The sequence below is a fragment of the Pimephales promelas genome, chromosome 9 (genome assembly GCF_988280905.1).
Source record: "Pimephales promelas chromosome 9, fPimPro1.hap1.1, whole genome shotgun sequence".
In the NCBI taxonomy this organism is placed as follows: Eukaryota; Metazoa; Chordata; class Actinopteri; order Cypriniformes; family Leuciscidae; genus Pimephales; species Pimephales promelas.
This window is the reverse complement of record NC_142777.1, coordinates 15,878,168-16,438,702: the sequence shown is the minus strand read 5'-3', so window position 1 is coordinate 16,438,702 and position 560,535 is coordinate 15,878,168. Positions and strand designations below refer to the sequence as shown.

Genomic DNA, 560,535 nt, shown 5'->3' with positions numbered 1-560,535 from the left:
CAGCGAGAGAGGGGGGTTGAGTACAACATAAAGCCGAACTCTCCGTCTCTGTGCCCTGGGTTAAGGCTGATTAACTAGCAAAATTAGAAAACCAACCACAATGACCTCCCGCCAAACATATTTTTGAAATAATTGATCTCCTCCAATTCCCTCATGCTGTATTCCCATTGATTTCCAATGAGTGCTATTGGCCCCCAAGGGAAATTCCATCAGTGCTGAATAAGAATGCAGGAAGGGAAATGAGGCTACATTTAACATCAGTGCACACAAAAAGGGTCTGTCTGAATGTTCACTGAACTGATAAGACCTTTATTCATTGTAGCATGGCCACTCATAAACAAAGAGAGCGAGGCACAACTCTGCGACGAAAGACAGAGTTCTCATACTGATTTCGATTTTCAAAAAAGAAAGAAAAGGCACTTTTTCAGTTGTTAATGCAGCTCGTGTGAAATAAACAGTGCCTTTTCATTATTTCCCGTGACACCATGCAATAGGCTGTTTGGTTTCAAAGTAAAAGCTATAACATGATTACATAGCATCCCACATGTTTGTAAATGATGAAACTAATTCATATTTGAAATGATACTGCATGGCTGTCGTTCCCGCACTTATCTGCCGGGAAACAAACCAGCTGCTCAATAAATCATGGCTTTGATGTGTTTGTGTGTATCTAATTCCAATTCCATACATAGATTTCATTTTGAACTCAGTCGAGGATCCAGACTCAGTTTTTTCGCTTGAAATTTTGTGCCGCAAGTCCCCAGAGTTTTTGTCCTTTTGCAACCAAAACCTTTTTATATACCTCTGCTATATACCTTTTTATATAGATCTGCCATATTTTACGGAATAATGGTATTACTTCTATATCAAATATTTTCCAAATGTAAGTGAATTTTACTTTGTCACTGGACTGACTAAAATGATTTGTAAAAACTAGGTTTGATTGATGCTTAATGGATAAATCTCACAAAGCCTACAGCTAAAAAAAAATTGTGTTCTATATGAATGTGTGAAGTATGAATGTAATCCGAACGCACATTATCAGCATAAGTTGCGTTGCTTCACTTTAATTCATAAATCCTCTCCCATCAAATCCACACCAGAATGTCACTGGAAGGTCATCATTACATTTTACCCACTTTAAAGAAAAAAAAAAATCTCATATTATAGTAGGGAAGTATGTGATTTCGGATGCAGCCATACCACTTGTTTTGTTTCTGGAGGAAGCAGTGTTTTTGAACAAATCAGTTCAAAGAATGATTCAATGATTCACTCATACCGTATATAAGCTGTATATAACCTGTCACCTGGTGAATTATAACCTGCAGAAAAAGACACTGTTCTAAAAGTAAACCAAAATTGAGGACTGTATTGTTGTATAATTAAATAAAATCTCCAAAATCCAGATTAGAAATAGACTACAATTGTATGTATACATCATGTAATAAAAAATGTACTGTGCAATTTAAATATAACAATAGTAATTCATTTCTTTCCATTAAGAAAGTGGGCTACTGAGAAACGTTGGAGAACAGGAACGGTTCCTTATTTGGCAATGTAAAATGGTTAATGGTCTTCATGTAAAAAATAAGGTGTATATATATATATATATATATATATATATACCCAGTTCTTAACTGACATGAGATTTATCCTTACATTAATAGAGGTTGCAAATTTAACAAAACCTTTCATGCTTTTTCATACATGGCATAAAGGCTTGAATTTTAAACTCATTCTTACAAATTAGCACCTTGATTCCCACATGGTTGTGATGCTACTTAATGCTGACAGAGTGATGACACCTCTCCATTGAGAGTGTATGAAGAAGCCAGGCCTGATATGCACAGCACATGAGGTAAAGTGACAGAGAAATAGAACCAAGCACAGGCCATGGCTGAAAAGGAACCACGTATTCACAGTGTGGCAAAATAGCATGAATAAAATGTCTCCTGCACCCTGAGGCATTCCTGAGTATCTCTCATGGGTCACAAACCACCCCATCACGAGACACACCCAGAGCCAGACTACTCTGCTTTCATTTTTCAATAGTGACAGCTTCCCCTCTCTGGAACATGTTAGACAAATACTCTGGTCTGGTGCCATTTAGAACCTGATTTCATTTTGAGGTCATATATTTCTTCCCTCTTAAATGCTTCCTTCTAGTAATCAGTTTTCTTCTTGTTTACCCATGATGCCCTGTGGCTCACGTCTATAGCCTACCAGTAAAGCATAAAGGAGCTCCTGAGAAATATCTGCATCTGCAAAACGACCTGAATCAAAACAAGTCAACCAGGCCAGGGGCCAGACTATAGATTTAACTTGTGTTCATTAAGTCCAGCAGAGCTCATAGACTCTCTCAAGGCTCACCTTGCACCATAATGACTGTGGCGCCTCAATCTGATGACTCAGTGAATCTTTGAACAGTATTAATGTTAACCATTGCAATAGATAAAAAGAGTAAGCAATATGTAAAGCAAACTGTTGCCATGAACTGACATGAACTAGATTTTTATATTTTATGAAGACGTGTGAGTGGAAAAAACTTACTGCCACGACTGTTGTAGGTGGTTCTAAAAAAGGTCCCCAGTTCTTAGGGAATTTAAGTCTTGGTGCGCTATGGTGTGGCATCATTGATTCTTAATGTTTGTGTGTCACAAAACACACACAGGAACGATAGATCCAGTTCCAGTATTTAATGAAGTGTAATCCAAATTCTAGTCATCCAGGCAAGGTCAAAGTCCACATATCAATCCAAAATACAACCGGCTCAGGCACAGACACCGGCTCAGGAACAAACACAGACACTGGCTCAGGCACAGACACCAGCTCAGACACAGACACCGGCTCAGGAACAGGCACAGGAACAGACACAGACACCAGCTCAGGCACAGACACAGACACCAGCTCAGGAACAAACACAGACACCGGCTCAGGAACAAACACAGACACCGGCTCAGGAACAAACACAGACACCGGCTCAGGAACAGGCACAGGAACAGACACAGACACCAGCTCAGGCACAGACACAGACACCAGCTCAGGAACAAACACAGACACCGGCTCAGGAACAAACACAGACACCGGCTCAGGAACAGACACAGACACCAGCTCAGGCACAGACACAGACACCGGCTCAGGAACAAACACAGACACCGGCTCAGGAACAAACACAGACACCGGCTCAGGCACAGACACCGGCTCAGGAACAGACACCAGCTAAGGAACAGGCACAGACATCAACTCAGACACAGACACCAGATCAGACACCAGCTCAGGAAGTGTGGTGACAATAAGTGACGATTCCGTGACAAGAACTAAAACAGACAGGGTATTTATACACAGATGCTAAACAATGTAATAAGAAACAGCTGCGTGCAATGATGAGTGCGGAAGACAGACAAAGTATTGTGGGAAATGCAGTTCCAGAATGAACGGTGACAGTAAGGGAGAGAGACCTCTAGTGGAACACCCAGACACAGTGACACTGTGACAACACGCTGTTCCAAGATGGTGTGCGCGAATGTGACATCTACATATACATTCATAGTGTCAGAAAAACACAACAGAGTAGAATGTCTGAATTTATAGTATGCGAAAAACAGCACGTCAAAAGAGCAGTATGTTCAAATTTATACTAAATGCACCTATTGAATGCTTTACTATCCCATAAAGCCGCGGGAGAGCTGTGAATGGCAGTCAAGCGATAAAACTGATGCGTGTAATGTAGGTCACACGACAATGACAATATGGTGGATGCTGTATGCCTGAATTGTAATGTATATTTTTAAGAAAATACTTCACGAATGTTTTAAATGTAATGATAATGACAAATAATGGTCACAAATGTTTTAAATTAAATGTAGTACCTACTAGACCTTATACAATTTAAGGTACGGCTCTAGTTAATGGGACTGAAGCACCGACCTTTAAGAACCAACTCTTAACCCTAAATATGAGCTTACCAGATAGAACACAGCTAATAAATTGAAGAGCTCTCAGTGAGACTTTGAGTTGCTGTGTGTGGCTTCTCTTTTAAAGAGTGGGCCTACAGATCACTTAAAGGAGGAAAAGTACAAGCTTTTATGACAAATGGTCTCTCTCTGCCCCACACCACACCATCAAGGAGGTAAACATCATCTGTTCTGGCCCTGTTTTCTGATGGGTAGATAATAACTCACATCAGGAGGCTAAATGAAACTCACCGGGAAAAAGGAGGAGCAAATTACTTTGCCTTTCTACTCCTTGACACTCATATCAATAGAGATAAATGTGAGGGTGTTTATAAAGCAACTCACCACAAATATTTTCACCTGATTACGTGCCACAGCGATTTCTTCTTGATAACATATCACGTTAGCATTATCAAATATTTTGTTTAAATGCCAATAGTTTTTAAGCGCATTTGACAATTTATTGTAAAATGGGTAACACTTTACTTGATTAAAGTGTGCATAAGACTGACATGACACCTTCATAATCACAACAACAAGACACGTCATGAATATGAAGGAGGTTTCATGCATGTTTACGACAACTGTCATTAAGTTGACATTTTGTCAACTGTAAACTGTCATTGATATTTTATTGCAAATATGACATTGTTTGAGATGTCTTGGTAATGACACCTTGACATAAACCAATGCATCATAACCTGACAGTGTTTTTGTCATGACAACTTGACATAAACCAATCAACCATAAACCAATTTGAGATGTCGTGGTAATGACACTTTGACATAAACCAGTGGATCATAACCTGACAGTGTCTTTGTCATGACAACTTGACATAAACCAATCAACCATAAACCAATTTGAGATGTCGTGGTAATGACACTTTGACATAAACCAGTGGATCATAACCTGACAGTGTCTTTGTCATGACAACTTGACATAAACCAATAAACCATAAACCAATTTGAGATGTTGTGGTAATGACACTTTGACATAAACCAATACATCATAACCTGACAGTGTTTTTGCCATGACAATTTGACATGCCCAATAAACCATAAACCAATTTGAGATGTCGTGGTAATGACACCTAAACCAATACATCATAAACTCTCAGTGTCTTTGTCATGACAACTTGACAAACCAATAAACCATAAACCAATTTGAGATGTCATGGTAATGACACCTAAACCAATACATCATAAACTCTCAGTGTCTTTGTCATGATACCTTGACATAAACCCATAAACCATAAACCAATTTGAGATGTCGTGGTAATGACACCTTGACATAAACCAATACATCATAACCTGTCAGTGTCTTTGTCATGACAACTTGACATAAACCAATATACCATAAACCAATTTGAGATGTTGTGGTAATGACACTTTGACATAAACCAGTGGATCATAACCTGCAGTGTCTTTGTCAAAACAATTTGACATTACTAAGAAAACACAGTCTGTCATAAATATGTCATAAACATGACATAGCAGATTAATCATCAAACTTTAGAAACCACTTAGCTTTATGGGTTAACTGTCATGATTCCACCATCATGTTCTTGAATTTCCTAGAATCCTAGTCCTGTGGCAGGATCATGGCAGACCCATGTTTTAAGCGCATGGCCTTTTGTTTTGGGCCATGTGCTTGTGTTGTTTTGTCACGTTACCCCTCCCCCTTATCATTACTGCCGTCACCTCATTAGTTTCTCCCTATTTAATCCCCTGGTGTTTGCTGTCCTGTGTCGGTACATTGTCAACCATTGCGCGTTACTCTTTGTGAGAGTCCTGTGAGTACTTTGTCTGAATCTCGTATTAAGAATTGTGAATGTGTAACTGTTTGTTTTTTTTCATCTTGTCAGGGGGTATCTAGTCCTAGTTTATTTCCTGTCTTAGGTGTACTGGTGTACTAGGTGTACTCCGTGAGTGTCTAGGTGTACTGCCCTTCTGTCACGTTTTGCCCCTTCATGGGTTTTTTGTTTACTGATTTGTGCCTCAATAAATCCTGTGTGTCTGGATATCGTCTGTGTTTGGGTTCTCTCCTTCAACCACATGACATTAACATTACATTAAACTGTCATGTGGTTGGTTTTGACATTGGCTAGCATGAGAGGCCATTATAACATTTTAACAACAAATTCAATTTGTACCACTGTAGTTCAGGTCAAGAAAAATTTTCATGTCACAGTTACAGTATAATGGCCTCATGACAGCCAATGTCAAAACTAACCACATGATCTATCATTAATTTGCTATGTCATGTTTATTGCATATTTATGTTGTCTTGGTAATGTGAAGTTGTCATTACCAAGACACTGACAGGTTATGATATATTGGTTTATGTTACGTTGTCATAACAAAGACATCTCAAACAATGTCATATTTCCATTCAAAATGTCATAATTGAGTGAATGACACTTAAAGGGATACTTCACGTTTTTTTGGAAATAGGCTCATTTTACCACTCCCCCAGAGTTAAACAATTGAGTTTTACCGTTTTCAAATCCATTCAGCCATTTTTCTGATATTTAAAAGATATCAGTAACCAGACAGTTTAGGGTCTCATTGACTTCCATAGTAGGAAAAAAATATACTATGGTAGTCAATGAGACCAGAAATGGTCTGGTTACAGATATTCTTTTAAATATAAAAAAATCGTCTAAATGGGTTTGAAAACAGTAAAACCCAACTATTTAACTCTGGGGGAGTTGTAAAATGAGCCTATTTCCAAAAAAAAAAAAAAAGTGGAGTATCCCTTTAATGACAGTTGTGATAAATATGCATAAAACCTCCTTCATATTCATGACATGTAGATCATGATTATGAAGGTGTCATGTCAATCTTATGCACACCCCTTCAAGTAAATGATTACCTTAATAAACACTGTAAAACATCTCGGTTACGTATGTAATCCTCGTTCCCTGAAAAAGGGAACAGAGACGTTCAAGGGTTACTCTTCCACTGTAAATCGATGCGTATGGTCGTCTGCCAGAAGCTCATTATTTTAGGTGAGAAATATGATTTTTTTTTTTTTTTTTACTCAGATTCTAAATCATGGGATAATTTTCATTTCAAAGGGTGAACTATCTATTTAAGTGTAATTGGTAAATTAAAGTTTTGTGAAATTAAATATCCATGTTATCACTTGACTTAGTTGACTTAACTTAAAATTTGAAGGAAGGACAAACACTTACTTTTTAAAGTTTAAACAACTACTTTTTACAGTATTATAAAATGTTAAATTTGCGTGAGCATGTTCATATTATTTTGACATGCTAAAAATTATTTTGTCGAACAACGTCACAACTTTATTTCAGTATCGTGAAATGCTTTTGCGTTAATTGAAATAACGAATGAGAAAATGGCTTGATTTTCTGACTTTCTCTAGATTAACTTGCACAGATAAGAAGTAAACAGGGTCCGTTGTGATTTTATGTGGACTGTTACATTAAACCCATTTTCTTTCCCACCTTCATATCCTGCACTAACAGTCGCCTCTTTCTGGCAGTGAAATGCACAGCTCAATTGATGTGCACATGCACAGAAGTTAATGAACCCATATGTTGTGTGGATGACTGTGACAGCTTGTGCATTTTCTCAAAACACAGACATCAGTTGTCTCATCGTTTCCTGGACTGACGTAATAATAATCCAAATACAAATACAGTACAACATAAATGTCACACTGGAATGAAAATAAATCAATAACCTCTTTCTCTTGTGTTATCAAACTACTTGTAACAAATGATTAGCTTTTCCACAGTAAACAACTAACCACAAATACAAGATGTTTCACAACAGATTTCTTTAATTAAAACAGAGACATTCAATGTTTCCATGGTCAATATGTAGAGGATATGTATGGAGATTTGACTTTTTGTTTCTGATTTAGGAGTGGTTCAACAATATTGGCAGCACAGTGTTTAAACAGCAAGAATTTACCTCCAAACCCAACGTTTATCTACACACATACTGAAAGCGTAAAATCAGGCAAATGATTCCAAACTAATTAACTGTACTTTAAGCATTTTCACCTTTAGCTATGATTCTAGCATGCATCTTTAATCACAGCAGGGGAATTGCTCGCTTAGCGATCGGATTTGCTCTCCTCATCTAAAGAAGTGTTAGCCAAATATATACTGTATACCACTGGGGAAATGCATGGGCTCATTTGAAAACCCTTTACAAGAGAACACATAGAATATTGTGATAAATTAGTTCATTTAACAGTGCACTGCGAAAAGAAAAGTTTTAGTAGTAATTATGATCACACTTTTGAAGAGTGAAAACCATAAAGACACAAAGCCTGCAGTGAAACTATTTAAAGGGTTAGTTCACCCAAAAATGAAAATATGTCATTAATGACTCGCCCTCATGTCATTCCAAGCCCGTAAGATCTCTGTTCATCTTCGGGACACAGTTTAAGATATTTTTAGATTTAGTCGGAGAGCTTTCTGTTCCTCCATTGAAAATGTATGTACCTTATACTTCCAGTCAGAAAGAAAGGCAATACAGACATCATCAAAGTAGTCCATGTGACATCAGTGGGTTAGGTCGAATTTTTTGAGGCATCGAAAATAATTTTTGGTCCAAACATAGCAAAAACAACAACTTTATTCAGCATTGTATTCTTTTCTGTTTCTGTTGTTATTGCTTGTTCACAATTCCAATGACACTGCTGACGTGTTATCTTGTGCCAATACAACACTCACCGCCTCATCCATTGTTTGTTTGCGTTCGTTTCTGGAAGTCACTCGCTACTAGTTTCGCCTTCTCGATGACATCACATGCCTCGTTAAAGACGGTACGCGATGACTGGTCAGGAAGCAATGTGTAGACTGACGTTTCCGTCCACGATACGGCAAGATTTTAGGAATCAAAATCGCTGACACAGTGACTATCGTAACAGCCAAAAAAAATGGTGTAATCTGAACCAGGCATAAAGTGAACATCTTATTACCCCCTTCAGGTGCATTCTGGGATTTCAATCTCCTCTCTTCCTCTGGTCTGGAGACCCCTCGGACCTCCCGTCAGTGGACCACTGGATGTGCCGGAGCAACCCAGACTCGGACATCCCTCCCCCGCGCTCCAGCCAGGGCAGAGTACCTGCAACCTCTGGCTCCATCTCTTATGCGAGAAGCCTCAGCTATGTTGGCCCTTTAATAATCATTGGTCAAATCAGCACGTTACATACAAGCTTGTGCTCCCTTCAATCTACCGCATCTCTCTTTTAGTTTCCATGTCTCATCGCTGAAATCCATTCCCTCCCAGACTCTCACTGAAGGGGTTGACACATGTTCTACCTGGTTGACTGGATAGGATATGGGCCAGAAGAATGATTATGGGTTGCAGCAGATGGCATCCTAGACTTTTCCCATTTAATTTACCTGTGGATTGCACAGTGCTGCCTTTGTGTTTACTCCTCCTGCCTTCGGATTTGGATTTGATTGCCTGGTCCTGGTATTTCTCTCTGGTTTTGTACTCCTAAACCCTGTTTTCAATTTGTCCCTGCTAACAAATTCTGCACATAGATCCACATGAGTCTCCTGTGTCTTCACCATCATAGCATCCACCACCTAAGATTGCCATTGAGATGGAAAATAACCAAATTTAACTAAAATGACCATTTAGATTTCTACATTTTTGTGCTAAAGAATTAATATTTCTGCTTTTAAACTCGTTGAAGTGCCATGCACCTTAGACTTCCATGCAGTACTGTGGGATGAGTAGAAAATTATGTTAGCTAAATTACATCATAGAGATTAAATTTTAGATGCAAAATATTCCTTTAAATGAGAAGAAAAGTGACCTATTTGGCCCATAAGACTATGATGCATCAATCTCAGACTCTTCTTTCAATTTTCAAAGGTGTATGTCTGTGTGATGCCGCCAACATAGTTTGAGTCACTGTGGCTTCTTCATTTGATGCAGATGTGCATAGTGCAAAATGACAAGGTGATGACACTAATGAGACCCAATGATGCATGTATAGACTGTGGATTATGAGTGAAAACCATATGCTACACACGTCCACTCTGCTAACTTGGTCTCCTATACTGATCAACGTAATCGATTAAACAGAACAAAATTGGTATATTTCTAGATTTCAATTCCCAGGCGCTGATACAGGCGAAGATCACAGTGCTGATAACCCTCACCTCTGTCCTTGAAATGATTCTTTCAGCAGCAAACTGATGAATGTGTCACACATGAGCGGTTCCTGATGAGAGCTTCTCTGTGACTGCGCTTCTTCAAGGCTAAATATTAACCCTCAGTCAGACTTCAAATAAAAAAAATACAAGGAGTCACACTTATCAGAGCTCTCTGTCTGCAACACCCATATCTTTTCAGTGTAAATTGGTGAACTTTGCAAAGACAAGAATCACTATTTCTAGTCATAGTGAAACAAAGTATAAATTATAAGTAAATATATGAAGGCGACCTAACTTGTGATTTTACGCTTGGTGGATCATAAAACAGGTGAAAAAATTACATTATATTGATTGTAGTCATCCTACAATCATTGTAGTCATCCTGTCACGGTAGGCTAATGCATGGAAGCGCACGACAAAGGAGAATACCAGGAAATAGACCTTAATACAAAAATAACAGCAAAGCAGAGGAAACAACTTATTAATACTGACAACATCGAAAAAAGAACTGAAGGAAGACAGGAAATACACAGAGGAACAAGAGAGCTAATTAATTGACCAAAGGGTGAACGCGACAATCAATCAAGGGAACAAACTGGCACACATACAGGAAATGGTGGCTGTGTTCGAATTCTCTTCCCATTCACTATACCCTTCATTACTTCACTAATATTGTCCAATTGAAGGAGTGAATGAAAACAAGAGAGTGAATTTGGACACGGCAAGGGCTGCCGCTTTTCAAGTCAAATAATCAAGTATTATTCGAAACTTAGCAAACTGGCAGCTCCAGTAGTAAAAAGAAAAGATTTTTCTTGAACTCTGTAATAAACCTTAATTAAACAATTTTATAGGCTAATCAATTAAAGAAAGTTAAACCTGTTTGATATTACACTGTTGCCACATTGGACCAGCGGAAAATGGATGGATGGATAATTCATCTGGGCTCCATCTTCTGGCCAGATAATTATTTCTGTGCACGACTATCACAGTGCATTATGGGTTTAATCTAACTGTCTCTCTAGCCATTGAGCACATAGATGTTCATAATAAAGGCTAGATGTTTCGTCTGCGCTGCTGGCCAATGGGCGCACCTGGCGGCCATCTTGTCACAGGTCACTCGTAACATTGTGTTTTAATGGTGCATGTACTTTTTAAATAACCATAACTTGCTCAGTTTTCTACCGATTTTCAAACGGTTTGGTTTGTTATAAACGTCAGAGATGTATTTTTATGACACTGCACACTTGTGCATAATAAGTGTATAAATAAATAATCATCCAGAATTATAGCCACGTTAATAACGTTTGTAAAAAAAAAAAAAAAAAAAAAAAAACGTTTGTAAATCCGTCAAGATTTAACAAGATAAGAGTATTTGTGTTCGTGCTGATCTTACATCAGCTTGCCTGTGACAAGATGGCCGCCGGTGATGATAAAGACTCCAGAAGAAAGAAGAAAGATGCCATAAGACATCTAGCCTTTATTATGGATATCTATGGTTGAGCATACATCACTTGTACACTCGTTATTCGGTGCATTTTGGGATTGAATGTATAAGCACTATAACGTCCACTATTGTTTCGTATTGTAACATTTTCTCTAATTGTAAAGCAAAGAAATTAAGTTATTGCACGAGCAAGCATTACTCACAATTATTTACAAGAAAAAAAAGTACCATGTGCAGAGGTTTGATATGACCAGAATACAATCTACATTTTCCAAAAAATATATATATATCTTAAATATTTGGAGAACTAACTTGGCATTTTGGCCATGAAGCACTTTCCACTTCTCACATGAGCAGATTTGTTAGTTTGTCAATTAGGCAAGAGTTTTTGTATTACAAGGCCAGCGGGAGTCCAGGTTATATCCAGACATACGGTGTTTTGTTTCAGCGCATCATTTCATTTGTCTTTGCAATTCTCTTTACGGTGCACCATAAATTTCACTGTAAGCTTGTACCTCTGAGTTGAAAACATGCAGGCCCCGTTTGCGCTGCCTTGTGGCAGGGCTGATTAGTAACCCTGGGAAATGATTAATAACCACTGGGATTGCTGGTCAGAATGGCTTAATTGACTTTCTGCAAATTCGGAGGCAGTCCTTGAGAGAAGATTAGGTAATGAGGGGGAAAATGACAAGCCACAGCAGTAAATCTCTCTTCCTCTTGCCAAGTACGGTAACGGCATGAATGAGAACAGGTTCGCAATCAGTCACCATGCAACTGTGATGCTGTCGAAGGCGGCACAATTCGTTGACTCCAGGGTTGGCTGTTTATAAGTATCCATGCAGATCTTCAAACTGTCTCTCTCAGCATTTATCTATAGTTAGAGCCAAGAGAGGGGAAACAAAGATGAGCATTGGAATTTTACAAGGCCCGCATCCCTTCCCCCATGACACTTTTGCTGGAGCCAAAGGCACCTCTCTCATTAAGGGCTGCTCACCTGCAGCGCTGGCGCCCGGCTCTGCTGAGGGCGGGTCTCTGGGGAGGACACTGAGAGTCGCGGATAAAGAGTCAGGGGCTGCACTGCTGAGCACAGAGAAAATAGAAACCACATAGAGAAGAGTGAAGCTCTCTCACGATTGAATAATGGGCCATGCTCTTTCTTACTGCACCGTGTAGCTGATGGAAGGACATTTTGTTTGCGTTTGAGGTCGAATGCTGCAGCCTTTCTGCCTCACTGACCAATCAGTCAATTCAATTTAATTTGTTTAGAGCCTTTCACAATACAGTCTAAGGGCCAATCCCAATTCTAGCCCTTACCCCTTCACTTTCCCCTTCCCCTCCATTTTGCGCGTCCATGTGAAGGGGTAGGGCTGTTCCAATTCTCTTTTGGTTGGAGGGGGAGGGCTAGGGGGAAAGGCCAGATAGCCCTTCAAACGAAGATTTTTCGGGAGCACACTTCAAACGAAGGGGTATGAGAAGTGTCACTGCTAACCCAGGCTACAGATGCAAAATGGCTGCCCAAGCGAAAAAGGAGACCCATAAATGTAAGTATTTGTGGCTTTAATAAGTATTGTAACGACAAATAATGATTTGCTTTATGTTACATTCAATATTGTGTTCATATTTACGGTCAGTTTCTTCACAGAAACGTTTGTAAAAAAATAAATAAATAAATCGCTAAAATTACTGTAGTTTGCTAACGATAGTCCCGCAACATATTTTTGTCGTCTCCGTTGTTTCCTGCGAACTTCACAAGATAAATGCAAGAAAATAGCTGTAACCCACGCGACTGAGATAACTGCAGCTGTCGACGGCATCTTGGAAGTTGTGATAAACATCGGCGCATCTCCTGTGACGTAGGCGCTAGCGACGACTTATAATGACGTTTAACGGAGGCGTAGTGGTGTCCCATTTCTTAGGGGAATATTTTCACCCCTACGCATTGCCACTCTGTTTCAAGGGTCAAGGGGAAAGTGATGGGGTAAGGGGTCGAATTGGCCCTAAATGTATTGTGACTGTTGCAAGGAAGATTCCCTAAGATGTAAGGTTGACAGGAGAAACCTTGGTAGAAACCAAAAATAAATAAAAATAAATAAAAAAAAAATTTAAAAAAAAATGAATTCTGCCATCCTACTGACCTTACGGTCATTTCAATCATGTAGGAGTATGAAAGAAGATCTTGTGAGAAATGTATTCTTTCATTACACAATGGGCTCCAATTTTGTTTTCCCAACATTCTTTAAAATGCCTTCTTTTGTGCAGAAGAAAGAAAGTCCTACAGGTTTGGAACAATGAGTAAACGATTTTGGGTTGACTATATCTTTTACAGTCAACTTTTTTGTAAGGTACACAATGCTGTGCATAATTCAGTTTAAACACTTTAGCCAACTAGCTAACACAAGTTACATCATATAATTACATAAAAAATAAATAATTTGTAGTACATATGAAAATGGAATGAGTAATACCATATTATTTCTCTTTAACATCACAATAGAAAGATCTTTATACATTGTATTTAATCTAACAATCATACATATAATTATTTTATATTATCATATTATATCAAATATGAAGTTCTGTCTAATTGTACTTGTGTGTTCAGCTACTGTATGACAGACACTTCTAATCAGGCACTACAAACCGCTACTTGAGTTCAAAGTGGATCAGATTTGATAAAAGACAAGGACTGAATCTTGGTTTCCATGGTACCATATACAGCTAGTAATACAATAGAAATTCATAATAACTTATTGAGAGGTTTAAGGACTAAAATACTTGTAGTAGAAATGTAATCATAAATCGGAAATAATAATACATTCTTTTACCTGGTCCATCAGGCACAATTTTTCTGCTTTCAACCAACTGGTTAACCACACGGCCAGGATTTTGGGATACAATAAACAGTGAAGAATACATATGTAGCTTTCAGATGAAGACATCACAGGTGACCAGATGCTATGATGAATACATGGACATGCCTTGATGCCTATACCTTTGTATATGGTTAACCCGATTTCACTAAGTACAACATGTTACTGGATCAACATCTTTATTGATCTTGGAACAACATTCCAATCAACCAATCAGATTTGAGGGACAAGTTTACAGTTTATATTGCGGCGAATATCACTAAAACAAAAACCAGAACAACTAAAATGCCACAGCAGGCTGAAGCATGAGGATTTACACTGAAGTCGCGTCACGCTGAACCATTGTACGTATTGAGTCTCTTTATTACGCTATTTCACATATATAGAAAACCAATCACTTACTTTGAGTGATGCATGTTGTAAGCAGTGCAAAGGTACCTCAGAGACATCAGTGAAAGATGTTAGTGATGATGGTAACTGTCAACAGAAAGTTTCTCCCCATGCTCACCCTGCAGCCATAATCCAAACTCAAGCTTGCCCACAGGTGAGCACACTCACACATTAATACAGACACCACACCCCCGGTCACACCCACGATGACGTCACCATGCGCGTGCATGTACACAACAGTGCAAAGAAAAGAGAAAACATAATAAAAGCCCGAACAAACTCAGTGTATGGCTCCTACAGTTTATGTCATGTTGACAATCATTTCCCTCAGATTTTAGGGATAACTTATAGAGTTAGATATAGGGGTAGGGGTAGGGTTAGAAGTACATTTTCAGATAGGAAAGTTTTTCCAGGATCAACAAAATATGTTGATTCAGGAATAGTGTTTGGAGCAAAATTAAGCCACATTTTGAAGATTTTGTAATGAGTCATTCTGTTGAATGAGTCAAGTGTATTATGGGTGAAAAAGAAAAATTTGCAGTTCTGTTTATGAATTAATTATGTTTTTCTTATGAGCTGATTATCAGCTCAATTTCTCTCACATGCATTCCTACAGACACATAGAAATTCTTAGGGGGGGTAAACCTTTAACCTTTAAACGCATACTTCGAGTCTTTAGTGACCCGGGACAGAGTTAGACATCAACCTACTTAATATTTTTTTAATCAACTCATTATAAACAACAATATAACAAGAAATAATAAAAGAATGCCTGTTTTCCCATTCAGTTTTTGTAAATAAAAAAATGTATTGGGTTGCTGAACCAAGGTGTGTAACAGTGTAAGTATATTTTCACCTTTATTCCACAAGGTGGCAATGTCTGATACACAATAATGAAGTGACGTTTCACTCATAGTTACAGCAGGCAGAAAACAAAAGAATAGGAAGTATCATCAGCAAAACTGGAAATGGCTCAGCGATTTACTGCCGAGCAAGAACTGAACACGATCAGGTATTAGTGTCACTGTCACTTGATGGTGGATCGGGTGAAGAAGCTGTCAGCGATCAAAATATTGATCTTGAAGATAATATGATGTTTGAGAACAGCATGAGAAGCGTTATGTTTAAAATCACAAAAATGAACCGTATACTGAATGTACTGGGAAGTGAACTCTGACGAGGACAGTGATGACGGGAAAAAAATATCTGCTCAGACTAAACCTTTCCAAGCTCCGAAAGGTAACAAAATAAGCCTAATTCAATTTTTCAGTAACTGTTACTCTAATATAAGTAGAGTTTTATATTATCGTGACATATGAGATCAATCCGTCATATCAATCCGACATATGAGATCAATCCGTTTACGCTTTCCAAAAGCTGGACTGCCGGCTGAAGTCTGAGTTCTACAATAAACCATTTAAAATGATTTTCTTCATTTAATGAAGGACTGCTGTAAGCAAAAACACACAGTTTTTTGATTGAGACCTTAAGGGGTGATGATAATACAGCTCAGCTGGAGAAATCATGTGGCATAACCATTGAATCTCGAAAACACCCATCATCAGAGGGCAAATAAACCATATCATTTATTCTGTGACTCTAGGAGTGTTGCTATGAGGCAGGATCTTCTGTGCTTCATACTGAGATGCTGCAGCTAAAATAAATATATTACATAACACACTTTTACATGCTAGAACAGAACCTGACGTCCTGTAATGCATCATTCAAGACAGCCTGTCACTTCAGCATGCCATGCCAAGATGCTGAAAAAATGTACTTTTACAGATTCGTGGCCCTCTATTGACATATGGTGGAGATTATTTCCTATATTATATAAAGGCTGATTGATTATTACAGTTATATTATACTACAAAGTGACACCAAATGGTATGTGGATACTGAATGAAAATTGATCTAAAAATGATGGATAAATATAAAACTATTGACTTTAAGATGTTGAGTATGTATTTAGAAACACTATATTCCTTATTTGTTGCAAAATATGCATCTATACAAGTGCATAAAATAGGTATTTTTACCATTAAATCATCCTGCAAGTTTCATAGCTTAAATGTCCTCCTCATTATAAGTAAAACCTTTATTTAATCAAGCTCCAAAAACAGGCTGGCAAATACATTTCCAGAGCAAGACTTTGATGAATAGGCTAGATATACATCATCACTACATAGGCCCCGCCGCTCAGTTACTTAAAGGGATACTCCACTTTTTGGGGGGGGGGGGATAGGCTCATTTTACCACACCCCCAGAGTTAAACAGTTGGGTTTTACCATTTTCGAATGTATTCAGCCATATCAATACATTCCAATCCTACTATGGAAGTCAATGAGACCAGAAACTGTCTGGTTACTGATATTCTTCTAAATATCAGAAAATCGACTGAATGGATTTGAACTCTGGGAGAGTGGTAAAATGAGCCTATTTCCAAAAAAAAAGTGGAGTATCCCTTTAACGCCTGACACTTGCCTGCAACGGATGTGAGCTTCGCTTCGAAAGCGAACAGAACCCATTATAATCACTGGCGCTGTCTACACGGGATAAAGTATAGCCTACAGATGCGTGTTCAGTTTCTGATTTACTCTATACACTTGAGTCTGTGACAAAAGGACAATTGAAGACTAAAATGAACGTTAGTATTGACGCATCCAGTTTAATGGTACGCCTACCCACAACGTAAGATGATGGGTGTCCCTCAAGTTTATCGGTATGGGTGTGGTTTTTGTAGCAGGATCCGCGAGAGACTCCACGTGCTCTACTTCTATTGGATGTACACATCGCGTTCAACGAATTCATTTGCATAAAGGTGATCGGATTCTTGCATTGGCACTTGAAAATTTTTCAGCTTGTGCTACAAGCAATGCCAGTGACATGACACAACGGAACCCACTATTCAGTTCAGTAACACATGACACATTCAAAGTAAATGAGAAGCGTTGATGCCGATGCCCGAATGCACCGTAAACATTTCATACAGATTTCAGAAGGATCTCAGCTTTGGAATCAAGTCAATGGTTTGGTGTCCCGGATATGAACATTTTGTTTTGTATACCAGGTACAGTGTAATGGAGAGTTCTTGTCTGAAAATGATTTTTCAAAACTCTTACAAGTGGGTGTTGATACTGTTTCCTGTGCAATGCCAATGACGTTAGTCAATCATATCAGTGGGCGTTTACTGACAAGCCTTAAAGGAGCCGCCTCTTAAAAAAACGATCATTTCAGACAGAGGGTCAGAATCATTTTCATAATCGTTTGTTTAAATAATTTTGCTGCTAGCTTAAGCAACACAATTGCTATACATTTAGTCCAAACTTAATTTGATTGTGTTCAATCTGCTTAAATATATATGTAACATTTAAGTTTACTTAATCTGTTAATATCTTCTATAGAGAAAATAAAATTAATGGCATTTTTACTTCTGGAACAAAGTGTTGCATTCTGTTCATTCAGTCCCTACATTGTGTTCACTGCTTTCTACTTACTGAGCAGGGGATAGCTATTTAAGTTCACTTCACTTAACAAAATCTGTTCATTCGGGACACCCTGCAACATCAAACACAGATTGAGTCATGTATCCAATCCATGTATTTATAATAAATATTTCTTATAAATTTAACTAATTGTGAGCTTAGAATTATAAGGTTCTATCTCCACTTTTGGTCGAAATTGAGTTTTTGACATAATCTGATCCATTAGGTGTTTATCAATGCCTGTGTGGTGTTATTTTTGTAAAAAAAAAAAAAAAAAAGATTAATAGATAACGCTATAATAGAAGATTATACTACATAACAGTTTTGCCAGCTGGGATGTAAAAACTTTGATGCTAAATATCTCAGAACTAACCTAAACAGAGATAGAATCTTATAATTCTAAGCTCACGTAATATAATCTGTCATATTTGAAAGCCCTAAACTGAGTGATAAAGGTTTGTTGTGAAGTTTACTATGAAAATAAAGGCATACTATGGTTATATTAGATCTCATGTAACCCATAATCATGTACAAACTGTAACATTTACTTCATATTTTAATACTAATTCAATAATAGCACAATGTCTTTACAGAAATCCTTTATGCTTCTCAACTTAACTTTCTAAGAACAGTTTGATGAAATAAAGCAAGGATTGGTTCAGTGGTCATCTGCTCTTCCTCTACGTGTCTGACCAGGGGATGTTACTCACACTGAACTTCCCTTAGGAGGTTCTACTATTGATTCTCAAAGAAAGCGGTGTGTCAGAGCACAGGACCACATTTCGGATCCTTCCCATGCCCTTTCATTGATCTGTTTGGGAGTATATTATATGGACACAGGGAATAGATGGAGGGGTCATTTTGTTTTTTGAACATGGGGCACATATAGACAAGACTGAAGCTGGATCAAAAGAAAAGGAAGATGACGAATGCCTTTGATGCTGATTGAAATATTTAAACTGCAAAATCAATTAAATGAGTCTTGAAGTTGTATATTAGTATGCACGCTGGGTTTTGATGTTTTGCTTAGAAAACATTTAAATAGAGCTAGCCTACACTGAATATCCCTCCAAAAATATTTGTCAAGAAACTATACATATGAATTAGATTACAAATATTCACAACATGATAGTAGCACAACACAAAAATGTTGCAAAAAAACCCCACACATCTAAACTTCCAGGCTATTTGCAGTGCGTTTCTTCAGCATAAAGAACTTGTATTCCAACATCTGAATGATAGTGCATTTGAAACACATTAGTGTCACCTTTACAAGATGCTTTCCAGCAGATTTGTGATTAAGTTCATACACTTCTCCTAGTCTATCATGCTTCTGTCCCAAAGCGTCTCTGTTGCAGATGAATTGTAGCAACACTGCAGAATCTTATAGCTAAAAATAGTCAGTTAAAAATGGTATTTGTGATGCATGTTTTATATTAACAATTTTCTGTCACAGTGACAGAAAAAGAGAAAACTAATATATCACGCAGCAGAAAGCAGAATTACAGCTGGAAGGTGTTGCAAAGAGATTTGTCGGCGGTTTAGTATTAGATTCAGCAAAGCTCATAATCTGTTAAATTCGGAGAGAAGGTTAAGGTCATCTGTCACATTCGTGAAGAGACAATTTACCTTCTCGCATCTTTGATCTGATTTTGCATACATATACAAGAAACAAGCAGCCCTTGATTAGTCTGTCAAGGATCCTTTTTAAATGCTGTTCCTACTCTAATGGATTATAACAACTCAAATGAACAAATTGTATTTTGAACCAGTTCATTTAATGATTAATTGCACATTCAAAACAAAAAAATCCTCATATAGGCCTACCCACAAGCGAAATCAAAATCTCAGCACAAATGTTCACAAGGACAAACAGAAACAGCCTAATATTTCAGTCCGATCCCCGTGATGTATTTCAACTAGGTTTGGATGAATGGTGAATAATACTGTAGGTGAATAATGTAGATCACATCACAAATTAAATGCATTGATATGAGCCATTACTCTGTATGAGTGAAATAACATGCATTGTCATCCGTCTACCGCAAGAACATACTCACTTGTGCTGTCTTAAGGTGCGAAATTTTGTGTGGGGATAAAAAGGTCCATTGTTATTTGCATATACAGTAGATGTATTAAGCACAACTCACACAGAAGTCACTTGTGTGGATTACTTTTATGATGGATGGACTTCAAAACAGAAACAGCCATTCTCTGTCATTATAAAGCTTGGAAGAGCCAAGACATTTTTCAACATAACTCTGATTGTATCCGTCTGAAAGAAGAATGCCGATACACCTAGGATGACTTGAGGGTGAGTAAATCACCATTTTTGGGTGAACGATCCCATTAACAAGTAATACACACTTGTGATTCTTTTGTATATACACAATCTGTTTTTTTTATTGGGTTTGTCTAGAATAGATGCTGGGAAATTGGTTTAATGTCATTGTGCTTGGTAGAAAAACAGGACTGGTCCCTTTAGGAGTCACTTGAGGTTCACTGAATTGTTAATTGTGTATCTTGCTGCATGATTACACAGATGAGCCAATTAAGCCAGAGCAAAGAAGACTTATGATGTCATCTTATGCGCTGAGAGCTTTGTTGTGTTGCACACTAATAGGCTCAGTGAGCCTGCAGGAAATCGTTTCAGAGCTGATATTTTTTCAAGAGCTCGGACTGCCACATGTTCTTCCTCTCCGGGAAGCGCACTGGAATTTGAATCCTTCTGAAGTCTTGGATGCATTTCTCCAGCTCCTGCTCTGGGGTCATCTTCTCCTTGGCCGGTTTCCTCTTCCCCGCCATGGCGTCACGTGGCCCCGTGGTCCGCACACGAAGCAGGTCAGTTCTCCTGGGGATCGGGGTCGGACCCTTTTTCACCGGCCGGTCCAAAGTCTGGATGTTGGGCTGGCGGGCGACCGGACGCACAATGACCGTTTCCTGGGGAGAGCTGGCTTCTGATTGGGTCTCGGAACAGGAAGTGGAGAGCTCATTTAAGGAAGTGCCGCTCTCACCCTCGCGCTCGCTCTTGTGACTCTTGCAGCAGCAGTCGCAGTGAGAAGAAGACCATCCGGATGGGCCACCTTAAAAAAAGACAAAGCCACAAAACCCACAAATGTCAACAGACCACACAAAGACAGCCAAAATGATAACAGAAGTCAAATTGGGAGTCGGTTCAATTTTGCTGTAGGTATCAGATTGCAGAGTCGGATCAAGAATCAGGATGTGTGAAACCTGATAACAAAGGTGAAAGAACTGAAGTGAACAAAGATATTCTTTATTTTTCCCTTTATGCCGTTCAACCAATGCAGATATTATAAATACCCCTCAGATGTTTCTCATTTTACACAAGTCGATGCTCATGCCACCATTTAAGGAGCCCATGTAACACGCACCATTTACTCAAAAGAAATGAAACTCACAAACTTGGAAATAAAAAAAAGCATCACGTGCACTTCACACAGTGAAACATATTAAAACGTGCGAGTGCAAGCTAGCCACTTGACAGTTTGACCTTATCATGTTGACCTTTTCTAAGACATAGAGAATCCATATTTAAATAACCATTTGAACTATATTTATCGATTTGTTTTGTTTTTTGGACAAAGAACTTGGCTAAAACCACAAAGGACTGAGTCCTTGTCTCAAAAAGATAACAGTGTACATGAACCCCTTTTGTTAACTGATAGATGTTCATGCATCAAAACAGCCTATGACGGCATAGAAATATCCAAAGATCAACTATAGCTGAACAAAGAGACAGAATTTGTTATACTGGTTACACTCTCTTCACATCCTGATCAAGCAATCAATAATAGAAGTGGTCTAAATATTAAAACATGTTCGGTTATGCAGAGTTTAGACACAGTCACTGAGAGCCACCAACAAACACCAGCACTTTTTTACAGTTTCTCCAGAACTAAAAAACAAGCTTATGTTGCATTCACATCATGTCATAACCGTAATGGTACATGCTCTTTTTCAAGTTGATTGTACTGAAATGTGTGTTGGTAGTGCCTGTACACAACCATTATATAATGATAAAAATGCATCCAGTGTTTTTGTTTTAATCTCCTTAGTCTCAGATTGAGCCATTTGACCGTGACGCCCCTCCCACAATTGTTGATTGACAGCAGCGTTTCAACATCCTCACCAAAGAACGTATATTCCCCGCCCTTAGCGAGCTGTCATCATAGTCATTGTCGATACACTGGATCAGAATGGCGTCTAAGCGATTGTGGGGTTCTGTTCTTGGGTGTAATAACGAACACAGTCATTTTGATGTTCCTAAATCCGAACCGCTAAAGACACAGTGGCTGAGTTTTGTTTTCGAACAGAATATTCCCCACATTCATGTTTGTGCGAATCATTTCTCACCAGACTGCTTTATAAACAAGGGTCAGTATAAAGCTGGTTTTGCTAAGAAGCTGCTCCATACCAATAGTCAGCCCGTTCTCATCCTTTAGCGTCACATAGAACGCTATGACAAAACGACGCTATACTACGCACATGGCACCCTTTATCGTTAATATTCACGCGAACCCAAGGCGTCATAATTCCTTTCGCGTAATATGAGACTACCCTACCCCACACCTAAACCTAACCATCACAGCACGTGTTATATTAACGATAACGGGTGCCATGTGCGTAGTGTAGCACCGTTTTGTCATATAGCGTTCAATATGATGCTAAAGGATGAGAATGCCACGTTTATAATGAACAGCATGTTATGGTTATTGTTTTATTACAAACTGTGTACGTATATGTTACATCAGTAAACGCATAGCGTTCACATCTCACTACTCTACCCTGCAAGTACATACAAAGATAGATCAAAGTGACATTATAGCCCCTTTCACATAGCGCGTTGATCCCGGGAAATTGCCAGAACGCCTTCTGTGTGAACGCAAACACGACCCGGGATTGATACCGGCATTGATGCCGGGTTGGGGACCTTGTAACATTGCCGGAATTTGTCCCGGAACGCGTACTGTGTGAACAAAAGCCAGGACCAATGCCGCAAAGGGGCGTGTCATAGTGATGACGCTAGTGCCATCGCGCGACTCTGTTGCTCTTAGAAGAAAGTTTGTGTTCGTCATCAATATAGAAAGGACGAACAAATGTCTGCAAACTGGAACGAATCAGAGACCAGGAGCTCCTCACTATCCGCGCTGAAGCTGAGATTGTTGACCAGCTTTGTGGAACGGTATGCGCGTGTACATTCGTTGCGTAAATTAAACATCTCATTCTGACGTCATGCGTCTTCCCGGGATTTTTACGGGTTGTGTGTGAACGCACTCATAGATCCCGGTAAATCACTGGCAGTGTGAACAAACCGAAATCAAACAATCCCGGGACAAATGTCGGGTCACATTATCCGTGTATTTTCCGAAATCTCTGTGTGAAAGGGGCTTGTGTTAACCAACCTTTCAGAAAGGTCCTGTTCGAGCCTTAATTGTCAACCTTCTTTGGGCCGTCATCTTGTTCCGGGTCCGACTCCGGTTCAAACTTATACGGTTGCACAGATGAGTCCTCAGAGACTTCCACTGCCATTCTTTTTTCAAAATATAACTTGTTATATTTGTTGCAAGCGTGCCGCACAAGCCCTCAAAAGTGAAGCCAAAATGTCTCGATCTCGATTTGTTGTCTTTATAAGCTGTTATATAACTTGTCATGGCAACACTCTCAGAGCTGTTTTTGACAAGGTAAAATTAGTGTTTTCTTACAATACTAATGAAAAATTTTAAATAAAGTACATTAAAAACTTTTCATTTAGACCCTAAAGAATCATATTAACTTGTAAAAAAAAAGGCATTATATGACCCCTTTAAGAGATGGCAACCCTTTTTTTTATGTCCATAAGAGGTAATGTGGGGGTGGTGATGGCACAGTGGATAAGACGCATGCCTTTGGTGTGAGGAACCTGGGTTTGAATCCACTGTGAGACAGCAATGTGTCCCTGAGCAAGACACTTAACCCCTAGTTGCTCCAGAGGCTTGTGACCTCTGATATAGCAATTGAAAGTCGCTTTGGATAAAAGCGACAGCTAAATGAATAAATGTAAATATAATCAGAGACATAAACTAATTTTACACCATCGCTCGGCATGCTTTGCAGAATCTGCTGTGTGGGTTCATGTGTTTTGAAGGAGACGTGGCTTTGGAGACACTCTGAAGGGAGGGTGGGATCTTATGCTTTCAAAATGCTAGCCTCTCCGAAATTGCCTAGCCTAACTTTAATGCTTGAGTGAGAAGTAGAGAAGCGGAGCTTTAAAAGCATCATTTAATCATTTAAAAAGTCAATTTAAATAAATATCTGAAAATCAAACATATTCTTTTCTTCTATGAAGCAGTCTTTAAAACTTTGAATGGATGACATCTTGCTGACCTTCACTGGCAGACCGCAAACCAACCTCTAGCTATTCTGTTTCCTGGCAGGGCTGTACCGGTCCAATGTATCACCAGCCCTCGAGCCCAGGGGTCTCCTTCAGTTCACGGACACAAATCACTTCCCACTCCAGTGAAAAAACCCTGTGAACATGTCCGGGTCATATTTCAAAGCGAAATCAAAGCGAAAAAAAATATTTTGTATGAAGAAAACAAACATTTTGTAATACATGTGCATCAGTGGCAAAGAAATATAACAAAAGATTTTCAAACATGAAAAACCTTTCATGTACAGTAATGCTCATTTATATTATTTTGAATTATGATAATTTGCAATATGCTTAAAAATTTGACCTGGACATTACATTGAGAGATACACCCACCCAAATGCACATTGTGTGCGTGTATAAAAAAAAAATAAAAAAAATGCTGCATTTTCTCATTCCAAACTCTATCAATCACTACTGTGGTTTTGAGAGCGTACCTGTAACTTGACAGAGACTCGATAAAATAAGATTGACTCTCCCAAGGGGTCACCATATCTCCATCTTCCTGTTATTGGCGTTTCACGTTATTCTTTCACTCATGTATAGAATTTCCAACCTTTTCCCATCAGCTTGGCATACTATTAAAAAGAATGATCACCAATGAGACACTGTTTGCATAGAGGGATGGTATTTACATCTGAATATCATAATTAGCTAAACACGATTCTCAGAAGCAATAATTTGTGTTCATTGTATCTCCAAAGTAGCTAATTTATCCTGATTAATAACAAAATCATTCAACTGAGCTGCAAATACATTTTACCGAATGCAATAAAAGGCTAATTGAAGGCAGTGTGATTGCTAGTGGCTTTCTAATGGGAATCCATGAATCTGACACCAGAGTAAGCAGAGTATTTCCCTGCATTACAATTAAAAGAGGTTCGCCTCTTTCCCCCTGCATCCACTTCTGTTCTCCGTCCATCTCTCATCTTCACTTCTTTTTTCTGCAGCGTATGCAGGGTGAATAGAGAGGCTTTTATAGAAGGATTGCTGCTAAATGGATAGTGCAGCCTTTTGGGACCACAAGTCAAGAATGGAGGCGAGCAACAACAACGCTGCCATAAAACTAAATAAGGTGGCTTGAAACTGCTCCCAAGCTTACTGTTGTCCTCATTTATATGAAAACTCACATTTCCCAAACAGTCTGTAAAGATCTCGAGAAATTGCATTCCACAATTGTTTCTTATTGGCATTACTGTAAGGGGTAAATATCAAATGGCCTTGGTCAGCAGGACATTAGGCTAATCTGGTGCAGTTTACCATTAATACTCACCAAGCTTATGGCTGCAGTATCTATCAGACAAGAAATTGATTGCATTTTGCTGCATCCACCCCATCCTCTGTCTCCAACCGACTACCGAGGCGCACGGCTGCCTGGATCATATTGCAGGCCCATTACGGTCGGGGCTTGTCTGCAGAGTTAAATCAGTTACCGTATGTGAGTGCATTCTCATGAATTACACAAGCTTGAGAGATGCATTTGGCACCAGGCTTGAGCAGAGACAATCTCATCACAAGGGGCATCCACCCACCAGTGTCTACCCATAATGCATTGTGTCTAAATGCCTGAGAGTGCTTCAGATCTGAATTCTCCTGAGCAGGGTGTAATGTGTTTGCTAGCACCACAGCAGACCTCAGACAGCAATCCTAAAAATAGTGTGACGCACATCTATGCATTTCTAATTAACACTCAATCTTCTAATGCTGACTTGAAGCAGCTGATGCTAATCATAGGGGCGGCGACTAATGTATTTGTGCTTGTGGCCTGCAGCTAATGCTTCCTGTTTTAGTGTGCGTTCAAGTTTGGAGAGATGTTTAACTACTAAATACTGTGATATTAATTATGGAGTACGTCTACTGGAAATCACAAGGCTTAATAATACAAACCCATTAAATCCGGTTCACAAAATAGATTTCTTTAACAAAGTCATTTGAATTACTCATTTGAAAAAGTAACTCAGATATTTTGTTGTAAACTTAACACTGCCGAACACAGCTTCATCAAACCCCAAACCGGAGCCCATGCCCACCTCAGACCCCTGGGAAAAACTGCTTTTCAAGCTTCAAATCAATTGCTTCGCAAAATGATTCACTGTTTCGAAGTGTTCATTCCTCTGGGGGGCGATCAGTGATTCATGGGTTGACAGAGATAATTGTCCAAAGGCGCTGAACCATTTAAATTTTAAAAGGTTTCAAAACAGTTATGACTTAACAAAGCCTTGTTTCCTGAAATTACATGACTTCTTGCAGTTTGATACATGCTCCGAACCAATGATTCAAAACAAACGATTCGTGAAAGTTTCAAAGCTTCATGAAGCAGTGATCATTCATCACTACCCCAAACCTAGAGCCAGCCCAGCAAGCACAGAACGTTGCCCTAACGTTCCCAAATGGTCCCATTGAGGTTATTTTTTGGGAACCAAACAAGAACGTTATAGGAACGTTCCATGTAGGTTATTTTTAGGTTCCATTTTTATAGCGTAAGGAGAATGTTCCGGGAATGTTCCCTTAACCTTAAGAGAAAGTTCTAGGAAGGAATCAAAAACTAACATTCCCAGAATGTTCCCAGAACCTAAATTTGTTTGCTGGGAGAGCCCGTGCCAATAGAAGACCCCTGTCTGTGGAGAGTTCCACCCTGGAGCCTGGATTTCATCCCGAGCCTGAGCCAGATTACTGGTCTGCCATGAAGATAGTGCCAGTTACCACGTCCTTCCCAAAGGAGACATCCTGAAGCTGATTCCCACCATCACCTCACCCCTTAGGTTGAATTGTTCCATCAAATCCAAGTTAATGTAATGGACTCTATGGTCCTGGGGTGCGTTTCCCAAAGCCAACTACTGTATGATCGCAAGTTCTGTTGTTCCCTCCCACTCTGCCAAAAATCCATTCTGTTCCTCCGCCCCGCCTCCACTGGATCCCTTCATCCCTTTTAGTGGCTCCAGCCAACTGCTCGGATCCACCTTTGGCTTACAAGTCTCCAGCTTTGCCCTGGTGTGTCGATTCCTTAGCTTCACCTCAGCCTCCGAGCCCCGGACTTCACCATAGTCAGTTATCCCTTGGGCTCCCTCGTCCCTATGGCTCCACCTTGGTCCATTGTCGCTCTGGCTTCACCTTGGACTTCCGGGTCTCAAACAACACCTCAACCCTCCACTTCTCTGGCTCGCTGGGCTCTCCTGTTCCAACATTGTCTGCACTCCCACTCCCAGTCTGCCGAACCCCCATCTCCACCTCGGTCCTGTTAGATTACCTTCTTTGTTTCAATAAAGTTTAAGCTGAAAAAGATCCTCATCTACTCTTCCTTGCCTGCCTGCACCATATCACTCAATCATCATCATCAACAATTTCTAAATAAATTAATCAAAGACCAAACTAGAGTTAGTGATGGTGATTGTCACGCCCGGCTTGGCCAGGTGTGGACAATTAAGCCTATGTTGCCTACTGTTGATGTTCTGTGTCACTTTTAGGTGGAGCTGTTGGGTGGTGCCATGCTAATTGGTGGACTGATGAGGGAGGTGATAAAATTATTGCCTTCCAGCGCAGTAGTTAAACAACAAGTCTAGCTACTAGTGAGTCTCTGTGATGATTCTGCCCAAACATGTTTCGAGATCGCCCAAAATGTCCGGGATTCGGCTATTGTGTTCTACAGTCGCCATCCATCATGTTTACTGTGGCGAGCAGGACGAGTGAGGGCCGTGTGGAGAACCGCGCGAGGCCGGTGGCATGATTGCCGATGAGCGACACCTGTGAGATACACCAGTCTCGCATCTCTCACGGAAGAGCGGGAATTTTCTTAGCAATGTTAAAACGCACATCAACGGATCACTTGTTTAGCGTTAACGTAAACACTACATTCAGATTCACCAATCAGAATGAATTCTGTAAGATTGAAACAAACGATGTACATGTAAACAATGAATGGCGACTGCTGAAAGTAAAAGCTGAATCCCGGACAAAGCTGAATGAGGATGGTAACCCACTCAGCTTTCTCTACAGAACAAGAGCCTGCTAGCTTAGCTTCCAAAAAAAGATGGCTGACACTGTGTGTAATCCCAATCCTCTATAATGCTTCCGTCTGCGTATTCAGTACCTTCGTCCTTATTTTCAAAAAGTTTCTGCCGGTGAAATCCAACGCACTGGCACTGATCTGTGATTGGTCTGTTAGAGCAGTCATTCCCAAAGTCGGGGTCCCGACCCACACGTGGGTCGCGAGAGATTTTGTCTGGGTCGCCAAGTCGAGCACTATTTTTCAGTGTGTTGTAGGCTACTCTCTAGATATGGGCTATTCAATTGGCGGCCCGCGGGCCAAGTGCGGCCCGCCAATCATCTCCATACGGCCGAGGGCACCCCAACCTCCCTCTCCTCCTATTTTCTGGTGGTGCCGCGCGGCTAAATTTGGTTAGATATGCGCGTGGACGCAGTGGCGCGTGCAGCTGGATGACTATACGCACGCACTGTGTGTGTGTACCATGAGCACTCCGACTGACCTGAGAGAAAAGTTTACAGTCCGAATATTTCAGCAGTTTTTATGTGTGTCCCGTATTTCTGTCGACTGAACCAGCGATAATAATCATTCGTTGGTTTGATTATTTCCTTTCCATGAATTGGCTATTGGCCAAACGCGCGTGCATAACGGTCTGAAACGATTCGGATTTGTTCACCTGAAGCGGTTTCTCGGTAAGTAACAACAAATAGAGAACAAAATAGCGCTGGTTTCAGTCGTTTCACTAGTTTACTTTGAACTAGGCAGCACGGCCCAGTGGATAACGAAACGCAAAGCTTAAAGGAGATGCGTTTACTCCCGGTCCCGGACACTATTATTAAACAACGTTGCGCGACATCCTTTAAGAAGCGTCGGACACGTACTCCTCTCTCTTACAAACCACACATCACTCAATGATTTTAACTAGTTTTAAATCGGATGAAACAGTCTTAACATTCCCAACACTACTGATGAGAAAAATAGAAGAAACATGAATAAAGTTAGAAGACTAAATGCCCTAATCACCCCCCTTACAAACATTTACCATAGCCTGAATGTAATAATTTACCATGGTTTGGGCATAAATGTGGAATATTTATATTGAATGCTATGTTATAGTCATTTATATTGCCTTAGATTTATTAGGGGGGTAGAGGAATATGTAATCGTGTGTGTAGTTTTTTTTTTTTTTTTTTGTGCCTGTTTAGGCATTTTTATGCAGTGGTAGTGAGCCATGCATGGTTACAAAGTCTCAGTGTCAGAATATTTTAATTTAAGCCTATAATAATTATTATAGTAAATTATGTACACTGTAACTATGAGAATATGAAAACAATGAGATGCCCTGTCAACTTTTCCTTTCTCATTTCACCTCTGCATATTGTCAACAACAGGTTAAACAAAAAAAGTGCTTTGTCAAATATCTGTATCTCTTTTAAATAGTTAACTGGAAGCTTAAAAAATGACCTTAAAAAATGGTCATACATATTTTGTTAATGCATAAATTCTCTTCGTGATATATGAACTATATGGGCCTAATGTTTTTTGGGTCACAAGGATTTATCGACTTTAAAATGTGGGTCGCCAGAAAAAAAGTTTGGGAAACACTGTGTTAGAGCATTAGGTCCAACCCCCTATGGGTGGGTTTGAAAGGGTGAGATCTAGTGCTTGTAGTCTTTACAGAAATCACCCTCTCTTACACTTCCTCCTACAATGATGTAAAATGACGATTTTTGCCTCATTGTGGGAGGAAGTGAAAAAAAATAGCAGATTTCTCTCTTCTCTGGGGAAAATTAGAGAGTGTTGCACGACCATTCAATAGTATGAGTGGGTTTCTAACAATGGAAAGCTTAATGCAAATGGGTGGAGTGTCCCGTTAAGTATACTTCATAAAATGAACTTGAAGTAGCCTATACTTCTTTTTCGTAAGGGAAAGCTTCTAAGAACCATAAACTTTTGTTGGTCACAGCTTATTTTCAGCAATAATCCAAAAGCCAATGTAAAAATCCTATTGGATTTTAGTTCAGGGCAAGGGAACCAGGGCAATGTTATTGGCACTGCAGCACTCTATAGCCATAAGTCAACAGTTTGCTCATTTGTGTCAAATGTATAAAATGTGTACTAATCAAATAACCTAAAAAAAAAGTGGGGCAATACAATTTTCTTTTAGGTTGTGTGGATCAGCTTCAAATATAGAGTCTATCTACAAACAGCAAGGAGAAAATAAATATTGTGAGCTCTTGAAAAATGACTGAGTCAAGCCGTCCATTTTGGTATGCCTGGAAAGTCAACCAATCATACTTACCACAACCCTGCAGGCATTCCACATGCGCGCGCACACACACACACACACACACACACACGCATACGGCTCTGAGCCTCGGTTTGCACAAAACAATGATAACCATTAATATTACTGAGATAGAAATAAAATTCCTTCTGCAGGTATTGGAATTTCTGCACACTCAGCTTTTGTGGCTCTGGCTTCACATCATAAAAAAAGACAAAAAATGAACCTCTTGATTTTCAACAGAATGGTTTGATATGTAAAATTAGCCAAATATAATCTCTCTGCACACTTAGGGTTTGTTAATGAGAATGAGACTGCTGATACCGATCTTGAATTCTGGAAGCCATGAGCTATAATCTATGAAAAACTGCAGATCAACGTTAAATCAACATTAATTCAACATGTATGATGTTGATAAACTCAGTGGCCTTACTATAAGAGGTCTGTGATGTAAATATGCATTGTGCCCATGATTAAAGTCCCTCACTTATGGTTTTGAGCTTTGCCTGAGGTTCGATAATGTCTGTGTGCTTTTAATGTACAAAGTAGGCCAATTCTGTTCTTGCGGGGAGCCGTCATAGAAGACTCATCTTTGCAGATGAAAAGAGCTTGTATCTTAGAGCTTGTATGTTTCTAAGAAACATAAACATTTTACATGGAACAAAAAAATTGGTGTAGAAACAATTTTCTCTCATTAATGAATCACAATTAATTACAAAGAAATGGCAAGTAACAATTTCATCAAATGTGAAATTTTTAAGTAGAAAGATTAAAATAATCGTTTCTTCTAAAATGAGTGTTTTCTTGTAAAACTTACTCCACTAATCTTTGTTTTATTTACAACTTGTGGTGAGGTGTACAATGAGGTGTCTGAATGTAAAAAAAAAAGCTGACGGATCATGTGTGGGTTGATTTGAAATGAGGCAGGGTGATAGAAGGGTCCAAAATATAGTGCTTTTTTGCTTTTTTTTAGAGTGTGATCTTGCTGTTTGAGCATGAAAAATGTCCGCAAACTTACAAAGCACAGTCACTCAAAAGGGGGTTATTTTCTATATCAGTAAGAACTGTTTCTAAACTCCCTGAAACGTCTCGATTGTTTTTTTGAGTTTTTTTTCCCGGGAACGATTATGCCACAATATCTCTCATTTAAATAATTCCCGACCAATGCATACACAAAATAAAGGGGGCTGCAATTCCCAAAACCATCATAAGCCTAAGTTGACCGTAGAGACCATTGGTGGCAATTGCTCTACGATCAACTTTAGCTTATGATGCTTTTGGGAAACCCAGCCCTGGTTATGTTGTGTTGAAACTGGCGGCTATGATAAGGGGCATGGCATTTCCCAAACAAGAGGTTCAAGACGTTGACCACTCACAACACTGATCCCAACCAATCAGAGCTAACTGCATTTTTGGGAAGGAGGGGCTTACCGGAACTAAACTGAGCACTGTTGACAGAATGAGAGAGATGCTGCAACAATGTGAAATATGTGAAAAATATTGTGTTTTTTGGAACATTCAAGCATCAAAACCTTGTAGACCAAAAAACAAAATCAAGATTTTGAAAAAGGGCTTAATATGTCACCCATTGTCCTAATCTAAGGACAAGTAATGTGAATCCCAGTCTCCAAGTCAGCAATCCAGAGGCTTTGAGCTGGAAGATTACAGGCAATGTGACAATTTCATCCTCTGACTGATGTTGACACGAGCTGCAATCTATTTCCTTTGTTAAAGCCGGCCATGCGCGTCTTTGGCAAAGAAGTGAATGACAGAAAGATTGGAGCCCAGATCATCTCAAAGCAGACATGATCCCTCTCGAAGAGCTGATGGGGTGGAATAAAACCATAGAAAGAGATGACAGAGACCCTGTCATTACTACAGTGGTTCCTTTTGAGATGTGGAGAAAGAAAAATTTCACAGTGTCATAGAGAAGCGCAGTGAAGGAGAGCAAGAATAATACTAAAGAAGAGCAACTGCTCTAAAAATTCACATTGTACACTGTAAAAAAAAATCTACTTTTTACAACAACAAAATCTTGTCAGCTGGTTGCAAGAATAATTCTGTTAAAAAAATACAGTAAAAATGTAAACATTTAGAACAACCTACAGTATACATTTTACAGTAGAAAACTGTAATGTACAAACAAGAAAATTGCAATTTAAACCGGAACACCATAAAAATGCAGGTGGTAAAAGAGGAAGCAAAAGAAGCCTTTCCACAAGCTCACACACTTTCTCACAAACCACACACACACACCATCATGGTAACACATCACGACACTAAAATAATGCCGTGAACATTCATTAAACAACAGAATACAAACGTACATAACTGATAACAAAAACTATGAAGAAACTAAATGAACATAAATCCTTCAAGTGTCATACAGAGAATTGTGTGAATGTCAGTTCCTAGCCTGATTTTAGCTTCTGATTTGAACGCTCTGTTTGAAGGGGCGTGTCTGCTGTGGGATTCAGTGTGACCGCCCACTGCTGTGATTGGCTGACATGCTTGCATATGGAATAGCTACATATTACATGTGAAACTCTCTCGAATACTTTTACTACAGCTATTATACGTTTTTACTATTACAGATATCGAGATTAACAAATCATGAGATGTTTTTGAAGTATTTAGATCTATTCCCATCACATAAAATGTTGCTGTGATGAGAATTGAGCAGCAGAGGACAGTCTGTTGATCGCGAGAATGAAGATCTTATCATTGTAATGCAGTTTCTGCACTCTCTCTAATGCTTTCACCAATGTAAACATGATGATGGACATACAGTAAGAGCTTTGTTGTGCAGTGTAACATGCGTCATTGATTTCATAACAAGTTGTTCAGATAAACTTGCGCTGTGTGGAAAGATTATTCTTTGATCGCTTTCTGTATAATTTGATCACAATTTAAATAAGATTATTTACATCCTACTAACAGAAATGATGTGAAGTTAATATTTTACTCATTGGTTTGACTTATGTAAACAGTATAGAAGGATTTTGAGAGAATGATTACCTGAACTTGAACAATTAGGCTACACATTAGAAATTGTTGCTGGGTAGCTCGATCGATTTATTTTCAGACGTTCATCGAGGCCAGCTCTGTATTGGCCCAAGTTGAGAAAATAGTTGTAGGTGAAATGTTTGGACCATACAAAACTTTGAGAAGTTGTGTCGGCGCATTTCCAGAGAAAATAAAATGAACCCATTGTTTCTTCAGAGGCTCGGATGAAGGAACTAAAAAATATGTTTGTGTTAATGTGTACATCCGAACACTGATCAACTGCTATGCTTCGCTCGTTCACAAGACATGATATCTCTCGAGGAAAAACTAAAATCGCGCCTGCGGGTTCGTGCATGTTCCTAGCTCATTTTCTCATGGGCGAGCCAAATTCTCCGTTCGGGCAAAGCAGAGAAAGGGGAGGTAACCTTTTCTCCTTATGATGTCATAAGGAGGAGATTCAAGTTCAGCTCGTCTGAGCTGCAGAGGAGAGAAAGATAGCCAAAGCTCGGTTTACACCGATTGAACATTCTAGACAAAGGGGGACCAAATACAGGCTAGGGGAACTAATATTAATGTTAAAAACCTCAGAAAGTGAAAATTTCATGTCAGGGGACCTTTAACTGTAAAAATGACATTAAATGTCCAGTTAGATCTTTTACAGTTTTCCCCTGATATATCACAGGAACTTACTGTTAACCTATTAACAGGTTTAGCATTTTATTCTGAAATAGAAATATTATGTCCATCAGGAATTGATTGGTTAGCTGTTGCTGTGATCTCATGTCAAGATTATGAGGCACATTCATTAAAACAATAATGATGTGCAAAGATAAAACATTTATAGTGTTTTAAATATTGTAATGTTCCATTAAAAATAAGAATTTTCAATTATCATTTCATGCTGACTTTAAAGATTACAAGGGCATAGATTTGGCTTGAACAATGGGGGGTTGAAGTGTGAACCAGGGGCATGCTCCCTCGTGAGATTTATTTATTTATTTGTTTGTTTTTGCTAAATGGTCTTTTATGGTATCCTCCACACAAGCGTTAATAACATGACTGCAATAAATTAATAGCCTAGTTAACAATTACTTGTTAATATAGAATATATGATGTATTTTATTTTATGTAAGCACCAGAAACGTAGACTTTTCTAAATCAAAGGGCCATAGCTCAAAAGGCCAAGATCTTAAATAATTTTATTCTATTGAAAATGTTAAATTCCTGTCATCTCTTGGTATATCTGAAAGTCCGGTTTTCCCTAATATCTGTCATTATTAGCAGAAGACATTTTACGCATGGAGAAAATCAACTGTTTATTGAATAAATCAAGAAGGTCCAGACTTTAAAGCTCTTGATTCTAGTTTGTAGCCTACTTGGTCTTATGACAAAAGTAACATAGTACTTGTAATTGTTTAAAGGGGTCATATGATGCGATTTCTTGTTTTCTTTTTTCTTTAGTGTGTTATATAGCAGTGAGATACTGAAGTGGACACTTTACTATCCCATGAGGCCATGGGAGAGGATTTATGAATGACAGTGAAGAAACATAAGTGACACTGGTTGGTCACATGAAAATGATAACATGGCGAATGTACTTTGATTACATTCATACACACTCATACTATATAGAACACACTTTTGTAGCGTTTGCAAAGTATTCAATAGAATTACTGTAGAGTATCTAATTTTGGATGCAGACAATATCTGCATCTCTTACAATATATCTTACATAGAATCTTTGCCCAAATCCATATCAAAGCATCAACCCCGTGCTTTTATAATTTCATAGTTTTCTTAAAGGGATATTTCAACCAAAAAATGAAAAAAATAGCTCTTGATTTTGGCGTGATTTACTCTTTTGGCGCAAGTAAATTCTGTCTAGTTATTTTAGTCGATAAAGTTTTAAATATGGATATTTTTCTTACACGAACGCTTCGCTTCAGAAGGCCTTTATTAACCACTGCAGAACCATTGGATGAAGGTTTTATCAAGCAGTTTTATCACGGATGGATATAGGCTTTGAGGGACTTCCAAAATCGTATACCCATTGACTCCCAATATAAGGCTTGGAAGAGCCAGGACATTTTTTTAAATAACTCTGATTGTGTTAGTCTAAAGGAAGAATGTCTTAGGTTGGCTAAATCATGGGCTGATTTTCATTTTGGGGTGAACTATCCATTTAAGGGCAGAAATCTTTAACACAGTTCATACACTCTAAAAAATACTGGGTTAAAAACAAACCAAGTTGGGTTGAAAATGGACAAACCCAGCAAATGGGTTGTTTTAACTCAGCGGTTGAGTTAAATGTTTGTCCAAAACTGCTGGGTAGTTTTATTTAACTATTCTTTAAAAATTACTGTATTGTGTGCTTACAATGAACACGAAGTATGTTGAAAATTAACATTTATTAATAGGTTTATTAAAATGTATTAATAATTAAACAAAAATTTATTGAAGTGCCCATTAATAAATGTTTACCTTACACTCTAAAAAATGCTGGGTTGTTTTAACCCAATTTTGGGTCAAATATGGACAAACCCGAAATGTTGGGTTAAAAATGTAATGTAAAAATTTAACCCAACGGCTGGGTTAGTCCATATTTGACCCAAAGTTGGGTTAAAACAACCCAGCATTTTTTAGAGTGTATGATTATTAGTGTTGCATCTAGTTATTATGCGTCTGATTTTTAATTTCTGGTTCGTTTTATGCTAGTAATTTTCAAACAATAGTTGGGTTAAAAAAAACTGTCTAGCATGTTGGGCAAAAATTTAACCCAACCGCTGGGTTAAAACAACCGAATCACTGAGTTTGTCCATTTTTAACCCAACTTGGGTTGTTTTTAACACAGCATTTTTTAGAGCGTAAGGCTGGTTCTGATGGGAAAACCTCTTGCACTGCTTTCTCGCTCTTCTCCATTTACTTTTAATCTCAGGTGGGCCAAGTGACTCTTTCTGTACAGCAGCCTATAGATAGAGATAGGAACCGTCTATATTTGCCCCATTTCAACTCCCACAGTGGACACAGGATTTGTTTATACAATAGACAATATAGTGTTCACAGAAACTGCATGTTCACATGAGGTTCTTCGAGGAAATGGCCAGAATGATCTCTCTCTCTCTTTCCATTGTTTATTTTGACAAGTTTAGTTGCTGTTTTCCCCTTATCTGTTGGGGCAGAGCGTGAGAATTTCTGATTCGCTCCCCAATGTTCATTAATTAGCTTATTAGAGTGTATAGGGGCTTTGGGTTGCATTTGGAGTGCACTCCAACGAGCGGGCCACAACAGTTACCCCCACCCCACAGGGCCCACACTAATGTGTAATGTGCACTGGACTTGAAACAACTTGACAGACCGAGTCGTGATGTTGGGTTACATTAAATGCAAAATTATATAGTGTGAGCTAAATTCTACAATAATTGTGCATGCAGAGTCATCTTCACAGGATGATTCTGCTTTATGATGCAAAAACATGCCATAGATCATCAGTATTCTTAGGCAAAAGAGAGATGACCTTAAGAAACATTTAATAGATTTTTAATTGGAAAACTTCCAAGATGGCTTATGATGTAAATAATTAGCTATATAGTTTAACGATCAAACTCATCCATTTAAAGAGGGATTGTTACTGATAATGATCAACTTTTTTCTAAATATTTCATAAATTATTCTTATTGTATTAACTTTCAGGAGAAGAAACAAGTATTATTTTACATATTCTGGGTTGTTCGTCATTAATGTGCACTGCAACGTGTAGAATTTAAAATATTTCGACTTCAAAGCCTTGACATCAAGTTAAAAATTTAGGGTCAAAATGGAATGCAAAAACTGATGCAGGCAATAAAAAGAGAGAGAGAGAGGGGGAAAAGTCAGTAAACGAGTTCCCGTCTACATGCAGCTATGAAATGTGGCTATGTGTGAGATGTTTACGAATTGCATGATGATTCTCGTCTAACAGAATTCACTGTAACTGTGATGTTTGGCCATTAGTCACTCACGACTATTAAATCATTCAAAGACAAAACTGAGCAGTTGGTACAAATAATTAAAAAAAAATGTCAAGGACAACCTGCAGCACATTTTTAACGAATGGGCTGCAATGGCATGTTAAATAACAAGTGAGACAAAGAAAAATAGGCATGCAAGAAGCTGTAAGGAGAAACTTAGAAAAGCAACCCTATTGACCGCAAATTATATGTTACTAATCATTTGGGCAGTCTAAATTGGTCAAATGTGTCATGTGGTTGAAGTTCTGGGAAGAAACATCACAAATAAGGCAGTGAGGCCTGGAAAAAGCAACTGGTTCATTTACCAGGGGATTCAAGAGCAAACTAATTCAAAAGAGAAACAAGAATCTACCAATCATGCTGTAAACTGAAAATATGACATTTCAACCATTATTAGAAAAGCATCTAACATTATCATTTTATCTTGTTAACAGAGTTATTTTAAATGCAACTTTAAAGGGCACCTATTATGCCCCTTTTTACAAGATGTAATATTGGTCTGTAATATTGGTGAAGTTTCAGCTCAAAATACCTCATGGTTAATTTATTATAACCATTTGAAAAAGTCATTTTTGGGGCCTGTTCTAAAAAGAGCTGTTTTGGGCTATACGACCTTAAAATGCAAATGAGCTGCATATCCCCGCCCAGCCTTTGGATGAGGGCGTAACTTAATACCTATGGCAGTCGGTAAGAAGAAGGGCTGAGAGTGAGAGACCCTCTGTTTTGTATGTCATTCAGACATACATGTTTGAATCGGAATATATAAATAGTCTCTGATCAGACCCAGATGACGAAGAGACTCCGGCAGAATAAACACAAATGAGAATGGACCAGTACGTCTCAGTATGGTTATTTGATACATTTATGTACTTATAGAGTTGTAATCGCGTCCCCTTTGAAATTATGGATGTGCAACACACACAAACACTAACGTTGGCGCAATTTTTTGAAACTACATACACATATTGTGATAAAGTTTGCTACGTACAAACGAAATTACATTTATGCGAGGAACCTGTTGCGTCATGTTTACTTGTCATACAGGTGATTCTGTGGCAAATGTGAGAAGATGGCAAGAACACATATGCAGTTTTTTAATACAATATCTTTAAAAATATATATATTTATAAACGTGTGGTTACTATACAAACAAGTTTTAAATTACTGTATATACACAGACATCCTACGACGACGACAACAACTTTAGACTCATTTGTTGTTGAATTGGCTGACATCGACTGAAATTACTATTTGCTCAAAAATCATAAAATACACTTAACTGGAGGTGACGGATCGCAAACAGTAGACGACGATCCACAGTTAAGGATTAACTTTGAAGCAAGACCTGCTTTGTATTGACCTTCGTTCACAAAACAGTCAGTCAGAAAATGACTCGCTCAAACAAACTTATTTACGAAGGAAAGGCCCTACTTAAACTTCCAAAATACAATACATCCACAGTGTTTTCAGTGGCTCTGATGTCGGAAATAAGTGAAAACTACTATATATGTCATCATTATTACATCCCATCCCACAACAGAACACTTATGTTTCCAAGAGACATTACCGGCTGTCGTTGAAAAAACGGATCTGGATCTGGTGTCCAGATCACCGAGGGCGGGGTCTATGCCACAACCACACGGTCAATCAAACCCCTTGCTCAATTCTACGTCACAAAGCGCTGAATCTTAGTACAGCTCGTTCTGAGACTGTGCTTATGATTTATTGAGATTGTAAAAAAAACACTGGGTGGATTTTTTTCATAGGGTGTGTTTTGCTCACACACTGCCAACACACATTTATGTTCAAACACCATGTAAAAGTGAATTTTCCATAATAGGTGCCCTTTAAATGCAACAAATACAATGCACAATAGTCTAACACTGTGGAGGAAAACACATTAACAGTCATTTATAGTATTAGTATTTTTAGCTTTAAACTGAAAATGATGTCATCATTGACACACCCTCATGTCTCTCAACAATCATGACATTTTTCCTGTGGAAAAGAATATCAAACCTGCTTCTTTTTTTCTGTTTCTTCTTTCATCATGAAAATGTATGATTATCATTAAAAATAGCTGTCAAATTAATTTGTTTTGTTTAATTAAAAGAAGTAATAGGTTAGGATTTAAAGCCATGTCCCCTTTCAGGTTAAATCCAATGTGTGTACAGTAGATTGTCACATCTTACCCTAATATAAAGTAACAACTAAGTAGATAAAGAGTCTTTTGTCATTTCTTATTTCGCTCATCTATAGGCAAAAAATCAATTTTGTGAAGTTTAATGTGAGAATCTGAATTTTTAGGTGATACATGTGATTGTTTTTGTGAAAAATACTTCATATGTGATTGGCCTTTGAGATTCTTGAGTTTTCTTGTAAATCTTTGAGAAAAGCCATAAAATTGATCTGCCATATAAAGTTCAGCAATGGTCTTATATAAATATATCATTATAAATTATATCATTTCCCTGTAAAACAAATATGCACACTTGAACTTGCCAATCAAATGCATTCCTAATAAAAACATAAAAGGAAAACTGTGTTACTTCACCTGTTACTTAAGTAATCTGATTACGTAACTGATTATAATAGAGAAAATGTATGTTCTTAATATATTTACCTTATATAGCATCTGACTGAGTGGCTCACTAATTCATTGTATTATTTATTCATCCGATTCAGTCAAATACACTGAATTATTCAGGAATGAAACCAATGATTGACTTTACAAGTCATTGAATCATTAATTTAATTGATTTGTTTGAAAACACTGATTCATTCTTGAATAAAACACTGATCTTGTCTGAGACACCGTTTAATTCTGCTTGGGCTTGGTGGACAAAAAAATTACAAAGCAACTGCACTATTGTGTTTGAAATGCAAGTTACAATGAAACCGAAGTAGTGATAGATTTTTTCTTACCATAGTGTGATGTACATCAGAGTTAAACTTTAATTACAGAATTACAGATTATGGATTACAGAAAAATAAAAAATGAAGGGCGGGGACTTTGTTCAATGCATCGGATTTTGATTGGATGTTTATATGTGGGTTTTGCCATCAAAAGTGGAGGAAGATGACTGCTAGCTTGCAAGGATGGGGTTTAAGTGACTTTATAATTGGAGAAGTCCTGCATACATCTGACATTTTGATTAAACACAAGGAAAAAAGAAAGAAACATGTACAGATGTATAGTTCACAATAAGATCAATGCATTTAGAAAAAAACTAGATAGGGTGAAGTTACAATTCATGCTGATTTTAACTTTTTGTTTAATGAACTATTGAGTAAAACCAATTTGCAATCATGCAGTTGTTTTGAATATCAGCGTGACTGTGGCGTAGATGTAGGCCTAACAGTGACGTACAATTTGGCATCTTCATACCTTTATTTTATATCTTGATTTGTCATAAGTTTTTCCATTATGTGTATGGGGTGTAGGGGTGAATGCTGCAGTAATTATACTGATGACAGAGAACAAATCATTAAGCAGCCATATGTCCATTCGCCCCAAAAGATCTAGTGACTGTCCTCCAAAAGCTCTCCGTTCCAGGCCCACTCTTTTTATGTTTTCCAAGGGGACTCGTTTGGAATTAAGCACAAAGTGATTTTTAATTGGCCATATGCTTAAACATCTCTTCTCATTTAAGACAAAAGCAAGTCAAATGAACTACTAATGAAGGCAGGGATGGAGAACAATTATATCCAAAAGGTGCACATGTATTTAAATAAAGAGAGATAAAAAGATAGAGGGGGGGGGGGGGGCTCTGGTAGATTACTGAAATATTCATATGCCACACTCTGTTCATATTCCTGAGAGATATAGCCTACTTGAGGGAATTCTTCAAATCTGCATTGGCTCAAGAGCGTATCTCTCTCTCTCTCTCTCTCTCTCTCTCTCTCTCTCTCTCTCTCTCTCTCTCTCTCTCTCTCTCTGTTCTATCAATGTTCTTACTGGAAAAAAAACTCAGTTCAGTCAACTAATATTTGAAGCGACGTGCATTTGGCACATACAGAATTGAGAACAATTAAATTTGAGCCAGATTATAGAATTGATCAGGATTGAACAAACTATGTAAATTACGCCGCCTAGCGGTTCCGGCTGAGAAAAGTGTGCAAACTGGTGCTGGTACATCTAACTCAAATTTACTTTATCCTGAATGTTTTATTTATTGGGATTTTATAAATTGGAGGACTGTTATAGCCTATTTGATTCTGATTGACCAGTCGTGGTTTTCAGTGGTCAAACATTTCTGAATAGGCCTAGTGAAGAAAAAATAATTCGAATTGGCCTTAAATCGATATAATTGACAACAATCGATTATTATTTAGAGATACTGCCCGACTGCTATTGTTGTTGTTTTTTTTTTTTTTTTTTTGCTGTAGGCTACTTACGGTAGAAGACATACTCCGTGTTGTTGGCCCAGTTTCTGTCATCGGTATGTCTGTTGTGAGGAGATGTGGTGAGTGATGAATTGCACGCGACGATGTGGAATCCGCTCTCCGCGAGCATATCAAACGCTCGCTCGAGGTGGCGAAACTTCAGGGAAAACAGAGAAGTGTATCGCTCAGGTGCCCTGTCAGGATCCCGGTTCTCGTTTAACGTGTCCCCAAAAACTTCTTTGGCCAGACCGACCCTTCCGCAAATAAAGATTTTGGGTATTCCTCGAGCTTTTGGATCAGCGTCCCTCCCGAGGGCGCACGAGCTCTTGTATCCCACCGTGATGAAGCCGTAGCACCTATCGCGCGTGTCCAGGTAAGATGCAGGGAACAGTCTCTGATCGCTTCCCTGGGATGCTTCGTCAAAATCATTGATGTAATCATCTGGTGTCAGGATTTTGACGAGCTCGGGTAGCTGGAAGAACTCAGCCTCCCGTTTCAGCCTTCCCTTCTCCGGGAAATAATCCGGCAGGACGACGTTCTTATCGCGGAGATAGTCCAAAACATAACGAAACAGAAATCCGTCCCTGTCAATGAAGTAGCGTCCCTTGATGTCCTGCGCGAGGTCGTTGGAAATGTCCTTTTTAGTGGAAAATAATTTCCCCAGCAGAGAGTTTGGCACGCTGGTTAGGGTGGCATGGCGTGTGTAATACACCTGTCCACCTACATTGAGCTCAATCACATCAGAAGAGCAACTCTGAGCACATCCACTGTCCTTGGGCGTTTGATAAGTCCTGCAATTTTCAGTCAGGGCCATTTTGGCGTTGCACACTTCAAAAAATGCAAAAACGAATATACAAAAGTTTTTGATTTCTCTTTAGTGAGCAAAAAGTCAAGAGGAACATAACCTGCACACTCTTTAACAGACGTTCACAGTCCATTGTGTTAAGTACAGCATCTCTGAGGACCTGCAGAGTGTTTGTGAAAGTATAAATGTATATCGAAATGACACAGTGAGACTGTTCGCCTTCTCCCACTAATACAACTGGTCATCTATTGCCAGATGATATTTCTCAACTCACATCTCCTGTTATTTATAATAATGTAGAAATAGAAGAGCTCTCACCCAAGGGAACCAATTGTGCAGCTCGTGTAACCTCCAGCTGAGGATCCAAAAATAAGTTCAGCTTATGAAAAATGAAAAACTGCACCAACCAAGACAGCTTCAACTTCCTTCAGAACAGTGCTTCTCTCTCATGAAATCTGGTCCGTCCAGAACAGTTAGTCTACATGTACCTGGCTCCCACCCAGCATTTCATTAAAAAGATCCCGAGTTGAAAAGGAGGGTGCGTTGGGAAGTTTGAGCATCCTTACTCTCCAGAGCATCAGCAGTGTAGTGCGAATGAATGCAGCGTGCTGAGAGAGGCTTAGGACGGGGGAGGGAGACCATTCTTAGGGAGATGAGCCTTACATCATCTTAAAGGAAAATGACAGCTGGAAAGATACAAGCATTACCCCTTCTTCTCCAGATTTCCAAACATGCTCATGCAATTACTGTGCTAGATAAGAACATGAATTGGTAAGGATGCACTGAACGGTTTCATCTCAGAACTTCATTGATTTATTAGTAGTGGTTGTGCTCAAATCCCACATGCCTTTCGAGAGATTAGCTTTTTTCGGGGACCTCTGTGTATATTATGGTTTCAGGACCACGGACAGATCCCCATAAACCTGGTTCCAGTTGGCTTACAAGGCAGCTAACATACAGTACATTTTACAGTAATTCGAGGGTTAAATGATATATTTCTTATCACTATTACAACTCGACCGGTTTTGCGGTTTCAGAATGTTTTGTTAAATCTCCTCTGAATTTATATCAAAGACTTAATGACATTTTATTGACTTGCCCTCACAACATAACGGATTGTTTGAGTTAGAGAACATGTTTATTTAGGCATGCAAACCTTTGGCATTGTGTGCTGATCTTGTTTCAAGGAATTTGTGAGCTCAGCTTCACTGAGCGATGGCTTTGAGGCTGTGGTCACGCTTACCCTGCTAATTTTGTGTATTCTGCTGAAAAAGTGTTGCTAGGCACCGACAGGAGAAACTGTGAGTGGGATTCAGATGGCAAATGCTCTGCTGTTTTCTTTTTATCTGCAATAATGTTTCATTATAAAGGACCCGCAAATGGATGCATCGATACGTACAGGAATACAGGCATGAACATAATGATATCTTCTGATTTCGAGATGAAGTTTCTTCTCTCTAGGCCACTGCTAAAAATACTCAATTCTCAGATGACATGAATCATTTAACTATAGGCTGCCAAGATGTACTCTGTCTGATTTTATTTAGTCCTTGTTTTTAAAGCAGGTGCATGACATGCAAAGTTGAAGACATGCCTGCAGCCACTGCCTTTAAAACACTTAAATAATGCAGGACAACTCTTAAGGTACCATCACTCTTTACTCATTCAGCCCTGTCTGGAGCCACTGCAATAAATGTAAAATGCGAATTAAGAAATGCAATAAATCAAATAAAAATGTACATTACTCCATTCATCCACTGATTCATGTAAAGCTTAGATGCTGCATTACAGATAATCCATGGATAAACACATATTATCTGTTCATTACTTGGATTACTGGTCAAACTGTGTGGTCTTCATCCATCGATAAGTGTAACGCATACACTTCTCTGGAGGAAGGAGCCGTCATAGCTGTGCAGCAATCCATTGACCTAGATTTTTAGTATTCTCTGGATTTCAGCCACCCCTGCCTCAGAGAGGAGCCATTTATGTGGATTTGGATGTTTCTGCGTGGACGGCCTTCGAGCTTAATGGAAGCAGAAGAGTGCCATTATTGCAATTATTTGTTTTTCAGCTCCATGGTGTGCTTTTGAGAGTGAGGATTCGATCCTTTTCCTTGCAGTAAATTAGAGTTATGTACACCACCCATTTCACATTAAAATGGAAACTTAACTTACAGACCACCCCCTTTCTGTAAGTCGAAGGCAAGTTTGAAGGACCGCATTTATTCAAAACAGGATCAAACATAAAACAAAGGCATGAACTCAAAACATGAACGCTTATGAACAGTGGGCACAAACAATGTCACATGGCAAACATGAGGGCTTAAAAGCACAAGACTAAAGACAAGGGACATCTGTGAACATAATCAAGACACTCAACCAATGACATTCACATGGAGAACACATGGCAGGATCACATCATGACTATAACAGGGGATCACATGACTGACATAAACAAAACCTTCCTACCTCTCCTGTTTCTCCATATGCATGTCTACGTCTACAGCATGTCTACAGTTTTATTAATATGCTGAATGTAGTAAATATGGAAAAAATGGTTTTCCTTTGCATTTGACATATAGATGACAACGTTGTCAAAACGATCCCTGTTCGCATGAATCCATTGCACATATTAAAACTGTTATGATGATAGCAGATGAACCCAGCACAGACGGTAGACAATTAATACAACGTTTATTATAACAAAACAGGGGGAAACAAAACCCACAAGGCGGCAAAACGAACGAGGAATTACTAAACTAGAAAACGCTACAAGAAAACCTAGACTATTAACAGAGAGCAAATACAAGATCAAGAACTTCTACCAAGACAGGGTACTCACAGGTAGAATCTCACAATGTTCAACAATGAACCGGCACAGAACAGCAAACACAAGGGGATTAAATAGGGAGAAACTAACAATGACAACAGGGCCCAGTTTTTCAAAAGTAATCCACTAGGATTTTGGAAATCTTGAAAATGGGTTTTTCAAAAGAAAAAATGGATTACATAATCAGATTAGATCACATAATCCAATCTTGGTTTTGATCCAGATCAAACCTTGGGTTTTTCAGAACTTTTATGTAGGATTTGGATCACTTTGATCCAAAAAATCTGAAATCACCCATTAGAAGGGTGGATTCAATGTGAATTTCATGCCCAAAATGTAATGAAAACTTAAAAAATGTATCAAATAATCCTATATTTGGATCAAGCAGTATCTTACAAGATATCTTTTTTTATTCATAAGTTTTTGTTTTATTTGTTCATCTCTCAGGCTACAGTGATTAGGTAGGATTTAGCGTATTCAGCCTTTCAGTATCTACTTTCCAGAAGGCCTATACTGAAAGGCTGAAAATTGACCAAAAACAATACATTTTATTCAGTCACTAATTGATATATGTACTGTATTCATTACAATTGAAAATATTTTTATTTTAAAAATATTTATTAGTGATGCGTGCAATGATTCCAGAATAACCAAAAATGCAAAGAATGGCAATCACTGATTTTTGAAATCCTAAACAAATCCAAATCAGAAATAGAGCTGGCTTATACTTTCGTTTTGTATTTGTTAATTTTACGATTAAAAAGTTTAAAATGTACGCCGGTTCCCGCCTCCTCCTTCCCACAACAACGAACCCCGTTACATTGGCAAACTCGTTTGTATTTATTTCTATATGGTAAATTACAGCATGATACCGGAATGTTCAGTCAGGCAAAACTACGTAGGATGATACACATCACAACACAAAAGTCTGTGTGCTCGTCTGATTCAGAGATTTCATTAAGGAGAAATTGGCATCATTGAAATTCTCTGCAGCAGACGGACTCTATCTGTGTCCGTAGTGCAAAGCGAGAGCACAAGCACCAGTCCGGGCTCCTCGACCGCGACAGTCAGCCGCCTCCTGTTCCTCCATCAGCCTCAGCTGCTCTTCACTATATTGCGGCTTGTAAAGATAACCACGAACTTCGAATTCGAGCAGCAGAATTTCAAAATCCTCTTCTTCAATTTCAGGTTTAGTTTCTTCAGTCATTGTCATAACTTACTATCCCCACAGCGCTTGTTAGCTTAGCTTCCAAACAAGATGGCTGATATTGATTCAGAATCTGCAAGTGAAGTCCCACCCACTGATCTGTAATAGGCCTGTCGGGTGAGTGGGTCCCACACCCTTGAATAATAATGAGCAAATGTTTGTAGTCTCTACACATTTTAATGAAATGAGACTTCCTGCTTATTATGACACAAAATGATTATTTTTATCATAATAAGCAGGAAGTAAAACACTGAAATCATTATTTCTCCCATCTCAGGGGAAAATAAGGGAGTAAACCATGACCATTAAAAAATATGACTGGGTTTAAGATACAAAGCTTAATGCAAATGGGTGAAGTGCCCCTGAAAGGCAAGGACTAGATGGCAGAATCATGACAAAAACATCCCAGTTAAATTTAAATAAGCTCCCTGAAACAAAATCAAGACCACCCTCAGTTGATACTGTAATAATATAATATTTTATATTGGCGAAACACAACTCTATAGGCTTTATTTGCGCTCTGAAGAATGTGAAATGTTCCTATTTAAAGCGTGTTTTTTTGCAGCAGCCATTTTTGAATCATTTTAAATGTAAAAAAAAAAAAAACTGAAGAAGAAAAAAAAGAAGAAAAAAAAATGTTAAGTAAAGTTTATATCTATTCAATTTATTGAAATCTACAAACCCTCTTTCGCCTAAGGGGTTGTTGCCTTGACAAACGTTGACCCCTAATAGCAAAAAGTCCATCAAAACAGCTGTTGTGACTCTGCCTTCTTCAGATCCCCCACACATTTTCTGATTAAGGTCTGGGCTCTGGCTGGGCCATTCGAAACTTTCATCTTTCTTTGCTGAAGCCATTTTTTAGATGATTTAGATGAGTGTTTTGGATCATTGTCATGCTGAAAGTTCCCTTTATTTTCAGCTTTCTAGTAGAAGCCAGAAGCTTCTGTGCCAAAAATGACTATACTTTGAGCTATTTATGATTCCCTCCACCTTCACTGTAAAATATATATATATATATATATATATATATATATATATATATATATATATATATATATATATATATATATATATATTTATTCAAGATTTGTTATCAAAACATAGTTTTATTTTGTCAAATCAACTTAATTTATTTAGTTCAGATAACTTATTATTTTGAGTGATGATTAAATCAATCTCCATTGTATTAACTCACTTTTTCCATTTCAATCAACTTAAAATTTTAAGACAACCAGATTACTTCATTTAAGTTAAACCAACAATATTTTTTATAGTAAGCCCCTGCAGTTCCTTCTTATGGAAGCTTGTTTGCCTTAAGCATGATACTGCCCCCACTAGGCTTCAAAATGCATAGGTATGGTGTTCTTGTGCTAATGTGCTCAGTACTAGAGCTGCAACTCTTTTTACGATGTTTTATGCCTCTTTACAGCCTCCATGACCAGATTTATCTTTGTCTTCTCAACAATTTTGGAGGGACAGAGTATACCATTCTTGGTAATAACACTGTTGTGACAAACTTTGTCCCATTGCTGATTACTGTCCGTCACTGTGTTCCATATAATGGATGCAACCACGAGGACAGAAAAATCTTACAAGAACAGCTGAGATTTACAGGCACCCTTTTTCAGATGAGCGTAATGATTTGTTTATTCTGAACATGTACCCAATACATTTATTTAATACATTTTGGTTTTTTTTTTTTAATCTTTCTTCTGCAGTGGCACAGGTTGTATTTTTTCTGTAAAAAGTGATCAGCTGACTAAAAAAGTGAGGAAACCCGTTGCCTTAAAATTTTAAAGTAAATAAACTTCATGCATAATTGAAAAAAAAAACAAGTTATGTGAACTTTAAAATAGTAAAATATTTAAAAAATTAGTAAAATTTATTGGAAAAAAATAAAATGTTGTTACTTTATAACAACATTTATAAATACAAACCAAGTACCACGACTTATTCTGTACTTATAATTCACTGACTTTTTATTAATTTCTTTGAAAGTCTTAACAAAAAAAATGTAGTCTACTAGCAGCACTTTAGTTGAAGAGTCAGTAAAGTGAACACCTGACCCTCCTTTCATTTGTGTAACCCAATGTTGACTCATTCAATATTTTTAAATAATTTCCGTTTACATTTTATTTATTTAAACGACAGCACAGGGTTGAATTTCAGAACTGCCGCATCAGAACATATCTGTAATAAAAATAAACTGGTTTGTCTGTTGTGACCCCATGCCATTTAAAGCAGTGTTTTGAACAGTATTGCATTCTCAGCTTACATTTGTTAATATTTATCCTGAACAACTTTACACTTTTTTACATGCAGTTAAAAATCAATTAGATGAGTACAAACGAAAACATTTTTTAGGATATAATAAAATGGATGTATTTCTATGATATATTGCAAGAAGATACAGACAATCTGATCAATAATAAATGCCCAGAAACTAAATAAAGCTAAGCTAAGAAATTGTACTTGAAATACAAACTTCATTAATAGGCCTAGTCTTTTTTTACTTCTATTCATGATCATTTATATGGGTCAACGACATGCACATTTTTTTCTGCCCAAGTGCATTCCTTCCGTTTTGTTATCGTCAACCCCCAAAATGTCAGGTGCTGCAACTGCCTGAACAAATGAATAGACTAAGCAAACTATTTCAAATTGTGCTTTAATAGGCTAAAAAAAACCTAAACTAAATACTATGGCATATATATTTTATGTTTGAAACCTTTCATATAAACTAATTTCTGTTGAGATCATTGAAAAACATTGTCTAGCAATTTGTATGGGTGGCACAACTGCACATATTAGTTTTTATTTTACTTTTTTATGAATTGACAAAACGTAATAATTAATCATCCAGAAGACCCCAAATGATCCTTGAGCGGCAATGAAAAGGTTTGATCTCTCTCAAATATAGGCTACACAACTATTTGGTTGTAGAGACATAAAAGCATGCATTACGAAACAACAAAAACAAAAATGAATGTAAACACTTTGAAATGTTATTTAACAACTGAAGCGTGTTTAAACACATTTTTCATGAATAAAAAAAAATATGAATTATATAAGTATTGAAACAGTGAAGAAAAGGTTGTGTGTGTGTGTGTGTGTGTGTGTTTTATGGTGGCGATATCACCGAGGTTACTCTCACCCAGTGAAGTCACTGTACTAAGAGGCGAGATGTAATAACTCATCACTGCCAATAGGTCGCACTGCATGTTGTAAACAGTGTCACCACGGACCTCTACTGTAATCTCCATTTTGAATGTTTTTATGGTTTGGGGTTTTATGTGGCACGCCTCTTTTCTCATGGCCGAAAATGAGAAAATTGCCTGGATTACCCAGATGGGGTTTTGAATTTGGACTAAAAAGCTGGACGATATCCGACCTGCGACCTTTTTCACGCCGTTTGCGATTTATCTTGCTCGTCTGAAACGACCTCAGACTGCGGCGAAGGCTTATGTTGTTACTAATCGCTTTCAGCAGACAACTCTACTCTAAAACAATGTCAGATGATGCAACAAATCAAAACAGGAACATAAATATCAAAAGGTAAGTTACGCACTTCCATATTTTTTTCTTGTTTATCGTGCCAGGTATACTAATATACGCATTCATAGCGTAAAAGTATAGCAACTAGTTTTAAATTAGTAACGTTAACTCTCGTTTCTACACTATGACTGATCTCGCGACTTGTTTTTCACGCCATTAAACCGTAATTGCAGTTCTGTTAGGGCGATGCATGCGCTGCTTTGTTTGTTACATAGGTATCCCACGTTATTTTAGGGGTGCAGAGTTGAAATTTGAAGTGATTGACTCGTCTGTCTGCTGTGGGTTAACAGTGGGTGTGAGTATTAGAGTAGGCCTCGGTGCGTGTCACACTCTCAGAGACTGATCCGCGCGCGCTCGTGCTGTTGCTACAAGAGCGCGAGATCAGCACGAGACTTAACGGTACACATTTGGATTTTTATCCGTTTATTAAAATAATAGTCGAAAGATGTAAGCTCCACCCATTCAGCTGCAGATGATGATGCCTTTTGGACAAAATAGTGCTTATAACGTTAAAGATTGAGATATTTTATAAGGTAGTTGTTGTAAAAAAACATCTAAGTGAACGTTATTTTAATAAGTTTAATAATTAGGCTTCTGTGTGCAACGGTGTTACTGTTATTTTAATACATTTAAGATATAGCTAGATAACTGATCCAGTGTCAAAATATATCATTTCAAAGCACACATACGGGGTGTTTATGCAAAACTTCTCGCGGGTCTTTTTGTTTATTTTTGTATGACGTCATACAACAGTACTGCTGTTTGTTGTTGTGGCTAATACTAAGTTACCATACACACTTTACCTCAGAGTAAATGTGAGCACATATGCTATTTTAGAATCAGAATGAGATTTATTGTGAAGTATTTTTGCTTACACACATTTGCGATTTGCCTTGGTGAAGCTTAGGACTTCAACACGCAGAAAAAAAAAAAAAATCAAGACAGAATCAATAATATTAATAAGTGAATGTACTGTACTGGTCAAACGTTTGGAAAGAAAACCTATTTTTAATGTTTTTGAAATAAGTATCATATGCTCATCAAGCCTGCATTTATTTGATATAAAACACTGAAAAATCATTTATATTGTTGTGAAATATTATTATAATTTAAAATAATGGTTTTGTAGTTTAATATATTTTCAAATATAATTTATTTCTGTGATGCAAGCTGAATTTTCAGCATTGTTATTCCCGGCGTCAGTGTCACATGATCCATCAGAAATCCAATATGTGATTTGATCAATGTTGCAAATAGTCATTGATGAATAAAAAGTAAAAAAAAAATAAAAAAAATACCATTAATTCAAAATTGAAATATTTACTAATTTTTTTGTATCAAATTAACTAATCCTTGCTGAAAAAAAGTATTCATTTAAAAAGAAAGAAAAAACTGACACCAATCTTCTGAACGGTACTAGTGTACATTTTAATTTGTTACAAACAATTTCTATTTTGAATAAATGCTGTTCTTTAACTTATTCAAAGAGTCCTGAAAAAGGTCTCACAGGTTATAAAAATGTTAAGCAGCACTGTTGCAACATTGCAAACATTGCAAATAAAGATGCATGATTTCGGACAATTTTTCATAGCGAAAAGTTATGTGTGACAATAGTGCATTTACCTCTTTTAATCATGTTTTGTTTTCATGTTACTTACAGTAAACTGTTTTTTGTTTGTTTTTTGTAATGGCGTATTAGAAAATATAATTGTTTTGTTGTTTTTACGACAGTAACGCAAGATGGATCAAGGAGGACTGAAGAATGGCGCCAAGAGAGATGAGCGTTTGAATATATTAGATTACAGCAACAGCCCAGTTGAAGGAATTTTACGAAGCGGAATACAAAGTGCCATGTCTGTAGCTCCCACGTCCATGGTTCCTCAACCTAGTCCACTGATGCAGCCAGTTTCCGCGGACCTTCCCAATGGCCTGAGCAATTCACCCACTCTTGAGGAGCACACCACCTCCACTCTTGGCTTCTTCATGGAAGATTCAGAACTTCAGAAAGCGGTCGGGAAGGAGCAGAGAGCTCAACAACAACAGGCCCTGTGCTCTTTCACTTTGGGAGACAGCTTCTCAGGTCTGGAGGCCAGCATTGCAGACATCAATAGCTCCTCCCCTTCAATAGACTCCATGATCGGTGGAGTCGACCCCAATCTCTTTCCTTTAAAAACAGAGCAATTTTCTCCCATGGATAAATGCGACATTGACCTAGACCAAGATTCCTTTGGTCCAATGGGGAAAGATGTTGATGTTGGCAATCATAAGCTATTTAGTGACAATACTCTGGACCTCCTGCAGGACTTTGAGTTGGACGGATCGCCCTCTGATTTCTATGTGGCAGATGACGCGTTCCTCTCCACCATAGGTGAAGATGCTATGCTCGGAGACTTGTCGACAAATGCAGAGAGAGACTCAAAGGCCTCGATCTCTGTAAACAGCACGCTCAATGGCGTGAGCACTTCCAGCACCACCACTACCAGCCTGGCCAATGTGAAAGTAGAGAAGGACTCTATAATCCAGCTGTGTACTCCAGGGGTCATCAAAAAGGAGAACGTAGGTGGGACTAACTACTGTCAGATGGGTCTCCACAGCACACCTATTAACATTTGTGGTGTCACCACTTCAAGTGGACAGAGCTTTCTCTTTGGGGCCGGTCCTTCCACAGCTGCTCTCAGCCAGCAGAAAGATCAGAAGCCTATCTTCAACGTGTACACCCCTCTGACCTCTTCAGAAGACAGTTGGAGCAGGGGAAAGGGCTTTGGGAATGCAAGCGGAATGCAACAGAGGGCCAGCGAATGCTTTTCCAAAAACTACACAAGCCCCTATGCCAGGTAAGCCATGAAAGCCACCTGGATGATCAGTGCTTCAGTTACTGATGAAAATTGTCAGCGTTACTAGGGCCCTATGATTTCCGCGATCACGGAATTGCGGAATTGGCCAATTAACACAGAATCTAGTGTGAACACGGAATTTCGTAGAATTTTACATATTTGGTTTTTGTGTGGGAGAAGAACGTGTGTCTGGTGAAAATGCGGACCGGGGGAAGCAAATCTGGGCGACTCAACCCCCTCAACCCGTCATTTCAGCTACAATGACGAAATCAAAACAATGAAAGCATGGCGAAGCTTTCATTGGCAAAAAGTTAAGAAACTCAAAGCTATAAGCTGTCAGTGCCGAGCCGAGCAGTTCGCACGTGACTTGCGCGGTGTTTCCACACATTCACGAATTCGCAGCCACATACAGCGTTTCATTTTTTAACACTATTTAAAACACGCAGCATATTCTTTCAGTCTCTTCTCTCACTCACGCGTCTCTCTCACATACACACACACAACGTGCACAACGCGTCTTTCTATGAGGCGCCGGATTGGACAAAACCGAAGAAAAATCCGTAAGCGACACTGGGCGAGAGAGAGACAGAGTGTGACTTTATTTAAACTTATATAAACTAATATAATTTATATTACTGGACAGTTTAAAGCTCATAAGCATATTTTTTTGTCACTTGAAGAGTGCAGTGTTATGTTGCATCATGCAGTATTTGTCCTGAAAAGGCTACTGAGTAAATGTCTGTATTACCTCAATAAATTTAAGGTCATTCCTAATTTATTTGTATTTTTTAATACATTTTAATCATTAACTTTAAAAGCACACTCTTTTTACGACTAAAATAACAGTCAGGGGTAAAAAAAAAAAACGAATTCCCAAAAATTAAAATGGGAAAAAACGGAATTTGGGAGAAGATAAAAACGGAATTTGGGAAAAAATAAAACGGATTTCATAGGGCCCTACTTTATGGATTTTTTTTTTAAATTTGTACCTGGAAAAGTCTTAGAAATGACTTAAAATCTTAAGATATCATGGAAATGTCTGTAGTGATTATAAATGTATCTTGGTGTGCTGAGATCACATTGTGATGAGTAGATTACATACATTTATATGTAAATATGTGGCACGCACTTTCCTCTCAATAATTCAATAAACGCACAACAGAAATGACAGCGGTGAGAAAACAGCAGTTAAAAAGCATCTAATAGCCATGTGAATCTTTACACAAATCTGCCATTTGGCACTCCAGTAGTCTCTCGTAGCCAGACCTTCAGACTGACGGCAGAAGGTCTGGACTCAGTCACAGCTTTCACTGGGCAAGGACTGCCCGAGCAGACGTTTGGCTGACATGTAACACAACCAATCACAGTTTGTGGGTGTCAACCATTATGTTTAGGGGTGTAAAAATGTAAATCGATGTCCCAACGATAACAGACAAACCGGTGTGCATCTAATAAATTATTCATTCTAGAACATTGTGCAAGTATACTGCAACAATGGAGCTGCAACCTTCACATACTTTTGATAATCCAGCATTTTAAGGTAAGCGCTCATTGTCACAGTTGTAAACACAAACAATTTCTTCCTCCATGAGGGGGTTTGGCTTCACAAAGGATTTGTTTCCAATCAGCTTTAGAATATCCTGAAGTGATTCCAGTTAAGTGTGCCAAATGCATCAGGTGTTCAGCCAATGTTCTGTGGGTGTGATGTCTGACGCTGAGACTAGCACTCCAGTGACATCACGCCATGTTTATTTATATAGCACTTCATAATTAATTAATAAATAGATATTGAATCGAAATCGAATCGAATTGTGAAATTTGTGTCAATCCCCAACCCTATTCATGTTTTTGTGTGTCTGACCTCAAAAGACTGCACATTAGAGTTAAAGCCACACTCGACTACAGTACAGTATAATCACCACAGACCAATGGTGGTACGTTTCATTTTCATTTTAGTTTATGTTGAGGAGTTTTGTTATGCTTTTTTCTTGTTTATTTGTTTTTTTAATAATACTGTTTCGGTTTACTTAATTAGTTATTTTATTTAATTCATTTAATTTTAGGTTTTATTTATATGCACTTAATAATTTTAGTGCTCAAACTAAAACTATTTCAGTTATAAGACAACATTTCTAATATTTAGATTTTATTTTTCTGCAGCTTCATTTCAGAATATTATTTCAATTAATAATACAAAAGAAGGTTTTAACAATAAAAACAAAAAAGTATGGGAACCACACTCAGTTATCCCTAAAATTAATTAAATTGTTAGACCATTTTGCAAGATGTAAACACTGTCCAGAAACACTTCCTGTTTCAGTTTGTTAATGGTTTCTTTATTTCACATGTAAAAAAAACATCTTAAAGATGTTTATTTAACTTTTTGATTCAGTTTTATATGTTCTGTTGGTTGTATTTTATCCCAGCTTTTATGTAGTGTTAAAAAACTGAAACAGGAAGTGCTTCTGGACCAGTGTTGTTTACATCTTGCAAAATGGTCTATACTGGGAATAATCACGACATGCATTTCCTCCAGTAAGAAACATGTTTGAATTATTACTTTATTTTATTTTTACTCTTAACTGTTTTTATTTATATTGATTGCATTCTTTTATTCTAATCTGTTTTAATTATTCTGATTTCTTTTGATTATTTTAATTTCTTCCATGTAAAGCACTTTGAATTGCCACTGTGTATGAAATGTGCTATATAAATAAACTTGCCTTGCCTTAAAACCATGAAAAGGTCAGGCCTGAAAAAAAAACCCAGCACTGATTTTTAAAGTCAGTGTTGCTCCCTAAATTAGCCTAACAGTAACTGTACCTTGCTGTACCATTATTGGTTTGTTACAGTTTTACCCAAAGTATTAAACTACTTAAAAATGCTGTAAGGTCAATGCAAGAACACAATATCTGACACTACTTTCAGATAGAACGCCACCATTTTCTTTTTCACAATCATGTTCCATCATGTTTTTTACCGCTATCTCTCCACAACTATTTGCAAATCCTGACTTGTGCGAGCATAAATTGTAATCGAATGAAATGTGCTCCGAAGGCATGATAGTAGGGCACTGCTTTGGCTCTTCTCTGTTAATGTGCTTCTTTTGTCATTATAAAAACCGTTTTGTGTTTACTGGAAGTCTGAGCATGACTAGTTATCAAGGAGTTATGTAACTGACACACATAGCTGAGTGATCTACACAAAGCAAGCTGGTCTCTGCAGCTCGACCCGAAACCTGTACATCCAAAACTGCAGCAGTTTGATTGATTGCCAGTGACATGTCAAGTATATAGTCTTTGAGGAAGTGTCTGGATATATGTCATGTGAACGGGCCATTAGTGACACACCCACATAGTCCAGCTTCTTCTTGTGCTTAAAATAAACACAAAGGTTGTTTTTCTAATGCCAGAGTCATTGGGTTCAGATTAGGCATATGCACGAGTACTCGGGCGTAACAGCGACGATCGTTTAGGACAACAATGTTTGCTGTAACTTGTACAAAAAATATATTTCTTTTTTTCTGAAACAGTTAATTGCAAAATATGCCAATCTGCCATTTAATATTTAAAAAAGAACAATATTTGCAAACTAAATTTTATTTACATGCAGAATGTTGTAAAATCTTTGTGCTTTATTTGCCCTTGTTTCAGTGCGTTACACGGGAAAAGCGCATACCCAACGGGAGTAACACTTTCTGGCTAGCACGTAACAGTTCGCTAGTTCACTCACATTTGCATTCTTTTGTGCTGATACAAGTTGTAATGTTAAGTTTATGTTGTTGATATCTAAATCTCCTAGTCCTATGCATCACATAAAACGGGCTTCAGTTTACGTGTGTTCATTCACTCTTCAGCTTTACCTCATGCAACTATTCTGTTTAGATGTTTCTTTTTAAAAAAAAACATTAATGCATTGTTAAAGGAGCCCTGCACATGACATGCAGGGAAAAAAAAATAGTAGGCTAAATCGTGCACACAATTAACTATTTAGATGTCTTGATTTCCAGTTTGTATTGTGGGAACGGAATATTAAATCGTGCACACGATAAAATATCTTTATTTGTCAGCATTATTTTCATAACAGTGTTTTAATTATTTTCATTATCGCCATGCTGGACATTTACATGCGTGATATGTTACCTAAACCAGTGTTTCCCAACCCTGTTCCTGGCGGCACACCAACACAGCGTGTATTCAAACACACCTGATTCAAATCATCAGCTCATTAACCCATATGAATTTGAGCTGATGAGTTGAATCAGGTGTGTTTGATAAGGGAGACAAAGAATACACGGAGTGTTGGTGTGCCGCCAGGAACATAGTTGGGAAACACTGGCCTAAACAAATAAATGAAATATAATAAATTGTTGTTGATAAATAATTTCAACACCCCTAGTGTTAACCAATTAAAAGGTTTTTACCGTAGCATTTTAGTCTTTAACCGGATTTTATTCAGTACACCTGCTTGGAGATTTCTAAAGATTGTGAAGACTTTATTAGCTGGTTCAGGTGTTTTTTATTAGGCCTGGAGCTAAACTCTGCTGAAACTGGAAGGTAACTAGATAATAACTAGATTTGTGTTAGAACCATTAAGTGATGTTGAGATTCTCTAAGGGGGCTGGTCCGAGCCTGAGCGCGTTTGTTCCCGGCGCCCCCCGCAGCATTGGTCTGGATTTACACTCAACTTGATTCCATCAAACCCTGGTGCATTTGCGTGCATATTACGTCATCGCAAACGTGCATGGCAGAAAGCAGAACGTGGATAAATATAGGGTCTCATTCATGAAATATTTGTAAATATACAAGTAAAAATGAGTGTGATTTGCGCGTAAAGAGACCTTCCCGAAAACTCTTCTCCTGATTCACAAATACCTCGTAAACGTCAGATGTGATGGTGAAATGGGTGTACGCGTGTTGATGAATTCCAATCAGTCGTGAATGGGATGCGCGTACACGTTCATTCTCAATTCGCCCATTATATCCGACTGACATCTATACATAGGCATATAATAACGTGAATGCGAATGAAAAAGAAAGTTTTCTCGGATGCAGAAATTGAAGTTTTATTATCAGAAGTTCATTCAAAATGTCACGTTTTATTTTCAAGCGTACATAGTGGCCTATCAGGTCCTAAAAAAAGCAAGCTTGGCAGCATATTACAGATGCAGCTAATGGAGTTTCATCTGTTAATCGAACAGTCCCAGAAGTGAGAAGAAAATGGTTCGACATTAAACTTGACAGCAAAAAATTAGTTCACTTCGGAAAAATCGTATTCAAACTGGAGAAGGACCGCCATTGATCAACAGATCTGCTATTACTGGCTCTCATAATAAAAGTATGTAATTACTATACAAAATATTTTTTTTCGCACCATTAATGCGCACCATTTACGGGTGGCTGGGAGCAGGTGTAAATTTCTTGCGTACCCAACTAACGTTTGGAAAATACGAACATTAATGAATCCGAAAATTTACGCCAGAACCACTTTACCCACAAATTCGTTCTACTCGCGTTTCATGAATGAGACCCATTGTGTTTTTTTTTTTATTAATTCGCTGTGCACAATTGAGTGAACAATACAAGTTTACTGTGCATGTGTCACATAATGTGGACTTCTGCTGCTTGCAAACGGACTCTTTTGACGAGACAGTGGATTTCCAAATGTGTTGCTCTGATTCCACGCGCAATACACAAATACACATTCTCGCTCGTATCCGAGGTAAATCATCAACACTTTCATCCCTTACAAGTGTTTTATTTAACTGTATACATCACAATAAGCTAAAACGCATGCGCAGCTTTACTTCCTGAACAAGTGCACGTCCAAATCCGTGTTACTTTCACATTCACGCGAAACGCGGCACAGTTCGGAAGCAACTGAACTCATACCACCTCCTCCAGGCAGTCTTGGGTTCGGTACCCCAGTGCGCACCCGGGTCCCATTACAGCATTCACATTAGCTATTTTTCATGCAAACCGTGCCCCGTTTCGAACTAAACTGCCAGTGTGAAAGCCCCCTAAGGGATGAACTTGACCTCCACATCTTGGTCAAAAAAAATTCCTCAAAAGTTTTGCTTTGCCAACACCCACATGTAACACCCACTTTTTCACAATAATTTCAAAAATAAAACCAAGAGCCGTCCTACATTTTTTTTTTCCTCATTGTACACCGTTTCACTTAATTTTTTTCATAAAGAATTATTTTTTTCTGGAAAAACATCACAATAACTTGAAAGTGCACCTTAAAATCATTTAAGTAGTTAGTGGTTCTGGATAGAAAATAGTCAGTGGTTCAGCCATGGAGAGCAGGAACAGATGGTGAAACACAAGAGAGGTTTCATCTTTAATTTACATGTAGACTCAATTATCAGGCCATTGTGGTCTGCAGGTTTTGAGTGGGAGTTGAGGTTGTTTGCAACTGCATCCCAACCTGCGTGACATTTAATGGCTTGCAGCCAGCTTAGACAGGAGCTGTCTCTCTCTCTCACTCTTTGTATTTTAGTCTCTCACTTTCTCTCTTGTGTGCACGCTATGCGGTAAACACGGTTAGTATCAGGTCTGTGGCGCCACATTTCTCACACAAACATGCAGTCGGTTCACACCCCTTTTATTTTGCGCCTTTTTTTCTCTTCTCCTATGTGACTCTCCATCTTAAATGACTATCTAATTAAACCAAACCCTTTGATTTAAAGTGACTCAGTCAGACATTCTTCCTCAAAGCACTGCTCAAATCGTTCTTGGCTTTCTGTGAGTCAATATCGATGGCACTCTCCGGCAGCTGTGAGCAAGTAGCTTGTTTTCTCTTTCTCGTTCTAGTCTCCTTCTCCTCTGTTGTCCACTCTTCAGTACACACCCACTGAGTATTTTTAACTCTGCATAACCAGCCCCACAATGAGGACCTTTGGACTAGTGAAAAAAAAAAAAAAGTTTTTCTTGGAAAAAAAGGCCCCAAAAGTAAAACAGACTTTGTGTATTGAAGGTTTTTAGAGATTAAACTCTTTACATTCGATTATCATGAAAACAAATCTCAGAGAACGATTAAATAGGTATCGATGTGTAATTAGACCAAAGGTTCATTTTACGCCAGAATTCTCCTTTAAAGTGCTCTGAACTTGCGGTCGACTGATATAGTTTGAAGAAATGCTTCGGCAAATTAGCATATTAGAATGATTTCTGAAGGATCATGTGACACTGAAGACGAGTAATGATGCTGAAAATTCATAGAACATATTTAAATAGAAATTACTCTCATTTTTAATTGTAATAATATTTCACAATATCACTGTTTTTGGTCAAGTAAATGCCAAGTGACATTCAAAAACATTTCAATCTTAGAGATCCCAAAAGATTATGAAGTACTGATGTAGAATATGAGATATGATTGCAGACTTAGATATGGAATGTCATCTGGCTTAAAGAGATACTTCACTTTTTTTGGAAATGCGCTCATTTTACAACTCCCCGAGAGTTAAACTGTTGAGTTTTACAGTTTTTGAATCCATTCAGCCGATCTCTGGTTCTGGCGGTACCACTTTTAGCATAGCTTAGCATAGATCATTGAAGTGCACAAGACCATTAGCATTTCTCCCCAAAAAATTACCAAAGTGTTTCGATATTTATTTAAAACTTGACTCTTCTATAGTTACATTGTGCACTAAGACAGACGGAAAATGTAAAGTTGTGATTTTCTAGGCTGATATGACTAGGAACTATACTCTCATTCCTGCATAATAATCAGGAAACTTCACTGTCGTACCATGAGTGCAGCAGGACACGATGACTACACAAACTTAGTCCTGGTCACGTTGGAAGCTGGGCACTATTTTCAGGCGATACGCCATAACATTACGCCTGCTGCACTCATGGTACGACAGTGAAGTTTCCTGATTATTATGCAGGAATGAGAATATAGTTCCTAGTCATATCAGCCTAGAAAATCACAACTTTACATTTTCCGTCTGTCTTAGTGCACGATGTAACTATAGAAGAGTCAAGTTTTAAATAGGAAAAATATCGAAACACTTTGGTAATTTTTTTGGGAGAAATGCTAATGGTCTTGTGCACTTCAATGATGTATGCTAAGCTAAGCTAAAAGTGGTACCGCCAGAAACGGATATTGGCTGAATGGATTTCTAAAATGGTAAAACTCAACAGTTTAACTCTGGGGGAGTTGTAAAATGAGCATATTTCCAAAATAAGTGGAGTATCCCTTTAAGGTTTTATTCTGCACGTGGACAAAGCAATAAATGATTGAGACAATGTGAAATTTAATAAGCTCAGTTTTTGTTATTTTCAGTCAAACCGATGCCATTTTGGAATAAGAACGTGTGGGTGTTTGAATCGAGATTGCAATCTTTCTACGATTAATCATGCAGTTCTATGCTAGCATTTGTTGAGTCTTAAAACTTTACAGTAGCTTTTAATCCTGGTTTCTGCTTACCATATACTGTAGCATAAAACAATAAAAAAGATGGAATATAATGGCATTAATTTTTAAGTGTGTAACGCCACTGCTAATTAAAAAGTTCTAAATGCTGATTAGTCAATAAAATATTCCAGCTGTTCTAAAATACAATACAGTAACACATTTAACTGGTTTCTGTTACCAAAAACCAACTTCCCAGACCTCTACACTTCACAGAATCTCTGCATTGTCATTGTATAGCTATTTGATTTAGGACAACAGCCAACTCAAGCTTACCTACAGCCATAAAGCCTACAGCCTCTCTCTCTCCTGTTATTTTTCTTTCTCTCTCACTTACTCTTCAACTGTCTCGGTGTGGTTCGGTTGCTGTAGAGCAGAAATCTTGACAGTCAGCAAAAATGAATAATGGATGTAAATCACCTCTGTGCTATAAGTGCTTTAGCACACATAGATTAGGCTGCCTGAAACACTCTGAGTGCCATTGGTTTGACCTACTTTCTCTTCTACAACACAGCTGGGCTGCGCAGAGCTTAACCCGCGTCTACATTGCAGGCCTGCTGCGCGACTCAACAAATCGTGAGCTTAGAATTATAAGGTTCTATCTCCACTTTTGGTCGAAATTGAGTGACATAATCTGATCCATTAGGTGTTTATTAATGCCTGTGGGGTGTTATTTTTGTAAAAAAAGAAAAGAAAAGATTAATAGATAAAACTATAATAGAAGATTATACTCCATAACAGTTTTGCCAGCTGGGATGTAAAAACTTTGATACTCAATATCTCAGAACTACCCTAAACGGAGATAGAACCTTATAATTCTAAGCTCACGAAAACTTAAACACCCACGTTGTAATTAATAAAAGAGTCTAAACTGCATGCGAGCAAAGACCTGAAGGACAAACCAGAGTATAATGAAAGAATATGCTCCATATTGTGGCCTTGTGCCTACTGCTGAATCACAGCCGTTCTGATATTGAGTACAACGGTTCAAATGTTTTCCTCTTGGTGCGTGACATTTCCATTGAGAATTCAGACCATGTAACTGTATGTCGGGTTGAGCAGACCGATGTGGTTAGGCTGGTTTCAAAGTAAATGTGACTCACATTTGATTTTTTTTTTACAAACAGGATGAGTCATTGTGCAAAAAAGGAAAAAAACATGGTACCTCTCGTACAATTTATCATGTTGGTAGTTTTATTTAAAGAATCGGTGCATTTAAAATGCAGTTTTTGGCCTGATCCATGAGGCAGTAATCTAATCAGAACTTATTCAAGGCTTTGAAAAGAATGTCAGAAGCAGCGATGGCACGCTGAACTTCCTCTTTCTGTTTTCATGCGTTTCTCCTCGGGGCAAGAGCCATTTCCCTATTTTATTGCTGCTTTTGCTCTCTGATCCTGGGAGACTAAAGACTTTAGCCAATAATTGGGCATTTCCATCAAATAAACGGGCGATTAAAACTCGTGAACTTTTGCAAAATGTCATTGAGTTTCATTTAAGGTATAATGAAGGTATTAAAACAACTAGACTAATCTAGCATCTGACAATTAAAAAGTTGCCACATAAACTAATTTAATGTGATATTGTCACCCCACTGTGATCACTAGATGGCAGGGCCTGAAGAGATCGATCATTACATCACTAGATAGATATGTAATGTGGAGGAAGTCACGTGTTTTGTGGACATCAACTGCAGTCTATAAATAAGTAAACAGGAGATGAAGAGAGGGGGATTTTAGCCACAGATGTCTCATCATTTGCAAATACATACTATTTCCCATTATTGCAAAGTCGGGCTGTTTGACTTTGCCATGAAATGAAAATTCACCATCTATTTTCTAAATGCGTCTTAATAAACTATTCATCCATGCATGTTTTTGAAAGTTAAATGCAGTTCAAAAATAAGATGTGGTGTGCACCCATGTTCGGTGTGCAAATCGAGCAGAGTAAAAAAAGTATTTGCATTGACTTGTACATGGATGGACTTTAATATGGACTCAAACCTGTTTGTAGTTCTGATAGTGTCTCAGTCTACATTACACTCACAATGATGTTGCAGAAAGACAAACAATTAGAATTAGTGCTGTCAAACGATTAAAATATTTAATCGCAATTAATCACATTAATGTCATAGTTAACTCGCGATTAATCGCACATTTTTATCTATTCTAAATGTCTCTAAAATTTCTTGATTTTTCTCTCATTTTAATGCTCATCAACATGGAAAAGTGGATCGGCTTGCTTTGTGCATATTTTTTTAATTGAAAACAACATTGGGATATACTGTGTTCAATTTCACTCTAACATTCTCACTTGGAGCAAATAATCTCTCACACAGTGTAACACTGTCCATCAATAAAAGGGTGAAAGAAATAGTGTCGAGGTCCTGATAGTGAAGAGAATGGCAGAGTATTCGCATGAGCTGTATGTTTGTGTGTGTGCTTGGCCATCAGCTGGTATTTCAGACTGGACGTGATGCTATGATGATAGCTTAGTTCATAATGACAAAACACACAGGTCACTTTGGTCTTGTCAATGGAACCATTTGGCAACTTTTTAAAGTAAACTTTCCATTCAGAATCTTATTGGCATCCATTTCGGCGTCTCACACACACTCGTCATACACTCAAAACGTAACGTTAACCAACTATTTGGCCGGCTCGCAAGCCAAAACAAATGTGCCTGTTGTTTTGTTTCCGGTCTCCACTTGCGCTTTGGTCGACGATTACGAAGCAACAAAATGTCCTAGTGTGGAGCAAGCCATTGAAATAAATGGGTTTCATAGCGCAGTGCCGCGCATGCCGCGTCCTGTTGCAAAAGCATGTGACAAAAACTACAAAGTTTGCTAGGCCAAAAAGACTGTTAATCGCGCGTTAAAAAAATTGACGCTGTAAAAATGGGTTTGCATTAACACCGTTAATAACGCGTTTAACCGACAGCCCTAATTAGAATATAATAATTAGGGCTGTCAAACGATTAATCGCATCTAAAATAAAAGTTTGTGTTTACATAATATATGTGGGTGCACTGTGTATAACCTAATTATTTTATGTATATAAATACACACATACACTCACCGGCCACTTTATTAGGTACCCCATGCTAGTAACAGGTTGGACCCCCTTTTGCCTTCAGAACTGCCTCAATTCTTCGTGGCATAGATTCAACAAGGTGCTGGAAGCATTCCTCAGGGAGTTTGGTCCATATTGACATGATGGCATCACACAGTTGCCGCAGATTTGTCGGCTGCACATCCATGATGCGAATCTCCTGTTCCACCACATCCCAAAGATGCTCTATTGGATTGAGATCTGGTGACTGTGGAGGCCATTTGAGTACAGCGAACTCATTGTCATGTTCAAGAAACCAGTCTGAGATGATTCCAGCTTTATGACATGGCGCATTATCCTGCTGAAAGTAGCCATCAGAAGTTGGGTACATTGTGGTCATAAAGGGATGGACATGGTCAGCAACAATACTCAGGTAGGCTGTGGCGTTGCAACTATTCTCAATTGGTACCAAGGGGCCCAAAGAGTGCCAAGAAAATATTCCCCACACCATGACACCACCACCACCAGCCTGAACCGTTGATACAAGGCAGGATGGATCCATGCTTTCATGTTGTAGACGCCAAATTCTGACCCTACCATCCGAATGTCGCAGCAGAAATCGAGACTCATCAGACCAGGCAACGTTTTTCCAATCTTCTATTGTCCAATTTCGATGAGCTTGTGCAAATTGTAGCCTCAGTTTCCTGTTCTTAGCTGAAAGGAGTGGCACCCGGTGTGGTCTTCTGCTGCTGTAGCCCATCTGCCTCAAAGTTCGACGTACTGTGCGTTCAGAGATGCTCTTCTGCCCACCTTGGTTGTAACGGGTGGTTATTTGAGTCACTGTTGCCCTTCTATCAGCTCGAACCAGTCTGGCCATTCTCCTCTGACCTCTGGCATCAACAAGGCATTTCCGCCCACAGAACTGCCGCTCACTGGATGTTTTTTCTTTTTCGGACCATTCTCTGTAAACCCTAGAGATGGTTGTGCGTGAAAATCCCAGTAGATTAGCAGTTTCTGAAATACTCAGACCAGCCCTTCTGGCACCAACAATCATGCCACGTTCAAAGTCACTCAAATCACCTTTCTTCCCCATACTGATGCTCGGTTTGAACTGCAGGAGATTGTCTTGACCATGTCTACATGCCTAAATGCACTGAGTTGCCGCAATGTGATTGGCTGCTTAGAAATTAAGTGTTAACGAGCAGTTGGACAGGTGTACCTAATAAAGTGGCCGGTGAGTGTATGCTTTTATATATTTAAGAAATATTTTCATGTACTCTATATAGATTTATATATAATTTATATTATATATAAATATTTTATATATTAATAATATTTTTTTCTTAAATATACATGCATGTGTGTGTATTTATAGACCATTTCACAAGATGTAAACAACACTGGTCCAGAAGCACTTCCTGTTTCAGTTTTTTAAAACTACATAAAAGCTGGGATAAAATACAACCAACAGAACATTTAAAACTGAATCAAAAAGTTAAACAAACATCTTTAAGATGTTTCTTTACATGTGAAATAAAGACAACAGTTACAAACTGAAACAGGAAGTGTTTCTGGACCAGTGTTGTTGACATCTTGTGAAATGGTCTATACACAAAATAATTATACACCCACATATATTATGTAAACACAAACTTTAATTTTGGATGCGATTAATCGTGATTAATCATTTGACAGCCCTAATAATAATAATACCACTTTTATTATTAGTAGTATCCCTAAAGCAGCAATATTTTGGGTAACTCTTTAGTTTAGGGTCCAATACTCACTGTTAACTAGTTGCATATTAGCATGCATTTACTAGTATATTGCCCATTTATTAGTATTTTAAAGCACATATTAATGCCTTATTCTACATCTCGTGATCCTACCCAACACTTAAACTTAATAACTACCTTACTAACTATTCATAAGCTTTACTTAGAAGTTTATTAAGGCAAAAATCATATAGTTAGGCAATTGTGCATCATATAGTTAGTATCAATAGTTAGGCAATTGTGAGAATTAGGCCCTAATTGAAAATGTGGCTATATTTTGTAAAATAAATGCACTTTAAAATAATTTTAAATGAAAGATGATTATTTCATAGTAAGTATAATTTACTTAACACTATAGTAGGGAAATTACAACACTTTTAATCTGCTGTCAAAAACCTGCTGTGTCTGTGAAAGAGGTGAGTCTCCATAAATTATAAATCCAGTGAAAGGCAGTAATCCTATGTCCACAAAAATGTTGTGAATTATGAAAATGTGAAAATAATTCATAACTGATATGTGTTGCATTCCCAAAATGTATGTTAAATGGACAGCTTATGCAGAGAGTTGCTGTATTCACTGTGAACGGAGCCATTCTGAGACACTGAAATCACTAGATCACGAAGTGTTCTTTAATTAAATCACAGGTTAAGAGCACTAAGCCTTATTGCACTTTCAATTTTAGTTTGTTTTATAAATACATCGCCAAAGAAATTCTTTTTTATGTTATTATGAGAAGTGTAAAAAAAATAGTTTCATAATGAAACTGTGGCGGGACAGATTAGACATTGGGGGGCAATCCAAATGTAGGGAATTACTGGCAAACACTGCTTGTAATGTTTAATTGAAAATGTTATAATGGGATTTTTCATTGAAACAGACAGACCTCTGTCTGGTGACACATGTAGGACTTTTCCAATCATTTAGTCATCCCTGCAAACATCTGGGCTGCGTTCAGCCCGGACAAAACGTTGCTCAACGTTTTTTAAACAGAAACAGTGATGCGTTGAACACCCCGTTCTGATGACGCAAAAGTTGCAAATAATATGGAGCCCGATAAGGCCATTCTCTGTGTTCTTTGAGAAGAATTTTCGGAGCCTGATGAAGTCGGTATAAATATGTGTTTAATACTACAAAATATACCCGATGTTACAGTAACTGCACTTGCCGCCCAGAACACAAGCGAACATCCCAATCAATTGAAGGGATTTGTGGAAACTAAAAAAAGCACACACCTTACCTAATTCAGACTAAAACGCATTCTGTTTAGCCTCGCACACTAACTTTATTTGTATTTCATAATGTTTTAATAACCCATTTTCTTTCTCATTTTTAGGAAAAGCACTTACCATTTTTTATTTCTATACCAAATGTCATACACTTGCAATGAAGCTAAAAAAATATAATAAACTACATCATGTTGATATCCTATATTTTTACAATAAACGACAAACATATCTTCTAATATCCTCAGTTGTTGCATATAGGGATCTGCATTGAACACATTTGTAAATTATTTTCCTTGAACCCATTGTGCGAGTTCACTTTAATACCGCGTGCTTTAGTTGCTGCTGATTGGATTGCAGTTCTGACACACCCACCAAACGAGAGAAAACATCTCAAACCCCGTTGCACACCGTTTCCTGGAAACATGATGTTCAACTAGGAAACCGTAGCAAAACGTTGCGCACCGTTTTGAACTTGAACATTCCCCTACAATCACGTTTGAGCCGCCACGCCCAATTCTCAACATTCAATCGGCAACTGATGCACAGAACCCCCACCAAGTCTCTGGCCCACAATTTTTATTTTAATTTAAATTTATCATTTTTTTATTCACTCACATTTACTTCTCAGGACAGAAGAAAAAAATCCTAATAATCCTACATATCATCATTTGGCTTCGTTACAGGTGGTGGTACTTGACACATCTTTTCTGTAATGCTAACCCACTGAATAGAGCAGGGCTCTTCAAAAACTAAGTTATAGAGAACAGGTTAAAACTGAAAGACACAACTCGATGCAATTAAATGTAACTGCAAGCATGCATGACCAATTAAAACTAGCCCAATAAAGTGAGAAAAAGGGCAATTAAAACGCATCATGATAAGATTAGATGCGAGTAAAGCAGTTGAGCGTTCTTTACAAATTGCATAACCATGTAGTACATTTCGTTATATATCAATAAAATACTTAAATAACAGGTATCTTATTTGATTGTATCTTATTTATTTGGAACTTGATGTACACAAAACCAAAAGATAAGATGATTGATAATCAGGCATCTGTGCAAACACTTCACATTATGTAACATGTGAATCATAGACTTAAATCAGCAAAACTAATATAACATGCATATCAGTTGGGTCCTGTATTAATGCTGCGAGTTGTGACATTGCTTAACTGTAAACAAAAGAAGTTTCACCAGTTTCGCTTCGTGCCAAACATGATCGGCCTCGTCGTAACTTGTCTGGGACACATCTTCACATTACTCCATGTTTCTTTGTTTCTCTCACATGCGAATACACTAAATCAGTCCCGACCACTTATCGTCATGCAAATAGATCAACTGTAGTCCAAATGATATCACAAAGTCAGTACCAGTTGTGTCATAGGTATGCTCCTATGTAATTATAGCCTGTATCATTTTGTAAGCAGTAAATCATAATGATACCACAGCTATTAATAATGTGGCATTTGTTCACTGAGCTACATCGCCAAGTGCTGATGTTATAAAAGCAGATGTTATCTGTTCTTGCAAGGAAACAGGTTTGTGCTGTCTAAAGAGGATATGCAACTGTGCTCTCCTCCATTTTTGCTTTGCTTCACTTGCTGGATTTGCATGCAATCCACTGTTTATTTTATTTCTACTACGCTGTGAAGGCCTACTTGTATTCTGTCTTTTTCTCACACTGAAAACGTGTAGGCGTTGCAAATGTGGCTTCATGCAGCCAGTGTGGAGGTGGAGCGGTGCTAAGTGTTTTGGCTACATTCAACCGTCGCCCCCTGGTGGCCGGTCTAACATCCTTTATTATGTTTCGTTATCAATGCACTGGCTTCTTACTTATTCATTTTCAGTGCTAAATTAATTCATTTGTATTGCTAATGATTGGTTCTTGTCATTCCCATTGAACAACGTTAATTAATTATTGTTTAAAATCGTTGAGCAATATTATTTTTCCTCTACATTAATATACATATATTCTTGTGTTCTGTGTGTTTCAGGCCTGAAGACAGCACTGCCACACCCTCGACTGTTGGAAAATCCGGCACAGGCGTACATAAGATCTGTCTGGTGTGCTCGGATGAAGCTTCGGGCTGCCATTATGGCGTCCTCACTTGTGGAAGCTGTAAAGTCTTCTTTAAGAGAGCAGTTGAAGGTGAGGAATCCTGTATCCATTTTGCATACACTTTAGCTTTCTTTTAAAAAGAGTACTTATTACAGAAATACTTAAAGGGGGACCTATTGTGCAAAATTCACTTTTGCATGGTGTTTGGACATAAATGTGTGTTGGCAGTGTGTGTATAAAACCACCCTTTAGTGATAAAAATCCACCCACTATTTTTTTTTTAAATCCTTATAAATCATAAGCAGCGTCTCCAAGCGACCTGTTTTCAGCCATGGGGCTGGTGTGACGTCACATCAGCCCACGAATGTTGACAGACACTGCCGTTTTAACATTGAACCGCGCTGATCGAGTTCACAGCGAGTTGTACATATCTGGCATTGCTGCACTGGAATGAACATAGCGATCTTTATTTACTCCCGGGGCCCATGAAGCCGGTTTAGGTGGCTAGCCAGCTATGTTTCAGTTTAGTTTGCTAAAAGCCAAACCACTTTCATGGTACCTAAAACCCAGGGTTGGCACGGTGTTCATTGCCATAGTAACTTACACTCCACAGCTAACCTGGTCCGAGGCAGGTTATGTTCCAGGTAAGAGGTTGCAAACCGAACTTGGACCAATCAGCTGTGAGCAAAGTGACACATGTGTGACGTGATAGTCACTCCACAGCAAATGATTTTAAAAAACAAAATCATGGCTTTTAGTAAATAAATTTGTATGATTTATAAATTATTTCTGTAATTATTATACCCTAAAACAATCACACGTACAATTTCAGTTCATCAATTATTATTATTACATAGATTTTAAATGAATACGTACAGTATATAAAGGTAATATAAATACGATTTGGAATCAATAAATGAAGCTATAAAATGACTACATGTGAGCTTAAATGTTCAATTCTCTCTATATCTTTACCAACTGTATGAACTAACTTCACAACTTTCACTTGCACTGATATACAGTAGCGAGACTTTCTTTTAGTTTTCCTCTTTCATAGACAGCTATTTTCTTCTTGCTGTGTAAATTTGTTTAAATTCTTAATATTTGAATACTTTTATTTAATAAACGAATTGCGCTACTTCTCTCGTGAGAAATTTATTTCAATGAGTTTTGAAAGAGTTTCACTCTTTCTCAGCATGTGATTGGCTGTTTGCTACTGATGTCACACCTAAACTCCTAAACTCAGGATCAAAGCCTGAGTTGACAGAGAAAGTTGAAGATCAGCATCATGGTACCAACAAAGCCTGGCTGGATTGGTTTGGTTTTGTCAACTCGAAACTAATCCTGCAACCCTGAGTTTGTTCAACTACCATCATGGTACAGGCCCCTGTTGTTACTGGAGGATGGATCTGTATTTTGTTTGTGATCCAGTTCACAGGCTCCTCAGTGATAGGCCTAACATAAGTGACATAACATGTATGCTCATCGAGTCCGTCTATGAATCTGGAGTCTAGAATTTATAATATTATCATATTAAAGCCAATAAATAGATTATTTCCTTCAGCTGAGACACTTCATATGCGCACTGTTCGACATGATGGTTTGAATTGCTTGAAATGTGATTGGAATCACTTAAAAAAAAAAAGGAAAAAACAGTAAAGTGCAACATGTTCAGCGCAAGTCTGTCATATAGGCTATATAAAATTTTAATGAGAACATTATAAAGGTGTGCTTGGGACATGGCTTTTATTGGTGAGACTTTTGTTTTTGTAATCAGCAGATTAAAGATCTGCAGCAAGTCTTCGAAGGATTTACATTTATTCATTTAGCTGACAACTTTACAATTGTTATACACATGTCGGTCACACGCCTCTGGAGCAACTAGGGGCATGGAGCATGCTCAGGGACACGTTGGTGTCTCACAGTGGATTTGAACCCGGGTCTCTCACACCAAAGGCATGTGTCTTATCCACTGCGCCATCACCACCCCACATTAATTTTCCCGTCTATCCTTATGTCTTAAATTCACTTTTCATCATTTTAAGGCCATAAATATGCTTACTTTTCTCAAATAGTGTTAAATGTCTTGATTTCAGTTTGAATAGGTCTTAAATTAAGAAAAGATGAGGTGTATTCACGCTTCTGAGGGGGGCGTCATTAAAGCCTGGAGTGGAGCAAAAACACGTTCCTCTCTGCACTGAGTCCACTCCGGGTTTTCCATTCCCACTCACAGAAAAACTGCTCCGTGTTCATTCCATTTTAAAAGTTATTCGAATATGTTTATTAGATATGTTTAGTAATATGTGTTAGATCATGAACGTCTGAATTTATAATACTAACATTTATAATACTATATGTAACGGTTTGGAAAGATTAGACATAGACTACAGGAAAAGATTTGGAGAATGTGAAAAGAAGTAAGAGAGAATGTGATTGAGATGAGAGAGGAAGAGCAAGTATTATACTGTGCCCATGAGATTAAAATTATTACAGTGTGTTCTTGTTTAACACATACAGTATAATTGTTCTTAGCTAATTACAGTGGAAAATAAAGCTTAATTTAACACCACAAGCGCCTATTAATTATAATGCCATAAAATTCGTATTATATTACTATTTCTATTTGGTCCTTAAATATGTTACTTTATATTTCACCAGTATAGTAAGGACCACTATACTGGTGGTCATAATAAAATTATAATATAACATTATAAAATAAAAATAATAATAACATTAATATAGAACATTATAATATTCATTTATAATGGCTAGATAAAAACAGAACAGATATTATATTATGTATAGTTTGTGATATCACTTTTTGACAAAAGCTCTGTTGGCTTTTATTATTTGAGTAACAAAAACTTGTGCTAAAGTTAAGCAAATGGTTAATTATTTACATCACAAAGAGTCAAGTCTTTTGAAAGCATTAGATTAAAATGTCATAAAGTGTGTATATAATACAAACGCAGTTCAAAATGGCCTTTTTTAAATGAAAATGTTCTTTGAGTAGTTCATTTATGAGGATAAAGCATGTACTCACTATACTCCTAATTACAACAAGAAGAAAAAACTGCTCATAAACTGGGTGCGTGACAGGCTTTGGAATGGGGTTTGGCTGAGGACAAATTTTCAGTCAAAAGATTTTTTTTTTTTGCTTTAACCACTGAAACAGGCTATCAGAAATTATATAAAATTTGGATATAGATTTATTCGCCAATATATCAGCTAGTGCGTGTATGCGTTTATGCTCTGGAGAATTCAAAAGTTTCTATTTACTATGTGCAATGTAGCCAATCACAGACATGTTTGCTCATCTCTTGAATTAATACATTCAGAATCCACTCACTGGTTAAAAACTAGAGTTTTTGTTTAGCTTCGAGTTCTGCACACTCAAATCCTCTCATTAACAAAGTGTGGACATGATGTAAATTGCAGTCATTGCAGTGTAGACAACTTCATTATCAACAACTTGATTGATTATAACTTTGTGAGATCACGAACTGAATAGCAGCTTTTTAGTGATTATAATCTAGAGCCGTCTTTGCACGCCAGATATAATCCATTCAGAATTTTAAAAAATTCGAACAAATAATAGCAATTGATATGATAAGCCTTTGACTTAACTACATAATCAAACAACGTCCCCGTTCACCTGTCACACAGCTGCCTTCGAAAAATCAGCATCCTTAGAAATAATGATATGTTGCACATTGACTGGATTGGTCACATGCTTTTTTGAAGGAAGAGAACAGGCGTGGATTCAAACTGTGTTAAGACTGGTTGACACATTTATACCGGTTAATCGTGTCTACTGGTATATCACCCACCCCTAGCCGAATGTGCTGACGAGCATTTAGGGTCAACTAAAATATACCTTAATCTCATTTATTTTGAAATTCACACGTCATGCATTTAAATATATGTGTACTTCTACATTTGTAATGATTAAGTTGCATTTTAGTACATTTAAAAACTTTAACTGTAAAATTGAATACACTACAGTGAAAATTATTATCAAGTCTTTTACATGAGCTTTTAAGAAACCGTTATGAAAGTACACTCAAGTTTTATTTTAAATAGAATACAAGATGTACACTACAATACAGAGTAGATGTACACTACAATACAAGACAAATCAGTGATGGTAACAAAAATATGTGATATTTTTTGTCTCGGTCCGTCTTTACCCGATTAGGCAGAGTTAGAGACCACGTCCTTCCAGCATGAACTGACTTCTCACTGCATGTCTATCTCAAATGATTCATACTCGTCTCATTCATCGCCTTTTATTATGTGGGTGTTGAAATGCGTCTCTGCTTGACAGAGGAAATGCATTTGGATAATCTGCAGACAAATAATTTGAAAAGGATTTTACAAGAACTTCTGTTAATTAGCATATATGTTAGTGGCAGAAATTTTCATTGTTCTTATTTGTTCATTAAAAAAAACAGCAAATACATGCAGTGGGTGTTTGACAGCTCCTGTGCATGATGAGGGATTTTTGAGAGACATCCTGTCTAATCCACACTATACTTGATTCTCATAGGGCAACACAATTACCTGTGCGCCGGACGGAACGATTGCATCATTGACAAAATCCGCCGGAAGAACTGCCCTGCCTGTCGTTTCCGCAAATGCCTCATGGCAGGCATGAACCTTGAGGGTAACACGAAATGTTGCACTTATTACATAATTATACCAGTGTGTACCCAAATGTCAGTCTAGATTTAGAACAAATGTTACGTTTAATTAAGGGAAATGCATAAAGTTTGAGAACTGACTGTTGTAAACTTTCCTCATTCACTGCTCAGCCCGTAAAACCAAGAAGGGACGTCAAACAGGCAAGGTAATCCAGCAGCCGACGATTCCAGAGCGCAATCTTTCCCCACTGCCCGAGGCCCGGGCACTGGTACCCAAACCCATGCCTCAGCTGGTGCCCACCATGCTGTCACTACTGAAGGCCATTGAGCCGGAAACCATCTATGCCGGATACGACAGCACCGTACCGGACACGTCCACCCGCCTCATGACCACTCTGAACAGGCTGGGCGGCCGGCAAGTCATCTCTGCGGTTAAATGGGCCAAAGCTCTGCCAGGTACAACTTAGGATGTCTTCAATAAAAGTCCCGTTGAAGATCACAGAACATGTTAAAAACCTCTATTCTGCCCTTTTTAGGCTTCCGGAACCTTCACCTGGACGATCAGATGACCCTCCTGCAAAGCTCCTGGCTGTTCCTCATGTCTTTTGGACTAGGTTGGAGATCATACCAGCAGTGTAATGGAAACATGCTGTGTTTCGCACCAGACCTAGTGATCAATGAGTATGTGTCTCATTTAACAAAGCGGATGAACTATAAAACTATCCGTTTTATAGCAACATCTTTTACTTTTATTTGTGCTTATATGGGCAGTTAAACTTAGAGTTATTTGTCTCTGTCCACAGAGAGAGGATGAAGTTGCCCTACATGAATGATCAGTGTGAACAGATGCTGAAGATCTCCAATGAGTTTGTGAGACTGCAAGTGTCCAATGAGGAGTACCTGTGCATGAAAGTCCTTCTGCTCCTGAGCACAGGTGAGCTACGTTAGAAGTTATTGAGCCATATTATATATGGTTTCAGGTTCCCTGAGAGACCAGATGTATTCACTTGGTGTCAAATGAGCTTAAAAAGCAACATTATTGTACCTTTTTTATGTTTCTGTGGTTTCTCAGTACCCAAGGATGGTTTGAAGAGCCAGACAGTGTTTGATGAGCTACGAATGTCTTACATTAAAGAACTGGGCAAGGCCATTGTGAAGAGAGAGGAGAACTCCAGCCAGAACTGGCAGCGATTCTATCAGCTCACTAAGCTACTGGACTCCATGCACGATGTAATGCAGTTTTATCCTAAATAATGCATATAGAAAAGTATGGCTCTGCTCCAAACCCTAGTGAGCTGCCTAGCTGTTTACAGTCTACATAGGTGGCTGCCTTCTAAGGCAGTATCCGAACTAATATAGACCACTGTGTGTCACACTAATACTGCTCAAAAGACTCAATTCAGCAAGTTATCCCCGTAAACCATTGCATGTTGCGAAGATAATGATACAATAATCTAATAACATGGCACACAATAGACTACACTATATTAAATTGTTTAAATATTACTAAATTAACAGCTTTATACTATATATTATAGTAAAATCATTTTTACTTGATACTTTCAGCATTGAATGAAATACAGTAATCCTTTAATGCTGTACGCCATGGATTGGATTTATTTCACTGAATTTTTGGTAATGCTTTTTAGGATTCACTTCACTGCAAAGTACATATGCTATGCTACTTTAGAAGAGGTGTCATAAGGCAGCATGTAATATTTATGCTTGCTTTTTGAAACAGCCTTCAACTCTAGTTTGTCTATGATGCAGCTACTGAGGCAACTCACAAGGTTTTGAAACAGAGCAAATGTCTATTGTTTATCTTTTTTTCTTTTTTTCTTTGCATTGATGATCATTTTAGATGATCAACAGCATGAATTGGCCCCATTTTTTTTACGTGCCTTTAATTCGGCACCGCATATTAAGGTCCGTACACACTGGGACGAATAACGGGCGCGTTATTCGCCAGCGTTTTGTGTGTTCACACCCAAGCGATTTTCGCTGACAATGAGCCGAGTGAACATGACGATAATTCATTCCCTGACATTAGATGGCACTTAATGGTGTGTCTGGCGCTAGACACGTGAGCAAAAGAAAAAAAACAAAACAAAAACAAACCAAAAAAAAATACCAACCCGAGGCCGATTTAAAAAAAAAAAAAATTACGCTTTTATGCGTGCCGTTTTTCGTGTCGGTGTGCACACTCACATTGGCACCCTTTGTTTAGTCACGAGGCGTTAAACGTCGGCGAATATCGTGTCACAGCTTAAAATAATTATCTATTTGAATATATTTTAAAATGTCATTCGTTTCCTGTGATGCAACGCTGAATTTTCAGCATCATTTACTCCAGTCTTCAGAAATCATTCTAATATTCCGATTCGCTGCTCAAGAGACATTTACTTTTATTATCAATGTTGAAAACAGCTGTTCTGCTTAATATTTTCGTGAAAAAACGCTACTGACACTTTTAATGCATCCTTGCTGAATTAGAGAAGAGGTCGACCGATACGGTATTTTTTCACGCCGATGCCGATACCGATCTTTTGAAATCCGGGTCGGCCGATGGTCGATTAATGCTGCCGATTTATTTTGGCCGATATTTGCTTGGTTTTTAACCTCTATTAAAGAAAAGAAATGATATTTACTTAACAGACAAACTTTCTCAACAAAAACATTTTATCCTCTCAAAAAATGTCCTGAAACATGTATTTTTGGTTTGTTTTGTTTGTTGATGGACAAAGACAAATGGACATAACCTAATTATTTTATTTTATTTAACTTCTAACAATATCGTATTTCACTAGTAAATTGCTGTTAAACAACAAAAACAATCACCAGATGGGAAAAGGATATTTTACAAAAACTTTAAATGCACAACAACGCACCGTCCGTCTGTTGTTCTTCAGACAACGGCATCCCGCTGTTGGACCTTTCAGTCTACAGTGAAATACAGTCACACTTTACACTGTTTGGCCAGCATTTTAACCATGTTTAATCCAACTACTAGCTAACGGTCAGTGTTGTGCCTGAATGCGTTCAATGAACGATAGTTTATGAACGCGTTCATATTTAGGTCTGCTGCTCACTCGGCTGGAAAATGACTCTAGCGGCAGCGTGCGTCAAACACGTTTTCAATGACAACACTAGGCTGCCCACAGATGCGCCTGCCCTATTTGATATACAGTACTTGGATATTGGCCGATGCCGATTAGGTTTAAAAAAAAAAGCCAAAAATCGAACGATTAATCGGTCTACCTCTAAATTAGAGTAGTCTTTTCTTTCAAAATGCATCAGCTTCCTCCACTTCTAAAATAACTCTTCATTTGATGAAACCGAGATAGCAACCAATACTATAACTCGGAAATACAAGCAGAGTGCATTACAAATGCTGTTTACAAAGTTTGAATCTCTAACCCCTGTGTCTCTTCAGATGGTGGGTGGACTCCTGAACTTCTGTTTCTTCACGTTTGTGAATAAATCCCTCAGCGTGGAGTTTCCCGAAATGCTTGCGGAGATCATCAGCAATCAGTTACCAAAATTCAAAGCCGGGAGTGTCAAGGCACTGCTCTTTCACCAGAAGTGAATCTCCTCCCAGCAGCAGGACACAATGCCTTAAACATCCACCCCATCCCCACTCCCACTCCACCCCGAGGCAGAGCAGAGCGAGACGGAGGCGCAGAGAGGGTTAGGGGCAGGACAGTATGCAACCCAGCACAGATCTCCACGATTGACCAGAATACAGTGGAAGAGACGGGTAATTAGAGAGGTTCTATAAAAGCTAACAAATGGCTGAACTGTTGAAATTACCTAACCGTGAGGCCATCACATACATGTCGTCTCAGGTGTTTGACTCCCAGCATCAACTATCAGTAGATGAAACCCAGTTGTCTAAGATCACTTACTATGTAGAATTCCTCACATGTTTTATTTTTGGAGCAGATGCAGCACCCTAGCATTGACAGTCCAGTATGCGCAGATTATGTAGTTTCTTTTACGTCAGATTATCTTCAGATATCATACTTTATAACTTCGGATGATGACAGTTTCAAATAATCATTTAAAATAATATCTACAGAGATAATGGCTTCAGCTTGGTTTGAAAAAAAATGAAATGCGTTTTGTATAACAACAACATATCATCACTGTTTTAAAAACAAGTCATGTCGTTAACAGAATTACATATATACAGAAAAAAGGGAAAATATGTGCCTTTTTTTTTTAGCTTGTTTCCTTTTTAGCCGTTCTCTTGACTCGTCCGCAGCAGACATCTGGCACCCACTGTGTTAGGACTTCTTCATAGTCGATTGTACTTTTATACTCACTTGCACTTGTAATTTTAATAATGGCTGTTTTTTTTTTTTTTTTGGCAGCTTTGTAATTAGTAGAAGTGATCCTTATTGATAAGACATGGAGATGCATCTAATGATTATTTTTACACTGATTGGTCAGTCGAAAAATGCAAATTTAGCACTTTCACTCCCTGTAAATGCTTTAAAGGGGCTGATTTAGGTTTGTTCTGCAGAAAGATGTATTAATAATGTCAAAGAAAGCCATTTATTATTAATTTCACCTGTTAGTCCATATAGGAATTATGCAATGTGAAACATTTTTGTCGGTTTTGTTTTCGTGTGCGTGTCGTAATTGTTCCCTCATTGTCCGTGGCTTACATAGTAATGCCACTGTATACAACCAAAACAAAGGATGCAGATTACAGTACATATAACCTTCTGAATTCATACAAACAGATGTTTTTAATTGTCAGATACAGTACAATCGTGCTCAGCTACACCAAACATCAACTCAGGCCCATTTCATTTATATTTGCAGCAAAGATTCTGTACAGCGGCGTATGTTTTTTTTTTTTTTTTTAATCAGGTCTAGACTAATTATCCGCATAACTAACCTTGTCTGTCTGATGGTTCATTCAGTCAAACTGTGGCGCAGGAGCATGGTTAACTCTGGGAATTTCTACTCACCTGTATTGTTGCTATCTGTTATTTCTGTGCCAAACATATACTGCTTTCAATTTGTACAATCTAAAACTGTGCTTGTCTTAACAGCTGTCAAACGTATATGTATTCATGAGAGGGAAAAGAGAAGATAAGAATATTTTTTAATTTCTTCTGTGGAAGCTTAATGGATGAATAAAAATCAGATGGTATCTCCAGCTTCAAACTACTTAGCATTGCAATGTGTGGTACAGATTTAGCGATCAACACTTGTTTTCAAAATTCTAAATCAATATCTGAGCAGCACTTTTCACTTTGCTCTTCTGTTCCTACAGATATATATGATACAAATAAACAGATGTATTTACATTAACTTTTGCAACATGTCTAATAAAATGTTCTCTTAGACCCTATTGAATCCGGAGTGGCCTGTTATGTTGGGGTGGGCTTTAACTTCATGTCTTACCTCTTATTGGGTATTATCATTTTTTGTGTAACAATACACTCGTCACAATTCTGTTCGATACTGATCTCACAATATGATACTCGGACAATATTTTGAACAAAATGAAATGTTAAAATGGTCTGGGTTTTTTTTTATTATTACTTCTAACGCGTGTAGGTAAACAGTTAAATAATTTAGTTTATTTTAAATTTATTTATAATTAGTAAAAATAGAAACTATGTGACCTTAACATCTGATGCGAAATTAAAGCTCTCTAAACTTTAATTTTGGGCGAACGATCCACAAGTAATGCAAGGTATGTAATCAGATTACTTTTTCAAGTAACTAGTAAAGTAACACATTACTTTTACATTTACAACAAAATATCTGAGTTACTTTCTCAAACAAGTAACGCAAGTTACTCTTTTTCCACATTCATTGACTGAAAGCTCTCCTGTCCCCATGTTGAGAGAAACAGGGAATAAGTACAGAGGTTTTTGTTGTACAATCTAGACTAAAAATCTTTCAGTGCACAAAAACAGATTCAGTAATTCATCGAAATGGATCAAAACTGAAATGCAAACTGAATATTATTGCAAACCTGCAATAATTAAATGTTAAATAACACAAATATATGTTCTGATTGGACTTTGGTGCTGACTTTTGATAACCCAGTCATATGAATCAGCAAATATTACCTTAGCTAAACATCACATTTTTGTTTGTTTTTATTGCTGAATTAAGAGAACTTCTGAACTTTCTTCTCCTGAATCCTATTCTTCTGCAATACAGAACAGAAAATGTTTTATTTATTTATTTATTTTTTTTGTGGGGCCAAAAATATAACTTTTATATGTTGTTGTTATATATATATATATATATATATATATATATGTGAAATGAAAAAGTAAAATACTGCATTACTTTCCATAAAGTAAATAAATAACACATTTAGTTACTTTTTTAGAGAGTAATGTAATATTGTAACATCATTTTTAAAAGTCTCTTCCCCCAATACTGCTATCCACAATGTATAATGTTGCATGGTGACATATGGTGATGCGACATCCCTATTTTTTTTTTTTTTATTATTCTAAATAATCAATTTTTCATATTTAAGTCTGGACAGTTGAAAGGATAAAAGTTGCAATGGCAAAGCCCGAATGCCTAAAATAGAAGGGCTGATAACAATTGAATTTAAAAAGGCTGCACATATTAAAGACCATCTCCTAACAACAAACCAATCCATCTCAATCACAATGTAGCCTACTAGTAATGAATTAGTAATATTCCCTTTGAGACCTTACTATTGGGTTAATAGAGTTTGGTTCAGGTTTAGTCACAGCTAATTATGCGTAATTTACTCCTATTACTCAGTAAATGCATGTAACGTGTAACGGTTAAATAAAATGTCACCTATAGTGGTAGAAAATTATAGTGTCACCAGCATGCAGTAAGCCATTTTAAAAAGAAAATGGAGGTTAAATGGAGTAACCCTAACGTATTGATATTCATTACTCTGTGTATGTTTTGATTTTGTTTTCATAATGAAAATTTCATAATGATATGTCAAACAAACAGCCAAGTCTTGAGTCCCAGTTAATGAATACAAACCGTTCCTCGTCCCCTGCAGCTTCAGCATTATTAACCGTGTCTCAAACCTGCTGTTCTAGGCAGCATTTTCGACCATCGCATGCTCGTTGCGGGCCAGCTGCCCTGAAAAGCTGCAAGCAAGCAACTCGCTAGGTTGGAGTCACGGTCGTTTTCTGTTTTCAAACAGGGCTGAGCTCAGAATAGATCACTGAATAGTAGGCATGACCACCGAGGCCGATATTGCAGTGAAATTCAACCCGCCCGACTATAAGAAGCTCGCGCGGCTGTACTGTATGAATGGAGGATATCACCTTCAGATCCTGGCGGACGGGACGGTGGCTGGAGCTCGAGAGGAAGACATCTACAGTGAGTAATACTGCATGTCTGTGCCATGACGCTTTCACACACTTGTGATAACGTGTTTCTCTGCATGAGTTCAGTAAACTGCACTTTTATGCGTGCTAAATAAGAGACGCAGTGTGCTGATGGATACGCTAACGGAAAGATGAAAATAAAGTGCAGAAAAGAATAATAAAAGTAGGCAATATAGATTAAAACACGCTACTTTTAGATAATATTGTTATTGTGCTATATACAGAAAAAATATATATTTTTCTACTTTTTAAAAATAACAGAACTAACTTATAGGTTAAATGGTCCATGATGCATTGAATGTTTCCTTTTTTCTTTAGTAATGTCTGATTTTGCATCTGCAAAGTTACAAAGCTCATAGTCTGCCAAACATTCATTCTATCTAAAATTAACACAGATCCAGACCTGCCTAAACAGATAGATTGAAGTATTATTTCCTCAGCTCAGACGTCTACGTCACAGTGTGACACAGGCAGGCTTCAGGCCAGGGAATGGGCTTTATGCCCAGCTGCACTACTTCCTGAACTTCAGCCAGCTCCTTGTTTCCTGTGAGCCATTATTGGACAAATTGATTAATTCGGGTGTGCCTGACCTCAGTAGTCATGGCAACAATAATCAGACAATAATAATAATAATAACAATAATAATCATGTTGTCGTGGAGACGCTGCATATGAATGCAACGCCGATTGCTTTGGCCTTGCAAATACAGATGACATCAGGAATTAAGAAATGGTAAATCCTGAGCAGTAACCCAAACGTTTTCTTGTGCACCGCGCATTTTACAGACGACAGCTTTTGGTTAGTACAACCAAAGTCCCTTTTAAGTGTAATTCTACAGTCTTTGGTACAACGCAGGCTAAATAATACTTACCACAGTAAAACATTCTGCTCAACTGATACAACAAAACAACAACATTATTATTGTAACTTCAGCTTTCAAGACGTCTAATGAAGCATTTTGCTTCATTAGAAGTCTTGAAAGCTGAAGTTACATTTCCGACACACTTGGTGTTTTTTTGGCCAATCACAATAAACGCACTGGGTCAGCTGGCCAATCAGAGCACTCTGAGCTTTTCAGAAGGAGGGGCTTTTTAGAAATCAAATCAGTGTTTCAGACTGACTGAGAATGGGCTATATGCACGCATAAATTCCGCATTTGACGCAAGGATGCTCGTCAGTTTCCGGTTGGGGAGATTAAAGCGGAGGAAAACGGGATTATGGCAGAGTCTTCAAAATTTACTGTCCTCCAGTCTTTGAAATGAAACTTTCATACATTTAGATGTAATTTTATATAGTTTGTTTATTTAATATAATTTTAAAAAGAAGCATAAACACAACGAGGGGTGTCTGTTTTGTCGGTTTTTGTTTTTTAACATTTTTTTTAGTATAACCATGGAGTATAAAATTCAATAAAAATTCTCAGTATTGCATTGGACTCTACGATCGGCGGAAGTTATTGAGCATCCTTCACCAGAAATAATGCCGTGCAAAGAGCCCATAGAGGAGATGCAATAATGTACAGTAGGCTATGTGAAAAATAATATGTTTTGAACATATTACAACCAATAAACAAAATAATGAACTTTAAATATAGGATCATATGGCATGCTAAATATTGCGGCGTATATCACTAAAACAAAAACCAACCAAACCTAACCAAAACAACTAAAACGCCGCAGCAGGCTGAAACATGAGGATTTACACTGAAGTCGCGTCACGCTGAACCATTGTACGTATTGAGTCTCTTTATTACGCTATTTCACATATATAGAAAACCAATCACTTACTTTGAGTGATACATGTTGTAAACACAGTGCAAAGGTACCTCAGAGACATCAGTGAAAGATGTTAGTGATGATGATGACAATGATGGTAATGGTCAACAGAAAGTTTCTCCCCATGCTCACCCTGCAGCCATAATCCAAACTCAAGCTTGCCCACAGGTGAGCACACTCACACATTAATACAGACACCACACCCCCGGTCACACCATAGACAGTAAAAGAAATGGACAGAGCGATCTCATTGGAACTCCATTGAGACGATTGAAGCCCGTTTTTGGCGATTTTTTAGCACTTATGTCCCTGACGCGCAGACTCAAACAGAGCTGGACTACGTAGATGAGACGTGAGTGACCCGTCTGTCTTCTAGTGCTGTGGCATGAGAAATCTGAATCATTCCCTTCCGAAACATGCAGAGGTGGAGAGTGTGAATAGGAGCTGTCCATGAGCGAAGAGAAGGAGACAATTTTGCTAGGTATTCTGATTAATTACTTTGTAATTTTGCCTCCACGTTTCCCCGATTCCGCGCGAGCTTCTACTCATGTCTATACGGTAATCTCTTCACTGTGCGACAGAGTCGCGTGGGTATGACGCATGCGTTAGCCTACTTTCACTAAAACTGCTTCTTCGGGGCCATAACATAAGCTACAAGGTAATGGAGCTATTTATACATTGTCGTGTTTCTTTAGAAATAAAGGACAAAGGGGGTCTTCAAACGCCTCAGATGTAAAGTTATTCGCGGTCAAAATGACGCCAAAATGAATTGGAGTCAATGGGAATGCTAACGCAAGTGAAGTTCTGCTACAAGATGTCAGCTCCCGCGAGGCTTCAACTTCCGGTTGATGGATTACCCCCTTGGGTCACACCCACAGTAACCAAGCCGTCCATTCTTTAGTCACTAAAGAGGGCAAAGGTTCGTCCCATCCCAAACTTCTCCTACAGAGGTCTTGGAGGATTTTCTTGGTGGACAAAACAACAGGTGCCAAGAAACCAAGAGGGTCATAGATCGAACTCGTCACAGACAAGATTCCTCTTCTTGTGAGTGGATGAGTTTTGAGTGTGATTTTAAACTTGAATGAGTCACACCACTGCACACCCAAGACATACTCTACGGGCAGAGCGTCACTATTCAAATCCAAATCTTTTACCACCTTAGCGCGCTCATCCTGAGAAATAGTCGCGAGAACAGAGCTTAAACCCACCTTCCGCACACAAGGCACTAAGCTCTCGATGTACAAGAACTGCTTCCTCTTCAGAGCCAGTCGACACCAAACAATCATCAATGTAGAAATGATGCAAGATTGTGTTAACTACATTAGAACTAAAGCACCTTTGATTGTCTTCAGCACACTTTCTCAAGGCGAAACAGGCACAGCTAGGAGATGAAGTAGCACCAAAAAACTAGCTCTTGACTGCAATCTCCATCAGGCCACCACAGGAACCTTAACAGATCAGAGTCTTCAGCCGGTACTCGGACCTGATGATACATGGCCTCAATATCTCCCATGAGCACTACAGGTTCTTTACGGAATCGTGTAAGCACTCCCACTAACAAGTTTGTGAAATCTGGTCCCTGATGAAGCTGTGAGTTCAACGATGTCCCCTAAAACGTCACTCCACAATCAAAGACTACCCACAATTTTTTCTTCTTAGAATGATACACCCCATGATGAGGTATATACCATACTCTTCCATCACAACGGGTCGACTGCTCGGTTGGAACTCTCTCTGCATACCCGTTCACCAACATCTTGGACATGAATGCGATGTAATCGGAGTGAAAAGATGGATCCTTATTCAAACGTCTTTTATGGATCCTTATTCAAACACCAGCTTCACTTGCAAACCAATACTATAATGACCATCAATGAGCTTAGTAGACTCTGATACCAACTCAGTGAAGCGCTTATCCTCACTGACAGACCAGGTTGTTTATCCTGCAGAGCATCCTTGTTGGTTTTGCTGTGGGGTGGATATGCAACAACATGGGATGCCTATTATTGCATACTTTACATGTCATACGTTTTCGGCAGTCTTTACTCATGTGTCCAACTCACAGACATCCAAAACACATACGATTCTCCTTCAAAAAGGAAATTCTCTCAGGAAACTTTTATCCAAACTTAAAACAAGCATCTAACGAGTGCCTAGCCCCACAAAACGAACAAACTTTCACTAGTGAGTTCTTCTCCCTTTTAAACCCAGGCTCCCCCTTATTCTCAGCAGGTGCTACAGTGGTAGCGAAACTCTTGTCTCTAACCTTTGAACTAGGGTGTCCACTCGCAGATGTCTCTTGTATATTCTTTCTGACATACGTCAGCAGGGTTCGTGCATAGATTGTATTTCTTTGATCTCAACGACACATTAGACAGACTATCACTCATCTACATTTTCCACAGCGTTACCTATACATGCCTCATCGTCAAAAAAAGCAGATCCTAAACATGGTGCAACAACCCCCTCTGCTGGTGCCTCTGGTGCCTCCAGCAGCCATTTATTTGTCTCCTCCACAAAAGCAGTTTTATGGTCTTCAACACTGCAAAACCAAGTATATTGTTTTTCTTGTTCCTCAGGTGGGAGCATAGAAACCACCACACCATGAAGATGACTTGCTTCTGTGAACAAACTCGACAAACTTTCAAGACAAGACCGTATTTCAGCATTTCCAACACTTTGCATTAGGTCTTTAATTTCTCTTATTCCATCTTTAATTAGGGCCCAAGCTTTGAAAAGGCGAAGGCCCCATTGTTTTCGTTAGGGTTATTTTTTCTATTATTATTATTATTTTTCTTATGACTATTCAGGCACTTTTAGGGCCCTTAACATGCTTGAAAACTCTTGAAACTTTGCACACACTTCAGAACCCGCGGCCATCAAATGGGGTTCAAAAACTTGGTCCATAAATCAAACATGCTTGCATGTAATAATATGAAACTCGGTACACATGTAGATCTCATCGTTTCATATACTTCACACTCTTACTTTTTCCCAAGCCCAACAGGAAGTTGGCTATTTACGGTTGTTTGTAAAACGCATGCAATGGAATTCAAATTACTCCTCCTAGAGCACTGATCCAAATTCGACGAAACTCAGTCAGCGCGAAGTTAAGACATTGAGGATGAAAGCTTGTGTGGTGATTTTTGATATCTCAAACGGTTTGGCTGTGGCAAGGAAACAGAATTATGGCGAAAAACGTGAAACAGGAAGCGTGTTATAACTTCTTTATACATTAACTGATCTTGATGAAACTTAAGCCGTGTATTTGTTGTGAGAGGACGATCACATGGATGTGACTATTGTGAGTCAAAGTTATAGCGCCACCAACTGGCAGCAGGGAGTGTGTCATTTTCTAAATGCTTTGAAATCACCCTCTTACTTTTACCCGATTTGCTTCAAACTTCATCTGTATAATGGAACACGCCAGATGAAGACCTGTGAAAGCATTATTTAATATCTCAGATAATGTTGCCATAGCAACGCATTGAACTTTAACCCTTTAAGACCGACGGGAGCGTCGGCGCTCCGGTTTGCGTGTGTCTGTTTAACAGCCTATAGAAACTGAAACCAAGTGGCTAGCTCAATCATTCTTTTTGCATACAAAACCAGAGATGTAAAATTGTCAGATCAAGCCTCCAACATGCGCATGTTGCGTTGTTTTCACCCTCTAATGAGTCTGTACAAAAATGCGCAAAATGCGTTTCTCAAAAAAAATCACAAAAATGCATTGCACGTCTTGCACACATGATCTGTAGATCTGCGATTGATAGTAACGCCTTCCGATGGCGCATTGAGGTATCACGTTCGGTGCACATAGCAGATCAAGCCTCAACATGCTCATGTTGCGCGGTTTCCACCCTCTAATGAGTCTGTAATAATGCGCGTTTCCAAAAAAACACACAAAAATGCATTGCACGTCTTTGCACACATGTGCTATAGATCCGCAATTGGTAGTTGCGTCTTCCGATGACGGATCCATGGACTGATCACGACATCACTTCCTATGCACTTTGACCCCAGCTTGTGTCGCATGTAGTGACGTCAGAAGCAGCGTCTTTTGGCCATGCGTTTGACTGAATATATAATAGGTTTGACTCGCACTTGACTCCCATCTGCTATATGTTCCTTCTTATCATTATTGTCTTTTTACCATTGCTTCATTCTATCATTTCTTTCTCGTTTATACACTCGCAAATACAAGCACATTCACACACACACACACACGCACCCCCCCCCACACACACACGTGTGCGCATGCGCGCAACGTTATGTCAAAATGAAAGTACACGGACGCACCGAATTCCTTCTGCTCATCGCCTTTATTTATTTATTTTATATTTATTTTACTATTAATTGTTCTGACAGGGTCTATTTAATTTATATTCTAACCAATTCAATGTTCAATCAATGTTCAAAAGCAAAATGTTATCTGTTTGACCACAAATGTAATTGAATATTTTACATATGGCATTTTACTCCCCTTTTTTAAATGAGTGTATCTTAAAAACTAATTGATGTAAACAGTTCAAATCAATTCTGTATAGTTTTAAACTGTTTTATGCACATTTTTCTCATTGACAAGTTTGAGGTTTACATTTATCATTTTTTTGTATTGAATAAAATATGGAGATTTTTTTTCAAAAAAAATGTTTTTCTTTTTGTTTATTGCATTTTTGAGATATTTATCTAGGTACTATTGATTTATTACAAACATAGCCTTCAAGTAGAGAAAGTAAGGATTATTTTGATGTATGGCATGTGAAAATGCTCAAAAGAATGACAGCACAGCATGTAAAAATAGAAAGATATACTCTGGTGGAACTGTTCTATGGCAGGTCATAAAGGGTTAATATTCTTTTTTGATGATTTTGAGACTCTTAGCGGCTTTTGGGGCCCTTAACGCGCTTATAAACTCTTGAAACTTTGCACACAGGTCAGATCCCACAGCCATCAAGGCCGGGCTGAAGCTGGTACCCGGGCGTGGCAGGGGGGCTTAACAGCACCCCCTTGAATGGGGTCCCCAAACCTTGGCCCATAGATCAAACACACTTGCATGAATTAATATGAAACTCAATACACATATAGATCTCATCAGGCCGAACAACTTTCCCTCAGTTAAGTTTTACACCAGGCCAACAGGAAGTCGGCTATTCAGGGTTGTTTGGAAAACACATGCAATGGAATTTAAAGTAGAGTACCTAGAGTATTGATTCAAATTCCAAGAAACTCGGTCAGCATGAAGTCAAGACACTGAGGATGAAAAATTGCCAGGGGATTTTTGATATCTCAAACGGTTTGGCAGTGACGAGGAAACTAAATTATGGTGAGAAACCTGAAACAGGAAGTCTGTTATAACTTCTTTATACATTAAATGATCTTGACGAAAATTCCGCAATGTGTTCATTGCAAGAGGCCGATCACATGTATGTGACTATTGTGAGACAAAGTTATAATGCCACCAACTGGCAGCAGGAAGTGTGTCACTTTCAAAATGCTTTGAAATCATCCACTTATTTTACCCGATTTGTTTCAAACTTCATTACTATTATGTAGACACACCACGACAGATGAAGACCTGTGAATGGATTCTTGATATCTTAGACACTGTTGCCATGGCAACACATCAGACTTTAACATTCTTTTTTGGTGCTTTTAGGACTCTCAACATACTTGAAATCGCATGAAAGTCGACAGATACATCACATTTATTAGCCAGTAGAAATGTGCAACTATGGCAAAGGATTAAAGTAAAATGTCAAAAAAGTAAACACTAAAAGCCTCATATCTTCTAAAAATTTAATTATACAACATTTGTTTCTTAATGAAATTATACAAATATCATAACTAAACCAAATTTTCCCTTTTTTCTCAATTTAAGAATTATGTTTACGTTCAAAAACATCCAGAATGGTTGTAAAATACAGAAGAAAAAAAAAAATCTGAGTCATACGTAGTGCTATACTGCCCTCTTGTGTTCAATATCAGGTAGGTCTATTGTATATTCCCACCGGTTAATCAACGTGTGACTCCGCTGGGACTGGGAGCTTTTAAATCGCTTACTTAAAACCGAAAGTCAAAATACGGATGACATTTTAAATAAATTCCTATTAAGTAGGATTGAACTAAACAGATCACTCTGTTCTGCTGGTTCCTCGCTGGTGGCACGCACAGTTATGAATGCTAGTGCAGCCGTGAGTTTTAACGCCATTTCGGGGTTCGTACTATTTGAATTTATTTTACAAAAACACAATGTTGAGTGTTATTATAACACTGTTCAATCATGTCCACGGTTATATTTTGTATATATAATTATAATGTATTTCTGTATAAAATAATACTACCAATAAAAAACACATTTGATTTTTATTTTTTAATCAATGTAGAATGTGTAACCTAAAAATAAACAGATTATTTGATAAATGGTATCAGTATGTTTAAATATGCATATTTTAATATCTGCAGGGCATCCTTAACCTTGTCTTAATAAATGTATGCTTCATTTTTAATTAGTAAATTTGATCAATAAATTCAATAATTTAGAATTTATAAGACACTATAGGGCTGTTACCGTATAAGGCTGATCAATTTAAGTTGTTTACACTGAAAAATAACAATGCATTAAATAATTTTATGAGATTTGTTTTAATATGAGTCAATTAAAAATCGTTGTAAAGAACGATACTTTTAAACATAACCCTAAATCACCATAAGGTATCGCCAGACGAACGAGTCATAGAATCATTAGTTCAAAATGCTGAATCATTCAGTAATGAGAAAACACATTGCTTTGAGATGCGCGATGGTTCGCTGTGATCTTTGTTTAATTATTTTCTCTGCTGAAACAAAAAAAAGTCAATATTGCATCTAAAAGTTAAGTGACTTGACTTATGCGTCTGTGACTATGTTTGTTGCAGTGATAAGAATTGCACCCTTGTTTAAGGGCTTGTCTTTTTGGATATACATCTTTTTCTCTTTTTTAACAAAATATGCATATAACCCATATATTTTAGATTTATGATTTGCTTTAAATTAAGATTGTATTTTTGGTAATTGAACCTGAATGAATTTAAAATTAATGTGTTTCAGATCATGTAATTCTTAAAATTTGCACAAACATTAACTTTATTCTCAGCTGAATTATAAATTATTTATTTCTGTATAAAATAAAAACACATTTGATGTTTCTTTTTTAATCAATATAGAATGTGTAACTGAAATATAAACATATTAGGGCTCTGTTCGAGGACAAGAAACTAAAACCAATGCGACATGATGAATGTCCAAAAGATGGTTTTCCCAAACCATGTCAGTGTAACAGCTTACTTTTCTTTCTTACTATATTCTAAACTGTGCTGTAGAGCTTGCATCAGTCAAAGGTTACGTTTTGCATGTAGTGCACAATAACCCTAAAGGCACCAGGGTGGCGGTGCCACCGGCTTTATATATATATATATATATATATATATATATATATATATATAGCTGTGTGAGCAGAGTTGAAGGGCCAAAGCCAGTGGCATGGCCACCTAGGTGCCTTTAGGTAACTAAAGGAACAGGGGTTGCAATGCCACCGGCTTGGGCCCGTAATCGCTGCTCGCGGTCGCAGCTATATGTTTTATTATATTGCGTTCTTCTTGGAGCTGCTCCAATTTATATTCAAAAGCCTTAGGTGTAAGTTTTAATCGTCTTTTCTCAGTAGACCTTGTACCAGTCGACTCCATTTTCGTTTACAAAGTAATAATAAAAAAATAAATAAATAAATTAAAAAAAATCACAAAAAAAAATCAAAAATACTGCAAAAAGTCCTAAAACAAACAAACAGTAAAATTACCTTATATGAAAGCCTACCGCTAAGCCTAACAGGGAATACAAATGTTTCTTAACAGACAATTCACAATGTTCGATGTTTATACTTTGTGACAAAGACGACTGCGATGACAAAATAAGCATAGGCCTAGTACTACAGCCAATTTATGAATGGATGGGCTTACGCGAGTCTCACCGCGCTGGCTCGTCAACATTACAACATTGAAAGCGATCGCAAACATCCAGTGTTGTCCCGACAAAGACAATACGTTTGAATCAGCGCAACAACAACTTTCTGTTGACACAATATTGCGGCGATATCACTAAAACAAAAACCTAACCTAACCAAAACAACTAAAACGCCGCAGCAGGCTGAAACATGAGGATTTCACATGCTATTTCATAGAAAACAAATCACTTACTTTGAGTGATGCATGTTGTAAGCAGTGCAAAGGTAGGCTACCTCAGAGACATCAGTGAAAGATGTTAGTGATGATGACAATGATGGTAACGGTCAACAGAAAGTTTCTCCCCATGCTCACCCTGCAGCCATAATCCAAACTCAAGCTTGCCCACAGGTGAGCACACTCACACATTAATACAGACACCACACCCCCGGTCACACCCACAGTAAACGATGACGTCATCATGCGCGTGCATGTACACAACAGTGCAAAGAAAAGAGAAAACATAATAAAAGCCCGAACAAACCCAGTGTATGGCTTCTACACTAAAGTAGTTCCAAGGAGGTCTTGACCGCATTACATGTGTCAACCAATAATGAACCAGCGTTCTGCGTTGGATCTGGAAGCACTGCACTGTGTGTAAGAAATTGTTGAATAAAGTAGTTATTGTCGCACAAAAAGTATTTTTGTTGCTTCACAACTGTAGTCAACTGGAATTTAGAATCAATGTCTTTACTACCTTTTAGGGCCTTGAAAGTGGTAATTAAATTGCTGTCTGGGACAGAAAGCTTGGATTTCATCGAAAAATATCTTAAGCTGTGTTCTGAAGATATCTTAATCTTGTTTTATGGGTTTGTGTCGACATGAGGGTAAGTAATTAATAACAGAAATGTCATTTTTGGGTGACCAACCCTTAGTTCTTACAACAAATCACCAAAATAAACTAAACTCACAATGACACTGACCAAGCAAATAAATATAGTAAACAGTATGAAAAAAAACAAACAAATTATTTCCATGTTTTTGACAGAAAATTAATTTTACTACACTATATCACTTATAAATTTATATTCCCTCATAACACTAGCCTGGGTTTCCCCATTTTGCCTTGCCGCACCGCGATTTTATTCACGCTGCTAGTCAGTCTGGATACCATAAACCAAATTTTCCCCTTAAAATAGGCAACCAATCACAGAACGGGGAGGGAGCACAGGCGCATTTGATAGACGTACAGGCGCATTTGATAGACATTCGTAGCACCCAATAATACGGCTCTGGGCATTCGTAAACCGCGCCTCAAATACGAGAAAATTTACATGTGGTTTCCAGACCACGTTTCATTCCCAATGATACATGGTCTGGCATCATAACACAAAATATGAAATAAAAAATGTTATTGAATAAAAATATGGGAGTGTGAGAGGCACCATAGGGATATGTGCACTGTATACTATAAATAATGCCACATTTCAGTGGTTCATGTTAAAAAGACATAATCCATGTACATAAACCTGTAATCTGAAATAAAAAATGGACATTGCTATAAAACATGGTTCTAGTCTTGTTAATCATCTGACTTAATCCTTGAAAACATTTGTCCTTGATTTTCTGTTCCTTGTATCATGGGATGCTGGTACAGTATGTGGGACACTGTTCTGGAATCTGTTATTGTTCTGTATCGCTTTCAATAATCCTCCCAGACCCACATGTCTCTGTGTGTGTGCTTTTAAAGGTATACTGCGCATAAAAGCAACAAGTCCAGGAGTGGTGGTCATTGAAGGAACAGAGGCAGGACTTTACCTCTCTATGAATGAAGATGGCAAGCTGTATGCTTCAGTAAGTATAAAGAAACCTTTCGGATACAAAGAGATGCATCAGCATTTGCACAACTATTATATGTGCTTTTCTGTCTCTGCAGTTGCTAGTAACGGATGAAAGTTTTTTCGTGGAGAGGATGGAGGAAAACCACTACAACACATATCAGTCTCAAAAACATGGTGAAAACTGGTATGTCGGAATAAAAAAGAATGGAAAAATGAAACGCGGCCCAAGGACACACATTGGGCAGAAAGCTATTTTCTTTCTCCCACGACAGGTGGCCCAGGCAAAGGACTGAGGCCTGAAACCTGATAATGTAATCACATAGCATAACCATAATCCACTGTCAAGTCACAGGCTTACTCTACAAACCACTTCTAACTCGCTATGGCAGAAAAGGTGCGTTCACGCCATTTTGAAATTACCGTAATTATGAGATTTCCATTTGTACAAAGTGTTCGCTTCTTTGTAATTACAGCTTGTAAAATGAGTTTCCTGTACCGTGACCGCTGCAGATTTAATTAGCTGTTGATAGTGTTGAAACCAGACTGTAAAAGGCTGAAACGCATAATTCTTAGTCCGATGATGTGAACAGCTCTGAGTAGAATGTCATGTTGTCCGCTCAAAAAGTATTTAGTCAGCCACTGATTGTGCAAGTTCTCCTACTTAGAATGATGAGAGAGGTCTGTAATTTTCATCGTAGGTACACTTCAAGTATGAGAGTATGTCCCTTTAAGCAGGGGGACACGCCTGGCACTGCAGGATTTGAGTTCCTCTCGGTGTAGTGTGTTACTGATGGTAGCCTTTGTTACTTTGTTCCCAGCTCTCTGCAGGTCATTCATCAGGTCCCTCAGTATAGTTTTGGGATTTTGGCTCACCGTTCTCATGATCATTTTGACCCCACGGGATGAGATCTTGCGTGGAGCTCCAGATCGATTATCAGTGGTCTTGCATGTCTTCCATTTTTTCACAATTGCTCCCACAGTTGATTTTTTCACACCAAGCTGCTTGCCTATTGTAGATTCACTCTTCTCAGTCTGGTGCAGGTCTACAATTTTCTTCCTGGTGTCCTTCGACAGCTCTTTAGTCTTGGCCATGGTTGAGTTTGGGGTGTGACTGTTTGAGACTGTGGACAGGTGTCTTTTATACAGATAACAGGTTCAAACAGGTGCCAATAATATAGGCAACGAGTGGAGGACAGAAGAGCTTCTTAAAGAAGAAGTTACAGGTCTGTGAGAGCCAGAAATCTTGCTGGTTTGTGGGTGACCAAATAGTTATTTTCCACCATAATTTACAAATAAATTCTTTAAAAATCCTACAATGTGTTTTTTTCCCCCCTCATAGTTGATGTGTACTTATGATGAAAATTACAGACCTCTCTCATTATTCTAAGTAGGAGATCTTTCACAATCAGTGGCTGACTAAATACTTTTTGGCCCCACTGTATTTTTTATGTAGTTATTGTAACTGTTAACAATGAATGGTGAACATTACTACAATTAAATACGACAATACTGTAAAAAGTTGCTGCCTTAAACATCCAAGTTAATTGTGCTTAATTGTGCAACTTAAATTGCAATAAACTGACTTTAAAAAAAGAGAGTCGAATCTTGTATGAATAATAAAAAGTTGCTGAACTTATTTTGATGAGTTAAAGCAATGTACAAACAATGTCATAACTTATTGATATTTTTTTACAGTGACACCTAAATCTTAACTAACACACGAAATAGATTTAATTAATTTATTAGATTTATATATAAAATATAATACATTTATATGTAAAAGTCTGCAATTCATCTTCATCTGAGGATGTAAAAATGATGACACTGTGGCAGTGAAAGTGTTTAAACAGTATGTGAGAAATAATAATGTTCAAAAGGCAATTAGAATTAAAACTTCTATTTATAATTCTATGGGCTATATGCACGCATAAGTTCCGCATTTGACGCAAGGATGCTCGTCCATTTCCGGTTGTGGAGATTTAAATGGAGGAGAACCGAGGAAAACGGGATTATGGCAGAGGCCTCAAAATTTACTGTCCTCCCGTCTTCGCCTCACCCCTGTGTTTATGCTTCTTTTTAAAATTATATTAAATAAACATAACTATATATAAAATTAGATCTAAACGTACGTTTCGTTTCAAAGACGGGAGGACAGTAAATATTGAAGACTCTGCCATAATCCCGTTTTCTCCGGTTTTCCTCCGCTTTAATCTACACAACCGGAAATGGACGAGCATCCTTACGTCAAATGCGGAACTTATGCGTGCATATAGCCCATAACATTTACAAAAGATACCCATTTCAAATAAATGTTCTTTTGAACTTGAAAGGATCATGTGACTGACCATGTGACTTGAAAGGATCATGTGACTGGAATAACGATGCTGAAAATTCAGCTTTGCGTCACACAAATAAATTCTATTTTTAAATACATTCAAAAAGGAAACTATGGAAGCTTGTTTCCACCAAGGACTACAGCTCCACCAAGAACTACAGCTACAGCTAATATTCCACAATATTACTGTTTTTACTGTATTTTTGATCAAATAAATGCAGCCTTGAGCACAAGATACTTGATTCTAAAACTGGTGATGGTATAATGTACATAACTGACAAATGCACCAAGTGATCAGCGTTGCCATAGATGAAACATTTATTAAAAGTTACTTGACATGTGTAAAACATACAAACCACAAACAACATATTGTGAAGCACTATCTCATACTGAAGTCTTCAATGAAAACAAAGATCAATGAATCATCTACTGCTACATTTGGCATCATAAAACATTCTATTCACACCAGATCACAGATTGATCAAGCGCATTACATAATCAGGTGTGCTTGAATGCTCAATTAGTTTGCCGTTTATATTGAACTGCTATGAATCTAGGCTTAGCTTTTATTAAATGAGTAGTTTGGTCCTTATTGTGAAAGTAATTTGAAAAGGGCTTACATAATCTCGAATAAACTTTGCCCTAATATGCTCTTGGCTTTACAAGGACCTGGCAATTCCTCTGTGTTTTTCTGTTTATATCTTAAAAGTGCATCTTTATAACGTTTAATATCACTCTTCTCGTATACTGTATATACATACTCTTTTTTCTAGTTCACAAAAGAAAGTTCAGTTACTAGATTTACTCACAAAGTAAAATCACAAGCTCCCTCCCCCCGATTAAAAGAAAACCCACAGAAACGAACAGCGACTGGGAATTTGACAAAAATGGCATGACTGCCAATTGGAACTTGAAATGCCAAATACATGCAAATGTAAGCAAGTTCAAACCCCATAATGAATGCATACTGTACGTCTACACTTTAAGCACTGATAAACAGTTGAATCCTTTAGTATAAAATGCCAATGAAATTAGTTGCATTGTGCAAACAACTGAGAAATGCAAGGGCGTCTGAAGCAGATGTACTCTTCATTGTTGTCCTGAAGACTGGAAAAAGCTGTGGGTGGCTCTCTGACTTTGCCGTTTTGTTCATTTCGCAATTATCCTGAGATTTTTAATCTATTCCCAAAAATCAGAAAGAGAAGATACTTCACCTTCATGTTAATATCATCTCCACAATCATTTAGATCACAGAAAGGTTGTCTTTTAATTTGTTTCCTGCTAATGCAATGCTTACACATAAACCCATCTAAAAGCCAGTAAATACTTATGATTTACCTAATAGATAAAAAGAACGCGGGTTCGAGGAAGGGTGGACATTGAATGGTCGGCCATGTTGCGAACTCTGGAGTAGTTAACAAATCCCCGGAAGAACAGCAGGAATCCTGGGTGTGTTCAAAATAACATTAGTTGTAAGGATGTTTTCAATTTTATGTTCATTTATATACACTAATGTGCAAATATACACTTACCTACAACAAGGAAAACCCACCACAGCCAGTACTGGCCATCAAAATATCCAGGGAAATAGGTAGAAAACTGTTTAATCACAGAGAGAAAAGGTTGAGTGCTCATCCTCGGTTACATTGCAATAAAAATACGAATACAACAAACAAACAGCTTTAAATCTTAACCCACTGCCATGATTTATGATAACACTTTTCAATAAGGATCCATTTGTTAACATGAACTAACAATGAACAATACTTCTGTTTATCTCAACATTCACTGTTAACAAAAAAAATGTCTTGATTTTGTTTTTGGGGTCTATAAGAATAGGTCTTCATGCTTAAATGTAAAAAAAAAACAAACAAAAAAACTTTTTTTTAAGATATTTATGGATTTTTAAGATAAGCAGCTAACCTAGCTAGTTCTATTTCCAGTTGGCATTATATTTGATATCTAAATATTAGTGTGAAGAAAGATAAAAAACATTTAGTTATCAATCTGGATATGCAAAGTTTTATGCATTTAGGTATGTTGAGTAAAACAGTTCTATATTTAATGAAGCACATGTAAAAGACTGGAAGTGATGCGATTTGTTTTACTGCGCTTAAAGGAGCCTTATGTAAGATTGTGGCCCAAACTGGTACTGCAATCGCTTTTAAATTACTAGAGCGGTGTATCCCCTCCCCCCTGACTCGAGGTTGCCAGATATGCTGCAGGACCCAACATTTTTTTATCCGACACGTTTGTATCTGCAGCTGTGGTAACTAGAGATGCTGCAACACGACTGACTCTGTGATTGGTCGATCGGTGGAAGGTGGAGCATCAGACCAAAACACAACATGACAACATCAACATCAGTTGCGGGCTGCAACTTCACTTTTTAAATGACAATATCCTGGCTGGACTACTGTTGTAAGTGATATAAGTATTTGAAATGAACATGATTTCTTAATGTCTAGTGACATATCAGGGCCATTTTATGATTATTTGAAATACATTTCTTACATATAGCTCCTTTAACCCCATTTAAACAAAGTCCTTCAGGCTTATTTGGAAACAACGGGTATGTGTGTTGGAGCAGGGTTAGAATTAAACTGAGCTTCCCACCCCTGGTTTAGAGCTGAACTCTACGTGCTCTGATTGGTTGGCTGGACCATTGCGTTGTGATTGGTCACCCACTTTGAACGAGTTTCAGAAATGCCACGCCCCTTACCATAACGGTGCGTTACAACACACTACTAACGTAACTCGATCAGGCCTCGCCAGCTTTATTTTGCATGTGCCCTAGGAGTAATTATTTAAATAAGGAATATTGTGACCTGTTCATTCCCAGAAGTGCTTCGTAACTTTGCAAAGCTTTTTCATGCTCAAACAGTAATATATTAACATAATTAAAATAAGCATAATTAATATAATAAATAAAAAACTGCTCATTGTTAGAAACTAATGTTAACGAATGAGACCTTACTGAAAACTGTTACCACTATGATGTAATGAATATGTAAGATTTATATGATAAAGGCCTAGTTTCACAGACAGGGCTTAGATTAAGCCATTATTAGATCAATTAGGACATTTAAGTAGCTTTTATAAACATGTATTACAAAAAAAATATTACTACAGGTGTGCATCTTGTGGCAAAACAATGGCACTGACATATTCTAAGACGTGTCAGCGCAAGTTGCTTTCAGTTAAAACGGCTCAAACATGCATTTTAGTTTTAGACTAGCTTAAGCCTTGTCTGTGGAACTGGCCAATCATATCCTGTCATACCCTGACAATCAGGACCCATTTGACCAGGGACAGTCCAAACCCAGAGATGGCTCCATAGCGGCCGGCCGCAGACGTGGTCAGACAGAAGGACAAGAAGAAGCCAATCCAGTTGAAGAGGAATGCCACTGATGGGGCAAAGAAATGAACAGCTGTTAATGTACCTGCTGCACTTCTGTGTCCAAATGTCGAATTGGTCCAATTATTCATCCATTTCACACTATCAAAGTGTCTCTCAATCCTATTCGGATGGTAATTGTTTCTCATGAGTACATCTGTAAATAATCAACGAGGAGCCATGCAGATTTAAAGTCGAAGAACGAGGTTTGTGCTGTGTAGCAGCAGGGCTGCCAACTTTTGAGTATAGTTTGGATTGAGAATTATGATAGGGGGTGTAAAAAAGAAGTGTATCGTGATTGTCAAAACATTGGGTAACTAAACAGAAATGTATTAAGTTTAGTGACAACATGTTACAATGTTGACATGGTCCAATCACTGGTAGACTACTGTTTTTATTATAGCTTGAAACAGATTTCACCATTTCAATACAATTCTTGTGACTTGATTCCAATCTTGACTCAATATCAATTTATTTGAATAAATATTAGGTACAGTAGATGCATGTTAATTTTTCTCCAGAAAATATAATGCGTTTTTATAATAATAACAACGTTATCATGTTTTAATGATACAAGTAAAAATATAATAAATATTTAGAGCACATATTTAGCTAAATACTCCTCTCTATAGCTATTTTATTTTCTAGCCAACTTACATGCTTTACTATGGTCATTAAATTGATTGCCTGAGGTAAATGTAACGTCATGTGACATAATGTGCTCCAGCTGTTTTACTGACTTCTTTCAGCGGTTGAAAAACACTGTATCTTTCAACAGACCTATTCCTGTTTATTTACTATTAACTAGTAGTAAAGAGTAAGAGATGATTGGTAAAATCGACAGAATTTGAGAGTTGCGAATCTATTTCATATCAAAAGTACCCTGCTCTGTCTTGTTTGTCTGTGTCAGTGTCCTCTTTTCTCCGAGTGAGAAATTGGATGTGTAGGGAGAGAGTGTGTGAAAAGTGTTGAATGCGTGGGCGTAGTTATACACATTATGAATATCTATATCAGCAATAGACTTCAGCAGATAAAAGACAAGGATATTAGTTAACACAAAAAAAAAAAACATGAAATACAACCAGAGGCTGTGCAATGTTGTGGCATCGTAAAAAACGGATTGACTTTTACTGTCAGTGATGCCAGCATATGCAATGTTGACCGTTCCAAATGGCGGAAGCATCAACGTGTCTTATGTGCCATCTACGTATGCATATCTACAGTGAGTATTGTGCACTCTTACTGAAAAACGTAAGCATGAATATCCCATCATTGCCAACTCGCAGTTGATCCGTATCGTCAAAGCTCTCCCTGGCAATGAAGTCCTCATCCTGTAGTGGATGTAAAAGTAAAGATGTGTCAAAAGAGTGTTGCTTTTTTTATCTGTAATTACGCCTAAAATAATCACAAACCCTCACCCGGTCAGTGACTAGTGGAACAGCGGACTCTGCTTTGCTCCTCTCGGCCTCATCGTATGATGGGAGTGATGTGGCAACATTGTATGAGGGGGGTTTGGGGAACACGTCATCCTCTTTGTACTCAAAAAAAGCTACAAGAAACAAATGAATCAGACACAGGAGTTATTTCTGGCCCGTCAGGACAGGCAGTGGCTACATTCACACACTTCTGTTCTGTTACCTGCGTTACTTGCTGCAATGCTGCTGTACGGTGGAGGTGCATCAGCAGCCTGTTGAAACACCTCCCCTGACTCCTCCTCATTATTCAACTACAGAACAAATGACACACAAGCTGGTGATATTTGGAAAGGAAATTAAATTATATCAACATTCATTTTAATCTGTGGAAAAGGACTCAAGGTCTAACTAAGACCAAGGAGCAGGACCGGAGCACAGAACGTTTTAATATATTTATAAGTATAAAATGACCAACGTTTCGACGCACATGCGTCTTCTTCAGAGTTGACTGATCCTTAATGCTAGGTGTGATTAAATACTGAAAAATAGATTTTTTAAATCGATTGACAGCACTAATATATATATATATATATATATATATATACAGTATATATACACACATACATACATTGTCTATCTGGGAAAAAAAACATATTTTATATATTTACATGTATTTATATGGACATTTATCCAAAATATTTTCCTCTATATTTGTATGTTTTTGTTTGTGTTGATGAATATCTCATATTATATTTTAACATTTAATATTATGTAATACTTTATATTATATGAGTCACTTAATATAAAATAAAAACAGGCAAAATATGAAAACAATTAAACCAAATTATTTAGATTTAATAAATAGGGTCACCTCGGTCTTGACAAGTCATGACATGAACTTTAAAACTAACGTTATATTGTAACAGGAAATTAAATATAGTTGCTCGCAACAACACTTGACCTGAATGACAACCTTAAAGATTGATAATTCGCAATAAATTACTGACTATTGTATGCATATTCTATGATTAGCAATCATCTAAAACTCTTCGTTTTCCGGTTTGTTGATTGTGTAAACTAAGGCCGCTGAAGGAGCGGCTAACCAGCTAATTAGTCGAACTGGGATTAGCGTTACTATCTTTCTTCGGAAAAGATTAATTTACACAATTCAGAGTCTGAGAAATTGTTATTACAACCGATTCGACTTGAAATACGTACATAAAACCATCAACCTAAGTTACAGAAGAAGAAAAAATCGCTCTAAAAACCAAACAAATGATCTTGTTTTACCTGCTGATATCCACTCCTCTGAGCTGTCATTCTTCTGCGTCGATCTGTTCACTTAATCAGTCATACAGTAGCAAAGATGACTAGTTTAACGTACCTTTTACCTAATATTACAATTTTACTGTTCCTTAATTTAAATGTTCGTATGAATCCAGATAGACAGCACTAGGCTAATCTATAGCCCAAACAATGGCGACTGCTCATGCTCAGTCGGGTTTCGTGTCCGCCTCTCCTGTCTCTGTCTCAAAACCTGGTCTACTGCCTACCTAGACAGCATTCAGTCACAGACGTGCTTCCAGCAGACTCAGCTCAGCTGCCTAAGTAGGCAGCTCACTATGTTTTGAACACAGTCATTGCCATGGGTGTATTTATGTCAGTTCAAAGATTATTGTTATATAATCAATTAAAAGAGTTTCCAAAAGTGAGTTTGCCAAACTGCTGACCTAAAGGTGCACATTTGAACTTCTATACGCTCTTGTCTTTAGAATGGTTAAAGGGAGACAATAACATTATTCCTAAATTCAACACAGATACAGTAGTTAAACCTGTCGTTGTCTGCCGTAGACAGTGCCAAACAGTAATAAACACTGTTTCTGCATGTGTAATTGTTTGTGTCCTCTAATATTTGTCTCTGGAGGGTGCATCTGATTTCATATGCAACCATTAAAAATTATTGTGCATTTTGTTCAGTTCGTTTTTTTGCAATACAATGTAAATACTAGCTGATAAAACTCAAATGAAAATTTGAAATGTAGAAATATGAAATTTAATAAGTACTACAAAATGAATCTAACGGTAGTTTTAAAGATGCAGTCTGTAACTTTCTGGGGTACAAAATTATCCAAAATATTTTTTGAGCAAGTAGCCAGTGTTCAAAACTATCTGCTTGTCTTCAATTCAAAAGCCTGTAATAATGTTTTAATTTCCAGTGGTACTGGTGGATTTCAGGGGGAAATTCAAGCATGTCTTTGCGTCATTACGTCACATCTGTACACATAAAGAAGAGTCTCGGCTAGTAGACTATATTGAGTCATTACGTCACATCTGTACACATAAAGAAGAGTCTCGGGTAGTAGGCTATATTGAGTCATTACGTCACATCTGTACACATAAAGAAGAGTCTCGGCTGGTAGGCTATATTGAGTCATTACGTCACATCTGTACACATAAAGAAGAGTCTCGGCTAGTCGACTATATTGAGTCATTACGTCACATCTGTACACATAAAGAAGAGTCTCGGCTAGTAGGCTATATTGAGTCATTACGTCACATCAGTACACATAAAGAAGAGTCTCGGCTAGTAGGCTATATTGAGTCATTACGTCACATCTGTACACATAAAGAAGAGTCTCGGCTAGTCGACTATATTGAGTCATTACGTCACATCTGTACACATAAAGAAGAGTCTCGGCTAGTAGGCTATATTGAGTCATTACGTCACATCTGTACACATAAAGAAGAGTCTCGGCTAGTAGGCGATATTGAGTCATTACGTCACATCTGTACACATAAAGAAGAGTCTCGGCTAGTAGGCGATATTGAGTCATTACGTCACATCTGTACACATAAAGAAGAGTCTCGGCTAGTAGGCTATATTGAGTCATTACGTCACATCTGTACACATAAAGCAGAGTCTCAGCTGGTAGGCTATATTGAGTCATTACGTCACATCAGTACACATAAAGAAGAGTCTCGGCTAGTAGGCTATATTGAGTCATTACGTCACATCTGTACACATAAAGCAGAGTCTCAGCTGGTAGGCTATATTGAGTCATTACGTCACATCTGTACACATAAAGAAGAGTCTCGGCTAGTAGGCGATATTGAGTCATTACGTCACATCTGTACACATAAAGAAGAGTCTCGGCTAGTAGGCTATATTGAGTCATTACGTCACATCTGTACAAATAAAGAAGAGTCTCGGCTAGTCGACTATATTGAGTCATTACGTCACATCTGTACACATAAAGAAGAGTCTCGGCTAGTAGGCTATATTGAGTCATTACGTCACATCTGTACACATAAAGGAGAGTCTCGGCTGGTAGGCTATATTGAGTCATTACGTCACATCTGTACAAATAAAGAAGAGTCTCGGCTAGTAGGCTATATTGAGTCATTACGTCACATCTGTACACATAAAGGAGAGTCTCGGCTGGTAGGCTATATTGAGTCATTACGTCATATCTGTACACATAAAGAAGATCCTTGGCTGGTAGGCTATATTGAGTCATTACGTCATATCTGTACACATAAAGAAGAGTCTCGGCTAGTAGGCGATATTGAGTCATTACGTCACATCTGTACACATAAAGAAGAGTCTCGGCTAGTAGGCGATATTGAGTCATTACGTCACATCTGTACACATAAAGAAGAGTCTCGGCTAGTAGGCGATATTGAGTCATTACGTCACATCTGTACACATAAAGAAGAGTCTCGGCTAGTAGGCTATATTGAGTCATTACGTCACATCTGTACACATAAAGCAGAGTCTCAGCTGGTAGGCTATATTGAGTCATTACGTCACATCAGTACACATAAAGAAGAGTCTCGGCTAGTAGGCTATATTGAGTCATTACGTCACATCTGTACACATAAAGCAGAGTCTCAGCTGGTAGGCTATATTGAGTCATTACGTCACATCTGTACACATAAAGAAGAGTCTCGGCTAGTAGGCGATATTGAGTCATTACGTCACATCTGTACACATAAAGAAGAGTCTCGGCTAGTAGGCTATATTGAGTCATTACGTCACATCTGTACAAATAAAGAAGAGTCTCGGCTAGTCGACTATATTGAGTCATTACGTCACATCTGTACACATAAAGAAGAGTCTCGGCTAGTAGGCTATATTGAGTCATTACGTCACATCTGTACACATAAAGGAGAGTCTCGGCTGGTAGGCTATATTGAGTCATTACGTCACATCTGTACAAATAAAGAAGAGTCTCGGCTAGTAGGCTATATTGAGTCATTACGTCACATCTGTACACATAAAGGAGAGTCTCGGCTGGTAGGCTATATTGAGTCATTACGTCATATCTGTACACATAAAGAAGATCCTTGGCTGGTAGGCTATATTGAGTCATTACGTCATATCTGTACACATAAAGAAGAGTCTTGGCTGGTAGGCTATATTGAATCATTACGTGACAACTGCGGCTTTAACGATCTACTCTGCAACATTGACGTGAGTCTATATATCTATTGTGCAAACCCCTAAAGGTGCAGTCATAGCAAAAAAGGAGTGATGAATTAATCCCAGTTCACAGAGAACTAAGCAGCTTTCTGTTTGACAGGATTACCAGTCAGTTGATATAAACACATTTAATTCAATATATCATTTGTATGATATGTTTAATAAAAGAAAAACAGACAAGCGCAAGGAGCACAATTTGAGGCAAATACACAAGCACATATCTGCTGCGTCTCCAATCTTCACGTCAGTATCAGACTATAGCTCTTCCACCATCTTGTTGTGCACATGCATCATGCCTAAAACATTAGCAAATGGATTATGTAATTAATTTTCTTGCATACACAATATCCATGCATTCACTTTATTCCCTCAGTAGAGAGAGAAAGATATCTTTTCTTTATTACCTTTGAAATACTTGACTGTTTTGACCTTGAGCTCATGTGTGGCATCTTCATCACACACAAACACAGTCTGTGGGTGCTGCTGGAATGCTGACACAGTCCACATGTGATTCACTCCCTCTTCTATGGCTTTATAGAGGGCAAACGCTTTATGCGAGCCAGTAATAAGGACCATGACCTAAAAATGTCATAATCAAGTTATTATCATTTCAGATCAGCCAACAACTGAAATTCTTGACCTTTGTGATGTTGTTGAATCTGTTGCTATTTCTGGCAAAGGCTTATAATAGTGTGTGCTTTTCAAAACAAACACAAGTTGCTCGTTTTTCTTAATTTTAGTATATTGGGATATTTTATTCATAATGCATATTTTAAGTGTCAGCTTATTTTAAAAATGGCAGAAGATAGTAGCCTATGCAATTGTGTTTGCAAACTGTACACAACTAGCTTACAATAAATGTTCAAAGCCAGAAATATGTAATTTTGGCAATAAAGATTAGTATCTTATAGTAGGAGTGGCTGACATTTATAGATGTTTTTAACATGCATAAGGAAAAGCACATAAAGCTTCTGAAATATGAATATTTGTACCTCTCGAGCGTCCATCACTGTGCCAACACCAACCGTAAGGGCCATGGTGGGCACTTTAGAGAGATCACCGTCAAAGAAACGCGCGTTAGCCAGAATTGTGTCCATAGCCAAGGTCTTAACACGCGTTCGGGACACAAGACTGGAACCAGGCTCATTGAACGCGATGTGACCATCAGGTCCAATACCTGCAACGTGAATACAAGGCAGAGCTGTTTAATGGTGCCATTCACAGGCCAAAGTTCGATCTACTGTCTTACCGCCAACAAACAGTTCGATTCCTCCAGCAGCTTTAATTTTGGCTTCAAAGTCCTGACATTCCTTCTCTAGATTGGATGCGTTTCCGTCCAGGATGTGAGCGTTCTCTGCTCGGATGTCGATATGCTTGAAGAAGTTATTCCACATGAATGAATGGTAACTTTCAGGATGGTCTCTAGGAAGTCCTATAAGACAATAACCATTTTTATATGACAGGCAGTTCAACCCTTGATCCCTCACACATAAATGACCGGTCACATACCTACGTACTCATCCATATTAAACGTTTTCACATACTGAAACGATATTTGTCCCTTCTTGTGATACTCGATCAGTTTCTTGTAGCATCCAAGCGGAGTGCTTCCTGCAATACACACACAATCAGAATAGATCTGCATTTCAATTGAATGCATTATACAAAGTGATTTTTTTTTTTCACGACGAGCCTACCCGTTGGAAGACCTAGAGTGAAGTATCTGTCTGGACCTGGATTAAACTTTCTTATCCTGTTTCTGATGTATTTGGCAGCCCATTCGCTGACCTGGTCATAGTCGTTGAGTATGATGAGCTTCATGGCTTTACCTGTGCCTGAGAGAAACTACCAGGAAAATAAATGAGGCACTGCCTTCTTCAGACTTTAGCCCCTATATAGTTAGAATAGGACGGAAGTGCAGTTGAAGCAAACTACTACTACACATCATATCCAGGAGTGCCTTCTGTCAGCAGCTGGAGTTTGTTATAACACAACAAATGTACACTGCAAACACGACGGATTATTGAGGGCGTTTTTCGCGTCGCGTCGCTTTCAGTAAACTGTACACTACAATGCTCTGAATAACAATTGTTGAATAGAACCCGTGACTATTGCGATGACGACAGTGGGAATAATACAATAAAATATGAAACGACATTACAGTGAGGACACATATAAAGCGATTTTCGTATTTAGTTAGTAAAAAACTTACGTTTGTTGATGCAGAAACTCTTCCAGCAGCACAGAGGAACACGATCATGTGATCCTGAGGAAATGTTGCGGAGTTTGCAGATCTCACACGACACCGACAGGACCTAATTTTTTCAATGGAAAATATAATGCTTCACAAAAACTTATGTTTAGGAATGTGAATCGGCCAATTCAACAAGATTAGTACACTTGTTAATCCACAAATGTATGGCACTTTATAAGTACTACTCCTTGCAAAAATGTGGATGTTGTTTTTTTTTAATTAATGTTCAATTAATAGTCTGTGATATATGGAAGCTCGTTACCTCCACCGAATAATACAAAAAATAATATTTCCTAAGAATAGCGAGTTTATATCTCATTAACCTTCAGAAAGTTGTTCAATGACACCAAGAGGTTCCATACAGCCTAGGCTAATCTGCAATTTTTAGCCAAACAATGGACAAAAACGATAGAGAGTGTCCGAATATTTTTTTTAATTATTACCAATTAACCGAACATTATTTTTTACCAAAAATTGCTTTTTTTGGTATGATTACAATTTTTGGATCAAAATAAAATAAAAAATAATTCTGTGATTCGCAAACGCAAACAGGGTGCTGAATGTAGAATACGTGCACATTACCAAAATTTTACAATTTTTGCAAAACTTCACCTGTTTTGGCCTATATGTTAATAAGTAACATTTGTAAACTTAATCAACCATAAACCAATAATTGAAGCAACATACACTACACAAAACAAATACAAGTAATTCTACAATATAAACGTGCACAAACTGAATGTTTCGATCCATATTTATTGAAACAACAGTTGACAGAACCAGCATTTAACAGAAACTCAATCATGGGCAAACAGAATGGTTCTCAATCAGAAGTCTTACAGCATTATGATTTATGTTTTTCTTAATATAAAAGGACATGCAAATGTATTCTCTCATTGCCAGAGTCACCCCGCTGCGAGGATGATGATTTAGCGTTAGCGGTCACTGGAAATATAAGTTAACATTAACAAAACATTATGTCACATAACATAACGTGTAACGTTAACGTAACATTACACAGCGCGGTTAATCGAGGTCCATGTCAGGCTTGGCTTCTGTGGTGTCTGCACTGTCAGCAGCAGCTTTCTCTGTGCCACTGGGCTGGGCTTCAGGGTTTTCCTGCGTATTGACCGGCCCGTTGGGTTCTGCGGGATTCTCTTCTTTTGGCAAGTCCACTTTGGGCTTGGGTTTGGTCACAATGGGATTGCAAGTAGAGAACAGCTCCTATGGAAAACAGAGATTTAAAAGGGATTTCATACAAATGGATCAAAATGAAATCTGGAACAGTTATGGTATCAAATGCCAATACCATAGTATTTTTTACAAGCACCATAGTACTAAATGATATCTGAATGCTAACATACTCGTGTGCTCTAGACTAAAAAAGTCAATACAACTGTGTCATTGACTGACCCGTGTTTTGGCCTGTATCTCTGATACTTTCACCACAGGCTCCAAGGCGAGACTCTGTTTACTCTGCTGGTTCATTTTACTGTTCATCCAGACCATAACATCATTCACCATCCTGTCCACCTTCTGAACCTCTGCCTCATCCAGATGATCATACTGCTCTTCCTGTAATTCAAAAAGACACGTCAAATCAATTGAGCACAAACCAAGTGTGAATTTGTACCTTATGCAACATTAATCCAACACAACCTCACCTTGGTTTTGTATGCCTCTACAATCTTCATGTATTGCTGCAACTGTCTGCCCAGCTCTTCAAAAGCTCTGGGTCTCTCCTCAAATTCCGTGTATCTCTCTTGAATGGGTTGGCCGAGATTCTGCAAGAATGTTTTTGATACATTAATAGGCATTAATCACTTGTAAACATAACACGGGTATAATTATCAATATCAATAGTATTGAGCTTCCATAGGAATTAACTGAAAACAGTGGACACACACCGTTATGAATGCCCGTGCCCATTTTACATTCAAATTTGCAGCATTTCGGGAGCAGTAATTACAATAATGGCCTATTTTGGATCCAAAACGGCAAACTCCGCAGGAAGGTGACAAGTGTGCACCCTTTAAAGTGTACACTTTCACCCATCCTTAACCCTACGGATCCCACCAAACCTGACCCTAACCTTACCTAGCACAAGTGTTTTACGATACGAACATGAACACAGAAAGTACATTGTACCTATTTTTTGATAGGCTAAAGACACCTAATATAAAGTGTAAGCTTATATATAAATAAATTATAGACATCAAAAGATATTTGGTACCTTCAGTTCAACGAGTTTGTCGATGTATACTTGTTTAGACTGGTCTTCACCATCCTCGTACAGCCAGACCTCAGTGTCCTCTAGTTTTAATGAGAGAACATCTCTGTCCTGTAAGAGAAAACAGACTGCACTCATGCACCACTGTTGTTATTTGTTACTAAAACTATAATATATTTAAAATATTATGAAATACTATAACAGTATATAAATACTGTCAAGCACTGATATTTGTGTGTCATTCTGACAGGGATATCAATGCATTTTTAAAACTGGATTCCCACACCTGACCAATCAATGTCTAGACATTTTCCAATCTTTTGTAATCACTGGACAACGATTTCAAAATGCTTTCATGTAGATATTTCACTTATAGAGAGCACATTTTAGCTAATAAATATTTTGTACAGGCTCATGAGAACACCATGCATTTCGACTGTTCTCACACTCTCATTGACGAACTTCTCGAATATCCCGTGCAGTTTGTCCCTCATCTCGTACACGTACTCCTCCACATAGTTCTTGGCATCGTTGCGCTCCTTCTCAAGCTTGTCCTGCATGATCATCTTTCCCTGAGGAAAAGCAATTTCACAGTAGATTTAACTCAATGTTAAAAAAAAATATGTCCGCCTTAATCCAGCTTCAGCCGCACAGAAAGCATACCTCGTTCTCCACGAAGAGATTGAGCATGTCATTGGCTAGCTGCCACTGTGGGTTGTTTTCAATGGGCAGCTCCAGGACCTTTGTTTTCACTTTGGGCTTCTTGGCTTGTGGAGGCTGATCCGATTTCTTCTCCTGTTTGCCTTCCTCTGCTGATGTCTGAACAAGTCCACGGAGAGAACCATTATAAAGAAACGTTCACAACAACAACTACTATAACGGTAATCTCAAGTTCTTTAAAGGGATAGTTCACTTTGAAATTAATTTTTGGTATGTTTTAGCTTACCTCAAGGGCATCCAAGATGTAGGTGTCTTTGTTTCCACAGTATTTTCAATTCTTTTCGGTCAAACCATTTTTGTCTATCGGTCATATAATGGAGGTCTATGGTCACCACCTCAAACAGCATGCACAGAGAAGTCCAAATTAAACATGATTTAATGACTCGTAAATTTAAGTACACGTTGATGGCCTAAGACACGAAACGAGCGGTTTGTGTGAGAAAACGAACATCTTTTATATCGTTTTTACCTCTTGTAACCACAGGAGGGCACGGGCACTCTGTGGCTGTGGTTACAAGAGGTAAAAACGATAGAAATACTGTTTGTTTTCTCACACAAACCGCTCGTTTCGTGTCTTAGGCCATCAATGTGTACTTACATTTACAAGTCATTAAATCATGTTTAATTTGGACTTCTCTGTGCATGCTCTTTGAAGTGGTGACCATAGACCTCCATTTTACGACTGATAGACAAGAACAGTTTGACCTAAAAATATTAAAATTGAAAATACTGCGGAAACAAAGACACCTACATCTTGGATGCCCTTGAGGTAAGCTAAAACATACCAAACATTAATTTCAAAGTGTACTATCCCTTTAAAGCAGGATGGATTCTGATTGGTTTTTAATGTTTTTATTGTTCATCAGCTGGAAAAAAGTTCTGAATTAGTCTGATTCCACTAACATCGTTCCTATGTGCCATTATCATTATAGTTGTGGTGTGGACACTGCTATTCTTAGTTATATATATTTATACTATATCTTTATTGTTATCACTATAGTGATCATCCTTGGTGTGAACAGGCCTTTAGTTATGTGATCGGCGTCTGAACGGTAATTTGATAAATGATTGAGTCGATTAATTGATGCTACTGGTAGATCCCATTTACCTCCATTTCTTCCGTTCCAGCTTTTTTCTCTCCATCTTCCTGATCTCCATTTCCCGAAGTCTTTTGTTCATCTTGATCAACCTGCATTTTGTTCTATGAATGATTGCAAACACATGGTGGCAAATTTACCAGTGATGTAGAGCTGAGCAGTATGAATGCACTAACAACATAGAGTAATACAAAAATACAGGTCATGATGAGGGTGTGAAAGCAGTTGTGAGAGAGGGTGTGTGGACAGTAATATCCTGAAGATATACCTCATTTTCTTTTTCTGTGCTCTGCTCTGTGTCCATGCTCTCCTCTTCCTCTTCAGATTTCTGCACCTCCACTAGCGAGGCACTGGACACACTGAAGATGCCATGGATGTTCACTCGCACCTTCACCTTAACCTTTGAACTCTCGCCTGAGGCCTGGGGAACCACCTTCTGGACAACGTACTGGCCTGCATGACGGTGTTAATGCACATGTTAACATACAGTCTGTATTCATGACACGCTTTACAAGATTGTGCAGCAAATATAAGCTATGAAAAGCAAACAGCATTTGCAGACCAAGAATATTTGCCACCTCAATTACTGGCCAAACATACATGTATTTTTGCATTACCTTCAATATATTTAGTTTCAATAGAAACAGAATTATTAGTTTTTGTCCGGTTTTCATCAGAATATTCAGTTATGGCATTTTGATTAAACATTACAAGGACATTTTGATTTGTAATTAAATACATACATGGATAGGTAGGTACATACAAATATATATATATACACTACCGGTCAAATTTTAAAAAAATATTTTTAAAAGAAGTCTATTCTGCTCACCAAGGCTGCAATTATTTGATAAAAACAAAAAACAAAAACAGTAATATTGTGAAATATTTTTCCAATTTAAAACAGCGTTTTTCTATGTGAATATATAGTGAAGTTTAATTTATTCCTGTGATCAAAGCTGAATTTACAACATCATTAGTCCAGTCTTCAGTGTCACATGATCCAACAGAAATTATTATAATTACTGGCAGTGTGAATGAACCGAAATCAAACAATCCTGGGACAAATGTCGGGTCACATTATCAGTGTATTTTCCGGAATCTCTGTGTGAAAGAGGCTACAGATCCATTCAGGAGCACAGAAACTCATCAACACTGCCCACTACTTTTATTACTAGAATAGCTTTACTACTCGATCACTCAATTATATTTCTCAGAAACGAGGACGTAATGAAGGAATTAAAGCTACAATACCTAAGATTTTATGCCGCTAGAGGGCGCTACATTCAAAACAACAACAACGGCTTTGATTGATGACGCCGTGGAGGAACGCGGAATGATGGGAACTGTTGTTTTCAACTCCACCGTGGCTAAATCAGTCAGATGGGAATCGAAAATTAGTTGTCATGGATGAGGTAAAGTTCGATTTCTAAAACTGTTGCGTTTAATGACATGCTTGTTTTTCACTAAACTGAAATAACAGCAAGAAAAGTAAGGCTTAAAAGTAAATTAGTTATCACAGATGTTAGGGGAGAGCCGGGACGGTTGAAACACTTTTCAGATAAACGTCGTTTTCTAAGATACAGCCAACCGTTCACATTCCGAGAAGTATTCGCGGTGAATTTGACCTTACGATTTTTCACATCATATGCATAGACAACAAGACATTCTAACAATAATACTAATTGTTTTGCATGGTTTACTGACATGAAATTTGAATACAGAACACGGTGTTACTCACTTGTCAAGTAAAACACATGCAAGATCGGCGTCTCTTTCTAGTTCGAGTTTTTAACGAAGTTCTCTCTATTTAGGAAATGCCACACCGATGTTGAGCTGGTTTTATTTCTCTTGTCCCAAATTCTTCTTGGGTCGTTTGGTTGACCCGTTCGTTGATGTTTGCGTTCATGAGACTTGTCTTTGTAGACAGAACCAGGTGCAATCGCTAAAGAATAATTGTGATCTTTTCCATAACAAATGCGCGAAACAAGCTGACGTTTGTTGATTGATAGACGCTAAAGCACAACTACAACTTCCGCATTTGTCCAGGACTAAACGCAGTACGAGCGGAAACCGAGTTAACGCGGATATGACGCGATTTACTGGCGACTCCCAGCTCACACGCCCCGTTTCCTTGGTTAAAATCTTTTCTTAATTTTCTCGCGATTTAAACATTGTTTGAAACATTTGGAATATTGTAAGTTATCATCTTAACTAAATATATAACACTGGCTTTGTGATTTTGGGATATTTTAATGCAAAAAAGCTCTCATTCTCGATAATTAAACCAAATAAATGCTATAATTCCTTCATTCAAACAAATTGTTTGATGCACAGCTAGCCTTGGTTTATCCCTTATTTACGCACTATATACAGCACTTGGCGAGTGTTCCTTTTGGATGCGTTTTTGTGTGCTCCGCTTACCTATTGTGGGATCTGGATAAGGGAGCTCTTTAGGGCAGTTGTAATACGCATCCAAGGAGAACGGCTCTCTCCGGTAAAACGTCAACACTTTGGAGAAAGGCGCTGCATGGTTCTTTGGGAACACCTCACAGTCACTGAAATGGAAAATTTAAAAGCATTCTTAATAACTTAATATATTACTATCAAGCACAATGACTGCAAGGCAAACTAAAAATCTCTGAATGTCACAGCAGCTTGTACCTGACTCCATCTTCAGCTGCAGAATTCCATTTCAGAGAGATGGGAAACGGAACCACGTCTGTTATTGCGATCTCACGGACTTTAAATGCAGGGGAGAGGATAGCGCACTGTGAAATCAGGAAACAGAGCCAATGAGGGGGTCGAAGAACACGGACAGGTCACAAATGCCATCAACAACAGTCTTGTTAAACTATTAGCATGGCTTTAGTCAGCAGAAGAACCTGACCTGGAGGGCACATCCTCTGGCCACAGCCTCATCGGCATTTAGCGTTGTGCTGGGCTCCTTCCCAAAGAACTTGCTGATTCTTTCTTTAATGGCCGGCATTCTAGAGGCACCGCCCACGATTTCTACAGCATGGATGTCATCTTTTTTCAGATCTGCACAGACGGAGTGGGTTAATGAATGATTTCTCTGACGTAGGCTGTTAATTATCCAAGAAAGGGTCATTACTTACGAGCTTGCTCCAATAAACTGCGCAAGGGAGGTTCCACTCTGGCTAAGACATCAGCACACATCTCTTCAAACTGAGCCCTGCCACAGGAATAAAACAATATATAAAGCTCAGGATGAGCTACTGACAGGAAACATCTCTGATGAACGTGCAACAGTATAACTGGTTGTGATCGTAAAGGAAGAGAGTTCATGCAAGAAAAAAAAACCTCTTGACTCGTTCGACTTTAATGTCATTTGCATGCTATTGGGTTTTGACTCAAGACTGAATATGCAAATGAGATATGAGCATTGGACAAGATTCAAGAATTTTAAAAGAAAAAAAGTTTTAATACCTTTTTATAGACTTTTACCTTTTTTTACCTAAAGAATGCAACTTTAATGGAGTGAGATTAATTATATTGAAGTCAGATAACTTCATCATCTGAATTATGCAGGCATCCTTTACCAGCTTTTTGTTCTGATTATTCATATTCATACTCATTAATCCAGCATTACATAATGTATTGATTTCATATAGACTTTTTTTCACATGTATGGTTAACAGAAGTGCAAACAGTCTCTCTAGAACACTTGGATTATGCTGCTCGATTAATATGAATTACATTTACAATGTCTTTATGAACTTATTGAAGCATCACAGTTTTAGTTATATGGACTTTCAATGAAGGGGCAGGAATCTCTCAGATTACATTAAAAATATCTTCATCCTGTGTTTTGAAGATGAAGTGTAACTGTGCAGCGCTTCTGTGTTGTACGTCACACGTAGGCTCACTATTGGCCAATGCTGGTCATGTGTGAGTGCGCAGTTACACTAGTGAAATCTCGAGGCCCACAGAGAAGGAAATGAATAAAGTCACGTTTTTTGCACGCTTCATAAACTTAAGATTGAGCCACTGTAGTCAATTGGACTATTTCAACGATGTCTTTAATAACTTTTCTGGGCCGGCAAGTTTCAATCCCTTAGAAGCCTATGGAGGAGTGAGCCAGCTCTCATTTTTAATCAAAAATATCTTAATTTGGATTCTGAAGATGAACGAAAGTCTTACGGGGGTTGGAACAACATGAGAGTGAGTAAATACTGACAGAATTTTCATTTTGGGATGAACTCTTTAACAGCCCCTTGATCCTTTTCCTTGACTTAAGAAAAAGAGCAGCTTGGTGGACAGGATTTTAACGATTTTGCAAGTGATTTCTTCATAAATAACTGTACCTGTTGAGTTTGCCTGAAACATCAATGTCGTTCATGAAACACTCGATGTTCAGTGGCAGGTCTGAGGAGTTGGCACTCATCAGCTTCTTGAGCTTTTCACATTCCTGGTAGAGTCGCACCAGAGCTCTGGGCTTGGTCTTCACGTCCAGCTTGTACTTCACTGCAAACTCGTCACAAAAATGTTTGACCAGCTTCTCATCAAAGTATTTTCCTCCCATTTCAGCATCAAAAGCTGTAGCAAGAATCTGTCCGGGCAGAAAAAAAAAAAACAATCCGTCTATAATTTCACATACTATTCATGACCACATTTCGAGGGTATAAATGTCATTGGTACGCACCTTGAGCTTGCCTTTATTAAAGGCACACACAGAGACCTGGTAGCCTGAATGGCCAATATCCACAAATACCACTATCTTTGGCTTTTCCTCAGGAGCTGGAAGATCCTGCTTGTAGATCCCATACGCCAGAGCAACTGCATGGACAAACAGGTGTCATTTAAGAGTGGAAAATCGGTGTGTTGCAAGTGAAACGGCACATTAAACCACAAACAACTCACCAGCAGTGGTTTCATTCATGAGTCTCAGACAGTTGAGTCCTGCAATCTGAGCTGCATCGATGACGGATCTCCTCTCAGAATCGGTATAGAAGCAGGGGACCTTAGAAGTAGGGATTTTAAACAGCATTCACTTAGGAAAGTGATCATATCAGAGTGAGTATTTAGTGGGCCGAACGTGTAACAACAACCACAGTCTATAGTGGCATTGACGATCCATAAGAATGTGTAATGTCGTAAATATTAATAATAGGATAAATTTGAGCATTTATTATTCGAATATTACATAAAATAAGGAATGGAATTCGAATAGTATTATAGAGGAAGATTGACAGCCCTAGTATTTATGTCTGTCTCCATTTACAGAAAATGTACTTTAGGGAAAAAAAATTACCCCAGATCATTCACCAAACCTTTCTTGCTTATCCTATCCTATTAAGCCCATTTCGGATGGGACTAGGAGGAGGTTAAGAGAAATTTGCACTGAAATTTGCAAAACTGCACAAAACCTGTACAAATTGTACATGTCTACACTAAACTGGATTGGATACATTAGAAAACACATCTTTTTTACGTTTTGGCTTTTTGTTATGATTTTAGCGTTTGCCGACGTTTCAGTGTGGATGTGAAACGTTTGGGAAATGCTAGTGTGGACGGAGGGTATTTCAAAACCAAAAAAATGCCATTTTCAAATGTATCCGGATTTATGTAGAAATATCCTAATTGTTTTTCCAGCAAACTCGATTGTCTTCTGTCTGTAATTGAGATGGTTCTCCTCATACGTTTTTGACTAACCAGACCAACTGTTTGCACACGTTGCAACTTTCAATATGAACGGCATTCGGCGAAAAAGTTATATAATATTAATATAAAATTGAGTAAAGTCAAATCACGGAAATTTCTAAGACAAGCCATTTTATTATTAGCGTCAAGTAAGACACATCTAGTTTTCTCTGCTCAGTCATGTGAGTTATTAAAAGCAGCCACTTCTATAAACTCATGTAATAAACTAAATCTACATAAAAAAATAATGAATTAAACGACACATCATACTAGATGCACGCAACCACAATCACATGACCTCCTGTAATGTAACGCCCACATCTAGAAAGAACTGTAACCCAAGCGTCATTCAGAAAAGTAGTCCCGTCCGAATGGGCTTTAGTGATCTTTAAACTCACAGAGATAACGCAGTCTGCAACAGGCTTCTTGAGGGCACTCTCAGCAGTCTCCTTGAGTTTGGTGAGGAGCATCGCAGTGACCTGTTCAATGCTGAACACCTTCTCCTCCTCCATGTACATCACCTACAACATCATAAGACAATAAGACTGCTACAGAAACAGCTCACAAACATTCACACATTCATTGCACAACAGAACTCTGTGCTTGGCTTTACAAGAAGGCTTTGCTGCCAAAACTAGAGCTTTAAACAATACTGGCACAGATCAGTCATCTCACAACATGTTGTGTTTGCACATGGAAATTAAATCTCGGTTTGCTTAATCATGACTTTCAGCTACCTTTATGCCCGTTGTGCCCGATGGCATCTGTGCCAGGTCATAAACGAGACTGGACTTCATGTTCTGGACGAATGGATCTGAGAATGCCCGACCATGGAAACGCTTGAATCCTTGGACAGTGTTTTTGCAGTTGGTGACCATCTGTGTTTCAAAGGAGTAATGATTACAAACATGAAGACTGTGTGAAGGCAGCTTTAGAGGGATACTCCACTGTTTTTTCCATATTAAACCATGTTATTAGTTAACTCGTCTTAGTTAAGGGAATAACAGTTTAATATGAAAAAAAAAAAAAAAACACATCACAAACCTGGCTTTTTGCTGCAGCTCCAATAGATCGATTTCGTGGCCCAAAAGACACACATGCTCTGTAGTGAAACACAAATAGCCAAACAAATGACTGTCCTGGTATTATATATATATATATATATATATATATATATATATATATATATAGCTTGTGATGCAAAGTCATTACTCCAGTCACATGATCCCAAGAAATTATTGTAATATGCTGATTTTGAAACCTATGACAGTTTTTAAGGATTCATTGCTGAATAAAAAAAATAATTAAAAATAATTAATTTAAAATAGAAATATTTTCTAACAAAAAAATCTTTACTATCACTTTTTTTAAATCAATTTAACACATCCTTAATGAATAAAAGTATAAATGTATTTAAAAAAATATATTAATTAATTACTTTCAAAATTACTGACCCCAAACTTTTGAATGGTAGAGTATCTTGTGAAAAAAGATTCCTATTTTAAATAAATGCTGTTCTTTTTCAAATTTTTATTCATCAAAGTATCCTGATCACAGGTTATATAAAAAAACGCAGAACAACTGTTTCCAACATTGATAATAAATCAGCATATTAGAATGAGGTGACACTGAATACTGGAGTAAAATAAAAAATAATGCAATAAAGTAAAATAATGGTGCTAAGAATTCAGCTTCGACATCACTGGAGTAAATTATGTTTTTAAAGTATATTAAAAAGAAATCCATTATTCTAAATTGTAATTATATTTCACAATATTGCTGCATTTTTGCTGATTTTATCAAATAAAAGCTCGATGAGCAGAACGGTTTCAAAAACAAAAAAGTAATGTTTCCAAACTTTTGAGCAGTACACATATATTATCAATATAATAAATCGATGTATATATATGGAAATAAGCATGAAAAACCATTAAAAAAATCTGTCGATATAAATACAATACAATAAAAGTAGAATAACCTGAAGAGAAAGGGAAAACACTTAATAATGAAGTGATACAAGTTTAGTGTAACCGCCTGCTGTTTCTCAATCTACACTAATTAGAAAGTACCATTTATAAACAAAATAGTATGGTTATTTTGACCATGATATTTGAATGTTGCAATCACGCAGCAGCACTAGGGAGGCTCCTCACTGTCAGATCAATGTCCGTCACAGATAGAGAGCCAGTTAACTGCAGATTTCCAGGTAAAGGTTGCCGTGATCAATAGTCTGTATGTATTTGAGTTATGGATGAGTGAATAAAGCAGACTCACGGTGTGCATCGGTCGCTGTATTCATTGGCCACAGTCTCGATTCCTCCGGCTCGAGCTACAGCTACATAGCAGTTCAGAAAACCCAAGTCAAAACCCACTACTGACATCTTAAAAACAATGTGATTACTCAAATACAATAAGCCCGAACACAAATGTGGACTAGATGGTCGATCTGTAAAATGTGAGTAGTAAATAATACGGTTTTAATTCATTATTCTATTGTAACTTCTTGGAGGAATGAGGCTGCGGATGATAAACGCCGCTCATGAAAAAACAGGACCACTTCCGGTTCAAGGCGGAGCTAAAAGGTCCAACTCAAAGGTTCTAATCTGAATCCCTTTGATTTTTACTGGTGTTTTTTTTTTGTACTTAGTGTGTGCACTGTACATTTAGTAATGCAATGACAATTCGTTTAAATATTTAACGTGACATGTTTAAATATTTATCTATATTACATATTTATTTGAAATATTTATTTAGCTATTCTTAGCACAGAGTAAGCAAATCATCTCTTTTTTTCTCTTTAAGAGTGGTCTTGACTTTTTAAAGTCATCCGTGCATTATTACATAAAATAAACCCTTGTCTAACTGCTAGTTGGTAAGCTTGTTCTTAAAATACAATCTTGAGAAAATGCCTATGTTTACGCTACTGGCCCCTAATCTTACACAATACTAAACGAAAAAAGCTCTTGATTTTAAACATGACAGCAACTGTATCTCAAGTAGGGAAGGGTTGTTGGACCTTTTCTTTGAAAGTAAATTGTGACGGCGTTGACCCGGATGTTCTCCCACGCGCCTCACAGCTGTCTCGTGATGAGGTCTCTGGGTTGTATTCTCGCTCGTACAAAAACAATTGTACTGAGATTATCCAGACATGCTCTCCACAAAAGTCTTCCACACGTGTACAAGATAGACTGTCAGGCTTTGCGATGCTTTGGCACAGATAATTCACAGAGCTCGAAACTATATTACATCACAACTCCCATCTTCTATGTCAATGCATCTCCTCACATTGGTCATGTGTATTCAGCTGTCACTGCAGACTGTCAGCACAGATTCAAAACCTTACAAGGATACAACTCCAGATTTGCCACAGGTACGTTTTAAACAGTCTAACTGTATTACATGAAAGTTAAATACATCGGGCTGGTTGCATAAACTGATGAGACTATTACAAGTTATATTTTATTTTAAAACTTTTTTTTAATCTTTTGTAGATTGTTCGTGTTCATACGTTTTGTTTTACTTCAGTTACATAAATACATACATTGGTTTAATTTAATCCCGAAAAGCAAGACTGACTACCTGCTAATTGGCCTTATGCACAGCTGCACTACTTCCTGAACTTCAGCCAGCTCCTTGTTTCCTGTCTGCCATTATTGGCCAAATTGATTAATTCAGGTGTGCCTGACCTCAGTAGTCACGGCAACAATAATCACACACACCTGAATTAATCAAGTTTGGCCAATAATGGCAGACAGGAAACAAGAAGCTGGCTGAAGTTCAGGAAGTAGTGCAGCTGTGCATAAGGCCAATTGGTCAGAAGTTTTTAAAGTGATAGTTCACTCAAAGTCATCATTTACTCACCCTCATCTTGTTCCATCTTCGGAACACAAATGAAGATCTTTTTGATGAAATCTGAGAGATTTCGGTCCCTCCATTGGCAGTTTCCCAACTACCATTTTGATGCTTTAAAAAATATTATACAGCGATTGTAAAATTAATCCATATGAATTGAGTTTAGTCCAAATTTTCTGAAGAGACTTGTTCGTTTCATATGACGAAGATTTTTAATTTAGGCTTTTATTTACATTTAAACAATGATCAGCAAACCAAAACTGCTTGACGTACGAGAATGAACCTCATTGGTTCATGAGGAAGCTCAAACGAGCTGCCTAACGCACGAGTATAAACCATTTGTTTTTGTTGAAGCTCAAACATGTTGCATAACACGAGAATGAACCTTATTGGTTCCTGCTGAAACTATTCACCAGATGTTGTAAAGGTCATTCAAGTTTGACCCATGTTGTTTTGCTTAAAGGTGAAGACCCAACTTTATGCATGTTTTGTAAGATTCCCCTCACTTTTAAACATATTTTAATGGACTGTCCTAATACAAGTAGAATGCTCTTTTGGGAAGTTATTTCAAGGACTTATGATTAAAAATCCAAAACCTTTTCAGGCATATTCTTCTTGTTTGCTTGGTTTTGTTGTATTTATATATTTATATTTATGTAATTTATTTTTTGCCTTGAAAAAAGCCTTAGATGCTGACATGGCATTATAAACAATCTATTTGCTGAAGCTCGAATGTGCTTCTAACACGAGAACGAACCTCAATGGTTCTCGCATGTCAAGCGAATATACTTTTACTACATGTGATGTGCGAGTTGATGAATGCGAGTTGTCAATCTGTGATCAATCTAAATTCAAAGTGATCATGTCTCTTCAAAAAATGTAGACTAAGACGCTCGATTCATATGGATTAGTTTTACGATATCTTAAAGCAGCGCTATGCAGTTTTTTTTACCTTAACTGAATAGCTTCAGAGTTATTGCAATGGTTATATGACTATTTTCGGGTTGAATGTTGGGCGTCTGAGTGTTTATGCAACTGGCCCCAGAGATCAGTTTGCTGAAGTAAGGTTGTTTGTTTGTGCCCTGCAGGTACAGATGAACATGGTCTTAAAATCCAACAGGCAGCGAGCAATGCGGGAAAAGACCCTCTGAACTTCTGCACTGAGGTATCAGAGAGTTTTAAGCATGTTTTTCAAAGATGTGGTATTTTATACACGGACTACATTCGAACAACAGAGAAAAGACATCGACAGGCTGTTGAACACTTCTGGACTGTTCTCCATAGCAAAGGCTTCATCTACAAAGGCACTTATGAAGGCTGGTACTCCACTCCAGATGAAAGTTTTCTTACACCAACTCAAGTCACCGACAGAACAGACTCCGAGGGACGACAGATCAAAGTATCCACTGAGAGCGGCCACAAGGTAACAATCCATCCTGTTCTTGAATTAAAGCCTATGTCAGTGGTTTGCATCTGCTAGTTTTTAATTTGGGGTGGGGAGGGTGCTAACAGGGCCATAGAAAAAATTAGGAATATTTTTTTCTAAAAGCAATTAAAATTTAAATATTATATTAAAATGTATGAAAAAATATAGAAATTCTAGAAATAAATATTAATTATATATTAAATTAAAATGTAAATATTATATTAAAATGTCTGAAAAAATATAGAAATTATATTAATTAAATTAAATATATATTAAACTAAACCTAACTGTACAGAACAAATTGAGTAGAAACAAATATAAAAAAACAACAAATATAAAGAATATTTAGAAACTATTATAAAGAAATATTTCATCTGAAATATTTAGAAACAAATATAAAAGTAACACTATTTTCCAAATAATATTTTACATTGGGGTCAATGACAAATGTAGCTTCAATTACATTTGAATTGATTACATTTAGAATTACATTCAGGGATTTCAAACCCATCCCAGTCATGTGATAAATTGAGACAAAAAGATATAGGATTATAATATCCCAAAACTTTTTTTTTTTTTTGCTTGTGTACTTCCATTATCCCAAAATGTTTCCATCCAGAGAAATTAGCAATTTTAGAATTAGAAATTAGCGTTTTTCCATTGCAGACAGTACCGCCACAAATAGTTCCCGGTCGACGCCTTTCCTTCCTCGTTGCCCTATCAATCTCTTGCTGGATCCTCTTTTTGGCCACCAATCAAAGGAAAGTTCGCGCCTCCTAGTCTGACCACGGCGTATTCTTCCGAGTTGCCATAATAATAGTAGTTAGTTTAGTAACTATCTCTGGCCAAACTATTTAAAAATAGCGGGGATATTCTGGATACTCCATCTGGCGCGTGCAATGACACAGTGAATGGTGACGACCAATCAGCAGTCGCCATTGTTTTCACGTCACATTTTAGTATCGCCTTAGCTCGCTCAGAACCTCACCGGAGAACCTCACCGGAGGTTCTGGTACAAAAAGTACCCAAAAGCAGGAACAGGTACAACTTTTACACATTGAAAAACCAAACAAAGGCGAGTCGAGTCGAGCTGGTACTGTGTAGTGGAAAAGCGCCAAAAGTATTCCGTTAGATCTCTAATATACCAGTCTATAATTAGTGTTGACATACAAAAGCCAACCAATCTTCTGAAGATTTTCAAAGTGGTATAAGATCATTTCTCTATCTTCAATGACAGGTGGAGTGGATGAAGGAGGACAATTACATGTTCCGCCTATCGGATTTCCGCACCAAATTGCTTCATTGGCTCCGATTAAACCCAAATATCATCCAGCCTGTGAAGTTTCATCACTTGGTTCTTCAGTGGCTGGAGGACGATATCCCAGACCTGTCAGTATCCCGCCAAAAAAGCCGCCTCCAGTGGGGTATTTCAGTCCCTGGAGATCCGGAACAAATCATCTACGTGTGGTTGGATGCTCTGGTGAACTACTTGACCGTTGTTGGTTACCCACAGAATCACTCCCAGTGGTGGGCGGCTGTCCATCACGTTGTCGGTAAGGACATTCTTAAGTTTCACGCGATATACTGGCCGGCGTTTCTTTTGGCTGCAGGATTACCTCTTCCTCAGACCATATTCGTGCACTCTCACTGGACTGTGGAAGGAAAGAAAATGTCCAAGAGTCTTGGAAACGTGATCAACCCATTGGACGCCATAGAGAAGTTCACCGTGGACGGCCTGCGCTACTTCCTTCTGAGGCAAGGGGTTCCTGACTCGGACTGTGACTATTATGACGATAAAGTCATAAAGATGTGCAACAGCGAGTTAGCGGATGCTCTCGGTGGGCTTTTAAACCGCTGCACTGCGCCCTCACTCAACCCCACGCAGGTGTATCCTCAGTTCTGCAACTCCTGCTTCCCAAAGGAACCATCTGAAGCGCTTCGTGGAAAAGCCGTCCCAGAAGACTACAGAATGGTGGAGGCAGTATCTGCGCTTCCTGTCTTAGTTGAGCAGCACTTTGAGAATCTACAAATATATAAAGCACTGGAGGCCATTAGCGCATGCGTGCGGATGACTAATGCGTTTGTTCAAAGACATGCACCGTGGAAGCTGGACCGGAACAATCCTGGAGACCAGCAGTGGCTTGACACCATCCTTCACGTGTCTTTAGAGTGCCTCAGGATGTATGGGATACTCCTGCAACCCGTGGTGCCAGATCTTGCAGACAGAATTTTATCTAGGTTGGGAGTCATGCCTGAGGAGAGAAACTGGGATTCTCTCAACTTCCTGATGAAATGTGAAGGAAGAGACTGTGTTTTAGAAGGAAGAGCGCTGGGTCCCGACTTGGGGGTGTTGTTTAATCGCCTTGAGAGGAGCCAAGTGAAAGGGATTCCCAACAAGTCAAAATCTTAGTGCATACTTAAGCAATTCAAACCAATTCTACCAAATATAGTAATAGCCGTGGTGAATGATGGTGTTGGGGTACTATGGGTTAAGATGAAAATCAGAGAATTTTTTTGGAATGATTTAAAGGGATAGTTCCCCCAAAATTAAAATTGTCATTAATTACTTGTTTAAAACCCACAAGGGACGCAAATGAAGATCTTTTTGATGAAATTTGAGAGATTTCTGTCCCTGCATTGACAGCTACGTATAGAAGCTTGTTTCTGCCACAGAATAAAAAAAGGTAATTGCAACTTTTTTCTCGTAGAATTGAACTTTATAACTCGCAATTGCGAGTTTCTATCTTACAATTCTGAGAAAAGATATCAAAATTGTGAGTTACAATTACGATTTTGACTACAACACACAATTTGAGACCATTTCTCAGATTTGCGTGAAACAAGTCAGAATTACAAGATATAAACTCGCAATTATCTTTTAAAAGTTTTTATTCTGTGGCGGAAACAAGCTTCCATGGCTACGTAACTAGAACTTTGACGCTTCATAAATCTAATACAAATGAATTGAGTGGATTAGTTAATTAATTTTCTGGAGACACATGATAGCTTGATTGAATTTAGGCTAAATTAAATCTGTTATTCATGTAAAGCGATCAAGTCTCTTCAGAAAATTTGGACTAAACCACTCACTTCATATGGATTAGTTTTACGATATCTTTTTGAAGCGTCAAAGTGGTAGTTATGTAGCTGTCAATGGAGGGACTGCGATTTCATTGAAACGATCTTCATTTGTGATCACAAATGGCTTCCAGGTGTGGAACGACATGAGGGTGAGTCATTTTTGGGTGAAATATCCCTTTACGGTAACACTCTATAATGTTTCGACAATGTAAGACAAGGTTTAAAAAGTGACATGGTTTTTTTTTTAATGAGAAATACACGAAACTGAAAAATTGTACAAATTGAAATAAAATAAAAAAGTTGCAATATTTTTTATAATTTCCTGTACTTCTTTTTACATAAACTTTCACTGTTCACCTCAATGTTTCACAGAACAAAGCTTCTATGACTTTCAGAAATGCATGTCTGAAAAACAACGTTTGCCTCTACTCTAGATCCAGCCCTGCGGGCTTCTTTCAGGAGTTCCTCATCTCACAAAGGTCCGCTTATGTGGACACAAAATCATTCTTTGCCACCACTGAAATTCATTCATGCTCAGTAATATGAGTTGGTGTTTTGTCCAGGTTGAGTATCTGGGAAAAGAAAAAAATAATTTTAGTAAAGAAAATTAATGCAATCGTATTTGTTTATTTTTGTGTGTGAATTCTTTGCATTATAAGGAACAGCACTAAGCATAAAAACAATGAATTTGGAACATATTAAATCAAATACTAATGTTAGAACTACTTGAAAAGCATCTCTTAAAGCCCAAAGTATACTCCATTTTCACACGTACACTAGGGTATGCATACAGTTTGCCTGAATTACATTTCGTAATCAGCACAGTTACTCGGCTGGCACATGCACCTGTTTTTTTTTTGGACAATCGGTTGGTCCACCAGGTGGCAACAATGGCTCAGCCCAATCTTACACTAAAAAACAAAAAAACACTGAACAACAACAATCTGTGGGAGACCACAATAACAATAGACGGCCATGTTGACAAAAACTTAAACGAGAAGACAATGGTCTCATTCACTAAGCATACTCACAAATGAGTGCATGAAATCTGTGTAGGAATGTTTTCAAAAACAATACATGATTCATCAAAACCCTTTGAACTTAATTTTTTTTAATAAACAGACAAATAGGAATGACTAAAATCACACATACACAAAAATCACTCTGGTCGCCTTATAATCATGTTAAAGGAGTAGTTCACTTTTGAAAAAAACGTTTGCTGATAATTTACTAACCCCCATGTCATCCAAGATGTCCATGTCTTTCTTTCTTCAGTCGAAAAGAAATTAAGGTTTTTGATGAAAACTTTCCAGGATTTTCTCCATATCATGGACTTCAATGGGAACCAAACAGTTCAAGGTCCAAATGAGAGTTTCAGTGCAGCTTCAAAGAGCTTTATAAGACGATGAATAAGGGTCTTATCTAGCGAAACGATCGCTCATTTAATAAATAAATAAAAAAAGTTTAAATTTTATATGCACAAATGCTCGCCTTGCTCTGTTCTTTGATGAGCATTTGTGACTCTTCTGTTCAAACTTGATCATCAATATCAAAACGAATCTTTTTTTGATTCATGACTCGAAGGGTCCTAGATAAGACCCTTATTCATCGTCTGGAATAGTTTAAAGCCCTTTGAACAGTTTGCACTGAAACGGTCTTTTGGACCTTGAACCGTTTGCTTCCCAATGAAGTCCATTATATGGAGAAAATCCTGGAATGTTTTCATCAAAAACCTTAATTTCTTTTCAACTGAAGAAAGAAAGACATGGACATCTTGGATGACATGGGGGTGAGTAAATTATCAGCAAACGTTTTTTCAAAAGTGACACCACTCCTTTAAGATAAAATTGAATATATAGATATCTTAAATATATTTCATCATATATACAAACAAGAAAGAAATGCTGCAATTATAGCTTGAACTGTGAGTTTTCTCTGTATCAGACACAGATACGACTATATAGATCTGGCTAATGAAATGATCTGTATTAAAGTTTGTGTTTGAACTAGTTTCGAGGATCTGTTTCCGGCAAGATTGCATAACTAACCTACGGCATGTGGCCGCTCGTTTAGAATACTCAAAATTCATGAAACGAGTGTTGTGTTGTGAGTTTAGACGGAATTTTTTTTTTGTAAAAATATGAAATGTATTCTAACCAATTATTAGTGAACTAGACTTGTTTAACACTGCTCGACTTCTGTAGATAAAAACTGCAGACACTTGACAAAGCCGAAACATTCTAGTGTGCATATGTCGATCGTGCATGCTAACAAATGGAGTACACTTTGAAAGGCTTGTACATCTACGCTAAAAAGCGTTGACGTCAAAACTGTACTGTGTTATCTGTTTTGTAATAACCTTAACTGGCAGTTGAACAGTTAAAGGAATAAATATGCAATGACCCAGATTATTGTTTTTTTATTCCCAAAGGGGTGTCTGTGCCGTGACTATATTACTAGTTATTTTCATGCATTTATAGCAAGAAATGACCATTATTTATGTTGATATTGTCCAACATCCTGCCGTGAGCATTTAAAAACCTTTTTATGAAGGCAATGCCTATGCAGCAAACATATGAGCTGTGTATCATGGCTAGGGGTGTCACGATTCTCCAAATCCTCGATTCAATTACATTTTCGATTCTAAGGTCACACTTCGATTCTCGATTTTTACATTTATTTTTTTAAAGCCGAAACCGGCCAATCAGGATGCTCTCTGTCTGACATGCACTTCATGAGACAGACATGCAAGGTCTCTCGCTCTGTCCCTCTCTCCCTCTCTGCCGTGCACACAATACAGTTTGGAGCACAGTTTGTTTTGTCCACATGCTCGCTCTTGATTCCGGGAAATTTTAACTAATTTGCGTGCATCAGGGAGCCGCTATCAATACACGAGAGACTCCCGGAACTTCCGCGAGACTTGGGATATCTGCAAACTGTGGCTTTTTTGAAGCGCGAACGTTGTCAACAAACTCACTGGAAATCCCCAAAACTTCCACACCTGTGACTTCAATGAAAGAGGATGGGGTTCACGTTCTGTCGATGGGTCTCCTGCACCTGCAGTTGCCATGCTATCTTTTGAATGGCTGTAGCTAAGTTAGAGGAGGTTGACCATAGACTAGCAGCACTTCATCACACGTTTTTTTTTCCACTTGGCAAGCCGACCGGACGTGACGTGGGGGCGTGGCAGCATCGACGATTCCATTTTTTAATTCCAAGTTCGAGACTGTGAATTAATTTTGGTCGATTTTGAAATCGTGACACCCTTAACATGGCTGTTTGAAACGGAGTAGTGTAAAGACATACTTGAGAGCTGCTGCTGGAGCTGTCGGACCAGGGCTGCAGTCTGCTGCTGCTGCTGGGTCTGCTGCATGCCTTGCCGTGGGAACTGACACCAAAAATAATGACACAGAATTACATGTCTAAAAATCCACAAACGTAAACCAATAAGCCACAAGAGGCTGCTAAAAGAGTTTTATAATGAGCCCTTTCCCACACCTTTTTGTAAGTTGTTCTTACCATGGGCTGCTGCGGGGGCAGAGCCTGCATGCCCAGGGCCTGAGCGGGAGGCTGGGCTGATGCCTGCTGCTGCTGCTGCTGCTGCTGTTGTTGTTGTTGTTGTTGTTGAACCTGCTGCTGCTGAACCTGCTGTTGCTGCTGGACCTGCTGCTGCTGTTGTTGCTGCTGCTGCACCTGAACCTGCTGTTGCTGCTGCACTTGTTGTTGAACCTGCTGCTGTTGCTGCTGCACCTGTTGCTGTGAAGACACACATGCACCAATACATTGACATTAGCGGTGAATCACTGTAGTCACTAGAAAGCCAACAAGCATGCATTATGCAGGGCTCGACATTAAGCCTTTTCTCATGCTTGCCCATTGAGTAAAAAAAGTTTGTCAAGAATTTTGTTTTTGTTTTGTTACGCTATGTTCACACCGGACGCGAATAGCGCGTCAAATTCACGTCTAGTTTGACGCTTGACCACTTTGTCTTAATTTGCACGTCAAGAGCGAAACTGATCGAAATCGAAACCCGTTTGCCATCTTTTTTTATGTTGATCGAGCATTCATCGAGAGATTCGCCTCAATGTATTTGTTGAGAGCTAGAACAGCGGCGCGGGGATCAATCGTCGCCGTATGTGTCCACCGGACCCTTCGGAGGCGAACCGTTTGGCGAGTTTCACCATTTGCTCACTCCAGGAGCTGCGCCGGATGACGGCCGCTGTCAGCGGTACTTCCACCTGTCCCGCGCCCAGTTTGATGACCTGTTGTCCCGCATCGGAGCGAGGATCACCCTCGCCCTCATCCATCTAATCTAGCTGTCATTTATTTTTGTTTTGATGATAAATAGAGCCAGCCTTCAAAAGTTATTAACCTGTATTAACCTATTTGCTTTGTTGTGCATAAGAATCCCACCATGCATTTAGTCATATTACAAAATTATTTATTGTAGCATTCAGACACTTCACCACGTGAGCAAGCAGCTAGGCTCCTGATTGGTTTCAGATTTTTCAACTCGGGCCGCAGACGCGAATTTGCGTCAAACGCGTGAATGCACAAATGGCACTAAACACAACAAAACACAACATCAACATCAGTTGCGGGCTGCAACTTCACTAATTAAATGACAATATTCTGGCTGGACTACTGTTGTCAGTGATGCAAGTATTTGAAATGGACATGATTTCTTAATGTCTTGTGACATATCAGGGCCATTTTATGATTATTTGAAAAAAAAAATTCTTACATACAGCTCCTTTAATTTTTATTATCCACTATCGAACATAATTTTAAGTAAATGTAATAAAATCAGAATCATTCTCTTGTTTCAGTGATTCGCTAGTTATTATTATTTTTTTTTTGCTATTGGCGTTTAATAAGGCTACTTGTCTGGTCGGCCAAGTAAAATTCTCTTTGGACAAGTAAAAATCCCCTTGTCCCAGTCAAGCGAACAAGTGTTAAAGTCGAGCCCTGCATTCCTTTCTTCCAAAATACACCCGAATACACCCCATACTGTATCCCACAATGCAATGTGATCGACTTTGGTGTGTGTGTGCATGTACGCACTCGGAGAGCTGGATGCTGTCTTATCAGCTGCTGTTGTTGCTGCTGAGCTTGCTGCTGCTGCTGGTCCATCATCTGATTAGGCCTCATGTTGGGGTGCATCCCCTGCGGTCCCAGGTGTCCTGGAGCCAGGCCGTGCATCATAGGCGCCTGCTGCATGGACTGATGGGAGAATCTAAGACAGATGGTGAAAGTTATTTCAATTTGATTTTTTCTTCATTATTATTTTATTTTTATTGTACAGAGTTATTAATGCTTTGGTAATGTCAAGATGTCTTTCACCATGCCAATACAGCTATTTGAATCTCTTTGAATCTTTGGTGAAAGTTGAGATGATTTGTTTTACACGGCTTCAAATTTTGCGGCATAATGTTCCTGAAGGATGGCTGTACTGAAAATGTATGAGGCGCTAAGAATTTTGAAGAGGTCTGTGACTGACCTTTGTGGGTTCTGCATTGCGTGTGCGTATGTTCCGGGAGCCTGCTGATGCACATAGCCACTCGGCCTCTGCTGCATTGGCCTGAGAGAATCCACCATGCCTGGGTTGGTGCCAGGATGTCCTCCCTGGAAGCCCTGGTTACCGTACGAGGGAGGAACTATTCCAGCGGTCTGTGAGGGGTGTGGCTGAATCCCCATGTGTGAGCCGTAGGGGGTGTAGCCATGGGGCATGTTCTAGAGAGAGAAACATGACATTACTAGATTGTCATCTATGGGTTTCACTTAATGTTGAACAGTCAATCAACACTGCAGATGTGCCAAGTGTCTGTAAAAGCACAAGAACTTGCCTGTGTCGACTGCATTGGTGGATACTGTTGATTAGGTGCCACTTGTCTAATCTGCTGTCCAATTAAATGATTATGACTCCCCTGAAAAGACCAACAAACAAACATACATGCCTCACCCTTTCCAATTATTCTGAATTTAACATTCACAATCACTAGAAGACAAAAACTAGACAGTTCTTGCATGTGCCACCAGGATGTTGCAATGTTTTTGCTAGAGCATGCGGTGAGCAATTGACTGGTGTTTGTAGATGGTCATGACGCATCAACCTTCCAATAATACTGTGTCCTGGTCCAAGCTTCTACTTCGTTTCAAGCGAAAAACCTCTCTTAATTCTCAAGTCATTTATGAACACTATTCGTTTATCGCACTCCTTCAACCTAAACTTTCAAAAACTCATGGTGAACAACTAAAGTCTCCAGGGTCACTGTAGTCTCTGCTGTCAGTCTGAAGGTCTGGCTACATGAGACTAAGGTTTACTGTGTACCAGCCACCAATTTTTTAATGATTCAGAGAAGATCAGTCACTGACTACGTTTACATGCAGCCAATTTTCAGGTTATGGTTGGGTTAAGGTCACTATTCGGGTTTCTGAAACATTAGGTATAACCCGTTTACATGCGTGAGCAGAGAGAGTTTCTCCTGTATACATGGAATTGCAATATCCCAATGTAAACGGCGATGCGCGGTTAGCGTCGAGACGTACGGACAACGTTAAGACGCAATATGCGTCATTTCCGATTCTTCTTCCTGTATCCAAAGACAACAACAGCAGCACGCGGATAATGAATAGTTCAGGGCAGATAGCGCCACTGTTCGTTACTGAGCTCGCTCCAAAAGTATACTGTGCTGTGTCTCGCCATGTTTACTTCCGGTATACTAAATGCGGATTTTTGTATGCGCCGAGAAGTTTCTCTACTCAAAAGACCAAGATTCCTTGCGAATAGAACATGCGCAGAACACAAATCACTATGGGGATATGCCGATACGCGTTTACATGACCAAAAATTCTGGTTAGAAAAGGGGTACCCCAGGTATAATATCCCGTTTTTTAAAATCCGGGATATGAGCATATTCGGGTTTTTGCAGGTGTTTACATGGCCGTCCACGACCGGGTTATTGCGAATATCCCGGTTTTGAACGGGTTATTGGCTGCATGTAAACGTAGTCACTGTCTGGCCAACTGAGTTTTCGCTATGGAGATAAAGGTTAGATTATGACTTTTTGCTAGTTGAACAGCACACTGTGAGTGTATATTAACATTAACACCGTGTGAATCTGAAGGAGTGTTTGGACCCGGAAACAGTGGTCAAGTTGAAAGAGCCCAACACCAAGTCTCTATGATAATTTGACACCTAAATATGAGCGGGGCCTTTGCAGTGCACATTTGTCAAGCCCAAAAAAATTACAGGACACCTAGTATAAAATAAAAGTACATGAAACAAGGACTGGGAATAATTATTTTTTCAAATGATTAACCCATTGATTTTTTGTTGTTCTTTCGATTAATCTAGCCCTCGTTAATCTATTTATTCTAGTTTATTTTCTGAATAGTGGATTAATCCTTTGGTTAGTTTACCAATAAATAATAACCGTGACTAACTTAAATATAAACTTTTACTACTACTACAATTAAGATATATTAAAAGATTTATTTATTTTAAAACACCACTTATGAAATGAAAACGATACTGATTCACCGATCATGATTTTTGATGGCCGAATCAAATTGGCCAATTCCAATACCGGTTGCTGATATTTTTTTTTTTCTTCAAGCAAATGTATTTGTTGTTAATTTGCTATAACATGCGAAACTGGCCTTAAAAAACATCTTTAGCCATGTGAAATTAGAGGCATTCGAAATCACAATCCAAACAAAGATGCTAGACACTTGAGCAGTTGTTTTTGCATAATTTCAAGACTTAGACCATTCTGTACAGTATTTACAGAGTTTTGAGTTTATCTTTGTGAAATTTTGTTACATAAAGACACATCTGCACACAAAAAAAGGAGGCGCTTAAGGAAAAGCGTTTCTTTGGGTACCGCTATTACCAAACCAGCTGCGCTTATAAACACTACTTTATACCGAGGGAAGAGGAAAAGGAAATGCCATCGAAACTATTCTGAAGACAGTCAGTTGCCTTCAGAGATACATCTATTAAACCCCCCACACTCAATTCAATATATATATTTTTCTTCCTATATTTCAAGCATCATTAACAGTGAGCTCGCTGCTCTTTGCGTCTGTCTTCAGCGTGTCCCGTCTCTGGCCTGTGTTTATGTTCTGGGAAATTATTGTAATCCAGTTTTTGTGTCAGGAATCTGACAGGAATATAGATTAGCCAAAAAACAAAATGCATGTTTAAATTTAGTTTTTCGTTGGGGAACATAAATAGCACAATAAATCGACGCTTTCCAGGCAAATCAACTAAATGTGTTGATGCATTGTTCCAGCCCTAGATGAAACAATCATGCACAATACAAGGAAACCATGAGTTTTTGGTCTGGGGTCTTGATTAGTAAAACCAGACTCACCAGTCTGACCTGTAGCTGATGACGGAGAATCTGCCCCTGAGCCATGTTGGGTGTTGGTTTATAGGTCAACTGGTACTGCTTGTCCATTCCCATCATGTTGCCCATGCCAGCAGGCTGCATATTAGGCATAGTGTAGGAACGTGGAGGAATTTTGGTCATAGGAGTCCTGGGACGGAAAGGGGGCTCCAAACCGGGGCCTCCTTAAGGGGGAAAATGTGGAAGACGATAAAAGAAAAGGTAGAAGATGTGTTTGAGATGTTTAGGCATGCTGGGATATGTGCTGACCTGGTGGTAGAGGCTGGTTTTGGGCATAGATCATTTGAGGCCGGTAGCCCATCGGAAAAGGCATGTTCGATTGGCCCATGCCCATGTCCATGGGTGGCGTGTACTGCATGACTCCTGGGTTGTGCGGCTTGTAGTCCTAGACCACAGGAACCATCAAATGAATTTCCATCTTGATTTCTATTTGTGGCATTTCAATATACATACATATACATATTTTTTGTACCTCTTGTTTATTTGCAGATGGCTGTTTCTTTTTCTTCTTCTTCTTACTGTCAGATGCAACACTGTTGACGCTCTTCTCCTGCTTCCCTGTTTCCACCTTCTTGTCCGGCTCGGGAGCCACAGGTGTAGGTGGCTCCTCCTCCTCTTGGGGCAGGTTGAGGGGTGCCAGATAGTAACTGCGTTGTTTGGGCTTTATGTGGGTGTGGTAAAGCAGGAGCCGCTGCTGCTCCTCAAACTTTGTGACTTTGCGATCGACCCTCACGGTTCCGAACCAGCCCCAGGAGAGCGGAGCAGAGTGCTTCAGCCCCTCAAACACGTCCCATGGAGAAATCTTCTGCTTAGTCGACACCTGAAGACCCTGTGCGCGAGAGGTCACAAAACAAATGCAAATGTAACTGAGTGGCCAGCAGCTGAGCAGCACTTTAACACCAAAGAGGCTTGCTACTTACCTCCTTTTCAAATCCAGCAATTTTGTTGCCCTTGGTGTCGATGAGCGACCCCTGGGGCTCACAGGTGATGACATCACGTGTCTGCTTGGGTAGAGGCAGCAACTGACGCACTTTCTCCAAGCTCTCGGACTGACGGTCACCGAGTTCTTTCTGCAGGACAAAACAAACTGGAGTCTTACATTTTCGGAAGAAAAATTGAGTGGCGCTTGCAAAACTTTTTTTTTTTTTAATTTTTTTAAAAAAAATGTTTTTGAAATAGAATTATTATATGCTCACCAAGGCTGCATTTATTTGATCAAAAATACACACATAAAAAAGTTATTTTAAATTTTCATAATATTTCACAATATAACCATTTTATTCGAATATATTTTAAAATGTAGTTCATTCCTGTGATGCGAACCTGAATTTTAAGCATCATTAAAGCAGTCTTCTGTCATATGATCCTTCAGAAATGATTCTAATAGGCTGATTTGATGCTCAAGAAACATTTTGTAATATTATAAATGACTTAACTGAATCAATTTAATTACTGAATACAAGTGTGGTAGTGTAGCTTCTGCTATTATGAGCTAAGTCAGAAAATGAGCAATCACTTAGAAAAGCAGTAGCATGCACCTCTCCATTAACATGAGGTATTGTTCATGTTAATGCTTTGGGTTTCTGGCTTTAGAATCAGTTTAAAGTGAAAAGAAAGCTATAATAGCGATGAAACACTTTGACTGTTTTTCAATGCAAGGCTTTTTCTAAACAGCATCAGTATTGGTCTCACCCTGAGCTTCTTGACCAGGTTCATGTAGGCCCTCTTGTTCTCCTCCATACTGCCCTGAGAGATGCTGGACATGTCAGCCGCCAAAGTGCCGTTAATCAACACGCTCAGCATGTCTAACACCGTAGTGAAGAGCTCACTAATGGAAAAGAACAAACATCTTTTTAAATCAGACGGTATAGCAAAGACGATCAGTGGCAGTGAACGAGGGGGGTCGGATCTCACTTGTTTGACTGCATGTCCACAGTACCACTGCTGATGATGTCCAGCAGAAGCACCGCCCACTCTGTCGTTTGCTGTGTGCTACGCTGTACCGTATCAAACATCCCGCCCACCTAGACCACATGACAAGAAATTGAAAAAATGGGTTCAGTGCAGTATAACCAGATCTTATTGACATTCATTTGTCTTTTAACCTCAGGCTCACAATACAAGGAATTGAAATTGATGAGAGGAAGATCAACACAGAGATTGTACTTGTTTTGTTAGCTTAAAAGCAGATGTATGAGAGAAAGGGATAACAGTTGCACACCAGATTGAGTCTCAGCTTCAACGCCTCGTGCATCATCTGCTTGGCTTTGCAGTCGTCCTGGTACTGGTCCTCACGCCAGTTCGTCACAATCTGATGGGGGAATACATTGTTAGTGCTCCACGTCTCTTTGGACTGATACAGTGTTTTTGAGGGGTGGAGTTGATGAGGTACCTGCTGGACTTGGCTGTAAAGGGAAGTCAAGAGACCTTCTCTCTGCTCATCTTGTCCCTTGAGACACGTCAGCACCAGAGACAGGAAGGGCTGCTGGCTCAAGAGAGACATACTGAAAGAGAAAAGAAAACATGAACAAAACGACGATCCTTGATAACTCAATCACACATGTTCATTATCATAAACTGCATTACTGAACATGTCTAGACCAGGGCCGTAGCCAGTATTGCCCACATTACTCACTGGCCCGCCCAGGCAAGTTTGATAAAAAATATTGTTTTTAGTTTATATTTATTATTCAAATGTATTTAAGAAAATATATTAATATAGACTTGATTTATTGTTGACTTGACTGTTGTGTGTGTTTAATTCGTTTCCCGAATAAAATGGAACTGTCAAAGCAAGTTATAGAAAAGCTCCCTCCGGAACGTTATTGGTTGCTATGGTTGCTGGGGGTTCCGACAGGAAAACGTTCAGGGCGTCGGTGCCACGATAATGGCTAAACAACTTTCTTTAATGTGCTGTTTGGAAAAAGCAAGAGTTGAGGGAGATGACACGCTACTGCCTTCATCTACCGAGTCCACCCAGCCCAGTTCTTCAGACTCATTAACCCACAAAGAGTAGTCAGGTGCTGCGCGGCGGCTGCTTCTTGCTCTTTTTCTCCTGGTCTGCCTGACGCGGGTTTACCCGCCGATCTAACTGCGATATTATTATTTTAGCTTACTTTATTTTTGGGTGAACTGTCTTTGCACTGCTGACCAGCCTGAATAAAATAGACATGTTATTGTCTACACTGGTTTGCCCAGCCTTTATTGAGCTCTGTTGGTTGAACATGATGATTTGCCGAATATAAAGGTGTAACTGTTTTTGCAGTTTGTTAATGTTTCTACTCTCTAAGGTTAATTGTTATTGAGGTATTTTTTTTTCTTTGAAAAACTATAGGCCCACTCACATTTTCACTGGCCCTGGTATGGAGTGCTACAAATTATTGATATAAAGTTGCAATCAAAGTTTGGGGGGAAGGGGGGGGGGGTCGGGGGGGGGGGGTTGTTGTTGAAAGAAATGAATACTTTGTTCAGCGAGTATGCATTACATTGGTCAAAACATAACCAGTGTAATTTCTTTATTCTGTCAGCCGCGACGTCGCAGAAATAGGAACCGTTTCTAAATTAGAAACTTTGCGTGTCGTCGTCGCGTCTGGTTAGGACAAAAACTCTGAGTAACATGGAAAAGATACCTTTTATCGCGTGTCGCATGTAGTTAGGACACGGTGTAAGACGCAGTGGGAACGAAATACCAAACTCGCCAAGCTAAGCGCTGCGTAACTAAATGACCAGATAACTTACACGACTAGTTCAAGCAGACAAAACATGGGAACCTGTAGCCATATCGATATTGGATTACCCTGGTACAGTAATGTCTATTAATCTCCAGTATTATTACATTGTTTGATATTATGTAAATGATGTGAATTTGAATTTTATATTGGTTTATTTATTATTACTTTATGTTACTTGTATTTATATCGTTTAAACATATAAGGTAATACTGTGTCCAGTTTGGCCCTGTAAAAAGTGTGTGCGGTTTCGTATTCTTAAGTACTGTTTCAAGAACCGTTTAAGCACCGGAACCATTTAAAAAAATACAGAGTAGGTACTGGTATCTGATAAAACCCAACCGATACCCAACACTAGTCAAAAGACGCAGTAAAGACATTATAAATGTTACAAAAGATTTCTATATGAAAACTTATTATGTTCCTTTGAACTTTTTATTAAATGAATCCTGAGAGAATAAAACCATCACGGTTGGACTGTTGCAGCAGCTTGGAAGTCCATGCTATAAGTTACTTTAGTACCTCTTTTGTTTCTGCCGATCTCTTTCTTTTCGCGAGGAGGGTCCCAGGTGCTGTCCCTTCTCCAGCTCTTCACCAGCAGCCTTCAGGACGTGACCCTGCACTGAGGTGTGCAGCTTACCAATCAGAGGGGCCACTAACCAGACACCCGAACGCTCAGAGGAACTGAACAAAACACAAACATTAACAACAATATTTGAGAAACACTCTGAGAAATCTCTTCTTCCAGATCAGACATTGATTTATGTGGTTTGAAAGCAAGAAGCGACTATATCAAACTAAAAGTAAACATGACCACAGGGAGAGAGCAATGATTGGGGTCACCCACCTGAGCACAGGTTTCAGCTTGCTGGCACTGTTGCTATTGGAGACGGAGCCGCCAGAGACAGCGGAGCCATTCCAGGTGGGATTACTAGAGTTCATCTCAGCAGATTTCTGGAAAACTTCTATGGTGGCCTTGGCTATATTTTCCTGAAGAGCATACAGCTCCTGTAAAGAGTTGGTTCAGATGTACCAGGAAATTATGAACCTTACAGAAAGGACAAAAAAATCATCAAGCAGAGTTGAACTCGGCAAGCACTTACATTAGTTGAGCTTACATTAGTTGAGTTTGAATTAGGCGAGCATTGCTTGATCATGAGCTGTAGCTCGAGAGACGACTGTCTCATGGTCCACTGGTCCATGTTCTGTAAGCAGAAAAACAGACGGAATATGGAAAGAATGCATTTCAAAAGGAATCAAAGCCGAGCTTAAGAGCCCAGCTGGAGCTTAATTGCAATGATGGACCCCTGTCTTCACAGTCTATGAAGATGAAAACTAATCCAGAATAATGAGCTGCTCTGAGACCCACACAAATCGTTAATGGCTTAAAGGCTAAAGCGTGTGAAATAAATAATTAAGCCTGGGGAAATGGCTGTCTTTTTACTCTCTGCTGCTCTTGCATTGCTGAGCAGAGCAGCCAGGTGTCTAAAACACCAAACCACGTGGTTTCATGTATGCAGACCTAGTCTGCTGGGCTTTAAAGCTGATCTGCACCTACAGCGTCACCTAAAGGAATAGCAAAAACAAGTACTTTTTTTTCAGAAGACTCCTTAAAAATGTGTAGGAACATGGCATATTACAGTGTTTCCCACAGGATTCTGTGAGTCTATGCCGGGTGGATTACAGACTCTCTAAAGAGAAGCTAGAATTGTTTGTACAGGGACTTATTACTATTTATATACAATCACACTCTAAAAATTAATATTTCATTCTAAGTATATAAATTATTTTATTAGTTTGGCGTAAAAGCATGTTATTAAATGCTGTCTTTTGTTGGACAAGAGGTTCATAACTGTAAAAAATAAAGTGACCCTTGTGCACGTTGCTATTCAAACATGCATCTTTAAAATCACAGCCCTGAGGTCTTTTATGTTATACAATGTAAAAATACTTTTTTGGGGCATTAAATATTTATATAATGCAGTGTTTCTGATTAAAGTAATATTTAAATATATGGTTTAGACTTTAACCCCAACATAGAGTTGGCAATATCTAAAAATTCACTCTATACTACTACAAACAGCTCAGTCCACGCCGGAGCAGATGTTATCATGGGGTCATGTGAGAGCGTGTGACCTGCAGGATGCGTTTGATGCGCTGTCTCTGAGGATTCTCGCCCTCCTCGCTGTCCAGCTGCCTGTGTGGGTAACAGATGAGCTGCAGTAACCGCTGAGCCTGGATGTTCCCCAGCACTGGATCCTGCAGTGCACTGCTGTCCTCCGACAGAGACTTCAAACACCGCTCGCCGACCCATTCCTGAAAGAGAGGGAAAAAAAATAAATAAATAAAAAAATCAGCAAAATGAAATGCAAACTTCTTAAATGAGGAAAAGTGTTTCATTGTTTTCAAAATACAGTTTGTTCATTACAGTGACGGACACACAATTTGGAGTAATACAAGGTTGTTGCACACTTTTTAAAGTCAAATTTAAGGCTTTTTAAGACCGTACATTAGGGGTGTGCAATATTGACAAAAAATATCTCTCAATATTTTAATATATTTACACTGCGTTTACAATTACATAATGCTATGAGTTGTTTTTTTCAATATTTAAATATGAAATGATTTCTAATTTTAACGTTATAATTAAAGGGTACTTTAAAAATGAAACTAAAACTGCCAGTAGGTGGCGGCAAGTCTTAATAAGTGAGTTGAGGGAGTCATTCAACCGATTTGTTCAAACAGCTGATTCATTCAGGAAAGAAGCACATGATTGAATCATTAATCTGATTCGTTCAAAACCCGTATTTTAGTCACAAAAAAAGGTATCATTTTGAAAATCTCGTAAGTGAAATGATGGGAAAATAAACAATATTGATAATATTGTGTCTAAAATGTAACTCACAATGTTAATTTATTCATAATTTAACTGTTGTATAAAATAAATATTACATTTGCAATTGTACATGGGAAAACGGCACTCTTGCTTGTGATATTGTAATATAACAACAACATAATATGAAAAGACAAAAACTCATTTGGGGACATAAAACTGCACACATCACACAGTGAAAGCACAAGTGATAAATGCGATGTCAGCTCGCCTCACAGTGCCTCGTACATAGTTAAAACAATGATTACAATATTATCATAGACCATACATATGATATGCATCAAGTATCAACTGAACTGACATTACCCATTTCCTTCTCTCCTCCTTTCACGTGCAGGAGACAGACGTAATATTACAAATATAATTGTCACGTTAACAAACAAACCCACAAAGAAATAAAAAAAAATTAAATGTATGCTAATAAGAAAGTTTTCATTTGGAAAGCATTTAGATTCATCCAAGTCAACGTGTAATCTAAAATTTAAGACCTTTAATAAGAAAAAAATAAGACTTTTTATGGCATAAATTTAAAAAATCTAATTTGAGACTTAAGGATCCGCAGAAACCCTGGTAATAGTGAGACATCCTTTATTACATCCTCGTTTTTAAGCTAGCGGTTAGTATGTAACTCAAGAATCTCTTTACCAAGGAAATTATTTTCACAGCTTCAATCTGTTTATTTTACAATTCAGATTATAATAGCTCTTTCCATGGATGAGAATCTGATCCTCTTAAAAATCATCACCTGCTGGCAGATGCTCTTCAGCACATACTTGGCGTAAACCACCAGACTGGCTGTTTCAATAGAGACGTTACGTCCTCCAGATTTTTTGGAGCCCATGTCATCCTCTCCAATGTCGTCCAAGCCAGCAGGATGGGAGAAGCCAGAACCCTTCAGCTCAGCATCTCCTGGAAAAATAAACACAAAGTCACACTTTTAGCCACCCATGCATTCTGTAGGCATAAACATCTTACTGCCAGCTGGATTCCCATTCCTCTGGCTTTCTTCTTTACCAAAAGCCTGTAATAAACTTGTGGCCTTTCCTAGGTCTCGTTGTTTTGCTCTCTGATCACTGGATACAGTTAAAGCTTCTGTATGACCACCAAGACATGTTATTCTTCCTGTTTGATTGGCTAAAACATGAATGCACAACAAAAGGTACCCAAAATCTCACCCAGCATGAAAACGGCCTTTAACACGGCAAACACGGCCCCCACCACAATGCTGTTCTGAGAAGCAGCCAGCAAGTGTCGGTCGCAGGACGATCTGATGCCCACTGTGGATTTGTCTGTGGACAAAAACACAACTCTCAGTTTTGTGGATATATATAGAAAGTGTCTAGAGTTGTTCAGGTGGGATGTGTAGTGTGTGTTCTGCGTTACCTGATTTGGTGCCGTCTTGTGGACAGGGGTTGCGCTGGGGGGTTCTGAACAGATGAAGCAGGATCCTGCAGGTCAGTCTGGCTCCAGGTTCAGAATCCTGCTCACTACAGGCTGCACACAAACAGGAACATGTCACAACCAGAGTCTTCCATAAAAAGGCACTAGAACATGACCTCATCATTTCTCACAGCTGCATGGAGGCAGAACACAATCCTGCACAGCACCACACAGACACACCACCGGTGACTCAAACGAGCTGAATTCATCAACACCCTGGCAAAATAATCCTTTAAAGTAGCCAGAAGGAGCTCAGACGTGTTAGTTCAGCCAAACACAAAAATGCTGTCATGAATTGCTCACCCTCATGTTATTACAAATTGAATGACGCCACTGTTGAACTCAAAAGAAGGCACAAAGAAAGAAGGAAGATGCAGAGCTCATCAAATATGGTAAATGGGAGCTCAAACATGCTTGCTTGACATTCTTCTCGTGGATTAAGCAAGAACATTGAGCTTCCATTAACCATATTTGAAGAGCTCTTCATATGTGTCTTGATCAATGTGTACAAGTGAATAAAAGCTAGTATTAAGGGTCAACTCACACTAAGCAATTTGAACTGTGTCCGAGCACGTTTGAGCCTCAAAGTCTGGTTTGTTTGACTAGTGTAATCTCACTGAACCATGCCCCGGCCCGCTTGAAGAGGTGGGTTTGAACATGGTTCGATTGGCTCAGGCATGGTACGCGTGTAGTGTGAGCGCTAACCATGTTAAAAACACCCTAAATCTGCACCACTTGATTCATGTGGATTTCTCTAACTTCAAGTCTTTTGTCCAAAAAAAACTTTAACTTAAAGGGTTAGTTCACCCAAAAATGAAAATTAAGTCATTAATTACTCACCCCCATGCTGTACCAACCCCGTAAGACCTTCGTTCGTCTTCGGAACACAAATGAAGATATTTTTGATTAAATTTGAGAGCTGTATAACTACCACATTGGCTCCTAAGGGACTGCCTCTTGACGGCCCAGAAAGTCAATGAAGAAAATGTTTAAATATCCCAAGTGACTACCGTGGCTCAACTATATGTTTATCAAGCGACGCGAATACTTTTTGTGCGAAAAAACAAACAAAAATAACGAGTTTATTCGACTATTTCTTTTCTTCCTTGTAGGCCAGAAACAAGACTTCCTTAGATTTCCACAACGCATGCGCGAGATTTGCGATCTGCTTACACTACTTCAGAGCCGCTCTGCACTACTTCAGATCGCAAATCTCGCGCATGCGTCGTGGAAATCTAAGGAAGTCTCGTTTCTGGCCTACAAGGAAGAAAAGAAATAGTCGAATAAACTCGTTATTTTTGTTTGTTTTTTCGCACAAAAAGTATTCGCGTCGCTTGATAAACATATAGTTGAGCCACGGTAGTCACTTGGGATATTTAAACATTTTCTTCATTGACTTTCTGGGCCGTCAAGAGGCAGTCCCTTAGGAGCCAATGTGGTAGTTATACAGCTCTCAAATTTAATCAAAAATATCTTCATTTGTGTTCCGAAGACGAACGAAGGTCTTACGGGGTTGGTACAGCATGGGGGTGAGTAATTAATGACTTAATTTTCATTTTTGGGTGAACTAACCCTTTAAAGTTCTGGTTGCGTAGACTTTCAGCGGATGGACAAAAGAGTGATGAAAGAATATAAAAAAAAATACCTTTATTGGTGATTCAAAAATAAATGAAAGTCATCTGGGTTTGGAATGACATGACAGTAAGTAAATGATAACAAAATGTAATTTTGGGTGAACTATTCCGCAAAACTCTCACACAAAGTTATCATATGACTTCACTATTTGAATGAATTCTGATTTTAGCAGCTTATGTTTCCGTTATGAAAAACAGCGCTCTGCAGATACTTAAAAAAAACATCACGGACGTCGTCAAACAGGTTTGTAATGATATTAGGGTGAGTAAACAACACCAGAATAAATTTTGTGAAAATGCTTTCACTGCTGCCCTGAATAGCTCCTTGTGCAGTGAACCAATCAGAGACAGACAGAGAGTGAATCTGTGGGCACTGGGCAGTGGAAACAGCAGTGCTGCTAAAGATAGAGCTTCCCAGTGTGAAATGTGGAGACATCAAACAGGCAGGCAGTTAGTACTTTCATCTCTCTCTTATAGAAGTGTAAAAAACTAAACGCCTACACTTCCAAGTGTGAGGCACGCAGTGAATGAGCGTCTGTGTGGTAGGTGGCTGTGGAATACTGGGAGCCTGTGGAGACCCATACCTGCGTTCAGGAGAGAGGGGATGGCCACGCAGCGCACCAGATCCTCCAGCAACAAACACTGCCGAGCTATCAGGATAGCGACGAATGTCGCCAGTGAGTCATGGAAAGAAAGATCACTCACCTGCCAAAGACAAAACACATGCAATTTTCACCAAGAACGTCTAGCCATTCTAGTCGACTAGACATTTTATCCTGTGCAACAGAGACACAGTAAGTCGATCAGAGCACAAACAACAGACAGCATACTAAGGTGCTTTGACATTTACTGTTTTTCACACTTCACATTTCAGAAATGTCACGTGAGGGTGAAATATTTCCACACACAGTAGTTCAAATTTGCCACACTGACAAACAGAAAGCTGCTTAGTTCTCTGTGAACTGGGATTAATTCCTCACTTCCTTTTTGCTATGACTGCACCTTTGGGGGTTTGCACAATAGATATAGAGACTCACGTCAACGTTGCAGAGTAGATCGTTAAAGCCGCAGTTGCCGTTGTTGGAAGAGCAGCAGAGAGCCTTGAGCACTCCCAACCACTCAGCACTGAGAGAGCGACAGTACGCAGTCAGCTCCGCACACAGGATACCGATATCGTTCACCCTGAAACAAAACGCACAACATTTGCTCACCATTGTAGAGATGCCATGCAGCTGTTCTGCTATTACTGAAGATGCCTATGGACTTGTTACAATAATCAACATTTTTGTGTTGCCGTCTAATTAGCCTTATTTTGCCTTCTAATTAGTAACTAATAGACCATCTTACAGCCCACATGATCAAATAGGTGTGCACGCATTTTGGCAACGGAAGTGGTATTGTTTCCCACTGGCTCTATCATGTTAGCAACTCTGAAAGTTTATCAAAGCGGTTTCCCAGCATCAAAATGTCTGGTTGTTGTGTTTAAGGTTGCACTAATTGATATTCCACCAAGGTTTTATGGGATTCCGACAGGATCACGGCTGTTTCAGAAGAACCGGCGGCGCCTGTGGCTGCAGGCGATTAAACGAGTTGATTGGAAAAATGCTCGCGTCTACATTCACAGTGCTTTCCAACTTCATTTGTAATTGTTATAAGTAGTTTAATTGCAATGTATGCAAGAAACATAGTTACTATTAAAGTACTATAGCATTACAAAATAAAACTTTAAACAAAAGTGCGTCAACACAGCAATCAATAACAACATAAAATGTAAGGACAAGGATAAATGTAGGTCTGGGTGAAGAATAAGAATAAATGAAAGAATGAATGTAGGGAAAAATTAAGGAAAACAAATGTAGGTCTGGGTAATATGGTTGATTAAGCCTCATATCGTTCTCTTGTGTCAACACAAAAGTCGAGTCTATGTCATGGTATTTGGCGGTCTGTACATGACCACAGACAACGTATTCATTAGCATCCAGTGATTTATATGCTCGTAATACACTCGGTTTCTCAACTAAATACGCATATATATCTCGCCAGTCGCCACTGTATATTTGGCCATCTGCTAACGTCTTCTATCCACTCCACTATAGTACACGGATCTGGTAGCCGGATAATATTTGAGAAAGTTAACTTTTTGAAATAACTTTCTCTGTTTGTGTTGCTTAATCCGCTCACGTAGCTTGACACACTGTTGATTCTCGCCGTACTTCAGTTGCCAATATGCGTGCACATACGTCGCCACATCCTCATTGTGTACAAAGAGTAAAAGGGTAAACAGATAACTAATTAGACAATCATTGTGTTAAAGAAATGTTACTCTATTTTTTTTAATGAATTTTTTATGTTTTCTCAAAAAAATGCACTGTAATGGCTTATTACTCCAAATCAGTGTATTATTTATGTGTATCTTGGATAGTTGTATATTACGAATTAGCTTTTATTTTTCAATTTAAAAAAAAAGCAATTTTTTTAATGTGCTTTTAGTGTTGTATGTTAAATTTTACTGCTTCAACATATTTTAATTCAGTTTACTTTTTCATCTAAATGTACCCTTCAGATTTATTTGAACCAACGACAATGTTTTTAATAGTTTTAGTTAATGATAATCATCCCGCTCAAAACATAGTCGACAGAATCAAATGCCAACCTCTCAGGATCACGATGGTCCACACACACGTCCATGAGCACGTTACACACAAAGCTGTAGCGGTTAGCTGGGCTGTCGTTGAGGATCTTTCCCACCATGGAGTGGTTGATATTGTGTGCGGTAGGGTTAGCGATGGCATCGATCATGAACATCTGATCCCACAGCATGTTGGAGTCTGATGGGTCAATGTTATAGTAGATGGAGTTCTTGACCTTTGAGCAGAACTCACTGTGGGAATTCACACAACACCAGAAACCATTAGAGATGAATGCCACCAAAACCACCCGGAATATGGAGATATATTTAAAAGTACTCAGTTCACCTGAAAATCTCTCCGAACTTGCTCTTTAGGTGACTGCAGGAGGTATAGAGGTCGTAGAGATAGGCCAGGATACAGCGTTCAGCTGAGGAACAGTCTGCAGGATTCACGCCAGACTTTACTACGATCCGCAGCCTGCCGAGCACAACACGATACATTCATCACTGTCCAAACAGCTTAACGTCTTTCCAATAGGTGCTTCTGCTCTGTCCCATCGAGGACAGTAGACATTAGTATGACATACCCATCAAAGACCTGTGCGGTCTGGTCAGGGTTGAGGATGAGGCAGGAGTGGTATCTCCGCAGAACGGCCACAATACACAGACAGAGACCTGTAGTGTAACTGCCGGCCAGGTTGGAGGATTTCAGCAGCAGTTCTGCTTCCACCAGACTCAATTCATTCAGCAGCTACATGACCAACACACACTGAGGTTAATCACCAATATACAAAGCAGTCTTAAAATCAAATAAGGGAAAAAGAACTGATGTAATTTCAAACAAAATCAGACCAAATCTGAAGTTTGCTCACACTTTCCGGAAAAGTTTGCTCTGGCTGGTAAACACTAGGGCTGGGTAATAAATATCCATTTCTCGATATTAATCGATTCTCATTTTCATGAACCGATATCGATTCTTAAATCTCAAGAATCGATTAGTTATTCTGTTTCATTTGAATGAATAGAACATTTTATCGCGGCTGCGCGCATCCAAAAAAAATAAAAAAATAAATAAATAAATAAAAATCGCAATAATCTTTGTCCTTTGTTACTATTAATATGAAACAAAGTCTCAATTTTAAAATTTTGTCCATTTCCTTTCGAAAATTCAAAAACATAAATAACGTTTTGGCACTGTGGCGTGAGATCGCTCTGGCTCAGCTCAAGAGAAGCAGCAGCGCTGATCTCTCTTCCGGCTTAATAATACCAGTCACAGCGCCAAATAAACATGAATGAGCATCTGAAAGTGTGTTAAAAGATAGAGTACAACTTATCAAAATCTGTATCATGTCACATTGATTCGCTGAATCAGCGTTTCAACCGTGGAAAGACGTCAGTTAAACAGCTTGTAATCAATGGCATGTATCGACAAATAACTCTAGAGAGGAGCATTTTGCTAAATATATACACCATATTACATGCATTATAATCTTAATGTTCTTCAATATTTAATGCATATTTGAATAAATCTGGCAAGTTTTTATGACGGTCACCATTTAAATGCTTATATTTCATATAATCTTCTCATTATGAAAATAAATAAAAGTGTAATTTAAGTGTTTGTATAGCTACAACACAGTTAATTTTTACCTTCATATTAGACTAATGAAGCCTAGTAGGCTACAACTAGACTCCCATAGTTTACTGCATTAGTTAAGAGATTTGATTCCCTTGAGAAAATTTGCCATTTATTGCAACTGATATCCAAAATAATCAATATTGAATCGAATTGCAACCTTGTGAATCGAAATAGAATCGAATTATGAAATTTGCGTCAATACCCAGCCCAGCCCTATTTCACAATATTACTGTTTTTATTTAATCAAATAAATGAAGCATTGGTGAGCACAAGGGTGCTTTCACATCTGTAGTTCGGTTCATCTGGTCCGGACCAAGGACGTATATTGATACTTTGTAGCGTTTTCAGACGTTTTGGTTCCTTTTCACACTACACTGATTGCTCTGGTCCGAATCAGTTAAAGAATAAACCAAAATGCAGTCAGGTGATAACATTTACTTCACTCGTTGGCCAGATGTGTCTTAAACGCATTTCCATAACTGCACTTCTATTAGTCAGAATTAACGTGCGGGAAGATCCACAGATCTAAGAACCCCCATTCCCCGAGCTGTTTGCTAAACAAAGCGAAGGTTTTACTGTTCTTCGAGTTTTTGAAAGTTGGGACCTAATTTGGTCATCAGACCAAATTTCTGAGGCTCCGCTGTCTGTGCAAACTGTCAACAAACATTAGTTCTCATCCCATAAAGCACAGCACAGCTGACTATGGCAGCTGGTTTAGTCCAAAGATGCGGGTTGGGTCTGTTCGAGGTCGGATCACGTTCTCACCACAAACAAATCGCTCCAGAGTTCGTTTGAAAGAGCTTGTTTGGTCCGCTTTAGTTGCACACCCGAGTGCGATGGCTGCATTCACACTAGCCCAAACAAACCGATTCAACCGAACTAAAAGAGGCAGGTGTGAAAGCACCCTAAGAAACTTGAATTTTTATATATTTTTATGTTTCCAAACAGGATCAGCTCTCATACCTGTATAGCAAAGTCAATGAGGCCACTTATATTGAGAGAGTACTCCATGAGGTCGAAGATGAACTGGATGTGTTGGACCAGTGGGAGGTGATAGGACATCCCTAAGGCAAAGCTGGTGATCTGCTCCAGAACATTCCTGGACACCTGTGAGATCCCAAACACACCAGTATAGCCTAATATAAGACTTAATTATTATCATAATCGATTATTGTGGTCAATATTGTAATCATTATTTACCCCAATGCTTTAACAAGTTTAATCAGTAAGCAAGTTTTTCATGCAAGTCTAATATTTGATTAATCGGACAGCACTAGCCTATTTGAACATCTGAACGTACATAAAAGCAAATGGGATGGCATGATTTACAGAATAATGTTTTAAATCAGTAAAGGAGGAGTTGATGCTAGTCATTCTGCATATATTGGGCAGTCAGAGTTGACAGATTTACCAGAAAATCACATCGTGTATGATGGGCACAGAACTTAACCTCAGACTATGAATCAGCCCATCACAGATATTAAACGTTTGATATTTTGAGTCGTTTCTAGAACACATCCATGAGATTGGGAATTTAATTTGAGGGCGAAAAACTTGTTCAAGTTAGTCTTCAGCACGTTGAACAACAGAAAGCAGCTTGGTTTGAAAGGGACTCATGTTTGAGTGTTGCTATGCATTGACAATAGACCTATTTTGTCACCAAAATTGTGCTGATGTGACCACACATTCAGAGTAAGAGAAGGGGTGAAAAATAAAACTGCTTTTGGTGCAAAAAACTTGAATAAACATTATTAGTGCAACAAAAGGGTAGATTATGTCCCCATTTAATGGAATTATGGCTCTAAAGCCTCAAGTATACTTTGTTTTCCACATTCCAAAGTGTAATTTGGGCTTAAGACACAAACCTTTGGGAAAAACAAACAGGCCACAGTAGTTCATTCATTTAATTCGGGCTGACCTGAGAGGTGACCTGGTGCTGGTCAAAGTGTGAGAGGTGCTGGAATTTAGAGAAAATGTCTTCAGCAGTGGGAAAGGCCTCGGGTTTACTCCTCTTCCTCTTCTGGCCTTCCTCACCTCCTGAGGAAAGACAACCAAAGACAAAAACCAATTAATTCACAGCACACATGAGAGAGACCACGTGCCATCAACAGGTGAGCCTTAAAAGAGTATCAGGAAGATGAAATACAGAGATTGCCATCAAGTTTAAAGTGCATCATCAAGCATTCATCAGTCAACCACTGAGGTCAAAGGTTTTTTAAATGAAAAGCAGCTGGATGGCTGATTTATTCACGTCGAGTCAGTGTTCTGTGCAATGCTTGAAATAGCAATAGCTGTGGGTTGAGCCGATTAATGTCAGGACCAAGGTAACACTTAAGTCTGCTGCGAGGGAAATAATAGGATGTTCAATTACACCTTAATTAAAAAGTAAAAGCAAAAGCAGGGCTGCTCTTTGTGACCGAGTCGGCAGCTAAGCTTGAATATAATAAGTCAATGATTGCTATTAGCATTGAAATGGGGCTACAGCTATGAATATTTAGAGGTTCCGTGCAATGAAAGGCTGTTAATAACAGCAAAATGGAAAACAGGGTGAAATAATGAAATTGAGCATTAATGAACAACGCTCTCTATGGAGGAGAGACGGACATCCAAATGTGTCACTCCAGAGCCAATAGATGAAGTTAAAGTATATAATCGCAGTCAAAATCGATTGGGACAAATAATTTGTGCTACATACCACAGCAATCATATTCAGAGATTCGCGTTTTTGTTGTTTACACAGACTGTTTTCAAAAACTTGCATTTTGAATCGTTTTCAGGCACCCAAAACGGTTGAGAACGGTGTTGTATAAACAGACCCTGATACAGTTACTCATCAAAATCTGTTAATAACTGAACGGTTGGTTTGAGTTGTGTTCGTTGCCACACCTGTCTCTGCTGTACTCTTGCGGTTGAGAACCTTCAGGATGTCTTTGGTGATCTTCTTGATGGCGTGGCGAGCTTCATCTCGCTGCTTGCCTACTCCATAGAGAACCACCAGACGCTGATTACACTCATGACTTGCGTTCTCCTCCTGAACAACAAATAATTTAGTTAGAATATTAGTCATGTGGACTACAGTTAAAAAGTTTGGGGTTGGTAATATTTTTTATGTTTGTTACTAATTTATGTAATTAAATCTGTAATTACACAGCTGACACTTTAACCTCCCCTTAAACCTACCCATACCACCACATCTGTCCATAACCTTACCCATATCACACCTCAATAGCAGCAAAAGTGCTGGAACACAATAATACATTGCACTTATTGTTCGATGCAAGTACATACTACTTAAAACCCACTTAATATAAAGTGGGACCGAAGACTCTTATACACACCAAGGCAATTATTTGATCAAATAAAAATTGACAGTTTGTTTTTGCCAAAACAAAATTCCATAAATCCCCAGTGTGCTCACCTGAGGAATGGGGAAGTGGGTGGCGTACTGTATGTGGCGAGGCTGCTCGTAAACCAGGGGGAAGGCCGGGTCCATGCCCTTATCCTTGGCAGTGTTTTTGCTCTCCTGCTCTTGGGCAGGTTTCTCCGGGGAAGGGCTTCCCTTCGACTCACAGTGCATTGGAGGAGAGAACATCTGCTGAAGGTTCAGACAATGAGTGCGTTTACATGCACGTTATTAACCTGATTAAGCTTAATAAACGGACCACGCACATAATCATGTAAATGCATTAACCCGCTTTTTTTCTTTATCAGAGTAAAGTAATGGCTTAAGCATAACCAGATCGTCACAGCCAGATTTTCGGCCCTTGCGCTGATTTCACCCAACATGTAAATGCAATAACTTGCTTTCTGTCGGCTTATTGAAGTTTGCATGTGTTATATGTAACAGGAACGTGTCCTTACTCTTTCTTGACCAAAAAAAAAAAAAAAAAAAAATCTTGAATCTTGTTCTCATCTTGAACACTCAGGCTTACTTGCATTGTCTGGTTATTGGTTTGCATGTAAACTCAGACAACAGGTTCAATTTCAATAAGCTGAGTTTTGAGAGTTATCAGCGTACTGGTGTGCATGTAAAAGTGCTTAATGGTGCATTTAATAATTGACCTTGGTTAGGTACCATCACTATTACAAAATAGACATCTATTGTGAAACACTCTCTCCAACCTCATCAAAGTTAGCGCTTGAGTTGTGATCCATCTCCATCGACTCTGACATACCAGTATCCTAAAGAAACAAACAAATTAAATCATTATAGTAAGACTAAGTTTTAAACCCAATTCTATTACACTATGACTGAAGATACTTGCCTCGATTTTTACACTGCTTCCTGCATCCTGCTCTTTGCGCTCTGATTCGTCAGAGGGCTCGTCGCTGGGGGAACGTGGGCGGGGCAGATGGGAATCGGAGGCCAGGTCCCCCCGGGAGATGAGGGTGCACATGTAGATGTTGTGCGAGAAGACGTCATGACGGATGAGCTCGCAGAAGAGCAGCACAAGATTAGAGAACTCCACTCGCTCGCTCTCGTTCCCGGGCTCAGCTTCACAGACACAGAAACAAAGATTAAGTTCATTTAAAAGTATAATCCACCCCTAACCCCCAATGGACACTGATATATTGACTCACTGAGCACAGGGGCCTGGGTGTCCAGGAACTGCAGTAGGACGTCCTGGAAGACAGGCAGAGTGGCAGTAGACAGTGACCCTGATGACACAGAGCCTTTCTCATCTACGACCTCTGACTCTCCACACCTCTAAAAACACACACAGAAACTGTCAAATGAGAACTGTGCAGTAGGACATTATTAAACTATGTGCATAGTGTTTTTGGTTCCCAACAGCACCTCTGCCTCAATCTCCGTCTGTCTCTTCTCCAGGAGTTTGGCCACCACCATGGCTCTGTGCGGCCCTGACCTTTTACAGGAAACAGCCCACTCACACAGCAGGGTCACCACCGCATCGTCGTCTGGACTCATCTACAGTTACCAGCACATTACACGACGTTAGACATCAAACTGAAGAAAGGCAGTTCAAAAGAAACAGAAATCTTTTGTAACATTACAAATGTATTTGGTGTCACTTCTGTAGTGTAGCTTGTTCAGTGGGACCACATAAAACAAAATGAAAACACCGTTGTCTATACCTCGTGTCCATCTTTGCTCTGACCCGAGCCAAAAATCCGGTTATACAGCGAGTCCAGGGAATTGCTAAAGTCCGACTTCTCAAAGCTGTGGTTATCCAAAACCTCCAATGTGTGCAGAACCCGACTAATAGTGAAACCTATCGGGATTATAACGTTTAACAGGTTGTACCAAAATAAAATAAGTCCATACTGAGATACTGAACAGCTCGTTCATGCCCACCTGCTGTGGTTTCCTGACACTTGTCGAAAGACCAGCGGAACTCCACAGCCTGTCCTCTCTCTTTCACCTGCTCTTCAATCTCCCTCACCTTGGCCCGAACCTGAAAAACATCACATTCCTTTAGACAAACTCGCTAGATGAAGTGCCAGAGTATCAGATCAACTGAAATCAAACCTGCTGGTTAAAGGTGCTGGTGCCGCCCGGCATGGGCAGGTTAGAGGGGGCGATTGGCAAGAGGTCTAACGGGGAGCCGGTCTTATTACGGCTATCTGTCAGTGAGTAGTGCCAGACCAGAGCGCTGGGGCAACACAACACGATACTCTACACGGGGCCAAACAGAACCAAACTGACATCAATAAACAGGAAGACAGAATCAGAGGAGTGCAGATGGAATGACTCCTCAGACAGTACCTGCAGCATGCAGCTGAGTCCAAACACCACGGGTCTGTGCTGGGGACAGATGTAGAAGTCTGTGAAGGGGGTCTGGGGCTGGTTGCCCCCTGAAGGCTGGGAGGTGGGGGTGGGGGGCAGAGCGTTCCCTTGCTGTGCCGAAATGCTGTGGGCCGGGTGCCCGCCCGGGCCTGGGCCGAGACTGCCATCGCTCAGCAGCAAATTGAGCCGGCGCGTGCAGAAATACGCCAGTCGTCTAGATAAATAGGCTGACTGCACAAACTCCCCAGAATACTGAATGAAATAATGACAAGAGGTCAAAACAATTTAGAAAATGACCATCAAGACAGACCAAATGGGCTCTTTGCCTTGATTTCAGGAGAACAATCTGCAGAATTCATTGAAATATGGTAAATTGTGTTAAACTGACCTGTAAGAGGAGCGGCAGCAGCAATCGCAGAAGCTCGTCTTCCCCAGGTCTGATCTTCTCAAAACACTCCAGCACCCAGGTGAGGAACTCATGTCTGTCTAACATGCCATCCTATGTACACATACACACAATAAATAATCCCAACCCCAAATTGCCAAATTAATTATAAATGGTGGTATGACCATGACCAATATCACGTATCAAGTAGAGCCAGACCGATTTATCGGCAGACCGATATTAGGCATTTTCCAAACTATCGGTATCGGCAGTTATAATGGCCGATAAATGAATATTTAGAAAATAAAATAAAAATGGATGAAACACGCTTGAACCATGTCATGAGTGTTGTATAGTTTGTCCACCAGAGGGCACTCTACACCGTCCCTGTTGGCAACAGTCGTTGAGTTGGTCACAAGACATACATTGCTTGAATAACAATTAAAAGATCATCCCCATTAGTTCTCTTAACTCAAATAAGCATGACAAAATTTGTGACCATCATGTCCAGTTTTGCTGCGGTTAAATAAGTCGAGAGTGAAGCGGAATTAGCTAGTAATAATTACGTTACGTTGTTACAGTGTAGTTGACCGACTGTCCTTTTAACTTTTGACAATGTGACTGAAGTAATTCTTTAATAGCACGTGACAGTTATAGCAATGAGACATATCGTCTCTCCTTGGCCTGTTATATGGAAAATGTATGTTTTACAATTTGCAGTATGACGTTATCCGTTGCTAAATTATGGCTCATCATAGACTAGCTAACCACAAAGCTAGCTAATGCCACTGTCATCAGTCTGTTCTGTTGTGACAATAAAAGAAACAAGTTTCTTTTTAAAATGCATCATCATATTATTTTAGTTAAAAATCATAAATAACTACAAATAACTAATATCAGGGAAATCTGTTCATGTTTTGTTGCGCGTTACTGCAAAAAAAATATATATATAAATAAATATATATATATATATATCTCGGCCAATATATCGGATTTTAAAACCTTATCGGCCTTCAAAATCCTTTATCGGTAGGTCTCTAGTATCACGTAATTTTACATCTCATATTTTTGCTCTATTCAAAAACAATCAGCCCATATGATATATACACTATCATTCAAAGTTTAGGGTCTTTTTTTTTAAATAAATAAATAATTTTATTCAGAAGAGACTTTTATATTGTTAGAAAAGTTTTCTATTTCAAATAAATGCCGTTCTGTCTATTCATCAAAGTATCCTGAAAAAAAAAGCAGGATGATTTCCACAAAAATATTAAGCGGCACATCTGTTTTCTACATTGATAATAATAAGAAATGTTTCTTGAACAGTAAATCATCATATTAGAATGATTTCTGAAGGATCATGTGACACTGGAGTAATGATGCTGAAAACTCAGCTTGGAATTAATTACATTTTAAAATATGTAATTGTGGGTGGTGGAGGCGCAGTGGATAAGACACATGCCTTTGGTGTGAGTGACACCAATGTGTCCCTGAGCAAGACACTTAACCGCTAGTTGCTCCAGAGGCATGCAAGCTCTGACAAATACAACAATTGTAAGTCGCTTTGCATAAAAGCATCAGATAAATTAGTGTAAATATATTAAAATAGAATATAAAATGTTGAATATTACTGTTTTGACCAAAGTAATGAAGCCTTGGTGTATATAAGAGTCTTTTCATAAACATTTAAAATTTTACTGACCCCAAACTTTTGAATGGTAGTGTACTATATCTATATAAATATATATATATATATATATATATATATATATATATATAAATGGTGAGGTGTGTAATTTTTCATGTTCAATTCTTTCTCCCATCCAAATTTAATCAACTAAAATAAGATATGACTATAATTGAGCCATGATGAGCACATTAATGACACACATCAGATTTACCAATACACATGTTTGGATACATCAACTAATTAAATGATTTACAAAAAATTTGAGACTTCATCTTCTTTAATATAAGTTGGATATAATTCTAAGATTATTCATAACAGGTGAAGGATTCGCAAAACTAACATAATAATAATGGGAGAGTTATGACATCAATTTCTGACCGGACGAGTCGCTTTTGCACAAATTAAATTTTTTAGGTGAACTCTCCCTTTTACAATGTCATCTGCGTGGGACTGGGACATAACTCTAAATTCTTTGTTGAACTCACTTATTAACAGGACAGTGAGGTATTTCTACTTTCGAACAGTTTATAACACCATGACACCCAGTCATTCATTTGAGTCATTTGAGTGAATTATAAAAAAAAAAATGGTTTTAATGAATGATTCAGACCATTTACTGATTGAATCAGTGTTTTTGAGCAAATCTCTTGAATGATTCAATGACAACACCATCTACAGTTATAACGATGTAGATACAGTCTTTACTTGAAGTGAATCTTCAATCTTTATTCAAAAGATAATTTGATGATTTTGATTGCTACCATAAACAATCAGTGTTTATATCTGGAATATAAACTTTTATCCCATGTACTTCTTACACAATCATAGTGTGATGTTCACAAGGCTGTTTGTGAAGCCGTTTCATACCTAAACATGACAATTGCTCTCTCTGTCTCATCAGCAGTGCCAAAGCAGATTTGATTTTTAAAAAATTTTTGTCAAAAAGTTTAGACACAGGCTAATTGTTGTAATTTAGGAATAAGATCGTTTAACTAATAATCGCGTAGCTCTAGGATATTGCAGTATTTACATTAATGATTTATCCATACACATCCTTATTTTTTTTAAATCATGTGTCCCCTCCCACTTGCAGCGACATCTCCTTTCTTCCCTGATGACGCGTTTACTGGTGCGAGGACAACCTGTCACTCACATGAAATTGACCAATAGCAAACCACAACCATGATCCAATCAATTCCCAATGGACAAAATCAAACCCCACCCTACATTTGTTCTTGTTCGAGAAGCAGTTTCACTCAGATATATGTCCCAATAAGGAAGAAAAGCTGTTTGTTTCATGCAGACTTTAAGTAAATATGGCCCCACCCACCTGGAACATGAACATGGCCAGTTTCTCGTTGTACTCCCACTGTTTCATTGCAGTTTCGACCTCTGCAGGAGGAGCGGGAAGAGGAGACCCGCAGCCCTGGCTGGGAGACTGTCTGTAAAACTCTGCCACCTTCTGCAGCTGCTCCCACAGGTATTTAGTAATTATCTGAGTCCATTCTACAGAAGCCAGATCAAACCAGTGAGTCATTGCAGCACAAAGACCAATTACACAGCACCAACAACATCAGAGGACATCCTATCTTCTTTCGAGAATTAAAAGAGGACATGCTGCATGTTTGAAACAGCCAAATTCTTATATGAGCGTATAGAATGATGCACATTTACCTATGCAGGGGTCAATGACATGCCTCTTCTTCACCTTAGTTTCAGTTATGGCAGCATGATATGCACATGTCATTTTAATCATCCAGGCAGATCGCATCACTGGGACAGAGTATTTAGCAAGGTAGCCAAACACTTCCTCTTTCTTGCTGAAGATGGGAACCTAGCGCGCGCGCACACACACACACACACACACAGCAATTAGACTAATGCAAACCCCAAGATAAAAGAGCATCTGTAATGCTCAGAGGTTTGTGCGCTATTAACATATTAAGGAAATACAACAAGTGATCTGTTCAGACTTCACAAAATGGAACAAGGCAAAAGCGAACCTTTTTAGCAAGCTGAGTTAAGGGTTTGGTCCCCGCCAAGTCTGTGAACCAATTATTAATGGAGCTCTGAGACCTGGCCGTGACGAGCCAGAAATTGTCCTTCTGATTGACCTGCGGCTTCCTCTTCCCAGTGTCTGGAAATGTGTTGCAGCGTAACTTCTCTGCAATGATGCTGCTGAAGTTTGAGCTGATCTGAAAAGCAGAAACAGGACTCGCCAGTGTAAATGAATGAGGATGAGACTACTAAAATGCATGCATGCAATTGACCTCTGAATGAATTGATAATCTTACCTTTGAAGGATTGAAATTGACATTTTTAGCGCTGCCATGCTCATCGCCTGAGACAGCCGGCTGGTTGTTAAATCCTTGCTTGACGTTCAATGCCGTCAACTCATCCTAATCAACGAGAAAGAGTTTCAGTTACTTCATGCATATCTTATTAGTGTGCAGGAGAGTTAATCAGAGTTAATCAGTCCTCCATCCCTATGAGAGCTCAAAATTCATTGAGACGACAAACTGAATTCAGACTGAAAAATCTGCAGGAACATGTGTAAGAGATTACATGCAATGCTGAAAAATAAGATTTGTGATGCAATCCACACACACACATAACGTTACATTTATATATATATATATATATATATATATATATATATACACACACATATGTTACATGCTTCTATCTTCTTGACAACAGTCGTCACACGTTTGTGATATAATGGTTGTCTTTTATAGGCATCATAGGCACGTAACGTAACAACGTTTTTTTTTTTTTCCATGAATTGAGATAATTAATATACACAATTCTGAACGAGGTATTGGTGCCCACAAATGTTGCCAATCTAGACAGCTCGCTAGGTTTTAAAACACATCCATGACAAACCTTCAATCCACGAGCAGTTGTCAACAAACACAAACAGCCCGACAGTAACAGGCTATTTGGATTGTTTACATCTTAAATAAAGCTTTATTGATCGCAAATACTTCTTTAATTATTATAAAAACACAAGATAATGAATATTAACATTCGGAAATTTCACATGACGCGCTTTTTAAATGGCACTGCGACGATGAAAGTGGCTTTAAACACAAAGCTCGATAAATATAGATCCTTACGTCATTTTTAAAGCGGTGTTTCACAAATAAAATATCCTTTTTGTCTCTCTAGCCATCTGCAACAACAACTAAAGATGAAGACCGAAATAATTTAAAAGCAATAAATTATGTTTTTCTGTTCAGCTAGTCGAGCCGTTCGGTTCATTGTTATTGGTCGTTAGCTGACGGCAGGGCCTCGTCTTTACAGCCCTGGAAAAAACACTCTTAATTCACTATTTAAACGTTAAATGTGTCTAGAGGAAAGAGGGAGAGTAGCCTAACCTCCTTTTGCTTCGGGTCCTGTGGATAGACGTCCGGTGGACCGAGTCTGGGCCGTTTAAGAGGCCTGTGTTCGTAGCTCAGAATGCCGAAGGCAGCCATCATACCCGCGGCATGTCAGCCCGGTGTGTGGCCGATCCAGAGCGCTGCTGCTGCGGCTAGAGCTCCGCAGCTTCACCGATGCTTCCGCTCTGACGGGATTGATGGGAAAATACAAGACAACATAAAAGTCCCTTCACTACAAAATAATGGAGCTTCTTTGACTCGACCAAGAGCTCCTGCAGCGTCGTTGTGGCTAATTTGTTTCGTGTTGTGTTTTGTATTAGATGAGTGACTATAGACAAATTATAATTATGCATTTAGGCTTCTCCTTAGCCAAAGTGAGCCACTCCTTAGCCACTCCTAAGTCCAAAGTGAGAACCATGAAATATTAATATTTTTTTTTCCTATACAGTGTTCATATTACGTTTGTTTTTAAAGTGTTCTATTTTTGAAAAAAAAAAACAAAAAAACATATATATATATATATATATATATATATATATATATAATTGTGTTTAAAGGCATGCAGGAACAACATTTAAAAATAATCTTTATCTTTCAACTATGACAAAGGTCTTGCACAATTAAATGTATAAATATACTTTTTATTCAATAAAACATTTTTATAACAATCAACATTTTTGTTAAACAACCACAAAATTATCATCTCTGGATCTTAAAGAACAAGGCAACTCTTAATGATTAACATATCTAAGCTTGTGAACTGATTTGTAATTATCTTGATATTTCCAAGATTAATATCTAAACAGATACTGCAAGGTATGGCATAAGTTTATTTAAAGAATAATAATAAAAATAGACTCCTTAAAAAATAGACCTTAATTCCTGCATAATTCAGGTACCTGTGCAGTTCAGCTTGGGAAAATACAAACAACTGTCAATCATTCCTAATGAGATCATGCAGTGAAGTCTTGATATGAAGAACTACAGGCACTCCTCAAGAATCTAAGGGATTTTCTTTTAGGATTTTCATTAAGACAGAAATATGCACTTAGAATGCAAATAAAAATAGCACTGTCTTGATGAATTATTATAAGAAATCAATTGCACATTTTCTTCTCTAAGACACTAATTGCACAATGCTTTTGACAGATATCCATCAAATATATAACAGCAGAGGCACATAACTTACATAGTATGAGTGACAACAACAAAACAATCAGAATAATGAAAATAAAACACATTTCTCTTTTTTGGTGCTGATCTCTGGAATGATTGACTGATTTGAATGTCATCTTTGGTTGGCTTCATATGCATGAAAACATCAGATGCATATAAGGCAATTCAATAATACCTTACGGTCAATACATATCTTGCATACTTTATAGAGCCCAACATAAATTATAGCAAACAAATTAAAACGTCAATAAATTACATTTTTCAATGTGCTAAATTTACTTCTACCAAACACAGGCAGAAGACCTAGTCCAGTGTGAGAAATGCACTCAATCAACACTTGTTTGGACTGACCGCAAGAGTCAGGATTATTCACACAACAACACAAATAAAGTGCCATCAACATAAATGTTTCCATTTGACATCATATACCGTATGAACTCAAAATCTCAAAAGTGTGCGAACAACAACATTATCATTCTCTTAAAGTATAACAAACAAACGGAAAATCTCAGTTTCAGCAGCTTGAAGGTTTTTTACTCAGCATCTGGTATATATCTTCTCAGCAGCAGGTTGGAGGGCCTCTCGTCCCTTTGAATGTTTCGTTGAGCAGAGGGTCCATGTGATGAACGCCTGCTTAGTTCTTACAGGTGAGCGTTTCTTCTGCTGCCACCATCATGGCATGGAAACATGAGTTTTCATTGGCCAGCAAGTTTGAAGGGGTGTCAAACTCCAAGATCTATTTCAAAAATGATAAGATGTTTCATGAACATAACTTTGTCTATATTTACTGTTTATAGTCCATAATCTATACATCTAGGCAGTTTTTTTTGATGCGAAATATCAAACCGAGTGCAATCTCTAGACAAATGACACATTAAGTTTTTCTTAAACTAACTTTACTGTTCTGAGTCAGTTATTCTACATGTAATGAGAATCCATCAGACATTAACATTCAAAACAACACTTTAATCGCATGCTAATGTTTTTGACAGCTCTCTATAGATATACACTGTAAAAATGAATACGCTTTGTCTAATCAAATAAAATTGTGGCAACAGATTACAAGCAATATTCTTAATTAAATTTAACAAATTAGAATTGAGTAATAATTAATCAAATGAATTCCTTAAAAAGTAACCATTTAAAATGAGTAAAACTTACAACAACAAACAAACAAACAAACAAAAAGTTACATTTAAGTCACCATTATGGTGATCAGTGTTTGTTTTAGGATTGTTTTAAAATTACGGCAATAAAGACTGAATAAAATTGTTGGCAATAAAATATAAATAGTTCTTATTTAATCTTTGACGTCTGTCTGTTATTCAGATATTTTTGTTACATTTTTGGGTGTAAACTTTACTCATTTTAAATGGTTAACTTTTAAGGAATTAATGCCACAATTTTTTTGATTAGATAAAGCGTATGAATTTTTACAGTGTACATGGTGTATATATAGACTTAAAAGCTTGACACCATTCTGCTTTTTCAAGAGTTAACACATTTATCTAATTTGAGACTGAAAGTTGAACCTTTGGAGCTGATTATTATCATATGAATTATGAACATGTCCCTTTGGGGTCACTGTATGATTATCATTAAAACCACAGCAGATGAAAGTGGAGACCCACCTGCCCCTGGTCCAGGACCATGATCCTGTTGCAGTTCAGCACAGTGTTGAGGCGATGGGCAATCACTAGAGTGGTGCAGCCGCTGAAAGAGCTGCGGATAGTGTCCTGTATGAGGCGGTCCGTCTCTGTGTCGATAGCAGCTGTTGCCTCATCTAAGAGTAGGATCTGAAATACACATACAGCACAAATTGGTGATCACCAATGTTAATCAAAATCTTTTCAAAGGACAATTGTTTCTCATTTCTTTTTCATTTCAACACCCCATGAAATGGTCATATACTGATGAGCTTAAACATTATGACCAGTCTCAGGTTAAGCGAATATCGTTGATCATCTACATCAGCTTCAGTTTGGATCCAGCCTCTTATGAAGACTTCAGATGACCCAACACCTGTGAAGAGATAGCGCCAACTCAAGGACTTCAGATGATGCCAACTGTGAATTAACATGCACCACTGTTAATTACTTTAATGACTTTAATGAGCTCAATGTTTCTGCCTTAAATGAATACATGATGTTAGCTAACCGCAAGAATTTAGGGGAGTATAGGGAACGATTCAGAGTCAGACAGTGTAAATATGAAGTCTGGTTTCACGTTAGTGTCACAACGTGAACCAATCTAAAACCAGGGAGTCGTGAGTCTGCTTCGGTCCAGAGACACAAGAGTACAAAGTCGACGCAGATCACCAACGAATCGGACCCATCTGAATCCTACACAGAATGCTATATTTTAAAGTGATGGAGGAGTTAGGAGGAAAAACAGTTAGACAGACTATCGAGTGGAAGAGATAACACCGGTGCCATTCACCAACGTGAATACACATCCTCAACATAATTATGGTCACTGTTTTGCTTTAGTAACAGTTTCATATTAAATTTAAAGGGGGTGATATTAAATTTAGACTGTCACAAGCTCTTGAATGCAGCTTTGCTGAGCAGTGATATAAACCAATCACTATTGACAATTTTAAAGGGGGGGAGGGGCTACTCGATATATCTCTTTCTGCCTTCCTGTTTAAGTGGAAATTACGTCAACTCATTGAGTAATGCTGTGTGTTTCAAGGCTGTTCATTCAAGAGTTTTGTTTCTTCTAATATTGTTGTGGACAATGGTTAAACCACTGGTATAATTTTTCCCAGAAGAGCATTTTTAAACTGTGAGCAAACTGCTTGTTACAGATCAGATGTAATTCCTGATATAATAATTCCATGTGAACTGTTTTGTACAGATAGTTCCATCATATCGCTTTCTGATATAATTGCACATTTTGTGCAAAGCTTCTCAGGTTTACATGATCGGCAAGTTTCAAAAACAAAAAGAAAAGATTGGATAAAATTGTATACTAGCAATAGTCATTCACTGTCTGCCATGTGGTGGCAATGTTTCACCATTTTACAACAGCTGAGATTCACCAGAATTGTAGATCAGTGCTTCCCAACAGCAGGAGAGAAACAATGATGCAAATAATATACTGCAACTAATCTTATAATCAAATAGAGTAAGGCCAGCAAAATAAACCAGTTCATCAATTTTAAAGTGTAAAACTGGTTGACAACATTCTTCAAAATATGCTATTTTATGTTCCACAGAAGAGAGAAAGACATACAAGTTTGGAACGACATGAGGGTGAGAAAATGATGACACAATTTTCATGTTTGGGTGCATACACTCACCTAAAGGATTATTAGGAACGCCATACTAATACTGTGTTTGACCCCCTTTCACCTTCACAACTACATTAATTCTACGTGGCATTGATTCAACAAGGTGCTGAAAGCATTCTTTAGAAATGTTGACCCATATTGATAGGATAACATCTTGCAGTTGATGGAGATTTGTGGGATGCACATCCAGGGCACGAAGCTCCCGTTCCACCACATCCCAAAGATGCTCTATTGTGTTGAGATCTGGTGACTGTGGGGGCCATTTTAGTACAGTGAACTCATTGTCATGTTCAAGAAACCAATTTGAAATGATTCGAGCTTTGTGACATGATGCATTATCCTGCTGGAAGTAGGCATCAGAGGAAGGGGACATGGTGGCCATAAAGGGATGGACATGGTCAAAAACAATGCTCAGATAGGCTGTGACATTTAAACGATGCCCATTTGGCACTAAGGGGTCTAAAGTGTGCCAAGAAAACATCCCCCACACCATTACACCACCACCAGCAGCCTGCACAGTGGTAACAAGGCATGATGGATCCATGTTCTCGTTCTGTTTACGCCAAATTCTGACTCTACCATCTGAATGTCTCAACAGAAATCAAGACTCATCAGACCGGGCAACATTTTTCCACTCTTCAACTGTCCAATTTTGGTGAGCTCTTGCAAATTGAAGCCTCTTTTTCCTATTTGTAGGGGAGATGAGGGGGTCATCTACTGTTGTAGCCCATCCGCCTCAAGGTTGTGTGTGTTGTGGCTTCACAAAAGCTTTGCTGCATACCTCGGTTGTAACGAGTGATTATTTCAGTCAAAGTTGCTCTTCTATCAGCGTGAATCAGTCGGCCCATTCTCCTCTGACCTCTAGCATCAACAAGGCATTTTCGCCCACAGGACTGCCGCATACTGGATGTTTTTCCCTTTTCACACCATTCTTTGAAAAACTCCAGAAATGGTTGTGCGTGAAAATCCCCCTAACTGAGCAAATTGTGAAATACTCAGACCGGCCCGTCTGGCACCAACAACCATGCCACGCTCAAAATTGCTTAAATCACCTTTTTATCCCATTCTGACATTCAGTTTGGAGTTCAGGAGATTGTCTTGACCAGGACCACACCCCTAAATGCACTGAAGCAACTGCCATGTGATTGGTTGATTAGATAATTGCATTAATGAGAAATTGAACAGGTGTTCCTAATAATCCTTTAGGTGAGTTTATATGCCACCACACAGGAAAATTAAAAGATAAAGCGTCACTAAATATAGATCATCAAAATAGAGTTACTGGTAATATTAATACATTTTAAGCATGTTTGTTTGCTTCTGCGTGACCAATTGGTTGTTAATTAAAGAGCAGATCCTGAGAAGAAGTGATCAGGAGTTATACCTTGCTGTGTCTTAGAAGAGCTCTGGCCACACATAGAAGTTGTCTCTCTCCCACTGAGAAGTTCTCTCCATTATCTGTCACCTCTGAATGCAGTGAATTAGGCAACTGGCTAACCTGAAACCAAATCAACACATTAAAATACACAGCTAGTCATAGACATTTGGAAAATAATTCCAAAACCTCCTGCTTTTACTCACCATGTCCTTAATGTGCGTTTTCTCAAGTGCTTCCCAGATCTGTGCATCAGTATAGTGACCCCAGGGATCCAGATTTGATCTGATGTTGAGATAAGCAAACTTAGTCCACATGGTCAACATAAACTGATCCTTGTCTTACTGTGCACGATTCATCAAGAAAAATCTTTTGTCAAAACATTTTGCTCAACTTCTGTAATTACTTAGACCCTGTTTACAGCTGGAATTAAGATGCGTTTTGGTCGATTGGATCACAATTGGCGACACAAAATACAGGCCTAGGCAGGGTTCTAAAATGTTTGGAGCTTGTCCACTTTTGACCACTTCCAGAGGTAGTCAAAAACGCATTAGACCGGATTGCTTTCGCATTGTAATCGCTCAAGTGGTTGAATATGTTTGAACAGCCACAAAAGATCTCCAAATCTCCGCCTACCGACCTAACGCATAAACATTATGGGATGCGCGCTTGTCAGACGGGATTTAAACTGTGCACAATGAGCACAATGTTTTTCCCATTCCTGATAACACACACTCGCAGCGTTCGGCGTGATATTATGGCTGTCAGATCAGAAACTAAATCTGCTGTTCTCTGTGTCTTTTTCTGTCGTCTTCGGTGCGTTCATATGTAAATTATGTGAGCTTATTTTGTCCTTTAGATCAAAAGATCTGAAAAAACACAAACATTTACCGGCCAATAGACCCTCACCTCGAAGAAATCAGGACAGAAGTGGTTGAAAGTGGACAAAAGAGATGGATTAAAACACCAGGTGTAAACAGGAATGTGTCTCCCTTGTCTATTTGAGATCCGAGTGAACAAAACGCATCTTAACCCGAGGAGTAAATAGAGCCTTTGTTTTGGCTCTCCATTCTTCTGGTATGCTCCCACTTTTTCACAATCTGATCAATTCCACATGGATGAAATTTAGTCTAACATACACACTGAAGGAAGTGAACTGCACCATTTTGACTTCAGGAGTTCAGCTGAAAGCACATGGCTAGTGTTGGTAAAGTGACGTAGACCGTACCTGACAGTACCAATGAAAAGAACCGGCTCTTGGGGGATGACTGACAGCTTGCTCCTCAAGTCCTCCAGACCAATGTGAGCGATGTTGACACCATCAATTATGATTGATCCACAGCTGAGCTCCACGAGTCTGAAGAGTGCAACACCCAGTGAAGATTTACCTGAAAAAACAACCAACCTGTGTCAAAATCGATTTCCTCCACCGGTAATATGACTCGCAGTACAGATGAACACAAACAGCATCTGATAGGATAAAAGTCTACCTGAGCCCGTTCTGCCAACTATCCCTACGGTCTCCTCTGGAAGAACGCTAAAGGAGAGATTCTTCAGAACCAGAGGAAGGCCATCCCGATATCGCATTTCTACATTCTGGAAGGTGATTCGTCCACTCGCTGGCCAGCTGGAAGCGGGAGCGGAGGGTCTGGCGATCTGTCGAGGACCTTCGCTTTCCAGGTTCTGAGGAAATAAATGGTATAATGTTTATATTTTGTCCTTCAGAACTCAGCGAGACAGAGTTATTGGCTTCATTAAAGCCACACTGTGTGATTTTTACCCCCACCTAGTGGTGAAAAGGTATATGACCATCCAGTGAATATTAGTTTCTGTTCCTCTCAATTCCGATTTCGCTTCAACTCCTACGGTGGCCAATGTAGTCCAAGATTAGCATGGCTTCCAGTTCGACCTCATCCATGATTGTTAACTCAAACGTAAACGCGAAAGGCGAAGCTTGAATTAACGGGTATGTCCCTCTTTGGCTAATGTACTTTCAAGATGGAGGGGCAACACGGCGAACCCCTTACCCGTATGTATTTTCAATGGCATATCATACACTCACGAGAATACTTTATTACTTGAATGAAGTAAATATACATTAATGAGCAAATATATTTTTGAAAGATCTAAGTGTTTTTAGCTAAGAATAAACTAAAAGAGTTACACAGTGGAGCTTTAATCACTGTAAAATGCTCTTGGCCACTTGGGCGGCAGCTACAGTAAGACAGCTGTACTGCTCTGCTTTGATAAAAGTCTCCTGAAACAAGCTGTGTCATAAGCTATGATGTTCTAGCTGGCAATAAACGCATCCCATGAAGCCTGCTGAGCGACATGTAACAGACTCACTATGCAGCGCACTGACCGCTGGGCTCAGTCTTGTGTGAGCTTTGTCAGTTGAATAACAAATTAACTGTCCCTTTCTATTTTCCATCGACACAACCAGCACGCATGTGTCAGAGATGCTTCTACCTTTATGTAATGATTGATTCGCTCCACTGAGGTAAATCGGGCTTCGGTTTCAGAAAGGAGCCTCATGGTGAACTGAAGCAGGCCAGTCAGCTGGATATTGGAAGGGAAAGAAAATGGACAATGAATAACAATTATGATGAATAGTAAGCAATGCTAAGTAGCAGTCCCGCTCTAAAAGCATCCAGCACGTCCCCTACTCGGCTGTGAGAGCAGCGCACCTGTACAGCGTAGGAGATGGCCAGGCCTGCGTAGGCAGGGGGAATGCTGCCATGCATTAAGACGATGAGGAGGGCTACAGTGGTGATGAGAAAAATACTGAGAAGATCCAGGCGAACAGCCAGCCAACGCATAGCACAGCAGAACAGATAGTGACACGCTTGGTTTGTGTCAAGCAGGGCTTGATTCCTGTTGGAATAGAACAGATATTTAGCTAAAGTCCTCATTTTGAAATTTCATTTATAACATACTTTGATATATATATAAAAATTCCCCAAATTATATGTAAATATATATATACATATACATACATGTGTACAATTTGAGATCATTTTTAATGTTTTTGAAAGACTTCTAGTATTTTCACCAAGGCTGCATTTATTTGATCAAAAAATACAGTAACATTGTGAAATATAATTACAATTTAAGTATTATATTTCTGTGATGCAAAGATGAAATTCCAAAATCATTAGCCTACTCTAATCTTCAGTGTCACATGATCCTTCGGAAATTATTCCGATATGATGATTTGCTGCTCAAGAAACATTTCTTATTACTATCAATGTTAAAAATATTTTGTGGAAACCATGATAGTTTTTTTTCAGGATTCTTAAAACACATACAATTTTATGTATGAAATATTGCCTCATTGGCTTTTCAGTACAGTGACACCAAATTTTACATTTCTTTCACTGTACAGTATGTGTGTAGGATGAACATTTAGTCAATTCCAGGTGGAAATCCAAAATATGTCCCAAAGTGGATGGGATTTATGAATAGAAAGTTCAAATAAACAGCATTTATCTGAAATAGAAGTCTTTTGTAACTCGAAAAGGTTTTCATAAGCTGTAAGCTATAATCATCAAAATTTTAGCAAATAAAGGCTTGAAATATCTCACTTTGCATGTAATGAGTTTATATAATATATTAGTTTCAGCTTTCAAGCATTTCAAGTTGAATTACTGAAATAAATGAACTTTTGCACGATATTCTAATCAGTTTCACCTGTATAAAGGCCTTTACCGTCACTTTTGGTCAATTTAACGTGTCCTTGCTGAAAAGTATTAATTTCTTAAATAATAATAATAATAATAATAATAAAATCTTACTGACACCAAACATTTGAGCGGAAGAATATGCATTCATTAAGTACATTCGTTTATAACTATAACCTTCGTTACAATACAAAACAGTTTGTTCCAGTCCTCAAATTTGATTGCTCATTGATTTTTCATTATTATCTTATGCAATGACATTTGTGAGGGTGTCTTTTTGAGTATACTTTCTAGGGCCATGGTACATAAAGACCTCAAGTAAAGTTTCCCCAGCATAACTAAGTTCTGTAAAGTCATGGAGGACATCATGTTGTCTGAATATTACCTGTGTAGGAAGTCAGCACCCCTGCCGTAAGCATAGATAGTGGACAGTCCTTGCAGACTGCTGGTGATATGAGAGGTGAAAGGGGATTGGCTGATATTTTCCAGACGCTTCAGCTCACGAATGAGAACCCTTTGGATAAAAAGGACAATCGGAAAAGTACATTTATTTATATATATATATTTTTTTTTTCTTATTTTTTTTTCAGTCCCTGACAAAAAGTCACCCAGTCATGAAATATGAGCAGCGATATACGGCTGAGTTTTGATCAAAGCTCTGGCTCATCTCATCTGCTTATCGGTGTGGCTCACAGAACTGCCTGTGATGTGACAGGTTAGTGGTGAGATGGAGGCCCGCAGGGGACAATAATAGTGAGACTGAGGGGATCTTCCTGGCTGAGCTGCAGTCATTGCTGGCTTCTGAACTGATTTATACGGGGCTTTATGAGGCCTCTCACATCGCAGACAGGACAGCAGAGTCTGTCTGCAGTGATGAAAAACTAGCCTGATTTGAGCTTGTAAGTGCATATATAAAAAGCCAAGGCTTGTGAATAATGTCAGTAATGAATGAAACTTTTCTTAAAATGAAGGTGAAAGAGGACAAACCTGCCCTTGATATGTAAGACAGATTCCTTGTAAATACATGCATGAGGGTGGTTCTGTTGTCTTTTTAGAGCAAAATAAAACATTTGACAGGATTGCCAACTCTCACGCATCTGCCGTGACACAATCTCACGCTCACGCAATAAATGTCACGCCAAAATCCATTTTTCTCCACTCTCAATCCGTTAATTTTCTATTGATGACTAGCTAGCACAGCGTATTTAATGACAGGAGATAACATCTGCCTACAACGTATGTACTCTCTGATCGTTGATTCGCTGAAAACCTTGCACCTGATACGTCAGTTGCGTGTGAAAAGTTCAGAGAGAGTTCAGCGCATGGGTTCGGAGTCGACTGATGCACGTTTGAAAGACAATCAAGGTAGGCAGATAATACAACACTAGTGACGTAGCCTTGCCTTATCAGTCTGTGTGCCGAGAGTAGGGGCTTCAACCATAGTTGCAAACATTGTTTGACGTGCGTTATGTGACGGGCTAGCTAATTAATCAATAAAAATAGGCTCATGGTACAAATTACGTTTTGGCAAATCGGGCAAGTGGCATTCAAAAGTTGTCCAGAATGTGTTGAGCCTGCCACACTCAAATGCGGATGCTGAGCGAACCTTTTCAGTTATGGCCTAAACAAGACTAACACCACAGACTGATGCACCCTGTAATGGGAAGTTCAGATCATTTTACTGACTCACTTGTTCAATCTCATTTATTAAAATGAACGAATCTTTTTTCGAGTCATTCGGTTCATTCAACGCACGAAATGAACAAATTGACTCGGAAAAAGCTTCGTTCATTTTGATGAACGAGTTCGAACAGGAGAGTCATGAACGCGCATCACAGAACAGAGCAAGGCGAGCATTTGAGCTTATAAAACTTAAACTTTTTTTTATTTAAATGAGCGATCGTTTCGCTTGATAAGACCCTTATTCATCGTCTGAAATCGTTTAAAGCCCTTTGAACAGTTTGCAGTTTGCACTGAAACGGTCTTTTGGACCTTGAACCGTTTGGTTCCCATTAAAGTCCATTATATGGAGAAAAATGCTGGAATGTTTTCATCAAAAACCTTAATTTCTTTTCGACTGCAGAAAGAAAGACATGGACATCTTGGATGACATGGGGGTGAGTAAATTATCAGCAAAAGCTTTTTAAAAAGTGAACTACTCCTTTAATACATATGAATACATTTATATTTTTAATTCAATAATTACCTGCATATTACAATTAAATGAATATATAGAAAAAGTTTAGCATCATTTTTGGTAGATTCGGAACGCATATTCGTCAATTAATCAGCCTGACCGATATATTTAGTTGTTGTTTTACATTGACACAGCACAACTATTGGTTTCTTTTAATAAATCTGATAGACCAAACCTGGAGATTCGGTTGACAGTGAAGATGAACACCCCTAAAGGAATGACGGAGAACAGGAACCACGGAAACACGATGCCCACCATTGCCAGACAGAACAGCACTAGTGTCACATTCTGGAGCAGCATTTCAGCATATATAGCCAGCCGCACGTCAACTATGCAAAGAGGGAGAATAGAGAGTCAATGTGTGAAAGAGCGAGACATCAAAACTCTTTGAGACGCCACTGTCATCCCGCATTTGTGAACTGAGAAAGAGAGAGAGAGGTTCCTCACCCTCATCCATGTCCCTGGAGAATCGGTTGAGAATGCGTCCCAGGGGTGTTGTGTCGAAAAAGCGCATGGGGCTCAGAAGTAGAGTCTTAAATAGTTTATCATGCAGAACCGAGGCTGCCCGCACAGTGCACTGCAACGACAACAATGACACACACACACACACACACAACAGTGTTAATAATGCATGAAACAGCAAAAATCCTAATAAATGGGCTGGTGATTTAAACACTTATAAAATGCTTTAGTTAGGGTCTGCAATGCAAATAAACAGGTCAGGGATGTACACAAACAGTCAAACAGCCATAATAGCTAGATTATATGAAGGGAAACCTTGGCAAGCATACAGAAATGCTTTTGCCTGAGCTCTGTGAAGTCCAGATGAGACGTTACACTGGAAGTGATCAATACTGAGTCTGACATCATCATTCAGCAAAGATCGATCAACTTCAGCCACAGTGAAACGGAGGGATTTCTTTGTTAACAGATATACAGTACGCTGGTATATAGAAATACTTTATAGGACAGCAAAAGGTTTAAAGGGATAGTTCTCCCAAAAACCAATTCTGTCGGTAATTACTCACCCTCATGTCGCCCCGTAAGACTTTCGTTCATCTTCTGAACATTAATGAACATCTTTTGGTGAAATCTGAGATATCTCTGTCCCTACATTGACAGTAACTTTATAAAGCGAGTTAAGCGACTTTAAGTGTATTGTTGGCGCAAAAAACATAATTTGTCACTTCAAAATATTAATTTATCACTTCAAAATATTAATCTCCAATGTGCGTTCACAAAAGCATCACACTAAATGTGTGAACACGCAACAGATTAATATTTTGTAAATAAAGTGGTTCAATTATGGTTTTGCTCAAACAAACAACTTCATAAAATTGAGGTTAAACCACTAGAGTCACATGGATTACTTTAATGAATGTTCTCACTACCTTTCTGGGGTTAACTTGTTGTTGCAGAGCTGTCAATGGAGGGATAGAAATCTGTCAGATTTTATTAAAAGATCTTAATTTGTGAAAAGAAGATGAACGAAAGTTTTACGGGTTTGGAACGACATATGGACGAGTAATTAATGACAAAATGTTCTTGTCTGTGTGAACTAACCCTATAAACAACTGCGTATTAGGATCATGATCATTAGGATCAAAATTCAAAGTGCCCAGGACCCGAGGGTCTCCACCATCACAGGGCCCAGGATCATGTTCACAGTTATTCCCTCTTGACGACACACCCGATACGTCAGGTTAGAAAAAATAGATTTGAAGGAAACATGAATTTGAATGATATAGAGTAGTTCACTTTTGAAAAAAACTTTTGCTGATAATTTACTCACCCTCATGTCATCCAAGATGTCCATGTCTTTCTTTCTTCAGTCGAAAAGAAATTAAGGTTTTTGATGAAAACATTCCAGAATTGTTCTCCATATTATGCACTTCAGTGGGAACCAAACAGTTCAAGGTCCAAAAGACAGTTTCAGTACAAACTGCAAACTGTTCAAAGGGCTTTAAACGATTCCAGACGATTTGGTTCATTCAACGAACGAACTGACTCGGAAAAAGATTCGTTCATTTTGATGAACGAGTTCGAACAGGAGAGTCACGAACGTGCTTCACAGAACAGAGCAAGGCGACCATTTGAGCTTATAAAACTTAAACTTTGTTATTTATTTATTAAATGAGTGATCGTTTCGCTAGACAAGACCCTTATTCATCATCTGGAATCGTTTAAAGTACTTTGAACAGTTTGCAGATTGCACGGAAACTGTCTTTTGGACCTTGAACCGTTTGGTTCCCATTGAAGTGCATTATATGGAGAAAAATCCTGGAATGTTTTCATCAAAAAACCTTAATTTCTTTTCGACTGAAGAAAGAATGACATGGACATCTTGGATGACATGAGGGTGAGTAAATTATCAGCAAAAGTTTTTTTTCAAAAGTGAACAGCATGCAACAAATTAAACCTAAATAAATTATGTACCAAGTATGCTTTTGTTTTTTGTTTTTTAAAGAAAATAATAATTTTATTCAGCAAGGATGAATCAAAAGACATTTATAGTGTTACAAAAGATTTCAGTTACACTTCATTTTAGGACATGATTAAGGTTTGGTTGAGGTTTAGTTGGATGTAGTTATGCTTAATTTACCGTTATTAATATGTTAAAGAGCCCCTATCATAGCATTTGAAATATTCCTATTTTTGTTTTGGGAGTTCCCAAAAATAGTTTAACACGCATGCAAGGATAAAAAACACTTTATTTGTCTTATAATGTGCATTTATTTTTACCCGATTTGCTCAACGACTCCCAAATGATTCGTTCGACGATTCATTTTCCTAAACACCTCCTTTGAGTGACGCGAAACATTATTAATAATATTTACAGATTGTGATTCGAAGGAGGACGAACCTGATCCATATACACTGGATACTGAGCCCTCCTTCGGGAACAACCGGCTTGCGAATCCACATTTGAATTCATTTATGATTTTGAATGATTCATCATTAAAATGATGAGAACACAAGGTTCGAGCTATACTGTTGTGGCAGGGCTCCAGACTAACTTTTTTTACTAGGAGCGCTGTTGCCCCTGACTGAAAATTTTAGGAGCGCAAGCAGAAAATTTAGGGGCACACTCAGCTTGCAATGCAATTATTCAAATTTCACCCAAAATAACTGTAATACTGACAAATTCTTTAATAATAAATAGACTTAACATTATGATATGCTGTTTTATTTTAACTCAGGGTTCCAGACTCAAAGTTGAGGGCAGCATCACCTCAAATGAGAACTCACAGCGAGTTCTACAAAAAAAAAAAAAAAAAACATTCTGGTAGCACTAGGGCTGACAATAAATCACTAAGCTTAATTTAGGGTGTAGATGAAATTAACTTTAGTTATTATCATTTATAATGTCTTAATATTAATTAATAAAAGTAGTGAAAATATGTACATGGAGTGAAAATAGCCAATAAACATCCTACTGTTTACAATGGTATTTTTTTTTAAGTGTTTAAATAAGAGTTTTCCAACATCTTAAAATTTTTCTTTTTAGGACAATCTTTAAAGGTTGAACAAAAAATGCGTTGGTAATCACATAAAAAACAAAAAAATAAAACATTTATATATGATATTATTGAAGTGCTGGGAAAAGATGTGTAGTAGGCTACTTGTAAGCATTTGACTATTTCTTACACATTATCATATTTATGGTTAGAGTTAACTTACTAAATTAGCCTAAATCCATGGTTCTGTTAGGCTGATTTGTGGACTGAAAGCCTTCTATAATATTTCTCCTGGTTTCCACGTCAGCGCTGTTTGATCTGATAACAGAACTCTGCGCCGAATCGGAGTGTTTCTCACTGGATCTCGTGGTGTTGATGTTATTAATTCTGAGGCGAATTCAATGGATTTATTCACTGGATCTCCTAGTAACAGTAGTTGCGTGAGCGAGATCGGCCCGCGACTGGCAAGTTCGAGGCTTTATGGTTCGGATCGCAGCTGCTGCTCCACGGTCCTAATCATACATGAGTGGCGTATTTTCGTTCCGCTTTCATTTTGTTTGCATTCGCTGCTACTAGGTAACGTCTAACGAGTCGATAGATCGCTGATTGCTCAGACGCACATCAGGTTGTGATATTTGTCTCCGTCTCCTTCCCACAAACGTTTACGCGCGCTATTCTTGTCACGGATTCATTGACGCGCCCCTTCCACGCTTTACCATGCGTTTAACGTGTGGCAAATTTACTGGTCGCACATGTGCGACTGGATGTAAAATTCAGTCGCACACTCTCAAATTTTGGTCGCAAAATGCGACCATTTGGTCGCAGTCTGGAGCCCTGTGTGGTATCGTTGCAAATATGAACTCTGACCACTGATTCTTCACATGCTCCTCCCTGGACAATGAAAACAAGTGGCTGAACTGTCTTTGCAATGTAGAACACAGCATCTTCTTGTCATGATGCGATTCAGCTGAAGTATTTGAATGTGTTCTAGACTAGACTTCAAGTCTACACTCCCGTCTGCGCGCGCAGTTGTTGGGAGCAGCCAATGAGCTAATGTTTTGTATCTACGTCACGATGTAAAAGCTAATGACTCGTTTCAAAAACAATTCATTTCATAGACTCAGAGTCGACTCTCACTTTTGAAAGACAATAACTTTATATACGGTGCACTTTCAGATATAAATCTTTGCAGGATGTTTTCTTTCCCTTAGAGCTTTTTTCCACACTACATGAACAGCCATTTTCAAAAATCCATGATAGGTGTTCTTTAAGTACTGTCCACGTAACAAGGATACTATAAAATAAAGATACCAAGATTTCTTTTGATCATGTGACAGTGAAGTAATGTCTTCTGAAAATTCACATGAATACATTATTATTTTAAAAAGCATATATATTTAAATAGAAAGCAGTTATTTTAAATTGTTATATTTAACAATATTACTGTTTTTTTACTGAATTTTTGATCAAATAAACACAGCCTTGTTGAGCATAAGAGACTTCTTTCCAAGTCATTAAAAAAATCGTACTGACCCAAAATATTTAAACAAATTAAATTTAATATGTAAATAAAATATTTTTGCCATTTTAAGTCCCACAGGGGTTGGGATCGCTGTGCAGAGCGTCAGAAACAGAAAACAGGCATCATCAACTGTAGGCACACTGACACATAAAACCATAATGAAAGCGGTCTAGTTTTGACACATTGCACAGACAGTATCCAGAGTAGTCATGACATTACCCTCAGCACTTTACACGATCTAACACACAAATGAGGCGTAATAAATGATGAACGTCATCACTGCCCAAAGGTAGAACTGCAGCACATATAAACTGATGGTTTCATAAGTACAGATATTCCTACATACATTCTATTTTATTTTATTTTATTTTTCTATTTTTATTTTTATTTTTTATTTGATTTCTTTTTATTTTATTATTATAATATTTTTGAATTATTATTATTATTATTATTATTTTGTTTTGTCTTTTTTTTAACTTTGTATACTGTGCTTTCCTAGTAAATTGTCTACAATGTTAAATTGTTTAAAAAAAATGTTAATTGTTTTTGTAATTTTATCTTGTCATGTGATTGCTAATTTCCGTCTGTAGTCCTACACAAACACATAGTGCTAAATCTGGTGCAGCCATCTTTTCAATGTAACTGCACATTGTCCTTTTATAAATAAATCAAATCATGCCATCATAACAAAATTCCTCATGTTATGCTTATGCGAGTACATTTGGAATTGATGGTTTCTGGCACAAGGAGACAAATTCATTCCATTAATAGAATATGTAAAGTTCCCAAATTTGCTATCTTACCTTCGGGGAAAAGAGATTAGCCATCATCGAGGAATTAGTGAATACAAGTGGCACACAATTACACAGACACATAACCTCTCTAATGTGCTGTCGGGTCTGCTTAATGGAGAAGGGGGCACAGGGTCCTGATGGGACACACATAAACAACCCCTCCAGCTCAAAGTCAAGACACTGGACAGATAAACGGATTTAGCCTGCAGGCAATTTCAATTAAACCGCAGACAGAAAGGACGAGAAAGAGAAAAAAGTGGACACTCGCCAATGTCATGGATTGCAGAGCAAGGATTTAGTGTGAAAATTAAACCAAAACTATACCATATCAATAATATATCGGTTTCACTTTGTAAAAAAGGCATTAATTGCGATGCTCCCATGACAGATTGACCTGGTACTCTCAGGTAGACTCAGTGATGAATAGTACATGAGCAAAGAGGAAATGCATCTGCCCAAGGAGCCATGCTTTTGATGAAAAATTCAGCAGGAAGCCTGAACAGAGGAATCTCACTGACAATAAACTCCAGATTACCTTGACGAACACCAGCCCTCGCATGGTCTTCAGGAAGAGCGCCGCCCCCATGGATAAGACGTACACCCTGGAGTAGTACTGTATGTGTGGATTCAGCCGCATGCTATCGCTCCCGGCGGTCTCGTTCCCCTGCAGCAGCGAGGAATTCTGCAGGGACAAACCCAACATTACCTTGGAAACATGATCCTTCCCCAGAGATCCCCAACATACCAGCTGAACTGTGTGCACCAGTCCCAGTCTCAATTATTTTACAGAATGCGAGTTAACTGCAACATCTGTTGCTGTGATTGTCCCTCTGAGTAAATCGTGTGGAGTCTGGCACTTCTAATTAGTTTCGGGATTGATGTTAATTTCAGCTGAGCACCAAAAGTCGGTGATTCAAGCTGGCGTTGCCTTGCCTTAAAGGAATAATTCACCCAACAATGAAAATTTTCATCATTCTTTCACCATGATGTCGTTTCTAAATCTGTAAAGACTTCCATGAAACTCTGAAGAATGTGAGCAAGTAGGAACTACGTATTCCAAGGAATAATACCTTGGAAGAATGCTGCGTTCACGTGCTATGGAAAATAGGAGGATATTTTCCACTTGTGAACTGGTATTTACCAGTGTGTTGCGTTCAAGTGCTTTTGTTGTCGTAATGTGGTAAAGAGATGGAGATCCAGACCTGTTATTTAGCTAAAACTATTTTAGATTGCTTAAGTCAACTGCAAACAGCAAGAAAATGATTTATCAAAACTCAAAAGGTAAATAATATGCTGTAGCCTATATTTTCTAGATCATGAATAGTATATATTTTTTACCATTCACGACTCTCGCGGTGCTCTCCGCCATTTTGAAAAGATCAAAGGTTATCTCATCTCCGCAACTCATCCATCAAAATATTCTACGAGTTGCCCAGTGGAAAATACCACATGAGGGGGTGTTCATGTGCATTTTCCACGTCGGCTTTTGGTATTTACCATAATTACCATAGCACATGAACGCAGCATAATTCCTTATACCAAGGAAACTAATTATTCTTTTGAGTCAGATCCATGAAATAGTGCATCACAGTCCCGCCCACAGCCCGAGAGAGTGTTGGTGCCGGAAGTACATTTCCCATTCATTTCTCCCATTGACATTTTGTAAAAAATCATTCCCAAAGAAAAAAACAAAGAGAAAATCCAAAAAAAGTCAAGAGTACAAGTTCATTTCTGAGCAAAGGAACTACTCCTCCCATAAACCACCGCGCCTCACTTAAGTCGACTGTAAAACAGCCTTTTGAGTGACTTCCAAATCTGACGACGGTCACGTGAACTTTTCTCTAAAGTGAATTTTATATAGTGAATGTGCAGGGAAACTGCTTTTCCTCGATTTACTGAAGCTTCTATGTAAAACACATTTGCAGCTCCACATGCTAAAACGTTGAGCATCTGGCTCGCTCATAGGCTTTGCTACGGCTACTGCACATCCAATGGCGTGGGGGCGTCTCAGAGGTGCGACCAATGAACTTAGCCCTACGCGATCTTCAGTCTTCACGTGCCTTCGCGGGGTTTCAGACACGATTTCCACCAATCAGATGCATCACTGTGGGATTGTTCAGAATTGTGGGTAATGAAGTACTTATCCAATACATCGCAAATAAAAGGCATTTATCTTAACACAAGGTTAGTGCCCCATTAACTTTTGGCGTTTATATGAGCATATACAGTCTACCATGTATGGTTACGTTTTAATGGCTTATATCCCAACTGTCAATGGAGAAATTGTATCGAATTTTTACTTCCGGCACCGGCTGTGGGCGGGACTGTGATGCTCTATAGGTTGGTCAATTCATTCACACTGATCAGAAATAATTCTCCACAGAAGAAAGAGTCATACAGGTGAGTAACTGATGACAGAGTTCTTATTGTTGGCTGAACTATCCCTTTAAATGGCAGAAAATCAAAGCAATGAGATTGGTTTACCCCGCTGCCCTGCCTGATCCAGTGACTAAGCCACCAGTTGCTGAAGGCAATACTGCCTGTGGTGAAGAGGAAGAGGAGGATGTTCACAATGAAGGCCAGAGGGCCTCCGGCAGCCTTGATGTAAGCAGCATACACGGGCCAGGCCACGGCCCCGGTCCCCTTTTCCTCCGCCTGCATGAGCTGCTCTGTGAGGTGCACATCAAACAACACAAAGAGACAGAGGAGAAAAACAAAGAAGTGTGACTCATCCTCCAATATTTGCTCAGCTAAACTCAGACTGTTGTTCTCAGATTAAACCAGCGCTTCTCAACTGCTAGTGGCCACGACGCCAGGATAGGTCACACGTAGGCTAGCCAAACATCTGAACAAACTACAAAAGATCAATTTATTTGCTGGGTGGTTTATATTTAGTATAACAGTCATGGTATGTTTGTATCAGCCAGGCTTGTGTTTGCAAGGTCTGTGTTTTCTCTCGAAAGGACTAAAATTAATTCTTTGCGACTAAGCGTGTGTTTACACGACACGACGAAAGCTTTTTATACGTTTTGAACATTCATTTACACGACAATTGCATTTTGATGGCCTCAAAATGGGGGTTCATAGTGCAAGGTTACCTTTATTGACCTGGTAAACCACAAAAACGTGAATTTGTAAAAACGGGTGACATCATGCATAATTGGTTAATGGTTTTACCACTTGAAATCCAATGTAGATTCAAAGCAAACCTAGCTGAGAAGTGCTGGATTAAACACCCCTCACCTCCATTACTGCTCTCGGCGTGCGGCTTGGCCGCATCATTGACATGAAGGGGCCGCGGGCTGCTCTCCTCTTCTGCCCTCTGCTTGTTTTTCAGGTTCTTCCTCACCAGGTTCTGGATGAAAGATGAACAGAAAAAGAGAAAGAGCGAGACCTGGTAAAGAGCAACCCGCAACTGAATGAGCCAGAACAACGGCTGCTGGGTCATTAATTACAGAGATCAGTGACAATGTCCCTCGGGTTGTTACTTCCACAGATCAATTTACTTATAAATTACAAAAGCACAGCGTAAATTAACATTTCAAACGCAGCAGCTCTGCAACCCGTAGTTCATGAATTTTGCAGTGGGTGATGTAGGATGTTTTGTGAGTGTTTGACCCTGGTGTTTTTCCATAGGGCACAGCTGCAGCGGGCGGGCATATCGCACCTCTTGCTGCACGCTGTTGAAAAGGGCAGCGTAGTCTCGGCCTTTCTCCATCAGCTGGGTGTGTGTGCCGTGCTCTGCTATCTGGCCGTCCTTCATTAACACCAACTCATCACACTCTGGCAAGTACTGTAGAATAAACACACCCGGGGGAAAGGACATGAGTGTCATAAAACAGAGTTAGGAGAACTTATGCTATTAACCTAAATCTAAGCAATAAAAATATAATAGATATTGAGTCATTAGTCGTCTACTCATTTTTATTATGAAATAATAATAATGATATAAAATAAAATAATGTGTTGTGGGAAATCTTTATGTCTTTCATATTTTTAATAGGGATGACATATTGATTTTATCAGTTATCAGCTAATATTAGACATTTGTTTATGAATAAGTAACAGTCAAAATTGGATCTATAGTTTAATAAATCAATTCCTCTATTTTTTTTTTTACCTTTTTTTCCTTCATCTAATGCTCAATTAAAACTAATTTAAGTAATATTTAGCAAATTTCAAAACTAATATCCATTTTTTATAACACACATTATAACGTTAAAGCACTTAAAATGTTTCATTAACAGTAAATGTTTAGTGTTTAATTTTTCACATTTTATTTAGACAAAACAGAACAGAATTTAAATTAGTGCCATTTATCAATTAGCGGCAGTGTTATTGTTAACTGAAATTATTAAAATAATAGTTTTTGTTAATTGAAAAAAGCTTAAAAATAATAAAACATGTTTTTTAAATGAACTTAAACTTTAAAGAAAATTAGAAATGTGGCCTTGGCAACTAACTGAAATAAAATAAGTTTAAGATAAAGTACTAAAATGATTCAAACTAAAACTGAAAAAAGCTACATTTTTTTAAAAATGTTTTATTGACAAGGGCACGTAAAATTATTAAACTAACATTCAGTTCAACTAAAATAAAACTGAATCATATATAAATAACACAAAAAAAATGTATTCATATGAAATAAACAAACAGGCTTAAAGGTATTAAAAAATATTTAATAAATAAATAAAGATGGTAAAAAGTATTTGCCGTATTATAACTATAGTAATGGCTGAAAGGATTGTCTAACAATAAAGCACTGCCTCTCATATGAACCATATTCGATCCTAAAACATACTCTCAGTGGAACTTGGTGGACGAGTTCGATGCCACCTGTCCCAGTCTGCGATATGTCTATGCTCTCTCGCTGTACATCACGTGCATTCATGAAACTCTTGCCTGCAATTGGTGCGTGACGAAGATGACAGTCCTGCCCTTGGCAGCGGAGCGGATGGCGCTGTGGAATAGGTGTGAGCCCACACGAGTGTCTACGGCGCTGAGGGGGTCATCGAGCAGAAGGATGGGTCTCTCGCTGTACAGCGCACGTGCCAGACTCACTCTCTGCCGCTGGCCGCCGCTCAGGTTGGCTCCTCTCTCTCCGATCTACAGCAGATAGTCCCGTTACAGCCACAGTCATGATTATACACCATTTTTCCAAGACTATTTACAATTGAAAAAGTGAGATTTGTATGAACTTGTTCTTTGATTGTGTTTGTCAGGAGCATTATACCTCAGTCATATCGCCATATGGTAGTTGAGTAATATCAGGGAATAAACAGCATGCCTCCAGAACAGCATTGTACCTAGTGAGAGATTTGTTTAATTTTAAAAGAGAGGCCCGAGTCATTTGTATGCACAACTTACATATGCATGGATAAACCTCCTTACTTTTCCTCAACATATTGTTTTCCAAACAGGATGTTCTCTCTGAGGGAATCGTTGAGGATCCAAGCCTGTTGAGCAACATATGCGAATCCTCCATTTACAGCTACTGAGCCGCCAAGAAGGGTCATCTAGACAGAAGGCGAAGAATCAAACCTATACATCTGCTTTCACCCTGCTGAGAAGACCAGCTGGTTTATGTCCAAGCTGGTTGATGATGGTTAAAGGGGTAGTTGTAAAAAAAAATAAACGTTTTTCATTATTTACTCTTATTCCTTGCCAAACCCATATGCTGTTATTTTCTCAATAGAACTCAAAGGGTGAAATGCTTCCATAAAACAACAGCTGTCAAGCTCCAAAGAAAGAACTTTAAAACTTTGTCTCTTTCAAATTTTAAAAGAACTTAATTTATTTGAATCTTGTAACATCTTAAATGTCAACTGACTATTTTGATCAATTTAATGCATCCTTGCTGAATATTAGTATTAAAGGAGTAGTTCACTTTTAAAAAAAAACTTGTGCTGATAATTTACTCACCCCCATGTCATCCAATATATCCATGTCATTCTTTCAGGATTTTTCTCCATATAATGCACTTTATTGGTAACCAAACGTTTCAAGGTCCAAATGAGAGTTTCAGTGCAAACTGCAAACTGTTCAGAGGGCTTTAGAATATGAATAAGGGTCTTATCTAGTGAAAAGATCAGGCATTTCAAAAATATATAAAAAAAGTTTAAGTTTTATAAGCTCAAATGCTCGCCTTGCTCTGTTCTGTGATGAGCGTTTGTGACTCTCCTGCTTGAACTCATTTATCAAAATGAACAAATCTTTTTTAGTGTCATTTGGTTCATTAAACAAACGAAATGATTGAATTGAATCGGGAAAAGATTCATTCATTTTGATGAATGAGTTTGAACAGGAGAGTCACAAACGTGCCTCACAGAACAGAGCAAGGCGAGCATTTGAGCTTATAAAACTTAAACTTTGTTATTTATTTATTAAATTAGTGATCGTTTCGCTTGATAAGACCCTTATTCATCGTCTGGAATCGTTTAAAGCCCTTTGAACAGTTTGCAGTTTGTACTGAAACTGTCTTTTGGACCTTGAACCGTCTGGTTCCCATTCAAGTCCATTATATGGAGAAAAATCGTGGAATGTTTTCATCAAAAACCTTAATTTCTTTTCAACTGAAGAAAGAATGACATGGACATCTTGGATGACATGGGGGTGAGTAAATTATCAGCAAAAGTTTTTTTAAAAGTGAACTACTCCTTTGATTTATTTAATTAAAAAAAATAAATCCGACCCTAAACTTTTGAATGGTAGTGAATGTAATTTCTCACCTGTCCCAGGAGAGCAGATAACAGTGAGCTCTTTCCACTGCCGACTCCACCACAAACCCCCACCAGTGAGCCCTGGGTGCACAGCGCAGAAAAAAAGGCCATCAAATCGCATCAAAACAGAGCGAGTTTAATTCTTGTGTTGGAAAACTACATGAGCCCTCTATTCATGAACAGTTTTTTTTTGCAGGCAACTGAATATAATGAGAAATATTAGAAGACACTGAGCTATGTAATGAAGGTGAAACTGTGCTGATGACCCAAGTACTGTACCTTGCGGATGCTCAGGTCTATGCGGTGCAGGGTTTTGTGCAGCGGCGGTCGGATGCTCTGGGAAGAGGAGATGGTGCTCTGCGGGCTCTCCTGCTCCATGTGTGTGAGAAGGTGCTCTACGTTGGGTTCCTCGGTCTTTCCTTTACTCTCCTCTGTGCTGATGTACAAGCTCAGTTTCTCCCTCCTCAAAAGCCTCCTCATGCCTCCTCTTTTCTGCTGAACTCGGCTGTTTTTCCCCTGCGAGCCGCAGGTCTGCTCCCAGGCCAGTGTGGCATCTACAAACTCCACCGCATTATTGGGATCTTCTGTTTTGACTGAGATCAGCTCCCTATCCTCCATCAAGAAGAGCTTCTGTGGGCAAAAGTGGAGGCATTAACACCGGGAACACCAAACTTGTTTGGTAAACAAAACTTTGAAGGAATAGTTCTTTCATAAGAAAAATTCTGGGTCACACTTTAGATTAGGGTCTAATTCTCACTATTAATGGAATACTAACTATGAGTTTTGCTAAATACTTCTTAGTTAGTAATATAGTTGTTAATAGGTATTAAGTACGATTATGGGATGTAGAATATGGTCATGGAGAATAAGGAATTAATATGTGCATTATAAGTATTAATAAACAGACAATATCGTAGTAATTAGTATGCTAATAAGAAACTAGTTAATAGTGAGAATTGGGCCGTAAACTAAAATGTTACCAACTCTGTCATTATTTACACACCATCACATTGTTTGAACATGAAATTCTGTGACCACAAAAGTAGAAATATTTAAAGAAGAATTTAAAGTTTAAGCATGATTGAGATTTGAGAACTATAGCAGAATGATGATTTTTAAGCATGACGTTTGCAATTTTTGAATTTTTTTTTATTACTTTTTTGAAAAGTTTGTATATGTGTTTTTTCTTAGTATCATATTTGATACATCAGGCTTGTATGACTATATAGTATGATATATGCGAATATGGAGGTCATTCAAGGAGGAAAAAAAAACATTTTATAGACCAAAACTGATCAAAAATATGTTCTGATAGGTTGTAATGTAAATCAAGAAGATGTTTATAACAGTAAAGTCAAGACAAGTCAAGTCAAATATATTTATATAGCGCTTTTCACAATACAGATTGTATCAAAGCTTCTTCACAGTATCAATCAAAACAACTTAACAGTGTTTCTTTATTACTGGAAAAAAGACATCCAAGTTTGGTAGAGCAGATCAATGGTATGATGGGTCATTTAATTTGAATATCCCTAACTGAGCAAGCCAAAGGCAACAGCGGCAAGGAACCGAAAAACTCCATCAAGTGACCTAATGGTGTCCTAAATCTCCATCAGATGACCCAATAGAGAAAAAAAAACCTTGGGAGAACCCAGGCTCAGTCGGGGGCGAGTTCTCCTCTAGCGTTTATGAGCTAGAGGCCAAATTTACAGTAACTGTAAGATAAAAAATTTACATGAATGCCTGGCTGAAGAGATGCATCTTTAATCTAGTTTTAAACTGGGAGAGCGAGTCTGAGCAACGAACAATATCAGGAAGGCTATTCAAGAGCTTTGGAGCTAAATGTGAAAATGCTCTCCCTCCTTTGGTGGATCTGGATATCCTAGGAATGACCTGAAGCCTCGAATTTAGTGATCTTAAAGAGCGATGGATTGTAGGGCGATAGAAGATCCATTAAATAGACTGGAGCCAAACCATTTAGAGCTTTAAAAGTCAAAAGCAATACCTAAAGCAGACTACTTGCGTGAAATGCATATAAATATATACGCTTTCAATCTGCAGTATATCTCCCAATATTTCCCAATAATGTGTCTTAGTAAGATGATATTTAAATGCTTGGTTTTATGATCAAAGCTCTGTAGTTTTTAAAATGGGTGGGCGGCGGGGATATAATGTAATGTAAAATAATGATGATTGAGAGATAAACAAAACGTTCCTCAAAAGCCTTATCAATCTTATTTGATACTCACATTTTAACATGATTTTTAAAATAAATGTTACATAATCAAGTTGCTCAAATCCAGTGAGTGTTCATCTTGAGCAAACTTTTGAATACATTTGATAAGTATCAGTAAAATACACTTCTATCAATCTAAAAGTGGACGTTTTTAGAATGATACTAAATTACAATTAAACGCACTTGTTAAACAAGCATGAGCTGTCAATCAGGTGACAGCAAGCATGCAACAGATTGTGAACAATGTGAGGGGAGATACAAGCAACCCACACACCACTGATCCATAATTCACACATCACCGACATAGACACAAATCTCCTTTACGAAGCGAGAGAGTTTGAGTTTTCTTGATATTTGAGAATAAAAATGCGACTGTTTTGGCCTAATGCAACAATCCCACCTCCGTGTATTTTTAATAGCTCGAATATCTACAACAACAGGTTTTTCAGCAAATGTTTGATCATGTTGATCATTTAATACAGTATTCTTTATAGGGTTAAATAATGTTTTGGTCATTTTTGGAGTCCCATTCCCTATTTATTTCATTGTACTGTAGAAGAGCCAACCTGGACGTTCTTCAAAATGTATCTTTTGTGCTCCACTGAAAGTAATGCATGTTTGGAAAAACATCAGGGCGAGTAACTAATGGCAGATCAGTGATTTCTGGTTCTTATGTGGATGTAGATGTGTTTTTGACCTGAAATCGTTTCACAGCCACGGAGCCCTCGGATAAAGCACGCACTGCCAAGGGCGTGACCTTTAGAGCAAAGGTCATGGAGTTGAAAACAGCAACAACGGTGAAGGCCTGTGCGTTGTGACAGAAATGAAAACAGGTCAACTTCGCTGTTGTTTAGGAGCCTCGAATAGAAAGCGAAAAGTAGAAATCTGACTTAACCTGTGCAGCCGTGAGATCATAACCCAAAGCCATGTGAATAGTGAACGTGCACACGCTGGCTATCACCACCACGACTGGAGCTACGCCCACCGTCAGGCTCTGAACACAGCCGGCCCACTCCAGTATACTCCTCTCTTCTGATCGGATCTCTGGAGACAGACAGGACTCGTCATCAAAGAAGCAAGAGAACAGATTGACAACTGTACTACTAACAGATGTGACTTATCAAATTGCCCTGGGCTCTGTTGCATAAACTGCTTAGACTAGTCTTCCTCTCTTTTTGTCAATCTATGGCCACACAATCAATGTATAATAATAATAGAAAATGTACAAAAATTAAGAATTATACACAATTAAAACAAATAACTGGACTTAATTCAGTCCAAACATTTCCATTTTGCATTTTTCCCATTTGTTTTTATATCAACAAAATAACAAATCAAGTGAAAAATTTTAAAACGTTTCAATGATGAGTTTTTTTTTTTTACTGTATGCCAAATGCCTCAATGACATGACAGACGTCTAAAAAACTCGTAAGGATCCGATCACATAAAAAGTGTTTTTTCCATTCCACTGCGCTGCTTTTCCATTGTTTTTCAATGTAAACATGCTAGACGACATCTTTAAGGGTGCAGTAAGTGATTTCTGAGAAACCCTGTTGAAAGTTGATCGGGCCGAGGACCAAAACACACTTGTAGCCAATCAGTCAGAAAGACTTTCTGTTCCTCCTTGTCGTTTGTTCATCATTTACACTTTATTTTTTGAAAAAAATTTCGGCACAAGCAGTTTGTTTATTTCTATAGATTCAACATGGCAGCAGACGCGAAGCTACCTTTTGATGCAGCCTTAGATATTGTTGTAAGTAGTTTAGAATGCAAGTTTATTTTGAAAAAAAGAGCAGCTTTTGGCGTTAAATTCCCAGTCGTTATTGTTGTCTCGCCATTAATCGCTCTAATGGAGGACCAGGTACAGGAGGCGGTCAACCTTGGAATATCTGCCGCTCTGTGTCCCGAGAAAGAAAATGCGATAAAGAATTGTCGATACCAACTTCTGTTCGGCAGTCCCGAGGCCTGGATGAGCGCAAAGTGGCAAGACATGTTAGCCACGGAGTTGTATAGTAACCTGCTAGGCATCGTCGTCGACGAAGTCCTTTAACTTATAAATGGTAAGTGGTATTTATTAATATCATGTTGTCATTATGCCTGTAGACTACCTACTGTGGTTATCACAGTGCCACTAAGTTGTGTTGCTTTTCAATATCAATATACAGCTACCGCTTTAGTAGCATAACTTTCAGCTGTGCACACGTACCCGATTAAAGTTGTTGACACTTTAGTCATTAAATGAAAAAAAAATTTAAACTTGTGAAGTACAAGCGCAGACAATTTCCAATGCAAATAACAACTTCAACATTTATGTTAAACTGTACTTAATTCTTGTGTTTTTCTAATTGAAATGATTGGCTATGAGCTACGTACAGGTGCATTTGATACATTCTTAGCACCCAATAAACGGCGCCGGGCATTCGTAAACCACGCCTCAAATACGAGAAAATGAACACGTGGTTCCCAGACCCAAGTCTCAACGAGAATTGGGTCTGGCGTTAGGCAGGCTATTATTTTGCTATGTTTCAGCTATGATAAAGAGACATCCACTCTCATTAAAAGTGTTTATTTGGGTTGATTTCAAATATCAACAGTGTTCAACAATGATTGTCATAAATCGCTTACTGCACCTTTAACCGTAGCACTCGCGTCTCTAGTATGACACGCCATTTTAAAAACGCTGCATTCTTGTTAAAAGTAGTTTAACTTTTCTTGCGTTTTTAACACAGAAACGCATTGAACCAGCCTTAAGGGAGTCAGTTCGATTATATAATGCATTTGTTGAAACTGAACAGTGTATGAACAGAACCATATTTAGTGAAACCTACTGTGTGACTTTATCCCTATTGTGTTTCTATCCTACAGTGTAGTTTCTAATTTACAGGAGCCAAGCGATGTCCAATCCGACGGCAACACTGAGAAGTGTGTCTGTATCGGAGCGGAAGACAGATCGTAATCATAAATGGGATGTTGCAGTAGATGGGAATGTTGAGGCATTGGATGGTGTCCAAGTGCCCCATTTCACCCTCCTTCTGCTGCACTAATATTTGTCTCCCGACTGCCCTGAAGCTGGCACATTCATTCAGTGCCGCTCTCTGGCTCATGGCCAAAGTGTTTTGCTGCTGGTCTAAACAACCAGAAGCACTGGACGTAATCTCTGAAAACATTGCTGGATCTCCATAATTCAGATATAGAAGATGCTAATCTATGCAGGTTGGGATATTTTATTATGTGCATGCAAAAAAAAGTGCAAATTTAAGAGAGAAGGCCCATGCATCCTTCATTTCTGCTCAGCTACTGTACATAACAGGCAATATCTTATGTGAAAATGGATTACTGAATCAGTACGTCCCAGTTTAAAAGATCCATTGCATGCCTACATATACTCTCTGAAATCTCTGAATGTCATTTTTTTCATAATAAATACAAGGATAGTACAAGCACACTTTTTAAGCAAAACATTTTACAGAAAGAGGTTATAAATAAAAAAATGATATAAGTAAATATATGAATAAACATACTGTTCAAAATAAAGACAATTCATATTTGGTTTATGAACTACACCTGTGATGCTTGAGATATATATATATATATATATATATATATATATATATATATATATATATATACTTGAGCGGTTGTAAGAAGTCTCTTCTGCTCACCAAGGCTGCATTTATTTGATCAAAAATACAGTAAAAACATTAATATTGTGAAATATTATTGCAATTTTGAAAAACTGTTTTCTATTTTCATATGTTTTAAAAGGCAATTCATTTCTGTGATGTAAAACTAAATTTCCAGCATCATTACTTCAGAAATCATAATAATATGCAGATTTGCTGCTCAAGAAACATTTCTTATTAGATGTTGAAATGTTGAAATGTTGAAAACGGTTGTGCTGCTGAATATTTTTGTGAAGACCATAAAAGTTTTTTTTCAGGATTCTTTGAAAAATAAACAGCATTTATTTGAAACATTACAAATGTCTTTGTTGTCATTTTTGATCAATGCATCCTTGCTGACCCCAAATTTTTGAATGGTAGTATATATCCAAGTCACCCAAATCGTTACTCTCTAACATTGAACAAAGTCAAACCACTCCAAAGGCATTATGGAATAAAGAGCGTTAAATGTTTTGTAAGTTAATCTTGAAGCTCAGGGACTCTCAGGACATTTCAGTGACGAAGGACAGAGCCAAGACAGTGGATTAGGAAACTTGAGGATGTTCCTTTGAATGCAGTGTAAAGACACAGAGATGATCCTTTGATTTCCATGGAGACTATGACATTCAAGGGCTCAGAGAAACAGGAAGCGAACATATAATGATGGTGACTGAGTCAGTGCTACTGTTTGAGTGGGTGTAGTCGAGCGCTGTCTTACTTTGAATGTTGTGGGAAAACGGCGTCTCCCAGCAGTACATCTTAATGAACTTAATACAACCCAGAAACTCGTTCATCAGTCGAACGCGCTGGTCCGTAACCCCCACACACTTCTTACGGAAATACGCTGTCATGCGGGAGGCCAGCATCTGTGGGGAAATAGTCATTATGTGAAGAACAACCTGTACAGCTAGTCACAAGTTTAGAGTGTGTCCTGACTCAAAGGGTAATCCCCAGCATAAAACTATTAATGTACTGCACAAAAATGACAGAATGTCCAGCTCAAATACATTTTTGTGACGACATCTTTTAATGTGGCTCAAATTATCTGAAAATCATCTGAAAATTATCAAATTATCATTCTGCTGCTGCATGAATCAAACCCTTTTCCCTGGCATTATATTTTATAATGTAATGGAATCTGATTTCATATTTTGTTACTTCATGAGTTTAGAAGACCTTTTGACCTCCAGTCTTAATGTTTAACCCCCTGGGGTTGGCTATCGCGTCGGCACGATTGTCTCTCATTTTTTTCTTATCAGTGCAAAAGTGATATATATATATATATATATATATATATATATATATATATATTTATACCGTGGTCTGGGTGAATACTCGATTCTGATTGGCTGCAGGGTGTTCTGTATGCAACATAATGATCATATCAAGAAACTTATTTCCAAAGCCAAAGTGTCTCAGTGTGTTAACAATAAATAAATGTTCCACTGAATCGAATGCTTTCTGGAAATCCAAGAAAAAGACAAAACCATCTTCCTTAATTAAATAATTATAATCAAAAAGATCCAGGACCAGGCGGATATTATTATGGATGGATCTTCTTTTAAGAAAACCAGATTGTGTTGGGCTGATTAATTTAGATATACCCGTCTTTAATCTTGCTGCCAAAACAGTTGTTAGACTTTTCCTCGGCTAGTGCTTCTGACATTTGCCGCTGGCACAGATGTCTTGTCTAGTGGATAAACTTGACGTATAATTCGTCTTGTGTAAATGTCTATCTTTGGTCTCGTCTCATTTAACTAGTTTGTTGTTTACTTATTTCATTTTTTTACATGATCTTCACTATATGAACAATAAAATAAAATGTGCTCTGTCTTTGTTTGTTAAATGTCAATAAAAATCAATAATGTTTCATATTTTTAAAATGAAAACAAAAAGATCATGTTCATTTTGTTAACAATACCACATGGCCGAATATGTTTAACTTTTTTTTTTTTAATGAAAAGAGACAAAAGTGGTATTTCATAACAAATTTCGTTTCATTTTTGACGAAAAGAGGCAGAGTTGTAGCATATTTCGTTTTATTGTTGCCTAAAATATATATAAAGAGATAACCGGAGTAGCCAGAGCGTGCTGTTCCATTTGCAGAAGAACCGGACTTGCGTCCTCTCGTCCTCGGGAGTTCGTTCTCCTGAGTCGTACTTGGCAAGTCTGAACTACCAAGGACGCAAGTCCGAACTTTGCGTACTTGGTATTGAGAAACGGCTATGGTGCACAAACAGAAGGCAAAACAAAGTCCAAGACAGGTGTCACAGTGATAGTAAGAGGATCTGTATATAGGCAGCGAAGAGATCTGAGTGTTGGAGTAATGGGATTTATGATTTTAAAGCGTCTGATTTCTGACATTCTGAACTCTTTGTAAAAATGTATTAGAGCTCTTCAGTGCTAATATTCTTTTTTAAACTGAGGTTACTGCCGTCAAACATTAATCCTAAATTCTTGACTCAAATACTGGCTTTTAGATATGGATTAACAGATGTTCTCCATGTGTCATTAGCAATAACAAGTCTTATCTTTGTTTAGCTGTAGAAAGTTCTGACACATCCACAATTTTATGCTCTCTATGCAGTCCAGCAGGGTTGAAAAATTAGTGTGGGCATCTGGTGCAAGTGAAAGATAGAGTTGCATGTCACCTGGTGGAATTTTAAAAGAAAGAAAGCTAATAGAAGCATGTGTAGGATAAATAATAGAGGACCCAAAATTGAGCCTTGAGGTACACCACAAGATATGACGTAACGCCTGGAGGTGTAGCTTCCCAGTGCAATGTAGTATTTCTTGCTGCTTAAGTAGGATCTGAACCAGTCTAAGACAGGACCTGATAGACTCGACCCAGTCATTTAGTCTGGAGCGTAGAATCTCAAGATCGACGTGTCAAAAGCAGCACATTTAGATAAAAGAAATACTCCCAAATAACCTGCACATCGTTTAAAACCTTAATCAAGACTGTTTCTGGGCTGTTTTTTGCCTGGAGGTTTAATGACACTATTTTTCAATTATCTTAACAATAAATGGAAGATTAGAGATCGATCTGTAGTTACAGCACTGAAGTACATACATTCATCTCAATACCAAAGGCATTAAATGAGCTTATCTTACCATGGTGGGATAGAAGATGACAAAAATGGCTGATCCCACGAGTGCAGTTGGTCCTAAGAAATAGGTGGTGTATGACAGACCCAGAATTCCAACAAGAGGCCCTCCGGCCAGCAGACAGCCCGTTGAGACCGCTTCATACAGACGCTGTCCATCACTGGAGCAAATGTTTACCAGCTGAAAGAGTAACAGAATGAGTCATTCAAAACTAAAATATGCCACGGGCTGCCATGCTGTATAGCACTCAGACCTCACAAACACAAACCTAATTCGGTTGTTAAGGGCTAAAAGGACACAAGATGAGCCATGAAAAGTGGGCTAAAACTACATAAAGGAAGTCTCTCAGATATTATTTTTCCTTTGCATTGGAGTAAACAAGGCATGACCTGAGAAGGTGTTCTCTCAATGTTGAAATTCTTAGTGGAGAATCTTGTTTACAAAGTGCTGTTTCTAAAAAATAGTTTAGTATTTATTATGAGAGTATTAACAAACAGTTCACCTCTCCTGTGCTGACGTCTTTAGTACTGCGCAGTCGGAGGATCTTCTGGAAGGCAAAAGTGAGCGCGGCTCCCCTGAGGCGTGCGGCCGTGCGGTAGTTGACAGCCCACACGAAAGCCAGAGACCAGGAGCGTGTCAGTTCCACGAGGAAAATCCCCCCGACCAAAGCCAGGCCGTACAGCAGCTTCACCTCTGAGCATTGAGAATACTCGAGCAGGGCTCGGATCAGCAGAGCCTGAGAATAACATGGCAAAACAAGGATGCTGAGGGAGGTGACAGCTGTACAAAGACTTTTCAGAGGTTTTTTTTTTTCATTTATTATTTGAACCAAATCAAAATGACATAAGAAGGGTTTCAGAGGTGAGCTTTGAGGTTTTATGTTATCAAAACATCCTCTGAATTCTGCTGGGGTCATGGGATCAAGTACTGCTTAAGGAAAATACAAGAAAGCACTGAGGTCTTTGACTGTCTCAAAATATTTTCCTTCTATTTATAATTCAGATCTGGTCCTGGATCCTGATTGGGCATATAATTACTCACAAAAATGAAGTTTGATAGTAATAATAATAATAATAATAATAAAAGAAATAACAAAATTGGAAATTGAAGAAAAAAAAAAAGTAAATCACTTTTCAAATTTAGGCCTATGAACAAATACCTTTGGCCTTTAAAAGTTTTTGGTCAGATAAAAACAAAAAAAAACAAACAAACAAAACTTCTATTCAGTAAGAACCCATTACATTAATCAAAAGTGATGTGAAAAATGTATCCTTTTCACAAAATAATTAAGCAGCACAACTTTTTTTAACATTAAAATATATCCAAACAGTTATTTTAAATTGTAACAAAATTTCACATTATTACTGTCTTTTCTGATCAAATAAATGTAGCCTTGGCCAAAGGCTAGCCTAGGTGCATATGATAGACTTCTTTCAAAAATCTTACAGAACCCAAAATAAGCCAAAAATAATAATATTGTTTGAGTACTGACTTAAAGATTTGGACAGGATTGGAGAGGGAATATTTCATTTTGGACACGAAAAGAGCATTAAAATTAACTGCAAATAAATTAGCGTGGTGAAGAGACAGTAGCTGGTCCATGCAACACTAAACAAATCAACACAAGGAAATAAGTGTGCTATTTTGTAATGTGTAATCCCTGATAATGCTATTAAGCGAGTGCTGTCAGGAGCATGTGCGGCCTTGTGTGGGGAAATAAAATTAACAGCTGCGCTCCCAACAGTGTGGCAGTAAGAAACTCCCAGCTACACCAAAATAAATCCCCTCATAGTGAAACTAATAAGATCAAAAATGTGCGATTTTTTTTTTTTGTTGAGAATTTTTAATCCTAACTCTAAATCACTCGTTGTTGAATAAAGATCTAAGCTCATTTGGCAAGAGAAATAAAGCAGCAGGCAGTAACTTGAATAATATGAATAACATGCCCCCTGGACCATGGAATATCCAGACACACGTCACAATCCTCTGGATTAATACTTGAAGTAAGAGAAAGTATGAAAAACCTTTGCTTTCCATTATAAATTAATTTTTGAGTCAGCATGAGCTGCAAATATAATCTCTCAAATGTGTCCCTTGAATATCTGTTCATAACTGTGTGCAGGTTCTGTGTGTTTCTATGTGAAGGAGATAGGACAGGACGCACTTCCACTGCCACACTACATTCGTTCTTATGCACAGCTATTTTCTTACTCACAAATCATTACAAATATGTATGACTTAATTTCTTCCATGGGACACACACTAAAATAATCTATACATACAGTATTATATACTGTATATATATATATTAGTGCTGTCAAACGATTAAAATATTTAATCGCGATTAATCGCATTAATGTCGTAGTTAACTCGCGATTAATCGCACATTTTTATCTATTCGAAATGTCTCTTGATTTCTTTTTTCTCACATTATTTTTTCTCATTTTAATGCTCTTATCAACATGGAAAAGTGGGAAAAAAAGCTTGCTTTGTGCAAATGTTTTTTATTGAAAGCAACATTGCCATATACTGTGTTCAATTTCACACTAAATTTCTCACTTGGAGCAAATAATCTCTCACACAATAAACACTGTCCATCAATAAAAGGGTGAAAGAAATACTGACAAGGTCCTGATATTGACGAGGGGGTGGAGAATTCGCATCAGCTGTGTGTGTGTGCGCGCGCTTGGCAATCAAGTGTTATTTCAGACTGGACGTGCTGCGATGATGATCGCTCAGTTCAACAACAAAACACACAGATCACTTTGGTCTTGTCAATGGAACCATTTGGCAACTTTTTAAAAGTAAACTTTCCATTCAGAATCTTATTGGCATCCATTTCGGCGTCTCGCGCTTGTCATCCACTCAAAACGTAACGTTAACCAACTATTTGGAAACAAACGAGTGTGTGCGGCGTGCCTGTTGTTTTGTTTCCGGTCAAGCTAGATCCGCTTGCGCTTTGATCGTTGAAGCAACAAAGCGTCCTCGTGCGGCGCAAGCCATTGAAATGAATGGGTTTCATAGTGCAGCACCGCGCATGCCGCGTCCTGTTGCAAAAGCATGCGAAAAAAAAATTACAAAGTTTGCTAGGCCAAAAAGATCATTAATCGCGCAATCGAAAAATTGACGCCGTTAAAATGGGTTTGCGTTAACGCCGTTAATAACGCATTTAATTGACAGCCCTAATATATATATTTTTTTTTTGAATGATCGCTGACTGTAATGCTCCAAATAGGAAGTGAGTCACACAAAGATATTACAATGGAAGACTTGGGATATATCACACAAGTCATAATGACTACTTGATTAAATGATTTTTGTCCTTTTGGATCTTGTAGGTCTGTAGACACTATGAATTATGGTATGCACAAAGTCTGTCAAGATTCTTAAAGGGCACCTATTATGCCCCTTTTTACAAGATGTAATATTGGTCTCTGGTGTCCCCAGAATGTATTTGTGAAGTTTCAGCACAAAATACCCCACAGTTAATTTATTATAACCATTTGAAAATGTCATTTTTGTGGTCTGTTTTAAAAAGAGCTGTTTTGGGCTATACGACCTTAAATGCAAATGAGCTGCATATCCCCGCCCAGCCTTTGGATGAGGGCGTCACTTGCATATCTATGGCAGTCGGTAAGAAGAAGGGTTGAGAGAGTGAGAGACCTTCTGTTTTGTATGTCACTCAGCCGTACATGTTTGAATCGGAATATTTAAATAGTCTCTGATCAGACCCAGATGACGAAGAGACTCTGGCAGAATAAACACAAATGAGAATGGACCAGTACGTCTCAGTATGGTTATTTGATACATTTATGCACTTATAGAGTTGTAATCGCGTCCCCTTTGAAATTATGGATGTGCAACACACACAGACACACACAAACACTAACGTTGGCGCAATTTTTTTTGAAACTACATACACATACTGTGATAAAGTTTGCTACATAAAAGCGAAAATACATTTATGCGAGGGAGCTGTGGCGTCATGTTTACTTGTCATACAGGTGATTCTGTGGCAAATGTGAGAAGATGTCTAGCTTACAGAACAAGAACATATATGCATTTTTTAATACAATATCTTTAAAAATATATATATTTATAAACGTGTGTGGTTACACACTATACAAATAAGTTTTAAATTACTCTCTATACAGACATCCTACGATGACGACAACAACTTTAGACACATTTGAAATTTGTTGAATTGGCTGACATAGACTGAAATTTCTATTTCCTCAAAAATCATAAAATACACTTAACTGGAGGTGACGGATCGCAAACAGTAGACGACGATCCACAGTTAAGGATTAACTTTGAAGCAAGACCTGCTTTGTATTGACCTTCGTTCACAAAACAGTCAGTCAAAAAATGATTCGCTCAAACATAAACTTATTTACGAAGGAAAGGCGGCACTTAAACTTCCAAAATACAATACATCCACAGTGTTTTCAGTGGCTCTGATGTCGGAAATAAGTGAAAACTACTATGTATGTCATTATTACATCCCATCCCACGACAGAACACTTATGTTTCCAAGAGACATTACCGGCTGTCGTTGAAACAATGGAGGATGGTGTACAGAGTAGACCACCAAGGGCGGGGTCTATGCCACAACCACACTGTCAATCAAACCCCTTGCTCAATTCTAATTCACAAAGCGCTGAATCTTAGAACAGCTCGTTCTGAGACAGTGCAGATGATTTATTGAGATTGGAAAAAAAACACTGGGTGGATTTTTATCATTCTAGGGTGGTTTTGCTCACACACAGCCAACACACATTTATATTCAAACACCATGTAAAAGTGAATTTTCCATAATAGGTGCCCTTTAAACATTTCCATTTGTTTAGCATTTATGGGTAAATTATCCCTGTAAAGGCCAGGACACACCAAGCCAACGGTCAACTATCAGGCAAAGTTAGGCCGTTTTTGAATGTCGGTCAGGGAGTCTGTGAAACAAAGAACTCTGATTGGGTATTCAGCTTAGCGAACGAGTTGGTGCACGGGAATAAAAGCAAAAGTGACAAAAGCGTGCAAAGATGTCAAAACGGTACAGTTTGATGTCATCTTGCCTGGACATTCAAATGCACAAATATTTTCATAATAGCATGGCCCAACTGGAATAAAGAAAGTGATCAGTGTGATTGATATTAAAAATGGTAAGCGGACACCGCTTTGTTTAGGGTTTATATACTGTATCTGCACTACTAGTTTCGGTTTTCCTTTTTGATTCACAACAGTTGCCTTTAGTCTTTTTGGTGTGTTCTGAGACGCAGCCGACAACACAGTCAGCTTTCGTCACCACTAGTTCTTTGACGTTGGCTTGGTGTGGCACTTATGGGAACAGGTCAAAGGTCACGAATCCTGGGGCTGGTGGCATAAACTTTGAAGACTTAGTGGTTAATTAACTTACTAGTCATCAATTTTCATCAACAGTTCATCTTAACTCAGTTCCAAAAAAAAAAACTGATTAGATTAGATTGACCTAATTTTATACTGAAAAGTAAGACTGAATGCCCCTAGACTAAATGCTAGTGGGTCGTGCAAAAACTTACGACACTGTTTTAACATAATGGCTATGTTTATGCAATCGGCCCCAGATTATATAAGTTCTTAAGACACAGTCTTAGCATAATGGCAGTGTTTACAGTATGCAACTGGGCCCAGCGGGTCAGTTTTGTCAGAAGAAAAAAGAGAAAAATTAGAACTCACAGGTCCAACAAATCCAGCCACCATGGTGATGAGCAGGGAGAAGATGGCCACCAGCATACGGGTCTGACAGAACCTCCAAAAAACCCGGGACAGAGACGCCCCGTCCTTCCCTCGCCGCTTGAGCTCCTCGTGCCACATCCTCTCCAGTCTGAATGAGGCAAGTGAGTGGACTGTTAAATGAAACCTCTAAATGTATATTTTGTTATTTATGAATGTGATATTATTGTGTACAATTCATCCATGCATATATTTTTTTCTAATAGTTTTTTTAATGTCATGACTTAATCAGAATATCCAGCATGTTCTCATCCATTAGCGTCATATAGGTGACGATGCTATATGACAAAGCGGTGAAATACTACGTACATGGCACTCTTTATCGTTAACATAACATGCGAACCCAAGGCATCATAAATCCTTTAGCGTTAATATGAGACTACCCTACCCAACCCCACACCTAAACCTACCCATCATAGCACGTGTTGTATTAACGATAATGGGTGCCATGTGTGTAGTATTTCGCCGTTTTGTCATGGAATTTCATAACTGGATTTTACATTGAAAGCGACAGACTTCTCGTCAGTGACGTATGCAAGACAACCAATGCATAGAACCAAATACACGGCCCCTCCGCTTCCGGCTCATGGGACCTTATTTCGGAAAAAATATGAATGGTAGTCAATGGCGAGAGGCAACTTATCTTTTTATTCCGTCTGAACTGTGCCCTCAATTACACATGTTTGTCAATTTAAAAGATAATTCTGAAAGTCAAAAATGTCGCAGTTTGTCATAAAACAGAAGAGTAACATTTAGTTTTATGTGAAAATCACTCTATGAACTACATCTCCTGGGAAGCGAAACAACGAGTAAGATCCGCTGCTCGTGTCGTGTGTGTGCAGTCTGGTACAAAACATGACGCGTAACGTTACGATTATAACGTAAGACTATAGAAACCATGACAGACAATAGCCTCAGTAAAGTTAGCTTCATTCATTGAGAGTGCGCCTTTGGGGTTTGTAATCTTTGTAATTACGTATTTTCACAGTATTATACCTCAACGGTCTTACATCAAACTGCAACTTTCTTTACTTTAAAATGTATCTTTTAAATTGACAAACATCATATGTGTAATTCAGGGCAACTCTCGCCATTGACTACCATTCAATATTTTTCCGAAATAAGGTCCCACGGTGGTCGACCGGAAGGGGAGGGACTTAGGCTCTCTACACAGAAGAAAAGATAAAGTACACTTCCACTTTATTGCGACTTTAAATTGTTAGACAAAATCGAAATATTAAAGCTACAGGCCACAACTTTTTTGTGTTCAAAATTGCCAAAAAATTATATAATGAGGGAGTAGTACATCATGAATCAATTTTTCCAAACTGTGTTTTAGTCTTATCCTGAATAACTAGTTCACCTATTATAAGCGTTTATATTCAGACTATTTTACACTGGTTTGGGTCGCCACCACTGCAGAGTAACCCAGTGCCTGTGTGACTCTTCATAGACAGAAACAGACAGAAGTAGTTCCAGTTACAATATTCTTCCACAAGAGAAGACACATGCAGCTGTTTATTAACCATTAGAGCACCAAATGTTCCTGACTATATAATATTTTTGGATAATGATGCTGCTGAACTATACAATTGATTTTTGTCCCTAGCAACCAGTTTCACACATAGCTTTACTACTTTTATGTCTCACTTAATCAAATACATTTATCCTCATATTTCATGCCATCCAGAATGATACAAGATCCCTCCCTCTGATCCTTTTATGGGTCCTGATCCTTTTTTTGGGGATACAGCCAAGTTGACTGAATATTATCCCTTATCTCATATCTAAATGAACAAATATGCAGTATTTACATGTTAAACACTTTCTGTATTTTAAGCTTAAGGGTTAAACAGCACCATATATTTCTGGTCTTCAGGTGAACTGAGTAAAAGAGCCAATTTTGGGGACTCATTTAGAAGCTAAAACATCCACACATGCAATATAAGTCATAAATGATGTTCATTTCTCAGAATTATTGTGATGTTGACATATTAAAACACTCAAGCAAAGCCTCTTTTTAAACTTTGAAACTCCCCTACAGAATAAACAAATCAATCTGAACTGAAGGACTTGAGCTTTCAGTTCCCATGCCATAGACCTACAGTACAGCTGCCTTTCAAGGACTGATATAAAAATTCCACTCACAACTTTTATCTCTCACAAGGATAAAACACTTGGTGAAGAATTCTTATTTTTTTGCATTTTCAACAGCCTTGCAGGCCCTCAACCCCTCCTGGTTTGAAGGTAAAACTTTATGTTCCAGACCCTTAGACAAATATCCACTGCACACCTCACACAAACCTGTACACATGCCATAGACACGTCCCAGCTATCTCTGACATGAAAGAAGTAAGGGGAGAAACAGCGAGGTCAAACATTGAAAACTGACACCCGTTGTTACAGAGTTGCTGAGGCGTAGCTGTCAAGCCATTTGGACAGCAAATACATGAGCCTGTGTTTAACATACGATAATTGATCGCAACAAAGAAGGCACAGCCTACGCTATCAAAGCCTGATCCAATTCAGCCATCAAATTTGGATTAATCTCAGATCTGTGAAGCGAAAAGGCAATTACAGATTATAGGTGCTTTTCCATGTTCCCATGTCCCCGAGAAACCCTTTGAGCCCGTACGATTCTTGCCAATGAGCCAGCTTAGTCGAAAGGGACACGGAGCGCTGATCACACGTGTTAATGACATAACCGTTCTGCAAGCAAGGTGCAGACTAACTCCCTTTCTCTCTCTCTGATGTCTAATCCTTACTATGAATAACACCCACCTGCCATTACTCTCTGGGCTGTGTGAGTGTAGGAGTTGAGCATCCATCATTCCCCACAGTGGCTTGAGGGATTCCCACAACCAACCTCTTATCAAGGCATCACCTGTGTGAGACCTTGGCTCAGGGTGTTTTTTTCTTCTTCTAATAGTTCTGTTTGTTCAATTTTCAGCATTGGGAAACAAGCGCGAGAGATGCCTAACTTGGGCTTGGCTCCGGGGTACTTGCATTCAGACAAACACAACCTGACAGTAAACGAACCTCGCTGAAACTTGAAAATGAATCAGACAGTTTCCACCACACAGCACCTCACCTTTGACAGTTTGTTTCTGAGGCCTCGTGGCAAGACAGACCCCACACATCTTCCATTTTGAGACAGGACGCTTTGCGGGCGCTCCATGCCAGAGGGGACAGCCATTGCAGGGTCATAAAGGAGAAAAATCCTGCATTGTCCACAGGGTGCTGATGTCTGGGGGTGAAAAAGAACAGTTTGGCTCATATCAGTCATCTAGGCGCTATGTGCTATGTCTGAGAACGGTGTGACCTTGAGCGCGAGAGGAAGACTGAGAAAATCTTTACTCGCTGTGGCCAAATAGAAGATGAATCACACGCTTGTGTTTGAACAACAGTTTGCACGTCCCTCTCAGAACTCTTAGGGAGCAGTGAAAAAGTTCAGTGGCTCTTTATCAGCCAGCATGTACAAAATTGAGCTGTCTGTGAGAAAAGGATAAGAGCATTCTTATCAAGACCTCATTGACTATCACTTGAGTACAAATGGCAACATAGCAAACATATTCCAGTTTCACAACTCACACTAAAGCATTACAGTGTGTAGCCTATGTTTATTTTGACTCTATAATAACAGGTGACAGTTTTCACACTTTCCACGTAGGTAAAGGTAGTTTGTCGCACTAAATTTAGCAAAAAACATGTTGAAAATACACTGTAAACCTATTTGGTCCCACTTTATATTAGGTGTCTTTAACTTAAAATCATTTTGATGTACAATGTACTTACTGTGTTTAGGCTTATGTTGTATTGCACAACTCTTTTGCTGCTTTTTATGGGTAAGGATAGGGCCAGGTTTGGGTAGGTTTAAAGAGTTAGTTCATCTAAAAATGAAAATTCAGTCATTAATTACTCGCAGTCATGTCGTTCCAAACCCGTAAGACTTGCGTTCATCTTCAGAACACAAATGAAGATATTTTGATGAGCTTTCCGTCCCTCCATTGACCGCTACGCAACAGACACTTTGACGCTTAAAAAAGTTCATGAGGAGATCGCAAAACTAATCCATATGTATTAAGTGGTTTAGTTATAATTTTCTAAAGAGACTTGATGGCTTTATAATATGATGAACATTGAATTTAGGCTTTTATAAACACTCACCTAAATGATTATTAGGAACACCTGTTCAATTTCTCATTAATGCAATTATCTAATCAACCAATCACATGACACTTGCTTCAATGCATTTAGGGGTGTGGTCCTGGTCAAGACAATCTCCTGAACTCCAAACTGAATGTCAGAATGGGAAAGAAAGGTGATTTAAGCAATTTTGAGCGTGGCATGGTTGTTGGTGCCAGATGGGCCGGTCTGAGTATTTCACAATCTGCTCAGTTACTGGGATTTCACACACAACCATTTATAGGGTTTAAAAAGAATGGTGTGAAAAGGGAAAAACATCCAGTATGCGGAGGTCATGTGGGAGAAAATGCCTTGTTGATGCTAGAGGTCAGAGGAGAATGGGCCGACTGATTCAAGCTGATAAAAGAGCAACTTTAACTGAAATAACCACTCGTTACAACCGAGGTATGCAGCAAAGCATTTGTGAAGCCACAACACGCACAACCTTGAGGCGGATGGGCTACAACAGCAGAAGACCCCACCGGGTACCACTCATCTCCACTACAAATAGGAAAAAGGGGCTTCAATTTGCAAGAGCTCACCAAAATTGGACAGTTGAAGACTGGAAAAATGTTGCCTGGTTTGATAAGTCTTGATTTCTGTTGAGACATTCAGATGGAAGAGTCAGAATTTGGCGTAAACAGAACGAGAACATGGATCCATCATGCCTGGTTACCACTGTGCAGGCTGACGGTGGTGGTGTAATGGTGTGGGGGATGTTTTCTTGGCACACTTTAGGCTCACAATTGGGCATCGTTTAAATGCCACGTCCTACCTGAGCATTGTTTCTGACCATGTCCATCCCTTTATGGGCACCATGTACACATCCTCTGATGGCTACTTCCAGCAGGATAATGCATCATGTCACAAAGCTCGAATCATTTCAAATTGGTTTCTTGAATATGACAATGAGTTCACTGTACTAAAATGGTCCCCACAGTCACCAGATCTGAACCCAAAAGAGCATATTTGGGATGTGGTGGAACGGGAGCTTCGTGCCCTGGATGTGCATCCCACAAATCTCCATCAGCTGCAAGATGTTATCCTATCAATATGGGTCAACATTTTTAAAGAAAGCTTTCAGCACCTTGTTGAATCAATGCCATGTTGAATTAAGGCAGTTCTGAAGGCGAAAGTGGGTCAAACACAGTATTAGTATGGTGTTCCTAATAATCCTTTAGGTGAGTGTACATACAAATATTCATCTCACACATCAGTTGTGGTAAACAGAAAATCTATGTTCGCTGATCAAAGAAAAAAATGTTCGCTGATCAAAGTTTATATGTGAATAAAAGCCTAAATTCAATCTGTTCATCATATAAAGCGATCAAGTCTCTTTAGAAAATTAGAACTAAACCGCTTAATACATATGGATTAGATCTCTTTATGAACTTTTTGAAGTGTCAAAGTGTCAGCTGCGTAGCGGTCAATGGAGGGACAGAAAGCTCTCAGATTTCATTAAAAACATCTTCATCTGTGTTCTGAAGATGAACGAATGTCTTATGGGTTTGGAATGACATGAGGGTGAGTAATTAATGACAGAATTATATCTCTTTAAGGGTGAGTTAAGGAATAGAGGGAGTGTCGACAGTGTAATAATAGATAATAATTACAGGTGTGATCTAGTCACAGAGTTGATTGAGGTTAAACGTGATATGCACGCAAACCTTTTTTATTCAATTAAAGGGGTCATGAACTGGCTTTTAAAATTATATTATAATGTTGTCTGAGGTCAACTTATGACGTTTTAATGGTTTTTTGCATTCAAAAACATCAAAATTAATAAGTAATAGGTTATTTTCTACCTTAATTTTGAGCCTAGCTAAAAAAAAAGCTCGGTTTTAAGGGGCGTCTCGCACTGAAGACTTGGAAGTAAACGCCCACAGCTGTGAGTGGATAACAGTTTTGCATATTATAATGAGTTTCAACTACCCGTCGATGCACTTGGGGGAAATTATTTTGAAAACATCCAATGTTGTAAAATGGCAACCGGAGTGATTCGCCCATACATGTTCGACCCAGAGTCCGTGTGTTGCACAATTCCTGTCAGATCCAATATAGACGGCACAGCACCGTTCTTTACTCTTAATCGCTCTGCAAATCCAGTCTTGTTTACAAAACAATCCTCAGTGAAATGAAGCGAACAGACGGACAATGTTTTACCTCATCAGCTGGAACGTCATTAAAATCTAAGTTTATCCATACAGTCCTATTGGAATCCAGAGGAGGCATATGCAGCGACTGTCTTCTTCCACAACCAGGCACTGCACCATATTTTGTAAACGGCATGTTTATTGCTTGGTTGCTCGATCCGGTTTGTCATTACGAGGTAGGCATCTATGTTATTTAGTATTGCGCGAATCACCGGCCGTGTTGAAGTAGGCGTTGATCTTCTTCTGCGGGGGTGGTGTTTTATCCTCTTTGACGTCATAGTTCCCCACTTTTAAAAACGAGTCGTTTGCTGAGGATGGTGTCAATAAAAGCTTTTATTGGACTAACAAGGACATTTTCAGTTCTGAAACTTACAGGATATTCTTATAATATGATGACCTTTTAGATGTGAAAAGCTCAAGGAAAATTTGAGTTCTTAGTTCATCACCCCTTTAAAGTGACTGAAATAAAAGCAGCTGGGTTCAAAGTACAGTAGATTAACTTATATTTGGATGTAAATGTGGTGGTAAATGTGTGACTTTAATTGAATCGAAATGTTATTGTCCTCAGAGAAAAAGGTCATTCATTTTTTTTCCTGTTAGATCATTTGGCTGGACATAAAAAAAAAACATAGGTTTTGTCCATAAACATAAAAAATATCTATTCAAATATTGTCAAATGGGAAAATTGTGACTGTCATCATGAAGTGATACAATACTAAACAGTATCAGAAATACTAATTAAATATATTGGCAATATCTAATTGGGATCCAATCAGTCTTTTAAATAAAACATAACTGTCCCCAATTAAAAAATGTGGAATGACAGCAAAAAAAACATGTTTGTACAGTCACTTGTCATGTAAAGGTGGAAGCCCCTCCATCACATCCTACTGAGTGAAACTTCCACACTTTTAGCATTAATAACCACACACCAGTTTTATGTCTGTATGTGGATGCAGCATATGGGAGTCTAACTGTTGGAAACAATGTGCCAAAGTAAATTAATCCCTTGCCCGGCAGCGTGACATGCTAAACACCAGCAATAACATTTTTAAACAGCATTTGATCATTCTTCTATAATTATTATACATGCAGTGTTTATGATCCCTCACATGAATTGAGGGACTGCATAAAATATTTAGATTAGGAACAAACTAATAATTTGTCACACCACAGGGTCATTTAAACGCACAAGTGAAGGGAAAAGTCAAATAAAAATGGTAAGCAGTACATATTATTTCCTACAAAAATATGATTTTGTATTTGATTTCATCTTAATGTCCGAGCCCATTTGTTAACAGCCCACATATTTACTTTGTATGGTTAAAACAACAATAACCAGGAGAACTTACTTGTGGGTGATCCGGAAGGGCTTCAGTATCTGTAAGCTATGCCGATATCTGCCTCGACTTTTTATTTCAGTGCCCAAATCCACATCATCATCATCATCATCAGGGTCTGGAAGAGTCTGTGGAGGGGACAGTGTCAAACCCTCCACCTGTCCTACGGCATCCAGGGCATCTGGGAACATACCTACCTCTAGCAAACACAAACAGAAAAAAAAAACAGCAAAATACTTAAGGATAAGTTCCCATCCATGCTCTTGACTAGCAGGAGAAGGGTGATGTCTAAATCAGTCGTCTAATATCAGTTTGGTGACGCGTACCTTTCTCTAACATTATGGCCTTGGCTACAATTGTAAAGTGCTTATCTATTTAAAGATGCCTGTGAGAGGCCTCAAGGGCTTGTGTATACGAGACGGAGGATATTCGAGCTTGCCGCATGCGTGTTGACCCTGTCACTGATCCATCAGGGGCATAAGACACGATAAGGTAAATCCAGCAACACTGTGGCTCTGTATCTGCTTGGTGTACGTCACCAGCGGCTGCCAGATAGTGAAAGATAACCACATAGTTTGATTATTTACAATACAAAAAAGAGTCTGTGATAGATAAAAAAAAAACAAAACACCAATGCAATAGTGGACTATGAATGTAAACAACGATATTAGGGACATTATGAAATTTTCTAGAGATGGTTCAAACAGAAATGAGCAACCAAACCTGTAGTTTTCTTTCAAAATTTTAAAGAATTGATCTTGCTATTATAATGAATGGAAACTGAGGCTTTCAAGCTTTATAAAGCGCAGCAAAACCATACAATTATAACATCAAGCCTACATGTTTTGTGCGGTATATTCAAGCATTTAGAAACCATGTGATTGTTTTGTTGTGAGGAGCAAATTGAAATTTAAGTCATTGTTCACTGAAAATCCACTCTAGCTCTCCTTTTATGAGAGCATTATGAGCTTTTATGAAAGTATATGAGAGAACAGGCATTCCTTTCTTTTCAGAATAAATCAATTAGTCGGTTTATTCAGTTAATCTGTCATTTCTGTTGTCCTATTTTAAAATGTGTGAAACATACTTTCGAAAGAAATGCTGTTTTATAGTGGCTTTGTATTTGTCATAATAACTATAAAAAATTGCAATGCATGAGATATTGGCCACCATATTAGTATCGGCCGATATATATTCATTTTTAATGTTATCATTATCTGCCAGATAAGAAAATTTGGCTTTAAAGACGATTATTTCCTTCAGCTGAGACACTTCAGATATTCGACATGATGGTTTGAATTGCTTGAAATATGATTGGAATCACTTCAAAAATGGAAAATACAGTTAAGTACAACATGTTAAGCGCAGTCATATAGGTTACAAACAAGCATACAAACAATCAGCTGAGTAGGACAAAAATATGTAAACAATTTTGGGGCCTATATGACGTGTATAGTTCATGTTTACATTCCCAATTTCAATCTATAGTGAATATTTATCCATATGCACACACTTGGAGCGGAAAACAGATTTTAAAAAGAGCCAGTCCTCTACTAACTAGGATTGATCCAGTGAGAATTTAAGTGTCTGCTAAATGAACTTAAGTAATTAGAAATAAGGGTTAATAAGAAATTGAGCTGCAGCATCACACCTGTTCCCTCTATTTCTGTCTGTCCCTGTTCTGGCCAGTAAGAACTGTGTGTTCTCTGCTATCATTGGGACTCTATCGATTATTAGAACTACCTTTACCTCTAATAAACATTGCACGTCATTATGATGATGAACATGAGCACTGACTGTCTACTAGTTAAAGTGTTTTCTAGAGCAGAATCAACACAGAACTGTCTCTGCAAGTTCATAAAAACTTTTGGAGTGTGGAAAAAGGTCACTTACATCTCAAACAGAAAACACGTCGGGATTTTCACCCTCTTTCCTTTCAGCTTCAGGATGTTCCCACGGGGTATAAATGATTTATTTAGAAAGTCAACGCTCTCTGGGTCCCTTGCTGCACATGACACATCTTCTTCTCGGAAAATAACACACACAGCATGAACACTGATCCAGTGTAAAAGTTTCACCGCGTTAAAAAGGTTTTTTATGTGTGGTAGAGAGAGAGAGAGAGAGAGAGAGAGAGAGAGAGAGAGAGGCGTTATGGAACGTGCCACTTGCCCAGCTGACGGAATTCCCTAAATGCATCCTACGTCACGCTAGACCAGCCAATCGCGTATTTGCTTGGTCGTCGCTACGGTAACCAGACACGAAGGAGAAGGAAAAGGCACGTGGTGATCTTTTCAACACAGTCAGATTACCAGACTATTTATGGCCCGTCCGGTCACTTGAAGAACATCGCTACACTACTCACGGAATAACAGCAGAAGTCGGAGAATAAACAGTGAACACATTTTAATGCTAGCCTATGTTTCTGAATGAAATGGCAAGCCGTTTTGACTTTTAATCTTTCGCAGGATATGAATTTGTAATATCAACAACTCAATTTTCTCTAAATGCTAATTCCTAATAGGAATTAGATTTCTACTAGTACCCATTTTTGATATCAACAATGACGTCATCAACTATGATATCAAGAATTACACTTCAACTGGTAAAACTATAAATCTTGATATTTGTAATTGTCACCATAATATTTTTATTTGTATAATATATTTATAGTCACCATAGGCTACAATTCAAATTCAATTGTTGATAGTAAGTAAGATAGTAAGTAAATCATCAATTTGTATATCAGTAATTACATTGTTACTAGTGCCAATGCCTATTCTTGATGTCAACAGTTAAATTGTTTCTAGTAAACTTTTTTTTAATGTTTTTATATCAATAATTTAATTAGTTCATTTCTGATATCATGAATGTTATTCGTAATAGTAAGAAAGCCGTTTTAGATATCCGAAATTACTCTCCTATGATTGATATCAGAAATACATTTTCAGATATGGGCTAATAACTAATGTAGCTAACATGTTAAAATACAGATTTCAAGAAGTAACATTTCAATCAGAGATCATTGAATTCTTGACATCAGGAATTTATTCCAAGGCACTCGAATAATGTTAAAAAAAAGTTCAAAAGCCTTATTTAACCGTGACTTTCTCTTTTAAAATCTGGTGACACGTGCTGTACACACCTACGCGTCGCGGCTTACAAGCCTTCGTCAGGGTGTGAGTAACAAACACAATCACAGGTTCATTTTGAGCAGCAGTTAATTAGACATAATAACAATCACCTGGTCACATGTTATAATATATTATATAACCCGTGAATATCTTTATTTTTTGAGCAGAACCATCCATCCAAAGAGCACGAGATAAGGACATCACATCCTGCACTTTTTTTTTTTTTTTTTTTGCATTCTTTGCTCATCAGGAATTTATATATATTTTATTTTAGTAACCACGTAATCAATGAAATGAAAAATTATGATTACTGGTAAGAATTGAATTTCTGATATGTGAAACTGGAATTTCAAACCAGTAAGAAATTAATGATGTGAACAATTGAATTTGATGGGCAGCCTACAAAAATATACCAAAAATTTACATTTAATTCTTGATCTCAAGAATCCGTATTTCTGCGAGTGATGACATCATTGTTGATATCAATAATTCACATTTTTACTAATTTTCTATAGAAAAAAACATTGTTTCCAGTAGAAATCGAATTCCTGATTTAAAAAATGGTTAAAATATTAGAATTGTTGATACCAAGAATTCACATCTGAATAATTCAAAACGGCTTTTACAGAGTCAAGTAAGAAATCGTTCAAATCAGTGTGATGAAATATTCCTCGTTCATGTGAATTAGTGTTCCTGAAAATGTTAAAGATAAGAGTTTGAGACTTTGTACAGACGTTCACTATTTCATCTTGAAAACAAACGAACACAGTGTCTTTCCTACATTTAACAGGCTTTATTTTTCATCACCGAGTACATAATGAAATAGTCAAATGAATTGTACATTTAGTCTCAAAGGTCATGACCTTGAGCTGTTTTCACATGCAGGTGATTGTCAATTGACAGCAAGTCGTTTTGATTTTTATGTAACAGCTCCACACTGAAGAAAAAGTAGAAAGAAAAGATCAATAAGTTATGTCAACATATTTTTTCATTGCTTTAACTCATCAAAATAAGTTAAGCAACTTTCAACTTTGTTTTAAGATTCAACGCATTTTTTAAGTCAGGTTAAAATAATTTAAGTTGAAATGACTTAAACATCCAAGTTGATTGTACAAAAAAAAAAAAATTGTGATGCAGTCTACACTGAAATAGATAATAAACACAATGGAGTTATTGACAAATAAGCATGAACTTTTTATATAATACTAAGATTTTAGGTTAAAAAAGGGACAGACTAATTTTAGGTGCCGTTTTAATCACCTTTGGCCGTTTAGTGCAAAAAAGTACAAACATTCCACGTTCTTTCGGTCAATATGAGGTCATAAACTGTAAGACAATCATAAATGAATTTGGGGAAAATGTATGTAACTGCTGTGTGCAAATTAATCTCAGGTACATATGAAGTCAAACATGTCAATATAGGCTATTGTTGTGCCTGCAGTGGTCAATCAGCAATTGTACATGGGGAATCATAGAGTTTCTGCAGACCTGTGCTTTAGTGACCTCTGTTGGTATTTTACACACTAATTACATTAGAATTGCCTAAAGCCCAATGGGGACCCACAACACTGCACATAATGTTTTTATCTCTTTTACCACGCTTGATTCAGAACAACTTGTTACACCGTGAGGTCTTGTTAGAAATCAGGAATAGTGAGAGAACATTGTGCTTGGTGCATTTTTCATCATCAAATCACACTTGGGTCTTCAGCAGACACAGTTTAAAGGGCTAGTTCACCCAGAATCCCTACATAGTCAAGTGGTTTAACCCCTTAGTTGAAACCCCAAGTTTGGTCTTGTTTTAAAGAAAACACTCAGCAGATTATTGCTGAAATGAAAACACTTCAAAAAATGAAAGTATGAAAAAGTTATGGAAGTTTAAATTTACAGTAAATCAAATATACTGTACTATATATTTTTTATTTTATTCAAAATATATATTTTACAAAATATTTTTTACTCTAAAATTACTATAAATCTAAACAAGTTATGTTCCAAATTTGAAGTTGATATCACAAAAATTGAAGTTCCCATGATATTGTGTTTAGGCGTAGTACCAAAAATAGCCACTGGGTGCCATTGAATTCCATTGAATTTAGTTGTATACATTCTGCCTAAACAAATCAATACATTTCTGTCCAAATATCAATTCTGACACAAAATTTGGAACCTTGAGACTCAGACCTTTCTGACAATACGTGTTTTGTCAAGATTAGAAAAGGTTTTGATCCTAAATTATGAAATATAATGATGCCCAAAAGGGGAGGAGCCTGATAAATTAAGTATCGTTTCTATGGTAACGAAACGTTCAATTATAAAACGGTTATTGTTCAGTTCACAGGATGAATTCTGAGTTTATAAGCTTCCAAATGATACCTAATTTATGATAACTACTAAAATATGTGATATAATAAAAAAGGCAATAAAAAAAGGTTTTGATCATAAATTATGAAATATAATGATGCCCAAAAGGGGAGGGGCCTGATAAAATAAGTACCGTTTCTATGGTAACGCAACGTTCAATTATAAAACGGTTTTCACAGGATGAATTTTGAGTTTATAAGCTTCCAAATGATACCTAATTTATGATAACTACTAAAATATGTGATATTTAATAATAAAAAAGGTGATAAAAAATATTTTAGAGGATAATATATAGTGTATAGGATTATATATATATTACAATTTTTAGAGGATAATATTATACTATTTTATTTTTTATTGAAATATACTAGATTATATGTTTTATTATGAACTTTTAGCATAAAACCACAAGTTTCAATGAATAAAAGTGGGTGCATCGACTTCTTGTGAGGAAGGTCAGATCTCCTGTTATGATGCAGATTTCTTTGAGGCGCACTCTTGTCATAAATTCACCAATTACTTATCCTACATAATTTGTAACACAAAACAGGGGTAGAATATCTATTTAGAAGTCTTAGACCTTTCCAACGATATATAATTTGTCATAATTAGATAAGGATTTAATAGAAATATAGTGAAGTAAAGTTAGGCGTCCCGGTACCGGTGACAGTTAAGGGTTTAGAGAATGGCTGGTTGGATGAGTTGCCATTTGAAAGCACATAATCGCTCTTACTTACGGACGGCGCTAAATACAGGCCTAAACAGGGTCTAAAACACTTTGAGCTTGCCAACTTTTCACCACTTCGAGAGGTAGTCGAAAACGCATACGACCGGATTGCTTTCGTAGTGTAAACGCTCATTTTTCCAGGGATTCTGGACATTGACAGATCAGTTTGAATGAAAAGTGTGGGAACCTTGAAAGGAAAAACATTAAAGGGTTAGTTCACCCAAAAATGAAAATTCTGTCAGTATTTACTCACCCTCATGTTGTTCCAACCCCGTAAGACCTTCGTTCATCTTCGGAACACAAATTAAGATATTTAAGATATTAAGATCGCTCCTGAATACAGTCCATAGGCTTCTTGAGGGACTGGCTCTTGCTGTCCTCGAAAAGTCATTAAAGACATCGTTAAAATAGTCCAAGTGACTACAGGGGCTCAATCTCAAGTTTATCAAACGACGAGAACACTTGTGTGCGCAAAAAAACCAACAAAAATAACGACTTTATTTCAACTATTCACTTCCTTCTCTATGCGCCTCTAGTCAGTCAACGTAGTGTGATAGCGTAGAGCTACGTCACACGTAGGCTCACTATTGGCCGACGCTGGTCATGTGTGTGTGATGCGTGTGACGTACAATAACAGAAGCTTACGCTATTAAACTAGTAACCTGACTCGCGCAGAGGGAGAAATAAACGAATAGTTGAAATAAAGTCGTTATTTTTGTTGTTTTTTTGCGCACACAAGTGTTCTCGTCGTTTGATAAAGTTAAGATTGAGCCACTGTAGTCACTTGGACTATTTTAACGATGTCTTTAATGACTTTTCGTGGACAGCAAGAGCCAGTCCCTCAAGAAGCCCATGGACTGTATGCAGGAGCGATCTTAATATCTTAAATATCTTAATTTGTGTTCCGAAGATGAAAGAAGGTCTTACGGGGTTGTAACAACATGGGGGTGAGTAAATACTGACAGAATTTTCATTTTTGGGTGAACTAAAGGAAAGTTCTGGGTTCAATATAACTTGAGCTCTACACACAATCTGCGGCGGCATGCTGAAAATCATTTAGTTTTTAAAAAATAAACACTATATACTGTGTGTGTGTGTGTGTGTGTGTGTGTATATATATATGAAACATTATAATAGCCACACATGAGGCTATGTGATACAACCAACCTTGAATTTTTGAATTCATATGTTATGAATATGAAGGAAGTTTTCTGCATGTTTGTGACAACTGTCATTAAGTGTCATTCGCTCCATTATGACATTTTTAATGCAAATATGACATTGTTTTTGAGATGTCTTTGTTATGACACCTTGACATAAATCAATACATCATAACCTGTCAGTGTCTTTGTCATGACAACTTGACATCACTAAGACAACACAACCTCTCATAAACATTAAATTTAAAGGAGTAGTTCACTTTTGAAAAAAAACAAAAAAACTTCTGCTGATAATTCACTCACCCCCGTGTCATCCAATATGTCATCCATGTCTTTCTTTCTTCAGTCGAAAAGAAATGAAGGTTTTTAATGAAAACATTCCAGCATTTTTCTCCATATAATGGACTTCAATGGGAACCAAACGGTTCAAGGTCCAAAAGACACTTTCAATACAAACTGCACACTGTTCAAAGCAATTCCAGACGATGAATAAGGGTCTTAAAAAGCGAAACGATCGCTCTTTTAATACATACTGTAATAAAGTTTAAGTTTTATAAGCTCAAATGGTCACGTTGCTCTGTACTACGATGGTTGTTCGTGACTCTCCTGTTCGAACTCTTTCATCAAAATGAACAAATCTTTTTCCGAGTCAATTTGTTCGTTTCGTTCGTTGAATGAACCAAATGATTCGGAAAAAGATTTGTTCATTTTGATGAACGAGTTCGAACAGGAGAGTCACGAACGTGCCTCACAGAACAGAGCAAGGCGACCATTTGAGCTTATAAAACTTAAACTTTGTTATTTTTTTTTTAAACGATCGATCGTTTCGCTTGATAAGACCCTTATTCATCGTCTGGAATCATTTAAAGCCCTTTGAACAGTTTGCAGTTTGCACTGAAACTGTCTTTTGGACCTTGAACCATTTGGTTCCCATTGAAGTCCATTATATGGAGAAAAATCCTGGAATGTTTTCATCAAAAACCTTAATATATTTTTGACTGAATAAAGAATGACACGGACATCTTGGATGACATGGGGGTGAGTAAATTATCAGCAAAAGTTTTTTTTAAAAGTTAACTACTGCTTTAAGAAACCACCTAGCTTTATTGGTTAACATTACATTAAACTGTCAGCTGGTTGGTTTTGACATTGGCTGTCATGAAGCCATTATAACTTTTAAATGACAAATTCAATTAGTACCACTGTAGTTGAGATCACGAAAAATATTCATGACACACAGTTATAATGCCACATGACAGCCAACGTCAAAGCCAAACACATGACTGTTTAACTTAATTTAATGTCAAGTTGTCATGAAAAACAAACTGACAGGTCATGATGTTATGGTTTATGTCAAGGTGTCATAACAAAGACATCTCAAACAATGTCATATTTGCATTAAAAATGTCATTATTGATCGAAAGACACTTACTGACAGTTGTCATAAACATACAAAAACCCTATAAAAAAGGTACGAAAGCTGTCACTGGGGCGGTACCTTTTCAAAAGGTACACTTTTGTACCTAAAGGGTGCATATTGGTACCTTCATGGTACATATTTGTACAATTATGGTACCAATATGCACCCTTTAGGTACAAAAGTGTACCTTTTTGAAAAGGTACCGCCCCAGTGACAGCTTTCGTACCTTTTTTTCTGACAGATATGTCATGTCATGGTTATGAAGGTGTCATGTCAGTCTTATGCACACCCCTTCAAGTAAAATAAAGTTAGGATAGCAAGGTATCTGAATGAATTTTGATTAGACTATTTTTCCATCCTTACTAATAATACTAAAATACTAAAACTGGTTTTCTCTTCAAGAATCTCTTTCTTTTAACAAGGCTCATTTTTCATTATGATAACAGGACAGTATCACCCCGACATTGACTTAATGACTTTCTAAGTGTTTTCAAGTCATTGTGCACGTGAATCGGTTTCATTGCTCTTTTAAACCCTCCAGAACGCCCCATAAACTTCCCCTGTACGCGCGTTACAGCAAACACAATTTGTGTTAGACAAATTTGGCTGTTTAACTGTGAAACGAGTCGACATTAATGTCACTGTCGATAGAGCTTAACTTGTTTGGAAGCCAAAAACATTCAGACATTGAGTATCTGGAGCTGAACTTTATGGACCGAGGCGAGTAACCCTTCAAATCAGCACTAATGGCCAGTCACTCAAGCGTAAAGTGGCCGGCCGAGCCGTCGCAGACAATTCCGTCTCTGCATATTATAAGATCTTTATTGGGCAGTGCAGTCACACATCAAAACTCTTTAAAGAAAGGCCTGGCTAATTTAGATTTAAGAAATGCGACTTAAAGGCAACACTGCTACACAAAATGTCACTATGACTGCTCTCATTATAAAGACGTGAAGACACAACTACATTTAATTGAATTCAAGGTCAAAGTAACAGTGGGAATCTTGCTCCACGTGTTTCATTTTAAGACATGCTGTTGTTTATAATACTACTTGCACATCTTTTTTTTTTCACTGTGAAGTGAAGACATGAGCAAAGTTAACTAGCTACTGGAATATAGTTTTACTTTTCTACATGCTATTAGCATGAAATGTTAATCTTTTAATAAAACCCTGACAGATTGTAGAAAACAAGCCCACTTCAGTTCATTATTTTGGGAATAGAGTTCTGACATGGTATGTTCAAAGACCTGAAAATAGTGGCACACAGCTTGCTTTTCCCAGTAAACACAAGGAAATAAATCTTTAGAACATGGCATTTAGACAAAGCTGATGTTAGGAAAAACAAGAGTCACTTTTGGGAGCATCGGATTGAAAACGAAGCGGCACTTTGTTGAAAACTAAGTGATTTTCATGTTTAAAAATAGAGTTCTGAACGCCCTTGATAATCTCTCGCACCGAGGTAATCCATTTCTCCGGTTGTTTTTTGAAAGGTCGGAGGCGTAATGAAGACGAGTGTGACTGTAGTTCATTCATCAGGGAGTGTGTCGTCTCAGAGGTATCACTGGCATTTCAAATCAAACGAGGTCCTGGGTTCAAATGAATTGATGTAAAAGGCCAAGAGGAAATGACATCATTGCTAACATGAATTCTAAGACAATAAATGTGTATACTAAAAAAAAAAGTGCAGTTATAACCTTAACTATTGAGAGTGTGATGTTTCACCCGGACAAGTGCTTGCGACCTTAAGCCATAATTTTATATGACAGTCCTCTTTATAATGTCATAGTGTTTATTATTCATGACGAAATAAAGCCAACATGACTGGTAAAAGTGGGAAGTACCTTTGCATTATTTACAGTCACATTATATCACAGTGGATGGAAGCGCGAGTCCGCCACTGAATAGAAACAAAAAAAGGTAATTGCGACTTTGTATCTCACAATTCTGACTTTTGCATAATATAAACACACAATTGCAAGTTATACAATAACAATTGCAAGATATACACTACCGGTCAAAAGTTTTATATCGGTAAGATTTTTTATGTTTTTAACCCTTCTATTATCTTCATATGTGTCTACACACATTTAATTTTGTAGCAGTATAATATATTTTTTTTTTTTACAAATGTAATTTTAGTCTATTTATTAATGTTTTTACTCAACACTTGTGCAGTTTTTGGAGGATTTTTTGATATATTTTAAATTTCTATAAATTAATAAATAAATATTTATTTAAATAGGCTTTTTACAACAAAAAAAAAACAACAACAACAAAAAAAAAAAATGCCATTGTATGTAAAATTCACTTTATAAAAGACCCAGATTTCTAATTTTCATGCATGGAGATAACATGGACCATTTTACATGGTTTGAAGTAAGATTTTTGACAATTTTTGGGAAAATGCAGTTTTAAAATAAAAAAAAATATCACTTTAAAAGACGTCTCTTCTGCTCACCAAGGCTGCAATTATTTGATAAAAAAAAACATATATAGTGAAGTTTAATTTATTCCTGTGATCAAAGCTGAATTTACAACATCATTACTCCAGTCAGTGTCACATGATCCTACAGAAATTATTATAATATGATGCTCAAGAAATATTTATGATTATTATCCATGTTGAAAACAGTTTTTTTTTTTTTTTTTTTACATTTTTATTTCAGGATTCTGAATAGAAAGTTCAAAAGAACAGAATTGATCTGAAATGGAAAGCTTTTATAACATTACCATTCAAAAGTTTGGGGTCAGTAAGAATTAATTTTTTTTTATTTTTGGGGGAAAGAAATTAGAAAATACTTTTATTCATCAAGGATGAGTTAAATTGATCAAAAGTTACAGTAAAGACATTTATAATGTTAGAAAAGATTCTATTTTTAAAAAAAATGCTGTTCTTTTGAACTTTCTATGAAAAATTGGTACACAACTGTTTTCAACATTGAAAATAATAATTTATGTTTTTTGAGCATAAAATCAGCATATTAGAATGATTTCTGAAGGATCATGTGACACTGAAAACTGATGTGTGATCAGCAACAGTAATGATGTTGAAAATTCAGCTTTCAAATTACATTTTAAAATATATTAAAATAGAAAACAGTCATTTTAAATGGTCATAATATTTCACATTATTACTGTTTGTCATTTTTTTTCATCAAATAAAGCAGCCTTGGTGACCAGAAGAGACTTCATTTAAAAATCTTACTGACCTAAAACTTTTGACTGGTAGTGTAAAGTCAGCCTTTTTTTTTCAGAATTGGACTCGCAATTGCAAGTTTCTATCCCACAAGTCATTGTTATTATATAATTATTATTTATAATACATATTACTACAGCATATTAAGACAATGTGAATGTGTCTATCCAAAGTTGAACAGTTTATTTGACTAAAAGGTCGACATTGCTTGAATTAAGCTGTTCATTTGGCCACACACACACGACTGTAATCTGCTCTCCAAAAGCCATTTCACTGCTTTCTGTCCAGAAGGGGGAGCTAGTGAACCGCTATACTCCGTGTATTGGCTCCGATCTTATATCCATAAGCATTATTATGGAAGTGCTGACCCTCTGTAACCTCTACGGGTTACTCCTTAAACAGATGGACGCTTTCTGTCATAGGCTCTGACTGCTGTGGAGTAATGAGGACCTTTCACTGGTGAGGGACGACAGGAACATTGGCTCTCCTCATTCAAGCCAATCACCTCCCTCTCATCCGATCGCTCAAGGGAGTCGCTCTTTGTAATTGCCTGGATTCACTTTGACTGGAGGAAGTCAGGTAAGAGTGAACTAATTAGCTAAAGCATCAAGATATGGCCTCCTACAAAGAGATCCACGGAAGCTGGATCACTCCATATCCAATTACTTCCAAGGATGTGAGGAGCACGCCATTCAGGGGATTATGGGTTATGAGCCAGACTCTTGGGTTTGTGTGGTTTGACATCGCTGCCCTTTGGATTTAGAGTTGCTTCGCTCTTTAGGAGATGAAGGACACGCCAGTTCCCATATATAATGGAGAAGTGAATCTTGTGGATTGCGTGATGAAAAACATCTCCAGGGCACCACAGAGAGATATAATTAATCTGTTTAGGGATTTGTGTGATGTTTCGAATATCTCAGAACACCTGAAAAACGAAGGATTCCAGTCAACAAACAAACAAAAGCACACAAATGTGACAACAACGCAAAATAAAAGTGTTCCAGCGAATATCTGTGCTTGTCGATGTGAAAACCACAGCCATTTGTCAAATGTAGGCTGAATGACAGTGATGGAGTCTGCATAAAGCAGGGAACTGATGCACACAACCGGCTCCACACAGCTCTAAGTGCCTTAATGGAATGGTTGCGGCTTCCCAAAAATAGAGGAATGAGGAAGGAAAACAGGACGAGTAAGCTCGCCCCGCAACCTTTCAGTGCCCTTGCATCTGTACACGTGTTGTTTGCCTTATCCAAACTCAAAAAACATCTAAATGAGAGTGATATGACCTGAACAAAGACCTTCTGGAGGGGGGCTGAAGGTTCAATTTTAATGGAAATGATGCGTGCGCTTAAAGGGATATTCTGGGTTAAAGGGTTAGTTCGCCCCAAAAAATGATGTCATTAAATACTCACCCTCAGAAGAGTTCCAAACCTGCAAGACCTTCATTCATCTTCAGAACACAAATAGTCTTTACTAACTTTCTGGGCCTTGAAAGTGGTAATAATGTTGCAGTCTGTGGTGGTCAGAAAGCTCTCGGATTTCATCCAAAAAAATCTTAATTTGTGTTCTGAAGATGAATGATATTACAGGTTTCAAACGACATGAGGGTTTCATGTTTTTTTTTTTTAAGGTCTAAACTTACTCACTTTCCAACTTTACTCAGTCGAAAAGAAATTAAGGTTTTTGATGAAAACTTTCCAGGATTTTTCTGCATTTAATGGACTTCAATAGGAACCAAATGGTACAAAAGACAGTTTCAGTGCAAACTGCAAACTGTTCAAAGGGCTTTAAACGATTCCAGACGATGAATAAGGGTCTTATAAAGCGAAACGATCACTCATTTAATAAATAAATAACAAAGTTTAAGTTTTATAAGCTCAAATGGTCGCCTTGCTCTGTTCTGTGACGCAAGTTCGTGACTCTCCTGTTTGAACTCGTTCATCAAAATTAATGAATCTTTTTTTCATATCATTTGATTCATTCAACGAACGAAATGAACTTGAAAAAATATTTGTTCATTTTGATGAATGAGTTCGAACAGCAGAGTCACGAACTTGCGTCACAGAACAGAGCAAGGCGACCATTTGAGCTTATAAAACTTAAACTTTTTTTTTTTTTTTTAACTGAGCGATTGTTTCGCTTGATAAGACCCTTATTCATCGTCTGGAATCGTTTAAAGCCCTTTGAACAGTTTGCACTGAAACTGTCTTTTGGACCTTGAACCATTTGGTTCCCATTGAAGTGGATTGAAATCCTGGAATGTTTTCATCAAAAACCTTAATTTCTTTTCGACTGAAGAAAGAAAGACATGGACATCTTGGATGACATGGGGGTGAGTAAATTATCAGCAAAAGTTTTTTAAAAAGTGAACTACTCCTTTAAGATAGCACGTACAATTTAACCACCGTGAAAAATAACGAGAACGTTTACAGCTTGAATAATTTACAAGTTTAAAAGGCTAATTAACAAAAAGTGATATATTTTTTAGCTTCACAATTCTGCTTTTTAATCATTGCAAAAAAGACCCCATCCACCTTCATTATAAATGCCTCACTGTAGTCTCAATTTGTATTTTGTAATGCTGTACATGAATTGAACATGAACGGATGGGATCTTCGAACACAGAAAACGGCAACACAGTCCAAAAAACAGAACGTTGAAATATTTAAGTGACCGAAGCCTCTTTGTAAAAATGCTTTACATGTTCAGTTCACTTAGATTTCCGTCCATCTGAAGTGTCTATATTAAAAATTCATGGCAAAAAGAAATAATGAATTAAGGGTTGTTCGACGACAGGGGGAAACACAATCATTACTCATTATTAATTCATGTCTGAGAGGCCAAATGTATGACAAGCATTTGAAAATAATTTTTCATACTTACGGCCCAAGGAAATGGAAAAGGGGCAGTGGGAACCAATCATGTGTAATAAATCTTTAGTTTCCCTCAGCAATAAGCGAAAAAAAAAAATACAACTTACAAATTGCATAACAGAAGAGCATTAGTGACGCTTGACTGTGCCGCCGGAAGAACCTTCTCTCCGAACGAGACACGAGACGCAACTTACACGGTTTACTCCAGACTAACAGACAAACACACACGTTTGCATACGCGACACATACTCCGATTGTTAATGAGAGTTCACAAGCTCAAAACAGAAACACCGCTCGACACCTTCACATCCGCTGAGTCCGGTTATCAGTCAACTAGTGATTATGAAAAAACCAACAATAAGAGATGTGAAACTCGGATCGCTTGAGGACACAGAAGAGCTAACTGTGGTCACTAGCGTAAGCAGGAAAAGCCCGAGGGTTTGGAAGGACGTGTGTGGCATGAAGTGTGAGAGGAAATGTCTTCTAAAGGCGTATCTTTATCCCACCATTCCTCTTTTAATTAGCAGAAGTGCAGAAAGTCGAACTTTCGCACTGGCTTAGATTGTTAAACTAATGAATTAGTCTAGTTGCAGATTTTTGTTGTGTTTTTTTATTTTAAAATAGCAAGTTATTCAAACATTTACAGGATATGTGAACAAAAGATTCTATGCAGCTTCTGCAGCCTATACAGAAGAGAAAAGAAATATATTCATGTTATTTATAAGGTTTTTCTTTTTTACAAATCAGAGGCGCAACGAGAAAAAGAAACGCATGTCGACAGTTCAAGTCCTCGGTTCAGCAAACCCTGATTTTTACCCGATGAGTTTTCCGTCGCCGCAGCGGCCCGAGTCACGATGTGTAGTACAAGCGCACGGTGCGCGTACACACACTCTGACATGTGCTCGTGTGTACACATACTAAAACATACTACACACACAGCAAAGTCTTGAGGTTCTCTAGGTCTCCAAGTGTTTTTCCACATTTTAATCCCATGGGGCTGGGCGGATGGAGACGGAGAGCTGGCAGGTGATTGGTTGTGACCCCTCCGGTCCATCGGCCGTTTTGTTTCTAGCGGGAAGCCCGACCCGTGTCTCTACGCCGTCTTAATGCCCTCAAACCCACAGAACTTCCAGCGTTTCTCCAAACTAGCCCCGACACCCGTCAACTCCTGCTTGAACGTGCAGGGCAGCCGACCCAAAAGAGTCTCCACTTCTGTGGTACTGATCTGAAACAACAAGGACATCAATGATTAGGCCTCTCCTGAAAATGCTTCCATTTTTCTCATTTAAGAGGAATATTTCATTCGTGTTGATTTCGATAGCACTTTTCACAATGCAGATCAAAAGCAGATTTATAGAAAATATATGTTTCAATGATACAATGTCATTTTGCCCATATGAGGGGGGGGGGGGGGGCTCTAGAATAAAATAAATATATTTCATTTAATGACTTTGACAGATCGTCTGTATCAAGGAAAAAACTTGAACCTCTAGCAACAAAAACTATGTTATGACAATAATGTACAGCTCTAATGTAGTTCAGTTAAACAGATGAAATGATCTTTCAATGCATTTAAAAGGGCACCTATTATGGAAAATTCACTTTTTGAATTCACACATTATGGTGTTTGAACATAAATGTGTGTTGGCAGTGTGTGAGCAAAACCACCCTAGAATGATAAAAATCCACCCAGTGTTTTTTTTTTTACAATCTCAATAAATCATAAGCACTGTCTCAGAACGAGCTGTTCTAAGATTCAGCGCTTTGTGACGTAGAATTGAGCAAGGGGTTTGATTGACAGTGTGGTTGTGGCATAGACCCCGCCCTCGGTGATCTGTACACCATCCTCCGTACAGCACCTGTATGACAAGTAATGTAAACATGACGCAACAGGTCCCTCGCATAAGTACGTAGCAAACTTTATCACAGTATGTGTATGTAGTTTCAAAAAAGCCTGCGTTAGTGTTTGTGTGTGTCTGTGTGTGTGTGTGTGTGTGTGTGTGTTGCACATCCATAATTTCAAAGGGGATGCGATTACAACTCTATAAGTACATAAATGTATCAAATAACCATACTGAGATGTCCTGGTCCATTCTCATTTGTGTTTATTCTGCCGGAGTCTCTTCGTCATCTGGGTCTGATCAGAGACTATTTAAATATTCCTATTCAAACATGTACGGCTAAGTGACATACAAAACAGCGGGTCTCTCACTCTCTCAGCCCTTCTTCTTACCGACTGCCATAGGTATCAAGTTATGCCCTCATCCAAAGGCAGGGCGGGGATATGCAGCTCATTTACATTTAAGGTCGTATAGCCCAAAACAGCTCTTTTTAAAACAGACCACAAAAATGCCTTTTTCAAATGGTTATAATAAATGAACTGTGGGGTATTTTGAGCTGAAACTTCACAAATACATTCTGGGGACACCAGAGACCAATTTTACATCTTGTAAAAAGGGGCATAATAGGTGCCCTTTAAGGAACATGTTTTTCCATTCCGCTGCACTACGTGTCCATTGGTTTTTTTATGTAAACGGGCTAGAAAGACGTGTTTGACCATTGCGTTTGCGTCTTTTGCAGCGTTTCGCACGCCAAGGCATAGTTAAAAGTCAAGTTTTAAAAGACGCATTTCTAGACCTTTCCACTGAACTACGTCTTGCATTTTTAACCTCAAAATGCTTTGAGCCGGCCCTAATGTCACAGTGTCTGGTTTGTGTTTCCCACGAGTGTCCATTAGAGGTCTTTTTCCCTTCCTCTCACCATTCAGCCTGGAACCGCATTTCTAGTTTCTAGTCTGTTCTCGTTTTTGTTCTTGTTTAATTTTCTTTATTTGTTCTCTTACTGATTAAATGGTTTCGACACTGGCATGGATAACGATGATTTGGATTGCCCTGATTACCATGTTGCTGCGTTTGGATCGACCCATTTTGCCACTAGCGATCGTGACACCTAAGGCAGGAAATAAAGCTTGTGATTGTAATGATTGCAATATAATGTAAGGATAATAAAGGCAGGCTTGTCATGTCAAGTACATCCATTGTTGGCATATTCTGGGTAAAATACAAGCTTAATCAACAGCTTTTGTGGCATAATGTTGATTAAACTCACAAGATTAATTGTCACTATTTAAATAAAAAAAAAGCACAAATCTGGGTCAGAGTGGTGTACTAACAATGGAAGTGAATGGGGCCAATCTGTAAACATTTCAATAGTTTATAGAAACGACTTTAGAAAACATCTTGTGGAGTCGAAGTGCTCCCAATGGTATTCCGCCACTATATTTATTTTGTGTCACCACTCTTGGCCGAGTTACACTATTCGTATAACTGTATTTGAATAGGGAAAACGTGGAGGTGTTTGGTTGCTTCTGAATTGTTTGTATCCTAATGAATGAACTGGGCTAAGCTAAGTGCTAAGCTAAGGTATGTATCAACTCGTCTTAGTTAAGGGAATAACAGTTTAATATGAAAAAATGGTGGAGTATCCTCCGTTCAAAAAGCCCTTACTACTTACTAATACTCATGTTTCTTTACAAATTATGTTATACTGTATTGGCTTTACAAACTGAATGACAAATGAATGAATAATTAAGTATTTTTGGTTTGAATTCCCCAAGTGAGCAACACTTTATTTTACAATACAGGGTCCTTGTTACACATTACATGTAGTTAATGTAGTAATAACTATAAATTATGCATAATTACATGCAACTAACCCTAAAACCAAACCCCAATCCTACAGTAAGTACATGTAGTTTTTTAAAATGACCTAAATGTATAATTACACTGTAACAGACACCTTAAAATAAAGTGTAAGCCGCAAGCAACCTTATCTCACGACTAAATCGTACGAATTCGACGAAAGATTAAAAAGTCGCTAATTCGTAACAATTCATACGACCTCACTCGTACAAATTAGTACGATTTTGCTAAATCGTACATATTTAACGTATTGGCCAATTCGTATGAATTCGTACGAATGACCTACCCCTTACCCCGCCCCTAAACCTACTCATCACGTGGGTTTAGACAAATCGTACGAATTCGTACGAGTGAGGTCGTACGAATTAGACACTTTTTAATCATTCATCGAATTCGTACGAATTGGTCGTGAGATAGCGTAGGTAAAACCTGTAAACCTGGAATCATTTTAGGCCCTGTTTACACGAGAACGCTCGCGGGAGAAAACGTAAAAATATTTTATCGGATGTGCCTTTCGTTTACACGGCGACAGCGTTTCTGAGGCTTAAAAACGCAAAAAAGTGAAACCACCCTCCAGAGTGAAAATCTTAAAAACGCTCCACCGCCGCGTTCCCGTGTAAACGGTAAAAACGCAAAAGTCTACAGTCAAGGTTGTACGCAGGCGCGTGGACTTGGTGTTGTTGTAGTATGCACTCCTAGCCGCCTGAAGTGCATACTACATTGAATTTCACACACTTTTGGGTCACCATTTGCACGCGTCTAAGCGCAGAATAAAAAGTGACGACGCAACGCCACTTTTGCGTTTTCTCTTCAGAATCGTTTCCGTGTAAACATAGCCTTAATATCATCTTGAGCTTTATTTTTTTTATTCCAATTTTCGAATCCCAGATTTTTGATGTGGTCTCAGATTTTTGGACCTCACTGTATATAAGCGCAACATGAACCTCAGAACTCACATGCGACGAGAGTTGTGTTCTTCACAGGATCGCGGAACCCACTTGCACCAGCTTATCGAGTGCCAAGCAGGGCGACGTGAATGACGGTTTATCAATTAAACCCTCCCACTGCAGTGCATTGTTTTTAGTGAAAACAAGCGGGAGTGTTGTTGAAGATATGAAGGCATGTATGCGCTGCGGAGAGAGAGAGAGAGCGTGGGCACTGACAGCCAGAGGGCTTCAACTCGAAACTGAAAAGATATAGAGCCTCATTTTCACCCTCCATCTGTAAGTGTAAATTAGTCACTGTGTGACAGCAAAAGAAGAGCGAGAGAGAGAGCGAGAGAGAGATAAAGCAAGAGAGATGAAGGGAAATAAAGGGTAATCAACACTGCGCTATAGAAAGATGAGCGTTTTATTTCGGCATTAAACATTTTGGCAGGAAAAGCTTGAGGACTGTATTTGAGAACCGGAAGATGAAAACACAGACGGACACACACACAGAGGAAATATGTGTGTGTGTGGTCCCGCTGTGTGTGTGTGAAAGCTGTGCTTACACCCTGAGCACTTTCTGTCTGCTCAAGGGCTGTTTACTCAGCAGAACATTAGAATGGTAAGCAGACCGCCATACGTGCTTTCAGTCTGTGTGTGCAGGTGCTGTAAATACATTCAGTCAAAGCGAGTAGCCTGTGTGTGTGTGTTTGTCAAGGTTATAATCGTCAGTTAAAACTTTTATGAAGATGGAAGCTAATAAAATACATTCAAAAAAGTTTTCAAAACACCAAATGTAGGATGGCTGTTTGTGCATGTAAAAGGTCTGAAAAGTTTTAAAGTGGATATTAAATATAGTTATCGATTCTGAACTTCTGAAACCTGTTTAATTTGACCTTCAAACACTGTAGTTTGTAGTTGAGGCCTGGAAGAGTTTAGTTTGTGTTGAAAAGGGGCTGTTTTCAGCGCTGCAAATCCATATGCATGCACTTCCGCGCTGGAATTGATATGAAAAACCACTGTTCGTATAACTGTGTTTCAAGTGCTGAGAATGATCCAGAGCAGAAACTCAGATATGGAAATGGGCATTCGTTTCCGACACGCGCAGTAAGTGGTAGACCAGACTGGGTCATCTGACCAGTCAGAGCAGATTAGGCTCTCGGAAGAGAACTCAAATCTGTCTTCATCTTCAGACTCTTTGAGAAATAAGGACATGATGCAATGCATATTATGAGAAATCTAAAGTATTTTTGACCTTGGATGCATGTAAACTATTGCAGGACAAAATGAAGACCCTTTAAAATAGCACAATAGGGGCACTTTAACCTCGTTTCTGCTGAAGTGTATCTGTATTCATAGTAAGACTGAATGGCTAATGATAAGTTGAGCCAAACTGAAAATGAATAGTGGCATGTGTGTTTGTTTCATACCTTAGTGTCCAGCCGCTGTAAATAGGAGCAGATATATTCAATGCTGGCTCCAAAAGGATGGACGTGAAGAAACGTTGAGATGATTCCTGTGGAAGTAAAGCCAAAGATGAGTCGCTGATCTATCTATACAGTATAAACCTAATATTGGTTCCAAGACCTTTTCGAAGCTGCACATTTTTACTAATCACTATGAATAAAGCCAAATATCACTGATTCCAGTCCTGATGCTGATGTCTCTATAAAGAATAAATCAATTTATGGAGATGACATGAATGATTACAGTGGAAGTGAGAGCTGAATGTGCTGCAATTAAGGAAAACACACACAAAAAAAAAAACACCAGCAAATTAAGAAAACATCTTCATAAGAATGACAACACATGTGCTGCAAATACTCACAACACAACCAAACACAGAAACATGCCGAAAACACACTGGGACAGCTTATTGTTCAATGTCTGATGAGTTTTTTGTTTATTTTACTTTTATGTTGTCTTGATTGATACTGTGAAGCAGCTTTGATACAATCTGTATTGTGAAAAGCGCTATATAAATATATTTGACTTGACTTATTTTCGATCATACGTGGGTTCTGAGTATTTGCAGCACACGTCAAACTGATTGAAATTAATTTTGGGTATGTTTTAGCTTACCTCAAGGGAATCCAAGATGTAGGTGTCTTTGTTTCCGCAGTATTTTCAATTTTAATATTTTTAGGTCAAACCGTTCTTGTCTATCGGCCATATAATGGAGGTCTATGGGGTCCACCTCAAAGAGCATGCACGGAGAAGTCCAAATTAAACATGATTTAATGACTTGTAAATGTAAGTACACATTGATGGCCTAAGACACGGAACGAGCGGTTTGTGTGAGAAAACGAACAGTATTTATATCGTTTTTACCTCTTGTAACCACAGCCACGTCCAAGTGATCTGAGGGGACGCAAGCGCTTTGGTCTTCGGAAGTGATCTCTCGCGCATGTACGTCACTCATTGTTTACACAGAAATTTCGGAAGTGTTACCTTTCAACATGAAGATCTAAACATAATTATATATACAAGAAAATCAAAATGGAAGATGATTTCGACAACGTTGGTTTTTTTCCACAACCGCGCGAGAGATCACTTTCAGCGCTAACGCAGACCGAAGTGCCCGTGCCCTCAGATCACTTGGATGTGGCTGTGGATGTGTCTTAGGCCATCAATGTGAACTTACATTTACGAGTCATTAAATCATGTTTAATTTGGACTTCTCTGTGCATGCTTTTTGAGGTGGTGACCATAGACCTCCATTATATGACTGACAGACAAAGAACCATTTGACCTAAATATATCAAAATTGAAACTACTGTGGAAACAAAGACACCTACATCTTGGATGCCCTTGAGGTAAGCTAAAACATCAAAAATTAATTTCAAAGTGAACTATCCCTTTAAGTTGCTAGTGTTTTATCTAGTTGTATTATGTGATTTCTTCAGCTGTGTTGAGCTCTCTCGCATTTAAAACATTTATTAGGCTTAACAAATACTATAACAACTATTATTTTAAGTGAACTTAAATAAATTTAAAAAAATAAAGTTCATTTTGCAGATTCATTTTCACAATAAGAAAATTAGTTTATTAGTTACAACAAATATTTTAAAGAAATATTTATCACAGACATTTATGTTTGACAGCCCTAATTTATCACATTTTAATATATATATATATATATATATATATATATATATATATATATATATATTAAACAATTGTAAACAAACTTATAGCAGGAAATATATGTACATAAATGAATTTCATATATAAATAGATATTTATTTGTAAATCATTTAAAAGATAAATAATAAATATACATAAATTAAGTGTAATTATTATATATTATTTATTACTTATTATATATTACTTATAATATATTTATTTAAGCATATACATATTCTTCATTAAATAACAAAAATTAGCAGTGAAAACTGTTAAATCAATTTCAAAACGGATTATTTTTCCATAAACATTGCATTTAGTGATATTTGCTCAAACCTTGGATTAATTTTTTGTAGTTGCAGAGCATTTTGCCATTGCTTGCTCCGCATAGGACACATTGCTGCCTCAGATCTTGGCCCAAATGAGGTATCTTAGAGAAGACTGAATAATTATTAAAAAGAGCAAGTAGGAAGCTCACTTGGTTTTGGAACGGAGCATCAGCAATTGATATTTCTAAGCGTAGTTAAGCACTTGAGGTGTGTCCCCTGAAGTGGATATCCTCATCGGCTAACTCTGCCTCTTGAACTTTCCAAAAAGATTATGTTTAATTGCAGTTTTGATGCTGTTTGGGGTAATCAAGGTTGTTATTCGGCCTGCTGAGTGCTTCATTCACACACTCAAACATATGGAATAACAATAACAGCTGCTATTAGCACTTCCCGCTTCAATGTGATTGAGAATAACTCACTTATTCTGAACGCATTATGATCAGGGATGCAACGCAGCTCTCCAGAGAGAAGCGCACAGGTGCCGCAAAGTCAATATTCCATTAGTCTTGATGGACTGTACACATAGTTTATATATTATACATGGTTTCATTGCAGTGTGTTTGGATTACTATACCTTTCCATTAACACGCATCGATCCCAAGCCAAACATTGTGAGGTGAACGAAAACGGACCCTTCATAACGTAATGCAATGCTTCACTAATTAATGCATATCTGCTAGAAGATATAATGCTGTATGTGCTTAAACAAACACCCTGAGCTGGCAGCTGTGCCCGGTACTTCATCCAAAAATATAGATTTTTTTTTCATTCCAAACCCATGCGATTTGCTTTCTTCCAAGTAACACAAAACGAGAAGATTAGCATTGATGACAAAAATCATCATAGAAATAGTCGCTGAAAATGCCATCTTAGGGCCGGTTCACATATCGCGTCTTTTGCGCGCTCAAGTTCGTTATTTCAAATGTAGGCGCGCGGTATGCGCGCTCATAATGGAAGCGACGCGGTCGCGGTGCGACGCGCTCGTTTTTTCCAGGCGCGTCCGCGCCGCATCGAGATAAAAACATCTCAACTTTTCAGAATGCCGCAAGCGCAGCGTAGGTCACGTGACACGAACCAACCAATCAGCTTCCTCGCCATTTTTGTTACCTCTTCTTAAAATATAATCAAACTGGTCCTTGTCCACTCTGGAATAGGCTTTGAACCTCCCATTGTTCAGGCGGAGTTCCTGAATCAGCTGGTGAAATTCCCCATGGTTCTTGCGTTTTTGTAGTATGGGGTGCACCCAAACACTGCGGCGTTTTTTTACTTTTCTGAGTAAATAAATCTTGTAACAGAGTTACAGCAAGGGTTGTTCGGTGGTGGAAATCCATTGCTGAAATTTCCTTCATGTAATGGAGAGCGCAGCTGATGGTTGCTTAGCAACGACAGACGCCTCCGGAGTGCAACCGCCCTAGCGCTTCTTTGGAAAAAGGAGAACGCGTGCGCCTAGCGTTTTCTACGCGTTTTTAGGCGCGATATGTGAATGGCCCCTTATGCAGCTCTCAACTCTCATTTGCATGTATACAATGAGTTTGCACCAGGAATAACGCCAGAGGTGCCAAAAGGAATTGGTTGCAGTGTGGCTACAGTGAAGAGCTTGAGAATAAGGGCAAAGTAGTCCAAAAGTCACATTTATAGAGCCCTGCACTCAATGTTTGGAAGAAAATAATTGATATTTTGGTCACAAATTAAGAATTCCCACCCACAAATGAATTATTTTGATCATTTCATCCATTAATTTCCTTGTTGAACTAAAAGAAAGTCAAATGGGCTTGGAACAGTAGTAATTAGATTTACATGTGTTTTTTCAGGACACATCAGCTATCAGTGGAGGGGAGAGTAGACTGATGTTGCCAATTAAACAGGGATTATTAGGAGGCTGTGATTGATAGAGGTCAATAGGGGAAAACTGCTCTGAACAGAAGAGTTCACAACACTCTTACCCAGAAATGCCTGGGAGTTTTAACCCAGTAAAGCCTGACGTATGAAATAATACATAGTGTGATAATAATAACTTTTTTATTAGAGCTCAGTTTTATTCACAAGCCCAAACTGTGCAAAAACATGAAATTTGGGGCATATTTATAGGGGATGATGAAATCATGATAGCTTTTATTGAAAATCAATGAGACTAATATGTCTTCTTATAAACGTAAGAAGATATTTAAATGCTTAGTTTTATGATCAAAGCTCTGTAGTTTTTATTCTGGGGGCATAACTTATAATGCAATGCAATTAAACGCACTGTAAAAAAAATATTTTCAAGATTTGTTATCAGAACATATTTTCTTTTGTCAAATCAACTTTATAATAATTTATTTAGTTGAGATAACTTATTATTTTGAGTTTATGATGGTTAAATTAATCTCCTTCATTGTATTAACTCACTTTTTCCAGTTCAATCAACTTAAAATTTTAAGGCAACCCAGGTTACTTACTTTTTTAAGTTAAACCAACAAAAATTTTTTTTACAGTGTGCAAATAAACGTTCCTCAAAAGCAGCAAGCCTGATGTATCAATAAAATGATCAAGTGCACCTAAACTGCTTCAGTCTAATAAGTGTTCGGGCCCTATCACATGCCAGGTGTTTTTTGCTAGTTTCTGCCTGACGCAGTTATCATTTTCATGTTTAAATAGCAAATGCATTTGCACTCAAGGGTGTGCTGGTCTGAAAACAAGGTGTGTTCAGACGCATTGTTGGCAGGTTGCACCACTGACCAACAGAAACCTGGTCTAAAGTTAATGGCGCAATATTTGTTTTGTTATTTAAAGAGAGTGTTAGTAATGTGCGTGGGTCCACAACGCCCGTACACTCTGCTTATTACACACACAGGGATGCACAGCATGACAGAAACATGCGAAATATTAAAAATAAAAGGATTACAATGTAAAAGTTTATATAAAGATATGGTGGAATCCGGCTAGTCTCGTGAATGGTTTGCCCTCTGGAGACGCATGTTCAGTCGCTAGACATTCAACTAGCAAAAGTGGATTCGGACAGGCTCTGAATGCACTTGTGCCATGAGCTTTAGACCATACAGTTCAATCATTAAAATAGGGCTCTGTTCGTTCAATTCTCACTACTCATAATGTGTGTGCACTAACTTGGATGGGCAGAGGACAAATTCAGAGTATGGGTTACCATTCTTGGCCTTCATGTCACATAGTCATTTAAAGGGATAGTTCACCCAGAAATGAAAATTAAATCATTCATTACTCACCCCCATGCTGTACCAACCCCGTAAGCCCTTTGTTCATCTTCAGAACACAAATGAAGATATATTTTATTAGATTTGAGAGCTGGATCACTGCTACATTGGCACCCTACGGGATTGATACTTGACGGAAAGTCAATGAAGAAAATGTTTAAATATTCCATGTGACTAGTGGCTCAACTTGAAGTTTATTAAGCGACGAGAATACTTTTTGTGCGGAAAAAAAAAAGACTTTATTCGACTATTCCTTTTCCTCCTTCTGCGCCTGAGACGAGAGTTTTCAAGATTTCGTGAGAACTGCGTTCTTATTCTACGACTTCTCGTTCAGTTGACGCGCATGCGTCATGGAAATCTTTTGAACTCTCATCTCAGGCCCATAACCAGTGGTGGAGGAAGTACTGAATCTCAGTACTTCAGTAAAAGTACAAATAACCAGATAAATATTTACTTTAGTAAAAGTAGAAGTAACACAATGACAACCATACTTAAGTAAAAAGTACCTGATTTTAAATGTACTTTAAGTTTTAAAAGTAAAAGTACTTACATAACAATTTATTATCTTAATGTCTATTTTCTAATGATTAATAAAACATTTAATTCTAACTCGTTCCACCTAATACTCCTATAATGATGTTCAATCATGATGGAAAAAAATTGTCACCATTTCTGAAACAAGCTTGCAATTAGGCAATATGCACATCATGCTTATCCTTACTATATGTTAATAACTATGTTTGGCAGTAAACGCAATTAATTTATGGTGTAATTCTGAACCTCTTGGCTTGCCATAATCCTAACCAAACGTATATTACACACGGTGAGTTTCCTATGCACGTGAAAACAACTTTTCGCGTATAAATTGCACGATAAACACACTGCGTGCGAGACGCATTTAGTGTGACCGGGTTGATATACTGTATCTATGGCAACCAAACGTCACTGGTGAGACAAACGTGCAACGAACGGATGGTCAGATTACGTTTTGGCAGGGGAAAAACTGATCAGAAAATGTAATGAAAAAGTAACAGAAGTTGTAGAAATGTAGTGGAGTAGAAAGTATAATAATTGCTGCAAAATGTAACGAAGTAAAAGTAAAAAGTATGCACTATTTATTCTACTTAAGTAAAGTAAAGATATGTGAAAAATGTACTTAAGTAAAGTAACAAAGTATTTGTACTTCGTTACATTCCACCACTGCCCATAAGGAAGAAGATGAATAGTCGAATAAAGTTGTTTTTTTGCTTTATTTCCACACAAAAAGCCACTGTTGTCACATGGAATATTTAAACATTTTCTTCAATGACTTTCTGGGCCGTCAAGTTTCAGTCCCTTAGGAGCCTATGTAGCAGTGATCCACCTCTCAAATTTAATCAAAATTATCTTCATTTGTGTTCCCGAAGATGAACGAAGGTCTTACGGGGTTGGTACAGCATGTGGGTGAGTAATTAATGACTTCATTTTCATTTTTGGGTGAACTAACCCTTTTTAACTTAAACATGCCGTTGGTGACGACAGCATGAAATAAGCTGTGCATACTAGCCTCCTCCTTAATAATTTAGATCAGATTCCAGATACACAATGCAGTGAGTAAACGTATATGGTGTGGCTTCCAAAACACATTTGATTTGCAACAAGCAAGCACTATCACAATGAACGCACATTTCATTATGTCTGAATGCAGGCATGGTCTTAGTCCTGACAGGAGCCCCTGCTGAAAAACTGCATGAGCTAAAGCAGATCTGATGGAATGAACGAGGCTGAAGGAGAACTCATGGACAGCTAATGGTTACTGAAGCTGTTTTCTTCATCAGGGAGCAATGTACTGGACAACAGCATGATCAGCACTCTTTCTGGTCACTGGACTGGCAAATAAGCCAAATAAAGTACAGATAAAACCCTAGACAACTGAGCCAAACATGTGCAGGCAAGACAATTACACATGCAGATAATGCTGGTGGTTTAATCTGCATTATATCTTCCTCTTATGTTATGGCAATCATTTCTCAGATTTTTTTTGTTTTTTTTTTTGCAAAAACAAATGCACATGTGATAAGCAGGGTATAAGTGAAGTAAGTGAAGATTTTTGAAATATTAAAAATCAAGAGGTGTAACGACCGATCTACTTTGAGGCCACATTACAACCTCAGGGTGTGCATTCATGTTTAATAATTCAACAGTCCAGAGACAATTACTTCTTCCTTTCTGGCTGTTTGTCAAAATATAGAGAGCTGTCTACCTAAACCTGAGTTTTTGGCCATCAATTTTGGCACATTTCACAGCCTCCCTCTCTCTTTCTCTCTCTCTGGCTGTGCTGTGGATGACATGTTAAAGTTCCTCATTAAAAAGCATCCGGGGTGACTCATTTGAGGCTCATTTGGTCAGGCAATTAACACCTGCACCCTAGTAGAGATAGCTGTGGATGATGGAAATAATGAGAAGTTTTATATATATATATATATATATTTTTTTTAACAGTCTTATGTCTGATTAGATAAAGTATGAAAAACAGCTTTACGTTGATGGTTGTGCCATGTCTTGACACTCACCCACGAGCAGAGCCTCTCTCTCAGACTTGACTGGGCTGGGCGGCCCCTTCTCCGGCAGGCTCTCCTTCTCCTGACTGCAGGACACCACAGCCGACGCCGACGCCTCCTGTGGAAGGACATAACAGCAAAAAAGAAAGTTGTTTTCTTCTCACAGGCTCTCTGGCCCTCCCCTCATTACCCCAACCCTCTGACGGGGCTGCAATCTCTTCGCCCAGTTGTGTCAGAGTGATTTATCCCGCGACAAATAAAGTTCTCCTGCGCTCGATTGGCCTGTAATGATCTGTCATGTTCTGCGAGAGGTTGGAGGAGGGGAAATGGGACAACAGAAGAGGGTGTAGGGTAAGAGGAATATATAGAGAGAGAGAACAACAGAGTGGAAGGAACAAAAAGCTAAAGAGAGAGAGCCGAGAAGAGCAGAATAAGACACTTTCCACGAATAGGTGGAAAAATAGGGCCTGCAACCTTTTTTTTTTCTCCAAGTTAGGGTTAAGTAAAAGGAGCTTAACCCTCTGTCGTCAACACCAGGAGGTCAATCTAACTATTAAATGAGTTTTATTATTTTCGCATTATTTTCTATAGGGTTTGCAAGTCTTGGCAGCAGCATTTAGGACATGCATTATCACAAGTTCAAAACTTTAAACAATTAAATAAACATAAAAAAACATTAAATTAAATATTAAATAGAATAAAAATAATGTTTAGAATAAAAATATAATTTAAAAGTTAAATACATTACTGTTCAAAAGTTTGGGGACTGAAAAAAATGAATAAAAAGAATATATTAAATCAATTAAAAGTGACAGTAAATACATTTATAATGTTAGAAAAGATTTGTTTTAAATAAATTATGTTCTTTTGAACTTTCTATTTATCAAAGAATCCTGAAAAAAAAAAATCATGGTTTTGACAAAAATATTAAGCAGCACAGCTGTTTTCAACATTTGATAATAATAATAATACATGTTCCCTGAGCAGCAAATCAGCCTATTAGAATGATTTCTGAAGGATCGTGAGACTGGAGTAATGACGCTGAAAATTCAGCTTTGCATCACAGGAATAAATTACATTTTAAAACATGAAAATAGAAAACAATTCTTTAAAATTGCAATAATCTTTCACAATATTACTGTTTTACTGTATTTTTTTTTTATCAGAATAAATGCATCCTTGGTGAGCATAATGTATTTTTTTGTAAGAATATTTAAAATACCAATTTGAACGGTAGTGTATTGAGAAGTCGAAAAGACTAAAGCTGCGTTTTTTGGGTTTTTTTTTTTAACAAAACATTTTAACATCAAGCAAATTAACATACCAGGTAAGAAATCAGTGAGACACATCTACAATACAGAAAGAAGAAAAGGGGAAAAAACAAATAAAAAAACAAAACAACAAAAAACAAAACAACAACAAAAAAAAACCCCACAGAGAACAGAAAAATACAAAACAGCCCCACACAGTCATCGACAAATCGGTAAAGCTGCGTTCACACTACTCGCGATACCATTCATTTTCAATGGTGAGTGGGCGACTTCCGGCGACCGCTGGCGACTGGATGGTGCGTGTCTGGCGACGCGACAAAGTTGAGAAATGTTTAACTTTATGCAAATGAAGAGCAATTTTCGTGAGCGACAACCAATAGGAGTGAAGTCAGTGGAGCGTATCACTCTTCAGTGCTGAATCTGACTGAGGCAAGTTGAACGAGAAGCTCATTTTAGCAGTCAGAAACCGTCCTATAATTTATGATATATCTCCGTGTACATACAGTGGTGTTCACCATACTGACTCCGTGACTGAATGGTTTCAGAAGCCAGATAGACCGGTATTTGCCTGTTTGCTGCAGTTAAATAGCCGGGATGGTATTTGGTATTTGGTATTTGTTGTCTAACATAGAGTAACATCCGTGAATGTCAGTCACAAACATTAATTGGGAACCAAGTTGAATGTAGTGTGAACGCAGCTTAAGGTAGGACAAGCCAAATTCCATTTTTATTTTTCATAGAAGGCTAATTTTTAATACCAGATAATACTTATCTAACATACCCATGTCTCACTAAATAAAACATTCTTTTTTGTGCGATTGGTGTTTCTAATGTTTTCTTTTTTAAAGCCAAAGCGTACCGTATTGGTGGAATGTGCCAGTGTGAGGTGTGATGTGGGCAAGTGTCAGAGACGGAGAACAGCGTCTCCCACTTACGCTGGCATGATTTCCACTTTCTTCGCTTCCTCTGTCCTCCTGCTTGTCCGTCTCCAGCTAGTCAATTAAAAGAATGAGAGAGCTGTCAGCGTGTAATATGTCAAGGCTCACACTCACACTGTTCACAAAGGGAAACTAAAGGACGCGGGACAGACCGCAGGGCAGGAAGTGGAATCACAGGCCTGACACGGCGAGAGTTGAAGGTCAGGTTTGCAATGGATTTCTCTAAATGCCAAATAAGCAGCAAAGCTCTAAAGTATTTGTCCTGCTCAATGAAACTCTAATGAAGCACAGCTTAATTGCACAGTGAAGGAAGCCATTTCAAGCCGCTCTGCTGAGATTAGTAACGCAACCTGATGCTTACGGAATATTTACTGGCGTTTGCCAAGGCAAGAATCACTATTGATATTGCTCATGCAGCATGCTTTATGGTTAGGGATTTGAACAAACCCCAAATCCATATATTAAACTTTAGATTATCACCATCTGGGCTACATACATGAAATATATCTCAGATCATTTTCTAAGTGATTTGATTTTCGTCTAGCTACTGTATGATAAAAAAGGTGAACAAATCTCATGAAAGGCCTAAGCCATATCTAGATAGCAGAATATTATAGACTACTTCTTGTGGCAGCATACAGAGCGCCCTGAGGGGCACCCGAATGTAATAAAAAATCATGAAAATATTGGCTGGCCAACAGCAAGTTTTAGAGGGGCAAGCACCGATTTCATTTTCTTCATGAAATGTAAACTGTTCGTATTATAAAGCAGAAAGCTTCAATTCTAAAATCTAATTAGATAAATCACATTCAAAGCTGTGACTGCACATTAGTTGACTTGAAATCTATATTCATATAGTTATATATATATATATATATATATATATATATATATATATATATATATAAAATAAAATAAAAAATAAGCTAAGAAACTACAGTGGCCAAAAGTGATGTCAGGAGAGCATATTTGTTTTTAATGACTCTAAATGAAAACCATCAAAATACAAGGAAATATTATATATATATATATATATATATATATATATATATATATATATATATATATATATTTAAATATGAGGCAAGAACAACAAAACACTAAACTTGGTGAAGGATCTGATTTGTCAGATCTGGATCTGACAAAGTACAATAAACTTAGATGTTTAAGTCATTTCAACTTGAATTACAACTGTCTTAACTTGTGTTTAATCTTGCATAACTAAAAAAGTTGAAAAACTTATTTTGATAAATTAAAGCAGTGTAAAAACTTATGTTGTCAAATTATGTATTATATAATTTTTTACAGTGTATGAACACATGCAAAATAAAAAAGAGAGTAAACTAAATATTCATAACTGATTATGCTGTAGTCATTGCATGCCATTGCATGCAAAGGTGAACTAAAAATAATAAAAGGTTAACTAAAAATAATAATTCAAAAAGCTCGAAAAAAGCATGCAATGATGACTACAGCATAATCAGTTATGAATATTTAGTTTACTCTCTTTTTTATTTAGCATATGTTCATACACTGTAAAAAATTATATAATAAATAAGTTGACAACATAAGTTTTTACACAGCTTTAATTTATCAAAATAAGTTTTTCAACTTTTTTTTCTAAGTTATACAATATTAAACACAAGTTAAGACAGTTGAATGTAATGCAAGTTGAAATGACTTAAAGTTTATTGTACTTAAAAATGTCACTTTTTTATGCCTGTACAATTTGGTGTGTTTCATTGCACCATCACAAATAAAACAATTGACTCCAAGTACAACTACTCTATGGGCCCTATCTTGCTATCTATACACAAACGCATGTATCATTCCTATTTTGCACCCGCGCAAAGCGGGCTTTTCCTTCCACAGACGCACGTCGGTAAACTAGGAAATTAACTTTCACTCCCTGGGGTGCGTTTCCCGAAAGCATCGTTAGCCAACTATGTTCGCAAGTTGGTCGCAATTTCCATTGAACTCTACTGGTAACGACGGAACTTGCGACCATAGTTGGCTAACGATGCTTTCGGGAAACGCAACCCTGGGCGGGTCGACACAAAAAAGGAGGTGTTTTTCGGCGCAAACATTCCCTGGTGCTATTTTGCAGGTCCAGAAAAAAGTTGCGCCATTGACCAGTAAAAAACCTAGTCTAAAGTCAGAGGCGCGTTGCGCGTACTTTCAGATGCTATTTTAAGCGCACATGCTTGGCCAGAGTGAACAACGTGCATACAGATGATTCTCTCATCTACACAGATGCATTTTACTTTTTGCAAATGATACATTAAACATTATTATAAGGAAAACTATTAAAACACGAGGGAAATCATTGTTGTGTCCATGACAATGGGAAAAATAGAAGCTTACACATTTACCCAAATTATTATACGCATGTTTAACCGAAGCTAATTTGGGTGGGTTTGTCCCGTCCCCAATGTCAATTCTCTTTCTTTTACGGCCCTGACGAGAACATCGATCTCTTCGGCTGTGAACCGATTGTGAAGCGCGCCTGGTAAATGCGCCGTTATAATAGTATTGCGCCATGGAACAAGCGCACCTCGTTCATCATTTCTTAAAGGGAATGTGATATGACGGTCTTATTGGTTTATTTCCGGTACGCCCAAACCAAACCTATGAATAACAGTGTTGTAGTACTCGAGATTTGGACTCGTCTCGGACTCGGTCTCGAGACCATATTTTAATGGTCTTGGTCTTGTCATAGACTCGTGTCCATTTGGACTCGGAATTGACTCGTACTCAAACATTTTTTTCTTTAGGACTCAGAATTATTCCCGAGTCCACTCGAGTTCAATTCAAAATATTTTTCATGATTATTAATGTATGTTAATAAAATATTTCTTTAAATTGATTGACATGCCCAGTGATTGGTGATTTTCTAGTGCGCAACTGCGCATGACAAATTGTAATAAAATTACTTTTAACACCACCTACTATGTGGCCGTTTTACCCTAAACTGATCATATTTTTTAAACTCTAAGTAAATTCAGTAAAAAAAAAAAAAAAAAAAAAAAAGGATTTCTCTAAGTAAATAAAAGTAAATTAGGTAATCAACCCTCACTGGTCTCGGACTCGACTCGGACTCGACTCTCTCTGGTCTCGGTGTCGACTCGGACTCGAGTGAGGTGGTCTCGACTACAACACTGATGAATAATGAAGGTACTTCAGACCAACCCCTTTTAGATTTGCGCCAGGCGCAAGAGGCATTTATCCCGCCGGGAAAATAGCAAAGTTACTTGCGCTTTAACAATTGCGTTTCAGATCGTTAAAATAGGGCCCTAAATGCTTAAAAACTCTTTAATAATATTTGAATAAAGGGTGTAGGTGTCAATTTTCCTAGGCTGGATATCACTTTTGGCCACTGATTTTCCATTGATTCTTGAAATTAATAAAATATTTATTAATTACTAAAATGTAAATAAATAAATAAATGGATAATTAATTTAACTATTTACTGAACATTTGCGTTTCTCATCATACTACAGTTAAGTTAAAAAGGCCTGCTTAATGCAGTGAGCGGATTTGGGACGGCACACAAAACTCTGCGACAGATATACTAGGAAAAATATGAATGAAGTTCATCACAGCAAGAGACGGAAGAGCAAACACTGAGACACACACGTACAGGCTGATGTATGATATGCGCAACACATTCATCTAGCAGAAAACAATAAACTGCTCGAACAACCGATGGGCACAGATCTATAGGAGGAATGGCTGCGTTAAAATTGATTTTCATTTCTTCCATTAATGAGTCTGTCTCAGGTGATTCATCAATGCACATGCTGATGCCTTGAACTCTCCTTCAGCATGGGTCAGTGGTGCCGAGATAAATTCCACTGCAGAGTGCCAATCAAACCAGACTCACTGCTGCACCACATGCAGACATTTCTCCTTCTCTTCCTGCTTTGAATCACGAGTAGCCGACCAACCATTTCTAAAATGATTAGTCTTGGAGGTGATAAAACCCAAACTTAACCTAAAACGATCCGCTCCACGGTACCAGATAAGACAAACTGAGATAACGACATCTGTCTGTTCAAGATAACAGGCTATCAAATTTTGGGCGTGCATCGTTTAGCCTTCTCAAATTGCTGTTACCTTTTGGGAGTTCAATTTGAAACTCAATATGATTTAAAATGTCACATTTTCTAAGTTTGATACAGTTTTGAACTCATTCGTTGGGAACGATCCCCTAAGCAACACAGTCATCGGGTCAGGTTCCCCTGAATAAGAGCTCTGTTGAAGACGGCGGCGGTGACACACGGTTAATTGAACGTGTGTTGGCTGGCGCTGCAGAGGTGCCATTAGTTTTCATTAGCATCTGCTGTTGGGAACATGTGCGCTGATCGTACTGAAGACCTTTAAGAGGACCCATTGTTTTGCATTTTCGGCACAAATGTTTAGGGAAAAAAAAAACGGCAGAAGATTACAGATTCCACTTGCTCATCAACACGAGTACAAATGGTTTTGCCAGGAGCACTCAAGTCCCCTCACTTCAAGACTGTTGTTTTCTCTGTTGTTTGTACCATGTTTTCTTGGCACACTTTAGGCCACTTTGTGCCAATTGGCCATTGTGTAAATGTCACATCCTACCTGAGCATTGCTTCCATGTCCTTCCCTTTATGGCCACCATGTCCCCATCCTCTGATCGTTACTTCCAGCAGAATAATGCACCATGTCACAAAGCTTGAATCATTTCAAACTGTTTCTTGAACATGACAATGAGTTCACTGTACTAAAATGGCCCCCACAGTCACCAGATCTCAACCCAATAGAGCATCTTTGGGACGTGGTGGAATGGGAGCTTCATACCCTGGATGTGTATCCCACAAATCTCCATCAACTGCAAGATGTTATCCTATCAATATGGGCCAACATTTCTAAAGAATGCTTTCAGCACCTTGTTGAATCAATGCCACGTAGAATTAATGTAGTTGTGAAGGCGAAAGGGGGTCAAACACAGTATTAGTATGGTGTTCCTAATAATCCTTTAGGTGAGTGTGTGTGTATACTGTATATATATATACACACACACTGTAGAAAAGGACGCCCTGTGATTACAGATATAAATTGATGTTTGAATTGTTATCTCTTTACTTACATACTCTAGTCCACATTTGTCCTGCTAAACCAGTGGTTCCAGTAAACCAGTTTAATTATTTAAATCATTTCATTTCATTTATCAAAAATGACAATAACCTCTGAAATAGCCTCAAATGTTTATGCGTTACCATGAAGGAATTCGAATGGTGGCTTTCTTGTAAACAAGTGAGCTCTAATGCAAGAATTGCACACCGTTTTCCTTTGAATCAAAAGCCGAGACTCATCCTGAGCTCATGTTATCTTAATTAGAGCGGAGGGAATCATATATTCTCGGCCTGATCTGATTCCCTGGAGAGCGTTCAGCAGGACAGACTCATTAATACTCGCCGTCCTCAAACTGACAGCCATCTCATATCGTCCTCTTCGCCCTCATCAGACAGAACACACCAAATCCAGACAGAGTTAAAGAACAAAGAGGCGACACGAGCACAGACAGGAGCCCCAGACATCTGTTACTCACAGGCAGAGCGTGTGATGTGGGGAAAGCTTGAATTCGATCTTTCAGACTCTGGATCTGACTCTCGAGCTGTTGTTTTTCCTCCGAGTTCTTCTCCAGCTCCATCTCTCTCTGTTTCAGATCCTCACGAAGCTTGAGCAGTTGCTAGAGAAACGGCACAAAGGAAAATTGACGACATTAAAAACACATAAGGAGAGACGAGATTTGTAAGAAGCTCAAAAGGCCTGAGACGGCACGCAGATAGGATCATCAGTATTTAAAGAGAGCACACGCTGTGCACAATCGCTTTGATGGCAGTTCAGGCTGCTTCATTAAACGGAATGTTTGGAGGTGTGAATATCTATGAGTCACCTGCTTTACCTGTTCCAAATAGGTCAAAATTTGACTGGTTAGCATGGACCAGTTAGTTCCTGCTGGTTTATGTGGTAACTGAACCCCACAAAGAACAATGACAGCCGTATTGCAGCCGTGTATTCATTTTTATTGTAAGCAACATATGTAAGCAGTGCCCTTCTTTTATTTTTGCAGGGGTCTTAAAAGCGTGAAATGTATTTTCAAGGTCTGCTGCCTTTGACATCACAGCTCATGATAGTGTAGGTGCAAGCAGGATCCAATCACTCAATAAGTACCAAATGGGATTTAACACTGGGCCTTGGTGTACCTTGGAGTCCCACACATCCGGGAAAAATAATAATAAATTAAATATATATATATATATAACCAATTTTAACCAATTATAAAACGTGGCTATGATTTAGTACATTGAGTAAACAAATTATATTGCGCGCATGATTTATTTAAAAACGAGGGATTGAATTAGTCAAGTGTGCTGATGTTTTAGAAAGTCGAGGGAACGAATCATTAAATCGTGACCACGATGTACATGTTTTTTCCTGCATGTTTCCTTGCATGGCTCCGTATTGATGAGTAAGCAAAACAGAGTTACTTGCCAGTTGGCCAGTGTGGAACTGCAACTTTACATCATTCAATTCAATGTGTTTTTGTAGGGCTTTCAAACGATTAATCGCGATTAATCGCATCCAAAATAAAAGTTTGTGTTTACATAATATATGTGGGTGCACTGTCTATAATTATTTTGTATAAATCAGTCCCTCCAGAAAAACGCGATTATGCGATCGCTGAATTCAATGCAAAATCAGCCAAAGTCCGCATATTTATGTGGGGGCCGCATTTTTTCAAATACGCCGCACTTTCGCCGCATAAATTGCCGATTTCCGTGCAAAATATGCGGGGTTTGCATAATTTCATAATCCTCGCATTTTCGTTGCAAAAAAAATCACATGTATCTTAGCAGAAAGTTGAAAAATGTTGTGTTTGCTTCACATAAGAGCAGCCATTTCCCCCTGTTTCCATGGGAACGTTATGAAGTGACGCAATTACGCGACGCCAGACAGACTCACAAATCGAACTCGTATAACTGTCTGTCACACGTTCTACCGTCACATCGTTACTTAATAAACAACATAAGATAAAAGTAGTAGCATCAAACAGAAATTACACGCACACATGGGGCGTTCGAGGCGCACATATAACACTGCAGAGAGTTCAACAGGGAGCGCGCAGCTCTTAAAGGGGCCACACCTTATTTACACTCGTTACAGTCTGAAATAAAACAAGATGAGAAATTAAATATTCCCAGCACTTTCTATGATGTAGTATGCTTGCTTATCAAAGGAAGTAATAAGAAATGACTCTTATATTAACAGGATGTTGGGGAAATCACTTTTTTTCTCTTTTTCATCAAACCGCAATTTTTGCAAGTTCCCTAAATTTTTGCAAATTCCAGCAATTTCATCGCATAAAATTGCATAAATATCCCACATATTCCATCGCATTTTTAAAGAAAACTGGCCGCATAATCAATCAATTTTTGCCCGCAACAATCACAAAAAAAACTCAGCGTTTTTCTGGAAGGACTGAATACTATTATGGTAAATGTTAAATATAAATCGCACATTTTTTCACAAATTTTTGGAAATTACCACCACAAAATCAGTCATTTTGATCGCAAAAATCACAAAAAAAAATCGTGAAATCCTGGAGGGACTGAATAAATACACACACACACACATGCTTGTGTATATATTTAAGAAATATTTTCATGTATATAGATTTATATATCATTTGTATTATATATAAATATCAATATTTTATATATAAATACATTTTTCTTAAATATACATGCATGTGTGTGTGTATTTATATATACAAAATAATTATACACAGTGCACCCACATATATTATGTACTGTAAACACAAACTTTTATTTTGGATGCGATTAATCGCGATTAATCGTTTGACAGCCCCAGTTTTTTGTAATTATTTGCAAATTTTACCGGCCATTTTTAAATTGAAATTAAAATAGTTAAAAAGTAAATCCTAAATCAATTGTGTAAGATGCTATAAGATTTCAAGTACTTCTGGGAGGTCCTGTGCCAACCGAGCAAGTACGTTTTGAGATGAATTGGAATGCTAATGGATAGATAGACCCATGTATTACACATACGTTCTTGACCTAGAAAGCATACAATGCCCAAATATGCAGTCTTAAGAATGCTCCTATGTTTTGAGACGTCTTGCTATCAAATAATTCAATCTCAGAAGTTATGACTGTGTTGAATATGACTTTATTTGATTACCTCTAGCTCATAAAGACATTTCAACAATATGCACCTGATATGACAGCTGTTCCCCGACCTCCAGAGGTGCTGTGCCAGTGATATTTGGACGGTGTGCATTTCAGTCAGAGACGAGTAAATATATTTTGTGCCTTGAGGATGTTTGTATGTCTGCAGCGGCTCAGATGAAGGACTGATTAAATCCAAAGCTGGATATACATACAAGCTCTGTGCTGCCAGAGTCCAATCTCAGTGGAGAAGTGTGTGTGTGCGTGTGTGTGCCAACCGAATCTATATTAAAATGTACAGTGAGGGAAATACGTATTCAACGCGCAATTCTTTTTAAGGGGTGGTTGATTATTTAACTTTTCTAACTTTATTTAGTGTGTAATGTTGGTGCAAAGTTACAACACTTAAAGTTCGATATTTAGACGAATATCATTAACCAGACAGTTTCTGGTCTTATTGACTTCCATAGTAGGAAAAAAATATACTATGGAAGTCAATAAGACCAGAAACTGTCTAGTTACTGATATTCTTCAAAATATCAAAAAAAAATCGGCTGAGTACATTCGAAAAACGGTAAAACCCAACTGCTTAACTCTGGGGGAGTGGTAAAATGAGCCTATTTCCAAAAAAAAGTGGAGTATCCCTTTAACCTTTTACCATATTTTTTTCCGTATCTCAATAATATCGTATTGTGAGCTCAGTATCGTGATATGTATCGAATCGTGACATAAGGGTATCACCCATCACGTACCGTTAAATAACATGAGGAGGCGGGGTTTATGACCTATACTAGGACCAGCCACCAGGGGGCCATCGAGATGTTTCGGCTTCACTTTTCAGGGCTTGTGCGGCACGCTTGGTGTAACCCCAAACCCCCTGTTTCTAAGCATGTTAATTTGTTGACAAACCTAATAAGGCAGAAGCCACGAGGAGCTCCAGACTGCTCAGATTTCTCATTACTGTTCCTGCTCAGCATTCAGACGCCAGGAGCTATCTGAGCTACATAAACTGTGGTGATGTAACCTTTTTGTTTGACTTCATGCCCTGCTCATCATGAATAAATCAGTCCGAGGGTGAGTTTAACACGCTCTGAGTGCAGGACCGAAAACATCTCAGCAGCCTCGCCTGCCATTTGAAAGCGATTCAACTCTGAGCAATGGCCTACACTGTTCACTTCACGTGACAGAATAACATGCTGTCTTCACAGGCTCAGATCAGTGAACACTCCCGTTTCAAACTCGAACAAATCGTTTATATGCAGCGAGTTCATCTCATGGCACAGCAACGTTCATTATGCAGAATTCCATTAGAGCTCATTAGCAGAAAGCACACACCTTTAAAGTGAGACAAACGCCCCTCTCAGTCTTTTTCATGGCTTAATAATTGCAAGGTCAAAGTCATGTGAAACATCTGTATGTGCTGGGCTTATAGGACTAGAATGAAGGTGACCAGGATTCGTTGCGTTCTATTGATGGTTATAGTAATGAGTGTGTACAAAAATAGATGGACCCTGGCCACGCGAGTTTGTATCGTGCGAATGCACGGTTTGGCAAATAAATGTGGCTAAAAATCACCATCAAATTTCTAGGTTACTCTGAGTGGAAAAGAACAATGAAGAACAGAGGACGATAGCGGGAGACTGTTCTAAAAATAGCACCGGCCCTTGAGAGAAGATAAGATAACGTTTGGTAATAGAGATGAACGTGCTTGATGGGTGGGACGCGTCTAGAGTATGTGCCTATGTGGGCAGACAACATTTCCATGATTCCACATGTTTAACATCTCTTGTGTTTATTATTTTGTTTTGCGTGTGAGTGTTTGTGATTGATGACCTGGATGCTCTGTAGAAATTAAGCGTTTCAGATCGGGGCTCCCTGTGGTTAAACTGCTCTAAAAATTCTCACGCTCAACAACACCATATTAACCGAGTGAGAAAACAGTAGGTGTGTGAGACTGTAAATACACACTCGATGAGTGATGGTTCAATGGACCACCCCATGCTGCTTTTTGAAACGACACGTTTTTGGATACCGATTTTAACTGTGCCACATCACCGACAGGCATTTGCCCATGTCTTCAAAAACCTCTAGCAGCTCCGCGTGAAGTTCAACACACAAATATCATTTTGTTATTCAGTATTTTTGTCATTTTCCAGTAAAAATATCTAAACAAACATGTGCCAGTGGTATATGGAACTTCAAACATTTTGACAACAAACATTTTGACAACAGTCAAACGCAAGACTTAAACAGGAGATTAGAGTAAATTGTAACAAATGGACGGAATGGGTGGAAAATTATCTGGTTTTAAATTATCTAGTTTATCCCCGACTTAAAGGGATAGTTCACTTTGAAATAATTTTTTGGCTTACCTCAAGGGCATCCAAGATGTAGGTGTCTTTGTTTCCACAGTAGTTTCAATTTTGATATTTTTAGGTCAAACCGTTCGTGTCTGTCAGTCATATAATGGAGGTCTATGGTCACCACCTCAAAGAGCATGCACAGAGAAGTCCAAATTGAACATCATTTAATGACTCGTAAATGTAAGTACAAATTGATGGCCTAAGACACGAAACGAGCGGTTTGTGTGAGAAAACGAACATTAGTTATATCGTTTTTACCAAGTGATCTGAGGGCGTGGACGCTTTGGTCTGCGCAAGTGCCGGAAAGCGCAGGAAGTGATATCTCTTGCGTGTGTACGTCACTCACTGTTAACACAGAGATTTCGGAAGCGTTACCTTTGACTTTAAAAATCGAAACATATTTAGATATACAAGAGGTAAAAACGATATAAATACTGGTTGTTTTCTCACACAAACCGCTCGTTTCGTGTCGTTTACGAGTCATTAAATCAAGTTTAATTTGGACTTCTATGTGCATGCTCTTTGAGGTGGACCCCATGGACCTGCATTATATGACTGACAGACAAGAACGGTTTGACCAAAAAATATCAAAATTGAAAATTCATGGAAAAGTGAACTATCCCTTTAAACATCATCCTAACAATAGTAACAATCATAATAATATAAAGGATTTTTACACATTTACACAACTGTATTCAAGACAAAAACTCTGTTTTTTTTGCCGTATACCTTGTTCAGTGTGTGTGTATACCTTCTGCATGCCCTGCAGAGCCTGCTGCAGGAAGCTGAGCTGCTGCTGGCGGGTGGTGTCCTCCTCGCTGCGCTGGGGCTGCGCTTTACCCTGCTCCTGTTTCAAAAGCTCCACCTCGTTCCTGTAGGCATCCAGCTGACACCGCAGACTGTCGTTCTCCTCTTTCAAAGCCTCCACCTGAGCCAGCGGCCCTGGGAGGCCAGAGAGAGAGAGAGAGAGAGAGATGGAGAGATATTAAAAATGACAATTCCATTGGTGACAGGAAAGAGAAATAGGCAGACAGAGGCACACGAGAGAAGGCGGCAGGGGTGAAAACCAATGATGCAACCGAAAAAGAAGAGGCAGAGTAATAATTCACGGGGTGGCGAGACCTGGTAAAGGTAAAATAAAAAAGATACGACCGAAGAAAACAGTGTTCCTCAAAAGCTGCTTAGAGAATTCTTCTGATGGACTGAGATGAAAGGACCCTCAGTCCCACAGCTGCGTTCCTTTTGCTTTCAGAGGCTAATTAGAGAGGATTAAATGGAGAGAAAGTGCATTACTTAATGCTTGACTTAATGTACCATGGGCATTGTTATCAAATGGCTGTAATTAAAACGGACGCAAAAGGGTTCTTCACACTGAGGCATTCCGTCATTCAGCCATCTCGATGATCAGAGACGCCACCTCTGCGCCGCTTCTAGTGGGAAGAGATAACGGGATTAGACCGAGAAGTGTGTCTCTCTCAGATTGGGCAGGGGGGAGGGAGGAACAGCTGACTGCCTGATCGCGAGGCTCTTTGGTTATGCGTCTCTGAAGATGGAGGCGATGAACGATTGAGTGACGTCGGTGGAAGATTAGGGAAGGCAGGCTAAGCTAGGAACACCATCGGAAGTCTGCGGGTAAACACAATGTCACCAGTCCCAAAACCTACCAAGGATGCATTTTAAGTGGCACAAAAGGTAGCCAGCTAATTTAAAGAAATTCCCAGAATTGCATGCAACAAGCAAAAATTAAAAAAGGTAATATTTTCACAGTATTTGTGTTTTTTGTATTTCGCATGCTTCATATTCTAGCGCACAACTTTTTGCTGTTTTGTAGCATAAATAGAGAAGTGTGTTATTACTGAAAAGATGATGCACTTAATTACCTGAAAATTAATAAATGAATTCTAGCAATTGTGGAATATTCATAACTGGGTTGAGTACATAGTTTACATACATAGTGTATAGCTTAGCTACATAGTGTATAATACATCATTTAGGACACAATTAAAGTGTGGAATGTATTTTATACACTCAACAGCTGCAGGTTTATATTATGTAGAGGTCGGCGCGGAGCTATCATACTCTGATGTTGAATGACAAAATAATGATATCAAATGCAAACTAGAGACTTGAGTGCGTAGTGCATTATGTGGGAGTATTTTTAAGCTTGGCACCATGCTAACGTCAAACTCCATGCACTGTAAAAAATATTTTTGGTAAGTAACCTGGTTGCCTTAAAATTTTAAGTTCATTGAACTGGAAAAAGTGAGTACAATGAAGGAGAATGATTTAATCATCAGAAACTCAAAATTATATGTTGTCTGAACTAAATAAATTATTTAAGTTGATTTGACAAAATAAAAAATGTTGTGATTACTACACTGTAAAAAAAAATATTGTTGGTTTAACTTAAAAAAGTAAGTAACCTGGGTTGCTTGATTTGATTGAACTGGAAAAAGTGAGTTAATACAATGAAGGAGATTCATTTAATCATCAGAAACTCAAAATAATAAGTTATCTCAACTAAATAAATTATTATAAAGTTGATTTGACAAAAGAAAATATGTTGTGATAACAAATCTTGAAAATATATTTTACAGTGTAGGGGTGGTACAATTTACCATTGTTCAGTGAATTTCCGCAGGCAAAATTCAGGCCAAGTTTACACAAAGCCTGGTATTTAGCAAAACGAATATTTTCCCCCTCTCCGTTTTCAAAAATAACATCATTCATACACCCGCCGTCGAGCGCCATCATAACTATGCCAAACCTATTGGTGGCAGTGTATGGGTTAAGGATAAAGCCATGCAAGCCAATCAGAATCATCTGAATATACTAGAGAGAACCTAAAACGCAGTTTTTCCCAGTTCACACGACAACACATAACCGGCGTTTTCAGAAATCTCCACTTTGGCCGGAGTTTTTAGAAATAATCGTTTTCTGTGATAAAAAAGGGGTCTTCGTGTAAACGAGAGGCCAATCCGCAGGGAAATATCTGCGTTTTCCCTTCGTGTAAACGGGGCCTCAGACATTTCAATAGGAACCCATGCGATCTGGAATTTTGTGTGAGAGCAAAAGTTTTCCAGCTTGTAATCAATGTCATGTATCGTCATATTTACCTCAGAAAACCCACATAAACTGAAAAAATAACTCTAGAGAGTTATATATATATATATATATTGCTAAATATATACACCATTTGACAGCCACCATTTAAATGTTTATATTTTATATAATCTTCTTATTATAAAACATAAAAAAGTGTAATTTAAGTGTTTGTATAGCTACAAAACAGTTCATTATTACCTTCATATTAGGCTAATGAAGCCTAGTAGGCTACAACTAGACTCCCATAGTTTACAGCATTAGTTAAGAGATTTGATTTCCTTGAGAAAATTTGCCATTTATTGTAACTGATATCCAAAATAATCAATATTAAATCGAAATCGAATCGAATTGCAAGCTTGTGAATCGAAATCGAATCGAATTGTGAAATGTGTGTCAATACCCAGCCCTAATTGAGCTGTTGTGAATTTCTGCATATGTAACGCATTTTAATAAATTTGTGGTCAAGGTGGCACCTTTGGAGCCCTTCACATTCTTGTGTTTTGCCTGTGTCATTTTTTTTTATCAGTTGTCTATTTACACATTTAGCAGCATAAGCTAAATATTTTCAACATGCAATGTGACACTAAGGGTAGTTGGTCTTTGAAAGATGTGTCTTGAGACCCCAGAAGCTTGCCGAATGGCCCCTCTGTTGCGCTAGACTGAGCAGAATGGAATGGCAAATCACACGGGACGTAAGTACGCATCCTTTATGAAGGTAGCTGCCATGTTATAGATTCTGTGTTTTGTCTGGAAACATGTTTGGTGTGAATTAGAGGAGAAAGAACTAAAGAGACAGAGAACAAGAGCGAGAGAGATATAGAGAGACAGACAGAGAGAGAGAGCGAGAGAGGGAAGCGAGCAGTTTTTATCGATCCGTCTCATGAAGCTGCTGCCCTCAGAAACGGTCCGGTTCACCTTCCGCAACATGGCAGGCAGATCTATCGACCTGTGCTGCCCAGGGGTGCTGACAGCAAAGAAAGCAGCACCCGTTTGCACACTGCACTATATAGCTATGGTCAGAGGACACTTGCCCGTTACCAATGATTAACTCTGCCTGGGGAAAAATAAAAGCAAACATGTTTGTTTGCAATGAAGACTGGGGTGGTAATATGGCTAAAATTCACACAGAGGTTAGCACGAGCCACTCCCACTTTTCACGGCGGTTGCTCGTCTTACTGGCAGGTATGAAATATTTGTTTTCATAAACGAGGAGGCTGTTGAATTACTTCCTTCATTAACCGTGTGGATCTCCTGGCCTTTTCTATCTTGTGACATCCTTTCAAATATCTGACAACCCGCTGACAGTGATTGTTATCATAGCTTTCTAATAACTAAGGTCGCAGATGAGAAGACGTGCGAATCAAACCTGGTAAACGTATGATTTAATTTGCATATATTTGCGTACTAATGAGGGTCTCTGGTACACAGGAGAATCTTTAATATTTATGTTAAAATTTCATGGGTTAAGTGCCACATACTAGGGGTCAATAAGGGCCTTAAAGGGATACTCCACTTTTTTGGAAATAGGCTCATTTTACAATTCCCCCAGAGTTAAACAGTTGAGTTTTACCATTTTTTAATCCATTCAGCCGATTTTCTGATATTTAGAAGAATATCAGTAACCAGACAGTTTCTGGTCTCATTGACTTCCATAGTAGGAAAAAAATATACTATTGAAGTCAATGAGACCAGAAACTGTCTGGTTACTGATATTCTTCTAAATATCAAACAATCGTCTGACTACAAACGGTAAAACCCAACTGTTTAACTCTGGGGGAGTGGTAAAATGAGCCTATTTCCAAAAAAGTGGAGTATCCCTTTAACATTTACTGTACAGAGGGTGCACGTGTGAACCAAGTAGTCTCAAGATGCCAATCAAAAGAAATGATTGGAACTGGATTACTGGAATCCCACAGTGATCTGTTTATGCTATCCCATGATTCTGTCCTATGGTACAGGATCTCTAATACAGGGTTCCCACACCTCGATTAACTTCAAATTCAAGGACCTTTCAAGGACTTTCCAGGTCCAATACCCTCAAATTCAAGGACTTAATGTGGGGTCAACATAGTGTAGATCAAATACATTATAAAATATTCCAAATATCTTGAAACTGTGTCTGTGAAACGTTAAGGTACCATCGTAGCAGTTTCGTGTGTGCGTCAACGTCATGGCAACATATAACAAAGTACCTCACGCGGGAAACACTTAACGTAACGCGTAAGTGCGTGTAACTACCATAAATCAAGTAAGCTAGTGTGCATAGGCCACGAAGCCTCGGTGAAATAACAAATTAGTGGACCGGAGGGATTTTTTTTTTCCATAAAAGCTCTGGCACAAAATAAATTCAAGCACTTTCAAGGACCTGTCTCTATTTTCAAAAACTTTCCAGGGCCTTGAATTTTGTTTTTCAGATTCACAAACTTTAAATGATTTCAAGGATCTGTGGGAACCCTGCTAATAATAGTTTTTTTTTTCTTTTTTTTTGACAAGAATAACCTAAAATGAGCTGGAAGTGCAGTTGGTAGACACATGCTCTGCTCAACACCACCACATTTAGGAAACCCTAGGGGGTAACAGGAGTAGTAATACAAAAATTACACTTTTCCGCCACGATTGTTTCGGCTGCCTACAGACAGATTTGATTTCATTCAGTGAAATCATCAAAGTAACATGCTGGAGCTGGAACAGTGGACTAGTGGATTAAAAACAAGTTTCAATACATTGAGTCGTAGTGCTTATGATGTTGGCGCAAGTTTAAACCCATCTCTCAAAAGAGACCATCTAACTTTGATCATTGTCCCACCTTAAACTTTTCCCTAGTCTGACCATAGACTGTAAAACATATGGACAAAGCGTCTGTGACGTCACCCATAGACTTTCTGAAGAACAGTTTTGAGGCTGTTTATGGGGGGAATGGACGGCGCCATATTGGAAAATCTTGGGAAATACAAAATACAAATATTCAGAAAGGATACAGAGGTGGTATGATGTGTTGTATCAGATCATGGCCGAGACGTCAAATTCCACTCGGCGCAGCCCGTTATCAGCTGTCAATCAAAGTCAACCGCCCTTATTTGTCATACATTTATATCTAAATACGATCTAAACTAACAAGTTTACCCCCCTCACAGTTGTCCGGCACTCGGAACCTATCGAAAAATACAATAAAAGTTCATGGGACCAAACATATGAATTTATGCTGTGAAAACTGACATTTTAACATGGGATCTATGGATATTTGCTCCCTTCTGGGACCTCCCTCTAGCAGATTTTAGATGTATTGCAGTTTTCGCACTTCGGGGTAGGCTTCATTTTTCAAATTAGAATGTTGCCACTTCAGTCTGACATGTAACTCACCCTCGAAGCTAAGGTTGGGGATTGAAAATGTAGAAAATAATCGTACACGACTCAAACTCAGAATGTCTTAATCAGAGAAGCAACTGAATTAATCCAAGTAAATCAATTTTTTTTCATTTTAGAGATAAATATAAAAATGAAATACAATAAATACAATAATGAATAAAAAAACAAACCAACAAACATCATAAACTGACATAAAAAAAAGCCATAAGTACTAAATAAACTGTTGGAATGGACTAATTACGTCTTTACAATTCCCAGTCCTGATTTTGTTGGGGGGAAAAAAGGCCACATACATTAATTGATATTTATGTCTAAAACAGTTTCTGATACAAAAAGATTATAAAACACTTTGAGGTCTCACAGGGAAAGGGAATTTATATGAGCTTCATTACTTCCTAAGAGAATGTTTATAGAAAAAAACGGGATAAAAGTGCCAGTTACACAGTCTGAATCCAGATATATGTCAAGCATCATTAAACAGCCAGAGCCTTCCATGAAGCCGGAGTCCTTATTTCCCGTCTTCATTTATTCAGTGAAAATTAGCTAGTTATTCTCTCTGCAAATGTGTCAGCACTGTGTGACCCAGGAAAAGGTTCCACATAAAACTGACAAATCACCAGTGGATTCAATCTGTATGCAGTGGGTGCTCAGAAACCTCTTTAAGAGAATGAGGAAGTGCCCAGACTGTCAATCCGGAACGGTGCATACCTGAATCATCCGAATCTTTGCTATCCGGGGCGTCTTCCATGTCGTCATCCGACATCTCCATTTCCTCCTCCCTCCGAATTCCCATCAGCTCTTCATTGTGGATGTTTCGGATCTCCTGTGAACGAGAGGAACCTTTAATCCCAGTCGCTGCTGGATGATCTCTCACACTTTGATTAACACATGAAATTCATGAGCTGGAAACGCAGTAAGCCATTCGATCAGATTGTAAAAAAAAAAAAAAGAGATCACACTCGTAAAACGCAATAAAAGCAGGTGGCGCTTCTCCAGCATATCGATGCAGAGAGACACCTGATGTTGGCTGACCTTGTCTCAGCACGCAGTCAAACAGGGACTCTTAATGTGTTATAATGGCTGCCAGCGGAGCTTCGACGTGGCAGGAAGGGATTGCACAGCCACCACAGATCGGCAGGGCCAAGCAGGGGCAGATGAAGCAGATGTCTGGGTGTGTTGGCTCTCCTGATGGGGGAGCTCTCCGGCTAATGAGCCATGTGCACAGCAAAGAGATAGGGCTGTGCAAAGACACAACATGACCGCCACAGGGAGAGAGACTTACTGCCTGACAACAAACAAAAAGGCCCAGCATAAACATTGCCATCTGTCTAGCACAGCAACACACGATCTCGCCGAGAATTACAGAGGTCGAGCAGGTAGCGCAAAAGCAAACAGGCCCATCTGCCCAATCAAGAGAGGGATAGATGACTTTGTACTACCGCAAGAAGACAACTATCGTTTCGGATTTAAACTTTCCCCCAATCTTTAACAACGGAAGTCTTGCTGCCCGCAGTATGAATGGGCTGTGATTGAACTCTCGGCAAATGCTTGGAATAACAATCGGCCTAAAGTGAGGAGAACCCTCTGTACCGACAGGACATTCTATGATGTGAAAACCAACACTTACCGAAGCTTTGAATACACATGCAAGAAACGGCTGGGGAGCTCAAGAAAATGAGGCTTCTGCTAAGCCTGAATGTACCTCTGGGTCAACAACTCATCCGAAACCGCCATCTTACCATCACATTTACAAGAGAAGGGCAGTGAGGGTCCAAACAGCTCCAGACATACCTAACCATATTCCGGATTGAAGAAACCTCTTCCTACAGCGAAGAATGTTTAAACGCCACCAATGGGCTCGTTTAGAACATAAACGTGTCGATTGTGATGTTCATCCCTGAAGCCCTGCATTGTCATACTAGAGGGATTCCAACAGTTTTTGACGTCAGCTCTTCTCAATACATAATGTAAAAGGTAAGAGAGGCCTGGTAACTCCCTTTTTTCCTCAAATGAGGCATCATGACAGCATTGAGAGCTTCCTGTCATAGCCACGGTGAAGCTGCATGCACAAATGCCAGCCCGGGAGCGAGAAGAGGCTCATATCTGAGGATAAACATATCCAACTTAGTAGTCAGAGAAAAGGTATAATAAGGAAGGATTTAGGGATGAAAAAAAACTGGAGGTGAGGACTACATCAGCTTCTAGAAATGATCAAGGCTTTTTATGATTGTCGCATAACCTTTTTTGTCGTCTAATGGTAGAAATAAAAGAGAGGAAATGTTCAATCAAAGAGAGAGCTCAAATTAGCTCGACACAATTACCGCAGCATTAATAAGCTCTTTTCACAGATGAAGAAAAGAACGCTGTATGTAACTTTCATTTGGAGACAAATCAACTCAAATGTCATTTAACGTTGCTTCACACTGGGCAGGAAATGAATGGACGAGCAGTATTTCTGAAGGAAAAATCTACAGTTCTGATACATTTTTGCTCATCTGAACATGGGAAACAGAAATTAAGATATGAATAAAATATAAAATGGATTATACATACAATTTTTTTTTAGAAATTATTCAACATAGTGCATATTTTAAACACCTACCTTGAACCTTGAGGAGACTCTTTTGGCATTTACAGTACCTGCATTTTAAAGCTGTTCCAATGGCTTGACATAGTAAACATAAAACAACATTTGAAACCCTTCCATAGTCAATCTCCCTCCTCCAACACACACTTTAAGAAGGTCAAATTTACCCACTAGAGCACCTTTATGCATCTTGCTTCTTTTTGCTATTATAAAGGCAAAATATAAAAAAAATACAATTCTGACTTTATAGTCATGATAATTACTGTAAGTTTCTAGGAACTTGTTTTTAAGACACATGGACAGTCTAGTCCTCAGCTGATTTCACACTCATTACTTGCTGAGCAGTTCTCAGCTATATTTAATGCAAACAATACCAGCCCTCTGATCCACGTAAAATGGTGTTTTAATGCTAATTAGACACGGATTGGGTCTTTGTGCACTAATAATGAGAGAGATGTCTTAAAACTTACCTAATGACCACAGAAACAGAGGAAAGAGACAGAATAAACACCTCAATATTATAACTCATTAATTAGCTTATCTGTCTCAAGCTTCTAGCGATCGAGAGTAAATATTTTCCTTTTGTAATGAGCTTTGGGGGTTTTAGAGCACCAATGATTCAAGATACTGGTACTTCTATTGCTTCTATCAGGAAAGATTTAAATGTTACCTGCCGGTTGTGAATCGCTGAAATCTCAGTCAGACTTGGGTCAAATATTGCTACCGGAGAGAGCTGAGAAGTTCAGACTATCCAACAGGTACCGTTAACATTCAATCCAAAATAAAAAGTGGACTTCGCAATTGTTTAAGTACACATGGGGAGCTTGCAGGGAAGGGGAAATGGACAGGGGGGAATGGGAAAACTAATATCTGAAAGAAACATTCTGCATAATTAATTGTGAAGATGTGGAGCATGAAAACATTCACTTAGAGAAATGAAAACACCAACCTCTGCTTGCTTTCGCCACATGTCCAGGTTCTTGCGTTGGGCTTTGGAGAAATGGTCCCATGCCTTTTGTTTGGTAGCAGCGTGGAATACAGACACAATCTGCTCAACTGTGGCAGGGGATGCAGGGGCCAGTATGGGCGTCCAAAGAAAGAAAGAGAGAGAGGGGCGATTGGGAAGGTGCAGAGGAGTGAAAAAATTTGTGTCAGGTTGGAAGGAAGTGATGTTCTTTTCCCCTTCCCCCCTCTATAAAGCACAAACACTGAGCTGGGGTGGACTGGTGTAGCTACATGGACGAGATCTGAATGAGATCAAATTTATGAAAAATTCTCCCATCCTTTACTCACCCACATGTCATTCCAAACCCGTGTCATTTTTTCCTTCTTCTGTGGAACACAAAATATATTTTGAAAAACGTTGAGGTCAAACAACATTGACTTGCATTGTACAGAAACACTGAGACTTTTTTAACGTTTTTTTAACGTTTTTAAGCGCCATGAGGGTGAGAAAAAGACAGAAGTTGTATTTTTAGGTGAACTATTCCTTTAACTGCAGCTGGATTCTGCCTAACATCTCATTTTGTGGTCTAGTGAAGAAATACAATCTAGGTATTGAATGACATGAGAGTGAATAAATAACGACAGACTTTTAGACTCTCTTGGGAAGATCAAACCGTTGAATCGCGAAGTCCTTCGCTTTACCTGAGAAATCTCATGTTTCTTCGTTCTCAATCACCACAACACCCCTCTCACCTTCATTGACTCTAATGGTCTGATAGGTTTGCATTTTAAGAGTATATCAACTGATAATGAGATGAATGTTTCATCTACGACAGGCTGGACTCATTACTTCAGTGTGTGTAGATTAGAGAGGACGTCTCACTTGTGTAAACTCATTAAAGAAAACCTTCCAGAAATAGTCATCTGTTCAGAATTAAGAGACAAGGCAGTCAATCAACTATTTTGTGGGGCGTGAGTGCTTTTGGTGTTAGAGATACATGGCAGTAATTTCCTGTGAGAATGTAGAACAGGAGAAAGACACAGGATGGAAGGGGAACAGCTGCTGAGAAGCACAGCTGCTAATAGTATGCGCTGCTCTGACACCTCTGACATAAACTCTGTTCCAAAATCTAGCAAGCTGCCAACCTAGGTGGCGTTTCAAGATAACGTATGCTAATGGCAAGAAGGTTGAACCAAAAAGAAACACTGAAACACATTCTTTTGTGGCCTAAGTCTAAGGCAGCATCGCACGTATCCTTTGGAGAGAAAAACAAATCATCCAAGATCATACAAGAATAAAATATTGATTATCTCGTTGCTCTTGTAGAATGATTTCTGAAGGATCATGTGACTGAAGTCTAGAGTAATGATGCTAAAAATTCTGCTTTGCATCACGGGAATACTGTAAATTACATTAAAAAATATTTCACAGTTTTACTCTTTTTACTGTATTTTTGATCCAAGAAATGCAGTCTTGGTGAGCATAAAACATTTTTTTTAAAGTAACTATTATATATATTTTTTGTGTTTTGGAACCAACTGACTAAAAAGTTAACAAAATTGGAATCAAAAGTTTCTGTGACACATTAAATGTCCTGAATCATTCACTTAAAAGAGTCTGTTTTAGTTATATTGCATAAATTTGTTTAATTTTGTTGCTTTGCAACAGTTACCATCCCTCGTGTCACTGGAAATCACCAACTCTCATTGACTGAACACATGACTTCAGGGGTAACGCTTCATTTTACAGTCCTGTTACCCATGTACATACTATGTACTGGGTAATAACTATGTACTAACCCTAAACCTACGCCTAATCAATGTACTTACCTTATATTAGCCAGTACTTAGCAAGTACACGTAAGTACACTCTCAGAAAAAAAGGTACAAAAGCTGTCACTGTACTGTACAAAGGTACTGTACACTGTACCTTTTCAAAAGGTAAACTTTTGTCCATTTTAGGTGCTAATATGTACATTTTAAGTGTTAATATGTACATTTTAGGTGCTGATATGTACATTTTAGGTGCTAATATGTACACTTAGGAACTATGTACATTTTAGGTACTAATATGTACATTTTAGGTGCTAATATGTCCATTTCAGGAGCTAATATGTACATTTTAGGTCCTAATATGTACATTTTAGGTGCTAATATGTACACTTAGGTACTAATATGTACATTTTAGGTGCTAATATGTACATTTTAGGTGTTAATATATCCATTTCAGGAGCTGATATGTACATTTTAGGTGCCAATATGTACATTTTAGGTGCTAACATGTCAATTTCAAGAGCTAATATGTCCATTTTAGGTCCTAATATGTAAATTGTAGGTGCTAATATGTACACTTAGGTACTAATATGTACATTTTAGGTGCTAATATGTACATTTTAGGTGCCAATATGTACATTTTAGGTGCTAATATGTACATTTTAGGTGCTAACATGTCAATTTCAAGAGCTAATATGTCCATTTTAGGTCCAAATGTAAATTTTAGGTGCTAATAAGTACATTTAGGTACTAATATATACATTTTAGGTGCTAATATGTACCACTAAGGTACCAATATGCAGCCTTTGGGTACAAAAGTGTACCTTTTGAAAAGGTACAGCCCCAGTGATGCCTTTTGTACCTTTTTTTTTCAGAGAGTGTACTGTACTGTAAAAGAAAGCATTACCACTTGGTTTATCGTTAGTGGGAGAGGCTCTTTAGAAGGAAATAGCATGTCATCTCACTAGGTTTTGTGCACTACTCAAACAATATATATTTTGGCTTTGATTAACTTTTTTATGTTAACAGGTTCCATAAATTAACTTTTTTTTTATGTCAACAGGTTCCACATAACTAGGTTACGTTAAACAAACATAATTTGTTCATGTAACTTCAACATCATGGAATAACTCATTTTAAGTGACCCAATTAAGCTCTGAGCAGAGTGAAATGCACACTGAAGCATTGTTCAAGTTCAAAAGCGCAACTATTATTATTATTATTATAGTTTATTTAGATAGGGACAGATACAGATAACATAGATACACTTTGATAGTGATCTGATGCATGTATCAATGTTTTTAGCCAAAGCTAATTTACAACATTAGTCCCTAGAAGGGCTTTTTTAGTAAAAATGCAATACATGCAGTACAATACACGAGCAATACAAAACAATAAGGGCTTTTGAAAAAATGCAATACAAGAATAAAAATACGAGTAGAAAAAAATAATAATAATGCAATACAATATAAATGTCAAGACAAAAAAAAAAGGCAGAGTGGACAAGAACTAAATATGCGAACAACACTGTTCCTGAATTAACCACAATTTGTTTTTTTGAAGATATCCAAAAAAATAACTAAAACACACATTGATCACCATAATGGTGACTTACAAATTCTGGGTTTCTCCTTCAGTGATTCTGCTTGTTACCATCAAGTGTCTTCAAAAATGATCAATCATCCCTTACTTATTCACTTAATTATCTCATTAACTTTAGCACTGCTTCAATGTTCATCGCTTAAAATGACTAAATTCCATGATGTTGAAGTTACACGAACAAATAATTATTGTTTAACGTAACCCAGTTATGTGGAACCTGTTGACTTAAAGAAAGTTAATTCAAGCCAACATATCATTTTTTTTGAGTGTAGCTTACGCTATTACTTTAAATCAATCTTGGTGAGCATGTTATTTTTTTTTAGAGAAATCTAATAGGTCTTTAAACAAGCCACTTTCATGACTAGATCATTTGGGATTTTAATATCATACTTCAAAGAGTTAATATCTGTGCAACGCATCAAACATTGTCTGTGTGTTAAAAACACCGAAATGTCCCAGTTTTTGGGAAATGACATCAAAACATCCATCAGCCTAAGTGATGTAACAGTAGAACTGAGAGACGGAAACATATGGTGCCAACAGCTTGATGGATGCATGACATCATTACTGATGGTATAACGTGCTTATGTAGATTCCCTCAGATATCCCATCTCTCTCTCTCTCTCTCTCTGACAGGGGGTTAATAAACCTTGGGGAGTCAGGAAGGCTGCCAAACACATCTGTCTGCAGCATAGGCATGCTCAAGAGAGAGAGAGGCTGGATCGATAGTGACTTCAGCATCCTTTAATTTGATGGAAGAGATCGATGGCAAAGCCAGGACGGAGAACATGTGCCCGAGTGCATGTACGTGTGCAGGTGTGCAGAACGCTTTTAGTCTGATTAGCGGCCACGACACTGCTTAACGCAAGAGGCAACAAATCAATTACAGTCCTGTTTTCATGTTCACTTTTCACATAAACATGATGATAATTGTGTAGTAATAGTTCAACTTATACCGCATTCAGGCCAAAACATGCTTAAACTCTTATTTTAATGCTTAAATGCAATCGCCTCCAGTTGTGCCAGCTTAATTTTTTCAGCTTAATCATTTCAAAATGTGTCAGAATGTATTCATGAGATCATAATGCAACACAAGTATGTGTTGCTTCTTGGCACTGCTGCAAGGCCAGATATTAAAACACTGAAAAAAAAAGGTGTCAAATTTAATTTGAAACTATTTGTACTCTGAAATGGCTAGTAAATTTCACAAACAATTGAATTAAACATGATTTTTTTTTTACGTAAAAATAACAAAATCGTATTTTTTTAAATGTATTCCACTAATGGCAGAGCAACCGTCTGAAAATAATTTATCTGAACATTTTAGTATAATGCCAGACGATTGAAGGGAACTCTATCACCTTCTACTGGACTATGATATTGTAAATCAAAAATGACATTTACTTTTATGCATTTGGCAGACACTTTATATAAAGTGACTTACATTGCATACAAACTATACATTTGTATTGTGTTCATGCTTTCCCTGGAAAAGCAATGACCTCAGCGTTCTGAACACCTTTCTCTACTGCTTGAGCTACTACATACTGTACTTGCAATGCATTGGCCAAGCCTTCATTTCTGCATTTGCATATTTATGTTCAATATATTTCTGGCCTTTCTCTGCATTGATATCACATCTAATTTCCAAACAAATATGTTAGTATAATAACAAAAACAGAATTTCTTAAGTTTCCAATTTTTTTTTTTAGTAATTTATACTTATTACTATAAAATGATCAGTTGGCTTAACTTAAAAAGCGAGGAAACCCGTTGCCATTAAATTAAGTAATAAACTTCATGCGTAATTGAAAAAAAATTAAGTTAAATGAACTTACTTTGTTTATAATTACAATTAAAGCTGCAGTTTGAAATATATTAAAGCTGAGTTTTTCCTCTTTGTCGCCATCTCTGTTCGAAATCTGCAATTGCAGTCATTCGCGGAAATTATCAACTTTACGTGAGTTGTACCTCGGCACGGCACAGCGTGGATGAACACAATGTTTTGAGGAGAGCGTGCAGCAGTCAGTCACCGCGCCAATCAAATGATATTGTCATTCAGAATCACAGATTATTCTTTTTGGAAGTATGACCAACATAATCATTTTCACCAGAAAATGTCATCTGAACACGTAACATCCGAATTTGTTCTGGTTCTGACATCGCAGTAAATGTCAGATTAAATCTAAAAATCACTTATCATCAGGCAAAACCGTGTAAATTATACTTTATTCTCAAATTGTTAATGTTAACAACGTCAGCATTGCGTGACTACATGTAATGTCCTTCCAACATGCAGCCTATCCTTGTTTTCGCACGAGTCCGGTTGCAGTCTTTTTTTTTTCTGCAGCCACTCCGAAGTTTTGCATTTTACAGCGGGCGAATCTGTTGTCACTGGTGATCGTCGTTTGAATCTTTCTGGATCAGTGTTTAATTATATCAAGTGCGGTGAGAAAAGTCTATAAATCTCCACCTCCAACATCCTCACTTGCAATATAGCCTACTAGCCGAGACTCTTCTTTATGTGTACAGACATGCTTGCCTCGAATCCCCCGCGGAAATCCACCAGTACCATGGGGAATAAAAAAAAAAAAAAAAAAAAAAAAAAAAAACATTATTACAAGCTTACCGCTTTGAATTGATAAGGCAAGCAGATAGCGTTGGACACTGTGTATTTTCTCAAATATGTATTTTGGATCATTTTTAACCTCCCAAAAATGGACTGCAGCTTTAAAATAGAAAAATTAAATATATAACATTTTCTAAAAGTTCAATAAATAAAGTGATATTTCACAATAGCAATAATTAATTTGTGAGCAAATAAATGCAGCCTTCATTAACATAAAGACTTCTTTCAAAAATATTTGATTGTGAAACGATTGTGAAAATCTTTCACTTTACGTTAAGAATGGGATATATCGAGACCATATCAGCAGATATTGCAGCCCATTCTCACCCCCAAGGCGTCACTTAACTGACGCCTTGGGAAGCATTTGGACATGCTTCAATATCTGACGCTTTAGGCGCCCTTTAGCGTCAGTTAGATGACGCCCTAGGATCGCGTGTACCCTACCCCCACCCCACACCTAAACCTAACCGCGTCCTCTAACTGACGCTTTCCTTTAGCGTCAGTTAGAGGACGCCGTACACTCTAAAAAATGCTGGGTTGTTTTAAACCAATTTTGGGTCAAATATGGACAAACCCGAAATGTTGGGTTAAAAATGTAATGTAAAAATTTAACCCAACGGCTGGGTTAGTCCATATTTGACCCAAAGTTGGGTTAAAACAACCCAGCATTTTTTAGAGTGTAGGATCGCGTCATGTAAGTGACGCTAAAGGGCGCCTAAAACGTCAAATATTGAAGCATGGTCAAAGGTGACGCCTTGGGGTGAGAATGCGTTGGATATTGGTATAACTATTAAGTATGTTAATGCTCTATCTGTCTGAATGATTATTTTTGCCTATTCAAGGTGAATTTAATTCAGTATCTGATTTCGCGCTTTAGATATAGGACTTGTCTAAGAGTTTTTTTTATCTTCAAAAGCGAACAAATGGTTATGCGAATATGCGCAATTTGCGCATGTATCTACATTTGTCTTTACTAATATTACTCTAAAATCAGGGTTTCCATTTAAATAACCTTGAAGTTAAGCCAAATGGTTGTTTATCTATATATAAAATAATATATATTTATAACACTTGATTATGTGAAAACATTTGTTTGACTTCTCCCATATTTGTGTTACAGCCTGCAAAGACGAGATCGTTTACAGACAAGTTAACACTAATCCTAAAAACCATCCTTGAGACGGGGCAAATACAGATTTAGTTTGTGACAGCACCAGTCTGCAGCCTCAGCTGGGATTCACCGTCTTAAGCTGAAATAGTCTTTTCCCCATGAATTCCCATGTCACCATGTCCCACCTGCCACTGCGGCAACCTGCTGCTCTATCCTCCTGCAGGCTGCAGGCCCAGCAAGCTTTTAGCTGTATATGCCTTTCATTATTTATCTGGCTGTGTGCTCTGCCTGCGTTCAGATAAGACAGATGCTCCACTGTCACAATGCTTTCTCTTCTCCGTGTGAGCGACTATCCTGCTGCATGTGTTTGTCATCACGACAGACCAGACTTTACTATAGTGCCAGATACTTATTGCAGTTTGTTGAGAGAATTGTATCAAAGGTTGCTGTCTGCCACTTGTAGATAAAAGGCTGGACGAAGTTAAATACTCGGGGAAGCTACTAGTAGGTTCTTCTAAGGCGACATGACCTTTTTGATGAAACATCCGTAGAAGTTTTCCTGATAGAGGATAACTTCGGCAGACAGCCAGAGCAGGCTTGGTGACAGATCAGTATTGTCACTTGTTCCTCAAGCACACGTTCTAAAGCCATTAGAATAACTTGACAGGTGTCAGAAGGAAACATCTACAGTATATGGGAGAAAACAAACAAACAGAAAAGATATTTTCTGGCAGATGAAGCCTGTATCTCTGGGAAGGTAATGTTTCTCTTGAAAACAACACCTTTGGATTTCAACCTGCCACTAGAGATTAGACATATTCGCAAATATGTATGTCTGCTCCATCTCTATATGACATCAGGATGGGTGCAACTACAGCCTATGCAATACGCTGATAGACAGGCATCAGTGATGTGGTGTTGTGTAGTGGTGAAAGTGAGGGGATATCCACGTCCTAAGAGAGAGACTTACCATGTCATTCAATAAAGGTCAATTTACTGCATAACATCACTGATACTGATAAAACAACTCTGTGGGACAGAGAACCATGATTGGACCATGATCGCCATGAAATCTAGTCAGCCAAGTCAGTACAGGAGGAATAACACTTTCTATGAAGCCTGTATACTGATGCACATCCTGAGTTAAACGCGTTCCTTGGTAAACATATTTTATTGATCGTGGAACAACATTCCAGCTGTAAAAACGCAGTCCTAACCCTATCTCGGCCTTTAAACATACCCATAACTTTTCCCTTAAAATCAGAGGGAAATGACAGGTAATGTAGAAGCACCAAACCCTGATTGTAAGCCTCAGCTTGACGTGTCCCTCAAATCTGATTGGTTGATTGGAATGTTGTTCCAGGATCAACAAAGATTTTTGACCCAGAAACATGTTGAACTTGGTGAAATCAGGTTCTGCTATACGGATGGAGTATATGTCATAATGTCTTAAAAATAATTTGTATGTTATTGTAGATACTTTAACCATGGTACAACGTTTTCAAGAGCATAAAGCATTAAACTTGCTTTCATGTACATTTACTCTTTAAAGGTGTAACCATGAAAATGCAAGGATTATAATGCATTATAGGTACATTCTGCACCATAGGGTTGTGCCTGAAGTCAATTACCTTATTTGGAGGGCTAAAATGAGGTACAATTACTTAATATGTACAGTATAAACATTTGTTTCACTGATTAACCAACAAGCACACAGACATGTGGGATATTTTGGTCCCACTTTATACGTATTAAGTGGCTTTAAGTACTATGTACTTACATTGGAAAATAAGTACTTATAATGTACTTATTGTGTTAGGGCTGTATTGTAAAACACTTTTGCTGCTATTGAGGTGTGATATGGGTAAGGTTAGGGACAGGTGTGGTGGTATGGGTAGGTATCAGGGTGGGTTAAGGTGTAAGGGAAGGGTCAACTGTGTAATTACAAATGTAATTACATCAATTAATTGCAGTTGTAATTATATGCAGGTATTTTCAAAATATAAGTACAATGTAAAAACATGTAAGTACACAATAAGTCCAATGTATCAAAGTAGTAACTTCAATGTAAGTACATACAGTAGTACTTAAAGCCACTTAATATAAAGTGGGATCGATATTTTTATATATTTTTTCTCCTTTTAAAGCACTTTTAATCTTTATTTCACAGCACAGTCATTAAAAACTGATTTTACTTTTACTTTTCTTTAACACACGTGTCGTTTAAGACCCTGATAATACCTATTCACAGACAAATATAATTTTGTCATTGCCACACATACATAAATTCCTGCTTTAAAGTTAAGTTGATTCGTGTTTTTAAAAGAACTCTCGTATGTTGATCAAAAATACAGTAAAACAGTAATATTGTGGAATATTATTACAATTGAAAATAACTATATGAATGCATTTTAAATTTACATTTTCACCATTATAACTCGTCCTCAGTGTCATACGATCCTTCAGAAATCATAATAATATGCTGAGCTATGCTATACCTACTCCTGTTCCATGTACCTTATATTAGCCAGTACTTTCTAGGTAAGTACACAGCAAGTACTGTACTGTAAAAGGAAGCGTTACCATTATTTCTGATACAGATTTAATTATTATATGAGAAAAAAAACAAGCATTTATTTTAAATAGATATCTTTTGAAACATTGTAAATGCATTTACTGTCATTTTATCAAGTTAATGTGTCCCGTGCTGGATTTGAGAAAAAAAAAAAAAAAAAAAAATCGCTGAACCCAAACTTCTGAATGGTATTTCATACAAAAAACGTCTTCACTGCACACTCCCAGTGCATTATGAATGTCTTTCTAATGTATCATACATACAGGCTTCACAGAAAGTGTTGTTGTTGTTGAGTGGCATGTCATCAGAAGTGTATGCAAATCGACAAGCTCAAGTCAATGTTATTTGAGAAATTAGCCAATGACTTGGACAAATTAGTGACCATTTGGGGTTACTTACTTTTAATCTATGAAGGGTCATCAGGTGTGCTGTCCAGAGGCTAAGTAGCTAAACAAAAGCACAGACTCAGGGTCTTGATAATCTTCTACACATGCCTGGAGCATTACAGATGACAGGCCTGTAGCTGCACATACTCTACCTTCTTCTGCTTTCAGTGGTAGAGACCTCAAGAGAACTTACCTTCAGTCCACACTGATCTCAGATCAAAGCATGTACATTATCAAACCGAGTCATGGAAAAGCTGCGGTGTAAAATGACTGATAGCCTTGGTTTTGAGGTCAAAAGTTGAACAGATTTTCAGAGACAGTAAAACAACCTTTGCCGTTTCATTTAAAAGTGTAGCTTTCAAAATGAATGCCTCCTGCATGTATAGTAAATACACAGCACACTGGTACATGTAATTCAACGTTCATCAACAGATGCATGACATTCAGGGCCAGATGTACGTACATTTGCGTTAATAGCACCGTGGCCAAGACGCAGAAAGCGCTTGATGTGAAACTGCAGTGTGCGTCTTATGTAACGTTACCAAACCTGCAGTTCATCAGGCAATCAGCGTCTGTCCCCACCCACAATACCGTAAATTGCGGTTATTTAAATGTGCAATTGAATCGGCATCCTCCTCTCTTTCCATCATGGATGAGCCACCAAGACAGGCAAAACAGCGAAATGCCAGTAATTGTAATGTAGCGAGGAGTTTAACAACTGCTGGAATGGAATGTGAACGCTGAGTCGGAGATTCGATGTCATCTTTGATTTCTCCTAGTAACTGCGTAGTAAAATTGCGTAGTTGCTTAATCTGTAGTGTTTAATAGTTTCAAGCCTACGTCTACATCTTGCTCGGATGACTACTGTCATTTCACCAAGAGGCATAAACATAAATATTTTGCGTAAACATACAAGCCACTTTCGAGTCAAGTGGCGCGTTATCTCTACACAATTTGAGCTATCCGCGTGTATCCTCGTGTATGCGTGTATGTCTACGCCATTAACGTCCACGTCATTCCGCGTGTACACGCCGTCAAATGTCCGAGCGAAACGAAGCAAAATGTAGAGATCTACATCTGGGGAGCTATCTTTTTATTTCCTAGGATGGTAAGGGAACAGTCATAAATGCCATTAACCCCAGTGACGGGTAGGTTTAGGGACGGGGTTGAGGTAAGTCATATATTTATATATACAGTAATAACGTTAAGTCAACGGCGTTCATAAACACGCTGAAAAGCGATTATGCGTCTTGATAGCACGCCAAAAATAGAAATACGAATTGGCGTGTCATACACAAGCTATTTCATGAGATCAGTCTACCCCCAGAGTTAAACAGTTGAGTTTTACCGTTTTCGAATTCATTCAGACGATTTTCTGATATTTAGAAAAATATCTGTAACCAAACAGTTTCTGGTCTCATTGACTTCCATAGTATATATTTTTTCCTACTATGGAAGTCAATGAGACCAGAAACGGTCTGGTTACTGATATTCTTCTAAACATCAGAAAATCGTCTGAATGGATTCGAAAACGGTAAAACTCAACCGTTTAACTCTGGGAGAGTTGTAAAATGAGCCTATTTCCAAAAAAAGTGGAGTATCACTTTAAGAAGCGAAGAATTTTCAGCTCAAAACAGAGACGCGCTTTCACCAGCCTTTTCTGTTCATAACGTGAAATACATGATTATGTGCATATTATGTTCATAAATACATATAATTACCATCCCATAAATGCATATTCATGACACGAAAAGCGCATTTTGCCATTTCCAGTTCCCGCGACAGGCCTGCGCTTAAATCTCGGTGCGTCCCGTTCGTACATACCTCGCCATGTTTTATGCTCACTTTGCAAAACAAATACGCCTGAAGTGGGCGCGGAAGCGTTAGTACATCTGGCCCACAGTATTTTGAAAATAAATCGTTTTACAAGGCAAGATTTTCTGACATTTCGTGACCTTTTAATAAGTCTATATTCATTTCCCCCGTCTCCTCTACCACAGTTGCATGTTAATGAAATATTAAATCTCTATCAGACTTGTTCTAAGTTCCTGGTAAATGCCTGCAACCCCCCATATACTTGACTGAACATTACGCCTGCTCATACATCAAGGAAACTATATGTGTGAGAGTGTGTGAGTGGTAGATCCATTTCTCTGGGCATTGGATCAATCAAGTACAAAGCACTGCAGCGTTGGGCGTACTATCAAGATGGCAGGAAGTGAAGTGTAATCATGCAGTAGCTGACAGCATCCATTTACTGAATGCTTCCTTTTGTGTCTGATAGTGTATATGAAACTACAGTGACGTCACACAACAGTCAACGGCACTTTAGGGATCGTCAGAAAAGCAGCTTTTACTTGGTGTGAGCAGTTCTGATGATCTGTTAAAAATTTTACAATGTAATAATGCTATGGTTTATGGCAAAGAAAATGACAGGTTCTTACTAAACGATCAACAATTTTTTTTTTTACTTTATTTAATATTTGAATTTGTTGGACAAGCACTACCATTCAAAAGTTAGGGTCAAGTTTTGGGCTTTTTTTTTAAGAAATGAATACTCAGGGGTTCATTAAATTCATCAAAGGTGACAGTAAAGTCCATTCTAATGTTACAAAATATTTATGTGTCAAATATCTGCAATTCTTCTGAACTTTCTTTAGGAGAGTATCAAGCAGGAAAACTGTATATAACATTTATAATAATAATAATACATTTTTCTTGAGCTGCATATTAGAATGATTTTTGAAGGATCATGTGACACTAAAGACTGAACTAATGATGCTGAAAATTCAGCTTTGCATCAGGAATAAATTACATTTTAAAATAAGATTAAAAATGAAAAAAAAAACCAACAACTTTAAGTTGAAATAATATTTCACATTTTTACTGTATTTTTACTGTACAGCCTTGGTGACATATTAAAAAACCTTACTGACCCCAAACTTTAGAACGGTAGCGTATATTACGTTATTGACTACACATACTCACACATATGGGGCAACCCTTTTGAATGTGAATTGTGGCATATAAAAGTAAAACCATAAAAAGTGAGAAATGTGTCTTATATGGCCTAAGTTAACACACATGTGTTAGTCAATCCTTATGTATTTGTCTATATATTTAGTTTAAAAGGTGAAATCAGTGAAATTAATATTAGGGTTTGTGCATCAGAAAAATGCAAATCTGCAGCCACCAGCTGCTGTGCTGTGTCTCGCCATGTTTACTTCTGGTACATTGTAAGCAGATTTTTGTATGCGCCGAGAAGTTTCTCTACTCAAAAGACCAAGATTCCTTGCGAATAGAACATGGGCAGAACACAAATCACAATGGGGATATACCATTACGGGTTTACATGACCAAAAATTCTGGTTAGAAAAGGGGTACCCCAGGCATAATATCCTGGTTTTTAAAATCCGGGATATGAGCATATTCGGGTTTTTGCAGGTGTTTACATGATCGTTCGCTACCGGGTTATTGCTAATATCCCGGTTTTGAACGGGTTATTGGCTGCATGTAAACGTAGTCACTGACTACATTTAGATGGAAAGCAGTAATCTAATTATTGACCTTATTCTGAATAAGACAATATTCTGATTAAGAAGTTTACATGAGTTGCTTTTAGAATATTCCTTTCACGTTTGCATTTTACATGTTATAGGTCGATTACTGGCACACGTCATTATGTAACAATGCCACGCAGTCCGATGTTCCCACGGTATCAACATACAGTTTGTAGGGGAAAAGGGATATGTTTCTGACGGAAAATGTCACAGCGGTGCCCCCACCCCACTCACTGATAGTGGTTTACCCATTTCTAGCACATACCACCTTACATGGCATATTAATAATGCCCTATTCCCTAAACATGTGCAATTGCTGATGTACGCTCATGAATAGGCCAAACAATGTGTATTTTTTTCTAAATAAAATTAATAATATTTTGAACATTCAATGAATTGACAGATGCACTTCCACTTATTATTTACTGTACTTTAGCCATTTAATTGTCCTTACAATTTATTCACTTTAAATAAATAATAATATAAAATTATAGGATTAACAGGAATTATTGTTGCTCAACACCACAGGAACAGTAAAAAAAAGTCTGGGTCTCGAGGATATAGAGCGACCGACGTTTTTTTTTTTTTTCACCAATGCTTGATACGGTCTCAAAAACGGTCTCACTACGCGGGACGGGTGGTCACCCTAACAGTTTGTCTTCATTATGGTACCATATACAGTTCTGGGTGCTTCATTTTTAATTTTACGAAAGCTTCAAGTGCAGTTAATTATTTGTCAAGCTATACGTGCTAATAGACAAGGACGGATAGCCATGCTCTCTTGTTTGCGTTCAAACGGTTGACCACTGCAGTGTGTGTTTGCGCCCTGTGGCAAAATGCTTGTGGTGTGTACATGTCTATAATGGACTTCAATAATGCGACTGAAATAGGAATACTCCACGTCTTAATTCGATTTGTGTTTACTTAGAGTATGACTGTAGCCGGATTAAGGTTATCAGAAATCCCTGTTTACATGGTAGTTTCTTAATCAGAGTATTGTCTTAATCGGAATATTGTTGCCCATGTAAACTTACAAATTGTGTAAAAATCCCGTTCCATCACCGATAATGATGGAAAAATGCCTAGCTTGTTAGGTTTTGAGACAGAAGCAACATCTGTAAAGGAACACTCACATTGTACTAAAATCCCAGAAAGGGCGTTCTTGAACTTCTCTTTGGCCTCCTCCATCTCCTTCTCATGAGCGGCCTTCTCGTTCATCAGCCTACGGATGTGGCTGTTTGAAGACTGGATCATTGAGTAGAAGTTATTGGCGTTTCTACGGTTTACCTCCCCTCGTTCCACCCAGGTCAGCAGGACACGCACAGCCTCGGCAAAATTGCCGTCGTCTGAGTGGAGAAAGGGAAAAACGGTGGGGGAGAAACAGATGGTGGGAAGAGAGTTGAGTACAATGTTAGAGAGGAACACTTCTCATCTGGGACCTCCTAGTGTCAAAACTTATTAGCAGGACATGCTTATTGGGCCAAAAAAAGACAGCAGATGCACACTAGCAGAGTAGAGGACGTTTAGGAGAGGACAATAGAACAGGGAAAGACATCTATAGCATAAAACCGGTCTGACCTTGTCGATCATAACATAGTATTGATATTTTGTACTTTCTGTACAAATAAGGCAATGTTGTTCATGAAGTCCTCAGGTGTGTATGTGCAGACGGGAGCGGAAAACAGTCTAGATGAACTACAAAGCTTTGGCTTGCAGCTTTTCGGCTGGGAATGAGATGAGAAACAGAGGAAATTTAAAATCACTTTAATGAATGCTACAGGGAGTCATTGTGTTTATTTTAAATCTGCAAATGTTAACTGTGCAACAGATGAAGCAGTGTTGCAAAGATATTGCAGTTTGCACACCGAAGATGACTGCTGTTGTTAAAAAGTAAATAAAGAAAAGATATTTATTTTGTTCTTGTTGCTGTAATCCTGCTCACAAACACATATACAACTGAGAACTCTAGGATGTTTTGATTTACTTATGGAAGTCCAAACTACAGATCAGAGAAAATGCTTTCACATAATAGGCTTTATGCACAACTTACTTCCGCATTCTCTGTAAAACAGGTCGCATCGCTTCCGGTCCAGGTCTTTTGTATGTGCTTCATGAATTTTTTTGCGGTTTTACTCAAGATAACTTAAAAGGAGCGTGCAAAGATTAGCATAACCAATATCCCTCACATGTGCAGATTGATATTTAAACGTTTTCTATTTTTTATTCTTCACAGTAACGTTTAGATATTTAAAAGGAATAAAACGCCAATAACAAAGTGAACTAATTAGGTTAGCTGATTACCTTAAATATCCATAGATATCGTAGTCATTTCTTAAGGCCGTTAACACTTTCTCTGACAAGCGGATGCGATGAGACCCGTTTTCCGGTTTGGTCACGTGACGCACGGCATAAAGCCTATTTAAACTGTCTGCATACAGACAAATCTAGCAAATATGAGATATATAAATCTGTTGAGATTTTCTACAGCCAGCAGTACAAAAGGCCCACTAAACGCATCATGTAATCTCATCCGGTCTTTTCTGCCAGGTTATTTATAACAACTGCAAAGTGAGCTTACACACTGCATATAAAATATTACATGGAAAAGTAAGGGAATCTTTCTTCAGAAAGACATGGCTAAATTCAAACTTCTCTTTAATGCACTTTCTCTCCTTGACGGAGAATCAAGATGCAGTCACTAAACAGACGATTTCTATTAAACCGCAAGGGAAAAAGCTTTTCGATGCATCCAGCCAACGGGCACACAGACTGTAGCAGCATGTTCACAAGCTTCAGGAAACGACAGAAGTGTGACAGGCCAAAGCAACAAATCACTATTACGGAAGTATAACATGTTATACCTTTGAGCTTTTCTCCTAACTGGCCACATTCGTGCTCTGAGTAATGAACGATGGGGGGCGGTGAAGGGGGCCGTAGACGGTCCTCTTCTATTCTGCGACGGTGCCTCTCTTCCCGGGCCAGCATGCGCTGTCTGCACTCCCACTCGTACAGGTCGTCTCTAGCCTGAGCAAAATCTACATGCAGCCGGCCTGTGTCCTTCTTATCTGTACTTGATCCCAGTCTGATCCTATAGCCTAGAGGAGAGGAGATGGAAATGGGCAATGGCAAAGAAAAAGAAAAAGGGAAGGGAAAGAAAGTGGAAATGGAAGGGGGAAGGGAGTAAAGACAAAGCAAAGGGGAAAAAATGAGAAAAAGGGAATCAATTGAAAAGATAAAGGAAGGGGAAAGTGAAGAAAGAAAAAGAAAAAAAAATGGACAAGGTGACAAAGGAAAGGATAAAGAAAGGGACAGAGGAAGGTAAAGGAAGATGGGAGATGCAGGAAAGGAAAGAGAAAGGAAAGGGAGCAAAGGAATGGACAAGAAAAGACAAAGGACCAGAAAAGGGGAAATTGAGCAAAGGAAAGGAAAAAGGGAGTAAAGGAATGAACAAGGGAAGGCAGGAAAAGAAAATAAAGGAGAAAAAAAAAGGAAAAGTAACAGGAAAAGAGAAAAAAAGAGGAAAAGTAACAGGAAAAGGATCAATGAAAAATAAAGGAAAAGAGAAGGAGAAGATCAAAAGGAAGGGGAGCAAAGGATAGAGCAATAAAAGATAGGAAAATAAAAATAAAAACGGAAAGGAAAGAAAGAGAAGACGAACAGGATATGAAGCAAAGGAAAAGAGGGGAAAATAAGGGGAATATGAATAAAGGTAAGCACAATAAAACAGGCAAGGAATGGAATTGTAAAGAAAGAGTAAAGGGAAGGGGAAATGAAGCAAAATTAAGGGAAAAAAGGAAAGAAAAAGAGGAAGAAAATGGGAAGGGGAGAAAAGGAATGGACAAGAAAACAACGGAAGAAAGAAAACAGGAAAAATAAAGGGGAAGGGGAAGAGGAAATGAAAAGGAAGTAAAGACAAAAAAGACAAACACAGTAATGGAAATGAAAGAGGCAAGAAAAGAAAAGTAAGAGGAATGGGAAGCAAATGAAAAGAAAGGAAAATGGAAAGGGAAGGGGGAAAAGAAGGGGAATGGGAGTAAGACGACAGGACAAGAAATGAAATAGGATAGGAAAGAGGAAGAGAAGATAGAAAATAGAAAGAAGAAAAGGAGAGTGCAGGGCAAGAAGTTAAATAGTATAAAAGAAAAATGCAGGAAAATGAGACCAGCAGAAGAAAAACATCCACCCTTAACAAACCCCAAGTATGTTATGAGAAAAACATCATATTACCGACACTGATTCATGAAGTGACCAGAGACAGGATGACATCTCTTCTTCTAACATGTGTTTGCTGAAAGATTTGCGGCCAAACTATTCCTATTTGTTTATTTTGCGTGACATGTAAAAAGTCCCAAATGGTGCACTCAGATGGGGCAGCCGAAACAAAAACCCTACCAGCACAGACAAGCCATGATGTATGAGAATAATCTGGTTTGTGATGGGGATGAAAAAAAGAAAGTGATTTTATATTAAGGTTTATATATTTCAGCATAAACCAGAAAATTGCTTGGAAAAGCATCTTGACAAATAGCCAAGTGGTATGAAAGAGGCTCCAGTGAATTATGAATCATATGATGCTCTGAGTACAGAGAGGCTTGAAAAGTGTTTTTAAGGAGAATGTATATTCAGAGATGGCCATGTCAACACAAATGAGAGAAAGAGCTTCACGGTTTCCTTCAGACTCTCCATCACTTCTTTACAGCCCCCAGACGTGGTTAAATATTTTACGCAATGTGTTCACGTTAGAAATGAGCACCATTATTTATGGAAAGGCCTGCAGAGCTCTGTCACATAATATATGGGACATTGCTCCAATCTCGCCCCTCTCCACTGAGAGAGCAACACTCAGAGAAGAATAAATAATGGAAAGGGTATTATTGGAGTGGTCGGCACTTTCAACTCGCTCTCTGTGGCTGAGATGGACCTCCTAATATTTGCATACAAAGACTGATTTAAGATGTGACTGGAGACTAGAGATAAGTGAAGCAGACCCCGGCAGGTCATGTGACCGGTGTCGAGGTTCCCATGATTGATATGCAGCGTTCAAAGGCAGAAATTTATTACTAGATGTCGGCGCTTGTCTTCTCGTTGACCTGACATTGTAAGGGACTCTCGACGGCCAGTGTCTATAGATCTCGAGTTCTTTGAGTGACGTGCGAAAGCCCCATCCGCTAATTAATTCTGCATCGATCCTTCAAGTCAAGAGGGAACTTGTGGACACATAACCCTCATTTACATGAGATAAAAGGTTAAGTGAAATTATTGTAAATCACACGTGTGGGACATACATTTCTAGGCTTGATTTGGCATACTCTTTTTGTGTTCCAGTTTGAAACGTTGTGACATTGCTGGGGGTAAGCCTGGCCCTTTTTTTTCTAAAATTAATGATTATGAATGTGTCAAGAAAATACAAAAACATTTTGAATTGTTTATTAATAATGTAGTGTTTTCTGAGTCAGTGTCGGCTGCAAAGATGAAGTCGCCATCTCTGCTGAAATGCACCTTTCATACGGATTACATAATCAGAAAGTACTTTTTTCCCCCCGATTTGAATTGGGTTGTTTAAAAGTAAACATTTAAAGCGTTAGATATAGCTCATGTCTGTGGGGCAAAAAGCCTAAGCTGAGTTTCAGTTCATTTTTGTGACGCACTCCAGTTCACGGAGACCAAGACAAAAAGCACAACGTTTTGTTGTTATTGTGAGTTTACACAATTAAAAGATTTTGGAGTATTTTAAGTTGTTCCGCCGTTATCAGGAACAAATGCAAGGGATCAGAGAGATTATACCAATCATCTTCATTGTATTAACTCAATTGTTTTTATTTCAATGAACTTAGCCAATCAGGTTTAACTTAATTTTTTAAGTTAAACGGTAACACTTTAGAATACGGTTCCATCGTTAATGAATAACTACACAATAACCAATGAGTAACACATATTACCAATCTAGTAACTATTATTAACTAACAAGAAACTCTGATTAACTAACTAGTAAGTAATAGCGCACAGACGAAAGTGGTAGTTCACTATTAAGTAATCAATAACTACTATTTTTTTAATACTTCCCAGAGAACTACTGCAAAAGATGATTAACAATCTAGTAACTACTATTAACTAAAAGAAACTCTTATTAATGAATTAGTAAGAATAGCTCACAGATGAAAGTGTTACTAGATACTTCTGTGGGAATTACTAATTATTTGGATCCGTATTATAAAGTGAAGACCATGGGAACTAACTAGTAATGACTCAAGTGTTCCTAAAAGTAAAGTTCACCAAAAATCTCAAAATGTTGCACAAATCATGACTAGATCATGTAGTAACACTTAAATAATTACTAGTTAGTTCCAATGATCTTCACTTTATAATACGGATCCAAATAATTAGTAATTCCCACAGAAGTATCAAGTACTGTAACACTTTCATCTGTGAGCTATTACTTACTAATTCGTTAATAAGAGTTTCTTTTAGTTAATAGTAGTTACTAGATTGTTAATCATCTTTTTCAGTAGTTCTCTGGGAAGTATTAAAAAAAAAGTAGTTATTGATTACTTAGGGCCAATCCCAATTCTACCCCTTACCCCTTCACTTTCCCCTTCCCCTCCGTTTTGCGCGTCCACGTGAAGGGGTAGGGCTGTCCCAATTCTCTTTTGATTGGAGGGGGAGGGCTAGGGTGAAGGGCCAGATAGCCCTTCAAACGAAGATTTTTCGGGAGCACACTTCAAACGAAGGGGTATGAGAAGCGTCACTGCTAACCCAGGCTGGCTGCCCAAGCGACAAAGGAGACCCATAAATTTAAGTATTTGTGGCTTTAATAAGTATTATAACGACAAATAATGATTTGCTTTATGTTACATTCAATAGTGTGTTCATATTTACGGTCAGTTTCTTCACAGAAATGTTTGTAAAAAAAAAAAATCGCTAAAATTACTGTAGTTAGCTAACGATAGTCCCGCAACATATTTTCGTCGTCTCCGTTGTTTCCTGCGAACTTCACAAGATGCAAGAAAATAGCTGTAACCCACGCGACTGAGATATCTGCAGCTGTCGACGGCATCTTGGAAGTTGTGATAAACATCGGCGCATCTCCTGTGACGTAGGCGCTAGCGACGACTTATAATGACATTTAACGGAGGCGTAGTGGTGTCCCATTTCTTAGGGGAATATTTTCACCCCTACGCATTGCCACTCTGTTTCAAGGGTCAAGGGGAAGGCGAAGGGGTAGGGCTAGGGGAAAGGGAAGGGGTAAGGGGTAGAATTGGGATTGGCCCTAAATAGTGAACTACCACTTTCGTCTGTGCGCTATTACTTACTAGTTAGTTAATCAGAGTTTCTCGTTAGTTAATAATAGTTACTAGATTGTTAATATTGTGTTACTCATTGGTTCTTGTGTAGTTATTCATTAACCGTATTCTAAAGTGTTCCCAGTTAAACCACCTTTTTTAATTTATAGTGTACCACAAGGACCTGGTCTGTCCCTCACTGACTTCGCCACAATTCTTTTTTTCTTTCTGCGACTAACTAACTACTAAACTTGAGTCGATTAGTCGACTATTGTTTAGTCGACTATTAGAAGCCAGCTATAGTTAGGAGCCATTCATTTATCCAACTGTACATGGATCCATCCATCCATCCGTCTGTCTGTCTAATCTAAATATGTACCTGACAGGAAGAGGGCCTTGTCCACTGTGTGCTCCTCGGCGAAACGGATATGACAGAAGTTCTTCTTGCTCTTGCGGATGGCGATGATACCTCCGCACTGTTCAAACACCTCCACAATGAGCTGCTCTGTTGCGTTCTCTGGCAAACCGCCCACAAACACTGTCTTACAGCCAGGCGGTCTCTCTCTGGTGGCAGGGGGAGGCAGGTCTTTGAAGAAAAGCAAAGAAGATTATACTACCAGAATTTCTGACATTTTGTTATTGATCTCTATTTTTCACTGTATTAAGTCTGTAGCTCATTATCGACTCATATGCCATATATGAAAAAGATGAAACATACAAAATCAATCACTGACTTTTTTTTTCACGACCTTGACATTTAAATGATTAATCATTTAATTCAAACATAAACGACTGGGGTTCATCTGGAAGATCATTAAAAATGGTAATGCACCAAAACACAATGACAAATATGCCATTTTTTTTTTGGCCTTTTGCTTCTTTTATTTGATAGTCACAAACTCAACATGTTGCAGTATAGACCATGGATCTTTCCCTTGATTGGTTTGATTTGCAGTACACGGTGCTAGAACCTCAAGGTTCACGAAGCTAATCTCTTCTTGATAGACCAAATCAACCATGAATAAGATGCAATGAGAAAACCAGGATGAGAAGGAATAATCAATGAAACCCGGCACTTGTTACATGACTGGATTACAAGTGCAAAGCCTGGCATCCAAAACTGGCCTGTTCTTGTGTTAGATGATTACTCAGTGATGCTGTGAAGATGGACTTGTGATAATCTGTGATTTCCATCAGGACTGAAGAGACTGTATTAACAAGCTATGGGAATGCATTTGATGGAAGCACCTGCTGGGACCGCATGCCTGGTTGGGGGTCCAAACGAAGTCGGACGCAGAGCAGTTCAGGCATGTTTGGCTGTGAGCCAGTAACTATAAATACGGGAAGCGAGTCTCTTTGGACCCCACAGCTGCCCCAAACCCTCACCATCCATCATCACCAACATTACACTAACTCCTGTTTATTGTGGCGGCTCATGATGAGCATTATGTTTATGTCAGCTCCTGTCAATGGAAAAGAATATAATATTCTCTTGTCTTGTTCATGATGCTAGAGGACAAAAGACTGGCTAATGCCAGACGTGAGTCTCGTTGAGACTTGGGTCTGGGAACCACATGAAGAGTTCAGATGCAAAAGCCTCTAAATGCCATTTGAAATTTTCTTCTAAAATGACCATTTTTATCAAGCTTGTATATTTAAATTCAGTAATTTCACTTAAATGACATTTAAGTGAACTCACTGAACTTAAATATACAAGCTTGATAAAAATGATCATTTTAGAAGAAAATTTCAAATGGCACTTAGAGGCTTTTGCATCTGAACTCTTCACATGTTCATTTTCTCATATTTAAGGCGTGGTTTACGAATGCCCTGAGCCGTTTATTGGGTGCTAAGAATGTCTATCAAATGTGCCATAGCCAGTTGTTTCAATTATACCAGATGACATATATAGAGGGACAGAAATTAGACGAGGATGAAGACGATGGATCAGAGATAAATAAATATGATTTCACACAAAAAGTGGCCAAAATGCACAGAATAAGCATGTCTACTGAGTTTTAACAAGAACTTAAGTAGGCAAATAAAAGAAAGTAAACACAAAAATATTTATAGACAATTTAGGCTACCCGGTATTATAATTTGTGTATAATAATAATAAAAAATACAAAAATACAAATAAAAAAGTTAAACTATCCAGATTATATATATATAAACATTATTTTATGTAACACACAGACAGCTACATAGGCTAGCACAACTCAAATCAAACCCGAGTGTGTGGTTTATTTATGTGTTTTCTTTTTTATCCACAGAGTTGCAGTCTTGAAAACATATCGAATCGAAAGTATGACTAAAACGAATAGATTGGAGCCATTTTCTGGGTTGTTTCGTTGATTAACATTTATGCGAATGTTGTACTCCCCATAACAAATTTCCAAGACTATAAATGTTATAAATGACCAACTTCTAAAAACAAATTTATAGTTGTCTTTGAAAAGAATTGCTCAATTGTACAGTATGTAGCTATGGAGCCACTACTGTGACACTGGACAAACACTTCCAGTGTGAATACTCTCGCGCTCCCGCTTGCGGTGTGAAACAGACGTTCGTAACTTAAAGGCCTGTTCACACCGGGACGAATTTCGCGCATGTTATTTGCCGACGTTTAACGCCTTGTGACTAAACAATGGGCGCCAATGTGAGTGTGCACACTGGTGCGTAAAACGGCACGTGTAAAAGCGTCATTTAAAAAATAAAAATAAAAAAAACGCCTCAGATTCGTTTTTTCCGTTTGACGCACTGCGTCAGATGACTTTTCGAAATATTGTGGAAAGAAAAACACTGAATAATTTTATACGCGTCTGCATCCATTGAATTTCCTGCTGTTTTACTTAATTTTCCAGGTTGAAAATTTGGATCATGGAATTCAGACTGCCTAGCAGCGTCAATAAAATCGTGCTGCGGCAAGGCAGTATGTGGAAACCCAGGCTAAGAGGACACAGCATATGTGCATTTGAATAACTTGACCAAGATGATTCACAATTCATTCATGGACTTCGGATGATGTGCTATGGTAATTTGTGTGAGTAAAGAAATAATATTTATATAAACGTGTTTACAAAGCATAAAATTAATTGTCTGTCTGATCATTACTGAAGTCTCAAAGTTTAAACTAACACACATGGGGAATTTACTGAACAAAAAAAAAAAAAAAAAGAAAACATCCACTGACAGCTTTGTTAATTTGCCAGCCTCATTTTAGCACCTGATTTATTCAAGGAATTATGCAAATCAGGTACTGGTACAAATATGGCAACAGAATTAGAACTGATCGCTATTCACGCTTCGGCTGGATCTGAAGGACGCAGCAGAATCCCATGATCCAATACACTCTGGGGGGGTTAAGGGGGGGTTAACCTGTTAAGCCCAGTTTGGTTCTTCAGCGGTTCTTCAGTGGTTCTCTGGGGTGGTTAAGGTGCTCTATTGCACCTATTATGGTTCTACATAGCACCATTTGATAAGTGGTTCCCCTATGATTACAAGCCAATGAACCACTTTTAGTGCTATATAGCACCATTTTTGTTTAGAGTGTACTAAGAAAAGGTTCTATATAGAACCTTAAAAGGTTCTATCAGTGCTACGTATTTGGAACCCCTAAAAGGTTCTATACACTCTTAAAAAAGGGTTCCTCTGGGTTCTATATAGAACCAAGGGGGTTCCGTACTTGGCCAATAGAACCTTTTACCAAAAAAAATGGTTCTATATTATAGAACCATTTTGGAGTTCCATATATGAAGCGGGGGATGGAACCATTTCTGGTTCTAAATAGAACCATTTCTTCTAAGAGTGTATTCACTAGAAAATATACATAAGCATGTTTTTATACAATCTAGTTCGTTTTAACAGTGAAATGTTTCTGCTTTAAAAGCATAATGTTAATTGTGTCTGCCAATGTTTGTGAATCTTGCGATTCATTCTATAAAGAGTCTAATTTACATAGAAATTAAGTTGACAGCCCCTTAAGACGTAAGGTTTTGTGATGAAACACCTCAAGCAACTGTGCAAATGTTTAGTGAATTTTCCCCTCAGTGTCCTAAATAGATCTTCACAAGTTCGCACGTACTGGTAGATGTAATCAGATATTTGGGGTGCTTTCTGAGGGAAGGGCTCGGAGCTCGGAATATGACCTGAACCCAGAGTATTCCCCCATCCTTGACCCGGATCGGAATCAGCCAAGAGTGAGGTGTTAAGGTGTTGGATGTTGCAAAACTGCTGTCGATTGTTTATATATATATGTCTCTTATCATGGCGATTGGTTGGATTAACTAATCCTGCTCCACCCAAAGTTTGTTAAATAAACTTCATGTTTTTCTCATAACTTTAGAACGAGCTCCTTAAAGCTGCTAGTTTAAGAGCAATCACTGAGGATCTCTGAGGGGCAGGCAAGTAGTTTTGTTTTCTTCTGCCGTCACTTTTTAAACAGAGCTCCATTTAATAATGGTTGCTGGCCCAGGAGATCAAATGTTTCCCTTTTGTCAAATGCACATGAAACATTTTGGTTTGACACAAGCGGTCTCTTGAAAAAGTTGAAACTTTCGGCAAGTAATAAAAACAAAGAGTAGATGTTTGCTTTAGAAGGAACAGAGGAGCTACACAAGAAAGAGCTCGATCCCTCTGAACTTTTCGAAATCAAATACACCTACTTTTTGTTTTCATATTCACACTGTGGGGAGAAAGCAAAGTAAATAATTTGAGTTTCAATATGCAGCCTGTGGCTGATTTGCTTCCATTGTCACCCAAGACGGCGATATGAAATTACACCGAACGCTCCATCAGATCTGAGATGTCGGAGATAGCTTTCCCCAGTAACTATAACGTCTCAAAGTGGAAACCGCACAGCAATGAAATCAAAGCCTATTTTTTCACAAACCAATGCTTTTCCCATTGCTCCACGGCTAAATATACAGTGCCGTCAAAGGCGCTTCTTTGAAGAGTGAGCTAAGATGACACAGGAGGGTCTGGGACGTAAATTCAGCAGGGCAAAGTGTACCTCCAGCACTGCGAGCGCTCAACCGAGAGACAGTCGTCAACAAGCTTAACGCTAATCAGCTAAAATGAAGACAGCCGCAGGTGCATCTCTGTCTCGCACAAACACACGCGTTCAAAAAGACATAGACGGTGGAGATGACAACAGTACCGCAGACAGAAGTTGATAGGAACGTGGGAGCAGAACGTACATGGAACGAGTGAGGTGGAAGAACTCAGGAAAATGGCCAGTGATGCCACCCTAACTGAAGACAGACATGTGAGCATGATGTACATTATCCAAAAAGTGCCGTCGCACAGACCAAAAGAAGTGCATAACGTTGATCCTAACAAGCAAGTTGCTCTGTGAAACCCCAGACGTGTTTTACTCACAGACCTCCAGAAGACTCGACTGCACAGGAAGCCTGCCTTGGATCTGTGTGTGTGAGAGAAGAAATCCTGAACCTTTTTTTACTGTAGCTCGAGTGGGGTGTCTGCAGATAAGATGAGCTGACTTCTCAAAAGCCAGTCTTTACTCAGCTTGACAGTCGTCTACCTGCTGCGCATTGTCCCTCTTGAAAAAGGAAAGCAGGACAGTGTCTCTGTGGGAAGCCTGTGGCGAACACAAGCACCTTAAACAGGGTTTTCTCCACAAGAGAGCAATTTATGATCAGTGTGTTTTTTCCCCCCACTTATTTATTTCTTTCCTTTTTTTATCTTGTTTTGCAACTGTAATTCTGGGGTGGTTGTATTGTGGATCACGTCTACACAACGTCATTGCCACAAAACCTTATATAAGCATTTCTGGGCATCATATTGAGGTTCAAAGTATCATATTGAACAATGTGAATAATGCTCAAAAATATGGACTAAGTCCAAATGTTTATGCCAACAAATTATGTCTGGGTTTGATTCAAGCATTTGCCCGCCCAGTGATACACAGAAATGCACTTAAGCTAAGATCTGTCTATGATGTCAATCTGACCGTTCGCAAAAGCCACACCCCCTAGTTATTGTTACTACGCCCGTCAAACAAATGGTGAAACACGACCAGCGCGACAGATTGTCATGACGGGAAGAGGTATACCCGTGCATGTCAGTGACCTTTTTTGGAGCAATACCTCCGAGATATCCTCCAAAGCGAGGCAAAAGGGGTTAACAGTATACAGTGGAGGGATATATTCAAAATATAAAAGTACGCAATGACACGACTACTATTGAGGCTAATGATTACCGGTCTCACGCATGAGTCTGAGAAACCCCATGACCTGTACCTCAAATGCAACCAGCACAGCCTTGAAGAAGATTTTACAAGCTGGTTCAGTGGCTAATTGTTTTGAGTTAGAAATATATAACTCGTGCTGCAAATTTAGTAATAGTAAACTCAACATCAGCATCCAAGATGTAGGCGTCTTTGTTTCCACAGTATTTTCAATTTTGACATTTTTCAATCAAACCGTTGTTGTCTATCAGTCATACACTGGAGGCTAAGGGGGTCCACCAAAAAGCATGCACAGAGAAGTCAAAATTAAACATGATTTAATGACTCGTACATGTAAGTACACATTGATGGCCTAAGACACGAAACGAGCGGTTTGTGTGAGAAAACGAACCATATTTATATCGTTTTTACCTCTTGTAATCATAACCATGACAAAATGATCTGACGGCACGGGCGCTTCGGTCTGCGCATGCGCTGGCAGTGATCGCTTGCGTGCCGACGTCACTCTTTGTTTATACAGAGATTTCGGAAGTTTTACCTTTCACTAAACATATTTAGATATACGGGAAACCACAATGGAAGACGATTTCGGTATATCTAAATATGTTTAGTAAAAAGTAAAACTTAGTAAAAGGTCACACGCAAGCAATCACTTCCGGCGTAACATTGAACTGATTCAATTCGGTTCAGTTGGACATTGCACAACTGATTCAGATCACTTGGACGTCACTGTGATTACACAAGGTAAAAACGATATAAATACTGTACGTTTTCTCACAAAAACTGCTCGTTTCGTATCTTAGGCCATCAACGTGTACTTACATTTACGAGTCATTAAATCATGTATAATTTGGACTTCTCTGTGCATGCTTTTTGGTGGACCCCCTTAGCCCCCAGTGTATGACTGATAGACAACAACGGTTTGACTGAAAAATGTCAAAATTGAAAATACTGTGGAAACAAAGACACCTACATCTTGGATGCCCTTGAGGTAAGATCAAACATATCAAAAATTAATTTCAAAGTGAACTATCCCTTTAAATAACTAGAACTAAAAATAAAGCATAAACTATATATATATATATATATATATATATATATATATACACACTTAAAAATCTGATTGTAAAACCTAACCTAATCAGTGTATAACAAAATTACTAAAACTTAATATAAACTAAAATTAAACTGGAAAAAAAAGCTAATTCTAAATAAATAATATAATAGTATAAATAATAAATAATACTAAAACTACAGTACACTGATTCGCATGAATGAAAGCAAGTATAACATCCTTAGGCTTGGAGACATACTTTAGCCAATACTTATTTTAAGCAACAGTGTGACTGAGGTTAAAGACCTCTGCAGGCACAGGCGGGTTTGGTGGAGGGAGGTGTGGGTGATATGTGGCGTGAGTGGATTGAAGTGAGGAAACAGGCCAGTCTGGCAGTGCCCTTGGCAAACTAAGGCTTCCAGAAGCAGAAACACAGTGACACGGCACTCTCGAGCTCTTGGAAGAAGAGAGCTTTGCCTGCTATAAAGGTCAGTCTAAGGCACAGCGCCAGGACAGACTGAAGGTTTAGAAGCCAGTGAAAGGCAGCATATGCAGCCTGACCTGATGGTGGAAGGTGCATCTACAACTGGGCACTGAATCACTGCTATCCTTTCATGCGGTCTGTGGGTTTCCAGGCTCTGCAGAGAAAACAGATGATATTTGCCATGCTTGGTCTCTCTCTCTCTCTCAGAACTCCGTGTCCTTCAGAAAGCCAGGCCTTTCAAACGAGTGAGTGAAAGGCGATCGATGGCCATTTATTAAGCACAGTAGACTAGAATGGGGTGGCGTTGGGCATGCAGAGATGGAGTTAAGTTAAGCTGGGGCTGTGTAGAGCTGCAGATTAAGACTGATGGGTTAGGAAGGTGTGAAGCTGTGCTAGAGCAGCGGCACTGAACCAGAGCAGAGGAATTCCAGTCTTTGCACTGGAGTCCTTGGTTAGGACTGTGGAGAAGACCTTGTACCTTTACCAGCCACTATCAATAGCAGAAATATTTAGTTCAAATAATACTGCACATACAGTATAATATACTGTAAATAAGAACCCATGGTTTAGGACTACAGTGCAAAATGCCAGTTTATGGATAACCAGGATTAATTGTGGTAAATCACAAGCAGTATGTCATGTGAAGCTAACCCCGGATTTTGTTTAGAATGACCCAGGCTTAACTAGTTAAAGTCCCTGTAAAGGCAATTCTACAAAAAAGTTCTAAACACGTTATAAATGTTACATATGTATTGCTAAAACATATTACAAAGACTGTGAACTGTGAAGTACTGAAATGTGGAGTTAGACCGTTAAACAGTTTTTCACCATTGCAATTTTACGGATTAATTAGGCGGGGCTAAAACAGGGCTCCGTGACGCACTGGAGCCCATGAGCTGCTGGACAAGCCCCTATTTGATGACACACAGAGTCTGATCTCCCCCTCTCCACACACACTCCCCGAGCACATTCGCATTCACCACTCAATCGCGAGTGACTGTCAGTACTATTAGTTACTACAGCTGAGCCTACACTTTTCTAGCTATGCATGCATGGGCTACTACCTGGATGCGATCATGTACAAAACAGATCGGTATCTTCATTTAAATTCCCCTAAAAACGATCACATCAAGAAGAGGTTTTTAGAGAGCCAACCTTGTTGATGAAAAGCTGAGGATCACCCCCAACACCCGCCTCTGTAGTGATCGTTTTACACTGGATCGTTGTATAAACTTTCCTCAGAGACAACTTGGATTCACTGATAACCCGCTGTTACTGGTGAACGGGGCCGAAACGACGATCTCCCGCCTCAGTGTTCATCCTCCCGTCTCCAAAAGCTAATCAGCTAATATCACCGTCAACAGCTTTCCCGCTAGTGGGCGTGGTTTCAGCGCAGCCAGCGGACACGCCCCCAGCGTTTGAGAGCAGAGAATCTGCTCATTTTTTCATGATTTTGATAGCTTATTTTATGTACTTGCCGGCTTTTTTTATCATTCAAATTTGGCTGGGTGGCTAATAACACATTTTTCTGTGGTATGACAGACTCAGAACACATACTTAATTTTGACTTTACAGGGACTTTAAAAAAGCTTAAAGGAAAAGTTAAAAGAAAACCATTATGTTGAAAACGGTTGTGCTGTTAAAAATGTTTGTGGATACCATGATATTTTTTTTTTTCCCCTCAGGAATTTCAGCTATTCAAAAGTACTTATTTTTTTAAAAATAGTTAAAGCTACACTGTGTGATTTTTACCCCCATCTAGTGGTGAAAAGGTATATGACAATCCAGTGAATATTAGTTTCTAATAACGTTTTAACTCCTAAGGTGGCCAATGTAGTCCAAGATTAACATGGCTTCCAGTTCGACCTCGTCCATGAGTGTTAACTCAAACGTAACGCGAAAGGCGAAGCTTCAATTAACAGGTATGTCCCTCTTTGGCTAATGTACTTTCAAGATGGAGGGGCAACATGGCGAACCCCTTACCCGTATGTATTTTCAATGGCACTCACAAGAATACTTTATTACGTGAACGAAGTAAATATACATTAATGAGCACATCTATTTTTGAAAGAACTAAGTGTTTTTAGCTAAGAATAAACTAAAAGAGTTACACAGTGTAGCCTTAATCTATCACTTTTGATCAATTTAATGCATCCTTGCTGAAATAATTAATTTCTTTAAAAAAAATCTCACTGACTTTTGAACAGTAGTGTAAATAACAATAAAACACTGACTTTAAAATATAAGCAAAAAGTATAGTCCTCTAATATGACACCTGTATGAACTTGAGAACATCCACTAAAAATCACCAAAGCACAAGGTATTTAAAAGACCAAGATCAAGTATCCAAATACTGTTTAAGGCCACCGCATATTACACACAACATGATGTGACCATGACTGGAAACACAATGCAAAAACCAGCATAACTGCAAGCGGAACTGCCTGATTTTTAGATCCTTATTAGAAAGTCAGGCAAGGCAAGATTTAGGCTCAGCTCTCCACTGATCTGCTGAGAGACGCCACGAGTTGAATAAAACAAGGAGGTTTCAAATATCCCCATCGGTCAAATCTAATAAATAACAAGGGGTGAAGCTGACAGCAATAAGCCTGTGTGTTTTTAATACAGCAGCAATCAAAGTGGACACCACTGCCCTTTAAAAAGCACTGAATGGCATATGGTATAAATGGTGATATCTCCTATCATATTTTGCCTTGTAGGGGATGAAAGCAGAAAAAGAAAAGGGTGACTTTGCCAAAGATGGTGAAGGGAAACTGGTTAGACCTAGAGAGAACCAGAGACGTACAAGGACAAAAGGGAAGGATACCTGCAACAAATAAGAGAGCAGGTGATAATGTAGAGAGGCTTACGAGTTTGTAAAATTTCATGTTAAATGGCATGAGCCATCGCGGGTCCTTGGGGAAAGGACTTGGGTAATTTTTTTCTAGCATCTGAGGTGAGAATAACCATGAATGATTGCTCCGCATTACTGTATGCCATAGTCATGAGAGCACAGCTGTCACCGGCTATTAAATCCACTTCTGCACGGTCTGGTGTGGGAAAAAAAGAGACTCGTTACAATGCAAGATTGTGCATGATAACCTGTTCAGTCTGAACGAGATAAGAGGAGACCGTCATGTTTATGGATGTGCCCAAATCTCATCGGACCGTGTTCGCTGCGTTCACCACGATGGCCGTCTCTTTCAAGTTTCTCTTTTCTGCTCGTCATTAAAAACTACAATCCCAGAATCTGACGACCTTCGTTCTGCCTCCCCCTTCCTGTCTTTCTCCTCAACGATCTTCGAATAATTGACCAGGTTTTATTCATTTCTAACCTGCAACATAAAGACAGGCAGGGAATATGAACCGTGCCTTTCATGTTGTTATGTTGCGACTCCAAGATCGATATACAGCAAGCTGCCCTGTGTTGTCAATTAAAGCATCGATCAGGGCGAATGAGGACGAGGCCGCAATGCTACAAAAAAACGGATTCCTTTACAGACGATCAAACGATCCTTCAAAATATTTTTCCAGCTAGAGAATCTTTTGTAAAATGAAAAGTGAACTGAAATTTCACATCAATAAAAGATTTCAGTTTAATAGGCACAAAGCTTTCCAAGTTAGCAGAATTGACCTATGGCTAAGCCACGCCCCCTCCATTTACTTGGACAAACACGGCACGGGCGCTATGGGTGTATGGGACATTTCACAGGAGGCAATTGGTGATTTTTGGAGACAGAAAGATTATATATCATCTTGAAGTCACCTAAAGGGCATTAACTATGCATTGGAGGGTTATATTAATAATTTTATTGTTGAGAAGGTTGATGAAAAGCTTCAGCTCCAGGCAGAGATGTACAGGTCACAGTGTAAACATGATAACCCGCATATCATTGCCATCACCGTTTGGTGCTACAGTATATACATGAATCATTCAGCAAAACATTGTTAACATTTGTTATCTCGGTTATTTACAGATATACGTCAATTAAGCTAAGTGACATGATGTACAAAGCAGCTAGAAGCTAATGTTAATGTTTTCTAATGTACGTATAACTTTAGACTAACGATTTTAAAGATAACGTTCAAATACGTTGTTGACTTAACTTAGATCAGATGTAGACATCCTTGTTTAATTTATACCCCATAACTTTATCCAGAGCAGACGCATATCTCGGTTGAGATGTGGCTTGGGAAAAGGTAAAAAAAATACACACCGTCGCCCAGCCTCTGGGGAACCTAGTGTCAGAGTTGCATGTACCCCATGCACACCGTTTGACCATTTTAAACTTAAAATAACAAGAAAAAACGAATGAAAACTGACTAACTCCACTGCATTTAAATGGATGTGGAAGCAGAGAATGTCTAAGTGTATTGGGTTAGCTGTGCACTGTGATTGGCTCATCACGTTTGAGGGCGTGGCTTAGCCATAGGTCAATTAGTATTAGTAAAATCATTTCCGTTTTAATTAAAACTCACAATATGACACACTGATATAAAACTATTAACATCATGAGGTAGGGTTAATACAATTTTACTTTTGTCATTTGAATTTATTTAGTTTTAAATTGTATTGTTTTCTCTCATATTGTGGTGCACATTCTCTTACTGCCTGACTGAAATTCAATGGTTTCCAAACCAGGGGGTCTCAAAGGGGTGCTGGAAAAGTGTTACCTGATATCCCGGTTTATTTGCCAGCTGACTCTTGACAGCATCAGAGCTTTTGTCAAAACTACAGATCAAACTCCCCCATTTCTGTATTCTTGCCTATAGACAGTTTTTCTGCCTAGTTCTGCATAGATAGACACTATTTATTAAAAATGTCCCTTTTAACAGTAATGGTACTGGAATCATACCATTCAAGGAATCAAGACTATTTTAACTTTTTTTAAATAAATAAATGAATAGTTTTACTCAGAAAGGACACACATTAAATTGATCCAAGTGAAAAGATATTTATAATAATAATAAAAAAAATTGCTTTAGTGTTTTCTCAAAAATATTAAGGAGCACAACTGATAATAATAAGAAATGTTTCTTGAGCAGCATATCATCATATTAGAAGGATCTGAAGGATCATGTGAGTCTGAAGACTAGAGTAATGATGCAGTATTTTACAGTATATTAAAAAAGTAATTATTTTGAATTGTAATATTATTTCACAATGTTACCGATTTTGCTGTATTTTAAATCAAATAAATGTTGCCTTGTTGATCATAAGAGACTTATCAAAACATAAAATTGTACCTTTCCCAAACTTTTGAATGGTAGGGTATGTACTAGAAAGTAAATATTTTCCAGATCAAATCTGACATGATTAATATTTGTATATTTTACATTGCAAATGGGGCGTTGTATGTGAAAAAAAAAAGAAAGATGATTATAGATTTTTGAGGGTTCTGCAAGGAAATCATAACACTTTGGGGTCAGCCTAATATGCATAAAAGCCACAGCACATTAGTATAAATATTACCTGAGCTTATCACAATGCCTTAAGATTTGAAACAGCATAATTAAGATATTTATCATTGTGTCTTGAGCACATAGTTATGCCTTAAAATGCTCACTTGATTTTGTAATAGAGCCTCTATCTGTTCTTTTGCAAACTTTCTGATATTTGAACTGGTAAAAAAGCGTCACTTGTGGCCAGGTGAGGATCACAGTTGTTCTGCTGGGTTATACAGTAAATGCTCCTCTCGCACTTCTTGCTTTGGCATCAATCAACGTCTCGCATCATTTGTTTAGAGTATTAGAGTGCGTGGAGCAGGTGTGTCAGTCCGTCACTCTCTTTTAGTCAGGTGGGTTAGGACACTTTGCAGGTGAGGCTAACCACAGCATTACGAGAGCACCAAGCCTGTGATTACAGATGTGCATGTGGAGTGTGATCAGCTGTTTGAAGGACACTGACTCTCTCAGGTAATCATTGTATCCTCTGACCCTCCTCTTGCTGTGTGGCATATTTTACATGCCAGAATACCTCAGTCTTCTTAGAGGTCAACTGTCCAATTACAGTCAGAGTTTCACCCCAGTCCCCCTGGACAGCACCCTCCGGTTTCATTCTTCTGCCTGACCTCTCTCTCTCTCTCTATGACAGGAGACGAATTCAGATGAGCTTATTCAGCTGGTGGGATGAGGGGGATATCAGGGTAAACATGAAAGAATAGATGACAGCTCCTCTCTCAAATAAAAACATAGCCCTTCTATCAAGCGTCAGTCTGATGCTTTGAGTGGCAGCTAGCTTTTAAAATCCTATCAGCATTTCATCAAGGTGACATGCCCTGCTAGGCTATGGAGATGCAGATCTTTACTGAATTATAATATTAAGTCATATACAGGCTGCTTAGTTGCTCAAGGCTATATCAGTCTTTTCATCTAGTCAGCATTTCATATCTCAATGCTCAAGTCAATAATATCATTTAAAATGCATGAGGATTACAAATATTGCTTATCATTGCAATGGAGTGAGATATAAGCTGTGTCCCCAAACCTAGTGAGCTGCCTCGCTGTTCACGGCCTACATAGCGTTGCTTTCTAAAGGCTGGAATACACTACAGCTTTTAAAATCTGAACAGATTTTACAACACTAGGCATCATACAAGTGCCGACTTTGTAAATGTTTACTGTTACAAAAACTAAGCCTTTCAAACTTTTCCATTCTAGTTGACGCTCGCTCCGGTCTGTGATCCGTGCTGCAAGTGTTAAACTCATTGTGGTGTTTAGCATAAAAAACGTGTTCATGTTTGTACTGTGTGTACATATAAAATGCTTTTTACAGACATATTTTCCTTCTGTGTTGATAGTTACCCAAATGCACGAGGGGGAACGCAGAACGCACTCTTACGTCCTTTTCTCTGAAAGACAACAGTGCTGAGTTGAACAAATGATGAAGGCACAGACCTGAAACAGCCTTTCGTGACATTTGAATTCTCCGGTGTAATGCGAAAGAGTTTCTTCTCGTTAAAGGAGTAGTTCACTTTTGAAAAAAAACTTTTGCTGATAATTTACTCATCCCCATGTCATCCAAGATGTCCATGTCTTTCTTTCTTCAGTCGAAAAGAAATGAAGGTTTTTGATGAAAACATTCCAGCATTTTTCTCCATATAATGGACTTCAGTGGGAACCAAATGGTTTAAGGTCCAAAAGACAGTTTCAGTGCAAACTACAAACTGTTCAAAGGGCTTTAAACGATTCCAGATGATGAACAAGGGTCTTATCAAGTGATAAGTTCATCAAAATGAACGAATCTTTTTCCAAGTCAATTCGTTCGTTTCATTCATTGAATGAACCAAATGACTCGGAAAAAGATTTGTTCATTTTGACGACCGAGTTCGAACAGGAGAGTCACAAACGTGCGTCACAGACCAGAGCAAGGAGACCACTTGAGCTTATAAAACTTAAACTTTGTAATTTATTTATTAAATGAGCGATCGTTTTACTTGATGAGACCCTTATTCATCGTCTGGAATCGTATAAAGCCCTTTGAGCAGTGTGCAGTTTGTACTGAAAGTGTCTTTCAGACCTTGAACCGTTTGGTTCCCATTGAAGTTCATTATATGGAGAAAAATGCTGGAATGTTTTCATCAAAAACCTTCATTTCTTTTCGACTGAAGATGACATGGCATGGACATCTTGGGTGACATGGGGGTGAGTAAATTATCAGCAAAAGTTTTTTTCAAAAGTGAACTACTCCTTTAATAATGCGCACGAGCAGCTTAATAATGAAACCTGTGCACTCTTCACTATAAAACACGCAGCTAGAACATGTTTATATAATTAAATCGCAGCATTTGTGATTCGAGAATCGCACTAAGCAATATAATGATTTCTATTTGATGTTGGTATATATATCGTGCAGCCCTAAACTAAACTGTTTTTGTGCGTGTGTGCAAAATGACACCTTGCAGCCTAAAGAGACTTTGCGGGACCCAAACCTTCCCATTCTGATCAGGGCTTCACAGTAACACCCGCCAACCCGCTGGATTGGGTCTGAAATGATCTGAAATAATAAATTAAGTGCAATGTAGTTTTGCCAAAACAAGTCTTTTTTTAAATACATATAGTTACTGAAATATCTGAAACGCATCCAATACACATTTTCCGCAGAATAGACACAATACCAGCTGCGCTATCACACTCTCTAATCTCTCCGACATCAAGTTGAGACACAAGCCCGCCTATAATTGTGGCGAACAGGACGAGGTCGAGGGCTGTGGGAGGACGGCGCGATTACTGATGAGCGACACCTGTGCGACGCACCGGACTTGCATCTCTCACGGAAGAGCGAAAGCATAAAAGGAGGAGCGACGACAGTGAAGATCGAGAGAGGAAAGGGCCTGGACTATTTTATTTGATGTTTTGTTGTGAGTGGCGGCAAGTCGACTGTGAGGGACTGCCATCTTTACTTTCGTTTCTGCATTTTTATTTTATTAAAATCTAGCTGAATGTTTGCGGTTCCCACCTCCTTCTTCCCACAACACCTGAACTGCGTTACAATAATATAAATATAATCCTATATATCCAGTATAATGGATTCGTGTGTCAGGTCTTAAAGTGACAGCGGCCTATTATACAAGATTCTATTAAAAATATTTACATGGCAGTTTTTCCCCCATAGCATCAATGTCAAAATTGTGGCCAGTGAAAATGCTGAGTGGCTAGTAAGTTTGGTAAACCACTAGCCACAGTGGCTGGTGAGCAAAAAAGTTAAAGGAGTAGTTCACTTTAAAAAAAGAAACTTTTGCTGATAATTTACTCACCCCCATGTCATCCAAGATGTCCATGTCTTTCTTTCTTCAGTTGAAAAGAAATTAAGGTTTTTGATGAAAACATTCCAGGATTTTCTCCAAATAATGGACTTCAATGGGAACCAAACGGTTCAAGGTCCAAAAGACAGTTTCAGTGCAAACTGCAAACTGTTCAAAGGGCTTTAAACAGTTCCAGACGATGAATAAGGGTCTTATCAAGCGAAACGATCACTAATTTAATTAATAAATAACAAAGTTTAAGTTTTATAAGCTCAAATGCTCGCCTTGCTCTGTTCGTGACTCTCCTGTTCGAACTCGTTCATCAAAATGAACAAGTCTTTTTTCAAGTCAACTCGTTCATTTCATTCGTTGACTGAACCAAATGACAAGAAAAAAGATTCGTTCATTTTGATGAACGAGTTCAAACAGGAGTCACAAAAGAGCATCACAGAACAGAGCAAGGCGAGCATTTGAGCTTACAAAACGTAAACTTTGTTATTTTATTTTTTTAACGAGCGATCATTTGCTTGATAAGACCCTTATTCATCGTCTGGAATCGTTTAAAGCCCTTTGAACAGTTTGCAGTTTGTACTGAAACTGTCTTCTGGATCTTAAACCGTTTGGTTCCCATTGAAGGAAAGTTTTCATCAAAAACCTTAATTTCTTTTCGACTGAAGAAAGAAAGACATGGACATCTCGGATGACATGGGGGTGAGTAAATCATCAGCAAAAGTTTTTTTAAAAGTGAACTACTCCTTTAATGTCAAGCCCTGGTCGCGACCCCTGCACTACAGGTTTGAGGATCATACACTAACAGACTTCGAAATCGTTCCGAACACTACAAACTCTCACAGAAGCACGCTACTTGTTGATAGGAGAAGCATGACAGATGAAACAAACATGGATGTGCAGGAGATTACCTTGTTGTAGCGACTGTTGTGTGCTGAGTCTCAAAAGAAAAAACGAATCAAGCGCATTTGGATGCGGTCTTGGGTCGGTAGATACGGTCAGAATGGACTCTACAGATTACAAAGGAAGTTAGAGGTGAGTTATCCTTGCAGATGAGTTAAATATCGAGGCTAATTTGTTACACGTGTTCTGTTAATGTACTTCTGTATTGTTTTTGAGTTATATGTTATTGCAACACTGGTAGATTGGACAGTAGATGAACAGCTTTGGTTTCAGTGGTGACACATCATACGATATGTGTTCTAAAACTGGCTAAAACGTTTTGACTAAATGGAAACACAATCTGAAGCTAAAAAATCAGAGTCTGTGCCCATCAAACACTATGCGATTTTCTTTGAAATTGGTCAACTTCAACTGCCCAAAATCTACAGACTGGCGCAGACTTTCGGCAACTATTGTTGACTCGTAAAACTGCAAATCGGGGAATAAATCTTATAAAATGATGTGTAGTGTATTCCAGCATTAAGGCAGCATCCTAACCATCATGAAATCGCCAAAGTGATAGATTTGAAACACTCTACACTGTAGTGTACTTTTAAAAATAGCACTTATTACATACTGTGCAAACTGAATGTAATGTTTCAGACGCTTAATTGGATGTTGATTATAATTAAATGAAAATGTATTACAGTGTTACTAAATTTATATTAAATGCAATAATCTGAACTTATGCATTTATCTTTATATATATAATTACTGTACTTCTATTATCTTTGAAATATGGTTATTACAGTATACTGCCAAATGTACTGAAACACTTTTATGGCAAAACAAAAATATGCTTGAAAGAGTTAGTTATGTCATCAATTACTAACTCTAATGTCGTTCCAAACCCTAAAGGTATTTTTTCAATTTAAAACACAGCTGAAGATAATTCAAATGAAATCTGTTCATAAAGATCATTAAGAGATTGTGAGAGAAATCTGTATGAATCAAGCGGTTTAATCAATGATAGCTTTCTATGTTTAACAGATTTAACTTTTACTCACATAGACTTTTTATTAGGGATGCACGATATATCGGCCAGCATATCGGTATCGGCCGATATATGTTAATTTGTAATGTTATCGTTATCGGCCTGGTAAGAAAATGTGGCTGAGACACTTGTTGAGAACTGTTTATGTTTTTGAATTTCTTGTAATATGATTGAAATCTCTTCAAAAAAATTAAAATCTGGTTCAGGACAACATGTGCAACGCAAATCTGTCATATCGGCTATACAAAACTATAATGAGAACAACATCATTGTGCGCTTGGGGACGTGGATTTAATTGTGAGACTTTTGTTTTTGTAATCAGGCTCTCAAAATTAACTAAAAATTTGGATTTAAGTTTATCGGCCGATATATCGGTTATCGGCTTTCAAATATAAAGAATTATCGGTATCGGCCAAAATTTTCATATCGGTGCATCCCTACTTCTTGTAAACATTAATATAAAGCGCACAAACATGGATCTCTTAATGAACATTTTGAAGTAATAGAGTTTTGTGTGAATAGACAATAGAGGCGCAGAAATATCATTTATTGTTATTTTTCAGAAGATGAACGAAAGTCTTATGGATTTGGAACGACATGAGGGTAACCACATTTTTCATTGATTCATCAACTAACCCTGTAGTAGAATTTCATTTCTACTAACACTTGTATGCACTGTTTTAAATATATTTGTAATTACACATTCATGATGAAGTTACAATTAAGTACTTTTTAAAATATACGTGCTACACATATAATCATGTACCTTCCACGTGTTTTAGTATATTAGTCAACACATTAAATAAGTGTACTTCTTGGTGTGATAAGCATTAAAATACACCAACCCAATATATACATTCCTTAATCAGTACCATTTAGTATTGTATGACGTTCTAAGTTATTAATAACCATCAACATAACTGAGCTTGATGCAATAAATGTATTTTGAGATTTCCTTCTAGGTGAATGATACATGCGAACCTGCCTTTGTATTCAGTCAAAACAAGGTATTTAGGTTCCCTCAAAATGCTACCTCAGTCAGCTCACTACGTTTCGGAACGCAACAGAGTGAGAAAAAGAGACGGCTCACTGGGGTTGGGCGGGAAAAGTGTGCAGCTCTTGCAGTGGATGATTTCTTTCACAACGGGCATGTCTTGCGAAACCGGCGGGGGCACAATCCCAAGGCCGGGCATCATGGGGTTCATTGGAGCAATGCCAGTCATCATGCCAAGACTGGGGTCAAAATCTGTAAAACAGAAGAGAGGACATTTCAAAGGACCGAGTGAATAAAAGCCACTTTATTCTACACGGGGACAGCATTCTGTTGTAAAGCTATGAGAGCGAAGATAAATAAACAATTAAGTCCAATACATATTTAAAAGGCTTTTCGAATGAATAGGTTTTTACTGACTCATTCCCCCAGCTGTTTGCCTTGGCTTGTTATTATGCACAAGCTGTCCATCTGTGGGCAAAAAAAAAGTGAACACTGGCTTTCATTTACAGGTATTGGTTTAGACTACAGCTGCATGCTAGCGTGGAGCTCTTTGAAATGGAAATAATGAAGCCCTCACTCTCTGCGGTCTCTCAAGCACCTGTGGAGAGTATATATGTCTATCTAACCTTACAAAGAGCACTCCACTCTCATACTTTAAATATTTCCCTTATTTGCAGCCATGCAAGATAAACAAGCTCTGCTTCTGGCATGAGGTAAAAAAAAAATAGCTTAAAAGATCTATGGAATGTAAATCGCACTGTAAATAAATGCATCATACTGTAAGTAAATAATGGAATAACTTTTTAGCCTTCACATTGAAAGTCTCTATACAAAATAAAAGTTATGAAACATGATAAAAGGACAGAGAAAAATGATTCAATTTGCCCAGAAGTCACCGATCTCATCTATAAAATGCTTTTATATGACGGCACTTCAGGCCAACTCTATTACATCAGACAGCATGTAATGCAATGCAAGTAACGCGAGTTTTGTAATAATTTATTCACATTTTTCAAAAACATTTTTTCACTGACAACTCTCTTGTCTCAGTGTTGAGAAAAACTGGGAGTGCAGAGGTGTTTTTGTACGCTGATGTGAGCATGATGGTTATAATAGTTCTAGACTAATCTAGAATCAGGTTCTAGAAAAATTAAATTAAATACGTTAAATATACAATATACTTATTTAATCTCACTTTATTTACCACTGTCTTCACTGATCCAATTCAATAAGTAACTTACATTAAACACCACATCTGTTTTTCGTTGTTGCTGTTTTTATTGCCTTTCACCCTCTATATACTGTGACGTAATGATGGATTTGCATTTCCTTCTGCCTGAGGCTTATTCACTACACTTTTGGTGTGAAAGTTCAGCCCAGCCCAGATGAAAAAAAAGTAATTCAGTTACTTTTTTTAGGTGGTAACACAATCTTGTAATGCATTACTTTTAAAAGTAACTTTTGTCCAAAAAGCTTTTCAAGCTTAATTTAGTGTTAAAGGGTCATGAAACCCCAAACAAAATTTTCTGAGGTTTGAACAGAGGTATGTTTGTTGAACACCATTGAAGACAATGTTAGCATCTGTTAGAATTAAAGGGATACTCCACTTTATTTGGAAATAGGCTCATTTTACAACTCCCCCAGAGTTAAACTGTTGAGTTTTACCTTTTTTGAATCCATTCAGCCGATCTCCGGTTCTGGCGGTACCACTTTTAGCATAGCTTAGCATACATCATTGAAGTGCACAAGACCATTAGCATTTCTCCCAAAAAAATGACCAAAGTGTTTTGATATTTTTTCCTATTTAAAATTTGACTCTTCTGTAGTTACATCGTGCACTAAGACAGACGGAAAGTGTAAAGTTGCGATTTTCTAGGCTGATATGCAGGGAACTATACTCTCATTCCTGCGTAATAATCAGGAAACTTCACTGCCATACCATGAGTGCAGCAGGACACGATGACTACACAGACTTAGTCCCGGTCACGTTGGAAGCAGGGCACTATTTTCAGGCGATGCGTCATAACATTACGCCTGCTGCACTCGTGGTACGACAGTGAAGTTTCCTGATTATTACGCAGGAATGAGAGTATAGTTCCTAGTCATATCAGCCTAGAAAATCACAACTTTACATTTTCCGTCTGTCTTAGTGCACGATGTAACTATAGAAGAGTCAAGTTTTAAATAGGAAAAATATCGAAACACTTTGCTAATTTTTTTTTGGGGAGAAATGGTCTTGCTAATGGTCTTGTGCACTTCAATGATGTATGCTAAGCTATGCTAAAAGTGGTACCGCCAGAACCGGAGATCGGCTGAATGGATTCAAAAAAGGTAAAACTCAACAGTTTAACTCTGGGGGAGTTGTAAAATGATTGTATTTCCAAAAAAAGGTGGAGTATCCCTTTAAAAGTAGGGTTAAAATGGTTAAATTTAATTTTTGTCCGCTTTTTTCGTCTTCCGGGTTTAACATCTTCATCGTGTCCGCGTCACTGCCTGTGACATGGCCGTGCACTGTGAGTGCTTTCATGACTTATCTGTGTCTCATAATTATTAATGAGACTGAGTTTTCATATCCTATGAGATTATTCATGACACCACGTGGATCTTTCCAACGACAGACATGTCAAACTGTGATATCGTGTAGTAAATGAGAGAGACAATCATGGGACGCAAGTGTTTGTTTTCATGGTGCAAAGTCCAAGTTGAATATGTTTCCCCGTGATGCTGCCAGGGCTAGACTCTGGCTCTGGACGGTTGGTTCGCCATCAACCACGGACACATCTAAACATGATCTAAAGTATAGTGTGTGCCACGAACATTTTCTCGAGAGAGAGAGCTGCGAGAAGAGGAGAATGGTGGACTTCGCCTTGTTAACAACTAATCCAAGTTGCGTCTTGCGAGTGATGCGGTATCCCAAGGACTTTTCTATCCATTCAGAGGCGTGTGTGTATGACACTGTGTGTGTGTCTAAAATGAGAAGTAATCCACCTCCGCAGAGCCATCTTTATTATGAGGGTAGATGTAGGCTTTGCACAGAACAATTTTTAAGCAGAAAATTAATAATTTTTAAATGCATTTATAGTGTCTATATAAACCACTATATATATTATAATGACATTATAATTATACATGTAGCCTACATTAATATGTTTTAAATAGAATTACGATTACTGTAGGCTAATATATGTAGCAGGGCATTCAGTTACTTTTGAAAGGACAAAAATAAAGTGTCAGTGTATTTCATAAGAGTTTAACTTTGCCAGCTTTATATATATATATATATATATATATATATAAAAATTATATAGCTGCAAAAAAGATTGTGAGCTAGACTTGAGCTAAAAGAGGGGGGTTTCATGACCCTTTAAGAAAAGAAATTTTAAGACAAGTAACAGACATTAATTGAAATAGGAAAGTCAAATATAAAAACATGAACTCTCATATTGTAGCCTGATGTTTTTCACGATGGTCACAGGGAGGGTCAGGATGGAGCGTGAGGATAAACTCCGAGCGGTGAGGTCTGAACTGGCATCTGTCTTAGAGGTGAGAGCCCTGCAGCAGGCGACAGGTCCGGGCCATGGCCTCTCTCTGAGAACCATTAACCGAAGTGGGACAGGACGTGCAGCATGAGAAGCTGCCTTAATGATGGTGTTAGTATTGATATTTTTGTCTCATAGTCACTAATGGAGGCAGGAGATAAGATGACCCACATTGGCATACAACCAGGACTGGAAGTCTAAATCGGTGCCACATAATTGCATGATAATTTTTTCAGCTGCCACCCAAGTAAAACTGTAGCATGCCGAAGCAAATTAAATGATATCATGTTTTTGCGTTATTAAAATGAAGTGTTACATTCACAGAACTGTCATATTTCCCTTTAAATAGGGAAAGAGGAAGTCGAGTTCATTTTTATTACACCCGCTGTTCTCAAGAAATGACTTAAATCATAAAGTCTCATGCAAGAAAAACAATATCTGTGAATCCGCAGCAAATAAACACTCATTAGAAACACATTTCATGGTGCAGTCAGAATATTTTAACTAGCTTTATATAAATGAGGTGATAATTATGTAATTAGTTTGACTTCTTATAGCAATTAGAAGTATTCAAAAGGCTTGAGAATGCTTGAATGATCTATAATTCATATTTTATGTAAACATAATTAACAATCAAATGCATTAATTTTTAAATATACAATCAACAAAGTTGATGCATGTGGACGACCAGGGAAAACCCTGATAATCATATGGTATAAGAATCTGAAGGATAAAAAAAAAAGGATTTTTCAAGGATATGGTTTTGAAAGGGAAATATTAAGCACAGCCAAGGGAACAGAGAATACTATGAACAACTTTGAAAGACGAACCCTTCGATCCAAAAAAAAAAAAAAAAAAAAAAACGCCGGGGGTAAATCCTTGTGAAGTTGTAAGTCTAGTGTGACCAAGCAATGTAGATACAATAAGGATACAGCACAAAGGTTTGGGCACGATTGCATCATTTTCAGCCTATGTTTCCTTTATTCCTACTGAGTAGAAGAGAACATACTCCAAGGAATAAGCAAAGCATCACCAATAAGCCAAATACAGTGTACATTAATTGTTTTAATTAAACAATTGTAAAGTTCTTTAAAACACAAATTGACTATAAACGGTTGGTTAGACTATAAAATGACAATAACAACTTGAAATGGTACAGCTCTAACATAACATATTTTTGTAAAGAAATTAACTCTTTTCCCATCAGCTTTGCATCACAGGAATTAATTACATTTTAAAATAAATTAAAATAGAAAACAGTTATTTTGAATATAGGGTTTATTTTAGTTAAAACTCAAAAAATCTTACCGACCCTTATGCTGGTTCAGATTACACATTTTTTTTTTCTGTTACGATAGTCACTATAGTGTCAGATTACGCGATTTTGACTTCTAAAATCTAAAGTCGTGTCGTGGAGAAGAAACGTGTCTACACGTTGCTTCCTGACCAGTCATCACGTGCCGTCTTTAACAACTCGCATGATGTAACCGGGAAGGCGAAACTAATCGCGAGTGACTCCCGGAAACGAACGTAAACACACAATGGATGAAGCGTGAGTGTTGTATTGGCTGTCCTGTGTTCAGAAAAAAGTAAAAAAAGAAAGAAAACCCGACAATGGACACGTTCCTGGATTGCTCAAAGAGAACAGTATGGGCTGTCAATCCCAAAAAAAGAGAACTTGGGGTAAAATATTGTCTTATATATTTTTACTTTTAGTTTTAACGTAGCACCATCGTCTCTATTTGGTTTTGCCATTTTTGAAAGTTGTGTACGGAAAAGCTTCTGTGCTCCTATTGGTCAACCTCATACATGTGACAGAACCCGTCGTGGACGACCGTTAAAAAATTTAAATATGCTAGTCGTTTTGTCGTGAAGCATCGCAGACACGACATAGGTTGTTGCCCACTATGACACACTATACGAGATGATACGATCCCGACGCCCATTGTCGTTTACAAATCTCCACGACACCCTACGTCAAACGGATCGTGCCAAAATTGGGCTAAAATCGTGTAATCTGAACAAGGCATTACCTTTTGAATGGTAGTGTTTATTTTTTAACTGTCAGTGGAGAAATATGTTTTGTGATCTATAATCAGCGGCTAATGGCCATTACAGCCAACCAAACCTTGAGCCCTTGATTTAAAAAAAAAACGAGTCCAGCATGTGAAGTAGTGGGAAAGAAACAGCCACACTCTATAATAGGGTAAGATAAAGGTCTCATCATATGTTAGCAATGGTGATAAATGAACAGAAAAGTGTATAAAAACCTCTCTCATCTGAACTCAAACCAAGAGAGATATGACGTCAACATGTGGAAAATCTACACCGCTACTTTTATCTCTGCAATATCTAAAATTAGAATCAGGTGCATCAAATCAGATTAGAGCACTATTAGAGAGAAACTTGAGTTGGGGCTGGCTACATCATGCTAAGATCAAAAAAGCTCTGACAAATCACTGTTGATGCTTACCACCAGTCTAGGCAGCCATTTCAAAGCCTTTTGTAGTCAATCTCTCCCACTGTCTGAAATATCCTCTACAAATACAGAACATTTCAAACCGCTGGCAATCTATCTAGGCCAGGACGTCCTCTAGTAAGTCTTGCAAGACTTGCCTCAGTCAGTGTCAAAATACAGACGCCCCTCAATCCGAAAGAGACTGCGCAACTCTGCCCTACATGAAAAGTCAGGAAGGAAGAAGCCCCTGCTCTCAAAAAAGAATATAGATCCACAGCTCAGTAGAAGATCATGTCAAGGTGAATATCAGGACTGTTGGACCAATGGGCTTCTCCATGGAAGAGACAAAAATCAGACTGCTGGGCTGCACTGCTAGAATACACATGCAGTTGAAATCAAACGCCTTTGACCAAAAGTATCCCTGAAGAGGGCTAGAGGAAGCTATACAGTCTGGGGTTGGATTTCTGAAACAAAGCATTTCTTCATAAAGCCACCCACAAATTCATTACGCAGTTTCAGAGATTCCTGGTACCAAGAAAAGGTGATTACTATTACCCAAGGGTCTTTATACATAAAAAAATATAGCTGCTTTAATAATTTAGGAAGGGGATCTTATTTTCTGCAAGAGGATTATTAAATTTGGGGGTCCTTGGCACCAAACCATAAAAAAAGTCTGATTGATGATTCTCTTTGTCCTGTAAGCACACAGAGACCATGGGCCCTATTTTAACCATCTGAAACGGTCTTGGGCGCTGTTGCTTTTTTACTGGCGGGATAAATGACTCTTGCGCCCAGCGCAAGTTTCAAAGGGGTTGGTCTAAAGTAGTCTCATTATTCATAGTTGTGGTTTGGGCGTATCGTGAAATAAACCAATCAGAGCGTCATTCAACATACCCTTTAAGAGTAGGTGCGCATGTTGCATGACGGATTGTTATTATAACGGCGGGTTTAGCCGATGAGACAAACGTTCTTGTCAGGGGATTGTATGGGGATGGGATAAACCCACCCAAATCTGCGTCGGTTAAACATTATATACATATGTTTCTTGCCACTATTGGGCAAACAGGTCTAATCCTACTACAATAAGCCATAGGTAATTAGGTTTTTTCATCTTTTAAACCATAAAGATTTCCCTCATGTGTTCATATTTTTCCTTGTTATAATGTATGATTTTCAAAACTAAAAACTGCTGCATCTGTGTTGATTAGACAATCAAAATGTATGCGCGTTGTGCACCCTCTACATTACGGCCAAGCATGCGCGCTTAAAATAGCATTATGAACAACACGCAACGCGCCACTGACTTTAGACTAGGTTTTTTTCTGGTCAGTGGCGCAATTGATTTCTGGAACTGCGAAATGTTTGCGCCGAAACGCGCCTCCTTTTTGTGCCGATCCGCCCAGGGAGCGCAAGTTCATTCCCTAGTTTACCGACGTGCGTCTGTGGAGGGGAAAATCCCGCTTTGCGCGGGTGCAAAATAGGAATGATACATGCGTTTGTGTATAAAGTCATTTGCGCCGGGTGCAAGATAGAGCCCCATGACTTTCTCAATAAAAGAGTTTCAGTTCCAACACGGACTTCTGAAGCAGCAATACAAGTGGCTATACCGAGGGTCAGTAGCGGTTCTAGGCACGGGCGAACCGGGCAGTCGCCCGGGGCGGCATCTCTTCATGTCACGTGGGGGGCGGCACGAGCAGTTAAAAAAATCCTCTGTCCCGCGAAGGTTTTCTATTTTTTATCATTTCAATTCAATTATTGGCAATGGTGCCCCTGCTTGCGGAGAAGGTGCCGTGCACAGAAGCGATATCAAGGGGGTCTCTTGATTAGTTCACGTATCGCGTCTTTTGCGCGCTTGAGGTCGTTATTTCAAATAGGCGATTAGGCGCACGGGAAGCGCGCTCATTACGCGCTCGCGGGAGGCGCGCTCATAATCTTTTCAGTATGGGAGTGCACGTGCACCCAAACACTTGGGTTTTTTTTCTCTTCTCCGTAAAGAAATCTTTTAGCAGAGCTTCAGCAAGCGTTTTTCTGTGGTGGAAATACATTAGCTACTAAAACTTCTCTGCCATTGTGGAGAGCCCAGTGCATGGTTGTATAACAACGACAGCCATGGGGAAATCGGACCGAATTTTACTATTAATAATAAAAGATCAGCTACTGTGCATTATAAATGTCAGGAATGTATCTTTATTGACTCATTCTTTTTATAGAGATGATTGAATGCTGAAATATGAGGTTTATATATTTTTTAAATCTTTTGTGTTAACCTTTTTTTAAGTTTAGTAGGTAAGATAAAAGACACTCCTTAAAAACAAATCTTTAATGTTATTAACTTGGTGAATTGATTTCATTGTGTATTAGGCTTTTTGAACAAGATTCTGTGTATGTGATCATGTTGGTCACTATATTCATGAAATGAAAATAATTTACATAATGATCAACTTTATGTGTTTTTATAGTAGCCTATAATATGCAAAGTACAATTTTCTATTTTTTAAATAATCTCTGATTCTGTGAAAAAAGTTCTGTGTCTCTCTGACGCTTTTACTTTTAAAAACTCCATTTCGTGACAAAGTATACTTTAACAAGTCATAACTAAAAGTGTGCCATGCACATAATTCAAGGCAATAACCAATGCGCTAATGGTAACTTCCTCCCTTTAAAGTTAGATTAATCTAGCAAAATAACTGGATTCTATTAACTGTGTTTTTCAAATGAACAAAAATTTTATTTTTGGGGTGGTTTTTTTTTTGGTTGGTTGGTGTTTTTTTTTTTTTTTGGGGGGGGGGGGGCGCTCGAAGGGGGTCTCGCCCTGGGTGTAATTCAAAGTAGAACCGCCACTGCCGAGGGTATGCATTGATGTCACTTTCCCACCAGAACACGCCGAATCACAAATCGACAAATCAACGCTGATCAAAACTTGATGGCGTAATCACATTCACCACGGAGCCGGAGACAAAGCACACAGATTGGATTAGCGGTTTAAAAGTTATTAACATTTGAGAAGGATAGTTATGTATCCGCGGGCTGCTGTCTCCGTCTTTAAGGGTTAATGCGCCTCACGGCAGCAGGTGCAGGGCTGCACATGCACTGGCACTGAGGTAATAGGCACCGGACTGATGAATTATGGAACCTGCTCTAGGCTGGCACACAGCACATTAAGCAGGCTGAGAAATTACAGACCGGTTCTCCAGGAAAAGCAGCCTGTTAAAAAATTAGAGCTAGAAAAGATATTTATTCATGGCACCTATAAGATAGATGATCCACACAAACAAACGGTCTCTCCTGATAAATAAAACGATACGTTTGTTTAGAAACTGAACTAATCAAAGGTAGATTGATCGAATACACACAGTTTCCCCACTGCGTGATCCTCTATACATCAGGATCAGGCTTAGATTAGGGAAAGGCGGGGGAAGATCCTAGGGCAGTAATGCTTAACAGAGATTATTTACATTTGTTCTCAGCGCAAAGCCCAGGAAGGATTTTCTCAAGCCTGAGGAATAAGAGATGTGGGGAAAACACCCGTGTTTTCTTGTCTCAGCTCTGTTAACAACTACTCCAAAAGAAAACTAACAATGGGCATGGAGTAGTTTCTTAAATGAGAAGGTAAATCAATATTTTTATTCATAAATATGTCCTCAATGGTGTACAAATACCTTTGCCAATAATCTGACTTATCCTTTTTTTTTTCGGTTTAAAAAAAAATTTTTTATCGGTTTATCGGTATATTAATGGGACGGTGGGTCCACGGAGGCTTCCATGTAGTGAGAGGCGCTCGTCACTACGGCGGGAAGTTTCACAGTTAATAATACTGCAACATTCGTTGTGTCAAGTTGCAGTTTGTTTGAAATAACAAACCTGTTCATCTGAAGGAACACTCAACAAAGTGCTATTAGAAGACATCTTGTCATAGCGTTTTGGTACATAACGGCTACCGTAGATACAACACGCATTTGAAAAAGCAAGGCGCTGGAGAGCACAATTCGTTTGAGTGCAAAATACAATTTCACCGATAGATGGGAAAAATTCCTACACATTGCCCCTTTAAGGACTTATTCACACCTGGTTACTTAATGTGCTTTTTCTGATCAGATAGCCATCCAATCGTAAAAAGATTGGGGTAAAATGTCCTCTGAAATGATTTGGAGACTGATTTAAATCCGTCGCTCAAACCACGAGGTGGTCTGAGATGAATTCCAGGTAAAACTGGACAAATGTAGGTGCAAGTAGTTGTGGAAACCACATTTACTTTAGAAGCTGCCATGGACTACAAAAATAATACAAAAGGTAATTGCGACTTTTTATCTTTTTTAATTCACAATTGTGAGTAATAAAGTCAAAATTGATTGATATAAAGTCACAATTGTGTGGCACACTGGCACGCCTGCTTCATAATACAACGTTAAAAGTCATCTTTGTGGACAAGCATGTCGCCCTCGCATTTATGGTGGATTGGATATCAAATGAAAAATGGATATGCGTGTTTAGACGTAGGTCAGTTGTCCAGATATCAGATATGTATCTGATTCAAAACCACATTTGAAAGTGGCTCAGATCGGATGCGGAAAATCGAAACGGATCTGTGTTTACGCGAGAGCGACAAAATCCGATACGTGACAGATGTGAGTAAAAAAATCAGATTTTTGTGGCAGAGTTTGGTGTTCTGTATCAACATACTCTAATTCATAACTCAAGCTTCGAGATCTTTTATTAAAACCAGGCAGCAAAATGTTTCATTTAGAAATCATCGTGGTATTGATGTCACAAACAGAGCACATTAACACGAGCCACTCTGCCCGCTTTCGCATATTTAAAAACAATGTTCTGATTGGCTGTAACACACCTAGGCATGTGACGTCATCGAATGAATGCTGAAGCTTTTTATAACATATTGAATAACATTACAAAAACAGGTCAAAAAGAAAAGCAAACTTCAGTGCTGTCCTCTTAGTAACAAGTTTTCCAAAAAAAACCCCAAAAAACATAAAGAACCTTTATAATTTAAATACATTAAAACAATTCACAATAAAAACAGTAAAAAGTAAACATGTTTTAAATTGATTAGGTGCAAAAGAGCACAACTATGAAGAATTAAACGTTTTTAACCAATTTCTAGATACCTTTTCTCAGCTGGCCCAGATTTAAAATATAAAAAAATGTAATTTAAGTATCTGTTGTTGTTAAAAATAGTGAATACAAAAATCTGAATGGTTGTTTGCAAACATACAAATAAGCAACTGTTTAATTCCTTCTGTATGTTGCTGATTTCAATGTTTTGTGTGTGTGTGTTCCACAAAAGACGACATACAGGTTTGAAACAACCAGTGTTTAGTGCAGTGATTCGGCTGAATATCTAACAGTGATCATCTCAAATTATGCAAGAGAAATAGAAAAAAAAAACAACCAAACAAAATTAATGGCAAAACGCAAGAGCAGCTTTTCAATTATTTATTGTAGGATTACTCTGAATGCTTTAAATATTGATGCTGCACTGGAATGCGAGTTGGATATACCACTAATAATATGCAATACTTCTAAAACCTAGCTTCGCTTTGGGCAGCTGCATTCAAAGGCAGCCATCAATCAAAAGAGCAAGAGAGTCAAAAAAATCATGCTGGCATTTAACAACGAAGAGCTGCTGGCGACCGGTGCCTGCTGAGGAGCAGGAGGAGGAGGGGTCTGCCACGCTCTCCACCTTCCTCTGCAAACGTCCCTCTCAGCAGCAACGCTAAAGAATGACACACATACACCCCATGAGGCATGTTGGCTATTCTCAAATGAGGCATGCAAACCATCTCCCCGTGGAATAAGTCGGCATGTCTTTGTGGGAAATCTGCAACTGAAGATCTGCTGTTTCACACCACAATTCACCCCTGAGCCCTGACACTGGCAGGGATTTTGGGGGCAGGATTTTACTTTATCCCACTAGCGCAGAGAGCCAGGAAAGTGCATTAATATGCTTATTTTAATATGTACACCTCAATAACAATCATTTTCTGGGACAGCTGTTTCCAAAAAAAACACCAGATGTGAATAAAGCAGCTACACATTTAAAAACAACATACATTCATTATATTTGTTAGCACAAGTTTACTCTAGTATAATGTGTCAAAAACTATGTTTAACTGAATGCATTATATAAAAGTTAAAGCTCATATGTTACATTAAAGGAGTAGTTCACTTTTAAAAAAACTTTTGCTGATAATTTACTCACCCCCATGCCATCCAAGATGTCCATGTCTTTCTTTCTTCAGTCGAAAAGAAATTAATTAAATTCCAGGATTTTTCTCCATATAATGGACTTCAGTGGGAACCAAACGGTTCAATGTCCAAAAGACAGTGTCAGTGCAAACTGCAAACTGTTCAAAGGGCTTTAAACGATTCCAGACGATGAATAAGGGTCTTATCAAGCAAAACGATCGCTCATTTAAAAAAAAAAAAAAAAAAAAAAATTATACGTTTTATAAGCTCAAATGCTCGCCTTGCTCTGTTCTGTGTGGCACGTTTGTGACTCTCCTGTTCAAACTCGTTCATCAAAATGAACAAATCTTTTTTCGTGTCATTTGGTTCATTCAACGAATGAAATGAATGAGTGACGAATGATCTATAAAAGATTCGTATATTTTGATGTACGAGTTCGAACAGGAGAGTCACGAACGTGCATCACAGAACAGAGCAAGGCGACCATTATATAAAACGTAAACTTTTTTTTAAAATGAACGATCGTTTCGCTTGATAAGACCCTTATTCACTGTCTGAAATCATTTAAAGCCCTTTGAACAGTTTGCAGTTTGCATTGAAACTGTCTTTTGGACCTTGAACCGTTTGGTTCCCACTGAAGTGCATTATATGGAGAAAATCCTGGAATGTTTTCATCAAAAACCTTCATTTCTTTTCTACTCCTGAAGTGAACTACTCCTTTAAATCTCTGTAAAGTGTCTCAAGTATTAGAGGGCCTTGATGAGAAGGAGTGAGAATGGCAAACAAAAGCTAAATATGGATTCCGGGTTGTATTGACTCTAAATGTTCTGCTATGCAAAGTATTTTTGAGACTGAACTAAATAACTACATAAGAGACTGACTCACAGTTATCCGCTAAAATCTAAATATACAGTAAATTATTTTTAGATGCCTTCTATTCAGACAGTGAAAAAACAGTCCTCTTATTTCAGCAGCAGAGGACATTGATTCCCCATGACTACAGCAGGCTAGAGAATATTGACTGACAACTTTGAAACAGAATCTTTAGGTTGCATATCAAACAGCTAATAAAATGGCAGGTCAAGATCAGTGAGCAACATATAAGCATGGGTTAGATAGATAGATAGATAGATAGATAGAAAATTTATTAATCCCGGTAGGGAAACTGGTTTGCCACCAACCGTACAACCATAAACACAGCACACAACTAACAGACAAATAAATAAATAAATAAATATGCATTAAAAGAATGACAAAAACCTGATAAGACACAACTACAAGAAATGTTCAATTTCACAGTACAAAAATAATCAAACACTAACTATATTAAAGGCCTGGATGTCACTCAATAATTAACAGTGTTCATTAAAATATCTGACTGCTGCTGGGACAAAAGATCTTCTCATCCGCTCACTAGAACACCGAGGCAGAACCAGTCGCTCACTGAAAGAGCTTCTGAGTCCCCTAAACAAATTGTGTAGTGGATGGCCTTCAAAAAGCAGGACAGTTTTCAATTTTGAATGTATCCTCTTCTCCACAGTAACCTCCAATGCATCTGGGTTAAGACCAATAACTGAACCAGCTCTCTTGATCAGTTTATTTATCCTATTTTTGTCCTCAACAGATATACTGCCCCCCCAGCAAAGTACAGCATAAAAAAGAACACTAGCTAAAATCCCTTGATAAAAAACATTTAAGAGCTTTGTGCTGATATTAAATGATCTTAGTTTTCTCAAAAAGAACAGTCTCGACTGAGCCTTCTTCATCACAACACTAGTGTTCTCTTTCCAGTTTAGTTTTTCATCCAAATGAACGCCCAAAAATTTATATGACTGCACAATCTCGATCTCTTCACCATCAATTCTAACTGGGAGGACCTTCTCTTTTTTCTTTCTGAAGTCAATCACAAGTTCTTTGGTCTTCCCAATGTTCAGTTTCAGAAAGTTTGAATCACACCAGTTATAAAAAGACTGAACCTCCATTCGGTAAGCAAGATCATCACCCTTATTAAGTAGACCTACTAAAGCAGTGTCGTCAGAAAATTTTTGTATCCAGCAGGATGGCTGACTATGCCTATAATCAGCAGTATAAAGTGAAAATAAAAAGGGGGATAAAACTGTACCCTGAGGTGCTCCCGTATTAGTTAAAATGGTATTAGAATGTTTGTTACCCATCCTAACAAACTGTGGTCGTGCTAGAAGGTAGTCTAGAATCCAGGCAATGGTTGTTTTATGCAACTTAAAATTTATTAGTTTATTAACTAAAATATGTGGCTGTATAGTGTTAAAAGCGCTCGAAAAATCAAAAAACATGATCCTAACGGAACTGGCAGTAGTTTCGAGATGACTATAAATATTGTGAAGCATGAATAGCAGTGCATCATCTACCCCCACACCCTTCCTATAAGCAAATTGCAAAGGATCCTGAAAGGCAGACACATGCCTAGTCAGATGATCCAGTACAACCCTCTCAAAACACTTCATAATCTGCGAAGTCAAAGCTATAGGCCTCAGATTAGAAAGATTGTTAGACACCTTAGCTTTTTTGGGAATAGGGACAAGACAGGATGTTTTCCACTTAACTGGGATTTTGGCAAAAGACAGAGACAGAGAAAACAATAAATGAAAAACAGAGCACAACTGGTCAGCACACACTTTTAGGGTACGTGGATGAACACCATCAGGACCTATTGCCTTATTTGGTTTAATGCGCCGTAACTGCTGACGAACCTCTTCAGTGTTAAGAAGAATAGCTGGACTGCAGTCCTCCGAGCTGTACTGCCTAAGATTAGAACGGGCATTCTCATGTAGTAAAGAAAAGTCTAATTCATCAAACCTTGCAAAAAAGGTATTGACATCATTGGCCTGTAAACCCACATTACATAAACTGGGTTTACTGGTCCCATATCCAGTAATAGATTTCATACCATTCCATAGTCCTCTTGTATTACTACAGGACATATTTCCTTCTACCTTTTCCTTATACTTTAATTTGCCCTGTCTAATAATGATTTTCAACTCTCTTTGAGCATTTTTAATTCTTTCCTTATCACCACTGTAAAAAGCAGCTTTCTTCTTATTTATAGCAGCCTTAACTTCTCTTGTGACCCAAGGTTTGTTATTGGGAAAATTTTTGATTAATTTACAAGGGATTATAGACTCAACACAATAATTAATATAACAAGTCACTTTGTCAGAAATACTGTCCAAATCACTGTCTCCATCAAAAAATACAGTCCAATCTGTGCAATCAAAGCACCCTCTTAATGTCTCACAGGCATCCTCTGTCCAGATGCGCACAGTCTTTGTCGTTGTCGGCTGTTTCCGTATCACCGGAGTATATTTAGACATCAAGGTTATCAAGTTATGATCCGATTTACCTAGCGGAGGGAGTACTTTGGCAACATAGCCATCCTTAACATTCGTATAAAACAGGTCAATAGTTTTGTCACCCCTCGTAGGACACGTCACCATTTGCTTAAGAGACGGCAGAGAGGTTGAGAGAGAGCTGTGGTTAAAATCCCCATTTATGATAACCAGTGCGTCTGGAGAGGACCGCTGTAAGTCGTGCGTGATTTTCGAAATAGTGTCAGTAGCGCATTTCCCATTACCCGATGGGGGTATATACACCACCAAGACAATAACATGGGAAAACTCCCTTGGTAAATAGTAAGGTCGACAACTTACTGCAATAAGCTCAATGTTCGGATCACAAACTCTCTCTTTTACCGTGACATGCTGGGTATGACACCACCGGTTATTCACATACAAACAGACACCTCCACCTTGTTTCTTGCCCGTGTTTGCTTGATCTCTGTCCGTTCTATGTAGTGTGAAGTAGTTATCATTAAAAAAATGGGAAAAAATTCTATCTATCTATCTATCTATCTATCTATCTATCTATCTATCTATCTATCTATCTATCTATCTATCTATCTATCTATCTATCTATCTATCTATCCATCCATCCATCCATCCATCCATCCATCCATCCATCCATCCATCCATCCATCCATCCATCCATCCATCCATCCATCCATCCATCCATCCATCCATCCATCCATCTATCTATTTATCTATCTATCAAAACACATCTGTTTAGCTGTGCATTTACTGAATGAGCACTGTGCCACTGTTCGTCCGACTGTTACTGCACTTCATTTTATTCTAAATAGTTTTAATTTACTGTATTTTATTTTTATCATAATTTTTATTTTTCATTATTTCTTTTTTTTTATTCTAAACTGTTTTAATTATTCTGATTTCTTTTGATTATTTTAATTTCTTCTATGTAAAGCACTTTGAATTGCCATTGTGTATGAAATGTGCTATATAAATAAACTTGCCTTGCCTATCTATCTATCTATCTATCTATCTATCTATCTATCTATCTATCTATCTATCTATCTATCTATCTATCTATCTATCTATCTATCTATCTATCTATCTATCTATCTATCTAATCTATCTATCTAATCTATCTATCTATCTATCTATCTATCTATCTATCTATCTATCTATCTATCTATCTATCTATCTATCTATCTATCTATCTACGTACCTAACGTCTCGGGTTATGACTATAACCCTTGTTCCCTGAGAAGGGAACGAGACACTGCGTCGAGAATCGACACTTTGGGGACGCTCCCTAAGCGTGCGCCTCTGAAGTATGAATGAAACTAATCCAATCCTGATTGGTGTTGCGTCGTGACGTAACATGTGACGGCATACCCGGAAGTATAAAAGTGACGTTGTCACAACACACACTAGCCTCGCGATGAAGCAAGACGCTCTAAGGCCTAAAGGGGGCGTGGCAGAACGACGCAGTGTCTCGTTCCCTTCTCAGGGAACAAGGGTTATAGTCATAACCCGAGACGTTCCCTTTCGAGGGAACTCTACACTGCGTCGAGAATCGACACTTTGGGGAACGAGTGCCCACTAGGCCACGCACCGAATAGGCCTGTCCTGGAGTGAAACTGTTTAGGCACTCAGCAAGGACTGAGCACCTGTGCACCGGGTGTACTGGGAAGGTGGAGACTGTAAAATTTTATGAAAGTATGTGGGGTAGCCCAGCCGGCTGCCTCGCAGATCTCCTGAAGAGGTACTCCCGAAAGAAGGGCCCTAGAGGAAGCCATGCCTCTAGTTGACTGCCCACAAGGTAAAAGGTGAAGGCAAACCGCGCACCTTGTAAGCCTCAGTAATAGCCTGGACGATCCAGTTGCTAATAGTTTGTTTGGTTGCCGGGAGCCCCCTCTTAGGTGACCCAGAACATACTAGTCCAATTGTTCCAACCTTCTCCAAGAAGAGGACCCCTCAAGGTACAAGCTCAAGCTCTGACTGGGCAGAGCAAGTGAAGCCTCTCCACTTCCGCCGACACATGAGGTGGAGGATGGAATGCCTGAGGGACTATAGAATGAGCCGTATTCGATGGAACTTTAGGCACGTAGCCCGGACTCGGGTGTAAAAAGGCCTTCACTCTGCCAGGGGCAAACTCCAAGCAAGCTGGCATTACTGCCAGGGCTTGGAAATCTCCCACCCTCTTAAGTGAGGTAATTGCTAAGCGAAAAGCCATTTTCAGTGTTAAGTCCTTAGGCGAAGCCGACTCTAAAGGTTCAAAGGGGGCAGGGATAACCCCTCCAGAACTATTGCCAGGTCCTAGGCAGGAACCCTGGACCTGGCTGCCGGCCTCATCCTCCAAGTACCAAGGAGAAACCGAATGACCAACTGGTGCCTCCCCAGAGGCCCATCACTTAACGGTGCGTGGAAAACCGCAATGGCAGCCACGTACACCCTAAGCGTGGACGGGGAGAGACCCTTAGAGAAACGATCTTGGAGAAATCCCAGAACTGAAGCCACCGGGCAGTTTACTGGATTTAACCCAAGTTCTCTACACCAAGTGACAAACACATTCCACTTGAGGTCATATAATCTCCTGGTGGATGGAGCCCAAGAGCTAAGTATGGTTTTCTCAACAGGATGTCTGCCCCCTGATTCTGAACCCCCGGAATATACATTGCTCTGATAGAGAGTATTTTCCCTTGGGACCAAAAGATAATCTGATGCGTCAGTCTGCACAGAGGGCGCGATCTGATTCCCCCTTGTCGGTTCAGATAGGCTACCACTGACCGTACTAGGACGTGGTGACCTTTGATGTCTAGGAGGAAGCTCCTCAAAGCCCTGAACACAGCCATCATCTCTAGGCAGTTTATATGCCAAGAAAGATGATGGTCCTGCCATAGACCCCTGGCAAACGGTCGTCCATGACCGCACCCCAGCCAGTGAGGGAGGCGTCTGTCGAAACGGTTTCCCGGCGACATGACACTCCCAACACTGGCCCAAGGTTTCTTCCATATTCTCAGAGAACAACGGCATCTGCGCGTTACTCTGATCATACGAAGCGGATTCCCTCGGGAGAAAACCCCTTGGTCTTTAACCACCACTGAAGGGGCCTCATGTGTAGCAGGCCCCAAAGGAATGATGTTGGATGTCACTGCCATGAGGCCCAGCATTCTTTGAAATTGCTTCACAGTGATGGCCTGGCCTAGCTTTACCCTGGATACCAAATTTCAAAATTGTAAATTTTCAAAATTGAAAATTTGACTCGTCAAATTCGTCAAAAAATCGTCAAAATTGACTCGATACGTGCGGGAGACATGCGTGCCTACATCGTAATCGAGTTCCATATGACTCCCAAAAATGTCGTACACTGGGATGGTTCTAGCACACTCCTCTTTGCATTGAGTCTCAACCCCAATTTCAGAATGTGGCCAAGGACGACATTCCGATGCCGAACTGCCATTTCCCGAGACTGAGCCAGAATGAGCCAGTCGTCGAGATAAATCAATATATGGATGTCTTGAAGTCTCAGTGGAGCAAGGGCTACATCCATAAATTTGGTGAATGTGCAGGGAGAGCGTGCTAGGCCGAACGGAAGAACCCGATATTGGTAAGCTTCGAAAGCGAACCTCAGGTATCTCCTGTGACATGGAAGGATGGAGTGAAAATAGGCGTCTTTTAGATCTATCGTGACAAATCAGTCCTCTGATCTGACTCACGATTACTGGAGTTAACCGTTCGAACCTGCACCTCCCTATTCAGAGATCGGTACAAAACCCCGAGATCTAGAATTGGCCTTAACCCCCAATCCTTCTTTGGAACTATAAAGTACCGGGTGTAAAACGCGGACCCCCTGTCTGAAGGAAGAACACGTTCTATGGCTTCCTTTAGCAGCAGAGTTTGAACTTCTTGTTCCATCACCTGAGCCTGCTCTGGGACCACTGTAGTCTGTACCACCCCAGAGAACTTGGGGGGCGGTGTGCAAACTGCAGTCTGTACCCTGATTCTATTATATGTAGGACCCATGCAGATATGTTGGGAAGATGATACCATGCCTCTACAAAATATACTAGGGGTACCAGCCTCTGGAGAGTGGCCTCTGGTTTTTTTTTTTTTTTTTTTTTTTTTTTTTTTGTCTTTCGAGAGCATCTTTCTCGACTTCCTGAAGCGGAATACCGGCAGGCTGTAGTCGATATGGATGTTTTGACCATAAACGATGCTTCGTTATAATATTTTCGCTGGAAACCGATGTGGCCCGAAGCGTCGCTGACGGCAGGCAACATACATCGTTTCCTGTTTAAAAATATTCAGGCCCCATATAGATATATTGGAAGGTGTAGCCATTCTGCAAAATCTACTAAGGGAACCAGCCCCTTGAGACCGACCTCGGGTGTCTTTCGAGTCCCTGAAGCGGATGACCAGCAGGAAAAAGTCGAGAAAAATTTTGTGACCACAGTCGGGGTGAACGCCACAGTGTGTGTTCGCTGGAAATCGATGTAGCCCGAAACGTTAAAAACGGCGGGACAACATATATATTTTATATATATATCTTATATATATTTATTTACTATATATATATATATTATTTATTTATTCCTAAACCTGTCGACGATCGAAGTTACAGCGCCGGAGAACAGGCCAGTTTCCCTTATTGGAAAGGAGACTCGTAATTTTCACGAGAGAAAATTTGCCTCGACAAACGAGAGATCCGAGTCAAAGTTTCCGTATTGCAATGCAGACCTTAAATCTACGCGCTGCAGTCACAGAATCTTTATTGCAGAGTAGACTCGTAATCTACACGCTGCCTCGGCAAACGCAAGAATTTAGGACACTGGGTTTGGAAACACGGGACGAATGCGGTTCATCCCCCGATCTCATGATCTTTTAGTGGAGATCGGGGAAAAACGGCAAACTCCGGCGCTGAGGCTGTGACCCGTGCCGCATGAAACGCAATTTATTTAAACTTGCGTTTCCCTCCTCATTTTGTGGCCAGCTGAAGTTCAGTCTGGCCACGGCACGAGTCACAACCTCACCAGTTCCTCATATGCTTGGCCGTGAACTGGCGCGCCTAACTCACGGTCATCCGTATCGATACTGAGCACGTCTACTTCCTTGGAAGCAGAGAGCCTGAGTATCGGGACCTGATCGTGGTCAGAAGAAGCCGCGGCGCGGACTTCTGCGCCACTCACAGGGGCTACGGGATCATCAGACGATGAATGAGAAAGTGCCTCAGCAGTCTCATTCTCGTCTGCAAGATCCCGCTGTGAACCCCACGATCTCAATCGCCGCGCCGCCTCAATGGACGCGGGACCAGAAACGCAGGGAACGCAAGCCTGACCGTGCTCATCAAAGCACGCCAGCCGGGAGCGCAGCACTCTAATAGGAAGTGCTTTACAGTCTGCACAAGTCATGCTGCGCTCCCAAACAATTTACACACAAAGCATGTGCGTCCCCACCTGTGACATAACGAGGGCAGAGATGCACACATCTTTTTAAATTGCTCGCTGGCCATTTCCAGTTCAAACTGAGTGACAAACAACACCAAATAAGACAGACAGTTTCAACATAAAGCGCTTGCTGAAGAGCGAAAGCTAGTGTGTGTTGTGACAACGTCACTTTTATACTTCCGGGTATGCCGTCACATGTTACGTCACGACGCAACACCAATCAGGATTGGATTAGTTTCATTCATACTTCAGAGGCGCACGCTTAGGGAGCGTCCCCAAAGTGTCGATTCTCGACGCAGTGTAGAGTTCCCTCGAAAGGGAACTACCTACCTACCTACCTACCTACCTACCACCCATCCATCCATCCATCCATCTATCTATCTATGTGGTGGGAAAAGTAATGTAACTGTCATAAAAGAGCCAGAGCTCAGCTGGTGACTGTTCCAATTAGCTGTATTTCCTGATGATATTGATCATAATACGAGCTCCCTATGAGTCCTGTGGAGCTGCACAAGTAGTGCACTATCACAGAGAAGACCCACATTCCTTGCCTAAGGAGAGTAGAAATATAGAGCGGCATAAAAATATGTTGCGGTTAAGGCCTGTGGACCCCCCCAAAGAGCAATAACACATATCTCTTTGATGCATTCATAGGAGAAGTCTTATTTACACAGATGAATGAAGAGTCAAGAGCAACTACACTTGACTCAACCCAGAGGTCCGCATGAGCTGAGATTTTCAACAGCAGAAGCTGAGAAAAATACTAAATAATAAACTTAGGATAACAGTAGACATCGAGGAAAATGTTTGCAAAGGCACAGGAGACTCTTGTACACAAATGCTAGGAAAGTGAGCAAAGCATATGAGTGCATACTACATTCCTGTGAATGGAAAGTCAACAGAAGTAGGAAAGTTTACATGCAATCAGTCAACATTGGTTGACATTCACGGCATGAGAATATTGAAGCTACATTTCCAACGCTCAAACAGCTGGTCAGAGATTCTGAATAATTAATCACAGTAAAGTGCAAGCAAGAATGTAGCCAAGTGAAAACACACAGTGCAGTGTACTCGTCCAGAATATATATTCACTAGAGTGTGCAATATGGACCAAAAAACAAAATCAATAAAAACCTCATCAAAACACAGTGGTGATTTGGTCAAAAATAATTTGATGATATTTTGATAAATGTGTTTTTGAGCTGGTACCTTGGCTGTTGGCTGTTGGCTGTTTTTTTTTTTTTTTTCCATTTTCACAATCGGTGTGGTGGTTACTTCACAACAGTGACATGAATTAACTTGGAGGCATTAGCATTTAACATTTCTACCTTTTTAATGAACAGCTGTATTTTTATAAACTAACAAAATGCAGTACCAATTATATTGGTCATCATGGTTAGTTCATCTTAGTTAATACATGAACAGTTAACAAATGAAAATGTACTGTAAAATGTTACTAATTAAATGAATATATTAAGACACTATAGGGCTGTTATCAGTCCCATGAAACAAAAGCCTGTTTTGCTCTACAGAAAAGGCATCTGAAGGGGCATTTAGATACATTTACAACTGCATAAATACTACAAGATAAATGTTTTAAAAATACATTTTTGAATATGAAATAATTTTTTAAATGAAAAATAATCTTCATTCGACTATTCCTTTTCTTCCTTCTGGGCCTGAGACGAGAGTACAAGAGATTTCCACGACGCATGCGCGAGAACTGAACAAGAAGTCGTAGAATAATAACGCAATTCTCGCACATTCGTTGTTTTATCTCCGCACAAAAATTATTCACGTCACTTAATAAACTTATAGTTGAGCCACTGTAGTCACATGGAATATTTAAACATTTTCTTCAATGACTTTCTGGGCCGTCAAGTTTCAGTCTAAAACCTCTAAAATGTAATCAAAAATATCTTCATTTGTATTCCGAAGACGAACAAAGGTCTTATGGGGTTGGTACAGCATGGGGTGAGTAATTAATGACTTGATTTTCATTTTTGGGATAACTAACCCTTTAAATATATTATAAATTGTTTTTCCGCATGAGAAAAACTAAAAAGAGCGAAATGAGTGATTGCCACGCTCAATAAAAAAATAAAAAATGATTCCACACTCCACATTTAGAGGTGCCACAAGGGGGTCCAAGCTTGTTGTCACAGGGGCACTGGCCCCTCCAGGACCCCCTAGAACTGACACTGAATCTAACTGGTTAATTGGCAGCAATAGCTGTTTGATTATAATTAATGAAAAAAAAAATCTTTTAATTAACACTAACAGTAAATAATCTGAACAAAAGGCTACATATCAAATGTTTTTCTTTAGCTCTCACCACAGTCCTTGTAGTTGCTCAATAAAAGTGTGCTCTGGATTTTAAAAGAGACACTTTCTCTCCGTTGATAATGCCATCAGCTGTGTGTAATGGAGGCGGGATTGATTAAACGGTTGGCTGAATGGACTACTCAGTGTCACATTCATAAACATATGACTCCACACAACTTGCTGAGGCAGCAAAGTCCAGGAACAAAGTGGAGTTTGAGTTTTGGAGACTGTTAGGATGTTGGAGGCAACAGCTGCTCCCACGGTGTGATTAATGAGGTAAGACTCGAGACAGTACTGCCTCTTCCCTCTACCTCCAATCAAAACACAGCCTACTGAACATAATAACATCACGCAGACCCAGCACGGTGGAAAGGAGCGGTCAACGGCTGCATACGTTGACCGCAAGAAAAGAAAATGGGATGAGCGAAGTAGAGAAATATCTATATGTGGCATATGTGACCCGCTGAAACGCCCTGATTCAAGGCCTTCATCTGTATTCTCCGAGTCTCTGCCAGGCAGGAAGCGAGGGGAGGCAAAACGCATCCCAGAATTCCCTACGGCGGGACTGATTAGAATAAAAGACCCACAGTGCTGGCGGAACGAGCTTCAGGGAGCCAGGACACATTAACAGCACTAAGAGCCGTTTCATTCCAGCTCGTTGCATGGCTCACAGATCAAGGCTCCATAGTCTTTCTGACATAAAAATCGCCATCAGCATTTCTCTCCTCTATAAACCGCCAGGCAAACTCCATAATTTGCTCTCGGGCGGTGATCTCGCGAACGGGAGCCTGAGACGTTTCGCGCGGCAGCGCCGTGAACAGTGCAAATCAAATTTGATAGGGAAATAGCGTAGGTGGTTCGAGCATCCCCACGGCCCACTTCATTTGAAACATGTGCCAATAGCGGGGTAAACCCGTGCATACAGTATATATCTGCGACTGCGCTGTTGCGAATGGGACTTTAAATAAGATGAAGGAGGTGATTTACGAAACTCCACAGAGAATCGATTCTAAAACCCCAGGAGAAAGACACATTCCCGTATACACTGCAACCGGTGTGTGTTTACTGATAAATGCAGGCCATCATTTTGAATGATATTGGAGAAGGAACAAAAATTAGATGTTTGCTGCCTGTCGGCGGATGACCCTCCAGTGTTTTCATTTCACCGTAATGAAAATCCATCCGTCTTGCAGTTGCATTTCATTCTAATCTCCCTGGAATTAAATAGACGCTTGAATGGCATTTTTGGACTCCTCACCTTTTGCGTTCCAACTAATAAACGGTGCAGTTCAAAAGAGGAATGAGTTCTGAAATGAGCGTTGTGGATGTGTGGGTTTAAGTGACTCATGCGCACCAGCTTAGATGCTCTGCGTCTCCATCCAGCTGGCATAACGCAGCCTCTGCTCAGAGCGTTACACAGCCATTCCTTCGCATTGTGCTGCCGACTAACCAGTGAGATGAAAAAGCCCTGAAACTAATTGGCCACTCTGACGGCACTGTGGGAATGTGTTTGAAGTTTTCACACTAGTACTTTCACACTCTTGCTGACTCAGTTGAGCTTCTGATCAGGCTCAGTCTCTGGTTAATATTGCAGCAGTGGGAGGTAGACTAGCAAACATCCATCAAACTAAACCTTTAACTATATCTTTTGCGCTAGAAATCTAAAGTCTGGTCCACACTGTAGCTTATTCTATCCCAAGGCAGCAGGTCACTTAGACAGGATGTCTGACCAGCACATAATACTAACTAGCCCAATAGTTCATTTTTTATGAGGAGAGTACAACTGAAATCCATCACACACAAATAAGAGACTGGTGTGAAAGTAAGTGATTCTGCACTTTCCATGGGTGTACAGGATAGTGTTGTTAACTATATATAAAAAAATGTTAAAGTCGGCATGAAATCAAATTTATATGTAATATTGTAGTATGTATTATAAATGATTTATCTGTGCACTTCATTAATTTTTTTAAAAATTCATGTCCCCTTGTAATTTTTAATCAAATACATTACCCTTCCCTCCCCCATTGAAATAACCTCTCTTCAATTTCGTTCACGTGGAATGGCGAAAGGGTGTGGCCAGATCTGAAATGGGTGTGGCTATCGGTGCACCGCCTCTCAGAGAATCGCATTCAAATCTGCCTCCATTTTGTTTGCAATGCCCAACCTCTAATGATCCAATCAATTCCCAAAGGACGAAATCAAGCCCTGCCCTCCATTTTTTTTTTTCAGAAGCCGTTTCACTCAGATATAGGAGTGATATTGTCACGACAAGGAGAAAATGACAATCTCAACGTCCTTTAATCAAAATGGAAATGAGAAACGTTCAGTTGGTCAATAAAGGAATAAATAAGTTCCTAAAATAAAATTGTAACTATAATAATGATAATAATACGCATACGAATCCTTTATTGTCACATCACTAACAACACATGTGCCGTAATGAGTGAAATTCTTAAGAGAGCTAAATAAAAAAAATCCAAAATAAACAAATTAAAAGGTCATTCAAAGTATCAATAAACAATATAATAGTATATAAATAATACTAAATTAAAACTGGTACAGACAACATGAAGACATTAGCAGAAAATGTCCGTGATATGTTCAGAATTTCCAATAGTACAGACTATTTCATGGATATGTCTCTGTGAAAGTGTGGCAGAGAAAAAAAAGTCTGACGAGGAAAAACCAAAAAATTTGTACAAGTGTTTTCATGATATCCAACATTTCAGTATTTGGAATTACCAGGTTACACTGAAAAACTAGCTGTTGGATTTGTTTGTGAAGCTTCACACACTGAATTTCAGAAATATTTTTTCAAAACACACAAAAAAAATAGTACAACGGAAATGCCATAGTAAAGTTGGCTGTGGTAAGTTGATTTGTCATACTGTAGCTTACCTGACATGATAGGTTGGCCATTTATGCTCATGGGGGGCATTCCCAGGTTGTTCATGGCAGTAGCCCAAGCGTTCGGGTCCGACATGGGCATCGCTAAGGAGTTGGAGTCCATGGCAATATTTCGGAGCCCCTCTGAAAGAGAAAGAGAGAGATCTGGTTTTAAATTATAGGATTGAAAATGATCCAAGACATTTGAAGTGAGCATTACTGTGTTCCACCCCTTCTTTCAACCACAAGGACCATTTGGAGATCCCAAGGACACAGATAGTGATCAAGGCCTGTAGGCCAAGGTTTGTGTACTTTGGGGGGTGAATGAATTGTCACACCTTTAGAACAATGGGCAAAGTGTAATTATCTGATAACTGGTCAGTTGAATGTCTCACATTTGGGTTTTAGTCACATGGTCAGGGAAAGGATAAAAGAAGACTGTAACCGTAGCTCTGCTCTTTTTATGCTCTGGCTCTCTCCGTTTCTTGGGGCTCACTCCATTTGCCTCCTCTTTTCTTTCTCTCTCTGGTAATATTTTACATCCTGGGTAAGATTATTGGTATAAGTTACCATCATCTCATACATCTATATTGTAACTATTTTAAGTGTAACCATAACCATATTTTGTCATTAAACCCTTGTCATTCAATTACAACTAATGTGCTAAATGGTTTTGATTTGGTATTGACTTCTAAGTGCTACATATTAAAATACAATACTGTTACTCTCGATAGCAAAGCTCTCCCACATTTCAAGCTATGGTAACTGCACTTATTTTCGTCGTAGTGGCAGTGGGTGGAATAGACAAGAAATGTAAAGTTTTCTACCATCTTGCTAATAACGTTTCTTTAGTCATTCGGCAGTCTTGCAGCCTGAACCCCTGCAGAAAATCCTCCCTTACAAAATTTAAAAGTGTTTGTCTCTTACAAAATACCCAAAGGACACATTTAAAATGCTGAGGAGGAACCCGTTTGAATCTCCAAACCTGAGCTTAATTATAATTCCTGTCTGGAAAGACCTCTCAGTGACGAGGCTATTACTCAATTAACCCATTTAATCCCACTGGTCACGTCTGGGACCATTTTTTGTCTTTGAAGTTGAAGGGTCTAAAAAGTTGCTGATGTACATTTTCGATAAGATAATTATTATCATTATTATTATTATTATTTTAAGTTAGTCTGTAATGATCACCAAGGCTGCATTTATTCAATCAAAAATACAGTAATATTGTGAAATTTTATTTCAATTTAAAAACTGTTTTCTATTAGAATAGCTTTTGAAATGCTGAATCAAAGCTGGATTTTCAGCATCAATACTCCAGTCTTTACATGATCCTTCAGAAATCCTTCTAATATGATGATTTGACGGTCAAGAAACATTCCTAATTATGATCTATGTTGAAAACAGTTCTGCTTAATAGTTTCGTGGAAATATATATTTTTTTCAGGATTCTTTGATGAACAGAAATTTTAAAAGAACAACATTTATTTGAAATATCTTTTGTAACAATGTAAAGGTCTTTAGTGTCACTTTTGAAAAATGTATTGTGTGTAGGGCTGGGGTAAACGATTATTAATTAAACGATTAGTCGAGCGATTATTTTATCGATTAGTCAACTAATCTAACGACTAATTGGACAATTAATATAATCATTATTTTTTCTGTTGCTACATTAATAAAAACCATAATGTATGTCAAATAAATAGCTATTTAATAAACACTTCATATAACAATATTTCATTAAACAACAGTTTTGCACTTCTGCTTTACACAAAATAAAATAAAATATTTTTTTTGTTATACAAAATGAAAGGCCTTAAGAGATTCATAGTTACTCCTGCCGTTTACCCGCATGCTTTCCATTACAAATTAGAATTTTAAGGTTAAATGTGTTTGTTGAGCTGAGAGAGGCAAGATGTGATGCGTTCGTAAGTTGGACACATTGGACAACAAACTATTTCTGGAAACTAATTGATGTACTATTAACACTCACTTTAGAGAAAACAGACTGCCGTTTTTATAATCTGATAAACTTCCGTATCGCCCACCAAAAGGATGAATGCTATAAACAGAGACATTGAGTTCAGAAAGTTCCCATTTCTGAATTGTGACCACTGGGCTTACAGTGTGTGAGAGAACATGTGGTTCCTGCACAGAGTGGGCGGCAGTCACGTGGAGGAGGAGATAATTTCCACGAACAACTGAGAAAATGTCTTTGTGGTTGGTCAGGGATTTATTATACAGAGTTAATGGAAAAACAGCAGTGATAATTAGTTCTCCGGTTCTCCAGAAGGATATTAAAGGGGGTTTTAGTCAAACATATAAAAAGAGCACATTTATTCAGAAAAAAAAAATGACCTTTACAGTACAATGAGTTTACAGTATCTTTTAACATTTAAATAAAGCAACGTCACATCTAAATTAGCATAATTATACATCAACAGCTTCCACTCGTCTCTATGACAACACTATTGATCCATGTGCGGCTTTGCTATATAATGACCTTTGAACTATTTTGCAAAAAATACTGAGAAAAAAAAGTCAACACAGAAGAGGAAATAATGACTAAAATAAAATGACATTTCAAGAACTGGAGTTAGAACTACATTTAAACATGGACCCCTAAAACAGCTCATTTTTAAACAGGCCCCAAAAATGACATTTTCAAATGGTTATAATAAATTAACCATGAGGTATTTTGAGCTGAAACTTCACAAATACATTCTGGGGACACCCGAGACCAATATTACATCTTGTAAAAAGGGGCATAATAGGTGCCCTTTAAGACACATAAACGCACACATCAACCTGATACCTTTATTTGGCATTCATGTAAACACTACATTAGGATTCATCGGTCGGAAATAAATGAATTCCGATTTAAACAAAAGGTGCCCATGTAAACCTATCTAGCGTGGGTATATTGGAGCGTCAGGCAATTTCCCTCCCCACTGAAAGCAGTCTGCAATCAGTCCTTCCAAATCCATGCCGGACTTTCATTTTACTGCGCCATAATCCCTCATCACTAGCTGGTCAGACAAACTCCTAAACTATTTATACCACTGTTCAAAAATCTCTTATGCTAACCAAGGGTGGATGTATTTGATCAAACATACACCAAAAACAATAATGTTAAAATTTGGTACTCCAGGTATATGCCATTTTTCCTGGATTATCTGGAACAGCAATTATTATGAAATAAAAATATGTTGTAACATTATGTTTTTACTTTCACTTTTTATTAGTGTAATGTTTCCGTGTTGCATAAGTATAAGTTCAATTAAAAAAAATTATATTTATGAGTCTGTTAGAATCATCTAATCATCACAATTTTATCTCTCTCATTCTGACAGCTATTAGGCCATTAACAAGCAGTGAAATCATGTATTTTGGCCTGTTAACACGCATGTAATGGAGCGGTAACAGAGTGAGAGAACACGGATGGTGAGACTTTCAAAAACACTGCTTGCTCCAGGCAAAAATCACAGAAATGTTTTTTTTCTTTTTTTTTCTGATCCATTTTTCTAGTCCGCACCGCTCACACGCTCTGATCAGCCGGCCAGAGGAACATTACTAAAACCTGATCCGGAGTGTAAACACTGCAATCAAAGCACCATGCTGTGTAAGTGTTCAGGATTACTATGTATAATGCAATGCCTCAGAAGACTGTATCTGAATCCTAAACTTTACCTTCGAATGAACATGTGAACGTTTTGTATACAAGCTCTGAAGTTTGTTTGGTCAGGGACTGGAACTCATTAAAAGCTCTTTCAGTGGCAAGCAAAAATGCAGTTTTAAGATTGCTTCAAAGATTACCCAATAACTCAAAGATTACAATCACTTCCTCTGCCAAGCCTGAAGAGGTCATTTGTCATGCCAGGATGGAGAGGAGAACGAGACTGATGACGCAGCAAAATCACAGTAAAACCACCTAAACGGGACATGGTTTGCATGCTATTATATAAATTATATATATATATTTAATTCATCTACAATATTTTTTTTTCTCTTTTCAAGTTGTTAGATTGACGAGATTGATAGACAACAAACTGATTAGTTGATTTTGAAAATATGTAGATATGCACATGGCAAACAAATAGAAGCCAAAGTGCACATATTGTCAATTTCCAAAGAGGCTTATAGCATGTATTTACTGTAGTAGATTGTCCTGACCTAACAGACCCACTTTGAGAGGAAATGACTTCCCAGGGGGCCGTTTCATCTCTTTTGGTCTAAATGTCCTTTGGGTCTCTAAGTCACCTTTCTAAAACTGAGAGAGAGAGAGAGAGAGAGAGAAAGAGAGAAAGGGAGAGAGGAGAGAGAGAAATTAGAAAAAAAGCTGTTTAAAAGTCACATGGGACGGATGGGGAATGTGTCCCCTATTGGCCTGTTTTTCTTCATCTACAGTTCTGTCTCTCTGTATACACACACACACACAATGGGATTCCATAATTTATGGGGACATTCAAAATACAATTTTTTTAATTATTATTTCTAACTACATTTTCAAAAATAAATATCATTAGGATGATTTATAAGATGTTTTCCTTCATGGGAAACGAAAAATGTCCCCACAAGGATAAGGTTTTTTGATTGCCGTAGGATATACCTGAACCACACACACACACACACCTCCGCCACTGTGTGGCCACAAAACTTTTTCAATAAAGCTGTCCATGGCTCACTGCCCAAAGCTTCCTCAGATGGCTAAGAAAAACCCAGAGAAATTTATTTTACGATCTACAAGGTCTTAACAGCTAGTCGGACAATTACTGGCTCTTAAGCAACTGGGACAACTTTAACAGGAAGTTGTGTGAAGTGGAGCATGCAGGATTCGGGCCCACATACATGGACAATAATAACTATTGTTTTTGTCCTTGATAATAGTGGTGTCTTTAGCCTAGTTCGTAAAAATAAACTGTCATCATTTACTTACTAAAGAAATAAAATAAAAAAATAAAAAATAATAATAATAAAAATACATATATTTTACAACATATATATATATATATATATATATAAACTACATTCAATATTGTATTATTAGTAGTAGTAGCTTAACCTATACCTGTGCAAATTCAGTTCTCTTGTCAAAGCGAACATTTGTGAAGTGTTATATCTGACATTATGTTGTGTACCATCACAAGACAAGTACTGTCTAAACAGTCCTTAATTTGACATTTAATGTGATTTAATCTTAATTTGATCAACACTGCATAATTTAGCTCAAAGCAATTGCTAAACTGCCAAGTATTGTATCAAGCACAACAGAATAAAAAAATGTACTAAAACACAACCTCGTCAAATGTCTCTGTATCTTTCTCATTCAAAGGCCATGTGCAGATTGAGTTTTTTCACTTCATAAGCAAGACTGGTTCTCTCCGGTGAGATTTTTCAAACCTGAGAAGGCAGGCAAGCATTAGAATGAAGTCTTTGGGGACACGCCACAATTGCAAACCTCATTATGCCAAACCATCACGATTTCAATAAGCCTTTTGGATCACCTTGAAAAGACAAGTTAAGCCAGCTAACAACAAATGATTGTTTCTTTACACTCATGTGTCATATGCCAAGCAGAAAACACCCCCATTTGATCCCATAGATCACTTTTAAAGGGTTTAGACCATGTTGGTCCGAGACAGGGAGTCACCAAGAAGATTTCTTCGAAACTCCAGATATCAGGTGTTCCAGCTTCATCAATGTTAAGAGCTCTTCTGTTGAGAAGATAAGATGGCCATAAAGCGATAAGTGTTATTTTCATTGAATAAACACTTCAAAAAGAGTGCGTATGCATCTCAAGAGCCTTATTGAATGCAATCTGAATTCATACATCTATTGATTATCCGTGTCTTAATGAAGTAGGAGGATACGATCACTTGAGTAAATACACTTTCAACACTTTCGATTTTCCTATTGAATGGCAGAATGGATGCTGAATGTCTGAGGATTTCATCTAATTTAAGTTATCTGTAGGACATTACTTGAAGTGTTGTCTTAAATTTACAATATATATATATATATATTTCCCATCGCTAAACTCTTATATAACAAAGTATATAACAAAGGCCTAGGTTTATGTCACATAAGCGGAATAATGAAACTTGCTGTTGTGCTGAAGGACCTACTAATGTTTATAGAGTGAATACATTGATTTTTTTTAACATGAAGCAGGTCGCGATAAGTCGGACAGACAAAAGGAGACAGATATCAGCGCCACATGAGCAAGTGCTGAATCAATACACACAGATCAGTTTATTAGACGAAAGAAACTTGTGAAGTAATACAGCGCTGCTTCACTTGGTCTAACGTTACACTATCATGCTAAACTACATTTGAGTGTGTTGAAAGTCATGTTGAGCTATATAACATTTATCCGTTTAATGTACATTTGCTCACCTGTCTAATAAAGTACATTCAAGAGCGGCGTCTCTGTCAAGTTAAAGTTAGTCATGGATGTGGAGCTCTCAGTATCTCAAAAACATCACGCAAACAATTCTCCTTTTGCCCCGCTTGCCATGATCCATAATGTTTAAACGAAACAACAACAGTTTTATTATTTTTAACAATTTTTTCTAGGTTTCATTGTCTTCATTTAGAGATGCGGATGCACCCTGAGTGAGTCTGCCCTGTAATAGCAGCGTCCACTGTCCTCCACAACATCTGTGTCACCAAGAGGATCCCTCTCCCTAGGCAACACTATCAGACGGTGTCAGACGGTGTCCTGTGGGGGGTCGACAACATCCATGCAGGGGATGAAGATGTCGGTGGATGACTAGTCCATACACGCATTTTCAATGCTTTATAAATGTTCTAAGTGTTAAATATTTATTCACTTAAAATAATTCCGCTAATTATCTGCAGGTTGTAAATCATTAAAAATAAGGCACAAAGAACGTTCAGTAGGTCTATAATAAAAAAAAAAATGTATTTACATACGTTTACATGCAGCCAATAACTCGTCCAAAACCGGGATATTAGCGATAACCCGGTCGCGAACGGCCATGTAAACACCGGCAAAAACCTGAAAATGCTCATATCCCGGATTTTAAAAATTTAAAATCGGGATATCATTCCTGGGGTACCCCTTTTCTAACCCGAATGTTTGGTCATGTAAACGCATATCGGCATATCCCCATAGTGATTTGTGTCCTGCACATGTTCTATTCGCAAGGAATCTTGGTCTTTTGAGTAGAGAAACTTCTCGGCGCATACAAAAATCAGTTTTTTGTGGTACCGGAAGTAAACATGGCGAGACACAGCACAGCATACTTTTGGAGCGAGCTCAGTAACGTTACCAGCATCAAAGCGCAAACAAAGGCGATCGCTATCTGCCCCAAACTATTCATTATTCGAGTGCTACTGTTGTTGTCTTTGGATACAGGAAGAAGAATCGGAAATGATGCATATTGCGTCTTAAGGTTGTCCGTACGTCTAGACGCTAACCGCGCGTCGCCGTTTACATTGGGATATTGCAATTCCATGTATACAAGAGAAACTCTCTCTGCTCACGCATGTAAACGGGTTATACTTTGTACCTAATGTTTCAGAAACCCGAATAGTGACCTTAACCCGACCATAACCTGAAAATTGGCTGCAAGTTTCGTAGTCATTGATTCATTGCACACAATTTGTTATTAGGCTCATTTACAGAAATACAAAAGACCACCTATCCTCTTCAGAAATAGACGAAGATGGCCTGTTTATCTGTTTATCTGGAGCAACTGTATTTCTAATGCTATTTTTTTGTTTTCCAGGTTCCAGCTTTTCCTGCTCAGTCTGTAATTTCTTTGTTTCAGCCTCCAATCTAACAGCTTCTTTCTCAAGAAGTGTCTGCTGCAGATATTCCAGCCTTCACATCCGTTTCACAGGTGGTGCACCGCTGCTGTCTTCATGCGAATTTTGTGGAGTGACTGGGGTCTCAATCGAGTCTGAAAAATACAGATAATCTGTAATGGGCCTACTGTTATCCGACAACTAACATTACTAAAACTGTTATTGTAGGCTACTCTAATATGTAGGCTACACACCTTCACAATTTACACTCTCGTTTGAGTGGTCGATGTCCATCTCTGGAGAGACAGGAGGTCAGAACATCCACTTTCTGCACCGACTAAACCAAAAAAAGCCGGAGAATCCTCTCCAAGCAAATGCACAATTATTTTACTGTACACAGAAGTTTTTGGGCTGTTCGGATGGTATTTTTTTTAAGACAAATCTTTTTTTTTTTTTAGCTTTGCTCAGGAGGTTTTTCCACTATTTCCTTACATCGCTCTCTGTCCGAAGGCAATTGGAATCAGAGCAATCGTTAATCGTGTCTGTTATCTGTCTCCATGTTGTTTGTTTCTTCTTGTTAGTAATTTTGTTTGATTGCTTGGCAGTCAGTGTGTGTCTGTGCTGACTGTACAGCTCTATTAACTTTTGTAACTCAATGTCAGTGAAAGTTCCTTTTCCTTTTCTTTGCTCTTCCATTGATTTGCTTACGTTACAAGTTAACAGAACATCGCAAGATAGTTTACAATGTAACCTAGCAACGCACCATTCAAATGAGCACGCATCGCTAAGACCAGGCGTAGTTAAGCCTAGGCTTAAGTTTGGTTGGTGCAACCGACGTTATGTCAACTCTAAAGACTGGTCTTAAGTAAGAACTACTTACCAGTTAGGACCAGGCTTAGTAAAGACCTGTTGGTGCAACTGGCTCCAGCTGTGTGATATAACTGAGTGCACTGTGCTACAACTCAAATTTTCAATTTTAGGCCTTTGCCAGCCTTGAATGGTGTTTATGAAGCAAAAAAAGGAATGAGAAAAACATTGCAATGTGAGAATGTTTTTGTCCCCATCTGAATATGGTTTTACGAAAGCAAGTGAGTCTGTTAAGTTGAAGCACACATTGTTGAATCTTGGCTCGGTTTCTCTGGCTCCCGTGAGCTCTGTCTGCAAGCAGATTTCGGCACAGCTCACGGTTTCTGCCTTTAAAAAGAGGCTTGTTAAATGTGGCCGGCATTACTGGCGAGGTGGATTCAAATGAACTCCTGTCATGGGTCATACACCCTGGACTCATTCTAGCCCGCACTCACAAACATGACAGCAACAAGGTCTTTCTAACAATGCGACAAGTGCTGTGATCCGACGTCTGTGTGTTTACACAAATTATTTATTTTCTCCGTCTCTCTTCTGGCTGGATTAAGGGAATAATTAGTTTTGGGTTCCAGCTCAGTGGCAGTGACATTTCCCTCGCTGCTCTACATTCATCCCTCAAATGCACAATTTAGGATGTGTGTGTCAGGGCTTTGAGCTCTGGAAGGGTTTGTGTGAGCTGTTTCAGAGGGAAACAGGATCTGACAGCACTGCTGGAGCAGCACCTTCTGAGCTAAGACCTGAGGAGTTTAATGGAGAGCAATCATCAATAAAGACCAAACCAAACATTTCAACTTGCTCACTAGAGGCGAGAGGTCAGGCGTGCGGACCACCAAGTTACAACATCTATAGTTACTTAGTCACATGAAAAATGACTGCTGAGAAATGTATAAGAAATGCCTGGAATAGCAGGTCATGAATACAGCGAGAGATGGAATCCCTTAAAAAAAACATGCATTGGATTTTTGCTTGGATCAAGGACTCACAGATGTTGAAACAGCTGACACTGATAGAGCACTTTTACATCAGTGTCTGACACTACTACTTCAAATTGATTGTAGTAGACAATTCAGTGACTCAGAACATTTGGTCATATTGCCAGACATCTTGGAAGGGCGAGACCAGAGTTTCCGCTAGAAAAGAATCAAAGTGACCGGCAGAGGTCTCGTTTTACGGACATTTTGATGATATGCCAGTCAAATATCGCCTCTTAATTAGTCAAGTTGAGGGAAACTGGAGGCAGGTTATCGAGTTGTGCAATCTTCACTCGGACGCGCGTTTGAATCGATTGCCGTTGCGGAGACTCTCTATTCATTCCGGTGAAATAAATAAAATAAAATGCACACAAACGTGTCCATGTTTGATATAGGTTGTAACCACTGATGAACATAGACTATTCAGTTTTGATGAGAGAGAAAAAAACAACAACAAAAAACAAAAACTGTAGCCTACGAGTGCGCGGATTAGAACCACTGATCTATATAATGAGATGTTCCTGATTCACCATCGTCCGTCGCGTCTGGCCTCTGAAAAAAGCTTTTAAGGCTAGCCTGCCTGGGCCTGGCCATATTTGAAACGTCTCACTCAATTGTTCTTTGTTTAGGTCTATGACACGCCCATCTCCCCAGCTGGCCTCTTTGGATCATCCGTCAAAGATATTGTGGATCGATTCTCTGAGGTTCAGAAGACGTCACAGGCTATGAAGCACTTCTTACCAAAGCACTCTAGCAAAACAACTGTCTGCTCGAAGCTCCCAGCCACAAGCTTCTCCCGCCACCGCTTCACAGCGAAGTCAAACTTTTCTCATGGCCTCAGCATCATCAGTACTCCAGTTGGGTCTGCTTCGCATGTGCTGCTGAAGTTATGGCTAAAAGAGCGAGTTCCACCTCGGGCATGGGCCACCAGTCTGTTTCACCTCAAGGCCGTTCAGAAATGCGTCACAGCTCTGAAACCTTGGAGAGCAATCGACCAGTACCAGTCAGGTATAAATCTGGGGACCTCCTCGAGTGTGAAGGTGGTGTCCACGAATGCCTCCACCTCGGCATGGGGAGCACTGCTCGACCGTTTTTTGGCCAGTGGTCAGATCCGGAGAAGCTCCTACACATACATTTTCTAGAAATGATGTTAGTCAACAATGCACTGAGGCATTTTTTTGTCCCCGAATAAAAGGTCACCACGTCTTGGTCTGCTATGTCAGTGGTGGCCTACATAAATCGTGAGGGTGGCATCAGGTCCCGAAACCTTTACAGGCTGACAGAACGCCTGCTGGTCTGGGCTCAGCACAATCTGCGCTCATTGAGAGCAGCACATGTGCCTGGTCACCTGAATTTGGGACCAAACAGACTGTCCAAAAACAATGTTCCGCAGGAGCATGGTCAATGCACCTGCAGACAGTCCTACTGCTGTGGGAGACGTTCGGCAGAGTGCAGGTAGACCTGTTTGCGTCCCAAGAAAATGCTCACAGTTCTGATGCAAGCTGACAAGCACTGCCCCATGGACAATACAGATGAGGAAAGACCTCCTCTCTCAGGCCAAGGGCTTGATTTGGCATCCTCGCTCAGAGCTGTGGTCCCTGCACGCATGGATCATCAACAGTTACCCGCAAGCCTCCCGGAGGTTAGCGCTCCACGCAGGCTAGAGTGCCGTCTACTAAACTCAATTCCTCAAAATGGACTGTGTTCTCTGGCTGGTGCAAAGCTCGAGGCTTTTCCTGCCTAGACTGCGGGGTTACGCAAGTTCTCTCCTTCCTTCAAGAGCTACCTCCCTCAGTCCCTGTGTGGGACCTTTCCACAGTTTTGGAAGCCATGAAAGGTGTCCCGTTCGAACCAATCCATTTGTCAGACATGAAACATCTGTCATTCAAGACAGTGTTTCTTATGGCTCTTGTTTCAGTGAAGCGCAACAGGGAATTACAAGCGATCTCAGTAAGTGCAACGTCTGTGGAATTTGGGCCAAATGACTCAAATGGGTTATCTCAAATGACTCAAAAGTTATACACAAACCTAGACACGGATACGTGCCTAAATCCCTCAACACACTGTTCAGGGCTCAGGTTATTTCCCTGTCTTACAACGAGGAAAAGGACGCAAGATTCCTTTGCCCAGTAAAGGGCATTAAGACTGAGCAGCTCTTCATTTCGTCAGCGGATGTGCTACGGGACTTGCTGCATACACGTCTAAATGCTTTAAATGTCCGTTAGGTGTTAGAGCGCACTCCACAAAGACGCATGGCCTCGTCATGGGCTTGATCTAACGGGATTACCTTGCAGGATTTCTGGCTGAGCCTTCTACATTTATAAGGTTTTATAACCTAGAGGTTGCCGCCTTAAAGGCTAAACAACTTTCGGTCTAAAAATCAGTATTGTCTGCCCTGTTGCTGCTGCTCAGAATACAACAAAAGTAAGACCCATACCATTACCCAGTTACCGAACACTTTCACCCTGACTGTGTGGAACACTGTTGATGTGATTAGCTACCTTAGGACGTTAACTTATTGGGATTGACACTTCTAGCCTCTCTTCTCAGACTCTTTGTGAGTCCCTGGTGATTATGCACTATATGAGCCCCAGGCACCTGCCCTTGGGACTTTGGTGTTGGACAACACATTCTCATCCCAAAAAGTCATATAACTGACGTTTTGGGACGTCTTTTGACCATACGTCAATATTCGCCTTTTTAGGGCCCCCTTAAACGTCGCTAGATGGCGATCCCAGGCCGTCATACAACTGACGCTTTACCTTTAACGTCAGTTAGGTGACGGGTTAGGTTTAGGTCTGGGGTAGAGTTAGGATCCCATAACCTCATCTACCGATGTTTAAGGGGGCCCTAAAAAGGCGAATATTGACGTATGGTCAAAAGACGTCCCAAAACGTCAGTTATATGACTTTTTGGGGTGAGACTGCGCTGTGTTGGAACCCAGCACACACAGCGTGTTACACTGTTTTCCCCTAGCATAAGATATTACATAGTACGAGAGAACTTCTCATAAAAGAACGTACTCAGTTACTAACGTAACCTCGGTTCTCTCTAGTAGAGGGAACGAGTATTGCATATCTTTGCTGTGCCTACCCGATGAAAAGCCAGATCATATCAGCCCATCGAGGTATATTTATAGGCCCATGCCACGCTCACTTTGGTGGGAGATGACGATGAGTGCAAAGCACTCCCATTGCATCTGACATCACCAAGGGCCTCTCTCGATAGGTTTCTGCAGTTGCCACATGACAACCGGCACGCAAGCCATCTTGCCTATGTCTGCATGCTGCCACAACGCGTTTTACATTAATTCAATATTAAGGATAATATTTGGCTTCAATATCTCATGGAAAATAGGTTTTCCCGTAGTGTAAGATATTACGGAGTACTCGTTCCCTCTTCCAGAGAGAAGCGAATTTACGTTTTCACACTTGGCTTCATGACAAACTCATATTCTCCCAGTTTTAGCACCCTAACCGCTTCACCATTTGTATCACTCTGTTTGCAGCAACAACATACATTCTTTTTTTTTTTAAACAAATACTACTATTATTGTGTCACTGAATGTAGTAAAGAACTAAAAGTGATTCATAGGGTCAAATAGAGGCTGCTTTAAAGTCGCTTGTTTCTCAACTGTTCATGCATTGTTGCATTAACTTAAATTCAACCAAGAGACACTTTTTTCCGTGCCCAATTTATTGACACGATATAATCGGACGATAATGAAAATAATTCCTTTTGTTGGCCAATACATCGGTGCATCCTTAAATAATAATAACTGTTTTCTTTTTGAATACATTTTAATATGCAATTTATTTCTGTGATGGCAAAGCTGATTTTACAGCATCATTACTCCATGATCCTTCAGAAATGATTTCTGTATTAAAGAAAGTTACTTGGCAACTGTAAAAAGCCTACAGTTTGCTAATGAATTATAACTGGAAGATATTTTTTGCTGCATTTATATGATGGCAAACCAATTATTATTACATTTAATTATTTATTGAATATTTTAAGCACTTTATTTTTTGTTGCTGTTACTTTACTGTACCTATCAACAACTTAAAAATGGTAGTCACAGTCACCACTCGGCTTCATACATGAATCAATAGATCTAGTGAAGAAACATGATGAACTCATGCACACACGGATGCAGATTACGTTAATATCCATCTCTCAAATGCTGGGATCCTGAGAAAGTGAAATGTGACTGAGCAAACGCTCAACAGAAGCAGCAGTCTGACACTGCGAGAATGGCATGAAAGGAGCAGCACTTCAGCTAATGCTTAAACACAGGGGTCAGCCATCACGATAAGCTGCTTTGAATTTCATATCAGCAGCTCAAACACAGGCTCATCATTGTCTCGGGCTCACTGTGAAAGCCAGGTCCTGTCACTGATTCCCCATTGTGCATCTCTCACACAGTAAGAAAGCAGACTACCAAAGCCATTCAAATTATTTGACATCATTGAATTTTTATAAGGCCTGAAAATGCGTATAAAACATAGACATTTTCTTTGCCGTAAAACATAATTTAAAGCCATATAAATGGTTCAACAGTGGGTCAGGCTCTGCGTAGCTGTACTGTGGTTGACATCTCAGGCTACGTCTACATTAATCTGGATACATTTGAAAACGACGCTTTCATTTAAAAGCGTTTTTAAGCGTTTTCCAAACGTTTCTCATCTACAATGATACATTGGAAAACGCTAAATTCCCCAAACTTGCAAAAGAGTAAAACCTCAAAAAAGCTCACTGAGATGATACAGATGAAAAATATATATATATATATGTTATCGCGCAATTCTTTTGGCAGAATAATTTTATTTAGCAAAATATCTCACCATTCACTGATGCGTCCAGGTCGCACACCAGGTCGCACTAAAACAACTGCTCGCATGTATTGCCTTGCCGCAGGACAACAACTCTGAGTACATTTTCTGTCATCTTTGCAGGACTTTGATATGATGAGTGTGCAAAGTAACATATTTTTACAATGGTGTAAAAGTGAATAGCACATAACAGGCACATACCGGTATATACATGAATATCTATTGGTACAATATGCATCACAAAACTAAACTTACGGCATCGTTTTTAAATACCTCACTACAACGCGATTTGAAAGTCCACACTAAAACGCGAAAATGGCATATTCAAATTTATCCACTTTGGAGAGTGTTTTCATAAAGGTTTGTTTTTATTCATAAAAACAGTCTTAATGTGGATAGAAGTCCAAAACGAGAGAAAAAGTTGAGCGAGTGTGGACAAGGCCTCAAGCTCTGCAGATAAGCCAATCAAAGCTCAGTGCTGCTGGAGGGTAGTAAGATTGCTTGATTTTTAGTGTCTTCAAATACTTCTGCATTAATTATGTAATTACAGGTACAGCAGAGCTCGTCGCCATCTTTGAAGTAATAGTCCATGCTACCTAAAGACCATATCTGGGATTCTTGTTTGACTGAATTAGCAGCGTGCCATTTCCTTTAACTAGCCAGTGTTTGATCTGGAATTATTATGGTGAGGACTCACACAACCTCTTTACTTGTACAAATGCTTGCACAAAGGGTTCAAAAAGAGATAAGTTCTTTTAACCGGAACAGCGTTCTAAGACAAGAAGTAATTAAAAAGTGGCTAATTTCTTTGTGAAGTTTGTTATAAAGAAAAAAAAAGTTCAGTTACTTGAGTTGTGATGTTTTCAGTATACAAGTAAAGCCCCTGGACACTGTGTTACAAGAGTGAAATGAGAAACAGAAACTTAACAATACAAGACTGAAAATCCAATGGTAAAAAAACAAACCAAAAACTGTTTATTGTTAAATCCTATGGGAACAAAAAAACTATGGGAAAAAAACTGTTTAAAGGGTTTAATTGGTTAGTTCCCTTACTCTAAATGGTAAAAACATTTAATAGATCTTCCATGTAATTTTACAGAAAAATACTGGTAAATATAGTACAGTTTTGAAAGTGGAAGTGAAAAAGAACAATTCATCGTACAACTAGTGAAAAAAACATGAATTGATATTTCTAGAATTATGAATATTTGATAGTTTTCCATTGAAATAACCATTTCTTAGTTTTTTTTTTCTTAGTTACGTACATTTGGGGTATTATGTTACATTTAAAGTTGTTAAATTGCAATGTATTGCATTATTTTAAACTTCCAGAACTACCCACACCTCTGCAGTGACTTCAGTGCTGTTCTTAACAGTTCAGTTTGGGTAATTGATGTTGTATAAACTTTATTTAAAATGTATTTTAAATAGATGTTCGGTTGTTTGGGTCAAATATGGACAATCCCAAAATTTGGGTTTAAATTTAATAAAACAATTTAAACCAATGGTTGGGTTTCTCCATATTTGACCCAAACAGGAGTTGAAACAAACCCCCCCCAACCCCCCCCCCCCCCCCCCAAAAATAAATAAAAAAAATTGCAGCAACAAGCTGTAAGTGCTATGAGCTTACATGGGAAATAAACATATTTTTCTAGTTGTCATCAGATTTAAAAAAAAAAAAAGTTGTGTGTGTTACCATGATGATGTTTTGTATTTGTCTCAGTAAATCTTTATATTCATATCAGTTTGTGAAGAGCTTTGATTCATTGTGTGGTTCTCTCTGTTTTTAAGGTGCAGGTACACCTCTATAGTGCATTATAATGGTAAAACGTTTTTTTTTTTTTTGTAATTTGGTAAATTAACATTATTTCAGTTAATTAAATATGAAATGTTATATTAATGTACATTTAATTTCAATCTATGATAAAGTTCTAACAACCTGCTGCTGCTGTTTTTTTTATCTTAAATTTCACAATTTTTTCCTTTTTATGTTTTACAGTAACTCAGTGAATCCAACGGATCTCAGGGTCTTCTGAGTTTGTGAGCTCAGTCAGTGGAGACATGGAGATTTAAAAGCTTTCCCTCTGCCACAGCACTGATTTTCGCCTTGTCCCTCTGCTGTCTCTCTCAGGTCTCTCTGGCCTTTTTGAACACTTGCATCTTGCTTTCAAGCTTCACTCTGACTTGAATCAGCATGGAGGTGGGGAGCACTCCCCCCCCCCCCCCCTCCAGCGAACCCAGGGGATGTGCCTTTGTTCCTGTACAGAAATGTCTGACATATGCACACAGAGAAAGGCCATTGCCATGACATGAAAATACATTCACAACCCATTTTACTTTTGTAATAGTATGTGCTCCAGAGTAAACAAGGATGTTCAACGGAAGGGGTGGGGAAGTTCGGGCATCGAAGTGACTTTCATGCCAAACTCAGCCTTAAAAATGCATGAAAGCCTCTGAATCTAATATCTATCTGCATTCAAAACGAGTGCCACGTGTGACAGGCACATGATGCAGATCTTAAATGGTTTCATCTTTAGAGGAGAAAAAACATGGGTTTTCCTTTAACTGTGTTGGAAGAGATTTGGCAGATAATGATTCGTTAATGAACAAATGAGTGGGGCGGGTACTGAGTTAAGAGTTTACTGATAAATTGTGATGCTGTTTGCTTACCCACCAAAAGTGCTCATCTTTCTGCAGTCTTCCCCCTATTAACTTTAATTAATCACAACAACTTAATTAACCGAGTTTTAATTATTGCACTGGAGTAGGCTGAGCTGTTTGAAACCAAGTGCCTCCCCAAGGACAAACCTGAATTCTCAAATGTACTGCACACACTGAAAATTGATGGTAATGATGCCTTGTCAATTTATACTTATTTATGTTTATATAAACAGTACATGCATCTAGTTTGGTGTATAAGCCGCAGAGTAGGGTAATACCTGTTATATCGACATATATCCAGACCAGCGCCAGAACCGGAATTGGGGGAGGGGCCGGATTATTATTATTGCATTATAGTTATTTTTGCAAGAATGTAAGGACAAAAAAAGCCTGAGAGTGAGTTCCTGATTTGATACATTGTAAGTTAAATTTATACAAGATTGTTGTGATAAAACAGGCCTAGGGTTGAATTGGTCATTTGTTGTATACATTTTTATTGTTTCATTTAAAACAATGCAGAATTTTCTCTCTCTTCTTTAAATGTTTACATGATTATTTTACACGAAAAAAAAGCACATGTTTTTTTTATTAAACAATCAAAATCATCTTACAAATACATCTTCAATATCAAAACAATTTAAGATTTTTGTAAACACAATAAATAAATAAATCGAACATAAAATACCATCGAAATCTAATCAGTTATCGAATTGTGTATACATTTGAAAACATTCAATGCTTGTCTTGTTTTATAACTTTCAAAGCTTTATTATACAAAGTTAACTCCTTCATAAAAAACAAAAAACAAAGGTCTTACCTTCATAAATCTACACGTATGTATAAACTGCTTAGCTAAAATTATTAAACTGTTATACATTAAAATGCCCAGAAGTTTCAAGTATTACTTTTCCTTCATCATGATAAGGAAGTAACTCATAATACAATGAAACGGATAATATACAATTATATTACACAAAGCTGTTATAAAAGCTGTTTCATGTGTAAAATACCCTCCAAATTACGTTAGGTGGCGTTATTAGGTTTCGAACCTAAGCTCCGCCCCTCACTTCCGGTCCTGGCGCTGGTGTTAGAACATAAAAATATTTAGAGTCTTTGTTCACCACAGACCTTATTTCAGGCGATTTTGCAAAATCAAAAATCCCATAGGCTTTAGAGCGAGGGAACCGTAATGCTAAAATGCTAACTCACTTCCGCGTTTTAGCCTACAGAGTGACGTCGTAACTTCGGCACTCTATGCAAGTTTAGTTTTTAACCGTATAGTGACCGTATTTAATTGCACGGAAACTGCGATGATTGAGAGTGATAATCAATGGACGAGACAAAATGGGACAACATTTTCTAAAGTAATTCATCAGTGTTTGCTCTTGTATAAAGCTACAGTCAAAATTTGACTGGTATTGGTGTCGACTACTGAAATTTTGGTACTGTGTAACATGACTTTTCATACATAATATTCGTACAATATCACTTCTGGTAAAAATATCCTGCAATAGAGGCTAATAATATATTGAGATTAAAAAAAAAGAGTAAAAATCGACAACAGTGCATATATATATATATATATATATATATTAGATCACACAACTTCATTCCTATTTTTCAGGTTATTTATTATTATTATTTTTTTTTTTGTAAAAATAAAAATATACATTTTAGAATCAAACTGCCTTGTGCAAAAATGTGAAAATTGGTGTGAAAATTATAATATTGTTGCAAGTGTGGAAATTAGTGCAATTGAAAATGCCTGATGGTTTTCATATTTGTAATGTATTTCCAAAAAAATAACTGTCAGTAATTTCAAGGTTTAAGACTCCAGAAAAGCACTACATTCAATCATATTCAACGAACCTCTTAAGAGTAAATGCACTCATAGACATCCTTAGAAATAAGAGAATTAATAACATGCTTGATCCTGCTGGCAACTCAAACTGTTTAGCACTAGCGGGCACAGACTGCTTCCATGTCAGCCAAGTGGGTTTAATTTCTCTTTGTTCTCTTGATGGATTACCACAGCAATTTAGAGAAATATATTATATGTAATATACATGTCAATATATTGCTTTGTGTTCAGGCATATATACACTTTGGTGAAAGTCTGACTAAAAATGTGTTTTGACAATATCTTACCAGGTACTGTAACTGTAAAAATGAGAATCTTTGAAAGAAAAGATTTTTAATCATCTCTAAGGTAGGAAGAGGGTATTTGCTTACAATGTTTGCATGTTTTAATGCAAATGTTTTAAATGTCTTTGCTCAGATCTACTTAAATGAAGCCTCAATTAGTTGAAAATGTCGAAGTTTGTGTGAAAATGATATAAGGTGCCATGAAATCACACATGTATATGAATCTCAGAGCAGACAGAACAAAATCTTATTCACATTTTCTGTCAAAGGCCTTAAAGGGCCATGTGACAGGGAGAATGGATGAGAAAAATAATAGAAAGCAGCAGCTGGCATTTATGCCCTAATGTATTCCATATGAAGGGGATTTAAAGAAGCAAATCCTACCTTTACAAGTCTGGTACTCTGCCAGGGAGTTTCATTCTTTGCAAGTAAGAAGGCCTAAAATCAGAGACACTCTCTGGCTTTTTTCTGTGTCTGATTAATAGACAATAAATTGATATGCAAGACTAATTAGTCAGAAAGTATTTAGCTATTATGACATAATTTGCATCAATCAATAATCACTCACAAACTCACAGAAGATTGACCTCCCCCTTGTGTCAACACTTTCCAAAATAACTTATTTCATAACAAAATCAAATGTGTATTTGCATAAACACAAAACACAAAATGTTATTATGCATAAATCAGCATTATCTCAGTTATGGGCCACCTTGAACTCTTTCCAATTAATATTTCAACAATATTTATTTGTTTTCCAACAAATAAATATTGTTGGGGGAAAAACAAAAAATATAATAATTTTTGGAAAGAAAAAATACATTGCTGTTCTTTTTGGATGAATAAATATCAATGAATACATGCATAAAAAAATCATATCACTTCCCAAGACTATTTTCACATCATTTTTCACACAAAATAAAACTCTAGAGCAGATGCTAATAGTGCAAAAAAAGTTTTTCCATTTTCAAATAGGTCAAATGATGCTACTTTAAAAGTTCATTATTTAGTTTATTGGGTGTAATCGAGGTTGACATGCTTTAATGATTAAAAAATAACTTTTTTTTTTTACATACTGAACATTATTGCAGCTCCTCTATTCACAGTCTCACAGACACTCTACAGAGACCCCCCTTCTGAAAAGCTCAAAGTGCTCTTAATGGCCAGCTGACCTATAGTGCGCTGTGATTGGTTAAAAAAACTCATAACTCCACCCCACCTCCATCGTGAATGAAGTCCTGCATGCAGTTTGGACCGTCTCAGCATGTTTGCAATGCACAGGTAAATAAAGAACTGTTCTTTGAATAAGTACAGTATTTTCTTTACTCAAAAAAAAAAAAAACACTCTATATATATATACTATATATATTTTTTATGTGTTTGAGGAACAGAGAAGAGTCTCTTAGTACAGCATTTGTCATTGAGTAGCAAATGCTGTCTTAAATAGCCTTAACGGTTCTCTGAGCGATGTGGGGCCAAAACATTTTTTGTCACATACATCAAACGTCTCCTCACTATCGGCTAGCTGCCTGTCCCCTAAACACACTGTAAAAAAACGCGGTCTCTGTAGACACCACAGGCTCCACAAACGGCAACAAAAACAATCATGTCTCACCCGGACCACGAAACCTAACAAACAGTGTTCCAGCCAATCACTGGCAAGAAGTATTTGAGGGTGGGTCTGGGGGGTTAGTGCGCGTGCACATGAAGGGGGTGTGTGCGTGAAGGAGATAGAAGCATCAGAGGGAATTTTGAAAAATGACCGACACACGACCAAAGAGACGTCGTTCTGAGGAACAAATTAAAAAGAAGGAGTCGGATAAAGAACGTGCGAAGTTCTGAATTTACATCGGTAGCAAAGCTTTTGAACGATGGCGAGAACTCCGGCGGCAGAAGGGCTTACAGTCCGACATTCAGGTTGCTCTGTTTTTGCTTGACAGGTGGGTAACGTTAAATAGTTTTTTTTCTTCTAAATTGACGCTTATGTTCGCCAAACCCACACAAGGATATAATTAGCTAGAACTATGCACGTTCACAATTATTTCAGGAAGCACGGAAGGGAGGGGGAGGAGATGAGATGCGGAGGAGGGAGCTAGCCTCCGATTTGTTTGAAAATATTCCGAACGTCAACACCCAGGATCGCTTTGAGAACCTTTAATAACATGTTATTTTGGTCAAATGACAAAAGAAAACAGGAGTGCCCACACAGTTAACTTTATAATGTTTTATGTCTGGCTAAATGTAAAGCAGCAATATAAACTTTGACAATGCAGTGTTTATTAAAAAAAGTTCAATTTCTATTTACGTCAATGGAAAAAAAAAATATCAAAGTGCAGATAACAAGGTGATTAAATTGTGAAACAGAACAGTAACACAGGCACAGATCATATTCATCACAATGTAGCATTGTATGTAAAATAGGGACTAGAAGAAAAAAAAAACATTATTATTCTTGTGATTGTTTTCGGCAGTATGTTGGCATGTTCCTTGGAGAAAAACGCACTGCCTTAATTAGGGTTTTTTTTTTTTTTTTTTTTTTCTTCAATTTTGAAGTTGCACCTGTCAGGGTGTAGAAGAGGCTCCCTCCAACTTTGCACTTGTAACAAATGTCAACGCATCTTCTGAAGCTTCTAATTAGAGCACCTGCTTCCTGTCTTGACACAAGATTTCTTCCAGACAGCGCATGTATAACACATTCAATGACAGGAATTTAATAAAACAAACATCCTCATGCCAAGAGCCATCAAATCTTAGTTGCACTAAATGAAGCCACCATTTAAAGTGTATATAGCGGCAATTTGGCTTGACAGCAATGTTAATATGGAAATTAGGTCATTCCATGTTCAATTAACTTTGCAGTTTAATTTAGAACTGGCCTTGGTTTAAATCCCTTCAGAGAACACGCCCTCCCATCATGCTTTTTAAAGGCATATTCCTTAAAACTAAAGAAAGAAAAAAAGGAGCAACACCATCATTTTTGCCAAATAATATCTGGTGCTTCCTGAAAACATATGTACATGCACTATATATACACACACTCACCAAAAGAATTATTAGGTACACCTGTTCAATTTCTCATTAATGCAGTTATCTATTTAACCAATCACATGGCAGTTGTGTCAATGCATTTAGGGGTGTGGTCCTGGTCAAGACAATCTCCTGAACTCCAAACTGAATGTCAGAATGGGAAAGAAAGGTGCTTTAAGCAATTTTGAGCGTGGCATTATTTCACAATCTGCTCAGTTACTGGGAATTTCACGCACAACCATATCTACGGTTTACAAAGAATGGTGTGAAAAGGGAAAAACATCCAGTATGTGGCAGTCCAGTGGGCGAAAATGCCTTGTTAATGCGTGAGGTCAGAGGAGAATGGGCCGATTCAAGCTGATAGAAGAGCAACTTTGACTGAAATAACCACTCGTTACAACCGAGGTATGCAGCAAAGCATTTGTGAAGCAACAACACGCACAACCTTGAGGCGGATGGGCTACAACAGCAGAAGACCCCACCGGGTACCACTCATCTCCACTACAAATAGGAAAAAGAGGCTTCAATTTGCACGAGCTCATCAAAATTGGACAGAAGAGTGGAAAAATGTTGCCTGGTCAGATGAGTCTCGATTTCCGTTGAGACATTCAGATGGTAGAGTCAGAATTTGGTGTAAATAGAAAGAGAACATGGATCCATCATGCCTTGTTACCACTGTGCAGGCTGGTGGTGGTGGTGTAATGGTGTGGGGGATGTTTTCTTGGCACACTTTAGGCCCCTTAGTGCCAATTGGGCATCGTTTAAATGGCAAAGCCTACCTGAGCATTGTCTCTGACCATGTACCCATCCTCTGATGATTACTTCCAGCAGGATAATGCACCATGTCACAAAGCTCGGATCATTTCAAATTGGTTTCTTGAACATGACGATGAGTTCAATGTACTAAAATGGCCTCCACAGTCACCAGATCTCAACCCAATAGAGCATCTTTGGGATGTGGTGGAACGGGAGATTCGTGCCCTGGATGTGCATCCCACAAATCTCCATCAACTGCAAATGTCTATCTATATTGTCTATCAACTATCAATATGGACCAACAACATTTCTAAAGAATGCTTTCAGCACTTTGTTGAATCAATGCCACGTAGAATTAAGGCAGTTCTGAAGGCGAAAGGGGGTCAAACACAGTATTAGTATGGTGTTTCTAATAATCCTATATATGTATATATATATATATATATAACTAGCATTTTTGGAGATAAGATGTCCCAACCTGACAGTGACAATATGCCACTTTAGAATATTAAGATAAAATATGGGGCCATGGAGAACAAAACCCAATACCACTACATATTAAATCACCAGAGAGCTGATGTCATTTGAGACAAGAGCACTATATGACCCAACATGCTCTCCGGGGAATGCAGGTCTACAGACTTCCTGCCGCAGTACTTGCCCTGCTGCCCACTGATGCACATCTCAGGACCTCAACTGCAGAGAAGCTCAATTCAGACAATTCCCATGCTGTTCACCTTTCTGTTCACACAGTCTCTGTCATCACTCACATGGGCACTACCCTTAGATATGCCTGCGTCAGCCTTGAAACATTCCAGCCAAATCCCATCTGGCAGATTCGGATACAGAGAGAAAGAAAACATTTCTGTCCAGAAAAAAAGAAAACATTTTGCTACAACTTGAAAAAGCAACTGAGAATCAGAGAAGAATACATGTGGCTGTACGGTCATGCCATGTTAGAGATTCAGTGACGGTGCCAGGCAGGAAGACGGCGAGCGGTCATGGTTTATTAGCTCTCGTTCGTGAGTGAATCCCACATGCTGAAGAAACGTGTGATGAAAGAGCAGATCCATTAAGCTGGATTGGTTTAAAGTGGCAGGCGAGATGTTTTGATGGAAATGCACTGTGTTGGAGCGAATGGGTGTTCCCTGCACCATTACGCCACTGTAACTGTTTGCAGGAGACAAATGTACACATTCTCCACAACAAAGCAGGCTTACGTGAATAATGTTATTCTGACAGATGATGTTTCATACAACGTATGCACTGACAGGACTTCCCACAATGACTTGAGAAGGAAATAAACCCACACAGGCAGGTGCAGGGAAAAGATGGAAAGTGATGATAAATTGAGGCTGATCCATTTCAAAAATAAAATAAGCCTGCGGAACATCTGAAGGAAATGAAACTGAAAAACACACAATTGGATGCAAAAATACCTCTTCAACTGAATGTGCTGCCTGAAAAGCATCAGGGAGAAAGAGTGTGTGTGTGTGTGTGAGACAGAGAAACACAACAAGAGCCACTATTATTGTGAAAAATTGAAAGTCTTGGTTTGAAAAGAAGACAAGAAAATACTGCAGCTACTGAGGAGTGGCAGAATAAGTCATATTCTTTCATCTTTTTAAAGATGAAAAATGATGAGTAAAGGTCAGCTCTGAAAGCGTATTATCTTGTTACATGAAAACAACAGCATTCTGTTACAGCACCCATTACAACTAATTTCAGTGTGACTTTGATTCCCCCAGCTGATTGGACGATGCAGATATCTGAAAGTAACCCCGTCATCTTAAAGAAAACAAACTAGAAGAAAATGTGAGTGGTGTGCAAAATCAAATGTGAGAGTGATTCTAACTATGGATCACATTTGTTTTTATGTCTTGTGATGATTAACAGTTATGCAAGTATTGAATACTGTTGTGAATTTTGATTAAAAAGTGTCACCATGGTGGCTTAAAATAGATTGTGTACTCTTCAAAGTGTCAGAAAGATGTTAAAATTAAAAACAAATCTATGTGTGATTGTTGTTTAGCAAAAGTGTTTAGTTACCTAAAATAAAATAAAATCTCTAATACGTTATTAAAAATGTACCTTTACAATCACAGTAATAAATTATATTTTAAAATATATTTTAAAGAGCCCCCATCATGGATTTTTGAAAATGACTGTTCATATGGTGTGGAATATAGCTCTAAGGGAATGAAAACATCCTGCAAAGATTTATATCTGAAAGTGCACCGTATATAAAGTTATTGTCTTTCAAAAGTTAGAGACGACTTTGAGTCTATGAAATGAATTGTTTTTGAAACGAGTCATTAGCTGGTTCGTAGTGACAGGGGCGAAAATTTCATCAAAATGTTGGGGGGGGGGGGGGACACCAATAAAACAGGCAAAAAAATACAGAGGAAAGCCTTACTACTATTATTAGTGTAGCATGGAGACCATTTCATTATACTTCTTAAAATTTCTTTCTGGTTTAAGCCAGCGGCGAATCTCTTTACATACTCTCCTCACGCAGCGCAGCGATTTCATTTCATTCATTGACTAATTCTTTAACTATATTAAATGATATAAACCAACTAAATCACAGTGAAAGCGTTAGAATCTAAATGCACAGCGCACCCGGACTTTCTCATCAGTGTATGGCCAGCAATATTGTAATGTTTAATGACATGAAGATAGTGTCTGTTATTATTGTTATGTACAATTAATCGTTGCTGAGTCTGCGGTCTGAAAACTTTACCTCAGCATCCGTTAACTGAATGAATTGAGAATCTCACCTGAAAAATCCAATAACATCAGCAATTGTCATTCAAGCAGCTGATTTCTGTAAATGAATGCAAAACTAAATGTATAGTGCAGCATAGGGCGAAGTCAGGATCCATCAGCACCGATTTGAGACAAAACTAATTTAAATTGTATATAAAACTATGTAAATGGTGCTATTTGGCACAGCAGGGTTTTGAACACGGTCCTGAGCCGTCGCTGGGCGCCGCGGACAGAGGCTGAACGGCGCCGCCGGTGTGTGTACATTCATAGAGAATAATGTGTTCGAATTTTAAAGACGTGGCGCTGCGCGACGCGCCGCTACGCTTCTCGTCCGGTGTACGACCCCCTTTACTGGAGTTCCACAACTACTCAAAAACTATGTTTTTCTCTCCCGCCACCGGAATGTGCGTGTCTGAGGTAAAAGGGACGGAGGTGGTGGACCAACGCACTGTGAGGCAAGGGAGGGGGGTCTCAAAATGTTTAGAACGCTTTTTTCGTAATTGCCCCGTTTGCATTTGTGTTATTTTATTTCTTAATTATTTTAAGAATATATCATTACATTATTTACAATACACATATTTTAATGGTTTTTTTTGGGGGGACAACCCTCAGATAGGGGGGGTCCTGACCCCCCCGACCCCCCCGCGATTTCCGCCTATGGACGTAGATACATACTGGCCGACGGAAGTGTAAACTTGAAGTCTACACATTCAAATACTTCATCATAGCATCATGTTGAGAAGACGCTGTGTTCTACAATGCAAAGACAGTTAAGCCACTTTGTTTTCATTTACCAGGGACAAGCATGTGAAGAATCGGTGGTTAGAGTTCATATTTGCAATGATACCACAACAGTATCGATTGTGTTCTCATCATTTTAATTACGAATCATTCAAAAACATAAATGAATTCAAATGTGGATTCGCAAGCGGTTGTTCCTGAAGGAGGGCTCAGTAACTTACCCATATGGATCAGCTTCCTCCTTTGAATCACCACCTGTAAGTATTATTAATAAGTGTTGCTTTTATGGGTTCTGAACGGTTTTGTAGCGTCAGGTGCGAGGAGGGAAGGCGCAATATGTGTGTGTGCGTGTGTGTGTGTGTAAGTTACGCTCAGTGCAGCTTCTAGGTCTCCAATGTCAATTTTTTTAAGTATGTGAAATGTTTGTCGCTGTTATTGGAGTTGTCATAAAGAATAGAGCGTCTTGTAGTACTGCAGTGCTTTATCAATATGTTTATGCGTTAAGCTAACAAAAAATAACTGACTGGGTTTGTCATCTGACCAATCACCGCCGATTAGCGTCACGCAAAGGAGTGGTTTGGAAAAATGAGTCGTTGTACGAATCATTTGGGAGTCGGTGAGCAAATCAGTTAAAAATAAATGGATATTATAAGACAAATAAAGTGTTTTTTATCCTTGCATGCATGTTACACTGTTTTTGGTAACTCCTAAAACAAAAATAGGAACATTTCAAATGCTATGATAGGGGCTCTTTAATAAAAAGAGTTCTTTTAAAGGGATACTTCAGGATTTAGCATTAAGCTTTGTATCAGTAGAAAACCACTAGTATTTTCGAATTACCGTGCTTTGGTAATTACCCCCCCCCCACCTCTCTCCCTCTCTCCTCTCTCACACGCACACACACACACTCCAGCATTGCAATATTGACATCACAGCCTGTTCATTACGCGGTCACACCAAACACGAATAGAACGTCAAATTCGCGTCTAGTTTGACGCTAGTCCATAGGCGAATAGGACGCGCGTACAAAGCCAACGTTGGAACGCGCAATCAGAGCTAGCCGATGGTACAAATTATGTGTCCCTCAAGAACTCGCGTATCTAACAGTAGTTCCGCATTACATTAATTAATTTGCACGCGAGTTTTATTTATTTTAATACTGTGTATTCTCCGTGTAAATTCGTGCACCGAACCGTGACGCCCGTACCGTTTCGGTTCAATACGAATACATGTACCGTTCCACCCCTAATAGAGTGCCAAAGTTACGACATTACTCTGTAGGCCAAAACGGGGAAGTGAGTTAGCATTTTAGCACTACCGGTTCCCTCACTCTAAAGCCTATGGGATTTTTGAATGGGTTTTTGCTAAATCGCCTGAAATAAGGTCTGTGGTGAACAAAGCCTCTAAATATTTTCACGTTTTGATCTATGACATAGAACACACAGTTATAACCTGCTTGTGGTTTTTTAAACTTTATTGTGTCTGATTGTGTTTTTTTTAAATCTTTATATAGGCTTCAAAATGTATACATTTTGGATTAACTTGTAAAGATTATCTTGCTAGACAAAACGTGTAAGGGTCACAACTCGATTTTTTTGCGATTTTCCAAAAGTCTATGGGGAGGGAACCCATGCGCCGCTAGCTTCCGAGTTGTAATACAAAGTGACGTCATCACTTCGGCACTCTATTCATTTAAGCAGATTTAATCCAATGCAGTACATGTACATGAGTCTAAAGGACAACTTTCAAAAATACAATAAATAAATAAAAATGTTTTACCGACCCCTAACTCTTGAACATTGTTTAAAACAATTTGTGATGGGTCAAGTTCAGCCGGGCCAGTAGAAAATATTCTTGTTATTGAGCCCTGCATGTTTAAATGTTCTTCTTACTGTATGTGCTACAGAGGAAACAAATGCGTCCAGGTTTGTCAAGACATGAGGGTGAGTAAATAATGGCAGAATTTTCATGTTAATGTGAACTTTCTCCAAAAATGAGCCCAAATCTTGAGTAAGTGGGGTGGAAAGAGAGCTGATTGTAGCAGTGAGTGGCCCTTCAAGACAGACAATCTATGCTGGTATTTGAAAGTCTTTAGCCTTCAGTCGAGCATAAGCTCCATGCTTGTTATCAACATCAATTTAGCAGCAGTTCTAAAGGTTGCTCCAATCTCACACTGTGTATCGTGAAGTCCAAGCATGCCAGTGTTTGAGAAGCCCTGGTGACGATGGAAGAAAACGTGTCCACATCCGGGTTGCAGCAGCTTGTTCTATCGACTGATGTTGTGAGGCAGTCTGAGTGCTGCTGCCACCAGGATCTTATCAAGGGCAGGCAATTATAAAGGAAAGGAGGTGAGCTGCGTTAAGGAAATGTCAGCAACTCCGTAAACTCCAGCTCATCTTATCTGTCCCCAAGAGTCCCATTTCTCCTTCATCTCCGTCACCACACAGACCGAACCCTCTTCGTCAGAGAGAAGTCCCTTTGAAAACTCACAATCAAAGACAAATCAGTGCAATTAGTGACAAAACCCCTGTGCATGATGTTCTGATTTATTAAACGGGAAGATGTTGAATAAACAATATGGCTGCTGTTTGGCCCTTTTATAGGACAAGAAGAGAGGAAGATCACTTTAGTTCTCTCAGTCCCCATCAAGCAGCTGAGACGAGGGACGTCTCAGCACGCTATCCGTCCATCAGTGCTGGAGTCAATGATCCGATTCGTCACCGCGGACAGAAAGCGTTCCAGGAGCCAGAGGATGCGGTGACAAACACTCATTAGTGTGTGCTAATGTGCGGAGTTGGAGGATATCTGCACACGAGGGAAGGCGTAAAAGTGTAGATGCATATAGCAGCGGCTCTGTCTGTGAATGACAACCCGCTCTTGCGAGAGCTATCGAGCATGTGCCTGTGCAATGATGGGGCTTTTGACGCAGAGATCGGTCAAGAGGCTGTCAGAGGCAATGGGCTCAAGACCTATTTCTGCCACATCACTTAACATTACGAGTGACTGAGACACGTCGCAACCCCGTCTGACATTCCACACTCTCCAGCCACTCGACGGGCTCGCAGAGATAAATGCATGAAGCGTTTCCCGCAGAAAAGGAAGAGTCAGGCTTTTTCCGTCCGCCTGATGTTTAGGAACGGAGCCAAGCGATGCTCCTATCAGAGTCACGTGACGAGAGACTGGCAGCCTGAGAGAGACGGTGATTCTCAAAATGCAGAAGGATAGCGAGATGATTGACATGTCTACAATCACCCATCTCCCCCAGGCATGACAGGTTTTTGGGTCCAGCTCTGTGACTTACTGACAGACTGTCACTAAATATTGAGAATGCAACAGCACATATGTTTTATAACTCCAAACGATCTGCTGATAATCACACATTTTGCTGATGCAAAAGACTCGCGCAAAACTTGAATTATACCTATGAGTTGTATTTAATATCAATTTGGGGCACATGTCTTCTTATTAGGAGGGGGTGTGGGGGGAGGCTGCAAAGACAATATATAATATTCAATATTATTATTGTTATTAATCATTACCCCATACTTTTGAATGGTGGTATAAAAACTTTTTAAAGATTAATATCAGCATTAAAATGATTTCCGAAGGATCATGTGACACTGAAAACTAGTTCACTTTAAAAAAAAAAAAAATAACTTTTGCTGATAATTTACTCACCCCCATGTCATCCAAGATATCCACGCCTTTCTTTCTTCAGTCGAAAAGAAATGTAGTTTTTTGATGAAAACATTCCAGGATTTTCTCCATATAATGGACTTCAATGGGAACCAAACGGTTCAAGGTCCAAATGAGAGTTTCAGTGCAGCTTCAAAGGGCTTTAAACGACACCAGACGATGAATAAGGGTCTTATCTAGGACCCTTTGAGTCATGACTCGAAAAAAGATTTGTTCATTTTGATGAACGAATTTCAACAGGCGAGTCACGAACGCTCATCACAGAACAAAGCAAGGCGAGCATTTGTGCTAATAAAACTTAAACCTTTTTTATTTTTATTTTTTTAAATGAGCGATTGTTTCGCTAGATAAGACCCTTATTCATCGTCTGGTGTCGTTTAAAGCCCTTTGAAGCTGCACTGAAACTCTCATTTGGACCTTGAACAGTTTGGTTCCAATTGAAGTGCATTATATGGAGAAAATCCTGGAAGGTTTTTTATCAAAAACCTTAATTTCTTTTCGACTGAAGAAAGAAAGACATGGACTACTTGGATGACATGGGGGTGAGTAAATTATCAGCAAAAGTTTTTTTTTTTTTTTTAAAGTGAACTACTCCTTTAATAATTCCACACTTGTGATTGTACTTGTCGACGGTTACAAACACTTTTCTTAGGCCTTGATTGCTGAATAGACATTTTAAGATCCCACTAAAGATTATAATTAGAAGGTTATGAATATACACAACAACTCTAGAGCAGAGAACTTGAAGTTGACAATCTAATTATTTTTCCCCTGAGTGAGCGACAAGAGAAAAATCTGTTTTGAGTAGATCTTGACCACTATGTTTACATGACTTTTCAAAGAATCACGTCCATTTTGTGGCACACAAATCCCCCCCGGGACAAGTTGAAGGTTGAATTGTAGACCTCTGAAAGGCAGGAAAGAAAAGGAAATTGTAATACTTGAATGCCTGAGGGACTGAACAGGCACAAAGGTTGGAATGCTAAAAGAGATGCTGTCATGCCACTGCTATGGCAACATCATGTTCAAAGAGAACCGCTGTGCTCTTTAATGGTGTTAGATACACTGTATCTTTTATTTCATCCTGTCAAGAATGCATGTGCATTCATGGCTTTACTGGCTATAAAAATCACCCAGTGAACAATAATGATTCACGTTATGACATCAATCGAAAATAAAATAGACTCTATGAACTGCCATCATCTCATACCCTCACACCCACACACAGGGAATGATATATTCACTGACACATACTGTAGGGTCCATCCATCCATCCATCCATCCATCCATCCATCCATCCATCCATCCATCCAACCAACCATCCATCCAACCATCCATCCATCCATCCAACCATCCATCCATCCATCCAACCAACCATCCATCCATCCATCCAACCAACCATCCATCCAACCATCCATCCATCCATCCAACCATCCATCCATCCATCCATCCAACCAACCATCCATCCATCCATCCATCCATCCAACCAACCATCCATCCATCCAACCATCCAACCAACCATCCATCCATCCATCCATCCATCCATCCATCCATCCATCCATCCAACTGTTTGATGAGCTCATTATTCATTATCAGCATCATTGTAGAGCCCATTACTGCTCAAACATTCATTAAACCCCATGAAGATAAATTAATCCGAAATAAAGGGGATATTTCATGAGGGAGGCAATATGTAGTGACGCTCCAGACAGAAGCAAGCACACAGTGTTTACAATGGATGGCAATTTACATTACAATGTTCCCAATACTATCAGCAACGTCGAGTTCTGCCTGACACACAACACAGAGCATAATCACACACACAAATGCCATTAAAGCCTCTCATGCTGTTTTATGTATCTGCAGAATGATTCAGAAGAGAGGCACAAAAGAGAGTGCTAGGATACGTGACAGTGAGAGCAGACGCGAGAGACGGAGAGGTGTGGCCTTAGAGGAAAAAAAAGTCCCAGCAAACGCAAAGAGGATGAAGCTTCCAAGCGGATGGATGGCGAGCAGGAGGAGAGAAACACAAAAATATTGGTAGATATCCCATATGTCTGGACACAAACATCACCTCTAGTGACATGAATCATTAAAGGGAAGCCTGGAAATAGAATCCGTAGTTGGGAAGGTCAGACAGGCTGTCTGTCTTCCTACATTCAAAAACCACCCCCAGCCGATAGGGTCTGTGGCCCCACCCAGAGATCGTGCACAATCATTGACGAAGACTGTGCATCTGGCTGAAGGTGAACCACAGTGCAATTGCTAATTAAAACTAACGAGAGCTGGTGTGTGACACATTTGTCATGATCATGTGAAAGGATGAGCAAGAGCTGGGATATAATGGTCTCATCATGGCTATGTAAACCATTCGCATGGGAAATAAACAGCAGATCTCCTTTACTACACAGACACAAGTGTATTCAACTGATCCAGGCCTCATCCCATACTTCACTACTGATCCCAACCCAAAACAGCACAATCCAATTGATCCTCAGATTTGGTCTCAGAGACCATTTCCTCCCCAACTCATCCATGCTCTAGAAATCAAATGAAGAGTTTTGAGTTAATGTTCTGCCTCAGTGTTTCTACCGTAATGATCAATAAGCATTTTCAGAGACCTTAATTAAATGTTAGAGTACCTGGGGTGCTTTAACTAGCTTCTTAATCAGATTCACAATGGGTGAGAATCTGCATCGTAGCTTCAATGTGCACTATCCAATAGTCACCAGGAAGAAGCGCACAACTATTTGACTAGTCACAGCCTCATTTACTAAAATTACGTATAACTGCAAGCAGCAGGAGCTTTGAAAGCTTTAAATGCACATGCACAATGAAAAATGGCAGCCGTGTTTTTGAAAGATATGTACATTTACTTCTGCACAGTGATGGCACCTTGGACAAAGACACTGTATAGCTACCAATTTTCAAGTTAAATGGAAGACAAATCCAATATGACACATACCTTTTCATAACAGAAATTAAACTGAATGTGCGTTTTGTTCTTGGACCAAGGATTCCAGAGATATGTGACAAATAGTTGAAAAGTTATGGTCACTTCTGAAAATTTTGCACTTCGCACCTGAAATTCCCCCAAAAATGATGTAACTGGTACATATCAAAACCACACTAAATATATATCTGAACTACAACACAAATTGTGCAAAATTAGTTTTATTCTTTATATAGAGAGAATGGATTGATGTCACTTTCCCGCCGGAACAATCCCTCTCAGCCTGACTGAGTGGCAACAGATCTGCTGCGTGACAAGATTTAATAGGGGAAACTGAACAATTTTATAAATTTAAAAACTAAATGTTGGACTCAATATAGTGTTCCTTACTAAAGATCCAGTGATCCATGGATATTGACATGCAGCCAGGAATCGTGACATTTATGTTTGCCTGATTTCGACACCGGGGAAATAAAAGCAATACAGACTGAAACATGAAGCAAATTTTCCTGTGAACGCTTTATATAAATACAATATAGGTAGGTCTAAATCCGGGTGATCACTTATATCAGTGTTATATATATATATATATATATATATATATATATATACTGTATATACTGTACATATTATATACATATATATATACTGTATATGAAGAGTTCAGATGCAAAAGCCTCTAAATGCCATTTGAAATTTTCTTCTTTAATGATGATTTTTATCAAACTTGTATATTTAAGTTCAGTAATTTCACTTAAATAACAATTAATAGGTAATTATCATTCCCATTTAAGTGAAATTACTGAACTTAAATATACAAGCTTGATAAAAATTATCATTCAAGAAAAAAATTTCAAATGGCACTTAAGAGGCTTTTGCATCTGAACTCTTCATATATATATATATATATATATATATATATATATATATCCATCATCATATCGTCCAGCCCTAAAACTTTACAGTTTTTGTCAGTGTTTATTAAAAAAACATCCAATAAGGCAGAATATGCAATGATAAATATTTAATTGATGATTTGTTAATATATATATATATATATATAACAACACAAAATATATGGGTATGGTTTTACACCTAAATTCAGCATATTGGCATAAAATGATAACTGCAAATCCACCTTTCGCTGACTGGAGTCCAGTTGTTTCTGTGAATTGCAGTGATCCATTTGCTCCTCTTTCTATAGCAGTCTGTAAAAATACACCTCAGATTTTTTTTGTCAAATCTAGTCAATCGCAAACCTCTTTCCAACTTTAAATGTGTTGTGTTTGTTTTTCGCGGCATTCACAATGAAAACACATCCGCTCAGTCTTTTTGCCACTCACTGTGAGTAACTGCAGGCACTCAGGCCGACGGTGACGTCACGCGCATTCCCTCTATAGTGCATTACATAATATGAAACTTTAACAAACCACCTGCTGTGAGTGAAAATGCACGGATCACAATGAAACTACAATGTGCAGGGGCATTATCCCTATACAATATTTATAATCCCAATGCATACCAAACACAAAGTTTCCACAACCTTTATCAAATTCTTATGAACTGTGGTTGTTCACTCGCTCCACATCCCAAATGAACAATCCCTTTCTGTTTAAGTGGATGGCTCCTTGCTAGCAACAGCTAAAAGTACACACTTCATGCATTTCAGCATTTGCCTGTAGTTATATATTGCACCTATGCAGGGGAATACTGCAAAGCAACACATACCATTGAATGAATTGCTAGTGAGGAATGTTGTGGGGGACAGGTGCAACAAGCTGAGCGCAGCTGCAAGCATTGTGGGATAGCAGACAGGAAGACACACATTAATGAGCGTGAGCACTGAAGTCTGAGGCTTGCAGCGCAGGGTGATTCGTTGTTTCCTGCTCGATGTGTCTGTGAGTGGGAAAAGGATGATTCCTCACAGGTGAAAGTCTAGTCGCTGACAGTGTCTGCCCGGTGTGGGTCAGCGGCGACGCTCGGTAAAGCTCTGACAGGAAGAGGAAGGCAATCCTAGCTTGCAATTCACCTGTCCAAAGCAGGGGCCACATGTGACAGCGCCAATTGAGAAAGTGACCGACCAGTTGAACCCCTGCATCCAGGCCCATCAGTCTGCAGCCTGAGGCTCACTCCAGAGAAATGCTCTGAGAAGGAGGGCATCTGGAAAATGGGCTAATGAGTTTGCTCTGGTCCAGGACACCTAGCAGAGAGCAGCCTGTAGAAACATGCTATTTCACAGCAGCGTCTTAGAATACATAAACATGCTAATATGGAAGCCAACCTGCCAGTGTATCTCAGTACACATAAAAATGAAATACTTAGGAGGCAAAACAGCAATCTCACGGTAATGAAAAATCACACTCCAAATCTAAGCAGAGATTCTGCCAGACACACAGTGATAAAAGGACATTAAAGCGCTACATGTTAGCACAAGCGTTCTAATTCCTAACCGGTGGCAATCACGGTTCTAGATGAGAGTCTGTTCGCCAGCTGTACCGAACGATTATTTAATATGTATGCGGAGGCCTCAAGCTGCGTGCTGATGAGACGACGACTCGTGTCTGGATGTGCAATGATGACTGATGCAAATGGAATAATCCCTCGCTAGGCAAGAGATGAGGCACAAACATTACAGATGAGGATGACATTTACCATTTGCTCAGCTGTACAATTCACTCCCACAGTTCATTGAATCTGTTCTGAAAGTGCGAGAAAACCCATCGCCTCTGCCACATCAGAGATACACACATGAGAATGAGCATTGTGTTTTTATTGGCTTGTTGAAAAAGTGCTCTTGTCACAACTTTGACTTCTGCAGAATAGTTTTCATGTTTCTGGAGGGCATAAAAAGATTCGGTAAACTGAATCAACTGATTCGGCTCCGATTTACAGTCGATTGGGGATTTAGAAACATGATACTGATCTTACAACACGAAACGAAACGAATTGGCATGCACTGAAAACTAAATTAAAGTTTCGTAACTATTTTTGACCTAATTTCTGAACATGCAAGAGATAAACCCGTGAGCTTTTATTTTGACGGAAACTACACTCAAGCGTCCTTTTGGCGAAAACAAGTTTACAAAACCGTCTCGTTATTAATCTAGTCAAATGCGTCTCGGCAACGGCTGCTCTTAAAGGGCCAGCAGCAAATAAAGCGCTCTGTCAGTAAAGTTAATCAAAGAACAAAGGGAACATAGAAAATTACTCACTGCTCTTATCCAAAGAACTTTTGTAGCTATAATAAGGACTAGTCTATATATAATTTATTATTCATGCAGCGCAGACTGGTTGATAACTTTATTCGATTTCTGTACCTGTTAAGACAGGAGGGACACAGGTAAATATGGAATTTATTATGGGTTTATGTGAGGATTGTTTGAAATTCACTTAATTTAAAATCTGTTATGTTTTTTAAGCCTAATAAATATTGTAAAAGTTGATAGCTTTCAATTGTAATGATGCAATCATTGTAATGTTGGATGGCTATACTTAACGTTTAAAATGTGGGGGGTGTCGTCATTTTTTTCCAGACATCAATAGTTTATTGATCATTATGTGTTATCGATCATTTAGTTGTTGTTGCTAGTTTGAGTTTGAGTAGTTTGAAATACACATTAATACACAGAAAGATCACTGATCTGTGTGTGCAATTTATTTTTAGAACCAAGCAAGTTGACTCATGAAACAATGTGTTTATTATATCGCAATCGCAATATTGACCTCAATAATCGTAATATGACATTTTCCCCAAATCGTTCAGCCCTATATGGATGGATGTCAAAAAGAATAATCTGTGATTGGGAATGACAGCATCCACACCGGCAACAGCCTCACAGTCTCCTCAAACATTGTGTTCATCCACGCTATGTCGTATCGAGGGTGTTGAACTACAACTCACGTAAAGTCGATAATTCCACAAATGACTGCAATTGCAGATTTCGAACAGAGATGGTGACAAAGAGGAAAAACTGCAGCTTTAAATATCGTATTTTATTAAATAAATCTATTTTATTTTTAATGTATTAATAATGATTAAATTATATATATATATATATATATATATATAGCCCAATCCTATCAAATACAGAGTTGATGTACTAATCCCATTCCACCCGCTTCTATCATTTCCTGTTCTCTATACTTTTGCTATCAATAAAATGTCAACCACCCCCAATTCAAATGGAGAAATAGTGAAAAACTGGATGCAGGAGTAATTGACATTAGAGTCACTGGACATCCTCATCAATAGATCCAGCCTTGACAATTTCCCAAGTCTGCATAAGGACATGCTTCAAATCCATAGTAAACCCAGCAGGCTTGTTAATCAACTCTAGTTTAAGCCCACTTGAGGTCTGCTCGACTGACACACATATTGAAAAGTTAAGGGTTCACATCCTGAGAGGCTCACTAAGGAACAGAAATCTGCTCAGATCCCTGCATGCAATCGATAAAACTAACTTTTATAAATGTCGTCTCCAATTAGACTTTATTGGATGCTTGGTGGTGGGGTACCTACCAGAAACCAGAGTGGCGAGTGCCTGTGGATATTCTTGCTTTTGGGAATCAAATGTTCTGCAATTTCCACCTGTTTATTAGGAAGTCCTCACTGTACAACATTGACTAAGGCCATTGAAACCCATCAGCCTATCAGAGAGAGGCGTTCTAATGGACTTCTGATACCATCACAGAGAAGTTTAAGAGCTGCCGCCGTCCCTGCACACTTAATGAATAGTATTAGGACAAAAAGGCAGCTTAACAACTTCAATAGGGAACAGACAGTTAAATCTGATCGCCACAATTTCTATCTCTAAAAGACCTACAAAAGCCAGAGGCTTGCGGTCACGGTCTGGCAGCTCAATCTCTCTCTACTTTTTCTTAGGCTCTGGACAAAAATGCTATTTTCAATTCTCTGAAAAAACGACTGGAGGAGCATTTAAAGCAAAATAACATTCTTCGATAGTCCACTTTAGACATTCTACTTCATCTGACTTTGCAACTACAGTACATGACAACTACCAGTCATCATAGTATTAGTAATACTACTCTTAATATCTCCTAACACTTAACTTGAAGCGCCCCAATAGACATTCTATGGAGGGTAACTATGCAAGTACATCTCAACATATTCTACTAGCCCTAACCCAACAGCTTACTAACTGCCTGATGATGTACTTTGCAAATTAATAATATTTAGCTGTCATGTAGAAGCAAAGTTACTTATAGTTAATAGAATGCCTAAAATAGGTATATTGAAATACGTTTTTTTTTTTTTTTTTTATGTGATTGTCCATTTTGGTCAAATCCAATCAATTCCCATTGGGACTTTTTCTAGTTAATATCCTTTTTTTTACTGAAAAATAATGTAAAATGAGTTGCAAACAACATAATATTTGCAATTTCAATGCATGAAGGTCTTGGCAGACAACTGAGACAGTTATTGCAGACTACAGGGAGGCTTTTCGAGCTTGTCTAGTAAAGAGTGTTCTCAAATGATTTGTTCCCAAAACATTTGAAAATCTCTTAAAAAAAAACACCACAGGCATTTTTGCAGCCCATTCCCACAAAGCAGCAAACCAAGAGCTGGTTCTCACCAAAGATCATAGCAGTGACAAAAACACAGAGTACTCCCATAGCTCAAATCCTCCATCACAAAACAAAAGGAAAAGAAAAGTTTCAATTCTGCCATTATTAAGCCACTTGTATGTTGTTCCACAATGGCATTTTCTTTCTTAAGTATATAATATTTTTAGTATGTGCAGAGAGGTTTTTCATAATGTGAGCTGCGGTGCCAAAAATAAAATAAAAAAACGCCAACAAATGACCTAAGAATGATAACACTTCAAGAATGTGATGATCTTAATGTTAAGAACAACATTTATTCATACATTAATAAAAATCAAAAGTTGTATGTTATATTATTTGATGGACCCAAGCTAACACATTCAATGAATAAATACTGCAAGTGTTATGCTTAATGCATTAACTAATGGGACCTTATTGTAAAGTGTTACCCATGAATCATCATGAAACTCCATATTTTCAACATTGCTGCCAAGAAAAAATTAACTCATGTTGCTTTTTTGTTAATGACTTAATGTGAGAACTGAATTTTATGATCGTACCCACAGAGACAGAGGATAACGATGATGTACAGTATAAAGAGTGATTAATTGTATAAAGTGCACAAGCAGCACAAACAGAAAACAAGAAACTGTCTTTAAATGGTGATGTCCTACTGGACAGAGAAAGACAAAAAAAAATCATTTAGTATAGCGCCATTTTTACATGTTGGGCTTTCTCAGATCACACACGCATTCAAGAATAACTAGATGGGTTATCTTACCCTACGAGAGGATGAAAACCTGAGAATCAAAGAACAGAAGAGTGGGAGCCAGAAAAAGATAGAAGGAGTCTCATTAAAGTACCATTGATGAAAGTGCTTGAAACGCAAGTAGCGTGGCAAAAAGAGGGAAGACAAGGATAAAAGGAAGTCCCATTTGATCTAGACATCAGGCGTAACTTCTGGAAGACAGCTGCCTGGTGGAGTTGAAGTTTATTCTGATACAGTACTCCTACATATACATCAAGATGACGATGTATAGTCACATACTACTTGCCGATACGAGTATTGATACATTATTATCATTATTATGCATGTGCTTATAAAAGTAGAGAACAATCAGAATATTTTACCTGGTGGGGAGTGGCCAATGTTAACATGAAATCTTTGTCATTACCTATATTGTTATACAGGGCTACAGAGGTCCTTCATAATGCAGAGAGCAAATGCTTGCTGCTCTTACTATTGTTAGCAATGGCCCTATTGAAATTAGAACGGGTGTTTAATAAACAACTGTTATACTACATTCTGCTGAGGTGAAATTTAGTGCAGACCCGTATCGTGATATATATCGTATTGCGGCCTCTGTATCGGGATTAGGGGTGCAACGGTACAGATAGCCCATGGTACGGTCCGTACCTCGGTTTTTGGGCCACGGTCTCGGTTCGGTTTCGGTACATGTTTTGTGCAGAAAGAGACTGCTATTTCATCCCAAAAATATGTTTTATTTTTCTTATGAGCATAAACAGAATGTCACAGTAGGAAGAACATCAATGTGTATGGAATAAATTAACACTCTAGTCTGTACTGAACAACACTAAGCAATACAACCTCTTCAAATACCACTTATGATATACAAAATGTAAACGAGCACACTTTAAAATATTCAAGTGGATCCCAATTCCAAACCTTGATAACTGGTAAATGAAGTGATCAATGTGAAAGAAAAAGTGCACTTTTACCTTTAACAAAAATTAGCTTGTGGTTTGAATTAAAAGAGCAGAGCAAAATAATATAATAAAAAAAAAAATACTGCATTCGGGATACAAAGTGCAATGTTACTAATCCACTTTTGAGAGATTCTTGTGCAAAAATATACTGCAGTCAAACATTTGACTGGGTTTGCGTTATGCATCCACTATGTGCTGGGAATGTAGAGAGTAGGCTACGGAGCCGGAGGTGAGGCGTTTATTTAGTAAGCGTGAGCGCGCTGGGGCGGGCACGTAACTTACATTCGCAGCCTGACTCATATTCAATGTGCGGCGGCTCACTAACAACAGTTGGCTGTTTTGAATGAGACGACCCGTGTGAACGGGGAGCGCTTTATGAACATCTATGACGCGCGAGCAGCGCCGGTCTGTTCGTGTGTCTGTTAGAGTGAGCGCTCGTGAGCGACACACACATAACCTGATTTATACGAGGTTGAACTGGCCGTGTGACAAAGCGGGCATAAGCTGGACACGAGCGCGAGTTCGCGGGCGAATTTAATCCATATATGATATGGATCTAATTGATCCATAGTAAGGCGCTCCGGAATATAAGGCACACTGTTGTTTTTTGAGAAGATTAAAGGCTTTTAAGTGCGCCTTTTATAGTGCGGAAAAAACGGTTAAAGGATCAGCACGAACTCTATGGCAGAACCGAAGTCCCGCGGGACACGAGGTTAGATTGTCCCGTGCAGGGCTGACCGAACGGTCCGGGATTTTACCGTGTACCGTTGCATCCCTAATCGGGATACCTGACTTTGGTGTCGACACACAGCCCTATATGGCAGACTGCAGCTGAGTGCAGCAAAACACCACACATTACTGATTTACATGCCAAAAAATTATTTGAGTAGTGTTAGAAAACAATTATATTGTAATGAAAGTGATATACACTGTGCTATAAGTCCTTTAGTTTGAATAGTTACAGGAAGGGATGGCAGTTTGTTGATTGAGTCAACATTCAGTAGAACATATAGGGGCAATGTGGAAAAAGTGGACGAAATAACAGAGTCCAGTCATAAAAAAAAAAATTTACTGTATAAAAGTCACAGAATTTGGCACAATTTGGATGAATAAACAGAAAACATTGGCTGTACACGTGTGATGCTCATAATTAGGGCTGGGTAATAAATATCGATTTCTCGTTATTAATCGATTCTCATTTTTACGAACCGATATCGATTCTTAAATCTCAAGAATCGATTAGTCATTCTGTTTCATTTGAATGAATGGGACATTGTATCGCGGCTGCGCACTAGGGTTGGGTATCGAGAATCGAGTAGCGATTGGAACCGAGACTAACTTTTCGTTTTTCCCGGAATCGTTCAAAAGTTAAAATTTCGATTCCTAGTTTCAATATTCGCAGTCCGCCGAGCGGAAGAAGAAACCGCTGAACAACACCAACGAAGAAGCGTCTACCGGAAGTGTTGGCATAACCACGCGAGTCGAACATGAGTAAATTACGTCGGCGATCCAAAGTGTGGCTTCACTTTTCTAAAAATAACGAAATCAACAAAAGGAGTATTTTTACAGAAGAAGTATTTCCTTCAGAAAGGATTATTTCCTTCAGCAAGGCCGTTGGTTAGCAAGGTTAGCTAAACTTTTTTGACCCTGCCTCTTAAAAGAATCGGAATCGAGAATCGTTAGGAACCGGAATCGAAACAAGGAATCGGAATCAGAATCGTTCAAATTCAAACGATACCCAACCCTACTGTGCACATCCAAAAAATCGCAATAATCTTTGTCCTTTGTTACTATTGATATGAAACAAAGTCTCAATTTTCAAATTACGTCCATTTTCTTTAGAAATTGAAAAACATAAATAACGTTTTGGCGCCGTGGCGTGAGATCGCTCTGGCGCAGCCAAAGAGAAGCAGCAGCGCTGATCTCTCTTCCGGCTTAATAATACCAGTTACAGCGCGAAATAAATATGAATGAGCATCTGAAAGTGTGTTAAAAGATAGAGTACAACTTATCGAAATCCAGATCATGTCACATTGATTTGCGTTTCAACCGTGGAAAGACGTCGGGTAAACAGCTTGGTAATCAATGTCATGTATCGTCATATTTACCTCAGAAAACCCACATCAACTCATTGGTCAGCTAGAAAAAATAACTCTAGAGAGGAGCATTTTGTTAAATATATACACCATATTACATATGCATTATAATCTTAATGTTCTTCAATATTTAATGCATATTTGAATAAATCTGGGAAGTTTTTATGACAGCCACCATTTAAATGTTTATATTTCATATAATCTTCTTATTATAAAAGTGTAATTCAAGTGTTTGTATAGCTACAAAACAGTTCATTATTACCTTCATATTAGGCTAATGATGCCTAGTAGGCTACAACTAGACTCCCATAGTTTGATTGAGAAAATTTGCCATTTATTGTAACTGATATCCAAAATAATCCATATTGAATCGAATCGGAATCGAAATCGAATTGCAAGCTTGTGAATCGAAATCGAATCGAATTGTGAAATTTGTGTCAATACCCAGCCCTACTCATAATGTTTTCAGCTTCTGCCATATCACTATACAATGACACGCAACATGAACTTCATCTCCAGTCACTTCACAATAATTCAACTTTTTCATTTAATAAAAAATAGCATCAAATACACTTTACTGCAAGGTCTTCACAACAACCCATCAAAATAAACGCTTAGTATCATTTGAAATTATGATAAATATATGAACTATAATATCGATAACTTCTCATCGTAACAATAATAATAATGATGATAATAGTTAACTGAAGCCGTATTTAATTACATTTTAAAAGATTAATTACATTGTTAGAGTCTTGTGCATTTATTTGATTACCACCTTTTGTATTAAATCATTAAATAAAATCCAGAACAAATAAAAGGCAACAGGAAAGAAAAAAAAGGAATTTGGGGAAAAAATTTAATTGGATTTAATAGTGCCCATAAAAGTGAAAGAACATGGCAGGATTTGATGTTATCCTTTAGATAACAGCCTGAACATGGCAAGATTTGATGTTATCCTAGAGGCGTTGAGGCAAACCAGATGGAAACCATCTCAACTTATCCCAATAAGATTTTTTTTTACATTGTTTGCTATTATTGCAGCAACCCTATATTAGATTTACGTGAACATGCATCCTTACGGCATGCCGGCAAGACGTCACACATCAGACGTACACATAAGCGGGTATACATCAACACAGACAGAAATGAGATGGAAAGGGCAGCGGTGATTGATGTCCCAGACCCCCTGAGGTATACCGACAGAAAACTTTTCACAGCTTGTTATGTAGATTCAATCATTCACTTCTTTCATGTGACATGCTGAACAGAGACAGCTGAGAGCAGAGTCTCCATCACCACAGGGTGGGATTCCTTCAAACACACAGTCTTTCATCACGTCCCAATCACACACCTCTACGTAAACAAGCCAAAACACACACACACACAGAAAAAGAAATGACAGACGTGTTTGAGATCAATACAGAGGCTCCCTGCGGGACACCGGTTTGAGAGGGAGGGTGTGAGCTTCAGGAACGAGACTGATTGATTGAATTTCCGTCAGCGTGAGACGCAGCACGAGCGCCTGAACGTTTAGCTCATTCATCAGTGAGCGTGCCAGGACTCATCTCAACTGTCACAAGATCACAATGCCACACAAGGTTCCCGCTGCCTGATACCTGATTGTGACCTTTATGGCCATAATACCAAAATCAACAGCAATACGATACATATACATTTCAATTTAGAAAACCAAATGTTAAGCTTTGTTTCTCTTTTATCTTAAAGGGGTGATGAACTGAGAAATCAAATTTTCCTTGAGCTTTTCACATCTAAAAGGTTATCATATTATAAGAATATCCTGTAAATTTCACAACTGAAAACGTCCTTGTTAGTCCAATAAAAGCTTTTATTGACACCAGCCTCAGCAAACGACTCGTTTTTCAAAGTGGGGAACTATGACGTCATAGAGGATAAAACACCACCCCCGCAGAAGAAGATCAACGCCTACTTCAACACGGCCAGTTTAGCCCCGCCCACCGATTCGCGCATTACACACATAGCCAAATAACATAGATGCCTACCTCGTGATGACAAACCGAATCGAGCTACCGATCAATACAAAATATTGTGCAGTGCCTGGTTGTGGAAGAAGACAGTCGCTGCATATGCTTCCTCTGGATTCCAATAGGACTGCATGGATAAACTTTATTTTTAATGACGTTCCAGCGGATGAGGGTAAAACATTGTCCGTCTGTTCGCTTCATTTCACTGAGGATTGTTTTGTAAACAAGACTGGATTTGCAGAGCGATTAAGAGTAAAGAACGGTGCTGTGTCGCCTATATTGGATCTGACAGGAATTGTGCAACACACGGACTCTGGGCATAGCTGTCAACCCTCCCGTTTTTTCCGGGTTTCTCACGTATTTTTGCTCTTTTCCCGCTGTCTTCCCGTTTTAGTATCATCCCGTAAAATATCCCGTTTTTTTACTATGATTGTGTGAGACGTTCGAGCTCGGGCTGATTCGGCTTGAAGTCGTTTATCCTCGGATGCGGCGCCGCGCGCGCTGGCCGGAGTCACACTGGCTGTGTGGCGTGTCCGTTTTTATTTCGGCTCCCATGTTAACAGATTAGAGCTTGCACACTGCCTGCGTGACACGCGCGTCTCCAGAAAACGCGTGCATGCTAGAAATAGAACTGACGCCTATTTTTTCAAGCGACATGCAAGCGTGTTGAAAGCGTCTCCAGGCAAAAAAATAAATAAAAAATAGGAAACGATGTTGATATATGTCATTTTGTACTCGAATAGCCTACATTTTACATTTTGATGTTTGAAAGTCAAGGTTTTTACATAAATTCAGATATCAATGTAATTTAAACAAATGATAATTATAATAATCGATTTATATTGCCATTAGTTTTGCCTATATATAATTTAAGGTCATATAACATATGAATAAAATATCTTTTCTTTTTTTTTCCCATTTGTTTCTTATGCTCTTAACAATGTGATTACACGAAGAAGAAGAAAAAACTTTTGGAAAAAAACGTTCTGGGCCTCAGGAGGATATAAAGATATGATAGGCTACAATAACAACAGTGTGTCTTCTGAGTGACGGTCCACCACCAGGCTAAATATAGGCTCTTTAAAACTACACAAAATGTGTAAATGTAATTGAAATAAACAGACAGCCCACTTCCCTATTTTGTGGGTTTTGGAAGATGTGATAACAGTTGAAATTGTTGTCGCAAAGGCAAGAGCAACACACCGCTAATCCAAATGTAGATTTTTTTTTCTTTAAATGACACTAGTTTCTAGGCTAGTTATTAACTCTTTAGACTTTTAAGGATTAGTGCTTTATTTTTAAAGTTTGTGGGTAAGAATCGTGTAAAAAAAAAAAAAATCCCTTATTTTGGGGATGGATTCTGGGAAAACTCCCTTATTTTCAGTGTTCAATGTTGACAGCTATGACTCTGGGTCGAATCATTCCGGTTGCCATTTTACAACATTGGACGTTATCAAAACAATTTCCCCCAAGTGCATCGACGGGTTAGTTGAAACTCATTATAATATGCAAAACTGTTATCCACTCACAACAGTGGGCGTTTACTTCCAAGTCTTCAGTGCGAGACGCCCATTAAAACCAAGCGTTTTTTAGCTAGGCTCAAAACTTGAGTACAAAATAGCCAAATAAAGATGTTTTTGAATGCAAAAACCAAGCGAACGTCATAAGTTGACCTCAGACAACAATATAATAAAATTTAAAAAGCCAGTTCACGACCCCTTTAAGATGTCCAAATACGTGCAGGGTCACATGCAGGACAAGATCTAAGAGAAATAATGTGAGGGAGTGGGGCTGTGCTTCCAGTACTGTGGAATATCTCTTGTTAAACCAGAGTCCACACACACAGACGCCCCATCCTACCCTCCCACACACCCCCGCACAAGCACTCAGACAGCCCAAGCTCTTCACACACCACCTCATTTATCAGTAAAACAGTAGACAGAGAGATATGTCCTCATCCAGGTTTGTGTTGCAGTTCCTACCACATGGATCACACACACATGCCAACAAAATGAAGCAATGAGTCAGACGGGGCTGCCAACCTTCGCAGAGTGCTTCTCCCACACACATTGCTTACTGTAACGCCGCTTCTCTTGTCTTCTGTCTCAATCGTGTTAGGGTGAGAGGCAGCTGCCTCATCTGCACCTCCCCTACTCAACGCCAATCAATAGTGTTTCACGGCGCACTTCTCAAGCACCACTTACTGCAGTCTAATGGTGCCGAAGGGTTACAGCAAGGCAGCGTGACTCGCTGCATTTATCATGCCACTTGTTACATCCTCAAACATAAAAATAAAAACATCTGCTGGCTGATATCACCTCTGATTTATGGCTTACAGAAAATACTGTGGGGTGCAAAGCCAAATTTTGGCCATTTTTCCTAAAATGATCCCACAGGCCAACATTGGCCACAGCCAAGCAATTAGCATATGTGCTCTGATGTAGGTGTAGGTGATAAACCAACATTTTCAATGCTCACGTACATTGCTAGAAAACAAAACAAATACAGAAATGGCTAGTTTATTGACTCAATTAAAACAATTATTTTATATCATAACTGTGGTTATCTTTGTTTTCAAAAAATAAGTTGTGTCTGGCATGCATCGTTTCCTGATTAGTTTAGTTATTGTTCACTAAAACTATTCAAAATTGTTTTTGGTCATTTAAATAAAACTGAATGGCTGAATTAATCAATGAACCATTAGATTAAAAAAAAAAAAGATATTTGCCAAGTTATTTGAAGTACTAAAATCACTAAAACTGAAACAAAAATTAATTAAAGTTATAAGAAATATTTGAAAAAGAAACAAAAAGTAATTAAAATACCAAAACCACAAAACAAAATGTCTATAAAAAACAGAAAAGGGTCATTTAAAATATGAAAATGAGTGTTTCATGAAACAAAAACAAACATTTCTGCTTCTGTCTTCTCTGTATTGTTTCATTAAATGAACTCTCGTCCCCAGAATGTAGAGTACCTGAACCACACACACACCTGCTCCATTGTTAACCAACACTACACTACAAATCAGATTTTTATTTGCAAAATTGCTTAACTGGCTTGCACGCTTTCACTTCTGAAGTTAGCACTGCTAATACAAGTGTGTGAATGTGTGAGCACCACACAACACCTGACAACACCATGACAATAGTGTCTCCAGCAGCAGCAGCAAGACACAAATAAACCTCCGCATCTGGCAGCAATCCTCCTCAGATCCCTTGGCGATTAATAGACATGTCTGTGTATTCAACCTGCACCGCATATTGTTGCACATACAGTAATTCCACTGAAATATGAAGGCGATGTCTTCCCATGATTCATTAAGACACAAAACCATTGTGGCATGCCATTAGCAATTCAAAAAAGAGAACCAATTACTACACAGTGTTGGCGTATTACCCAACACCCACTGATATATATCAGAGGAAAGAAGTTCTAATAGTTCAAAACGGAGGTAGCAACAGGTCATTATGTTGATGCAGGCCTTTGTGGTAATGTATGCACTCTTTTGTTGTGCAATTTAAGAAAAAAAAAACCTACAATCCCAACACTGTTAAAAAATTCTAACAACTCATCAAAAAAAAAGTTAAAGTGTACGTCACTTGAGGCAAAAAAAGCTTCACGGCTAAAACAAAGACAAAGAAATTAAAGCAAAAGTGAAAAAGACACGGTTAAAAAGAAAAGATGGTTTAAAAATAAAACTGGGTGTGTTTTGTAACACAGAAACAAGTTCTGAACGGAATAATTAGAGACCTCATTTAGCACTCACTGCAATTGTACGATTTGGATTTAGGCTGTTTCCATTCATTTCGCTAGTTCTTTAAATGGGTCACTCAGCAGTTAAATTACATGGCGCTCACCAACAAACGAGTGGGTAGAACAGTCGGCACACTTTTTATACTGATTTTAAGCTGTAAAAAAATGTGCGTCTTCACAGTATAGAAACACATTAAACTATGTAGTTCACGAAAAAAAAAAAAAAAGATTATTGGAGTATATTTTAAAAGAAAATGCTATATCAGACAGTCTATCTACTTCAAAACCAAAACCAATGTTTCTTTGATTTCATTAGTGAAATTTATTTTGAGAAATGAAAGTGGCTAAAAGCAGCGAGTAGCTCCCAGTTAAAGTGTCAGAGAGTTCAGGTTGAGCTGTAAACAACTCTTCAACTGTCCTGTGCGATATTGGAGATTCTCGCCCACTCGCTCTCTGCAGTGCATCCGTTATCCAGTAACATCAACACCAGTGGGGCGGGTGGAAGAGGGCTGGGTTGGTCGTCTAATGGAGTGCCAGCGCTAATGAGATGAATCTATCCATTATAATGCTTTAACGAGAGTAAATATGCATGGCTGGTAATTAGTCCACGCCCCTGCATTAGCTCCACTCCTTGGAGGAGCGACTCTGTCTTGTGTTGCCAGAGGACATCAGAGCGGCTGAATGCATTATGCACCAGATGCTGTGAATTTTCATCATTTAGATGTGTTTCCATCAGGGAGCGGATTGATCAGGCACGGTCACGGCGGATAAGAGCACGGCATAATGACAGGCCGGGAAGGAAAACTGCTGGCGTTGTTCAAAAAGAAACCCCATTAAGCAGCTTCCACGTTGCTACGCAGACAAGTACGGAGCAACTATTTAGAGCGGCTGCGAAGCGATGGAAGAACCGAGGCATTGCAAGATTCGAGACAACGGTCTCATGACTCTGCAAGGATGATCAAGGGCTTAACAAATCAGACAGGTGCTAAGTGCACTGTGCAACTGAGAAGCAAACTGCAGATATTAGCTTTGTGTGGACTACAAATGTCTTGTTTTCGGTCGTTTGGTGCTTTTATTTAAATGCGATTAGACATGGATGCAATCAGGGAATGTACAATCAGAGAAACTGAGGGCATATACATCTTTAGATGCCGATAACTATATGGTCCCGTACGAGACAAGCCGAGTCAGCGCCAAGACAACGACAATATAAAGAGTGACATTATGGTGCGAAAATTTTCTGGAAATAAAAATTCTAGGTACAGCATATTCATTTTTCATCAATTCTTGCACCAAACAATGCAACAAAATGACATTTAAGTAACAATAATTTAAGCTACTTATTATGTAGCCGAATCTGTGCTGTTTTGTATTGGCCGCCTCCAGTTTTCACTTTGTTTTGCCTCCAGCTAGCGGCGTGACGTAACTGTGACATTGGCGCAAAAGGAGTCTATAAGCGGACCAATTTCGAAAGAATGTTGCGAGTTAGATTAGAATTCATTTTGTCTGCATGAGCACCTTTCTATTTATCCACCGATCCAACGTTGAATGTCCACTTTTAAGTCTTTTTCCACTTGTATTGAGTAGAACAGAGCACTTTTCTGTTAAAGGGATAGTTCACTTTGAAATTAATTTTTCATATGTTTTAGCTTACCTCAAGGGCATCCAAGATGTAGGTGTCTTTGTTTCCACAGTATTTTCAATTTTTACATTTTTCAGTCAAACCGTTGTTGTCTGTCAGTCATACACTGGGGGCTAAGGGGGTCCACCAAAAAGCATGCACAGAGAAGTCCAAATTAAACATGATTTAATGACTCGTAAATGTAAGTACACATTGATGGCCACGAAACGAGCGGTTTGTGTGAGAAAACGAACAGTATTTATATAGTTTTTACCTCTTGTAATCATAGCCATGACCAAATGATCTGACGGCACGGGCGCTTCGGTCTGCACATGCGCTGGAAATGATCGCTTGCGCGCCTACATCACTCTTTGTTTATACAGAGATTTCGTAAGTTTTACCTTTCACTAAACATATTTAGATATACGGGAAACCGCAATGGAAGACGATTTCGGTATATCTAAATATGTTTAGTAAAAGGTAAAACTTCCGAAATCTCCGTGTAAATATTGAGTGACGTCACACGCAAGCGATCACTTCCGGCGTAACATTGAACTGATTCAGTTCGGGTCAGTTGGACATTGCACAACTGATTCAGATCACTGTGATTACACGAGGTAAAAACGATATAAATATGGTTCGTTTTCTCACACAAACCGCTCGTTTCGTGTCTTAGGCCATCAATGTGTACTTACATTTACGAGTCATTAAATCATGTTTAATTTGGACTTCTCTGTGCATGCTTTTTGGTGGACCCCCTTAGCCTCCAGTGTATGACTGATAGACAACAACGGTTTGACTGAAAAATGTCAAAATTGAAAATACTGTGGAAACAAAGACACCTACATCTTGGATGCCCTTGAGGTAAGATAAAACATATCAAAAATTAATTTCAAAGTGAACTATCCCTTTAAGATATGGTTCTGCCATTCCACAGTGTCCTATTTATAGTCTTTAGCCACTTTTATTTAAAGGAGAGTAGAGAGAAAAGCGTAAGATCAGTGAATGTGTCAAGGCTGATTAGAACCTTTTATTTTCTGCATGAGCAACTCAGATTTTTGTTTGTCTTTTGTCACTTATTTAGAAGAGAGAGAGAAAAAGGGGCAGTAAGGGGCAGCAGAGCAGGAAGGAAATGTTTAGAAGGCAAACTCAAACCCATGTCGTCTGAATGAGCACCACAACTCACTGCTAAGTCAAAGTCTTAAAAGCTTTTCTTCAACCTCAGCAGAACAATAAACCATTTTTTTCTATTATTTGTCTGAAACCCATTACCACACTGACTTCCATTTCAGCAGCCGGACACTGGAGTGATTACATATCCGTGTATGGTGAATACAGCTCATCTAAGCCATTCTCAAATGATGTCCTTACACTAAAAGAAAAAAAAAAGTGTTCTGAAATGAGCAGATTAGATTAGCCCTAGAAAAGCTTTGATCTAAAGCTCTCTGGCTGGCTTTGATCTGCACAAGCAGCTCTTCGTCATGACCAGAACACAATATGAGCCCATATCACTTCCATTTGTATCAATTCTATGGGTGTATGCGACGATGAGAGGCTCTGTTCACCGTCACTTGCTGCCATTTATCCCTAATCAGAGTCACTTCAAATCATAAATGTCCTGTTCCTGAGGGAAAAAATGACCATCAGGGACCAGAGCAGCAGACTTCAAATGGTAATGATATTTACATAAAACAGCATGTGTTCAAACACATGATGCCTGAAATGTACAATTATCAAATGACAGACTCTAAAAGGGGCAATTAGTAATTGTGGATCAGACTGAGCACCACAACAAACTTGACGCCAATCAGCAGTAGGGGGCGAATACACTCTTGATAGGGGATGAGAGGTCAGAGGAATCCCACTGGAGAAATACGGGTTATGATCAGGCAAGAGCTTTAGGACCAGTGTTTGTATTGGAAAAGCTTTAGGAAGGCCTGTAAAGGACAGCGAGGTTGCGTTGTTTTCGTTCATGTGGTAGTAACATTGGTTTTGGTTTGTTTCACAGAACAAGATATGCTGTTGTTGTAATGTTAGCTATAGTAACAGGAGGGTTTTTTTAGTGTCATTGTTTTTCTGGAGCTGGTGTGCTGCTGGTGACTAGCAACCAACTCTTGCTTTATAAACTCATGTGTACTGTGTATGTTTATTTTCATGTTTTGTTCTTCCTTGTTGACCATTCGTCATCTTCACTTCGCTCAGCGTTACTTTGCTACGCTTCGGCTATGATAAAGAGACATCCACTCTTGCATTGCATGTTCATGAATCTTGGGCAGGGAGCAACGAAGGGTCTGTTTGTTTGGGTTGATTTCAAAAAGCAGCAATCGCTTGCTGCACATTTAAAGGGATACTCCACTTTTTTTTGTAAATAGGCTCATTTTACCACTCCCCCAGAGTTAAACAGTTGAGTTTTACCGTTTTCGAATCAAATCAGCCGATTTTCTGATATTTAGAAGAATATCTGTAACCAGACCGTTTCTGGTCTCATTGACTTCCATAGTAGGAAAAAAATATATATACTATGGTAGTCAATGAGACCAGAAACTGTCTGGTTACAGATATTCTTCTAAATATCAGAAAATCGGCTGAATGGATTCGAAAACGGTAAAACTCAACTGTTTAACTCTGGGGGAGTGGTAAAACGAGCCTATTTCCAAAAAAAAAGTGGAGTATCCCTTTAAGGAGAAAAGTTGCAGGTTCAATGCACATCTATGATCCATGTCCATCATCATTTTGGCCCTCAGCAAGGCGTTGAACACCAGAATGCTCCATGGGATTTATCCTTATAATAAATTGACAGTGGTGTTTTACTGTGACATTGAATAAATGTCAGAAAAATGTGAATTCCAAGAGGAACGCATTGCATTGTCTAAAGATGCTAAATGGGAATAAGACAGCCTAATTAACATGAACTATTAATCTGATCCAATTAGGTCTCCTTGACAACCAGAAACATAAACTAGTCTTTCCAAGATCCATTTCTTTCAGCTAATCATAATTCAATTAATTAGTATGCCATTAACATTAATATGAATATGAATAGGTTCTCCTTCATTTGAGTCAACCTGTGTCAGAAAGGTTTGTAAAATTCCCTGGGCGTTACTTTTCAAGAGTTATTTTGAAGGTCATCAGCAGCAGACAGAGTCTCTCTTCATGATTGGCATATATCCAGCGGCTCCCTGACTTTCCTTTGCATTGTGACAATCCAGACTGCAAGGTGATAGTCATAATTATGCCAAGATACAAGAAGAAATCCTTGAAACTCTTCTATAGAAATATGAAATGCTTGTTTATTTGGTCACTGGTTGTATTTAGTGTTGTTGCCCATGCATATTTATATTGTATTTTTATTTTATTAACCTCATAAATGGCAATTATGATATCAAAGCGATTTTAAACGTGGAAATATCCTGAGGTTTCTGTTCTGATGTTTTAATGAAGGCGATAAATTGAAGTGAACATCTCACAGAATGCAGAAGACCTCCAGGCATTCACCTCCCACATTCAAAGGTCAAGGAAAAAGCAATAGCAGAAATAACGATGTGAATGTAATTAACGACTGTAGGGCTTGACGAGTGTGAAAGAGCGTGGTCTGAGGCTGAGAGGAATTCATTAAACGTACCTGGAGGAAGGTTGGGTCTCTTTCTCTTTTTGCTGTTTTCTGTTCCGTTTTCCAGAGGACAGTCAGAAAGCAGAGGACCATTGGAGCTGTTGAATTGCAATGGTTCGTTGTTCGTGGCAGGGTCAAAGGGCAGCGGATTCAGACCTGTGGAGGGAAAGAACAGAACACTTGGTAAGTTTGCATGTTCCATAACCATAGTCTCGCATAGCTAGTCTAAGGTCTGCTTTGTATAGAAACTTCAGTAAGGGGCTGACTGACCGACATGTATCATGACCATGTATGTTTAACATTAAGTACAGAGGCATATAGAATGGAAGACATATACAATGTTAAAGACAAATCGGAAATGATGTGAAATCATGTGATTAATCAGAGTAATTACATCCTACTAACAGCTCTAGTTTTTAACGTTATATTAACATTATAAAATAAAAGCCATACCGTTTTTATTAAAGGTTTATGCATATTACTCTAATAGCAGAGAAAATATATACACAGTCAACTGAATACAAGCATGATATTCTGTAGAAAAAAAAAATCTTATTTTGTAAACAAATTTATTAATTGACACTTAATAAATATATGGGGTTGGTAATTATATATATATATATATATAATTTGTTTTCATTTATATATTCGTACAGTTTATATTTTTATGCCTATTTTAGTATTCAAGAAATATTTCTTATTTTTATCAATGTTGGAAACAGTTGTGCTGCTTACTATTTTCATGGAAACCATAGAACCATTTCACGGAAAAAAATCTGGATTTTCAGTAAAGTTCAAGAGAACAGCATTTATTGGAAAAATTGTAACATGAATAACAAAATTCAAAAGAACAGCTTTTATTAAAACAAAATGGAATAAATGCCTTTGCAGTCACTTTTTGATCCAAAAGTTTTGAATGGCAGTGCATATTTATTGTATTTGTCGTTTATAAATGGGTCTTTATATATTAAATCATGTAGCTGTCATTATATTTAAGGAAGGAGGTCCCTTGCATATTTGGGGCCATTGCCATCAAAAAGTTGAAAACTTCTGTTCAGGGACATCATGTTTACTTAATACTACAAAACCTCTTGCACACACACACACAAAAAAAGTATTCTAATCTAATAAAAGATGACTAATTCTTCCTAGGAATGTCTTGTTTTGTTTTATCAGCAGAAGATTTACTTAGAGTTGTATTTAAGATTTTAATTTAATGTGAACTATGTATCAGAGGTGTCCGGTCAAAGGACAGTCAGTGGGCAAGCAGTCTAAACAAACTAAAAGTGAGGGACAACTCTGATTAAAAGTTTCCGATGTTTCTGTCTAGGCTGCTAGAGAATGATTCATGAGGTGAGGAAGGAAATGTCCCTTTTAAGACTAATTTAATGGCGCAGTTCAATGATGGCATATTTCTGCTCTGAAAGCCACAAAGACAGGATTGTCCACACACACACTATCTTTCTCTCTTTATTAACCCCTCTGTGAATTCCATTACAGAAATTGACTGCAGGTCCTGATGCTAAATTAGGAAAGGTTCTCGAGACAGCAATCAATACCTAAAGACTCCCTCCATTTCCATTCTAGACATCCACGAGGAGATGAGAAAGACAAGAAAAAAGACAAAACCATCCAATGAACACTGGATTCAATAATGAAAACGACAACATTGTCAAGATCCCAGAAGCTAAAAGGATATACTGTATCATTTCAGAGAAGGTTTTAGCAATAACAATAGTATGTCAGTAACCTCCCATCCCAGAATATAGTATGCATTACGTCCTGTTTAGAATACAGAGTGATGTCTGAGATATGCATGCTGGTCTGTTCTCATGAAATATTCATCACACATCTCGCTTTACATTGTTTTGCTTGGCATTATTTGCCTGAAGGATACAGAAGTATGGGGCCGGGGGGCTGTCACTGCATATCCCATATGATAAGAGAGATAGAGATAGAGATAGATAGATAGATAGATAGATAGATAGAGAGAGAGAGAGAGAGAGAGAGAGAGAGAGAGAGAGAGAGAAAGAGAGAGAGAGAGACTTTTGACTTTTAACACACTTTATTAAAACATCTTAAAACCGAACACTTCATTATATTTCACACATTATGTTGAAAAAAAAAAAAAAAAAAAAAAAAAAAAAAATCAATATATAATAATAATAATAATAATAATCACTCAACATAACCATCATACATCACCAATTAAACATTATTCCTCCTTCCTCAGAAAATGACAGTAAAGCTCCATTTATACCCCATTTAAACTCAAACTCAAGCAAGTTATTTGTCATTTGAAAAAAACTATGTTCCACTTTTATCCTGGATTCCACCAAAGCAATAAACAGCAGAACAACATCTACATTTCGCCCTTCAGCTGCCAGTCTGCAAGACTTCCAGATGGCTAACTTGGCTTGTCCAGTTATAAAATTTGCTACAGTACACTGCTGTCGGTGCGCTCTTGAATACTTGCAGCCATATATAAATAGTGTCTTGTTGAAAACAAAGCCTAAATTCCCAAAAAGTCTTTCGAGCAGCATAAATAATGGAGCCAATCTAGAACACTCAGTAAAAACATGAAACACAGATTCTAGTTCAGAACAGAAAAAACAAAATGGCAGTACATTCAAATTAAATTTAGAAACATGAGAATTAGTAGGTAGTGCACAATGTAGTAACCTCCACTGTAGGTCCCCAGATCGTTTAGGTAGTGGACCCTTATAAAAAAGCCTCCATGAAGGAGAAAGTGTTGTAGGAACTTTTAAAAAATCTCTCCATTTTGTATCATCCCTATCTTTAATATTCTCAAAATAATCTACTTTAACACATAACTGGTATAGGTCTCTTTTTCCTACCATCTGAAAATCAAGCTCTTGTAACCTGTTAAATGTCAGCAGCTTTCCTACATGATTTTCTTCAAAACCAACCTTGGGAGAAATTAATATCTTAGGAAACAAGACTTCAGAAGGACCTCCAGACAGAAAACTGTTAACAAACAGGAGGAGTGTGGAGGGAAAAGATGCTTTCAAACCACCAATGAGCCTTTCCACCGTCCTGACTGATTTAATACCAGCCTGATTAGCAATCTCTATAATTGGCCTCCATTTTTTAGACAAGGTATCAATCAAGTCAAAAACTTTAGTCAGCTTTTTTTCAAAAAAATGTTTAACCATTGTATTAGATGTACAAACATTATCACCCAATATAGAGTTATAAAACAGTGGTTCTTCAAGACCAAAATGATTCATTTCATTTCTAATCAATTTAACACATGTCCAGGAGTTTAACACAGAAGTATAAAATTTTACATCAGGTAAAAACTTTCCATCATAGGAAGACATTAAAAACAACTGCCTATCAAGACAAAACCCACCAAAAGTTCTGAGCAGCGCCAGACCAAACGATATCCATGGCCTAAAATCCACAGAGTAGAGCAGGCTCTGAACAGTCTTTAACCTCATAGCTTTAACCTTGGCAGCCAAATCAATCAACCCTTGACCCCCTTCATTGACCGGCAAATACAGAATTGCTGGGGGAAGCCAATGGTAACCATCCCAAAAAAATTCAACAAAAGTCTTCTGCAGACGTTGCAACAAATCTTTTGGTGGGTCAAGCACATTTAAAACGATGCCACATCATGGAAGCTGCTAAATTATTAATAATAAGCACTCTTCCTCTATATGACAGTTGCTTTAGTATCCATCTCCATCTTTGTATACGCCCAGAAAATTTTTCTCAGAGAGAGAGAGAGAGAGAGATTTGTTTTAACTCTTTTTATTTTCTATTCATGTTGTGCAATAATCACATTTTCATAATAAATAATTAAATCAAATTTCAGCAATACCACTGAGACACTAATTTATCATCATCATTCACAAAAATAACTTATATAATAAAATAACTTATAATAATAAACTTTCTTTTAAAAATTTGCATATCATTATTCATTTTATAAAATCCATACTCTATTTTAACTCTGGATTCTACCAAAGCTTTGACCAATTCTACCATATTGATCCTTTTATCCTCATTTTCAAGTTTATATGCTTTCCAAATAGTTAACTTTGCTTGACCAATCAAAAAATTGGAAAAGGTGCAGGACTCACTTTGAGACTTAATATATTTATTTTAAACCCAAAAATAAATACTGTTTTTGAAAAATTCCAACCAAAACCTTCAAATATATTTTCTAAAATATTCAAAAGAGTTAAAATTTTGTAACAATCGAAAAAAAATGTGAAAGAGAGAGAGAGAGAGAGAGAGAGAGAGAGAGAGAGAGAGAGAGAGAGAGAGAGAGACTGACACCCAGGTCAAAGGGCACAATTCAAAACTCTGCGCTATAATCTGCCACATCTGCCCTCTGCAAGGCGCAGCGACAGTGAGCAACCTCGCCAACATAACACTGCTTGTGTCGATGAAAGAGCAAAGGCAAGACTGTATATAAAAATATATATATATATATATAAAAAGGGATCTGAATGGAAAAGGAGGCAACTGAGTGTGAAAAAGCAGATAAGTAAAGTAGGGATCTGTGATAGAAAAGCAGCACTGCAGAATGACAGCATAAGAAAAGCAGGATGACTGAAGACTAATTTAAACAGCGCTGAGCAACCCATCCAAGCTCGTCGGCTCTATAGCCAATGCTGCATGTTCTCCTGCAGGAGTGAGAAGTTCTTGGCATGTATTGAGCTGTGAATGAAATAAGAGGAACATGTTCTGTAATGATTCAAGATCAAGACTCTACCAGCTGGTAGGTACACTGAATATTTATACAATTTTGGGTGAGGATTTCATTGTCAATATGAATATGTCTTGCAAAGATAGTGACGGATTTAAGACGTTTTGGGGTTGAAAACACTGATCCCATATCCCATATACAGTATTTTCTATTCATCAAAGAATCCTGAAAAACAGAAGCTCAGTTTCAACATCAACTAGCACAATTGTTTTAAACACTGATAATAATATTAAATGTTGTTGAGCACCACATTAGCGTATTACATTGATTTCTGAAGGATCATGTGACGTGAGATATAAACTGCATTTACACAATTCTCATAATTAATAGCTGCTCAGGAAATATACATTTCAATGGCTGCTATCAACACCTAAATTAATCCGCAGCGGCCGCACTGCGAGGACATGAACGCTTTTTACAAGTTGAAATCTCGTAATTGCACTAATTAGAATATGGTGTGAACGCACCTACAGGTGTTGGACAATGAAACTGAAACACCTGGTTTCAGACCAGAATAATAATTGATTAGTCATTAATGTCTCCTGGAAATGAGACCATTCCAGAAGAATTTCGAGACCATATGCTGCAGCTGGAGAAAATGTTTTCTGACTTGCTCCTCCAAAACAGATGTTCAACTTCATTTTCATGTTCAACAAACCACTCTGTCACTAGTCTTCCTGTGTGTATTGGTGCATTATCAAGCTGATACACGGCACCCCCCTCAGGGTACAATGTTTGAACCATTAGGTGCACAATGGTTCTGTAGTTCTTGGCAGTGAATCAAGCACAGTGGGGAAGGCCGTGATATTGCAGCCCAAACCATCACTGATCCAGCTCGTGCTTTACTCTTGGCAGCAACAGTCTAAGGGTGTCATGGTTTCGATATTAAATCGAAATCGTTTGAAATTAATTCACAATCTCGAAAATAGAATTTAAAAAATGGAATCGTCAATGCTGCCACGCCCACATGTCATGTCCGTTCGGTTTGCCAAGTGGAAAAAAAAAAACAGGTGTGTTGAAGTGCTGCAAGTCTATGGTCAACCTCCTCTAACTTAGCTACAGCCATTCAAAAGATAGCATGGCAACTGCAGATGCAGGAGACCCATCGACAGAACTTGAACCACCTCCTATTTCAATGAAGTCGCAGGTGTGGAAGTTTTTTGATTTCCAGTGAGTTATGTTGACAACATTTGCGCTTAAAAAAAGCCAGTTTGCAGACATCTCAAGTCTCGCGGAAGTCCCGGGAGTCTCCCGCATATTGATAATGGACATTGTCCACGCAAATTTGTTAAAATCTCCCGGAAACTAGAGTGAGCAAGTGCGAGCATGCATGCTGCGACGGCAAAAACTGTGCTCCAAACCGTATTGCGCGAACAGCAGAGAGGGAGAGAGCGAGAGACTTTGCGTGTGTGCCTCAAGAAGTGCATTTAAGACAGAGAGCATCCTGATTGGCGAAAAAATTGAGAATCGAACCGAACCGTGACCTTAGAATCGAAAATGTAATCGAATCGAGGATTTGGAGAATCATGACACCCCTGTACTAGCCTGGATGCCAGCCCGAACTCCGCCCACAACATTTTTTGGTCGGGAAGTTCGGTCTGGACTCGATCCATTGAGGAGAAATTATGATCAGGCAAAAAACGTTCGGGCCAATCAAATTGCCAGGGCGGGCTTTATACAACGATGGACAGGTGATCTTCAGGGACGCAATCATCACATTATCAAAGAGCGCTTAACTGGTTTCCCTCAAAGATGACTGCAGCTGGAGAATTGAGATGTATAGATTCCGCTGTCGCGTCTTTTGCAAAATAAATCGACAGTGCATTAATTTTAATAGACAAACAGAGAACTGCAATCAAGGCATTTGTCGATCGAAGATATTTTTGGCGTCTTTCCTACATGATTCGGGAAAAGTGTAACTTATCAGCTGGCTCTGACGGTCGTTAAGAAGATGGGACGTAATGAAAAGCCTGTGGTCGTTGTGGTTTCTCCTTTGGTGGCACTCATGGTGAAGTAAGTAAAGAAGCAACACTCGATATTTTACTTCTAAAATAAATAAAGTTAGGCTACGTTCTGTAGTTGAAAACTGCGCTATGCAAAGGAGTTGAGTTACTGCTTTGCTCTGATTGGTTGTAGGTTTACCGACTATCCAATTGAGTGCAGAGGTTGTTTTTTTTCCCTGGTTCGGTTAAGATACGCCTCATAATCAAAGCCTAACGGAGCGGTTTTCAGACTCATATTCTCAATAGATTATGAGTATGACGAAGTCAGGCTACCCCTGTACAGTCAGGTGTAAAAACTCTTTGGGGTTTCTCCAAACTGTAAATCTCCCGGATGTGGAAAGGACAGTGAAGATGGACTCAGAGAACAATACATGTTTTACATTGTCCACAGCCCAAGATTTCCACTGTTGGCAGCATTGAAATCGATATTTGGCATTGGCACAAATGACCAAAGGTTTGGCTATAGCAGCAAGACTATGAATATTGACTATTTTGAACACTTTTGGTGGAAACAGGAAAGTCAAGATGCACATTAAATTAGAAAATAAATTGGAAAGCTTTGGTTTCTTGGATTCAATTTAGTACATGGACACCCCTTCCAGACAGCTTCCTCTTGCATCAGCAGATACTCTTGATGGATGTGGTTTGTCCTATGTGGTGGGGCAAGCTGGCATTACCCTGAATACCATAGCTCTCTATATACCACAAAGACTTGCTGTCCTGGTCACAGATGAGCCAGAGAGTCATGTAGCAATAATGTGTCCTCTTTTGATCTCTGCTATGTCTCCTATTATGCTGTGTGAATTGCAATTTTATGTACAGCTGTGGTAATGCTCTGCTAATTCAACCTTCACATTCAGAGCATATAGGTGCCAGGGTTTCAATTTAATTATCCACATTATATAAAATTTGGAAAGCACCTTTTTTGTTTCTAGATAAAACTTTTTTAAAATCTACAAAATGTCTATTTGATTCCTTAGTTCTTCGATTGAAAAAAAAAAACAAAACAAACAAACGTTACATTACACAGCAAATACACAAATATTAAGATATTACAACACTATTCTTATCTGTTTTGACCAGCCTTGGATATGCCACTCAAACACACACACACACACATGAGTGAATCAAGATGGGCCAAGAATTGCCCAGTCATGGGGTCAGTGGCCCATACATGACCTCCAATAGCACTCCAGGCACGGAGTGTATATATTAATAGATGTTTCTTCTGCACATGTTGTACTTACTCTCTTCATACTGTACACACCAAGAGGAAACCTCAATCCATCACAAAGAAAGGAATCATAAATGCTAACCATGTAGACACAGGCTATGTACTATGTAAAATCAGGAAAAAGTCGATAAATGAAAGAACATCCAGATCTGCTGAGTAAGAACACAAGATAACTGAAGCTAAATTCAATCTAAAGATCTGAATACCTGATCACAAGCAGTATCCCCAAAAAAGAGGCAGACAAAAGGGGAATTATGTTGCTTTCTGGCTCTGACACTGTACTCTTGCTGCAGATGGAAATGCTTCAATAGAGCCGCTGATGAGATTTAAATGAGCATTACTGTTCCCGCTCCTGATGGCCACAGAGGAGAAAGACGGACGCAGATCACATACTCAGTGCAGCAGCAGAAGAACTTGCACAACACTCTCTTATCCTTGAAAGAGAAAGAGAGAGATGAAGTGGAAGATGAGGAGCGATAGATCTGAACGGATGGGGAACACTTTCCAGCATGTGGAATATCGAGCAATTCAGACTAGGGGACTCGAAGGCAGCCGACGGCTTCTGACACCAAATGAGACTCATGCATTTATGGATGCGTTGAGGCAACGGATTTGATAAATGTTTCTCTATCTGTAACCTAAGACAAGTGATTCACTAATGTGTTTACAGAGGGATTTTAAATGTCTCACAGTATCCAGAGGCAGAATAGGGTACTTCACATCAGGTGTGTCATGATGAAACTGCACATTTGGCTCCTTCATCTCATTCTTTGGTTCTCAATCACACTACCCTGTGCTTTAGAGGAATGAGGTGTCCCAACCTCACCATCAGGCCTCCGGGTCTTGATTTTAGAGAGGACAGTCGTATGCTCTTAAACAAGATAAGACAAACTGTTCGAAGGAGGAACATAATCGCTTCTGTGCTCTTCTACCCACAATGCAACAGGGAAATGTCACTGTGTAAAGGGGGAAATTTTCTTCTTTATTTTGTTTACTGTCTTAGAAGTTCCCACAAGTTCTCAGAGCACATCAGGGACAAAACCCACTGACTTGGGAGGATAGATTAAATAGAGCAATTTTGTGTTTTCCCTCGTGAGGGTTTTGCTTAAGTTACTGTGAAACAAAGGTTTCCAAACTGTCAGAAGTTGTTATGAAACCTTCATAATGTCTTGTGGTACGATGGCAGCGAAAGTATCCCAATGGCACATATTTTATTGGATCATATACTCATATATAAAAATGTTACAAAAGCTGTCATTGGAATTGTGCACTTTAGATAAAATGTGTACCTTTTGAATGGGTACTTTTGTACCTTTTTTCGGACTGTAGGGCCTTAATTTTGAGCATATTCTGTTGTTTTATAAATTCAAATTTAAACAAAGACATATTATTAATATCAGCGTTTCCCATTAGACTTTAGCGGCCCAATACGGTTAATGTGCTAATCGAGTTGCAGGCTGATTTAATGAAATATGTACTACTAGGGCTGGGTATTGACACAAATTTCACAAATCCATTCGATTTTGATTCACAAGCTTGCAATCGATTCGATTCCGATTCGATTCAATATTGATTATTTTGGATATCAGTTACAATAAATGGCAAATTTTCTCAAGGAAATCAAATCTCTTTGGGAGTCTAGTTGTAGCCTACTAGGCTTCATTAGCCTAATATGAAGGCAATAATTAACTGTACAAACACTTAAATTACACTTTTATTTATTTTAATATTAAGAAGATTATATGAAATATTAAACATTTAAATGGTGACTGTCATAAAAACTTGCCAGATTTATTCAAATATGTATTAAATATTGAAGAACATTAAGATTATAATGCATATGTAATATGGTGTATATATTTAGCAAAATGCTCCTCTCTAGAGTTATTTTTTCTAGCTAACTAACGAGTTGATGTGGGTTTTCTGAGGTAAATATGACAATACATGACATACAAGCTGTTTAACTGACGTCTTTCCACGGTTGAAACGCTGATTGAGCGAATCAATGTGACATGATACGGATTTCGATAAGTTGTACTCTATCTTTTAACACACTTTACATTCATGTTTATTTCGCGCTGTGACTGGTATTATTAAGCCGGAAGAGAGATCAGCGCTGCTGCTTCTCTTTAGCTGCGCCAGAGCGATCTCACGCCACGGCGCCAAAACGCTATTTATGTTTTTCAATTTCTAAAGAAAATGGACGTAATTTGAAAATTGAGACTTTGTTTCATATCAATAGTAACAAAGGACAAAGATTATTGCAATTTTTTGGATGCGCGCAGCCGCGATACCATGATCCATTCATTCAAACGAAACAGGATAACTAATCGATTCTTGAGATTTAAGAATCAATATCGGTTCATAAAAAAAGAATTGAATAATATCGAGAAATCGATATTTATTACCCAGCCCTATGTACTACATAGTCTGTTGCAGTCCCGTTTTGATTGTTCATGTTGCCATTTGTACTCCTGACACAAATTATAATATTACCCCCAAAAACAGAGCGACCATGTGGGTAAAACATGTCAAATCCCCAAGGTGTCTGCACTCCAGCCCCAGGGCCTTCATTTCACAAATCAGTGTTTAACATCCGATCAGAAACCCACGTCTCCTCGTATGAGAAAAAGAATATGGAAAAATATCATTCCCATGATTCCAGTGAAAACGAATAACAGCAGGCAGGTGGATTTGGAGGTTGAAAAGGCAGCACAGGAGATTGGAGTGAATGGCTAGAAGAGCTGGTGACAGAAATCAGACCCAAGATAAGAAATCTGCAGAGTTCGAAAATGATGATTCATGACATGAAATGATGAAAAACAAATTTCCAAGAGGAAACAAACAACTCAAACATGATGACAGACTAAACATCCCGGCAAATGATTCTGTCGCCTAAAGGAAATGCAAATTAAACTTAATTGTCCACGTGCAAGAATAATACAGGCTGAGTCCAGATGAGGAATTTATTTCTTGCCGCAAGAAAACAAACAAAAACGCACTGAGCGAATCTCATTTCCTCTGGCATGTCACATCTCAAAACTCTCGTGCCAGCCCATCTTGCTGTCTTTCTCGCAGTGCTTCATTGATCCCATCCTCTCTGAGCTGCAGTTGACAGTCACCGCAGCTGTGAAGCATCTGAGTTGCTTAACACCAGCCAATGGGCATCACTGCAGTATTCACAGCTGGAATAAATGAGAATCAATAATAGTAATGACAATACCAGCAGGGCTAACAGAGGTCTCATCCCTCCCGCTAAAGCCTGTATTAGTAAAGCAGCAGAACGCGTCTTGTTGTGCACTCTAAGGCTTTGCAACACAACCAATGCCAGAAGTTCTGTTTCACATTCTGTATCACATGAATCACACTCATACAGCCATGGATTTAGCACCTCCTGGTGTGGCGAGCTGTGTTTGGAGCTCAACACGTCATAGATGCAGCCAAATTAGTTGGATCAATGCAGTAGAGTAGATAATAACATCTCTGGTGATCAGAGATGAAACTGATCATCTGGGACAGTCAGTGCAGTGTGGTCTGTGGATGCTGCTGTGTACACATCAGTGGTTGGAGAGAAGATACATTTTCTCAGGCTCACCGTATAAAAGGTGAAGTCGGTAGGACGGGTTTCTCTGTTTTGATGCTGCCTGAGGCACGGCTACAGGGACTATACCAAACAGAGAGGACCTCAGAAAATCTCTACTATGAATTTATGCCATCCAGCGCTGGTCTTTTAAATGTTGAGGATGTACACCAAAGGTTCAAAGTTAAAGTACGGTTAAAGATTTCAAGGTTAGAAAGAAGACAGCATGGCAAACCAAAGTGATGAATGATAAAAGTACGGTGAAGCCTTACTGAAGAAAAACCCACAGTCCATGCAATCATCTTATGATTTCACAGATATCTTTAGAAAGTAAGTACAATGAAACAGTGTCAATAAAATAAATGAATAGGCCTACTTTTATTTAGCAAGGACACATTAAATGAATCAAAAGTGACTGATATCAAATACATTTATATTTCTCTTTTAAACAAAAGCTGTACTTTTGAACCTGCTATTCATCAAAACAAAACAAAACAAAAAATCTCTGTTTCAACAAAAATACCAGAAAATTAAGCTTTGTCATCACAGGAAACTGTAATATTTCACAATAAATGCAGCCTTGATGAGCATGAGATACAGTGTTTCAGATGTTTTCAATGAACAACTCAAACAAAACAAATTTAAATAGCTTAACACAACAAATGTTTTAGAGCCAGACCGATTTATCGGCAGACCGATATTATCGGCCGATATTAGGCATTTTCCAAACTATCGGTATCGGCAGTTATAATGGCCGATAAATTAATATTTCAAAAATAAAATAAAAACAGACGAAACACGCTTCCAACCATGTCATTAATGTGTTGGAGTTGTATAGTTTGTCCACCAGAGGGCACTCTACATCGTCCCTGTTGGCAACACTCGTTGAGTTGGTCACATGTAACAATTAAAAAAACATCCCCATCAGTTCTCTTAACTCAAATAAGCATGACAAAATTTGTAACTATCATGTCCAGTTTTGCTGCTGTTAAATAAGTCGAGAGTGAAGCGGAATTAGCTAGTAATAATTACGTTACGTTGTTACAGTGTAGTTGACTGACTGTCCTTTAAATTTTGACAATGTGACTGAAGTATTTCTTTAATAGCACGTGACAGTTAAAGCAATGAGACATATCGTCTCTCCTTGGCCTGTTATATTGAAAATGTATGTTTTACAATTTGCAGTATGACGTTATCCATTGCTAAATTATGGCTCATCATAGACTAGCTAACCACAGAGCTAGCTAATGCCACTGTCATCAGTCTGTTCTGTTGTAACAATAAAAGAAACAAGTTTCTTTTTAAAATGCATTATCATATTATTTCAGTTAAAACTCATAAATAACTACAAATAACTAATGTTAGGGAAATCTATTAATGTTTATTGCGCGTTTCTGAAATAATTTTTTTTTTTTAAATATCGGCCGATATATCAGATTTTAAAACCAACAAATATTTGTATCCGTGTCGGCCTTCAAGATCCTTTATCGGTCGGGCTCTAAAATGTTGCAAGTGGTTTCCCTAAATTCAACTGAAAATGCAACTTTTAATGACTTCCGCAGTCTCAAAATTATTCAACCCCCTGAATAGAATCCCGCACAAATCTGCAATACAGGTGTTGTCTCAAGCACACCTAAAGCAACTAATCAAAGGCTTAATTAGTTGCACCAGGTGTGCTTGAGCAAGAACACATTAAATATCTGAACTGGCTAGGTTTGTTGAGTGTTACGTTTGACTGCAGGTTAAAACATATGATAAAGTCAGAATGGTCCAAAAATAATCGCCCTTCACAATAGAGGTCTTCACAGTGCACCCGAGACCCGTCGGCCCGGTCCAAATCTATTACTTCGGGTCCCGGGTCTGTTTAACATTGTGTGTAATACCAACGCATTCTCATCCTTTAGCGTCATATAGGACGCGCTGTATGACAAAACGGCGAAATACTACTGACATGGCACCCGTTATCGTTAATATAACACGCGCTGAGAACGGGCTGGTAATACACGTGCGATCGGAGTGCAATCTCAAGCGCGTGTCATGTTTCTATGGCAACCAGAGCAGAGCTTCCGCCAAACCGCGCTTTGCATTTTCTCCAATGTTTATAATAATATAAATGAACCGTCTTGTTTAATCTTAAAGTTTTGGTGGTCCGATTCAGACTCAATGAAGAGCAGAGAGCACAGATACGATCAACCTGAACAAGCAATCGTTATTATAGTTCATAAGGGCTAACAGTTAAAGTTATTATGCGAGTTAACTCGAGTCAGAATGTACATGTGCAAGGCTGCATTTTTCATCCATCACCGTGACATCAAGTGGACTTTTAAAGCTGAAATAATGAGTGGATTAAGCTTGGAAAAACGAGAGAAATAACATGGATAGAGCTTTCTTGTGGGTGGATTGTAATGCATCACAGCCAGTCAGATAGCTAACGTTACAAGGAAGTGAGACGACGACTACTAAAATTAGGTAAGACAAAACGTTTAATTTTTCGCAACTCGTGTGAAATAATATGTGACAATCGGGTCCAGTCGGGTTTGTGTATTCCTGCTGGGTTCGGGTCCAGTTTTCAAATAATAGACGGGTCCAGGTCGGGTCCGGGCAGTACATTTATGCCATTTCTCGGGTCTGCACGGGTCCGGGTCCAACTTTTGAAATGAACGACGGGTCCGGGTCGGTTCGGTGTAGCACATTGCGGGTCTCTTCCGGGTCGGGCATGACTTTTTGGACCCGTGAAGACCTCTACTTCACAATGAAGGAACAGGATACAAAAAGACAGTGAAGGCACTACAGCAAGACCTGGTGGCAACAGGTATTGAGGTTTCAGCTTGCACAGTAAGTCCCACCAAAAGCATGCGTTTTCCATGCCAAAACTCCAACATCACTACTGACCATTTTTTGTACAGTGACAGATGCTGGCATGTCAAAAAACAGGTGTTTGATCCACATTACCTATCTGATCCTGAGGAAATGAATGTTGTTGTTTTTTTTCTTAGGCCGATCACATCGCACTGAAAAGGCAGCAGTTTCTGCCTGAAATCGGAGGGCAAGCGCTAATCCATTATGCCGCATCAAAGCTGCCGCTTCGAGGATTTTGACAGGCAGCATCCGTGTTGTGCCTGAAATAAGAAATTATGGGCCTCACTGTTGGGTAAGTTCAGCTCTTTGGTTATATCCATTGGCTTCAGCTGGACAACAGCTCCGGTAATGGGCAGCGACAGCCTCTCATTTCTTTTTCCAGCTACGAACTGACACATTTGTGTTTCAGTTTCTTCGCAGCACCATGTGGTAAGCTAAGCTTATCTTCGACTTAGCATTTTTTAAGACTGTCTTGTTGAGCTTGTATCTTACACTCTGACACATCGTATACCTTGGCTACTTAATGAGAGTTGTTTGATGACACTCGTTTTACATGTATTTGGTGCTCCCTATTGTATTACTGATGTGTAAAAGTCTAAACCCCGAATATAAGACGACCCCATTTTTTCAGATATATTTCCAAGTCTTACTTTCATAACAATATGGTAAATAAGCCACATAAGTATTGGGATTCTGTTTTTCAGCTCTATGAATCAGCGGTACTGTATATCTGGAGGAAGAAGAAAGAAGCTGAAAAGAACACTCTGCCTACAGTTAAGCATGTTGGGGATTGGTGAGGCTCTGGGGCTGCTTTGAATCCTCTGGCACTAGCAACCTGGAGCGTGTGGAAGGCAAGATGGATTCATTGAAGTATCAGGAAATCTTGCGACATGCTAAAAACGACAAGTTGTCAGCCAGGTAGCTGAAGCCAGGACCTTCCAACAGGACAATAGCCACATTTCCACTGACGGGCCAAAAGCGGGCGTGCTAGTGCGTGGCAGGGCCAGTCACGTTTACACCATCACTTCTGAGGCTTGATCAGGCCTCGTTGGAGCTTCCTTGGTGCCAACGCACAAGGTTTTCTCTGGCCCACCGAATACCTTGGTCCAAAGCAGGCCGGATGACTGGTTACGAACAGAGGCGGAGTTTAAATGAGACGTGAGACGCCAGCGCCGGATGATACTAACATCAGCATTAAAGACTTTACAATCATTAATCATTTAAAATCATTTACCTCAAAGCTCATGTTTGAATGCCTTATGTTTGTGATCCGATGCGATCAAGCTGTTTCCCGTGATTTCTTTCTGATTAGTTTTCGGATAAAACTTCTATTTGTTGTCGAGATTATGGGTTTGTTCCAGAGAGGCGTAACGGGTGTGTTTTAGTAAAGCACCGTGGAGCTTCTGGCATGACAGTAGAAACGCAGTGTGTTTTGGGCTCGGTGCTACAGGCTCGGGGCTTTTAGCCTGGCACGGCCCATTTAAAACCCTGGCTCGCACTGGTCCGACAGTGGAAACGTGGCTATTGATCCCATACCTCAAATTCCAGCAAGGCTTGGTTCAGACTGATCTCATGAAGTAGCGTGTGTATGACACGCCAACTCGTATTTCCATTTTTGGCGTGCTGTCAACACGCATAATCGCTTTTCAGCGTGTTTATGAACGCCGTTGACTTAACGTTATTACCGTGTATATAAATATATGACCTACCTCAACCCCGTCCCTAAACCTACCCGTCACTGGGGTTAATGGCATTTATGAGTGTTCCCCTACCATCCTAGGAAAAAAAGATCGCTCCCCAGATGTAGATCTCTACATTTTGCTTCGTTTCGCTCGGACATTTGACGGCATGTACAGACGCGGAATCACTCGGACGTTCGTGGCGTAGACATACACGCGGATACACGCGGATACACGTGGATGGCTCAAAATGCATAGAGATAACGCGCCACTTGACTCGTAAGTGGCGTGTACGTTTATGTAAAAGTCATGATGTCATGTTGCTTGGTTGCAAAAGAAGTCCTGGAAGATTCTACAGTGGTCATCACAGTCACCTGACTCAAACCCCATAGAAAATCTCTGGTGGGATTTGAAGGCGGTGGTTGCAGCATGCAAACCCAATAATGTTACTGAGCTGGAGGCTATTGCTCTCCAGGAATGGGTTAAGATTCCTCAGAAACGCTGTCAGAAGCTGGTATCTGGTTATATAATAAATCTATTATATTAAATCTTATATTAAAAAAATCTCATTTTCAACAGGTAATAACATCAAAAGCGTGTTCTACTAAGTACTAAAGATAATTGCCATGAAGGGGTTGAATAATTTGGAGACTGCAGGAGTCATTAAAAGTTTTCATTTGAATTCAGGGAAACCACTTGAAACCTTTGTTGTGTTGTTGCGTCATGTTGAGCTTTTACAATTAATTTAGTTAGATTTTTTAATTGCAAACAGCTGAAAGTCTGTACATTTTGCCAATAAACCTGATTTGCAATGGGGGTTGAATGATTTCGATAACAACTGTATACAAAAACAAAGCAAATCATGTTGGTAAAGCAATTTCTTCCTGTCTAAGTAGCCTGACCAGAACAAGCTGCAAAAATCTGGCTTATTGTTAAACATCTGCACTAGTAACCCCAAGGGATTGATCCATGAACCCTGAGCAGGTCCCCCAACAAAAGTTACACCAGAAGTGTACTACATGCCACTTATTAGAAAATTAAATTAGCAAATTAGAAAGTAATTGGTCTTCATTAACTCTCTCTCATTAAGGTAAGTGAAAGGTGGGGAAGTTTGTTTAACTACTTGCATTGCAAACTTCCCAAAACCTGCTGGCTATTTATTCAATTGATCTGAACTGCCTTGTCCAAAACAACAACTTGTGTGGAGAGAGTAATCAGAGCTTTTAGCTCCTAAAGGTTTGAGGACACATTAAACTAAACCATTACACTGAGAGAGAAGTCTATCACTACAAAAGGCCTGGAGCCTTTCGAAACTCTGGCAGCTGAAGTCAGCGCTGCCCCACAGCCAAGTGCTAAAACATAGAGAAGAAACACACATACTGTAGCTCCTTATTGGAGACAGAGCTGTTGAACACTTGCCGGTTTTACCCGGCTACACCTGCTTTCAATGTTCTGAAGTGGTGTTCCTTCACAGCCATCCTCTTTTTTACAATACAGATGTTATTAATACCAGCTGCGGCAATGCCTCATAAATGATTTACAAAAGCAGAAATACTTCCATCAAGTACATTCATTCAGAAGAGGCCAGGAAAAGGAAGAGTCTCTCCATGCAGGTCTGCAGGGCAAGCCATTAATCATCTGAAAGCTTATAAAAACATCTTAACTGAGAGATCAGGCCCTGTCTTTTGTCTGAACGAGAGAAGGGGGGGCAAATGTCTGTCACAGAGCATTAACATCACTGGCCTTACAAATATATCTGGATTTTTTTGGGGAAATGGGAAGTCATCAACCTAAATGCTGTGCTGATGGGATTTCATGAGAAAATGTACAGGTAATAAATGGTACACTGACTTCAGATTTCAATTTTTGTGAACTAAAGTGTAAAAAAAAAAAAAAAAAAAAAAACTTTGTAGGCTCTCCAACAACCAATCTGAGCCATGGGAGTACTTGACTAGCTGGCCTGGGGAAGAAAGCACTTAGTTGCACAGAGTCCATACAGAGGTCACATTGTGCAGCTTAGCCAACAATGCACTAATATAATTGTACAAGGGTTACATTCTTGAGGCACTGAGGCGGTCAGATTCACATTGGGCAGCATTGCGCTGGCCAACAGATGTTGTGAAATAAATAATGGTAAGTTGGGAGAGCTGTAATTTCTCAAGGTCGACTGCCAGTGCGCCTTTGCCTCTCCATTGTTTTAGTGACCGTGGGTACCTTGGAGAACAAGATCCAAAATTAGCTTTAGGCAAACGCTATTCCACTAATGCCTCTGAGAGTGGTGATGATAACTCGTCACAAGGTCTACAAGCAAAACTAAGGAAGGTGCGGAATGTAGATCAGGAGTGTAACAATGAAAATAACCACGTGGTTATTCCTAGCCGAGCGTCTATTGCATTGGCAAATATACACATTGACCGTGTGAGATCGACTGCAATGTTGGCCAGACGAATAAACAAGATGCCTGACTGACCCAGCTTACATAAATGCCGTCAATTGTGTGAGGAATTCTACTAGAATTATTACCAACTCAATCATAGATGGGAACTACCATTTACAGTCAATTCAGAAAATGTGCCATTGGAAATATACGGATCTAACAGTAATTCATTGGCCGATGGTGGAGATGTTTTTTTTTTGTGATATGTCAATGTATGCACAGGCACAGCCACAGATTTTTAATTTTTTTTTTATCTGACCACAGTTCGCAAAAGTTGGTTACTTCCAACGTTTTGGCGGACCTATTAAGCAAAATTATTTTTTTTCAATCATTGACAAGCTATTAGTGCTGTAGCGGCGCGTCGATGACGTCGATGATTCGACGTCAAAATTGCGTTGACATCATATCTTTGCGTCGACGCTTCTTTATTTTTTGCATGTTCCCGGCGGTACAGCTTTCCACACACACGTGGGAGACCGAAACATTGCAGAATAGAGGACGAAGACAACTAGAAGTGAATGTGCTATCCATTAAATGAATCACACACAGTAAACAAACCCTTAAGAAAAAAAATGTGCAATTTAGACGCGCAAACTGGGTGCCGGTGTGGTGAGACGTACAAGCTCGGGCAGATTCGGCTTGAAGTTGTTCCCGGACGCGGCGCCGGGTGCGTTGTTACAAAAAAAGGCGTACACACAGCCAGCCACAGTCTTCCTGGTCTTGCGCACCCAACGGGTCATTTTTGCCGTGCGCACATTCGCGCTCGTGCGGACGTGTCGAGTATAAACCAGGCTTAACTCCGTGTCAGCACGCGCTCAGATCAGTAGGTGAACTCCGACTCCGACTCCATTTCCCTCCTCAGCTGATATTAATATTTAAACATTCTCTATGATAAAAAATGTTTGTAAAAAATATTTTAATAACACGGTTTTGGCGGTTGTAGAGTTATGATGGTGTTCAAATACATAATATTAGACTAACGTTAGCCAGCTTATAGTATCTTGATTCAGTATGCTAGTATTTATTTGAGATATTGTTTTTTTTATTAATTGAGCAGCAGAAAAAAATATTCTTTATATTAGTCGTCCAATTAGTCATTAGATTAGTCGACTAATCGATAAAATAATCGCCCAACTAATCGTTTAGTTAATAATCGTTTACCCCAGCCCTACAAGCTATCATAAAAAAATATGGGTGGTATTTTGAACTGAAATGTCACATTCTGAGGACATTAGAGATGTATATTAAATCATGTGAAAATAGGCATAAAAGGTCACCTTTTTTTATTATTAATATTGACAATCAGACTTCAGAGACTCTTGCTGTACTGGTTTGGTGCAATGCACTTGAACCTCTAATGAAATAAAATAAATTATACACACCAATTCTTTCTTATACATTCTATAAAATATTATTGTTTATATCTTTGAGTGACCACATAATCATTTCCTCTCTTTTTCAGAAAAAAAATGCATTTCCATTGTTTTTCCTAGGAAACCAGTTTCACCATTGTGTTGTTCTGTCTTTTGCAGAATCTCACACATGAAACGAATTGATAATACATGACGACAATTCTAAAAACAAACTTTTTGAACTAAAAAAAAAAAATAAAAAAGTTAAAAGTTTTAAATTTCTAAACCTGTCTATTTCCATCCCGCTATTCTGGTGATGAAAACAGTTCCCTCATAGAAGTGTGAATCACAGCCAACTTGAAGATGTGAATTCATCAATTAGAGGTGGTGGAGGTAGCCATGGCGTGTAAACATAGATGTAAATGCGCTTTCAGCAGAGCGTGTGGAGCACAGCAGTGCCTTTTTTGGGTGTTTGTTGAACAGCGAAGCTCAAAGGCCGCTCTCATCAATGCCGTACAGTGTGTGTTTCCCACACCTGCCCGCCCTGGTGCACACATGAAAGACTGCTCTAGGGGGGTGGAGGGACAACTTTAAAAACTTACATGCACACACAAATAAACACAAACATGGGCTTATAGCACAAATGAATCTCTATGTGTAGATGCACAGAGGAGCCCATAGAGTCTGGAAATACTGACGTCTGACTGCTAATCTACTCGAGTTAATTACGTTTCCAAAAGTCTCACCACTCGTTACAGGTCAAGCACAACTTCTCTGTCTGACGACAGCCAAATGCACTGTGGCTTTTTGTTGGCATGGAGTACAGTACATGAAAACAGTTCAGATATGAGTCCCTAACTGCTGAATAACCATCTGTGCTCTGCTGAACTCGAGTCAAACAGGTAAAGCAAACAGCTCTGTGTTGCATGCACTTCATTACAAGTGTCCAGTGTCAAGTAGGTACAAATTTTGTTTGTTTTGAAAAAGAAGTCGCATATATTTGATCAAAATACAGTAAAAACTGTAATACTGTTTTGTAGTACGTTTCATGAGCACAAAACCAGCATATTACAATGATTCCTCAAGGATCATGTGTAAGGCCCCGTCCACACTACTATTAAAAACGGAGAATTAAAACGAATAAGATCTCTGTCCACACCAGCGTTTTATCTGCGTATTAGAATTGATCTCCGTCCACATTCAAATAACTGACAAAGCGGATCACGTGACCATTCACCGACATGCGCGTGCCGGTGTAAACGGTGGCTGATGAATAAGGGGAAGCACACAACATGACTGATGACACTCAATCATAGAGCTGAGAGTCAGCCTCTATGTCAGCGTTTCTAAAGTCCTCTGTTTTGTCCCGTCTTCACTAAAACGCCCTCGGGAGATTCAAAACGCAAAATGGAGATGCAGTGTTTCTAAACTTCTCCGTTTTAGGTCTTCGTTTTTTTCCGTTTTAGACTGGACGGGAGGCGCAAACTTAACAAAAGGTCTCAGTTTTTAAACGAAAACGCAGTAGTGTGGACGGGGCCTTAGACCGGAATAAGACTGAACACAAGAGCTCTCACAAATAAACTTGCTAATCTGAAGAAAAGATCATGAAGCCATGAAAGGACACAGAAATCCATTTCCAAATCCATTGTCTACTCTACATATGAAGCATCTTGTGCATCTATTGCTTTTTCTCTTTCAAGTTTGGGATCATTTTAAAATGTCTCAGTGGATTTGGTAAAATGGTATACATTTTAGTCACTTTTAGATATATTTTTAGCAGTCACTATATAGATTCCTGGTCTGAGCCAGATTCGCCTGAGACCTCTGGAGGTCTGCCGGGGCAAAGACGGTCCTAAAACGGACCATGTAGAAGGTAAACCCTCCTCTTCAGACTGTTGTGACGCCCACTCAGAGTAACTCTGGGTGGGCAGTAAATTCATTTTCCACCACGATGGACCTGTGAAAGTCGGGGAAGTTGTAGTCTAATGGTTAGAGATTTGGAATTGTAACCCAAAGGTCATGGGTTCAAGTCACAGTACCGGTGGGGGTAGTGAATGAACAGCTTTTCTTCCACTCTCATTTCCCACAAAACAACTGAGGTGCCCTTGTGCAAGACACCAATCCCCCAATAGCTCCCTGGGCACTGCAGCAAAAATGGCTGCCCACTGCTCCGGGTTTATGTTCACCGTGTTTCTGTTCAATTTTTACTGCTGTGTGTGTGTGTGCACTTGGATGGGTGAAATGCAGAGCAAAAGTTCTACACATCATGTCAATTTAACTTTTTATACTATAATAAAGATTGAAAATTTAGAACAATTCTGTTCTGCTGTTAAAAGAGTGTCTCTCTCACAAGGTCAACCAAAAGGTCTTCTGTAATTCACAACTTAAAGTCCCCCTGTAGTCCATCATTTTATACTTTAAAACTCTTATATGATCACCAAAATTATACATTTAAACGTTTTTTACTTGAAAGAAAATGTCTTCATGCCTTAAAATAGCTTGAATATAACTACACCCTTGCCTTCACACGATTTCAAACCGCGTTTTTGAGACTGTTATTGGTTCACTGCAGTTTTAAGGAGGAAATACTCAGCAATGGTATGTTTGTCTTAAAGCATATTAAAAACACCACATAGACAAACAACATTAAAAGTTTGATTTTCACCACAGGGGGGGATTGGATGTTTTAAAGATTCCTTTGTTCTGGTCTGGGTATTTAAATTACAGTGGGAAAAGAGTCGTTGGGATTCTGTAACCAGTAAACCCAAACAGTGCTATGTCAATGTCTTGAGTCCTGCATCCAGAACACATACACAACTGATGTGTGTCTCTCTGCTTTCAACAATTGATGTTATGCATTCATCACTTCTAAATTGGCTTCTTATTGTTTAATTTTGTAACTGGCACGACACGTTTTTACCCGACAAATTAAATGTTATATTTGACTGATTCTGGATTCTTCTGAAATCATTTATTTCTAGTAGATTAAAGTGGAGTCCGGTGTTACTGCAAATATTGTGTCAAGGAGCAATTGATTTCTGTCTATCACTGACTTTCCAAGTTGTATGAAACTATGAGCATTGAGCTAGCATGTAGCAGCCAATTTAAAGGTAAGTTAAACCTGCATCCTCAGTCATCAAACTGGGCGCGGGACAGGCGGACGTACCGCTGACAACGGCCGTCATCCAGTGCAGCTCCTGGAGCGAGCAAATGGTGAAACTCGCCAAACGGTTCGCCTCCGAAGAGTCCGGAGGACACAAATACTGCGACGATGATCCCCACACCGCTGTTCTGTTCTCCAGAGAAAATGCTCGATCAACATAAAAAAGATGGCCGCCAACGGGTTTCGATTCTGACGCGCGAAACTTTGACGTTTTAACTTTGCTTGAAACTTTTGTTTTTACGCGCATCAGTTTCACTCTTGACGCGCAAATTAACACAAAGTGGTCAAGCATCAAACTAGACGCGGTAGACGCGAATTTGACGCGCTATATTCGCGTCCGGTGTGAACGCACTGTAAGATCAGAACTGTTGATTTTGTGTCTGTGAGATGCATATCCCGGCCGGCCTGAGACTCTGCAACATCAGGTCCCAAATGATCAAATAGTTACAAACAAAACTAACATGAATAATAATCTCAGTTTACATTTGAGTCATCTGAAATTAGAGTCAGATTAAATACTGAGGTAGAGTTAACTTTAACTAAAATGCGCACACTGTGTACACGGACGACTTGAGTAGTGATGCTGAAAATTCAGCTTTAGCATTACAGGGAGAACTTGAAGACAAATTAAGAAAGAAAACATTAAATTACACTATTTCTCTTTTTTACTGTATTTTGATTCAATAAATGCAGTCTTGGTGAGCATAAGAGACTTTCAAAATCATTCAAAATCGTATGACCCCAAACTTTTCAACAGTACTAGCATTATTTAAGTGTTTTTATTTTTATTTTATTTTTTAAGTGGTCATAATACCAAATTTTTCAACCACTCAATACAGTGACCGACCAATCAGAATCAAGTGTTCTTGAGAGAGTAATTCAGCATGGTAAAGCAAAATATCAGCAGTTCTACATTTCATGACAAAAAAACAGAAACTAACCATTACACAACATATTGTTATATTGTGGTCTTCTAATCACTGTTACAAGTGTGCTGATCCTGCACTGGTTGCTATGTGAGCAGTTGTTTTTTTTTCTCAATGGCAGTCTAATAGCTGTGTTTGAGTGTCTCAGCTGGAAGACTTGTCATCTTTGGATTTCAAAACACAGCGGGAGTCTGCAGAGGCCCAAGAGCTAAACCATCCACCGTCAGACTGACTCGCAGCACACAAACTGGACCATAGTATTAGCAATTTACCATCCTCAAAACACACTCTCGCTCAAGAGAACAGGACATTCACAAGATGTTTTTTTTTAAAGTATATATATATATATATATATAAATATAATTTTGCATAGAATAAAGCTTGATTGAGCTTAGGAGTTTTTATTATTGTAAGTTAACACTAGGTATTATAGTCTTATCACTTGCATGCATTTTGTTCCATAATCTTAAAGACTTACAAAAGGAGATGTTAGGAAGAATATCATGGCAGTTACTTTTTCTTTTTCATACTGTACATTAAGTGAATGAGAACATCTCTGTCAGCTCAATTTTCATATAAAAAAATTGTAATTTTATACTTATAATAATGGTTTGCAGATTAATATTTTACCATTTTTTGTGTCCTGAAGTAAATGCACCCTTTTCTGTTTCAGTTCTAAGAAAAGCAGTGGTCCTATTAAACAATGCTTAGAGAGCATTTGAAGAGTTCAGATGCAAAAGCCTCTAAGTGCCATTTGAAATTTTCTTCTAGAATGATCATTTTTATCAAGCTTGTATATTAAGGTTCAGTAATTTCAGTTAAATTTCAATGAGGATTACCTATTAATTGTCATTTAAGTGAAATTACTGAACTTGAATATATAAGCTTGATAAAAATGATCATTTTAGAAGAAAATTTCAAATGGCATTTAGAGGCTTTTGCATCTGAACTCTTCATTTGTGTCTGATATGAGTTGGCTCAAAATTCATTAAAACAACTATTTCAAAAGCTGAACTGATTTTCTTTTTTTTATATTATAGTAAGACTACTAATTAAAAAATCTGAATAATCGTTCCAAACCTACTGATCAGCCGGTGAAATAATCGACGACAATTAGTCGATTAATCGCTCCAATAATCGTTAGATTAATTGGCAATCAAAATAATTGTTTGTTGCAGCCCTAGTCCCACGGAGGAGCTCCGGAAGCATAAAAAGCAATTTTTCGTAGCTCTCTTAATCCATTTAAGATGATTTGATAGATGCCAGCTCTTCTAATCGTGATAACTGATCTCTCCACAATTTCGTTTGAAGAACCAAATCTTATTAAAATATCTGGGTTATGCACGGAGAAAACTATGAACTGTAACGCAGCGATTAGCTGGCGGCAAGACAGCAATGTAATAACATCATATTAATAAAATAAATCAGCATATTAGAATGATTTCTGAAGGATCATGTGGCACTGAAGACTGGGGAAATGATGCAGAAAATTCTGCTTAGCATCACAGGAATACATTACCGTTTTCTATTTGAATATATTTTAAATTGTAATGTCAATTGTAATGCTATTTTACAATATTAGGCTACTGTTTTTACTGTACACATTTTTTATCAAATAAATGCAGGTTTGGTGAGCATAAGAGACTTAAAAAATTAAATATTTCAAACTTTTGACTGATGTACAATGTACTGAAAAGGAGAGGACACAGCACTTCAAATGCAGCAGACCGTTGTCTACAGTAAGTCGGTAGCTCACTAGATTCTGAGGTTTAGACTCAGTGTGGTTTCTGTGCATAGCGTAGTGAACTAATGTCTCTTTGGCCATGTGAGCACACAGACAGGTTCACCCCTGAGGCTGTGCCAAGAGCTTACAAGTACCTGACACCAGCACCTGCCTCAGCCTGAGCCCGCGGCGTACAGCATGACCACAGACACAATCCATGTAGAAACACAATTCAATTTAACGTCTCCATTAAAAACTGCAGACAACTCACTTTCCAAAATCAGCCACCAATGAAGGTCAATGTTATGCAGATCTGCAAAAGACAACTGCTCTAGCAGTGTCCAGGAAAAGTTAATGTATTCCCACCAGAAAATGTGACATTTCCTGAAACTAAAAAAAAATTTTGTTCAGGTCCCTCTAGACCTGTTTCAGCTGGATAATACACAAACAGCACTGTTGCACTAATCTTCAGGCCATGCCAAACTAGTAGTCACTGTACTTTACTGACCTGGACAGAGAGACATTCTTGTCTTTACAACGGCAAAGACGGCAGGCAAGCTGTGGCATATATATCACGAAAAGCTGTGTTTACACTGGCGGTTTAATGGGACACAGAGGAACCAGGAATCACAAATGTGTTTGTGTTAGACACCTCACATGTCTTTTATGAGTTTGCTTTTGTAATACTAAGCTTTTTTATTTTCTATTATTTTTTGCACTTTAAAGTAATAGTAAATATTTATTTATATATATATATATATATATATATATATATATATATATATATATATATATAATAAAAATAATTAAATAAAATTATAATAAATTAAAATATTTTTAAATAATTATTATTTATAATAATATTTTATATAATTATTATGATTTTGAATCCCACATATTGTGATTTATTTATTTAGTTATTATTATTTTTTTAATTATTATTATTCTAGTATAGCTGAGATTTCCAGCAGACAAAACAGCATTGTTGTTTTGTTTTGGGGCTAAGTATTCCTTTAAATTTTCATATTTCTATAGGTCACACTGGGAAAAAAAAAATATATATATATATAAATTATATGTTACAATTCATTCCATTCCTATATAAGAATAATATCTATTAGATTTGTACCACTTCATGAGCTCATTTTACAGTAAACTCACATGTAAAGATTCATTTTACCATCCAGCAAGGTAAGTAGTCTCTGAGAGGAGAGTCTGCTCTTTATGTCTTCATCATCTGGAGCTCCTGAAGTCTGATGATCCATGGGGAGTTAAGGTGAGCTTGAGACAGTGGGTCAGGATTACGAAAGTGAACGCGAGCCAGTGTGGGCGGCAAGAGCTAGATGAGGCAGCAAATCTGCAAGACTCCCTGCGGGCAGACAGACAAGCAACTGCACGGGTCCAGGGAACGTGGAAAACCCTGACCATGCCATCCTCCCCCATCCCCACTAACCAATTTCTCATCTTCCTCTTAAAAGGAGACAAAGAGGAACTGCGATTATACTTGACCTGCATTCTGATGAGCACTGAGCCAGCGGATAGTACACAGTGAACAAAATAAATCACACATAAAAAGTCTGTGCTAGTATTTGTTTTAAGGGCTGATCAATAAAACGATAATGACAATTATCACAATGTAATGTTCCTCGCTAGAATTATCACGAAAGTTCAATAAGTGTTTGATAAAATGTTTACGCACTATGTGCATGCATTGCAGTCTATCGCACTGCTGCCAGTACCAATTTCCCTAACTGATAAGCGCTGCCATTTCTGTTGTGTATTAGAAACATTAAACAGCAAATGCGTCAAAGAACGGAGCGAAACTCGTCTGCACCATGCACCACGCTGAATATTTATCAGCTCGGCTCAAAACACACCACAGCGTGAGCTCAGAGAGAATGCATTTACTCAATGACCGTTTCAATTACGTGACCACTACACAGTGCAGAGATCCAGTGAAAATGTTCCAGTTCGGTGCAGACTGAGTTCTGGGTGCACAATTTGGATGCGTGTTGCTGCACACAGAAAACTTACTTATCACACAGTGAGCAACAAACTGAGGGATGTGGGAACTTTTGTGTCTACTTAGGCCTCGTCAACTGGCTGTAGTGTCTTCAAAATCAAAATACATTCAAAATAGCATCAATACATGTTGTTTGTGTAAAATAACGGTGTGTGTGTGTGTGTGTGGGGGGGGGCACTTTTAAGTGTCTACATTTTGCTTATTTTATGTTAAATGCATTATATACTCTAAGTCACTATGAGCTATGTCACAGCAGGTTTCAGATGATTAAAAAAAAGCTTCTCTACATTTTTTTGCGTATCTCTGTCTATTGGTCACAAACCCTACTGAGAACCCCTTCCCTAGTGCATTTCTTATATTAACTCACTTAATTTGCACATGCCATACTGTGCCACCAGCTGCTGCTTCATGTGCAGGGTTAAATGACAACATACCCCATAAGCAACAGTAACGCAATCAACTTGGTCTCCAAGGAAAAATAATTCCTTCCCTCTTCCATGGTGTCCTCCAGCCTCCCGGGAAGCAATGAAGGTTAATTTATTCAAATATCCCCACTACTCATTTTAATTTCAATAAATACAACTAATGAATCTTTGGTTTGCGCCTAATCAGCTTTACACTGCGCCACAGATCCTTCTAGGACCTATAACCAGTGCTGCATGTCAGAGAGACACAGATGAGCTCTACCAAACATATGGCTACACTCGCTTCCAACAGCTCCACATGCAATAAAGCACAATAGAGAGACAAGGAGTTATAGGGAATTGACAAATCAACTGGATAGAAAATGATAAAACAAAACAGGTAGGGGAAGAGTGAGATTACACTTCTGACTCATCTGACAAGTTACTCATGCAACACTGGAAAGAGACCACATGCAACATACAGAACCAATAAAGTCTTTCAGATAAAAGGGGCTCCTAAACTGTACATGGTACCAAGCTGAGTGTCTAAAAATAATAATAATAATTAATAATAATAACAATAAATAAAAAATAAATAAAAATAAATAAATAAAATAAAAAATAATAAATTATTCATAATAATAATAATAATAAATAAACCCTGGTTCCTGCGAAGTAAACACACCGAGTACCACCCCAAAGTTCCTATGTCCTGGACTCCTGGGGAAATTTCCTGCGGTGGAAACGTGGCTTATGAGAAGCAGATATATATATGGGTAGAAAGGACCTTCTAGTGGTCTAACCCTAACCCAGACCTAAACCTACCCAAAACCGAAGCGTGTTATATTGACCCTAAAGTGTGCCATATGCGTTGGATGTATACGCATTGGTAAAAGCGTCAGAATATGACGCCTTGGGATGAAAATGAGTTGGAATTGATTGAGTATTAGTTGAAGAAAATATCAGTGCTTTCAAGGCAACCAAAGAATAATGTAAATTTTAATAACACTATTTCAATAGTCTACTTTAATTAGACATTATGTGATAGGAGGTTCGCGCTCTAGACTGCCTTGAACAAGGAACATCCCTAGAAATATATTTATTATGTATTTATTTATATTTTGTAACATTACAACACTACCATTCAAAAGTTTGGGGTCAGTAAGAATTTATTTTTTGGGGGAAAAAATGTGAAAATACTTTTATTCATCAAAGATGAGTTAAATTGATCAAAAGTTACAGTAAAGACATTTATAATGTAAGAAAAGATTATATTTTAAATAAATGCTGTTCTTTTGAACTTTCTATGCATCACAGAATTTTGGGGGAAAAATGGTACACGACTGTTTTCCACATTGAAAATAATAATTTATGTTTTTTGAGCATACAATCAGCATATTAGAAAGATTTCTGAAGGATCATGTGACACTCAAAACTGATGTGACACTAAGCAACAGTAATGATGTTGAAAATTCAGCTTTCAAATTATATTTTAAAATATATTAAAATAGAAAACAGCCATTTTAAATTGTCATATTATATATATATATATATATATATATATATATATATATATAATATGACAATTTAAAATGGCTGTTTTCTATTTTTAGAAGAAGAAGAAGAAGAAGAAGAAGAAGAAGAAGAAGAAGAAGAAGAAGAAGAAGAAGAAGAAGAAGAAGAAGAAGAAGAAGAAGAAGAAGAAGAAGAAGAAAAGGAAAAAAAAAATTCAATAAATGTATGCCTCATCTGTTTTGGTATGATTTGATATAAGAAATGCACTGTTTATGCAGATTTGAGTGCCAATCAAGATTCAAGCAGAAGTATTACACAACTCAAATTCTCTCTTCCACTGTTAAATACCTGTGTGAAATCTCTATTTGAATCTTTTAGATCAATTTAATTTGAAGCAATATGCAGAAGTGATCTGCAGCAGAAGCAAAGGTGACATGCCACAAATCCTGAGCGCTGACTCCATACATACGGAAGATTCTAATCTCAGCGTTAGCACTGGGGCTTATCCCTTTACACACCGCAACGAGGTACCACATTGTCTGTTGATCACAATCCTCCATAGCAAAAAGAAATTACACCTTGATAAATTGACACGACAAGCATGAAGGTTTAATTTCTTCAACAATGATACAGCTGATAAGATACAGGCCCACGCTGAGAACTTCTCATTGTGATAAAGGTTGTATATGGTCAAAGAGGTACCGAAGCCCCAGAGCTAATTTAAACACACAATGAAAGAAAAACAGTGAACACTGATAAGAAAAGTACTGCTCTTATATCCTTTTCGATGTTGTCAGGTATTTTTTAAAAAGCTGTTATTAGTCATTTTCAATGAAAAACAGAGCAGTTCTTTAATCTATGGCATTGAGAATAGTTGGCTATTTATGAAATACACCTTTATCTTCATCTCCAAGTCTCACCCATGTGGTTCGGAGTCCTGCAGCCTGATGGGGGCGCTGTTCTTCATGGTGTTTTTTTTTTCTTTCCTAAATGTATGATGGGAATACTATAGGTTCAATTTAAGGGCCTGTTTACACCTGGTCACTTCATTGCTATCCGAGCATGAAAAGACCAGATGTAGATGCCCTCCGAAACGCTTTTGAAACGCGATTTAAATCCGATCACTTAAACCACTTCAGAAGATTTCAGGTGAAATTGGACCGGTGTAAGCATACTTTCCTAATTAGGAGTTTTGTTGGTGTGATGAACAGGGGTGGGGTAAAAAAATAAAAAAATAAAAATAAAAAAATGCATTTGAATCACACTTTGAGAGCCCGTTTTCACCAAGTTATGTAATAGCCTATTAGCCGGGATGCCAGCCTGAACCCCGCCCACAACATTTTTTGGTCAGGAAGTTCGGTCTGGACTCGGTCCATTGAGGAGTAATTACACTATGATTGGTTCAGAAATCGTCAGACTAATCAGATTGGCAGGGCGGGCTTTATGCAATGATTGACAGATGATCTGCATTTACATAATCATCATGTTATCAAAGAGCGCTTGGGTTGAACTGGTTCCCCTCACAGATGACTGCAGCCGGACAATTAAGATATACGGATTCCGCTATCACGTCTGTTGTGAAAAGAAATCGACAGCGCATTAATTTTAAAAGACAAACAGGTAACTGCAATCAAGGCATTTGCCGATCGGAAAGACGTGTTTGCAGTCCTTATTACGGGATTCGGCAAAAGTTTAATTTACAGATAACTGATGCGTTGCAGCCCATTCTCACCCCCAAGGTGTCACTTAACTGACGCCTTGGGAAGCATTTGGACATGCTTCAATAGGGCATTTCAGAATGTTTGTAAACAATAGGCACCGCGATACTTCCGGGTGGCAGAACGCGAGCGGCTTCCATTGACTAACTGAAGAGATCCAGCCGGCAACTGAACAGTTACACAGTTAAAATCATTGTTGTTGATCAAAGTTGAATCTATGGCGAAAATATGTTGTGTTTGGGGTTGCGCCACCAGATATACAGCAAAAGGTGTAGGTTTTTTTATCGATTTCCTTCAGAAAAAAGTAAATCTATCCAGCAGAACCTGTGGGTGAGGAGGTTAAAGCGAGTGGACGTCGTCAAAAGTGCATGTCGTCTTTTAATTATGAGCCTGAGCCCGATTTAAACCCAACCATTTTAATACGTGGGTCGTTATATAACTGACGTTCTCAACTAACTTAGTTATTTCTATTACTTTCTATGTTACTTTCTTTTGAGCGGTGAGTAAATGCTTCTTCATCGTAAATGCTTCTGATTGGCCAATGCGTTCAATAAATCAACACATATGTCTGTGATTGGCTACATCGCTCATCGCTGCCGCACTCGGCCATCAGATCTAGTCCCGCGCCGCGGTCTAGTGCGTTGGGAGTGCACATCTCTAGATCAAAGAATCTAAGCTTTAATGATCATGTTAACTATGTCTGAATTTCCACCACGTCTGTTCTTGAATCAACTGTTGAAATGTAGATTAGGCTTCTGCCGGCGGTGTGTCTCCCTCCATGCAATTTACTAGTGTTGCCATAGGGACGCTTCGGCTTTTGCCACCCGGAAGAACGTCTATTATTGTTGTGACGTCATGGTGAATTGTCGTATATCTGACGCTTTAGGCGCCCTTTAGCGTCAGTTAGATGACGCCCTAGGATCGCGTGTACCCTACCCCCACACCACACCTAAACCTAACCGCGTCCTCTAACTGACGCTTTCCTTTAGCGTCAGTTAGATGACGCCGTAGGATCGCGTCATGTAAGTGACGCTAAAGGGCGCCTAAAACGTCAAATATTGAAGCATGGTCAAAGGTGACGCCTTGGGGTGAGAATGCGTTGGATATATTGGCCGATAAATCTAAATCCAATCTAAATCTTTTTTTTTTTAGAGCCCGATTACAAAAACAAAAGTTTCATCATTAAATTTCATCATCTCATTATTATTTGATGTATATGACAGACGTTCTTCCTATGTTGCTGTAACTATATGTTCCTTTTTTGAAGGGATTCCAGTCATATTTCAAACAATCCAAAAGCATCATGGTGAACAGTGCGCATCTGAAGTATCTCAGCTGAAGGAGGGAATTAATGTTTTATCGGTTATAATATATTGGCCAAAACGCTAATATTAAAAAATTATCATATATCGGGCGATACCGATATGGTGGCCGATATATCGTGCATCCATAGTATTAAGTAGTTAACATATATATGGCACCTCACCTGCATTGAACAGTCTGTGTAATAATAATAAAAAATAAGATGTTGTTCAAAGATGGCTTTTGTTGAGACTGGTTTAATTTAATCAATTATATGTATTACAATGTTACAATTTATAGAGAAAGATGACATGTAGATTTAATAAGGTTAGAAATAATTTTTGACTTCCATTTCAAGAACATCATCCAGAAATGAAAGAGATTACCATGCAGTTTTAAAATATCACGTCGAGAATTTGTTTTGGAATAAAAAGTGATTTCAAGAATCTAATCGAAATCGCGAGATTCCAAACGATTCCCACCGAAGAACAAAAGTGGAGCTATTAGTGGTTTGTAGTAAAATGAAGCAAGAGAGCTTGAGCTTAGTGGTGTTCTACCTAGAAGGATGATGGGAAATATCAAAGGGAAAAGCGATTCCCAAAGCTGCTGCTCTGATATCCAGGAAATAAATAAAGAAGAACGCTAAAGTAGGACACTAAACCTCAAGACCACATCTTCAGCTCCAACAGGAACAGACTGAGAGATGAAGTGATAGAGAGGTCACACTTCAAAAAAGTCTTATGAAGGGTGTGGCTACACTGCAGCAACATGGTTATTTCCTTCTGATGTATAATATTGGTTTTCTGCATCATGCTTGCACCGCAACCCTGCAACATTTCAAGAGACAAATTCTCCCAACCGAGACCTACAAATGACAAACGACAGAAGAATATTGATTGATTCACTGAATCTCTGGGCCCTGAGAGAACTCTGTGGCACCTTCGTGAATGGGAATGTTTGCTATTTCAAAAATTCATCACTGAAGGTGAAGCTTTGCACATCTGCCAATTACCAGTGGCGAAGAAATCTAACAAAAGACCAAAACAAACAGCACATTCAGTGTTTTACTGGCTTTTCCTAAAGAACTATTCAACAACAGCAGTGTGAACTTTTGACTCATTCTGCGGTAGACGAGAAATTAGAAATTGAATCATCATGCTAATATGACCCTAGGAAGAAAACTAAAGTGAAAAAACGTCCACAAACCAGAACCGTAAAAGGAAGTGAAGAGTTCAGATGCAAAAGCCTCTAAATGCCATTTGAAATTTTCCTCTTTAATGATGATTTTTATCAAACTTGTATATTTAAGTTCAGTAATTTCACTTAAATAACAATTAATAGGTAATTATCATTGCCATTGAACTGAAATTACTGAACTTAAATATACAAGCTTGATAAAAATCATCATTAAAGAAGAAAATTTCAAATGGCATTTAGAGGCTTTTGCATCTGAACTCTTCAAGTGTTACCAAATACTGTTGACTCAAAAAATATATAAATAAATAAATAAATAAATCCTTGGGAAGTTTGTCGCAATACATGTTCCACGAAAATATGAATTCCTCAGAGAAGAGCATGAACAAGGATCCATTTTCAGCTCTTTCCGTCTGAGTGGTCCAGATCCGGAAACCAGCTAGGTAATTTGAGGGCTGCTATTTCTTGGAGAACACATTTATTCTCTCTTGCCATTTCTCACAGAGAAATGCAGCACTAATGAAGAGCGACAGTAACATATGATTACCGTCTGACTACCTTCCGATCTCCGTTTCCACTAGTCCGCTACTTTATTTTTGCTTCATAAACTTAAGAGCAGATAAAACAAATATATCAGTGAGTGACCATGCACCACATATAATCTCACAGAGGTCACACTTGAAAGCATGTGGAGACTCCAGCAGACAAGGGCTTTCAGACAGAGGAAACAATAAGGTCACACAGGCCATTAAGACCATAAAGGATGTGGGCAATTAGTCTGGATATGGATTACAATTTAGCAGTTCTCCGAAATGAATCAAAGACAATAGTCCATAACACCATACTGGTAGAATGGGCCACTTCAGACATCACAATTACATTAGCCAAAAACAAACTCAGTTAGAGTACCATTGTATCAACAGCACTGATGAAAGCAAATGTGTTGCTCATCTCTCATGTCAACATTTGTACACAGAATGAACAAAAAACTGTTTGAAATTATTTGAAAAAATCTTGCAAAAAAAAAAAAAAGCACCATTGTGGTGTGAAGATAAAAATGTGCTGAAGCCTTAATTCGTCAACCACATTACACAGTGTGCAACTATCAAAGTTAAAACCAGAGTTGATAACATGCTAACAAGATATCCGTTAGCAGAAATCTAAATTCAAAATGTCTTACACTTGCAATCATTCCCTACTCTGTGAGGGCGAGAACTTCACATTTCTCCAAATCCTCTTAGCATAGTGTGTTGTAACAGCTGGGCTGAGGTTGGCAGATTTCTCTTCAGTAGGGAATGAAAAAAAAAAGGTTAATCCTTGTTAAATTACAACAAATCCACCCACAGAGTGGATGCTCCCACCGGAACACACTGAACAATCACAACTTCCATCTCCCTAAAGTCAACACACGGATATAAATTCGATAAGATGGTCTGCCACAGATGCACTTTTGTTATTAAATATATATATGTGCAATTTTCCATAATTTTTATAATTATTCTATATCAGACAGATATTAGCTTGCCATATGAGGGGAGGAAAGAATTAAAATGAGGCTTATAAAATCGACTTTTTAAAAATCAAATTTCTTACTGGATGATCTGCATTCACAGGTACTGTAAAATTGCAAATCTGCAACCGTAGATTACTTTAATTTTATACAAATGTGCTAATTTGTACATGAACATGCAAAAGTTTGGGGTTGGTAAGATTTTTCAATGTTTTCATTCTCATCAAAGCTGCATTATTTGGTCAGAGATTGTGGAATATTACACTCTAAAAAATGCTGGGTTGCTTTAACCCAAATCTGGATCAAATATGGACAAACCCAAATATTGGGTTAAAAATGTAATTTAAACATTTAACCCAATGGCTGAATTTGTCCATATATGACCCAAAGATGGGTTAAAACAACCCAGCGTTTTTTAGAGTGTACTACAATTTAAGAGAGGTCTTTCCCATTCTTATAGATTTTAAATTGTAACTTATTCCAGTGATGGCAAAGCAATTCAGTCATTACTCCAGTTTTCAATGTCACATGATCCTTCAGAAATCCTAATACGCTGATGAGTTGTGCTGCTCAATTCAGAAAACATGATACTTTTTTAAAAGGAGCTGTATCCAAGATTGTGGCCAAAACTGGTATGCAATCACTTTCAAATTAGGGTGTATCCCCACCTTCCCCCATGACTCGAGGTTGCCAGATATGCTGCAGGTTCCAGCAGGAATGTAGGCTGCTACAAGAAGCTTCCGATGGCAAGTAACGAGTCCACCACATTGAGTTTTTTTCTGTTAATTATTTATTTCGACTTTGTAACAAAGTATTTCGGATTCATATCGAGTTTTTATTTATTTATTTATTTATTTGGGGGGGGGGGGGGGGGGGCCTTGACTGATGTTGACAACTTGACAATGTCAACATCAGTCAAGGGCTGCGACTTTTTAAATATCCAATATCCTTGCCGGACTACTGTTGTCAGTGATATAAGTATTTGAAATTAGCATGACTTCTTAATGTCTAGTGACATATCAGGGAAAAATACATTGCTCGCATACAGGCCCTTTAAGGATTCTTTGATCAAATAAAGCAGAGCAAATTCATTAGTAAATAAATGTAAATAAACAAGTGGCATGGGTCATGGAAGAGTATTACATTTTGTATTCTGTGTGCCAGCTTTATTATCTACTTTATTATTAGTAACACCATTCACTGCAATATATGTCCTTGCCATCTGAGGAAATAACTACCACATTAAGATGTGGTGCACGAGGGACAGCCCGACTTGTTTTTAATTGATTTCCCCAGCTCTGGTTCTGGGTCTTCAGGAACCAGTCCACAGGCATGCACAGTGCCAGATAAACAAACAAACCAGATTTCTATTTAGGGCACAGCGAGATATGTTTATCCTCATCCCATGTAATGCAATATTATTTAACTTTGACTATAAACCCCATCTATTTCAGGACTCCACCATTAGTGTTAATTAGAAAACCAGAAATGAACACGTCTGCCAAACTGCCTGATAAATGGATGGCCGAATATCATGGGATAGCATAAATCGAAAGGTGAAAACACCACAGGTGGTACTTAAAAGCATTAAACATTGGATAGATTCATTAAATCAAGGGGACAGATTGCACGTGGCCATCAGCTTCAGAACATTAAACCTATTTCTGTCTTATTGTAGACTATTGAAAAAGAACAACCACGTTTTGCGACAAAAACCTGTAAAGTCAGGCAAGAAGTTCTGCTACATTTCACATTTTTCAAGCTGGGCCCAATTAGAGTGAGCTTCTCTTTTAGTTTAAGAGCTAAATGTGCAATGACCTGAATCAGACAAGATTACTCAATTTGAAGGTAAAGCCAATGGACAAAAGTCTGCCCTGGGCCCTTGAGCCTGTTGAGACAAAATAAAGAAACTGTAGCAGCTGGCATCAATTCTTCGTTTTCTGCTCCTCGGTAGCAACAATGAGGAACTTTTAGAATAATTAGCAATGACAAAAATCTTGTAAAAATAGAATAGCCTGTCAGGCTAACATGAAGTTTTTTTAGTGTTAACACTGCCTAAGCCTTCCCCTCATGTTGGGTAGTCACATCCTGATGGCACTCAGGCGTCCTAGCCATTATGTTCCAAGACCAGCGTTGACAAGTTTTTAGTCTTCTTAGTGGGGTGCTTTATTTCAAGTCACAGAGAATTATAGCAAGAAAGAAACAAGTGTTGCATCAGGAACATTCAGAACAAAAGCAAACAGGTTTTATTTCCAAAGTTAGCAGCATCAAAAATGCAAAGACCCAAAGACCAATCAACCGCATTACCTGACACTCTAAAACTCTTCAACACAGTCTCTATAAAGACATTACAGAACAGTTTATTTCTTTTTCAGCATTATTTTATTTTAGGTCTGTTTCACACACACTGCATCTGAAGGGAATTGCTGCGTAATTGCGATGGAAAACGAGGATAACACTTTCAGGCTGGCAGCGTTTCTGCTGCACAACGGACATGTGACTCCATGTAGAAAATGACGGGATCTTTTTTAGATTTTGCATTATTTCTTCCTTAGGCTCAAAAATGATCAAATGGTTTTCAAGAGTTGGCCGTTGAGAATTATTACAAACTTAATGGTTATGAAATCTAATTTACATGCGAGGATGATCACATTTATATAATTATGCTAATTAAAATGGCACGTTTCATAAAAGCCTTAAAAAAAGTAGTGATAAACGGGTTTTTAGTGCATTTTTATTCGTCTCAATGTCGAAACTCGACCCTCGGTGCTGTTTTCTGAGATGGTTCTGGGACCCAGCACCACAGAACTTGTGCAAACAGCTTGAATGCAGTGACGTGTTAAGATATTTTTGCTGAAATTAATATAAATTAACACATGAAAGTGACAAAGAAACAGAGAGTAATGCAAAAATACAGCAGGAGACGCGTCACGAACAAGACTAGAGGAGGTAGAACTTGTCAGTGACATTGTAAATATGAGTTTAGTTGTTTACAGTTTCTGAACATAACTTGCCTCATTAATACAAAATTCAACTGATGTGTTCACTTCAGTTGATGTCTTACATAATGTGAAGCTGTTTTTGCACAGATGCCAGCTATATCATTCATCTGTTATAAATAAGCTGATCTTTTGGTTTGTAATCCTTCAAGTTCACATTAAAAAAAAGACAAGTAAGGGATAATGCATATCCAGCCGGATGTTATCGCAGAATAAACCCGACAGAGTGATCAGGACATTATATTAATATATTATTATTTTATAATATTTGATTAGGTCTCTAAACGCAAAGTTTCTACAAGGACAGGAGTTTCTAGCATGTGACAAGTTCAAACTAGACGGACATAAGTTACAGTCAGTCATACCACTTAATTAAACAGCGTTTCGCCACATAAATAATTATAGAAATAAGAGAAATTGATATGCGATGAAACGGTTTTAGAATTTGTCATCTTCTAATCCATTACAGTGTACAAAACAAGATTTGTAAAATGACAGCAGCTGTGTTAAAGGGTGTATTCACACCAGGAAAGTCCGATAGTTCACTTGCTTTGGTCTGGACCAAAAACATTTTTTATTTTTTTTTTTTATGGTTTGCTTTTCACACAGACCATCTCTTCAGCTGGGTCTCGGTTTGGTTGTTTGATCTGTACCCGAGTTCGCTTGCTGATATTCACACCTGCCCAAAAGGTCCGCAACAAGGGGGGAATCGAACCAAACAAGGCAGGTGTGAATACACCATATGAAACAAGAGAGCGCAAGTCTGCGATACCTGGAAGACATAATTAAATAAATGTACACAAAATATTGATTTGACTTTTAATATTTAATTTGCTCACCAAAAGCAAAACTTCCATGAAGAAAAAACACTCCTCGCAAGCGTATAGCGCTGACTTCAGTTACCCCAATGAGCCTGTGTAATCACTTTTTACTGGTTGTTATCGGGGAATAACAAACCACTGGATGATGCAATGGCTCTACACTCTTAGAAAAAAAGGGTTCTTCTATATATGTAGCATATAGGGTTCTTTACTCAACTCCAAAGGATATTTATTGCTTAAAAAGTTTCAATAATGACAAGAAAGAACCCTTTTGGCACAAAGGTTCTTTAAAGTCTATTATTCGTTCATATTTTACATTACTCTGCAACATTTTGTAGTATGTAATTAAATTATTGTTTATTAAACTGATGTAGTAACTTAATATCACATTTTAGTCGTGCTGATTTTGGAGGATAAAAACTGAAATGGCACTCTTCGTCTGATATTGATTAATTAAATTTTTTAACCCTCATATCTTGAATTTTGTGATCATTCACATGCATTGCATTTTAGGGGTTCCAAATACGTAGCGCTTTAGAACCTTTTAAGGTTCTATATAGAACATAGAGTGTATGCACGGCGGTATTTCAGGTGAAGGTGTAAGGATGCTCGATAACTTCCGCCGATCGTAGAGTCCAATGCAATACCGAGAATTTATATTGAATTTTACTAAAGAAACGTTAGTCACAAAAACAGACAAAACAGAGACCCATCGTTGTGTTTATGCTTATTTTTAAAATTATATTAAATAAACATAACTACATATAAAATTACATCTAAACGTACGAAAGTTTCGTTTCAAAGACGGAAGGACAGTACATTTTGAAGACTCTGCCATAATCCCGTTTTCCTTGGTTTTCTACCGCTTAAATCTCCCCAACCAGAAACTGACGAGCATCCTTGCGTCAAATGCGGAAATTGTGTGTGCATATAGTCTATTTATCAATTAGAATCAAGTATTCCACAGAACAGTGTTATAATTAATGATATCAACCCCTTATTATTTTTGAACTTTTTAATTCACTAAACTGTGTACAAATATGCATTTGCTTAAGATTACTAAATATTTCTTGTCAAATTGCCAGCAAAAAAACAACAACTATTGAAATAATATGGTCTGTGATATAAGATTTAGATCTAAAAAAGGCTAAAGAGATTGTAAAAAGCCTTTTGAGTTTCCTCACAATGAAAAACACATAAGCACACACTGTGGCAACCGCTAACCAAAACTAATGCACTAGGCTCCTTTATTCTATCAGCCAGAAAGAACTTTTTTACTTCTTTAACATTCAGTAGACTGGATCTAAAATGAACAGCGGGCCTAAATCCCTTTTTCTCAATCTGGCTGCACTGCTGTGAGCTAATGAAGGTCTGGCTTTGTGCCTATATGTGACAGATCGTGAAAGTCATTTTAAGCGTGCCCAAGGGACTTTTTAAGCATTACACTCTGCACTGACCAATAGCTGCACAGTATATCCCTTGAATCTGACAGCGAGCCTTATACCTTTGGGCAAAGTGTCAACTTTTGCACATCAAAGGTGATGTAAACCGATTTGTAGCCAAAGACTAGATTCCTGTAAGAGAAAAACTGCATTGCCACTGCGCTGAGTGACTCATTGCATCTAACAGGAAGCCAATGCTGCTCAAAACTAAAGCCTTCAATAACAAATCTGATGCGGCTAATTTGATGTACAGCTGGCTGTGATTAAAGAATGCACTAGAAAAAAAAAATCTAGTTTACTTCAACACAGTATAAAACAAACAACTTATGAAAACTGGGTCACGGCACCGACAAATAACTGCAGATAGGTGGGTCCAGGAACTATACTGAGTCATCAGGCAGAAGACAGTCAGTTGTTGAGTCTCCCCTTATTGGAATAACATCTACTGTGTGTGCAACAGAAAGAAATTGCTTCAACAAGCTGAATCCGATCAATTAACATGACAACCACAGGTTCTTCTGTCGACCCGCTATTAATTATCTGGCCTTACAAGAAGATTAGGACATGCAAAAAAAAAAAAAAAAAGCAAACGGAAAACAACACTGCAAGACTCGGTCATGCCTCGGCAGTATAATTACCCGTCCAAAGTAAACCGAGCAGGAAGACTAATGAGTGTGGCATGGGTCAGTGTCACTTGAGTACTGACATAGCTTGCTCGTTTCCTGCCTCATTCTTCTCTTTCTTCGGTGCGAGGAGAGGGCAGCTGTGCCTGCGGTGGGGGGATGGACGTCCGACCAGAAAACACACAATCCAAACCGCTGCTGTCTGTTTAGTAGGCACCTCCCATGGTTCCGAGACTGATGAGACGAAGGGAATATCTTCAGGGGCTTTGCCACTCACCACTATTAAAATTTAATCCATCAAAGTGGGCTGAAGCAAACATTTGACTGGAAGCAGAGAGAATGATGTGGGACTGTCATTGCTTCTGCAGCTTATATTCACAAACGGTCTACTAACGCTTGAAGTCGCCCACACATACACAGAGAAATGCCTGAAGGTCATCTGCCGGTGTGTTTACCGGTATGTTGGTGCTCATGTGATGTGTGAACGGTCTCTTAGCGGTTAAAGGGTTAGTTCACCCAAAAATGAAAATTAAGTCATTAATTACTCACCCCCATGCTGTTCCAACCCCGTAAGACCTTCGTTCATCTTCGGAACACAAATAAAGATATTTTTGATTGAATCTGAGAGCTGGATCAGTCCTATATAGACTGCCTAAGGGACTGGCTCTTGACGGCCCATAAAGTCATTAAAGAAAAGGTTTAAATATTCCATGTGTCTACAGCGGCTCAACTATAAGTTTATCAAGCGACGAGACTACTTTTTGTGCGAAAAAAACATAAATAACGACTTTATTCCACTATTCCATTACTTCCTTATGGGCGCATGCGCGAGAACTGAGACGAGGACGTTCTCATTCGACCACTTCTTGTTACCGGCTGCTCACCGCTTAGGAGTTTTACCGCCCCCTACCGTATAAGATGATGTGCTGATATAGCTGGAAGCGCAAAACTTTCTGTTTACAAGCAGAGGAAGATGCGCGCTGTACATACGCTTTTCAATTAGCGTATTTTCCGCACTATAAGGTGCACTTAAAAGCATTTAATCTTCTCAAAAAACGACAGTGTTCCTTATAATCTGGAGCGCCTTATATATGGATCATCATTTTATACGGTAGGGGGCGGTAAAACTCCTAAGCGGTGAGCAGCCGGTAACAAGAAGTAGACGAAGGAGAACGTCCTCGTCTCAGTTCTCGCGCATGAGCCCATAAGGAAGTAATGGAATAGTCGAATAAAGTCGTTATTTATGTTTTTTTCACACAAAAAGTAGTCTCGTCGCTTGATAAACTTATAATTGAGCCGCTGTAGGCACATGGAATATTTAAACCTTTTCTTTAATGACTGTATGGGCCGTCAAGAGCCAGTCCCTTAGGCAGTCTATGTAGGACTGATCCAGCTCTCAGATTCAATCAAAAATATCTTTATTTGTGTTCCGAAGATGAACGAAGGTCTTACCGGGGTTGGTACAGCATGGGGGTGAGTAATTAATGACTTAATTTTTGGTTGAACTAACCCTTTAAAAGCCAGAACACCGTTGTTTGTGTGAACATCATTAACGTGCCAATAAAGTCATTCTGGTAATTATACAGTAATTTACTAGAATTGCTGCGTGTAAGCGGCTAACGACAAGTTGCAAACGTGTAGAAGGTTAGTTAAAAATGATTATATTTATCTTGTGTATAAAGCTTTTATATATATTTAAACATGGTTAGCAGATGTTACTATTAGGGATGTACCGATATGAACATTTTGGCCGATACCGATAATTCTTTATATTTGAAAGCCGATAAGCGATATATCGGCTGATAAATCTAAATCCAATTTTTATATAATGTTTGAAAGCCTGATTGCAAAAACAAAAGTCTCACAATTAAAATCCGTCCCCTAACACAATTGTTATGTTCTCATTATAATTTAATGTAGCCGATATGACAGCACATTTAACTATATTTTCCTTTTTGATTCCAATCATATTTAAAGCAATTAAGATCAAGCATGTTGAACAGTGCGCATCTTAAGTGTCTCAGGTGTCAAGTGTTGAAGGAAATAATTCATTATTTATCAGCTTTAATATATCAGCCAAATTTTATTATCGGGCCGATAACGATAACAGAAAAATGAGCAAATATCGGCCGATACCGATATGGTGGCCGATATATCGTGCACCCCTAGTTACTATGACAATATATTGAGCAAGGAAACAAAACAGCAGTCATTTAGTCATTTATCCACAGGTATGGAATAAAATAGCAAGAAGCTCACATGCATCTAGTGAGCACAATTCTTGACTAGATAGAAAGAACTGAATTGATTGAGGCACTCAAAACCACAGGCATTCTGTTCAGCATCCACAAGGCATCCCATCCTACACAGCAGGTGGAAAGAAAAATGGATCTACCAATGACACCGCTAATGACACCCCAGAGATATGAGCAATGTCAGTCCCGCAGGAGCATGAAATAAAATCTGTTTACCTTTACTTTCACCTCTAAGTCTTGCCATTTTAAACTGGCAAAAACACGATTTATTTGTTAATGTACCAATACTAAAATACACAATTATAGTGTCCATTACTGACCAACTGTTACCCAGCCATGATTGAAAATGGTTTGCAACAGATCCATGTAGTTAAGAACTAATCAGATTGAAGTGTAGAGACAGTATATTTAATGCGCTCTTTGATTCACTTAGCCTTAAGAAAAAAAAAAGACTACTTTACTGCTGAAATTGTGCCTCTTCACTCGACAATCATTTCCTAAATATTTTTCCACTGTGACTGGCTAAGTATTACTAGAAAGATCACTCAAGATGTGCATATAATGAGTACTACGTACATTTGGCAGGCGTTCTACATGAAATTATGCTCTGTGAAAAACAAACAAGAGTCCTTTTTTTTAATCATTCTAGTTTGAAGTTTTGTGACAATTTACCATTAAGAATAACTTTCCAAAACTCAAAGAAAACCAGACTGTGGGTTTACTAAGCTTTTCCCTATGTGATGTTTTCATCAGCATTCTCACCCTTCTGATCTGACAGATCCATCAGCCTCAGGGGTGACACCAGCCCCAGACATCTGTCAGTCGGAGTTGGCAACATTCGTCAAAGAACAGCTCCGTAATTCAATCACCCTGTGATAAATCACTGCGTTTAGGGCAAATAACAAACAATTACATCACAGGATTTGATTTTTAGGATTCAACTCATGTTCATATAATAAATAGAAAATTAGTTCTATATAATGAGATATTTCATGGAGAGGAAAAGAATATATTGCTTTAAGTCTTTCCAGTTCAATTGGATTGGCTCAACTAGACATTCATGGACAATGACGCTTCAATAAGTAGTTACTTACATTTAGATTTATTCACATTTTTATTCATTTAGCTGACGCTTTTATCCAAAGTGCCTTTTAATTGCTATATATGTCAGAGGTTGCATGCCTCTGCCAGCAGCTAGGGGTTAAATGTCATGCTCAGGGACACATTGCTGTCTCACAGTGGATTCGAACCAGTGTCTCTTCCACCAAAGGCATGTGTCTTATCCACCCAGTTACTTGGTTAGGCTTCGCCTTTCCACGACTTCTCTCCTGTTTAAAGGGATACTCCACTTTTTTGGAAACAGGCTCATTTTCCAACTCCCCCAGAGTTAAACTGTTGAGTTTTACCTTTTTTGAATCCATTCAGCCGATCTCCGGTCCTGGCGGTACCACTTTTAGCATAGCTTAGCATACATCATTGAAGTGCACAAGACCATTAGCATTTCTCCCAAAAACTTACCAAAGTGTTTCGATATTTTTCCTATTTAAAACTTGACTCTTCTGTAGTTACATCGTGCACTAAGACAGACGGAAAATGTAAAGTTGTGATTTTCTAGGCTGATATGCAGGGAACTATACTCTCATTCCTGCGTAATAATCAGGGAACTTCATTGCCGTACCATGAATGCAGGAGGCGGTATGACTACACAAACTTAGTCCCGGTCACGTTGGAAGCTGGGCACTATTTTCAGGCGATGCGCCATAACATTACGCCTGCTGCACTCATGGTACGACAGTGAAGTTTCCTGATTATTACGCAGGAATGAGAGTATAGTTCCTAGTCATATCAGCCTAGAAAATCGCAACTTTACATTTTCCGTCGGTCTTAATGCACAATGTAACTACATAAGGTCAAGTTTTAAATAGGAAAAATATCGAAACACTTTGGTCATTTTTTTTTCGGAGAAACGCTAATCTTGTGCACTTCAATGATGTATGCTAAGCTATGCTAAAAGTGGTACCGCCAGAACTGGAGATCGGCTGAATGGATTAAAAAACGGTACAACTCAACAGTTTAACTCTGGAGGAGTTGTAAAATGAGCCTATTTCCAAAAAAACAAAGTGGAGTATCCCTTTAAGTCAGTCTCTGAGTACAATGTCTATGAAGTATAGAAACTATTAATCAAAGGTTTTAAAGAAAAGAATAGAACAATGATATTTTAGTAAGGGATTCAAGAGCACACTTGCATCAACATAACCTCAAGCTTACTTTAGGGACAAAAGTATAAACACAGAAGCAGAGTGTTTGTGTAACTCGTAAAAACGGTCTAGGGATTCAGTCTTTTTCTCTGACTTTTAATTACATAAGGAACAAACCCTTTGGCCAAGGGCACAGAAAGTCTCGCTAGGGAAGGTATTTTAGACACAGCTCCACATACAAGATGAATGTGTTGTGGATGCTGGGGATCAGCTGGTGGTACCGTGGTATTCCTGGAACCCAGCCCAGGCCTGTCTTAATGCAGTGCCGCTTCACTGACCACGCGAACACTCGCAGAGAAGAGGAACATATTTCTCAGAGCATATGGGCCCTCGCCAGGATTCAAATAAGCAGAGTGTTGGAGATGCCTCTCTTACCTGTAGAAAACAATTCATCTACCTTTTCCCCCTTTCTCACTGACAATGGTCCCGAACGAGGGGCAACAAGAGAAGGGAGTTGAGAGAAATGGAAGAATTTTAAAAATTGACTAAACATGGTGTGCAGACATGTTTCTGCTTTTCAGCCTTCATCTGACCCTTCCTACTTTCCCTGGCTGAGTTGTGTATAGAGGAGACTGACTGCTCTGCTATAAACAAACAGTAGTTAATGTAAAATAAATGAATCCCCTTGTACACATGCAGGTCTTTCAAGGACTAAAAATGAAAACATATATAGCAGGCAGGGGCGGAGTGGGACCAAAAAATTTACCGGGACATTTCGTAGACCACCGGCCCTCGTCGGTGAGAGTTCAGTTTAGTAAATTTTAAGGTTAAATGAATCAATCTCGTGCTCTTTAAGAGATCAAAATTAAGAGCTTCAACCCATGAACTGCTCGTTGAACAAAGAAAAAGCATTGATTTGTACCAGGACAATAAGAGGGCTCAAGCATCTTTTTAGTTATGAGAGTCTCAGTCTACATTACATTATCAATGGCGTTTTAGGATGCCAAACAATTAATATAATAGGAATAATTATATAAATCATTATTATTATTATTATTATTATTATGACGTAAAATCCATATAGCCTATAAATGTACTATTTAAATGAAAATGAATATTTCAAAAGTATATTTTAGTCAACATTACACTATAATATAGGAAAATTAAAATACTTTTGTCCTAATTTCTTCACTTGCAAGAAATAAACCCTTGAGCTTTTATTTAGGAGGAAACATACAACCATGCTGATCGCATGAGCAAAGTGCACACTTTTCTTTAAATCAAGCAGCACAAACAGAATGCCTATTCTTAAAGTCTTGTGCTGTTTTATATAGGCACAAAGCCATATCATGGATTCGATTTTAGTTTGTTAGCAAAATATAACACTAGAGACCTTTATGTTAGGTTATACATTTTACATTTTACAGAGAGAGTTCGGCAAAAGGCGGAATCGAACTTGCGTCGAAAATGTAAAAAAAAAATATTCTTTTCTTCCCCTCGCATGGGCGCATGGCGAACTTGCAATGTATACATTTTTTCAGACCGGCCCTCGCGGCCTCGAAACACTACCGGCCCACCGGGAAAACTCCCGACTCTCCCGATTGCCACTCCACTACTGATAGCAGGATTTGGTAACCAGACTTTGCGAATGTAAAAATCAAATCAAAACCTTATTTACTTTCCTAATTGGTGTAAATTATATATATATATATATATATATATAGGATTGCTTGGATCCTATCCGGAGCACCTTGGGGAAACCGAAGCCAATAAGGGGAGAACATGAAAGAAAATCAGGGACCTTCTTGCTTTGTAGACAACATACTTTGCTTCTGAAAAAGAATGCCCTTCCTGTCTGCCATCACCAATTCTATGTGCTTTTTTTTCAGCACCTACCCAAAATAGTCGTGTAGACCATTTTTCATGATCCATCAACCCCCAATGGATAAAATAACGTCATGCTTTGCAATTTTCTCTGTTATAAAATCCTGAGTCACTAAAAGTAACTCAAAGTAATATCAACATTTCATGGTGACCAATTTCACTGATTAAGATCTATTCAGGTAGAAAAGGTAATGTTTGGACACATGTAAGGAAATCCACATTTTTTAACCAATTGAGAACAGTTGTGCCTTTATGCTGACTAAGTTCAAATTCCATCTCACCAACAAGGCCCTTGAGAGCTAAGAGGCATGAGCATGCTGCCCGCTGTCAAAAGCTACCCACAATGTCAAAATGGCCGTGACGGCCTACTTCCAAGCGCTGAAATATAAGGCCATAAAACCGTGTGCCACTATAAACCTGTACCCATCTGCTGATTTGTGGATCCAATTACTTTCTTTCTGTAATGGCCATGTTCAGTGCCATGATGTTCAGTCAATCGTTGGCAGCTCCTCAGTTTCAACTTGTTATACTGACCTCAACGGTCACTGTTTCGGACCATGCCACAAGAACTCTCAGACAACAAGTCATAGGAAATGAAAGAGGTCAGTCGTTTTGTCATTAGCTAAAGAACGCCATTGACATTCCACATTTATCGAAGAGGGGCTGTTTACACCTGCAGTGGTTTCAGTTGAGTGGCCCTCGCTGATGTAACCCAGATGTATGCTGAATCCCCCTGTCAACACAGCCATGTGGGTACAGGGGCACAGGGGAGCCAGCTGACTGGTGCTGACAGATGGATTATCTTCAGGGCCAGCGGTGGTCCTGGCTTCTGCAAGAGTCAAAATGGCAGACGCTGCGCGTCCAAACACCAGGTGTGTCCCCTCCAAACCCTGGCACTGGCACCTTGTTCCTGGTGATGTGAAGCTACTGACTGTGAATAGCCACATCCCATTGCACCTCCATGAATATAAGAGCAAACAGGCTGTTTTAAGTCTCGCCAAGACATTTTAGCACTGTGGGCTATAAGTCCAGGGAAACCCTGGAGTGCATTTTATTGCCAACATGAAAAATCAATTAAGTAAACTTCATAAAGAGGCAGTTGTTCATAGCAAACATTACCCTTGTCCTAAAGGCCCCATTTACACTGCATGGTTCAAGTGACCCAAATCCGTTTTTTTCCTCTCATGTGGCACAGATCGGATATGACCGGTGAACGTGTATGCAGGAAAAATTTTCTCAGATCGGATTCAGGCCTCACTCATCCATATGTGGAAATAAATCGGATATGAATCGGATACGTGCATTTGCGTGTGCCATGTAAGCAGATAAATCGGTTATTCCCCAGTAAATGTGAGTCTTACGTCATTAAAAAAGTGCGCGATTGCGCAATGCGGAGGTTTCATGTCTTTTGAGTGTTTAGGGCGAAGAGTGCAGGCAAAAATGCAGGGATGCTACAGAAATAAATCCGTATTTGAAGACATTTCACAAGGTATGGGGAGGCACGGTTTTAAGCGATCGTGGCTACAGTGCCAAGGAATTTCCTCTGTTTTCGCCTTACGAGACCAGTGTTTTGATGACTTTTCAAAATATTGTGGAAAGAAAAACATTGAATAATTTTATACGCATCTGCATCCATTGAATTTCGTGCTGTTTTACTTAATTTTCCAGGTCAGAACGTCTACATTTGGTAGTTTCAGTATAGTGTAAATGCAAAAATCGGATACAAGTCACTTCTTAAAAGATGATGTAAGCAGGTCGTCAGAAAATCGGATTTGTGTATCAAGACCAGCAGTGTTAATGCAGCCAAAATGATATTAGACATCATCATCATCTAAAGGTAAATGTTCTCAACCTTTACCAAGAGACAGTCCAGGTTACACTGTACCCTTGAAAAGTTTTGTTACTATCAATAGAACTGCATTTGCTGTTTGAGGCCATGATACACAAACACTCAGTTGTTTTGATATTCAAACTGAATTAGTATAACATTTTAAAGTTTGTTAGAAGTTTAATAAAAAGAACAGGGCAGAACAAGGTTACGGTGACGTTTTGTCAAATTAATTAGAAAGCAACTGATTCTTATGGAAACTACCGACTATGAATCATTATAGACAATTCCTGGTTCACCTCTAAAGTTCTTGTGAACATTTCAGACAAACTTAAACGTATCATTAAGACAAACGGAAGCACAAAATTCTTAGTATCAAACAAAAACAATTTAATTCCATATAAGTTCCCTTGTGAACAAACTAAAGAGCTTAACTTGCTGAATAAATAGAATTTGGTTTTGGAAGTTGGCATATTTGCAGGACTGTGGACCATAAAGTTTAAAAAGAGGTCAAAACACATACAAAAAAGTAACAAGAGACCCAAGCTGTATAACAACATTCACCTCCCTCCCTTAGAGAGATGTGTAGAGAGATTTACTGTGTCATCGCCACAGCATGCATTCCAATGGTAAAAATAGAGATAGCAATAAAGTTAGTGACGAAACCAGAGGTTAATCATCCCACCTTGTGATATGTCATCTTTTAGTGTGCAAACCCAAACCTATGGGTAGGAAACAGACACAACTCAGTCTAGAATTTTTAAAACAAATCCAAAGCCCCTTTTAAAGCATAGTATCAGATACGTTATTTAACTGTGAGAAGGCTGGTCAATGGCAACATCAGACTAGTAACATTTACAGCCTTTCCTTTTACGCCTGACCTCAAATCACACACTGAGACATTCATTCATCCTACAAATTGTGGGTTGCATTTGAGCTTTTTTTAGATTCCTAATGAAAGAAGGTGGTCTTAGAGATTTGTGTGTTTATGCAAAAATAGCAGCTGACGAGCTCCACCTAAAAAACGTTGAAGGCGGAAAATCACTAAGTTAAACTAGTGATTAAATTGGACTAAACTAGACTCACTGTTCCATACTAAAAAAAAAAAGGTGCTTAAGAGTTCAATGAAAAAAGGATACAAAATCACTAAGTTAAAACTGGACTAAACTAGAGCCCGACCGATAAAGGATTTTGAAGGCCGATACCGATACGAATATTTGTTGGTTTTAAAATCCGATATATCGGCCGATATTTTTTTTTTTCAGAAACACGCAACAAAACATTAACAGATTTCCCTAACATTAGTTATTTGTAGTTATGTTATGAGTTTTAACTAAAATAATATGATAATGCATTTTAAAAAGAAACGTGTTTCCTTTCATTGTCACAACAGAACAGAGGAACCAAAGCTCATTAATGTTAAAGTTAGCGGCCTTCCACTGATGATAGTGGCATTAGCTAGCTTAGTGGTTAGCTAGTCTATGATGAGTCATAATTTAGCAGTGGATAACGTCATACTGCAAATTGTAAAACATACATTTTCAACATAACAGGCCAAGGAGAGATGATACGTCTCATTGCTATAACTGTCACACGCTATTAAAGAAATACTTCAGTCACATTGTCAAAAGTTAAAAGGACAGTCAGTCAACTACACTGTAACAACGTAACTATTACTAGATAATTCCGCTTCACTCTCGGCTTATGTCACGCAGCAGCAAAACTGGACATGATAGTCACAAATTTCGTCATGCTTATTTGAGTTAAGAGAACTGATAGAGATGTTCTTTTAATTGTTATTCAAGTAATGTATGTCTCATGACCAACTCACCATGAACACACTTCACCGATGTGGATCTCACTCACGGATAACTGGTTCTCTCTGCCCGACTCTGGCTGGATCATCAGTTACTACTAACTATACAACTCCAACACTCATGACATGGTTGAAGCGTGTTTCGTTTTTATTTTATTTTTGAAATATTCGTTTATCGGCCATTATAACTGCCGATACCGATAGTTTGGAAAACGCCTAATATCGGCCGATAATATCAGCCTGCCGATATATCGGTCTGGCTCTAGACTAAACTAGACTCACTGTTCCATACTAAAATCAAACAAACAAACAAAAAGTATAAAAGAAAATGCCCGGTGCTTTAGAGTTTAATGAAAAAAAAAAGGATACAATGTGAATAAAGTTTCCAGAGAGAAGTACATGGGAAAGAAAGTTCCTTGCTTGAGGCTGCGGACATATCCGAGTTACCTCAGGCTTAAATGAAAAAAGCAATTTCAGCACAGAATTAAAGTATTAAATGAAAAATAGGAGAAACGTGATTTTTTTCCATTATCGACAGTGAGTTAGTGGTTGCATCTCGGAACGTTCTCAGGGGCCCTATAGCAAACACAGGCCCACTTGAGAGATGTAGTATTCTGCATCCTCTGGACGATCCATCATGCTATATGCTGTGCTGCCTCCAATTGTTTTTTGTCCCTGGCAGTGCCGGGAAGGAAAGAGAAAAAAAATACCATAGTAAGTTAGTAGCAACAAAAACTCTGGTTCGCTTTATCTATCACCCCGTTGTGAGTTGCAGCATCTTTGTACAATATTACTAGTGCCTCAGAAATACAGCTCACCACTTTGGCTCTGTCTTTTCAGCAGAGCCCCAGCAGCAGAGCATGGCAGTCCTTAAGCCACCAATCTGCTCCATCGCAAACTGGGATGCAGACCGAGGCTTAGTGCTTCTCCAGTGGCTGCGTTTGGCCCTTGGCGAGCCAACATGCTCTGCTGCCTGAGCCCACGGAGGACAACCTCAAGAGGGTTAATTAGAAAGCCTCACAGAAACACGACATGTCATGCCGTTTGTGAATGGCAAGGTTAAATTAGACGCCTCCTGTGTTCCAAAAGATGGCTGTCAATAATGAACAGCGAGCTAATTCTTGTTGTCTAGGTTTCTCAATGTTTTAGGCCCTCTTATCCAACTTCTGTGAACGTGCCAGATTCAAGGCCGCTGCAAAGGGGAAAGCGGAATGCTTTCGGCCACCATGCCTGCTTCCGCAAACTTGAAGTGATAAGACCTTGTTAGTAGGTAGCTGGAGGATTTGGGGTGAATCTTTTTGCCTTCTATCACTCTTCCACTTCAAGAAATATTTGAGTAAGAAAGTCTGCTGTTATGGGCACTTGAACCTGAATCACCTCACTTGCTTGAGAGGCCAGAAGGCTGTTTTTTTTTTTTTTTTTTTTTTTGACAGACCGCCCAAATGATCAGAGGACTCCTTCACAAATTTACACACATTCTATTTCTAAACAGTGAAGAATGGACAGGGATAGGTTGCAAACGTGTATTGTTAAGACCGAATATAATAACGTTATGTTCAGTAAGGGAGTATTATATTCATTCAGTGAAGGTTTTAGGCTGATTCAAATGAATTAATTTGTTGCATCATATTATATCCCATACAGACTTCAAATTCACAATTCAAACTGCATTGCAGGAAACACTGGCATAGTGCGCAAAGTAACTGCCAATTAAATGTTACCAATATATTATTACAGTGGAAACAGATTTAGCAATAATTAATTGTTGTACAATTGAAATGTGTTGGGACAGAATGTTTAGCATTAGCAGATGGAGAGAGACCAAACTGCCTTGTTGTGCTCTGGCACGTCTAAGAGGAGAGAACCAAACCAATACTCGAAGGGCCTCATAAACAACAATTAGGCCAAACGAATTCTCACATGCATATATCTCATTAGGATTTGAGACAGTGTGAGAGCTTTTGTGGATGTCATTAAAACACACATGATTTGAAACTATTTCTTCGCAGGATCCATCAAGCTAGGTTTAGTTTGCACAGTTTAAAAGTGGCCTGTTCAACAATGCCATAAAAATCAGATCCAATCTTTACATTTAAATTTATATCCAGGGCTTGACATTAAAACCTGCCAACTGTGAGTGGATTTCAGCAGTTTTGTATAACAATCACTCCTACTAGCCACTCTGGCGGGTTGAATTATTATAATTTTTTTTTATAATATAAACATTTTTCAATTGACCCTTCGCTAAGCCCCGCCCTCCCTAGTTACTGTTGCTACGCTTGTCAAGCTTTCGCGGCTGGCACACCTATTACAGTGTGTATGCACCGGTCCCCAATGAGATAATTAATAATATTTGGCGAACATGTGAAATATCTGAGAGAGCAAGACAAAAGGGCCTGCAGTATTCCATTCGAGGGATATATCCACTACATAATATGCAACCGATTGGAGAATAATTTCTTAAAAATTGAAGCTATAGTCCCAGCGCAAGCAGCAGCTCCTCATATGCTAACCATTCAAATGGGAAACACACACATTGAGGAACAGCTATGTTCGTGCACAGCAGGGTAAGCGAAATGTGAAAAAAAAAAAATCCTAATAATTATAAATCAAACAGCTTATCCTATCCATAAATCTTGTGGAATAACACCAACACTGGGAAAGCCGCGATCGGATTGGGTTAAAGTTACTTATGGGGTAGTTGGCCGTCGATTACCAAAATGATGAAATATATTTTAAAGTATGTCAGTGAGCCTCCGTCTTGTCTTATGAACAAAGAACCGTCAATATTTCCAAGCAATAGGTGTTTTTGTTAATCCTGTCTTCATTTAGTTGTGAATGGGTCTCCCACACTGCTTGATCACGCCCTCGGCTTTTAGATTTTCGGGAAGGAAAAAAAAAATCCACTTCCCCGTTCAAAGTTTAAGGATACCGGGTATCAGATTTGCACAATACATACGCACAATGCTAATGCTACAATGCTAAAAATATTGATTTTTAGATACATATCCATACTGAAATGTCTGAAACACTTCTAATTCTCATTTTCCGCGAAATAGATACAGAATTGTGTTTTCTATTCTATTTCAATAGCGAGTTACACACAAACCCACCTCCCCTCACTCGTATCATTTGCTCTGGATGAATATTGCTAGTGTTACAGGGCTTGAATTTGAATTTCAGCGTGAGATTGCGTGTATTGCGAATAATTCCCACCGATTTTGTGCTCACACCCAAAGAGACGGCATATTCACATTCAGTCAAATACACACAAAAAATGCTGGTTTGGTCAGTTATGTTTTAGGCGAACATAAAAACATTTTCAGAAAAAAAATGCATGTGTAACAGTATAATGAATCTGTGTGTGCCAGGTCTTAAAGTGACAGCAGCCTAATACACCCAACTGCCAAACTATGAGATAATATAAAAAAAATATAGACCATTTCACAAGATGTAAACAACACTGGTCCAGAAGCACTTCCTGTTTCAGTTTTTTAACACTACATAAGAGCTGGGATAAAATACAACCAACAGAACATATAAAACTGAATCAAAAAGTTAAACAAACATCTTTAAGATGTTTTCTTTACATGTGAAATAAAGAAAACAGTTACAAACTGAAACAGGAAGTGCTTCTGGACCAGTGTTGTTTACATCTTGTGAAATGGTCTATATATGTATATCTAGGCCATTTTTATGCATGGTATCCATGTCAAATCTATGGCCAATTACAATTCTGAGTGGCTAGTAACTTTGGTAAACCACTTGCCATGGAGGCTGGTGCGCAAAAAAAATTAATGTCAAGACCTGTTTATATCCATTGTTTTCTTTTTGGAGCTGAAGCTGTCAAATAGAGTAAATATTTATAACTAGCCTCTGATTATGCACTTCAATTAGTTTATTCAAAGAAAAATACACTGAATAAAATAATGCAGCTGATAACGCTTACCCAGCAGGATTCAGCACAATGTGGTTCTTCATTATCCAACACAGAGGAACAATTGTTGCAGCGTCAATTATCGGGTACACCGTTCCTTAGCGCTGGAAACCATGGCTTTTAATTAGCAAGGCACAGAAAGACGCAGATCTGTGCAAACTGCTGGAACGACTGCCATGTGGAGAGTCGTGAGAGTACAACAAACTCAATTATGGCCAAAACACAGCACATGCATTGAAATGAGGTTCGCAGCACACATGAAAAGCCTCACGAGCCTTAAAAAGACTGTGAGCCGAGGACACATGCTCATGCACGGAAAGAAAACGGGGCTGAAATGAGTGACATCCAGAGCAGAAAGATAATCAAAAATTCAATCTAGTGACTTTTAAACAGGTAAATCCTGAAAGAGTTCCTGTTTTGTTTGGAAAAGCAATATGATTATGCATTACAATATGATTATGCATTTACGCAACTGCAGTCAATTATAGTCTCGAATCATAATTCTGACCGTGGATGTATCATTTACACTGACAGCAATTTTTTCCGCTGGATGAAGGCTGCTCACTGTACTGTTGGATGCTAGTGTGTCTTTTCCGCTGGCCTAACATTATTGTGACACCAGCCATAGCTTTTGAAAATTTGATGTCATTTTATTTTGATTTGGCATCAGTTTCTGGATGGGAAAGCATTTGTATAAACCTGCAGCAGTGAATAATGCATGATATCATGAACAAGATGAACGATTATCAATGCAATGCATGAATCAAACTCAGAATGTCAACAATTTCAGAAACGGTTTTCCATGCATCATCTTTTCTTATTATATGACTCTATGTGGGCACAGACAAATCATATAAAAGAGAGAAATCGTTCAAATCGCAGTGACTTCCTCTGAGTCTTGCCTAGCCTCAGCTATATTATCTCACAGAAATAGACTTGAGACAGATGATTTAGCTAAACTAACACAATACAACAAGATGAAGGCATCAGCTAATACAACATGCTTGAGTGACGACAAGCTGACTGTTCCTAGATGACTGGCACATCGATGTGTCTGGAGTTTCTGAATGTGGCATCTACAAACCATATCACGATATCAGTGTTTCATATCGGTCGATATCGATAATTATTGATTTTTTTTTATGACCCATTGAAAATAAGGACCAGGAGAAAAATATATTACATTCAAACATTTTTATTTTAAACTTAACCTTCCTCTGATTATAATCCCAGGACAGAAATGTCAACACAGCCATGGAAAACTCAAATAATTAAAATGTAAACATAAGTCTAAATTCAGAATCAGACCTGCAAACCTGAGTAAAAAAGTTGACAGTGGCGTGGTACGGTGGTACATAGGTGGTTGTGGTCGTACGTGCCCCCCCCCCGCTCGATATTTTTTGCGATTTTAATATGCAAATGACACATTTCTGAGCGTGACTTAACAAAAATCAGCATATTTATCAAAAATCTTTGTTTGTATCTTACACATGTACTGTATCATAGCAAGTCAGGGCAGAGTACCCGGCTAACGTTGGATATTCCACCATTTGGGCAATTGAGCTCATTTTCCACCTCCCCTCGAGTAAAACAATTGTTTTTTTTTTTTACCGTTTAGGAAACCGTTCAGCCGATCTCCAGGTCTGGTGGCACCACTTTTACCATGGCTTAACGTAATTCATAGTATGACGACAATACTAGGGGTGGAACGATACACAGAAGTCATGGTTCGGATCAGTATGATTTCGGTACAATGGAGTGAAAAGCAAAACAGAAATATGGAAGGCATTTTTATAAATGTCTTAAGCCTTGTATTTGTTAAATAAGTTGTATTCATAAAGGCATAGAACCAGTTTATTTATAGAGCACTGATTATAGCTATTGGTTTATTAATTGAATTAATGAAAAGATAAAAAGACCTTGAGATATGTTTGGTAATTGTCCCTGAATGAATTTTAAATTAATTTGCTATATTTCAGATCAATATATTTGTTTTCCTTAATTTTAATTAACCCTAACTTTATTCTCATCAGAATTATAAATAATTGATTTCCGGATAAAATAATACTACCAACATGAACACATTTGATTTTCTTCTTCTTAATCAATGTGTAACTTAAAAATAAACAGATTAGTGCTCTGTTTTGAGGACAAGACACAAAAACCAATGCGATATGACACACAGACTGTTTTAAAAAGGGGTTGGATACATTAGTTTTGCTTTTAAAACGGTGTGTGTGTGTGACAGTTGTTGATGTGATGCGATGGCAGCCATATTGCACCAGAATGCCCACCTCACATCTTATTGGTTGAGAAGAGACAGTGATGAAGGCAATCCGTATATGGGGATGATTAGGAGGCCATGATGGACAGAGGCCACTGGGCAAATTTGGCCAGGATGCTGGGGTTACACCCCTACTCTTTTTTAAAAGACATCCTGGGATTTAATGACCACAGAGAGTCAGGACCTCAGTTTAACGTCTCATCAGAAGGACGGTGCTCTTTGACTGTATAGTGTCCCCATCACTACACTGGGGCTTTAGGACCAGCACAGACCACAGGGTGAGCGCCCCCTGCTGGACTCACTAACACCTCTTCCAGCAGAAACCTGGTTTTCCCAAAAGGTCTCCCATCCAGGTAATGACCAGACTCAATCCTGCTTGACTTCAGTGATAGGGTGATATGTCTGCTGGCCATAGCATGTCACTTCTAGTTATCATAACGTTAAACTCATCTCAACGTTGTTGTCACTACAGCTCATATAGAAAATAACAACTCTCATTTGCTGCTTGCTTTATTGCAGCAAATCACTGCTTTATATTTTTTTTCCAAAACATCTAGACCAAAATGCAATTCTGAGGAGTATGTTGAAGGACATTAAATAGATTTATAAATGTGTCTCATCCCTGAAATAAACATTCATAGATTTTAAAATGCCTAGTTTTATTATGCATATCCTCATTTCCATATGCATATTTCCATCTGGATGATGCCATGTTTTTTGTGCAGTCACATTACATTGCTAAAAACACAATGTACCCTTGTCTTGTTTTAAATTAAATATATGCCATCAACAAAACAAAACAAAAAAAAAAAAAAAGAAAGAAAGAAAAAGAAATTTGTAAAAAGATAATTGTATACCATACTTTTCAGAGAAAGCTTTCAGGGAATTTATACAATTTTACCTTAGGGGTGTCACGATTTCGATATTAAATCGAAATCGATCGAAATTAATTCAATGGTATCGAAATCGAAATAAAAAATGGTATCGTCGATACTGCCACGCCCCATGTCGCGTCCGTGATGGAAAGTTCGGATCGTTTTACTGACTCTATTGTTCAATCTCGTTCATCAAAATTAACTAAACTTTTTTTCTAGTCATTTCAGGGGCTTTAAATGTTATACTATTAAGTTATGTTACTTGTTTTTGTTATATTTTAAATTTGGCAATGGTGTAGTGTACATTGTGAACAAATTTATATTGCATAATGCATAAATGTGTAGTCTAAAAATTGCATAGCAATCTGCGCTTTACATTTTTTTTTTTTAAATCGAGAATCGAATCGAATCGTGACCTTAGAATCGATAACTTAATCGAATCGAGGATTTGGAGAATCGTGACACCCCTAGTTAAGGTAAACATATGTTTTAGGTTGGATGTATATTTATAATGGAAACAGATAGGCCTTTTGCAGTGTAAATACAACTCTGTTCTCCCAATCTCCCTGACACGTCAAAACATTTCTAAATTCATATATATTTTTGTTTAATGTCTAAATGATGACTTTATGTAATGTGAGTGCATAACTCGATAATTAAATCTGAATAATTAATCTACATGTGTATATCTAAATAAAACCAGTTTAAAATCATTTGGTTTACTTCATTACTTTGCTCACTCTAGTAAGAGAGGGTGTATGCACGCACAGTGTAGTTTGCGGACTGTGCACACATATTTATTTACGCTGTGTGTATATACACCCACACACACACAGTATATATACATATATATATATATATGAGAGAGAGAGAGAGAGAGAGAGAGAGAGAGAGAGAGAGAGAGAGAGAGAGAGAGAGAGAGAGAGAGAGAGAGAGAGAGAGAGAGAGAGAGAGAGAGAGAGAGAGAGACATAAGGCCCCAGGCCTTGTGATTCATATTGCAAAAGGTCTGTTTTCAAAATAAAGCTTGGCTAAAACCACTATACTACTATTATAGCAAACGCTTCACTGTGGAGCACATCCAGAGGTACTAAATAGTAACATTCAATTCAAATTAAACGGCATATGTTCGTTTGGCAAAGTAACAGGTTTGCCAGGGCACTCTATCATTTATGTATCCATGATAATATTTACAGTAAACTTAAAAAAAAAAATATATATATATATATATACATATATATATATATACACATATATACTTTTTTTTTTTGTCGTTAATTTATGAACAGGTGTGCTGTATAATACTATCTCGGAAAGCGTCATACTTTCCCATAATCATACTTTTCAATCATACTTTTTTTTTCTGAACATAGTACAATAGTTTTTTCTAATCTATAAGATTTTCAATCTACTGACAAGGACTTGTTGTGTCTTTTTAAATCACAGACGCTGAATTCATTCTGGAACCGAACAATCACAACTACTGAAGAACTTTAGAGTTTATCAAGTTTATACTTATTTGCTCTTTTGTAATATCTTTGGATTAAATATTATTTTTATGTGCATTAAATCCTCTTGACATCCTCTTATAAGAGAGAGCCACTGAATCACAAAACCATAGACATCTGCCCACAGACTATTTCTCTTACTCAAGTCTTTAAAAAATAAGCCATTGCTTGCTTCCTTTTTTTACGCAAGTAACCTCTGTCACAAATGCATTTTACACTTCTTCAGTGCTTCCCTCCCCTTTTTTCATTTGGGTTCTTGTGCTCTCATGAAAGCTCAGAGACTATCCATTATGTGCAATTTAAATGGCCACTCCCTACCCACCAAAAGAGCTATATGCGAGAAAGTTCTTGGCTGTCACAGCAATAAGAGGCTTTTTCCTTCACACTTGAGGTTAGGGTGAGTGGGTTTACTCAGACAAAAGCCAGATGCATTTCAAAGTAAGCAGATAGAAAAAAAAAAAAACTTACAATAGAGATAGATTAGCTTCTTATCAACACACGCATAGACAAAATAATTGCAAACACCATTGATTGATGCATGCTTTTTTTTTTGTGTAAGGATCTACTATGTTATTAAGTAAATAGATCAGATGACAATAGTTCATTCTTCTCTTACTCACAATGAAGTATTCAGCATGCATTCATAAAAGAACACCGATCAAGTACACAAGCTTCATAATAAATCACATCTAAGTGATAATTATGCTAGTAAATCTTCTTTGTAAAAATAATTAACAAAATTGTTAACATGACCTAACAATGAGCAATACAGCATTAATCTTAATTAATACACAATACCATTAATGCATAATACATGAACTAACAATCATTGAGATTACTGAATGCTGTAAAAAGTACTTTGTTGAATGATCATGATGCCTACTGCATTAACTAAGAACCTTAGTCAACTAAATTTTGAATAAACAAAGCTTTTTGTCTTCTTTCTATTTTTGTGTGTGACTATATTCACTATACATATTAAGATCAACTTGTGTTTGATCTTGCCATCACCTTTACAGATACATGGTTTGTTGAAACTGACAACATGCCTTACAGTCTGTATTCTGAGCTTCAACAGGGAATAATTCCCAACAAGTCAAACAATAAATGACACTATAGTAAGTTAGTCAGCATGCTTAAAAAAATTGCATGGCAATTCAATGCTGGACATGGGTTTCCAGTGCACATGGTAATGTATTGATGTTGCAGGAACAGTAACCACACGCAGGAACACAGGAGACCAAATATAATGTCATTATAATCTCATAACAATATATAACAGTTATTTTAATCACCGGAGCTGTCAGTGAATGTGCTCTACAATGGCTGTGTGTCTCAATCTCAAAACCTATGAGATGCCTAACTAAACAGCACTTAGGGGGGTATTCCGAGGGAACTCGCGCACATTCTCGAAAATGTTGCACGCGGCTGTGCTAGAATAGATAACGTTATTAAATTGGCGATATAACGCCGAAACATTGCAAATACGTGAATTTAAAGTGGAGCGCGATGTCATTTCAGTTAGTAAAGTCATTAATGTAGGAAACTCTGTGCTCTGAATGTAATGGTGTTGTTCTACCGGAGTTTTCATTCATTTTTTCTGCCCATAGCGTCCGTTAGTAGGCTAACGGGCGGCTCCCTGTACTATATCTATACAGTAGCTAGAACCAAACACGGGACTGAGCACATTTAAATGTCTCTAATCTATAAAATAAAGTCAAACTCAAGATAGCGTACCTGTATACTGCACAAGGAACATCGTCCTGTGTATTCGGCTCAAACCGACGCCAGATAAAGTCCCGTGGGGATCTGGTAGCGGACGTTATTCCGCGCTAGGAGCTTTGCTGCTGGTGTCTGTTGGTCTGCTGCGCTTATAACAGCTTTAAAGATAGAGCAGACCACAGCGAGGGAGAGAGAGAGAGAAGGGGGGAGAGAGAGGAGGATCCACAGTCACGCTCAACACAACGACGACTACACTGACCGCGACGCGACAAATCTAGTAGCCCACGCTCTCTTTATAATTAACCATTAAACGAGCGTCTCTCGCGCGCTCGATTGCCGGTTGACCGGTTTGAAAGCATTAGCATTCATATTGATGAGGCTACTGTGCGCGAGAAACCCTTTCACAAAATCCACAGTTTTATCGTTGTCAGCGATTGAAAAACATGTTGAATGTGTCTATTAAGGCTGACAAGTTAATATAAGTTTTCATTATGAAAAGCTACGATTACAGTTTATACATCGCTTCGATGTAGAAGGCCTTTATTAACTCCCTAGTCTTCATTTTATGGTGATGGATGAGCTTAAGCGGGGGCTTCCAAATCTCAGTTAGCCTACCATTCACTTCCATTATAAAACTTGGGATTAAATATAATTCTGATTTTGTTCGGCTAAGAGAAGAAAGTCACACACACCAGGATGGCTTGAGAGTGAATAAATTATGGAATAATTTTAATTTTTGGGGTTAATTTAACTAGGCCTATTTTCTGCCAAAATATTGACTTCTTGGTATGACAATAAAATGACTGGCAAGTTGGTATTAATATTATTTTTAATAAGCAAGCAACAACTTGGTATTAGCCAACTAAAACAGATTTAAAAGTAGGCTATATTATTTTACCATGCATGCATACTATTGTTGCCATTGCAATCGATAGTAAAATAAGACATGTCCTTATGTAATAAGGGATACATAGGCTATGTTTTTATGTGACTGAAAAATGTCCCTATATTGTTAGGATCTGTACCAGCAGAGGGAGCAGAGCAACAGTTAAACTCATGTGCTAATTGCCATAACTAACACAGGACCAAAACTAAAACCACAAGGTCTCTTAAATAATGCACACATATGGGCCATTAATTGCAACAGACATGGAAATTGCTAAACTTATCTGCTGTTTTGCCAGCATAAAATAAATAAATAATGAAGCATCAAAGGAAGCACATTGTATGAAAATGTAAAGGGATATCAAGACAGAATTGAGAATTTTGGGTGCACTATGCCTCCAAGTATGATGTACTATATATATATATATATTATATATATATATATATATATATTCCAAATACACATTGTTATATTTCATAAGCAGTAAAACACCATTCCCACCCCAAAAATAAAGTGTCTGTGGATGAGAGTATGAAGTGACGACTGATGGGACGTTGTTCTGCTCCACTTCACAGACAATGAGTGGTAGGGGAATGACTGCAGCTCGTTCATTATGTCATTTCTACATCATTAAACATGTGCAGGGCTTTCCTTTCATTGAAATCCTTTGGTTTTCAATCCGATCAAGTGTTTGCGTGTCCTCTCGATCGAATTAGAAAAAGACCCCCTCTTCCAATCCGATTGCTCAATCTGATCGATTAAGGTGTTTACATGCAGGCTTTTCATTCTGATTAGGCAGTCAATCTGACTGCTAAATGATTATTTGGTTAACGCACCCAATAAAATGCATTAAACGGGTCATGAACTGGCTTTTTAAATTTTATTATATTGTTGTCTGAGGTCAACTTATGACGTTCGCTTGGTTTTTGCATTCAAAAACATCAAAAATGAGTAAGTAATAGGCTATTTTGTACCCAAGTTGTGAACCTACCTGAAAAACGCTTGGTTTTAATGGGCGTCTCGCACTGAAGACTTGGAAGTAAACGCCCACTGCTGTGAGTTGATAACAGTTTTGCATATTATAATGAGTTTCAACTCACCCGTCGATGCACTTGGAGGAAATTGTTTTGAAAACATCCAATGTTGTAAAATGGCGACCGGAATGATTCGACCCAGAGTCCGTGTGTTGCACAATTCCTGTCAGATCCAATATAGACGACACAGCACCGTTCTTTACTCTTAATCGCTCTGCAAATCCAGTCTTATTTACAAAACAATCCTCAGTGAAATGAAGCGAACAGATGGACAATGTTTTACCTCATCAGCTGGAACGTCATTAAAAATAACGTTTATCCATACAGTCCTATTGGAATCCAGAGGAAGCATATGCAGCGACTGTCTTCTTCCACAACCAGGCACTGCACCATATTTTGTATTGATCGCTCAGTAGCTCGATCCGGTTTGTCATCATGAGGTAGGCATCTATGCGTGTAATGCGCGAATCGGTGGGCGGGGCTAAATCGGCCATGTTGAAGTAGGCGTCGATCCTCTTCTTCTGCGGGGGTGGTGTTTTATCCTCTTTGACGTCATAGTTCCCCACTTTGAAAAATGAGGCTGGTGTCAATAAAAGCTTTTATTGGACTATCAAGGACGTTTTCAGTTCTGAAACTTACAGGATATTCTTATAATATGATGACCTCTTAGATGTCAAAAGCTCAAGGAAAATTTTATTTCTCAATTCATCACCCCTTTAAAAAAACATCCAGCCAACAAAGCCAAGTTGCTAACCAGAACATAACCAAATAACACCCGAGTTGTTTTTCTTACATGTGATTTACATTTTCCAATTTCAACAAGGTGTTATGAGCAGAACATATGACTGGAAGCATGATGGGGGTCCAGAGGTTAAATAAACGTGTAACTCGCTGGAATCCCAGAACAACTTTAACACCACGAGCTCAGAATATCTGTGCGGCATAGCCTGGGTTAATTTCAGAGCTAAGAAGATTTAACAGATGTCTTTAAACATTCAGCAGGAGTGTGTCGCGGTTAGTAGAGTAGTAGAGTCCGGTGTTGTGAGCACAACATTTGACATTACAACGGTCTCATAAAAGCATGATAAGAGTGTGGGTGGAAACCGCAGCTTGCTAAAGCTGCTAAACCTTGATGAACGCTGCAGGCCAACAACCTCAGGGGAAAATAATTAAAACTTTTAATTCAGGAGCATTAGCATACCGAAACAAAGTCAAGAATGTAGATGGCCCCATGAGTGTTTCAAATATCTACAGTAGATCAAATGTACTGCTTAAGAGTCTATTTATACATTTTGATGTTGGATTTAGGCACACCGCCACTGTGTCTCTATATATAAAGACACCTTGTTCTTTCGGTTTCGCGAATGTCAACATTGGCCATCGTTTTTGGCAGCCGCTTTCGATCAGAAATGTTTGGATGTGCGTGGATGCAAACATTGGCATATTCATTATTTTGTCATTCTTAACAATTAGCTCTGACTATTCAAAAGCTGTAGGGGATACAAACAGCTGTCAAGATGATTTTTCATAGGCAATATGAGCATTTTTATGTTTCCAGCACTCATTTTAAACAGTTTTCATGCAATTAGGGAAATAAATGTGGCATGGCGCTGTTTTAGTCGCGTAAAAAATATTCCAAAGCTGCACCGGAGTAATTTCTGCTGCGAGGCAATTACATATCACAGCATCAAAGTGACACATTAAAAGCACTGGAAACATGGACTTTGACATATTACTATAATATGTTATTAAGCCTACATGAAAAACAATACTTTAAAGAGAGGGTTTCACATAAGAGCTTCCTTGCATGTCACAGCTTTTATCTGTAAATTAGCTCAAAAAGAGCAATCAAAGACTGTCTAAGCAGTGCACTTTCCTTTCATTTACTTTAAATCGAACAGGCGTTTTCCCTCAAAATGCAGGGTACTACTGTACATCATATTTTAAACCACTCCCAACAGGTACAATTAATACTAATAATTTGATAGCATCTGACTTTTCTGTTTAAATTCAGACATTGGGGAAAGGACAGAAAAGAAGATCTAACCATGTTGCCTCGTTCCATCTGCGGATATCATTTATTTGGAGGTTATGGAGCTGTAGGTGTTTGACAGATGATTCACCTTTACAAAGGTGAGCTAGTTCCCTCACACCAGCGATGCCCCTGGCTGGAGTGGTTTGCCTTTGGCTGAAAAACAGCAAATAGGAACATGCATTTGTATCCTGCTTCTCCACAATAATGTGACTTGTGTGAAACAGATGTTTCTCTTTGGAAGTGCGTTTGTCCATTACCCATTTTCCGTTAGTCACAAATATGGTGCTCATGTTTTAATAACATGAACAACAATAAAAACAGGCCAAAGTTTCTCAAGGCATCTAATGAATTCTCTTACCTCACAGAGAATGATTAAAAGCTGGGCTCTGCTCTTATTTAATTCATGGCAAGTTGAGGAACTGACTCTACTCCTTTTGTCCTGATTTCAAACAACCATGTGCTTTCAGTAAGTTACTTATTTTATGAGCGATGGAAAAAAAAAACAGCTTAATATTGCATTCGCTGAGAGCAAATTACATAGGTTCTAGTTAAGAATACCATTTATATATATTAGTCCAGTTTTCAGAACACTAGTCTTATTTGTAAAATCATACTGAAGCCATTAACCCTTATGCTGCATTAGGGGCATTTTTGGTCTTTTGCAGTTTAATTTCTTTGACCATTTTGGCTGTTTTAATGCAAATGGTATGAAATTTGGCAAAATTGTGACTTTTTGGATACATGTAAAAAATGTGATCCCATTTTGCAAAATATGTATAACACACACTGTGTAGATCAAATAGTAACACTCAGCACCATAAAGACCAAAAATGGCCCATTGAAACCCATTAAAACGTTGTTTAAATCTGAGGCTGTCAGTAATACATGAAACATGATTTTTGCACAAGCATCCTTTCATTTTGAAGCAAAAGCATTATATTTGCATTATATAGTGTATTCCACCAGATGACGTCACAACATATTTATTCCCTATGGGTGGAAATGCACCTTATTTTAGGCAATAGGCAATGTTTAATAGGTGGCCATTTTTGGTCTCTAACGCGCTAAGTGGGATTTTTTTGCAAAGTGGGACTGTGATAATCCAAATCTAAAGTTTTCTCTTTGCATTTAGTTTATTGAAAATAATTGAATTTTTTGTTTTTTCCTCTTATACAAATCGATGGTTTCGCAAACAAAACTGGTAATTAAAGGGTTAAAATCCTGAAATTGAATACATTTTTGGTAGTTATGATGAGGACTGATGCTGGTTAAAAGATTTAACTTGGTAAAAGTGGAAAATAATAATAATATATAATATTTTAGGCAATGTTTAATATGTGGCCATTTTTGGTCCTTAATGCACTCAACGGTGTTAAAAATCTAATGCAGCACAAGGGTTAAACTCTTAAAGAGTAACTAAACACTAAACCAACTTTTTTTTAGTTAATGATCTGTAAGAATGGATCTTTATTAATACCAGTCATTGATTCGAGTAACTTTTTTGACATTTGTTCATAAAGTGTTCTATTTCTACAATATATGGTGTAAAAACTTCTTAGTGCTGCCCTCTTCAGGTTGAACGGTGGCTACTGCAGTTGAATTTTCCTATTGGATGTCCCGCACTTCGTGACGTACCCAGGTTTCACCTCACCACGCGAGCTACGCCCTTGGCAGTATAAAAACCAGCTTGTGTCGTCAAAACCACTGTAGGGAGTCAGGAATTGGAATTGTGAGTATTGAAAACGATCAGGATAGAGTGTTTTAGCATCTATTTCGTCCCCTCTATCTCCGCTGGGGTCTGCCCACTTTTTCAGCATTTTCAAATGTTGCCAGTGGGTGGAGTCAGGCTCTGACCAGGGGTTTAGTTACCCTTTCATGTTATAGGAAGTCTTCCTCCTTGCTTTCCCTTGGAAAAAAAAAAAAAAAACGCGGTACATGGAAAATGGGTGGGGGGGGGGGGGCATCAAAAGTTGATGTTTCAAGGTGTAAATGACACACCAGATAGTTGTTGTGCGATTGGTTGCACTAACCAGATGAGATAAGCAACCTTCACAGTATCGCATTACACGTCTGTGCAATGATCATTCCATCAATCCCTCAAAGGTAATTTCAACTTTTGTTTGAATACAATGGGTGTACGATCATGTAATTAATCGTGTCTTTACGTTTTGTCAATCAACACCACCAGCTTGTTCGGTGAGTCTTTTCAATTCATTGAAAAGTTAATGACTTCTGGCACTTTGACGCTATCGCCAATGGCGGTGTAAACAGAGCTGTCGTATTTTGCTAGCAACAACAAAAGTGTGTGATGGGTTGTTTTGAGGTTTGTGATATCGATGGTTTTCAATGAGAAGTTGAGAACAGTAGAGCTAGATTATTTACGGAGGAATTACTGCTCTATTATTACAATTTAACAACCTTCACCTTGGAGTTAATCCTAGTCCATAGTTATGCAGCTGGCTCGCTAACAGACTTGATAGAGACTTGCTAAAGACCTGGAACTAAATGACTGCAAAATATAAATTGGCGAGTGAGGCTTCTGGAATGTAGAGGTTTTGTGGTGAAAGTCAGTTAAAATAGTTTAATGGCTTTTGGGTTGAAATTTTGGCAGGTCGAGTTGCAGTTCTGTGCCTTTTGATGTTTTGGCCATTTTAAAACCAGGCAGATTCAGCTCACATTTCAAGAGTCAAATTAAAGGACTAAATCCGATTTTGTTTTGTGGAACTAACAAAGTCACTGCATTTTGTTAATTCTAGCTTCAAACTGGTGGTTAGTTAGTTATTTGTAGTTATCAAAACTTGCATTAGTTAAAGCCATTAACTGGCTTTAATGTCAAGGCAATGAAGCACTAAATTGCAGGCCTTCCACTTCATTCAACAGAATAATGCAAAACAACCCCCAAAAGTTTTCATTTTACAGTCTTTGTGCATGTGTTATGTGTTATATTACAGAGATAGTTCAATGAGACCTCTGGATTCATTAAGGTGACTGATTGACTAAGGGCATTTCAACAGCAGCGCCCCTCAACTCTCGGGCCAACAGGAGTCCTGGCATCTGGCCGCTGGCATCTACATTATTTATCTGGCCCTGCCATCTACATTATTTAAGTTTAAAGCAATAGCAAAATGACCATTTAAAATAAAGGGCAACATGGGAGCTGTGAGAGAGGCTTGCAGTCAATCTCACTGAATTCAAAACATATTAGTATGAAAGACCAACCCTCTACACACACACACACACACCTTGGCAATGGAATCACTATCGCTATTGGCTATCAAATTGGGTTAGTTTACTTGCCAGACTGATATACTAATATATATATATATATATATATATATATATATATATATATATATATATAGCGATACACTCTTTTTAATGGAATTTTTGAAAGATACTGATACCAAAATTTTAAATGGCGGTGTACATAAATAAATATATGAGCCACGTCAAATAATCAAATGATTAAAGCTGATTTAGTGTCATATTCTCCCGATGGCAATTCAAAAACTTAAAAGTGCCCTAGAATTAGAAATTCAATTTATCTTGGCATAGTTAAATAACAAGAGTTCAGACATGGACATGACATACAGTGAGTCTCAAACACAACTAAATCTCGTTTTTGAAAAACACCCCTGAAAAACAGGCGAATCTCCACGTAACACCGACTGTGACGCAACAGTCGGGATCACTTATATGTATTGTACGCCTCAAAAAATGTGCATATGCCAGCCCATGTTCGATGCCAGGCGGAACTGCACAACCGAAGTATCGGAAGTTCTGCAGGTGAAGAAACAAGCGAGGATCACAGGGAAAATACCAGATCACCAATGTGAGGACATTTAATACCCTTCCCACAGAAAAGAAATGTCAACAAGCGTGGTTGATGTTTATCTATAATCGGATACCGCAACAGTGGTTAGTTTACTCTGGCTAATTCACCACAGACTAATTTTCTAAGCTGCTGAGACGATATCAATTTATTAACGATATTTTACAGTGTTATCTAGATCCAGTGCAAGCATAGGCGTCATTTACGGGGGGGGGGGGGGGGGGATGGGGGGACATGTCCCCACCACTTTTTGACAGGGTCGAGTTTGTCCCCACCACTTTTGAAACATCTCGCGGCACAGATGTTCCAATACAAATAAAACATCTCCAGTTAACAGCATTCATTTCATTTGTTTGTTAAATAGCAGGCGATCTAGCACTGAAATGTGTTGTCTTCTCTCGGAAGCGCGCTTCAATCCGTTGCGGAGATTCGTTCCGGTGAAATCACAAATCAAAATGCACACAAACGTGTCACTTTTTCTCATGGGTTCTAATCCGCTCTCGTATATTTTTTTCCCCCTCATCAAAACATGTACAACCACTGATAAACATTATATCAATTCAACCACTGATAAACATTATTGGTTTTGATGAGGGGGAAAAAAAAAAACTATTCGAGTGCGGATCAGAATCTCGAACCGCCCGAGTCCTGACACGCTAGGCAAAAATTCTACTTCTGGACCATCACTGTACATATGCCATCAAGGGCATATACACTCTATATAGTCACTATACTCGGACATTGTGCTCATTTTTATTTATGTACATCAGGAAGCTACAGGACATCGTCTTTCAAAACATGACCTACTCGAAAGAGAAAAAAAGAATACATCATTGTACCCAGCACTTTTGAAAATGCCCTTCCGAATGCGTCTTTGTCCAGTCACATTTCAAACCAAACTGACGCCCATGAGTGCAAGATCCTAGTACAGTAACATTTCATTCTAGGGCAAATTTCTAGAGTTGAAAATGGACCTGTAAAACCATATCTGAACATTATAAATGCTTTTAAATAACCCATATACCCTCTATGTAGATATAAGAGACTAAATTAAAATATTATTTCAACACATTCTAGGGCACCTTTAACAATAGCTTTTTCAATCAACAATGTAAAACTTCTATTTTCAACTTTTCTAGGTAGAGTGAATCAACATACTGTAAATACTATTTGTATAATTGGATTAACTGCTTTTATATTGGCATTACATCAGTCATTCTGCTAGATATTGGCTTCAGCCACAAGTTGAAACCAATTTTTCTTCCATAATGTGACATTGCAACAGGGTTTTCAATAAGAACATCTCTGGAATTGATTAGGGTGTAAAATTGACTGATTCAAATAGTCTAAATAGCTTCTTGGCTATTGGCAATTTTTTTTTTTTTTTTTTTTTTTTTTACATTTTGATTAAAAATTACTAAAGCTGGGTGCACACATACAGTTTATAATAGACCATTAAAACTGTTACTTGTCACTGTATGAACATGATCCTCACAACTGTAAGATCTCAGTTGTCATTAATGTCAAACTATACATCAGTCAAGATGCGTTACAAAGTTTTACATCATCATTCCGTGACATAATCAGTGACTGTGAGCTGGATTACATGGAGGATAGAAACGGCTAGCAATTTTGATCATGGCTTTTCTTGAAAAGAAAACGGAAAAAAAATAAATAAATAAGACACGTCTGAGTGTGTGTGTGTGTGTGTGTGTGGAGCAAGCAGTGGTTTGTAGTCGTCTCATTAATTGTGTTTGTGTCATCAGGTTCGGCACTCCTGGTTTTCGATTTGACAGTAAAAATCAAAGGATAGATAAAATTTGATCACAATGGTCATTAATCGGCTGTCACGAACATGTCAAACTAGTGATCGAAGACTTCAGATATCGGCCCAGGAACAGAGCAACCTTTTAGGATTATCAAAATTTGTCTCAGACAGACAAATCGTTGTCAATATCGTACAACGTGAACCCAGATTAAGACATTTTTATTTGCAATAATATGAACCAGATCGTTCACAATACAGTTATTAAGTCCAATTTGGATTTCATATTGACTGTAATATGTTTAAACTCTCAGTTCTCTATTTGTGGCATGTAGTACAGTTGGCATTACCTTGAAAAAGCACTAAAATACATTCCTGGATCGGCTGTCCTTGATTGTGCAGAAGAGGAAGTGATCAGTCAACGCGGTTTCTGTGCGTTGAGCAAGATAAGAGGAACATGGAAGAAAAGCTCCTGTGTAAATGAGGCAATCTGCCCCATACAGCTGCAGCAGGACTGTGCCACGTAACCCGGCCACCTATGGGGAGGACAGAGCCGTGTGACGGCCCGGACACCCCTCTACAGATTCAACGCGAGCCAGCCAACAGGCATGGCCCACACAGAGCCTAACAAGAAAGGACACACTCATCTTCCTCACGCATTCAAGAAATAATTTCCGCACAGTTGCCCGGCAATTCTCCCGTCCAGAATTAAATTCCAGCATTTATTCTCCTAAGTGATGATTGTAGACCAGTCCGTCAAGCTGAATGTCAGATGTCAATATTGAGTCGAAACGTTTTTGAATGCATTTAGCCAAAAAATGATTAAAATACTACGAAACAAGTAGGTTTAACAAGCACAAAGCTTTTATCTCACAGAAAAAAAGCTCAAAGCGACAGAGTTCAAATAGGGTTTACACACGAGATTGAGCAATGTCCATCTGGCCACCTGGTATTTCATACAGAAACTCTGCATTTGTGATTCATCCTCTGCAATGCACTAGTCCTCCACTGGCATAGACATTTGGGCTATTTATACACTCTAATATCAGACTTTTTCCGAAGCAGTATCAGACTCACCTTTCAGCTTAATCTCCCAAAACTTGATAAAAGTTCCCGGCGAGCTCTGAACTCTAAACATCCTGTCATTTTGAAAGTTCAAACAAGAACGGAAAAGTGACGGAGGCGATCCAGTTGACGTTTCCACATGTTCGTGACAGAATAAATGCCAAAGAACTCGAGAAGAAACCTCTTATTATTGAGAAGCAGCCTCTCATGAGAACACTGACTGTCTTATCAGTTGAGCAGCAGAGATCTCGCCTACAAATCTTGTTTCTGAGGTGAGATCTACACTCTGCCTGTGAATGAGAAGCTTAAAGAGTCACTGATGATGGCACATCAAGCAGACAGAATGCATATCAACTCACCTACAGCTCGGCCAGCTCTGTAGTCCTTGAACATCATGTCTTAAACAGACACTCAATCTCCCGGTGACAGCACCCTGTTAAGAAAACAATACAGACTTAGCTCTATTTGGACATTAAGGGGAGACTGGAAAGTCTCCATGAAACAGCACTGCAAGTTCAGGTTTCAGTAAGAAAATCAGTAAGAAAGTGTCTTGGAGAAAGCATGCTAAATTCCAAAATACATTTAAGTGTAATTGGGAATGTCGGGTTCGGCAACAGAGGATTCGAAAATAGCCGATGAATTGAGTTTGTTTACCAGGCATAAATATTTCATACCAGGCCTGAAACTCCATTTTGCAGTTTTAATAATTTGTTACATTTATAAAAATATTTTTATTAAAAAGTATATATTTTTATCCCTATGACAATGGAAATATATAGCTGCTTTTTCTTGCATATTTACACCAGCACAGGTCATGGTGTCAATCGTGGTAATGGGTATTAACCAGTCCTTCAGTGAAACAGCATCAGTCACAAAAATGTGTAGATGAATTGTTATTTTGTTTCTCATATTTGCACCAGTAGCTTAACATGAAGAATATTCCACAATAAGTGTTGTCACATGGTGTTCTGGAGAAATTTGAAACACTCTAGATAATCTTCTGGAGCCAGATCCACAAAACAATTAACGTTACTCACTCATGTCGTTCCAAACCCGTTTCGTTCATCTTCGGAACACAAATGAAGATATTTTAGGTGAAATCTGAGAGTTTTCAATAGGGCTGCACGATTAATCGAAAAAAAAAAAATCACAATCTCGATTCAAACATAAATGCGGTCTCATTTCTTAATGATGCCGATTCACTTCCGTGTATTTCCCTGCATTCAGATCATGCTGCATTCACGCGTTATATTGGTCACACTCACACAAAAACAAAACAATAGTTGACAAATCAATCATGCGGACGTTTCATCAGGGAATGTCTAAATTAAAGTTGTTGCACGTGAGCAGCGCATATTTTTTTGGGGCTTGCATGTTAATCAAAGTATTCACCGGGAGCAGGGGCAGCGCGTGAGCAGCAGTGAAACGCGCAGTCAATTAAAGTGAAAGCACACTTTTGAGGGACAAAATTAATATGATTTCACTCAAAAAGTAGTTTCACACAATGTCTAGTAAGTTTTAACAAGAACTGAAGTACCTTAAAACTTATATAAAAATAATAGCAGAGTCCCATAGATGCCTGTATCTTTTAAACACCTGTGTGGCTGCAGGTTTGGGTAAATAAAAGCTTGTCTCAAATAGGGCGGGTCTGTTTTTTAATTTCGATTTGTTAAATCTTCTAAAACCGTCAGATCGTCTGCTTTTTGGAGGCCGCTTAAGCACATATTAGTCCCGCCAAAGCCTAGTTTGATCGGTGAGTGATGATGTAGAATAGAAACTGCTGCGCTTGAAAGGGCAGAGAGAGAGAGAGAGAGAGAGAGAGAGAGAGAGAGAGAGAGGTCTTCAAACAACACAAAGTTTGGAAGACCGCAGTTTCACATAGAGCATTTTGGAGAGTTTTAGATATGAAGACTCAAATATTTCTAGAAGATTTAGGCTACCCATTTAAACTTGTTTGTAATTATTCAGTTTGGGTGAAAGTGTGATGTCTGATTATAAAAAAAGCTACAGTATAGTAAACTAGCCAGAAAATATTAAATATAGCCTACACTTACTTTTAGTTCATGACAGTAATACACAGACAGCTACATAGGCTAGCCCCAAAGAACCAGCTTAAATTTAGATTTTTTTTTTTGTTACACTTTATTAGACTGTCTTGTTTTTTTTTTTTTTTTTTTACTTGAGTGCAATACATTTTGGATGGAAAAAAAAGAGAATCGAGATCTCAATTCCCATGGAGAAAAATCGTGATTCACATTTTAGCAAGAATCGTGCAGCCCTAGTTTTCAAGCAAATGACACTTCAAAGTTCAAAAGAACGCTTCAAAAAGTTCATAGATGATCACTTTATATGTTTAACAGATTGATTAATTAAATATAAACATTCATCAACTCACACATCAGTTGTGGTAAACGATAGCCAAACGCTTGACGTGCAAAAACCAATGAGGTCCATTTTCATGTTACGCAGTATATTTGAGCTTTCTCATGAACCAATGAGGTTCATTCTCGTGTTACGCAGAATGTTTGAGCTTCCTCATGAACCAATGGGGTTCATTCATGTTACGCAGCACATTTGAGCTTCTGCAAGAGCCAATGAGGTTCATTCTCGTGTTAGGCATCACGTTTGAGCTTCAGCAAGAAACAACGAGGTTCATTCTCGTGTTAAACAGCACGTTTGAGCTTCAGCAAGAACTAATGAGGTTCATTCTTGTGTAACGCAGCACGTTTGAGCTTCAGCAAGAACCAATGAGGTTCATTCTTGTGTTACGCATCACTATTATGCTCCCACAAGAACCAATAAGGTTCATTCTCGCATTACGCAACATGTTTGAGCTTCCTCAAGAACGAATAAGGTTAATTCTCGTGTTAAGCAGCACGTTTGAGCTTCAGCAAGAACCAATGAGGTTCATTCTCGTGTTACGCACCACTATTATGCTCCCACAAGAACCAATGAGGTTAATTCCCATCAGGCCTGGTTCTATGAGAGTCCTAGAGCCAAGAACCCTCAAACTCAAGCAAGAGCATCCTAAGTTGATATTGTAATAATATATTGGCAAACATGCATATTGCATGCATGCATATTTGTGTCTGCACTCTGAAAAATATCAACTGTATCTATTTACAATGTGTTTTTGCAGCAGTGAAAAACGTAGCCAATGACAGTCATAGTTGTTGATCTCTTGAACACGACTGCCAATAAGAGGTGCTTTAGTTAGTCAGTCTCACTGCTCAATACGCCAGAGCTTAAATTCAGAGCTGAGTTATGCACAAATGTTTCATAAAAATGTTTGAGATTCCTTTTATTGACAAAAAAAGCGTACACAATGTAAGTGTTTAATTGTGCATTGTTGGCAGCTTCATTGATGATAAGGGGACTTTGTGAGGTCGCAATAAACTGACAAAGTGATAGGGACCGGCTCGCTTTCGAGGCTACAGCCTATATAAGCTATTGAACTAAACTGTTTTTTGGGTTTTTTTTTTTTTTTTTAAATTTTGCTAAGAGGACCGACGGCCAATGCTGCAAAGTTTCAGAAGTAACATCTATAATATATATCAATGCTGGATTCACTTTGCACGCGACAAAAAAAGTTACATGTTAAAATACTATTAATGTATTTAAGCAATGTAAAGGCAGACTAATAGAAAAATATTCATTGCAAAATATTTTTTTTAAAACTATTATAATTATTGGCAAAAGTGATGACTTGTTAATTATTTTAATAAACGTGTTGCGCAGCACGTTTGAGCTTCCGCAAGAACCAAAGCGGTTTGTTCTCGACAGATTTAACCAGCAAGCAGATTTGGTTGAGCTTCTGTTTATGTTTGTTGATCAATGTTTAAACGTGAATAAAAGCCTAAATTCAATATGTTCATCATTTAAAGCAATCGCGTCTCTTCAGAAAATTTGGACTAAACTGCTTAATTCATATAGTTTTATGATCTCAATTAACTTTTTAAAGCTTCAAAGTGATAGCCTCACAGCTGCCAATGGAAGGAAAGAAAGCTCTCAGTTTTCATCAAAAAGATGAAAGTCAAATGAAAGAAAGCCTTACGGCTTTGGAATGACATGAGGGTGAATAACTTCTGTATTTTGTATTCCCCAAAATACAATATTGCATTCGCAATTTTATTTTTTAAGATTGTTCTAAAATAATAATAATAATCATAAAAAAAAACTTAAGTGCTTAACCTCCATCAGCCATTTGAGACAAAAACAGTGGACGTGCTTATTATGATTATCGCGTTAATCTGCAGGCATTGGAAAAAGATTGGTGAGGTGTTTTTCATTTAATTGATCAGTGGGTCAAACTTTGTAGAACTTATCTTAAGAAATTCAGATATTATATTTTTTTTAAAGAACATCTGGACCCTTGATGGTAAATTCTGGTAAATAGTTAACCATTTAAACCATGTAATGTTGCAGTTCCTTATTAAGCTAACGACCAAACTGGTGAGTAACTTGCTGAAAGTTTGGTAAGTGTAAAGGTTGAACTGTCAAACTTTGAAATAAAATGGAGGAAATATATTAGATATCAATTAACCACCCATCCTGTGCATTCTATCTTTTTAAAACTCCACTCCAGACATGTAGGCTTTCAGATCTATAATTGAAATGTCAGAAATCATGAGCACCCTCTTTCATCACTTTGGTTCGTGAATGCTTTGATACAGGGTGTAATAGAGAGGGCATCATTCTGGAAATATATTATGTTATGAAATCCAGAGTCAGCCAATCATAAAACAATCTTGTTTAGACAGGGATGACTGTTTTCATGTAATGTTTTCAGTACAGAAGCGCCGTGTCTTCCTCAAATAGCAGTATGTCACTTCATTGACACTTTGTCCTCAACATGATAATAAACTCTAACCTGTTGATATCACCATTGACCCTGAGTCTGTGGCTGGCCAGACCTAAATGACACTGATTTTAAACTCAACAACCTGAAAAGAAAAAAAAAAATGATCAAAATGATCCTCGTTCACACAGATCCACGGAAATGTCTAAAAACACTGCATTATTCAGTTGGTGATGTCACACTACACACCTATATGCTTTTTTTAAAGACATTAAATTCACTAAACTAAAAATTAAAATAAAAACAAAACTGCTACCATAAAAATTCACTTGTAGGTTTGAAATTATATACCACATTCATTTTTACTAACAACAAAAAACATTAAACAATAAATATTTTAGCAAAATATATCAAAATTTTAGTGTTAATGTATATTTAAATCATTATCATTGCGCTCCTATTCTGTGTTTGGCATTCATGCACGCAGTGGCGCTCGTTCACAGAAGTTTAGCTTGCAGAAGGCTTACTCCTGACAGAAAGAAAATATTTGCTTGACTTTCTAACAGATGGAAAATATGTCCGTGAAATGTAAATTATGCACTGAGGAAATTATAATAGGACTAAGGCATTTACAAATCAACAATCTACTAAAAATGCTAAAGGGTTTCCTTTGTGCTTGTTCGCAAATATACAATGAAATTGTCAAAATGATCCTTTCACATGGATCTGTGAAAACGACTAGAAAAGATGTATTATTCATATGAGGCCAGGAGTTGGCAGTCACTTAGCCTATAGAATGAACACATAACATGCGTGCGCATGATGTCTCAGTTTTCACAAATTTGCGTTTTTGTTGTTCACATAGAAATGACAGCGGTATCGTTTCAAAAGCAATGGGCGTATCGTTTGGGGGGCGTCTTCAGGCCCCCCAAAAAAGATTGTCATATAAATGAACGGCCAAAATGAAAACAAAATTTTTAATTTGAAAACAATAGTGTAAACGGCCCCTAAATATCCTGCGTATGGTTGCAATTACACTGGCACAAAAAATCTGATATTTTACTCACAAGTGTAAACACAAAAATCCACTCGAACTCCAATTTTTTCGCATCTGATCTGAGCCACTTCCAACGCTTATTCACAAAGATGGCTTTTTAATGTTGTATTATGAGGCAGACGTGCCTGTATGTGCTCGCTCACAGCTATTTACTGAAATGGGAACTTTAGATTTATCTTTGAAAGAAAAGAAATTGTGCGAACACAGAAACATTCAGGAGCTGGTTTTCAACATATGTGTGTGACTTAGGGTTGCCGCGGTGAGGAAAATTTCCCACCGGTTAATCGACGTGTGACAACACCGGTAATCCCGGTGTCACCGTGGAGGGCAGGGCGGGGGGTTAAATAGCTTTTAAATGCGTGCGCGTTATACTTTCACTTTCGAAATAAGCATCAATTGCTTGAATGGACAAAAAAAACAACTCGCTGATAATAAAACTTTTATTTATAGACTTTTATTAGCATAACGAACGAATAAAATGAACCCCATGCATAGGCTGAAAAAAGTGAAAATCGGCAAAATGTGGGCCCAAACAAATAAGAACCATAAAACGTTTATTAACGAATAAGAAAATAAAATAGGCCTAAATAAATTACACAAAGTTTAAATGAGATAAAACCAATTAAAAAGAGACGAATATAAAATAAAAACTTCAAAACGGACCTTAGCCTACATAAATGACATACTTTCACTTTCGAAATAAGCGTCAATTGCAATTCAGCGTCAATTGCTGGAATGGACAAAAAAAAAAAAAAAACTCGCTGACAATAAACTTTTATTTAGACAGCACTTTTATTAGAATAATAAACGAATAAAATATAGACAGAACTTTTATTAGCATAACGAACGAATAAAAATAACCCCATGCATAGGCTGAAAAAAGTGAAAATCGGCAAACTGTGGGCCCAAAAAAAATAAAACGTTTATTAACGAATAAGAAAACAAAATAGGCCTAAATAAATTAAACAAAGTTTAAATAAGATAAAACCAAATAAAAAGAGACGAATATAAAATAAAAACTTTAAAAAGGACCTTAGCCTACATAAATGACAGCACTCTAAAAAAAAGTAAAACACTATAAATTGGCATTTATTAACATTAATATATATTGGCCAAAATATTGCCAAACAGGCACTTTTGCATTGCGTTTTGACACCAAATCTTCCGCCATTATCTTGCTTTTCTGTAATTTGACTCGTTCTCGTCTCCACACGTGCTAAATGGAATCCTGATGCTTGCTGATCTGTGACGTGACGGCACGCGTTGCGCAGTTCATTTTTAATTATAATGCTCTCTTCAGAACTAAATAATTGAAAATTATTATTTTTAATTAATTCAAATAAATATTTTAGCAAAAACGAATACTTTAAAAAAAAAAGTCAAGACATCGCGGTGTCACGGTGGGAAAGTGATGTCACCGGTGATGGGGCTTAAAACCGGTAACACCGTCAACACCGTCTATCGCGGCAAGCCTAGTGTGACTTTGATCAATAAAACAGCCTCACTACTAAAAGCACATATTTCTCACCAATGAGGGGATAGAGGGGATAAAAAAAACAACTGATCTGTGCATTAAGACTTGCAGTGTAAATGCAGCCAGCATTGATTAAACATTACGGCGTCAGAAAAACAAAATGTAAAAAGGAAACGTATGCATGGATTAACTGTTCACAGTAAGATCTTATTGTTAAAGTATTGTTAATGAAATCTTTAAGGCACAAAACCACAAACATTTAACTGCTGTATCAAATGTGTGCATTTAATCCTGAAGCTCAAATGCAGCAAGTGCAGTCAAGTGTCCAAAGCAAGCTGGTATGGTTCAGTCTTCAGTCTGAGGTTGAGCCTGGAGGGAGAGGAACGTGATTGGTCGCAGCAGTCATAACTGACAGAAAAACGTTGGCAAAAAATCCTTCCTTATGATGAACACCACTATATAATATATATTCCTCAAACTCGACTGTAGCTTGCAGGGCTGTTAGCGACGTGTTTGAACTTATGAGGCATGTAAGACTACATCTGGGCAAAATGGACATTAAAAATAAATTTGAATTCATCCGAGGTTAGATTTCAGTCAGTGGCCCAATGAAAATGATTCAGTAATGGCACTGGCCAGCATGAAACCGACATCATCTTCCCTCCTATCAAGCGGAGGATGCATCGGCAACGAGAGTGGAATTGCCAAGAAATAACAGAACCATAATAAGGAATAACATATACAACCTCTTCACCCACCTTCAGTACTACAAAACTGAGGAAAAAATAAACAAACATTCTATTAATACATCTTACATGCTATCTACAGAAGAGCAGATGCTGGGATTTGTGCATACAGATTTGTCCAGGCTCTTGTTATAGAAGCACTAATGATCCCATTATGACTGTGTCTCAAAACCAAGGCGCATCGTTAGCGTATTTCAAGCTTATATGATTCCCAACAGTACTGTGTAGGCAGGTTCACCAGGTAGCAAAATGGAACATTAGGTGACTTTAAATGAGTTAATAGCACTTAAACACAACCTGTTGGTAACTACACTATTGCATTTTTTGCCCAACTCAAAGTTGGTGTAACCCTTCATTCTGATTGGGCATAACACAAGTGCCCACAAATGACTGTACAATGAAATGATTCTACATTGAAATTTGCAATGCAATGCAATAAAAAAAAAAAAAAAATAGTTACCACGTGACAGTCCTGTCTGTTTGAGCCCAATCTCATGAAAGTTCGTATCTATAGCACGAATGTAATTTCTCGTGGCATTTATACGGCAAAAAACAGTTTTTGCGTGTATATGGAACGCGGTTTTCGCGTGCATATGATACGCACTATTTGGCGTATAATACGCACGAACTCACCACCCCCCTCCCCCCTAAACCTACCCCAGGGTTTTTTAGTGCGTAGCATGAGCACGCAAAAAACATTTTTGGTGTATAAATACCACGAGAAATGACATTCGTGGTATAGATTAGATACGCATCTTCATGAGACTGTGTTAGTCTGTTTAGAACAGTGTATTCGATAGATTATTCATCATCAAATTCTTTTCCACAGTGGTGGATAAATAAAGAAACTATGTAAAAATGACAAAATTACGCAATAAAAAAACATACCAAATCACAGACAAAACCATAGTACACGAGTGGCTGATCCTTTATGTGCATTAAAATGAGTGTTTGTTTTAAAACCCATATGCAACGCAACATGAAGGTAACATTTGCAAACTTTTTTTTTTTTTTTTTGCTTTTTTAAAGGGGGGAATACCTAAGATTTTTGCATTAAAATATCCCAAAATCACAAGGCCAGTGTTATATATTTAGTTAAGATTATAACTTACAATATTCCAAATGTTTCAAACAATGTTTAAATCGTGAGAAAATTGAGATTTTAACCAAGGAAACGGGGCGTGTGAGCTGGGAGTCGCCAGTAAATCACGTCATATCCGCGTTAACTCGGTTTCCGCTCGTACTGCGTGTAGTCCTGGACAAATGCGGAAGTTGTAGTTGTGCATTAGCGTCTATCAATCAACAAACGTCAGCTTGTTTCGCGCATTTGTTGTGGAAAAGTTCACAATTATTCTTTAGCGATTGCACCTGGTTCTGTCTACAAAGACAAGTCTCATGAACGCAAATATCAACGAACGGGTCAACCAAACGACCCAAGAAGAACTTGGGACAAGAGAAATAAAACCAGCTCAACATCGGTGTGGCATTTCCTAAATAGAGAGAACTTCGTGAAAAACTCGAACTAGAAAGAGACGCCGATCTTGCATGTGTTTTACTTGACAGGTGAGTAACATCGTGTTGTGTATTCAAATTTAATGCCAGTAAACGATGCAAAACAATTAATATTATTGTTAGAATGTCTTGTTGTCTATGCATCTGATGTGAAAAATCGTAAGGTCAAATTCACCACGAATACTTCTCGGAATGTGAACTGTTGGCTGTATCTTAGAAAACGACGTTTATCTGAAAAGTGTTTCAACTGTCCCGGCTCTCCCCTAACATCTGTGATAACTAATTTACTTTTAAACCTTACTTTTCTTGCGGTTATTTCAGTTTAATGAAAAACAAGCATGTCATTAAATGCAACAGTTATAGAAATCGAACTTTACCTCATCCATGACAACTAATTTTCGATTCCCGTCTGACTGATACTGTCTAAGATTTATCCACGGTGGAGTTTTAAAACAACAGTTCCCATCATTCCACATTCCTCCACGGCGTCATCAAGCAAAGCCGTTGTTGTTGATTTGAATGTAGCGCCCTCTAGCGTCATAAAATCTTAGGTATTGTAGCTTTAAAGATCATAAGACATAAGACAGTGCAACAGTGCAGTGTGTGATGGTGCAATCGTATACAGTTGTATTCCAGGGTACACCATACATTGATGCGGTCGCCCCTGCCGAACGATGTGACGATGTTTTGTCAAGCGCTGTTTTGACGACACCACAGGAGTTTTTTTTTTTCTGAATGGGAGCTGCCGACGCTCATAATTCATATTAAAGTTATCGACTCTTTTTTTTTTTATTACATAACTCCTGACACAAATTAAGACATAACTGTATAAGTTTCTCCGAATACAAAAGTGGACAAATACTGAAACTTGAGTCTTATATATTTTCAATAATGCATAGTGTGTCAAGATAATAACATTATATACTGTATGATAGTAACTTTGAAATATATATAAAAAAAACGCTTCAGTGCGCCAGCGCTCTAAAGACAGTCTTTCCGTAATCAATGGAGAATAAGTAATTTCATGTTTTGTCCCCCCCACCATACCCCCCCCCCCCCCCAACCCCCAACCCCCTGTACCGAACACACTTTAAAACCAAATAGCAAACCAAACATTCATTTTGTGCACCATTACACTCCTAGTAAATACTAACTTCCTAAGAGGACTTGACCGTACCATATACATAGTTCCCACAGGCAAAAAAATTGTCACGTGACCTCCCCGGAGACGCCATCTTTGAGGGCAAAACCGCTGTGTTTACCATAGGCGTTTACAACGTTTTATCAGAGAATGTCGTTTTACAAACAAATATTTATGTCTGTTTATATTGTTGTAAAACAAGACATAGAGAGGTACAATGTGAAAATTGCATTCATAAATGGTGTGTATCCTTATGCAACAAAAGAAGCACTGAGCACCGATTATGCAACTTTGCCTCAGATACAGTATTTTCATGTGTACAATTATCTGGTATTGGTGAGGAGTTTTTACACATGTGAGCAATTCCAAGCCTGGAAATCACTGGAGGTGTACGATCAGATTGACGTGGGGTTGGTTTGGTGACGTTTGCTCAAGTGCAATCAATGGAAAAGTAACTTAAGTCATCATAGCGAAGTAGCATGATGCTAATCTGTCTATTAAAAAGCCATAGCCTGCACAACTTAATTCCTATGTTCCCCAGTCACCGGTGATTTCTGTAATATGCATGTGCTTGCGGGCGTCATGGTTCGGTGCATGAATATTAAAATAAATAACTCGCGTGCAATTTAATTAATGTAATGAGGAACTACATTATACGCGGGATCTTTAGGGACATAATCTGAGATTGCAATGCTGGAATGTGAGATCAAACAGTGGAAACAATGTTGTTTTGTATGTTTTTAATACCTCGTCATTTTGTTCATACAGGACATTATTCAAACTGCAATGTGTTAACTTATATTTATTTACACTCGCAATAAAACACAACATTGTGCTTTTGTCAAACAAATTCTTGCGTGTTTTGAGTGAGTTTCTTTCCTGTTTATGCTCGCCAGCCATAATCTCCGTCGTTGTTCGGACAAAAGCTTAGTCTTCTCACATCCATATGGAGTCTAATGACGGGTATAGTGTAAAATCCCGATTTAACTGAACCTCCGGCACGATTTTATCATCCATTGACCCAGCAGGTGATGACCATTTTCACTTTATAGCACGAAACTCATTTCACTTCGTTCAACTCGTATTGCTTCTTCTTATGTTTTGCCCTAAGCAATGGCGCCGGGCGGCAAATGCCCGTATGTTGTGACGTCATGTGGGAACTATGTATTCAAACCGTGTTCACACTAAAAGCCACTTAAAAGGCAGTAATTTTCAATTAGACTTGGCAATTTACATCAAGTTTAGAGGTGATGGGACACAGAAAATACCAATAAAGTTGAAGGCAGTGGAGCTCACATGATCCATTCCCTAGGGGTAGCGGGAAAGGATACAGCATAGCGCTGTGATGTTGTGTGTGGGGATACTGAACCGGATACTGAGCACGGACCCCAAGTATCCATTTTTCAGTGCCTGAATTTCGGATCATGGGTATTGTGCATTATTTTATCATAAGCTCAGTGCTTATAAAACGCGAAATAGAAATTGTTGACATTCTGAATAATTGATTCATACACTTGTTCATCTTCATGATACAGTGCATAATGCACTGCTTCGGTTAAACAAACTTCCCTCAATTTTTAGCTACAAGAAAATGGATTAGATCTCAAAATAGAATGATGTCTTATTTTTCCAAGCAACGCAGCTCATTTGAGATCAGGTTTTGAGCGACAGTCTGTCTGGGTGAGCGGGGAATGTCTATATTTAATGTTAAAAATAATCTTTTACATCAATTGAAAATATTTGGAAATGTGACAGTTCCTATCTTCTCCAGCTGAACGTACCCCATTTGCAGTGCTGAGAGACAAAAGGCAGAGAAGTTAAACTTTCAGGCCAAGTCTGCTAAATGTTCTTTCTCTCTGTGCTGTAGAAATCCTGGCTTGGGTGCTGAAGACAATCTCCTGTGCTCCACAAATGAACATAATAGACATTCAAGGTCAGAGAAGATACCATAAAATGTGGGCCAGACATACCAAGTCTTGCATAAAGACCAAACCACAAACGCCTGCTTGATCTTCAGAACCGAAGAGAACCGACATTACTTTTACTGTAAGACTGGCAGCTTTTTCAAAGAAGTTTCCAATGTAATGTGAAGAAGAAAAAGCTTTTAGACTCTCTCAAACATTAATTTCAGGGAAGAGTTGCTGAAAGTAATGTCTCATAAGTGGTGCTTGCATTTGTGTTTTATGGCATAGGCTTACAATGGTATAAGAACAAATTAAGTGGCTTTCAAATTGCAAGCATCTAAAAGGATCAGAAAGAACTGCAGGCTAAAATCAGTGAACAAGCCGTGTTTACTGTGGAATTCTGGCATTGATTCACCCAAGAATGCCATCATTTCCTCACCTTCATTGTAGTTCCAAACTTTTTAGAACACAAAAAAGAGAGATTTTGAAGAATGTCCAAGCTGCTGTTTTCCATTCAACAAAAATAAAAGAAATGAATAAATAACAAGGGGCTTTAGAGCTGCATAAAAGATATTAAAAGCAACCCACATAAAACAAATACTCGCCAAATGTAGCCTAAATGGGAAGTAATAAATGAATCAAGTAAACAGTCAGAAATAAAATAGCAAAGAAACAAGTGACAATAGGATAAATACCATAGATATGTATATAAAGGCTAGATGTGTTACGGTGGAGTTTCCATCGTCATCACCGGCGGCCATCTTGTCACAGACAAGCTGATGACAAGGTAAGTGGTCAGCACGAACACAACTACTCTTATCTCGTTGAAATCTTGACGGATTTACAACCGGATTGGTTTCTTACAAACGTTATTAACGTGGCTATAATTATCTGGATGATTATTTATTTCTACACTTTTTATTCATAAGTATGTAGTGTCATAACTACATCTCTGACGTTTACAACAAAACAAACTGTTTGAAAATCGGTAGAAAATTGAGCAAGTTATGGTCATTTAAATAGTAAATGTACCATTAACACAATGTTACGAGTTAGAGAGCTGCCTGTGACAAGATGGCCGCCAGGTGCAGATGTCGGATGACATATCTAGCCTTTATATACATATCTATGATAAATACAACATAAATATTCAGATAAAAGCAGTTCTTTAAGTAGGTTTACGTCACAGCAGCGGATTATTTGTTGCTTTCACTGTTGCGGACACACAAAATTAACTAAATTACCAAGATGGACATTTTGATATAATTACATGTGTATTTGACCATTCAAGTGCAATAAGCCTAGCAGTACCAATTCGTTACTCACTTGCTGACAGGCGTCAATCTTTTTTCTCGTGAAAACAATGGATTAAATATTTAATTTAAAGGAACACTCCGACTTTTTGGGACTTTAGCCTATTCACCTTACCCCCCAGAGTTAGATAAGTCCATACATACCTTTTTCATCTCCGTGCGTGCTATAAGTCTGTTTGACGCACCCACCGCTAGCCTAGCTTAGCACAAAGACTCGATGTGACTGGTTGCAGCTTTCATACTGATCCAAATGAGTGGCAAAATAACGCAAACGTTTTCCTATTTACATGTTGTGATTTGTATAGTCACATAATGTACAAATAACAAAGTCAAATGAGACACAGACATCTTTTGACCATATAAATACTATATTTTACGAATCGTGAGAAGTTTTTGAAGTATTTAGATCTATTCCCATCACATAAATGTTGCTGTGATGAGCATTGAGCAAGCAGAGCATTGAACAAGGTCTGTTGATCGCGAGAATGAAGATCTTATCATTGAGAAGCAGTTTCTGCACTCTCTCTCTAATGCTTTCACCAATGCAGACACGATGATGTACAGTAAGAGCTTCGTTGTGCAGTGTAATGTTGAATTTATTCACAATTTAAATTTTTTTTTTTTTTTTTTTTCATCCTACTAAAATAAATGATGTGAAGTTGATATTTTAGTCACTGGCTTGACTCAGTGATGCATAAACAGTATTGAACGATTTTGAGAGAAAGATTACCTGTCTGAGCATGAACAACAATTACACATCAGAAAGTGTCCTGGTAGCTCGATACGAGGCCAGCTCTTGGCCCAAGTTGAGGAAATGTTTGGAAATTTCCAGAGAAAATAAAATTAACCCATTGTTTCTTCAGAGGCTCAGATGAAGGAACTAAAAAAAAATACTTTTGTGTTCGCGTGTACATCCAAACACTGAACGACTGCCATGCTTTGGCTGCGCAGTTCCGCCTGGCATCGAACATGGGCTGGCATATGCAAATGTTTGCAGTCGTACATATAAATGATCCCGACTGTTGCGTCACAGTCGGTGATATGTGGAGATTCAGGGGTGTTTTTCAAAAACGAGATTTAAATACGGAGTAGAAAACAGTTGTGTTTGAGACTCACTGTATGTCATGTCCATGTACTGAACTCTTGTTATTTAACTATGCCAAGATAAATTCAATTTCACTAGGGCACTTTTAAATTGCGATCTGTTAGAAGACTTGGAATAATGTGCACGAGTCATATGGGTGGTGCTTTTTTGTTGTTGTTGCTGTTGTTGTGTTTGCAGCTTGAAAGACATTTTATAATTTTGTTGTATCTCAAACGCCAAGGCCATGTGTTTGACTACCTGGGAATGCATAAACTGATCAAATGTATACCTTTAATGCAAGTCACTTTGTATAAAAGCATCTGCCAAATGCATACATCTAAATGCAAATGAAAATAGTGGCCAGGATATTCCTTCAAATGGATGTTTCCCATTCTTCAAAATATCTGACGATATCATTTTTGGGAACACATGATCAGAACATTACTCTTCCTGAGATTGGCATAAGGTGCAGGAGCAGTGTGGCACAGAAGGCACAGATCTGTGAAATTCCTCTGATGAACACAGCCTTATCAGACAGTGTCAACGGATCATCTTCAGGAGATGAGGAGATTACGAATCAGCCCATCTAACACTATTCATCTCCAACACGACAAGCAGCTCAAAACAAGATCCACAGCTATAACCTCTGCCCATGAAGATTAGCAAATCAACAAAACAACAGCTGAATTCATAAACAAAAACCTTCGACAATATAACGTTTAATGTTCTAAATAAAACGGCTCTATTCAAACACAACAAGATAGGTTATTTAGGGGCAAATCATCATTAGTTGGTGCTCGATTCTCTGCAGCATCTGTAACAACCCGCGGCCAGGCCTCTGATGTGGAAGTGCCTCCAAAATGGCCTTTTTATCTGCAGTTATTATCCTCATATGTCACTGTCACAGAAACAACACAGCACAGTGACAGAAAGGGCATGCGGCGTATCAGAATATTGTTTAGAGCGCCGATTATCACCTGAAATGTGCTTTCCAATTGTGTGGAAGGGAAGACATCTCTAGAGACTGCCCTGATCTCAACAACACAACACTGAGCACCACACTTATATAGTTCAGCCGATATTCAGCTTTCAAGCGAGAAGCTTGGGTCTATGAGTGTCATAACTTGTTTAAGTTTGCATTAAACTACAGAAACAACTGACAAGCTGTATCCCTGTCTAAAAAAATATCCACAAATAAATATGAATTGGGTTTTGCAGATATGATCCGATGAAAACTAAAAAGCAAACGACATGCACATTACAAATATTTTGATGACAAACCAAATAATTATTTATACATTTAATTATTCAATTATTTACAGATTTAAAAAAAGCATGACACAATACACTGGCATTCATTTAATTAGCAACACTTATTCCTATGATCCAATCAATTCAAGGACGTCTTACAGTACATTTCTTTTTCATGGATGTCACAATTGGGAAGAAAAGATTAAATCGCAACTTTGTTTCATGCCGACTTTAAATAAATGATATTTTGAACAACAGCCTATGTTTAAAATGACACTCTCAGATTAATAATGATGAAGCCTTTGGTCAAAGTGTCCTTAAAAAAAGCTACACATTGTCCCAAATGCCACACCTTTGGACTAGCGGTCTTAATTTGTGTGTGATGGTTTAGTTCAAAAGATCATTAATCATTTTTTTGATGGGGGCTTACTAGTGACTCTTTATGGCAAAGCGTAAACTGGATGGATGAATGGTCAACCTTTAAATAGTTCAGTGTTTGGTATAGGATAGCCCAGCTGCACACTATTCAATATTATGCCAAAACTATTCCGAAAGTCTATATATGCAGTTGCCATCTCTCAAATGTCATTTTTCTTGAATCTGAAAATAGTTTTTAAGCTTTATCCAAAGCAGTCCTATACATTCACTTCAACTGCAAACCACAGCATTGGTCAAATCACCAGTACTCTCACTTCGATGAGTAAATGGCCTCTGAATTAGCCTTTATCTTCCTGTGAACTGTGGTCAATTGAATCCAGCCTGCAGCCCTGTGGGACTCCAGACGTTTTGATGCTATCGGACTTCCTGAGTAATAGCGCTTGTGCCGTGACATGCTTCACCTAAAGGCCCCACCACACAGGACACTGCTCTATAAAAGCCATTTTAGGAAATATTAGCACTTGATGGTGGGAAACTAGTAAATCAATTATCCACCTGCCTAGCCAGTGCATCTGTTCAGTTTTCAACTGTTCCGAAGGCCAAGTAGGGATTTAAAGACTAACAACATGGAAGAACGAACGGGAAATTATTAAATTAGCGATGCACTAATATTAAAATATATTCTGGCTAAGAATGATAATCAGGCAATTATTTATATAATGTCTGATAACTGATATATAAGTGATATTAAAATACTATTTTACATAACTTAATCAGGTAAGGCTTCCTTTTACAGTCCAGTTACCCATGTAAATACTATGTACTTATTTTAGTAACTACAATTACTGGGTAATAACTAGTACTAACCCTGAACCTACTCCTGTTCCATGTACTTACCTTATATTAGCCAGTACTTTCTAGGTAAGTACACTGTAAGTACTGTACTGTAAAATGAAGCGTTACCTTTATTTCAAAGTTTGAAAATTAAATTTAACAGTTCAACATTTACACTTACCAAACTTTCAGCAAGTTACTCACCAGTTTGGTCATTAGCTTAACAAGGAACTGCAACATTACATGGTTTAAATGGTTAACTATTTATCAGAATTTACCATCAAGGGTCCAGATGTTCTTTTAAAAGAATATAAGAAATTTCTTAAGAGAAGTTCTAGAAAGTTTGACCCACTGATCAATTAAATTAAAAACACCTCTCCATCATTTTCCAATGCCTGCAGATACCCATGTAAATACTATGTACTCATTTTAGTAACTTCAATTACTGGGTAATAACTAGTACTAACCCTGAACCTACCCCTGTTCCATGTACTTACCTTATATTAGCCAGTACTTTCAAGGTAAGTACACTGTTAAGTACTGTACTGTAAAAGGAAGTGTTACCTTTAATCACATGTCATCATACCATAATGCACAGTATGAAAATGAATATAATTTTGAGATTTGCTAAAGATTACTTTTAACAACTTGCACTACCATTCAAAAGCCTAATGTTGGTAAGATTTTTTTTTAATGACGTCTCTGCTCACATTGACTTGATTTATTTGATCCAAAATACACAGTTATACTGTGAAATATTATTACAATTTAAAATACATTTTCTATGATAAAAATATTTTATATATAGTGAGATCAAAGCTGAATATTCAACATGATGACCAATATGAGAGCTGGCACTAAAAAGTTCAGCTTTTTCCAGATGTGAAGTTGTTATGAATACCCAGGCAGAAGGCCAAAGGTGCTTTGTCTAACTGCCATGGCCACATGCTACTTCACCAAAGAAATTAAATATATCTAAACCAAAGTTGGACAAGAAAACAAACATAAGAACCGCACCAGGTGGACTTCAGTGTAAAGGAATAAATCAAATGTACCATCAGATCCAATTAACGCATGCTGAACTTTAAGAGCGGCAAGAAAAATATACATGTGCCACTCAAATTGTACTAAACAGCTTGATGCAAAGCAGAATCTCAAATGAAAATGTAGGCGGGCTAAACTTGAGTCAAATTCCCTGCATTTTGAAGTTCTCCCCTTTGACCCGTTTCAAGCCACCTTTATATTCTGTTCTCTATTCACCATTTACCCCATAGCCGTCCTTCCCGTGTCTTCAGAGAGCAGAGCATTTGCTTGAATCTCTGCATTAATAATTCATTGTTTTCGGCGGACACAGTGAATACCAATTCCTTCATATTGCAAGGCACAATCATCAAGGCTGATTGTGGCACCTAAGGTCATTAACTTCATCCTGGGTGACGTGCCTACGAATCTAAATGGCTGGCAAAAGGCTTGCTGACACTGAGGATACGCTTCAACCTGTTAGTCTGTCCATCTAAACCTCTGCCGGGCCAGATGAGGGGGAGAGGGAAATTACATCGAGCGCTCCTTCCGTTTATTATTCGTTTTTCCTCCTTCGCTCTGTGAAAAACACGAATTATGGCTTTCACCCCAGTAAAAAGAAAACATTCACAATGGCCCCCTGTTCCTCGCAGGGTGCCATGGCAACGGTGGACACTGAAATTATTACCTGAAATAGCAGTGCAATGAATGAAATCAAATATTCCCCAATGGCCTGGATGTCTAGGGCATAACACTGCTAAAAGATGTAAGTTGCCTGAAATTTGAAGCTTTTTGCAGGTTAAATACAGCTAGAACAATAACCTCCATGGCAATTTATTTCCCGCCAGCTGTGTGGATGTTCCCTGGGGAATCAGAAGCCAGACAGCAGGTGCTACAAACTGCCTAACTTTAGAAAGGTCACAGAAACAGCTTGGGCACGCTTTGAAAATATGTTCGTAGAGTAAACTTTAAACATGAAGCAGTTCCTGTCCACTACTAAACTGGCTTTTTAACTCTTTCCCCGCCAAACACGGAATTTTCCGGGTTTAATGCAAAAACGCATCACCGCCAAACACGGAATTTTCCGGGTATCCGTGTTTTAGGTGGTATACGGTAAGGAAGACCCGCGCGCATGTTCTGAATGAGTGCGCAACTCTTTGATCAGAGAAACAGATTGCAATCGTCTCAAACAGTGGAGTAGTGAGAATGTATTATTTTTTGTATTATTATGTATTATTATGACACTATAATATTTATGTGTGTGTGCAGGCATTTATGTGTGGCTGTCTAAATATGAAGGTGTAATTGTCAAATTATTTCTCTCTTTGTGCACATTTACCACATTGTAATATGTATTTGTGTGTATGTGTGTGTGTGTGTGTGTGTGTGTCTAGGCCTTTTTATTGTAATTCCAATTATTCATTATTCACAGGTAGAACACAGAGAGGCAGAGGCAGAAGTTGTATTGCAAAAGTTACATTTCCCTTACATCCTGGGAAATTTGATATATTTTACATTTATTTTATGTTTTTAATTTATTTTGGAAAGTTTTATATATGAAGGAAACAACATCTGAATGTATTCTGCTTTTAAATGCACTTGTTTGATAAAAATACCTTTTTCTCAGTTTTTTGTCCAAAATGTTGTGTTTTTGACAAAACCTACCTCTGTTCAAGAGGCAATAAAAAAAGAACAAATGAAGATAAAATAAAAACGTTTTTTTTTTTTTGCCTTAAAGCAGAGGCTCAGATCTTTATTTTTATATATATCATCTTCATATATTCATGGAAGAAAATATTCAGCGGGGCATTAAAATTTAGCGAAAATCGTCAAAAACCCTGGCGGTGGCTGGCAACTTTTTTTTAAAACGCTGGCGGGGAAAGAGTTAAAGAAGGAATATACTGTAAAGTCTGGACCAAGCAATTATATTCTCTTGTGCACGATGGATGATTCCAGCATGGGACGCTGTAAGGTCTCTGACACACTGAAGAGCCCTTCATTTTGCTGAGGAAACCCCTAACACATTGGACATGGCACTGAGCACACTGCTGATCTCTGTCTGATCCAATTGACTGTTGGGTTTCAACCCGCTGCATCACTATGGGCCATTAAGTGGCCTGTCGAAAGAAAAATGGTTCTGTTGGTCCCAGGGTAGTGCAATTGGATCAGCAATTTCTGCCCACTATTGTCCCGTCACACAGCGACTAAGTTAATTTCCTGTGGGAAAAAACACTCAAGTGAAAAATAAGCAATAAATAAATAACAAAAATGAAAGCAGTCCCACTAGATGCGTGAGCCAGCACTGTTAGCTTTTGTCATGTTTTAACGGTATTAAAAAATACATCTTCAGCAGGACAGTTTAAAGTGTTGAGGTTGTTTAATTTAGAGAGGATGGCTTAGCATTAGAGATGCACCAGTCATCAATCAGAACCAACCGGTTTTTCGCTCTAAAAAAAAAATGATCGGCACTGTTTTTTGTATGTTTTTATTTGTTTGTTTTTTTGGCCGAATTCTGTTCCGGACTTGTATACAAACTGCATTGTAATCATTTCCCGAAATATCATGATGTTTGTAAACAGGACGTTCACACAGGCCAGAGACGGGACGCGCTCAATACAGATGTACATTAGAAAGAGTACTGTATATAGCAGGGATTCCCAAAGTGTGTACGCGAGCTGCCACCAGGGGGTGCACAAGAGGAAAAAATGTAATGGCGATCTGTTTTTTTTTTTTTTAAGTGGATTTTTTCCATACAATAAAAAAAAAACATGAACAGTAAACATTTTTTATTAGTTATTAGTTCACAATTTATTCGTTTTTGATTGAAACGTCTACGCACTGCTCTGCAGCCGCTAGGCTATGTCTAGCCCGTTCTCATCTCAAGGCGTCACATACGACACTTTTGCCAAAGCGTAGATATCCAACACACATGGCACCCTTTAGCGTCAATATGAGACGCAGATATATATGGGGCGAAGGCGCCTCCTAGTGGTCTAACCCTAACCCTACCCCAGACCTAAAACTACCCATACTCTGTGCGTGTTATATTGATGCTAAAGCATGCCATGTGTGTTGGATGTCTACGCTTTGGCAAAACCGTCGTGTGATGCCTTGGGATGAGAATGCGTTGATATGTCACGTGATCAACTTCTAAATTCAAATGTGCTTTTGCACGTCGGCTGGCGCTGAGCCAGTTCTGTTATATCACAACTATTGAGTGTTTGCAACCACATAATATCTATTTTAGGTTTCAGACATTTAAATACATATAAGAACTAGCAAAACAAGGATTTTGATTTTGCTGATTTCTATGGAAGCGGCAATAATAATCCGCTTCCCTGTTTTACCCTATTCTTGTCCCAGTTCACCAGCCACTTACTTTCATGTATTTCGTGAGAAGTGGAGGAATTGACATGTTGTAAATCCAACAGATCCGATTCTCTGAAGAGCTCAACTAATGCCTAGTTCACACTACATGATTTTAAAATGTCGGGCTGAACTGTGCAGTTCATACTACATGACTTGCTCTCAGTGAAATCATGAGTGTTCAAGTTGTTTAGCTGTTCACACCACACAACACAACGTGATTGATCCACAACAGGAGGTAACTCACTACACGAGTTAACAACGCACTACATAGAGATACAACCACGATCGGATGATAAGAGCATATCATTTGTGACTCAATGAGAGCTGTTTCAGTACTATAATACGGTCTAAATCCTGAAAATAATCAAACAAATAACGAGTTGACAACAACACGATTCTATCTGGTCTAGAAACCATGTTTTGTAACGAAAAACCACGCAATAAAACGAACCAGAAATGACGCGAAACTGCAGAGAAGAACACAACACGCGAATATGGACGTCAGACAGAAACTAGTGCTGCACACTGTTTGCTCGACGATCTGCTCTGAGAAAAAAAAATGCAAAAAAGAAAAAGTAAGATTTACCTGGTGTCCTCAACAACCCATGCGTTGCTATGATTGGCTGTACTCATGACATCACTGAGATTGAGTCGCGCGACTGCTCGAGATATCTAGCATGCTAGATATTTTTCTGAGCTCGGTGACCTGTCTGCGAGGTGTCTGCGAGCTGTCTTTGATGCGTTGTTGGCTCTTTCACACTAACGGATTGGCGAGCGTTAATCGTCCGCTAATCGCCCGCGATTTGCACGCGATAACACCCTGACTTGTCGGCGACTCAACGATTTGCAAATCGGGCTTAAATCGGGCTTAAAATCACGTAGTGTGAACTAGGCTTAACGCAATCGTTATGGTGTTTAAACAACAAAACACATCCACTTACACATATTTGACTATCGGAATATCAGTGTTTCACGCTATAGCTAATACATTTGTGAATATTTTTGATAAAAAAAAGGAAAAATTACAAAAGCAGATCATCATTCATTCAGCGCTGTGTTGTGGTTGAGCTGTGTCACATGACAAGCATTGCCACCATTGAAACATTAAAGTGACAAATTCTAAATAACAGTAGCCTTGAAAAACTCACGCTGTGGGGTCAGTTAGAAGATTTTAAACTTAGGTGTGAAAGAGTTAAAAGTGAAAACTGCTTGTGGGTGGCTTTATTGCATATTGAAACTTTGTTGATATGGTTTGTTGTTATTGCCATGCGCGTTCTTGTTATTTGCACATGATTAAACGTTAGTCTTCATATGGCAATAAAACAAAGCTTTTTTGCCTTTTTTTAAGTGGGGATTGGGGTGCGACAATCCGGGTGGGACATAGAAGAGGGTTGCGCAGGAAAACAAGTTTGGGAACCGCTGGTATATATCAATACTGTACCAGGCACAGCAAGCTCACAATGAACAAAAATTGGAAGAAAAATATAAATCTTGAAATAATTGAGGGTGGGGATTTATATATCAATGCATCTCTGAAGGGAACTGACGGTGTTGATGCATTTTCTTTTCCTCTTCCCTCCGTATCATGTCTATTAAAGTAGCGTTTATAACAGCGGTAACAAAAGAAACACAATATCGCCTGCTCCTCCATAAGCACCCACCTACTATCAAAAAGTGAATTTGGATTTTAATTCAGTCTGTCTGCTGTTTTTGTTTTGTGCAATGTTTAATGTAGAATAATTTCACAAAGATAAAGTCAGACCATTATTTAAATCGTATTTAACTCAAAAAACAACTACTCATGCTACTTGTGTGTAGAAACTTTGTTTAGGTCAATGGTTCAAATGGCTACAGCTACATTTTTTTTTGTCCAAGGCCTGTCTGGAATCGTCCCAAAAAAAAAAAAAAAAAAGAATCAGAATCGGCCATTAAAGATTGTGATCATTGCATCCCTAACTCTTACTTACTGGAAATCTAGGATTCATTTCGACAGCCAAGACACAATCATTAAAGATTTACTGTTTAGTGAGATGCTGGCCACCCTGAATATGATGCAGGGCCATCATTCCAAAACTTGATGACCTCCTAAAAATATATCCTAAAAATATAAGGCCATTATGTATACAACAACCCAGATCCTTTTGTTTAGGTCAAAATTCTCTCCTGATGGCTGCCCTGTGCAGTGTCCGATAAAGAAAGTGGCTACTCCATCTTTAGTATCATAACATTTTGGATCTTCTGCTACTTTAAAAAGCCAAGACAACTGATCAACACAAGATCAACAGACATAAAGACACTAAATCTCCCAACTGTGCTCTGGTGGAGAACTCTTAAACAAGGACTCATCTCCTGATGGAGAAAATTACCTCATATCCTATAGAAAAATGTTCCCAATCCCCCCCCCACAGACCAAACGTGGAGAGTGATAACGAGATCTGAACAGTGAGGGGAAAAAATGATTGGGAACTGAAGAAATCCCCTGTCTTTTAAAGGATCTACACATTATTCATGGTCACACCTCAGTATAATAAAATAATTCCTCTCTTTTTATTCATGAAGACAGTCTGGCTGACCCAGATATTTTACGGATGTCTGTTCCTTAAGGGGACTGTCATGGATGGGCTAACACAGAGCCAAATCACTGTTCAAGATGCAAAAAGCACAACCGTTCCAAATAATTACTGTAAAAGCAGTCAAATTTAGTGAGACGTGGAATGTTGCGTTCTTCAAGGGACTGAAATAAAGGGTCCAATCATATTATGTAGAGAATAAGTATTTTTTTCTCTATATGTGATCAATGTGTAAACATTAGCATAAGTATGTGGAAAATGGAATAGCAAAGGATTGAACACCTCAGATTCTTTTAGTTGCAACTTCCTCTTATCCTGACTATGAGAAACAGTATAAAAATTTTATATCACAATTATAGTACCCAAAATGATCACAGTTACCAATAGGCCTATTATCAGTTTTGTCAGAAATGTTCAAAAATCTTTGGTATACACACACTGAAATCAGTCATTTCAACAAGTTTTATATTGAAAAAAATAAATAAATAAAAAAATAAAAAAATAATAAAATTAGCAGAAATATGCACTTTTCGTTTGCATAAACATTAAAATAATAACATTAACAGCCAGATTTTGAATGAACAAAATGTTAACTGGATGACTAACAACATAACATGATTTTTTTTTAAATGGGAATTATTGCTCCAACTTTCAGGAGAAGCTTTTGTGCGTATAGCCTCCATACTCTCTTCTGGAAGCTGCTCTCCGTAAAATGTGCAGCACACAGACAATTTTTCGGGTTGTAATGTTCAGGAACAGTGTTAAAAATAAATTAACCTCTAGTCAGCCTTAGGACAAACTTTAAACTGTGACAACACTCTTCATCTTCTCTAGCGCAGCTTAACCAGGCCTTGCCAACTTTTTTAACGTATACAGTAGATGGGATTATTTAAATGAGGATCATTATGACTTCATAAGACATAGAAAAAGTGTTGTATAGTCCAAACGAGCCTTTCATTGTAGTTCTTGAAACATGGATTCTGTTAAATAAAACATCTCCCTTTAGGCCCTGTTTACACGAGAACGCTAGCGGGTGAAAACGTAAAAATATTTTATCGGATGTGCCTTTCGTTTACACGGCGACGGCGTTTTTGAGGCTTAAAAACACAAAAAAGTGAAACCACCCTCCAGAGTGGAAATCTTAAAAACGCTCCACCGCCGCGTTCCCATGTAAACGGTAAAAACGCAAAAGTCTGCTTGACAGTGAAGATTGTACGCAGGCGCGTGGACTTGGTGTTGTTGTAGTATGCACTCACAGCCGCCTGAAGTGCATACTACATTGAATTTCATACACTTTTGCGTCACCATTTGCACGCGGATTTCCCACACAAAACGCTCGTCTAAACGCAGAATAAAAAGTGATGACGCAACGCCACTTTTGCGTTCTCTCTTCAGAATCGTTTCCGTGTAAACATAGCCTTAGAGTGGACTTTGAGCTTTGTAACCTTGCAGATCTTATTTATGCTCAAACAGCAATATTACACACTAACTAAAGTTCGAAACTAATAACTAAAGTTCGAAATGGAAGTTGCCATATTTTTCTTCTCTATTGTGATGTATATCCATGAGTAGCAGCTTGCTGAACAAAAAAAAAAAAAAAAAAACGTTATACAGTATTTACTTAGCCTGGCTAACACCAGACCACATATCATTGAGAATGAAACGTGGTCTGGAAACCACATGTTCAATTTCTAGTATTTGAGGCGTGGTTTACGAATGCCCAGAGCCATATTATTGGGTGCTACGAATGTCTATCTAATGCACCTGCACATTTATCAAATGTGCCTGTGCTCCCTCCCCGTTCTGTGATTGGTTCCCTATTTCAGGGGAAAATTTGGTTCATGGTCTCCAGACTGCCTAGCAGCGCGAATAAAATCGCGCTGTGGCAAGGCAGAATGGGGAAACCCTGGCTAGTTTTTCAAAACAAGGTAATCAAATACGGTTTTAATGATAATTAACCTATAAAACAGTAATACTACTCGATGAGAAATCTAATGTGGTTTATTGTCAAAACGCTAACTGTTTCATCCCTAGTCCTGCTGTAAAAGCTGTAGGCTGTCAGGGCCGGCAGTGTCCAGGCGACTTATCTTGCTGAGGAACGTTCTGGACTGTACAGTCTTTATTGGCAGGATGATGGAGAGAGTGCCTGCCTCCCAAGATAAACAACTCCGCTGTAGTCGGTGATGCTCACCAAGCCCTTGCTTTCCTGCTGGCATTGCACAGGTCGCTTCCAGCATGATTAGCAGCCAGAGCTCTGCTGGGAAGAGCCGGACACCCACATTCAGAAACACTGGCACAGTGAGGTGGAGACTCAGGCACATGTGAAGACGCTTGATGTTGCTCACTTCAAATTAAAGACTTCCGCTTTGTCACTGTCAATACTCTTTACCTTCATATTTTTTCATCAAAATGTAAAATATCAAAATTCTCCAAATCAGATATGGGACAGCAGGGACTTTTAATTTTAAACAATATCCAGATGCTGGTGAGTAGCCGCCCTTGCTCCACTGATTGGGACAGCCAATTTTTACAACCCAACCAATTCTTGTTTAATAAAATCTAGAGAAAAACAATATATTGGTAGTTCGGTACCATATTAGTTACTGGCAGATATTAGACATTTGTAGTTCATTGGTATCGGCCAATTTTGTACAGACTGTGCTCATGCTCATTTTCATATTTTTTTACATTTAGAATACCTTTGAAAAATGTATTAAATTTTAACTTTTAAGTGAGCGTTAGATATATGGCAATGTAAAAAAAAAAGTACAATTCAAAATGAAAATCTATTGATCATAAATGTACACTGCTGTCCAAAAGTTTAAGAATGTCTTAAAAGAAATAAAACAATTAAGCAAGGGCACATTAAATTGCTCAAAAGCAACTGTAAAAAAATCATACTGTTACAAAAGATTTCTATTTCAAATAAATTTGAAACGAATTTCAATTTGACACTGAAAACTGGAGTAATGATACTGAAAATTCAGCTTTACCATCACAGGAATGAATTATATTGTAAAATATAGAAAACAATTATCAATATCAGCTACAGCTTTACTATCAATTTCTCCGATACTTTATTTATTTTTTACCATTCTGCTCAAGAAACATTTGTAACTGAGAAATTTGGGTGAGAAACTACTACTAATCTATGGAAAACGTTATAAGGCAAAGGTGATTATTAAAAAATAATAAAAATAATTTTTACCCACCGCAATTAACGGACTTATTAACCAAAATAATAAGGTTAAATGACCTGAGACTTTTTCCTCTACTTTATTTTTGTATGTGTTGGTGGTTTAAGACGTGTGTTGTATAGTTTAGTAGGCTTATGTGGTCAAAGATAAATTTCAACCATGGTTAACAAAGTTGTATTGAATTCCCTCAAGAAATGTGTTGTGGAAGTGAAACAAGTGTGCAGTTCCTTTGCTACAATCAGTTTGTGGACTCTGTTCCTGTTTTGTCATTCATATATCTGTTATACCAATATTAGCAATTTCAAAGTGGTACACAACATGCACAGCAATTAATTAATGGAGTCTACTGAGAGTTTAGCACAGACAAACTGACAACTCACCAGTAGCCACTAAACTGTATCATCTAACACTGTCAAGCAATTATCACATTTGGGAGTTGAAGCTTTATGAAGTAGGCAATGCACCTGAAATGCAGGTGCAGCATTATTAGAGCAATACAGATGAATGCGTCTGACCTAATTTAGCAGGAATTTCAGAAATCATGATTCATAGTCATGCTACAAAAAAAAGATTTGGTGCCCTAAAACATAGTAAAGAATAGTAAAGACGGAATAGTCGCTGACGCTGATATACTTTAAGTGAAGCGAAATCGAAGAATAAACTGGTGTGATGTAATTTTTAACAAAATCGGGCCAAAATGAAAGTTTGAAAAAGCTTGCCAAAAAAAAATGAAATTGTACTGTTAAATTGAAAGTGACACTTTTTTCATGTTAATACTGCAAAGCTGCTGTTTTACAGCAATCTATTATATAAATTACTAGAGCCTGACCGATAAAGGATTTTGAAGGCCGATACCGATACAAATATTTGTTGGTTTTAAAATCCGATATTCCGATATATCGGCCGATATATAATTTTTTTTTCAGAAACGCACAACAAAACATTAACAGATTTCCCTAATATTAGTTATTTGTAGTTATGTAAGAGTTTTAACTAAAATAATATGATAATGCATTTTAAAAAGAAACCTGTTTCTTTTATTGTCGCAACAGAACAGAGGAACCAAAGCTCATTAATGTTAACATTAGCGGTTTTCCACTGATGATAGCTAGCTTTGTCGTTAGCAGGGACGGTGTAGAGTGCCCTCTGGTGAACAAACTATACAACTCCAACACTCATGACATGGTTGAAGCGTGTTTCGTCCGTTTTTATTTTATTTTTAAAATATTAATTTATCGGGCATTATAACTGCCGATACCGATAGTTTGGAAAATGCCTAATATCGGCCGATAATATCAGCCTGCCGATATATCGGTCTGGCTCTATAAATTACTATATAAATAAAAGTGTAGTGTTGAATTACACAGCTTGTGCACACATATCCACATCACTATGATCAGATGTTTGCTTAACTGCCGCTTTCTCACTGCTGTCCTTTTTTGTTTTGAGTTTATTTTGTAATCGAGAGGAAAAAGCACAGCACATATTTGCATATTCATCTAAAAGTCAATCTCATTGGTGTGGGCGGCACTGGGATAATTGTAACAGTATATCACTACAAAGGTATTTCGATTTTTTTAAGAGAAGAACCAAAAATAACTTCATGGGGTATATCGGGACCCTAATGGACATTCCTTGCAAATGAATTACATGCTAACTCACTTAGTACTCACCAAGCCTATTTCTCATAAAGCGCATGACACAGTAAACAATCAAGAATGGCCCCCTTCCTGTGGACTACTGTTCGCAGCTTTTCCTGGAGTCACAGAGACTCCCGGCAACCTCTGCAGTACAGCAGGATAAGTGAGCTGAGTTTGCATATTAGACCACCTGCCTCAACAATCCTGCCATCCTATTTATACCCATGACAATAAATTACTGCTGGCGAGCTGGAGACGGGGCTCCAAAAGGGGCCGACTCTACATATGAGCCGTGAGAAAAAGACAAGCACTAATGGATGCAGCAGTGACCTTATTCTTTCATTATTTATTTCACTTTAAATGAGGAATTGAGTTTCTTTACACCAGTTATATGTGTCAGGTACCTTTACATAAAAGTTCAGTTAAACTAAGACACTTTGAAAGAGATCTGATGTCGGCTATAAACAAACAAGAAGCGCGTTCTGGTGGGCTGAAGTCTTTTTATGAGTTTCGCTTTGTGCAAATGAAATATTTCCTTGCATTCACTAGACAGCACTGACAGGATGTGCTGCATATATTGGTTAAAAGCTGTTTTTTTTGCGTCAGAATTCATTATTTATATTGGATATAAACACAGAACCAAAAGTATGCATTAACATGACATAAGGTGAATAGGAGGTTAGACTAAAATATTGTTTACACAACAGTACATGTCTGATTTAACAACTGGGCCAAATATTGTATTAAAGGGTTAGTTCACCCAAAAATGAAAATTCTGTCAGTATTACTCACCCTCATGTTGTTCCAACCCTGTAAGAACTTCGTTCATCTTCGGAACACAAATTAAGATATTTTTGATGAAATCTGAGAGCTGGATCAGTCCTCCATACTAGTCCATAGGCTTCTTGAGGAATTGAAACTTGCCGGCCTCGAAAAGTTATTGAAGACATCGTTAAAATAGTCCAAGTGACTACAGTGGCTCAATCCTAACTTTATCAAGCGACAAGAACACTTTTTGTGCGAAAAAACAAACAAAAATAACGACTTTATTTCAACTATTCATTTACTTCCCTCTCTGCCTCGAGTCAGGTTACTAGTTTAATAGCGTACGCTTCTGTTATTGTACATCACACGCATCACACATGACCAGCGTCAGCCAATAGTGAGCCTACGTGTGACATAGCTTTACGCAATCACACTACGTTAACTGACTAGAGGCCCATAGAGAAGGAAGTGAGTAGTTGAAATAAAGTCGTTATTTTTGTTTGTTTTAGCGCACAAAAATTGTTCTCGTCGCTTGATAGAGTTAAGATTGAGCCCCTGTAGTCACTTGGACTATTTTAACAATATTGTTTAATAACTTTGAGGATGGCAAGTTTCAAACCCTCAAGAAGCCTATGGACTAGTATGCAGGTGTGATCCAGCTCTCAGATTTCATCAAAAATATCTTAATTTGTGTTCTGAAGATGAATGAAGGTCTTACAGGGGTTGGAACAACATGAGGGTGAGTAAATACTGACAGAATTTTCATTTTTGGGTGAACTAACCCTTTAATATTGGCCATAATACCAAGTAATCAAATTCACACACACACACAAAAACACATTTCCTTTCTAAATCCTGATAAGTCTGTTTATTTTGTTATTTTAACTATGCATAAATTGCATGGTTTATTGGTATTTTCGACACACTAAATTCAGACAACATGCCTCTCTTTTTGCCCAGAAGTTCTACAATTGATTGATTTCTTTACATTCCAAAATCATCTAAATATAAGAACATTTCCACTTATACATATCAATGACCATGTTGAGGAAGCACACCGCAGTCGTTCTCCTAGCAACCCAGCCTGTCAAGCGCTGCGTGTCAATGTGAGTCATAAGAAGAACAACTGTTTCAAGTATGCGGGGTCGTCTGCTAGTGTAAAAGAGAGAACTATTCAGAGCATGTTACTAATACCTTACACTTGGGCACTTGTCAGGTTGGTTTCTCTCCCTCTAGCTTTTGGCCTGATACCCTGCTTAATGCCATTTAAGCCTCCATGACACCCACAAGCACAGTTTCAGAATGGTTGGTCTAACTCTGGCTCAGACAGAAGGCTAATGTTAATCTCAGAAAACAAAGCTGTTAGGCTCCTGACTGACAAGTTTAATTGTAATCCTCTTGGGATGCGGTCTGCAATGAAAATGCAATCAAACACAGTCTAGTGGAAACTGACCAAAACATCTGGGACAGATGGAGCAAGACGATTATTGATTAAACCATGTTGGTGTCATTGGGACAGCTCAGGTGTCCCAAATATAAAACCAGAAACTTACGAATCTAAAAAAAATGTTAGTGGTGTTAGGGTGTTGCTATGCCATTCATAATGTGTTTTTGACGCACTGCTATGCAAACTTCCATGATGTTTCCTCGACTGATATTAGAAGGGAAAGTTTTTCCAAGCATTTTACCATTCCTGAAAGAAAATCTTGAAATGCTCTTCTATTGTGCTTAAGGTAATAAGACTTGAGGTTATTCAATAGCCAACTTTCTTGAATAATTCTTAGAACAATTCATTTCTAGCCTGAGAGGAAACTCGAGGCAGGTCAACACTGACAGCATGCAATTAAACTGCTTGTTCTGTACGACAGAAACATTTTTTGTGTTAATAACAAAAAGTAGCATTACTTGTCATTGACAACTTTTATATAAATGACCTGCCAGAAACCCTGACACATACAGCAATGAAATGTGGTCAGAATGAGGGATTGTACAGCACAGAGCATCGATTATCAACAGATGAGTGATGAATTTATTTGGATTGTGAGACTGCTACTTTAATTTTCTTCTAATGTACGACATAACACAAATGAGCAACACCTATAAACTTTAATAGACATTAGGGCTCATTTGTGCATTAATAATAACTACATTTAATAGATATAGCCGATAATAAGCAAATACTTTATGTCTATATGCATTTCCTTTTAATCAGCAATATGCCTGAAACTCCAATTGGCCACAACACAAAATAGAGGTGAAAGTAGAACATAATTAATGTGCTGCCTGCATTATAACAAATATATACAAACCCACAACACTGTCCTATATAACTACAAAGGAGCCTTTTTTAAAAGCCTTTTTTTTATAAATTGCCTTCACAGCATCCTGATGAGCATTAAATATAGTGATCTCTGTGTGTGTGTGTGTGTGTGTGTCTGCTGGCAACAGGAATAATTGTTCTGTGAATTGTAATTCTCTGCATAGGCGTGTTAAAGAAATAAACTCAAATAGAGGACAGGGGCTTCCTGAAAAGCCCACACACTATTCAACATTACGAATGACTTATACAGCAAGAAGCAATTTAATATCACTTCTCTCAACCCTTGGGATGTTTTAAAACATCATATCATGCAGATATGAGAAACTTCTATCTAATATACTGGATAAATGGAATTTTCTCAATTGAACCAAATGTCATTTTTATCACTGGATTCATACGAAATCCTTTACTATTAGTTGGTTATTCGCAAAAATTTAAGTATCACAGAACACAGTTGAACTAACTCCATGTCTTTAAAAGTTAAATAAAATTGCAAGTTCAAGTATTGAAATTCAAACATGAAATTACTTATTAATTCATAGGAAAACATTTTAAACATTCTACCAGACTAAGTGTTTTATAATTGCATTATGCATTATTATATAATTGCATTATAGTTGCATTAAGTTAAATGAATAAAAAATAAGATATTCTGAACTTTTTCTACATTTCAAGTAATCTGTTTCAAGGAATGTACTGTATATACCAAAGACACATCAATGGGCTCTATGCACGGCGTTATTTCCGGTGAAGGATTAAGGATGCTCGATAATTTCCGCCGATCATAGAGTCCAATGCAATACCGAGAATTTATATTGAATTTTATACTCCATGGTTATAATAAAGACACGTTAGTCACAAAAACAGATAAAACAGACACCCCTCGTTGTGTTTATGCTTCTTTTTAAAATTATATTAAATAAACATAACTATATATAAAATTACATCTAAACGTATGTACGTTTCGTTTCAAAGATGGGAGGACAGTAAATATTGAAGACTCTGCCATAATCCCGTTTCCCTCTGTTCTCCTCCGCTTAAATCTCCACAACCGGAAAAGGACGAGCATCCTTGCGTCAAATGCGGAACTTATGCGTGCATATAGCCCATTATTCTGTTTTGGTAACAATTGATACTTTTTTTAAGTGAGAATTGGAAAACCCAACACACACACACTACATTGTTGGTCTTGATACATTTTTAAAGGGATACTCCATTTTTTTTATTTTTAATTTTTTTTGGAAATAGGCTCATTTTACCACTCCCCCAGAGTTAAACAGTTGAGTTTTACTGTTTTCGAATGTACTCAGCCGATTTTCTGATATTTAGAAGAATATCAGTAACCAGACAGTTTCTGGTCTCATTGACTTCCATAGTAGGAAAAAAATTTACTATGGAAGTCAATGAGACCAGAAAGTGTCTGGTTACTGATATTCTTCTAAATATTAAAAAAGAAAAATCGGCTGAATATTTGAAAACGTAAAACCCAACTGTTTGACTCTGGGGGAGTGGTAAAATGAGCCTATTTCCAAAAAAAAAAAGTGGAGTATCCCTTTAAGAAATACTTAAAATCTAAATATACCATCAACACATAAAAAAAAAATGTTTAAGAAAAAAAAAAAACACATTTATAATATATTTTGAACTAATATGTTTAAGCTTCCAAACTCTCTTTAGCAGATTTTTGCATTAAGTGTAACTTCATTAAATGTTGTTGAATAATATTGCTTTAATAAAATGAATCGTGTAAGCATTTGAACGTGTGTCAATCTGACAAAACCTATATCTCCCAATCACTCACTCAAGATAACGTTAAGGTAATTAAAGGTACACTATGTAACTTTTGGTCCTCAAGCAGCTCAAAAACAAAACTGCATGCATTTTGCAAGAGAACATTGTTTTGGTTGTGCTTTGGCTGTGCGTGACTGTGTGGATGAATATTATTCTACAGCTCAAAAACATTCACTAGCTCAAAGGATTTGATCATCCAAAACCAACAAAAATACTGTCATCATTTATTCATCCTCATTGCAAACCCATAAGACTTCAATTCATCTTCAGAACACAAATAAAGAAATTGCACAATCCATTGATATGATAGATTTAATCTAGGCTTTTATTCACATCTACACATTATGAAAAAACATTTACAGAAAAAAAAATTATGTTCGCATGACGTGCAGGAACCAATGAGGTTCATTCTCATATGTGTTACACAGCACATTTGAGCTTCAGCAAGAAGCAATGAGGGAACGACATGTGGGTGAGTTCTGACCACATTTTTGGGTGAACTATTCTTATAAGAAATATAACAGTTTTAGACGGAAAGGATCTCCGAGTGGATGGCTGAGTGGCGAGTGGATGGCTGAGTAACGCGAGAATTCACGCAGAGAGGGCGAGATTCACAATGGCGGCACGCGTTCATTGAGAGAACTGTCAACTACGAATAACCTAAGTTACTTGCAATAATTTGAATCTCATACCGGTCATCACGGGAACATATTACTTCTACACTGGATAAACTAACGGACTTAGAGAAATACATCGATAACTACTACAACCACTACAAAATGGACACCACAGCTCAACAAACTCAGAAACCACCCAAACGGAAGAAGACATCATCTACTGACACCAGTGATCTACAACAAAATACAGAAATTGAGGTCAGTGTACTCGCATCCATTAACAGCAAACTGGACTTACTGGTCACATTACACAACGAAATGAAAGAACTCCGATCAAGTCTGGAATTTGCATATACACACATTGAGAAGCTAGAACAGTCGAATACATCTCTCCAAATGAATGTGGAATCACTCAACAAACAGATGGATACAATCATAAAAGAAAACAAATTAATGAAAGAAACCATCCTGGACATTCAAACAAGAAGCATGCGCGATAACCTGATATTTTCTGGCATCACTGAAAATTCTCCCGACGATCCCGAAGCAATGATCAGAGACTTCATGCAAACTCAACTCAAACTCCAACCGGACACTGTAAATCAAATAACCTTCCATAGAGTTCACCGTCTCGGAACACGTTCAAATAAATCACCTCGACCGATCATCGCTAAACTGGAACATTATAAACACAAAGAACTCATCAAAAGCAAAGGCAAAGAACTGAAAGGAACCAACTACGGACTGAATGATCAATTTCCACGCGAAATAAACAATCGGCGCAAAATTCTCTACCCCATCATGAAACAACACAGACAAAACAATAAACGTGCAAATATAATTGTGGACAAACTTTACATCGATGGACAGCTCTACCGTGATTCCAAAATTACTCCGTGGCTATTTTAATTTACTAATTCCTAACATCGAACAAACTGTGACTGTCATATTATATGATATATTGATTCACCCTCTCTCTGTTCCTTAAACGTACACGAATCTTATTTCACCGATCTTTATGCTTTTGTTTATTCTGTCTCACTATGTCACACTGTATTTGTTTATATTCTCTACACGTTTATATGTATGGCCCACAATCTCAACGAATTTTTTTTTTTTTTTTTTTTTGACATTATCATCATCTCTCTCCAGACATTTAATAAGCAATCATGCAAACACTTAAAATAGTTTCGTGGAATGTACGTGGCTTCCGGACCCAGGCAAAAAGGACTAAAATAATTAGTCATCTGATGAAATTAAGGGCTGATATATCTTTTATACAGGAAACACACTTATCCAAACCAGAACTTGAAAATCTAACATTTAATCAATTTAACAACATATTCTCATCAACATACAATAGTAAACAACGTGGAGTCTCAATATTAATTAATAAAAATATCCCACTAACTCTTAACACATCTGTTATTGACCCAGAAGGGAGATTTGTCATCATCAATGTATCTATTAATCATATAACATATACACTAGCTAATATTTATGGACCAAACAATGATGACCCATCCTTTTTTCATAATTTTTTTTCACTATTGCCTGATACAAATAATATCATTATAGCTGGAGACTTCAACACTGTCCTAAACCCGCAAATAGACCGATCACATTCATCCAATTCCACAAGAATTTGGCAGTCTACTGAAACAATAAAACAATATATGACTACTTATGGACTTGGCGATAGTTGGAGAATGAATAACCCTTCACTTAGGAAATATAGCTATTTCTCTCCTTTTCACCAGTCCTTTTCCCGAATTGATTTCTCTCTCATCAGTAATTCACTAACCCAACATGTAATAGAAACTTCAATTCACCCAATCATAATCAGCGATCATGCTCCTATCTCTATCTCATTCAATATTCAGTCCTCTATTAAACGGCCCAACAGATGGCGCTTTAATACCTCACTACTTCGCGATTCCGACTTCGACAGTTTTATTAAGAAAGAGTGGGCTTTCTTCCTGGAAACGAATGACTCTCCTGAAATTTCACCATCATTATTATGGGAAACAGGCAAAGCTGTAATTACAGGGAAAATAATATCATATTCATCTTACAGGAAAAAACAACAACAAAAACTGGAAGATAATTTAGAACAGAGAATCAAACTCCTTACATATACATACTCTACCAACCCTAGTGAACAAATACAATGCGAACTAAACCGGCTTAAAGCTGAACTCGATAGCATCATAAACCAAAAAACACAGTTTATTATCCAGCAACTCAAATACAAACAATACCAACATTGTAACAAAATGGGCAAATATCTAGCAAATCAACTAAAGCGTAAACAAGAAAAAGCAATTATCCCATCCATATACAATGAATCGGATAGAATAACCCAAAACCCACAGGAAATTAATAATGTATTCAGAACTTTTTACCAAAAATTATACTCATCCAATCACAATCCAGATGAAACAGAAATAAAAAAATTTCTAAAAGAATTACCGCTACCATCAATGTCAAAAGAACAGGCAAGTTCATTAGACACACCTCTCACTCAAGCTGAACTCCATAAAGCATTAGACCAAATGCCAAATAATAAATCACCTGGACCTGATGGACTTCCTGCTGAATTCTATAGACACTTCTGGCCAATTCTATCTCCTTTATTCCTCAAAGTTGTTCAAGAGATTAAAACTACCTCGACAATACCAACACACATGAATACGGCAGTTATGACACTATTGCTAAAACCAAACAAAGACCCAATGCACCCGTCTAGTTACCGCCCTCTCTCATTAATAAACACAGATTTAAAAATCATTACCAAAGCATTAGCTACTAGAATAGAAACAGTTATCCCCATGTTAATTCACCATGACCAAACAGGCTTTATTAAACACAGGAATGCTTCAGATAATATGCGCAGATTATATAACCTAATTAACCTTGCCCAACAACAACAAAAGCATACCAAAACTATAATTGTATCACTTGACGCCGAAAAAGCATTTGACAAAGTTAACTGGACATTTCTTTTTAACACTCTACACAGATTTGGTTTCGGAGAGTCATTCATCCACTGGATTAAAATATTATATACTTCACCTAGAGCCACAATAACAACAAATGGGATCACATCACAAAGTTTCACGCTTCACAGAGGAACCAGACAAGGATGCCCACTCTCTCCTTCTTTATTTGCTATATTTATAGAGCCACTTGCAGCAGCAATACGACAAAATGATAATATCAAAGGAATACAAAACGTAAACACTCAACATAAGATCTGTCTTTATGCAGATGATTTATTGTTATGTTTACAAAACCCTTATAAGTCATTAAAAGAAACCTTTAAAATGATTAATACCTTCTCAAAATTTTCTGATTATACAATAAACTGGAATAAATCAACAATATTACCACTTTCTGAGGGTGCCTGGGATCCCACAACTCATGATTCATCTCTTCCACTCCACACTGGCAACATTACATACTTGGGTATCAACATTTCCTCCAGACTGTCAGAGTTGAATAATCTTAACTATATTCCACTTTTAAAAAAAAATTGGAGATGAGCTAAAACGCTGGACTAACCTACCACTGTCACTTATCGGTCGCATTGCTACAATTAAAATGAAAATCTTACCACAAGTCAATTATCTATTCTCAATGCTTCCAACAACACCCTCCGAAAAATGGTTTAAATCACTTGATTCACTAACCTCTCATTTCTACTGGAAAAATAAAACACCTAAAATATCACTAGGAAAATTACAAAAAACAAAATCACAAGGCGGCCTAGAAGCTCCTAATTTTCTGTATTACTTTTTAGCAAATCAGCTACAATATCTATATAAGTGGATTCATAAAACTAAATATAATAATTCATGGATAGAACTAGAACAAAACCATTGTAAAGATACCTCAATTTCAGACCTTGTCTTTCTACCAAAATCAATTCAGAAAATGCCATATTTTAATAACATTACCATTGCATCAACTCTGACAGCCTGGTGGCAAGTAAACAAAATTAACAAATCCCCACTAACATCATGTAGACACACCCCCATCTGGTTCAACCCTGATTTTCAATTATGCAATAAACCAATACATTTTCCATCTTGGCGACAAAAGGGAATCACTCATCTCCATCACTTATTTGAAAACAACCAATTCATATCGTTTAAAACATTAGTCCAGAGGTATGGTCTTGGGGGAGAACAGTTTTTACAATATCAACAAATTAAATCCATAATAAAATCCAAGATTAACATAATTAATAACCCACTCCATCCCCCTCAGTTAATGGAAGATATAATGAAAATCACTAACACCAGCAAACTAATATCAAAACTACATAAATGCTTACTGAACAATGATACAACAATTATAATACCCAAAAACAAATGGGAAAAAGATTTAACCTTCTCCCCCAACACCGACCTCTGGAAAGAAATCTGTAACAACACATTTTCAATGACTAATAATGCTAACCTCCAGCTTATACAGTTCAAGATTATTCACAGGATTCATATCACCGAAAAGAAGATGTTTTTAATGGGCCTGAGGGACACAGACGTTTGTTCACAGTGCACACTGGGGAGCACAGATGATTATTTTCATGCCTTATGGACCTGTCAGTCAGTTCACTCATTCTGGATATCAGTGACCACAAAACTATCCGTTATCATGGGTTGTGAAATCCCTCTTTCTCCATCACTCTGCTTACTGAACAACTGCATTGAAGTTGATAATCTCCCAATCAATTACAAAAACCCACTCCTAATTTCTCTAACTATCGCCAAGAAAGTAATTTTGCAAAATTGGAAGTCCAAAAACCATATACACATCAATCACTGGACCAACCTTCTAATAGAATACATCACATTTGAAAAAATAACATATACTAACAAGAACATTATTTTTAAATTTCTTGATATCTGGAACCCATTCCTAACTCATCTTCATATACATCAGTAGCCTGGGACCGGACCAACGCACTTCCCCAATCACATGTTTACAAATTAATAATAAAATATTATCTGTGTATTACTGTACAGCACTATAATAGATGCCCCTTATATATAGGTATGAATGTGTGTGTATATATGGATGTATTTGTATGTATGTGTACGTGTATATAAATGTTTGTATATGTGTATATGTATAATATTTGATAAGCTGTATACTTTTATAATCTGCATTTTATCACTATTTGCTATATATCTTTATAGGGTGGTGGTAGTATGGAAGATGAAATATATTATTATTATTATTATAGAATTATGAGCCCCCCATTTCTTTTCTCTCTATAAGTAACCAGTCAGAAAATACTACGTATAAATATTAGTAACATTATTTTCTATTTACTATTATTATTTATTTTTATGTAATTTTATTTATTTATTTATTTTTTTTTTAACTGGGTCGGGCGTCTGGCCCGGGTGCTGTTGGTGGGCGCGGCTAGCACGCCCTGTCAGTGATTGGACTAAATGGCCCTTCCCCTTCACTACCTCTAGCCAAACCCCTCCCATCAAGTAAAATAATTCTTTTTAAGTGATACCAGGGTTGGATGTGGTGTCTCTGGCTAGGGAGCTAACCAGTGTACGCCTCGGTCCAAACCATGGGACAAAAAAAAAAAAAAAAAAAAAAGGGGGGGGGGGGGGGACGAACCACCAATAACACTTGGCTGTGTCAGGTCACAAACAGACTAGGGGAGCTTGGTTTGGAGGTGCCTGTTGTGGTCCCCCGGTGGAAAAACTCAATGTAGCCCAGAAATATAACGATGGGGGTTGGGTGTCACTGAAGGTGGTGGAGGGGAATCGTGTTATTGAATCGAGGGGAAACATCTGTGTCTGGGGGGCCTGTTGGTTGCGCTCACTGGCAGTTCTGGGTCAGCCCTCTGACCCAGAGTTTAGAGTTTAGAGCAGATGTGCAATAAAAATAAAATTAAATGTATTCTTATTGTCATATTGCTATTGTCACTACTGTTGTAGATTGCTATAGCCTATATTACTATTATTGTCATTAATATTATCATTATAAATACTATCATTGATACTGCCACCACTAACACTAATACAGATACATATATATATATATATATATATATATATATATATGTATATATTTCTTTGTGTTTGTCAAAGTCTCTATCATATCCTCTACAACTATTCAGATACTACCGAATTGCATCACAGAAAGGATCTCGTGTGCCTACATATACCACTTTGTCGATAACTGTGTGGGGCTGTTGTGAGTTTTTCTGTTCTCTGTTGTTTTTTGTTTTTTTTTTGTTGTTTTTTTTGTTTTTTTGTTTCCCCTTTCCTACTTCTGTATTGTAGATGTGTCTCACTGAATCTTACCTGGTATTTGTTACTGTTTTGTTAACCTGCAATAAAAAAAAAAAAAAAAAAAAAAAAAGACGGAAAGGATCTCAAACTGACTAGCTGAAGGACTAGCTGAAGAGTTTACTGTAGACAATAGACACATCGCTACAACAACAATAATGAAAAGACCCTTCACAATAGATAATGTTTTACAATGAACTGTTAAGAGAGAGAGCTACATAAGGCAATATATCAGGTTCAATAAAATACCTTACTCACCTGTTAAGTAATAAACATGCCATCTCTGCATCACCGTTACAATATCTAATCCCTCAGTTTTCACCATCTCTATAAGCCAATGCAATGTTGATTCTTGTTTTATTACAAGCTTGGTCATATTCTATTTTGCCAGCAGACTCTCCTCTGTTTTGGCTATTTGTAAAAATAAATAAATAATGTAATTTAAAAAAAAAAAAATTAAATATGCAAGGATGCATTGACTCATTTACATTTTTTTTTCCATTAAAAAAATAAATAAATACAAAATTCATTCAAAGTTACATAATGCACCTTTAAAAACACATCAGTTCATGTATGGTAAATGTTTCAATAAGGATTTAAATGTAGTCTCCATGTCCTGAATACTACACAGATAAAACCAAAAAACCCGGGGAGTGTGTGAGCTCAGAGATGTCACAATTAAAAGCCTCAGACACCCTAATCACTTGAATTTGTATGGTGGAAACGCAACTTCGTAAGGAAACTTTTGAAATTTGTGAGCTAGGCACTTACAAACCGAAGATTTGAAATGAGTTTTAGGCTGCTTACTGTACAAGCTCGGTTTCACGAAAACGTATTCACAATTTATTAGTGTGAAGCAGGGAACTCGGGGCTCAGAGTCTGCTGGGATATTACACTCATCTTTCATGAGTTTCCTTCACGTTTCTCTGCGATGGAACTTCCTGGAGCTTCAGTGCTGGTACATTTTGTATGGATACTTCATAATCAGCCAGAGGCAGCAAAAAAAACAAAAAAAAAACAAAAAGCTTCCCTTTGAAAATAAGCACTAGAGCAAATGAATTCCAAAGTTATGTATATGTAACCCAGGAGGGGGGAAACGCACACCCGTTGTGACTTGACAAACAAATTCTCCCACGTACATGCTAATTAATTATCACCAAGGGCTGTAATATAATGGGGTTCTATAGCCTGCTAACATATGCCATTTATTTATTGCAGCCAGAATAATGAGAAAGGCAATAATGACCATGCTTATGGTTTCTAAGTGCATTTTAAAGAGGCTGCAGGATTTTCATTTTTATGCAAGCCTGTTAATCAAAATTGATTGGGCCTGGACAATTTATGACAGAAAATCCTGCAACTACGCAAATTCCCACATTGATCATTTACAACCAAAAAGCATCTAGCAACAGTCCTAATTACGGTCACATAAATTTTAGACTGACACTAGTTTAATGAGACAATGCAAAGGTAATACTCGTATTGTGCTAGATCTTACCGGAGCAGCTAATCTTATCCACACAGCCCTGTCAAGCTACAATGTAATCACTGTTAATTTATGTCATGGATCAAAACTAAAGGTTAAACATTGATTACTGGGTGTTGATTTACAAGGAACTGCTTCACACAGCCCTTCAATTTACCAAAATAGTGCACCAGCAAGCCTGATTTATAGCAGGTTAAAAAGGATTAATAATGCCACTAGAGTTAACCATTGCATACTGTTATATAGCACATTTAATTTGATGCAGATGGAAAAGAGAAAAAAGCAAGTAAGATTCTGGTATTTCGGTCAAATACAGGCTAATTTCTCAGCGAATAAAACATGCAACACGCTTCAAATGATTATTTATATATGTAAATATAATGATAACAGGGCTCCAAACTGTAATCTTTTTTTCCTAAATTTTGTTAGAGGTCTTAAATAAGTGACGTTTTTATCTAATCAAAAAAATTGTGGCAACAGATTACAAGCAATATTATTAATTAAATTGAACAAATTACAATTGAGTAATAATTAATCAAATCAATTCCTTAAAAGCTAACCATTTAAAATGAGTAAAACTTACAACAAAAAAAAAAAAATACATTTAAATCACCATTATGGTGATCAGTGTTTGTTTTAGGTTTGTTTTAAAAATTACGGTTTTCTCCTTCAGTGATTCTGCTTGTTAACATCAGGTGTCTTCAATGTTGGCAATATAAAACAAAGAATTCTTAATTAATCTTTGATGTCTGTCTGTTAGTGAGATATTTTAGTTTTTTTTTTTTTTAAACTTTACTCATTTTAAATGGTTAACTTTTAAGGAATAATTTGATTAATTATTTCTCAATTCTAATTTGCAAAATTTGATTAATAATATTGCTTGTAATCTGTTGCCACAATTCTATTGATTAGATAAAGCATATTAACTTTTACAGGGAGATCCAGTGAGAAAGCGTTTGAATTTACCGCTGCATTAATAACATCATCACAGCGAGATCAAGTGAAACACATTTAAATTTGGTGCAGAATTCTGTTAAAAACCAAATCAGATCAAACGGCAGAAACCAGGAGAAATATTGTGTTATAGAAGACTTTTCAATTTTCAATTCACCAACATTCACCATAGATTTAATGTAGGAATGCTAACTGTAACCATACAGTCAAATGTTTTTACATTATTCATTTCAGGGTTGAACAACCTTTTGAGGGTGAAACTGAAGCACTTTAAGGACTTTCAAGTGCTTCACACATTTTCCAGCACAAAGCTCTAAGTATTATCCATCTTTAGTATTATTTTTGAAGTGATGATTTATAAAAGTAAAAGTTTAAAGTGTAAATTGCAGGTTACATTTTTCACGAAGATAATGCAATGTGCTTACTAAACATAAAGATAAGACTTTATTTTCTGCACCTCCAAATATTTTCATGTTTGCCTACGTGTCGCCACCAACCATACATATCAGCATTAATGCTCCTGATGAATGATTTTTTATCAAAGCCTTAACATACAAACCACACTGATATAACATAAAAACTATCAGGCTAACTTACAGTCATGCATGGTTAACTTTGGCATGACTGCATGCAAAGTGCACTCCATAATAATTCCTAAAAAGCTGACATCATTCATCGGGATCTCGCACATCTCTGTTATTATCAAGGAATCTTTCATAATATCTACACTTTGTTTGTTATAAATTATAATTTGAGGATTTGCAAGCATGCAGAAGTTTCTAGTTTGCGGGAGTACCGCAAAAATCGTTTTATTTTCCCTCAATCCGAACACACAGAGTGAGTGCATGAGCGCCCGAGCTCCCTCTAATGACGTCATTGCCAGTTACTGTAAAAAACATGCTACCTTTGAAGAAACCCTAATAAATGTTATTTTAACCCATTTTAAGACAGAAATGTTTAAATATATACATACTGAGCACTTTAATTTGCATATTAATTGGTTGTGATGGTTAACCTGCAATTTACACTTTAAAGATGTGAAAAACCAAAACATTCATTGTTGTTTTTTTCAAGAAATTACCACTGTAACCAGTAGCTACGGAGGAGCACTTATTGATTTGGTCATTTCCACTTCATAAAAAAAAGAAAAAAAGGGTCTCTCAAACACCTAATAACTGCTCGTTTATAATTAGTAAGGTAGTTGTTTTAGGATGTAGGTACTGGGTAAGATAAGGGGTGTAGAATATGGTCAGAATAAGGCATTAATGTGCGCTTATAAGTACTAATAAATAGTCAATATCCTAGTAAAATGCATGCTAATAAACAACAAGTTAATAGTTAAAATTATACCCTAAACTAAAGTGTGTTTTACATCACAAACAGCTGTTTTAGCAGGGGTGTGTAGACTAGTAAAATCAGCTGCAATGTATGTAGGCCCAGTTTGAATAATACAGGAAACTGCTGCCATAATAAAAATGGTATGACAAGAACATTCTTCCTGACCCCAGAGCATACAGCCTGTGCAAAACAGCTAAATTACTTTTTCAGGCCTTTTAACCCAAGCCATTTAATCCCGCAAAGTTTAGAGAGTCATTGTAGAGAGCAGAGCAAAATGAGACGTCTCTAAATCACTGCAATCCCCCGTCCCTCAGCTCTGATCCCAACCACTATTAGTTGGCCCCTCTGAGACAACAGCCCTAGCCGTGTGGGGATATTACGGATGACCACACATGCATCACAAATGAAAATACCAAAATCCAATAAATCCACACAGACGGGTGAGGGGTGAATACATTCACAACATGTCAAAAAAATGGATTTGACACCAGTAAAGAGAGTCAATGTATATATTAGGAAGATTTTTTACTGAAATGACCCGTTTTATTTGATCAAAATTGAAAATTCGGAATGTTTGAAATTGAAAATAAAAATGTAAGTAAATAAGTATCAAAAGGAGGATCTAACTTGATACCACTAATATACGTTTAGTTGAATGAGAATGGGTTTGATAAGTTGCATACTATTTATATAAAGGAAGAATATTGTTATTCCAGAGCACTGCAGGTCAATAAAGCATGTTATTACAAAGCATGTTATTTGAGCAATCAACTTCAATGTTAAGGTGGGACTACTTTTCCAAATGGATACACTTCTGGTTATGTAATAATGGACAATGTTCCACACTCCTAGAAGTATGCGACCTAAATGCTGCCATCTTAGCTCATCCATGCATGGTAATGGGCACATTTTCGTGTCACCAACAGCCATGTGACTTAAAATACTTCATAGAAATACGTTGTTTCACCAAAACGTTCACAGTCCCAAAGCTTTCCTAGTGTCTAGCCTGCCGAGTAGAGCATGAGCTGTGACATCAAAAAGAGCAGGCAGAAAACTACTTGGTTACTCACGTAACCTCAGTTCCCTGAGGGAATGAAGTATTGTGTAGTTATGCAGTGGGAAAACTCCTTTTTCTCGATTTACTGAAACCTGCAGCTGCAAAGCTAACCCATTCTAGCAACTGCACATCCAATGGCGCGGGTGCCTCTGATGTCCGACCAATGAGACAATTCTACACGTCATTATACATCAGAGCCCGTCAAACGGGTGCGGCCTCAGCCTATATAAGTCCCCGAATTCACCATTATAGCAGGTTTATACGACTGAAGTGCAAGTTAGTACAGTACAGCCGGCTACGCAATACTTCATTCCCTAACTCAGGGAACTGAGGTTACGTGAGTAACCAAGTAGTTCCCTTTCGAACAGTCACTTCGTTTTGCATAGCTATACGCAGTGGGAACGATATGCAAAACGCAGCACTAAGTAACTGGTTGCCACTGCAGCTCAGGACCATAGAGGATACAGAACATTCCATAACCTCCCTAACATGTATACCTAAGACCAGACACCGTGAGGTCAAAAATAATACATCTGAGTCAGTAATCACCAACATATCACACTAATAAACCCAGACACTGTCTGGGTTAATAGTAAATGACAATACAACCGGCCAAAGCGGGTTTTATATACGGTGGGGCCAAAAAGTATTTAGTCAGCCACTGATTGTGCAAGTTCTCCTACTAAAAAATTATGAGAGAGGTCTGTAATTTTCATCATAGGTACACTTCAACTATGAGAGACAAAATGAGAAGAAGAAAAAAATCCAGGAAATCACATTGTAGGATTTTTGAAGAATTTGTTTGTAAATTATGGTGGAAAATAAAGTATTTGGTCAATAACAAAAGTTCAACTTAATAGTTTGTATTTCGTAACATAACCTTTGTTGGCAATGACAGAGGTCAAACGTTTCCTGCAAGTCTTCACCAGGTTTGCACACACTGTAGCTGGTATTTTGGCCCATTCCTCCATGTAGATCTCCTCTAGAGATGTTTCGGGGCTGTCGCTGGGCAACACGGACTTTCAACTCCATCCACAAATTTTCTATGGGGTTGAGGTCTGGAGACTGGCAAGGCCACTCCAGGACCTTGAAATACTTTTTACGGAGCCACTCCTTTGTTGCTTGGGCGGTGTGTTTGGGATCATTGTCATGCTGGAAGATCCAGCCACGTTTCATCTTCAAGGCTCTCACTGATGGAAGGAGGTTTTGGCTTAAAATCTCACGATACATGGCCCCGTTCATTCTTCCCTTAACATGGATCATTCGTCCTGGTCCATTTGCATAAAAACAGCCCCAAAGCATGATGCTTCCTCCCCCATGCTTCACAGTAGGTATGGTGTTCTTGGGACGCAACTTTGCATTCTTCTTCCTCCAAACACGATGAGTTGAGTTCTTACCAAAAAGTTCTATTTTCGTTTCATCTGAGCACATGATATTCTCCCAATCCTCTTCTGGATCATCCATATGCTCTCTGGCAAACTTCAGATGGCCTGGAAATGTACTGGCTTAAGCAGGGGGACACGCCTGGTACTGCAGGATTAGAGTCCCTCTCGGTGTAGTGTGTTACTTATGGTAGCCTTTGTTACTTTGTTCCCAGCTCTCTGCAGGTCATTCATTAGGTCCCTCCGTGAAGTTCTGGGATTTTGGCTCACCGTTCTCATGATCATTTTGACCCCACGGGATGAGATCTTGTGTGGAGCCCCAGATCGAGGGAGATTATCAGTGGTCTTGCATGTCTTCCATTTTTTCACAATTGCTCCCACAGTTGATTTTTTCACACCAAGCTGCTTGCCTATTGTAGATTCACTCTTCTCAGTCTGGTGCAGGTCTACAATTTTCTTCCTGGTGTCCTTCGACAGCTCTTTAGTCTTGGCCTTGGTCGAGTTTGGAGTGTGACTGTTTGAGGCTGTGGACAGGTGTCTTTTATACAGATAACGGGTTCAAACAGGTGCCAATAATACAGGTAGCGAGTGGAGGACAGAAGATCTTCTTAAAGAGCTTTCTTGTGAGTTCTGTATCGCGTTTTTTGGTTTGGTTCGAATATCGTTACACCCCTAACGTTTTTCTTTTTTCTTTCAGCTTAATAAGTGAACAATAGTAAGATTCTTATATTTTTTTTGTGCAACAGCCAGGAGAAAGAAATTCATATTTCACATGGACATAACAGTGATACAAGTCCTGTGAATGTGTAAATGAAGCCAGCTGTTCTGTTTGCAAGGGCTAAAGATATCCTCCTGTCTCTCAAATAATCGCCCGGATTTGATTTTCCAGGTGTTTTGAAGAGCGCCAAGCTTTTAAAGCTTAGCTGAAAGATTAGGATAGTTGTGGTAGTACTTTCTTTTTTGATCCACATCCCGTGGCAAGATTGTAAAAAGAGCAGGCAAAGAGAGGAAAACCAGGCGTTTGTCATCATAGTTGCTTCATGTCACTGCATTCAGAATTCATCACCTAAATAATGGTTTGGATCCCTCAGTGACTAATATTCACATTGATTTACTGTCCATGAGAAATATTTGTTGTTTATGGGTGGGGGAGTTTGGACAGCCCCTCAATCATATTAGGGCCAGGCTGGTTATTCAATTTTCTAACTAAAATGAACTCTGCGGGCAGATGTTGTTATGACTTAAACCAAACAAAACTTATTTTACAGAGCAATGATACACTGATATTTTCAAAAAAGACTCAATCAAGGATATTAACTATAAAACTGAAAAAAAGAAACATCCAACTTAACTCATCAGTAAGCTTTGTTTAATAAGAAATAGTAATACCAGCACCCATCTGGGGCTCGTTCTTCGTACGTTGCTTAAAACATCCGAGATCAAATGAGACATTTAAGATGATATCATCGTGCAAACCATGATCCGGCTAATTGGGTTCTTCAAACACACCGGTTGTTTATGATTAGTATCGCTGGATTGAGTTATCTGAGATAACGGTGCGTTCTTGCATTGGTTTAAAAGGGGACATGTATCGATAGCAGAAACAGTGATCAGCAACGCTGCTATTGGCTGTTCAGCATGGCCAAAGAACACGCCCAGTTTTTCTCCCAAGAAGAGCAAGAGCTTTTAAAAGGAAGGTTATGCCGAATTTCAGTCTTTAATTAAAACCCTGGGAACACCAAAGTGTGCAAAAGCCAGGAGAGAGTGCTGGCAAAAGTATAAGACAAATTAAATGCGTCTGTGGTGGCCATGTTAGATGTTTTAATAACTTATTATTATCTTATTTTTATTTTCATAATTACTTTGTTCATTGTAATGTCGAGTCACCACACTATAATAATGGACATGGTGAAAGTGAAGTACAAAAATATTCTACGTAATGGTAATTTTACTAGGCCTTATAGGCCTACTAGTCTCTTTTAAAAAGCCACTGTTAAATAAATTTGCTGCCACTGGTCCCACATCAGGGACCAGTAGCAGCAACACCTTCATCACTGGGAAATGAGATTTACATTATCTTTGTACACTGTGAAATAATGTGTTGCTGCATTAAATGAAGTAGGCCTATAAACCAAATTGGCTGGTTTAGTCATTTCAACTGTTAAATCTTGAGTAGTGATAAATTGCTTTGTCTTGTGAAAGTAAAAACTGATAAATGAAAAGATAAACTTTTGCCATGAGTTATTAATCACATTGCACTGGAGATTCACTGGTTACCAGTTTCTTTTAGAATTAATTTCAAAATTTTGATGTTTGTTTTTAAATCACTTCATGGCCTTGCTCCTAGGTACATGACGGAACTGATTAGGCATTATGCTCCGTCTAGAGCGCTTAGGTCCGCTGACCATTTGCTTTTAGTAGTCCCACGTGTGAAACTAAAATCTAGGGGTGAAAGAGCATTTTCAGTGGCAGGACCGAAGTTGTGGAATAGGTTGCCCTTGTACATCAGGCAGTCCCAATTTTTTTTTTAAATCTAATCTTAAAACTTATTATTACAGTTTGGCATTTGACGCTGTGTGAGAGTTTGTTTTATTTTCTTATTATTTCATTGTATTACTGTCTTTTATTTCTTGAATCTTGGTCATGTTGGTTTGGTCCTTATCGTATAAGTATGTATGTGTACAGCACTTTGTTAAACACTTGTTGTTTTTGAAAAAGTGCTATATAAATAAACTTTGACTTGACTGGGAGAGTGAAGAAAACTTCTCAGATGACTGCTACACTTTCGCTCTGTGCTAAAGGACTTCCCATATCAGTCGCGATCTAATCCTGTTTACATGAAATAAGCCAGCTCGCGAGCAAGTTCAAGCTGACGGACCTGTTGCTATGACAGCAAGTCTTCGAAGAACCAAACGATCCAAGATCATGGCAAATCATCAACAATCAAATCCAGCTAACTCAGTTAGCGACGTACGAAGAACGAGCCCCTGGATACTCACATAAGTCAACAGAGCTTGAACTATTTCATTTGGGAATACACGTAAACAATCCCAAACTGGAATCTTTAAACCTCAAGACATGGAACTTGTTGTATGTGCAGACAACTTTTCAGGTTCTTTTTTTTCACTTTAAACCATTGGAGGTGTTCGCTGTTAATCAATCCAGAAACAAATAATATGTTAGTATCAGCCTCAAACTACAGTATAGCCTCAGGTAATCAAAATTATATCCATTTGATCATAGCCCTGATCATATCAAACATGTTTGATATTTAGGATTTTAAATCGGAATGAGCAAGACTGTGATTACTAGGGGTGTAACGATTCACTCGCAACCGGTTGAAAATCGATAAAAAACGTTCCTTGTTTTGTGTGTGTGTGTTACACTTGAGGGGACAACAGAAAAGGAAATGAATTGTTGAATAAAGTCAAGTGGTTATTTTAGTTAGTTTTTTTTTGCACACAAAAAGTATTCTCACTTGTCACTTGATAACCTTAAGATTGAGCCACTGTAGTCTTTTTGACTATTTTAACAGTGTCTTTAATAACTTTTCTGGGTCGGCAAGTTTCGATCCCTTAGAAGCCTATGGAAGAGTGATCCAGCTCTCATATTTAATTAAAAAATATCTTAATTTGTGTTCCGAAGATGAACAAAAAAAAAAACATGAGGGTGAGTAATTACTGAAAGAATTTTTTCATTTAAGTGTGTGCTGCAACCAGATTTCACAATCGGTTAAGATTTTAAAACTCCTGAAGTGTGAGCCAGTCATAACTTACCCAGAGAACAAAAATAGATGGACACTTCACCTTTCTTTTTTTTTCTTTAAAAAAAAACATATTTAAAGTATAAAGAGTATAAAGATTCTAAGTCAGGAACTGTAGAAACACATGCACTTAAAGGACATATACATATAAAAGCCTATTAAACAGGAACAGACAAAAACAAGCTCCTAATCAAAACAATGAAAATGTGTCCAATGACTCCAGACTATTCGACCTAATCAATCTGAGTTTCTGACTCTGGTTAGCCGAGATACTATATGCCTGTTATTCAAATGACATTGTTAAAAATAGCAAAGGCACCCACACGTTGCATCTGTCTGGACTTCTCCTTCAGGCTTTGAAAGAAAGAGTCTTTTAACATTACTATATTTATACCTCTCTAGGGATTGACAACATTCACTCTCCTCACTCCCATTTCATGCAAAATACTTTTTTTTAAACTCATGTTCAACTTTAAGAGGATCTGAAAGAATGGTATACAGACTGAAAGCTTGACGCTAAACGAGAGGGACCGATTAAAGCACAATGCAGGATAAACATCTTTATATGTACATTAACATATTTCCACAATGCCTATGCAAACAAATCAGAACGGCTGCATGCAAAAACCTCAGCATTGTTGAAGAGATTTATGCAGATTGTCATGTCACGCACACAAAGCTTATTATTTCAAGTCTTGTGTTTGGGCCTTGATAAAAACCACTTTATGACTTCTGAAACTTTACTAAGATGCTTGAATGCCTACGAGATAAATTGCACGATTCAATTTCGGACGAGGATGAACTCTAATGGATTTCATGAAGTGAATATAATGGTGCTACCTGACCGCTCCTGTTTCCAGGTGTCATGGCTTAAAGACCAGCGTGTGAGCCATCGCTCTGTTGCTCAATCACGCCGCCTCTGCAATAAACAGTGGGAGGCCAATTAGAGCATGGAGCTTTCGCTTCAGATGACAGAAGGTGATTCTCCGAGACCCTGATAAGGACGATAATATTATATAATGCATAAATTATCTGGCTCTCAAGTACAACTCTTGAGGGAAAAGAGATCCCTGATTAAAAAGTACACCCTATGTGTTGAGCTGCAGTGTCTAAATATTGAATATGAAATGAATATGACAATTTTATGAAATATCATTATTAATGCTTGCTAATGTATTGCTTATATAGGGTCAATGACTTGACACTCTTTTTTTTTCTGCTAAAATACATCTAAAAATGCAAGTCATACATACAGGGAGGGGTGGGCGGGGGGTGTTGGTCATTATAATTTGGAAATAAAAGCATATTCTGTCCATCAGTAAAAGAAAAACACAAGAGAGTAAAACAAAATGATGTCAGAGACGACCCTGCAGACCTTATTGACTGTCAAGATCAATACATTTCTTAAAATATCAGTTCATTTTGTTGGTATGCCATGTGGTATGACTCCTCAAACTGTTTATACAATATTTGATAAATAAATAATATGACGATTTAAAAATGTAAATAAAATATTACTTGCCGGTTATATAACATCATTTTTTTAAAGAATCAGCACATTGAAAGACATCTATACAATTTTCTTGAAAGGTCTAAAGTCATATGAACACAAACAGAACGTTTATCTAAGGCAAAGCTTGTTCTGATGGGCAGAAGAAGACCAAATAGCTCTATTGATCGCTGACATCAATTCCCATATACATCTCTCTTTTTTTTCTAACTGCCCTTGGTGGTAAACAAACTTTTGTGAAGAAAGACACTACTGGCTCTTCTAGATGATGAACAAATACAGCAGAAAAAAATAAATGTCTGCTAAATGGGGCTATTGTTTCAAACATTAGAACGGTTTCTCTGCAAAGGACAGTGACTGTGGCCCAAGGCATTGAAAACATGTTCCACTGAGGTCAGGGTGTGATGTTTTCTAACGTCAGACACTTCAACAACAGTGAAAGCAAGAAAATGGAAAATCACAGCAACTCAACAGCATCCCATAAGAACTAAAACCCCTTGATTAACTGAGAAGACCGAGAAAGACAAATAAATGTGCTAAATATAATTAAAACACATTACTTGTAATGGATCTGAAGTGTTATTGATCTGAACAAACATGCAGAAAAATTCATATTTACTTCATATTTAAATCTTAAAGCAACTTACAGCGCTTTAATGTTCCACAGACACTAATCAATAATGTTTCAGGCACTTGTCCATATCGCAAAACATTTATATATTTAAAATTTTCGTAAACTTAAACTTTTTGGGGATTTCTTATAACTTTTTTTTACTATAATAATCTGTGACATGTCCCCTTTAAAAACACAAAACTCTGTGCTTTGCAAAAAGTTGCACTGACAGTTAAAGGGTTCACGCAAAAATGATGTCATTAATGACTCACCCTCATGGCGTTCCAAGCAAGTAAGACCGCTCACCTTCAGAACACATTTTAAGATATTTTAGATATAGTTCGAGAGTTTTCCTCCATTGAAAACACATGTACTTGTCCAGAAAGGAAATAAAGTCAAAGTAGTCCATGTGACATCAGTGGTTTAGTTAGAATGTTTTGAAGCATTGCAAATACATTTTGGTCCAAAAATAACAAAAACTACGACTTTATTCAGCATTGTATTGTCTTCTGGTTCTGTTGTCAATCCTCGTTCAGTGCCGCTGATGATGTAAGATGCTGCTACCGCGTTATGCTCAACCGGAAGACAATATAATGCTGAATAAAGTCGTAGTTTTTGTTATTTTTGGCCCAAAATGTATCTTAAACCGTGTTCCGAAGATGAAAGGAGGTCTTACGGCTTGATACGGCATGAGGGTGAGTCATTAATGACATCATTTTCATTTTTGGGCGAACTAACCCTTTAACAGGTTAAACAGTTATAACTTTGAAAATAAAATTTGCTAAAATCCGTAATGCCTGGTTCAGATTAAACGATTTTTGCCTATTTTGGCACGATCCGTTAGACGAAGTGTGTCGTAGGGATTCGTTAATTCGTTAATGTCGGGATGCAAGATTCGATCGTATCATCTCGTTTAGTGTGTCATAGTGGGCGACAACCTACGTCGCGTCTGTGATGCTTTACAACATCACAACAAAAAGTCTAGCATGTTTAATTTTTTTTAACGGTCATCCACGACGGTTCCGTCACATGTATGAGGTTGACCAATAGGAGCACAGAAGCTTTTCCATACACAACTTTCAAAAACGGCGAAAAGACAGAGAGACGATGGTGCTAACTTTAAAACTAAAAGTAAAAATATATAAGAAAACACTATTTTACCTATTTTACAGCCCATACTGTCCTCTTCGAGCAATCCTGAAACGTGTCCATTGTCGGGTTTTCTTTCTTTTTTCACTTTTTTCTGAACACAGGACAGCCAATACAACACTCACCTCTTCATCTATTGTTTGTTTATGTTCGTTTCTGGAAGTCACTCGCTACTAGTTTCGCCTTCTCGATGACATCACGTGCGCCATTAAAGACGACATGCGATGACCGGTCAGGAAGCAACGTGTAGTCTGACGTGTCTTGTCCACATCAAGACAAGACTTTAGGAGTCAAAATCGCATAATCTGACACAGTGACAATCGTAACAGACAAAAAAAAAAATCGTGTAATCTGAACCAGGCATAAGACTGACGCTTTAGGACTAAAGTTGAAGAGCCACTACATACAAAAAAGAAATAATTTTGGGTCTGTAAAATTCTGTATCTGACAACTCATCAGCGTGTTGAAAGTTTGCATGCATGTTAATGACCCTAAATGATAAAAAGTAACAACATTTCAAGAAAAATGACATGGGTTAAAAAGGTATTTCAGACAGCTTAAAAAGCTGATAGCTCATTTTTACCATTTGTAGCCGACAAAATATTTGTCAGTATTTGAACAAGTGGGGAAAAGCTCATGCTCAGGTTTACAGGGTAGTAAGAAAACCAACATAACAAAATATATATCAAAGAAATGTTATTAAAGTCTTGCCTTACACCATTAAAATGACTTGACAAACATCACAAACGTATATAAATTGATGTGTCAAAACACATCAGCGTGTTGAAACTTTAGGCAAAAAATGTCAGGGAGGGGAAAAAAAACAGGCTGAACAACATTTCAGTCAACTCAAAAATCTAAATGGTTCAAATTGACCAGCAACATAACATGAGGGTTATATTGAAAGATGGACACAAAACATCTAGAAGATGTCCAGAGTGTTTTTTGCACATTCAATTTGAGCCTGAAAAACCTTCTAACTGCATAGTAATGCTCACAATAATCAAATAAAACAGCCCCAAATGTTATTTTTATTATATCCTTATCAGTAGCAGCCACAACTGAAAAAAAGTCCCACTTCGGCAGAGTCACGCTGTTGTCCTTTTCAAACAACATTTAAAAGATCAACAGTTTATATTATTCAAAATAGTGCACATCTCAAACTAAGAAGAAAACCTCTCATGGCACTGCTTTTATATGGATGAGATTAAGAATGAAATCCCTTGGCTCTGACACTCACGGTGTGTAATGGAAGTGATGTCGAAATCATCATTGGAGGAAACTACAGCTTTAAAAGGAGGACAGGTCTGCGGGGGAAATACTCCTTAAAGTCAACCAACCACATATGTTCAACGTGCAAGCATGAAATGTGTCCAAGGAACTCATCACATTATTCCACCCACTGATTCGATTTTTTTGGTCTGCTTGGACATACTCTCAAACTAAGGCCAGAAACACTCTTTGCACAAGCATTCAAATGCAAATGCTTGGCCAACGCATTCATGAGAGAAATCTCATCGTGCATAGTAATGTGTTATTGCATAGTACATTTCATGCCAAAAAAACATAAGGGTGCACCACTCATTTCAGGATTTGGTTTGATACACGATACTGATATCACAATATTTTGAACAAAGCCAAATTAGTTAAAAAATATGTTGTAATAATGTTTTTTTTTTTTTGTAAACAGTTAACAAAAAGTTAATTAAAATGTTCAATTTGGGATGACAACAGGGCCATGCTTGATGTCGAGGACTCGCAGAGCTATGAAGCTATGAAGAGTCCTGGTTGTTCCATATTTCTTCCTTTATGGATAATGGGGCTAAATGTTTCTTTGAACCTTCAATACAGCAGAATGTTTTCGTAGTATTCCCCAGATCGTGTCTTGATTCAATCCTGTCTCTGAGCTCTACAGGCGGTTTCTTTGAGCTCATAGCTTGGTTTTTGCTCTGATATGCATTTTCAGCTGCTAGACCTTTTAAAGGTGCCTTTCCAAATCATACCCTTTCAATTGAATTTGCCACAGGTTAACTACACTTAAAGCGTAGTAACATCTATAAGCAAAATCAGTATGCTACTGAGCTTAATTTCAAGTGTCCCAGAAAAGGGTACAAATATCAGCCACTGTAACAATACACTTGTGTTATGTTGGATTTCTGTGTACACCCCTTATGGTTCGGGTCAAATTGACCCTAATTGGATTCAATACAATTCCTCAAAAATCACACTATGAAAACCAACAAAGATTCAGGTTCAAACTGTAAACTTTTAATATCAACATTTTTCAAATATTCCAAAAAATATATATCTGAAGATATGATTTAATGAACATGTGTTTTAACCATTTTTTAAAACTGTTTTGTTTTGACAAAATTTGAAAATGAACAGAAACCAGACATAACAAAAACATACATCAAATACATGTTTTTTATTTATTTATTTGGGTCTGTGAAGCTGCCTTTGAAATACCTAGCTTTTAACCAAACCTTATATGTAGGATTTTCAGACACCAAGAGAGCTTAAAAATGGGAGCTTATTTTACTATCTGTGTCTGTCAAAGATTTTCATTTGTAATTTGCAATTAATTCTGAACACCATTATTTAGCTTTTTTCAAGTTTGGTTAGGGTTAGAGCACTTTTAGATACACTTACACTTTAGAACTGGAGTTGATGCCCTGACATACATAAAATAAATGTTTTTATTTTGTGTCTGTACAGTTGCTTTTGAATAGCTGCCTATGAGGGTCAAACTGACCCGCGAACATCACAAACGTAATAGTAATTTAGTTTGTATATGTCAAAAAACAACAGCATGTTGAAACTTTGCATGCATGTTCATGATGATAAATGAGAGAAAAAGTCACAAAAATATCAAGAAAAAAAAAACAAAGGGTTAATATTATTTCAGGTAGCTTGAAAATATAAATGAAAGGTAATTTTTACCATCTGTGGCTGACACAATATTTTTCTGTATTGAAATAAGTATGGAAAAGCAATTTTTTTTAGCTTCATAAGGTAGTAAAAAAATAAAATAACAAAATATAAACAATAAATGTTATTATTTTGGGTCGGTACAGTTGCATTAGAGCGTTAAAATATGCGGGTCAAATTGACCCGTGAACATCACGAACGTAATAGTAATTTTGTTTGTATATGTCAAAAAACATTTGTTTGCATGCATGTTCATGAGGATAAATGAGAAAAAGTCACAAAATATCAAGAAAAAATATATAGGTTAACCAGTATTTCCAACAACTAGAAAATCTAAACGGGTCAAATTGACCCGCAACATAACACAAGGGTTAAGCAACAATAACGTTTATAGTGGCTTCATAAATTAATTTAGAGTTAAAAACCCTTAAAAAAACTTTTTAAAACTTGAATTTTGGCTGAACTATGGAGTTGCCCTTTAAGCTAAGACTCCTACATTAAAGTTGTTAAGCTAAATTTCAAGTTTCCTGAGAGGATTCTTAGAATCTTTATGGATACGGGCCCTGTAGTTTACTATTGGCTATATCTTTGAGCAGGAAATGAATGCTAGTCAACCAGTAACAGAGAAAGATCACAGGCATCAGGCAGATTTTCTTGCATGGCCGATACCTCTATTAAGAAGGTGTTTCACCATTAATCTTCCATCAGGGGAACAACACGTCCCAGAAGACCTGCATTCATTGGCATACACCTAATTTGCAAACATAAGTTCCAATTTCCTCATTCTTTTTAAAGATTTGCACTTTAATTGGCAGTGGCAAAGACAAATGTGACAAAAAAAAAAGAAACTTTAGAAGGGGAAGAAACATTCATCAAAAAACTAGGCCAATCCATGTCTTGTTTTAAAAATGTGCAATATATATTTTTCTCTAAATGAGGACGAAACAGCTCACAGCTGGAATAAAATCCTAAAACACAGCATTGCACATGGCAGTTGATTTGTTTAAGAAGTCTTGATTACACATGGACATTATGCATAATTTAATCAGACCGGCAGTAAAAACTAGCATAAATCGTCAACTATCTGGATATTTATATCATTAATATATTCAACAAACTGTAATGTTTTAGATTGCAATTTGCAATCCTCACTTGAAAATACAAATGCACAAACTACATCTATGAGACCAACTATTTCACAAGTATAATAGTCTTAATAGTCCAGTGAGTAATTCCTTTCACCAACTAAAAAAGGGCAATCCAGTACATGGGCGGCGCTAGAGATGGGCTAGCAGGTGCTTTAGCACCCCCAAGAAACACCAAAGCACCCCGATAGCACCCCTAAAAATAACATCTGGAATTAATTATTTTCAGGCTGTATTCTATGGAAGCTGCATGGTGAGGAAAAAAGAAAACTCATCTTGTTATTTTGAGATATTTATTTCAATATAATATCTTGTTATTTCGACATAATAACAGGGTTTTTCCTGCACTGAATTTTTGGCGGTTGCCAAAGCAAATTTTTGTCCCGCCAAGCCTTTTTTGAGTGATGTAGAAGAATGACTGCTGCGCTTGAAAGGTCGGAAGACTGTAGTTTCACTGGAGCATTTGGAGATTTTTTTCTCCTGAATTACTGCGGTGTATAAATTGTGCTAAAAAAAAAAAACACATTGCCCTATCTTCTCTAAAAAGCATTCCACCCATTCAGCTGACATAAACTACATTTCACTAAACGAAAATAGACCATAGACTGTAAAAAAAAAAAAAAAATGGACAAAGTATCTATGACGTCACCCATAGACTTTCTGAAGAACAGTTTTGAGGCCGTTTATGGGGGGTATGGGTGGAGCCATCTTGGAGCCAACCCCACCCACCTTCTGGTAGAAAGCCTTTCTTTGAAGTAAATTTTGTTTTGTATAAACTGCATCTTAATTTTAATCAAGTGTTCAATCAATTGGCTGGATATAATAAATAAGAAGCAAATATAGCAGACAATATGATCACAATATGGAGGCGCAGACGTGATTGCATTGCACGTGAACTGGAGCACATCTTAACATAAATTTTGCTCATTTAAATAATAGTGTGTGTGTGTATCGCCTATAAAGAATTGCGCAGCTCCCCGTCAATGATCTAGCACCCCCTCAGCACCTGCGTTCTCTGGCACCGCCCCTGATCCAGGATCAACGTAAAACAAACAGGGATGTCCGTAGATTCTTTGCATTTAAGTCAGAGGGCCAGCCGAGTGTTTCTGCAGTCTGCTAATAAAGGGCTCATCTCAGAGATATTTGCACAAGTGTCATCCCGGTAAAACCTCTGCTTTCATTAATATTCCCACAGTCGTCTGACTGACATTTACATTGTAGGACTACACTAAGATCTTACATTGTCATTTTAATGTAAAACCTACTCTAAAACATTTCAATATGTCAAAGTACACCTCTTCATTTTTGTCTTCAGCAGCACAACAAGTAATGCAGGGAATCTCACAAAACCTGTCAAGAACATGTTCAGCTTAGATTTTACCCCTAAATTCATTAAGTACCATTGAGTTATCTTACACTTCCACTGCACAGATTTTTTTCACCTATATATATATATATATATATATATATATATATATACACACACACACACACACACACAGTCACACACACACACCTGAGAATATATACTTAATCTTATTTATATATATATATATATATATATACACACATATATATTTATATATATATATATATATATATATATATATATATATATACACATATATATGTACACATATATATTTATATGTGACAATAAATCAGTATTTTTCCAAATACACACACTTTTAGACTAAGACCCCTAACAACGTTGTCTAGTGCATCTATGTGAACACATGAGGGAATATGAATGAAATTATTCTATTCGAAATATTAAAACTTACAGACTGATTATTTTGCACTCCTGACATAAATTAAGAAATTAATTTCACAGCAACCTAGTTTTATCATAATAAATATCATTATAATCGTTATAAAAAGTGTGTGGTTTAAATGTGCAGTGAATGTTAAACAACTATAATCTGTGGCCATTGTTGATCTATGTGCGTAAAGGGGGTTAATCATTCTAGAATGATTGGGGTGATTTTGTAGGAGAGTGCATCGGCTGGGCAAATAATAAGAAAGCGAACAAGCAGAGATAAATACAAAAGAACAAAGATACAAATGAAAGAAAAAGAGAGTCTAACAATATTCAGTGATGGAAATTTAATAATCAAATGTAAAATAACACAGCATTTTTTATATTGTATAAATTAAAGATAATTCATCTTTTTTAAAAGTACAAATGTCATTTTCTCTCTGCATTTTGCGGTTTGGCTGCTTTCACTTTAAGATCGAATGCACGAATCCAATTTAATAATATGCATCTCTTTATTTTCCTCAATGGTTTACATTCACATTATAAATGATGTGTTTTTGAGGAGAATACTTAATGAGACAGGCATTTTGACATAATAGTGTCCATTCAAGCACAAATAGACACAGAAGACAACGGTCAGTGGCTGGGGGAGCGATGGGGGGTATAGTAGTTTCTGATAATTGCAAATAATAAAAATTATTATTATTAAAAACATTATAATAAATAACAATACAGTTACACACCTTTGCCAGTAACAATAATAATACAAACAAATATTATATATATATATATATATATATATATAAAAAAAAAATTGGCGGAGAAGTGGTAGGCGGAGTTTCATTTTCAGCGCCTTATACGCTTTTAACAGTTCTGGGACCATCAGACAGTAAAAGAAATGGACAGGGCGACCCCATTGATTTCAACGGAGAAGACTGAAGCCCGATTTTGTATGTATATCACATGTATATAGCGCCGGGTAATTTTTGTTTGATGTTTATTTGATCAGATTTTTTCTTGCCGTAAAGCAATTCGTTACATCGCGAGACCCGATGTCATGCAACACCTCCTGATGCTGCGGCCGGCGAGTGTGTTGCAACTTGCAAGTGTGTTTTTTTTTTCCGTTCACAGGCAATGGAGGGGGGGGGAGGGGGGACGCGCACAACACTGAACCCAAAAAATAGTCATACAACCACTGCAATGAACTCTGAAGTAGGGCTGAACGATTTTGGAAAATAATCTAATTGCGATTTTTTTAACCAATATTGCGATTGCGATTTAATATGTGATTTAAAAAAAAAGTTATTTACCTTCTGTATTAGTCGACAAAGACAAGCAATAAATCATTGTACAGTAGGGATGGGAATCTTTAGATAGCTCATGATCCGATCTACTTTTTTTCTTATTAATTAATCTTAATAACTCTTAAAATATGTATTTAATTACATGTGTAAAAACACATACTTTAAAAAATAAATATAAAAAAACATTTAATTAAACCAATTACATGTTAAGAATTTTAAATAGGCTATATAAAATAATATAGCTTCAAAATATAAAAGCTAAGCTAGTAAAAAAAAGAGAAACAAAAAAAAAACATTACAAGCAATAAACAAAGAGTGGTCTCAGTATTTAAAAGTAGGCTGTCTGAATGTTTTTCATTCAAGAGCTGGAGTGATTTCCCCTCAGTTTGGATACGATAAGTTGCATTCACACTAATGCATATATCTCTTTTGAAATTGTAAATGTGGTTTGTCCTGTTGGCTTAAGATATAACTGACCGTGTTTACATCAATTTCGCGTCATAAAAGCATTTTGACATGCAAGTATACATTTACCAATGAGTCGCTCATGGCCGCATGCACGAGCGCTCTTCACAAAGCACGCGTTAGTATTTTAAAATGAAAGCAGCCTTCTCAGTGATTTTCATGGTTTTAATATATAAGCCAACTGCATTCCAAAAGACATAAATAATGCCTCTGTGAAGCATTTGTAAAGAAAATACCCGCGGGAGAGAACGCGCACTGCAACAGTGTAACGTTATAACATCAAGCAAAGCGGCAAAACCTGTTCAATGAAGCCCGCGAATGTCCTTGTAATTTGGTTCAACCCCGACCTTTATGAAATAACGTTACTATGTTTTGGAAGGTTCGAGCGGTGTCGTGTGTGTGAGTGAGGAAGAGAGAGAGCGAGAAAATAGAAGCAAGCAGATTCAGAACACGGTTCGTTTCTAAAGCACGCGCAGCGTAATCATGCATCTGTGTTTAAAAACTAAGCTCATACTCGATTCTGAAATTCTCTGAATCGATCCAGGATTGTTGAGGAGAGGAGAGAATAAATAACACTATAAACTGTTCTTTTCTGGACGCCAGACCGCGTAGCGTGGCAAGTTGATAGTTTATCTTGCAGACTGCTTTTCTCTCGCGTGTCAAGTGACCAGTGTAATCGCAGCTCTTGCGATTACAAAATCGCGTTTCATCATATCGCGATTTGATCGCAAATGCAATTAATCGTTCAGCCCTACTCTGAAGCTATTCAGTTAAGGTAAAAAAAATGCATAGAGCTGCTTTAACTGCATTTCTCATGATCTGAACAACTGCCACTGTCAACTTCAATCAACAGAAGAAGTAAACCAGTTCTACTAAACACTTACTTACTCATCAACTGAAATGCAGTTGATTTTTTACATAAGCTATATTCCTGTTACTTAGCAGCAAGTTCATGTCTTCTGTCCATCTGACAATTATTTTGAGACTCTTCTAAATTCTTTTCAGGCATGCAAGCTGATTTCAGACTTGCTTTTCTTTTTGTAACTACCTGCATATTTTCTCCTATATTTGTCTGGATTTTGTATGTGATTACTTTTAATGGTCATTAATAAAAATAAACATTTTGACATGTCTTGCTTGAAAAGTCTGCTTGTGCCATCTTCCTAACAATAAATACCCCTTTCTTCAATCCTTCAATGGTTTAAAATGTCCAAATAATTTTTGGGGCCACTTAATTTTACTGATCTGAATTCAAGTAGATCGTGTTAGACTAAATATGCAACACATTCTCATCCTAGGGTGTCATATAGGTGACGGTTTTGACATTGCGTCTAAATACGACGCACATGGCACCCTTTAGCGTCTCATGCTTCGGTTATGGGTAGGTTTAGGTCTGGGGTAGTGTTAGGGTTACACCACTAGGAGGCGCCTTCTGGCCCATATATATCTGCGTCTCATATTGACGCTAAAGGGTGCCATGGTCGTCGGTTGTAGACGCAATGTCAAAAGTGTCACCTATATGAAATCTAGGGATGAGACCGGGCTGAAATATGTCAATCTCACCTTGAAATCATTTTTAAATTTGTACAAATGGAAAATATGTTTTTATTGTTTTGGAATCTAAATAAATGCATGCTTTCATACTTCTACGGAGGCCCCGAAAATATCTTGACAACTCATTAGTGATTCCATCCAGCAATCAAGTCTATTCTGTCTTAAAATGTTAAATTAGGCTGTCAAAATTTCTTCCGAGCTTCTTCTGTGAAATGAGGAACGGCAAATTCATACAATGAATTTGTCAGTGACAGGAGGCTTTTAGTATTAAGCGCACACACACACACCTTCCACTCAATGACCAACCACGGTTCATTGATTACCTTATCAGAGGAACGTCAAAAGGGAAACGCTTGCTCATTCTATTTCTGTGTGAGGAGAGAGAAGTGAGTTGTGTGACACTTTGTGAGTATTTCTGCTTGAAAGAACATTCAAATTACACCTGCTATCTCTCAACAACGCAATACAACATAAACCAACAAAACAAACATAAAAGCCACACAAGTGCTAATGGACGCTCTGCCCTTGAGTAACCAGTGCATCCTTCATGCTCGAACCTTTGAGCTGTCAGTGACCTCATTAAGAGAAGAGCATGTGTGCGTTTAGTGGGTGATGATGGGAAATCAAATGTATCTTTTTTCCCATCCAGCACAGCACCAGTCAATATTTTGCTTCCTGTAAAGAAGTTGTTGCTCTGAATCATATTGCCGTCTTTGAATGTAAACGCTTGAATAGTCCTCATAAGCTGGTAAATGTGAAATAAATCCCTTTATGTGACTGGTATCCAAACCCTCTCACCATTAAACATCTCTTTGTGTGTCATTTTTTGCGGCCTTACAGCATTCAAAGATATATTTAAAAGCCCACAGTAATTTCCTCTCGAACAGCCAAATATCAAACAACAATGAGGAAAACACAATCACTGCTGATCCCCTATTTCCTTTAGTCAAAGACTAGGCAGGATTTACTCGCTGCACAGAGTAAGCAGCAGTGTTAAGAACAGCAAATTCAGGTCTACAAGAACAGACTGAACAGTGCAACAAAAAAATGAAACCCAAAGACTGTTTGCTCTACACTTTCACATTGCATCAGTAAGAGGAATACAATGTCTACAACGCAACTAATAAACCTTATATGAAGTGGTCAGAGCGGCTTAGTATTTGTGTGGAACGGCACAAATCCTTCTCAGACCAGGGCAGGAACATGAAACTGAAACGAAACAAGATGGACAAGAAAGATGCTAGGATAAAACAAAAGAAATGGAATGAATAGGAATTGTTCACCCAAATATGCAAAAATTCGGTTTTCTAAGAAGCTTTCAAGCTTCGAAAAGTATGCAGATGTATCAAAAAAGCGGTTCATATTACTTGTGCACTAAAAAACACGTATTCTGAATTCATGCGAGTATGTGAGAAACAGATCAAAAATGTCTTTATTTACTGACAGCTTTCCCTCAAGTAAGTCAAACCTGCAAAACAATCACTCAAAATGGGTTTTTGAACCATTAAAAAGGACTGACTCCAAAGAAAAGACTTGAAACAAGAAAGCTAAACTGTTAAAGCAGCCAAACTTAAGGATAAGCACACTTTAAAAGATGCCTATAGTGTGAGTAAATTCCGTTAAAATTTTTCTGGATGGTTAAATTAAATTTTATTGATCAAAAGGCATGTGTAATTAATTGCAATCATGAATCGTGTTCAATTTAAAAGCAATTTATTAACAGTTTAACAAAAATTAAATCCTTCATGTTTTTTTGTTTTTTTTATCTTTATTCTAGGGCTGTCAAACGATTAATCGCATCCAAAATAAAAGTTTGTGTTTACATAATATATGTGGGTGCACTGTGTACAATTATTATATATATATATATATATATATATATATATATATAAATACACACACATGCTTGTATGTATATAAAAAATATTTTCATGTATATACTGTATATAGATTTATATATAATTTCTATTATATATAAATATAAATATTATATATATATATATAAATAATATTTTTTTCTTTAATATGCATGCGTGTGTGTATTTATAAATATAAAATAATTATATACAGTGCACCCACATATACAGTATTATGTAAACACAAACTTTTATTTTGGATGTGATTAATCGTGATTAATCGTGTGACAGCCCTAAGTTCTGTCTCAAAATATATGTCATAAAAACAGACCAATCAGGTTGTGAATGAATTCCTATGCCTTTAGGTTTGGTAGTTTTAGGATCGGTGTTAAAATGTCAATGTGAATGCTAAGCGGACCAGGACAATTTATTCTATTTATTCTATTTGGAGCTAAACTCTGCAGGACAGTGGCCCTCAAGGATCAATGTTCCCCACTCCTGGCTAGTAGGGACCCTGTGACCACTATTTGAAATATTTATGAATGCTCGTTTTAAGCGGGAATGCAATTCATTTGCTCATGTTGACACTGATTTGACCAATTGTACTAATGCAAATAATAATAATAATAAATATAGCTGCGAGCAGCGATGACGGGCCCAAGCCAGTGGCACCGCAACCCCTTTAGTTACCTATTTTTTTTTTAAGGGACAAGACAGGATATTACTTGCCTGATCTGATTAGTAAAATAATGTCTGTGTGTGTGAGGCGTGATTGAACAATGGAGACATAAAAACATACTCTGTCCTTTTGTTCACACAGGACATTATTCAAACTGGAATATATATTTGTGTACACTCACAATACAACAAAGCAATACAAAGCAAACAAAATCTCTCTCTCTCTCTCTGCCATCTTTTGAACATTCATCATGTCGCATTGGTTTTAATTTCTTGTCCTCCAACAGTGCCCTAATCTGTTTATTTTTCAGTTACACATTATACACTGATTAAAAGAAAAATCAAATGTGTTTTTATTTTACCCAGAATCAAATTTTTTAAGCTGAGAATAAAGTTAATGTTAGTTCAAATTTTAAGAAAAACAAATATATGATCTGAAATATAGCACATTCATTTTAAATTCATTCAGGTTCAATTACCAAAAATACAATCTTAATTTAATTTAAAGCAAATAGTAAATCTAAAATATATGGGTTGTGTGGCATATTTGTATTGCTTGTTTTTTGTTTTTTTTTTGTTTATTACATTTCATGTTGTGACATTTTCTTCTCCCAGCTACATCAGAGCGCCCAAAGCGTCAACAAGATTCCCCGTACTTTTTGACAAGCGTTCTTGACAGGGCGGCCAGAGCTTCTTTGCCGCTCAAGTCAGCGGTGGTGTGAACGTACAGTAAGGTTTTAGAAGACTTTGAAGTGCACAAATTATGTGAAGTCCACATTTATGATATTTTGTGATTCTTTTCCGTCTTTTTTAAAACTCGAAACGGCACAAGTACACTACTTAAAGTTTCAAAATGATATTTTTCTACAACAGAGAACACTCAATAAACAACATTTAAATTACATCTCTGCTTGCAAGGAGCCACTTACATTTGTGCATCTAAACAACCCAAACTTTGATAAGTTTGCAGGTAAACAGCAGCTCATCAGCTTATTGACAACAAGCCCTATAGCTGTCATTCACTGATACCAGCCAGCGGTTGGGCATATCTCGTGTTGCTAGGTTACAAAGCTTTTCATGTGAATCACTACAGACATGTGATTGGTGTAGTCCTGAAACTCATCCGCTCTGTGCTATTCCACATGGTCCACACTTTTAAAAATACTTTATATAGGAGCAGAGCATAGAGAAAAACAAGACAGGGAACTGTTAAATCATTAATCTATCTACCAAGAGCCCTTTTCTACAAGCACACTTGGTGTGAATTTTTTAGATGATCATAAAGCTTATTTAAAAACAGTTTAAATGCATCACAAGACTTTGCTGTAAACATTCACCCAAACATCATGTTTATCTGTCAGCAGTCATACAGCACAATCCAACTAATTATTTATAATGACTTTCTAATGCACAGCCCTACCGTCAACAAGCAGTGAGGCTAAATCAAGGTAATTAATTAACAAATCTGACCAATATGAAGACTGTAATTTTGATATGGATATTCTATAATATTTCAGGTTAGTTTAGACTGATCTAGAAAACTGTGCTATTAACATTGATATGAAACCCGTGTTAAGTAATGATACATTTCTCCATTAAACAGTTTGTAAATAGAATTATTATTATTATTATTATTAATAATATATATATATATGATTGATATATATTAATGATACAAATAATAGAGAGATTCAAGATCAAGCTATATAGAGCATCTCATTAGATCACACATGTTAAATGTTCCAATAATCACATGTATCAAAGATGTTTATTGCACGTGTGCTAGTTCAGTTCAATTTGCTGCATGATTCAATGAATTAAAACAAAGTCACGTAGAGACACACACAGATACATACATACATAAATACATACTATGAATATCTATATCTATTTCCGTCAACATCCGTGTGTTGATCTGTAACATGAAACTATTTCTAGCTCACAAATCGGTTCTCAACTCATGACAAGTCAAACACCTGTCTCGGTTACTGAACGAATCAATCATAACCGAATCGTTCATTTAAAAGATCCGACTCAAATGAACAATTCGTTTCTAGAAACCGACATCGCTACTCATCAATCAGACAGAGTGCTGTTTACTGATGACGCAACAGCCGGGAGGCGTAAAACTGTTTAGCATGGCACACTGATATCACTTATGTTTACACCAAAAATATAATAATTACTACAATTATTGTGACTTCTCTATAATCATGATGAATAAGAGATCTCCTTTACACAGTTTTATGTCTGTCATTTTTCGTAATAGTGCCGATTAATAGGTGAATTTGAATGTTTTTAAGAGAACGACTAAACTCCCTAAAAACATTAAGAGGCTGTCCATATCACCTAAGTTACATAAAAGTAAAATAACACGTGTGCATCTTGCTTAGACTATCGTGCATTAGTTTCATTAACGTTATACATGACAACACGAGACATGTTTAAAAGTGTTTAAAAGCGCAGTGCGGCGCGTGCAGTGATGCGCGCGCTCTTGAACACAATGTCGTTGCGGTTGAGATAACATGTAAAGGCATAAACTAATGTAATGCAAGAGAATGATCTGCATGGATATAAGTTTATACACGCGCTCACCTCAGAATAAGAGAGAGGAAGTGTCCAAACCCGCAGCCACAAACATAAACACGGTCCAAAGCTGACGACAATCTCCGGTCCTCTTCTGGAGACCTATGCTGGGTTTGTCCCGGTATATAGTGACGTTCTGATGCATGCAGCCCTAGTAGAGATATGCTGGGTTTCAGTTGGCAACTAGAAGAGCCAGTGAGCAGCATCAGTGCTGTCAGACTCAAAGCGGAGGTAAACACTAGGCATTATGGGAATCTGGAGGAGCAACGTGCTTTGTACACGCGGGGTAGAACATAGCGACATCTGCAGGGTGCAATTATATTGTTACATATGGACACAAAAGTATCTTCTTGGCACTAGTGTTTTTATGTAGACATGTTTCTATGGTAATAATGCCATGGTGTAGAGTGCCCGTGGTTGCAGAATATGGGTGTTTCTGCAACTACAGGCACTTTAAGTCCCAGTAGTGAATTTTTAGATGACTGTTCACTATTTGTCTACTGATGCATCATTATACACACTTTGACAAAAAAAAAAAAAAAAAAAATCAACTAGTTAATGAATGAATGAATCAAAAATATGATTTAATGAAAATTGATGAAATATGTACACGTCCAAACACTATTTTTGCTTATGTCCTACAACTGTGCTCTCAATTTGATAATTTTGTACATTTTAAATAAATTATGGTTTCATATAAATATTACTTTATATCGTTCTTTTTTAAGACACTTATATATATTATTATTATTATTATTATTCATCTAAATGCATTTGTCTTACACTTTTGAGTCCTTACACTGAAAAATACTTAATATGCATTTGTTTGAAGCCTAACAAATCTAGTTTTTAGGGAAACAGAAATGATCATTGTGAGCTCAAGGATGACAGATTGGGCCACCCACATTAGGTCATTCACAAGATTAGAAAAATAAGATAAAGATAATATTTTATTGTATGTGGAGTGGACCAGTCAGCTTAGTATGTATTTTGAACTATATTTTTAAAATGATTTATATTACTGATGAATATATGTTCGGTCAAAACTGATTAACCAGACCTTGCTAGCTTTCAGTTATCAGAAATATTATAGCAAATATTTAATTTCTGGAACATTTTCCACAGTGTTTTGGCAGCAACCTCATGTTGCACTAGAGACAAATTCAAAGTTTATAATGTATGTTAAATTGATCAGCCACAACATTAAAACCACTGGCAGGTGTAAATATCATTTTTTTTAATATATATATATTATTACAATGGCACCTACCAAGGGGTTGGGTATATTAGGCAGCAAAGTGAACCGTCAGTTCTTGTGTTCCATGAGTTGGAAACAGAACAAGTTGAAAGATCCGAGTGACTTTGACAAGGGCAAAATGACGATAGCTAGACAACTGCATCAGAGCATCTCCAAAACAGCAGGTCTTGTGGGGTGTTTACAGTAGGTTAGTCCTTACCAAAAGGGGTGCAAGGACAAACAGGTGAAATGGCGTCAGGGTCATGGGTGCCCAAAATTCATTGATGCACATGGGGAACAAAGGCTCGGCTGCCTGTACGATCGCACAAAAGAGCTTTTGTAGCTCAAAAAAATTGCAGGAAAACTTAATGCATTGCTGACCATGATGGAAAGGTGTCACAAAACTTACCAACAGACCAGACATATCATAATGTTTTTTCTTCTCTCAAATCAACTTAGATCATTTATGTGGTTCAGATAACATTATATTTTTAGTTTCTGATTATTAAATCAATCTCCTGCATTGTATTACCTCAATTTTTCAATTTCAATGAACTTATAGTTTTAAGGCAACCAGGTTACTTCTTTTTTTTTTTAAACCAACAATCGGAGGAGGTAGTGTGATGCTCAGTGCTCTGCTGGGAAACATTGGGCATTGCCTTGTCCTCGATTGAGCATTGGATGTGCTTGATGAAAAAAAATCTGATCCATGGAGCCCCCACCTCACAACCTGAAGCCGCAGGACACGTTTAGAGGTAGAAGGCAGTTTTAGTATTGTGGCTGATCAGTGTATAATCCAAATATTACGACAATCGAAAACTATATATATAATCATGGCATTTTTGCAACCCTAGATGATACCATTCATCTACAATAAGATGACAGAAATGCAGAGATGTAATGAGAAAAGACTCAGACAGACATGAAGAGTTATGGGGAAAAAAATAGCATTAGCCTAAAGAAAAAAAGAGCAGATAAAGAGTGTCTCCAACTGAACATTCAGAAAAGAAGACAGAGGAGGATAAACAAAAGAAACAAAACTAAATACTGAAGGACTCAAATGAGTTTCTTGTTACAATAGAAATTCATTAACGTATTTGTTTTTTTGTGTTTTTTTTTTTAAACAAGAAAATCAGTTTGACACAGTTTTACTAACTGTTTCAACAAAATACCTTCTGTTTTTGTCTGTTACTGTTTTTCTGTAACCTATTGTTAAGGTTACATTATTAACCATTACATTATTGCCATTAAACCCCTTTAAGCAGGTGGGGCCCAAATGGGTCTGACATAAATTGCCCAATTAAAACCCATGCAGTACCCTTACAGGTCCCACTATCTAAGGTCAGCATCTATTTTTTTTTTTTTTTAAATGGCATAAAGAAATTCATAAAATGCCCTAATTTTAAATTACATTTTTAATATCAGTATTTCCAAAAATGAACAAATCTTGAAAATAACAAATAAGATATTTTAAAAAAGTAAGCCTTTTCCGGATCAAAATCTTAAAAACAACTTTTAATTTTGTGTACATTTTGGAATGTTGTTGAATCACAAAATGAAATTCACACACACTTTGAGACTTTACGCTGATCATCCCAAAAGTACAGAATCAATTTTGTCTTTGTGTGCTCTTTTCCTAATTTAAAACTTTTGTCCTTTGGTAAATGCCTGCTGTTCAACAAATCACTTTTGAGTTTGATTGAGTTTGATTATAAGCAGTCTATTGTCAGCTGAGCATCTGTGATTTGGTGTAATTATGCATAAATGCATATTAGATTGCTATTATTATAATCGACAAACTCTTTAACCTGGAAAAAAACTTGCAGAGAAGGTTTGTTTTCTTCAGCAAGAAAGCCTGTTATGTTGAATCAAGCTATATGATGATAATCATACATGCTATTTAAAGAACATATATTTCCGTTATTTGCAGAAATGCCTTCCCTGTATTATAAATGTGGAGTATACAAAGAGCCACACTGTATAATTAATTAACTCAAAACTAAAACCATTAAAAAAAACTTGAAACTGAAATAAAAATTAATAAAAAAACAGCATACTTATTTATAAAATAAACAACTAATAAAATGTGACATACACAACAAATTTACTAAAACTAAAATTAAAATACAATAATAATAATTCAAAATATTTATAAAAACTATCATAGTAGTTTTTGATGAAAACATTCCATGGATTTTTCTCCATATAATGGACTTCAATGGGAACCAAACGGTTCAAGGTCCAAAAAACAGTTTCAGCGCAAACTGTTCAAAGGGCTTTAAACGACTCCAGACGATGAATGAGGGTCTTATCAAGCGAAACGTTCGCTCATCGAAAAAAAAAAATAAAGTTTAAGTTTTATAAGTTCAAATGCATGCCTTGCTCAGTGCTTCGATGCACGTTCGTGACTCTCCTGTTTGAACTTGTTCATCAAGGCAGTAAAGAAACACCCTAAACACAACTGAGAGCAGACAAGGAGTGCAGGAAAGGGAACAGCTTAAATAGTGACTCAAACAAGGTAATTTACGTATCTAACACAGCTGAAAAAAAAAACAGAACAAAAAAAGTAGGACCATAGACAAACATGAATAGACTGAAAACAAAACCCAAACAGACTAAACTGAGCATAACTGTGACAAAACGCCTCCGCTGGAAAGGTACGTCCACACGCTGTAAGGCGGACGAGGGGCCAAGGAAGGATAGGAAGCCAGAAGAAGCTTCGCCAGAAGAAACCAGGGTGGCATTAAAGGAGGGAGGAGAGGATAGGAGGAGTGGCCAGGTGAGAATCCAAAGTACAATCAGGATGAAAGCCCAAGGTGGAGTCGAAGGAGAGAGAAGCCTAGGCAGTGCCGACAGGCCGAGGTGGAGTGATGGGAACATTGGCTGGCGGCAGAGCCAGGGGGATCTTCTTGGCTGCGCGGAGCTGGAGAGAGGAAGAACTGAAGCCCCGTCCATACTACTGCGTTTTCGTTTAAAAACAGAGAATTAATACGAATACGATCTCCGTCCGCACCACCGTTTTATCAGTGTATCTCCGTCCACATTAAAACGACTGAAAACGTAACACAGTCTCATCCCAAGATGTCATACAACTGAAGCTTTTGACCATACGTCAACATCCGCCATTTTAGGGTACCCGTAAACGTCGGTTAGATGACGATCCTGGGGCGTCATCCAACTGACGCTTTACCTTTAACTTCAGTTAGGTTACGAGGTAGGTTTAGGTCTGGGGTAGGGTTAGGATTCGATAACGTCATCTAACCGACGTACCCTAAAACGGCGGATGTTGACGTATGGTCAAAAGCACCAGTTGTATGACGTCTTGGGATGAGACTGCGCTGGAAAACGCGGATCACGTGACCACTCACCAACACTGGGCATGCGCGTGCCGGTGTAAACAGTGGCTGGCGAATCATGGAAGGATACGCCATGACTGATCACAACTAATCATAGAGCCGAGCGTCAGCCTCTGCGTCCTTGTTTCAAAACTCCTCCGTTTCAACGCATTCTCACCCCAAGGCGTCACCTTTGACCATGCTTCAATATTTGACATTTTAGGCGCCCTTTAGCGTCACTTACATGACGCGATCCTACGGCGTCCTCTAACTGACGCTAAAGGAAAGCGTCAGTTAGAGGACGCGGTTAGGCTTAGGTGTGGGGTGGGGGTAGGGTACACGCGATCCTAGGGCGTCATCCAACTGACGCTAAAGGGCGCCTAAAGCGTCACATATTGAAGCATGTCCAAATGCTTCCCAAGGCGTCAGTTAAGTGACGCCTTGGGGGTGAGAATGGGCTGTCCGTTTTGTCTCGTCTACACTAAAACGCAGTGTTGTAGTACTCGAGACTCGGACTCGTCTCGGACTCGGTCTCGAGACCATATTTTAATGGTCTTGGTCTTGTCATGGACTCGTGTGCATTTGGACTCGGAATTGACTCGTACTCGAACATTTTTTTTTTAGGACTTATTCCCGAGTCCACTCGAGTTCAATTCAAAATATTTTTCATGATTATTAATGTATGTTAATAAAATATTTATTTAAATTGATTGACGTGCCCAGTGATTGGGGAATTTCTAGTTCGCAACTGCGCATGACAAATTGTAATAAAATTACTTTTAACACCACCTACTATGTGGCCTTTTTACCCTAAACTGATCATATTTTTTAAACTCTAAGTAAATTCAGTAAAAAAAATTTAAAAAAAAGGATTTCTCTAAGTTAATAAAAGTAAATTAGGTAATCAACCCTCTCTGGTCTCGGTCTCGACTCGGACTCGACCGCCTCTGGTCTCGGACTCGACTCGGACTCGACTCTCTATGGACTCGGTCTTGACTCGGACTCGACTCTCTCTGGTCTCGGTCTCGACTCAGACTCAAGTGAGGTGGTTTCGACTACAACACTGCTAAAACGCCCTCCGGACTTTCAAAACGCAAAACGGAGCTGCAGCGTTTCCAAACTTCTCCGTTTTAGGTCTTCGTTTTTCCCGTTTTAGTCTGGACGGGAGGTGCAAACGTAGCAAAAGGTCTCCGTTTTTAAACGAAAACGCAGTAGTGTGGACGGGGCCTGAGGCAAATTCACACAACACAGTGGTGTTGGAGAAGTCGAGGGGCTAAAGGGAACTAGTTTGGGGGAGGAGGCGGGAGAGGGAGGCTGGGCGGGAACTGAAGAGACACGGTAGACTCTGAACTGGGAGAAATCAGCTGGGATAAAGGAGACTTTGAGCGGGACTAGCGGGGATGATAGAACCAGGAAAGCTTCCACTTCCATTTCCTTAAAAATTTTGGTAGTGGTCAGCTTCATACCTTGTACTCCACAATGTTATATGCCGTTGCTGGCTCACACACCAGGTCAAAATCACTGTGGAGCTTGGGCTCTGCGGCAATGATAGGCTCAGCTCTCATTTCGGGCTTTGGCTTGTGGATTGTGGCAGGTTTAAACCCTCAATCTGCACAGGGCTCTGGCTTCATGTTTATGGGGGTGAAGGCTGGTTGGGCTCTGAATTTTGCAAGGTGGGGCTGGATGATGGTGTTGTTCTACTCTTCAGTTTTGCACACAGTAAACGAGGATTTGTCCACCCACAACAAAGTTGATGTACTCCTCTAAACTCCAGAAGGTATCCCCCCCAGGAAGCAGATGTCCTCGTCTAACACAGTCTCATCCCAAAAAGTCATATAACTGACGTCTTGAGACGTCTTTTGACCATATGTCAATATCCGCCTTTTTAGGGCCCCCTTAAACGTTGGTAGATGGCGATCCCGGGCCGTCATACAACTGACGCTTTACCTTTAACGTCAGTTAGGTGACGGGTTAGGTTTAGGGTTAGGTTTAGGTCTGGGGTAGAGTTAGGATCCCATAACCTCATCTACAGACGTTTAAGGGGGCCCTAAAAAGGCGAATATTGACGTATGGTCAAAAGACGTCCCAAAACGCCAGTTATATGACGTCTTGGGATGAGACCGGGTTGCCACACCAAAAAACTTGCATGAGGGTGAGGTCAAACAAATTTCTCTAAAATTCTGCCACACTGAAAATAATGAAAAATTTCAGCTTCTAACAGGGGCAACATTGATCGCTGGTTTATCCATTTTTGGAGGTCTGGTGAATCTGTCATGGTTTAGGTGCACAAAGAAGACGAAAAGACAAGGACGGTCAAATAGTAATATCTATTTCAATAAACTTCAAGAAAAGCAAACAATACAATGAATCTGGGATGTAACAGTGTGCACCTTAACACAAACAACATCATATAATGAACAGAATAAAGTCTCAAATACACCCAAAAAAACTAAATGCAAACAGGTGCGATTTAATTAATCATATAGCCCTAATGAATTTTCTTTTCAACCAAGGAACAAATGCAAATATAATATAGGAAACAGGAACAAAGATAGACAAGTCCTTGAAAACAGACTAAAGTAAGCAGACTAAGCATACATACACACACCATGGTTATAAACATTAGCTGATAAGGTGTAAACAATGAAACGATGAATGTGTATTACATGCATTTTTATTCCAGAGAGGCATTCTTACACTCAGCACGGATCATGCGGCACATAAACACTGTTAATTCTGGTAGCCTTTGCTTCTGTGCTATGTAATTAATCATCACAAAGTTTTTTTTTAAAACCATAAACATAGTGAATCTAATGTAGCTCTGAAATAGAGCAGAGAGCACAAGGCCAACAAGAAAAAGCTCCTCAAGTCCTGAAAGGATCACACCCCTCATGATTTATTGCTCTTCTGTGTTCCTTATTTTTGTAGCGGCTGCGAAAGTGTTAATAAAAAAACTTTGTTTTATTAATGATTATTGATCATGAGCTTTTAAGGCTGAAAAAAATGTATACCTTAAAACTCTCTCTTTGACAACAGCTCCCACATCAAAGGTGATCATGTACTATATTTATATAAATACTGTATAAAAAGAACAACATTCTTCTGACTGTATCTTCTGCAGCAGAACTATTTTATGCATTGTGATTTCAAAAGAGGTTCCTCTGTGGTTTATGGTGTGAAATCACAAGGATTAAGAGACGGATTCAATAAAAAAATTTAGAAAAGTTGGGAAAAAATATGGAGACACAAAGACTTTTTTGAGCGCATACAATTGTTCTCATTTGTCATACAAATGCACAGACAATACTGCACTGAGGCTGGACTATGAACAGCAAACAATTAATCTTCAAACCAATTAACATGATTCAGTATCATTATAAGCGTACTGGGAACAAATGCATGGACAAATGCATGCAAATTGTATGGCAGCACAAAAAAATCATGTTATCATATTATGTGTTTTTTGTCATACTTTTTCCTAAAAACAATTAAAACCAGATACATTGACAGTACTTGAGCACCAAAGGTTTTCAACTTCTTGTCTAAGTGACAAATTGTTTTTCCCCCCACATAAATCTGACAAAATCTAGCAACAAAACAAACAACAACAACAACAACAACAAAAACATTTGCTGGTGGGGGTCAGAAAAAGTTATCTTTCAAGTTTAAGTAAATGTAAAAATGTGTCTTGCAGTGTGTCGACCTTTCGATGTTGGCCGTGGATTCAGGAAACAATGATTCATTATTTTGCATGCACTCCACTCCAAGCGTTTCATTTCAGAAGTTTTATTTCTAACACATTTCTAAATTAAGTTTAGAATTTCAACAAACGAGAAATCCAAACCAAGTTAACGAAGTGGTCAAAAAACTGTGAAAAACCACCATTTCCAAATCCAAACATCTGTTATTTCATGTGACTTCCCACTCCGCCCACACACGATGACATATACCTTTCTAACCCAACAGGTGCCTGATAATTAACTAAATAAGTACATAAATACAAATATAAATATGAATATACTAAATAATACTAAACAAATACATAAATTATAATAAATAAACTCCAATACAATACTTCTAGAAAAACGCCTACAACATGCAGTGTTTGGTCAGAAGCAACATGGTCGGTCAAGTGCAATATCACAACATTTTTTTCATGAAAACACGTGCGTTTATAAGGTTATGAAAACTTTGTTCAGGAAAAAAAACATGCCTGAGGTACAAAACTAGAAAATCACTAACTGAACATACAGAGGAAGAGAAGTTGTGTATGTGGTGTGTAGGATCCAGTTTTTCAAGGAAAATACTGTATTCCCCCTGGCAAACAAAACATCAAACAAAATGTTTGATGGGTGGCAGTGTTACTGTGTGAGATACTGGATACAAGCATCTCTCAATAACTTTTTGAGGTGTAATTGTGTGCGTGTGTGTGTGTGTGTGTGTGTGTGTGTGTGTGTGTGTGTGTGCGTGTGTGTGTGTGTGTGTGTGTGTGTGTGTGTGTGTGTGTGTGTGTATGCGTGCACAGGTTTATATTACATTTTGGGCTGTGTACACATCTGAATGCATGCTGACAGAATCTGACCTAATGTCCCCACAAGGGTATAAACCTGTGTTCACCTACATTGTGGTCCCCACGAGGGAAATGGATTACAAATTATCTTTTTTTTGGATGAAGAGTCCCCACAAAGATAGCGAAACCAAGTATGAGTGTGTGTTAAGATAATGGCCTCTTGCGTTGGTGTCCAGGTGCTCTGAGTAGGAACACAGATGCACTTAATAATGAACCCAAAAGGAGAAATAACTCAGAGAAAGAGAAAGAGTCAAGCCTGCATCGGCTGTCTGAGTGCTCATAAAGAAAAGGACACAGGAATAGTCCATTGGTTACCTAACCAAGTGAGCTTGTACTCAATCACTTTACTTCATCAGAGACTGAGGAATGCTGCAGTGAGCAGAAATCTGCACAAAATCAAAAAATAAAACCAAAAATAACTTTTCTTTCAATCAACTGATCTCAAGATGAGGTCAGTTCTCCTCAACTTTACAGGTGTCTTATCAAGAGTCTTTTTAATATATTTTGTTTAAAAAGTGTGCTTGTGATATATTTTAAATACACGTTACTACCTTCGATATTTAGTTTCTAATGAAATTTAATTAATGTTTTTATTCATACAGTATTTTCTTCTTGTTTAATGCATAAAAGAACAAAAACTAAAATTTGAATTAAAATAAAATTGAAATTAAATTAAAAATTCAAATTAAAAGAAAGACTGACTGAAATAAATATATGAAGAGTTCAGATGCAAAAGCCTCTAAGTGCCATTTGAAATTTTCTTCTAAAATGATCATTTTTATCAAGCTTGTATATTTAAGTTCAGTAATTTCACTTAAATGGCAATGAAGATTACCTATGAATTGCCATTTAAGTGAAATTACTGAACTTAAATATACAAGCTTGATAAAAATTACCATTCTAGAAGAAAATTTCAAATGGCATTTAGAGGCTTTTGCATCTGAACTCTTCATATTTTATAAACCGTCTTCTTATTTTATAGTGGGTATACATGCATTGATCCTAAAAATCATTTTAATGTCATGAAAATATTTTAATGTCATGGCTGATAACTCATAAATGGCTGATATCAATATTCGATACAATTTTTGTCGAAATAAGAACTAAGCGCTACAAATTAAAATCAACCAGTGAATTGAGGCATCTCACCCTTATAATATACAGTATAAAAATATTACTTTTGAGATTTGCTAAAAAAAACACCATTTAACCATGTTATTAAATTATTAGTGTTTTAAAGACGATCTTTGAGTGAATTTAAAAATAGCAGAAATGAGCACAAACAAGTAAATATAAAACAGCCCATACTGCCTTTATATAATAAAAATAATAAAAAACGATGGTTGGATATTAAGGATGGCTCAAATATTTTTGAAGAAAAAGATTGCAAAGCAGAGTGGCACTTTCTCAAAGGCAAGCTCTTAAAACTGAGGTAAATATATGAAAGAAATGGATCAAAGAATGATCACACCAAGGGTCCAGCTTTAACAAGTAAGGTTTACGTCGAGTGTGTTCTCTTTCTACCTTTGAGGAAAAACTCTGACAGATCAAACAGATGGCGGACAGGTCTTGTGATCACTGTCTGGAGAATGATTGTGGGTGTGCGAACAAATTATATATAGTAATAAAACAAGAAAAGTGTCATTAGCAAAATCCTTTCAGTGCACTGAAATGTTCGTTCCCTAAAAAGCCCCACAGAGTGCTGTAAAAACCAGGGAGCATCCATGCAAACTATGTTCCCTTTCTGGAAATTATGAAGCATTGACATAAAAACTCAATACACATCATGACACATGATAAATGTTATTTATAAAACCATCCATTTTTTTAACTATATTTCATACTTATAAACATAGATCTCTAGACACTGAGCATAATAAAACTAACTAAAACTAAATACTACAACTAACTATTTACAGCTGGAATGTTGCAAGGATATTTAACAATCAAAGTATTTGTACTTTTAAATTAACATTAACAATTGATATCAGAAAGATTTCAGTTTTTCTGTTTTTCATAAATACCAGTAGTGATGTTGTACAACTAGGATGTTGCATGTTGAATTTGTGTTTGCGATATACTGATTCAAGGCCTATGGGAGCTGATTGAGATGCACCCTCAATAGGCGGATATATCACTATCTTTGATGAGCAAAAAGAGTTGTTAAAATATTAGAGCATTCAACCTCATTTGACTGAGCAGTAAAGATCAGTACAAAAACGCAGAGAGCGGTGGTTGATGGAAACTATGTGCTGGGTGTCTTTGATTTATCTGATGATTGATTAAATAAAGTGTCAATTAAGACACAGATGTGGCAGGTGCTTTAAAGGCTCCAGTCCCCTGACATCTAATGGGTCAAGATGAAATATAGATTTTCCGATGAATTAATCTGAGTAATCTAATATTGATTCTTAAAATCCCATCAATCTTTCAATCACTACTGTTTTAAACATGTTAAAACATTTAAACAATGTAAAAAGGTCACGCAGTTTTATTAAAGTTATAATACTTTAAAGTAATTTGCATGTTCAGGAATATTTGCAAAAAAAATCATACATGTGGTGATGTTCACGTCATGCCTGCTACGCCAGAGACTGTTCACTTCATGCCTGCTACGCCAGAGACTGTTCACTTCATGCCTGCTACGCAGTTTGCAGTTTGTATGCTGTTCCATGTTCCAAGATCTAGTCAAGTTTGTAGTTTATGTTTATTATGTGTTTCATGCAACCTCGTGGGTTGTTTCATGTATTTTGGATTATCACCATTATATTAAACTGCAGTTGGGTCCTCTACATTGTTTTCATCTGCTTCCATGTCAGCATTGTTACATTGTGTTTCCTCATATTTAAAAATCATGTGAAACAAGAATTCATAGCTATACAATTTGAATGCTCTTAGTTACTCTGGTGTGCTAATTTATTTTTAGATATTTAGATATTTTACTCGTAAACAAATTCTACGGCTGCCAATAATTGCAATAGCACCTCATTGCCAACGCATTCTCACCCCAAGGCGTCACCTTTGACCATGCTTCAATAGTTGACGTTTTAGGCGCCCGCGTCAGTTAGAGGACGCGGTTAGGTTTAGGTGTGGGGTGGGGGTAGGGTACACGCGATCCTAGGGCGTCATCTAACTGACGCTAAAGGGCGCCTAAAGCGTCAGATATTGAAGCATGTCCAAATGCTTCCCAAGGCGTCAGTTAGGTGACGCCTTGGGAGTGAGAATGGGCTGTCATTGCAGTACACGAGATCCAGGGGGCGGAGTTGGATCCAGACTTAAAGGGTGGAGATGGGTAGGATTAGGGGTGGGATTAAGGATCAGGGGGCAGAGATGGGTAGGATTAGGGGTGGGGTTAGGGATCAAGGGCAGAGATGGGTAGGTTTAGGTATATGGAAGGTGGGAGGAGTTGGATCCAACTCCTCTCCTTAGATTTTGTGTTTCTGCAATGAGAGCCATCTCAATAATTGTGGCCAAGTTGTTTTGGATTTCAAGGTTAGCTTTTTGCTAATATATTGAATGAAAGATCAAAAAGATAAACAATGCAGATTTATTTTTACAGCCATCTTTTTTTTTCAAATTTATCAGGGGTGCCAATAATTCTGACTACAACTGTACAAAAAACAGCTAAGATAATTGTACAAATATGCCACATTTGTAGTATTGCAGGGTAATAATGATTGTTTGTTTACTAGCTGCTCTCGACAAGCAGACAGAAGCTGTGTGGGAGGACGGCGAGTGTCTAGAAAGCGACAGTATGTTCATTTGCAGAATGCTTTTACATAAAACAGACAGTCCCAGAAAAAAAAAACGTAGGTTGAACTGTAGATGGTTCTTGCGGAAACGTAACAGTTTTCAGCAGTCGTGTTTTACCGCAGTGCAGTAATGTTCATACAGCATCTGAGAACGAGGCAGGTGAAAGATAACCAGAGAGAAAATGTAGGCTGATAACAAAACCAGAATGAAGCCAAAGAGGATGATAGAGAACAAACTGAAAGGGTTGAAACGTTAAGATGTGCAGGCATTAAATGTATGTTTTCTGTTACTGATTCATTTAATACCAAAACTGAAAAAATGAGTTTTTAGCCAAGAAAAATTCTGCAGGCGAATTTTCAGCGCATCACAGACTTGAAAAATGAAAAAAATGAAAAATGTACTATACAGTTCAAAAGTTTTGTTTTGTTTTTATCACAGTGACTGGTTGTTTCCCTGGGTTCACTAGAGGTCCTTGTTCTCACGGTGTCATTTACATTAGACTACATTTCCCAGCATTCTGTTCTGCAACTCATCTGATGATCATTGCACACAGCTTTTTTTCCCGTTACCTTGTTAGTTCTGTGTGTGGCTATATATGTTTGTGTTTGTGGATTGTCCTTTTGTTTTTTTAACCTTTGCCTGGACTGGATTGTGAGACCAATAAATTAACTGTGATTGGATATCTCGCTCCTGTGTGTGTGATCGTGACAGTTTTGTTTTGAAAGAAGTCTCTTATATTCACTAAGTTTGCAGTTATCTAATATATATATATATATAGTATATATATATTAGATAACTGCAAACTTAGTATATATACTTATATATATATATATATATATATATATATATATATATATACTAACAGTAATATTGTAAAATATTATTACAATTTTAAATAACTTTTTAATATTTTAATATTTAAAACACAATTAATTCCTGTGATGGCAAAGCTGAATTTACAGCATCATGACTCCAGTTTTTAATCAGAATGTTGAGTCTGCACTATTTGTTTGATGCACACTGAACTCCAGAAATCTCAATTCAATTTCACAAAAATAATAATAATTGATATTCAGGTCTATGCAAAGAATGTATTGATGTATTGATGTTCTTCCCTGCTGCTCAATTTGAATAGAAAAACACAATGCATGCTGTTTTGTTTGTGAAAATGGAGAATAGTTGAGCCAGCCACTAAATCATTGTTTCTCTATAATGCTAACAATGGCCGAGACAATTTCCCTTCAGTCGGTTAACCCCCAAAAGGCGAAAGTGCTTGCAAAATGGGGGCATAAAAACACGTCCAAGCAGCATTCTTCTGAGAATCTTAAAGAAACCACAACCATTAGTATACAAACATGTTTCTACACAGGACCAAGAGCTAAATTAACAGGAGAAACGCCAGCTGTAAATTGATTTTCCTTTCTAGCGTTAATGAAACGTTCCCGTGGCACACAAGCCCCCTCCCCGCATTCGCCACGGATCGGTGGTGCCAAGATAAACTGTACTGCTGAGTGCCAGTCATACCGAAGACATCACATTTCAACATCTCTCTCTCTCTCTCTCTCTCTCTCTCAGACAAATTATCAGTTATCAACCAGCCATGAAGTTCAGAATGATTAAATCACTCAATAAATGTGCTTTATCATTAAACTAGCATCATGCATCCAAAGCCATAAACACTAATCAAAGTTGTCTGTTTGATACTTATAAAAAGCCAACAAAAATAACACATGCATCACTTGCTTGAGAATTTATATCATTTTATCCAATTAATCAAATGACTTATCACATGCTTAATGCGAACTTGACAGTTTTACATTGGGAACGGTCCCCTAAGCTACACAGTCATCAGGTTTCGCTGAATAAGAGCTCTGTTGAAGACAGTGGCGGTGACACATGGTTAATTGAAAGCGGCTTGTTGTAGCCGCTGGTGTGGCGTGTTGGCTGGCGCTGCAGAGGTGCCATTAGTTTTCATTAGCGTCTGCTGCTGCTGTTGGGAACACGTGCGCTGATCGTACTGAAGACCTGTAGCCTTTACAGCTCATCAACAAACATCTGAGGAGCCACAGGACACATTGAGCTCTGACAGCGAGCAGCATTTGCCCTTTCTCTGGGTTCAACACAAATTAAGATCTATCTGCAGCATCTGTGGCTCGCTGTCCATTAACACAGAAAATCATTTTGGTACAATTGACCCTCAGTCTGTAAAAACAACAATCATGCATTACAATGCTGCATAATGGATGTTAAACTGGGGATTAAGGACATTTCTGGAAAGCTTAAAGCAGAAATGTTAATTTTTGTTAAACCGCTTGAACTTTTTTTTTCCTGTACAAAAATATCCTGGCTAACGCTAGACCCAATTCTCGTTGAGACTTGGGTCTGGGAACCACATGTTCATTTTCTCGTATTTGAGGCGTGGTTTACGAATGCCCGGCACCGTTTATTGTTCGCTAAGTATGTCAATCATATGCGCCTGTACGTAGCTCATAGCCAATCATTTCAATTAGAAAAACAAACGAATAAAATTAAGTTAAACATAGATGTTGAAGTTGTTATTTGCATTCGAAAATTGTCTGCGCTTGTACTTCACAAGTTTAAACATTTAAAAAAAATGTATTTAATGACTAAAGTGTCAACAACTTTAATCGTGTACGTGTGCACAGCTGAAAGTTATGCTACTAAAGCGGTAGCTGTATATTATATTGAAAAGCAACACAACTTAGTGGCACTGTGATAACCACAGTAGGTAGTCTATAGGCATAATGACATGATAATAAATACCACTTACCATTTAGAAGTTAAATGGACTTCGTCGACGACGATTCCTAGCAGGTTACTATACAACTCCGAGGCTTACATGTCTTACCCCTTTGCGCTCATCCAGGCCTCGGGACTGCCGAACAGAAGTTGGTATCGACAATTCTTTATCGCATTTTCTTTCTCGGGACACATATTCCAAGGTTGACCGCCTCCTGTACCTGGTCCTCCATTAGAGCGATTAATGGCGAGACAACAATAACGACTGGGGTCTCGCGAATTTAACGGCAAAAGCTGCTCTTTTTCTTCAAAATAAACTTGCATTCGAAAGTAATTAGAACATTATCTAAGGCTGCGTCAAAAGGTGGCTTCGTGTATGCTGCCATGTTGAATCTACAGAAATAAACACAGAAAATAATCTCAGTTATTGATAATGCACTTTGCACTGAACAAAATCCACTCACTACATTTTGCATCCTTTTTTGTATGTGTCCATGTTTTGTGTGAAAGTTTACAGAGTTTACTGGCTTTATATAGTTAAACAGAGTTGAAAATATAAATATGTAAAAGCATAATGTTTAGATCTTGTGGTTATAATTTGAACATTTAATCTAGTATGGGGTGGTGATGGCTCAGTGGAAAAGACACATGCCTTTGGTGTGAGAAACCCAGGTTCGAATCACTGTGAGACATCAATGTGTCCCTGAGCAAGACACTTAACTCCTAGTTGCTCCAGACGCGTGCGACCTCTGACATATATAGCAATTGTAAGTCACTTTGGAAAACAGCGTCAGCTAAATGAATAAATGTAATATAGTAAATGTGTAGTAAATGCAGTACAATGTTTTGCCCCAAGTGCTACTGTATTCACTATTATTGTTTTTACCTGATTATTTTTGTTTCATGCTGCCTAGAAGTCGTCGCAGCTCGATTCAATTCAGCTAGACCATCATAGGAATAAATTACATTTAAAAATATATTTGATATATTGTAATAATATTTCATAATTTTACTGTTTTGACTGCTTCAAATGAATGCAGACTTGGTTATTATCATTCTTGTACATTGGAAGCATTAACCTTAACTATCATTGTGTGGGAAAAGCTGCATAATATATACAGTTTTAAATTCTACTTTGGTGTTCCATGTGGGAATAAAACAGCATACAGGTATAGAAAAAAATAAGTAAATAATTTGAATGTTCATTTTCGAGAAAAAAAAAAAACAAAAAAAACTTTTCCTTTAACTTGCACTGGACTTTGAAGAATTCTTTAAGCTAAGAAAAAAGGCCAGTGTGCTCTGTGGCATTGATCCTATGTTTTAACTTTTCCGCAAGCATTCCAACTCTGAGTTAATTGAATTTTAATTAGAGTCGTCCATATCAGATTGTTTCATTCTCTCTAAAATCCCTGAACATCTTCATCAGCTCGGCCTAATTAACTCGTTACGACCTTAAAGCGACTCGACATCTGACCTCTCAGCACACTGGTGATGGAACGGATTCAGGAACGATACATTCATTGCTTCTGTCACGTGATAAATGAATGAAAGAATCAGAAAGAAAAGTAATCATTTATATTCCCAGTAAATTATTTTTTTCTTAATTCAGAATATGATCAAGATTGCAAATATGGATGTGTTCGGGGAATTTGGCTGTTAAAAGTATAACATTTAAAACCACTTAAATGAACAAAATGACTCTGAATGAAAAGTTGTTTTGTGAATGGAGGAAGTCTAATCACAGCGCTCCGTGTTCAACGAGCAAAGCCTGTTTCCCAGAGCTGGAGGAACAATTCATTCTGTAAGACTCGAAGGATTTGAGTGCTCATGTTTCTCTGCTCTCTTATTTGTTTCCAAGAGGACCAAATGATCTAGATCTTTCACATTTCTTTAAAAGTGTTCAATAATATATATTTTTAGGGCTGTCTGAGTCAATCTTTTCCATTCAATGAAAATAAAAAGGGCTAAAAGGCCATTGTGCACAGCTTTGCAACATTATTGGTTTCACCATGTGTCATCAGCATCAAACCTGGCCAAATTTGTCCTGATGCAACATATTTGAATATGAACGCAAATGATATTTTTTTAGATCTGTGATTATAGGGGACATTTTCAGTGGGAAATAATTAAAATGTTGGTAATGTGTGGCTTTAGAAGACTTGAAATATAGCTCATGAGTCATATGGTTCATTCGGCAGACTTTGTCCTTTTTTACTTCATTTTTATGTAAAAGAGCAGCATGAATATTTTGCGAACCATTTTTTTTTTTTTTAGAGAAAGAGAGAGAGAAGCATAAAAGTTTGTGTAAATGATGACAGAATCATTATTTTTGGGTAAACTAGCTAACCCTTTAAACGTTCACCTGACTCATTTGTTTCCTTTTTAAGACAAAATAATGTGTATTCGCTACAGAAACATATACTGTTAAATCCGTGCCAAAATGTGTATTTATAAAGGCCTGTGACATTCAATAGTGGCTGTTTAAACACTACAGTTGACACAGACATTTAATGTTTGCTTTTTCTAACACTCATCTCACATAAAGACTGCAAATATTAGCAATTTGTTAATCAAAACCTGGTGTAATGTTAATCTGAAGACACGTAAACAGAAGCAGTTTAATGTGCTCTGTCGCAAACAGATGCTGTAGCTTGTGGATGTTTGTTTCCAAAGCAGCTTAGGTAGGAGAGCCATTTGTTTTTTTTATAAAAGTGTACACACACAGACACAAAGATCTCAGCAGCTCAGTAGAATCAACTGACATTTTGCAATAAATGCGGATAAATACCAAAAATCAGCCAAAATAGAATAGGCTACGTACAAATCAACAACCTTTTGTGCATTTTAATGTAGGAACATAAATTGATAATTTATTCAATTTAAAACCAAGACCCAGTGCATATGCTCCCAAATCCATGACAAGACCAAGACCATGAAAATATTTCTCTCAAATCAAAGTCTAAGACCATATATTCATAGCTTTGATTTTTTTGTTAACTTGACTCTGTCTTGATCCTCTCCTTTTCTTGGATTCAAATGGTCTCAAGTACACCACTGCAGTTACATATTGAGTATATATAGACCATTTTGCAAGATGTAAACAACACTGGTCCAGAAGCACTTCCTGTTTCAGTTTTTTAACACTACATAAAAGCTGGGGTAAAATATAACCAACAGAACATATAAAACTGAATCAAAAAGTTAAACAAACATCTTTAAGATGTTTTCTTACATGTGAAATAAAGAAAACAGACTGAAACAGGAAGTGTTGGACCAGTGTTTACATCTTGCAAAATGGTCTATAAAAGCAAAATCAGGGTAACAGTGTGGGATTACCAGTGGTGTAGGATCGTAATAAACTACTAAATTTCTTATTAAAATTTACCAGAGGCCACCAATTAGTGGATCGCAGTCCAAATCTGAACCCAGATCTGACAAACTGTTAACATGACAAACAGTCATGTCATATCACACTCAGTCACAGTCAGTGGAACACTCAGTGTTCCCATCTACCGCTGTAAGCACAGCAATCTGTGATTTCATTTGATAAGAGAAACACTTTTCTGAGCGTTTCTCAAAAGCTTTAACACTGTTCCACTAAAATCACAGAATGAAAAAGTTTATATATATATATATATATATATATTAGGGCTGTCAAACGATTAATCACATCCAAAATAAAAGTTTGTGTTTACATAATATATGTGGGTGCACTGTCTATAATTATTTTAGATAATATATAAATACACACACACATGCATGTATATTTAAGAAAAAAAATATTATTTATATCTAAAATATTTATATTCATATATAATATAAATTATATATAAATCTATATTCAGTATATAAATGAAAATATTTCTTAAATATATACAAGCATGTGTGTGTATTTATATATCTAAAATAATTATACATAGTGCACCCACATATATTATGTAAACACAAACTTTTATTTTGGATGGGATTAATCGCGATTAATCGTTTGACAGCCCTAATATATATATATATATATATATATATATATATATATATATATATAAAATCTCAATGAAATCTAAAAAGCAAACAAATGCAAAAGCAAAGCAAAAATGCTTTAGGCATCATGATCTAAAAATGAACAATATTATTTACAGCATTTTACAGCATTTCTAAATTTAGGTTGATATACATTTTCCAGGACATTCTCACTCCCAACTCATCACACATGACCCCTTGGCACTTTTTAACACATAGGGTACCTGTTTAGCGTAATCTTAGACATAGTAGTCCATTGCTTTCAATGACAAAGTTTTGTTGTCAATAGGCATGGGAATTATATAGTTAAATTATGTATGGGGTATACTTTTTGTCATTGTGACATTGGGATATGATTTAGAGACTTTATACTTACTGTTAAAGGGGAACTCTGGTGCAAAATGAACCTTTGGTCTAATAAACCATTGGTACCTAGTCAATCGTTCTCTCAGATTTGTTTTCATGATAATCGAATGTAAAGAGATTTATCTCTAAATCTGTTTAGTGTATAACGCTAGTAAAGGGGGCATTTACTAAGTAAAAAGATATCACTAGTTTATACCACTAACAAGGCTCAAAATAGCCCCACACTAACACAGTAACATAATGAGGGTCCATACATGGAAACCGAAGCATTGAGAACTTTGTAAGTGTACAGATCGTTTAACTTATAGACTTATCGAGACTATTTTCCAAGATGGCTCCTGTCTGTATACACAAAGCAAACTGTTTTTAAAAAGTGTCTTCTTATTAAACGGTCTGTACACTTACAAAGTTCTCAATGCTTCGTTTTGCATGTATGGACCCTCATTATGTTACTGTGTTAGAGTGGGGCTATTTTGAGCCTTGTTAGTGGTATAAACTAGCGATTTCTTTTTACTTAGTTAATGTCCCCAGTAGGGGTGGCACGGTACATGAAAAAACACCCGAACCGTTCGGTTCGCTTGTCTCGGTTCGGAGCGCGTGTGCGTCTCACGGTTCGACGCATGCGCAATGTAACCTCGTGCCCGTATGTGACGTGTGTTTTCTTTTCGCGCGACATAAACTTGTTCGACTTGGACCGGCGCTGCACAGAGCGATCGGTGAATAACATCAATCTAGCGCGAGTCGGCTCCGTATGCATTCATCACTTTCGCGGTATTTGATGTCATTAAGGATCGCTCTGTACAACGCCGGTTCAAGTTAATAAACAAGCCAGTAAAAGTGGAGTATGGAGCGCTGCAGGTCACGGCACGCGGAGAAATGGCAAGTGGGAGAGATGAGGGAGTTGGAGGATGCGCCAGCGTCGTATAAGTCTATGGTATAAGTCCGGTGTGTGGGAACATTTTGGATTTCATGTTATGATATTTTAATATAACGCTACAGTGGCACTTTATGTATAGATAAGAGCTTCAGTAATACGTTTCCAAACCCTGCACTTTAATTTTAAGTGGAAAAAAGTACCCTCACATTTTGGGAATAGAAGCATTGTTGATACTGTTTTTGTGTTGAGGTTGAACTTAAATTTCACTTTATGTTTATGGCCTTTGCTATTGCTATAGCTTAATTATCTATAGGCAATGAGGTTTCATGTATATTGACATTTAAAAGACAGTGTTTTAAGAGTTCCTCTATTTTTCTTTTAAAAGATAGAATTTTGGTAAGAGCTACAAAAGTTAGCAGTTGATACATGAAAGTTAATTTCTTTGTGTAAATAAGATTTATGTGATAAAAATGCACAAGTTCTTGTAGAGATAGTGATACACATTCTCCCTTTTTTTGCCAAATAAACAAAAAGCATGTCAATTTCTTCTCTCTTGCTGTATCTAAATGTCACCTAGCTTTCCTCTGAGATAGTCCAAAAATGTGCTTAAAGTCAAAGAGTCAAATTCAGTTTGTGCATGATTGCATGAATATAATATATATTTTTTTAATACTGTATCCTAAAGTGTGGATAATTAAGCTATATATCACATGCTGAAGTACATTTCTGGAGTGTTAAAGATTAAAAGAAAAAATAACAAGAACCGTACAGAACCGAAAACCGTGACCCTAAAACCGTGATACAAACCGAACCGTGGGTTTTGTGAACCGTGCCACCCCTAGTCCCCAGTACTAGCGTTATACGCTAAACAGTTTTCACAGATAAAACTCTTTACATTCGATTATCATGAAAACAAATTTCAGAGAACGATTGACTAGGTACCAATGTTTTATTAGACCAAAGGTTCATTTTGCGCCAGAGTTCTCCTTTAAGTGTTATCATTTCTTTTTAAAAGTCTTGTATGTGCAAGGCAGTGTGCGTCTTTTTGAGTCTTTAAAGGCCATGAGCGATTGCAGTCGCCCACACAACTGAGACATACTGTAACATTTCAATGTGTATTCATGCCCTGATGCTCATGAATTAATCACATAGAGCGACCCAGGTGAAAACAGCAGTATATAGCGTCAATACGTGAGAGTGATTCGACAGTCATAAATAAGTCCTGTTGATGACATATCACAGGATACGATTCCATCTGAAAGGGCTGCAGGAGATATGATAAATAGAATTACACAACGTGTTTCTTGCTAACACCGATTTGCTGCATCTGGGAAAGTGGCCAAATGCCATGTGGTTTGTGCTGCTTAATTTTCACAGGAACATCTAGATGTGTTCATTCAAAAGAACTGTGCTTTGTCACTCAATGTGTGTTACTGCTGAGGCTACGGGGCAAAAAAGGGCCCACTTTCTCCTCAATAATCGAAATTATGGATTTAGCAATCACTTATTTGTAAGATGTCTTTTATTATCACGTAAATATAGTTGGTGCAGGCTGATGGGTTCTTAACGCAAGCTAATGATATTTGCAACAGTAACTAACTGGCACAAGCTTATTGGTTCATGTCCCATCAGCAGCCAATTAGCTTGCTTCTCAACATGCTATATGCTATTTGAGCAGTATGTCTTACATACTCACAGCCGCGTATCGGCATATGTATTGGCAGTAGCAAGTTCCTGTACTTGTTCTGCAGCAGAAATAAACGACGGCAATAACAGATCTATCTTTAGAGAGTTATCATGATAGAACTAGATTTAGGTCTATCAGCATCAATTCTGGTCCGCATTGCAGATTTTTTCACATATCAGACTGATAGACATGTAAAGACATGGTTGGCAAAACTGTTTGGCCGAAGAAAAAAAAAAACCCTGACAAACTGTATGTAATGTAGATTTTTTTCTCTATCTTTTACCTTTTTTTTGTCACACAACCTGTTCATGTTGATATCTGCCTAAATGATGAATCTGTTTATCAGCTTTGGCAATTAGCTTAAGAAGCTGTAACACATTTAATATATTCTCTCTTAAAACAAATTGTTTGAGCATGTGAAAAGTCTGCTTTTAAATAAGCTGATGCAGTTAATCTATGATGATTAGACAAAGCCTGAGTCAAAAATTATTGTCTACGGTACAATAAAAAGAAAAAAAAAAAAAAGATCAGGGCAAAACTAAACTAAATGCAGGGCAAAACAACTAAAGGGCACTGTATTATTCATGCCAGGCCAGTAGTTGGCAATGTCACTATGAAGAAACAATTCAATTCAACAATAACTTACAGTAATAGAGTGTTGCAGGTCATGTCCAAACCCGGAAGATTAATTCATTTAAACAAATATATAACATTGATTTGTTTTATGTACATTTGCTCACCTGTCTAATAAAGCTGTCAAGTGGTGACTCGTCGGCATCTCAAAAACGCCATGCTGATATTGATCATCATTTTAGTCAGAGACTATTTATATAGAGACATGCCACTTTCTCAATCCTTAATACAACTATATAGGGAAAACCCGTAACAATATGGCGGTTGTATGCACATGTCCCGCCCCTCCCACGGGACAGCCAATCGTCTGCTTTTAACGGTCAAGCCAGGAAACATTTAAGCCTATCGTCTGGTTACGTCATGGCTATGGCAGTATGAATGGAAACCGAGGATAGCGCGGATATTGTCATTGACAAGGCGACATTTTTTTTACGGGACGGCCACTTATTTAAAGTTGGAATTTTGCTGTCGCGATTTATTTACGCTATTGGATGTTAATATCCAATAGAGGATATGTATATAATTTGTTCCTGCTTCTTTTTTTAAGTTCTGAATTATATATTAAAAAATTAAATTTATTTATACAGGAATTTCACTGTAAAAAGTCTAAAGTATGAAATAAATGTATGTACATTTTTAGAATAACAAATTTCTACATTAAACACAACAATACGTCATCGCATCCATGACTCTCCTATGATTAAAAGCGACACTTACGGTTTTCTACCCCCAGAGCGATTTCAAAATGGTGGCTGCGTGAAATCAGCGTATTCTTTCTCCAAAATATTCCCTCAACTGTTGTCAAGGTAACACTCCATGTATCTAAACACCTGCAGAACAGAGGGGCGGAGTGAGCGAAGCTCATTATCATTTAAAGGCATATGCACTGAAACGGCGTGTTGAAAACAGGGCTGTTTTTGACCAGGTAAAATTAGTATTAGTAAATACTAATGAGAATTTTTAATAAAAGTACATTACAAAGTTTTCATTTAGACCCTACAGATTCATATTAACTTGTACAAACTTGCATTATATGACCCCTTTAAGTATATCTCCATCAATAAGTATAGGCCCAATATACTTTATACTGACTTTTCTGTCAGTATAAGTATACTTAAATGCAATTTGTATATTTCTGAGAAGTACATAATTCTGAGAAGTACATAAAAAGTAGACTGAAAGTTAACTTTCTTATTTTTAGTTTAAAAGAAGTATACTAATAGCACTGTTGAATAAACATATTTTTCGTAAGGGAACACTTTGCTGGAAAACATCCCAACAGTTTTGCTTAATCTGACAAATCCTCCTGAGGATCTCTTTAAGAAAACCTGTATATAAAAAGCTAAAAATGAAAGTAGGTTTCTTTTCTGTTTTTGGTTTTCTCACATTAAGACATCTTGTTAATCATGTGAGAGAGAGAGCAATCTAAAAGTGCAAAACAAATGTTATCGCTCTGGTTCAGTTGTAAAGAGGGTAAGTGGTTGAAACCGTAAACAAAACGGACTAGCACCTTGATGCTCCACACAGCTGCAAAAATAGCTCCAGCCTGTCAAATTAAAACTTTGCATGCAAATGGAAACTGACGGAACTAATCTAATACTTCTTGTGTACTTTCATAGAGAAGCCATCTGTTCATACACTAATGATGATAACTGAATTTCATGTAATATGAATCATACCTACAAATAGGTTTCTAAAACACATTCAACTCAGCATGAAACGTAGTTGCGATAGTCTTTTATTCCCTATTTTGTCACATAGCCGAGCAAAACAGCTTATCGAACAAGAAACAATTTAGGGCGGGCGTTAATTTTGTCCATTGGGAATTGGATGGATGGTTGTGGTTTGCTATTGGTGGATCTGATGAGTGACAGGTTTGCCCTGCCCTAGAACCAGTAAACACATCTTCAGCAAAGAGAAGAGATGTCGCTGCAAGAGAGTGACGGGTATTTATTTTTATTTACTGAATATGAATTTTAATAAATAATGATGTGTATGGAAAAATCACTTACATTAAATACAGATCTCAATTTAAATGGTCCATTAATCTGGAGTTAAACAGGGAATAGAGATGTCTCTATTTGATCGGGTGTACGTTGACTCTCTGTTATGTAGCCATTCATATGACATAAATACTTGAATCATACTTACTGTGCAGCACAGAGTCTGATCCTTTGTTTGCAGTTGTTACATACATCCCTGTGGTATTTTTTTTAAACATACCATGGTACTGAATGATTACCATATTCATATATGTGATACATGTACAGAAACATATATCTGTGGTACACATGCCCCAAAATACCACAATTCCATGATCCTTCATGGATACTTAATTGGGTAACACTTTAGAATACGGTTCCTTCGTTAATTAATAACTACACAAGAACTAATGAGTAACACAATTTTAACAATCTAGTAACTATTATTAACTAACAAGAAACTCTGATTAACGAACTAGTAAGTAATAGCGCACAGACGAAAGTGGTAGTTCACTATTAAGTAATCAATAACTACTATTTTTTTAATAGTTCCCAGATAACTACTGAAAAGTTTATTAACAATCTAGTAACTACTATTAACTAAAAGAAGCTCTTATTAATGAATTAGTAAGTAATAGCTCACAGATGAAAGTGTTACTTGATACTTCTGTGGGAATTACTAATTATTTGGATTCGTATTATAAAGTGAAGATCATTGGAACTAACTATATAATTAATATATATATATATATATATAACTAACTATAGTAATTACTCATTTATTACTAAAGAAATTTTCTAAAAGTATACTAAAGTTCACCAAAAATCTCAAATGGTTGCACAAATCATGACTAGATCATGTAGTAACACTTGAGTCATTACTAGTTAGTTCCAATGATTTTCACTTTATAATACGGATCCAAATAATTAGTAAGTAAGTAATAGCTCACAGATGAAAGTGTTACTTGATACTTCTGTGGGAATTACTAAATATTTGGATCCATATTATAAAGTGAAGACCATTGGAACTAACTAGTAATGACTCAAGTGTTACTACATGATCTAGTCATGATTTGTGCAACCGTTTGAGATTTTTGGTGAACTTTAGTATACTTTTAGAAAATGTCTTTAGTAATAAATGAGTAATTACTAGTTAGTTCCAATGATCTTCACTTTATAATACGAATCCAAATAATTAGTAATTCCCACAGAAGTATCTAGTAACACTTTCATCTGTGAGCTATTACTTACTAATTCGTTAATAAGAATTTCTTTTATTTAATAGTAGTTACTAGATTGTTAATAAACTTTTTCAGTAGTTCTCTGGGAAGTATTAAAAAATAGTAGTTATTGATTACTTAATAGTGAACTACCACTTTCGTCTGTGCGCTATTACTTACTAGTTCGTTAATCAGAGTTTCTTGTTAGTTAATAATAGTTACTAGATTGTTAATATTGTGTTACTCATTAGTTATTGTGTATTCATTAACGAAGGAACCGTATTCTAAAGTGTTACCCTTAATTGTAAGTGTGAAGTCAAACACTTCAAACTGAGAAGTTGAAAGTAGCATTTACCAACAATATATTTACTGGAGCACTACAAAAATATGTTATGGAAAAAGACCATATGTAATGCTATCCCAGTCTGATAGGACAGTATTCAGTGGCAGACTATTTGTCCACTGTGACAAAAATAAACCTGAGAACCACCTTGACAAGATGCAGACTCAGCGAGTATCTAGCCGTATAAATGGGTAAGCAAAAAAAAAAAAAAAAAAAAAAAAAAAAAAAGACCTGGCCTGTGACATGGCTGCACAACAGAAAGCCGGCATCTACAAAGCAAGCAAAACAAAATCAAGACAGAAGTGCTTTTTCCAACTGAATGCACAAAAATGCCAATGATAAAATCACAACAATGTTCTTAAACAAAACCAGATTTAACATCATGGATTTGACAGAATGCTGTGCAGTGGAAAAACTTTGAGCATTGTGGAAAAAGATGTTGTGGGTATGGTCACCTTATCTTTCTCTACCAGGAATTGTACACTCACAAATCATGTTCTTAACATCATGTTCCATAAATATGACTTTCTCTTTTTTTTTATGTTTATGAGAAAGTTCAAACTGCTATTCGCATACAGTGAAAGTGAATAGGCATAAACACTGTAAATCTGCAACAGAGATCTGCAACGTTTTACACAAAAAATACAATAATAATGTTTAAAATAATGGTTCCAAAAGGGTTTTGCCATAGAAAATCCATTTCAGTTCATTTTATTTTGTCATTGTTATAGGATAGCAATGAAATTTGTTAGAGCAAAAAAATAAATAAAAAAAAAACAGATAGGCATTTTAGGTTCCTCAAAGAACCTTTTATAGAACAGTTCTTAGCTCACCAAAAATGACAATCCTTCCATCATTTAGCCCACTTACCCTCATGTCATTCAATTTCCCAAACCTCTAAGACTTTCATTCATCTTCAGAACACAAATGAAGATATTTTCAATAAAAATCCTAGAGATTTCTGTCCATCCAATGAAAGTCTATGCAACTGCCACTTTGTTGCTTCAAAAAGTTCATGAAGGGATTGTAAAACGAATCCAAATGAATTGAGCGGTTTAGTAGCTTTAGATGCCTTTTTTAATGATTTTTTACGACATTCTTTTTTTAAATTTAGGCTTTTATTTGCATAACAACATTCATCAAATCACACATCAGTGTGCAGAAAGCTCAAGAATGTTTGCTTGATGTGTGACTCACGAAAACCAATGATGTTCATTCTTGTGTTACGCAGCATGTTTGAGCTTCACCAAGAACCAATGAGGTTCATTCTCATGTTACGCAGCACTTTTCAGCTTCAGAAAAACCAATGAGGTTCATTCTTGTGTGTAAAGTAAAGAAAATTTCGAGCTGAAACTGTGGTCCTCTGTGATTCATGTAATGCAATTAATGGCTACCATCACTTTCAGATTTAAAAAAAAAACGAAACAAAAAGAGACAAAACAAAATTAATACCCCCGATTCCTGACTATACATTGAGGTCTTATGAAGCGAAATGATTCACCGTTTTGACCCGACAGGACCGTCTGACCGAAGGTCGTACACCTGTGGGGTATTATTAGGTCTCCTCTGTTGGAGGCTTGCATGGTCCTCTGTGAATTTTCTTTAGATTTAATAAAGTCCCTCAGTGGTGGAGGAGCGAGGGAGTGTGATTTGTGGGGATGGCAGATGAATCTAACAGCGAGGTTGAGACGGGCCACACCCTATCTCAACCCTTAAGGCCCTTGCACAGTCCGAAATTCGCGTCCGAAATTTTCGCACGTTAAAAAAACAAATACGACCTCACGTTATTTCAATCACGCTTACACACTGCCTCCTAAACTTTCGTCTGTCAGAAAAAAATTCGAATCGGGTTTGATTTTTCTGCGTTTTTCACAAGTAGTTTGAATGAAGTTTTAACAATTTAGAGCCACCAAATCACGAATACAAAAAAACACAAATTACGGACTCTGTGTGCAAGGGCCTTTACTTGTTAGATCGAGTGCCTCAGTCTCAGGTTCGGAAGCACACTTTGCGGTTTCATCCGACCGAGTTGAGGCCCCAATATCGCAACAGTCCAGTTTTGAAGAGCTGGATGTTGTCAGTATTGATGCGGGGGATAATGAGGATTCACCACCTCATTCTCCCAGAAGTGAGGAGATGATTGAGGTGCCTTCATGGTGTGGACGGTCCCAGAGAGCGCTTTTCAGAGGGACGTTCGCTCCCTCTGAGGAGGGTTGTGGAGCGGTCAAACCAGTAGGGAAACTCAAGTTCAAAATGCTCACTCTCAAGCAGATTGTGTCACAAATCAGATACGACACTGGTTTGTCACGATAGATCTAAAGGATGCGTACTTTCACATTTCTATCCTTCCACAACAGGAAGTTCCAGAGGTTCGCTTTCAGGGGCGACAACCAATATCGTGTTCTTCCGTTCGATCTAGCCTTGTCACCGCAGGCATTCACAAAGTGCCCAGATGCAACGTCAGTTCCACTGCGTCTCAAGGGCATTCGTATCCTGAACTATATCGATGATTGGTTGACTTTAACCAAGGCGGTTTTAAGCATTGTGGGGCAAGCAAGAGACCAGGTAAGCAATAGTCAAAATGAGAAATAATCATTGAAGAAAAATGTTTTAGCTGCACCCATGGTTAAATTATTTCATATATGCCGGAAATTTTGAAGATTAAATTTGACTACCTGTGCTACTTTTTTTTTTTTTACATGACTTTCAACCTTGTCATTGTTTTACCAATAGAGAACCACTCAGTTCTCTGTAATTTTTATTTTATTTTAGTCAACTAAAGTTAACTAGCTGTTTATCCATTTGATTTGTCCAATGTATATAAATTATTTTAAAAAGTTCTCAATTTTTGGGAGCAAGTAAAACTAAAAAAAAAAAAATCCTATGCAAAAAAAGCCGCAAAATATAACGAGTTGAATGTTTTCAGCAGTGTTTCCTTATGCTGCAATCATACATATACTGTAACAATAATTATGTTGCACCTACATGTCAACTAGCATGTCAGCTACATAATTAGCTAAGTATTAGCAGACAGTTATAAAAAAAAAATGTAAGCAGATAGTCTACTTACATGCAGGTACAAACTTCAAAATAAAGTGTTACCCACTCGAAAACTCCATACAACAAATATTTAAAGAGAAAGATGACTGAAACTGGGTCAGTTATAGCACTCTGTTTGTATTTGCATGTGGACTGGTGCACAAAGCAGAAGAGACACAGGAATGGAGACAGAATGAAAGGAGATAAAAGTGGGAGACAGTGAGAAAGAGAGCGAGTGGAGTGTTTATTGATCAGTTCGCCTCATCAAGTGGCTGTCTCAGTAAGATGTCGGTGGTGTCCGGCTCACATGCACGCTGCGGTACACCTGAGCAGTGAGACCTATAAGTGCTGACAGCTATGAAATCAGCTCCCTTTCACACATGCATTGTGTCTTTGTCAGAGCACTTTTACTGACTATTACCCCTGAAAGAGTTCACAATGCTGCTAGACTAAGAAGTGTGATTAGTAAGGACGCTCTACTGAAAGCAATCCAGTTATCTGGTCTTCTAGTTTAGCTTTATGCTGTCAAGTTCAGCCAGCAGTGCATAGTAGATATGACCAGAAATGATTCAGTAGTTAGTAAGTAAAAGCTGCTTAAATCTGGATTTCAAAAATGAAAGGTGTGGAGAGATAAAGCAGGGTAGAACATTGACTAAAATGGCAGCCCATTCTCATCCTTTAGTGTCACATACTGTAGAACGCTATATGACAAAACCACGCTATAGTACGCACATGGGACACTTTATCGTTAATATAACACGCAAATCCAAGTCGTCATAAATCATTTAGCGTAATATGAGACTACCCTACCCTACCCCACACCTAAACCTACCTATCACAACGCGTGTTATATTACAGCCCATTCTCACTCCCAAGGCGTCACCTAACTGACGCCTTGGGAAGCATTTGGACATGCTTCAATATCTGACGCTTCAGGCGCCCTTTAGCGTCAGTTAGATGACGCCCTAGGATCGCGTGTACCCTACCCCCACCCCACACCTAAACCTAACCGCGTCCTCTAACAGACGCTTTCCTTTAGCGTCAGTTAGATGACGCCGTAGGATCGCGTCATGTAAGTGACGCTAAAGGGCGCCTAAAACGTCAAATATTGAAGCATGGTCAAAGGTGACGCCTTGGGGTGAGAATGCGTTGTATATTAACGAAAACGGGTGCCATGTGCGTAGTATAGCGCCATTTTGTCATATAGCGTTCTATACAGTGTTGGGTGTAACTAATTACTAACTGTAATTTAACTACTTTTCCCTTGAAAATGTAAAGTAAGGTATTACTCTTTATTTATCTATAATTTAATTACAGTTACTTCTGATGTAATTGAGGTAAATAGATCAATCCGATCTCACAGTGATTCGTATACATTTTATGAGGTGTCTAAATTGCAGTGTTGTAGTTGAGACCACCTCACTCGAGTCCGAGTCGACACCGAGACCAGAGAGAGTCGAGTCCGAGTCAAGACCGAGTCCATAGAGAGTCGAGTCTGAGTCGAGTCCGAGACCAGAGACGGTCGAGTCCGAGTCGAGTCCGAGACCAGTGAGGGTTGATTACCTAATTTACTTTTATTTACTTAGAGAAATCCTTTTTTTTTTTTTTTACTGAATTTACTTAGAGTTTAAAAAATATGATCAGTTTAGGGTAAAACGGCCACATAGTAGGTGGTGTTAAAAGGAATTTTATTACAATTTGTCATGCGCAGTTGCGCACTAGAAAATCACCAATCACTGGGCGTGTCAATCAATTTAAAGAAATATTTTATTCACATTAATCATGAAAAATATTTGGTAACACTTTACAATAAGGTTCGTTAGTTAACATTAGTTAACTACATTAGTTAATATGAACTAATAATGAATAGCACATATACAGCATTTGTTAATCTTTGTTAAAGGGTTAGTTCACCCAAAAATGAAAATTCTGTCAGTATTTACTCACCCTCATGTTGTTCCAACCCCGTAAGACCTTCGTTCATCTTCAGAACACAAATTAAGATATTTAAGATATTAAGATCGCTCCTGCATACAGTCCATAGGCTTCTTGAGGGACTGGCTCTTGCTGTCCTCGAAAAGTCGTTAAAGACATCGTTAAAATAGTCCAAGTGACTACAGGGGCTCAATCTTAAGTTTATCAAACGACGAGAACACTTTTGTGCGCAAAAAAAACAAAAAAAATAACGACCTTATTTCAACTATTCGTTTATTTCTCCCTCTGCGCGAGTCAGGTTACTAGTTTAATTGCGTAAGCTTCTGTTATTGTACGTCACACGCATCACACACACATGACCAGCGTCAGCCAATAGTGAGCCTACGTGTGACGTAGCTCTACGCAATCACACTACGTTAACTGACTTACAGGCTTATGGAGAAGGAAGTGAATAGTTGAAATAAAGTCGTTATTTTTGTTGTTTTTTTGCGCACAAAAGTGTTCTCGTCGTTTGATAAACTTAAGATTGAGCCCCTGTAGTCACTTGGACTATTTTAACGATGTCTTTAATGACTTTTCGGGGACAGCAAGAGCCAGTACCTCAAGAAGCCTATGGACTGTATGCAGGAGCGATCTTAATATCTTAAATATCTTAATTTGTGTTCCGAAGATGAACGAAGGTCTTACGGGGTTGGAACAACATGAGGGTGAGTAAATACTGACAGAATTTTCATTTTTGGGTGAACTAACCCTTTAATGTTATTTTCAACATTTACTAATACTTGATTAAAATCTTGTTAACATTAGTTAATGCACCGTGAACTAACATGAACAAACAATGAACAGCTGTATTTTCATGAATTAACATTAACAAAGATGAACAGATGCAGTAACTAATGTATTGCTCATGGTTAGTGCATGTTAGTAAATACATTAACTAATGTTAACTAATGAACCTTATTGTAAAGTGTTACCAAATATTTTGAATTGAACTCGAGTGGACTCGGGAATAATTCCGAGTCCTAAAAAAAAAAATGTTCAAGTACGAGACAATTCCGAGTCCAAATGGACACGAGTCCATGACAAGACCAAGACCATTAAAATATGGTCTCGAGACCGAGTCAGAGACGAGTCCGAGTCTCGAGTACTACAACACTGCTAAATTGTATGACCGCACTCGTACAAATTTGTATGAATTATTGTAAAATATGTATAAAAAAAAGTGTGAAATGTCATGAGATCAGACATAAAACAACAGTGGGTTTAACATCAAAATGTATTGTCTGATGATAAAAAGTATGTTTTTATAATGTAACTTTCTCCACCTTGGTCAGTTTAAGGATAATTCATACAATTTTATAGTATTTATTTGAAAGAATTAAAACAGATTCATGTCTATCCTCGTATTATTCAGGTGGTTGAGATTGATATGGGATTTTGATGTAATTAGTAATTAAAAGTAATTAAATACTTTTTTAGAGAGAGTAATTAGTACAGTAATCTAATTGCACTGTTGAAGAGGTAATTAGTAATTAATTACTTTTTTAGTTTAACTTACCCAACACTGGTTCTATATGACGCTAAAGGATGAGAATCCGTTGAAAATGACTAACACTGAACTAAAAAAAAAAGGACAATAAATACTTAAAGCCACCATGAAATCAAATCAAAATGGACTATTATATATATATATATATATATATATATATATATATATATATATATATATATATATATATATATATATATATATATATATATATATATATAATAGTCCATTTTGATTTGGGACAACCACTAATCCACCAATAGCAAACAACAGCCATCCAATCAATTCCCCATGGACAAAGTCCTGACCTACATTTGTTGTTCGAGAAGCTGTTTCACACATGTAAGGGAATTCACAGCAGACAGTCTACTACTGTAGTTGCAAAGTCACTAGAATGTCCTAAGAGGAGAATCAAAATGAAGTGTTACCTATATGATGCTTTTGGTAAACGCAGCCCAGGTTGATCAGCGAGCAGATGTTCACTGATGTATGTTATGGCCATTCTTGCCCACCAGTCAGACCAACACCAAACCATTATTTCTCAATGTTGCTAATTTCTCAATATCCCCAAGCTCAACATTTCTCTTTATTTAAAGAAATCCATTAGATCTGGAAAATTTATTTCGAGATTGAGATGGTCTTAATTGAATAACATTCACCTTCTGCAAAAAATGGATTTCTGAAAAGGAAGAGATTTTAATATTGTTTCCACAAGGACACACAGGTCACACATGAACTTAGAAATCACAATCTATTAAAAATCTATTATAAGTACAATTATTTCCATTTATCTGCATGTTAAGAAATGTGCCGGAGACAACTGAACTGATATGTCTAATGTTGAGGAGGGATTCCATAGTCAGAGAGGATGAATTCACTTGATGCTTGAGATTTTAAGAGAGGCTGTAATCCCAGCATGGCAAAAAGATATATCCCGCAGAGGAGATTTTAAGCTATTCTCTGGATCCCTTCTGCTATGCAAGGACACGGCAGGTTCCATGCCAGGCAGTCTCTAATGGTACTTCTGTGATAACCAAGTACCCTAAATGAGTGGAATAAAGTTAAAAGTCAGCTATGCATCGGCACATTTGGGGCATCACTGGGGTTATGGTGTTATTAAAGAGAATGATACTTTTAAACCTTGATGGAGTCATCTGGCAGCTCTTACATTTGATGTCTTCTGCTTGAGTCGAATCACTCGCTCATGAGCACTATCATTCACCAAGCACAGAAATCAAAAGAGGTTCATGGCAGACACTACTTCTGCCAGAGGTCTCAAGCTCGAACTGATGCGGAGAGTGCCCTATTCTCTATAAACTGTCTGGCTATTAAATGCAAGGACAGGGGTCAAAATGAAAATGGATGAGACCTTACAAGAGGAGTAGGTTTTAAACGTACAGCATGCTGATAGAAATCCACCGAGCTGGCAGATTCATTTTAAGTTTTTGAAGAAGATGTTGAAGAAGATGTATGTTGCAATGCAGTTGCTAGGTGGTTGCTTACTGGCCAGTCAAAGACTCTGTTGAAACTCTTAATCAGGTTTATTGTCTTCTTTACCAGTAAATGCAACTAAAGTAAACAACAAAATTCAATTTTAAAGAAACTATCTTGAATCATCTTTAATGCTCTGGCAAACACATTTTCCTTGTTTTCATCTCTAAATTTGTTTAGAATTATGCTTTAAGCGCTAATTGACTAAAGAAAAAAAAATGTTTATATCACAACAATAAAACTCCTATTTGTGATGTTTGACTTGGTGACCACTAACGACTGGAAAATGCTAGTTATGTTGTCAATGTGCTTGACATACAGAGCCATTAACAGTCAGAGCATTTCCTTCAGCTTGATTTCTCCATTTGGAGAAAAAGAATCAACAGACCATTATTTTTATCTAGCTAATTTAACGGCACCATATAGTTAGAATAGCATATGGGCTCCTCATAACTCTGTTTAATTAACATCATATTAGCTCTGTGCCTGGAAGAGGCTTTACTTAACAGAAATGATCCAATGATTCTTAGAAAGCGTGGCTGTTTTGTTTGACTTTAGTCACAGCCACAACACCAAGTAGCCTATTAAATAGGGAATTCATGTCTACTTTGATATAAATGGTGATAGTGGTTAAACTTACAGAGGTTAAGAATCTTAGACAGTATAAGAAGTGGACAGAGCCATCTCATTGGAACTCCATTGAGACAAGTGAAGGCCATTTTTAGCGATTTTTTTAGCACTTCCGTTCCTGACGCGGAGACTCAAACCCACCCAAACAGAGCTTGACGACATAAGCCAGGTTTCCATCCAAGGGTTTTTTGCGAAAAAAGGTTTTGCGCATCAAAATGTTTACCGATATAGCTGATGGAAACGCCAATTATCGATTTTTTTTTGCAAATGTCGACACAATCCTTTTCCGTTTAACTTTAGCGCATAAATGTTATGTCGATATTTTAAATGTCGCGAAAAACTAGTTTGGAAACACTTTTTGTCGAGAAAAAGGGCTTTCACGCAAAAAAATGTGGTGTCATGTGATAATTTCCTCACGCGCAAGGTGCAGTCGTCGTCACAACAAACACTATGGCGGACTCGGAGCGGTATTCGTGGACAGACGAGGAGACTCGTTATTTTCTCCATTTAATGGAAGAAAATGATATAACATGTATTTTTGACGGGAAACAACAGAGAAATCTAACCCCGACTAACCCCGAAAGTTTCGCCTACCACTCTATACTCGGCGCAGGTTGCCAGCTTGTAGAGGGCAATGGCAATCCGCTTTCGTGTTGGAACCGGTGGTCGGTGGCAACCTGGGGTAGGCGCAACAACAGGACCAATGAATCCACACAGCATCTCAAACGTCGGCCGTGTCATTCTAAAATGTTGCACCCAGAGACTTTCTGTAAAGTGTCTCTCCACAACTTCCTCCCAGAACGCCTTATTGCGTGGTCTCTCCCAGACGCTTGGGCTTCGTCGCATTAGGGTAGTTACTTCGAGCCCTATCAGATGAGCAACTGCTTCATTCTGCCGTCGTCTTCTGATATTTCGGACACTTGCAATTATTTGTGTAATTGAAATGACAGTAAGTTGGCAAATTTCAATTAACTGCCTGAATACTCTCTCCATTTTCTTGTTTGTTTGTTTGTTTCGGTGTTGAGGGTGTGCTGACTGGAACCTCAAAAGGTATAATTTGCGATAAAAAATAAATAAATAAAAAAATGTTTATGGAAACGGCTGAAGTCACTTTTTTTTTGCGATACACCAAAACATATGCGACAAATCGCTTTCGTCATTCGTGACGTCATCACGCACACAATCTTATCGGTAAAAGGCCAATTGAATGGAAACAGTCAGGAGACGGCAAATTCCGTATTGTTTTTTTTTTTTCACATATTCACTTTGTCGATAACATAACAGCGCAAAAAGTGGATGGAAACGAGGCTATAGATGTGACGTGACCAACCCGTCTGTCTTCTAGTGGCTGTGGCATGAGAAATCTGAATCATTCCCTTCAGAAACTTACAGGGGCAGAGAATGTGAGTAGGAGCTGTCCATGAGCTAGGAGGAGAGAAACGTTTGCTAGTTATTCTGATGAATTATTTTGTCATTTTGCCTCCACGTTTCCCTGATTACCCGCGAGCTTCTCTTCCTGTCCATATGGTAATCTCTCTACTGCGCTTGGTTATAACACAATCTTAGCCTACTTTACAAAAATACCGCTTCTACATGGCCATAACATAAGCTACAAGGTAATGAAGCATTTTATACATCGTCATGTTTCTTTAGAAATAAAAAATGGAGAAATGGAGTCTTCAAACGCCTCAGATGTAAAGTTATTCGCTCTCAAATAGACGCCAAAATGAATGGGAGTCAATGGAAATGCTAACCCAAGTGAAGTTCTGCTACAAGATGGCAGCTCCCGCGAGGCTTCAACTTCCGGTCGATGGATTACCCCCTTGTTAAGAACATGTGCTACAAACAACTTTTTTTTTATCTGGTCACTACTTCACTTGGATTTTATGTAGAGGAGCAGGATGAATATTTTTCTAAACATCTCTTTTTGACCTGAACAAAGGAAAAAAAAAAATAGAAATGCATGTTGACATTTTAAAGAAATATTAATGTTAACTGATATCCCTGATAAATGAATCATGTATTGAACTGAGATCATAATACAGGTCATTCGCCATTGTGTCACATCAAAGCACTCACAGCCACGTTTATCAAGCAGAACTGTACTCGTGTAAGCTTTTAATGACAAATGTCAGCAAAAATGTCCAATGAGTGTAATCTATCCAACGAAAGTGCCAGCAGTAAAAAGTGGCTATGATTAATTTCCATGTGCCTTGTGGTCAGCATAGAACTGCAATGAAAAATAACACATTGAAATGACTGCAGAACTGAAGATTAGACAATATCAAAGCTCTACCATGCAGGAACAGCCCTCTGGTGTCTTACCAACGGGCACAGAAGCTGAAGTAGCTTGAATCTTGATATCACCCTGCGGGTAAGCGGCTTGCAAGCAGCAGAATAAAAAAAAAGAAACGTTTCTCTGAGGTGCCAACACAGCTGCGGCGTTAAAAACAGCCTAGAGATGAACGGCAGCCATCATATGCTCACCTGCTCCCGACTTCAACACAATCCAACCAATTTACAGGCAACCAGATGGAGAAAGACTGAGACAGCAGAACCACTTAAGAGACTAAATCAACAGATAGAGAAAAAAAGACACTTGCCTATGGAGAACCATAACAATTACTGATTTTATGAAATACCCCAGTAGTCTTTTTATTTATTTATTTATTTATTTATTTTTGCAGAAATGTAAACGTAAATAATTGTAAATATAGGTGCATTGTTTTTCTTTCTCTACTATTAAAGGGTTAGTTCACCCCAAAATGAAAACTACTGTATGTCATTTATTATTCACCCTCATGTCGTTCCAAACCTGTAGACCTCCATTCATCTTCAGAACACAAATGAAGGTATTTTTGATGAAATCTGAGAGCTTGACCTCCACAGACAGCAATGCAACGACCACTTTCAAGGCCCAGAAAGGTAGTAAAGACATAATAGTTAAAATAGTTAATGTTACTCCAGTGGTTCAAGCTTAATGTTATGAAGCGACGAGAATACTTTTTGTGGACAAAACACAAACAAACAAATGACTTTATTGAGGAAATTCCTCTCTTAGGTGTCAGTCTCCTACGCTGATTCATTATTGGCCGACGCTGTTCACACAAAATGAATGACATAATTTTTCTTTTTGGGTGAACTAACCCTTTAACATATCCGGGCAGACAGTTAGGTAACACTTTATAATAACTGCACACTATTAATCATTAGTTAAGCATGAGTAAAAAGTTCATTCATCATTTATAAAACATTAATAGACATTAATATGCAGTTTATAAATATAGCTATACATGCTTTTTTCTTGATTTATAAGCATATCTGTAATAGCGTTTAATTATTGTATTTTCATACTTTGTTAATGATCAATTAATAATTTCTAAATGAAGTATAGCATTATTTACAAACCAGTTGTTTAAGAGTTGTCAGTCATTCATAAGATCACTTAGAAAGTAAGTAAATGTAGTAAATACAGGTAGTTAAAAAGCATTTAGTAGTGGTCAGTTAACCATTTTTGTGACCTAATCTATTCTAAAGTGAGGACTATTCATGCTTTGTAAAGCATTTTTAAAGGTGATTTAAAGACTCGTCAATCTTCTAAACAGTAAAATGTAACAAACACAACACAGTGATACAGAACACAGAAATATTTAACAGCCTTTAAAAATGCTTTACAAGGCATGACTAGTCCTCTCTTTAGATGAGCTCACGAACATAGTTAACTGACCACTACTAAATGCTTTATAACTACCCAAATCAACCCTTAATTACAGCATTAATAAATGTTAATAAAGCATTTATTTACACATTAAGTAACCATCACTATATGTCTGAATAATAAGATGTATGAATGTACATTTAAACAGTTTATTAATCATTTACTTACTCACTAAGTAATCGTATGAACCACTGAAAACTCTTAAATAACTGGTTCATAAAAAATGCAATTCTTCATTTAGAAATGATAAATTGATCATTAATAAAGGATGAAAATACAATTATTAAACAAATTATAGATATGCTTTTAAATCAAGAAGAAAGCATTTATAGCTGTATTAATGAACTGCTTATTAATGTCTATTAATGCTTTATGAATGATGAATTAATGGTTTACTCATGCTTAACTAATGATTATTAGCGTGTAGTTATTATAAAGTGTTACCGACAGTTACACTCTACTATTAACAGTGACAATTATTATTATTATTATTGTTTGGCCCCGCTAGCCAACATTAGTGTAGATGTAGTGTTTGGTTTGTGAACATTCTCATGGTCTGAAAAGGCCTCGAATTGGTGTGGCACCATTAATATTTACACCTGAGATTATCACGGTTATAATAAGGGTTGTGACATTTCCGGAACATGCTCAAAGCGGTTCGCCAATCACAACACACTGGGCCAGCTAACCAATCAGAGCATATTTTGCAGAGAGGGGCTTCATCGTTCTTCATCGGAAGAATACTGTATTTTTTGAACAATCAAGCATGAAAACCTATTCTAGTACACAACAAAAACAAAATTAAGACTATATGTAAAAGAGCATAACAGGACTGCTTAAATGTAATATACTGTACTGAGAGATGTTGACCTTTTATCGGTCTTATGTCATACAAGCGTTCACAAAGGGGGGCATTGTGACAAGTGATGTAAAACACTTACGTCATGCCCCCCTCGTGAACGCTCGTATGACATTTGGTAAAAATATCAGTGTTTTTCTTACACGCACCTATCCTTCCACTTTAAAGACATTTATTCATCCACTGGGGTCGTATGGATTACCGTCACAAACGCTTTGTGTGGTTTTTCACGCATCAACCAAGTGGCTCCCATTCAGTGGCATTATATGTTCTCACAGAGATTGATTATTTTCCTAAACATCTTTGTTTGTGTTCATGAAGAAAGGAAGTCATATACATTGGGGGTGGCATGAGGGTAACTAATGGTGAGAGAATTGTTATTTTTGGGTGAACAGTTCCTCAAGGCGCCATTCACATATAGCGCCTAAAAACGCGTAGAAAACGCTAGGCAGGCCACGTTCTCCTTTTTCTAAAGCGCTAGGGCGGTTGCGCTCCGGAGGCATTGGTCTTTGCTGTGGTTGGTTCTTGTCACGTGACCTACGGTGTGCTTGCGGCATTCTGAAAAGTTGAGATGTTTTTATCTCGATGTGGCGGTGAACGCGTCACACCGCGACCGGCTCGCTTCCATTATGAACGTGCATACCACGAGCCTACATTTGAAATAACAAACTTGAGCGTGCAAAAGGCGCGATATGTGAACAGGCCCTAAAATAACCAAGAACAGAGAAACATCTGATCAAACAACATTTTTTTTAAAACATACTAATTTAAGCAAATAATTTTAAGCAGTGAATATTCCAAAACATCAAAAAATATCATATGGATTCATAAATCAATTGTGAATCACTGGACACCATCCATGAACAGAAAAGCTCGACCTATAGAATCTGTGACAACTTCTGCCCTCAGTTTGTAATAACAAGCAATAATCGTGTTTACAGTAATGCCCTTACAGTGGAAGCCCGTGTTAGTCAGGAGCGCTTGAGGTCTCAGTGCTTATGGTACATTGTTACTGCAGTTGAGCTGTGAGGAATGTGCAGACAAGACACCTATAATACTACTGGATCTCAACAGTCTAATCTCCAACACCCTGCATTAGCTGTTAATTAAATGTTTTCAGCTGTGGGAGGAGACAGACGGATAGAAATGATAGAGGGCTTTCGGAAAAGGGTAATACAGAGATTAGTAGGTACAGTGTGTGCTGCAATTATTATTTAAACAGCACTAGCCCCTAAAAACAAAACTAGTACATTATTTAATATATGCAGTCTGCAGGGCAAAGGCTCACAGCACTTCCATTTATTTATTTATTTTTTTATTTTTTTATTTTCAAGTGTGTAAAGTCAGTATGTGTTTGCAATAAAAAGAAACCTGATGAATAACATGGTGTTTTTTTTTAGTTCAGATTTACTGAGATTATCCTCATCAATGAACCGACCGTCTCATTATGCTTATTTATAAGCCATCTAACTAATCCTGTTTACATTCAGTAAAACCTGTTCTTGAGCCCATTTGAACTTTGACAAATACTCTGAGATGAGTTTCGATCCAGGTTCTGGGATTGTGTGATCTAGGCTTGTTTTATTCATTCTCACTGGAAAAACGTGCCAATGGAGAAATTCCGGCAAAATAAGGGAGATGAGCCATTGTTTACTTAAGTGGAAAATTAGGATGAAGTATAAGTATCTAAGAAATTTAAGGAGAAGAAGGGGGGCACTTGTCTGAAGTATAAAATCATTGGTAACCCGTAAGCCAATCACATGACGCAATCACCTCTATTCAGAATTTTTAACAAACACTCTTCTTGTTCGGGCTTCAATTTGCAAATGCCAGGAACATTCTCCGCAACAGAACGAACTACATCCTGTATCTCCGTATCTGTGGTTGTTTTCGATTTCCCTAACCTAAAATACAATCTTAAACTTGGCGCTTAGCGTCTGTCACGTCTCTCAGTCCGCCCTCTGTTTGTTGATTGGCTGGCTGTTTTCAGGCTGGAGGAAGACTGAGAGACATGTCGATGTCTCAGACTGAGTACAGAAGCGAACTGAAATTGAGCGGAAGTACGAAGTCTGACGTAGTCAGGCTAATACATCTTTGACAAAGGGTTCTAAAAATATGGCTTCATATATAAGATATCGTATGAA

At 38.0% G+C, this 560,535-nt stretch overlaps 10 protein-coding genes and 1 long non-coding RNA gene across 24 annotated transcripts; 4 read left to right on the top strand and 7 right to left on the bottom strand.

Moving 5' to 3' along the window:
- Positions 1–20,672: 20,672 nt before the first annotated feature.
- kctd16a (potassium channel tetramerization domain containing 16a) lies at positions 20,673–43,825 on the bottom strand. The gene is made up of 2 exons (XM_039648515.2): positions 42,410–43,825; positions 20,673–21,379 (listed from the first exon to the last, which is right to left on the bottom strand). The coding sequence occupies exons 1-2, from the start codon at positions 43,209–43,211 to the stop codon at positions 20,946–20,948; spliced, it is 1,236 nt and encodes a 411-aa protein (XP_039504449.2). The 5' UTR covers positions 43,212–43,825; the 3' UTR covers positions 20,673–20,945.
- A 6,652-nt stretch (positions 43,826–50,477) lies between these two features.
- On the top strand, positions 50,478–80,174 carry nr3c1 (nuclear receptor subfamily 3, group C, member 1 (glucocorticoid receptor)). The gene is made up of 9 exons (XM_039648514.2): positions 50,478–50,796; positions 52,528–53,630; positions 70,102–70,256; positions 74,716–74,832; positions 74,981–75,265; positions 75,346–75,490; positions 75,613–75,743; positions 75,882–76,039; positions 78,243–80,174. The coding sequence occupies exons 2-9, from the start codon at positions 52,537–52,539 to the stop codon at positions 78,393–78,395; spliced, it is 2,238 nt and encodes a 745-aa protein (XP_039504448.2). The 5' UTR covers positions 50,478–50,796; positions 52,528–52,536; the 3' UTR covers positions 78,396–80,174.
- A 1,651-nt stretch (positions 80,175–81,825) lies between these two features.
- Positions 81,826–94,483, top strand: fgf1a (fibroblast growth factor 1a). Its single transcript, XM_039648516.2, has 3 exons — positions 81,826–82,165; positions 93,675–93,778; positions 93,861–94,483. The coding sequence occupies exons 1-3, from the start codon at positions 82,021–82,023 to the stop codon at positions 94,056–94,058; spliced, it is 447 nt and encodes a 148-aa protein (XP_039504450.2). The 5' UTR covers positions 81,826–82,020; the 3' UTR covers positions 94,059–94,483.
- Positions 94,484–96,394: 1,911 nt separating this feature from the next.
- On the bottom strand, positions 96,395–102,426 carry ndfip1 (Nedd4 family interacting protein 1). The gene is made up of 8 exons (XM_039648990.2): positions 102,203–102,426; positions 101,136–101,223; positions 100,916–101,046; positions 100,741–100,828; positions 99,383–99,507; positions 97,633–97,699; positions 97,439–97,545; positions 96,395–97,279 (listed from the first exon to the last, which is right to left on the bottom strand). The coding sequence occupies exons 1-7, from the start codon at positions 102,230–102,232 to the stop codon at positions 97,439–97,441; spliced, it is 636 nt and encodes a 211-aa protein (XP_039504924.1). The 5' UTR covers positions 102,233–102,426; the 3' UTR covers positions 96,395–97,279.
- A 3,110-nt stretch (positions 102,427–105,536) lies between these two features.
- On the bottom strand, positions 105,537–107,700 carry gnpda1 (glucosamine-6-phosphate deaminase 1). Of its 2 annotated transcripts, none has more exons than XM_039648446.2 (7): positions 107,608–107,700; positions 107,093–107,240; positions 106,905–107,006; positions 106,645–106,827; positions 106,388–106,572; positions 105,800–105,974; positions 105,537–105,691 (listed from the first exon to the last, which is right to left on the bottom strand). In XM_039648446.2, exons 1-7 carry the CDS (start codon positions 107,653–107,655, stop codon positions 105,651–105,653), a joined length of 882 nt encoding a protein of 293 aa, XP_039504380.1. In that variant the 5' UTR covers positions 107,656–107,700; the 3' UTR covers positions 105,537–105,650. The 2 variants fall into 2 exon arrangements, with proteins under 2 accessions (XP_039504380.1, XP_039504382.1); XM_039648448.2 differs by having other exon boundaries at positions 107,093–107,230; positions 107,608–107,669.
- Positions 107,701–108,385: 685 nt separating this feature from the next.
- hspa4b (heat shock protein family A (Hsp70) member 4b) lies at positions 108,386–119,930 on the bottom strand. The gene is made up of 19 exons (XM_039648930.2): positions 119,635–119,930; positions 118,405–118,462; positions 118,098–118,238; positions 117,759–117,881; positions 116,581–116,680; positions 116,363–116,496; positions 116,025–116,269; positions 114,816–114,892; positions 114,587–114,738; positions 114,361–114,467; positions 114,121–114,254; positions 111,965–112,149; positions 111,708–111,800; positions 110,543–110,698; positions 110,326–110,451; positions 109,883–109,990; positions 109,314–109,433; positions 109,063–109,224; positions 108,386–108,873 (listed from the first exon to the last, which is right to left on the bottom strand). The coding sequence occupies exons 1-19, from the start codon at positions 119,739–119,741 to the stop codon at positions 108,676–108,678; spliced, it is 2,526 nt and encodes an 841-aa protein (XP_039504864.2). The 5' UTR covers positions 119,742–119,930; the 3' UTR covers positions 108,386–108,675.
- Positions 119,931–120,399: 469 nt separating this feature from the next.
- Positions 120,400–125,185, top strand: mars2 (methionyl-tRNA synthetase 2, mitochondrial). Its single transcript, XM_089134793.1, has 3 exons — positions 120,400–120,730; positions 122,301–122,635; positions 123,876–125,185. The coding sequence occupies exons 1-3, from the start codon at positions 120,415–120,417 to the stop codon at positions 125,046–125,048; spliced, it is 1,824 nt and encodes a 607-aa protein (XP_088990919.1). The 5' UTR covers positions 120,400–120,414; the 3' UTR covers positions 125,049–125,185.
- A 753-nt stretch (positions 125,186–125,938) lies between these two features.
- On the bottom strand, positions 125,939–159,602 carry med12 (mediator complex subunit 12). Of its 8 annotated transcripts, none has more exons than XM_039648487.2 (44): positions 159,301–159,602; positions 158,215–158,319; positions 157,924–158,115; positions 157,595–157,754; positions 157,251–157,426; positions 154,234–154,344; positions 153,825–154,097; positions 153,588–153,734; positions 153,414–153,513; positions 153,194–153,330; positions 152,895–153,026; positions 152,678–152,804; positions 152,362–152,591; positions 152,219–152,278; positions 151,515–151,691; positions 150,983–151,127; positions 150,015–150,133; positions 149,060–149,203; positions 147,045–147,208; positions 146,804–146,935; positions 146,482–146,709; positions 144,866–145,010; positions 144,413–144,533; positions 142,138–142,248; positions 141,930–142,043; positions 141,500–141,663; positions 139,998–140,177; positions 138,965–139,066; positions 138,709–138,869; positions 138,384–138,545; positions 136,526–136,637; positions 136,355–136,444; positions 136,048–136,157; positions 135,826–135,961; positions 135,054–135,203; positions 134,606–134,962; positions 134,383–134,518; positions 134,098–134,297; positions 131,566–131,646; positions 131,220–131,452; positions 130,784–130,955; positions 129,239–129,469; positions 129,026–129,107; positions 125,939–126,291 (listed from the first exon to the last, which is right to left on the bottom strand). In XM_039648487.2, exons 1-44 carry the CDS (start codon positions 159,400–159,402, stop codon positions 126,254–126,256), a joined length of 6,549 nt encoding a protein of 2,182 aa, XP_039504421.2. In that variant the 5' UTR covers positions 159,403–159,602; the 3' UTR covers positions 125,939–126,253. The 8 variants fall into 8 exon arrangements, with proteins under 8 accessions (XP_039504421.2, XP_088990917.1, XP_039504425.2 ...); XM_089134791.1 differs by having other exon boundaries at positions 129,239–129,475; positions 134,107–134,297; positions 138,980–139,066; XM_039648491.2 differs by having other exon boundaries at positions 129,239–129,475; positions 134,107–134,297; positions 138,980–139,066; positions 151,515–151,688.
- Positions 159,603–159,923: 321 nt separating this feature from the next.
- Positions 159,924–208,065, bottom strand: LOC120461082 (ATP-binding cassette sub-family C member 5). Its single transcript, XM_039649194.2, has 29 exons — positions 207,866–208,065; positions 205,985–206,171; positions 201,386–201,541; positions 198,238–198,385; positions 193,028–193,261; positions 192,532–192,705; positions 190,136–190,283; positions 186,651–186,799; positions 186,453–186,560; positions 183,799–184,149; positions 183,529–183,600; positions 182,192–182,316; positions 182,034–182,106; positions 181,703–181,906; positions 180,468–180,593; positions 180,044–180,155; positions 179,285–179,469; positions 177,336–177,482; positions 171,474–171,603; positions 171,202–171,355; positions 169,215–169,343; positions 167,837–168,023; positions 167,619–167,708; positions 166,640–166,832; positions 166,378–166,537; positions 165,356–165,434; positions 165,159–165,272; positions 162,111–162,275; positions 159,924–161,215 (listed from the first exon to the last, which is right to left on the bottom strand). Exons 2-29 carry the CDS (start codon positions 206,161–206,163, stop codon positions 161,114–161,116), a joined length of 4,194 nt encoding a protein of 1,397 aa, XP_039505128.2. The 5' UTR covers positions 206,164–206,171; positions 207,866–208,065; the 3' UTR covers positions 159,924–161,113.
- Positions 208,066–221,437: 13,372 nt separating this feature from the next.
- On the bottom strand, positions 221,438–518,626 carry enox2 (ecto-NOX disulfide-thiol exchanger 2). 6 transcript variants are annotated; one of them, XM_089134788.1, is made up of 18 exons: positions 518,400–518,626; positions 450,119–450,192; positions 443,110–443,250; positions 377,601–377,744; positions 324,031–324,162; positions 297,918–298,073; positions 295,803–295,901; positions 278,772–278,978; positions 273,974–274,207; positions 272,246–272,458; positions 257,481–257,587; positions 254,653–254,767; positions 248,225–248,415; positions 242,467–242,607; positions 236,883–236,939; positions 234,689–234,794; positions 226,903–226,988; positions 221,438–222,070 (listed from the first exon to the last, which is right to left on the bottom strand). In XM_089134788.1, exons 3-18 carry the CDS (start codon positions 443,138–443,140, stop codon positions 221,939–221,941), a joined length of 2,151 nt encoding a protein of 716 aa, XP_088990914.1. In that variant the 5' UTR covers positions 443,141–443,250; positions 450,119–450,192; positions 518,400–518,626; the 3' UTR covers positions 221,438–221,938. The 6 variants fall into 6 exon arrangements, with proteins under 6 accessions (XP_088990914.1, XP_088990912.1, XP_088990916.1 ...); XM_089134786.1 differs by lacking the exon at positions 443,110–443,250; XM_089134790.1 differs by lacking the exons at positions 443,110–443,250; positions 450,119–450,192.
- On the top strand, positions 251,609–281,741 carry LOC148977529 (uncharacterized). Its single transcript, XR_016169661.1, has 3 exons — positions 251,609–251,760; positions 261,488–261,667; positions 281,257–281,741. It is a non-coding gene; the product is annotated as an uncharacterized LOC148977529 (long non-coding RNA).
- Positions 518,627–560,535: the final 41,909 nt, after the last annotated feature.

Bases quoted from the DNA above. Each gene is read 5' to 3' on its own strand.
- kctd16a (XM_039648515.2), bottom strand. From the start codon at position 43,211: ATGGCCCTGACTGAAAATTGCAGGACTTATCAAACGCCCAAGGACAGT. The intron at 21,380-42,409 runs GTAAGTAGCCTA...TCTTTTTTTAAG, and splicing joins CACGGAGTATGTCTTCTACC to GTGGCCCATCCGGATGGTCT.
- nr3c1 (XM_039648514.2), top strand. From the start codon at position 52,537: ATGGATCAAGGAGGACTGAAGAATGGCGCCAAGAGAGATGAGCGTTTG. The intron at 74,833-74,980 runs GTAACACGAAAT...TTCACTGCTCAG, and splicing joins GGCAGGCATGAACCTTGAGG to CCCGTAAAACCAAGAAGGGA. The intron at 76,040-78,242 runs GTAATGCAGTTT...GTGTCTCTTCAG, and splicing joins TACTGGACTCCATGCACGAT to ATGGTGGGTGGACTCCTGAA.
- fgf1a (XM_039648516.2), top strand. From the start codon at position 82,021: ATGACCACCGAGGCCGATATTGCAGTGAAATTCAACCCGCCCGACTAT. The intron at 82,166-93,674 runs GTGAGTAATACT...GTGCTTTTAAAG, and splicing joins TCGAGAGGAAGACATCTACA to GTATACTGCGCATAAAAGCA. The intron at 93,779-93,860 runs GTAAGTATAAAG...CTGTCTCTGCAG, and splicing joins ATGGCAAGCTGTATGCTTCA to TTGCTAGTAACGGATGAAAG.
- ndfip1 (XM_039648990.2), bottom strand. From the start codon at position 102,232: ATGACAGCTCAGAGGAGTGGATATCAGCAG. The intron at 97,700-99,382 runs GTATGACAGGAT...GTGATTAAACAG, and splicing joins AATGGGTCCTGATTGTCAGG to TTTTCTACCTATTTCCCTGG. The intron at 97,546-97,632 runs GTAAGTGTATAT...GAACACACCCAG, and splicing joins GTGGGTTTTCCTTGTTGTAG to GATTCCTGCTGTTCTTCCGG.
- gnpda1 (XM_039648446.2), bottom strand. From the start codon at position 107,655: ATGATCGTGTTCCTCTGTGCTGCTGGAAGAGTTTCTGCATCAACAAAC. The intron at 107,007-107,092 runs GTAGGCTCGTCG...TGTGTATTGCAG, and splicing joins CACTCTAGGTCTTCCAACGG to GAAGCACTCCGCTTGGATGC. The intron at 106,573-106,644 runs GTAAGACAGTAG...TTCACGTTGCAG, and splicing joins AATCGAACTGTTTGTTGGCG to GTATTGGACCTGATGGTCAC.
- hspa4b (XM_039648930.2), bottom strand. From the start codon at position 119,741: ATGTCAGTAGTGGGTTTTGACTTGGGTTTTCTGAACTGCTATGTAGCT. The intron at 116,497-116,580 runs GTGAGTTGTTTG...TTGTCCATGCAG, and splicing joins CATGAATGAAACCACTGCTG to TTGCTCTGGCGTATGGGATC. The intron at 110,452-110,542 runs GTATGCTTTCTG...GCTTTTCCTCAG, and splicing joins ATCTCTTCGTGGAGAACGAG to GGAAAGATGATCATGCAGGA.
- mars2 (XM_089134793.1), top strand. From the start codon at position 120,415: ATGTTCTCCCACGCGCCTCACAGCTGTCTCGTGATGAGGTCTCTGGGT. The intron at 120,731-122,300 runs GTACGTTTTAAA...TGTGCCCTGCAG, and splicing joins CAACTCCAGATTTGCCACAG to GTACAGATGAACATGGTCTT. The intron at 122,636-123,875 runs GTAACAATCCAT...CTTCAATGACAG, and splicing joins CCACTGAGAGCGGCCACAAG to GTGGAGTGGATGAAGGAGGA.
- med12 (XM_039648484.2), bottom strand. From the start codon at position 159,402: ATGATGGCTGCCTTCGGCATTCTGAGCTACGAACACAGGCCTCTTAAA. The intron at 153,331-153,413 runs GTGGGCATGAAC...TAATCCCGATAG, and splicing joins GTGTCAGGAAACCACAGCAG to GTTTCACTATTAGTCGGGTT. The intron at 129,108-129,238 runs GTAAGAACAACT...TTTTGGTGTCAG, and splicing joins TGCCCCCGCAGCAGCCCATG to TTCCCACGGCAAGGCATGCA.
- LOC120461082 (XM_039649194.2), bottom strand. From the start codon at position 206,163: ATGTTCCCAGATGCCCTGGATGCCGTAGGACAGGTGGAGGGTTTGACA. The intron at 190,284-192,531 runs GTAAGATAAGCT...ATTTCCCCACAG, and splicing joins TCATCTTCTATCCCACCATG to ATGCTGGCCTCCCGCATGAC. The intron at 171,604-177,335 runs GTAATCTGGAGT...TTGTCGTTGCAG, and splicing joins GAGGGCTGGTGTTCGTCAAG to TGCACTGTGCGGGCAGCCTC.
- enox2 (XM_089134786.1), bottom strand. From the start codon at position 450,155: ATGATGTTCAAGGACTACAGAGCTGGCCGAGCTGTAG. The intron at 295,902-297,917 runs GTGAGCCGTCTC...TGTAATCTGTAG, and splicing joins ACTTTTCCCGCCCAACCCCA to AGTCCATTCTGACCGTATCT. The intron at 278,979-295,802 runs GTAATCTCCTGC...TTTTCTTCAAAG, and splicing joins ACAACAGTCGCTACAACAAG to ACCTGCCTCCCCCTGCCACC.